Source organism: Peromyscus californicus, unplaced genomic scaffold, assembly GCF_007827085.1.
Source record: "Peromyscus californicus insignis strain IS unplaced genomic scaffold, ASM782708v3 Scaffold_3__1_contigs__length_106647218, whole genome shotgun sequence".
In the NCBI taxonomy this organism is placed as follows: domain Eukaryota; kingdom Metazoa; phylum Chordata; class Mammalia; order Rodentia; family Cricetidae; genus Peromyscus; species Peromyscus californicus.
The window spans coordinates 92,520,611-93,097,326 of NW_026294551.1; the positions used below are offsets into that span (position 1 = coordinate 92,520,611).

Genomic DNA, 576,716 nt, shown 5'->3' on the forward strand with positions numbered 1-576,716 from the left:
ACCATTTGTAGGTCTGGTTTGTTTGAGAAAGGGCAGTTAAAGCTGCACATTCATTAGTAAAGGAGGCTAAAGGGCTGAAAATGGTGAGTCTTTGAAATAATTGAGGCTGAGTTGGAACCAAGTATAGCTGAGTCCCAAGGACCAGAGTGAGAGGCACCTATGAGTTCCTAGGTCAAGGTAACATTGGCTGAACTCAGAAAAGACAACTCAAGTGGATTATGCAGCATGTCTTACAATTGCTCAGAGCATTCAAGACTCAGGACCAGTCGTCTCCTGAGCATGTAGGATAAGCCATTTAAAGTAGTCCAGCTACTGGATAGCTCACCCTGGTGGTAAAGCTAGGGACTGGGGGTGAGAAGCTGGCAGGATGACCAACCCTGCAACTACCCAGGCCCAGAGCCAGGGTTATGGGTTGACACACCCCAACATCCACCCCATCTGCGATCTGCTGGAGCACGTGAAGGGATCGGTCCTACAGACCCAAAGCTGCAGGATCTCCACGACACTGAGCAACAACAGGATATCCAAGAGGAGTCCCAGTGAGGGCCCAGCATTGATAATGTAGCAGAAACCAGAGGCCTGGAACCAGACTAATGACTCTGCAACGAACACTTGCAAGTAAAGATATGTGGACAAAAAAAAAGTTGTGCAGTTAGAAGGACTGGGGAAAAGAATCTGTATGAGACAAGCTACTTGTATCGGGGAAATAGGGCTCCTTATCTAATGGGTATCACTCCTGCCTGGTCACTGGAGCATGGGGATGAAAGCTCCTCTTGGAAGGATGCAGGGGATCTACTACTGGCAAAGTGTTCCCCAATGTGGTCAACACAAATGACAGGTTGACAGAGCACTCTGGTCTACTGGGTACCTAGCCGGTATGTGAGTAAAGGTGACTAGAAAATAGACTTGACCCAGCAAGTCTTCATGGCAGTATTCTGTATTAAGAATCCTAAAATAAGTTCCAAAACCTCCTCCTGTTTCCCTGGTGTGGAAAAAGAGCGTTTTACAAAGTTTAGGACTACAGGTGTATAACAATAAAATAATACAATACATGTAACAGGGGTATAAGTTCCAGGAGTCCCTCAAGTCTGGGGAACCATATTAAAGGATTTATGTTTTAGCTTATTGGTCCAGTAATTTTATTCATTAACATTTGATTTCTTTTTTTTTTTGTTTTTGTTTTTGTTTTTCGAGACAGGGTTTCTCTGTGTAGCTTTGCGCCTTTCCTGGAACTCGCTTTGGAGACCAGGCTGGCCTCGAACTCACAGAGATCCGCCTGGCTCTGCCTCCCGAGTGCTGGGATTAAAGGCGTGCGCCACCACCGCCCGGCAACATTTGATTTCTTAATGGTAGGACTTACTGGAATTTGGGGACAATTCTTCTGTGTTATTAAGTAATACTGAGAACTCACCTGTTATTGAGTTGATGCAGTATGGTGACCACTAGTGAACTGACATGAACCCACATTTCATTTCAAGGAAAAACAAAAATTAGAAAATGTTGTTCCCTAAATTGGCAAGTATTCATCTTATAAGCATTTCAGAGATTTAGTAAATGCCATTATGAATTCTGTAGAAAATAAACCCTTTAATATATATTTTTATGCAGTGAATGCAGGGACCCAGAGAGCAAAGAGCCCTGAGTAGGTTTGTGATCTTGAGTTCTGTGGGGATGTCTGTCCAAAACTGAAGAAGAAAAAGGTTGCTTTGTCATGATTCCATTATAGAACCCTGTTATTCTAGGACTTCTACACAACTTAAAATAATCATTATTTTAGCCCATTTGTAGCTTTTTGGGCTAAAATGTGTACACATGTCCTAGATTATCTTTAACATTATTATGTTATTCTTTTAAAGACATGGCATGCAAATGTTCGATGACATCTCAAAAATACATGTAGTATGCCCAGTAAAATACATTGGCTAACATAAAAATCAAAGGAAATAGTAGTTTGGAATACCGATCCACATTACTGGGATTTTGAATTGTGAAATAATCAACAATTCTGCCAATCTTTTCTCGGAAGACAAACTTGAACTTGTCACTGGCTTTCATTGTCAAGTCACTATAGTTGACATTATCACCAGAAATTTCAATGCTGGCAAAGCTGATCTTTCGTTTAAAGCTGGAGATGGAGCTGTTGATGATGTTGGTAATATTGACATCTTCTGATTCCTTCACTGTCCCCTGGTTCATAGAAAATAGTTAGCTTAGAAGACAGGACACAGTAATGTATGTGGATGATACTGTGAAGGGCAGGGTGCTGTGAAGGTAGTGGATCTGGGCTTAAATCTCAATGGGTCTGTTACTCCTGGAAACTTCAGTTACTTAAGGCATGGTTTCCTTGTCTGGAGCGTGGTAATGATATTAATTGCTCCTTCATGAGACTAAGGGGAGGATTAAGTGGCATAAATTGTGTAAAGCACCTAGTAGGTATTTGGTAAAGGTCTAGTCTGTTCCAGGGAGAAGAGATTATGAGAGATAATATAAAACCATTGTGTCATGTGATCTTTGCTACACACATAGAAACAGGGTGCTATGTTCCCTGCAAATCTAGGGAATTTCCACTGTCCAACAAGGTGCCGATGACACAGAATGTGGGGTCTTGGCTGAGTTGCTTCACCACCTGGAGGACAAATTTCTCAGTAATAAAACAAGGAGAATGATGGTTTGATTTGACTGAGTTTTAGGATACTCAGAGAGATGTAAAGGATACAGTATATACTCCACAGTGCATCTGTTGTTATATGCCTGGCATGGGGGCACATACTGGTAACTCCAGAAGAAGATCTTGGGAATTCTCTAACCCTCATCTATCATTCTAACAAATCTGAATTTGTGTGTGTTATTAGGGAAGCCTACATGGAAAAAAACACATGAAATCCATATTCTCCTCTGGCTGCTGCACATGCTCTTTTGTCTTTGGTACTTGGATTGATCACAACAACCAAATACAATGACAAAGCCCCCGGCTCTTCTGGTTGCCCATATGCTCACTAAGTATCACTTAGACCACTATCTGTGGTCTAAGAGCACAGTGCTTAGGGTGGCACTTTTCTGAATCAGATCCCTATCATTTGTTTGTTTTATGTTAGTTTGAGCTTCATTGTGCTAATGTCTATCAAATTTAGTTTTCAAATAATCCTGGGGTCCAATGGGGTTGTAAAGAGAAAACAGTGCACCACACTGGGGCAACGAAGTTTTGGGTTAGAATCCCAAGGATTTTGTTACACGTTAATTTCTTCCATACATTTTTTTTGATAAACTGCTACTTGTATAATTTAAGAATATAAAATTGCATCAAAAGAATTAAGTTGTAATCACATATTAATCTGAAATGCGTGAAAGCTAAGCATGTCTAGTTTGATACTGGGCTTTTTCTTAGATATGTGTTCTTATGATTATACTTTCATGTTGCATATGAATAATAGTTTTTTTGCTAGGAAATTTAATTTTGATATCCTATTTTATCTGGTGAAAAGAGCAACCTTGGTTAAGGGGTACCATGACTTCCAAATGTGCCCATCTTAGTAGGGACAAGATTCATTAGAACAAAGTGAGTCACTCTGGGGATGGGAACCAAGCCCTGATCACCTCTTCAGAGCAGTGTATGGCCCAGGTGATGGATCGTAGACAACACCCTCTAAATCCTTACCCTATCTTTGACTGCCATCTGCTGTAAGGAGCTGTAGTGAGCAACTGCATACTCCAGTAAGGCCCCAAACACGAAGCTGAAGCAGATTCCCAGGTACACATCAATGGCCTTTATGAAGCAGTTGGTGTTGGGTAGGGATGTGCGGGAGCCGATCATCAGTGTGGTCATGGATAACACAGTTGTCACTCCTGGGGGAAAAAGCAGAAGCTGTTCCATGCTTGTGTCCCATTGGCCCCACCCCACCCCCATCATCCTCTATCATCTGGCTGGGTGGCTCCACTCAGGAGCCGGCAAGATGGGGACAGGACTCACGAACAGTACAGATCTCATTTCAAAGAGTCTGTGACCTTCTGGAATAGGGTTGTTTTATTCATCTCGAATGCATGTAAGTGACATAGTTTTCTAAATATGTCATCTTCTGTCTTCTTTTAGAGATGGGCAGTCAGTAATAAAGTAACTGACAGTGGACTATTTACACAAGCTCACTTCATCTGTCACTATAAAACAAATAAAAAAATACAGTCCTCCTGATGTTATCTTTCTATCTCTGCATCCATTTTTCTCTCTGTGTGAAGGACTTTCTCAGGATACCAGCCCTTACAATGGCCCTGCAACCATCAGTGGAAATAATGATAGAATTTTGAAAAGCACCTGACCCACCTAGTTCTAGAAACTTGTTCATGGGAGCTTCTTACCAATGCAGGTTCTGGCAGGAACCGAATCAAGAGAGATCCAAAATGAAACCCAGGATAATACCACCAGGAAAGTGGAAGGGACATAGGTTTCCAGAATGAAATACAGGACGTTCCTCCGAAGCTCGAATTGCAAAACCAATCGTGTATAGTTTCCTGAGAGTGCAAACAAGAGGTAAGAAATGGTGTCTGTTCACACAGGAGAGGAGTTGCCCAAAGCACAGTCACATTAGGTCTTCTGTTAACAAAATCTAGTCAACTATGAACTGCCACTCTGGGTACCAAAAAGGACGTCAATGTTGCCTGGCATAGGATTTACAGGGGTGCTGTCACCTGCCCCTCACACTTGTGTTTTTCTTCTTATGCCTTTATCAAAGCATTCCTTCAGTATTGTGAGCACCAATTTTCTCAACATCTAGCTCACTAGACTGTGAATCCCAAGGGGGCAAACCCTGTGTCTCTCAGTCTTGTATTCACATGGTAAGTTGTTAATAAATACCTGTTTCATGAAGATTACTTACGACAGTATATTGCTTTCAAGATTACTGTAGAATAGGCCTATTAAATGTAATTTAATTTTTGTGTATTTGCGCATGCATGCATGTGTGCGTGCGTGCTTGCAAATGTTTGTGGAGGCCAAAGTGCAATCTTAGATGTTGTCACTCAGGCATCATCTATCTTTTTGTTTGAGACAGAATTTCTTACTGGCCTGGAGCTGGTTGTGTAGACTAGGTGCTGGCCAGTGAGCCTCAGACTTCCACTGGCTTTGCCTCTCTGGTACTGGAATTATAAGTGGTGTGCCCAACTTTTTTTCCCCCAGTGGGTTCCGGGGATTAAAGTCAAGTCCTTATTTTCACAAGGTAAGCACTTTATTGACTGAGCTAGCCACCCAGGCCCAATAATTTATTTTTTTTGTTGATTTCAGAGGATCATGCTTAGGAAATGACCTATGCACATATGCTGCCTGTGGGGAATATAGACACCAGGGAGCTGTCACCTCTTCTTCCTGTCTTTCTTCTAGGCACACTTTTGGCATACATTTAATTTTTAAAGTCATCTAGATCCAACTAAAGTGAATGATAATGTTTTAAAGAGTATAAATTCTGATGAGACGAAGCATTCCTGACTTGGATGAGGAACTAAGAAGACAATGCCATTGTTTATATGTAAAATCATGCCATTCAGAAGATACCTATTTAAGCCAGGTATGGTGGCACACGCCTTTAGTCCCAACACTAGGGAGGCAGAAGCAGACAGATCTGCATGAGTTCGAGGCTCTGGTCTACAGAGCAATCTCCAGGACAGCCAGGACTGTACAGAGAAACCCTATATTAAAACACCAAAACCAGAACCAAACCAAAACAGGCCGGGCGGTGGTGGCGCACGCCTTTAATCCCAGCACTCGGGAGGCAGAGGCAGGCGGATCTCTGTGAGTTCGAGGCCAGCCAGGGCTACCAAATGAGTTCCAGGAAAGGCGCAAAGCTACACAGAGAAACCCTGTCTCGAAAAACCAAAAAAAAAAAAAAAAAAAAAAAAAAAAAACAACAACAAAACCCCAAAACTATTTAAAACCACCAACTCCCAGAGATCCAGCTCTGTACATGATGAATCGATAATTTCATGAATGAGGTGATCATGTGGTATTGACACTGTCTTCTTTACCTGTGAATACTTTCTTAACTTCAATTTTCAGTGACCAGTGTACTCCTTAGAAACATGAGTGGCTTTTTGTACACAAGGGAGTGTTGCATTTGAACAGTCATTGGAAAATCCCGAAAGGTACCAGCTAAGATTCAGTGTTGGTCCACGGTCTCTAGCAGATCATGTCCACCCAGAGTGTAGAGTCCACAGAAGCCCAGGTTCCATGCCCATCTCCCTTCCCTATTCCACACCACTACAGAATGCTTGCGCTCCACAGGAGTAGAGGTGGAGGTCATGCTACTTATGATTCAGGTTGCAACCTTCTCTTTAAGTATTTTTATTCTGTGTGATGGGTCACAAGAGTTACCTGTCTCCTGCTGGGATACGGTGACCAAGGTGAAATACTGTTGGATGGTGTACTGAGCAAGGCGTAGGCTTTCAAGCCCACGCACAGAATCGTTCCCTCTCAGCCAGGTGAACTCCACATCATTGCCATCATATCCCCCTGGCAAACAAAAGTGAGCCCTGGTCAGAATAAGGATGCTGCAGACTTAGCTGGTTTGGGAAATGCTAAAGAACAGACACAGCAAGAGCTCTATTCTGATGGTACTATGTCTAAAGGAGCATGCCATGCAAAAGTTGGCTTGGTTTCTCAAGCACAGCAGGATGAGACCTTTTGCTAGGACCATTTTTGACTGGCTGAGAAGTAGTTCTATGCTAAGCATTGTCCAAGCCTGGCGGATGATAGAAATGGCTTCCTTCACTACTGAATGACCCTTATTAAGCATGTTACCACAAAGAGACTCACGTCTGTCTTTCAGAGCAGTCTAAGCTTGGATAATGTTGTCTGGGACTTTAGAAGGGGTCTATTCATATTTCTTATTGGTATAAATGCAAATATAAAAAAATCCTGTAACCGGCCACTTTGTGAATATCTGTCAATATGTGCTTTTGATAAATGTTAGCTTTACTAATAACAGTTAGTGGTAGTAATAACAGTTACCTTTTATGAACCATTTACGTTGTCCCTTACGTAACACACGACACACAACACATCTCTAATGTTCTCACAGTCCTGTAAAGTAGACATTTCTGTGTTTCTTCAATTTTAAGATGGACTTTTGTTTTTACATTTCTGAAATTGTGATGGATCTCACTATCAATTTATGTATGTGAAGTAGCACTTTCTCCTAAAATGTGCTTATTCACTAGATATTGTACCTTAGACTTGAGGAATCATTTGCTCATTATATGTAAAAAAAAACCTCTCAGATTCTAAGGGATTTCTTAACTTTCTCAGGGTAAAGGCAAGTAAGAGAAAAAAGTCAGCACTGTGCCTCACTCTGGAAAGCTTAATCTCAAAGCCGGTGGATGGTGGTGATAACAATGTAGCATCTATTACTTAGTAAGCAATTTCTAAGTGCCTTCCTTGCAACATTATCATCTCCTCTAATCCTTGTTGAGAAGATGTGTTCGTAGTTAATAAGCACAAAAAACAGACCCAATTTCATCCGTCACTAGGAAAATGAAAAGTAAAACCACACACTACTTTATACTTGTTAAAACAGCAATAAGAAGGAAGAGATGAGAAAAATGATAGAAGATATTGACAAGCTGAACTTCACTGGTGGGAATGTAAGATATACAACCACTTTTGGAAACAAAATGACTAATTAAAAACCTAAATAATAAATGTATCATTTGAATCAGAATTCTATTCCAAGGTATTTACTTAAGAGGAATGAAGCACTAGTCACAGAAGACTTGTATAGAAATGCTCACAGCCGCATGATGTGCAGTGGCCAGATGTGAGAATAAACCAAAAGCCCACCAGCTGAAAAACTGGAAAGAAATAGTACTGAACAATCAAAAGGAATGAAGAACTGGTAACATGCCACAGCATTCTGTGGAAAAGGCCAGATGCATATTGATCTTACTTATATCAAACGTTCAGAAGAGACAAATTCATAGTGGCAGAATGTAAGTTAGTGATACTTGGGAGTCGGTGGCAGGAAATTGGGATGATCACAGTAGGCACAAGGGATCTCTTTGGGGGTAATGGGAATGTTCCAACAATGCAACCTGCCAATGGCTACACACCCTGGTAAGCTTACCAAAAATGTATCACATACTTAAAAATGGGTGAATTTTATGGTGCATACATTATAGCTTGATAAACCCGACTTATACAGAGGGCAGCTCATTGAGCCAGGTACCATTCCTTTTTCCATTTCAAGGTGTAGGAAACTGAGACTCAGAGAGGTTTGTTAGCCAAAGTCATACAGGTAGTGATGTTGCTGCATGATTCCAGCACCTGTGGTCGTAAACACAAACATCTCTTTCCATTTCTTAGAAGGTTACTAAGACCAACATTGTGCTACAAAGCATCATTATAGAAGTCAATATTTAGTAGGCTTTATTTTATGATGCATGAGCTCCTTGAGCTCCAGATAAAGTTGTGGGTTTTCCTTTGGAATCATCCGAAAATGAATGGAAGCTAGCCACAGAAATTAGATTGGAATCCCAAAGTAATGAAGACATCTCTGAGAAAGAGGAGAGCAAGTTTCTACCTGGGTACTTGGTTTCAGCCCTAGTAGAAGCTCACAGTTATTATTTGCTACTGTCCTCTGTTCCTGGGTGAATTTGGGAAATTAAGATGATATCAATTCTTTTTTAGTGGTAGTATATAGGGAGAAAAAAAGCAAACCTTAGTGAGGTTTTTAATACCTAAATGCCTCCTAATAAGCATTCTGTGGAAGCCTCCTCTGCTCCTTGGGGATGCTGTCTGTGCACACAGAGTGTTGAAGTTTCTTGGAGAATCTTACTCCTGGGATTTAGGGTAAGCCCAGCCATGACACATGGAGGGCAATTATTTCTATTGTGTTACACTCGAATGACTTCTCTTCTTAATAACCCCACATTGCATTCTTTGCATTCTGCCACCAAACAGCTGCATTGCTTCAAAAGGGTTTGCACGCACTGAATCAATCAATAGGATAATTAATCTGCCTAAGTCTTTAATTAAATGTGTACTTCCGAAAAAAATGACTTCTTCTCATAATGGTTCTTCTCTCCTGGCATTGCCCACTTGTGCCCTTACGTATAGAGTACCCAGTGATCCCCAAGGCCTGTCTATAGTTATTTTCCACTTTGATGCCCTAATGAGTCATATCTGTGGCATTATTTCCCTATCACAGGTGCCCAAGTTTGGGGGACATTCAGAGATGCATACTAAGGAACAATGGAGATTGTTTAACAATCAAAGGAATTGCTTTGAACTACATCCATTTAGAGTAAACCCTCGTTTTTCCACTCTAGGAAATTCCCAGGTTATAATTTAGATGCTCATTACTTACAGCACTCTACAAAGCTTTACATATACCAAGTAAAGTCCTTTATGTGTTGGAGGCAACTGCGTCATACACATCAGTGATTGATTTGAGTATTTGGTTTTTCTCCCCCAGGGCCTTTCACATGCTGGGAAAGTCCTCTGTGCCTCCCACCCACCACATGCCCCAACTCCTGTTCACTCCTTCCTAACCTTTAACCTTTACTGTGCTCCTTCTTGTTCGGTACTGTGCCTTGCTTTTTTGTCCACTTAGCCAGCTGGAACAGATCCCTCCTCTGATTTCAGGTGGCAATTCTCTCTGGGCATCTCTGACCCCCTACCAGGCGTTCATGCTGCCATTACTTTTTATTATTATCATTATTCTTTCATAATTATTTTAAGTCCTGTTTTCTCTGTAAGGTGGTCACTTCTTGAAGACTGATGAATCGTTTATCTTTGTATCGAAAACATTCACCACAGCGTTTAACACAGAACAGGCATGTAGTTGTTGAATGGGTGAATTAACTGTAGGTAGGCAGATGGAACTCAACCAGCCATCCAGACTAGCTGGGGACTGTAACGGGAAAATATGTAGAACTGAAGTATTAGACTGAGTCAAAATATTTTCCTTAAGACACGAGGGAAAGGAGAAGCACTGGCCTTGGTCCTAAGTAACCGAAAGGAACTGGCATGGAAAAAGCTTTGGACTGCCATCTGATAGTCATACTGTATTTCAGCTTCACATTTGGCAGGATTTGGGAAGCCCAAACAAGCATTATATGCTCTCTTGGTTGGGGAAAATGGTGATTATCAGTCGGTGCTAGAGAACCTAGAAATCCCGTACAATTGCTTCAAACTACATTATGGTGTACTCGAGAGAAATATATAGCCCAGATCACATCCAAGCAAGCTACTGGAGCGAAATCCCCATGGGCCTTCTGGCCAGTAGAAGAGCTCTTGGAACTATCGGCCTCTCTTCCTTGGCTCCAGTCCCACCCAGAGTTCCTGCTTCCCAGGTCCTTTAGAAAAACGCTAAATGGTGGTGAGCCTCGACTTCTATAATCATAAAGTGGGAAAGCAACACTTACAGGCTTGTTTGGAAGGTATCTATGAGAGTGCTTGGCATGTGGATGCAGCACTATTTATCAGGAAAAGAGTCCTATTATTAATGATTATTTTCACAGTTGCCAATGGAAAAATGATTTGGTCAAGGTGACCAGGGCAAAGGCAGATTGAAGTCATAACATTAGCTGTCCCTCCTATAGTCATTTCCAACTAACTTCCCTACTCCCTCTGCAGTTGCATAAGAAAAAGAAAACTTTTGAGGCCTTCTGGGCTTCAAAGAATAGCCTGAGGCACATTTAGTAACAAATGGAAATGGGTTTGCTGAGGCCCAGGACGTCTGCATCTGGAGTTGATTTCGTTTTGGTAGAGCAATAGTGGATGTGTGGATAAAGGTCATAGCCATAGAACAATTACAAAGGACTCACCTGGAATCCCAGACCCTCTGAGGATGAGTAGTCTCAGAGATGGCATAAATAAAGTCCTCTAAGTTCTAAGTATTAGGAGCTAGCTTAGACCTACTTTCATCAAAATATTTTCTATAAAATAGAAATACACATGAAACAAGATTCTATGGTTATGTAAGTCTGGGAAAGAATACATTCCTTGGAATTTCACATGAAATTAGATCTTGGAGGCTCCTAAAAGTTCTGTAGTGATGAAGAATGTTTTTATTTTAGGCTTTGTGGACAATACAGTCTTTATCACAAATATTCAGTTCTGTTATTACAGATAGCAACCATAGACGATCTGCAAATGAGTGGCCATCACTTGGCTATAATACAACTACTTCCAGAAATATGTGATGGGCCGGATTTGTCAGAGGGATGCGGTTGGCTGGCCATGATCTACACATCAGCTATATTAAAGTATTTTCTTCAGTCATCTCTCTACTTGTGGCTCAAGATACTTGGTACTAGTCCAGAGTGGTCCTCCCTGAAAGATGCAATGTTGCACAGTTTGCCTTTGAGAAGAATTGGAATCTATCCAGAAGTAGAATCGAAATGGCTCAATCCATTGTGGATCAACACCAAGAAAGAAGGGTCACAGGGTATGGGGTACTCTGCAAAAAACAGAGCTGGAAGTCACCCAGAAGAGTCACCTGGGGCCTTCAGCACGTATACTCACAGCTCTCTAGCTGCAGCTTGCAGGTCTGTGTGTCCATAGGGTATTTAGACAGGTCCATATTACATGTGACAGTTGTTGTGATTCTAAAAAAAGAAAGGAAGAAAAGGAAAGAAATAGGCTCAGAAAGAGTGCTGTGAGGAAGAGATGGCAAGTTCCCATTTCTTCCCAAGGGCTGCTCCAAGAGGACCTTTTTTTCTCAGACTCTTATGGGGACATGTGGCTTGGAGCCTGCGTCCAAGCATTCCTGAGGTTTTCTGTGCTCAACAACACTCGTCAGATCCAGTTCAAGCTGGATCCAGAGTGGAAGAAGCTGGAATGCTGGCAACTCAGAGGCAAACATCCACAATATTATAGAACAGGCTCATTCTCCAGTGTGTTGAAGATGTCTTCAAAACATAGTTTTAACTTTATTCAGTTTAAGTGTTTAAGGGCATTGGGTCCTTTGGAACTGGAGTTAGGACTGGTTGTGAGCTACCATATGGGAGCTGGAAACCAAACCAGGTCCTCTGCAAGAGTAGCAAATGCTCTTAAGGGCTGAGTCATCCCTCCAGCCTCTGGAGAGGCTTTTTAAAAATTCTAATTCATATTTTTCATGAAATCTATTTTGATCATATTCTTTCCTTTGCCCCAACCATTCCTAGATGATCCTCACTCCCTACTCACCCAACTTCCCATTCTCTTTCTCAAACCTCCCCCAACAAACAAACACCCAACCCCAAACCAAAATGACAACCACAAAGTACACAGAACAAAACAAAGCAAAAATCCATGGAACCTGTTTTTTTATGGGCCAATGACTCCTGAACGTGAGGCCTACTCTGAAGTATGGTTGGTATAATGTCACTCCATTAGAGAAAAGTGATTTTCCCCCTTCCCGGCAGCTATCATTTACAAATAGCGTCTTGGTCAGGGGTGGGACTTTGTGCCCGCTTCCTCTTTCTGGAGATGTTTTTGCATTTAGGCTTTCAATGACAACCCCTTGTAGGTCTGGAACAGTGATCACTAGACTTGTTTAGGCTCACAAGACTCTGGGCAGCACAGCTGGCCCAGGAGTTCTGATCTCTTTGCTCCTTGATGGGATCAGGGTGTAGAGAACCCAGAGGGCACCAGGTACTACAGCTCACAGCTCTTGGATTCACCCAAGGATGCACAACAAGAAATCAGTGAAGTCCTCACAGTGGAGATTTTAAAAGACAGGCCTTAATCTTCCTTTCTTACATTCACACATTTTTACTAGGTTCCTGATTTACTAAGTACAGTGCTGGGTACATCTAGGAGGCAGATGTGTTTGTTCATGGCATGGTATGCAACTTGATGAGCTCTGCATCCACTTAAGGGAGACAGAAAAAAGCAACCACTGGCTACTGGTTGCTTACTGCAAGCCAGTTTCTGTGCTGAGGATGTCACATGCATTAAACCTTTGAATAGCTCTATGATATAAGAACTGCTACTATTTTTATTTTGTTTTTGAGGAAACTGAGGTTCAGAGGGCCTAGTAACTTGTCCAAGTTCACAGAGGTGTTTAGGACAAGAGTCTAGTGGCAGCACTAATTCCAGCATTCGGGAGGCAGAGGCAGGTGGATCTCTGTGAGTTTGAGGCCAGCCTGGTCTACAGAGCAAGTTACAGGACAGCCAGGGCTACACAGAGAAACCCTGTCTTGAAAAACAAAACAACAAGAAGAAGGAGTCTAGTGGTAAGTTGTTCGTCAACTATGATTCATTGGTAATTCTTACATTCTTTTTTGTTTGTTTGGGTTTTTTGTTGTTGTTGTTTGTTTTTCTAGACAGGATTCCTCCGTGTAGTTTTGGTGCCTGTCCTGGAACTCACTCTGTAGACCAGGCTGGCCTCAAACTCACAGAGATCCACCTGGCTCGGCCTCCTGAGTGCTGGGATTAAAGGCATGCACCACTGCAGCCTGGCAATTTTTACATTCCTACCCAGGCTGATTGTACTATATGCTGTAACACAGAATAGATGCCCAACCCCTTCCCCCAGAGGTACACAAGTGTATATGAACACACCTGTGCGAACAGGTTCCCATGGAAGCATTGAAATATGTAGATTGGGGATCAAAGGAGAGTTAGGTTTCTTGAAAGAGGAGTTGGGGTTTGTACTGCCTCTGTAAAACTCAGTGTTGCTGAGGCATGCCCCAAAATGCTATTTATTGGTTAGTTCAGTCTTTTCTTTGTAATTTTAGGTCTTTCTTGTTATTAAAGGTTAGTCTATTCATATTTACTACTTGATCTGCTCCCCAAGGACTCAGGGGACCCAAGTGTGCACAGCTCTTGCACAGAATAAATCATCTGTGTAGGCTGCCTTACACAGCACTCAGGGAGCCTCTTTCCATCCAACCACTGATGGGAGACTATGCGATGGAAGGAGCTTTAGGCCTTGGCAATTCGTGGAGGTGGCCTGTAGCTGCAAGTAGGTAGTCTTTGGGACACACGCCTTGCTTCTTTGTATAAACTTGTCTCAGACAAGCAGAGATGTAGAGATACCCTGCTCCATCGAGCCTCATGAAAGACAAATTCCTTACATAGACTTCTCTGTTTGCTTAGGTATTTACCCTTCCTTATCATCTTTTTCTCCTCTCCATCTCCCTCTCCCTCTCCCCTCCTGTGTGTGTGTGGTATGTGTGTGTGTGTGTGTGTGTGTGCATGTTGGGTGTACTTGCCCATGTGGGTTAGTGTGGAGACCAAGGGCTGGTGTTGGGATATCTTCCTCAAAGACTTTTCCACCTTGTTCATTTGTGTATATGTATCTGTCTATTTGTTTGTGTATATTTTCACATCTGTGGGTGCACATGTGAGAGGGTGTGTGTATGTGTGTGTATACATGGAGGCCAGAGGTTGAGTGTCTTCCTCAATCACTCTCCACCTTATACATTGAGGCAGGGTCTCTTAGTGAACCTGGATCTCACAGATTTGGGTAGCTTAGCCAGACATCTTTCCTAGAGATCTCTGTCTCTCAGAGGCCGAACACACAGGTGGACTGCATGCCCGCCCTGCATTTAAGTGGCTGGTAGGGCTTAGAACTCTAATCCACATGCTTGGGCAGCAAGCATTTTATTTATGAAGCCAGTGGGTCCTCACCTTACTATTCTTTTCTTTTGAGACTTGGTCTCTCACAGAACCTGGGAGCTTGCAGTTAGGGCTAGACAGGATGGTTACTAAGTCCCAAGATCTGCTTGTCTCTATCCCTCAGCACTGGGGTTTTAGATGCATGCCACTAGACTGTCACACTGACGTTGGGACTCTGATCTCAGGTCCCCATGCTATCTCTCTAGCACCGTTTCTTCTTTTTCTGCTAACTTTCCTCACTCTTAAAGGTCCAGTTCATAATCCTATGAAAGCATATTCTAACACCACCCCTAACCATTAACCTATGCCCCAGCTTGGGTCCTGGCACCCAATACTTCCTTTGTTTACATCCTGTACTCTCAGGAGCAGGTATGTCTTACTCGGCTTTTCCTTAGTATACTGCATGGGGCCTGACACAGAGCAGTTGCTCAGAAGATGGGACTGTAGCCGGGCTGTACTGAGAGAAGTCCTTATGAGTGGTGCTGGGGTGTAAAACAGAAGAACTTGTGAGGAATGGGGGTTCAGACTGGCCCTTTGGTACTGGTCAGAAGTACCCAGGATATATGTGTCTTTCCACTTATATGTGCTTTTTCCTCCAATCCCAGAGTCCCAGATGCCTGCTCACCTGAGTGCGTACAGGACCGTGCCGTTGGAGAAGAGGCGGATGAGCCTGTTTCCTACTGTGACTTCATGGAGGAAGGACTTCTTGGACTCCACAATGTAAGTGTCTGGTACCCAGAGGAACTCCACGAGACGGGCGTCTAGAGTGAAGCTCTTGTTGCCTTCGAACACCAGCCGTGGGTCTGTCCAGCGCTGCCGAAGGTATATAGTGGCTGTGTAGTCCTAAGAGGAAAGCCGGAAAAGGAAATGGTAGACAGGAGTAGGAAGATGCCAAAAACAGAAGAAAGGGCATTAAGTTTCACTCCCCTCCCTCCCTTTATATATGCGTTTTATAACATATATATAATTAAGTTATTGGTGTGGCACTTATCTGCAGCAATGTAAGAACCAAGTGCATTATGTGTTTTAGATAACTCCTACTGCCAAGGCCCACTTTCAGGACCTTGGCTTACTTGACATAAAAGCTCACAGTGCCTGAGAACACAGTTGCCATTAAACTGATGGAGGTTTTGGTGGGCAAAATGCCTGGTTACCCAGGATTTACCCATCATGCCTCAAGGGCCCTCTTGGCAAACTGCCTTCCTCCCGGCTTCGTCTTCCTGTGGCCTCTCAAGTTGGTCATTAGATTGTTAGTTTTCATAAGGGTCCCTTTCTCTGAAAGACCATGTGAAGTCCAGACCTTTGGACCGTGTTTTTTTCTTCTTTTCCTCAATTTTTATTTCTCAGTAAATGCCCTCACTTCTTTTTCTATTTTCCCCCTTCCGGGCCTTTGAGTCTGTTTCCTTCCTGACACCCAGGAAGCCTATTGTGTAAACGTCTTCCACTGTCTCCACCTAGAAGACAGAATTCTGGCATCTGCCATCCTGTTTCTGAGTAATTTGAAAGGACATCATCATCAAAAGCAAGGGGAGGGCCCGTGGTAGAATGCCACTGGGTAACAATTACCATGTTACTCTCTGAAATGCTAGAGATGCTTGCGATGTCCAGAGTCAGTGCTATCCGAACTGGGTCACCTGAGAACGAAGAAAAACCAGAGAAACTTACATAGAAACACAAACATGAGTCCTCCTTCCAACCACCCATTTCCGCCTCCTGCCCTACTTCGGGGGTTGGAAACAAAACTATTAAAAATTATAAAAGCAATATTCATGTATTAGAATTATTTAAATAATATGAACTATAAAAATAAGAAAATTAATTTTATCTTCCCAGGAGCAACCATTCAGTATGAAAAATATGCACAAATACATAGGGACATCATGATTCATAGGAGAGGCCACACGATTATTAATTAATGGGTATTTAAAATATTTTAAGATTAATTTACTTATTTTGGTGAGAGAGAGAGAAGTGTGTGCCATCCCCTCTGTGGGAGTTGGTTCTCACCTCTACTCTGCTTTTAAGGCAGGGTCTCTCCTTATTTTGGCAATGCACAGGAAACCCAAGGCTATCTGGTCTGAGAGCTACCGAACAGTTCGTCTATCTCCACCTCCCATCTTGCCGTAGTAATGCTAGGATTACAGACGCATGTCACTGTACCCAGCTTTTACAGTGAGTCAGGGAGCAGAACTCAGGTAGTCAGGCTGTGTGCGCGCGTGCACGGCAAGCACTTCCACCCGCCGGGCCGTCTCCCCGGCCCATTCGTGGGTATTTGAAAGAGGCTGGTGGTAAAGCATCCATTCCTTCTCATGTGGAAGATGTTTCCTGTGGTGCCTGCAGGGGGCTGGCTAATTGTGTAGAGTGGGACCTAGATTTGCTCATGTGATTGCACACAAATGACTTTCCTTTCCTTTGATTAAGGAAATTTACCAAAAGATGGCATCAAAGACTAGTGACAGCTAAGCTCCTGCTGGCCATGGACACTTTCTTCCTTTGCTCTTTGGAGCCCTGATGTTTGAGAATGCCAGAATCGTGTCACCATGGTTGATCTTCTGCACAGACTTTGCTAAGCCTCAGTCCTGGAGTTTAGGGACTCTGAAAGACTCCACTGAGAATCATGTTTTGTTCTGAAGACTGGAGTGCAGGGGCCATTAGTTTCAGAAGCCGGTCAGGCCAGGCCAGTCCATCTCTTTAGACTGGAGATGTGGAAGAAGGGCTCAGGAGTGTGAACCTTGTGAATTCAGATCTCAGCTCTGAACTCTCCTAGCTCTGCCATCAGGGATAAGTTACTGAATCTTCTAGAGCAGTTTCTTTCACCTGCAAAAGGGTGATGGAGGGTCAATGACATTAGCGGTGTGGCAGTGATTTAGCCAGTGAGAGCAAGAGGAAATGTATGCGAAGTGTCCGCCTAGTCCTTCCGGGAATCTCAGAGTGGTTCCCTGCGCACAGCTTCCGGTATCGTTCCTGCCATGCTTCGACACATGCCCCATCAGTGGTGTCCCAGTCCTTCTCACTGTCTCTCTAATCCCAGCTGGTGTTGGGGGAAGGGACAACTTGGCTCACCCAGTCAATGGATAAAGCAGGTCTCACGTGCATTAAATAGCTGAAGTAGCCTCGGGGGACTGTGGCAATGAACCAGGAAGAGAGGTGGTGGGATTCTAAAGACACTAGAGACACATCTAATCATCTAATTGGTCAGAATTAGTCAAAGCAACCCAATAATTAAAGGATTAGTAATCCAGGAAAACCAAGCTACAGAACGTAGGCAGGAATTTGGAAATGGAGTTTTAGAGACAATGCAATTGAAAGGTAAGAGTTAATGGTTAGTGGGAAACCTTTGAGGACAGAGTGGAAGAGTGTGGTGCTAGGTGGCTTCCTGCCACTCAAAGCAGCAAAGCACGGCATTGTGATGAGTCTGGAGTCAGAGAAAGATGGTTCCATGTCATGCCACAGTGTGGTCTCAAGCACATTGCTAAACATCTCTGTGCTGCTTTCTCCAGTGTTAAATGTAACCCACTGCTACATTTCCCAATGTTTATCCCCTTCCAAACTCATGTGGAAATTGAATTGACCTAACAGTGTTAAGATGTGGGAGCTTTCAGAATGATTAGGACATGAGGGTTCCAGCCTCATGAATGGGGCTGGTGCTATTGGGAAAGGGCCAGTCCAGCCCTCCCTTGTCTTCAACCCTCTCCCATTCTTCCGTGTGGTGATGACATGGCAAAATGCCAGCATTTTAGTACTGAACTACAAGCCCATGGATTTGGGTTTGTTATACACTGCCCAGATCCAGGCATCATGTCATAGCTGCACAAAGCAGGCTGAGACAAACGCCTAGCATAGAGGACTGCGTGGGAGAGCGTGAAAAACGGTGGGTCCCATTGGTTGACCTCTCTGGAGAGTGCGGAGTTGAAAGCACACAGCAGCTCTAGTCCCACTGTGTTTTTTGCTTAGTGTCCCCATATATCCTATAGTCCAGTTACACTCGGCTGTTTTATGGACCAGAGTTTGTTTTCATGCCTGGGAACCATACAAGTAAGCTGTGCCACCAGAGGGCACCTTTCTCCTAGGAAAAGGTAGAAGTCCTGGGCAGTGTGTGTGGTGCCCACTTGAAAGCTTTTGCTTTACCCAGCTTAGTCCCCGGAAAATACTATGGAGGTTTTTGTCTTTCAGGGGCCTCGACGGCCAAGAAGCTGGGTACACAAACATGACAGGAAGCAAGGGCACATCCATTGACCCATAGGGTGACCAGCAGGACAGTTTCCTTTAGGAGATGGCGTGCACAAAGTCATCTGGTGTGGTGGCGTGCTTCCTCTCCTTTTAAGTGAGGCGCCTCTGCCCATTCACCTCAGGAATGGAACTGGGCCTCGCATTCCCTCAGGCCCACCCTAGGTGCCCTGTTTTCAGAACAACCTCCCTGCCCAACATCCCTGCTTCTGGGTGGCCTGTCATTGTGCACACCTGAAGAGTGATGTGCTGACTTAGTTGTTTGGGGTTTGGGAGGCAAGAGAATTTGATCTAAGCAAGCTCCTTAGACTCATGAGCTTACTGTTAGTGTGTAGTCAGGCCCGGGAACCCAGAGCATGTGGTGGCTCGCTAGGTCCTAACGGTGGGACCAGATGTTGCCCGGATCTCTAGCAGAGCCGGTGAGGTTGCCCGAGGGTCCTGGTGACTGCACTCAGGACCTGTCAGCAGCCTTGCTCTATCTAACACTGTACAGATAAGTGGTAGTGTGGACGTCAGCCACCCAGAAACCCATGCGTAAGAGTACACGGAGGCAGGGGTGATCCAAGATGCCCAGAGGCAGAGGCCTCCTCTGCTGGGCAGCTTTACTCTGGAACTCCTCAGTGGCCTTCCCTAATACATTTCTATCAGTACTTCTGTCCAAGACACCTCTGTCTAGACTTCCTTGCCTTTCTCTCCTCACCTTGTGGCCTGAGGGCCCTTCCAGCCTCTCTCCCCACTCTTACTCTTTACAGTCCAACAGATACCTTGAAGAGGCAACGCCCCCCTGGCATCTGACCGCCAGTGGACCTGCACTTACACATTGTCCTAGATCTGACTAGAGACTGCCACCATCAGAAGAGAGGAGCAGGAGGGACAGGGACATAAAGCTGGGTACGGTAAAACAGGAAATGCAGTGATTCAGGGAGGGTATGTGTGTTCAAAAGAAGTGGGTGGGCTGTGGAGGAATCAGGGAGAGCCTTTCAGAGGCGGGCAGCCTTTCTCTGAGACATGATGGAAAATTATGTTCCTAGAGAGGCAAGTTGGAGGAGTAACTCAAGAAGGATGAGCAGCCTCTGCATTGGCACAGACGCCAGAGGCTAAGGATGCTGCTGGGCATTTGGCGGCCATATTGTGGAACACCGTGGAAGGGTAAGGATGACAGGAAGACAGAGGCTGGCCTGAGAAGGGCCTGGAATGCCTGGACTTCAGGTTAGGCTGCTGGTCATGTGCCTATGTTCTGAGCTGGCAAATGACCCAGGAGGTGATCCAGGTGGAAATGAGGGTTGAGCGCTGTAGGTGGCAGGCTACAGGCAGGAAGGCCAGATGGAGTAATGCTGATAGCACATAGTGAATTCCTGGAACCGTGACCATCGAAATAGGGAGAAGGAAACGTGTGTGGCAGAGGTTGCCAGAGGCCCCTGGTGGAGAGAACACCTGTATCTTGCAAGTGGACAGGTAGAGTGCTTTCTTTAAGGTAGCATGAAAAATCACCAGTGTGTGTTCCTGTCCATCCTTCCCAATTCCTAAAACAGCTGCCGATTGGGGGGTGGTGTCAGCAAAGCCTCCTGAAGCCCTCTGCTGCATTTTGTCTCTGTGCCTGTCCTTTTGAACTGATGTTCTGGTCACAAAGGATAACCTACCACCAAAATTGGGCCTGAGAAATTTGTTATATCCTGCAGTGAGGTTCTCAAAGCCAGGCAAGGAAAGCTTGTCACTTCTGCTGACCTCCACATTGAACTGGTTCCCCTGGATGCACGTCCTGGAAAGGAGAATTGCTTTTGTTGCTATGTTGTTCAAATATTGATAAACATAGATAGACATGAACTTGACAGACACCCTCCCCTGAATACACACACACACACACACACACACACACACACACACACACACACGCACGCACGCACGCACGCACGCACTCACTCACGCACATAGTACCTTTCCTAAGAAATCTCTTATTTTCTAGCTAGTGAGTTAGCATTTTCATTTTCTTACCCACTTGCTCTAGATGAAACTCTCATGATAATTTGGCAAGCCTCCAAGTATCTTTTCTTTTTATTGATTGATTGATTGATGTGTGTGTAGGTGTGTTGTGTGAGTATATGCACAGGCATGTGTACCTGCACACTCACATCAGATGTCTTCCTCCATTTCTCTCTGCCTATTCCTTTGAGGTAGGGTCTCTCCCTTAACCTGGGGCTTAAGTTTTCTCGGCTAGGCTGGAAGACAGAAATCCCCAGAGATCCTCTTATCTCCTCCCTACTTGGCAGCTCCAAAATTAACTGGCATTTGTGGGGATCTGGACTCTGGTCCTCATGATTACACAGTAAGCATTCTTAACTACTGAGACATTCTTTTTGTTTTTTTTTTGTTTTTTTTTTTTTGTTTTTCGAGACAGGGTTTCTCTGTGTAGCTTTGCGCCTTTTCCTGGAACTCACTTGGTAGCCCAGGCTGGCCTCGAACTCACAGAGATCCGCCTGGCTCTGCCTCCTGAGTGCTGGGATTAAAGGCGTGCGCCACCACCGCCCGGCAACATTCTTAACTACTGAGACTCCCCAGCCTCCATTACACCAAGTGTCTTATAGAAAACACAAGTCAATCTGTCTGTGGCCACTTTAGAAACTTTTGTTCTCTAAAATAGAATGAACCACAGAAATCATATTGTTCTGGTGTTTCAGGGAAATGAAGGGACTGGGTTTTGGCTTGCCATAAGTTATATGGAAAATGCTGTAAGTACTTCCATCATGGCCATACCAGAGTGGTTCTCACTGGGCCATTCTGGGGTAGTACCACTCACCTGTGAGAGAGGAGACTCAGACACACAAAGGCCAGGTAGAGATTGTAGCTCATGTTGACGGAGCTATCCACACACACACACAGAGATTGAAGGAGGAATCACCTGGGGAGACAGATGGAGCAAGGTGAAAGGGACAGTCCAAAGGTTCACCTACCTCCAGTCCCACTGTCTTCAGGAGTCTCCAGGCACGGCATTTTCCCAACATGCATGGGGAGCAGGTCTTCGTACATCTTTTCATGTAGCACCTGCTCCTTGAGCATCATCCAGGTACACCGTCATTTGGGAGCTAATATTTTTAACCCACCCCAGATATAGGTGGAGTCCTTGTCTATACAATGGTCCATCAGAACTAGCACCCATAGCCAGTCTGGGGCTCACATTTGTCTATATTTGAGGAGCCCCAGACTGTCCTTACTATGTCCTTGTCCCCACACCTCCAGCTCTACATTCACGCTGACCAAACCAGACATTGTCCTATTTAGTTCAGGGTCCAGGCCTTCCAGGCAGGTTGTGTTCTTACCTAATCTTCCCCGGGTATAGTGGGTGGGCTTAGCCCTGTCTTATAATGAGGAAACAGGTTTGTGGGAATGCACACAGTACCTGTGAATGCCAGAGGTGAGTTTTCATCTGGAGCTGGCTACCTTGTCCCTTTCCTCCGGGACCAGCAACAGCTTATGCTTTCTTTGGCCTGAAGATGCTCACCACCCTCATAACCTCCCACACCCGATCGACAGAGCTCTGAAGCCATTCTGCTTCTGTGTGCCAGTGTTCACAAGAGGACTATTGAACAGCATGCTCCAGAGGCCTGGCTTCCTCAGGTTGGGGAGCTGCAGTCAGACATCTCTCAGAGAGCAAGGGCAGCTAGCAGAGCAGCCTTGGACCTGCTAGGCTGGTGGCATGGCAGGGTGGTGGCCTCAAGTTCAGGACCCTTCCCAGGTAGCCCACTCTGGGCACTTACTTCTTCATGCCAACCCTGGTGAGTCTTCCCACTTTCCAGAATCTAAGCCATCTAGAGCTGTGGGTCAGATTCAGCCATTTATTTATTAAATAATATGCTGTTCACAAAGCCAATATCTGCTTATTAGAGAAATGAAAATGTTCAGAAGTTCATTAAGTCAGAAGTGTATATTACAGCCTATGCTAGTGCAGATTTATAGTTTTATTTATTTTTTATGTGTAGGGGTGTTTTGTCTGCATGTGCACCATGTGCACACGGTGCCCATGGAGGCCAGAGAAGACATAGAATCATTTTGGAACTGGAGTTACAGATGGCTGTTGCTTGCATGTGGGTGCTGGGAATTGAACCCGGGTTCTCTGGAAGAGCAGTCAGTGCTCTTAACCACTGAGCCATCGCTCCAGCCTTAGTGTAGATTTATAGATGGGAACAGACCTGTCCCTCTGCTGTGGGATGTTGAGAGTCGGAGCAGTTGTACATGTATAGAGGGCTCAATCATACTATAATCCTAGAACTGTTTTAAAAAATGAAGTTGACTGAAAAAGACCTATCTCAAAAACAAGGACGTGTTTAGTCCCTCTGTTGTTTCTTCTTGTTAGCCTCAGACCTCAGATGTTTCCATTGTTAACCATCGTTCTTATCCTCATATACATCTATATTTACAATTACATGCATTTTTGCATAAAAAAATAAGGAGGAAAATTGGGGTGCTTTCCTCCTCTTGTTAGTAAGTGTAATGGCTGCTGTCTCTTGACTGCTTCATGCTCATTTGCCTGAGCTGGCTAAACCTCTGCAGTCTTCACAGGTCTTTGAAGTAATTAAGACTATTCTTATCTGTGAAGGAGAGAGCTGCGGCTTTGAGAGGCAGTGACAGTCCCAGGGTGAGGCAGCAAGTAAGGGTCAGCTTGAATGTCAGTAGATGACCCCAGTTCTTCCCTTAACCCCAGCAACATGAGATGTGCTCTTCCCTACGTCGGTCACACCCTTCCATGTCAGCTTCTGTAGCTCTGCCTCCCCAGTGCTTAAGACACGATGTAGCTCATACCATGAATGTACAAACATTTGCATGCCATGTGTCCTACCTGTAAATACCAAGTTATTTCTGAAGTTTTTACTGTTATAAAGTCAGCACTATCTTGGCATATAAGTTCTTATATATTCTACCCTGTTCCTGTTCACAGTGGAATAGAGGAGGCTAGGGCAGGGGCTCTAAAGGCTGATAAAGAAATGGAGGCTTGCTCATGGCCATTGAAACCCACTCGCTCATCATAATTACCAGCAATACAACCAATACTATTAAATTTCTGTGACTATAGTCATGCTTTCTTTAGTGTTTATCCCCGGCCCCTATTCCTCTCTGTGCCCCCAGCATCAGATTTAAGAGGGTCTGTGGTAATGGCTTGTACACCCTCCATCTCTTTATTTAACATTTTTAAAGGTTGAATGAGCTCCTCTTAGAAGCCAAACACATGACCAGCAGAGGTCTTGCCTGATGGGAACAGAGGTGTGCAAGCAGAAAAAATGTATGCTCCATCAGAAGGGTGCAAGCCGTAAGTCACGTGTCCTGTTACTACCCTACATCAGGAGCCCAGGCAGCAGGATGGTTGGTGTAACAAGAAAGTGAGCCACCAACTCCCTTCAAGAGGATGCTACAGGGCCAGGGTGGGGATTGCAGGCGTTCATTTGATTCTGGCAGAGCGTGGACTTGGGAGGCTGGGGCCTCTAGAAGCTAATAAAGAAACGGAGGCTTGCCCATGGCCACTGGAAACCACTCAGACTCAGCCTTTCCCCCAAGCCTTTGGTATCTGCAGGTTCTTCCTATGTGACTTGAACTGGCCCGGTTCTCGTTTAGGGAGATTCTTCATTCCTTTTCACCTTCTCTAAGAAACTGCCTTTGATCAAGTACATCTGGGAACCATTCAGTCTTTATCTTCAAGCTTACTTTGAAATAGGGATCTCCTGGTGACCAGTCCTGTATTAGAAAGACAGTATTTGCAACATAGGCCTCAGAATCTCCTCCAAGGAATCCCAGACTCTTGAGTGTGGCTGCATTCTCTCTGCTGGCTCTGCTGGGGGATGAGCATGCCTCCTTGTGGAATGGAAGAGCAGTGGGACGCCACACGTGTCATTCAGCCATTTAACTATCTTAGATATCTGATTTAGGAGAGGAATCTTAGATTTGTGATGGAATTTGGCTTGGATCACACTGCAATTAAGCAGCCACTCTTTGAACCAGCATTTCAAGGTCATACCTGGCATCACTTTACTATCACAGTTTTCATGAGGGGAACCCACACCACTAACACTTTTCTTGGCTTCAGCCTGACACAGAGAACTCAGAATACACTGAAAGAACTGAGCACAAGAAAACAGCCGTGAGTTGGAAAGAGGCTAGGGTGTGACGTGCTTGGGCACACTATGATGAAGAAAGTCCCCAGTTCCCCAGACTCAATGGGATCACATGTGACTCTGCTCCTTATGTCAAACTCGCTGTGGGGATGGGGAGCTGAAAGCCCAGTGGGAGCCCCTAGCCCATGGAGCTGATGAGCCTATCTCCAAATCACTCTATGTCTACTTGCCTTGGTGGAGGCTCAGGCCCCTCTCGTGGATATGGACGTTGAAGTCTGCACTGAGAGGTGGTCATAGACCACTAGAGGGCAGCTGGAGATTCTGAGCAGTCCCCGCTTCCCCAGCCTTCAGCAGTTGCACCCCAGAAGTGGGTGGGAATTTCTTGAGTTGGGGCAGCCTATGCACTCTTGCACTAGCTGGACCTCTCTGGCTGGAACCTCATCTTTATTTGCAGAGGAGAGTCTGGGCTTCGGAGTTAGAGGAAAATTAGTCATATTTAAGCTCTCACCCTCAGTTTTCCCACCTGACAAAGGGGCATAAACCCAAGCAATAAACACTGCTTCCCACTCCCCTCTGTGTTCTGTGTCTTCCACTGGGGATTCAGTAACCTCACTCGGATGAAAACGAGGCCACACTGAAGCTCTTGCTCCCATACCTGACTGTGACCTGGATGGCACCACTCACTCAGGACAGAAGTGTCACCTAGGAGGCCAATGGCATTTTTTCTGGACTGGCTCTGAGAAGCAGAGGTGAGTCCCATGGGGATTCCCACCTCCATTCCATCCCATAAACACCGTGAAGCCCGAGTGTGTCACACCTCAGCCTCCTTCATACTCATCACTGTTCCCTCGCCCCCAGTCACTTTAGCATGTTCAGAGTCATGTGCGGGGAGGCAGGCATGAGGTCACAGTGCCCTGGATCCTCCCCAAGACAATTCTTGTGCCTGTTGGTGTCTCCTGGCAGCAGAGAGACAAACAATGTCAGCTCCAGTACTAGACATGGGAGCTCTAATCTGGGCCCTTCATTTGTTCTTGGGTGGTTTTATTCCTCCCTAATGCTTACTTTCTGTGCTCCAACAGGGAGTATCACACTATACTGTAAGACCTGAGGCAGAATTAGGGCCCAGAAAATTCTAGGCCTGCCTCCCTCTCCACCCCCACTCCCACCCTCATCCATCCCAGCAGGGCTCACATCTGGAGCTCCTTCCTGCCCTCTCTCCAAGTACCAGGGTGGTAGCAGTTCCCTTACCAGACAGCTGTCGAGGCTCGGTTATGGCAGGTGCTTCAGGTCGCCAGGCAGCACTCTCATGCAAGGCATACTCTTTTGGGTCCCCAGGTTCCTTTCCATCTCAACCCTGACCCCTTGGATGTAGGAATGCATCCACTCTCTGATGGAGTGGCCCTCTCTCTCTCTGGAGAAGGTAGAGCTGCTGAACCAGGTATAGGTGGGCGGGGACTTCTCCAGCTCCTCCCTTGGTGGAAGGCTGACTGTGTTGTTTGTGAGAATCAGCCAGCTCTTGCTATGGCTACTGGATACCAGAGGTTTGATTCTGATTTCGAGTTTCAGCCATGCTCCCAAACCTCAGCCAAGAAAGATTTCTGAGAGCCAAGACACCTGGAGAGATAGATCAGTGAGTGGCCCCAACCCCCATGACAAGCTCTGCTTCCAAAGGACAGCCCTCCAACATGCTGCAAAGGGATGGGAGTTAAAGTTATGACTCGGGCATTTCACTTGATTCTGATCATCAGATCACATCCGCAAAACAACTCAGTTCAATTCTGAAAGCCTTAGCCTGGCTCTGACTGAGTTTGTTTGGGACTAACAGAGACTCAGTTCTGTGTTAATAGAGACTCTCCAAACTGTCCAGTTGCAAAGACACAAAAACTACAGAAGATTGGGAAAGTGGAGCTCATAAGAGGTAGGAGGGATTCTGGTGCTTTCTTGTCTCCCAAATCCTTATGGAGTATCCTGTAAGTCTCCAGCAAATTCCTTTAGGGAACTTCCAGTGGCCAAGTGAGGCTTTCCTCTTCCAAGGCCAGCTGAGCTTGCTGACATGCATGCTTTCACACGGTTCCCCCAGTCTCTCTCCATATTGTAGCCAATGATCAGGGACATCGCTTTTGAATCTGTCCTCAAGGGAGAAGTCTCTGGAAGTTGGTCTCTACCCTGAGAGGGCTGGGAGCCAGAGGGAGGGGCAGAGGGAGAGCTGAGGTTGTAGCAGGAGGTTCAGAGGCACCTTCTTCCTTCTTGGCAATGTCAAGGCCACCCTGGGCCAAGTTCTTCTGCAGACCCTGCCCCGCCTGGAGCTGAGAGGTAAGATAAACAGGGAGAGGGAGGAGTACTCACAGGGAATGGGAGCTAGCTGCAGGAAGCAGAAGGAAGTGGGCAGGAGGGGAGGATCTTAGGGTACAATGTACCACAGATGCCTCTGGCTCTAGACCAAGTTGCTTAGTGCTCCTCTGGAGTCTGGCCAGCCCCCAAACCATCTCTGTGCTGACGGGAAGGGAGTGGATGCTGTAGAGAAAGCCCTTTCACATCTCCCCAGTGACCCCACTTTCACCTGGCAACCTTAAGGTGGCCAGAACAGGAATGACCAAACAGGGATTTCAAGTTCTCCCTGAATGACCATGGTTTGGGGCTAATTCTCAGAATTTCTAAGAAGTTCTCACACAAACAGAGGCCTGAGAATCACAAAGACAGCTCAGAGCTGGGAGGCACTGTGGGAGGGGGGTTGGTAACTGGGAACAAAGGTTTTGATGAAATAACCTGTTGGGTTAGTGCACAGCTTTGGGCAAGTTGCTTAATCTCTCTGGAGCTGCATCTTACGTGGTAAGTTGGGTCCATCCTCGGGGATGCTGAAAGAACTCTGCAGTGACAGGTGTGGTGCCACATCTGAAAGTCTCCAGCACCGGAGCCTCCCCACCCCGCCCCCTGCCCTACATGAGGTGCTCAATAAACTGGTCTTCTCTAATGGGGTCTTCTCAGTTTGTGCTTGTCCTATTTTGTTTTTCTGTTGCTTCGATAAACACCCTGACCAAAATGAACTCAGGGAGGTAAAGGTTTATTTCAGCTTACAGATTACAGTCCATCATTGAGGGAAGCCAAAGCAGGAATCTGGACCACAGACTATGGAGGAACAATGCTTCCCAGCTTGCTCTCTAGCCTACCTAGCTTTATATCTATCTATCTATCTATCTATCTATCTATCTATCTCCCATATATATAGCCCAGGGCCACCTGCCTAAGGAATAGATTCACCCACAGTGGGCTGGGTCCTCTCACATCAATTAATAATAACGACAGTTTCTCTCTTTCCAGGTGACTTTATGTTATATCAAATTGACAATAAACTCCAACCTACTTAGTACTTACCTATTCAAGCTTACATCTACCCATGTGTCATGTGTGTTGCTGTGTATGTGTGTATGTATGTATCTGTATAAATATCTTTAGCATCTTCCTGCTATCTATTATTTAATCATTTACTATCTGCTTATCATCTATTTAATGATCAATCTTCCAATCAGATTGTTGATGCTGTCATTGCTTATTTTTGTACTGTTTATGCAAATAATCAGCAAGTATATTAATGAACTAATTCTACCTGGGAGTCAAGGAAAATCGGGTTGGAAGTTAATAAAGTGGGTATGATAAGATAAAATCTAATCTTCACTTTCAAAAACGCTTCCATGTAGTGCCGGCTTCACCTTGGATTTCCTTTAGATTGACTGAAGAAATGGGTGGAGCTTGCAGGGAAATTACATTGATTTCCAGTGTCCCAGGCAGCCTTGTTCCTGGGTCTCTAGAACTCCTGGCAGCCACCTAGTTCCAACTGTGACCTCCAGTCTCAGGATACCTGAGGTCAGTGGTATTTTAGGATGGCCAGCTATGCAGACTGACTGCTCACAGGTTCCAGCTCTCAGTACCCACCTCCCATTCCTTGAGGCCACGCACCCTCCTAGAATGTGTCCCAGAAAAACAAAGGGCAGAGTGAATCAGCCTGTACCTTGTGAACTTGGTACCTCACATGCATTCAGGCCACTGATAACTCACCCTAACACTGTGCATTTGGATGGACGCTGCTATTCTCAAGGCTTTTACTGTGCATACATCATCTTTCTTGAGTGATGCAATAGTTTATGAGGCAAGTGGGTCTTGTTTCCTTCTTTCAAATTACACTTTAATCTGTTTTGCCCCCCACCCCGGGGGCGGGGGGAGGTGGCATGTGTGTTACAGTGTGCTCGTGAAAGTTAGAGGGCAACCTCTTTCCACCCTGTGGGTTCCTGGGATTAAACTCAGGCCATCACGCTTGGTAGCAAATGCCTTTACCAACTTAGCCATCTCACCAGCCCCAGCTTATTTCTTTATTCTCATTTTGTGAATCACAGCCAGCCAGCACAGTCTGGAACTTGGTCTTAGGGGTTGAGTCAACTGCATTATTAATATATGGTTGCTCCTGCCAGCACTTGTTGAACTCAACAGCCACTGGTTTGACCATCTCTATCACTTTCCCATCTCTATCACTAAGCTGAGTGCTCTTTGAGGTCAGATCTTATTAACTGGTATCTCTGATACTGAGGTCAACCCCTTGGCTGTATATGAGTTATTAAGCTAAGTCTGGGGATGTATCTCAGGGGTAGAACACTTGCCTGGCAAGGCACTGGGTTCAATCCCCAGTAGCACTGACCAGCCAACCAACCAACCAGTCTACAGAGCCAGTGAGGCAATGAATTGATGCAGTCAAGTCATGCAAGTGAACATGGGCAACAGTAGAGTATTATTTGATATTTATATTTTTCTAATTTGTTTATTTGTATATTTCTTTATTCCTTGCTTTCCCCCTCTCTCTTCCTCCTTCTTATTTTTCTTCTCCCTTTTGATAATTAATTGAACTCAGGTCTCAAGATGGTACCACTGAGCTATATAGCTACAACTAATTCTAATTAATAATAATGATGATGATAGTAATACATACATATATATATATATATATATATATACACATATACATACCTTTCTGTAAATACCTTCAGTACCAAGCACAAACATTCTGAATCTATATGCTTAAAGGACTAGAGAAAAAGAAACAGCAGGGGTGAAAACTCTTTCCATGACAATGTCACCACACTGGCAAACCACGCAGGTTCCCCCCAGATCTGCCCAGAGGTGCCTGTTTTCCTTAGTTAAATGTTTATTTCCTTCTGAGCTACAGACCTCACAGATCATCCAGAAATCACAAACGTAGTCTGTGAGCCACAGGGCAGGGGAAGGAAGGTGAATGGTACTGACCTGGAAGCACACTGGGTAGCTTGTGAGGGTGAACCCAGGAAAGTGCCCTGTCCAGCTGCTACACTAGGCTAGACCAGCTTTGAAAGTCTGTCTCTTGAGTGCCTGCCGCCAGAAGCTCAACTCCATTCTGCCCCCTGCTTCAGACTGACAGTCTGGCACCAAGCCTCTTATTTACTTTCCGTCTTTCGCTTAAATATATTTTATTTTCTATAGATGAGAACTTTGTTTGCGTGTCTGTGCCCCATGTGTGTGCCTGGTGCCTTTGGAGGCCAGAAGAGGGTGTTGGATCCCCTGGAACTGGAGTTACAGATGATTATGATCCACCATGTGAGTGCTGGGAATCGAACCTCGGTCCTCTGCAAGAGTAACCAGTGCTCTAAACCACTGAGTCATCTCTCCATCCCCAGGCTCCCACTTCTTAAAAAGATAGGAACTTCGTCAATCTTTTTTGTCTTTTCAACAAAAATTGAAATTCTCCCGTGTGTCGGATGTTCTTCCGGGTGGTAAGGTCACATGGAGTGAAGGTCACGGGTGCAACAAGGCTGGGTTCCTGGTGAGTGCGGACAAACAAGAGATAAACATAGCAAACCACAGATGCAGTGTTGGGAAGGAATACGTGCTGTGGAGAAATGTTAAGCTAATGAAGGGTAGGAGATGGGGGGCGGTTATGTTAGAAACTGGAGTGGAAACCAGAAAGTCTCTTTGAAGATGTGACATTATCGAGAGGTCCCCAGGGAAGGGGCAGGGTCCTGCTTCTGTCTGCTTCCTCCAGCCTCTTTTTCCTCTGGCCGGCAGGCTTTCTGAAACTCTTCTTCAATGGACCATTTTCTTCTCTCTCGTGTGTGTGTGTGTGTGTGTGTGTGTGTGTGTGTGTGTGTGTGTGTGTGTAGCTACGGACACTTGCTGAATGCATGGCTCTCCCAAGCTCCCCATCTCTCCCCTCTACTTCTTTGTTACCGCCTGCCTCCTTTCAACCCACTGCTCTCCTGCCAGGAAGACTCTTTGTCTTCTTCCTCTTATCTGCCAGGCCAACTCCAACAGGACTCCCAGGATCCCTTCCATTCTGTTGTCCAAGGCACACACACCGTGTTGACATCTCTTAGCATCTGTTGTAGGTACCATGCACCGCTTGTACTCTTGCCAGCCCCCATACAGGACTGGGAGCCTCTTTGGGAAATTTCACCCATCCTCAGCGCACAGCACAGACCTACATACATAGTACTGAGTGAGCTGATGGATAAAGGGAAACTGGATTCTGTTTGTTCTCTGTCACCTGGCTGAGCCCTGTGCAGCATGGCTTAGCTTACAAGTGAGAATAGAAGATTTGTCTCCCTTCTTTCAATGCTCTGTCTCCTTACTGCCTTTTTGAGTTTCTTTTGATGTCATTTCTCTTTTTATTTTCTGGCACGTGCTTACTGTCACCCTTCCTAACGTTCCTTCAGAGCAGAGGTCACACAGCTGCCGCCCTGTTCAGACCTCTCCCAGCTGACTCAGATCTCTCGCCTAGTAACCTAGACTTCTCTCTGAGGTCCCCAACTTGAAACTGGCTGCAGCTTCCAGTTGGCCACACCTTAAAAGCTATCCAGTAAGCCAGCGGGGCTGACTTGTAGGCCACTTTACATGACCCCAGGTCCTAGAGGGCCATTTTGCCTGACCATACTGTCTCGAGTCCAGACATGGCTTTGGCATTTCCTAGATGTTGCCTTAAATACATGACTTGGATCTATTGAACTTGAGTTTTCTGACTGGTATTTGTTTGATTTACCACATTACCCGAAACTTGGAGGAGGCCAGGCTCTCTGGTCTCTGGTCATGCTCTGAACCCAACGACCATGTATTCGTGGTCGTTTCTTTTCATCATGTAGCTTAGGTCAGACTTCGCTTGGGTGGCTCCAAATCAAGTTCCAATAACGTTTGCTAGTAAGGGCCAGAAGGGTTCAGGGTTTGGGGCCTTATGGTCTCTCTGTTCTGGCATGCAAACAGGCACAGACAATAGGCTACTGAATAGGCGAGATTGTTTCATTAAATTTCATTTGTAAAGCCAGGTCTTCAGCAAGCTTTGGCTCATTCCTGTAGTTTTCCGACCTCTGCTGGAGACTGTTAATGACTCACAGACCTGAGCGTGTGCCTAGAGCCATTGTGGCCTTCTGGCATTTTCAAGTTCAGTGCTTTGAATATGATAGGTTTCTATAATTTTCCACGTTGAATAAGCACCCATTTATTCATTTTATTTCCATAGCACATATAATATACAATACAAAGTGCATATATATATAATATATATATATTATATATATTATATATATTATATATATATATGCTGTACTACATGTGATAGAGATTGATGGATAGATAGATAAGTTCCTACTGACTTGTTCTGTTTATTGTCCCCAAAATGGTGGCAGGGGAATTCCTGAAAAGGATCAGTTGGGATTCCAAAGAAAGGTGCACCAAGGCCAGGGAGATGAATCCAAAGCGCTTGTAAGGGGATCATACAATTAGAACCCTGCAGTGGTCCTTGTGATGGACAGGAAGACAAAGGAGATTTTTCTACTTTGCTATGTCTACAACAAGGGGGCGGGACATGCCATTCTGAGAGAGGCAGGAATTTGGCTCAGGGCGGGGGCTAGTTTCGATGTGATGTGTGTAGCAATGTGGTTAACCTCTCAGTGTTTTCAAGGTGCAACCTAAACAGCTTTCTTAGTGCCTGGGAATATTTAAGGCTTGGCTTGGGTTCAAACCTATGGAGATAAACATGTGCATGGCTGGGTTACAGACGAGTCCAGGTGCTCTGTTTCTTGGCCAGGACAAGAGAAAAACTAGGAGTTTCTAGGCCCTACAAGTTACCTTCTATTCCTTTTCCCACCCCAAATAGATTGTCTCCCCAAATCTGCTTTACGGAAATAGGAGACATTACTCCCTTCTTAACTAGATGGAGACACAGTTCCTTTTTGAGGCCAGATGTGTTAGCTACTGTCCTTTGGCCAGATATCTGACAAAGAGGAACTTAGAGGAAGGGTGTGTTTTGGATGTTGGTTTTGGAGGGTACAGTCCATCATGGTATATATGCTTGTTAGCAGCAGTGGGTAGTGGCTGTAGTCACAAGAGCTTGTTCACATCTGAACGTTGGCACACAGCAGCCTTTCTACTTTTTCAGTTCAGGACTCCAGCACATGAGAAGGTGCTGCTCTGTTCAGGGTGTGTCTTCCTTCCTCAGTTAAACCTCCCTGGAAGCATCCTCAAAGACATACCCAGGCACGTGTCTCCTGGGTGATTCCAAATTTAGTCACGTTAACAGTGAAGATTAATTGTCACACCAGGCAAGCATCAGAGACTGAACTGTATTGGGGCTGATGATGTCTCCATCCTGACAGTGTGTGCTTCCAGTCCCTGGAAACCCACATCCAGAGCTCTGCTCTGCTTGCACATCATTTTTGCCCCGGGTTTTAAATCTCTTTTCTGAAGAGAAACATTTATCCATCCCCATTTCCTCCTCTCTCTCCCTTCTCCTTCATTCAGAAGTACTTAATGGTTACCTCTTACGGTCCAAGTATAGAGCAGATATGGTCCTCATTCCTATGAGCCTCCAGATCAGCAAACATTGTCTGTGAAGGGCCAGGTGGTATTTTTAACTTTGTGGGTCACACAGCCTTACAGTTTCTCAACGCTGCCATTGAACTGAAAAGCAGTCATAGGTGGTATACATGGGCAACTCTACACGCCAATCACACTTTATTTACAAAAGCAGGCAGTGGGCAGGCATGGTCCATTGGCTACAGTTTGTCAGCTACAATGGTTATAAATCCACAACCACTTCATGCTTCTGGGGTTTAAAAACTGCACTTCTGTGGACATGAACGCATGAGAAAGGAGGACGTGAGAAAATGAGGCTCTTAGGTTAACAATAGAGAAATCTAGAAATCTGAGTGATAGAACTGAAACCATTGGGACACACAGAAGGAAGGGTCACTTAATTCTCTAGATGGGACAGAATCCTTGAGAGAACAATTTGAATTGGAGAAATGGAAAGAAGAAGGTTCAGCTGGGTAATTAGGACCTTGGTTCCGTTCTGCTGTGGCCTGAACTAAGGGGTGTGGCCTTGAGCCAGTCACTCCCTTCACGTGTCCCTTCTATGGACAAAATTAGAAAGGTCTAAAGCTTGTTTGCCTTTCCCAAGGTCCTAGGTGGAGTTCCCCTCCCCTTCCCTTCAGGTCAAAGCCTCTGGGGAGGACAGCATGAAGCGGTCAAGGTAGAGGAGCCCCGCGAGTTCCCACCAGTGCTTATTCATCAAGGTATTGTACATAAACCTCAGCCAGGTAATTTTAGGGTGTTGGTTTCCACGGCTGGGTGTGTTTCTTGTTTGGCATGTAACACACACTAAAGAAAAAAGTTCTCTCTTCCTCTTCTGTCTACCATAGCAAATTTGATACCAGCTCTGATATATATATATATCTACATACATAAATCCTGATCCTACAACTCAGTTCTGAACACATGAGACTAATTCTAACATCCATCAAATCTTTACCATCAAAGAAAAACAGAGAGTGAAGAGACTGCCTGTAGAATGGGGGAAAATCTTTGACAGCTATGTATCTGATGGGGTTAGTATCTAAAATATATTAAACAACTAAACAACTACACATCAACTACCCCCCTTCAATGAAGAAATAGGCAAATGAAATGAACTGACACTTCTCAAGAATGAAGTAGAGGAAGTGCTTCTCTCTCTCTCTCTCTCTCTCTCTCTCTCTCTCTCTCTCTCTCTCCCTCCCTCTTTCTTCTGAGACAGGGTTTCTCTGTGTAGCCCTGGCTGTCCTGGAACTCACTCTGCAGATGAAGCTAGCCTTGAATTCACCGAGATCTGCCTGTTTCTGCCTCCCAAGAGCTGGGATTAAAGGTGTGTGCCGCCACCACCGCCCAGCTAGTTGAAATGACCAATAAATATACAGAAAACAACAACAGTCCAACATCCTTAGCCACCAGAGAAATGCCAATCAACACAAACACACATGCTGGCAAGGATGGTGTGGGGGAACACTTCTATACACTGTTGGTGGGAATACAAACTTGTACAACTACTGTGGAAATCAGGATGGAAATTCCTCAAAAATCTGAAGTTGGAACCACCATCTGCCCCAGCTGTACCACTGCTGGCAATGTACACAAAGCTCTGTGAGTCAGCAGCACACCGCAGGAAGTTCCTGAACATCCATGTTTATTGCAGCATGATTCACAACAGCTGGGTTGTGGAATCAACCTCTATGCCCTTCAGCAGGTGAATGGATGCAGAAGTGTGGTATATAGTACAATGGCGTTTTAGTCAGTCATAAAAGAAGCATGGAATCCTGCCATTTGCGGGAAAATAAATAGAACTGGTGGTTGTTATGTTGAGATAAACCAGATTCAGACAATATCAAACGTTTTCTATCATGAGTAGAAGCAAGGTTACACATACACAGAGTATCCATATGTATATGACGTGAAGGCAAGGGGGATACTTGGGAAGAGAAGGAGACAAGTGAGAGTGGAGGAGGAACAGGAGAGGGCAGTGATGGAAAAGTAGGGTCAAAGCATGTGATACACTGAGTCAAGGTGCCATTATGAAGGCCACCATTTTGTACATTGATTTGTTTGATGTGCTAAGACCACATTGTTCTCAGGGTCCCTCTTGTTGGGATCCACACATGCTGAACAGGCACTTGGTCTGACTGAGCTAGGCTCATGTTCACCAATGATACATCATTGTGTGTGTGTGTGTGTGTGTGTGTGTGTGTGTGTGTGTGTGTGAGAGAGAGAGAGAGAGAGAGAGAGAGAGAGAGAGAGAGAGAGAGAGAGAGAGAGAGAGAGAGGCAGACAGAGACAGAGACACAGAGAGGTGGAGTGTCTTAGGTAGGTTACTATTGTTCTGATAAAATACCATGATCAAAAAAAAAAACTTGAGGAGGAAAGAATTTATTCTGCTTACACTTCTACATCACAGCCCATCACTGAGGGAAGTCAGGGCAGGAACTTAGGCAAGGCAGGAACTGGGAGACAGGAGATAATGCAGAGGCTATGGAGGAGTGCTGCTTACTGGCTTGCTCTCCATGGCTTGCTCAGCTTGCTTTTTTATAGAATCTAGGACCACTAGCCCAGGGATGGCACCGCCCACAATGGGCTGGGCCCTCCCCTATCAATCACTAATTGGGAAAATGCCCTTATGCTTTTCTGCTTACAGCCTGTGGTCTTCTGGAGGCATTTTCTTAAGTGAGGTTTCCTCCTCTTGGATGACTCTAGCTTGTGTCCCCCAGGTGATACACTAGCCAGCACAGGGGGAAACAGATACAACATAAAATTTACCGCCTCCAACCATTTTAAGTGTAAATGCAGCATCATCAAGTACACTCCCTTGTGTAACAGTCAGCACCACCCCCCACCACCTCCAGAGCCTTCTCATCTGAAACTCCGCCTTTTAAACAGCAGCTCCTGTTCCTCCCTCTGCCCAACTCTTGGCAACCACCATTCTACTTTCTGTCTCCAGGAATCTGATCATTGTGAGTGAATCCTGTTAGTGGGGTCACATATTTGTCCCTTTGTGTCTGGTTTATTTCTTTCTACATTATAGCTTGCACCAATGGCTTTCCTCTTTATGGCTTGATGATATTCCCTTGTGTGTGTACTCTACATTCTGTTTATCTATTTGTATACAGATGGCCCCTGGGTTGCTTCTATCTTTTGGCTATTGTGAAGAATGACTCTCTGAACACCAGTACATGGTTATCTTTGTAACTTCTGCTTCACATTCCATGATGTAGATACTAGAAGCTCATTAACTTTTGAGACCAGCCCATATGTCTTCTTTAAGCTTCCCATAGATGGGAAGCAATATCACTGAGTGCTAGATACTCATTAGGGTGAGTACTGGTCTAGGAGTCAGAGAGCCAGGCTCCCGGCACAACCCCAGCTCTTTGGTCTTTTGTTTTCCTTCTCTGGGAAGGGGCAGCCTAGTGTACAGTTCGTTGCTTTCACAGGCGTATTGTGCACATCTAACGGCTAGTCAGTCTTGGGCATCTACAGTCTTGAGTGCACTAGACTGTGGTTATTTGTGTGTTCTGAGGGCCTCATTCATCCTTGCAACATCTGTAGTTGGACTTTGTTGAGTGTGACCCTCTCCTTTCCAGCCTGGTGTGAATGGGTTTGGCTCCTTCATCCGTTTTTAGGGATGAGTCTTGATTGGTTTAAGCTAAATAGCATGTCCTACTCCATTTTGGTTCCAATTCTATTGGGTAGATGTCAGAATGAAACCATTTCATTCTCCTTTATTTTTTAATTTCCAAAAATAAGTCTTGTCAAGGAATCCAGCATGTAAGACAGATAAACACAGAGCTGGCTTCAGCTGAAATGGGATGTAGGGAGACCCATATATCTCCCTCAGACATCTTCGTGTATCCTTAGGACCATGTCATTGTTCTTCTAAGAAGGTGGCTTACATGTCCAAGGTCCTATACTTTATTAGCTTTGCATAGTCCCACACAATGTTCTTTCTGTTGCTTCTCAGTCTCCTCTGTCCTTTATGTTTTCTGTTTGTGAAGCCTTTGTGATATCAAGCCATTGTCTTATGTAGTAGCACTGTAGGGTCAGCTTTGGCTGCTATTACAAAATACAAAATATATTACAGACTGAGTGGGTTAACTGATAGATATACTTCTTGAGTCTGGGAATTCCATGATCAGGATGCTGGTTGGTTTGGTACCTGACGAAGGACCTTCCTGTTTGCAGATACATGCCCTCCTTCTGTGTCCTCACCTTAGGGTGGAGGGTGAACACACTTGTCTCTCTTCATTTTCTTGTAACAGCAGAAACACCATCATGTGACTCACTTTCATGACCTCATCTATATCAAAAGCTTTCTAAAGACCTTATCTCCTAATACCATTGTCTTAGGGCTAGGCTTCAACATGTGCAGTTGGCAGGAAGAAGTGGGTCATACAGTCTGTGGCTAGTATTAGGTTGAAGTTCAGATTCTGGACAGCCCCCAAAGCTAACTGCTATCCTCAGCAGTTTTGAACCTGCTGGTGTGTTGGGTGCCCAGGACACTGGTGGACATGATTTCTTTGCTGTTCTAACTGGAAGTGGTACCTGGACTTGCTGATCTCCAGACAGAGAGCTGGCTCACGCTAGGCACCTGTTCCTGACCTGATATGCCCTCAGTGGGTAGTGCCAGGAAATGACTGGGACAGTAGTCACCAGGAAGGCTGCAGGGTGCCTGAAGATTCTGGACGGGTTCTAGTGGGAGAAGTGGGCCCCAAGGGATCTGGGATGTGTCCCTAAGACACTGAGCCAGGCTGTCAGCCTGAGCAAATGATGATGACTGTTCTATACAACTGAATCTCAGAGTGCCAGACGAAGTTACCCATGAGTGAACAGACACCCCTCCTGGTCGAGCTACAACTGTCTCTGCCTGCTCTTGTTGTGTGGCAGTTTTCTTTGAGACAAAATATTCCATCTAAGAGGGAAGCTCATTAAGACCCAGGATGTCCTAAAGTCAGGGAAAGTGGTTAAATGCAGTGAAGAAACTCTCAGAAGCTGCAGGAATCTCTGTCACTGGCCAGATTCACTAGGCCTCACCCTCCTCAGGGTTATGGAAGCAGTACGAACTGAAGAGGAGCTGTCCAGAAGAGGCACCTGAGCTGTGTGAAAGACACTCCCCCATCTGTTGAGTCACCTGCAGGCTGTGCATGGGCTCCAGGTGTCCAGTTTTCAGGAGCTGTCACCCATGAGGTGGGCTTTGGTGATGCAGCTGTCTTTGAGTCATTTCTGCTCCTGAAAGTGACCCCTGACCCATGTTCCTGTTAAGTGACCCCAATAAAACTCATTGGTTCACCAAACTGTTATTCTGTCATTGATTTCCTGTCTGGGGTGAGCGGCAGGAAAAGTGGCATACAACAGATCTGTAGCCGTTTCTTTTTAGTCCTACTCCAATGATCACATCATATATTCCAATATCCTCTACCCTGGTCATTTTGTCCCCCTTACCCCGATGCCTGTGTCTTACAATCTTTTTTTTTTTTTTTTTTTTGGTTTTTCGAGACAGGGTTTCTCTGTGTAGCTTTGCGCCTCTCCTGGAACTCACTTGGTAGCCCAGGCTGGCCTCGAACTCACAGAGATCCGCCTGGCTCTGCCTCCCGAGTGCTGGGATTAAAGGCGTGCGCCACCACCGCCCGGCTGTTTCTTACAATCTTATCACCCTCCATGACTGAGGTGTTTATTAAATTTATTGTTTATCACAGTACTTGGAGGCAAGATCTGTATCTGTTTCGCTCCCTGGTGTGTTCAGTGCCTGGTGCAGAATAGGTGCAGGGAGGGGAGGGCATTCCTAATGCGATCATCTCAATCTGGATTGCTTCAAAATCACATTGGAGTGCTGGCATGATGTCACATGTAGAAGATTCTACATGTTGCTTCATGTGATGGGTCACTGCCAAAACATAGGTGTGCAAAAACATAGGCGTGCAAAAAATAGAATTTTTTCTGTATAAGCTATGTCTAAAATATAAATGACTACAATGTTTAGAGTTGGGACTCATCATTAAGATATCTGATGCTTCAAAATCTGAAAAGGAGACAAACAAACAAACAAACAAACAAAAACCACCTGAAATTCAAAATACTTCTGGCCCCAAGCATTTCAAATTAAGAATACTCAACCTCTATGCATATTTTGTTGAACAAATCACCACAGCTCTGTGCTGTTGGGATTTTTGCAATTCCTGTCGTAGGAAATAGAGGACTAGGAGGAACAAATCCTTGCCTGAGGACACAGATCCAGTGAGGCTGACTGCCAAGCCTGTGCCTCTGTCCAGCTTCGGGCTGCCACACTGAGCTCTTTCAACCTGGGATTCTTCTTGGGGTTTTGTGGACTCCAAGGGCTAGAGGAAGAAGCAGTCTGACTTGGTGGCTGATTTGGGGTCATGTAGAAACTTCTCATGTTCTGATGTAAAGGGGTTAGAATTACCTGGCTTTGAACGGGTGGGGAAGGTAGAGGGGTCAGGGCTGAGTGAAAGACACCAGAGGTTTTCAGGCATGGAGGCTTGTCCTGAGCAGTGGAGTTACTTAGGAGGTGCCTCAGATCAGCTAGTCCCAGGAGGTTAGAGAAATGAATGGGGGCCTGGTTTTGCCAGAGGATCCTGCCCGCATGCCATAGAGATGCAATTCCATGCACAGTCTGGGAACATAAGGTTCTGATGTCTCCAGCGGCGTTCATTTATAAACATCTGTAAACAGCTGTTTCACACATGATCAATGCCATGCCTTAGGGGCTACCCATCTTGCCTCTGAATAGTTGGTATGCCTGCCTCAGATCCTACAAGAGGTCACACCCAACCAAGATGTGTCAGTGTGGCCCTTCATGGACTTCTCATCTCCATCTTTTCCTTTCTGCTCTGAGGCTATCATACCCAGGCCGTGCCCTGCCCAGCCACACCTCTGCCTTTGCACAGTCCACCTCTTCCTTATTCTTGGAAGGCCCATCCTTCTTTTTCCAAGACTTCTAAATTAAGATCATGACTCAGCTGGCCTCTTTTGGAGAAGCACACACACACACAAACACACAGATAGTCTATACCCTCTATTTGGCCTATGCACTTACACACAGAGATACTTATAGTCCAGACACACTTACACCCACAAGGTTCTTCACACAGATGTATACTTGAAGGTATGCTGAACATGTATACCCCATATACTGTTTGCATGTAACAGATACACAGTATGTGAATATATATACTAGGCTGTCTTGCCCATACATGCACACATACCTGCATGTCCTCTCAACTCTCCCATCTACACATACACGGAAACTCCACGGCCCTCTATGGCCACACCTATTTCCTCCTCCACAGCCCTCTTGGTGCCCTCTCTGCTCACACAGCAGTTGGTCACCCTTTCTCCATGCTCCAAAGAACACGAACAAAGCTGTCCTTAAGTAGGTCCTGTTTTGTGTCATGCTCTATTTACTTCTTGATATTCATCCAGTCACTAGAGTTCCTTTCTGGACCCCAGTCCCTAGAACGGTGTCTGGTACCCAGACAGGCCTGAAGAGTAATTGCATGTGGCTTCATGAATGGAAGCAGGGGTTCTAATGAGCCCTGGTAATGTTGGGCTATGGATTTTTTTCTTTTAACCTGGGACTGTGCTTCCTTGGGCCTCAGCAGGACTGGGGGAGGGCAAAGGTAGCTTTACTCTGAACACCACAAAGGAACAAATGGGAAAGAAACAAAGGAATTAAGCAATTCCCTAGGTGATTCTATTTACACTCTTGGTCAGGCACCGCTGGCCAGGGCCCCCACCCAGAAGGACGAAAACAGCAGGGTCAGTCCTTGAGCCCTGTGTTAACTGAGCCTGAGTCTCAGAGCTCCTGCACCATGCAGGCTCGTGGGAGCATAGTTAAACAGACAAGAAGAGGGCAGGTCGGGTCAGTCTTCCAGGCTGTAGAATCTCAAATAGCAGGGTGGGGAGCTGTGGTTCTTAATGGGGGGAGCCTCCATTTCCCAGTAGATATGTTACAATTAATATCTGGAGACACTTGATTGTCCCATGGTCAAGGGGTGGATGCTATCCGGTAGAGCCCAGGGTTGTTGCCACACCCTATAATCCATAGGAATGCGGACATCACCACTGTTAGAGACCCGTGGTGCAGAAAAGGGGAGCTGGGCTCTGGGAGGTATGTGAATAGCAATTCTGTTACTTCCCAGTCATGTGACCCTGCCTCTGGACATCAGTTTTCTAGTCTGCAGAAGGGGATTGATTAAACGTACATCACAAGGATATTGTGAGGCAAGTGCTATGCAAAACACCTGTTAGCAGGGTCAAGGAAGGTGCTCAATAAATGGTCTCCTTCCCCAGCCATAGACCCCAGACAGACATGCCTCGCCTCCTCCACAGCCACCTTCCCAGCCTTCCACTTAGGATTGACTGGACCTCCTGGCTTCAGAACTGTCCCCGTTCTGCTGGGCTTCTCTCTATGAACCACACTGCATCCTGGCATTTTGAATAGACACAAAGCTCAGAGTGGATATAGGACATGGTATGCACGAATGTACGTGTGTGTAAACATACGTGTGTATATGTGTGTGTGTGTGCATTCAAGCACATCTGTGTTCTCGTCTCTGATTTGTTTAAAAGTAAGAAGATGGAACTGACTTGTCTCATTTGGAGCCCCATTTCTATCTCTCAACATGTCTGCACCCATCTCCTGGGTGTGCTTCTTACCTCATTTTTATGCTTTTGATCACAGTCTTCATGCCCCACTGTACTGATCTGAAAATAACTCGAAGTTTCTTTATGTTCCTCAGGATCACATCTTTTGGTCACAACTCTCGGGGGAAGCTTTCATCCCTGTTTGAACTGGAAAGTGTCAAGAAACTCTAGAAAGGGACTATGCTGCTCGCCTTGGGGCACCCGCAAGGACTGCCCAGACAGCTGCAAAGCACAGGTCCAGAGGAGAGGCGCAATGGAAGTCATTGCCTTCTTTCTCCTGGCTGAGCACTCATTGCAGCCAGGCCTGTGCACATAGACCTTGCAGGGGCGGCATTCCTTTACAGCTGCGGGGCATGCCAGTGCTGCCGGTGCCGACACTCCAGTCCTTGCCATAGTATTCTGCTCCCTGGTCTCTTGGGGCACCTGGAATAAATGGAAAGGTGAGGGCAGCCAAAGGATGAAAGCAGCGAGACCAAGCTGCAGAGTGAGGCAGATGCAGCAGAGCCTGCTGGTCATAGGTGCGATATCAGGGACAGTGTATTGGAAATGAGCTTGCACTAGAATAAAAGCATGGAAAGGCAAGTTGGGGGAGACCATGGGAGCCCCATGGCATGAAACAGAACTTAAGATGTCCTGTTAGAGGCTGTGAGAAGTCATTGATGGCCTTTGAGGAAGGGAATGACGTGAGCTGATCTGTATTTTAGAAAGCAGGTTGTGGAGCAACATGATGGAGGGGGTGCATGGAAGATGACTGCCTTAGTGAGGGTTTCTATTGCTATGAAGAGACACCATGACCACAGCAACTCTTAATAAAGAAAACATTTAATTGAGTGGCTTACAGCTCTAAGGTTCAGTCCATTATCATCATGGTGGGATATGGTGGCATGCAGGCAGACATGGTGCTGGAGTAGGAGCTGAGAGTCCTACATCTTGCAGGCAACAGGAACTAAACTCAGTGTCACACTGAGGGAAGTTTGAGCAAAAGAGACCTCAAAGCCCACCCCACAGTGACACACTTCCTCTAACAAGGCCACACCTAGTCCAACAAAGCCACACTTCCTAAGAATGCCACTCACTATAGGCTTATGGGGGCCAATTACATTCAAACTACCACAATGACCAAAGTGAGAACTCCACAAAAACCACAGGAAGGAGATGGGTGATGACTGTGGACATGCTGTGGCTTCATTAAGGAGCTGACCTTCGAGGAGAAGTGAGATTTCCATACCCTGAGTAGGCTCTCATAGTGTGTTCTTTGCTCGCAGATTGAGTCAGGAGTCGCTGATTCTCCTTGGGAACTTGGAGTTTTCCTTTCAAGCTACTTCTGAAGCAGGCTGTCCCATCGCCAAGGCGGAGCACAGGAAAGGCTGTCTGGACTCTTCATTCTCTGAGAAGCCTCAAATGCCCCTTTTATTCCAGAACCTACTGGTCCAAATGATTCTCTCTTTTGCATTGCACAGCTGAGTGCTCCAGTCAGTTGCATGCATGCTTGTCTTCCTCAGTCTGGAAAGCTCCTTCAAGTCAGGGGCTGTGAGTTATTCACTCACCCTTCCCCTTTCTTTGCCTGCAAGTGCTTGGTAGAGACTAGGGAGTAAATACATCGTGGAACTGGAAAGTTTTCTGCAAGCTCTTTTAGAAACTTCCATGACTGACAGATGGGGATGGAAGCCTGATAGCTGTGAAATCCAGGCAAATCGCTGTGTGGTGTGCTGTGGGATGGTCTGTATGTCAAATGTGTTGCTGATTGGTCAATGAATAAATCACTGATTGGCAGTGGCCAGGCAGGAAGTATAGGTGGGACTAACAGAGAGGAGAATTGAAAGAACAGGAAGCTGGGTGGGGGAGACACTGCCAGCTGCCATCAGGACAAGGAAGATGTAAAGTACCGGTAAGCCACAAGCCACGTGGCAAGGTATAGATTAATAGAAATGGATTAATTTAAGCTGTAAGAACAGTTAGCAAGAAGCCTGCCACGGCCATACAGTTTGAAACCAATATAAGTCTCTGTGTTTACTTGGTCGGGTTTGAGGGGCTGTGGGACTGGCGGGTGACAGAGATTTGTACTGACTGTGGGCCAGGCAGGAAAACTTTAGCTACAGTGGTGGGGTGGTCAGCTTGGAGACTTACCTAGAAAGACAATGAATTTCCCGGAGAGCATGCTGGGAAGCCCACCCCAGAGGCTGTCATACTTTTATACCATTTGCAAGAGCCAGGTGGCCTGGGTCCCTCATCACCCCTTCCTCTTCTCTCCAGTTCTCATCTCCAGCCATTCTCCAGGGGAAATTTATGTCTGAATGGTAGAATAATTAGCTCCCGGTCCTGGCATGCATTAACCTTGAATTGATGGTGTCAACTAATGGGAGAGGAAGGGAAGTACTCAGGAGTCATGGCAACCTAACTGAGTGCTTTTCTCCAGGGCCTGACTTGAACTGAGAGAGTCCTTGAATATTCTTCCACTTCCAGGTGAGGGACATCATTATTGGTTTCTCATATTCCATGTCCAACATCAGTGGTCATCTTCATTTCAGTCACCTTCCTATCTTCAAATAAACAAAACAACCTATGTCTTTCTACAAAGATAGGCTGAGTACTTCTGGTTACCTTGACAACAGGGAAATGCCAATCATAACCCAGGCAAGCTGCTTGGCTTATTTGAGTGTCTATTTTTCTTATCTCTAAAGTGGCTTATGATGGAGGTACCTGTCTCATAGGCTGGTTGTGGAGATCAGATGGAGGCTCACTCTATAATGTCATAATGTCAGCTGCTGGGATACTACTTTTTTCAGGTGAGCATCTTGACACCAGACCCTCACTAAAATAGAGTGGTACTCACAGGGAAGGATGCCACTGCACAATCCTTAGTTTGCTGACACTATGTCTATCTAGTCCTGTTGTGGTTTCTTATCACCTAAAAATGTTGGTTCATTTGTTGCCCCCATAATATCAGACTTTCCCCACCATCATCATAGTAATGTGACCATGGGCTGATGTGACTTCTCTAATGCGGAAGTTCCGCTGTGGTCCATTACCAACTGCCTCCTCAGGTGGCCTTCGTCTTGGCCACAAATTGTGTCAGCTGGCACAGTAGTCCACATCCTAACATGCTACATTTGGTGGAGCCTTTCCATTGCTGTGGCCTCAATTCACCCTTCCCACAATCCCAGAGGAGAGCTTGGGTAAATACTCCCCATCCATTTTATAGATGTGAATGCCTCTTTGCCCATCTGCTCGTCTATGTTATAAACATTTCTGGTCACTGAAGCTCAGAAGCCTTAGGTGTCATTGCTATAAGTGGTGGCTCTGAATCAAGGCTCAAGGCCCGCTCTGTGTTGGGTCAGTGTGCCCTGTACCATAGCACACACCTCTCTGGAGTCTGCCCAGTTACTTCCCCTGATTCTCGGCACTGTGGTCCACGTTCGGTGACGGTTTGTGCAGAAGCAGCTCACTGAGCCCAGCCTGGTGAGCAGTCACTCACACTGTAAGCTTGGTGCTCCCAGGGAACCCTGCCACCGTTCCCTGAATCTGTTTTCTGGGTTATGTAGTCCTCTGACCACATTATATCACAATGCTTCATGTCTGTACCCATACTCTCACCTCCTTCCTGTAATCCTTTCCTGTAGAGGAAGCCGCTGGGCAAGATAACCAAGGGGTCAGGAGCTCTTCATATCGTCCCCGAGTCCCCAGCGTCTAGTCCGGTGTCTAGCTTGGGCTCAATAGATATTGAATGAATGGAAGTATTTTTAATTGGCCGTCACCCTCCCTGAGTAAAGTGGGCCTCTTCCACCCTCTGGGTGTACTTGAGTCAGGAAGGGGCCTAGGAGAGGAAGTGTGGATGGAGAGACTTATTAAAGGTGGAAGCTGAACACCAGGCCTGGCACCCCTCTGCTGCTCAGGGTGCATTGCTTTAATACTGGAGGCTTCTAGCTGATAGGTGTTCAGTAGCTATAAAAGCCTGTGCTTAAGCTACCTCTCCCCAACTCTGCCCATTCCCATTCCCCTACAGACCCCGGGTCAGGAAATGAGAAAAACAAAAAGCAGCCAGGTGACTTGCTTAGAGGAAGTGAAAAGGAATCCATGCTGATGATATTCCCAGTGCCAGGTTGACTTACTGTGAGGGGATACTATCCCCAGGTAAGGTGGGACAGCCGTCCTAAAGGTCAGCTCATTTATCTGGGTTCACACAGGTGACTAAGGTGAGTAGCCCTCACTGAGGTCCAATCTCTGGCTGAGAGGGTAGTATCCAGAGGTGAACGTGGGTGGTCTTGCATGCGAAATGTGGTCTCTGAAAGTGTAAAGACGCTTGGGAATGCTGCAAGTGACTCCAGACTCAGTCCAGTTCCATGCAGAAGGTGTTAATGTTAAAGAAGTAATTATTTGATGCTGCTCACTAGAGGAACATTAAGGGGAACTTTATTTAGAAGCCACGGCAATGGGATTTTTGTAATGAAGGAGCTAGATTGGACTCAACTCCCAGCACTGAATGGGCGAATGGGTTGTCTATAGCCAAGGGGCAGAATGAAGGGTCGTGAATGTGAAATGACTAAGAGATGACATCAGGAATAAGAAAGATTCTGGAAAAACTGACCAGACAGGATTCTAGCTGAAGACAAGCCAGGGTGAGCAGACCTCACCTGTGGCTTGGGGGATGGTGAGGAATCTGTAGTTATCTAGGGTGATCTGACTTCAAGGGTGGGAGTTTCCTGTTGAAACTGGATTTTACAAGGAATTTCACAGAAGGGCCTCAGAGAAGGTTCAGGAGCCTGACTAAAGTTAGACAAGCAAAGAGTCTGTGTCAGGAGATGAGGAAACAGATGGGTCAGGAGATGGGAAGGGTCAGGAGAAGGTGTGTCGACCCCGGGCAATGGTAGGTAAGTTCTCTCTGCTTTATGTCTGTAGACAGTTACTCCACCCGGGGTCGTGGGCAGGGGTGGTGGTGAGAATCAATCATCTTGAAGGCATCGCTTAGGATGGTGACGGCAGAAGGGAATCTGGGCCAATCCATCTATAGGGCCCCTGAAACCAGAGCCCCAGGTCAGAGAGAGGAAGTCGCTCTATTGGGGTGCGTGTGTGTGTGTGTGTGTGTGTGTGTGTGTGTGTGTGTGTGTGTGTAGGGGCTGGGTGTTGTGTGACTCTCAGGAGCATAAATGGAGCCCTGTTCAATGTGTTGCTCTAGACTGTTGGGCCTAATGTCCCCAACCTGTCATTCAGAGTAAGCCTTCTCCCACCTCTGCTGGCTCCTGTGCTATATGCACAATCATCTGGGCCACATCCCCCATCCCGCGGGGGCTTCTATTTGGCCACTTGGGTTTCAGCTCTGGTTTTAGGGAAAGTGAGTCATCTGGGAGCTGGCATGAGGTCAGGAAGCTGGGCTGGTCCCCTGAACAGAGAGTGGCAGCTGTCTCCCTCCTACCTCCTGACTGTGCTCAACAGCCAGGGAAATTCCAACCTGAGGCCCAGGCTGACCTCATTCCCTTCCCAGCCTTCACTACTAGGAAGACTCTAGCATTGTGGGCTTAACAGACAGCCTGCAGCCAGGTCTTAGGGTGAAAGTCTGGGATGCCCCCTGAAGCAGGTGTCTACCTGAGACTTGCTCCTATGGAGAGAATGTTACCATTGTTTTATACTTACCCCTCCACAGTGACTGCCTTGTGCCATCTGACGGTGTGTGGGGGACTCTTCCCAGGCTGTGAATTGTCTTAATCACCAAGTGCTCTTTGAGTGAAATGTGGTTTCTTCATTAGGCCAACATGTACCAGCATCTACTCTGGGCCCCTGCTCCCAGTGCTCTCAGTGCTGGGAACCCAAAGATGTACACATCATGGTGACGAAGAACCTCTCTTGAAGGGTTCTCAAATAAGAGAAAAAGCTGTAGACAAGCAACTTGTGATTGAGGGGAGGGAGCGCCACTTACTAATCCAGTTTTTTTGTGACTGTAATAAAACACCAGAGGCTTGGTACTCAGGAAGTTTATCAGTTCCCAAGTTAGGAGGCTGCAGTACAAGAAGCATGGTGCTGGATCTGTAGAGCTGCCTGTCTGGATCACCTCATGGTGGTGGCAGCCCACTGGCAGGAACAGCAGCAGAAGGGGAGAACACCAGGCAGGACAGGAGACCAGAATGGAGGAGAGGCCCATCTTCTGATGTTCCTCTGGGCCCTGCTCTTAAAAGGTCACATCACCCCTGGACAGTGTCACAATAGGAAATGAGCTCCCAGCACATGATCCCATGGGGACACACTAAAACCACATCTAAACCAGAGCATGCCATTGTAGAAGAAGGAGGAGTTGCTGAGGGGCAAGGAGAGAGGGGTGTGTGTGTGTGTGTGTGTGTGTGTGTGTGTGTGTGTGTGTGAATTCCCGGGGGACTCTGGGAAGGCTCAGGTAAGCCGAAACTGAACTTGTTCTTGAAGGGTGAGTGACAGCCTTCTGGACTGAGGGAATGGCCTATACAGGAGGCCAGAGGCTGAGGGCAAGAGTGTGTCCCAGGAAGACCCTGATGTGAGCGTGAAGGGGACAAGATAAGGACACGGGCAGGGTGTGCTTCTGGAGGGCCCAGTAGCATGCACTTTATCCGGTAAAGCAACAGGAGCCAGCAGAGGCCTTCGCTTGACAAGCTCTTATTCAGAGGTTCATGGAGCTGCAGTAAGATTTATATGTAACTCACCTTGAGGGATGAGTTTCTGTTTTTCTCTCACTCCTATGGAGGTTGCTAGACTTTGCAAATACAAACACAGAACATCCAGGTAAGCCTGAACTTCAGATTGACAATCAGCATTTTGAGCCATATTCCGAACATTACATCCTTTGACATTTGTCCAAAATTTAAATTCAATTGCATTTCCTGTGTTTTCCGTGACCATTCGGCTCCTAGCACAAGCCCGAGGGAAAAATGGCCCCACATCTGTTTTCTCTGACCAGAGAGCAATTACTTACACTTGTTTGTGCTGCTCTCTCGGCTTGAGTTGGTTAAAACAATGGATCAAAATATACGTGTGTCTGGGGAGTTCTGATGTCTGCCTTTCTCGAAGAAGGTGAGAAATTGGATCCAAATATCGGTATTTCTTGATGATTAACCATGAGCGATGTTTGCCTCGGTGCGTGCGCATTCTCCTTTTGAACAGATACGTCAGGTTCCGGAGAACACAGGCCGTCTAGCTGCCTGTGCCCGGCCTTTACCATCAACACCTCCACTTCCCAGCATGCTCTTTGGTGTTTGTAACCATTATGGTTAATGTGTAATTAAACTGGAAAATACCTGCTGGAGGCCAGGGCCCAGCTCTGCTCTATAAACAGCAATTTGCTGATTGAGCCAGTAAATGAACCATTCCTGCCAGAGAGAGGGGTCACTCCTCACCCCTATAATTTAGAAAAAAGGTAACCCCTAAAGAGTTGCAGAATAGTATCTAAACAAGGCAAGGAGAAGAAATCACCTATCAACACAATCTAAGAGGCTGACTGTCTTTGGAAAGTCCCAGACTGAATAGAGACAACCCAGGAGTTGGGTGGGGAGGCCTGTAATGGAAAGTTAAAGAAGGCTCTAGAATCCTGTGGGCTCTGAGGGCCAGCAGTTTTCCAGAGGGAACAGTCACTCTGAAGCCTTGAAAAGAAAAACAAAAACTTAAGAGAACTTGGGAGTGTTTATAAGGGCCTTCCAGGGGAGACAAGGCTGGGATTGGTCAGATGTGTTTTCAGGAGGGAGAAGGGTAGGTCTCTGAAGGGTTCTAAGGGCCCCGAGGAGCAAGGAGGCAGCCCTCTCCTCCAGACACACATCCCCCTTGACTTTGGCTTCAGCCCGGGGAGCAAAACAGAGCTACCAGCAGAGACTGCATGCATGTAATGCTTTCCTTCCTGTGTTCCTCCTCCAACCCCTCCCAGCTTCCCTTCGTCCCCTCCTCCCCTCCCCCTCTCTCTCTCCCTCTCTCCCCCCACTCCTTCTCTTTTTCCTTGTTCTTATTTTTGTTGTAACTTTATTCTGTTTCTCAGAATAAATTTGTCAAGGAGAGTTAAGCCTTGTTCCCACAAAAGCCTCTGGTGAGTTTGGCGGTGTGAGTCAGTTCTCTCAAAGCTCTCAGAGAACTGGCCAAACCAGGCTGCTGACTTGGAATGCTGAGAGCTAAGCCCGAGAATGTGACCACTGTGTCTCTGAGATCTTGGGCCAAATATGGGCACACTTCTATGAATAGTGTCTGTATTTTTCAGAGCCCTGTGTGTGTGTGTGTGTGTGTGTGTGTGTGTGTGTGTGTGTGTGTGGTATAGATACCAGAGAAGGACAACAGGTGCCCTGCTCCATCATTCTCCATCTCTACATGATTCCTCTGAGACAGTCAGCTAGCCCCAGTGACGCCACTGTTCCCGACCCCCACAGCACTGGGTTACAGGTGTACATGGCCACAATCAGGGTTTTATTTTCTATGTGAGTGTTGGGGATTTACACTCAGAATTGAAGCTTGCACAGCAAACATTGTTACCACTGAGCTATTTGCCTAGCCCTCATCCGTAGTGTATGAGTTCTTACAGACTGCCAGGAAGCTCTTGAAATGAAGTGTGTCCAGACAAACAAAAGCATTCTTGCAAACTAGGCAACCAACAGCAGATAGCATCCAGATACATACTATTCATTGAGAAAAGGCTTGTCTCTTTCAGGAGAAATAAGGTGAGGAAAAATGAATGCAATACTGAGTGCACTGGTCCTGTAGCTGAAAGATGAGGATCTCTTCCCTAAGGATTTGCCTCATCAGTTGCCTGCTGCATGCTCCTTTTTTTTTTCAGTGTGGAAAATGCACCTTAAAGCTTTTGCACTCTGCAGTTGTTCCTTGCTGGCTTCCCACAGCAAGATGCCAACTGACCAACCTTCTGCACTTCGGGAGGAGAGCTGAGGCTGTCTGTAGCCACCAGCTATGGAGCAGGGACTCTTTTGCAACCATCCTACACAGGGTATGTGCATGCAGACAGGCAAGGGCTGGCTGTCACTCCAAATACTGTCACTGCTCCAATCTGAAGATTGAGTTTGCCATGGGGATGCTGAGACAAAAGGAATGTCTAGGCTATTAGTTCATGTTTTTATTATTTTTTCCTAATTAAATTGCTCAGGACTGCTGATTTAAAGAAGGGAGCTATTAATTTGAGCATTCATCCATTCATTAAGGACATACTAACTGAGAACCTGCTAAATGCCTGATACCTGATTCCCCTTTAGCCCAACAGGAATGAATGCCTAGCTTGGCTAGTTTAGCAGTGACTAGAAATGTATGGTTTGATACCCAGAACAAATATCTTCTTGGATATGGTTCAGTGACAATCCACCACTAGGTCTTGAAGAAGGTGGTGAAGCTGGTGTGAGACAAAGTTGGGAGGACAGGAGGAAGAGACGCCCAGACCCAGACAAGGATGCAGGATCTCCCCGCCCTCCTGACACACACACACACACACACACACACACACACACACACACACACACACCATGTAAACACAGGCTCAACAGCAGAGTGTTTGGGTCACATTACTCACTACTCTGAGCCAGTAAAAATAAGTGATTAAAATATTTTTCAGGAGCTACCAAAGCCATAAGAATGGGAGGGGTAGGGTTGGATAAGACAGCCAGGATGCAATTCCAGGTTCTCAATTGGCTGAGGCAGGAAGACCACAGTTCAGTGCCAGCCTGGGTAACTCAGTGAGCGTCATCTCAATATAAAAAGTTAAAGAGGACTGGGGATATTGCTGGCCTAACATGTGCCAAGCCCTGGGTTCAATGCCTGGTCCAACAACAATAAAAAATGTCCAAGTCTCTCTTTCTATTCATCCATTGCTGACTCATTCATCTAGCAAATATTTTTAGTGCTCGTTTTTAATACTTTCCTTGTTTTAAAAAAATTCGTGCAATGTATTTTGATCATAGTCTTTCTCCCAGCTCTTCCCTGGTTCTTCCCCTCTACCCTCTATTCCTTAATGGCTCAACTTTGTTCCTTTTCTCTCTTAAAAAACAAAGCAACAACAATGAAAAGAACACACACACAGGTGCACACACACACACACACACACACACACACACACACACACACACACAGAATCCATTTTGTGTTGGCTAATTACTCATGCTCATGAGGCCTGCCCTGGAGTGTGGTTGATATATCCAGTGTTTCTCCACAGAAGAAAATGGATTTCCTCTCTCCCAGCAACTATCAATTACAAATAGCTTCTTGGTTAGGGATGGGACATTGTGTCTACTTCTCCCTCTTAGTACGGGGACTCTGTTTGGCTTGAATGTTTTTAGATCTTAAACATGCTGTCATAGTCTCTGTGAGTTTGTATGTGCATCCGCTCTGTTGTGTTGGGAGAACGCTGTTTCTTTGGAGTCCTCTATCACTTCTCACTCTTACTTTCTTTCTTTTTTTAAAGATTTATTTATTTATTATGCATACAGTGTTCTGTCTGCATGCATGCTTGCAGGCCAGAAGAGGGCACCAGATCTCATTATAGGTGTTTGTGAGCCAACATGTGGTTGCTGGGAATTGAACTCAGGACCTCTGGAAGAACAGCCAGTGCTGTGCTCTTAACCTCTGAGCCATGTCTCTAACCCCTCACTCTTACTTTCTTCCTGCCTCCTCCCACACGTATATCCTGGAGCCTTGAGAGGATGCTGTGATGAAGACATCCCATTTAGGAATGAGTGCTCCCAAATCTTTCGCTCTCTGCGCATTGACCAGTGTGGATCTCTGTGTTAGTTACCGTCTACTGCAAGACGAGATGAGAGCTGGACGATACACTGATCTCAGGATATAGTCATGTGTCATTATACTGCTATTTTTATTTAGCAGAAAACAATACTAGGTTTTCCACTCTAGCCCATGATCTGTCTAGTCTCAGGTTCTTGGTTTCATTAATGGTGTCAGATATAGGTTCCATCTCATGGACCTTAAATCAAATTTAAAAAAAAGTTGGTTATTTCCATAATGATTATGCTACTATTGCATCAGTGGGTATATTTTTTCAGGCAGGTTGCTATTGTAGCTCTCAGGGTTTGTAACTGGGTGAGATTGATGATTTCTTTTTTCCTCTGCTCTCATGTGTGGTACCTTCTAACATCATGAATGTTAGTCAGTGGGGTAAAGATTCTAACTGAGCACCAGATTGATTTCCTCATGTCTGATGACATAAGTATGTGGTATCTTCAGCAGAGGATCTTATTGTCGGGTTGAGTAGGGTAACCAGTAGTGTTGGCAATAGTTCCTTTTTTTTTTTTTAATACAAAAGTAAATAAGGAATACTGCCTAGCCTCATGGAGCATAGAGCCAGGTAAGGGAAAAAGACAAGTAAACAGTAATGGCTACAGATGCTGAGTCTTGCTGTGTAATTCTTGGTTTGTGACCTTCAACAAGCCTCTATAGCTATGCAGGGTCAGGTGTCATTTATACATCTTGTGGATTCCATTGCAGGAGAGAAGCCTTGAGTAGGAGAAACCATTTCATAGTGAACAGTGAGGCTGCCTACCTCTTCCTCTGGAGGGAGACAATTGTGAGTGTGTGTGTATGTGTGTGTGCGCGTGCGTGTCCCATCCTGAGGTTATCTGCTCCACAGACATCCTTGGAAAGATCATTTATAAGTAGTAGTAGTAGTAATAATAATAATAGTAATAGCAGTGCCTCTGCTCCCCAATGCATAGAAAAAATGCTCCCCAACAGTTAGCAGCTCATCTTTTGAGATGACAATGCTTTTGGAAACAGTGAGAATATACTAGGAGAAGCCCTCTGACATCATCATCATCATCATCATCATCATCATCATCAAGACACGGGCTCTCTACACAGCCTTGGCACTGGGGATCCTCCTGCCTCAGGCTCTTGAGTGCTGAGGATCCCAGATGTGTGCCCCTGAGTCCGTTTCGAGGCATTCTTTTATCTGTGTTATGAAGGATACAATCTAGGGGACAGTTCCCCGGAGCCAGGCTGGTGCCATGGGCAGGGGGTAGGTAGGGGAGAGTGGAGCAGAAGAGGAAAGATGACAGCCTGGATTCATCCAGTAGGATGAACACTGTGTCTCAGAGCAGGCATGTTGGCAGGAAAGTCACCCTGGGATGACAAAGTGGCAGGAACAGGGTGGGAGGCCTGCTGCCTGCAATTCAGTGTGATCGTCTGGGGGAAGGGAGGACATGGGAATCTGTGGAGGATCTTTTTGAACAAACCTCTGATCAGCAGTTCTATAATCCTTACTTCACTTAATAGACTAACTCTTTTCATTTTCATTGTATCAAAACCTGCAGGATATAAAGTGTACCATGGAAACCACCACCTTACATTTTAAAGTGACACTATGTTCCTGTCCTGGCTTGTGCCACCATCACCACTATCTACTTTTAGAACTTTCTCCTCACCGCAAACCTGCACCCATGAGCAGTTGTTCTCCGCCCTGCCCTTGACAACCACTGAAATCTGCTTCCTGCCTCTGTGGATGGGTGCGGTATAGATACAAATCATAATCCTTTGATATAAGTACTCTTCATCTTCCCATTTTACAGACAAGGAAGCCGCAGCTCAGAGAACTCCATGTGCTCACGGTCTCAGAGGCAGAAGGTGGTGAGTGTAAAGAATTCTGTACTGAGCAAGAGGAGAAGGAGGAAGGTTTCTCCTTCACAGGGCCCTCAGGAGCACACCCCCTGTTGATATGTTCAAAGGATAGGGCAGGACTGAGGAGGGGGAGTAATAATCCTGGTCCCCCATTTTGAACCAAAGAGAAGGGGAGGCCATCTTGGCAATGGGGCAGGCCCCGCAATGGGAGGCTATCTTTGCTGTAGTGGTGTCTGGGTTAGTCTAAGACCAGGGAAGCCCCAGTCGTCTGGCCCAGGGAGGCCTCTAGAGCAGCAGCCTCGACCTACCCCCTCATTCCAGTCCCAACAGCTTTGCTTTCTGAGGGGATCCCACAAGCAGGCTGCCCAGGCCGCTTCTCTCGGAGAAACAGACTCATCTCTATCTACTAGTTAGTGACTGACTCCTCCAGGTTGCCTGGGGGCTGAGTGACTGAGGGAGAATTCATGAATGGCCTGGGGTCAGAGGTATCTGGCCCCACAGAGCTCTAAGAACCTTTTGTTCACTTCCTGGGAACGGTTGAGAAGCCAGGCTGAGTGCTGCGCGCCCACTGTGGCTTGGGGCCTTTGGGCTTTGCCTCCTCTTAGAGCCTTCTGTAAGCTATGAAGGGATGCTTTTGGGGCCTTCATCTAGGCCAGAGAGACTTGCAGCACTTCTCATCTTTCTTGTACGTTTGTGGTGGGTGTCTGGGTGTGTTCTTTATTGTTTCTAAAACTTAGAGGCTCGCGGTTTCTTTCTCAGAATGCTGGCCTCTCATTTCCCAGGATTGCCACCCAGCCTGTTTCCCAGGGAAGAAGGAGGGGTCGGGAAAGTGGGGTTCAGAGAGACTCAACTTAGCCTCTGTGGAGGGAACTCTGTGGGCTTCGCTCTCACTCAGGGTATGGCCCCCTCGGCCCTGAGGGCCCTCAGAAGGGCTATGGTTGCAGCAAGTGCCCCAGATGGGCTGTGCTGAAGCAGATGTTGACAGGGTTCTGCTAGCCCCCGAGGGCCTCTGGAACTCAATCATGACAGCATCTGTCTGTGTCTGTTTCCACCAGATGGATGAGCTGGGAGGTAAGGCATGTGGCTACCTCCTGGCAATGTCTGTCTGTGAATGTGACCCTGCAGATGTCTGTCTACCTTCCCCACACTCCATCTCTCTAGAAGGAATTTCCAGTAGTAACCTGACCTCATGGGTGAGCCTGCTCCTTCTTGGGGTCAGGACTGTGACCTTCCAGTTCCTGGTTGGGGTGAGTGGGAATGAAGTGGGAGGGTGGGTATAGGAGATGTCTGACTGCTGACAAAGAAGAGTCTTGGAGAGCAGGGATGGCAGCCATCCGTCTTGCCACAAAGGGCCATGTGAACTTAGGCAAACAAATCCTTTTGCTTGGAGGCATCTCCATCTTGTTCAGATAGGGGAATTTTACTAGCTGTCTTGGCCCGTTGTGTTGAGGCTTAACTGTGGAGACGCTCACAAAGGAGCCCAGATAAAACACCACCAATGTGAACACTTACCTTAATCTTTGATGCTTCTGCTATCATCATCCTTTTCTGAAAGGATGGACAAATGTGGAGCCAAGTGTAGTGTAGACACCCATAACCCCAGCACCCAGTGGGGCTGGATTCCATGTTTGAGGCCAGCTAGGGCTATATGGCAAAAATCCTATCCCAGACAATCAAGCCACCAAGCAGAATGGACAGCTTTATGCAGAGCTCAGTGTCCCGGAGCCCTTTCCTGGGACAGCCTTCTGCAGTATCTCCCTGGTTCTTGTGTCTAACTCATAGGGTACCCCAAGCTTCATGCTCGGGACCCTCAGTTGTCTCCCCGAGAGGCAGGCTCCTCAGTCTGTAGGGCTGTCTTACTAAAGGCTGCAAGCTGCATTTTGCTCCTGCAGCTGGGAAAGCCAGCCCCCACCCTCACCGGGAGCATGTTAGATGCCCACCTGCCCTGGGTTCTAGTGCTGGCTTCACCACCTGCCACCCCATGGTATTGTAATCCAGGGCAGGTATCTCCTCCACTCTGCCTTGGTTTTTCCGCATCTGAGTGAAGGACACTGCCATCTTACCCAGCCACACCGGACCACAGGGGAAGATGGTGAACGGACGCCCATGAGGAGGACTCAGGAAGAGCACACATGAGAGACGCCCTCGAGGGAGAGGGCAAGGGCTCCGTCACTCTGAGTCCTCACGAAGACCTCAGCTCTTCTGGGTTTGTCTAGAGGCCATTTGGACTCAAGCGAGGTGTGGGCCGAGGGGAAGATAGCATGTTCACCTTGTAGATATGGGAGATGGATGATGGGAAGAGGCAGGAAGAGAATGAACATTTCTTGATGCTGCTGGGTGCTGGCCTCCCTCCTAGGTGCTTGCCCCATGTTTATTCTTTGTCCTGCCAAGAAGTGTGAGCCAGGCACCTGCTTCAACATCACGTTGGAGGAAACACGTTGGGGGAGGAACTTAACCTGTCCAGCTCTCAGCCAGCAAGAATGAGTCAGGAAATGGGTTGGTTATAATGGAGGCCTTGCCTTTCCTCTCTCCCTGATCCTGGCTGAATGATGGAAACCCACCTTTGGGGTCCATCTCTAGGGAGAGGACAGTAATGTCAAGTAGCATCCAGCAACTTCTATCTGTCATCCAGGGACCCCAGTGTAGAACCTCTCACATGACCTGGGACTCTAGCTCATGGGAAATTGATGGTCTTCTTGGTAGTTTGCAAGACCTATGTCCTGTTCCCTGTGTGCATGCACCTGAGGTCAGGGAGAAACCTGGCTTCAAGCAAATTCTAGTTATCACCCTCGGGGAATAAGTGCCAAGTTATAAATAAGTGTCAACAGGTCCACTCCACAGTATCGCCAAAGTCAGTATGCTCTTCAACGTAGCTGGGAACCTGGAGACACTAGGTAAGAGGTGGTCATTCAACAAACACTCTCGAGTGCCTGCTGTGTGAAGAGGCTGTGAACATCCATGTGTTTGTGCTGGAAGATGACTAAGATGGGCCTGGCTCTCAAGGGGCTCTTGCCGTGGAGAGCAGCGGAAGAGGAGCTCAGAGAGAGAAAGTTCAGCACACAAGGATGCCATGGAAGGAGAAGTTAGGTTGTGAGCATTTCTCATGATCGGCGACAATTGTGAGGGTCCTGAAGACCGATCTGAGGTTTGTCCACAAGGAAGGCTGAGGTCTGTTCTAAAGAGACGTAATGGTGCCGGGCATGAATGCTGGCCAGGGGAGCTGCCTCTGGTTTGGTTCAGCTGTGTGTAGAATCTAAGGAAAGAAGTGTGTGGTGGATGCAGATAGGCGGGAAGGAGGAACAGGTTCCATTGTGAAGACCCCAGAGTCTTCCACAGAGCATAGGGATCTGTCCCTGTACACTGTGCTGAAAGAGCCCCAGTGCTTAGACACGTCTTAGTGCAATGCCGTACTTGTGTGTCTTTGGAGCTGGTGTCAACAGATTCTTATGCACTCTGTACACTACACAGCACTTGATAAAGACCATGAAAGTCTGCCACTGCCGTGCACATTTACTACCTCACGCATTTAATCACCATTTTAAAGTGTGCTCCCTTACCTTACATAAAAATCATTGTAAAACAGTGCCCCGTGGGTGACCGGGGGCAGTCACTGCCTCAGGAGGCCACACATAGTGGTCAACTGATATCATCCAGGTTCATGAGAGGACAGCCTACGAGGCTCATGTGACTTCTAAGTGGCCTTCAGCCACGTTTCTCAGACAGTATCTTCACTGTTAGCGCTGGCACCTGCATTATAATATTTCTCTGTCGCTCTGTCCCTGAGTGCTGGCTGTGGGTCAGGGACATCTCTTTCCTGGCACAATGCCACTAGTGCCCTTGTTAGCGAGGCCTTACAGATGGGGAAACTGAGACCTAGGAAGATAGTAAGTGGCTGGGTTTGGATCTGGGCTGCCTGCTCAAAGGTCTGTTGTCCTGTGGCATGCTTTTAGGCCTGTCTTTCACCTGATGGGGAGCAGCAAAGGCATGGAGCCCAGGGAGGTGGCAGGTGGGTCACTCATCTCAGCCATTCCCTAATAACTCACCTCTGAGGTTGCCTAGGGTGGGTTGCTGTGCAGGGTGCCAAGGGTGTGTGTGTATGTGTGTGTTAAATGAGCCCTTTGGAGGCTCTGAGCTCACCATGCAAGGTTTCTGTCATGAAGACCCACATTTCAAGTTAATCAGTCTTCCCACCTTGAATGTACCTGGTTAATGCCACTCTCCATTCCAAGCATCACCTTTCCTTCCCGAAGGCAGCAGGATGCTCTACCGGGGGCTTGGTGGACCAGATCCACCTACAGTTTAGGGTGGAGCTCGAGATTCTGGGGTCCAGGTAGAAGCCAGCCTTGGTTCTAGGATGGCCTCTGTAACAACAGACAGACGCAGTCACCCCCAGCCTCCTCTCCAGGGAAGAATCTTATGGAATTGCTACCTTAGACAGGACTTTATATCTCTCCTTTTCAGATGGGGAAACTGAGGCCTAAAGAGATAAAGAGCAAAGCATGGTAAAATGAATAAAAAAACTTTCTAAAAAAAAAAGAGCAAAGTGTACAGATTAGAAATATGAGCCCCATCTGAGTAACTGTAGAAGCCAGGCTTTTCCTCATACCATCCTCCCTCTGTGAGCTGATTTCTCTACCATTATTCCTGTTTTATAGATGACCGGCTCAGGTGAGTACAGTCCCTTCCCTGGGGACACACAGCAAATACATGTAGGAACTGGGGTTGGCATCCGGGCCTCTCTCACCAAAGGCTCAGGGACAACCTTCCATCCTGGTTCACCTGTGAGGAGGGCAAGGCCCTAGGTGAGGGAAACCTGTGGTCATCCAGCCCTGGATTTCCAGTGCCCCTTGCAGCTTGTGAGTCAGGGAGAGGGGGAAATCAGGAGGCTGTATTCTGCTTTTCTTGTCCCCATCTTCCATACCTGGGCATAAAAACCCACTCTACAGTGCCAGGGTGGATGCCAAAACAAACATAGGAGGCTGGGTTAAGTTCTTGCGTGACCCTCTTGACCTTGAGAAAAATTCCTTGTTTATAAAGTGGGATGGTGAGCCCTGCTAGTCTCGCTTAGGAGAGGAGGCAGTGTGACCAGCCCAGTAATGTCTGACTCCACCCGTGGGGGGTAATAGCCTGCCTTCCTTCCTTCCTTCCTTCCTTCTTTCCTTTTTCTTTCTTTCTTTCTTTCTTTCTTTCTTTCTTTCTTTCTTCCTTCCTTCCTTCCTTCCTTTCTTTTTTTTCTTTCTTTCTTTTATCTATCTATCTATCTATCTATCTATCTATCTATCTATCTATCTATCTGCCCGTCTCTTCTCTGTGGCTCCTCTCCAATCCCGTCCAGACCAGCGGTCAGCACCTCCATGGCTAGCCTGGCCTGCTGGACCACATTTCTCTCAGGTCCCTAGCTCAGCAGCCAGCCCTCCCTCTCTGGAGACCTCTGACTTCTTCACCCACCCAAAGTCTCTCCTGAGGGGACATTCCAGAGCTGACTTCTGTGATAAAACCCAAAAGTAAGTCCTGGAATGGATGTGTTTAATCTTCGCAGCAACCCTGCGAATTTGATCCTCTGTTTACTTTTGATGGAAGCCAGGCCCAGGCAGGTGCCTGTCGGAGGGCACGCAGCTGGGCAGCAAGGTGTGCCGGGAAAACGGCCATTCTTCTCTCCATCCCCGCCCTGCAGACACCTTCTGATGGTCTCTGTCTGTGGTCTCCATTTGTGGCTGGGAGTCTGTCCAGACAGGGACTGCAGAGTTACTGTCTATCTCCAAGCTTCCCAGGACTTTTCAATTCTCAGAAGGAACGGACCCGAGCAGCTTTGCTGCCCACCTGCCTCAGCTTCCGTCCATCCTCGAGAGGACAGGAGCCCACATGCAGAAATCCAAGTTCCCCTGACCTTGAGCTACCTCAAGCACAGGAGGACCTGGGGGAGGCTCAGGGCTTGGGGTTAGGGGGAGGAGGCCTCAGTCTGCATTCGGGGTGCCACCTGTGCAGGGCAGCCTCCTGGACAGGAGGGATCTCAGGTATGGCTTTGGGCCCAGCACTACCCATGACCAACATTTGGTCCTGGATAGGTTTTTTTTTCACCCGCTGGAGTCTCCCCTTCTTGGTCTCTTAAGATAAGATCACATCTTCACCTCACTGCGGTGTTGGAGGGACAAGTGAATCACCACCACGTGCAAGTGCTCGTAACTGGAAGTCCTGGACAGGACCGATTTTGGAATTTGCAGGCCAAGTGCAACAATGGTATAGTTCCTTTGTTCACAAGTTTCTCTAAGTGTCAACGGGTCGTGAACAAGCTTTAACTCAAACTTCGGGCCTGTGTCAGTCAGCACTGGACTCTGTGCACGCAAAGTCCGCGCTGGCACCCGGGCTGGAATCTGGGTGTGGCTCTGGACCTACTTTTGGCAGCCTGGCCAGATGGGAGGCAGGGGTGGTTGACGCGTTCGGCGGGGCGCTTGCTCCATCTAGCGGCGCCAGAGGGAACAGCACCCGCCTCTCGCCCCTTGGGTGGACAAGCTGAGGCTGAGAGTCACCCCTGCCTCCCCTTCTCACCCCCAGCAAGCCGCCACACCCTTTGTAATGTCCTCTAGGGTCTCTCCAGGTCCCTCCCCATCATCGCCTCTTTGGCCCAGTCTCTTCCTAATTTTAAATAAAAAATCATTCAATATGCAAGTGAAAAATTAGAATATAAAAACATTTCACATTTTTAAACAAATAACACATATCTTCAACAGAGTTCAATGTTCCTTTACCTGAAAAACCTTCCGACCAAGTATTTCAGATTTTTGACTTTTTTTGGTCAGATTTTAGAAACGTAGTTCAGACTGCAGATGCTACAACATTAACCAGCAAGTCTGTGGTAGCATCATAATCAAACAAATAAATGCCACAAAATAAATGAATATTCACACTACACGGGATAAACAAATTATGTTTATGCTCATAGGAAATTTGGAAGCAAATTAATTTTCCATCAAGCTTATGAAAACCTTGCTTTCCGAATTTCTTGGGTTTTGAAGTTGCAATAACAAATGAAGGAATGCAGACTTTTATAAACTTGTGTGCCAAGACGCGAACGCTTGCTTAAACAAAGCACCCATTTTTACAAGTACAAAAATCATGCAATCTTTCAAAATGCATTATGAATTCACAAGTGTTTTCTCTCCATTGTTATGAAGTGTACCCCCCTAAACACATGCGCAGAGAGCACACACTGTGATCTGTGGCTGTCAGCTGCTGATGGAGGCCCCCTCCCATTTGTAAGGAGGGGTACTACTGATGTGCAGGAAAATTAAAAACGGAGAGAGGAACATCTGTGGTGGCAACACACGGAGGTAGGGTTTGTTTTTCAAGAAGCACAATTTCACTTGGGAGTACTTTTTCCTGCAGACACAGCCAGGCAACTTTCACTAAAAGGTGATATTTTTATCTCAGTATAACCCAGTGGCTCTCAACCTTCCTAACGCTGTGACCCTTTAATACAGTTCCTCATGTTGTGGTGACCCCCAACCATAAAATTATTTTCGTTGCTACTTCATAGCTGTAATTTTGCTACTGTTATGAATCATAATGTAAACATCTGATATGCAGGATATCCCCAAAGGAGTTGTGACACACAGGTTGAGAACTGCTGGACCCAATACTATGTCCAGGCTTCTTTAGAAGGTAATTTTTTCTTTGTAATGTTTTACCAGGTTTGAAGATAAACAGGTTATGGCAATATTCCTAACTAGTTACAGTACTAAACCAAATATTTCAGACAATCCCTTGACTTTCATAAAATCCTGTATGTTCAGAAGACAAAATTATTCAAAATAAAGGTCCTGTGCTTGTAAATCACTTGTATCTTTCTGTCTGTTGTGATCTCTTCTGCTGAGTGTGGAGAATGCTTTCATGGAAGAAGAGTGACTCGTGCGTGGGCAGCACTGACTTCCACGGGTCTGAGGACAGGCCACTCCAGCCAAAAGTCCTCACATGGCTGATGGGATCACCTTAGGAAAAAAAAAGCAGAAAGAAATGGAGGAGAGGGCCACCTGCTGTACCGAGGTCAGTGTCACTAGACATGGTGAGGATCAGATTGTGACCTTGGACACTGAAATCATGACATCATGGAAGAGGCCCCCATGGAAGCCCCAGCACTGTCCTGTTTTTGTCTCCTTTGTGGAGGAACTTAATCATTAAATCAGTTTAAGTTTTCTTCTATCATTTACGCTAATGTCTCCCACACATGATCCAGGATACTTGAGCTCTGCTGAGGTTGGGGGCAGCTCCACTCTGCACAGGGCGTTTTAAGGAGATACTGTGTTTCTTTCTGGGTCTCTTTTGCCTCTTTGCCTGCATTGGCAGCTTTGCCAACGTCTTTGACGTCACCGAGGGCTGCTTCCAGCTCGGGTAGTAGACCAATAATCTACTGCTGGCAGTCCAACAACTTCCTCAGGTGACCAGACAGCACCTGGTCAGCATGGTCCTCCCTGCACAGCGGACAGAGTGACCTTCACCCTCTCTGGGTGGGTCGTGTAGGGACTGCTGTTCTGCACCTCTGACTTTTGCTGCATAGGCAGATGAGTGGCATGTTATTCCACAGATTCCAAAGAGGTTTTTCTGGGTGTTCTATGGGGCACTCTTCCGTAGCGCCATGATTTCAGGAGCAAAGCCACAATCTGATCCTCACTGGGTCTAGAGATACCTCAACATAGCAGACGGCCCTTTCTCCCACTTCCTGCCATTTTGAAAATCTTAAGTAGATGTGGCCTGCCATTTGCTCTCTGCATCTCCAAGTCAAGCTGGATCCCTTGGTGAAATCCTTGCCATTTAGTGTCCCCTTGCTGTGATGCTGTGATGGAAGTGCTTTTCATTTCTGTCAAGATAGTGTTGCATGTGGGAGGGCCCAGTTGACAATGCTACTCTCTGTCCTGTGAAAGAGCCTACTGTGGTCTCCTTGTAGCCCAGACACATAGTGTATGCTGTGGTCCATGTTCTGCTCAGTCGAGTATTTTGGAAGCTGCATTTTATTGTCTTGTACAATATTTGCTACATGATTGAATGAATGTCTGGATGCAAATGACCCTTCACAGACAATCTCACTTCTTAAATAAATAATAAACCATGTAGCGTTCATAGCCTCTACACTTAACTACACTGAAAGGTTGATTTTCGAGGATCCAGAGGAAGGCATGTCTTGGAAAGCTCTTAAGAACCAGTAATTATAAAAGTATTTTTTGTATATTATGTCACATGTGGTGTGTGTGTGTGTGTGTGTGTGTGTGTGTGTGTGTGTGTGTGAAGGCTGAAGGTCAATGTCAATCATCTTCCTCTGATTTACTTATCATTATCATTATTGTAGGTGGAGGTTTTTTGGGTCCCAGCAGTCGCTCCCAAATAACCAGGCAGAGACTTAGTATTAATTATAAATGCTTGGCCAATAGCTTAAGTTCGTTCTTAGCTAGCTCTTACAACTTAAATTAACCCATTTCTATTAGTCTATGTGCTGCTCCAAGGCTCGTTTACCTCATCCTTGAACATCCTATGTTGCTTCTTCTGTCTGGCTCGCTACCCCTCCAACTCCGCCCTCCTTCTATCCAGCGTTCTCTCTGCCTCAAAAATCCTGCCTAGCCAATGGCAAGTCAGTTCTTTATTGACCAATTATAATAATGCATATTCACAGTGAACAAAAGGCTCATTTCACAGCACATCGTCGTCGTTGTCATTATCAAGACAGAGTCTGTCACTGAATCTAGGGCTCACTGATTGGCTAGACTAGGCTGTCTTTGCCTTCCCAGCTCTGAGGTTACTGGCACATGCTGCCACCCCTGTTTTTTTTCATGGATCCACTCTTGTGCAGTAAGCACTTTACCCATGGCCCATTTCCCCAGTTCTAAGAAGCTGTGTTTTCTCAAGTTTCAGTCTCCACATGAGACGGGGAATGAAGACCTTTATCGGGTGGTAACAAAAAATATTTTTTTTCAGAAGCATTATTAATTTTGAGAGGCATCTATTTTGTTTATCAATAATCCATTTTCACCACTGAGTAGTATTCCATCACATTGAATATGCCACGGGTTTGTTTATGTATCACCTGGTGTTAGGCATTTGAGATATTTTTAGCTATCTTGCTGTTAAAAAAAAGCCATCATGAATGTTTGTGAATACATTTGCTTCCATTTTTCTCAAGTTAAAATGTAGGAGTGAAATGGCTGATAATTGGGTAGGTACACATTAAGCTTTTAAAGAAACAAACATGGTAATCTAGAGAGTTTTAATAATCACCATGGAAACACATCTCTGGATATGCCTATGAGGGTGTTTGCAGAAAAGATTATTTGAAGAGAGAAAGCCCACCTTGAATGCAGATGGCACCATTTTCTAAAAAGGTTGAACTACACATTCCCAGCAGCAGAGAGTAAGCTGAAGCTCATCCATGCCCTCGGCATCACTGTGGATGATCAGTCTTAACCATGGCTAGTTTGGCTAGTGTCTGGTGGTGGTTACTCTAACTTGTTCTTCCTAATGCCGAGTAATACGGAACAGTTTCCACACTGTCCTTTCAACTTTTCCGCTCTTTTAAAAGGAGTTTTTCTCTTACTGAGCTGTGAGACTTCTTCCTAAATTCTGGATATGAGCTCTACATAAAATACACGCTGCGCAGATATTTTTCTCAGTATTTAGCCTGTTCTTTCATTCAAACAGCAGATGTTCTGAGGAACTAAAAAGTTCCCAAAGTGAAGAAATTAGGGGAGATAGAGATGCTAATTGCCCCAATTTAATCAGGATACATTGTATGCACGCATTGAAATATTACCCTGTACTCCATAAATATATGCAAGTGTGACATGTCAATTAAAAAGAAAAATTAAAATAAAAAAACAAAAAACCAAAGAGCAAGCATTTTCATTCTGATAAAGTTCACGTCATCATCTCACCCTTTTGTGGATTGTGCTGCACAGGAAATGTTTGTGTAATGAAAGATCATAGAGAATTTCTCCTATATTTTCAAGTGTATGTATACATTTGTGCATACACACACGTGTTATACACACACACATGCACACACTTTGGGTCTTAAGCTTATGTTTATCATTCATTTGAGCTAATTTCTGTATATGGTAAGCTATATGGTGCTGTCGTTTGATGACAATGTCCCCTGTAGGCTCAGGGACTTGAACACTTGGTGCTTTGTTGGTGCCATTTGGAGGGGTTATGGGAGGTGCAGCCTTGCTGGAGAAAATGCTCCACTGGGGACAGGTTTTGAGAGTTTATAGTCTTGCTCCACTTCCAGATCATACTCTCTGCTTCCTGCTGACAGTTGAAGGTGTGAACTCTCAGCCCCTTGCTTTGGCTACAGGCTTCCATGGCCATGTATGGCACGCCATTATGGACTCTCTCTCTGGAACCGTCAGACAAACTAAATGTTATCTTCCATCAGTGGCCTTGACTGTGGTGTTTTATCCCAGTAACAGAGAAGTAGTTCATAGATACGGTATCTTTTCTTCACATATAGACTCCCAATTTCCTCAGTGCTGTTTCTGTTCCAGCTACTCTTCTCCGTGTCTCCATTACTACAGCGTAACAACAACGTTTGAAATTAAGGAATGCTAGTCATTTCATTTTGATTTTGTTCAGAAATAGTCTGGGCTAGCATAGGTAACTCCTTTAGCTTCTATTGAAAGTATGGAACAATTTTTTTTTATCAATTCTGAAAGTAAAAAACCCTCAGAGATTTTAGCTGGAATTGATTCTACAGATAGATTTGGGGAGACACCCCGAAAACTGAGTCCTTTAACCCTTGAACACTATTCTCTCCATTTAATTGTTTTAAACTTCTGTGGAGCAGAGTTTTAAAGTGTTTGAGTGTGTTCAGATTTTTCTACGTTTGTCAGAATTTCCTGTTTGTGATGGTGTTAGGATTGGTATTGCTTTTCTAATTTTAATTTCTGATTGTTTGTTTCTAGCATAAAGATACAACAATTAGCCGGGCGGTGGTGGCGCACGCCTTTAATCCCAGCACTCGGGAGGCAGAGCCAGGCGGATCTCTGTGAGTTCGAGGCCAGCCTGGGCTACCAAGTGAGTCCCAGGAAAGGCGCAAAGCTACACAGAGAAACCCTGTCTCGAAAAACAATTCAAAACAAAAAAACCCAAAAAAACAACAACAACAAAAAAGATACAACAATTAAGTTTCTGCATACAGATCTTGAATTCCATTATCTTACCAAACACAATTCTTAGCTGCAGGATTTATTTATTTTTTGTAGATTCCATTGGGTTTTCTGGAAGGATCTTCATGTCGCCTGAGAGAATGAACTTGTACTTCACCCCTTCTCCATCTTTATCGGGAAGCCTTTGCTTTCTTGCCTTAGTGCTCAAGCCAGAGTCCCCAGTGCAATGGTGAGTAGAAGTGGCAAGAGCAGTTCTCGTAGAATTCCTCAGTCTAGGACAACGGTTCTCAACCCTCTAATGCTGGGCCACCCTTTAATACAGTCCCTCAGGTTGTGGTGACCCCAACCATAAAATTAATTTGTTGCTACTTCATAACTATAAATCACAACATATGATTTTGCTGCTGTTATGAATCATAATGTAAATATCGGATATGCAGGATATCTGATCGGTGACCCCTGTGAAAGGATCCTTTGACTCCAAAGGGGTCATAACCCACAAGTTGAGAACCACTGTTCTAGAAGGAAAGAATCCAGCCTTTAACTTGTAAGCATGACGTTGACTCTAGATTGTTTTGATAGGTTCATTTTATTATATTATGGGAAATCTCTTACATATCTAAATTGTGGTCAGCTCTGATCACTGAAGAATAATTTTCAAGTGTTTCTTCTGTATCTATTGGAGTGATTGTATTATTTTTCCTTTATTCTGTTACTGTGCTAAAATACATAGTTTTAAACAAGATGTTAAACTAGTTTTGTGTTCTTGAGACAAACTCCACTTAGTTATATGACATGTCATTATATATTTTTTTTCTTTTTTTTTTTTTTTTTTTTTGGTTTTTCGAGACAGGGTTTCTCTGTGTAGCTTTGCGCCTGTCCTGGAACTCACTTGGTAGCCCAGGCTGGCCTCGAACTCACAGAGATCCGCCTGGCTCTGCCTCCCGAGTGCTGGGATTAAAGGCGTGCGCCACCACCGCCCGGCCTACATGTCATTATATTTTTAATATCACTGTTTGATCTGTAGTAATTTTGTCTATGCTTATGAGAGATATTAGTCTTCAATTAAAATAGCCTTATTGTTGTATGTTTGCGGCAGGTAAATACTGGTCTTCTAAAATAGTTTGGACTATATTCTTTCATCTTCTATTTCAGGAAACAATTTATGATGCGTTCATCATATTTTTCTTTAAATATTGGATGGAGGGCTGGGCAGTGGTGGCACACACCTTTAATCCCAGCACTCAGGAGGCAGAGCCAGGAGGATCTCTGTGAGTTCGAGGCCAGCCTGGTCTACAGAGCGAGATCCAGAACAGGCACCAAAACTACACAGAGAAACCCTGCCTCGACATCAAAAAATGGAGGTGAGGGGGGATAATGGAGGGCAAGGGTCAGGGGGAAGAGAGCTTAGGGGAGCCGGAGGTCCCAGCTGGATCAGGAACAGAGTGGGAAAACAAGGAAAGAGATGCCATGATAAATGAAGACCCCATGGGAATAGGAAGAAGCAGAGTGCTAGAGAGATCCCCAGAAATCCACAAAGATACCTCCACTATAGACTCTGGCAATGGTTGAGAGAGTGCCTGAGCTGACCTACTCTGGTGATCGAATGGCTGAACACCCTAACTGTCATGATAGAACTCTCATCCAGTGATTGATGGAAGCAGATGCAGAGATCCACGGCCAAGCCCCAGGTGGAGCTCCAGGAGTCCAATCGATGATAGAGAGGAGGGATTATATGAGCAAGAGATATCGAGACCATGATTGGAAAAAGCACAGGGAAAAATAGCCAAACTAGCGCAAACACATGAACTGTGAACCAATAGCTGAGGAGCCCCCACGGAACTGGACCAGGCCCTCTGGAAAAGTGAGACAGTTGATTAGCTTGAACTGTTTAGGAGGCCCCCAGGCAGTGGGACCAGGACCTGGGGGCCTGGTTTTTTGGAACTTAGGGCCTATACTGAGACATTTTGCTCAGCCTTGGTGCAGGGAGGAGGGGACTGGACTTGCCTCAACTAAATCTACCAGGCTGGGCTGACTCCCCAGGTGAGACCTTGCCTTGGAGGAGATGGGAATGGGGGATGGATTGAGGGGGAAGGCTGGGGAATGGGAGGAGGGAAGACAGGGGAATCCGTGGCTGATATGTAAAATTAAATTAATTATAAAATAAAAATATTTAAAAAAGAAAACCTTTAATATAAGAGAAAAAAAAGAAATAAATTGGATGGAATTCATCAGTGAAGTCATATGGACCTAGGAGGGATTTCCTCCCCACTTTGGTCAATTTGTTCTATTACTTTAAAATTTTTGAGTGTGATAAAATATGCACTCATCATGCTACCCATTTATCTTGCTTGAGATAGAGTCTCGTTATGCTGACTAGCTTTGTATTCTTAGGTTTAAGTTATCCTCCTGCCTCACTTTCCTAAGCAGTCCCCAACACAGGTACGTGCCACCACCCTGGGCCCTTATTCTCTTAACTATTTTCAAGGTCATAGTTCAATAGTGTTAAGTATTTTCACATTGTCATGCCACCATCTTCCAAAATTTTCTGCACCTTGAAGAATGAAACTCTCTATGCATTATAAAGCAAGGCTAATTTCTTCTTCCTGCATTGACTGAGTTTATGGCTAGTTGGTCTTCAACAAAGGTTCCAAGAAATCATAAGTGGTTTCTCATATGTCCAGAAAACATATGAGAAAAACATACATTGGGAAAACATTTCCAACATAAAAATCAATTTATAATTGATCAAAATTTAAATGTAAAATGTAAAACATAAAATTGAAGCTATTAGAAGAGAGAAGTTTCTTGGTACTGATTGGAAATTATTGTTTGGATATAACCCAAAGCCCAGTGAGCAAAATCAGAACTATGTAAAAGAATCTCATCAAGCTCCATTCATTTGAATAACAAAGGAAATGATCAACAGAGTGAAAAGACAGTCTACAGAATTGGGGAAAAACTGAAAACTTTATATCTGATGAGAAGTGGTTGTATAAAATATATAAGAAATCTAAGCAACCCCAAAGGAAGAAAATATGCAACTCTAAACTTACAAATGGACAAAGTAGATATCATTTTTAAAAATATACAAATGACTAATGGGTGTCTTAAAAGTATTCATCATCATTCATCATAAGGGAAATTCAAATCAAAATCACAACGAGACATTATGTTAAACCTGTTAGAATGGCCATAATAAAAAAGACAAAAATACCAAGTACTGGGGAAATGTAGAGAAAGGGAACCCTTATGCCCTACAATCACTGTAGCAAACAGTGTAGAGTTTCCTCAACAATGTAAAAAGGAAGCCACCATAAGATTCAACAATTTTACTTATTGGTCTATTTGGTAGTTTGAAAGAAAATGGTCCCCCAAGGGAGTGGTACTATTAGGAGGTAAGGCCTTGTTGGTGTAGGTGCGGTCTTGTTAGAGGAAGTGTGTTACTATGAGGGTGGGCTTTGAGGTCTCATATATGCTCAAGATACCACCCAGGGTCTGAGAACACTTCCTGTTGCCTGCACAGATGTAGAACGCTTAGCTACCTCTCCATCACCATGTCTGCCTGCACCCTGCCATGTCCCTCCATGATGATAATGGACTGAACCTCTGAACTGTAAACAAGATGCCACATTTAAATGTTGTCCTTTCTAAGAGTTGCTGTGGTCATGGTGTCTCTTCACAGCAATAGAAATCCTAACTAAGACAGTGTATTTACAGAGGAAATGAGATTAATATTTGAGGAGACCCCTGTACTACCATGCTCACTGAAGTGGTATTCACAATAGTTAAGACACAGAATCGCTGTATGTATCTGTCAGTGATGAATGGCTGAAGACAATGCATTATGCACACATATATACACACATGCACATATGCACAGACACACACACATATGCACACACAGAGAGCAATGATACAAAGTCTCAAAAAGAGAGAAGTCTTGTCATTTATGAAAATATACTGCTAGATGAATATGAAGAACATTAACAAATAAGCAAGGCACAAAAAGAAACCAGCATGATCCACTTACGTCATGATAATTAGCCTTTATTTTCAGCTTGGTTGGATTTTGAATTACTCTGAAGGCACACTTCCAATTGTTTCTATGAGGGTGTTGCTAGAGAGGCTTCACTGAGGGGGGAAGAGACACCCTGAATATGGAAAACACCATTCCATGGCTTGGGGTCTTGACCTGAATAAAAAGGGAAAAAAAGGAGGAAGTGTGCCAGGCTCCTGCATTCTCCTTCCTCTCTTCTTGATCCACCAAGGTGCTAGCGATCTGCCCATTGTCATAACCTCCCTCACTATGATGGACTGTATCCCAGCAATGATCTTTAAATTAGTAATTATTAATAGACCCCCAATACTTCTCTCCTCTTTACATTGATTTTTGTTAGGTGTCTGGTCACAGCCACAAGAAAATTAACTACTACAGAAGAGTAACATTGGTAAATGGGGTTGCTCCTGCTGTTATCCTAACATGAGGGTCTTACGCCCTTGGAACTGAATCCCAGGAGTCTAAACAAATGTTTCCTGTCACAACTACCTGGTCCCAAATAAACACACAGAGGCTTATATTAATTATAAATGCTCAGCCAACAGCTCAGGCTTATTACTAACTAGCTTTTACATTTAAACTAACCCATTTCTATTCATCAAAGTATTGCCATGTGACCTGTGGCTTTACCAGTCCTCTGGCATCTTGCTTCTTGGGGTGGCTAGCTTGTGTCTCCCTGACTCTGCCCTTCTTTACCTCAGTCCTCAGTTTGATTGTCCCACCTAACTTTATCCTGCCTTGCTATAGGCCAAACAGCTTTATTATTAACCAATTAGAGTAATACATAGTCACAGCGTATAGAAGGATCATCCCACAGCACAGGAGCAACCTGGAAAGGTTTGAAGATGTGAGCAGAAAAGCCCTAGACTCCTCAGTGAGCGCAGCTTTATGGGCCACAGGGCCTGTATTACCTACCCATCTGCATTGTATTTTGACAGCTGCCATCATTATCCTTAACTACAATTTATTTGTACCTTCTGATTCCAGGCAACTACTCTAGTTATGTTTATACTTGTCTTTTGTTGCTGTGACTTAAAACTTGACAAAAAGAACCCAAGGGAGGGTTTATTTCATTCATGTTTTAAGAAAGGAAACATTTGGTTATGATGGGAAAGGCATGGTGGCCAGGGTGGAAGAGGCTGGCTACATTGTGTCTGCAGTTAGGAGGCAGAACACAATGAATGCTGGGACTTTTTCAGAACACAATGAATTCTGAAACTTTTTCTGTTAACTTTCCCTTCTATTCAGACGAGGACCTCAATCCATGAGACACCACTCACATTCAGGGTGGGGGCTTCTCTACACAGTTCAATATTTCTAGAAGTGCCCACATAGATCTGTACATTTGTTTGTTTCCCAGGTAAATCTAAGTTCAGTCAAGTTGATGGTGAAGACTGGCCATCACATCTCTACTCTTTGTGAATTTGACACCTAAACACATTACTTTATTTTTTTTATTATTATTATTATTATTATTTTGGTTTTTCGAGACAGGGTTTCTCTGTGTAGCTTTGCGCCTTTTCCTGGAACTCACTTGGTAGCCCAGGCTGGCCTCGAACTCACAGAGATCCGCCTGGCTCTGCCTCCCGAGTGCTGGGATTAAAGGCGTGCGCCACCACCGCCTGGCAACACAATACTTTAAATACTAACATTTCGCCCCTGAAGCTTAAAGTTTCATTTTCATCTAACAATGAAAAATCCATTAAATCCAAAGTCTCTATGCTCTTTAACATTATTAACATTGTTCAAGTGTTCAAAGTCTCTTTTGAGACTTAAGATAAAACTCTCAGCTATAAGCCTCTGTAAGAATCAAAAGATAAGTTACATTCTTTCAGGTTAGAATGGGACAGAGTCAATATTCCCATCTGACATTTCCATTCTAAAAGGGAGGAATGGGGGAATAAGAGGAAAATTGAGATTAAAACCAGGTCCAAATCCTGCAGGGCAGTCGGCTCAAGATGGAATCACCTGGGTTCCAAGAGCTTTGGGTAGCCCCTGCCCGTGCAGCAAACGTAGCCTCTCTTCTTGGGCGAGCTCCCCTTTACGCATGCCTCTTTCCTCCGTGGATGTCTCATGGTCTGCCATCCTCAACATTTTGTACCTTCGTTGGGTGTTAGGGCTCCGCTCCTTTCAAGGCCTCCATTTTCTAGCACTTTGGTGTAAGCCTTAGAGACCATCTCACTTTTGTTTCTTGAGGTCTGCAAAGCTAGTGCAGAACGTAGACCGTGTTGTTACAGTCTGCCGTAAGGTGTGAGGTGTGGTCAGCGTGAGGTGTGGTCAGCATGAGGTGTGGTCATCAGCGTGAAGTGTGGTCAGCGTGAGGTGTGGTCGTCAGTGTGAGGTGTGGTCAGCCTGAGGTGTGGTCATCAGCGTGAGGTGTGGCCCGGTCCCCTGCACCGCAGTTTCAGAGACCTCCCTGGGCTTCCGAAGCCCAGTCTGAGAAAACACTTGCCTAGGCAGCCGCTGACATCCTGAAACCCCCTTCTGTAGCATTCTCAGCTTAGGTGCTCTCCTTTACAGTGAATTTGCATTTTCAAAACTTTCCCAGCTAGGGTCTTGCCCTGGGCACCTGTCCTATCGCCGGCCCAGAGGTAATCTCCACTTGTCACTACTTTCGACTTAGCTGTCTGCATTTTAAAGTTCGCTGCTCCCATTTTATTTCTGTTGCTGTGAGAAAACACCCGCAAAAAAGCAACTCAGGGAGAAAAGGGTTTGTTTGACTCATACTTCCAGATCCCAGTTCATCTCTGAGGGAAGTTAGGAATGGAACTCAAGGAAGGAAATGGAGGCAGAAACCGTGGAGCAAGATTGCTTGCTAGCTAGTGCTATGATTCATGCATGTATATATAGTTATGTATACATACATCTGTGTGTATACATTTATATGAACATATACGTATATATAGTTGGACCTTCTTATATCAGTTAATAGTCACGACAAACCCTCACAGATGTGCTCATAGACCACTTGATCGAGGCAATTCCTCATCTGAGTTTTCTCCTCTTAGATGACTTTAAGCTGTGTCAAGTTGACAATTAAAACCAACGAGGGTACTCATCTATATCCTTCCCTCAGCAAACTGTAAAATTGCGTATTTCTCTCTGCTTGCTCGTCTCTCAGTGTAGACCTGAGGATGAGCGGTGAGCATTAACATGCACACTCTGTACAGTCTGGAATTTGGTCTACGATCACTGTACTTCTCGTAGCCAATAAACACAACAGGACAAACAGGGAACAGTAGGTAGACAGAAGCAGCCTACAGACAGGAAATCATCAAATCCGGAATTTACAACAGCCAACAGAAGGGAGAGTAGTAGCCTAACTGGGAGAGCAAATAAAGGTGACATCATCAATTTGAGGGCTTACAAACATCCCGCAGAATTCAACAGGGGAAACTGATGAAGCTAGCTGGAGTTCCCGCTTGAGTTCCCTCTCCATGGATGAGGTTCCAGCTTCCAGTTCCTACTGAATGCATCTTTTTACCATGAAATAAACGATAGTAAACATCTTTGGGATTGGTTTTACCTTCTTTGATCACAAACAGTTCTGAAGGGTGCAATGTTTTTAATGCACTTAGTTACTGTCTCTTTTCCCTTCTCCCTGTTAGAGAGCCAGAGGACCAGTGTGACCAGGGCCAGTCCCCTCCCTCCCCTGTACCCAGAAACAGGGTGGAGAACCTCCTTAGTCTAAGAGTCCACTCCTTAGTGAACTTAAATAGCACGTAACAATTTATCAATATAAAGTACGTTATCTCATGACACATCCTGAGTGCTAGTTGTCTTGAAATTTCTGCCAGAAGAATTCTGTGCATTACTTTTGAATTCAGCCTCACTGGAGATCTCAGAACACAAGCAGCACTCAGCCAGATTAGAAGATGAAAGGCCCCTGGCAGAGCTCTCAACAGAGTCGCTGTTCCCTTTGAAAGCTCAGGAGCCGGGCCTCCACTCTGCATTTCCACCAGCATTCTGGTTTCCCACATCCTCACAAGATTGTCCAATGAGCTCTGCTTACATGCAGGATTCTTGGCGTCTCTAGCTCTCATCTCCAAATCTTTCCACATTCCTTCCAGAAACCAGTTTCAATGGCCCAAGAACCACATGGTCAGGTCGTCATACAACAACCTCACTCATGGGTACCGACTTTCTACATTAGTTATTCTTCTTGTTGCCGGGATCTGACAAAGGCAGCTTGAGAAATCATTTTTTTTTTTTTTTTTTGGTTTTTCGAGACAGGGTTTCTCTGTGTAGCTTTGCGCCTTTCCTGGAACTCGCTTTGGAGACCAGGCTGGCCTCGAACTCACAGAGATCCGCCTGGCTCTGCCTCCCGAGTGCTGGGATTAAAGGCGTGCGCCACCACCGCCCGGCTGAGAAATCATTTATTTTACCTTACAGGTTAAAAGGGGACACAGAGGTTAAAAGTCCTCTATGGCTGGGACAGTGAGGCAGCGGGAGAACGAGAATGTCGGCCATGCCGCTGCCATGTTTGCATTCAGGAAGTAGAAAGTGATGAATAAGTCTAGGACCCCATCCCGTGGGAAGGTGCACCCACATAGGGTAGGACTTCACTGGAAGTTTTCCTGTGTCCTGCCCAGTCCCTCAGCCACTCAGACCCAAATAAACACACACAGCATTCACTCACTCCCGTTAAACCTTTCTGGAAATGCCCTCAGAGACACTCCCCAGAGGTTTATCTCTTAGATGATTCTAAATACAGTCAAGTTGACAATAAAGATTACCCACCACAGCACATCAATAAGTTATAAAATTACCAGCGTGAGTTACTATTTTTCAGTTGCTGACGACAATCGCATAGCATCATGGCACATTATGGTCCTTTGTTAGTGGAGAAGAGTAGTGCGGAGTTTGGGAGCCTGTAGGCCAAGTTCAACTCTAATGCTTGTTTCGTTTGCTCTGCATAGTATCTTTACACCTGCTTGGCATCCAGTGGGGAGATTTTATTTGCAAGTCCAGATTTTCAGTTTTCTTTTGAAACTGGTCAGGCCCAATAGCACTATCCATGACCAAGATGGTGGCAATCCCTAGGTGTGTGTCTTCATTGCTTCCCTTACCTTGAGCCTTGCGTCCTGTGCTTTGGCACTCGGTTAATCTACTTGACTTCAGGTACACACTGCACTTGATACTTCCTGGGCTAGTGATTAAGAATAAGAGAAAGTTCTGAATTAAAATCCCCCCTTTACAACTTACGGTTGTTAGATCACACTGGCTACGTAACCTCTGTGCCATGCTTTCCTTATTAGTAAACAGGGGCAATGAGACAACTGTGCTCAGGGGCATGAGGATGGAGTGATGTGAACTTAGGAGGTGAACTATTTAGCATATAGTAAGTGTGCAGTGAGTAACTTATACTTTTATATTCTGAGCTCGGAATAGACACCAAGCGGTGTGGTAGATGTGAAGCTGAACCCCCCTGTCTAGCTCTACTCCACCTCACTGTGTCGCTGTGAGTTTGTGTTGTCTCAGGTGTCATATGAACTAGTAGAGCGGTATCCTAGCTTCTTCTTTCCAGCTGCTGTGACACGGTGCCCTGAACAAAGAAATGTAGGCAGAGAAGAGTTTGCTTTAGCCTGCAGGTCCAGGTGCAGTCCATCATGGCAGGGGTGTCAGAGCAGTGGAAGCTGGAGCAAACTGGTCACCTCACATTCATAATCAGAGAGCAAAGAACGCGTGTAGGCTTGTGCTCAGCTCTCTGACTCCGCTTTTATGTGGTTCAAGATTGCCTGCTTCGGGAATGATGCCACTCGTAGTAAGTAGGTGTTTCTACCTCAATGTCACCAAGATAATCCCCCATAGACATGCCCATAGACCAACCTGATCTACACAATAACTCATGGAGATTCTTTCTTAGGTGATTCTAGGTTTTTTCAGGTTGATAATTAAAACTAACCATTACAGACAGCATAAACCAAGATGTAGATTACAGAAGATCCAAGTAAACTTCCTTCTTTATTAAGAAGTTTTTTATTCATTTTACATACCAACCACAGATCACCCTCTAATCCCTTCTCCTGCTCCCTACTCCAGCCTTTCCCCCTAACCCTCCATCCCCTCCTCCATAAAGGTAAGGCCTCCCATGGGGAGTTAGCAAAATCTGGTACATTCAGTCCAGGCAGGTCCAAGCCCCTCCCCCTGCATCAAGGCTGTGCAAGGTGTCCCACCATAGGGAATGCGTTCCAAAAAACCAGCCCAAGTAAACTTTCTAAAGCAGTGAAAAAGGAATTTGTTAGTATTTGTTGATGCATGTTCCCCAAAACACTAGAGGTGTATGTAGCATCACATGAAGCTTGTGATAGCAATTCAGTGACATGATCAAGAGTCCACTCCTCACAGGGCATGGTTGCACACACCTTTAATCCCTGCACTCGGCGGAGGCAGAGACAAGTGGATCTCTGTAAGTTTGAGGCCATCCTGGACTACATAGCAAGCTCCAGGTTAGCCAGAGAACACAGTGAGACCCTGTCTCAAAAAATAAACAAACAAGAAAGAGACCACTTCTCCTCATCTCTCTGCCTTTATTTCTGTGACACATGTTGACCTATGTGTTGGCTTCCCTTCAGATTACAAAATGGTCAGTTGTAGATTGTGTATTTTACATTGTCCAGCCGAAACATGAACATCATTTCACTGTTCTGCTCAAAAGCCCTGACACTGTTGACATTGAAATTGGTTTCTCTTTTTCAGTCTATTCCCAAGCCAATCCCTGCTGCCATGGGTATGGGAGGTGATGGTTGGTTTAGTCTACTTGCATGTGCTTCACGAAAGAACATGCAAGTAAGCTTCTTAGAACAGGAGCGTAGCCATCGCCCCAGCATTTTTTGGGTCTTCCAAGTCCCACCCACTGGAGTTGGCTGGCTTCAGGGTGTCCCCAGCTCCCAGTTTTAGACTTAGAGCACAAAGCTTGTTGCAATCTGCCAGTTGAGCTGGTCCTAGTTTTGATGTGGAAGGATGCTTAGTTTTAGCTTCTCTGAGAAACATATGACTGTCTTTGCATGTGTTCTTGGCTTCTTGGCTTCATTTCCTGTAGAGGAGGAGTGCTTTGGTTTGGATTGATGAACTTTTTTGTGGCTGTTTGTGCTTGTAGCTTTCACAGCAGCTGCTTTCCAACACCTTCTGGTGTTTGTGTGCCATTAAAGCCAGGACTGAGCTCCAGCTTCTCTTGGAAATGAAACTGGTGTGGATTTTAGAGGTTGGCTAAACCCACTTCCAGCTATGTGAGTGTTTCCAGGAATTGTCTCTTCATCTGCAAAACAGATTCCTGGGATCCCTGGCTCACAGGGCTGCTACGGAGCTTGTGCTGGTTCGCTTTCTGGTCCTGTAACGAAGCCTTGTAGGCTGAGTCCTTCCTAGAGAAAAGAGATTTGTTTAGATTATAGTTTTGAAGGCTGAAAGTCCCAAGTTGGGAAGCCTCTTTGGTTCACTTTCTATAGCGAGGCTCCAATGGCAGATGGCATCATGGTGGGAAAGATCACATAATAAGACCAGAAGGCAGAGCGTGGAGAGCAGTCAGGCTTGCTCTTCTATAACAAATCTGTCTCAAGAACCAACTAAAGTCCTGTGAGAAGTACATAAACTCTTTCCAAGAGCAGCACAGCTAGCTAGTGACCTAGTTATCCTGAACCACCCTTCCCACATCTTAAATGCTCTAACGCCACCTGATATTTCTGTAGTAAGACCACAGTCCCAACATACAATTATTTGGGTGTGTGTTGGGGCACATTCAAGACATATCCAAGCCATAGCAAGACTCAAAATATGTGCATAGAGGATTTCTTAGCTGGAGATAATGTCAAGCCAAGCTATCTGCTCTTCAGAGGCATATCATTTCCTACCCTGTATAAAGTATCCACTCTTACCTCTATCATGATACAGTCTTACTCTCTTCATTGAAAATCATTTTGTTACATTTCCTCCCACTAGAATATAAGGCTCATGAAAGCAGGACACATATCTATCTGATTGATTGTAGGTTACTACTGTGGGAAATTGAGGGCAGTGTTACTGAGGATGCTAGGAGACAGAAGAGACCTCCAGATCCCCTACTGAGGGGGGAAGGATGTGGGGTATTAATCTGCCGACTCCCAATGGTCATGGGGCTAGGACCTCTCATTACAGACATCGATGACCTATTTATTCTACCCTGCCCTGCCCACAGGCAGAGTGGGACTCTCATGGCCAGAGTGTGTCTGTGCCAGAGACACAGCACTAAGTCTTGGCACTTGCAGTTGGTAGCAGTTGAGCCCACCTGCACAGTGATGGTGAGTGCCGAGGGAATGGGAATATGGATGAGGCAATCACCATATCTATTACACAGCTGACTGGCAAATGGTGACCATTTTTGGGTGGCTCAGGAAGACACGCTTGAGACAGACCTTGTGCTCTCAGTGTCACAATATGCTGCCAACCCAGGACGGCCTTTTCCTTCTGTCTGATTAGTAATCCGAAGAATGTTTTGAATCTTTCCACTGTGGTTTCTATCCCAAGGATGCTCAGGACTCACTCTAGCTTCTGATGTGTGGCCTAGTTAACACAGGGATAAAGGTACCAACCCTTCCTTTAGCCTAGAGTGGAGCTTCAACCTCAGGTGCACAGTGGTGTAGCCTGGAGAGCTGTAAAGCAGCCTGTGCTCAGGGCACCATTAGAGGTCCTGACCCAGTCCATCTGGGATAATGATTCCGCATTTCAAAAAGTGCCCCCTTCTCTGCTCCCTAGGAGATTATGATATAGTATGAAATGCTCACTACACCAGCATCTAATGCAAACATCTTTGAAGGTCAAATTGTCTAGCTTCATGACCAGCTTGATTTGGTGGTTTATGATGTCATTAGGGGCTCAATTTCTTTTATTACTATACTTCTACCTTGCCTTGTATGATTGGTATTAGCTTCATTAGCCCTTTGGTTGGCAGAAAAATATTTGGAATTCCTAAATAGTTACTAGCACACCCTAGGGCACATTCCTTCCTTTAGATGCCCAGAAGAGAGAATATCCTTGTCCTGTTATTCCCAGCACAAGTTTTGAGATTTAAACTGTTTGAGCTACCCTAGGCTTCATTCCACCATGACTCAGTTGTTATGGCCATGAGTGACTCAGGTCATAAGTTCCACTCTAGCAATGGATATGGTCAGTTTCTCATCTTAGTACAGTATGCACACTACTTTCTGGGTAGTGTCTAGATATGCTGATGTCCAGGCCTCATCTTCAGAGATTATTCTTTGACATTGGGTGGGGCACAGGCATTGGTAGTTTTTATAAGTTCCCCAGGTGGCTCTGAGGTGCAGCTAGGGCAGAGAACCACTGGCCCAGACTTCACACGGCTTAGTGACGCAGCGTGGACCACAGAAGAAGGGCCATGAGTGTAGATGCTTAGCTTGGGTCCAGGAGGATGCCTGATTGGGGACAGGTCACACGTCTAGCAGTCTTATAGGGTCATATGACTGCACTTAAGACACTCAAATAGAGGAACAAAGCTGTGGACCAAACAGTTCCCAACTGTGAAAGGGAATAGCCAGTGGCCACCACACTGGGAGTAACTCACGCACACAGGTGCTGTGGTGGCCTGTCCCTGTGATAGGTCCACAGCTGCTCAATGTATCCTGTCTGACAGCTTCCTCATTTGATAAGTGACTCTGAAGACTATCCATGTGCCATGGTTTTGTCAATTTGACACAAAGCTAGACATACTTGGGCAAAGGTAATCTCAGTTGAAGAGCTGCCTCCACTCGATTGGCCTACGGCATGCCCCTGGGGACATTTCCTTGACTGCTAATTGATGTGGAAGGGGCTAGCTCACTGCCCATGATACCATCCTTAGACAAGCGGGCCTGGACTGTTGAAGAAAGGCAGCTGAGCTTGAGCTCCTGAGTGAGCTAGCAAACAAACCAGCAAGCAACACTCCTTCATGGTGTCTGCTCGGGCATCCCCTGATGATAGACTGTGAAGTGCAAGATGAAATAACACCTTTTCTTCCCAAGTTGCTTTTGGTCATGGTGTTTTTCACTGTAACAGAGAATAAACTTTGACACTATATCTCCCTTAGCTGATTACAAATGACTGAGATTTCTGGGAAATGCTCCCAGTTTCTTGGATCAAGAGGAATCCCCTCACAGACTGGGAGTGCCGTATGAGGAAGATCCCCTTACCCCTCTGAGCTTCGGGGTCCTCAAAAATAAAACCAAGAATTGACTTCTGGAATGTTCTACCATGAGCATGAAATAAGAAAATGCCTATAACACTTGTAATACAGCCCTTGACAGATAATAATGCTTCCTTAAATCTTTTCAAGGATGTTCTTGTTAGAAATTTTTAGTGTGATATCACTGGGAAAACTAAGATACATGATGCTGAACCCAAGTAATCATTTTATCATTATAAGATGAAACCCCCTGATCAGTCTTTGGACTCCACACCATCAGCAGAGAGACCTTGTCCTTCTTTTCAGCTCTGTATCCTCACCTGCACCACACGGGGCTCTGGGCTCTCCATCTTGGAGTCTTGGGAGGGGCAATCTTGTTAGAACAGGAGGTGTTCTGAAAGGCTTTGTCTTCAAGTTGCAGTTGTGTATGATCACAGTATCTGCATTTGAATGGAATGCCACTGAGGATGGTCTTAGCATGATGGTACTATTATGATGGTACCAAGAGACTATTAGCACCCCAAGGCCGAATGGATGGACTAATCATCCATCCCTTGTCATAACTTACCTCTCCTGAGCAACGGAGTCATGGAAGAAATGATTGAGAGTGTACGAAATAGTTCTGTTTATTGATTAGAACAGGGTATAAAAGTACAGCATTTCGCAGGCATTCTGGACTTTCTGGGAGGGACATGCAGTGCCGGGCTTGAGCAGGGGATGGAGAGGAGGGATAGACCACTGGGCAGCGGTCCTCCTCCTGGACATGTGAAGAGACTTGCTCTATAAGCACAGATGCTAGTGTGAGAGAATTATTAGTTCCTACCTCTGGAAACAAAAGACATGGGCAGTTTGGGTCATCTGACGACACCATGCTTATTAATTCGGTCCTATTCTACATGTGTTAGGTGCTGCCTCTCCCAATCTTATCATGATAAACTCTAATTGTTCTGTAGAACACTCTTTCTTCCCCCAGAGGAAGAGAAACAGGCACATTGGCTTGGGAGGCCATCAGAGGATGGTGGACATTTGGCTCAGGTCCTCTGGCTTACAGATTCATAGGGGTCTGCCTGCCTTGGAGGCAGTGAGTTGGGGACATGTAAGCATAAAATTGTGCACTACTGTTTAAGCTCAAGCAGAGGGGCCTTCCACAGGGCAGCAGCATGAAGAGATGGGCATGCTTCCGAAACAAACTCAGGTTTCATCTCGTCTCTCTCAAGAGGAGTGAGGAGAAAAGAGTGGGCACTCAGAGACTGAGCCACATGATTCCAGGTTTTGTAGAAAGTCTTCAGCAGAGAAGTCTTCCAAAGTGTAAAAGGTATTTCTGTCCCAAGAGTTGGTGTGTAAAGTCAGAACGAGGGCAGATCAGGGCATAGAGGTGTTTGTTCAGTGTCTCTGAGGGCAGGATGGCGAGAGTCCTTAGTCACATGACGTTTTGGAACAGCTGTAGAGATCTCATGATGTTGTCATCCTGGGGAGAGAGCGGTGGGAGAGAAGACGGTTAGAGCTGTCGGAGGCTCCTGCCTGGGAGCTCAGGACTCGAGCAAATCTCAGGAGTGGGGCTCCCGTGCTAAGGGAAATCCGCGGCAGCCTCACAAACAAGGCACACAAGAGGCAAAGATCTAGCTCACACTTCGGCATTCAGGAGAGAAAAACAATCCAGTGGATCAATGCGTTGTGTTTCTTTAAGATGCTCTGTCAATGTGGTGTATGAAATGATTTTCCACATCTGTGGAGATGATCACAGCTTTTCCTGTTTATTCCATTATCGTGATTAATTATATTGACTAATTCTTTTTTTTTTTTTGGTTTTTCGAGACAGGGTTTCTCTGTGTAGCTTTGCGCCTTTTCCTGGAACTCACTTGGTAGCCCAGGCTGGCCTCGAACTCACAGAGATCCGCCTGGCTCTGCCTCCCGAGTGCTGGGATTAAAGGCGTGCGCCACCACCGCCCGGCCTAATTCTTGAATGTTAAACCAACCTTGCAACTTCTCATCTTAGGGTTATGATAGCCTCATCAATCACGCTGGGGTGGTCCTCTTTTATTCTCTGTTCCTTGAGGTTAGTATCCTTTCTTCCTTAAAAGTTTGCAAGAATGCACCATGAACAAGCTATTTAAGCCTGTCATTTTCCCTGGGGTAAAGTTTTAAATTACAGATTCCAAGTCTTTGAGACAGGGTTATTTACATTTTTGTTTTCTTTTTGTTAAGTTTTGATAAGCTGTGCTTTGTAAGGAATTCAATTGTTGAATTTATTGAAGAATAAATAATTATCTTTTAAAATCAGTAAAACTGATAGTAGATGTTATTATTTTTTACTTCTGATATCAGCAATTTGAGGATTTAAAAATATTTCTCTTTTTAACTCAGCCTTGGTAAGCAATTTTTAGTTTGTTTTGTTTTGTTTTTGAGACAAGGTTTCTCTATGTAGAATGGCTGTCCTGGAACTTGCTCTGTAGACCAGGCTGGCCTCGAACTCACAGAGATCTGCCCGCCCTGCCTCCCGAGTGCTGGGATTAAAGGTGTGCACTACCATGCCCAGCTTTCTAAGGTATAAATATTGAAGGTATAAAGTTTTTAAATCTTTGCATACTAAGTACTACACTTCTACATTTTGAGTTAAAATATAGTGAAAATACAAAACATTAAACTTTGTGAGATGTAAAGCAATACTTGGCTAACGTAGTATTCAAGGAAATTGACTGTGTATGTGTGTGAGTGTGTGCATGTGTCACGGGGTTTAAGGCTGAGGAAGCAGACTTGTGATAGAGAAAAATCAAGAGTGACAAGGTCGGTTGTGAGGATCTGAGTCTTTGTAAGTTGCTGTGGGTCTGGAGTCAGGCAGCTTGTGTGTTCAAGCCCGGCAGCTCTTACTTCCTGCCTGTGGTACTTAACCTGTCTGGGTCTTAGTTCCCCTGGGTATAGAGTGGGCTTGAGTATAATATCCCCCTATTGTGAGGTGGTGAAAAACACGAATTATATGAAGAGTGACTGTGGAAGGTGCTTGTGTGAGGAACAAGGTTCGAACAGTTCTCTCACCTGGAAAGCAAAGTAAAGAAAGAGCACTTCTCAGGCATGGTGTTTGCCATTGGTATGACAGAGTTTAAAACCCATCTCTGTCCCTCGTTGTAGCATTAGCCACACCTCTTAACCTTGTAGTGCCCCAGTTTTCTCTGCTTGAAATGGGTGTGACAGACATAGATGCTTAGCCTGTTCATAATGATTGAATATTAAAGTATTTCTAACTCCACAGGTGAAGCGGCTGACCCGACTCTGTTCTCCACCTCAGCATCCTTCCTTCTGGCTACCTAGTTCCTTGGGATCCCCAGACAACTAACTGGTGAACAGCAAGCTCAATGGGGACACTCTAGGACAATGGTCAGGGTCAGTTAAAAGAGGTCAGTGTCGAGCTGGGAGGTGGTGGCGCTTGTCTTTAATCCCAGCGCTCTGTGAGTTCGAGGCCAGCCTGGTCTACAGAGCGAGTTCCAGGACAGCCAGGGCTACACAGAGAAACCCTGTCTCAAAAAACAAACAAAAGAAAAGGTCAGTGTTGATCCTGTCCTAATTGCTAACTGTCTGGAACACTGTCATGTGGGACATCTGCCTGGAGAGTTTTCATGTGGCTGAAGCTTGATTAGCGCTCTTTGTGTTAGGGCGAGCTTAGGCTGTGCTTTTGTGAAACGAGGTGGACTATAAACCTTTCAAGTAGATGAAGCAGCTGTTTCCAGTTCAGTGCCCAGCAGCGGCATTGGTGTCAAGTTCTTCCTGAGACTTAACCAAAGCACAGCCCAAGGAACAGTACCACAGTGTTTCCTAAGGAGTGTGTACAAGGTGAGCCTGGCCTCAGACCTGTGCAGGCCCCACCCGTATTTTAACAAAAGCTTCAAGGAGTCTGTTCTTTACATTCACTCTAGCAGCCTTGGAACTGAGCATTTGAATTATGATGGCAGTTTCTAGACCCTTCTAGAGCTTCTGGGGTTGTAGTTTGCAAGTACACTTTTGGAAGAACTTCAGGCAATTCTGTCCACTGGATTGAGAATCTTGCTGAAGGTCTTCCAATTGTTCCTCTCTATCTGAGGAACAGGCACAGAGGCAGTGGAAAGGAGAGGGCTACCTATTCAGAGGCAGTGGAAAGGAGAGGGCTACCTATTTGGCACATCTCATTCCATGAAGACCTTCTGGGCCTTCACACCTCCCAAACCTATGCTTCATCTCTCTGCTCAGGCCTGTGCTGAGCAGGCCAGGCTGGGGTGTGGAGATGTTGGGCTTCTGAGTCCAGGGACTGCAGGTGTGTGAAGATTTCAGATCCTTCCTCTACAGTCTCCACATCCCAGATTCCCTATCCCAGAGCAATTGTGTCCCAAGATCTGTCCTTACCTCCTGACAGGATTCAAGAAATTCATCTAAAGTTACGATGCCATCTTTATTTTTATCCATTTTCTGAAAGACACAAGAGAGGAGTCTCTAAAGAACCTGGAATTTCACATTTCAGATTTTTCTCTCTGTTTACTCCAGAATTAGGATGGTCTTTTGCTAACTAGTTGGTTCTTGATTATAGTATTATGGTCCTCATGAGCTTCCTTACATCAAAAGATTGGTCCCAACACTTACCTCATTGCTACATTGTTATTATGCTGACATCTCAACATGTAGTAGTCTGTTTCTGTTATTACAATAAAATAACTGAGGCTGGGTGCTGTATTAAGTAAAGAGGCTTCTTTTTCTTATTGTTCTAGAGGTTTAAGAGCATGACACCAGTTTCTGTCTGGTGAGAGCCCCATGAAGGATGCCATCATTTTATTGGGCACATGTGGAAGAGGTCACACAACAAAACAGGAAGCCAGAGAATGAGGAGAGGCCCGACTTGCTCATTCAACTCAGGCTTGTGGTAACTACAGCAATCTCTGAGGCAATGCTCCCAAGGACCTAGTCCCCTCCCATCAGGCCCCACCCATTAAAGATTCCATGACCTTAAACACTGCCACGCTGAGGACTAGGCTTCCATGAACCTTGGTCATACACTCAAGCCAGAGCACATGTGTCCCACACACTTTTCACTGGTCTCTCTATCTGGCAGAAAGAACACTGGGTACAGAAGGTTCTGGTCCATCTCTGTAGATTTTCTGGGCAAACTTTCAAGATATTGGAGAGATCTCTTTTCCTTGCTGCAAAGTGGGAGGCTTGGGTTAGAGTGAGCTGACTTATTTTTTTAATTTAAGATTTATTTATTTTATTTGTGAGTGCTCTATCTGTGTGTATGACTGTATATCAGAAGAGGGCATCAGATCCCATTACAGATGGCTGTGAGCCACCATGTGGTTGCTGGGAATCGAACTTAGGACCTCTGGAAGAGCAGCCAGTGTTCTTAACCACTGAGCCATCTCTCCAGCCCCAATCTAATTTTTTTTAGTACTCTATATTGCAAGAATTTTTTTTTTTTTTTTTGGTTTTTCGAGACAGGGTTTCTCTGTGTAGCTTTGCGCCTTTCCTGGAACTCACTCGGTAGTCCAGGCTGGCCTCGAACTCACAGAGATCCGCCTGGCTCTGCCTCCCGAGTGCTGGGATTAAAGGCGTGCGCCACCGAGGGCGATCTGGCTGCGACATCTGTCACCCCATTGATCGCCAGGGTTGATTCGGCTGATCTGGCTGGCTAGGCGGGTGTCCCCTTCCTCCCTCACCGCTCCATGTGCGTCCCTCCCGAAGCTGCGCGCTCGGTCGAAGAGGACGACCTTCCCCGAATAGAGGAGGACCGGTCTTCGGTCAAGGGTATACGAGTAGCTGCGCTCCCCTGCTAGAACCTCCAAACAAGCTCGCAAGAATTTTTTTTTAAATTAAGGATGCCACTTCTCCACCCAGTCATCAGCAGTGTGCACCCATCCTTTACTAGACCAAGGTTGAGCTCCTCCACTTAAGGATCTTGCAGCCTGGCTTACCCTAGTTTCTTATTCCCCTTTGCAGCCCAGACAAATGTGCTCAGTAAATACACAGATGCAATGAATGACGTCTTCTCTACTCAGGTCCTGCGAGAATTTTTATGGAATCTACCATTTATAGTTCATGATAACATGCTCTCCGCTGTCTTCTGTAATATATACTGGTCTGCCTCACAGGAGCATCTCCTGGTCCATCAGTATAAGACTTGCGCAGGTGCATACGTACCTGGAAGAAGACGTCCACATGCTGCCTGGGAGTGTCTTCTTTGAGCACAGGATAGGTGTATTTCCCCATCATGTCATAGATGGCTTTGACTATGTCCATCATCTCCTGGAAGGGGACATGGAGGCACACACTGTTGGGACCATGAGGTCACACCTTCTTAGGGGACAGAATTTAGGATGTTTTAGGGTTCCCCTTGCCAACCAGAGTGACTAAGAGGACTGTTTTAAATAGATGAATAGGAGCTAGAGGTCAGGATGAAACTTCCTCCTCAGAGAAAGTGGGGGACTCCTCCTTGCCTTCAGATGTCTTGGGCGGTTACCTCTTCTTGCTTTGTCCTCAGGGAGGGACCGCATTGAATTCCCCATTCACAGACTGAGACAATGAAGCATTATTCTGACTTAAAAGGTAAATGAATGATTTAGACTAGCCTTTTAAACACTCTTGCGGGTTCTGTTGCTATTTTAAGTTAAGAAAAAAATAGCCAACATAAGGATTGTTGACAGGATACTTGAGGTTTTCTCTAAACTTATAATTAATAATTTTAAACTTATAGAAAAGTTGTAAAACTAATACAGAGGGCTCATGTATACCTTTTACCCAGTTCTCCTTAATATTAAAACTTGTAAAACCGTAGAAAAAGTATCAAACCTAGGAAATTAACATTGCTACACTATTACTGGCTAAACCATAGAGTTTATCCACATCTCATCCATTTTCCCACTGAAGCTTTTCTAGTCAAGATTGCACTTTGCGTTGAGCTGTGTGTTCTTCGTGTTTCCAGGACCTTGACACGTATGATGGGGATGCTGGCCAGCTGTTTTGTGGTTGGTCCCTCAGCTTGGGCAAGACTCTGTAGAAGTGATGGGTGTTCTATGATGTCTGTGCACCGTCAGGGAGGTACGTGGTGTGGCTATGTCTTGTGACGGGCGATTACTTGATTACTTGATTAAGGAGTTGTCGTCTATCAACACACCTTGACAGCAAAAGTGATCACTATGGTATTTGTTTGCTGACAATTCTGTATTACCTTTAAAAAGTTAATGTTTTAGCTCAGAGATTAAAAAGTCCTCTATGGTTCTGTTGCTGTTTTAAATTAGGACAAGGCAGCCAACAGTTAACTCCCACGGGGCACTTGAGGCTTTCTGTAAGTAGGTTACCAATAATTGTAGAGGTCCTGCCTATCTCCTTTTATTTATGTATTTAGTTCTTCGGACTTGTGGACATCTGTTATGTGTTGTTGGTGACAATCCAATATTATCACGTTTTATTTTGTTGATGAATTCGCCCTAGTTTTGGCTTATTAGAACTCCTCTAGGCCGATGCCTGTAGCTGTTTGATCTGCCCCAACCAGGATTCAGGTGCATGCTCTATTTCTCCTTTCCCAGTCCCAAGACAAACAGCTCTCTAGGGAGACTGCCCCCCCCCCATTTTTTTTTTTTTTATAGAGAAAGGTGTTTAGAAAGAATGATCTGGGTGCCATCGGGGTCGCTTCTCCAGGACTCCCTCAACATACAGAACTAGGAAATGGGTTTGTATCCACATATCCATTTTAAGACACACACTTTACTAGCCTTTCACACCCATGTGGTCATTAAGCTCTTTCCTGCCTGAGAACTTTTATTAAAGAAGGGACAGAAAGACCAGTTTTGATTGTTTGGGATTCTCATTGCCTGCAAGTATGATAAGAATGTTCCAGAATGAGTGCCAGGAAGACGTCTCACACTGTGTCCACCTCACCATTAATTTTGCCATCTAGAGATGTCTGACAGACATCAGTGGTGATAATTCTGCCTACTTCACCCATTATAAAAAAGGGAGTAGTTAGTAAGTTTATTCAACAGTGTGATGGGAAAATGTATTGAACCAAGGTTGAAGATCAGGTGGTATAAATCCCATCCAAGCCTCCTTTCTTTAGATGTTGTATAAAGTAGCATTTGAATATCTTAGAGTATCATACATGTAAGTATGTACATAAGAACTTAGATGTCTACAAAATTGCTGTAATACTACAATAGTACTTTATAAAGTGATTTTTTTGAAACATGACATTACATACAGTTGTTAATCTTTTGTGATTTTAAATGGTCACCTGCTATCTAATGAGGGCTTAAAATCTGGGCCTGGAAAGATGGTTCAGTGGTTAAGAGTTTGTACTGCTCTCACAAAGGACCTGAGTTCTGTTCCCAGCACCCATGTTGGGTGACTCAGAACTGCCTGTAACTCCAGCTCCTGGGGATCTGGCTTCCTCTTCTGGCCTCTGAGGGTACTGCATAAACCCACCCTTCCATACATTTTACAAGATTAAACATAAAAATCTTTGCATATATGTTACAGTTGTATAGCTTGGTCTCCTTGTGGGACTCCTAACAGTGGGAGCAGGGGCTGTCTCTGACTCTGTTACCTGATTTTGGGACCCTTTTCTTCTACTGTGTTGACTCATCCAGCCTTAATAGGAGAGGAGGTGCCCAGTCTTATTGCAACTTGATATGCCACAGCTGGCTGATATACAGGGGAAAGCCTGACCTTTTCTGAAGAGAAAAGAAGTGGCGTAGATGGGGGTGGGGAGATGGAAGTTGCAGGGAGGGACTGGGGTAGGAGGTCAGGGAAACTGCAATGGGACTGGGAAAATTTAATTAATTAATTAATTAGTTAATTAATAAAAATTAAAATCTTCAGAATCTAGACCCTTTGCAATATGGTAGAAATTCCATTATTGTTTTACTAGGTTTGGTTTCTTCATGAGTTTTAAGCCCCACATCGACTAGTTCTTACTGAATTTTCACAAACTATTTGTTCATTGTGTTTATTTTTAACCTGACTGTGAGAACTCTTTATCTACTTTGGGGGTGCATACATTTATATAGAGAGAATTTTAAAGTGTGCACCCTATGCTAGGTGTGATCTGAGGAGAGGCTAGTGAAACAGATGTGAGACCTTGGTTAGCTAGTGCCTGGTAAGAAGCACCGTTGCTTTCTACAAGTTACAGATGTTTCAACAGCTGTGCCACCTGCTGTCCAACTTTGCTAATGGCATTTTTTGAGGTGAAGAATATAAAAATATTCAGAGTGACATCATCAATACTTTTCTTTGTGTCTTAATTTTAGGCCTTTCCCATTCTAAGTTTAGATGAGGCACCTATTTCCTTTTGGGGAGAGACAAAGTGACCCCATTTTACAGCTACAGTCAGTCCCTCATGAAGAGGAACAAGGGCAGGAACTCAAGGCAGGAGCCTGGAGGCAGAAACGGAAGCAGAGGACGAGGAAGAGGCTGTTTCCTGCATCACTAGCACATGCCTAGTTCTCTTGCAGTTAGAAGTTACTTGTGTATCTATGACTGATTTACGTGTGTGACGTTCAGATCATTCCTTTACTGCTGAAACACCACAGCCGGCCAGTTCCCCTGGAGTCATCCATTTCATTATTTGCATCTGTTCATTCTGGTCCCAGGCTCTTTCTATTAGGAACTGAATTACCATTGGTTCCCAACTTCCTCCTCCATTCCCCAGTCTACCCGCTCCCCTCATCTCCTCACATAGCATCCCCTAATGTGTCATAGTTCTGTTTCCGCTTTTTGAAAATGATCTTTCCTCTTTTCACCTGGTGACTTTCCCAATGTGGCAGTTTTTCCCCCCAAACAATAATTTTATTTTGGTTACAAACAAATAAATTTTAAATTAGTTAGAGACAAATAGCTGTTTTTACAATATTGCCGTCTTCACAATGGACTTCCCTTCAGAAAACAGAGAGCATCTCCATTTAGTCCTTTTTTTCCCTCCATTTTCTCAGAAACCTTTTTCTTCAACTAAATCATAGGTGTTTTTGAAATGCTCATGCACATTACATTTTACTGTTACATAACTGGAATATCTTAGTTTCAACTTTCTAAATAGTCATAATTGAGACATGGGCCACCCAGTTTATTTCGGCATGTGTTAGTCGCTGGACATGATCTTAGTTCTGTTTAAGTAGTTTCTCTTGTCTTTTTTCTTCCTAAGTATAAAGTCATGTCATTGCTGAGCATGGAGGCTCACACTTGTAATACCAGTACTAAGGAGGCTGAGGCAGGAGGGTCACCATGCGTTCAAGGCCCACACAGTGTGTTCCAGTCATCTTGAGCTACAGTGTGAGACTTGTTGCAAACAAATAAACAAATAGAAGAAACGCATGCCATTTACAAAGGCTGTCCTAGGTGTGTGCTTCTGACCCACTGTACTTGAAGAGCATTCAGAAGTATGAACAGATGGTGTGGGTCAACAGCAAGCACACTGGTCTTCATTTCTCCTGGAGCCCAGGATATCTGAGACGTCACCGTGAAGTGGAGAGCTGTGCAGAAGGCTGGAGCACATTCTATTATGCTCATGATGTATTTTATTCCCATTTTATTAGGAGTTTAAAAAATGATCAAGGATATAGGGTAAGTTTGATGGAATATGATTTTAGAATCACATGGTTTAGTCTTTTGATGTACTGATGTGCTGAATTATTTAATAGATATGCTCTACTATTGAATTACTTCTGCAATAAACCTGTTTCTGGTCATGCACGCTCCTTTAACTAGAGTGCTAGGATTAATTTCCTGGCGCTTCGTTTGGAATTTGTGGTGTGTATTTTAAGTGAGATTGGAGTCTTGTTTTCCTTTATATGCTTTGCCAAAGTTTTTAATTTTTTTTCATTCAACACGTTTGAGCACTTCCTGTTGTCTAGACACCCCTATCTTAAAATGAGATCTCCCTTTAAAAGTAGGGTTTATGGGAGCATAATTTGATTACAGCAGACTCACTCATTTTAAGTGTCTCACTTGATAAACTTTGGCAAATGTACACAGCTGTGCTACCTCCACACTCAACACCTGCATTATTTATTTTTTTTATCACCTCAAGAAGTTTCTATACTGCCTGCCAACTCCCTGGTATCAAGCCATTGCTGATGAAACTTTGGTCATTAAAGGTATTTTCATTTTCTAGAATTTGATGCAAATGGAATGATACTGTAAGTCTGAGCCTGTCTATATTTAATGCACACAATGGCTACAGAATCCGTGCCTATAGTTGCACGTGACAGTGATTTATTTCTTTTTCACTGCTGAACACCCACTGAATAGATAGACAGCAATATGTTTATCTGCCATCTTGTTGAAAGACATTTGGGTTGCTGGCAGTTTGGGGGCGATTGTGGATAAAGGTATTATGACAATCTCCGTGTAGGTATTCATGGAGTTACATATTTTCATTTTTTAGGTAAATATGTAGGGGTGGGATCTCTGGGTCGTACAGTAGTTGGATGTCGATTTTAAGATGCTACAATGTTTCCTAGGCAACAATGCTTGCACTGTTTCTCATTAGTAGTGTCTCAGTGTTTCTAGCTGTCCCTCATCTTTGCCTGCATTTGAATTGTTGCTCTTTTTATTTGTGGTCTCTCTAATGCATGCATAGTCATAGTTTATTATAGCTTAAAAAAATCTGTATTTCAGCCAGGCGGTGGTGGTGCACGCCTTTAATCCCAGCACTCGGGAGGCAGAGGCAGGCGGATCTCTGTGAGTTCGAGGCCAGCCTGGTCTACAGAGCAAGTTCCAGGACAGGTTCGAAAGCTACACAAAGAAACCCTGTCTCAAAAAAACAAAAAAAAAATCTGTATTTCATTGAAGATTAGAGATATGGGGTCATTTTAGCTGGCTGTATTGTCCATTTACTAATATTTTCTGAAGTATCTGTTTAACTTTTAAAAATCTATTTAAAAATTTCATTGTATTACTATTATTGTATTTTAAACATTTATTTATTTGTTTATTTATTTAGTGTGTTGGGACATGCAAGTCATAGTGCAAGTTTAGGAGTCAGAGGTCAGAGGTCAGTGCTTTGCTTCTAGGTTTGAACTCAGGTCATCAGGCCTTTGCTAACTGAGCCATCTTGGTAGCCCCTCACTATCTGTTGTTAGTGGGCTTATTTACCTTCTTATAACAATACAAGTATTTCTTATCTATTTGCATCTCAGCCTTTTGTCACTTAATAATAATTTGCAAGCCATCTCCCCAACTCTATGGCTTGCATTTCCTTTTCTTAGTGGCGTTTTCTGAGAACAGAAAATGGTAGCTTTGATGAAGAGAAACATCAAATTTTCTTTTGTGATCTCTTATCATATGTCCTAAACTGTTTTTTCCTACTCCAAAGTAGTGAGGATGTTTTCTTCTATGCATTCTTTACTACAATGGCTTTTGATTTTATGTTTGTGTGTATATCCACCTCGTGTAATTTTTGCTTTCAGCATGAAGTAAAGGCTAAGAACCATTTTTATTTTCAGATAGATGTGGAGTTGGCTCAGAATCATTTGTTCAAGATGTTGTTGGATTCTCTTTGGCTTCAGTGGTATCTTTTTTGAAATGACAATATGGACAAGTCTATTTACAGGAGATGATCAAACCTAGGGTCTTACACTTGCTAGGCAAGTGCTGTGCAGCTGAGCCACAGTCCCGGGCCCCTTCTGGACATTCATCTTGATCTGGTAAGCTGAGTCTATCACGACACCAAGTCTCCAGTCTATTCATTACTCTCTTTTATGTTAATCTTGAAATAAGGTGGGTTCATTTGGGTTGTTTTGCTCCTTGTATTTCCATATACATTTTAGATCAATTTATCAGTTTCTTCAAAGTGTCTGCTGGGTGTTTTGGTTGTGACTACACTGAGTCTACAAGTTGGATTTTTGGGACTCTCCATTTTAATATCTTGCGTAGTCCAACATGGCACATCTGTTTACTTAGGCCTCAATTTTCAGCAATATTTTGTGTTTTTATGTATAAATCTTACATCAGTTTTATTGAATTTATCAAAAATATTTGTGTATATGGGTACTATCATAAGGGGAATTATTTCCTAACATAGTATATATTGCTTTTTAAAAAAATAGAATTTCTATCTGGCTACCTTGATAAATACGTTCATGATTCTTTCTAGTAGCTTCCTGGAGTTTCCTTAGGATTTTCCATGAATTTAAGCTTATTACAGATAAAAATTTAGTTATTTTCCAATCTAGATCACTTTGGTTTCTTCTCATTTTGTTTTTTTCTTGCCTCATTTCCTTCTTTAATTCTTGACCTTGACAGTATACAGTATTCACTAGTGAGCAGATGTTAGCCATAGGATTAAAAAACCCCCAGTTATCAGCTATTAGGCTGAGAAAGAAATCTTCTAGTCTTTGTTAAAAACTTTACTGTGAATGAGTAGTAATTTTGTCAAGTGCTTTTTTTTTGTATTTAGTGAGTCAATATACTTTTTCTTTTTATTGTGTAAATATAGTGAATGACATGGATTTTTGAGTATTCAACCGACCTTGTATTCCTAGAATAAACCTTACTTGGTTACATGACACTGTATTTTTTAATGTATTAATGTGTTTAGTTTGCTAATGTTTACATAAAACTTGTTGCATTTGTAATCATGGGAACTAAGGACAGTTGTCTTCTCTATAAGACCTTATTTATTTCTAGTTTGAGAGTAGTGTATAGTTAGATTAAAAAAAAAAAAAGTTGGGAAGTTCCTTCTGCCTCAGTTTTGTAGGGTTTGTGTTAGAAGTAACCAGAAAACCATCTGAGGAGCTGAAACTTTCCCAGGATTTTTCATGTGAATTTTATTCCTCTTGGTGACGGGAAGCTATTCAGATTTTCCTGCTGACTTTGAACCACCTTTAGTACTAGTGTCTCTCAAGACTTCTGCTTTGTACCAGCAGCTCCCAGTAGGTAGAGCGGGCTGTCTACTCCAGTCCTCCACGGCCTGGGCCTGACGACCTTCACTGTGAACCTGACGACCTTTTCTTCATACCCCAGCCTGCAGCCACCACCAAGCTTTTCTGTTTGGAGGGCACATGGACCTCCACTTTCCCTGAGAACCCCTCTAATGGCTCTTACTTTTGCCTGGGGCACTTTTCTGGCTTTTGGGGTGACTGGTCCTGGTATGGCAGTGCATTCTTAGACAGGCCCCTGCCGACTCTGACTCAAACATCTACCCGACCCTCTCCATTTTGCTGCTGTTGTTCATCCCACCGCTCCACTTTACCACAGTCGTTCGCTGTTTGATCTCCAGCACCCAGAACACTGACCGAGTTCTCAGATCCATGTTGCGCCCACATGGCTGGATGACTAGGGAACTTGGCTATTATGTATCTGAGAGGAGAACCTTGCAGAGTTCAGGGTCAGAGGCAATCTCCACAGCTCTAGGCATCGTGTCTAGATACAGAAGCCCAGCAAGATGCTCCAGATGTTAATGTTAAGCCCCAACGGCACACCAATTTACATCAGACTTCTGGTGACTTGAATGACAGACCATGAGCAGTTCCTGACTAAACACACGTACTGAGGCTCTAAGGGTCAAGCAGTGAAGATCCTGAAATCCTCTGGGATTTTTCTTTTCTTTTCTTTTCTTTTCTTTTCTTGTCTTGTCTTGTCTTGTCTTGTCTTGTCTTTTCTTTTCTTTCCTTTCCTTTCCCTTTCCTTCCTTCCTTCCTTCCTTCCTTCCTTCCTTCCTTCCTTCTTTCCTTCCTCCCTCCCTCCCCCTCCTTTCTTTCTTTCTTTCTTTCTTTCTTTCTTTCTTTCTTTCTTTCTTTCTTTCTTTCTTTCTTTCTTTCTTTCTTTCTTTCTCTCTCTCTCTCTCTCGCTCTCTCTTTCTCTCTCTCTCTCTCTCTCTCTCTCTCTCTTTCTTTCTTTCTTTCTTTCTTTCTCTCTTTCATTTTTGAGACAGCTGCCCACCCCTCCCCAATCTTCCCTTCTATGGTTTTGTCAGGCAGAACAGGCTTTGGCTAATGAGATCTGATGGTTGTCACCTACTCCTTAAAGAACCCTCTGTTCTCTTCTGGGCACTCACCTCTTTGTTTATGTAGCCGTCTTTATTGATGTCATACAAATTAAATGTCCACCTTAGTTTTTCATGGACTGTCCCTCTCAGTAAAATAGACAGAGCCGTCACAAAGTCCTAAGAAGGGGAAAAGGCAGAAGCAAAATTAACCTCTGAGCCACTGTGTGGGTGGAGAGAAGCCTGGCCCCCAGACCATGGTGTTTTTACAAAATGGTGCCCTGCCCCCTTATCATCCCGTCAGCTAGATGGAAATGGCCAATGCCAGCAAAGAACGTCTGTCTTCCATTCCCTACACCCTCATCATTGTAGTTTCTGATGCCCCTTGAGGAAGACTCGAGCTTTGTATGGATGGAGACCCCTAGGCAGTTAATTCAGCTTCCACAGTTGATCCTAACCTGTGGCTGCAATGGTTGCTTAACGTCTGAGGGACTGTGCATTCCAGTGGCTATGATCCAGGCTGAGGAAGCATATACTGTCTGTGTTCAAAAGCCCCCTTGGCCACTTACTCTCTCTTTGGCCTTGGAAAAGCTACTTGGCCTCTGCCTTATTTTCTTCTTCTGTAAAATGATAATCCAAGCCTACCTTATAGCATTATTATAGAAGTTAAACAAGTTAATAAATGTAAAATGCTAGATCCAGAGGCTACCACTCAGCATGCAGAGCATAAGGGAGCACTTAAGTTGTTTCTACAACCCTACTCCCCCATGTCTAGAGGGCAAGGAAAGTCCCTTCTCTATCTTCAGGTGATGCTTGTTAAAGGAGTAAAGTTTCTTGACAATTAACCATTTTCTCCGGGATCCCCAGATTTGGAGGGAGAGGCAATGTGGAACCAGGGGATACCCAGACTGTACCTCAAACTTCACAGAGCCTGTCTGGGTGGTGTCGAAGGCATTGAAGAGGTAATGGGCATATGTGCTGGCATCTGCAAGGTAGAAGGAAAGGCGGGTGAGCAGGGGGGGGGGGGTTCCACAGAAGGCAGAGACGGCATTGGAAAACAAGCAGGGATGGGACCAGAGAGAGAGAGAGGGGGGATGGATGGAGACCTGTTTGCTCAGCCCCTGGAGTTTAGGTTAGACGCTAGTTCTAGCAAAAGGTTAGGTAGGTCCTCGACTCTCTCTACTTCATCATCTTCAGAATGGTTCCCCTGCCTGTTTCTCTGTGTGACCTGTTTCTCTGGAGGTGATAACATGGTGACTGAAGTGAAATGTCCTGAGCAAGTGGTCCTTGCCATGGTATGGGCATTCCCTTGCGAGGAGAGACCTGCACTTGGATCAAAGATATCTCCATAGAGCTGTGCCTGTAGACATCTAACGGGGCATCTCTGAGAATCCATTCCACATCTCTGTAGAGAGAGATGGGGGAAGAACCAGCTCTTGAAACATGTGGAGAAATACATTAAACTGGAGCCTTCCCTGCCATATAGTGAAAACAGCATCTCTATGGCGTTCATAAACTGGGAGTCTGGTGCTAGCATGACATGAAGCTTCTTCTCCCCAACACAGAGACCCACACCAGGGAGACACCTGTGTGAGTCCGAAAAGGCCCATGATAGACAGGGCCCAAGAAGGATGTGGTCACTTGAGACTCTATTTTGTTAGAACCCAGAGAGGTGTTCTGCACCTGTCAAGTGACACCTGTGGACAGGTGACATAAGAAAGTCACAAGAGGAAGGGTCCCTTGATATGTGGAGCTGTTCCCAACTGGGCAGGTGGTAGGGGTCCCAGGCCCTCAGTAACCTGGTTTTATAAATGAGTACAATGTCACGCTGCCCACAATTTATTTTGGTTCATTGATTTTTATGGTCTGCAGTATTTATTAATGTTGTTTACAAAATTTGAACCTGTCTAAGCTGTTTAAGGAACCAAAATGGTGAAGCTTTTGTCCCATATACTTTCTGTTCCTGGTCTGCCACATACAAGCTGTGTGATCTTGAGTAAATTGCTTAACATCTCTGAAACTCAACCGTTCCTTCTGGGAGCATGACACCTGCTTTCTAGAACTGCTATGAGACTTTCCAACACTGCACCGACAACCCTTCCTTTTCTGGAGTGGGTTCATTTTTACCCCCCAGAGAATTCTGTATTTTGTAGTAAGGAAAAATCTTGGCATAAATTCTAACCCCAAGGGAGACAGAGACAAAGGATAGGGGAGGTGGAGGAAGGGATGGCTGATCATTGGAGAGGATGCTGGGAGGATTTTCCCCACAGATATACTCACCTCCGTGAGGGAAAAACTGAGCGTAGATCTGCTTGAATGTTTCTTCATTGACCACACCGCTGGGGCACTCCTGGGTGAAGGGGAGAGCGAGTGAGTGGAGAGCGAGTGAGTGGGGGATGGCTGCGAGGCTGTACTAGAGGGTAGAGATTGTGCAGGTTCCTCATGCTCTCTCCTGGGCAGAGACTGGACAAATACCTGTGCACTGGGTATCTCCGGGGGGATCTTGGAGGTAACCCCGCCATGAAAAGCTACTTTGCAAGAGATGGGAAGTCACCACAGGGTAGGTACTGTGCTGGGAGAGTCTTGATGTTAGGGCTAGGAAGGTCTAGGTTCAGATCCTGGTTAAGCCTGTTCTAAGCTTCGTGACTTTGTCCAAGGCAGCCTATGATCTCGAACACACTTACCCATGGAACATGGCTAACAGTTTCCTCCCAAAAGAGCTAGCAGTATTAGGTGGTACTGAGACTATGGCAGATGCCCAAAAATACTGTGGATTTTCTTTTCCTTTCTATTCCCCTCTCAGCCAAGTGCCCAACTGGGCAACAACCTCCCAGGCCTCTGCTCCAACTCAGCTGGCCACTATTAACATGGCCTCCTCAACATTGGAAGGAAGAAAGGCTAACGGTAGCACAGACACATGACCAGCATAGAAAGCAGTCACATGACCAGCATGGTCGAGCCGTAGGGCAGTTGACCAAACTCCACCTGTAGGCTGCACCCAGAGGGAGGTGACCAGAACACCTCTTCTGCTCTGTTCCACTCACTGATTCGGGAATATGATTGTGCTCTGAGATGTAAGCTTTAAGCCCAAGCTCCTTATCCAGACTGGCATGCGAGAGCCCCCAAAGCAGCCCAGAAAGCAGGGGTGGACTCAAGTGTGTGTCAGTTTTGAACTTCCTTCCTCCCATGCTCCTTTGCGAAGAACTTGGCTTTCTGTGAGGCTCACAGAAGGAGAAGTTTCCAGCAGGAGGGGAGGAACGTCTGGTCTCACTGTCCTGACTTTCGGGAGAAATAAACACAGTGCCATGACATTCAGGCTTATATACCAGTCTTTGTGGGCCTCATTAGCACAGATCAGTAGAGCCCAATCCCCTCACTGTTGGACATCCAACAGAGGGTAAAATGTGAATGTTAAGCTAGGGTTAGCACCTGGGCTGGGAGGGCTTCTCTGAGGTCACACCACCCTGCAGCACTTCCGTGCAGTGGGTGACATTCCTGTCTGCTGAGGCCTTGGCCTCTGCAAGCCTACTTTCTCACCCCGTGCCGGTCCACAGTGGTGGCCTCCCTGAACCTCTGCACTCTGGGGACTCCCTTGGCTCCAGAAGAGCTTAGCCATGTGGGAAATCATACCAAGCCTCAGAGCCTCTGGGGGGGGGGGGGTCTTACATTTTTGAATCCCCGGTAAAGGACTTGCAGCTCCCTCTTGGTGAAATTCGTCTGGGCCTCAAGCTGCTCCAGTCCTTCAGGCCGGTGGCAAACCATGGTCATCTCTAGCTCATCCTCGATTTTGTCTGGAAGCAGAGGGAATGATGTCAGAGCATGGCCTCCCTGGTCTCTGTCAGACCATCGTCTGAGCTGTTGAAAGAGTGATGTTGGGAACTGGGACTTTGGGTTGGGCTGGGTCACACTGCAGATAATCTTGGGCCTTGAACCCCACTCCCCGCCCATTTGCTGGCCGACAGTCTGTCCACTGTGTTACTGAAGGTGTGACGGACACAAAGGGGAGGGAACATCAGCATCTGAGGTAGGGAGAGGAGGGCAGAAGTGTTTAAAACACATCTTCAAAATTTCCACACAAAACCGTCTTCTCTTTCAAATGGCCTTCTTTGCATATTCAAATCAATGCCCATGGACACTGCTTTCTATGTAGAGACACGGGGAACAGAGCAGAAGGAAAGCTTCCAAATAGTAAGGGGGACAAATCACACCTGCTTTTAAAAAGGATACATTTTCACTGTGTGAGCTGGCAAGGGAGATGCTAGGGAGGCTTAGTAGAACGTCCAAACTGTGGTATGTGAAATGTGACATGTAGGGTATTGTTTTATAATATCTGCTAGATATCCTTCAGTACTAGGGAAGTGACTTCAGTCTGTGTGCCTTTGTATAAATAAAGGTTTTGAGGGTATTTGGAAGGCTCTACAAATAGTCGTGGGTAGTAGAGGTTCAACTTCCAGAATGTGCACTGAAATGGAGGTCTAATGGTCGGTTTACAAAGTGCCTGTCAGCTGAATCTGCTTATCTTCCCTCCAAGCAAGTCAAAGTTCATCCATCAATGGCGCTGCCACGAGTCTAGCCTCATGCAGGGATGAGTGGGTACTTTCCACTGGGCCCTGGCAGAATGCTTTCTGTGAATTCATTCCAGTTGAGGATCATTTACCATCCACCCTACTCTGCCCGTTGTGGTCACACGGGTATCCGCCAATCCACATATTGAACAATTCCAGATCCCGCCTGATGAAAACAGGGGTGAGATGGCAGGCTGGGAACACGCAGACCACGCTGCCCCACGGTAAGTCAGACAAGAGGCAGGCTGGGTTTGTCTCACAGGACAGGGCGAGCAGGTGCTACAACGGCAGGCACTCTGTAATCAGGGGTGGGCTCTTTGCACCAGATTTTCTCTGCTGCTGTCACTTTCTCCTTTGGTACTTAAATCCCAATGCAAACAAATCCATCAAAATTTATATCTTGTGCAGAGTCCCAGCGGTAATGGATGTTAGAGTAAAGCTCCAATAATGTGGCAGCGAAGCTAATTGTTATCTTTCTTACGTGCTGGGTAACACACATCACCTAATTCTTCTGGGATGGAGGCAGATAATGATTCAAAATAAATAAGATACTCTGTTTATGTTACATTGTGGCAAGTGGCCAATTTCCTTATAATTCTTAGCGAGCCTTTAATTATTGTTAGTTTTGCTAATGAGTTAAGTACCAGCTACCTGATTGCAGAAGGTTTCGTGTAAATCAAAGGGCCAGTGCCCAGGAAGAAAAGCAATGGAAAAGGGAAGTCCCATAAGTGTAATGCAGAAACCCCGCAGGTGCCTCACGAGACCTCAAACTCATCCTAAGAAATCAACTGCAGGGGCATCCTGGCGCAAAAATGCGCATATCTTTAGCTTCGTATAGCTGAAGAAACTTACGAAGGGGCTCTAGATGTTTACAATATACTCTACATATTGCCCCTCAGAGATCCACTGGGTATGCCCAGGTAGCCCTAGCAAAGGAAGAAGAATCAGCAAAATTATATTAAAATACAAATAAGAAAATAGAAAATTATATTTTGGAAAATAGAAAACTATATGTTGTAAAGGTGTCTACCTGCAGATGTATATCTGACCCAGAAGAATAGAGTCTCTCTCTTTCTCTCTCTCTCTGTCTGTCTCCCTGTGTGTATGTGCGTGTGTGTGTGCGTGTGCGTGTGCGTGTGCGTGTGTGTGTGTGTGTGTGTGTGTGTGTTATTGTGTTATTTCTTAATCTCCCTGTGACTGGCTGGATTCCTTATAAGCTAAGGGAATTTCTTTGCAGACATTTAAAGAATTTTTTTTCAACTCAGAACGAGCTTTCACTTCTCATCACTTTGCTTAAAAAGTGATAATTATTGAGACACCAACTATTAAACTGACTTTATTAAGATAGAGTCATTCCTTATTAACCAATGATAGGCTTGCTATGTGGGAGGCAGGATCGAGTTCCAGATTAAAGAGATTCTGCAGGCTGTGAATACTCAGTTATTGATGCCCAAGCTTTTGCTTTCTGGCTTTACCCTTCACTAATAATCAGTCTGTGGTCATATCCGTGACAGAAGAAATTCTGGTCATTGAGGCTCAAGATGTAGGGAAGTGGACACTTAAGGATACTAGGTGCTTAAATCAGTAAGTAAAAATGTAACTTATGTAACAGTATAAGCGATAAATGCATGCAACAATTTGGAGGTAAAGCTTCGTGAGGCAGGGCTGTCTTTGACTGGCGTGAGATGTACTTTAGTGCTGGCAGACCTGTGCCACTGTGACCCTCATGAGTCATGGCCTTTGATTGGAAAACAATAATTGAACTTGTCCACAGCTTTTGCAACTGTCTAGACTTGCCCACATTTGGACATTCCTCTCTTCCATACCACCTTGTAGCCTTTTTGTTCTGGGCCACTGTGAATATATGCAGGGGAAATTTTGGAAGGGTGATTTTTACATCGTCTGTAGCCACTCAGGGATTCCCTGGATGTCTCTAGACAGAACCAATAGAGAGAGGACACTGGTCCAGCTCCCTGGTTAGACAAAACCAGAATTAACACACAGGGTGCCTCCTTACCACTTTGGTTCTTGTGAGTCTTCAAAACCCTATGTGCTTGTTATTATTTTCATGATTAAAGATGATAAACTAATTATTAAGTCAGATTGAGTTTGAATCAAAACTAATCTTGAGGTTAATGCTATGGAAATTTCTGTTTGGTAAAAATCCATGAGAATTATCTTCTCTTTGTAATGTTCTATTAGAAATCTGTTAACTGCTTTCATGTGACTTTGTGTATGGTGGGGGTGAGGAGTCTAGTGCCTGATATTTAGAAGTCAGTTATCTTAGTAGAGAAGGTGATTTTCTAGCTACAAGTGACCCACAAGGTGATGAATGTCTTCTACCGGGAGTGAACGTGAGCCAGAACAATAAATTGTAGAGTATGCTACAGCGAGGAATCTCAGACAAAACAGTGTATGATTCTGAGTAAATGATTTGGGGTGGTTCTGGGTATAGGATGAATGAAAACTTTAGACTCTCTTAGAAAAACTGTATTGTATCAAGCCTCCCTATATCTCCAGTGAGTTCTGTAACTTTTAAATAAACAGAGTCCAGACAAAGGTCTTCTATTGTCGATCTATCCCAAGCTCTAACTCCTTTTGTCTGAGGTTTGGGTCACATAGGCCAACAGTGACAAAGCTGGATATTGATTCCAGCCAGTCCAGGACTCTGCCATCAGATGTGGTTTCCATATGTCCCCACAGTGGCTTCTACTTATTGGAGCACAGACTGTAAGTTGCTTTGGGACAGCCTTGAGGTGCTCCTGCTCCTAACAAATGTCATGCCTGTGTACAAGTCAGATCCTCAAACTGAGCACTGAGGACCCACACCTCGGGGGTACATCTGGTAGTGAAGTATCTTCTCTAGCTGATGACAAAGGCCATGACCCAAAACTATGACCACCTCCTCCCTTGCTTAGAATACAGTTTCTTAAGAGTGTGTGTGTGTGTGTGTGTGTGTGTGTGTGTGTGTGTGTGTGTGTGTGTGTGTGTTTGGCAGAGGGGGCATCTGGGTTGTACTTTATGTCCACACATTCATTCCATTCCATTTTGAGACTGCAAAATTGTGATCCTTAGCTTGAATGAAGTTCAAAGAGAGGTTTTGTTTGTAAGAAATACATAGAAGCTCATACTTTATATGAAATAGATAAAATACATTTAAAATTAGTTGCTAATGTTTATAGACAAGAAATCCATGACAAAGTTTGTGTTTCTGATTTCTCCTGGAAAATCTTGAGTTTCAAATTCTCACCAGGGTGTCATCTACTAGAGCCAAGCAGGGGCTGGACACTCTGGTTAAGTAGAGTCACTAGGGCCCTCTGTTATTCACCTAGGACACTCCCTTCCTCCCTCCCTCTTTCCCTCCCTCCCTCCTTCCTTCCTTTCCCTTCCTCCCTCCCTCCCTCCCTCCTTTCCTTTCCTTTCCTTTCCTTTCCTTTCCTTTCCTTTCCTTTCCTTTCCTTTCCTTTCCTTTCCTTTCCTTTCCTTTCCTTTCCCTTCCCTTCCCTTCCCTTCCCTTCCCTTCCCTTCCCTTCCCTTCCCTCCCCTCCCCTCCCCTCCCTTTCTTTCTTTCTTTCTTTCTTTCTTTCTTTCTTTCTTTCTTTCTTTCTTTCTTTCTTTCTTTCTCTTATTTTGAGACATGGTCTCTCTAAGTATCTCTGGCTGTCCTGGAGCTCACTCTGTAGACCAGGCTGGCTATGAACTCGCAGAGATCCAACTGCCTCTGCCTCTTGAGTGCTGGGATTAAAGGCATGTGCCATGCATGCATCACCTCAGGCTCTTTTTAATGCCCTTAAGCTGCCTGTGTGGCTTGGAGGCTGTTGAGTCTGGATCTTGATGCAGACCCGCTTAACCTCCCCACCACCTGCCTTTCTCCTCTCTCTATTTAAGCATTCTATTTTATTTCACAAAGCATTTGAAGTACATTGTAGGAACTAGATAATAGAATAAAAATAAAGAAAAACTGCTTCAGAAAATGCTGATTTGATTGGAGGTCTGGACCATGTTGGGGGGAGGGGAGGGGAACAGAAAATTCAGATAATTTGTTCTAAACAGTTAATATACTTAAGCTACAGCATAGTTCTGAGCTTTATTTTATGGACATTCAATTATCATGGAAGGAAAAATATGAGTCTCTTAGGAGGAACAAAGCTTTTCTTAAACCTCAACCCTAAGAGGACATCCCTAGCCATTTCTACACAGACTGAGTTTGCTAACAAGGGGCACAAAAATCTGGTGAATGAGAAAACCAATTGCAGAATATATACTTGATTAAAAATTCTTCCTTTCCAAATAATATAACTGAGACAGTCAAGTTAGTGTAGACTTTTTTTTTTTTTTTTTTTTTTTTTTTTTTTTTTTTACCTCTCTGATACTGGTAATACCACCAGGCGATGTCTAGGAAAAAGTAAGAAAACATTTTACCAAATCCATTCATTTAAAAAGCACAGTACACTTTTATTGTTATTAGAGAGGCACTCCGAGGAAGTCCTGGTCACCATCCAGTTTCACATACGCAAGGGGCCTCTCACGAGCAGAGCAGAGTCTGGATTTCCCATCCCTTTCCCACAGTGAGAACAGGCAGAGCACTGGTCACCTCCCAGTGCCCACGCTACCAGCAGGGCTCATCCAGCATGCTCTGAGCCATGCAGTCATGCAGCCTGAAGAGAGATGGGATGACATGTGGCGAGGATGCACAGATGTGGATGGCTTCTTGGAAATACCCATAGGTTTGATTGAGGAGTGGCTTTTAAGACACCCTCCACCACGAGAAGGCCCCATTACCTCTCTCGTCTTTGTGATTCAGCTACGGATCTTGTAGAGCAATTTATTTCTTCAACAGCGATTGGTGAAGCATCTATTATTGTACATCAATGAATATACAATTCCGTTTCCTGCTCTCATGGAGCTTACAAGCTACACAGTTTGGCTTCTCTCTTCCTTTCTTAAGTGTGATAAACAACTTAGATGCAGAAAAGAATAAAGTACTATTGATGTTAAGTGAACAGAGTGGATGCAGCTGAAGTCTTTTACTGTGCCATGTACGAAACACTGGAGAAAAATCAGACCTGGAAAATCCCCCATGACAGGTGAGCTGAGCGAGTCTAAGTTCCCAGGGAGCTCTGCTTGACGCCTTCCTGCTGGCCTGTTCAGATCCATGTGCTGGCCAGTCTTGCTTTCTCTGCAGGCTCCTGTTTGAGCTGCCTCCTGTCTTGCCAGCACCCTTGACCAAAGGTGTGTCGGACAGTCCAGCCAGCATCCCCGCTGTGTTTTAGTCCCCCCACCCCCTATAAGCTCAGACTGGAATGACTTCTGTCCATGCTGTTCCCAAGAGGGACAGTACAGAGAGCTGGGTATCCATTGTCTCCTAATCTGTATCAGTGGGAGAAATTCATTTTACTGGATTTAGTGGCCCTGTTGCTCACTCTGGTTAGTGGCATTTGAGTGTGTGTGCGTGTGCGTGTGTGCATGTGTAAATGTCTCGGCACATATGTGGAAGTCAGAGGACAACTTGTGCAGTTGGTCATTTCCTTCCACCATGTGGATCCCAGAGATCAATTTCAGGTTACCAAGTTTGGTGATAAGTAGTCTTACCCTATGAGCTATCACCAGTTCTAATGGGCTGCATTTAAATTTTTAATTTAAATAAGACACCACCCACCACCTGCTAATAACCCTTACACCCCACCCAGCAGTCCCAAACAGCACCCCCTTCCCTGAGCTCCATATTCTGGCCCACAACCCCTGGCAGAAGACTCTCACCATATTGGAGGTCATGTCGGTATTAGGAACCCCAGAGCCTGCCCAGTAGTCCCCAACAACCACCTCCTCCCTTAGGCTCAATATCCTAGCCACAGCCTGGCAGATGACTCCTGTTCTACTGGAGGCCACACTTGTATTAGGAGCCCCAGGAACCCCAGGTACCTGGAACCCCAGAGACCACACCAGTATCTAGAACCCAGGAGGCCACGCCAATTCCCAGAAACCCATAACCTCAGAAGCAAAGTGAGCACCCCAAACCCCAGAGGCCAAGTAGGCCACCAAAACCCCAGCAGAGACACACTATTGGAACCTGAAGACTTGCTGGTCACCAGAACCACAGGCCACTAAGGCCAGATGACCAGAGAGGAAACAGTAAGCAAGGAGGGGGGGGGGAATGTCCAAAAAGCATCGATCCAACAAAGATAAACTCAGAAATCAGCACCTAAACTGATAATAGCCCCAAACCCAGATGACTAGAGGCCAGCACAAGAATACAATCAACAACACCCAGGGCAATATGGCACCACCAGAACCCAGTTATCCTGCTACAGCAAGCCCTGGATATTCCAACACATTGGAAGCACAAGAAAATGACCTCAAATCCAATCTTATGAGGACAATAGAGGCCTTTTAAGAGGAAATGAACAAATCTCTCAAAGAAATCCAGGAAAACACAAACAGGTAAAGGAAATGAGTAAAACCATTCAAGATCTGAAAATAGAAATAGAAGCCATGAAGAAAACACAAACAGGGATCCTGGAGATAGAAAGTGTAGGTAAGTGAACAGGAACTACACATGCAAGATCGCCAACAGAACCCAAGAGATGGAAGACAGAATCTCAGGCATTGCAGATAGGATAGAAAAAACTGATACAGTGGTCGAAGAAAATACTAAATCTAAAAAGTTCCTAATGTAAAACACCCAGGAAATCCTGGGCGCTCTGGAAAGACCAAACCTAAAAACAACAGGAATAGAAGAAGGAGAAGAATACCCAGCTCAAAGGCCCAGAAAATATCTTCAACAAACTCATAGAAGAAAACTTTCCTAACACAAAGAATGAAATGCCTATAAAAGCACAGGAAGCTACAGAACGCCAAATAGATTGGACCAGAAAAGAAAGTCCCCTTGCCACATAATAATCAAAATACTAAATGTACAGAAATAAGAAAGAGTGTTAAAGAGAAAAGGGGGAAAAAGACCAAGTAATATATAAAGGCCTAATTATTAGAATCACACCTGACTTCTCAATGGAGACTAAAAGTCAGAAGAACCTGGACAGATGTGCTGCAGACTCTAAGAGACCACAGATGCCAGCCCAGTCTACTAGACCCAGCAAAACTTTCAATCATTATAGATGGAGAAAACAAGATATTCCATGACAAAGTCAAATTTAAATAGTACTGATCTGTAAATTCAGCCCTACAGAAGGTTCTAGAAGGAAAACTCCAACCTAAGGAGGTTAACTACACCCATGAAAACACAGGAAATAATTTCACACCAGCAAAATCAAAAGAAGGGAAACACACACAAACACACCCACCACCACCACCACCACCACCACCAAAATAACAGGAATGAACAATCATTGGTCATTAATATCTCTCAATATCAGTGGACTCAATTCCCCAATAAAAAGACACAGGCTAACAGAACAGTTGCAAAAACAGGATGCATCCTTTTGCTGCATACAAGAAACATACCTCAACATCAGAGACAGACATTATCTCAGAGTAAAGAGTTGGAAAAAGATTTTCTAAGCAAATTGACCCAAGAAGCAAGTTGGTGTAGTGATTCTAATATCTAACAAAATAGACTTCAAACTGAAATTAATCAAAAGAGATGGGGAAGGACACTTCGTACTCATCGAAGGAAACATCCACCAAGATGGCGTTTCAATTCTTAACATCTATGCCCCAAACATAAGGGCACCCACGTTTGTAAAGGAAAGATTACCAAAGTCTATCACACTTTGACCCTAGCACATTGATAGTGGGAGATTTCAGTACCCCACTCTCACTAACAGACAGGTCATCCAGGCAGAAACTAGACAGAGAAATACTGGGGCTAACAGACACTGTGAACCAAGCAGATCTAACAGATATCTACAGAACATTTCACCCAAAAATAAAAGAATACACTTTCTTCTCGGCACCTCACAGAATCTTCTCCCAAACTGACCACAAACTCGGTCACAAAGCAAGTCTCAACAGATACAAGGAAATTGAAATAACCCCCTGCATCCTATCAGACCACCATGGATTAAAGGTGGATTTCAACAACAACAGAAACAACAGAAAGCCTACAAACTCATAGAAACTGAACAACTCTTTACTGAATGACTGCTGTGTCAAGTAAGAAATAAGAAAGAAATTAAAGACTTCCTAAAATTCAATGAAAATGAATTCACAACATACCCACACTTATGGGACATAATGAAAGTGGTGCTTGTGGCATGACTCATCACTAGCAGGCTTGAGGCCCAGCCAAGTAAAAAAGATACTTTCTGAGAGCCAACTTGGGTCTGCCTACGGGCCTGCAGCTGAAACATGATCTGGAGATGACCTGGACCAATGAGAGACAGCCATGTCACACCAGCTGATGCATATTCATCAGACCTCCCCCCCCAGGGAGAGTATATATATATATATATATATATATATATATATATATATATATATATATATATATATATCAGTGGAGGGTATATAAGGCTTGCCTCTAACTGAACAATCTGAGCTCGTTGTTTCGACATTCTCCTGGAGTCTGTGTGCCGTTGACTCTGCGCCTACTTGGCCCCCACCCCCAAAGGGAACAACAGCAAGGGCCCTGCTATAGGTGTTAAGAGGCAAGTCCACAGCACTAAGTGCCTGCATAAAGAATTTGGAGAAATGTCATACTAGCAACTTAACAGCACACTTGAAGGCTCTAGAAAAAAAAGAAGAAAATACACCCAAGATTAGTAGATGGCAGGAAATAATTAAAGTGAGGGCTGAAATCAGTAAAATAGAAACAAAGAGAACAATACAAAGAATCAATGAAACAAAGAGTTGGTTCTTTGAGAAAATCAACAAGATAGACAAATCCTTATCCAAACTAACTGAAAGACACAGAGAGAATATCCAAATTAACAAAATCAGAAATGAAAAGGGGGACATAACAACAGACACTGAGGAAATTCAGAAATCTAAGTTGGAATTGGAAAATCTAAAAGAAATGGACAAATTTCTTGATAGATACCACTTACCAAAGTTAAATCAAGATCAGATAAATAATTTAAACAGACTTATAACCCCTAAGGAAATAGAAGCTGTCATTAAAAGTCTCCCAACCAAAAAAGCCCAGGGCAAGGATGGCTTCAGTGCAGGAATCTCCCTGACTTTCAAAGAAGAGCTAATACCAACATTCCTCAAATTATTCCACACAATAGAAACAGAAGGAACATTACCAAATTCATTTTATGAGGCCACAGTCACCCTGATACCCAAACCACACAAAAACTCAACAAAGAGAATTACAAACCAATATCCCTCATTAACATAGATGCAAAAGCACTCAATAAAATACAAGGTGAATCCAAGAACACATCAAAAATAAAATCCACCATGATCAAGGAAGCTTCATTTCAGGGATGCAGGGATGGTTCAACATACGAAAATCTGTCAATGTAATCCACCATATAAACAAATTGAAAGGAAAAACCACATGATCATCTTATTAGATGTTGAAAAAAGCCTTTGACAAAAATCTAACACACCATATAAACAAATTGAAAGGAAAAACCACATGATCATCTTATTAGATATTGAAAAAAGCCTTTGACAAAAATCTAACACACCATATAAACAAATTGAAAGGAAAAAACCACATGATCATCTTATTAGATGTTGAAAAAAGCCTTTGACAAAAATCTAACACCCCTTCATGATAAAAATCTTGGAGAGATCGGGGATACAAGGAACACACCTAAACATAATAAAGGCAGTATACAGCAAATCTATAGTCAACATCAAATTAAATGAAGAGAAACTCAAAGCAATTCCAGGAAAATCAGGAATAAGACAAGGCTGTCCATTGTCTGCATATTTATCCAATATAGTACTTGAAGTTCTGGCTTGTACAATAAAACAACTATAGGATCAAGGGAATATAAACTGGAAAGGAAGAAGTCAAAGTATTGCTATTTGTAGATGTTATATTAGTATATGTAAATGATCCCCAAAATTCTACCAGGGAACTCCTACAGTTGATAAACACCTTCAGCAAAGTGGCTGGATACAGGATTAACTAAAAAACCATCAGTAGTCCATCTATATGATAAAGGGCTGAGAAAAAAATCAGGGCAACAACACCCTTCACAATAGCCACAAATAATATTAAATATCTTGGTGTAACTCTAACCAAGCAAGTGAAAGACCTGTATGACAAGAACTTCATATCTTTGAAGAAAGAAACTGGAGAAGATATCAGAAGATGGAAAGATCTCCCACACTCATGGATTAGTAGGGTTAACACAGTAAAAATGGCCATCTTACCAAAAGTAGTCTACAAATTCAGTGAAATCTCCATTAAAATATCAACACAATTTTTTACAGACCTTGAAAGAACAATACTCAACTTTACATGGAAAAACAAAGAACCCAGGATAGCTAAAACAATCCTGTACAATAAAAGAACTTCCAGAGGTATCACCATCCCTGATTTCAAGCTCTACCAGAGAGCTATAGTAATAAAAACTACATGGTATTGGCATAAAAACAGACAGGTGGGTCAATTGAAGACCCAGATGTAAATCCACACACCTGATTTTCAGCAGAGAAGCCAAAATTATACAATGGAAAAAAGAAAGCATCTTCAACAAATGGTACTGGTTTAACTGGATGTTGGCATGTAGAAGAATGCAAATAGATCCATATCTATCACTCTGCACAAAACTCAAATCCAAAGACCTCAACATAAATCCAGATACTCTGACCCTGACAGAAGAAAAAGTGGGAAATAGCCTTGAACGCATTGGCACGGGAACAACTTCCTGAATAGAACACCAATATTACAGACACTAAGATCAACAATTAATAAATGGGACCTCACGAAATTGAAAAGCTTCTGTAAGGCAAAAGATACTTTCAATAGGACAAAATGGCATCCTATATAATGGGAAAAGATCTTCGCCAACCTCACATCTGACAGAAGGCTAATTTCCAAATTATATAAAGACCTCAAGAAATTAGTCATCAATAAATCAAATAATCCAATTTAAAAGTGGGGATACAAATTTAAACAGAGAATTCTTAATGTAAGAATTTCAAATGGCTGAGAAACACTTAAAGAAATGTTCAGCATCCCCAGCCATTGGGGAAATACAAATCAAAATGACTCTGAGATTCCATCTTACACCTGTCAGGGATGGCTAAAATCAAAAACACAAGGGACAGCTCATGCTGGAGAGGATGTGGAGCAAGGATAACACTCCTCTATTGATGGTGGGAGTACAACCTTGTACAGCCACTTTGGAAATCAATATGGCAGTTTCTCAGAAAACTGGGAATCGATCTACCTCAAGACCCAGCTGTATCACTCTTAGGCATACACCCAAAGGATGCTCAAACATACCACAAGGACACTTGCTAAACCTTGTTCATAGCAGCTTTATTCATAATATCCAGAAACTGGAAATAACCTAGGTGTCCCTCAACCGAAGAACGGATAAAGAAAATGTGATATATTTACACAATGGAGCATCACTTGGCTGTTAAAAACAATGACATCATGAAATTTGCAGGCAAATGAATGGAACTATTAAAAAATCATCCTGAGTGAGGTAACCTTGATTCACAAAGACAAACATGATATATACTCACTTATAAAGTAAAGGTTAACCATGCTACAATCTACAGACCCAGAGAGGGCAGGAACAAGGAGGGCCCAAAGAGGGAAGCATGGATTTCCCTGGGAAGGGGAAGTAGAACAGATTTCCTGGGTGGACTGGTGGCAGGTAGGGATGGAAACATGAGGGATCAGGTTGGGTGACAGAGATGACTGGAAAGGGGGATATTTCAGGGTGAGGTAGAAACCTAGTGAAAGGGAAACTCCCAGGAATCTACAAGGATGACTCCAGCTGAGACTCCTAGCAACAGGGGACACATAGCCTCAAGTGGGCATCTCCTGTGGCCAGGCAAGACTTCCAGTGGAGGGGTTGGGCTACTGACCCAGCTACATAACCTTCAACCTACTCATGTCTGTCTGCCTATGGGATGTGTTGGAGTAAGGGTGGTGTAGAGAGTGGGAGTGGCCAATCAATGACTGGTCCAGCTTCTGATTCAGGCCACCCCGACACTACCTGGAGTGCCAGGACCCAAAGACCTGGGGCGGAACCAAACATGACTGGAAAAAAAAAAAGGAAAAATATCAGTGTAATGGTGCCTAATGATATTCTGCTATACTCATAGATTGGTGCCTAGCCTACTTGTCATCAGAGAGGCTTCATCCAGCAACTGATGGAAACAGATGCAGACCACAGCCAAAACTAGGGAGAGCATGGGGAATCCTATGGAAGAAGGGAAGAAGGATTGTACAAGCTAGAGAGATCGGACACCACAAAAAACCCCGCAGAATCAGCTATCCTGGGTTCATAGGAGCTCACAGAGACTGAACCGAGACAATCAGGGAGCCTGCATGGGACTGACCTAGACCCTCTGCATATATGTTACAGTTGTGTAGCTTGTTCTTCTTGTGGGAGCAGGGGCTGCCTCTGACTCTTTTGTCGGCTTTTGGGACCCTATTCCTCTTACTGGGTTGCCCTGTCCAACTTTAATATGAGGGAGAGAAGGTGCTTAGTCTTACTGCAACTTTTTATGTCATGTTTTGTTGCTATCCATGGGAGGTCTGCCCTTTTCTGAATAGAAGAGAAGGAGGAATGAATGGGGGGAGGAGGGGTAAGGGAGGCGGTGAGTGGGAGGAGAGGAGGGAGGGGAAACTGCAGTTGGGATGTAAAATAAATTTAAAAATTGATTTTTCTGTGTGTGTGTGTGTGTGTGTGTGTGTGTGTGTGTGTACAAGTGCTTGGGAGGTCAGAGGAGGGCATCAGGTCCCTTGGAGCTGGAGTTACAGGCATTTGTGAGCCCTCTGACCTTAGTGCTAAGATTCCAGTCCTCATGACTGAGCACCAAGTGGGCTTAACTGCTGAGTCATCTCTAGCCTTGTGGGCTACGTTTTTAGAGCAGTATTAGATTTGTAGAAAGGTTCCCCAGGAAGTCCTGAGAAGATTCCTGTTAGCATCCTGTACTGGTGCAGCTTATTTGTTCAAAGTTGATGTACTAATGATCGATGAGCTGATACTGACACATTGGTAAAAACGGAAGTCCATTCTTCATGGTAGATTTCAATCATGGTGCTTGGTGGTTCCATGGGTTTCGACACATGCATGTCAAGGGTCTGGTGCTACAGTATTACAGAGAATAATATTACTGCCTTACTCATGTATTTACAAATATGAATTGATCTTCTCCGGCCTGCCAGAAATGCGACAGGTACTGGAAGAAATGACAAGATACAACATCTGTCTATGATAGCCATGATGTTGGTGGGGAGGTACATAAGCAGACCAGAGGCTGCAGCTGGAGTACCAAGGATCATTGGAAGGTAAGCTGGATGAGTACAGATGATGGGCATGTGAGGCAAGTGTAGCTGAGAACTGGAGAGCAACTGCTTGCTGAGAGGATGAGCTGTTTTCATGAACTGAGTTCAGATATTCACACTTTTCAAGAGCAGCCATGAATAAAAGATGTATGTTTTCTAATTCTTGGATACTATCAAAGAACTTAACATTTAAAAAATATAACATATGCCAGTATAATGTAGGATGCTATGAGCTGGGGTCTTAAGCTCTTCATTGGCAAATCATTCCAGAACAGCAGGGCTGTGGCTAAAAACAGGGACCAGAGGGGAAGGAGCTACTACTTAATGCCACGTCCCCAAAGCACAGGTGCTGGGAGCCATCCCTGGAGGTGGAGCGGTCCCAGCAGAGGATGTAAGGAGTTGGTGAGGGAAGGAAATGAGCCAGGCCATGGTGGTTGGGAGAATCTTGCAGCCTGACTGACTAGCAGCCAGAGTGCTTCTTTATTTATACAGAATCTAGTAAGCAGGGATACATTCATGATGTTCCAAAACATAGATCATATCATTTTTGTTTTTGGACATGTGTTTCACTTCCTTTTGCTCATCTTTAAGTCATCATTGATAAACCACGACAGAACAGAATTATTTCCAATCATTTTCCTCAAATTTTGACATCATTAATAAACAGAGTTAACATTCTTACTCATTAACCCCATAACCCAATTTTTAAGAATCTAGAGGCATATGACAGCATGTTCTCAGGCTGGTAGCTTTGGTTGCTTCAAGGATGCTAGACCAAAACAAAATTTCCAAGCCAAACTGGGCATGTTGCCATGTCAAAAGCAGTGTATTATTAACTCTTAGTTGTCAGAGTGCCCAGGAAAAATCCTCAGGCTAAAGCTGCTGCAGTTATTATTCAAATTCTGGCATAATATAATGTTTATATTTTGTATTTTTGTAGAATTTGTCTATATGTCTAATCCTGGCATTCTGTTGTTCCTTGGTCATATGGCACCAGAGTGGCTCTGCATGTGCTAACTTTTCTAAGAAAGAGAGGTCTTGACATCTCATTCTTTTATCATCTTTCCACTCTACACATTGCACATCAATATGTCTCTGTGTAGGACAGAGGCATATGCCATGTAATTGTCTGACTATATAGTGGGAAGAGGCTTGTAATCTGAACTGTGTCCAACTCCTCTAGCCCACTGAATCTTGTTGACCTTTTTGAGTTTACTTTGTTTTGAATATCTTATTCTTGCATCAGTCAGGAACAGATGTTTCAAAAGTGTCTCATGGAGAGATCCCTGGCTTCTTTATGTGTCACAGCCTCTAAGGCATAAGGAATACTTGCAAGTAGATAAGGATATCTCCCTGAAAGCAGGGGCAATAGTATGTCCAGGACTGTCCTGGGGAAGCTTAGAAGCAGCATTCCTGGGAGAAGGCATAAATGATTCACAAGAAATTTTCCATCCATCTAATATCTCCAAACTGTACAAATATTAAAAGTGTCCCAAGTATGCAATAGATGAAGATGAAAACTAAAGGTGGCACAGCCGCCATCACGTGGCTCAGCTTTGCTGGATCTTTGTCAAGCAGCTGTGCTGGCTTTATGACTTCTGTCATTCCATTTGGAAGTGGCCATGTCACACAGGACCAGACAGGAGAGGTGTCAGAGAAGGCTCCAAAGAGGAAGAAAACTTAGTTGAGTCTCGAAGGAAAAAGGGACAAGGGGCCAGAATTTGTGAAAACACAGAAGCTAAAAGACCGAATAAGGAGGGTTATTGTGTAGCTGAGCTGAACTCCTGCTGCAAGTCGCAGGAAAACGTAATGGAATCCAGCTACTATCACAAAAGCTACTACTTGGAAAAGTCAAGGACTTTTCTGAAGGTCAAGCCATGGCTTAAGAAGTCTTGGTGATATATTAGCTTTTGTATATATATTAGCTGGTTCCTAAAATGATTTTCTTATGTGCTTCCAAGAACTCCTAACAGTGTATTTATCTAAAATACCTATCAAGCATCCAAGGCCAAACGATCTCCTGAACCAAGGTAACACCCTTGTGGAAATGACACCTGTTCCCTAGGTTAGGTGGATAGCTTTATTTCTTGTGCAATCTGAGACCCTCTTTTTCTATTACTAACATTATAGACTCCTAACTTCTTACCTAACTACTTCTAGGAATGTAGACTGAGCACATAAATTCCCATTCTTGATATACTAACTGGTCATCAGCTCTCAATTGACCTCCTTCTTTACCACTCCCATTTTTGGGTTGTAAAAGAAAGCCTGACGGGTCACTGCCTGGGGAAAATTCTTACTTGCCTTTATGACCCTGTAAGAATTCAAGCCTGGTGACCTTGCTCTGCCAGAGGATTGCTATCTCTTGGGTTGATAACTGGATACCTCAGGGACAGGAAGAGAACCTAGAGGTATAAGGAGACATAGAGGAAGATAGGACTGGAGAACTTGAGGACGAGATGAAGGATGAGGAAGAGCCAGATAGGAAAGTACTAGATGGGTAAGAACGAGATGAGAAGGACCTAGATGAGGTAGAATTAAGATGAGAGAATTAAGATAGAACTTAGGACAGTAGATAAATATAGAGAGAATTAAACAAAAAGGAACCAGGCTTGAGTACAGAACTGTAGCTGTGCAGATAGGATTTTATCCTAGAGGAATAAAGTAGATGGACAAAGAGCTTGGTGTACTTATATTCTTTACCCAAAAATAGTTCTCGCTGTTCATAGTTTCTTCTGAGCCCCTGGGAAGTATATTACCAAGGCTGGTCATATAATAATATCCAAGTTCCCACAGAGGACAACTGGGAAAGAGAGTTTTAAAATGTCCCATCTCTTTGAACAGAGAGCTAAGAGGATAGCTTGTGTCAAAACGGTGCAACCCTGTCTAGATGGAGCTTCTGTGTCTTCATTACCTTCCACACATTGAAGACTGAACCAAACATTTTCCACATTAGAAAAGTTGTGCTCTCCATTTAATGAGAGTTTGTTAGGTGTATTCAAGACAAGACCTAGGGGAAATAGATGATTACAGCAACAGATACATAGATGGTTCAGATATTAGATGGACCAGGCACAGAATTAAAAGTAATGATAGATATATGCTCAAGAAAAGAGATTCCAGAAGCTGGAAAATTTCATCAGAGGACCAGAATGTACACACAATGTCAATTAAGAGTTGTAGAACTGAGAAATACATCCCAGATCACCAAACGCAGCAGACTAAGTTCGGAACAAATTAGACACAGATGAAAGAGAACAGATGATTTGGTAGACAGAACAGGAGAGGCAGAAGGAAAGAGAGAGACTGGGAAGGAGGAAGAGAATGAAGATAAAATATGTACATATATACCTATATGTTCATGTATGTTTATACATGTATATACATATACATGATTAAAAACTCCCCCAAAGGAAGGAGACAAGTAACACTGATGAAGCAATATTTGAGGAGACGCTAAGGACTTTTAAAGGTGGGTGAAACATAAGAAGCTACAGATTCAGGAAGCTCTATAAATCCCAAGCAACATAAACACAAAGAAAACCACATGAAACTCCAGAGTCAAACTGATGAAAATCAACCGTTATGTAGAAAATCATCAATGCAAGATGCTAATCATCAGCTAAAAACTGTACCTTAATCTAATGCTGCTTGAAGGATGCTCCATGCAAACATAAATTAAGAAATGCTTGCCAGGCAGTGTTGGCACATGCTTTTAATTCCAGCACTCAAGAGACAGAGGCAGGCAGATCTCTGAGTTCGAGGCCATCTTGGTTTATAGAGTGAGTTCCAGGACAGCCAGGGCTACACAGAGAAACCCTGTCTTGAAACAATGCTAGAGTGACTAAGTTTGTATCAGGTAAAATAGATGCTAAGGTGAGAAACTTTGGGAAAGATAAAAAGGAATTTCATCAGGTAGGAAGGTTGGTCATTTAGGAGGATGTGACAACTCTAAGTCCGTATGAATTAACAGTATTGTTTCAAATATATATAAAGCAAAGACTGGCTGAACTAAAAGGAAAAAGAACAAGTTCACAATCATAACTGGAAATTTAAAAGCACCTCTCTCTCAGAACAAGCTATTGACCTCTGATGGCTGCTAGGGAAGGAAGAGTCAGCTTTCTTCAGGGGTGTGGTCATGTGACCATACTCCAGTAGATGACCCTACAGTCATGCACATCTGAGCAGTATTAATTAGATGCAGTGGGTTCTTAAAAAAAAAGTTGCTGTGTGTGAAGGGGCTATCTGGGAAGACATGGAGGAGAGAAATGGGGGCATGAATATTATAGAAATACATTGCATGCTTATATGAAATTCTCAAAGAGTAAATATAAATCTAAGCAGCTCAGAACATCAGTATTAACATTGGAGATCTGAGTGACACAACACATGAACTTGACCTTAGTGATACAAACAGCTTCTACCCAACTGTCACAAAGACAGAGCATTCTTTTACGGGGCATGTAGAACATTTACCCAAATCTTTTCCTAGAGCTGGTCTTCATGAAGTCTGAAGGACTGAAGTTACTCGGGATGTATTTAGTAAACTGGAATGGAGCATGATATCAATAACAAAGTCTTCAAACGTGGGATCAAGCATGCCCTATAAAATGCCCTGTTCTCCAGATTTATCAACATATTGATTTCTAAATCACTGGTGTCTCAAAAACACTCACGCTATTTTGCATGAAACTACAATGACAGGAAGTGTCAAAGCATGTGGGATGTTGTTGAAGGAGGTTTTAAAAGCTGTAAAGAATTTACAAGACAATGCACAAACACTACAGAAAATGGTACTCCCTCTTAAAATCATATTTCCAGTGGTTCAGTGTTCCCTGAATTACGCCAGGCACATTAGAAGCTGCATTAGTGATCATGGGCTGGCATCCACCAATGTCACCTTGTCCCTCCCCCTTAGATACAGATGAATGCTTTGTTTGGGGTGAGGTCAGCGGTAATTTTTGACCAGTAGCTTTCCCTGACAATCAGGTCCAAAGATCTTTCTTGTTCTTGCATATAGCAGAGAAGGAAGAGGTCCTGTTTGCCCTCAAAACCTTCAGACTTAGATTCTCACAGCTGAGTCTCTGGGGTGAGTCAAGCTCTTCTTGGACACACACAGGGCACACAGCTTGTCAGCTCTGATTTTTATATACTTAACAATGAGTCCCGTGAGGGCCCAAGCTGAGCCTGATAAAGATTTTCTGAGTGCTCCAGATATTTTTCCAGTCTTCTTGGTTCAATAAAACTCAAATCATGTTTTGCTTCAAGCGTTTGTTCTCTTAATCTTGAAACCCCTCCTGCTCTTTTTAAGTAAATTGAATCTATACATTTCTCATTCATTTACACCTCTGTCCTGAAAAACGTTCCTAAGAAACGGCCCAATAGAAAAAAAGGGAAGCCGGGGATCGAATGACGGGAGAGATCTTCAGTTTGGAGTCTATTTGGGCTCATTGACCTTTCTCCCAATGGGAGGGTACACTTGGTCTTCTGATCCACAAGGCACTGAATTTGTGAGGATGAGGGTGTTGAATGTCCTCTGCAGCTCCTTGGCAGGTGACCATTTACCATCAGAAATTACCTATCAGAAACCTAACACAGCCATTGAAAGTCCACACAGCCACTGTACGGATCATGGCATCTAAGTGTTTGTTACACAAGGATGTCACATTCATTCTTTTTTTTTTTTTTTTTGGACCAAGTGTGAAAAGCAAAGGGAAAAGATTTACCTAGATGTTAGGACTCTACCAGGTGCTTCTGGGAGAGGAGCTGGCCATGCCCATCATGTCCCTTTGTCTCCAAGCAACATCTTCTGCAGCTGAACCTGTGGCCATGCTGCAAGTCAGAATTGTCGGCCTCCGTGGAGCTTCGCAGCCACAGGCAGAAATGTCTAGATGATGCTTTAAGTGGACCATTTTGTCCAGAAAAAGTGCCTGAGATGAAATTTTTGACAGTTTACTTAGTAGTTCCAGCAGTCTCTGTGGCTCTAGGGGGCAATTAGTCAAACTAAGCCCAAATCCTACCACCAGCTAGCATTTAGAGGGCAGCAGGGAAGCCCCCGCGGGCTCTCCTTTGGACTCAGCAGGATGGTGACCCTGATCTTCCAGCCTGTGGAGCTAGCCTGTTAATGAGCCTGGCTGACCTGTGTAGGGGAAAACAATCTCAAGAGTTAGGATATCTAGGCAGGAAGTATCAGGAAAACATGGGTGAGTTCTTATTACTTCCGTTGACTAAGAAACTGAGATGACAATTCATTGCAAATGAAAAGTCTCCAGGAAGGGTTTTTTTTTTTTAAATTTTTGTTTTAGTTGAAGATGGAGACTTGAAAGGATAAAGAGAAATTGAAGAAACTGCTCAGAGTGAGAGTCTGAGAGGATTCATCTCAGATGAGCACAGCATTTACTCACAATGGAAGCTCATTGGCTTGGTGAGGTGTGGTGAGCCCTATTTCAGCCTGCTGAGCAGTCTGGCATCTTGCTAAGTGAAGATGTTCTCCAAACAGAGCATTAGCTTTGGTGGGATTTTAAATGTCTAGCAGCTGCTCTCGGGAAGGAATGGAAGCCTGATGGATACCACTTATTAATGTCCTTAGTGTCATTATTCCCAGCATGGCCTGATTCAAACTACCAATGTGAAGTGAAGGGATAAAGTGGTTCTGGTTTGGGGAACATAATCCCCCAGGATAACGGGGCCCCAGGATATGGCCACTGCTATTTTAGGATATGCGGCATATGTTTAACTATCTCAAATCGGTATGCTGAAGAATCAAAGCTAATTTCATCCAGTCAGCTTAGCCCTTGTAATCGAGGAAAATAAGCCTTCTCCTCGTTGCTAGTGCAAACATAAACTTCCGCACATCATACGGCATAGCTCAAGCAGAGAAGTAATAGAAAGTAGCTGAGAGGGTGTCTGCTGTATTAAGTGCCTCGCTTGGTGGGCTCAGAGAGCATAGTAATAGTTTTAGAATTGATCTGATCATCTCACTGTCCCTAGGAGGGATATGGTTATTAGACTAATATGAGTTATAATCCTATGTGCCTTGTAGCTGTAAATCTAGGTGAGATAAGGTCTGTACAATGACTGTGTGCACAACAGGTGCCCAAATGCATAATTCAATCCTTGCTTGTATTATGATGGCGATTTTAAGGGCATTCTCAACAGCAGAATCCATTGGTCAAATAGTCAGACACCGTGCAGGTCATGATTATGCATATCCTGGTGGATGTAGTTAATTAAATGGACTTTATTTCCATACAGGGGGATTTTCTTGTTCTGTGATTTACTCTGTTAAAAGGACACTCCATTGTCAGTTCAGGTTGGATACTGACTGGCTAACATGCCTATTTTTGTCTAGATGAACTGTAATGGCTGTTTGCAGACCCAAGACTCTAGATGAAAGAGTATCATACTGAAGGTGGTCATGGAACAGGGCAAGGTATCTGTGGGTAATGAGCCAGCAACAGTGCCTGAAGCATTAGCAAACAGACATAATAAGTGACAATCATCGAGAAAATTTCCTGTCTCTTTCTCCCTGGAGTTATCACATGACTTCGTGTCCTCTGCCCTTAATAATCCAGACAGTCATTGTATGTATTGTTTTGGTCTGTCTCTTAGCTGGAGAAGGCCATTGGACATTACCCTTAGCTGGCATATGAACTGCCAAATGTGAGGACTGCAGTCAGTCAGTTTGTGTGAGAATGTGTGCGCCTGCCCAGAGGCAGAAGGCAGTGTCAAGGTACCAGCCTCCTCTCCAGGACTCAGTGTGGAAGCCTCTTAACTGTGCACTTAATAAATGAAGCCTTGGCAGACACACCTTGAATTATTAATGAAGTTATTCAGCTTTGATTGTTTCCTTCTTTTGGGGAAAGGTTATTCACTCAATGCCTTTGCTTAGACTACACAATACATCACAATTGGGCATATTTTATGTGCAACTTTATGGTGATAATAGTTCTGTCTCATTTAGAAGCAAATCAGACATTATGAACTTCGTGATTTATTAATATATTGATCTCTAGAAATGTCAGCGCATCTCACATCCCGTCAGAGAGCCGGGAGCAATCAGCGGAGAGCCAATAAAAATGTAAAATGAACCATCATAAAAAGAGGAAATACAGCCAGTTTCAAAGCCCTGCTGTCTTCCCAAATTGTTTCAGGACCCAGATCATTACCACAAAGACACTCCTACCAATGCAACCCAGTCGTTGAGGGTGGGGGTGGGGGTCTGTCTCACTTAAATCTACTTTGAGTAAAAATAGATTTCATGGACTGAAATAGAAACAAAGAGGTGAGGAGTGGGTGATGTTGGGGAGGGCTATGGCTGGTTCCCAGATGGTCCTGGAGGAAGCAAAAAGATGGGGGATCCCTTTCTGCGAGGTTCAACACTACACCCGCTACTTGCCTACTAGGTAACTTCAGGCAAAGCCCAGATTCACCCTAGCATAGAAAGGTCTACACTGAGATCCTGTTTACCTTCAAGGGTGATACCCCACAAACCTACAGGGGGCCTCTGCAACGGCTTTGGAACCAAGCTGCATGAAAACCTGCCTCTATTAGAGTGCATCACCAGTTGACACCATTCCCTCCCACCCTCGAAACCTGACTGGAGTGCTTAGCAAGTACTCAATGTGTGTTGTATGTAGCACTACAAGAGTGCGGCAGGAAATAGATTAAGCGTATTGTGTTAACTGAATGGCTAATCCTGTAATTTGACAATTTAGCTCACAAATCATAGTTAGTATCCCAGAGTATCATCATTGTCTCACTTCTTTTAAATGTGAATTTCACCATTTATTTCAGGCAAAAATTGGGATGCTGGCTTCCCTAGGAATGGTGCCTATACTGGATCTCCATTTCCATGTGGCAGCACAGGCAGCAGAGGAGCAGCAGCCCAGTGTGGCCAGAGCATGCACTCTCTAGTAAACTACAGTCCCTACCACCCCATTACCCCTTCTACAGGAAGGACAAGGGGCAGTTATTCATTGTGACTCATTCAGACTTCCTGTGCAAAGCTACAATCCCTACCCAACAGCGCCTCTCCTCTGCCCTACACTCTGTTTTTCCAAGAAACTTTTAGGTGTCTGTGACAGTCTAGACACATTACCAAATTTCCTCTTTTTGGGGCCCCTACCAACACAGAAGATTCAGGATGCCTTGGATAGACTCAGATCACGACTTTAGATGTGTGCTTCTAATAGATTATGTCACACATATCAAAATCAGGACAGACTTAAGGAGGAAACTGAGGCTCAGTGAGGAAAGAGACTATTTATACGCTGAGCATTCTGGGTGCTTTGTTTACACCATTTCATTTACCCCCCTGTAGCTTTTCAATATCATCATTACCTCGTAATCGTTATTATCAGCTAAGTATTTTCATTCCCATTTCATTGGGAGACACAGAATCTGAGACATCCCAGGTGACGAGTGGAGGACAGAGACAAATCTCCAAACCTACTCGATGGCCACATGCTTTTGAGCCACCCCCAGAGTCTGTTGGGTTCATTTGTCTGCATCTGTGGTTGTATCTGCCTCCACGAGTGGGGGACCAGATTCCTCTGGTCAAGCCTCTCTACCCCTGAGAACTTGAGGAAACCAGCCTGAGGTGGCAGGAAGGGAGATCTCAGTTCCAGGAGTCCACTTCCCATGCCCTCCCCCACCCCTTGCTCCTACCATCCATCTAGAATTTCTGCCTTTGTTTCTCTCTTCTGAATATCAAAGCAGTCTTGACTTCAGTTGATGTGTCTAAGACACAGGACATTCTACCTATGGAGAGATGCTTTTATTCTGCTGTCTATATTTTCTGTATTTGCAAATTGGGGTCCTAGAAGGGAACTGGATTTGCCCAAGGTCATTCACTGACTCTGGCACAGAAGACGAAACTTAAGATACATCTTTATGGCAATTCAGTGTTGAAAAGGATGGCATCATTAATTCATCCATTCACCAAACAATTTCTAAGTCTCTAGTAGATGTCTTCTAGATATTATGAAATAAAAGCAGTGGCCATCAGGCCCAGATGTAGTGTTGGAGCTCCGAATGAATATAAATGGTGTTACAAGACCAAAGAGAAACAGGTCTTGGGGACACTGTTTTATGCAGGGTAGCCACAGAAAGCAGGGTGGCAGCTTCGTGGCCATAAGCAAGTAGAAAAAGACAGGAACTCTGTGGTTAGATATAGCCAAGCTGGAATCCCAGCTCAGCAGAATTTGAGCAATTACTTCTGTCTTCTCAAATTTAGACGGTGCAGCAGCAGACAGATCACAGGGACCTCAGGCTCCGGTCTGTGAAGGTCAAGGGGACCTCTGCAGGGAAAGACCTGGTATCTAGAAGGTACTGCTCTAGTGTCCTCCCCGCTTGGAGGTAAAGCTCTGGGGCTTAGCTTCCTACTGAATGTCTTTGCTGGATTGTGAGTTGGCTGAGACCTGGGGAGAGCTCACACAACATGAGTAACCAGGGAGGAAGTGGGAGGGCTGACTGGAAGCCTTTTGTAGTTGATGAGGATGGATGAGCCTGGATTAATTAGCCATGTGAAGCTGTGAATACACTAGCAGGTCACAGGGCTCTGAAGCTGTTTAATCTGCCTAGTGGTAGGTAGTAGTAACCTCTGGTCCTGGTGCGATGCTTTAGGGACTTTTCAGAGATCTGCCTTCAAATTATCAACCCTTCTGAATGCCTCACAGGAAGGTAGCAGGGCCTCTTAGTGTTTAGGCCTCAAGGAAGCTCACTATAAAGCTTCAGTTGGAGTAGAAGCATCTTTGAAAACTTGGATTAGAAGCATCTTTGAAAACGAAGCCTCATGTACAAGCGACAGCGGCAAGTCATGCTCAGCACAAGACTGTCCAGTGCTCCCAGCCTGCACCTGTGCCTCAAGCGCCACAGTCCTTCATGAAGACCACATCTTAGGATTCTGAGGCTGGGGTGGAGACACATCTTTCCCTTCATTCTGATTTATTATTGATTTTCCTGTGTATGTGTATGCGTGTATACACTAGCACCTGCATGCCATGCTGTGTGTGTGAAAGTCAGAGGACAACTTTTGGGTGTCGTTTCTCTTCTTGCACTGTATGGGTCCTAGGGATCAAACTCAGGTCATGAGGAGGCTTGGCACCAAGTTCTGCTGAGCCACTGTTAGCCCTGTTTGACCTTTGTTTTTTTTAGCCATGGGTATGAATTGCATTGAGAATTGTAATTTTTTTTTGTTGAAAACAACACCTCTCTCTCTCTCTCTCTCTCTCTCTCTCTCTCTCTCTCTCTCTCATGAGAGGATAATAGGTAAAGTCCATGGGAAGATGGATTTGGGACTTCTGGTCTATGATGGTTTTATTGAATAAAATAATATTTTTCAAAACATGACACTGTGTGGTGGTCACTGTTGCTCATCACCATCAGCTCCTGGGTCCCCTCCTCCATGTACTCCCTGTCCCTGTGACTGGCACTAGCCAGTCAAATGTGAACAGGAGTAATGTGTGTCTCTCGTGGCCCTGACTTATGTCCTGTGAGTCTACCCAAGAACGCTTCTTGCCCCAGGGAGGTCTCAGTTTCCTGGTGGAAGTAGATACTCTGTAGTATCCCTGATGTAGTGGATGGGGAAGGCCAGGTGAGGAGGAAAGAAGGACATTGTAGGTGGGTGGACTTGAGAAGGAGGGACAGACTTACTGTAGGAGATGAAAGGTGGCTGGTGTGTCAGGAATGGGGTGAGGTGAGATGTGTTTTAAAAGAAAAGGAGGTTCAGAGAGCAAGACAGCCCTGCCCTACCTTGTCCTGTACCTAGGAGCCACGTTAAAAGTCTAGCAGCTGCAGTCTAGCAAAGGCAAAGCAAGACCAGGGTTGGTCTATATGTGCTGTGAGAAGCCAGCCGAGAGCCGTGAATTATAATATTAATCACCCTGTGAGGTCTGACGTCAGTCACAGGAGAACCAGGATCTACACCGCCCCTCCCCACTGGCTGGCACTTCATAGAGATGATTTTTCCAGGCTAGCTCTCTGCCTGAGGGCTTTGCTCACCCCCCCCCCCCCTCCTTTGCTGGCTCACTGCAGTAGAGGGCCCTGATGAATCACACAGGTCCGAGGCCTCCCACTAGGTCCCAGCTCTTTGCAAGCGAGGGCAAGGGAAAGAACATCCATTTCCTCCTCTCAGTTAATAAAAGCTACAATCTGAGATATTTGAGGTTTCAGCTAGAACACCAAAGGGCTTGATAATTCCTTTTTAGAATGCCAAAGGCTGATTCAGGCTTAGCTGGAGACCTGGCTTCATGGCACTGAGAATATTATAAGGCTGGAAAAACATCTCCCAGGACTGAAGAAATTTTTTTTCTAGCTAATCAGTAACTTCCTCCTTTATTCTCACTTTAGTTACCTCATGACCCTGCAGGGGGAAACAGTTCTTGATAGTTGTAATTAAAAGGAAAAGATTAAACACGAGAAAAAGATGTGATTTTTATTGAAGCAAACTCAAAAAAAGTATGAAGCAAGGAAACAGGTTCAGAGACATGGGCAGTACTTTGCAGATGTCATGAAACAGGAAACGTGTCTCCTCTCTCTCCGTATCTATCGCATCCATATCGTATCACAAATCTTGCATTGTTCTATCCCTTCTCGCTAAGATATTACACAGGCACATTGTAGGAATGGTTATCTCTGAGAACTGGGGTTACAGATGACTGCTACCTTCTTTCTTGCTTAGGTGTGTTTTCTAAGTCTTCTGTCCATGACTTTGGATTTCTAAAATGAAGAGACCCATAAGAGCCATTGCTTAGGAACTTCAAAGGCAAATGTAGAGAGTTCCGCAGCCTACAGAAACCCTAGAGGGATGGGGTGGAGCCCTGAGCCTGCTGCACTTCTCCGCAAGGCAGGGTGGGAAGCCAGGCAGGTAAGGGCAGAGCCTCTGGCTTGGAGGTCCTCTCTCATGTAGCCTCGGCATTCTGTTTCTTTATCAGTCTGCACTTCAACATCTGGGAAAGGGTGTGACTAATCTCCACTTTGCCAGACTCTTATGATATTTAAATGAAATAATAAGGGGAGGTGCCATAGGCATAGGGTATTTGGTTAGTAAGTGTTACCCAGCTACTAATACTTCTCTGCCTTGAGAACCCAGCCTGGCTAGCGGCAGTGGACCAAGTAGGGAACTTGATTCACAGGAGGACTTCCTGGGACAGTGGGGATTGCAGTTGAAGTATTGATAGGAAGGCCTTCTCATCACTATAATAACTAACATTCCAGTGGTGGCTGTGTCATGCCACCTCCTAAAACCCTGTGAGTGATATGCGCCCACTCATTAAAAATCTGAGACTTAGGGTTGAGGGTGATCTGCCCAAAGCTATACAGCAATCAGGAGAGCTGGATTCAAACTCAGAACAGCCTGATGCTGCAGTCCACATTCCTAACTGCTGCATTCACTGGATAAATTCCATAACCACAAATAACAATGTAAATGCAAACATTATCACTAGATGCCACGTGGCCTTGTGGTAGTCACTGCCCCACCCCCAAGCCTCAGTTTATTCAGACAGACTTTGGATGTGATGTAATTCATGGCTTATAGTCCTCACAAGGATGAAACATGGCAAGATGGGGCAACCTAAGCAACGCCAGTGTCTGTTCACCCTGCAATTGTTCTTGGTACCCTGGCTGGTTCCCGAGAGGTCATTCTCACAGTACCTGGGTCTTTGGAGGCGGTGACTCCAACCCACGCTGCTGAAAAAGCAATTTTTTTTTGGCTCTGGCTATGTGGATAGATTTTTAATATTTAATTAGGGAGACCTTCTGCTTGGAGAGAGGGCAGGACTTGTTATTAAATCCTGCCGCTTGGTCTTTCTCACTTGCCCGTGGGATTATTCATTCATTTCCAGTCACACAATTTAATATTGCAACAGCTAATGGGGAGATGTTGATAATTTGTAAAAACTGGTTGGTCCCGAGGCCATGGGAGAAGCTCCCTGCCTGGGCCTGCTGTGTGAGCTGAAGCAGATTCTCTGGAGACCAAGGCTCCCCAGAGCTTTGTGTTCACTCTCCAACTGCACTCACGGAGTGCCTTCTGAATGTCAAGTGCCATGTCAGGAGCTGTGGGGATTAGAAAGATGGCCATGGCACAGTTGCAACCCAAGGTTGGCATTCCTGCATGCATTAGACCATTAGGCTCTACCACCAGCCATACAGACTCAGAATGTCTCTTTTGATGTTTCCTGACTCCAGCATTGGAGTTAACCTTCCTAAGAGTCAATTCCAAGGACCTGGCATCTTTCCCTAAGACTCCGGTAGTGTACCAGCCTCCAGCCTGTAGGTGGGACCCTGCCAATAAGTAGGCTCCCTGCGTGAACATGTAGAAGGGTCTTTTGGAGCCAGTAAAGAGCAGATAACTGTGGAGTACCTAGTAAGTGCCAGGCCCATTGATAGGCATTGGTGAGTCATGACAGGCATAGTCTTGTCCCCAGAGACTATGACTTGGTACATGAGGGAGAGAACCTAAGAATCCCAGGTGTGAGAATCCCAGGTGTGAAGATCCCAAGGGTGAAGATCCCAAGTGTGAAGAATTCCAGCTTCGGGAAGTACTGCAGGAGGGTGTGTTGTTGGCACTGAGGAGGGAGTGGCCAGGCTCAGGGGAAAGTGTAGACATGTAGGGGAGGCTTCCCCAAGGAAGTGATGATGGAGATGGAATTCAAAGGAATGGGGCTTAGTCGAGGGGAAGGATGTGTGTGTGTGTGTGTGTGTGTGTGTGTGTGTGTGTGTGTGTGTGTGTGCCTGAGTTCGTGCATGTGAGACAGGGGCAGGAGGATTCTGTGCAGTTGCCTAAGAGCGGAAGGAAATAAGATGCATTTAAGGGAGAGATATCTGATCATGCCTGCGCTTTAAAGCTGTCTATGGTTCCCGCCGCCAGAAGGGAAAAGGCTACGCTTTTGAATACAGCATTCAAGCTCCTTTATGATCTGCTTAACTTCCAGGTTCCGTCTTTCCCACTCATGTCACCTTTCTACATGACTCCTCTTTCCCCTCCCCCACTCTGGATTGACTGCTTCTACAGTTTGACTCCCTCCCTGATGGACACTCGCACACTGTCAAACGAGCTCTTGTCTCCATCTGGTGCCTGCTCACCTTCCCTGTCCATTGGGCTGTTTCCAGGTCTCTGGGTCTATCCCACTGCGCCCCACACTTCCAGGGCTCCACAGACAGAGGCCACATTTGAATGGTGCTTTCTGGAGCCCTGCACTGCTGCAGTTTATGAACAGATCTATACTGTAAGCACTTCACGTGCTCTTCATGCTTCTGAGTATGGAGGGGAGAGGGAATAAATCTCGAAGGACTCTCCCAGTGGAAAGTGTGGCATCAAATGCATTTCCTACCCTACATTCACCAACTTTATGAGGATCATTTTGTGATTCCTCTGTTGTGAAAGCTTGGTTATTAGTTGTCGGGCTTATGTACCATTGCTTCCATCAGCCCAGGGAGAAGATGTGGGGATCACCGGTGTGCTGGACAAGAGTGCCACTACCACCCCAATTCCTTCTCTGTGGGGCAAAGGATGATGGAGTGAACTTTGAAGATTAGAAAGAGCTTGGTTCCCCAAGCAAGACCTGCTCTAGTTCTGTTTCACCCCTTAAAATATACGTGCCCATAATGTCTTTATATAGGTGTTATAGTTAGCATTAGTCAACTTAATGTACCTGGGAAGAGGGAAGATCAATTAAAACAATTGCCTCCATCAGATCGGCCTCTGCCATGTCTGTGAGGCATTTTCTTATCATTGTTCATGGATGCAGGAGGCCCCAGTCCACTGTGAGCAGTTCCATCCCTGGGCAGGTAGGCCTGGGTATGTAAGAAAGGTAGCTGAGTAAGCCGGAGGAAGCAAGCCAGTGAGCAGTACTCCTCCACAGTCTCTGCTTTAGTGCCTGTCTTGGCCTCTTTCAATGATGGACTGGAACCTGTAAACAAAATAAACCCTTTCCCAGCATCAAAGAAGCCAATGAGGATGGTAGGATACTAAAAACGAACCATCTGTGGTTCATTGAGAAACATGTCTCAGGCTCATTAAAAACACATGAATTTTTATAGGCTGGCCATATCACTCAAGACTCCCAGCCAAAATGCACTAGCTATTATTAATTTATTCTTAATAGACATCTTTCTTACAGATTAGCACTCTAATTACTCCTGAAAAAGTGTGCAGCTGTGACGTGAGACTGCCGATTTAAATGGCCCAGAAGATAAATTGAAGTCTTTGGTTGAGAGCACTGCAGCCTTCTTCCCATCTTCTAGCAACAGCATCTGTCATCCTGGAGGGATGACAGGCAGGTTCCCATTTGTTCCTGATCTGTCTGAGGAGTCTGAGGTTCAGCAGTCGGCTTGGGTTGCTTTTCAGTAGGCTGGGCTGCTTTTCAGTAGCTAGAGTGCTTTTCAGTAGGCTGGGCTGCTTTTGACTGTGGTTCCTGCAAGGGCAGTGTGCAAAAGCCACAGGGATGAAAGACCCGAGACCACCACGTTACTTCTTCGTGTTTTCCTGTGAGCTCGCATTTTACTTCTTGTTTTCCTCTAGGACCTTTGTGGGTCCCGCCTGTATGTCTGCTAATCCTTCCTCCAGCTAGAAAAGTGTCTGCCACTGTAATGTAGCCATGGAAGAGGTTTTCCCATGTATTTACAAAGGGAAATTTCATTTATGCATCAATGGAGGCTCATTTGTGTCGGTGTGCATGTTCAGGATGAGTGAGCCTCTTGGAGTCAGGTGTTTTGCATCAAGAAAGGTAGAGAAAATGGAGAGAGCCGGCTGCCGAATCCAAGAACTGGAATGATGGATCTCCTCCCTGTCACACACTGCCGTGTGGCTTCCATGTGCTTTCACTTGTCTGGTGACATTACCTCATCTGTAAAGGACACTCATTTCTCAGGGCCTTCCAGGGGATGCCATGGATGTGAGAAACCAGGTACTTGTTTCCAGAGCATGGTACCCAGAGGTGGGCAGTAGGTTATGGCTCCTTTCCCACCCCTCTAGTCTTCCCATGTGCAAAGAAAGGTGGGGTGCTAGACCGTGTAGACATTTGGGGTCACCCCAGGTGCCAATCTGGCTCCATCAACAAGATACAATGTGTAGGTCGGCTATCCTGTTCCTAAGAATGTCAACAATGCAAAGAGCACTGACCAGCGGGAGTGAGTGAGAAGACAGAGGAGTGGGATGGGAAACCTGGGATCTGGGACCCGAGCCCCAATTCTGGGATAGGGACTCTATTTTCTGAGCCCTCACTTCCTTCTGTCACAAAGCCCAGGAGGACACTGGGTTTCAGTGTGGGTTGGCTCTCTCATTTTAGTTTATTAATCAGTTATGAATCCTGTCTCAAGAATGGTCTCTAAAGTCATTTGAACCCATGCTATTTTCAATTTATATGAATTTCCTCTCAAGACAGCAAGTTTCGTTAAATGTATTCATTTTGAGGAAGTCAACCTTATTTTAATTGGTACTAATTTACTTCTCCTAATCATCTAATTTTAGCATGTTTAGGATTGCACAACACTCATACATTTGTTAACAAGCCTATAAAAGAGTCCATTCCCACCACATTTGGATGTTAGCAGAAAAGACAGAAGGATATTTACTGAATAGCTGCCTGTAAAGATAAATTAGATGAGTTTGTGCTTACGAATCTCCCTTTACTGCCCCAGTGATCCCGGGTGGTGATGCGGTACCTCCATCTTGCCATTCGATAAGACAGCTCTCAGAAAGCTAAAGTGATGCAGACACTCACCAGAGTAATTCTTCACCCTGGGGTCTGAAGGCGGATTACAATTTTAGTAATTGTGTATGGTGGTGTTGCTTATGCAATGTGGTGATGTATTGATGCAACATTGTGACGGGCTTCTCTTCCTGCCATCTTCTTTATGCATCAGAAAGATGAAGTCATTCTCTCTGGAGATGCAAAGCATTGAGATCTTACTTCTCCAGGGCATGGAAGGTGTTTACTCTGACCCCCTTGCTCTATCTGAAGTATTTTGGGGAAGGTCTGCAGACTCCAGAGGCCTCTGGAGGTTCCATCCAGCAGCAGGCTTCTTCCCAGTTGCACTTGGTGGCAGAGGGATCTCTTAGAATAAAGCGTGGTAACTGTTGTGGCTTGGTGGTGACCTGGATGAACAGGAGGCTGTATATTTAATGCCAGGCATGTTTATTTGCCTCTGGCCAATAAGCGAGCTGCATGCTTGGGGATCTTCACTTAGGTGGTTCTTGGGGAAAATTGAGGGCATGTATATCAAGCAATTTTTGAATTATGGCTCTATTAGCGTCTGTGAATGCCTCCCTGGGGAAGCCAGGAAAGCTCTATTAGTTGAGCAGTTTAAAGCAGGATTGGAGGAAGCAGTGGGGGAATATCCCATAGGGAACAATAATTATAAACAGCAGTTCCATGTAAACAGGTCTTAATGTGTTTTCTATATTGAATTCCTGAGAGTGAGGTCTTGTGGCATTCCAGCGCCCCCTCCAGGGCCTCGCCCCTGCACACTGGCGCCTGGGGGCCAGTTTGGGGAGCTGAAGAAGAGACTGGGAGGTGGGGGCACTGGTTCTCTGGCTGCCAGGGGCTTCTCAGACTCTGGCAATGCTGAGCCAGTCTGGTTGTGCCCACTGGCTGCCCATGGGCCATGTGATAACAATGGCCACTGGGAGACGGCTTGAAAGTGACATGGGCAAGTCATCCTTCTTTTTGTGTCCTCGTGGATTATTTGTAGACAGCTCTATGATTCAGTCAAGGTTTCGCACAATGTATTTCAACTAAATCTTCCAATATACTGAAGGTGGGCCCTATTACTTCATTCACAGAGGAGAAAGTCACTAGTGACAGATGGCAGAGCTCAGTCTAAATCTGTTTTTTTCTTAAATTCTTGTTCTAGGGTTATTTCTGTAACATCAGATAATTTCCATACTTTTTAAGCATTCTATGAACCATACCTTGTCCACATAGGAAGCTCGAGGGTCTCCTTTTGGGTTTTCAGTTCCTCTTTTGCTTGTTTAGACTATAAAAATCAGGGGAGCAGAAGTCTTCCTCACTAGTTCTTCATTTTGTGGCTGTTTCTGACTCTTATATTACAGGGGTTAAGACCTGGGCCCACTGCACAAACCCTAGGATGTACCCATAAAAGAATCCTGCCTGGTGTTTGTAATTGCGATAGTGCCATGGAGAAATGCTATGTCCCTGGGTCACATTATTTCTGATTACCTTGAGAGAAAGAATGTCATGCATCTTCTTACATCAATAAAGGAGAATTATGGGATCATGGAGATCTTAGGGCTGGACACATCTCACATTTCATTCATTAGTTTTCAAGCTCATATAAAGGTAAGGAATTCTTTAATGGAAGGAAATCATGCGTGGGAGCTCAGTATGTGAAAGAGAGGGTTGGGGTAAAGAGGAATGCTGGAATGGGGCTCTCTTTCCCCGTTTATTAAACAGTGGTCCTAAAGGGGGATCTGAGGACCATAACCCTGAAAACACCAATTTAAGTCAACCTGCTCATTTTATGGTTGTAATTGTGATGCCAAAGTGCCTGGCGGCTGGTACTAAGGTGAGAGTCTCTGTCTCTAACATGCCCTCTTTGTAAATATTTAGAATATATATTAGGGAGGGAGTAGAGAGGGTTAAGGATTCAGGCTTTGGAGGATGAGAGCCAAAGTCTGGTAGACATGATGAAGAGGTATGTGTATGGTGTGGGTATAGGAGCTTTTATTGGTGACCAAATTCACCCAAAGTTATAAAAGAAAGTTTTGGTGATAAATCCCATACAGTCTAACCACTCACTAGTTATTTGCTCATTCATTCATTCATTCAGCACTTAAAGACCACCTGCTGTGTGTTGGATTGCATTTATGAGTCTTCTGAGTTAGCTGCTCCCTCTGTCGACAGGATAAAGTAGGCTTGCAAGTTTCCTTCAAGTAGAACACAGCCATTGAGCAGAACAGATAGTGACATGTACATGTCAAACCAACATGAAGGCCCCACAGCAAGGTGCTCCAACAGCTCAGCTCTAGCTCAGTCATATTCTTCTTAGGGACCTTAAATCTCATTCCTGCCCTGATGTGGGGACTAGGTTTTTGTTAAACCTATCACTGTACTTCTCTTGAGAAAGGCTGAGCTCTGCAACCCGGTCCCCAAGTTTGAGTCCCAGCTTCCTGCCTCCTCAATTGTGTGGCCCTAAGCCTGTGGCTTCACTTCTTTGTGCTTCGTGTGTGAAATGGGGGAAGTGATAGTCTTCACTTTATGGTCACGAGGATCAAATGAGGTAACAGGCCTCTGTAGTTCAGCCAATCACAGATCAAGATTATCTGAAAAAAATGCAAGCATGTACAGACATGTTTCCCAGTGTTGTTCCCTGAGCAACCCAATGGAATAATTATTTCTATAGCACTCACATTGTGTAAGATTATCAGTCATCTAGAGATGCTTCAAAGCTCACAGGAGGCTCTGAGGAGGCTTTGTGCGAACCCAGCACCATTTTACAAAAGGGATCTGAGTACCGAAGGGCTTTGATATCCATGGGGGTCTCAGACACAATCCCCTGAATGTGTGAAGGCATCACTCTATGAAATGTATGATGTATTTTAAAATATTGCTTGACACACAGAAAAAGCTTAGTAAACGTACCTATTAGAATACAGTCACATTCTCTTTCTCTTGTAAACCCTCTAAGGCCCTTTCCTCTAGCCCTGGCATTGCTGTCTCAAACCCCTCTTCTGCTAGGTGCCAGCTGCTTTTTCTGCCTTCAATTAGATGACTTGGGATCTTATGGAGATAGTCATTGCTCAGATTCAGAGGTGACATTTAGTGCCCATCATTCCGTGCTCAGGGCACACCCTCTCACATTGCATCTCATGACACCCGTGTGAGACAATAACTTTCTATCCATTTTGCAGATATAAAAGGTGAGTTTCATGGAGGTGAAACTCACTTTGCATGGTAACACTGTAAAAAAATTCAGTTTTGTGATTCAAATCCTGCCTTTAACTCAAGAAGTGGGCACATTACTCTGCATGTACGAAAGCCCCAAGTGACCGGCTCCAGCGTCCACTGAGGATGAAGCTATCATCCTCCATGCAGTTCCCATTTGGCTTCAGCTACAGGGCTGGTCTGTCTGATGGGAACTGGATCCTGGCCACCACACAAGCACAGGGCAGGCTGCTGCGACTTTGATTTGCCATGTGCAGTTCCTGGAGAATGAAGGCTAAGCCAACTCCAAATGGGTAACAATTACAGAGAATTACCTAAACATTAAGTGAACCGGAGAGCCACAAGCTTGTTGAAAACTGGGAAGCTCTCCTTCCTGTTACCCTCTCTCCATTCTTCTCACCTTTACCCATGTGTCTCTCTCATCCCTGCTGCGCTTTATTTCTACTCTCCTTCCTCTCTTACCTCTTCTTTTCTTTTCTCTCTCTTTCTGTAACTGCAAATGTTATGAACTTACCCAGTAGCTTTTTCTCTTCCTTTACTACATTTATATCCATTTTTCTTAATGTGAAAGTCAGGTGTCGATCCCATGCCAGCAGCTATCTGCCCTGTGATTTCTAGCATCTGAACTCAAGTATCGTAATACCACTTTGTCCTGAAGGCCATAGTAGGGTGGGCATACAGGCTGCATACATCCTGGGGCTGGAAACAGAGAGGGAACAGACACACAAAGGGGTGTAGTGACATCTCACTTTGTATGGTAAGGATAACCTGAAAAGATTCATTCATGTATTGCTTGTGCAACTATATATAAATGGGGGAATTTGAATTAGGTGAACTGAATGGTTTTTATTCCTTTGAACAAAGTCAGTCTGGTTCAATCCATCAATCCATCAATGCATGCAACTTTCTCTTTTTCCCCTCAGGATTTACAGTCTTCAACAGAAAATTAAAATTCACAAGGCTCTGTTGTGTTTTCTAGAGTATACTGTGAAGTACTGGCTATCCTAGTCCTCCAAACCCAGTGCCATTTGCCCTGGTTTTAGGAGATTCTCAGCTGCAGGGTGAGTTTGAGGGCAAGCAGAGAGACAGCAGGTTGGTCGTATTGGGGGACTTCATGTTGAATGGAGGATAGAAGGCCTGGCCCTGGGCAGCTCTCAATATCCTCTGGAGATGTGAGGGGCTGGGAGGACTCTGAACACAGGAAGTTCTGCTGGTGAAGGAGATGGGGAGGTGCCTCCTGGTTATACAAGTAGAGAAGTTGGCAGACAGAACTGGGAACCACCCAAAACAGGAGCCAAGGTTGCCCTTAAGCTGAATGAGATGCAGGAAGAGCTTACTACTTGCCTCGGACTAGGGATGTTTGGGGGGGCATCAAATACTGACAATGTGAAATGACAACGTAATGACTAGAGTTGGTAGACAGATGCGAAGCGTAGAAGGAAGTGAAGGTGTCCTGTCTCTCATATCTTGGAGAAGCTGGGTCATAGACACTGCTTAAAGCAAGCAGACAAGAAATCGAGGGTTAAACATATCATTTAAAGTATTTTCAGAAGTCCTAAAAATGAGCAAAAGGAAGAGGAAGAAGAGAAAAGAGGAAAGTCTGGGCTGAGGGTGCAGAGGAGAAATACATCTGCATTACTTTGTTCATTAAGAGTTTTTAAAAGATGTATTTTTATTGTTTAAAAATGACATGTACATGCATGTATCTGTGTGTGGGTATGTGTATGTGCTAGTAGAGTCCAGAAGAGGGTGCTAGATCTCCAGAAGCTTGAGTTAGAGGCAGTTGTGAACTGCCTGATGTATGTGCTGAGAACCAAACTCAGTATGTGCTTTTAACCACTGAGTCATCTCTCCAGTCCAGGGAAAGAGTAAGTTTTTATTATGAGGAGTTCTGCTTGGCACACCCTGGATGTGCTGTCTTGTTGCTGCCCTTCACCCCTAACATAAATCTCTCCAGTCCCCCACATTGGTGCTGATAGGTGGTCAGGCCTGCACATCTTTTTTTCCTTACTGCTGAGAAGATGTAACCCGAGTCCTTATATTTCTAGTACTCCAGATCAATAGGTCTATCCATTTCTGAGCTCTTAAGTATATGTATTTTATTTCATATTCTATTATAGCAAATGAAGAAATACTTTAAAAGGCTTATGCATTGTTTTCCTAAGGCTGTCACAACAAATTACTTACAAGCTGATCGCTAAAGTAGTGAAAATTTATACTCAGCACCAGAGGTCAGAAGTTCAGCATCTTATGCTGAAATGAAAGAGCCAGCAAGGTCACAGCTTTGAGAGGCTCACAGGAAACTAATTCTCTACCTCCTCTAGTTTAGGGCACAGAGGACTGCCAGCACACCTTGGCTTTCTGACACATCACTCCAATCTCCATTTCTGTCTCCCTGCCTTCATCTCACCTGTCTGTTTCTCATCTCTAGCTGCCTCTTAGGCCATTTGTGATGGCATCTGGGACCCACTCAAGTAATCCGGGATAATCTCATCTCACCCAGTTAACTTCATCACATCTATAAAGAACTTTTTCTTTTAAGGTAACTGATAGACATTCTGGGGGTTCACATCTGATCTCTTTATGCAGCCATTATTCAGCTTTCTGCAAACCTTGTTATATTAAGTCATGAGGACTTCACCAAGAGAAATAGCCTAGATGCACACTGAGTGGATTAGCGATATTTTGCATGTTCCAGGCACAATTTAAGCATAAGGCTATGTATATTTAGAGAAGAAACCCAAAGTCTCAAAATAAGTCTTGAAATAGTTACTTCATTCTGTTTGAAGTGAGAGCTCAAGTCTCAATGTTTTTTAGACCTATGAATTTGTTTCTTCAACAATATGCAGCTTTTGTATATCAGAACTGTTCTGATGTCCAGGTCAAACACTGGATGGGTAATCTACGAAGTACTAGACAGGTGATAAGCGTATAAATAACTGTTGAATCCAGACACATATGATAGTGGGCTTCTTAAGAACTGTATTCAATCTTATCACACTCAAGTCGATGTAGCAAGCCTCCAGAGCAACTTAGATGTAGGAGATGTAAGATGTGGCTATGGTGAACCTTGTTTGAGAGACACTGATGTATGCTTGCCTCACTGTCTTAGTTGGTGACTTGACATGGAATGCCTTCTGAAGTTGCTATGGCAGAGCTTATAGGTATGGCTAGACATGACTCTCTGGGAAAATAGTGATCTTACCTAGTAGAGATGAGGTTGCTGGTAAGGCTGGCCCACCAAGCAGCATGTGAGCAGAGAGACAGCTAATGAACTTGTAAAGCTCTCTGAACTTCTAGAATCTGCTCGCCTGCCTTTACCCCACCCCCTGAAGCACTTGCTAATCCTCAGTTAAGTAGAAGCAGTGAGGAGTTCAGTTGATTAGCAGGTACCACAGTGAAAACTGAGTGGGTATGATGACAACACACAGGGCAATGGTATTTCTAGGAGTCTCATTTGAGAAACTTCTATACCACCTCCAAAGGAAAGAATTATACTGCCCAGAGACAGTATAGCAATGCATTATTTTCTCCCCCTAATGAATATTACATTCTTTTTTTGGGGGGATGCTTTCAGGTCAAAGAAGTATTAAGCATGATGAAGTACAGCTGTAGGTAGGAAGGTTGGCCCTTCCCAGTGTATCTTTCATTTAATTCTTTATGCAGCTATAGGAGCATGACTGCTGCTGTTATGAATTGAATTACACACCCCCAATTGTTATAAATTGAATTGTATCTTCCCAAAAGGCTTATTGAAGTTCTAACTCCAACCCTTATTTGGAAATAAGGTCTTTGCAGACGTAATGCAGTTACGATGAGATTATTAGAGTGGGCCCTGACACAACATGGCTGCTGTCCTTATAGAAGGGGAAATTGCCATGTGAAGCTAGATACACACAGGGAGAAGAGGCTAGGCGGATGCTGAGATTGGGGTCACACTGCCAGAAGCCAAAGGCCACCTGGAGTGCCATAAGGGAGAAGAGGCCAGGAAGGATCTTTCCCAAGATGCAGACTCCAGAGTTTGCTATCACCTTGATTTTGGACGTCTAGCCTCCAGAACCATGAAAGGATACTTGTCTGTTATTTTAAAACATCTAATTTGTAGTAACATGGTATGCAGCATCTAGGAAATTAATAGAATGATTGTACTAATTTCTCTTTCTTATAAGTAGGAAGATGAAAGAGAGGAGAAAGGACTTGTTGAAACTCACCAATAATGTGGGGCACACCCAGGTCTGCATCTCAGCCCTTCTGACCCTGTACCCCACATCTCTGCACCACTCTAGCATTGCCCCTAAGAGAATATATTAAGACGACTAAGATCCTGTGAGAGACTACAGATGAGTTCCACAAAGGTGTTCCACTCTCCTTGGAGTGACTATGTCACGTGGATACCAGAGCCCTTCCCCGGAGGTGTACTCTTTCTACAGTACTCATTCCAGTAAGTTAACAGAGCCTCTAACGTCACAGACACATTGAAAATGACACTCCACACCTTACTGTGAGGGCCCTAGCCTATGAGCCCATGTGTGCTATAGGCTTAACGACAGATTGCAGACCTCATCTGGACCAGCTTACTTACTGATGGTGTATAAAGCAGAAGGTAGAACTCTAGAGGCAGACACTTCCACCTTGCAATTGCTGCATCTTTGGAAATTTTATTTCACTTTTCTCAATCTGCCCTCTTATGTAAAAGAAATAATGACATCTACTTTCTAGCATTATTTATTTATTTTCCTTAGAGTGTTACTCTGCAGGTTGCACTCACTCGTGAATATAAATCCACTTAACACTATTCTTGGTGCATTGTAGGTGCTAAATAAATACTCACTCCTTCTAGCAATAGTGCCAAATGTATGTCCTTACTTTTTAACTTTACCCCCTCCCCATTTCTATAACATCAAATGGATGACTGATGTCCTCCCTGGTAGCAAAGTAGGAAAGCTACAATCTTCAGAAGCAAGAGTGGGGTGAAGAGGTAGATGGATACTTCTGGATACAAGAAGGGAAGAACAGAATGTTTCCACATTAGGCTCATGAGGAAGTGGGCAGCACATGCACTCACTCACAGTGTCAGTTAGTAGCTACTCTGAGGCTCTCAGCAGGGCTGAAACCTGTCCTCTTGGAATCTGTTGAGCACCAGAAGCATACTGTGTCTGTTATGGGTGGGCCAGCTGAGCTTGGGTCTTTGACAGGGTACACTTAAGAGACTACATCTCTTTGTGCACACGGAACTATTCATACAGATTTTTAGATTTCATGTGTTTCTTAAGGAAGAAAATATTTCTAAATGTGCATCAGCTTTCAACATCTCAGGAAATTCGGCTTATAAAACCATCGATTCACTACATTTTGGCTAGAGCTAAAATTACTCCCACACACAGGCCCAACACAGACGGTCCAGTTGGCTGAAATGGCTGAAGCAGATACAAGGAACTCAGAGTTTAGCTACCATCCCAATCTACAAAGCTCAGTTAAGACAATTAGCTCTAAAATTCCTTGGAGGAGAGATTAAAACATACCAGAAAGATTTTTTTTCCCTTTGAGACAAGGTCTCAGTCTGGAGCCCTGGCTGGCTTGGAACTCATGATCAAGTTGGCCTTGGACTCAAAGAGATCCATCTGCATCTGCCTCAAGAGTGCTGGGACCAAAGGCAGGTGCCACCACATCCAGCCTAAAGGAGGAGACCCAGGTCATTATGCCTTTAATCCCAGCACTCAGCAGGCAGATCTCTGTGAGTTCGAGGCCAGTCTGGTCTACAGAATGAGTTCCAGAGCAGTCAGGGATACATAGAGAAACCCTGTCTTGAAAAACCAAACAACAACAACAAAAGGAGACCCAGATTCTTAAAAAGTGATTGGTATTTTAACTAGTTATTGGTATACAAACCTTATTTCATTATTATATAGAATTTAGTCATGCAATGCCTGTTGGAAGGGAACTTCTGCCCACACTATGCAGTTATCGGAGAATGCGTATTGAATACATTTGCACATACTTTGTGTATATATTGACTGTGATTGTTGAAGGCTGGCATTGTTTAATACTCTGCTCCTCAAATTTCAGATCTTCCCAGGGTCTTAGTTTTATGTGACAAAAACCAAACAGAGAAACTGTGTTGGGAACAGCATCTCACAAAAAGGAAGGAAAGTAAGTAGAGTTCCCTTAAGTTTGAAAAACTTGCTACTAACTTTCTTTCATGTGGCTTTTAATTCTTTTATTTTTAAAACTTCTTAATTCAATTGTACAAGTTTGTGAGACATCATGTGACAACTTGGCACATGTATACAGCATATGATAATCAAATCCAGGTATATTTAAAAGTTCCATTATCTTCAACATTAGAACATTTTGATTAGAGCATACTAATTACAAATTTCTAAGGAAAATGGCCTGAAGCTTTAACTAACACACACACACACACACACACACACACACACATACACAATCATACCAGCAGTATCAGGATAATCAACACTTTCACTTCCTTGTCATTACTCACACACTCACATATAAGCAAGTTCTTGTGTTCTGCAGAGCAATGCAAGAGACTGCAATTTGAAAAACTACCTATTATATATTTTACGTATAACCAGAAGAGAGGAACTCAAATGCTCCAAACCACTACTAATTTTGCAATCATAAACAATGCTGGTGACCTGGATTTATAGCTACATTCTCATTAAGAACTGGAATTAAAGTCACAGCTGATAAAGTGGTTTTAGAACAAGGGTCTTTATGAAGGTTGAGTGTTAGGGAAAGGAGCCAGCATTTGTTAAATGTTTTCTAATTGTTGGGCTGTGATTAGCATTTTACCTCCCTATAATCTTTTCAGCTACTGAAAGTTAATCAACATCATAATGACTTTTAAAAGTCTCTGGCTTCTACCAAAATATGCATATTTATCAGACACCTTCCTGGAGAAGTAAGCACTTTGCTCATTTCACTCAGCAAGCAAGCACCGGGACCCACATGCGCTCTGCTGGCGCGGCACAGTCCAGCACCACGGACAGCGCCAGGACCGCAGGGGGAAGACTGACTGGTGCAGGCGGCGCCATCAAATCCTCTAGGACTCAGCGCTACTTTTCTGAACTACTTTTACAGCAAACGAAAGCCGGAAAACACGTTCGTATAAAACGGGGAAGCTCCGGGGCTTGCTTACCGTCCGACAAGTCAATCAGCCCGAGGTAGTGCAATAGTTTCAGAGAGGAACACACGACCACCACTATCCCCAAGGTCTGGAGCCCTTCCGACTCGCCCTCTGTCAACATCTCTGATCCCAGGCGGGCAGGCAGGACCCGGACAGGCATTTAAAGATGGAAAACCGCGCTTCTTTCCTGCTGTTCCAAGTGCACCGTTATTTCCACCAGCCTCGCTTCCTCTCACTTTCTCCCTCCCTCCTTTCCACTCCTCCCTCCACCTCTCTCCTCCTACCTTGCAATCTCTATGTTTCTTGGTAATCTTTGCTTTTATTTCCCGGTTTCCTAAGGTAATTTCTCCTAAGGTTTAACCAGCCCCTAAACATCTGCTAGCAGAGAGAAACAATAATTGGCAACACCTCATGGAATATTCTCTGAAGGATTCAGGGGTTTGTGTGCCAGTGTACACTGTTTTAAAGACAGACACTGATTGCTTCAGATCCCAGACCCAGAGATGAAAGCTCCTCCACCTCCCCAAACAATTTGTCTTTACTTTTCCAGTGAAAAATCAGACAAGCTGGTTCCAGAATACAGGCGATTCTAACATTGACATTATGGAAACGATCACCAAGAACGTTACCATAAAATGGGCACACCCAGTCACCTCTGTTTCCTGGCAGTCTCCTAACAGTATCAGGAGTTAAGGTGGTGGTCAAGCTGAGCATGTGATCCCAGGGCTACAGTGAAAGAGCCAATCCAGACATAAAATACAGGGAAGCAAATGAGTGATGCTGTTCTAAACGTTCAGGTTCTGTGCAGACTTCAGTCTCTTCTTACACAGAACGCCAGCAGTAAGCTGGCTGGGGGAAAGTATCCAGCCCATTGAAGGGGGAAGACTGGAGACTTCACAGACACCTGAACTCTGGCACGATGCTGCACCTCCATGGGGGACCAGACTCCTCTGTGGCTCAGCTGACCTGACCTTCACCAAGAGACTAGAATGAGGGTCTCAGAATGCACTAAGCACCACTGGGCCACATCTTGGAGACATACTGTGTTGGCAACTGTGTGAGGAAGGGCACTGTCTTGGACTGTCAGCAGGAATGCAAATATTTAAATAAAACTGAACATGTTTCTTTCATGCAGAGATTTTATTTGTAGGGATGAATACCTACATGCACCAACATGGACAGACATATTCTTTGTTCACCTGGTTACAGAAAAAAAAAAAAAAAGGACTGAAAATTTTTCCATTCTTATCACTATCGGGCACGAGGAAAAAGAATGCCAAGTAGCCATTAAAACAATATGGCACACCTATGTATCTTTGGGTGTGGGCTCTAAAAAGATATTATTACATGGAAAAATAAGTTTGTTTTCACATTACCATTTTAATGTTGAAAACAGATATACATCTTCTGGCATACACATAAAATACTTCTAGATGGATATAGTGATCACTGGTGAATTTGGTTGCCTCTGTACAGAATTAAGGGACTGGGTTAAAGGGTGAACAATATTGTAGTTTTTCTCACATATCTGTAGAATGGATTTAAAATAATAGTAATAACTAAGTGTGTGTACCAATCTCTCCCCCCTCCCTTTCTTTGAGACAGGGTTTCTCTGTGTAGTTCTGGTTGTCCTAGAACAAACTCTGTAGACCAGGCTGGCCTTGAACTCACAGACATCCACCACCTGCCTCTGCCTCCAAAGTGCCAGGATTAAAGGTGTGTGCCACCACCACCCAGCTCTCTTCTTATTTTAAAAGGGGGAATAGTCACATATCTGAGTTTTACGTGTCTGTTTTCAGCCTCACTGGTGTCTGGACAACGGTATCCTGGAGTACTATTCAGTTTTCTGTTGCTCTAACAAAACAAGTGGGGCATTTTATTAAAGAAAAAGCTTGTTTAGCTCACAATTCTTGTCATTTGCATGTTTGACTCTGGTGAAGGAACCAGAGGAGACAGCATCTCGATATTGGGAGCGTGTGTGGAAACAAGAAAGGCTACATGGCAAGACCTGGAGCAAGAGACTGGACAGCCAGGTTTGCTCTTGATACAATAAGTTGTTTCAGAATCCTTTATGGCCAGAGCTGACTCATGCTCTTCAGGCAGCATTAATTCACTTTTGTGGGGGGAGCCCCAAGTGACCTAATTACTGCCTCCTAGACCCCAACTGTTAAAGGTTCCACCAACTCCACATCGTCCTTCTGGGGACCAAGCCTTCAATACCTGAATGGCTGGGAGCCAAACCATGTCCAAATGACAGTGCCTAGAGTCATCTTGTACTAGCTTATAAAGCTGTTTTTCCCTAAATTAAAAGGGCAGTCACGGGCGTGGTAGAAACGTTGATACCTCAGAAACAGCAAGTGTTGTAAACCAGAGTTTCTTCTCCTCATTGCTTCTGGTTTACCAGACGCCACAATCCCCTTCCAGATACCACCAATCCAGATGGAAACTGGACCAATCCACCCGTGCAGACTCTTCTTATTTAAGCATGTTTTTTACCCTCTGAGGGTGAGTGCCTGTGACCCCACAAGGATTGGGGTATCCAGGCATGTGACATGACAATGGGCATGTGAGACCCCCAAGTTTCCAGTAAACCAGCCCTTTGTTCAGCCTTCTCTAGCCTGAGCCTTGTCCTCACCTGTCACTTTCCTTCTATTTGTTGCTTCCTTTCTAGCAACTCTCAGCCCCCTAAGAGCATGCTGCTCTAGACCCTCTTGCCTCTGCCTTCATCTTTGCGGACTCACGCATGCGTGCTTACATGAGAGCTCTGAGCAGACAGCTCCATCTCACCGCCTCTCTTGGGATTCTGCCACACCCCCACTTTCACTTATTTCCCTATTTGACATCGCACACATTTCCACTTCATTCTACTGCCAGATATTTTTTGAGTATCTATGAGATGCAGGAAACCAGAGTTAATGGCTTGCCACTGTCCTCTGCGAATGAATGGTGCAAGGGGACATGGTGGCTCCACGTTCTGCTCTACTGTCATTGTGTAAAAGTTTAAAGACTTCCAGGGACTCAGAGGCAAAGTTTCCTTCTGATTGTCACATAATTCTAAATTTTAGAGACAGCAGAAACATCAAACTATTACTTCCAAGAAACTGCAAGGTGCGCACAGAACTCTTCCTCAACCCCAGGAAGAACAGAGGGAATTTCAGGTCTCCTGGATGGGGCTCCACCCACTTGAGTCCAAGACTGCAGCATTCCCAGAAATCCAGCTGATAAAAGTTGTGTCTGTGGCTTGGTATTTGTGAGGACGTCATGACTCACTGACTTTGGGAAAGGCTTCTCCCATGGCAGTCTCACCCACCCATATGGCTGTGTACAGAGCTTCCCCTACCCACGCCCCCACTTTAAACCTCTACCTTTTACTTGATGAGAAAATTTCACACTCATTGGGCCATTTGTGAAATTCATTTTGCAAATTGCCATTTCTTATTTCCAGTGGATTTTATAATGTAAATCTGTTTACATTGGCGATCTAAGCATGCACAGAACTTGACAATTTTCTCACTAATTTGTCCCAAATCACTATTTTTGGCCAAGAATTTTCAGCTTGCTGGCTGTCTTCAGTCCGACACTAGCAGGCATATGCTATAAGAAACAAAGGCTTGATCCTGTGAGAGAAGCTCACTGGGTGACTATGGGTTGTAGGTACTAGGCTTCTGACTTTTTTCTGACTCTGATACCTCAAAAGACCGAGTTCCAATATGGGTCTCACACTCTGACACGCAGGTCCTGCCGTGTTTTGTGAGATCTCTCAGGAATCCTGGGAACCAAGATGCCCATACTTACAAGTAGTGAATTTCTGCCAAATAATCATAGAGCCCCTGGGTTTGAATTTTAACTCTGTCTCCTTGCAGATGGGTGACCTGGGTCAAGTTGCTTTAATCTCTTCTCTTTCTCATTTCCATGAGATGGATCAATCATCTGGCCTTACATAGTCTGGGTGTGCACTGTACCACTGAGCTATAACCTCAGCCTTCACTTAAACTTTCAGATCCAGTGTCCTTACGTATGGACAGTAACTCTTACATCATAAGACCATTGCAATACTGAAGCAAGGCAGTACCACGGGGTACTTGGCACACTCCTGGGTACACAGTGACTAGCATGGAGCAAAGAGGATGCCAGACTGACTGAAGTGCATATTCACTCACCTCCTTTCTGGTCCCTAAGCTTTCTCATCTGTCAAACAGAATCGACAAGTCATAGTTGTATAGTTGACAGGTTTTGATCTGGGGAATGTAACGGGTATATTTCAGACTTCTGGAAATCTCTGGGTTGTTGAATTTCTGTTCTTCAGCCACAACTCTTCCTTCCAGGCAGATGTTCTCAGCTGAGAATAATTTGTTGCTTAAACTCTGCCTGAGTGTCTGCCCCAAGCAGTCGTGAAATCAGATTCTATTTTAGCTAGTTACATCTGCATCCCCCAACTAGCTTGCTGCTATGTAATCTGAAGCTAATGTAGGGACCCTGTGGTTCAGTGACCCACAGGAGGGAGCCATCCATTTGGGTAACTGAAAACACATGCAATACTCCACCTATACGCTCTTGACTCAACGAGGCTTGCTGCTAGCATGCGCTTCTCTGAGTGGTTCTCCAGCTCTTGGGCCACTGAGACAACTGTTCAGTTGATGCTCCCTGCTAAGGTACTGTCTAAATTTCATTTGGATAAACTAATTTGGTAGGCACCTCATTTTCTGGAATGTTCTGTTGCAGTTGGTATAAATATAATGCTAATAATTGCACCTGGAGTTTTCTTTTCTTTAAAAGGTGCGAAAGAAATGAAAGAATTCCTCAGAGCACCACCAAAGAGCCCTGATTCGACCTGAAAGCAAATTATTTAACTGCAAAATGGTTATGGTTCAGAGAAAAAAATAATTATTATTCCCATCACCAGTCAAAATGAGAAAATGGTTTCTGTGTTCTTGAGCCTAGCGCGTTGCTTGGTGCCCTTTTGGGGGCACAGTCTGGGCTTGTTTAAATTAGTTTTCTAATGATGATTGTAATCGTACAATAATATAGTAATGATGTCTACCTTTTTTCCTACCTCCTTCTCCCTCCTCCCTTTTTCTTTCCTAGCTCAGTTGGTTCCTGTCTCCCTAAGTTCTGTGTGCATCTTTTACACTGTGAACAGACAAGGAGAAAAGCCTTACATACACCAGAAGGTCCACAACATCAGAAAATCCCATTAGGAGTTATTACTGCTTAACTCTTTAAAACTCTTTGTATATTTCTGCTTTTCAACAAATCCCTGTTAAAAACATACTGTGCCATGGTTCCTAATCAAGTTTTCAGTTAGGACACAACATGACTTGTTGCTGAGAAAAGACAGCAAGGGAAAGGGAGGGAAGCTACCTGTGCCTGGCTCCCATGCAGCAGGCGGCACGCTCGACTCCATTCAGCTTTCCTCTGTTGTCTTGATTATGGCAGCAATCAAGGCGGATCTTGCTGGTGTCAACATAACGGTGCAATGTTAGACAGGCTGCGGACAGCTAGCAGTCCTCTTTCAGAATCCTGTCTCTGGGAAGAGGTGCCTTGCTTTAGGCACCTTTCCCTGAGTCTGGCTGGGCTGACTTTCCACCCCCATCACCCCCCACCCCATTCTCCCACAACCCTACTCCTACCCTCCATTCCCATTTCCTCAGGAGCCAGTTCTCAACTAGGATCTTCTTGTTGATAATTGGCTCCATGGAGACCCAGGAGAGGGAAGGGGGACCACTGTAGAGAAGCCTGCTGGTTTCGGCCCTTGCAGTTTAAAAAAAAATCCTGGGGAAATCTCATTGCAGGTATCAGGGAAGTCAAATTAGAAGAAGCCTGGGCCTTGTTTTCAGGGTCCCCTGTCCTTTGGAATGAATGGTCAGGAACCAGTTCTCCAAACTTGTAGCCTGTAACACATCTCCCTTTTTAATCTCTTCAACGTCTGCCTCTCCTTCTTTGGCTCCAGGCCCAGGAGCAGAGCTATGGGTTCTGGATTAAAACAGGACAGAGAGCAGAGTTCTGCTTCCACCGACAGTGAAAAGGCACTGAGCACAACCATCAGTGAGCGCCAGCATTTGTGTGGCTCATCAGTGGTTCGTTATTGTGTTAGTCTGAGCAAAATTTGGCTGTTGTCAGTTGAAGTAACCATCGAGTAATGGTGTTTGGATATCCACTGGCTTGTTTCCACATTTCCTCCTCTGCTTTCTCAGGAGGGCTCTGGGCTCTGTCAGAATTTCAGCAGAAATTCCAAGACAATGCACACATTTGTAACCCAGCCTTACGTTCCGGCTTAAGCTAATTAACTAGGGGCCTCTCCTCTGTCTCCTTTCCTCTCACATTTCTTCCTTCTCCCTCATTTCTTGCTTCATAGGAAGAAATTGCCGGAGATGCTGCAGTTCCCAGATGCACACAGCAGCCCCGCAGCACAACAAAGAATATTGGCCCCCAAACACGTGCAGAGGTGGGAGAAGTTGCCTTCCAGAGCACACCCACGGGATGACTGCCTCACAGGTGTGTTTTCTCATTCACGAGCTATTGCCAATTAACCCTCCAAAGCCATTTACCTACTGTACACTTCGACTAGTAAAACGCACTTTGTACATCGCAAACCTGAGGCTTTGAAGGAGCACAGAGTGGCCCGGACAAGGATGGTCAGTGACAGGACACTACTAAGACCTTGACAAAGACGCAGATGTTGAAGAGAAACCATGTCCTGCAGTTAAAGGGTCATTTACCAGTTTCTATCGATTGCTGAAAACTACACACACGGCTTCTGGCATCTCCCCCTAACTGTATGAATTGGCAGGAGAGGGTTGCACAGCTTGATGACATAGGCTCTGAAAGTCAGATGGAACTGCAGTCAGGCCCCAAGGACAATTACATTCTAGCTCTTGCCTGAGAAAATACCCAAGCTCCAGTTTCCTCATCTGAAGGATGGAGTCCCTGATAAGCAACATCACAGTATTGGGATGGGGATGAAGTGACAGGTGACTGTCAGTGCCAGGTGTCACAGTCAACTTCCTCACCCCGTGGGGTAGTCAGGCAGCCAGACTGAAGTTTGAACATTGTCTGACAATGATCATTTCATTTCAAGGGTGTCAGTTGTCTTCCTAAGAGCTGAAGACTCCTAGCTCCATTATGACAATCTGGACCCCAGTGAGTGGAGCAGTCCACAGGGATTGCTGGCAGTTAGAATTCACCAAACACTTGGAACAACAGATTTCAATGGTTGCAGAAGTATTCAGTAACTCAAGAAAGTAAGGCAAATACGGCCATGGTACTCCATCCCTAGGGACCTGCTGTACTAGACAAACCAGAATGACTGTTAATCAGAGCACCAATGGCACACAAATAGTGATCCGCAAGCAACTCATTTTCCCTCGGATTAGAAGTCCTGTTCTCTAGTGTTATTGCTGTTAACCTGTCCACCTTTGAAGACAACCCATCAAGACCTGTCACCTGGGCAAAAGGTCACAGTGTGGAATTAGCAGAGTCCACATGAACAATGCCTGCCTCCCTGCATCTCATTTTCAGCAGTCCTCTGAGTTCTCCTCCATCCCCCTCCCTCCTGGGAAGACATTTGTCTTCAGAGGCTGGCAATGAGGCATTTGCCAGTACACCCATTCTGACATATTTTACATATGCTCCAAGAAGCAGAGGCTAAATTACACTGGTGAGTTATTAAAAACAGCTCTCAACGCTATTATTATTTATTGCATTTCCAATTCTCAGCAGCAGCTGATTACACTGCTTAATCTTGTACTTTTTAAAAAATTTCCCACCCTGAAATGAATTCTCCCTGCAATGAATGAGCAAGGTCAGCCACACTGAGCCCCCTAAGAAAAAGACAGTTTAGGTTCTGGGTGGGAAGAGGTGCGAGGCCACCTTGGTCTCCCCAGAGCTGGAGTCCCCCCACTTGAAATGTGAACGCTCTTCTCTGCAATGTCTCCAGAGGGAGCTCCTCAAATTTGAGATCTCACAGTCAGGCCTTTCTACCCAGTCTCTGTGGCTGCTATCTTTAGCTGCTGCTGACAGTTCTGGGTTCTTGGTGCAAGGCACCTCCCTGCCTTCCTTCCCCAGCCCCTCCCTGCTGGGCTTGGTCGTCACCCTGGCTGCTTTTCTTCCAAAATTGGTCCCTGCCTTCCAAGTTTCCGGCATGGGGTCTGTCAGCTGAAACGCTGAGTCTGCCTGGATTTTCTCGGCCACCTTTTCCTTTCAGGCTCAGCTTAAAGGCTGTGTTCTTTGTGAAGCCTCCCAGTGAGACATAGGAGGGTTCCTCTTGCTTCCAGCAAGCACCATGCTTATGCCCATTAGAGAACATGACACACTGTTCTGTTGGCGAGTAGTCATGTGACTCTTGTTACACAGCCAGCTGATTGAGAGCAAGACTGAGCGAAGGTGTTTAAGTTCCCAACATAAAGCCTAACACAAAGTAAGCGCTTCAGGGATGAAGTCCAAAACTGAAAGCGGTATAGGGAAGTAACAAGTGCAGAGCTCTCTTTAAAACTAAATTTATTTTTAAAGTTTATGTGTATAGGTGTCTGTGGAGGCCAGAGGAAGTTGTCCAATACCTAAGAGCTGGAACTGCTGGTGATCTTAAGCTGCCTTATGTAGGTAGGTGCTGGGAACCAAACTCTGGTCCTCTGGAAGAACAAAGAGTGCTCTAAACTGCCAAGCCATCTCTCTGGCCTAAGAGCAAAGCTTTTGAATTGGGCATTAACTAATTAATCAGTCCATCCATGCAGTGCCTATGTACTGAGCATCTTTTATGAACCAGTCTCTGTGTTAAGCACCAGAGTTAGATGGTTTACTGCAAATGGCCTAGTTGGGGAGACATTCATGACTCAAGTGATAGCACAGCTCTGTGACAATTGGCTGTGACAATTCTGTGAAGGAAAGCTACTCAGAGGGGTGGCAGTATAAACCCCAAGACAAACACAGGCTGGGTAGACTTGGTGTCAGAAGTTTAATTCCAGATGCCTTCCTTGACGTGATGTTTTGAGTTAAGAGTGGCCGGTAAATAAACATTAATTAGATGAGGGGGGGAGGCAAGGACGTTAAACCAAAAGCACTCATAAAGGACCTGAGGAAGCTGGGGGTTGAAGTTGGAAAGGTGTTTAGGAGTGGATAGAGACAGAGGAGCCATGGCAACAGATAGAGCTGGGAGGGCTTTTGCATGCAGGACAGATGTACAGAGCACCATGGACCATACAAAGGATTTTTATTTTTAGGCTGAGAAAATGGGTTTGTAGCCTGTGTGTGTGTGTGTATGTGTGTGTGTGTGTGTGTGTGTGTGTGTGTGTGTGTGTGTGTGTGTGTGTGTGTGTTTAGAATGTCCACAAGGCAGAGAACAGTGTAGGGAAACAGGGCACATAGAAATTAGATAGTATGCAATACAAATTGCTCCAAATGTCACAGTGGCAAGGCTGAGTTGGTGATTACAGGGACACGTGGAAGTGGGCAGCCCTCCAGAGGTCATTAGGGAGCTACCTGGGCTACGTGCCAGGTTCACGGACCTGCTCTAAGACACCTGCTTCCAATGCAGTGTGTGGGAGGGGAGGCTCGGCCTTTCCAGAAGCCAGTTGCATTCAGGAGGCCTCTACTTCAGAGAGGGGAGATCTCGTGGGCAGGAGCTAAGCTCAGACTGATTCTGTAACAAATAGATGTTGCCCTAGAGTAAAGAGCTGGAGAACTAGCCTGGACTTGAAAACACTGCCTCTAACGTCTAGGGTCAGGGAACTGACCCTCACCTGTACACTCTGCCTCTAACTTCTAGAGTCAGGGAACTGACCCTCACCTGTACACTCTGCCTCTAACTTTCTCATTTTGGAAGTCACATAGACACATAGATACTTCATTTACTACTTTGGGAAAAATGGGAGCTTGGCAGGTCATCTGGTTCAATTCTCCATCCATCCATGTATCTATCCAATCACTATTGAGAGAAAACAACACTGTAGGGTAGCCTAGAACCAGTTTCTTCATCTGGGACACAGTATATGTTTTGTCCTGGTCCACATCTGTCCATATGAGTTAGTGTCTGTCAGCTGTGGTGGAATCAGGCTCAGATGCAACCTCGAATTTTTGTTCCTTAGGTTGTTGGGTTGCTGAATTGGAGCCCTGGGCAAACCCTGCATTCTTCTCCCCTGATTTAATTGGCCCATTATTTTAAACTTTTGTAGATAAGGGAATAAAAAGTCAGTGGAATATTGTATTCATCACACTCAAATTAATATGCTTCATTAACACAAAGACAAGGAGCATAGTTGCAATATTTTCTCGAAACTTTTAATTGAACATAGCACGCGGGGTGGGGTGGGCAAAAGCGGAAACCACTGAGCTCGGATGCTGTTTTTCTCTTTCTCAAGATGTGTGCGGCTTGTGATCAGCTCATCTCATTAGTGTTAATTATGAACTAAAATAAAATGGCATTTAACACTGTGCTGAGACTTTAATTAAAGCTAAGCCTTCATACCCAGGAGCTCTCTGAAGTCCAGGATAGTTATCCCAAAGTGTGCAACCTTCTGCCCTCCAGTGGGGTCTCCACACTCACTCTGTCCCCTGCTACTGGAAGGATGTTCCGGCCCTCCAGTCTTCATCTATCCATTGTCCACTCATTATCCATCCACCACCCATCCATCATCTAGCGTTCATCCATCCACCCATCTTTTCAACAAATAAACCTTAAATTAGTTCTGGAGGAAGGAAACCAATATTTGTTAAGTGCCCACTGTATTGATCAGTTTAAACACATCACGTGTAGCCCAATACAACACCAGAGCATAGGGAACATTCAAACAGTGCTAGAGAGCAATAATGCATATAATATCTTATTTAACATACGTAGACAATCTCATTTAATCCTCGGAAGTGAGGGAAAACTGTTATTGTATTTACTTTGCAGGAAGTGAAACTGGGACTCAGAGAGATTAGGCAATTTACCCCAAATCATATTGGCTCCACGTTTATCTCTTTTACAATACTGAGCTGGAAAGATTATTCCAGTCTATCCAAATTCTTTCATTTCATAAACACAAATCTCTTTCCTGTGTACTAGAGCCTATACTAAGGTCTGAGACAGCTTATTCTCACTGCTCCTAGGTCCGGATGAGTGGGCTGGTCAATTGGATGATATAGTGGATTCTGAGACAGGGAAGCAGGGTAACCGTGGGCTATGGGGTTACAAGACCCAGCTTGGGGGACACAGGAAGCATCCTCCTAGGAGAGACGACTAGTAAAGTAATTTCATCAAGAAAGCCTAGAGAAGATCTAACCAGAAAGTGGCCTAATGCTTCTCCAGAGTCACTGGTATCCCCAAGTCCAGAGCCCAGTCACAAGCGTTGGCGGGCGCATCTAGCTAGACCCCAGGAATCACTTGGCCCCCCGGCCCCCCACAGCATGGCAAAGACTGACCCTAGCCCCCGGGCTGTCCGCCACTGACTCTGCTGATAACACAACGTGTTTGTAGTCTCTTCCTCCCTTTGTAGGTTCCAGAGCCAAGTGTGACAGTTGCACCAGGTTCCTGTCCTGCTCACCCCCAGCCCACAGTCTCACCCTCCTTCTTATTGGAGGAAAGTAATGATTTCTGGTGTGTCCAGGAAGGAGGAGGTTCTTCAGGACTGACTAGATGCTTTAGGTAACAGCCCTCTGACTGCCAAGCACAGACACAGGGGCCTACAGCCAGGCAAGCCGTCTGTTCTGTGCCAGAGAACAGAATCATCACCCGGGCCCAAGACTCTGATCTAGTACCAGGAAAGTCAGGTAAACTGTGGTTCACAAGGAAGTGTGTCCACCTCTTCAGGGTCTGATGGATGCTTTCTGACTCTTGGCCTCTCGAGCCTATGAGGAAGGAATCCAAAAGAACCAGGGAACAGGAAGGTCCACATGATCTCTTCTCCAGCCACAGTTGCTGGGGCAGAAGGCTGGATGTCTCATCATCTCTGGGGATGCACTTAGCTCTGGCAGAGATCAAGTAGGAAAACATGGACAGGACTTCTCAAGAGCCAGTAACTAGGGGTTGGAGAGATTGCTCAGTGGTTAGGAACATGTGATGCTCTTGCAGAGAACCTGGGTTCAGTTCCAAACAGCACATGGCAGCTCATTATCATTGTAACTCCAGTTCTGGGGATCCCGTTCCGGGGGATCCAGTGTCCTGTTTTGGCCTCTGTAGGCACCAGGCACACATGCAATGCACTTATATACATGCAGGCAAAACACTCATACACATAAAATGAGAGAGAGAGAGAGAGAGAGAGAGAGAGAGAGAGAGAGAGAGAGCATCTGGCAGAAGGAATTTGGGGGAAATACTCCAAGGTGTCAATGGTAGCTTTCTCTGCCTCAAGTTATGAGGAATATTTTCATCTTTATTCCTCCACATACTTGCAAAAAAAATTTCCACAATGAATATGGCTTAGTTTCTTACTTAATAAAAGAAGCAAAACAAATGACAGTCCATGATGAAAACTAATGCAGGATTAGGTTCCTTAGAGAAATGACTGACTCCAGGGATTAGGTAGAAAATATTTGAGAGGCACCTAGAGCATTGTGTGGTGCAAGAAAGCAAGGAAATGCTCAGACAGACAGACAGACACACACACACACACACACACACACACACACACACACACATCCCTCAGTGGCAGGGTCACACAAATCGATGTAAGTGCAAACTGAAAGAGCTCTCCATAACTTACAGTGGGATAATTCAAACAAAGTAAGTTAAATAGCATTAGATCATGACCCAAAGTATTAATGTAAATATCCATGAGCCCATAACAACATATGCAAGTCATCAATGCATAAGTCCAAAAACTTATGTAGATACTCTGCCCTCAGTGAGGTGGATAATGAAGACTCACTCCTGCCCTGTGAGCTGTGCAGAATGACTTCCTTGGAGAGTGACTGGAACATATCACCTCACCAGGGTCCAAGGTCACCATCAGCAGTGGGGAGTTAATATCATCAGTGTGTGCCCTTCAAACAGTGTGAAATGAATGGCATTTTGCCTCTGTGTTCTTCCTTCCCAAATCTCAGATTAATCAAGATGGGTATTTCAGATAAAACCCAGTGGAGGGACGATCTGCAACCCATCTACAGAATTCCTCCTGGGTACACACACCAAGGAAATGAAGTAGCACAGTAGAGAATTCCCTGCATGTGCATGTTTATTACAGGGTTATTCACAATACGGGATCATTCTAGAGACCCAGAAATAAGTGTGTGTGAGAGGATAAAGAAGATGTTACACACACACACACACACACACACACACACACACACACACACACACAATTCAGCCATTAAAAATTGGCATTTGCAGCAACATGGATGGAACTAGAGGACATCATGTTAAGTGAAATAACTCAGACCCAGAAAAACAAGGACCATGTATCCTTGTCTGTATCTGTCTGTATATGTCTTATTTCTGTCTGTGTATAATGACTGTATATGATGTCTGTATCTGTGTGTATGATGTCTGTATCTGTGTGTGTATGATGTCTGATGTCTGTATATGATGTCTGTATCTGTCTGTATATAATGTCTGTATCTATCTGTGTATGATGTCTGTATCTATCTGTATATGATGTCTGTATCTGTGTATGATGTCTAACTGTCTGTGTATGATGTATGTATCTCTGTGTGTATGGTGTCTGTATCTGTCTGTGTATGATGTCTGTATCTGACTGTGTATGATATCTGTGTCTGTCTGTATATGATGTCTGTGTGTATAACGTCTGATGTCTGTATATGATGTTTATACATGTCTGTCTAGCTAAAACATACATAGCTAAAACCCTGAACCTAGTTGTAGAATAGATGTGACAAGAGGTTAGGAAAGGTATAAAGGAGTCAGAAGGCAGCTAGGGAGAGGGTAGATTTGATTTTACACTGTAGTATATGTTGAAACAGCAGTATTAATGTATACAGTGATACATGTTTAAAAAAAACACATTCATGGACACCTCAAGAAATGTACTTTGAGACAAGCAAACAACAAAAGCCAAATATCTGAAGAATGCCTCCTTAAAACTGTCAAGGTCAGGAGTGGAGATTTGGCTCAGTGGTTATAAGCATTGGCTGCTTTTCCAGGGGATCTGGGTTTAACTCCCAGCACCAATATGGCAGCTCACAACCATCTGTAACTCCAATCCCAGGGGGTCTGATGCCTTCTTCTGGCTTCTGTGGGCACATATTTGGTATACACACACACACACACATACACACACACACGCACGCACGCACGCACGCATGCACGCACGCAGGCAAAACATCCTTCCACATTAAAAAGAAAAAGAGAAAACTCTCAAGGTCAGAAAAGTAAGGGAAGGACAAAGACACTCAACTAGGAGAAGCCTGAGGCTTGACCACTGACTGTGAGGTGGTGCCCGGCAATAAAGAAAGGACATAAGGGCAAATGAAGGTGATCTAAATTAGATAAAAACTTTAGTTAATAATACTAATACAGCAATTAGTCCATTACTGTGGCAAGGCTAACCGAGGCAGGGCATGAGAGCCTGCAGTTTTACTGTAAATAGAAAAATATTTTCAAGTGAAATTTATTTTGAGAAGTGAGGTAGGAATAGTCTTACAGGAGAATCTGAGGCATACTTCAGAGGCTTAGGACCTGTCTGGCCCTGCTCAGCCTGTTCCTACCTGCACCCCGCCTCCTGGAGAAAAATCCAGATTTCTGCATAACTGGAAGGGGGCAAGGTTATGAGTCTAACTGGCTTTCCCCAAGTCCCACTGGTGTCTCCTGGCAGTTAGATTCATTAACTTGGCATTTTCTAATGATTAACACTGATCAATAACCCACCGGGTCTGGTCCTTAAATCAATTGCCCATTAATGAGAATGAAAGCGCTATTTTATTATCTGAGCCCAGGACCTTTTGCAGAAAAGGCTTCTGGGGTTTCAGGCTTCTATTCCCTTTGCTGCATAGGATAATTTAAACACATGCTTGCTCTCTCATACCACGTGCCCAAGACCAGGAACAAAATTAACTGTAGAGAAAGGTTTCTAGGAAACGGTCCAGGATTCCTTTTAGTGAGACTTTCAGTGCTGTAGTGGATGAATGTCCAGTGAAGTCCTGCATGTTAGTGCTTGGTCCCTGGGGTGGTGTTACTGAGAAGTAGGGAAGCTTGGGAGAGGTGGGATTGAATGGGAGGTCCTTAAGTCTTGGGAGATGTGTCCTTGAAGTAAGCTGTGGCTTCAGAATCCTAGTCTTCCTCAACTCTGACATTCTCTTCCTCAGTGCTTCCTGGCTTGGTCGTGATTTCTTCTGTCACTTTCTCCAGGTGATGTGTGGCCTCAGCCAGGGGTCCCCAGTACAAGGACCACCTAATTTAGGTTGGGGAAGTATAAAGCGGTGAGCCCAAAGACCCTCTCAGCTTTGTTAGTTCTGATATGATTACTAGAGTGAGTGAGTGAGTGAAGTAGTGTGACCGAGGGCCTACTGTGCATTCTGGTCACTGCTAAAGTGACCTTCCCTCCGAAAGACCCCTGGACCACCTTGTCTAGGACACTCACATGCTCCTGTTCCCTGGCCACTGCTTTTCTTTATCACAGGAGAGGCTCGACAAACGCTTCTGAATGAAAGAGTGCTAGGGGGTTGATGGTACTGGACTAGAGAAGTGAGCGAGGCTTGACTCTAACCCTGACGCCTCCAGAAGAGACATAAACAGGGTTGGAGGAGAGCTGAGAAAGGGCTGGGAAGGATGTGGAGACAGGGTAGAGAAGAGCAAGTTCTAGTCAGCTCAGTGACCTGGGCAGATGGGAGGGAGAGGAGAAAAAGGTCATCACAGACTCTTGAAAGGCAGACTAGGCCCTTTGAACTGGCTGGGTGTGCACGAAGCAAGGAACAACATGGGGGGGGGGATGACTCACGGAGCTTGAGTACCAGCACCTCAGTGGAGCAGTTCACCACAGCCCGGAACACTCAGGAAAGAAGCTGACTTAGAAGATGACCTGAGGTCAGGTGACAGGGTTGTCACACTTCCTAAGGAGGAAATCCAGCATGATGTGGTGGCTAGAAGGTCCTTTCTGGTCTTCTAATGCTGAGAATTTCCCCAACATCTTGCCCTCTGCAGGAGAAACCCTAGAGATGGGCTAAGGAACCCCCACTGACTGCATAGTGTCCAGGCATGTGAGATGGTGTTCAGGGTGAGGCAAGAGGTGTCAGGGTAACTCCTGATGTCAATATCACTCAACGTCATTCTTCCCCTTTGGTTGATGTGACGGGGGAACAATCTAACCATGTGACTCTGACAAGTTCAAGTTGCAATGACTCAAGGGGGTAGTTTAAAGACTAGAATTTTATTTTATTATTTTTTGAGACAGAGTCCCACTCCATAGCCCAGGCTTGAACTCATAATTATCCTCTGGCCTTAGCCTCCTGAGTGCTGGCACTACAGGTGTGAGCCACCATCATACCTAACTTAAAGGCTGAAATTTAAAAATCAATTATTGCAGGGTCTAATCTTGTTCTGCTAGTAACTGTGTGACTTCTGGATTCACATGTCCTCCTGAAAAATGTGGCTGGCAGCATCCTGCTGGCATAGTTTTGAAAGGCTCAGACAGGACACGAGGTATGATATTCTGAAGTTCATCTGAGTGCCTTTCCTTGATGTTTTCTCTTCCCTTGACCTTTCTGGTGCCTGAAGTAGTGATGGTGCTTCTGGGGAGGACAAGATTATTAGGACAAATGCCAGGAGGAGTGAAGAACACCGACTAAGACTCAGATTCTAAACTCCCACACTCTTGGTTTTCCAAACTAAGTCCATGAACTGCTTAACCTGTAAGGCATATGTCTTAACCATAGATCCTGGGAACAGTTGAGGACATTTGTGACAGGCTTCCCTTGTATGCAGGCTGGGAAAGAGGGCGTCCAGACAGAAGAGAAGCAGGAGAGGTATACTGGAGTATGTTTCTGGTCCTCCTCTCTCTAGGGCTAGAGTAGGGCTCCTGCATGTGGCCTTGGGACAATGGAGCCCTCCCTTGGCCCTTGGGATTTAGGATGTGCATACTGAATACTCGTCTCCTGTGCAGCTTGGTAGTGATAATGCTCCTGTCTCTCTTTTCTGCTCAGGGAGTTCTGTGGCAACAGAAGACCAGGCATGGTGAGAGAAAGTGGTCCTATCACTGTATTAGAGAGGAGATATCCCTCCAGGCATGGTCAGAGGAAGTGGTCCTATCACTGTGTTGGAGAGGAGATGCTCCTCCAGGCATGGTTAAAGGAGATGCCCCTCCAGGCATGGTGGGAGGTGATGCCCCTCCAGGCATGGTGAGAGGTGATGCCCCTCCAGGCATGGTGAAAGGAGATGCCCCTCTAGGCATGGTGAGAGGTGATCCCTCTCCAGGCATGGTGAGAGGAGATGGTCCTATCACTGGATTGGAGAGGGGATGGCCATGATAGCTGGGGATCTTCTGAAGAGGGGTTAGGAGAGCAGAGAGAGCAGACAAATCTGTAAAGGCCTTGTCATTTAATACAGAAGGTGATGGAGGGAATGATACTCTGATTCTGACACTGGTGTTGATGGCTATACCTTCCCATGGGGTTCTCCCTCATTCGTGCTAGGGACCAGTAAATTCTCTGGGAGAAGAGAATGGAGAGAAAACGCTAACCAAATCACAGAATTCCTGCACTGGTTGAGCTTATCCCAAGTATGCTAAAGTGAAAATGTCCACAGAATAGAGTCAGGAAAGAAGTCCAATTTAATTAAAATAGGGTAAAAGCGACCCTTCTAGCATGCTTGTGTTGGGCCTGACAGTTGATCCAGGAGCTACAATATGTCTGTTTTTGCTAAATGACGGCTATTGTTATTTGATGGTAGATTTGTGTCTTCTCAGGACTAGATCAGGGATCAGTTAGAGCCTCTGCTGGTGTCTGCAGCCATTCCCAGAGATGAGGACTCTGTTGTTACCATGCTTTGGCTTAGCAATGAATGTTCTATATCACACCATACATGATGAGGACTCTACTGTTACTATGCTTTGACTTAGCAGTGAATGGTCTATGTCATGGCACACATGTTGAGAGGAGACCCAGGAAGTAGAAGCTGATGTTGGGAAGAGCTGAGCTTCTCTGGGCTTCTTGAGATCAACCTATGGGGTTGGCATTGTATTTAGTACACTTTTAGGTTCCCAGTTAAAACTAAATGAACGGATGTGAAATTGCAAAGGGGTAAAAATGTGGACTATGGTACCCAGTGAGTAAAAACTGAAGTGCTTTTTGACTCTGACCCTTGCCAGTCTAAGAGTTCAGGAATGTCTTCAGGTAGGTTAGGGTGTGACACTGAGGAAGGATCCTGGTGAGGAGACGCCTAGACTCAACTGGGGGAAGGCAGACATCCTTGGCCTAGGACAGACAGGGGGTTGTGATATATGTGACACTGTAGGTTATCTGTATCAGTGTGCACGTGTGGATAAACACTCATGTGTTCCCGTGTTCATGGACATGCAGCATAGTTAAGTGAAATCACACACCACACACAAGACCCAGAGGTAGCTTACAGTGTGGTTCATACGGGTGTCTCCCACATGTGTGACTCCAGCCTTCGCTGATCTCCACCCTAAAGGCCAATTACATTATGTCCAGCATTGGGTCATTTCTTTCCTCCACCTTGTGGTTGCCATGGGAACCCTCCACTGGACCTGGCTCTGAGACGAACCACAGGAGTCTCTGTGTGGATCTCACTTGATTCTTCTGCTAAGGACATATCCTCTGAGCATCACAGGCTGTGTGCTGGTTCTGTCTAGGACATCAGTCAAAGATGGGGTGAGCACCCCCCTCTGCTGGCGGTGAAGACAGAGAGCTGCTGGGTGGGGTGGAGGGCTGATCAAGAGCATGGAGCTGCACCTTGGTGGGGTTCAGGGATCACACGAGGAGGAAACAGGATAGGAACCATCCCATCTCCCCCTCCCCCATTTCCTTGGTGTCTCTCATCTATAGACAGACACCAAACACGGTTCTGAAATCTGGGTATGTGCAGGACAGTAGCACCGGGGCAGGGACACGAGCCAGGCACCAGCAACCTGCTCCCCCTGCCTGAGGTCTATAGCTGCCACCCAGCTAGTCTACGCTGAGGAGAATCTCATTAGCTGGGCCTCTCCTTCCAGAAGCCATAAATCAAAGTGTTACGGTCTCAACCCCAACTGGCACCACAATGTAATTTACTTTTAAGCAGACAAATGAGTATTTTGTATAAAAATCATTCTCCTTTAAATATTAAGGGGGTGGGGGCTTTTCCATTTTCTTCCGTGTGACTTTTATTATGTCTTGAGGGCAAAGACTTCCAATTTCAGGATGGAAATCAATGAGAAACATGATCGAATTTCAGAAACATGGTGTTAGAGCCAATGGTTTTGAACTGTGTCCGGAATTTCAAAGGCATTCTGAGCTCACAGAATCCAGCATCCCTCCATGGTATCCTTCTGTGACTTGTGATAAGGAGTGAATTCAGCTTAAGCAAACAGAGAGAGAGGAAGAGGGAGAGGGAGAGGGAGAGGGAGAGGGAGAGGGAGAGGGAGAGGGAGAGGGAGAGGGAGAGGGAGAGGGAGAGGGAGAGGGAGAGGGAGAGGGAGAGGGAGAGAGAGGAGAGGGAGGGAGGGAGGGAGGGAGGGAGGGAGGGAGAGAGAGAGAGAGAGAGAGAGAGAGAGAGAGAGAGAGAGAGAGAGAGAGAGAGAAAGAGAGAGACTGAGACTCTGATCATTTGAACTTGGGAACCCCAAGCAACCAAGAAAAAAAGTTCAGGGTGTCTCTAGGTGATGGGCCATGGAGAGATGACACAAGAGAAAACAGGAACGGTTCTAATAGGACAAAGTTTCTCTCAAGATCAAAGTTCTGAACACAGATCAGGAAAGGCCAGATGTCTTGTTCACAGCCAGTTCTGAATAAAAGGCAAACACTCCCTGAATTGCTGGTGTTCGCTGCCCTCATCCTTGATAAAGTTTTGAAAATTTGTAAGACTCCTGGAAGCTTTCAGGAGATATCTTGCTGTAGAAACTGGCGAAAAGAGAGGAGAGACTTCTCCGGGAAATGTCATGGCCCTCCTCTCTGTAAAGCAAGATCTCAGATGTGTTCTTGACGGTTCTCTGTGCCTCTCATTTTCCCAGGGACTACATAGAGCTCACATAAGATCCAGGTCCTGCATTCTCCTTGCATCCCTCTGCCTGCCCACACCTTTGTCCGGAATCACATTGTGATCCCGCTTTGGATCCTCTATGTTTCTTGTCAGGCTTTGGGATCTTCATCTCAAGCTTTCTTCTCAGCTCCTACCAGCTCTTCAGAGTTCTGAGAAACTTTCGAGTTTCTCAACTCCTGTGACCTCTAGATTCTAAGGAGATGTAGTCTCTGGGAAGCCCTAGCAAGACTTAGTAGGAAATGTTCTGTCTGGCTCACTCCCTGTTAGGATTCAGTACGAGAGAACAGGTTTTTCCTGAGGCCTCAGGTCTTGCTGGGCAGCAATGGCCTGCAGCCACATGACCTTCTGGGCTCTGACCCTCAGTCTCAGGATGGCTGTAGCATCCCGGTTAGAGCATCCTTTCCTCTCTCCCGATGTCTCTAAACCTGTACTGTAGCTGTATGCACAACCCCATCAGAAACAACCCGTTGTTCACTAGTCATTACTCCTGGACCTTGACTACTCTAGAGATAACACTTTGGCTATCTTTATTTTCCCTCTTCAGTCAGTCGCGTTCCCAGGCAGGGAATGAAAGGCAGAATGCACAAACACCAGCACGTGTGCCTGGCTTCTGTTTTCAAGAGACTCAGAACCCAGAAATGGGGAAGACTATAAAGCCAACATAAAATACCTTAAGTACGGGCTTGGGAAGGTGGAAAGGGTTACTTATCACTTCCCTTGAGAAGTGGGGATCAATGAGAATAGGGAACAAGATAGAAAAGGGGAAGCTCTTGGGTTTCTCAGCATACTGAGAGAGTGGAGAAGGCCTCCAATAGGAAATAAAAACATAGGGTGCTGGGGGCACTGAGGGACAAGGCAACCTCAGACCTCATGCTTTCCAGGTGGGGGGGCAGCAGGCAGAGAATGTAGTGTCCCCTCATGAATGGCTGTGCTCAGAGAATGGTAAGTTCCTCGATAATGTACTAGGTATGAGGTGGGTGTGGGTGTGGGTGAATGGGGTGGGGTGGGGGACTCCGCATTGGATAAGTTTCCAAGTGGCTTGGTTCTATGGGAACTTCCCAGGACCTTGACATCACCCTGGTGATTTTTACCAAACTGGTTATCAGAGTGGCCCTGAGGAAGCTGTGGTCATGTCCACTCTGGAGAGCACTGGACTGAGAGACATCTCCACTGTCCTATCTGCTGCTCCAGACAGACAGGAGAGGAGTGGAACTCTGCTTTGTCCTACTTCCCAACCTCCAACTTACTCTCAAGACCTCATGGTGTCACGGACTAGAAGGCAAAGCCTCCACCTGTCTTAAATCTGGGTTGCTATGGCTGCCTTGTACAACAGGATACAGTGACATAGTGCGCTGCCGCCTGGGACGTCTTCATTTGTCACTTAACTGGATTTGGAGTGAGACACACTGCTGAGTATGTGTATGAGGGTGTATCCAGAGCCTTGTAACTAAGGAGGGAAGGCCTGCCCTGACTGTGGGCAACACCATCCCTTAGGCTAGGATCCTGGACTGAATAAGAAGTACCAAGAAGAACATGGAAGGAGCCCCAGCGTTCATCTCTCTCTGCTTTCTGACTGGGAACACAAGTGACCAGCCACTTCCTGTTTGTACTCCCTCTCCTTCCCAAGTTCGATGGACTTTGTTCTCTTAGACAATGAGTCAAAAGAAACCCTTCCTCCCTCAACTTGCTTCTTATCATGGATTTGGTTGTAGCAATTCAAAAAGTAATCTGCTGGTTCTGGGTTCAGCCATTTAAAGGGGACTAGTGACTTCTGCATTGGTCTCTTCAAGTCCTGAATTGCTACATAAAAAGTCCTTGGAGACTTCTGGGGGAGAGGGGCTTGGTAGTGCAGCTTCTTGGCTGTCCCTGAAAAGATGTTAGGCGTGTGACCATCTTGGACAGTGTAGTGTACATGAGACTCAACTGTTTCTCACTGTGTGCCACCAATAATGCTGCATGGAACAGAGGCATCACTCAGCTGCACTGTGCCCGTAGTTCTGAATGCTAGCCTGCAACAGACATTCTTCAAAGGCAGTTGAGCTTACAGTGACAAGAAACTGAGAGAGTCTCCCATGGGTGGTACCTGAGCAGACACCAGCTGGAAGGGAATGTGGGAAATGTCGGCTGTAAGAACATCCCAGGATATCAAAAGTAGATGTAGTCAGTTCTACCCTATCTTGGGGGTAAGCTGGAGAGAGATTGGAGATGACTCTGCCTACATAGCCTAGACTAGATTTGAACACATGATCACCAAAGGACTAAGATTATAGTCATGTGCTGTTCTGCCCAGCTTCCAGTTCATTTCTTGCACACTTAGTACGTGCATTGAGATTCATTCTGGGAAAATAGACAAACTACTCTTCATATATGCACACCATCCACCAAAGTTGTTGCCCATGACTAGGTTCCTGATAACTGGAAGACCTGAAGTGACCATGCCACTCAGGAATATTCTGCTCCATCAGCTTCAGGAAGGCAAGATGACTGAGGTCTCAGCCTTGTAGAATGAGGACCATTAGTGGGAGGCCTGTTTTGCCCTCTTCTTGTCTCACACCAGACCTCACTCCCACTCTTTGGGTCTCCAAGACCTTTCCAGAGCTGTTGTGGCAATAATCTACAAGCTTCCTTTCAAGTACAGATGTTTTTAAAATCTCCTGCCCTGTGGCAAAACCATCGGTCAATGAGCAAGATGACTGATGGGTCTGTGAGGGATGTTTCTAGAATAAGATTTTTCCCCACAGCAGGAATGTGGTAATTAAACTTTGTTACAGCGGGGAGAACAAAGTTTCCCCAAGCAGGCTGTCGGTTCTCAGTGCAATCAATATTGGAGTGGAAATAAGGTCACGATCCCAGGCATGCGGCATGCTGACTCTTCTCGTACAGAAAGTCAAGTCTCCCTTTTACTCTGACACATAGAGAGCAGACTGGACACCTGCACCTGGGGGAAGAAATCATCTACGGAGCTTTCAATGTTCCGGACAGCCATCTTTTCCTGTAGGACCTGCTCCCCTGCAGGTGGACGCAAGCACTGCTGTCAGATGGCCCTGGACCTCTTTGGTGTTGGTTGAAAATGTGTGACTTTACCCAGATGCAGTGGGCGTAGGGGACAGACTGGCTCTGACATCAGAAGCCAGACTCCAGAGGGAGTTGCCACCTACCTGGCTAGGCTTCTCTGGCCTCTTTTGCCTAAAACATCTCACTGGGCTCAGTGTGACCTACATATCAATATGAGTGTGCATTGAAAGTTCTCTATGATATAGTCCCAAAGAAACCCCAACATCAAAGAGTTAAAAAAAAAAAAAAAAGATCTTTGGTTTTTTTTTTTTTGGCCAGTGTTGGAGGAAAAGAAATGGTTTGGTTGGGTGTGTTTTGAGTTGGCTTATTTACATATATCATATTTTAAGGGTGATTTAAAAGATAATGAGGGTAATTTCCACTATACTCAATTTTTATGTGTTGACTGCAGTTACCAAGCTCATTATTTAGTAATCTTTTACTCAGCTACCATCAGGATTCTTATTTTTGTGAATATCAATGAAGTAAAGTTGATCTCAGCTCATTTTTAAATTGTTCTGAGCTTTAAATTTTAAACTGTTCTAGGCACACTCAGGAGGCAAGGCTTTATGACCCCATGGTAATTGGAGTTCCAAAGCAGGTAGTCATGAATGTATCAAAGGGACACTTTCTCACTGTAGTCCAAAAAGGCACAGGGAAAAGTTCTTTTCTCATTATTAACCAGATGTTTTTAATGCAAGTCACAGACCTAAATGTAAAAGCACAGACTCTTAGATCACCACGCGAATTAGTTACCATTGTACTCTGTCAACTAGGGGCTAAGCTGGTTTGGCCACAAGTGGTCTTGAGCGATATCTAGACCCTTGACATACAGGTAAATTGTGGACAGTATCTGCAGAAGAAAGAATAATAAGAAAATGCAGCAGCAGCTGGAAAGAATACTTTGTTTTAAGTAATATGTTTTACCCTCATTAAACGCATTAATATTCATGAGTAACAGATTATATACACATAAATTTCCTACTGTAATGACCCAGATCCACCTAACCCTCCCCTTTTCTAATAGATACTCATCATCAATGTACAGCATGCTTTTATTATGACTAGACTAGTTCTGTGTGCAGTTTATGAATGTATTACCTCTTCACAAGTGTGACTGTGATGTGTGTTCCTTCTGAGTCTTAGCTATCCTATGTCCTTTGGAATGTCACCATGGATTTGAAGCACAGTACCTGGTACATGGTTGATGCTCAGTGACATTCAACAAATGGGATAATGGTGATAACGGTGCTCAGGTGGTGTCTGGAACCACCATGACCGGACAGCATGGAGAAGGCAACTCACAGTGACCACAGATCCCAAGCTGGTCTTCAGGAGGAGGGGGCCTGAGCACAGCTTGACACCTGGGAACGGTGTCCAGGGGGCATGTAAGAGTTACCTGAAGAGAGAAAGATGTAGGCAGATGTGCAGAGGTAAGAAAATGAGAGGGACCATGCAACCTCTTCAAAAGATGCATTGCTGAGTGAGAGGGACCCTGTGGTTTTCTCTGGCCACTATTCTCTTTTCTCACTCCCCCTTCAAATGCTTTCAGTGAAAATGGTGACATTGTTGTTATATGGACCTGCTCCCAGGCCAGCCCATAAGGTCTAGACTAGGACCGTGCAGCTCTTACATGAACTGGAGAAGCTGAGGTGAGGGCATTTCTTAACAGCCTAGGAGGCCGCACTGGATATACTGATTCGTTGGTGAGAATGGCATTCTGGCAAGCATGCAGGTCATACTTCATAACCAAAATGCTAAGAACCAGAAGGGTTTTGAGTTTTGATTTTTTTTTTGTTTCTTCTTCGGAATTTGGGGTATCTGCACACACACTAGGGGATGTCGTTTAGAGGATACTGCTCACTTAACTGTGAAATGTACTTCCTGTACATCTTATACAGGTAATCTGAAAATAGTTTTATGAAGTAATTTTAAACTTTTAGTGCATGCAACAGTTTGTAGGTGTAGAATTTTCGCTTTGGGCATCATCAAAAAGTTTCAAATTTTTAAGTATTTGCATTTTGAATTAGAATGCTCATCCTGTATGGGAAAATGATTGTGTATCCAAAGGTTAAAAAAAAAAAAGATTGGGAGCAGGAATGAGAGAATGAAATTGTTCTTAAGAATACTTGGTCACCCTGTACCCTGCGTCCACATGGAGTCCTCCTGCTGCCCCCAATCAGGGTGCTCTTGGCTTAGATAAGTAGACTTGGTTTCGGTCACCTGGCCTACAGAGTTTTATATGCATTTGTGGCATGGGGCTGCATCCTCATTTTGTTGTATAAAACCCAGTCCCAGCACCAGGCATACTTAGGCAGAGCTACACGACATGACGGCGGCGTCGACAGAGAAGATGCGTTTGAGACTCAACTTCCTGTTTGTTGCTGACGTCGCTGAGTGAGCGCAGCTGGAGGTCAGCTTCTCACCACTGACAAGATGCCAAATTCCTAGTCCAGTTGCCATTCCTCTTGGGTAGTGTGGGGAGAAACCGGGCCCGGAGATGTGTGTCTTTCCTCTCCTTCTCTTGTGGCAGTTCCCCCGTGTCCTCCCTAATTCTGCCTGCCTGGAACTCCCATCTCTCCACTCCTGTGGGCACCCAGGGTGGGTGGAGGCAGGCCTCACATTCACTCCTTCATTGTCTCAGCTGTGTGACCTTGACTCCCTGAAAGCCTAAGAAGGTTCAGAATTGGCTTCCAGAATCTACCCCCATGTCTACAAGCTCTAGGAAGGCAGGGGCTGTCTCTTGTGCCTCTATTTGTTGTGCAGGGGTGAGGTGGAGTGGGTCAGAGTGGTGTCAGGGAGGGTACCCAGTTGCAGAACCACTCAGTACCCCTGTTCCCTCACCTGTAAAATGGGTCAGCCTTACTGGTTTTTCCACAGGGCATTTTAGTGATGTGAGCAGAGCTGAGGTACATAAAGGAAGTAACACAGGCCAGGCAGGAGTTAGGTGTGTGAGGGATGCTAGTCTCTCACTGTCCCAGCAGGGCACCCTCGAGTCTGACATCAAAGGTCAGGACTCATGACCTTTCGCCTCCTGTCCAGCCCACTGCTTTTCATCCTAGGTAGACAATGTTGCTTTTCCCCATGTCTGGCTACCTCAGGTAAAACCTAGTGGCCTCGGGTCTCCTGCTCTTGGCCCCCTGGAGGTCCCCCTGCTCCCAGCACAACCAACTCAGCAGTGAAAAGGAAGCTTTACCCTTTTCTTTGTGCCTTGTGTTCGCCCCTCCTCCCCCACCGCCAGGCTGCTCCCATCGGTCACCGTGACAGCCACAAACGCCTATTTATTTGGCGACTAACTTCCTGGTGGTTTAATATCCCCTTGAATTACTGTACAATCTCTTTCGAGTTATATTTGATTATTTTTCACATTTAAAAACATGAACACAATTACCCAACAATGGCACGTGCCGCTACGGTCAGGAATAAAAAAAGTGCATATGCATCTTAAGACAAGTAGTCAGTCCCTGGGAATTATGTCTCTGGCATGGAGGGAGATCGCAGTGATAGGTGCCATATAAATGCATATGAGACAATAAATAGTTACAAAGGGAGAGGATGCTGAATAATTAATCCGCCGCCTCTCCAGGAACGTTCTTTATAAATCTGTCCCCGGCGCTCATTTGTTTTTTTACGGAAGCAAATATTTAAAAGTAAAGAATAAGTAATGTCCAGGAAGGAGACATAAAAAGAAAAAAGTCAGTGGGGGGGAGGTGGAAGATTATAGATGGCGAGGCCTCTGAGACTGCTGTAACGTTCACAGATGCCATTTGCTAAGGAGGTGAGGTGGGGAGAGGGAGGAAATGCTTGTTAAGGGGAGAGTATTGGATTGGAGGCTGATCTGAGCACTTGGCGTCCTGCTTGGTTGACAGCAGAGGCTGCTTACCTGGAGTCAACTCTATATGGAGTTGGGGAAAGACAAACCTCTGGGAACATATTCATAATTCTAGAACCCACATCCCTTCCCCTGAGGAAATGGATCTTTGAGGATCTCCGGATAAGACTGGGATTTACTGTGACCCAGGTCATACTTTGGTTTAGATTTGTACCACTTAATGCCTCTGCAAGTGACTCCCTTTCGTCTCCACAGTCCTGACTGTTAGAAGGTCCTGTCCAGTAAATCCTAGAAAAGACTGTAGTCCACAGTGTCTAATAGTATCCAAGTAGTGTCCCCCCCCCTCTCTCTCACACACACACACACACACACACACACACACACACACACACACACACACACACACACAGAGAGAGAGAGAGAGAGAGAGAGAGAGAGAGAGAGAGAGAGAGAGAGAGAGAGAGCGAGCTTAAGCCGTTCTTCTAATGTGTCCTTCAGATACATTAGATGGAGTCCAACTCCCCCTCTCCCCTCTCTACATGTCCTAAATACCAGTGACATAAATGTCTATTCAAAAGTATTCAACTAGGCTTCTTGGGTCAGTCATGTTCACCTTAGTGAGAGATGGGATTGCTTTTCTCTTTGTGTATTTCAGAGTCACATTAAAAAAACCAGACACATACTTTGCTGCTCTCTCTCTGTCTCTCTGTCTCTGTCTCTCTGTCTCTGTCTCTGTCTCTCTGTCTCTGTCTCTGTCTGTCTCTGTGTGTGTGTGTGTGTGTGTGTGTGTGTGTGTGTGTGTGTGTGTGTGTGTACAAATGCATGTGCCAGCCAGTGATGGACATCAGGTGTGTTCCTCAGTCACTTCACATTTTTTGAGACGGGGTCTTTCACTGAACTTGGAGCTCATGAATTCAGCTGGATTCAGCCAGCAAGCGCAGGAATTCTCCAGTTCCTGCCTCCCCAGCAGTGGGAACGCAAGTGCACGCAGCTGTACCTGGCTTTTGACAGAGGTATTGGGGATCCCGACTCAGGACCTCAGCTTATGTGACGAGCGTTTTATTGACTGGGCCATCTCCTGACCCTCTGTGACTTTTCTTTTTATTAACGATGCTTTGGGAGCTTAAGTTTAAAGTTTTGATGAAATCTAGTTTGTAAGTAGAATTGGTGGGCTGTACAAATGTGCAAGTATTTAAGAAAACATGTTGTTGACATTTGTTTTTAAAGTTAGCCTCCTCTGAGTGTAGGATCCATACACTGCACTCCAAAGCATTTGTCTGAGAGCAGTGAAAATGCTCCTGTCCACGGAAGCCCCACGCACAAATGTCACGGTAGCTTTATCTGTGGCAGTCCAAAATGGTACAGCCTGAATGTCCATAATGAGGTGAACGGGCAGAGGAACTGTGGTGTGTCCACACAACAGGACACTGCCAGAAGTAGCCACATGTAAGACTGATCCCAGAACATGTTAGTGAGTTAGCTGGCCGGGAGGATTAGAATAATTGGTTGCATGCTGAGCAACCAAGTCACACAAAACTCTAGAGATGACCAAGTTCTCCAGGGACAGAAGCAGAGCAGCATTTACCTGTGTTGGGAGGGATGGAGAGGGGGAGAAATGCAGGAAGAAACTTTGCAGGTAATAACTGTTTTCTTACCATGAATTTGGCCTTAGGACAAAAACAAATAACACTGTATACTTTAGTAAGCACAGTTTTAAAATGAGTCAATTAGATCTCATATATTTCTTTTTTTTAACAGGAGTTTGATTTTTTGATTGTTTTTACAATTTGTTTTTTCTTATTTATGTTCCTATACATATTTAGAGGTATTTACATCAGTGCACACATGTGTTAGATGTCCACAGAGGCCAGAGAGTGCATTGAGTGCCCTGGAGTTGGAGTGACAGCATTTATGAGCCTCCTGATGTGGTTCTGGTACGTGAATTCCAGTTCCCGACAGCAGTAGGTGCTGTCAATCTCCGAGCCACTGTCCAGCGCTGGGACTTTGAATCTTTATAGGAAAGGGTCTTCAATTTATAACTCTTAGGAGCTCTTAAAATCCCATTTTTCTCTCTGATTTTCATCCATTTTCCAGCTGCCATGGAGCCATGTATGCTCTAAATTCTCAGCCTCCGAGCCTCTTCTGGCTCTTTCCCTCACTCTCATCTCCTCTTATCACCACCTCCACCTCCACCACCACCACCACCACCACCACCACCACCACCACCACCACCACCACCACCACCATCATCTTCATCATAATTATCACCCTCATTATTATCACCACCACCACTATCACCACTATCACCACCATCATTTTCACCACCACCAATACCACCATCATCACCACCACCATCATCATCATCTTCATCACCATCATTATCATAATCGTCATCACCACCGCCATCATCATCATCATTGCCATCAACACCATAACCACCACTACCATCCCCATCCCTGCCCATCGTCAGTAGTACTTTGAAGTCTGACTCACTTTGCAATGAGCTGTTTAGAGATACCATTTCCACCCAGAAGGGTTAGGAAGGTAGGCAGGGGGCAGTCTGAGTGACCTTTATGCATCAACTGACAGTCCTACCTTGGTGAAGCTGACAGCTCCTCCTTACCCTTGAGACTAGCTGTGCCTCTGTAGCGTCTGTCCCAGGCTTCCTTTGTCCCACCCACCCCTTTCCTGATTTGTCCAGAAAAGAAATGCAGGGACAGCCGCTCGCCTTTCTACTGGCTCTCTCTAATTTCCCTGCTTCCTGAAATTAAATCCTGCCGATTAAGAGAGGATCCTACTGGGGCGGAGGGGTGTGTGCTGAGCAATGCAGGGCACCCACAAACTCAGTAAGTGTCACATTGTGGATGCTCTGGTACTGAGGCTTCCTTCCTCTCTGCATTCCTCTTCCCTTCTGTTGCTCTTTCACCCCTCTTTGAACCCAGGGCCTCATACACACCACACACCAAGCAAGTGCTCTACCACTAAACCACACCCTCAGCCTACTGCTTCATAGTGGATGTGCTCAGGAGTTTCCCTAGGGTAAGCACTCGACGGTGACATTGTTGGCTTACCTCCCGGGTCATGTTCAACTTTTCTAGGCATTGTTCAAATATTTGACAAAAAGCACACACCAATTTACTTTCCATTGTGTGTGTGTGTGTGTGTGTGTGTGTGTGTGTGTGTGTGTGTTTCTGTTGTTCTATATTCTTAATGATTCTTCATTAAATTTCTCAGTTCTTGTCAGTAGGATGGCTGTAAAATTGTGACTCACTACATTTAATTACTATTTGTAGAGTAATTTTAGGTTTGTAGTAAAACTGAGCAGAAAGTGCCATGTTCCCTGGTTCCTGTGCAAACTCGCCCACATTGTACTCTGTATCGGAGAGGTGCTTTTTCTGTAACTGAGCCGATAAGCACCTCCTCAAAAGTCACGGTTTACAGCAGCTCTTTCTCAGTAGGCCACACTCTCTGGGCCACCACTGTGATGACACACAGCAGGGTTTTCTTGCCCCTAGATCTCTCATGTTCTGCCTATTCACCCCTCCTTTCCATTAACTCTGACCATTTCTAGCCTTTCTGTCATCTCTGTTTTGTCTTTTCAGACTGCCATGTAGTTGTATTTGGATCAAAGTGTGTGTGGATTTTCTGACTGGCTTCATTCACTTACGATGTGCAGTTAAGCATCCTCTGTGTCTTTTCAGGCTCAACAGCTCATACCCTTTGGCTCTGAATATTCCCGTGTCTGGGTTGCCCATAGTTCATCTATCCACTCACTCACAGAGGACATCTGGGTACTTTCAAAGGGTTTCAGTTATGATGCTGTAAGTGGTACATGTAGGTTTTATTCATGGCTGAGGCAGCATTAAATGTTTGCAGTTTACTGAGGGTAAACATCAAGGAGCTGGATTGCCGGGATGTATGGGAAGGGGGTGTTAAACTTTTTGTGGGGAACTCTGGCTTCCAAAGTAGCTATGCAGGTCTGCATCTCGATCAGTGAACGGGACACCCTGTCATCTCACGTTCTCATCTTGCCACTGTCAGTGGTTAGGGCATTCTAAGGACTGTTGGTACCTCAGTTGCCTTGGTGAATCCCTTAGCAACACGAGAGATGGAAATTCCTGTCTCACGCTTGCTCTTCATCTGTGTATCTTCTCTAGTGAGCTGTCTAGATCTTTTGTTCATATTTGAATTAAGTAGCTCCTTTTGTTGCTGTTGAATTGGAAGAGTTCTTTGTATGTATTGGAAATAGCTTTTTATTAGCTGTGTTTTCTACAAATGTCTTCTCCCGACCTATGCTTGGTCTTCGTGTATTTTCTCAGAAGCTTTTCAATTTTAGTGACGTCCCACTTACAAATTCTTTCTTTCTTAGATTTTGCTCTGATGTTGTAGCTAAAAAGTCACTAATGTGCTCAAGGCTACCTATATTTTCTCTTTTGTTACCTTCTAGGAGATTTTGGTTCTGAACTTTACATTTAGGTCTCTAAGTTCATGATCTGTTTGGAGTTAATTGTTGTGGAGTGAGTGAAGTCTGTGTCTAGATTTTTTTTTCTGCATGTAGAAGTCCAGTTGCTCCAGTATTATTTGGGGAAATGATCAACTTTTCTCCACTGCTGCTCTTGCTCCGTTGACATTTACATAGTTCTTCTTCTCGGTGTTCCCTTCTGTTCACTGAGCTACTTCTCATTTTGTCCCTCAAAAATACCTTAGTGTCGTCACCATTGCAGCTTTGTAGGAAGTCCTGGACCCTTGTAGGGCCAGTCTCCAATTCTGTTCCTCTTTAATACAGAGTTGGGTGCTCTGGGTCTTTTATTTTCCCACAAAACCTTCAGAAATCTGTCGATGTTCACAGAATAGCTTGCTGGGGTCGCATAGAGCCTACACATTCAGCTGTGAAGAATTAACATCTTCTCACTCATAAACACGGAGCATCTCTTCATCTATTTAATTCTTCCGTGTTTGCATCAGCGCTGGACAGCTTTCCTCGTGTAGATTTTGTCAGACTTACACTTTCATTTTTGGGGTGCTGCCATAGTGGTAAGGGGTCCCATGTGTTCATTCTTGGCGCACAGACAAGCAGTTGGTTTTGGGGTGTTAGCCTGTGAACTTGCAACTTTAGTATCTTCATTTTTGTTTCTTCCTTTGATTCTGTTCCAAAGATAAGCATGTGGTCTGTGAGCAGTGATGGCTCTGATTTCTCTTTATCCCCCGCCCCCATGACCTTGGCTGGGTTTCCAGAACAGCATGGAAAAGGATCGGTGAGAGGGGACATTTTTAGGTTGCTCTTGACCTTGACAGGAGAGCTTCTAGCTTCTCAACACAAATATGATGTTAATCATGATTTTTTTTTTTATAGATTTTTCTTTATCAGGGCAAGAAAACTTCCTTCTATTCCTAGCCTGCTAAGAGTCATTTAGGTTTATCGTGAATAGATGTTGAATTTTTGTCAAAACCTTTTCCCACCTCTATTGATAGGTTTCTTCTTATGTTGATGTGATGGATTGTATTAATGATTTTTGACAGTTGAATCAGCTTGACACATCAGGAGTAAGTCTCATTTTACTGAAGTGTATATTTCTTACACATTGTTAGGTTCAGTTTATTAATATTTTGTTAACTACATGCCTGAGAGATACTGGGCTGTAGTTTTCTTTTCTGTTAATGTCCCTGTCTGGTTTTGATATTAAGGTGAGAACGACAAGAAATGTTTTTCCTTTAATTTCATATTCTGAAAAGGATAAGAGGAGATTCATTTCTTTCTTAAATAGTAGGATTAGCCAGAGAACCCATCTAGGTTGGCCGTTTTCTATATTGCAAGGTAATTTTTTGATTCAATTTCTCGACAGATAAAAGTTAATTGATGTTGTGCATTTCTTTGTACATGAGTTTTGACTCATTTTATCTTTTAAAGAATCAGCCCACTTTATATAGTTTATCAAATCTGTGGGCATGAAGCTGTTCACAATATTTTCATTTTTAGTACATCGTGTGATCTGTAGAGAATCGTTTCTGATGTTATTAACCGGCGCCTTTTCCCGCTTCTTTCTTACTGCCCTGGCTGTAAGCCTGCTCCTTTTACTTACTTCTTCAAAGAATCAGTTGTGGATTTCATTAATTTTCTCGTGTTGACTTCCTGTTTCCAATTTACCTGATGTATCATTCAATTTTTATTATCTCTTTCTTTCTGCCTTCTAGATTATTGATATTTAATTTTTTTTCTAAGCCATACTCAGTGTTACAAACTCTCTTCAAATCGTCGCCTTGGCTGGGCTGCAAGCATTTTATAACTGTGTTTTCACCTCACTTTAGTTCAAAACAGTTGTCAATTTCTCTTGAGAGGCGCTTTTGGACCCATGCGTTATTCAGCCAAGTGTTGTTTAATCTTCCAGCATTTAGGGATCTTCCAGGATTTCTCTGATATTGATTTTTAGTTTAATTCTAGGCTGGCTTGGGAACAGACGTGGTATGATTTATATTCTTTTAAATGTGTCCAGAGGTGTCTTAAAGCCCGGCATGTGACCTTGTGCCTGTTTCGTGTGAGTGGGAAGGATGTGAAATCTGTGCCTGTGGGGTGAGTGGTCCCCGGCAGTCCATTGCACCCCGCTGGATGAACAGCGTCCTTCAATTCGACTCCCCTGCCTTGTTTCTCGTGAGGATCTGGCCATTTGTGGGAGACAGATGTTAAAATTTCCAACCGGAGCAGTGGGTTTGCTGCTGCTTGTGTTTTGATGCTCTGTTGTTGTGCACACACTCCTTGGAGGCATCTGTCTTTGCCTTCTTGGATACTGAGCCTTCGTTATCACACCACACTCCCCTTTATCTCCGATAACTTCCCTCGTTGGTCTGAAATCCACACTAGCCACTCCTGCTTCCTTGGGTCACTGTCAGTGGGATGCCTCCTTCACTCTTGGTCCTCTTTAATCTCCATTCAAAGCCTGCTTGAGGCAAGTTTGTGACCTGGTAATGGAGAGGGTCCTCCTCCCTAACATGCTCCCAGAACCATGAATGTCCCATGAGGAGCCAAGGGTCTAATGCTTGATGGTCTAATGCCCATGCTTTGAGGAATGCTGATCTGTGGCTTCTTGTCACCAGAGTCAGTGATACGAACCTTGGGTCAAGCACGACAATCACAATGGGCCTTACAGCAGAAAGGGCCACTCCATGCTTCTTCCTAAGGGAGCTGTGCAGAAGGGGCTGGGCTCAACTCAGGTCTTCATGGCCTTCCTTAGGGCTTGGAGACTTCTGTTCACATCTCCTCCACTCAGTGCTGGGTCCTGTTAGACTAGTCACTCCTGAAAGGCTCCCAAAGAACTGCTTAAGGTTCAGGGACAAAGCCCTAAGCTGAAGGCTTTAGAGAGCCCCTGGGAACAGTGATGGGCGTGCCCTATATCCTTAAAACACGAGGAAATGAATTTGCACAGTGCTTTAAGGAAGATCCCCCTCCCTTTTATGCAAGATACAGCTCTGCTCTGGTCCCGACCAAGGTCATGAGTTTGTTGTTCATAGAGAACATAGGTTGAAAGAAGGGTTAACCCCAGTTCTGGAAAGCTGGAGAAAGCCTGGGACACACACACACACACACACACACACACACACACACACACACACACACATCTGGATGCCCCTTGCTCCTAGAAGACACATCTTAAGCCTCTGGTAGTCCAGTGTCAGCAATCAAATGTCACTTGGAAACTTGGCCCTACAAAAAATGCCGTAGTTCAACCCTCTCTACTGCTTCCACACTGTTAACTGGAGCCTAAAACTTGTCCCCATTGGTTGGAACCTTGGTGTGAGGTGATGGGTGTGAAAGGTGATGGAGAGGGCGGCAGAACCTGGAGGAAGTGACATGGCCGGTGGGATGCCATGAGTTTGGAAACGGCTGAGGCTGCATGCCATTGAGGATGAGGGCCTTCCAGAGCAGGGCTGATGAGGATGAGGCCTCAGAAAATGTCTTGTCCCCTCCATTCCATGCTAGGAGGTCTCAGCCAACTGCAGCTGCCCAAAGAAGCTCCTCAGAGTCAATGTGGTGAATCGTGGGAAGATGCCGTACCCCAGTGGAGCGGGCAGCCCAGTGCAAGCCACATGCACAGACATCAGGGCCAAGTATTAGAGGCCACCAGCCATCCCTCTGTCTCCCCAAGCCAAGGCTAGGAGCCCTCAGTGGGACCCCTAGGCTCAGCATCACCTTCCGATCCAGAGAAATCTCCCCTGGGACAGAAGCCCATACTGACACTCGCCGCCCCAGCAAAGTTGAGATACTATGAAGCAATGGTGTCTTACTGTGGCGACTTTTGCTCCCACACCTCCAAATGTGTCATCACACAGCCCTCTCGACTGCTCGAACCTGACTTACCTGCAAGAGAGAACACAGAAGGGTGACAGCCATGTTCCCCTGGGACCAGAACAGCCTCTGGAGTTGAGCTGGTGCAACCCCTTGAATCCAAGCTAAGTTGGGTGTGGCAGAGCTCTCCTCATCAGGGCAGGGGCCAAGCAGGATCTGCCACCTGTCTTGACCTTGACCAAGTCAACAAGCCGAGAGTGATGTCATGAGACACCAAGGCAAGGTCAGAGAAGAGGCTCTTCCCAGGGTATAGGGCAGCAGCCATTGAGAAGAGGGGACCAAACTGCCACAGTAGAAAGGCGTTTCTGGAGAGCTACAAGGTGGGGTTAAGTCAGGTTTGCTTGTTTTCTGTTATCAAGATCAAGATACATTCATGGTTTTAGTAACAGGTCATTGTTGAATTTTAAAAACCTCTACATAACTGCAAGCCAAAAGGAATGAGCAACGCTGGGTGGAGTTTAGTCTTCTTTTGAAGACTTGTCCCACTTTTCACTTGCATAGGAAGCAGTCTCAGTCCATCCTATGGCGGGCTTACCTTTTCCTACGGGCTGTTTCTCTTGTCTGAGATTCCCAGGCTGGGCTTCACAGTCCTCCAGTTCAGAGGGCGTGTTGGGATGCTACAAAAGACAGATCTGGGAATTCTCCATAAGGAAACCTCTCCCCATCCATCTACAAACATGTCTGGTACACACTGGGAGACTTTTAGCAAACTGTAGCCCTCATGTCATAGTCCATGTCCTTGTGCATATGCAGAATAATGAACCTTGTCACAACCTCAGAGCTGGTAGGACAAGTTCTCGGTCCGCAGTTTGCTGGATAGGACTCACTTTAAGTCACTATATCTGCCTGCAATTTGAGAACACCAGCCATCATTCATGGACACAGAGCAAATGTCCATAAGACAAATGTCCTCAATTCAAGATGGCAGCTCTGGTACAGTCACTTAGATTTAATCACAGTCCCACAGCCTGCTAATGTTGCTCTTACACTATGCTGGCTTAGGCAATGTTCTTTCCTGAACTCCTCCTTACACAGTTGACATGCTAATCAGCATCGTGATTCTGCCCATCGCTTCCCGGCGATTGGACCATTGTCTGTGTCTTGTATGACGAAGCAAGATCTACCTGGTTCTCGTGCCAGCTATATATGAGTCTCTTTTGGCACCACTCTGTTCCCCAGTTCCATAGTGAACCCATTAGCAAGTCCTGCTGGTCCTGTTTCCTGGAATTCTCTGGAATGGACTGTTGCTAGCTTACTCCAGCCCCCCACCGGGGAAATTGTCACCTAACAACCATCTTGGACCATGAAATACAGCCAGAGATGATGCCATCAGATGATGGAAGAACCCAAGATCCCTCAAGATCTCAAGAAGCTGCCACACCAGATCCATACCAACCGCTTCCCAATTCCTTTTATGTATGAGAGGAATAAACTTCTATGTACTCCCAAATAACTTTGTCAAGGGAGGGGAGGTTTGACTATGCACAGCTAAACGTTATCCACCCAAGTCCCCCGAGGCACAGAAAGGGATCTGATCCACAAATAGGAGCCCTCTGCCAAGACATGCCTGACTTCTTGATTTAGTGTGACTGAGACAGGAGGGGTGGAAGGCTCCACAGGTGACACTGAACCAAGGGATGTGCAACCTCGGAAGCCTCAGGTGGCCCAGCAATTAACACTGCCCAGAGCACAAACTCTGTGGATGCACCTGGATACATAGAGAGGTTCCATCACTGGCCAAGGCAGCCGTGGTGGTTTGAACAAGAATGGCCCCATAGGTTCAAATAAATCTGAATGCTTAGTCATCAGGAAGTGGCACTCCTGAGAAGATAAGGAGCTGTGGCCTTGTTGGAGGAAGTGTGTCATGCGGGGGTGGGGGTGGGGGCAAGCTTTGGGGTTTCAAAAACCCAAGTCAGTTCCAGTTTCTCTTCCCACTGCTTATGGATCCAGATGTAGAACTCTCGGCTCCTTCTCCAGCACCATGTCTGCCTGCAAGCTGCCATGCTCCGCGTAGTGATGAGAATGAACTGAAACGGTAATCCCGCCCCCACAAACTGCTTTCTTTTCTAAGAGTTGCCCTGGTCATGGTGTCTCTTCACAAGAACAGAACGCGGATGAAGACAGCAGCTCGGAGAGCAGAGCAGGTAGGATTCAAACTCAGGAAGAAGTCTGGCTCCAGAGTCCTGCCCTCAACCGCCAACAACCTGGAAGTGTGTTCTTTGTTATTTTTTTCTTTTCGGGCCTGGGAGATGGCCCGGTGGGTAAAAACACTTGCTGGGTGAACCCGGTGGCCCGAGTTTAAGCCCCAGAACTCACTGTGGAAGGAGAGAAAAAGCTGTCCAAATCTGTGCTCCATATGGGTGCCATGGCAACAGCTCCCCTACACTAATAAAAGCAAACATTAAAAAAGACTCCAACAGATTGATGTTTTGTTTGTAACAGTGATTTATGAACTGCCAATTCTGTTTACAAACTGACTCTCATTTACAAGACAGAAATCCTAATGGGGCCAACTCTTAAGCTTGTTTTTGGTGTAGTGTGGATGAGGTCGTCTAAGTGGACCCTAGACAGCTGTCGCCAGGCATGGCTGGAGAAGCAGTTGGGCTGTCAGTTTGGAAGGAAGTAAAGATCGTCTGAGTAAAGATTGTCTGAGCAGAAGGCTCTGGGTTTCTTACGGCGTCAGTAGCAGCATCAACCACGGACAGAGAGGAAGATCCAGACCTTAGCCAAAAAGAATCTCGGGTGGAATCTTTTGAAGAAATAGAAGGTAGGTAGTCTGCAGCTGCGGCACAGGTGTTGGACCCTAGAGAAACCTGACTTGGTCCTGAAGTGCTCCTCTGTGCCTGGGCCTCCAAGCCTTCTCCAGGCTGCTGCTGCCCTCTGCTGGTCGTTACTGTAATTGGCACACGTCTGGCAGAGCAGGGAGTTGGAAGGTTCTTGGAGGCTCCCTGGATGCCTCCCTAGGGGATGAGGCACCTACAGGCCCTGCCATCCTATGGTGAACAGTTGCATGAATTTTCAGGGGCTGAAGGAAGAGTTTATGGTTTATGTACGGCCTGTCTCCAGGAACTATACTACTTTGGGCGTCAGGAGCGGAATGAAGAGAAGCCTGGATTGGTGGACCAACAGGAGGAGAAGGAAGGCCTAGGAGAGGTGCCCAGAGTACTTCATTATCACCTTTAACCTTAGCCTCTACATCCTAGAGCAATGGCTACTAATAATGGTTTCAGAATCTACCACTCAGAATGGCAACATAACCTCCTTCCCATTGCTGTTAGGTCAAACTTCCTGATGGGTCTGTGACTCTAACACTGCATGTGTGAGCTTGGGGGGGCTACCAGGTCCTTCCGGAGGGGCTGCTTGTCCTGTGTGCATTTGGGACACTCCAGCTGGTAGCTGTGAATGAGAGGACTCCAGGACTCTAGGCAGGTGGTCTAAGGCACACTCGAGCATCAGCACCAGGACTGCACAAGGCCATCAGCAGACCAGGGATGCCTAGACCCTCCTCCCCACTCTCCTGACTTGAAGCCACCTGGCTGCCCCCCCCACAGGACAGGTGACCTTGGTCTCTGAGGCCTGTTAGTGGTGGTCTGCTCTCTGGAGTGCATGCTGTAATCTGGAAGACCCCTGAGCCCAGCTTTCATCTCTCTGGGAAGCACTTCTCCCTGGAGCCTTCATCTCCAGGATACTTCTCTCTGCCTTGAGCTGAACCAAGATGGGAGAGAACACAGCTCGTTTCCAGGGTCCCAGGCTGGCTTATTAGAATTGATGTGTTCAACAAATACTTATGGAATGCCTGTTCTGAGCTCACCATCCAGGGGGCTGACGGTCAGGAGGACAAAACAGGTGGCCTGGTAGCCTTGTCAGAGATGTTCATCCAGAAAAGGGCAAGGGAGGGAGGAGCTATGATGCTAAAGAGTGTGAAAGTCGGGGGCCAGTAAGAGTGTGGTGAGAAGCCTCTATGGAGACTACACTGGCGACGGCTCCAGTATGTGAAAGGCCCCGGATCGGGGTATGGATTCACATTTGTGGACGGTCAAGCAGGCCAAGTGGGCAGGGTGAAGTCAGTGAGCTGTAGAACAGGGGTGCTGGGGAGCGTGGGTGTTGAGGACAGCATGGGGCCTGCGCCTTTTATTCTGAGTGAGAGAGAAAGCAATAGAGGGGTCCTGAGCAGAGGGGGGCATGGTCTGCCTTGCTTGGCAGGTACCCCATTGTTGATTGACTGAAGTTAGACTGCACCCAAGCTTCTTAAACTGTAAGTTGTAGCCCCATATGAAGTCCTATTAGGGAGGGAGGGAGTAGTGAAGAATTTGCCCACGTATAAAAGTTTCTGAGTACATAATGACCAAAGATAAATTCAAAAGCAAGCACATAATGGATCTGGTTGCTTCTGGTAGGCCTCGCCCATGGCTGCTGCAGGGAGAAGCAGAAGCTATGTAGAGGCCTCTGTTCTGAACACACGCCTGCACTGTGCATACCACATGCCTCTCAAGAATACTGCCTGCTGCGAATTGCAGTGTTTTTTTCCATACAGTTTCCATTGCATAGAAACATAATTGTTTAATTACAGGAAAAAAAGACTTAATATTTTCCTGCTGTCATTCCTCAGCATCTAAGTGTCAACTTAATATATCATTGGATTGTACTGTGCTAGAATGCTTGATTTTAAAACTTGCTGTTCAAGTTGCTGACTTAAGTATCATAAAAAAATCATTCAATGCATTTTGTCTTAGGCTTAGGAGAGAATTCTCAACAGTTTCTGAAATGGCCCTAAACATACTTCTTCCACTGTATACATATTTATGCTAAGTGATGTTCTCTGCACTCATGATTATAAAATAAAATGTACCTGTCAAACCTGTGATGCTCTGTGTCCTGCAGTATTGACTATTCAGCCATGATTCAATTCTTTATGTGAAAATAAATAAGCATGTCCATCTCATTAATATACAAACTTGATATCCTCTTTAATACATGGTAAAGTAAAATGTATACCAGAGATTTGTTTTAAAAGAAACTTACAGTTGTCAGTAAATGATTTGTATAATGATTTATAGTGTGATTGTGGAAATCTTGGGTGAAAAGGACTAATGCTTGAAGAGTACAAGAAGCCCCAGACTGAAAGGGAGTTGGGCGGGAACCAGGGCAGAGGGAGTGTGAGGGGCTCCGGAAGTAATCCAGGGGGAGAGCCAGGGTGTGTGTGCGCTGTGGTGGGTGCTTCTGGACACGAAACCTTGCTGGATGCTTAGGGCCTTGGGGGGCGGGGGCGGGGAGGGAGGGACAGCTCTTGAGTGTCTCAGCTAGGCTGGTGGTTCCTGGGAGAACAATGCCTATTTTCACTAAGTTCGTATGGATGGGATGTAGCTGGGATGTGTGTAACGTGTGAGCAGTGTGGCTCTTACAGGGTTCTAATTCACTGTGTTCCAGTTTCTGCTCATTTCACTCTGTGTATATGTGGTGGCTGGACGTGAGCAGCTGGCCACTGCCCATGTGGAGGACTTTCATCTGGGGCAGCCTGATGTGCCATCCTGGCTCAGTCCCTTTAAACCACGATGTCAGATGGGTGGCCACATGCCTGTGAGCCTCAGTCTTCCTATGGGCAAAGTGAAGTGATGGGGTGGGGGGCCAGGAATGTGTGCAGAACACGTAAGGCTCTGGGCAAATACTCACACCTCACTTTTCACCCCCTAAAAACTGTTCTCTCCTCTTGCCTGAGCTCTGGCTAGCCATAGGACCTGGGAGGACAAATGGGGATAAGTCTAAGATGGAAAGCATTCACTTGGAGATCTGGGATGTGGGTGAGAGACCCTGTCAGCATAACTCTGCCACCATACCAGGGGAGTGTTGGGGATAGCTCCTGTTCCAAGCTGAGAAGCTGGGGTGCCCTTTCCACCTCTTGGTTTAAACTACAAGGAAGAAAATGGCTGTGTGCACGGGGTGTTCCAGGTGCTGTCATGGGCATGGGCCTGTTTGGACAGAGGGTAAGGGGGTCACCTTGGAAAAGGTAGTGTTGAAGATAAGAGACTTGGAGCTCTCGAAATATCAACCTTAATAAGTCTTCCAGATCCTCTTATATTAAAAAAAACCCAGAAGGATGAAGCAACATACTTAAGGCCGCACAGCATATTACAGAGCTGGAATTCCAAGCAAGTTATCTGACAAGCTAGTCTGCAGCTTACAGATGACTGGTCAGTGCTGCAACTCCTAATAGTGATGTCTGAGGATGCTCTGAGCTGCAACATGTCACATACCACACACAAACCACATAAACACACACACTCACACGCACGTACACATGTACACACACACACACACACACACACACACACACACACACACACACACGAGTTTTCCTCAGTATCCAAGGTAGTAAAGGCATGGTGTTCACATATAACCTAGGTTACTCAACACTCAGGATAGAACGGACATGCTCTGTCATCAGTCATCATGCTGCGTTGTTTAGGAGATGGTGACACCGTTCTGGCCTCTGCACCAGCTGATCTGCCTAAAACGCTCACTCCCTAAGACCCAAAGCGCTCTCCTGGAGACCTGACTATGGAGCCTGGCGTCTTTGGGTTTCTGCAGGCCCTTCTCAGTGAGGTCCCTGACAGACTCGGTTACACTCTTGCTTCCTTGTCTGCATTGTCTGCACAGTGAGTAGTGTTCTCTCGGCAGGGCAGAGCTAGCTTTTCAGTCTAGAATCAGTCTGCTCAGACCTGTCATGCCCTCTTTGGACACCAGGTGGCGCCCCACACCTCCCCCAAGTTAGTTGCTTCCTTTATCCTTGTTCGAGCTGGTCCAGGGGAGGCCTGATCTGCTGCCCTGCCCGTGATCTCCCCTTGAGGAGGGCGGCTTTCCTGGCCCATATGGAGAATGGCCTCACAGAATTCACAGAAGAGAGAGCAGAATGGCCTCTACCAGACTGAACCTGGGCACGGTCCCCAAGCAGCCCACCCCATGCCAGGGACACCTCAGAGGACTGTCCTGTGCAGCTGCTGCTTCTTTTGATGACTCATTGAATTGTCATTGTGGCATCATCACTGTGGCATCAGCGACACAGTTCCCATTTATAGATGAGGAGTTTCACAGAGGTCAGGTGACCTGCCTGAGGCACAGAGCTGTGAAGTGCAGAGATGGGGTTCTAACATTGGCCTGCTTGACTTCTTCCTCTGTACCCACTTGTCTGCCGCAGTGACCATCTACCATCTATCATCACTGCCCTAGTGACCACTGACCACCTACCATCACTTTCCCAGTGACCACTGACCACCTACCATCACTTTCCCAGTGACCATCTACCATCTACCATCACTGCTCTAGTGACCATCTACCATCTACCATCACTACCCTAGTGACCATCTACCACCTACCATCACTGCCGTAGTGACCATTGACCATCTATCATCACTGCCCCAGTGACATCTACCACTGACCATAACTGCCCCAGTGATCTGGAGGGAAGAAAGGCATCCCTGAAGCTGGCCCCTCTGTGGGCTAGGGCTCAAAGGAGGGGGTTGACATTTACTGCTCTTGGTTTCTGTCACTCAAGTTTGGTTATTACTTCAGGTCACATCCTCGGTGCTAGTGTAAGAGATGGAGCATTTGTACAGAATGAGTTGAGCCCAGTGGGTGAGGGCGCTTGACCAGGCTGCAGTAGAACAGAACCAGCTTCCTCCTCCTCAAGCTTCCCAGGCCTCCCTGCAGCCCAGGCCTTAAGAAGCCTTGCAAGGCAGGACAGACACAAGGAGGGGCTCAGGGGAGATACACAGAGGGGAAGTGCTGGCCTGCAGCCCAGGGACTTGGGGGACACGTGAGTCTGTACCCCTTGGGCTTATGCCCCTCACCTTCCAGAAGCAGACACAGGCTCCAGGACCCCTGACATAAGTGAGCTTTGTGTGCCCTCAGTGTAGATGCTCTTGTGAGGCAGGGGTGGGCTCTGGGCTGGTCTCAACTCCAGTGGAGTGGGGCTGGCTGCCTCCACTGCTGACTATCCAGGGCCCTGAGGGTGGGCTGGGAAGGAGAGGTACACTGTGGCCTGTTGGAATGTCCCAGAAGATGATGGATAGGACACACAGCCATGACTAGCTGGTAAGGACAGTGCCAGCACTAGCCTTTGTTATCACCTGGAATTGCCCAGATGATGGCGGGATGGTCTCCAGGCCCGGGAGGGGAAGCCCTGGAGCAGAGTGGCACCAGACTGTGCTGAGCACCGGAGGGACATGGAAGAACTGCATCTCTACTGAGAGCCTGCTCCTCGCTGTCCTGGCTACACTGTAATCAGCCCCGTGAAGCAAGGCCTGGGCCTGGGTGCTTCGGGAGAACAATGGCATCTGTGAGAGATGATTCTGTTTGTTCTCTCTGGGAAGTCCTGTGTCTCCTCAGCCTTCCCTTTGGGTCTGGAACTGTTTCTGAGAAGCCCCACACACTGTTGAATGGGATGAAAGTGGACACAGCCATCATGGAGGACTAGTCGAAGGCTCCTTCAAAACCTAAGGGTGCATCTACCACATGATCCAGCTACCCCACTATGAGCTGGATCCTGAGGAAAGTCAGTGTGCCAGACACTTGTGAAGGATGTCCATGCTCACACCCACTCTTCACAAGAGCTAAGACATGTTACCAGCCCAGGTGCCTGTCCACACTTGTGTGGTAAATACAATGTGATATTCATACACAAGGAAATTTCTCAGCCATTAAGAGGAATGCAATTATCTCACTGGAGCAAAATGGGTAGAACTGGAGGTGGGGTCATCTACTTCTACAGAGCCTCTGCTGGTGTCTCCTTTAGCCTGCACAGGTGAGTAAAGGCAAGGAAGAACGCTGCTTGCCTTTGCTCACCTGTGCAGACTAAAAAGAGGTGGCCCACCCACCTGAACAGAGAGGAGAGATTACTGGAGGCAGGAACATGGTGCATGAACAGAGAGTAAACTGGACCTGCGCATCCTCCATCCATGTGCCGAAGTCATGATGATACGTGCAGTTGATACAGGCTATCCAAAAACAGTTTTATTAAAAGTTTTGATAGAGAGAATGTCAAAGGTCAGTCATCAAGACCTGAGGACCATTATGGGGTCATAGGATTCAGTGTGTGGACAACAGTACCCCCTTAGCATCTCCTAGGCGCCTACTGTGTGTCACGGACTTGATCTCCCTCTTGGGAGCTCCAACTTCACTGCTGGCCAGCGAGGAGGTCTGGAGCCTGTTGCAGATTGGGGTGCTGTCTTCTGCACATGCAAGTTTACAGCCATTGTCGCAGCAAGCTGGGTACCTGCCCTGCTTACAGAAGAGAAGCTCACCAGGGAAGCCATCTGACCACAGACACACAGTGGCCACCGACAAGCTATTCGAGCCCCATGTTTGATCCTAGCTCAGTGTCTCATCCTTTAACCCATACTAGCAGCTGTTATCCATTGCTCATGCCCTACCGTGGACAGGGAAAGGAGGTGACCTCAAGGGATGCTCTTGTCTGATCCCGGCACCAATTGGAATGGCTTCCTCAAAGCCTCAATCTCTAGGCTTGAGATGGGAGTGAGACCAGACTCAGGAATGACATTTTAAGAGTGTCTTGGGGTCTTTCTCTCTGCTCTTACTTCCTCATCACACTTCCTTCCCTATCATGAAGCTGTTAGCCCCTTCAGCGTACAGATGTTTCCCAGAATGGTCCCATTGCCCTTGGGACATGCCTTCCTTCTCCTGTGAACCTGTTCATGCTCCACACTTGCCCCTCTGATCAGAACCCTCTTGTCTCTTCCTAGACCATATCTTGTCTGTTTCAAAACTTACAGTGGCTCCAAGCTAGGCAATTTTCACCTGCCCCCTGCTTCTCTTACCTGGGCTGAGTGAAGGTACTGGGGCCATACAACTAGTCCATAAATCTTCCTGCACTTAAGAGGAGAGCAAGAACATACTGATGACCACTCAGCACATTCATCTGACCAATCACCCTCCGTCCATCATCAATCCATCCAACATCCACCATCCATCCACCATCCATCCATCCATCCATCCATCCATCCATCCACCATCCATCCATCCATCTATCCATTCATCATTTATCCATCTATCCATCCATCAATCTACCTATCCATCCATCCATCCATCCATCCATCATCTATCTATCCATCTATCCATTCATCATTTATCCATCTATCCATCCATCAATCTACCTATCCATCCATCCATCCATCCATCCATCCATCCATCCACCCATCCACCCACCCATCCATCCATCCATTCATCATCTATCCATCTATCCATCCATCAATCTACCTATCCATCTATCCATCCATCCATCCATCCACCCATCCACCCACCCACCCATCCACCCACCCATCCATCCATCCATCCATTTATCCATCAAGTCCCCCTAGTCAGGTAGTACTGAGTGGGCCTTCTTGAAAGCCATATGCTAGTCATTTTGTCTGTAGTGATGACTTCATATTAGGAAGTGCCTAATATGAATGCCTAAACCATTCTTCTTCCCTGGAGCTGGCTACCCGCCCATAAAAGCCTGTCACTCTAATAATTCTATGGACTCTTTTATGCTCTTTGCACGAAAGGATCCCAGATACTCTGGCTTCTGGTCCCAGGCCCTTCCTGGGCCCATAAAGGGCAACATTGACAAGTACTAACTTTTGGAACCCCCACTCTTGTCTCCATCCCTGTTAGGAGGAGCAAATCCAAGGCATTGGGGTGAGCTGTATGAGGTGGGGTCATCTGTTTCTATAGAATCTCTGCTATTGTCTAAATAGTCTTGGATGGAGGAGCCCAGAAAGGGAAAGCTCAGTAATGAAATAAACTGCTCATTCATTTTGTTCAGGGCCAATGGCAGCTGTGTCCCAACTACCTTCTTTAAAAGCCACTGAACAAATGATGAGTAGGTGGTGGGAAAATGACAGAGACTCAGTTCTTGTTCTTGCCAACTGCAGATAAAACCAGAAACAAAGCACAGAGTCAGGGCTGCAGTCCTTATTACCCCCAGGGAGGATGTGGTTGCCCTTCCCTGCTTCTGCTATTCTATGCCACCAGCTTTTCTTTTTCTTTCTTTCCTTCCTTTCTCCCTCCCTCCCTTCCTTCCTTCATTCCTTCCTTCCTTCTTTCCTTCCTTCCTTCCTTCCTTTCTCTCTTTCTTTCTTCCTTCCTTTCTTTCTTTCTTTCTTTTTTTTTGAGACAGGGTTTCTCTGTGTGGCTTTGGAGCCTGTCCTGGAACTCACTCTGTAGCCCAGGCTGGCCTCGAACTCACAGAGATCCACCTGCCTCTGCCTTTCGAGTGCTGGGATCCTCCTCCCTCCACCTCCTTCAGCAAATCCTACTGGCATGTGTCACCACAACAGGTGCCACCAGTTTACAAGCCTTCATGTCTCAGACATACATTGACATCCTAGCTGCAAGAGAGGCTGGCAAAAAATGACTGCCTGCAAGGAAGGCTAGTGATGAATACTGGGCCTCCTTGGCTGCTCAAGAGGCAGGTGGGCCTGTTCATACTCAGAAGACCTGGCAGGTGTTCTGCAGTAGTCACTGGAGTGCCCTCAAACATAAATGTCACTACATGCAATGCTTGGAGCTACCTCACTGCAGCGCACACCCAGACTTCTCAGCCTAAGACTATCTAGATCCAGTGTTTCCTCATTCCTGAAAAGCAACTGGGAGCTGAGACTAGGGGACTAATTTCCCTGGGGTTTTAAGGACAAGGACATCGAGTAGTGTCCTCATTTCTATACCCAATACTAGAGTTTGGATGTGTCTCTCAAATCTCATGTGTTGGAAACTTAATTCCCAAATTCATATGTTGAAAGAGCTTGGAGGCAAGGCCTTTGAGAGTTAATTAGGGTGAGATACAGTCATTAAGGTGGGGTTTCCATGACAAGAGTAGCTTGATAAGAACAGTAATAGAGACCTGACTTGGGACACTTGCTCTGTGTATTCATGTGATGCCTTCTGAAGTTAAGAAGCAGCAAGGAGCCGGGCGGTGGTGGCGCACGCCTTTAATCCCAGCACTCGGGAGGCAGAGCCAGGCGGATCTCTGTGAGTTCGAGGCCAGCCTGGGCTACCAAGTGAGTTCCAGGAGAGGCGCAAAGCTACACAGAGAAACCCTGTCTCGAAAAACCAAAAAAAAAAAAAAAAAAAAAAAAAAAAGAAGAAGCAGCAAGGAAGGGTTCCTTGCCAGATCTGGTACCATACTCTTACACTCCCTAACCTTCAGAACCATAAACCAAATACACTTCCTTAAGTACAAATACCTAGGAGATGGCACTCTGTTACAGCAGCCAATGACTGACTAAGGCAGGGACATGCCTATCAGAGGTAACATCCCTGCCTGTGGGTACCCAGGAGTATTTCCTGTTGAAATTTCATCTTGAAATAGTTGACCTACCCAGTCATCCCCCATAGCTGTTCCCCTCTCAGAGATGTAGCTTTCCTGACTAGAGCAGTGATGTTGCCTAGGTGGTGTGGATGGGGATGGACCAGCCTCCAGCCCGCCCCATTGGAAAGCTGTCAGTAGCAAAGCCAAGGGCATGGACTGAATTTCGGTCCCTGCACTGAAGAGCTCTGGATGCTCAGACAGAGGATGCTGTCCCTGAGCCTCAGTTTTCCGCTTTGCAGAGGCAGAGGTTAAAGGAGGTACTGGATGGGGCATGTTTAGCTTGGCGGCGATGTTGTAGCCCTTTCTCCAGGAGCCATAGAGCAGCCACATTCCTCCTCGGCTCACATTCCAGTGCCCTCTGAAGTCCTTACCACAGCCCCAAGGCTCCACAGGGGCTGCCCCATCTCCTCTGGACCTCACTGAGGCAGCATGCACACAGCCTGCTTTGCTTGCAGAACTGGGAGCCTCTGTCTCCACCCTGGACTGCTCTGTTCATTCCTGGCAGCAAAGCTCATGCCTATCATGGTCCAAGGGCTCTGTCTGCCACCACTTCTGCTTGGGGTCATTTCCTTCATGCTGGACCCACAAGCAGTATCTGCAGCCTGATTCCCACCCAGTGTGCTCCAGTGTGCGACCTTGTTCCACTGCCTTCCAAACCCTGGGTGTTCTCTGAAGTCATTGTAATTGAAGACAAATCCAGACACTCTATTACTTTGGGATTTGGGTTAAAGCTTGGGATCCAGGGGCAGTGGGAAGTAATAGCTTTATATTCTTTTTGAGGCACTGTGTATGGAACCCAGGTGCTTGTGCATACTAGGCATGTGTTCGGCCTCTGAGCTCCACTCCCAGCCCCAGCCTCGCAGGCTAAGCAGAGCGGTTGTGTGCATGCTGGACTGCTGAGAGAAAGTGGGAGCCGATGGATGACCGTCACCCTTTCCCAGCTTTGTAGGCTACAGCCTGAAATGCCAAGTGAGTGCAGAGGCAGAGGAAGCGCATTGGTGGGAATGGGGAACACTCTGGACTTTTCTTCTTCCTTGCATGGAAAGTGCTCCCTCAGGTCACAGCCCCAGGACAAGGAGTCAGTAAACAGAATTCCCCACGAAGGGGAGGCAGGGACTCCACACTACAGCCTCAAATTCAGTACAGCTATGGGCCTGAAGCTTGGGGACAGAGCCTTGTGCCCCTGATCCGATGACTGGTGGTACATGTGAACACAGGGATAGAGGGTGCATCCCCTGAGAAAACCTAGGAAGCTAGGGAGGTATGGAGGAGCCTCAGGTGACTAAGTAGCCAGGGCTATCCCTCCTGTATTTCTCTGATCTATAGTGCAGGGGATGTGCAGTCTCCTGGGACCAGGTGATCTCCAAAGAAGGGGAGCATACCTGAGGAGTTTGGTGGAATAGTCTTTCCAGCCAAGCCAGGAAAGCACTTGCTGGGAATGGAAGAACACCCGTAGAAAGAAGAGGAGGGTGGTGGGTAGGGAATAGGGATGCTTATGAAAGCAAAAAAGCCAAAGGCATCTGTCTGCTTCCCAGCAGCAGAAGGGCCTCTGTAGTGTGCTGTGAGGACCAGCACTGGGATGGCTGTGTGCCACACTGGACAACATTGCAGGCCGCCTGTTATGGCCAAAGGAAGCCACCACAATGCCGGCCAAGTCAAAACGCCCTTGTGCCTCTTCTGCCAATTGCCCCCCTTCTGTGGGTCAGTAAGGGAGAGTGAGGAAGTAGGCCACATCTTCTGTCCTACCCTGCTGTCCCTTCCCCAGCAGCTGGGCACAGAGCCAGGTTAGAGTTCAAGTACACATGTTAAGTATAGACGAAAATGAAATTGAAAGCATTATTGAAAAATGCAAACTGCTTTTGGAATGACAGCCTCAGTGGCTGAAAACCCTGGACAGCAGGAGACTTTAAAACTGTCATGAAATGGAGAGGAAGGAACATAACGGAGAGAGGCTTGGAGAAGAAGTTTGGGGAACGTGGAGTCATCGCAGTCCAATTGGTAAGTGGGCTGTCTTTTGCTCCACTCACCTTCTATTCGTTTCTGGCTTCCCTCTCCCGCACCGGACTCTCAGTTCACAAAATCAGGGACTCCCTATGGCATGTCCCTTCTGAATCCCAGCACCTAGGATGGCACTTAGGGCTGCATGTCTCAGATGGCCAGTATATTTTGAATGTGTGAAAGAAAGCAACCTCAGCCTAAGATAGGTCACTGGTAGGCATGACCTATGTTCTCAGTAAGTTCTTTGACTTCGTTATGTAGCATTTGGAGCCTGTGCTAGACTTGGTAAAGGAAATGAGAGGGACCCAACACGATGCCTTAGGTCTGGGCTCCTGTTCCTAGAATCTGGGTCATGGAGGCAGGCAGCACATGCTTCAGGGAGTTGGCCCCTGGAGACCGGTGCATAGTGAAAACTGGCGTGGCCTCAGTCCTGAGATCCAGGTGAGCTGAAAACAGAGGTTGGGAGCCCTTGGTGGGAGTCTTTCTTATGCCAAGAACCTGTGGCATTTGGTCCGTGTTAGTCTGCAAGCCACCAGAAGGTGGTGCTCTCATCCCTGTTTGGAGGATCCTGCAGCCCTTGTCCAGAGTTCAGCCCTCCTGCCACCTTCCTAGCAGTTTCAGGTTTCAGTCTTCTATATTTGAGGAAAGAGCCTGGAAAGAGGAGTGGGCTGGATTCCAATGCTGAACTGTACCACAAACTTCAAACAACAGGCATTTGGGCTTGGGAGTTCTGGCTCACTGGCAAAGCTCCTCTTGTGCATGGATGGAGACCTGAGTTCGATTCCCACCATCACCAATTAAAAACCAAGCAAGCAACCAAACAAACAAATACCCAACAACAACAACAACAACAACAACAACAACAATAACAAAAATACAGTTGTCAGACAACAAATCCATTGATTCCCAGTCCTGGGGATCAGAAGTCTGAAACCAGACTGTTGGCGGGACTCGGCTCCATCTGTCAGCTCAGGGAGAATCATGCTTGCCTTGTTCAGCTAGTGGCCTCAGTGGTCCTTGGCTCGATGATGCTGTTGCCACTGCAGTCCCTGCATCCATTTTCTCTGCTGTCCCATGTCTCACTTCTTACACAGTCACCACTCACTGGACTAGGGCCCATCTTCATCCAGCAGGAGTGTGTCCTGAGATCCTAAACCATTCACATTTGTAGCACTCTACTTCTAAACAGGGCTGCATGGAGGTTCTGTGTGGACATGATTTGGGGGCTCCCTTGCTCTCCATCATGCCCCATTAGAGAAGTGGGGAACCGACCTTGGGTCCAGTTTCTCTCAAAGAGATTCTACATCTGAAGGAGAATCATATGGCTGCTTTGCAGGGACCAGGGATAGGACTCAGGCCCCGGCTTAGGAGCAGAGTAGGGCCAGGAACTGCTGTGTCATTCACTTTTGCCCTTGTGTTGTCCATCAGGGGCCTAGTGTGTGTTCAGTGAACTCCAAAATTCATGACAAGGAAGAGGGGGTAAGTGTAACCGGTCAACACGCCGAACTGCATCGGTCCTGGCCAGGTGGCTAGCTGCCTCCTCAAACCATGAAGGGCGGCAACCCAGCTGCATCTGTTTCCTCAGCACCACTGAAATTCCCTTGGTTAAATGGGGTGAGGGAGCAGAAGGATACAGGAAGTAGAGTGTGCAGGTTGCTGGTCCCCTGGGTCCATGTTGATGTTCTTAGATCTCGGAGTTTTAAGTGACTTGAGAGAGTCAGAGACATTACCTGGAGAGTGAACTTATGCAAGTGAATTTGCATATGTAAATGGGTTCTTGGAAGATTGTGGAAAACTCCCAGTGGACAAAAGAGTGGGCTCAGGAGACTGAATTCTTGATGATTTTAGGATTAGTAATAATTATTTGTTTTATTTCTCTGGATGATCCATCTGATCTAGAAAGAATTCATTAGCTCCTGGAACCAGGCATTCCAGGCATAGATCAAGGTTCAGGCACAGTTTGATCAGGACTTTGGCATTTCTCTGTGATGATTGATTCCTCTCCACCATAATGGACAGCACAGCAACATGATCTCAGCAGTTCTAGCTCTCAGTTTTTCCATAATGCCTTTCAAGAGAAGAGAAAGCTTTTTCTGCCACCAATAAGCCAGATTTCTGAGCTTAAGTCTCATTGAATCAGTTTAGATTCAATGCAGTAATGATCGATACCAAGGGAGCACAGTCCACCGGAGTCCAGAGCCTACTCATGGAGCCATGGGTGGGACCATCCATCCCGGATCCTGTAGGATGGGGGACGGGTGGCGTGGGTGTCAGAAGATGCCAAGGACAATGGAGCTGATAGTCTTCATGTGCCAGCTAAGAAGTGGACCCTGTGTTAACATGAGTGTGCTGGCTCCATCTTTGAGAGGGGTAAACAGAGGCCCGGAGATCTCAACCACATCACCTTGCTGTAGTGGTGGAAAAATTTGACTGCTTGGCTTTGCAGTGCTCCCTGCCGTTGTATTTCTGTTCCTGCAGTTCCTCTCTTCTCTCTGTCCCTCTCAGACCCCTCATTCCTCCTCCCCATTAGAGGACTATGAAATGAGGGCACCAACATAGGGGGCCGAAGCTTTACAAGGAAATAAAGGGCAGAAGGCAATGTTAGCGGCGTGTTGCCAGAAGCTTGCAGAATTTCCTCATGTTGTCAGGACCATACCCAGACACTGTTCTCAAAGATCCCTCAGCAAATGCAAGGATGCATGGTATCTACTGAGACCACATAGCTAGCAACTGAGGAGCAAGGGAATCATACGCAGCATGCTCCCACAGTCTCTCGGAACCTGGGAGGATTGCCCGGTGAGTTGGCTATGGCACCACGTTCACCTGGCAATGCTGTGCTCAGCGCTAGGCCCTTCAGCTGGGTTCTCAGGCAGAGTCAGCCTTGGCCGACCCCCTCAACCTCACGACTGGCTGTGAGCTTGCTGGTTCCCATCACAGTCTCACTGCATTTAGTCTAAGAGGTGTCCAGATATGCCACTGACCTGCAGGCTCCCGGACACCTCCGCTCTTTCCATGGTGGCCACCGATAAGGGGTGGGGCTGAGACTCTGAAGGGGGAACTTTGAGCATTTGGCCACCTGGCTAGGTCACATGATCAGAGCCAGGCTATAATCTCCAGCAGCTGTTCCTGGTGTGCAGCTCCTGGTCAGGGCCCTGGGACCAGGTTAGCAGGGGAGGAGGTCTCTCTCTACTCTGAAGGATGAACTATCCACAGTCTCCCTGTGGACAGGGTAGATGTAGGTAACTGTCACTGCCCACAGAATCACTTGTCATCTATCCTTGTTGCTAGCAGTTATTTATTGAGCACCTACTGTGTGCCAGGTACTGAGGCTACAAAGAGAGATAGGACAGGTTTTCTGTGCTGATAAAACTGCTTTGTAATGTCTCAACAGTACGAGGCAGGCCAGACGTCATGACAGACAGACTGGGAAATAGGTTCGGTCAAAAGTCAGCACAGGGCTGAGATCACACAAATTGAGTGACATTACTAGAATTAGAACTTCAATTGCCAACGTCTGGGCCACATTGCCCTGGAGGCCAAGGAGACATAAGGGAGAAGATGCCACCAGCTCCCCGCCCCCACTCCACCCTATCTCCCCTCCTTTCCTTTCTTCAACACAGAGCAGACAACACACTCTTCTGTGACTGTATGGAGAGTGGTGGACTCATGGAGCCACTGTGTGGGCCGGGGGCCCTCCTGGTCCCAGGGTTTGGGGTCTTCAGGGAAAGGTCTTGCATGTGTGTGTCCCTGCAGCCGTGGGGCTTATAACTAGGCAGCACTGAATGGTCCTGTTTTGTCTGTGATTATGCCGGATGTTTACATCATTTGTAATGAGACAAATTGGGACAAATTGCCAAGGACACTTATGTAAATGAAACCAGCGGAGATGCTTGCTTCTTTTCTGCCGGCCCCAACACATTTCCTTTCTCTTCCCTTTCTCCCCAGGGACCAAGCCGCTGAGAAGGACTTTGTATTCTAGAGACCCTCTCCTCCTGCTGTTCTCCGCTGAGAAAACAGACTCACTCTGCATTCCCCAGAGTGCGTCCACAAGTTGCTCAGGGAGTGATTCTTCACTCGGTTAAGCTTAGGGAATGGGGCCACAAGGGTTAATGCAGCCTTCCTTCAGGATTTTTCAGGGCCTGGATAGGCTAAGGAGCCATGATGCTCTTCTACAGAACCTGTGGCGTGTAAGACCATGGAACACGGCGTCCTCTGCAGAAGCTGGTCCAGCCTTGGAGAAGTCAGGCAAGCACTGTCTCCAGCAGGGCTAGGAGTCCCTCTGGCCCACACAATCTGCAGGCTGGCTGCTGTAGCTCCTGAGCAGGTGGTGAGCACCCCATGGGGGCGTATGGCACCCTGAGGTCAGGGTGTTCAGGAGGCCTGGGATGCCACCATCTAACCTCAGTTTTATTTTCCACTCTCCCTGACCTGCTGGCCTCAGAAGGACCAATTCACGAGGCCCCCCTCATGGCTCTGGCTGCATCCTCTGTCTGGGACATCCTTACTCCCTGGACACTGTTGTGGCTACAGAAGCCCTCCCGGGCAGGGTTTCGACCCTTAGAAGTTACTGGTTCAGCTTGTTGTCTGTCCTCTATGACCCACCCAGGCCTGGGGTCTTCTCAGAGACCAGAACCAGTGTGTTCTTAATGGAGATGAAAGACAAGAATCGGCCTCAGTACCAGGCAGGGTGGTGTACACCTGTGATTTCAGCACTCAAAAGTAGGGGCAGGAGGATCAGGAGTTCAAGAGCAGCTTGGGTTACATGAGACTTAGTCTCAAAAAACAAAACAAAACATTAAAACAGATTCATAGCTACAACTCATTATAGAGAGGATGACCAAAGAGAATAGGCAGAGTCAGGGGCATCTGGTCTGGAAAGGTGGAATCTAAGGATATTTCACATACGGTGGCCCTAAGAATAGGAAGCCAGTGACCTGAGGACGGGTGTATGGAAATATGCTCCAATCAGACTGAACAGCATAGGCAAAGACAGAGGCCTGAGGAAACAGGCTGGCTTAAGACGCTGGATGAAGATGTGGCATGGCTCGGGGAGCATGAAGACACAGGTCCTGCTGAAGAGGGGGTACCGAAACCTACTGGTTTCACACAGAGACACATGGAACTGCCCATCATACTTGGACCTCCTGCGAGGAGCACTCAAGAGCACACAGTGGAGAAAGGGAGGCCGGGGGAGGGCTGTCTTCCCGTACCCTGAGTGTGAGTATGAAGTCACCTGAAATTATTTCAAACTTTTCAGTTATCAAAACAAGAAAACAGCAGAGGTGGGCGCACACTGTAGCTGAAGACTTGCCTCTGCCATCGGCCATCGGGTCTTCACTGTCACTCCAGTCTGACCACTCAGAGCTCAGATGGCACCCCGTCAAGACCCCCTCCTCCAGCAGCCCCCATCGTGCCCTGTGCTCATACCAATTGACATTCCACGTGTGTCCTCTCTCCTTTCTGTCCCTGCCAGCTGGAACCACGACCATGCTGGGCTCTGTGGAGGCTGGGCCTAGCCTTCACTGCGGCAGATTCCAAGTGCCAGCTTTGTGCCTGCCCGGGCAGGGGCCTGAATACCTGAAAGGACAGTGAAGGGTCCTGGCTGCTTCCCAAACTACCCTACAAAATCACATATATTGTCCTCTTCGGAGGTAAGGCTCAGAGAACTAAGTGGCTCATTAGGCTTCTGCAGCCAGCCACTGGCAGAACCAGGTTCAAGCGCAAACCTGAAGCTCTCCACTGCTCCATCCCTGGCCCCAAGCACCTCAGTCTTGTCTCTTTTAGGGCTGAGGAAGCTCTTAGAGCTTTCGGAATTAAAAGCCCAGCGAGGATACTGTGCATCAAGTGCTTGCTCTGCGCAGCTGCGTGGAAGGGCCTGTGCCAACTTGGTGCTCAGCACCGCAACAGATGGACGCTCTGGTCCCCTAGGCGGGCTGAGTAGCTCAAGGTCCTTGCGTGTGCAGGGCAAGGTCTGAATTCAAGGATGGCATTTGGGCTTGGAGCCTGATCTTCTCTGTTGTCACAGCAAGCAGAGTGCACCAGGTGACAGAAAAGTCTCCTTTTGCCATTGGCTAATTTTGAACCTGGTAGAAAACGCCAGGCCACCGGGATTCTCTGTGCTAGGAACTCACAAGATCCAGGCTGGGACAGCAATGGGTCTTTCCTAGGACAGGCAATTAATCAGGAGTATTAATGAAAACGCCAGCTCCACGATTGCAGAAACTTAAGTAATTTATTGGGAATTGAGCTCAGGCCATTAAAATGTCATTATAGGCTTGTCAGCGAAGCACCATGTGCTCGTGCGGAGGAGGCATGCCGGAATGCAATTGTTTAGTGTTCTCTGAACAGACGAGGCCTGGTGGGTCCTGCCCGTAAGGGCGACTCACCACGGCTGTGTGCCCAGGCTGGTGCCCAGAGGCTTCTACCAGGTGCAGAGGGGAGACACATCTGACAGAGACACAGGCCCCGCCCCTGAGGGTCCTCGGAACTTCCAGAGAGACCACAGATGACACAGATGTGACCAGGAGAACGGCACATGTCGTGGAGTCAGAAAGACTAGTTCTGGCTGGTGATCCGCGGAAAGCTTCCTGAAGTGTGTGTGTGAGTGTGTGTGTGTGTGTGTGTGTGTGTGTGTGTGTGTGTGTGTGTGAGTGTGTGTGTGTGTGTGTGTGTGTGTGTGTGTGTGTGTGTGGTGGCACTCACAAAATAGTTTCCTCCCTGCTGAGTTGCTTCTTCCCCTGAAACTTGAAGGCTTAGTGTTCAACATCATCCTCGACAGGGACAAGGACCTCCTGGCAGGGGAGATACTGAGCATGTGAGAGCCACACTCATCTTACGTTTAAGCACAGATATGCATACAGGGTGTAAGTAGGTATAGACTATATATCTGGTCCTATAATAGGGGGTGTGATTAGGAGAAAACTGGGAAGAAAGGCAGTAATGAACACAAGGTTTACAGTGTAGTATGCGGTCTTCACCTGACTGGTCTGATGCCCAGCTGTACGAGGTGAGCATGGACAGTCTGACTGATCAGGTACTGTAAGTTACAGCCTCAGAGGAAAAGGACTCGAGGCTCCTACAGTGTTGCTGATGGCCCCATGGAGTCTGGTTCCTACCTCTTCTCTACAATGTGTCCATGGGGTCTGAGGCCCCCACCTGCAGGGTTCCAGCCTTCCTCTTGGTTGTGGCAATTCCCAGGATGAGTAGCCCTTCTCGGCACCTGCCACTATGTGCTGTGACCCAGCCAGATGAGCCATGCTTCTCATGGGGACATGTACTCAAGCATGTTGCCTGGGGATTTGATGAATTTGTAGAAACCTGACAACTCATCTGTCTAGTGGGCAGGTGGAGTGTGTTTTGTTCAGGCATGGAGCTTATTCTCTTTCCAGGGCCACCAAGAGCCAGGAACACCAATAAGTGGCCCTGCTAAGGGCTGACTTGGCACATTCCTCACTCCCTCCCCAGACGTCTTTCACAGAACTTATCTGTCACCTTATTCTTTTTCTTCCTCCTTCATTTGTGTGTGTATGTGTGTGTGGGATATGCATCTGCTTGTGTATGTGGGTATGTATCTGTTTGTGTGTGTGAGGGGTATGTATTTGTTTGTGTGTGAGGGGGATATGCATCTGTTTGTGTGTTGGGGTATGCATCTGTTTATGTATGTATGTGCGCGAGCAGGTATGCATCTGTTTGTGTGTGTGGGTATGCATCTGTGTGTGTGAGGGGTATGCATTTGTTTGTGTGTGTAGGAGAATATGTATCTGTGTGTGTGTGTGTGTGTGTGTGTGTGTGTATGTGTGTGTAGGTATGCATCTTTGTGGGGGGATATGCATCTGTTTTGTGTGTGTGTGAAAATATGCATCTGTTTGTATGTGTGGGGTATGCATCTGTTTTTGTGTGGGGGTATGCATCTGTTTGTGTGTGTGTGGTATGCATCTGTTTGTATGTGTGTGTGCAAGTATGCATCTGTTTGTGTGTGGGGGGTATGCATCGGTGTTTGTGTGCAGGTATGCATCTGTGTGTGTGTGTGTGTGTGTGTGTGTGTGTGTGTGTGTGTGTGTGTATAGGTATGTATCTGTGTATGGAGGTTATGCATCTGTGTGTGGGGATATACATCTGTTTGTGTGTATGTGTATAGGTATGCATCTGTGGGTATGGAGTATGCATCTGTGTGTGTGGGGTATGCATCTATGTGTATAGGTATGCATCTGTGTAGGGGGGTATGCAACTGTGTGTGGGGGGGTATGCATTGTTTGTGTGTATGTGTGTGTGTAGGTATACATCTGTGTGTGGGGAGTGTGCATCTGTTTGTGTGTGGGTATGTGTGTGGGGGGTATGCATGTGTGTAGGTATGCATCTGTGTATGAGGGTGTGCATCTGTTTGTGTGTGTATGTGTGTGTGTGGTATGCGTGTGTATAGGTATGCATCTGTGTGTGTGGGGGTACATCTGTTTATGTGTGTATGTGTGGGGGGGTATGCGTGTGTGTAGGTATGTATCTGTGTAGAGGGGTATGCATCTTGTGTTTGGGGGGTATGAATCTGTGTGTGTGTGGGTATGTATTTGTGTGTGTGTGTGTGGGTATGCTTTGTGTGTGTGTGGGTGCATCTGTGTGTGTGTGTGTGTGTGTGTGTGTGTGTGTGTGTGTGTGTTCTGCCCTGTGTGTCTGCATATGTGAAGGGCAGAGGTCAATGTTGGATGGCTTCCTATATTGTTTTCCACCTTATGTTTTTAAGCCGGGATATCTCACTGAACCTTGAGCTCACTGGGCTAGACTGTCTGGCCAGCTGGTCCCTGTCTGCCTGTCTCTGCCTCCTGGGCACTGGAGTTATAGATGCATGCTGCCATAGCTAGCGTTTACGTGAGTGCTGGGTATCCAAACCCAGAACCTCACACTTGCAGAGCAAGTTCTTTGCCCACTGAGCCGTCTCCCAGCTCCTTCTTGTTCTTTCTAAGATAACAGAAACTTCTTGCTATTTATCCGTGTATTACTTTACACGTTTTATTATTTGTTTTACCAGAGAGATGTGCTGGGATGTGCTGTAGGAACACAAGTCCACAACCTCAGGAATCCAGAGTAGCAAAGGGTCATTTCCAGCCCCATTCCTTCCTCCTGTTCCCTAGTCTTTCATCACCCCATCTCTGTGGAGTTCGAGGCCAGCTCTCACAGCTGGCTAGCTCTGTACTTGTTACACTTCACTTCCCGCCTGGCTTGTCTGAAGTGGGGGACAATAATAGTATCTGCTTAATGGGATGTTGAGAAATTAAACAAATTAGCACATAGTCCTCAAATCACACCTGACATAAAATAGATGCATAATTAGTGTTTTGTCTAATTATCAGCTAGAATGTTATGACTCTGCAGAAAAGACACAAAAATGAACTAAATGGGTTTCATGTCCTCAGTCTGAGAGGTGGGAGTAAAGGGTGCTGGCTTGTGGTAGGTGGGACAAGGGATAAATCAGGGATTTTCCGGGTACGGACAGGGTGGAAGGGACCAGACAGACACTTGGTCACAACAAAATGAGAAATCAACAGGGCTCTGAAGAAGTCTCCAGCAGGGAAGAAACACGATTGGGTGTGAGGTTTTCTTTCTTTCTTTCTTTCTTTTTTTTTTTTTTAAAACAACTCTATGTAGTTTGGAGAGTGGGTGGACCCAAACTCAGCCCGGGTACAAAGGAACCTTGAGGAGGCCAAGGTTCCTTCAACAGTTTAGGGGGAGGAGTTTGGCAGGTCCTACAGTTTAGTGAAGAAGAGTCAACCACGTGTTTGCAGCTGGCTAGGCACAAGTCACAGCTATTATATGAAAGAAGAGGCTGTGGGAGTCACATGGAGCTGTGACACAGGCCACATTCAGATAAGAGCCAAAGCTAAGGTTGTTATGCTGGGACTGGGTATTCATCTGCTCCTCTCCTGCCACCATGACAACGAAACTCCACTCCATTAAACCAATTGTCTCCATCTTCTCAGACTCAGGAAGATGGGAGTGATCTCTGGGGAGGCCTGGCCCATCCCTGACCTTGGGCTCGATGGGGAAGCTGCACATCTTCAGCTTTGTGCAGAAGATACATTTGCTGTCCCTCACCCCCAGGTCTGCAGTCTGGGGTGTGTGAGTCAAGCCTGCTCTGCACATCTTCCCCCCAGCTCCCCATTAGTCGCAGAAATGGAGCCGGCTGGGAGAACGGTGCTTCTGGCTTGTGATGGCTGCGTTCCACTAATTGCACTTAATTTTCCTGGGCTGCGCCCAGCAGGAGCCCACTGAGAGCTCGCTGGGCATTCTGCAAAGCTGGCTGGCCCAGGCCACTCAAGACCTGAGCTTGCCTCTGAGTAGGAGATTGGGAGAAGGGAAGGAGGCAGCGGGTGCTGCAGTGGGGGGCCTATTGCATGAGATGCTTTCCAGGGGCAGTCTCTACTTCCTCCCTCCCTGCCCACCCATGCGGTGGCTCTGCATCTGCCTGACTACCGGAGCCTGCAGTGCCGAGGTCTCTCTGTACCATGGTACCCATGCTTGACAAAGCCAGGGCGGCCACTCAGCCCAGGCCTGTGGCTGGCTCAGGGTTTGCTAGTTCTCTGGACTGACCCTTCTGAGGGATTTAGTTTGTCTGTCTTCTCAGCTACATAGCAGTTGGGGCTACATGTTCAATGAATCACCCTTCCCAATATTCCTAAGATGGGGTGTATCACCCATGGGTCATCCATCGCTCTCTCTTGCCCCTTGCAAGCCCCAGTGAATTTGTGCTTGGTCACATGACTTGCTTTGGCCAATATAACAGAGAAAGCCTAGCTTAAAAATTGCAGCTCTTTCCTGTGAAAGCTGCTGGTCATTGAAGGAGTTACACTGATGTGGGTGGGTGGGAGGGGAGATGAGTAGGCTGGGAGGTGAGTGGGTGAGGTTTAAGGGAGACAGCCAGGGCTACGGGCTGAGGAGAGAAGGGAGTGGCCAGGTACAGCCTTTGGTATCTTTGACACTGAATGGGTCACAACGCTGCCTCCTTGAAAGGATTTCTACCCTGTCAACTATCCTGTCCCGAACAACTGGACCCAAGCTTTCTGCCCTGCCCAGTTTCTCCACACTCTGTGGTGCTGTGCTTTCCATGGAGACCATCCTCAGCTTTCACTGATGTCTTAGGCCTTGGGGCAGAGAATGAGTACCAGTGAGTTAACCTGGATGCTGCAACCGTCTTGGAATCCAGACTTTCACACTGTAAGTCCAGGTATGACTGTTCCAAAAACTGGACCTCCCTTTGTGCCCCCGCTCCTCTATCGCCCCATTTCTGCTAGTAAGTATGAGAATGACCTCTCCCAGAAGCAAAGGCTGACATCGCCATTGTAAAAAGTGCTTCAAAGATCTTTGAGCCATGGTTGGTAACGAGTTGAGTTACAAGGCAGAAGACCTGGAATCAAACTCAACTTTGTGACTTATTTCTTGGGGGGTGGGTGGCTTTAGAAAAGTTAGCTCATGGGAGTGGGTTAGCTTTCCTGACAAGGAGACAAGAACCCTGGGGGAAAGCTGTGGAGAAGAGGAGTGATGTTTGGTAAAGAGCCTGCCCAGGAGTTTGGAATTTCTCCCTTGGAGATAATCCCCCAGGAAAGGTGAGATGATGTGAACACGGTGCGGCTTGGGATTCATCTGCAGCTGTCGATAGCCAGCTTGTGATCACAGGCCACTGATTAATGTCTGATAGGCCCTGCAAAGCCTGGCTCCCAGTGACTCCCAGGGACTCTGCAAGACTGCTCTATAGTCCTGTTGCTGCTCAGGCCAGCATGCTGCATGTCTGGAGGATGCTGCTTGGCTTCTCTGGCTTTCAGTAAACGGTGCCTTGACAGGTCCTGCAGGTCCATGCTAAGAGCAAACTTCAGCTGCAGCATCTGGAGTTCATGAGGGAATTAACAATAGTGTGGCCAGGATCCCACCTGCCACACACAGCAGAGCTCTCTCTGACAGGAATTTCAGGAAACAATGGGTTTTTTTGCTTTTTTTTTATGTTGTTTTTGTTTTTTTGTTTTCCCCAAATAAAGGATAAGGAGCTGGGATCACTTACAGGATTTATTAAACACAGGTGCCACATGCCCAGGTTCTTCAGTGGAGCACGTGAATTTTACAAGGAGCAACTGAGGAGCACATCCTGGAGGAGCACATCCTGGAGGAGCACATCCTGGAGGAGCACTCCTGCAGAGCTTTGCCTTGCAGATCCACTTGCTGCTTTGCCAGGGCTGCTACAAAGTTGCACACAAGAAGCCACTGTGGTGAGAACTCATGCCATGGTTTCTTTTTGTTGTCAGAATTTTCTCATTTAAATAATAAGAAGCTAGTGTCTTAAAAGCGAACACGTCATCCCCACATCTGTGAAACTGCACGGGAAGAAGCTGATGAAGTCCAGCAAGCAGCTGGGCTCTTTAGTTCTGATGATGGTGACCCAGGGTGCCAACGTAACGGCTCTTCGCATAGGTAAAGTGCCAATGCAGGCCCCTGAGGCTTGTTGAGCTAGCCCTTCAGTGACATGCCTGTCGTGTGCCTTCAATAGGCAGCTCAATTCACACAAGCAAGCACTTCAGCTGTTACCAGGCAGAGAGAGAGAGTAAACAAACTGCCTCGTGCTGTTTCAGTTGCTTGTCAGCTCCCCACGTGAGTGGAAGAGAGGACGCTCTTTCTTGCTTTGCGCCATGAGAAGCCACGGTGGGGAAGGCGGCTTTCTCTTCCAGCCTTCCCTGTATTGGGTTCAGCAGGTGACACAGTGAACAAAGCACACCACAGTGAACAGCCTTCTCCTGCCCAGAGTGTGGCATTGTGGGGAACCCCAGGACACCCCATTACACTGCCACCACACAGGAGGACACAGGCATCTTCCACGTGGATGGGGAAAGATGGAGAATGTTAAAAAATAAAATTCAGGTAGACAGAGCAAGCTTCCCTGCATCCGCCCAGGATGGAAAACACTGATGGCATGTCCATATTGAAATGTCACAGCTCCCTTCAGTGGGGCACATTTAGATCAGCTGGCAGGCAGCATGAGCAGCATGGCTGAAGCTGTCATTTCTCAGAGAAAAATTTTTCCATATACTAATTTTGTCTGTATACTAATCCCATCTCACTGTGAGTCAATCAGGGGAACAGTTCTTCCCATTTTATGGATGGGTAAACTGAGAGTCAGAGAAGTACAGTAAGTTTCTGAGGTCACACAACTATGCCAATGGACTTCATGTCCATTCTTATGCACTACACAGTGACCCCCAGCAATCTGTACCAATCATCTCCTATCTCCTTTTATTTGTGAGAGGAATAAACTTCTATGAGCCCCAAAACGACTTTGTCAAGAGAGGGGAGGTTTGACTATGCACAGCTAAACGTTATCCACCTGAGTCACCGAGGCACAGAAAGGGATCTGATCCACAAATAGGAGCCCTCTGCCAAGACATGCTTGACTTCTTGATTTAGTGTGACTGGAGGCCTGAGACAGGAGGGGTGGAAGGCTCCACAGGTGACACTGAACCAAGGGATGTGCAACCTCGGAAGCCTCAGGTGGCCCAGCAATTAACACTACCCGGAGCACAAACTCTGTGGATGCACCTGGATACATAGAGAGGTTCCATCACTGGCCAAGGCAGCCGTGGTGGTTTGAGGACACAGTGACCCCCAGCAGTTCTCCAGCCTGGAGGTGAGATGTCCCTTCAGAGGGACCCATGAAACTTCCCCAAGTGTATCATTCTTCACTACTTCTCCCCGGCTCCTGACAGTCTTGTCTCTGTCCTTATGTCTTGCTGTGGGTCTCATATGGTTTGTACCCCCAGAAAACTCATGCTGGGCTTTAATGCCTCAGTGGGGCAATGCAAGGAGGTAGGACCAGGGGAGGTACCACCTGCAGAAGGGATCAATATCCACCTCATGGGAGTGGGTTAGGTCCAAGACTAGACTAGCAACCAATGAGACCCTGGAGACCTAGCCCCCTCCCCAAGATGCTTGGCCATCTCGGCTTCTCTTACTTCTCCTATTGTGTGACCTCTTCTACATAGGCCCCATCATAGGTCGTCATCCACCATGTTGCAGCAGCCAGAGCCACACAGTATGATATTTCTGGGTGATATTTCTGGTTACCAGACCATGAGCTAAGCAACCCTCTTCTTTCTTTTCTTTTTTTTTAAGTACATCACCCCATATCTGGTATTTTGTCATAGCAATACACAGGAGACTAAGACATTTTACTCATTATGGCACACACCTTGAGGGAAAAGCACCCAGAAAGTATCCAGATGAAACAGCTGGTCCCACATCATAGGCCATTGCCACGGGAGGTCAACAAAACAGCTTGGGAGTGTGTGTTATAGAGGAGAGAGCTCTTGTCTGGGCCAGCGCTGCCATTTGTCAATACTGTGTGACGCTGAATGTGGCCTGAGCCTGATACAGCCCCACTGGACAGCCTGGTCTCTACATTCACACCTACCCTCTCTCCATTACATCGTCCTCATAACCTTCCTCATGAACCACAGCCTGAGAGGTACCAGGTCCTGATCCAGAGTCACCTACCAGAACACTAAGTGGCAAGGGCTTTTCAGATGGGATTGAGATGAGAGATTATTCTATATTATTTAGATGAGCCCCAAAGATAAGAAGAAGGGTCCTTGTGAGAGCGAGGCAAAATGAGACCGGGACAGAGGGGAGGCACCGTGACCACAGAAGCAGGTACCATTACTGCGGATGGCCACAAGTCGAGGGATGCTGGCAGACATCAGACACTGGAGGAAGCCAGGATCCAACTTTCCAGCAGCTGGTGGCTCAAGACAAGTGCAAATCTGCAGATGTTGTGACTCCAGTTCTATGACACCAACAAGAGCTTCCAGCTGCTGAGACAGCTGGACAAACTGTTGTTTCAGATACATTTGCTTTGTGATAACTGGTTCTAATCATAAGAAGAGATGAACACAGTCGTAAGCATTCTCCTTTCTAAGAGCCTCGGCAAGCTGAGACAAAGGACCCAGAGGTTCTTTGGGGAGAGGTGGGGGATACCTTTGCTGATGGTGCATAGCTAGAAGCCTTCACATTAGGGACCTCTGTCCTCTCCCCTCATGGAGGTCCTCATTTCACCTCCAAACACCCACTCTCTGACCATATGGATCCCCGGCACATTCCTCCATGGTCAGTTTAAGCTGAGCAGTCTACTCAGCAAACAAAAGAGGGCCCCTGGGTTGGAGCCAATCAGAGGCTGAGCTTGACTGTTACACCAGAAGATTCTCTTTTCCATGAGTGAAATGAACTCTGGCTTCATCTCTAGACCCTGCTGTAAGATGGAGATCCGGGACAGGGTGGGCTACCGACCAGTTGGCCAGTTTCCCACACCATAAATGATCATACTAGATGCATTACTGAGATAAACAAGCTCACGCCGACTAAATGGGAGAAACCCATTTGCTCCTCATGGCTACCCTATGACATGGGAACTGAAAACACACTCCACTCTGCCAGGAGAAAGTTGCATCACAACAGCTGATGTTAAGAGGAGCAGGCATGGCTGATGAGTGGGTTCTTCCCTGGACAGAGCCCAGTTCCCATTGTCATTGGGGGTCATGGAGATGTGACAGGCAGGGGATCCTTGGAGACTCTAAGGGGCGATTTGGTCATACTGGGCATGCTAGGGAGCCCAGGTGGCGCCTTCAGGAGCCTTGGCAAGAGGATGTTAAGGTGTGTCCTGGGGAGGGAGATTGTAAGAGCAGCTGGGCAGATAGGAATCTGAGCCCAGGCTATGGCAGCATATGGCTGACATGGGCACCTGGCCCAGTCCTGGTACTGTGTGGAGAGAAGGAGCAGTTTCTTGGACAGTCCTGCTTCAGTGGAGGGAAGTGGGGGGCGGGGTCACAGGAAGTAGAAACAGCTGACTCGGCAGCATTCATGGCTGAGTGCTGCAAAGAAGTGGGCAGATGAGTCCAAGAGGCTGGGGCTGCGGCAGCAAATGTGGCCTCACTGTTGGCTGGCAAGAGGAACTATTCATTTCACTAAGTGCTGTTAGGAGGACTAAGTGAGGCCATGTGTGTACACGAGACATGGCAAACGGCCCGCCAAACCCACTTTTCTCTCTGGGTCCAGTCTGTAGTTCCAGAACAAGGGGGAAACTGAAATGGCCAAGTTCTGGGTCATGGAAGTTCAAGCTCCTCCCAGTCTCCTGTTCTGTAGCCAAACTGATTGGTCGACGAACGCTGTCAATCATTTCATTATCAAGAGATCACTACCTGGTGATATAAAGCAAGGACAAAGAGCTAGGCTTCACGTCGCCTACAGTGGCCATGAAAACACAAGCATGATTGCTATGGAGGGGCACTCATGCATGATGGTATAGCTATTGTGGAAAACAGTCCAGCCTCTTCATTCAGTTAGACATAGGATTGCCATATGACCAGCAATTCCATTTCCAGGTTTTTACCTAAAGAACTGGAGATATGCTAAACAAAAATATGAGTATGAATGTTTATAGCAGCATTATCATCAAAATCAAAACAATTCAAATGTCCATCAATTGATAAATTTGAAACATGTGGTATGCCCACACAGTGGGGTGTTATTCATAAAAAAATGAGTGATGTACTAGCACATGCCACACAGCAGATGAACCTTGAACACATTATGGTATAAACCAAAAGAGCTGAGCACAGAAGGTCCACGACATGTGTGATTCCATGTAGATAAACTATCAAGAGCAGGCAAATTCATAAAGACAGAAAGCAGAGGCCAGGGAAGGAAGGGGGAGAATCACTGCTTTCTGGGAATGGAGCTTCTATTCAAGGCGATGAAGTCCTGGAAATGGTTCATGGTAACAGTTAGAGAACACTGGGTGCCATCAATGTCACTGAAATTGACATTTAAAATACATGTATACTTTGGTTTACAGTAGGATGACAGCTCAATAAACCATTGCAAATGGAAAAATCACAGGTTAAAAATACATTCAATACACCAGACTGACCAAGTATCCTTGCTTAGCCCAGCCTTCCCAAACCTACCCAGAACTCTTACACTGGCCTGCAGTGGTACAAAAACATCCAGCACAAGACCTACCTCCTCTTCAAGTGGCGAAGGCCTTGTGAGATGCAGACACGCTGTTTCAAAGCATGTCCAAAGCAGAGTGACTGGGGAGTCATGCTTTCACACATCATAGTCAAAGGCAGAAGCTAAACTACCACAAATCAGGGACCCTCTGTCTGAAATGAGCTCACTTTGTCATGTGTATTTTATCACAATAAAAAATAAAGATACGCTGGGTGTGGCAGATTCTGCTTTTTTCTCTCACATAAATTGCAACTGGGAAATGTGATGAAACGCAGTGGAGTGAGGGGCTGAAAGGCCCTGAAGGGTGGACCCAGACACCTCTTATGCCAGCTGCCATCTGAGGATGCAGGGGCTTGGGTAAGCAGAGGCCAGAGCTGGAGAAGAGGCAGAGAAGGGAGGGTGAGCTATGGGCTGAAGGCTGGAGGTGTGGCACACTCTCATGCCCATTTGACTACTGGAGAACTGAGTGATGGGTCCATCTAATGCTGCCCACCGACAGCTTCCAATGCAACCCAGGTCTTCCTGTGATGCCCGAGCCTTTCCTCCCAGCACAGTGCTGCCCCCATTCTGCCTTGGTGGTTTCTTGAGCTGGAGATGGGGAGAAGGAGACTCAGTGGCTAGGAGGAGCAAATGTGACCAGGAAGGAGGGCTGTAGGTAGACAAGGAAACAGCATCTTTTCTTAAGGGTTGCTTGCCAAGGACTTCTTCACCACTGTGGTGGCTCTAAGACCAGACAGCCTTTCCTGGGGCTGAACCTGTGTTGTGTGCAATTCCCTGTCATTCTGGCTAGGCGGGGCTGTGGAGCCAGTTCCCACAGGTGGGCAGCCGGGAATGCATGTGTGTCTGGGAAGGTGGTACTAAGCACCCCAGCATGGAATTCCTGAAATTAACTCCATCAACCCTAAGGTACCAGGAAGGATGTGTGTGTGTGTGTGTGTGTGTGTGTGTGTGTGTGTGTGTGTGTGTGGTGCCTATCTTTCTGTGGCTTCCTTCATCTCCCTAAGGTACTGACGCTCACCCCTTGGCCTTCTAGGGGATAAAATGACCCCAATGGCTCACCATCTTGCAATGCTTTGCCATTCACAGCTGTTCCCTGTTTTCTCCCTACAAGTGTTAGACGCAGCACAGCGAAGATGAAGACTGCTCTGGACATGGATCTTCATTGTCCCGCTTGGCCCCCATGCTGCAGTGCCCTTTCTCCTCTGTAGCTCCATGGACATTCTACTCCAGCCTGTGCATTGCCACCCAATGGGCTTTGGCATTAGCTCAGGCCATGATGACTCCAGGGCACTCTGAGTCCATCTTCACTAAATGACACAAATCAGCCTATCCCACAAGCTCCATCTCAGTGGGTTTCTAGCACTGATAGGAATTTCTCTAGATTGGGCTTGCCCTTCCCACCTCCCCACCTCAGCAGATGGTGCCCGCTGTCCATCACAGCAGACTACCTGTGCCACTGGCTGCCCTCCTTCCAGCACATCACTGCGTCCAGATGGATGTGACTCTCCATCTCGTTTCCAGCCCCGCCGTCTCTCCCTTTAGTAGTTTCCAGCTGACTTCCTGTTCCCCATCTCTTCCCATCTCCCCTCCAACAGTACAGTGTTTCCTCATTTGGTCTTCTTGGTCAATACCTTGCATGGCTATGTCTCTGAGCCCCGTGTCTGCTTGTTGGGCGTTCAAGGCCAGGGTGAGTGGGCTGGGCTGGGATTCCACTTATGCCACAGTGCCAGCTGGGACTGTTCCCAATCACCTTTGCTTAGTTGCCCCTCTCCTGATACCTTCCTCCTTCTTCTGTCTGGCTACCTGTCACATGCATGACCTCTGCCCTTACATGCCTCAGGCACGTCTCTCCCCTGATGTCAACTCAGCCCCATCCTGTCCTGTCGCATGTGCTGTGACCCTATGAAGTGTCTGTCCCTGTGAGTTTGGTGTGTCCCGAGTTAATACCTGTTTCATTTATCATTGTGTCCCCTGCTCCCACCACAGGCCTTGTTCCATAGTAGGGGCTCCATGTGCAACCAGTTGATAAATGAAAGGAAACCATCACTGAGCCTGATCTCAAAGCCCACGACTCCCAGGTAAAGCAAGCAAAAGCTGTTCCTTCAGCAACCCTCATCATCACCAGAGGCATGATGTGGCCCATAGGGGCTCCTTTTTGCACCATTTCTGCTCAGCAGAACCTCCAGTGACACGTTGAATTCCTGTAAATTACTTCCCTGCTATGACTTGTAAGCCACGTTGCCAAGCAACAAGAGGGGATTTAGTCTTTATCAAAGGGCCTCATCTACACGTGATACGCTGGAACAGTGTCCTAGAGCAGGTCAGGCATAGGAGGAACCGACTTCTTTAGCCTCGCCATCTCTTCTACTAGCTTCAGTCTGGGGCTGACTCCTGGCCCTGAGAAGAGCTGGCTGTCTGGAGTACTGGATATGCCCAGTACTTGGCTCTCAGATGTCACTGGACTGACTCACTCCAGGACTGAGGGAACATAAGCTCAATGGTCCCAGGACCTAATGTAGAACCTCAGGGTCACTGGCTTTCAGATAAGAAGGCTTGAACTCACACTCCAGAATAAGTGCCCAGCTCCACGCCTAGGGCGAGCCCTTTTCCTTGGTGGCTTCTCTGGTCACGGTAATACTAGGACCCATTAGCTAGTTGTGAGGGGTTAAGATGATAAAGGCAGCAAGGACTCTGTGGTGAGGCCCCTGGGAGCAGTGTAGATGTGGCCATAGTCACTGAGCACTCCAGGTATGATGCCACCATGGGTTTAAGGACAACTTGGCTTCGTTGTCAGGCTTACTCTTAGCAATGAGTCGGAGTCACCAGATGGAAATAAAGAAACCTAAGTTGTTGCTGTGGCCCTTTGGAAGCATCTTGTCACCCATTCTATTCACAGCCTGCAGAGCAGATGGGTGGATGCTCAACTTAAAAGCTCCCTTCCAACATCAAACCTCCAAACTGCCATTTACTGGGCATCTGCCACATCTGGGAACCCATCCATCATGCTCCTCTCCGACACCCTGGGGTGTGCCTGTACGCTATGACCCAGAGGCTGTGGGAGTGGATACTGTCTCCTGTTGCAGAGGGACAGTGGGGGAGGCCTGCTGCTGTGGGCCTGGATCAAGGCCTAGGCATTTTGGTCCTCTCCTTAAGTATAGCTAACTGACCGAATGAAAGCAAAACAAGGTAGGTCTTCAGCTCACATAACTGCATAAACCAAAGGCACCAGCAGAGAATCTGCATGTGGTGATGATGGGGTTTCTGGGCTCCTGAGGGCTCTGAGATACCACATACAGGCAGCCTCCTGCCTCCTGCAAGAGGTCAGATGGCCCTAGTGATCACCCCGTATGGGCCTCAGCTCTGTTCTCTAGGTACCACCCGAGGCTTGATGGCAGCTGCCATCTTTTCCTGCCTGCTCCATTGCCCTCCGCCAGGGACAAGTCCTAGGTCTGACTCCAGATAGGGTGCTCCTTTGCCCATGCTCACTGGTGTCACTGATGCCTTCTTTCTGAGGCACCATGACTTTGTTCAGGGCAAAGGTCACACCCCAGAGGCCTTGTCAATGCCAGGGAGCTTCGTGAGCAGAGGCCAGGTCCCCATCTCTGTTTAAGAGAACAGTTTAGAAAGGAGGAGGGAATGTTCCCCCCTCCACTTTCTTCACTGTTCAAGTATTTATTGTTTCTGCCCGATCGGCCCTCAGATTTCATTCCCCTCCTTCCTTCTATCTAGTTTGCCTTTTTAATATAGCCAGCATCCTACCGGGTGTGAAAACTGAAAGAAGGCCAGAGCAGACAAACTGCCCTGTCTGAAGACAGGGCCTGAGTGTGGTGGTGGCCCTGTCTGTGAGAGCGGCTTTTTGTGGCTATTTCAGGCTGGCTTCCAGACAAGATCCCCCTCGGCCTCCCTCCCGACTCTGTCTCTGGGGAGGCCTGGCAGCTGACCGTGGTTCTGATCCAGCGCACCCATAATTACTTCCAAATGTTATTTTCATGAAGCCATATTCTCCTCCACACGGCTGTGACTTCCAGCCGTTGCCGCCATGTGCCCCATTAGCCCAGGATCGAAAGCCGGTGTGTGTGGAAGACAGGGCAGCCAGAGTAGAGCCTGGGTATGTGGACAGGCTCATCTGCAGAGCACAGAGCAGGCCTTTTACACATCACCTACGGCGTGTCTGGAACTGATCATCTTTGTGCACTCTAAAAGCTTTGTAACCTTTTAAAATTTATGTTTGATTGACAGGTAAAGCTTGCATATATTGTGGTAACCATGACGTTGCTTGGGTGTGTGTATACTGTCCGATGGCTGAGCCAGCTTGGCTAATGTGCGCTCACTCACCGTTTGCACTCTGTGTGGTGAGGTTAATGAAAGTCTATTCTCAGCACCTTCCACAAATCTTTGTTATCTTTAAAATAGTATAAGGCAAATATACACATAGGACAGGAAAGTAGATAGGAGGACTCTGTGCAGAAAGAAGGTGGGGCAGGGGGGGCGGAGATCAAGAGAATCCAGTGGGGGAGGGGGAGACAAATACGGAATGTTTACTCTTATATGTAGAATCTATCAATCACTCATCTATCCATTATCATCTACTTGTCTATCTGTCTATCTATCTATCTATCTATCTATCTATCTATCTATCATCTATCTATACATTATCATCTATTCATCTATCTGTCTGTCTGTCTGTCTATCTATCTATCATCTATCTTGCATGAGAGAAAGAGGACTATTTGTGGGGAGGGAGAGGACCACTAGGGGAGGGAGGGGGGTAAAAGAGGGTAAGGGAAGGGAATAAATACAAGCAATACACAATGATACGCATATATCAAAAATTCCTAATAAAGATAATAAAACCCATACTTTTGCATGCTAACTGAAAATAAGAACATAGCCAATCTGTTTTCTAGATAAAGGATTGAGCTGAGAGACCGAGCGGCGTGTGCAAGGCCACATAGCTGGTGCATGGAGAGCTGGGACTGAAACTGTCTAAGCGAGAGCCTGATTTTGAGGAACCCTATGTCCAGCATTGACTGGCTGCCTGCTGCGTCCTGGGCCACTTGTCAGCTCAGTTTCTCTCTCACTCAGCCACCAGCGGCCTCGGGAGGTGTGCTGTTTAATATGGGATGGAACGTGTGGAAGGGAGGGGAGCTCTGAGCAGCAGAATGACTTCCCCGGCTCTCACAGCTAACCTAGGGCTGGGTGAGACCTGAAGCCAGGCCCTTGGAGATCCGAGGCTTAGGCTCTACCCACTTTCCGACCCTCTCCTGTAAATAATATGCATCTGTTGAATGCCGGGCACCAAGCTCGGCTCTTGACTGACTGCAGTGACTGTGACATGTGAACAATGATGGTGTGGTGAAGTTCTGGTGCACTGTGGTCGCCTCACCTGTCTGTCCAGGTGGTGGGAGCATGGTGTGCAGTTGGTGATTGGCTAACTCGGTCTATCGGGTTGGGTTGCGCCAAAGGGTTCCCAAGAGTAGGAGAAATTTCAGCTGGATCTTAAAGGATTTGGGTTGAGAAAACTTAATACATCAACTAACCAAACTCGTCCCAAAATCTAAAAAGGGAAGGGAGAAGGAACAGTATCTGTCTAGGCCCTGGAACAAAACAGAGCATACACAGCATTCAAGGAAACACAAGTCATTCTTCATAGGATTTGCCCTACGTTTCTGATGGTGAGCAGTGTAAGGTGTGGGTAGAGAGGCCTCATCCAGGACCAAAGCAAGTAAAGTCTGGGGTCAAGAACTAATTATCCCAAGCTCAAGTCCTAGTTCTAACACTATCTAATTGTGTGTCCCTGAGCAAGCTAACTGGCCTCTCCAGGCCTCAATCTCCTCATCTACCATGGTGACAATGACAGAATTACTTTACAGTGTGGTTTTATAAGGATGGCATGAACTGGACCCTGTAGCATGCCTGGCACATAATACACTTCCAACAAATGTTAGCGCGGGACTCCTGAGGACCCAGAGAACCAAGCTACAGAGCTTCCATTTTTCTCCTGGATAGAATGGGCCAGGGAAGGAGTAGATGGCTCCGAAGACAGGCATGTGCTGATGCATGTTCACATGGTAAGTCCGTGTCTGGTTAAATCCTCTGTGTTCTCATTTCAGGCCAGGCTGGAGAGGACGTCCATGGAGAACTCAGCTGCTCAGCCTCCTTGGTCCTCCAGCTTCTCCTGTGCCCATTCACAGGGACTTCCCAATGCCCTCATCTCCTAACACCACCAGCATAGCATCTGCTGGAGGGGGCATCTCTGAGCTGCCCCTGGCCTTCTCTTTCACCTATGACCAGAAAGGCTCTGCTTGGTTGCCTTCAATGATGGGAGGTTTGTCACTTAAGGCAAAAACTTTGGCAGTGGTAAACCAGTCGCCTTGATGGAGATATAGAAAACACAAACCAGCATCCCTGTGACAATGCAAGGGGTTCCTGGGGAGGAGGGGCCTGCTTAGTATCTGGGCCAAAGCTAGTATAGCAATGGATGCAAGAACTTCTAGTGAATATAATCATTAGCATTCATTGAGCACTTGTATGCCTGGTTCTTGTGCAAGTTCATTTCCACTGTTCTACTTACAAATGTTTAGCAAATATCCACAACAGAAATGTGGTAGGGAAAGGAGAGGACCCAGTCCTGTCTGGCTCCAGCTCATGGGTCCTTTCACCTCTGGCAGTGGTTCACAGCTGTTGGCAGCCTGAGCATACCTGGGGATCTGCAGACAGCCTATACATGGCCGATACTTCAGCTTCCTGCTCTCTGCTTATCTCCCTGCCTTTGCCTCCAATGTGCACAGGGAGGGGAACAGAGGGAGCACTCCTCAGGTAGTGCTCCTCGGGGGGTCTTGCCCTCCCTTCTCCAGTTTCAGCCTCAGCACCTGCAGAGTGACTCTGTTCAGTGCCCCCCTATTCTGGAGACAGCCCTTGGGAAATGAGGGGCTCCTGGGGCATCTCGGCGCTCTTAGCTGAACAAGAGCAGTCTCCACTTCTGCAACCAGCTCCTCTTGAGTCTTCTCTGCAGGTGTCTTTGATCATGGGTAGTACTTGAGACAGAATCAGGTGGTGGCCCCAGCCTGGCTCTGAGTATGTACCAGATTTGTGAAACTGGTCTGTAGAACGCTAGGCACACACGATTGCCAGTGCTAAATTGACATCCCAAGTCTCGAGTGGGTGCTTCCACATTTCTTACTCTTTTGGTCCTCATACAGTCCTATGAGAGAGGCCATATAGGCAGGTGCTCTTGTTCCCATTTTACAGATTAGAAGAATAGGGCCTTGGGAAAGGTGATGTGACTTGCCTGTATGGGCTGCAGTGAAAGCTTACAGCCAGGCCTTCCCATCTCATGGCCTTTGCATCTCCTATCTGCTCTTTTTTTTGGCGGCGGGGGGGAGGGTTATGGCCTTGAACTCCTAAGGCTAGGTCAGTCATCTGGGGTCATATGGCTAGAAAGTGTTAGGGAGAGAATCTGAACTCAGAGACTGTCCACAGGCACCTGGGCCGGACAGATGTTCATCAACTGTAGCAGGCGGTGACCCACAACAGCACATCCTCTCCTCAGCCTCCTGCTGCTCTGGATTCCCTCTTGTTAGTGCCAGGCACTGTACTGGGCAGGGGAGGGCTGTAGCTCCGTCCGCCTCTCAGCTTTCCCAGGCTGCCTCAGAAGCAGGTGGCTCTCCCTCATCTCCCATGCAGAGGGCGTCGAGCTGGCAGAAGGCAGATGAATGAGCTCGTCAGCCAGGGAAGATTCTGTTGCTAAAATACACGGTCTGATTAGGAGTGATTGAAGGGCTGGAGAGAGGGAGACTGTAGTTGGCTGTGATTTGTTCCGATCTGAAGTACTTCTAAACAAGTCACCGGGAGGCGGGAGTGGGCGCGAGTGCACCAGTGCCGGCCTGTGTCGATGATAGATTTCTGCGGATGCCGGGCCGTTCCAGGCGACTCTGGACAGAGTTTTCAAATAGCTTTTTGAAATCAGATTCAGCGTGCTTATCTTGTTTCTCTACCACTTGGCACAAGAGCTTCTGTCCCCCCACCCCATTCCCTTTTATTCCTTTTCTCTCTCTTTCTTTTTTTCCCCTCTCGTCAGCGTTAGGAGTGAGCTGCAAACGAAGTGGAGGTGCCTTGGGAAGCGGAAAACCAGCCTGGTGTGGAATAATGATGTTATCTGTGGCCTGAGCCCTTGCCTCCTGTGTCTCTCTGACAGGAAGAGTGTGCTTCGGGGATTTCATCCTGTCAGGAGTGAAGGCAGTAATTGGGGCCAGTGATTCATGGCCCGTTTATGGGCTCATGAATACATTTATCTTCCAGATTGTTCTCATTTCAAAAATCCATGATTGTCTTTCCTGCGAGGGGGAGTGGAGGGGTGGGCTGGTGTCAGGGGGAAGACTGTGTGCAGACGAAGATGAAGGGACCTCACTTGGGGAGCACCGCTTAGCAGTGTTTCAATTAGACAGTGTGCAGGATGACTGGCCCCGCCCACAGTAGGGACAGCTCCACCCTCACCAGGAGACCTGCCAGAGCTTCCCTGTCCCTATTTGTCACACTGCCTCGGTTTGAGTCAGGATTGTTACTGCTGCAAAGGACTGTCCTGCACCTGGCCTTAAAACAGGACTGAACAAGTCATCCTTGGGGATCCAAATCCAAATCAGGCCTCAGACTGATCCCCAACAGAGGCGGGATGAACTGGTGCTTAGGAGCTTTGATGCTGGTGTTGGCTCAGCCAGGTTCAAACCCTGGCTTTTTCTTTCATCAGCTTTATGAGCCCAAACACACTCCTTAAAATCTCTGGGCCTCGGTTTCCCCACAAAACTTGTGTTGTAGCTGAGGGAAATGGATACATGTTCAACACTGGAACACAAGTGTTTGGCAGTGTGAGTCACCTTTCTCCCTCAGCCCTTGGTCCAGGAGGCAGCTGTGAGCTGTGGCAGGACCTCCTCCCTGCAGTCAGTGTTGGGCTTAGGCAGAGCACAGCAAGTTGGTGTTTGCCGAGATGTGTGCCGGCATTCAGGTGGATGGATGAGCATTCCAGTCCTGAAGTGGGTCAGAGGGAATTCTCATCTTTTAGAACAAGTTGTGTGGGTTATGGGCTCTTTTTCACTCACAAAAGAACGAAAGAAACCTTTGCATGTTGCTTCCCTTTCCTGTGTACAGAACCCTGGGACCCCAGAAGCAACCTTGTGGGTCAGTTCATTCCATGGGGAAAGGAGCCTGGAGTAACTTGGCCTTTACTCTGCAGGCAGCCCAGGTGCTCAGGTGGGCTCTGAATGAGCTTGACTGAAGCTGACCACTGCCCCATCCCTTCTGCTCATTCTCAGGAGCACACCTCCTTTGAGGTCAGGGGACTGCCCCACAGGTCAGATAGATTGTCTAATTCCACAGTACAAACTTGAAAATGTAAAGGGGCCACCAACAGAGCTATTGTGGAGAGCTTGGTCATTTTGGAATGAAACATCTGGTTCAAGCCCAGCCATTTGTTAGCAGTGCCACATTGGCAACGTTATCTTCTATCTGTAAGTTTCATCTTGCCCTTCTGAAAAATGGGACGCAGTTGTTGCAATGACTGAGTGGCTAGTCCTGTGGGGTCACAGCCCCTGGTTCCTTCTGCCCACTTTTAAAACACGCACACTCCGGCCTATCACAGACCACGTGATCGGGGGGGACCATCCTGTGTACTCCACTTCTAAGCAGAAATCCAGCTGTTTCTAATACACCCCCCTCTTCTGACTGAAGTTCTTCCCTCCATCCTCACTGGCTCCCCAGTCCTCCAGTCCCAAGTCCCAGCTGAGCCCACCACCTGTCGCTGTCATGAACACCTGGCACTCAGAACCTTTTGAAAGAAGCAGGTCTAGGGTTCTGTTTGCTTGGACTCTGGAGTCTTTCAAGAGTCCCCTGACTTGTATATCCCTTGGAGGAACAGCTGGGTACTAGGACTGACTAAGTTAGGCTGACCCAGCTGTGCATGCAGCCAAAAAACCCGTGGTGATATGGTTCCTGGCTGTGCTCTCCACACGCTTCAGGACGCAGCCAATGTGAACAGTAGCTAAGGTTTAGCACATGTAGTCATGGTGACAATTATTATGTCTGAGGAGCAGGCTGTCTTTGAACCCCAGCTTTCTGACGATGAAGTATTCCTGTTTTTACTGTATGGCTGTTCCCTCTCCTCAGAGTGGATAAGATCAAATGCCAGCTTTTTCTCCTTGACTCAGGGACTGGACTGTGATTCTGTCTGGGGTGCTTAGCACATTGTGGCCAGCTCTGCGCATCCTGTGTAAACCAAACAGGCACAATTTTTCAGGAAGGAGGAAGAACCAGCAAGAATGAGGGAAGTGAAGCATACATGGGGCCCCTGCTGTATCCCTCATACCATGCTGGTTACTGGGGGACTTGGGACTCTTAGTTATGTCATCAAAGGGAGTTCATTCTGAGGAGCCCTAGATCCCTAACACATATGATGGGGAGCCCCTCAAACAATGTTACATGTCTCCTTGCTGGGCAGAAAGTATACTTTGACTCAAGCTCCCTAAGGGGCACCCTGATTCCTGTTATATATCAGACGTCTAGAAAGGCTAGTGGGCTTTTTCAAGCTCAAAACCTAGGCAAGTGTCTATCACTCATTTATATCCCCATCCCTCTTTTAGTTTTTATTTTGGTACAGAACTTCATGATGTTCAGACTGGCCTTGAATTCACTCTACAGCCCAGGCAGACCATGAGACCTTGCAGCCTTCCTGCCTCAGTGTCCTGTGTACCTGGCACGACAGGCCTGTTCCACATGTCTGGTTCAGGGGCCGGTTTTCTCGCCAGCTCCTGTCTCCTTTCTGTTTTCTATAGGGATGTCAGGGAAGGGAAGGCCTTAATCATGCATCTCCAAATTCCTTCCTTCTCCAGAGGCCCACAATTCCATAGCATACACACACACACACACACACACACACACACACACACACACACACACACACCCTGCCATCCCTCCCTGCTCAGGGAGAAAGTGATTGAGAGCTCAGGGAGGAGGGACACCCCAGCCAGGGATGAAGTCTCACTTAATGAGGGACTGTGGGAGGGTGGAGAACACACCCGATTTATCTCTGTTGCCTAAATACCTCTTAAATTCTCTGTTGAATACTTCTAATTCAGCAGAATGTGAACAATTATAGCAGGAAGCTATTCATAGGTGGAAGGGGGCTGATGGAATTATTTATCAAAGTGACATTTTAATTATAGTGAAGAATGAGTTTGTTGTCACCGAGATGGAAGGGTGGTGTTTCCCGGCCTCCACACTCCCCAGGGTAAATTAAAAAGAGTCCCTTCTTCACGATAGGTCCATTAGGTGCTGGGAACACAGGAAGCCAGTGGCAGGTTTTATGGGAAACATTTCTGAGACAGGATGAAGTGAATCCCTGCGAGAGTGTCTGCTTCATGCTCAGAAGTGTGGAATCTCCAGGATATGATGAGTTGGCAGGCAGGAGCCAGATGTCTCTAGCAAGTCCCTTCTCCCCAGCTTACCTGTGGGACAACTCTCCTGCCCACACTCATCTGGCTTGACACTGTTAAGAAGCAAAATAAATGCATGGCAAATTCCACTGTGCAAAAGTGTGTGCGGACCAAATTAAGTCACTTGTAGTGAATGAGCCGGTTTCCTTGACCGCCCTGACCCCAATTCTCCTTCTCCAAGGCAACCCACGTGTTTAGATTCTCCCGAATCGGCCCTGAGATGATTGACACACACACAGCACATTTGTAGTCTGCACTGGCTTCAGTTTCCTACTTTAGTTCTCACTAGCACATTTTACCTCCCCAACTAGGAGGGAAGCAAGCAGAAGGCATGAATTATGTTGGAAGCTTCTCTTGTGTTGGCCCATAGCTTGTAGAATGTGGCATTAATAATTCTGCAATGTCGTTTCCTGCCAGACATATGCGACATGTGCGGTCTGCAGAATCTCACTTCAGATCTCCCATATAACCCAACAAGTCCATTCCTACTCCCATATCATAGAAAAGGCAGTCCAGGTGGGCTAGCCTGGACCAAGTGTTCCTGGTCACTGATGCCAGGCACCTTTTGGAGTAGCCTTGACCTTGCCCCCATGCATTCAAGACTTAATAGAGTCATGTGCCTGCCAGCCACCAGGACATGGTCTCTGCTCTCAGAGCACTTAAATCTATGCATGGAGTAGGACAGGGAGAGGGCAGATAAGTATGTCAACCTGATAAGGAGCAATGATGGTGGAGATGCACTTAGTGTCAAAAGGAGGAAGCCTGGTGCTTACAACAAGCTCTAGCACCTTCTTGGTGCATGGCTTTGGAGAATTCGGAAGTAACTTGTTCACTTTAGGCCCCATTTTACTTAACTGTGAAATGGAGGTGATGTTTCATCTTGCTGGACTGTTCCAGGGTTAGGAATAATACCTATGAAGAAGGGAAGGGTATTTCACAGCCATTTTTTTCTGAGGGATATATAAATAGCCAATAAATATAAGGACTCCCAACATCATTAACCATCAGGGAAACGCAAATCATAGCCACAGTGAGATCTGAACGACTTGACTGCCTTGCCTCTCACCCTATCATATTAAACAATAGTACAGCATCCCATGGGCACAAACAGAAGATGACACAGGCTTCGTGTGAAATCTTGCAAGACTACAAATTGTGCATGCAATCCACAGGGGAGTGGGAAGCTCCCCTGAGCGTGGGCTGGGTGGCCCCTGGAGTGAGTTTACTAAATGTGTGTGATGAGCGTAAGAATGCTGGCCCTGAAGAGGAAAAATTTGTCCTGCATTAGTTGTGTGAGTGCGTAACTCCTCTCTATACCTCCTCTGAGAAATGACTGTTATGTATCAGGTAAAACATTCTAGTTAGGGCTCAGTGTCTGGCTGCCTTCTCAGGTCCTTCCTGACTTTTGGTTTTATGGCACCTACTCTTTTATTTTATGATCCTGAAAAGTTTAACTCTTGGTATGACCCTTGAAGATTGAGGGCACATTGATGGGCAAAGAAACAGGTCCCCGGGGAGCATTGGAGTCCATGAAAAGTCTCAGCTTCATTGCCAGGCTGGTGTTTTTCATTTTTCTGTCTATGTCTTTCCCAGCCTCTGACGTTGTAAATAATGAGTTTGATGACTGCAAGACTTCTTGTCCCCCTCACCTCCCTGCTCCATGTCCAGGTGCTAATCCCTGGAACCTCTGGACAAGGTACCACATGCAGTCAAAGGACAGGTGTGTGAACCAGAAGGACTCTGGGAGGAGGCTCTTCCATAGGTTATGTGATTGGACTAGTGTAACTGCCCGACCTTCATGAGAGAGAGGTAGGGGCCAGAGTTGAGGAGACATAACAGCAGGACAAGGGTAGAGTGAAGGTTCTAGTGATGGAGAAAGAGGCTTTAAGACTAGGTGGGCATCCTCTAGGAAGTGAAGCATCAAGAGGACATGCTCACATCTTTTCTGCTGCCAGTGCTGTGCCAAGCACTTTACAGCTTTATTTACTCCCTGCAATAATCCTCAAGAAAATGACGGCTGTGGTCCAGACCTGGAGGGATGAAGCAGCATCAGTTCATGATGCAGAGAGTGGTGAGTTCAGTCAACTCCGTTTCTACTTCAGCAAACTGCTGCTCTGTGACTACTGAGACCCGTCAGGGAGTCTGCATTTTTTTTACCCATTCTCCTGTTCTTCCTCTTTTCCCACAGCATCAGCATGATCATCATCATCATCATCATCATCATCATCATCATCATCATCACCACAGTCATGGCATCCTCCTGCAATATCTAGCCATGTTCCATGCCGGCTCAGAGGAGCATCTTTTCTTGAGGTCTTGGCAGATGAGTTTCAGAGGGTGAGCCATGCTGAAGCATGTCACAGAGAAGGGATGAGACTAGCCACCATTTACTAAACACCTACTATGTACCATGTATCATGATACATTTACATTCACAGAAATAGTCTCAGGACAGTCCTATAGGGTAACTATTATCCCCACTTTATAGATGAGGGTACAAAGACCTACGCACGTAGCTCATCTTGCCAGCAGTGAGGGGAAAGGCCAATACTGAGGCAGATACACCTGATATGAAAGACTGCAAATCAACCATCCCTATGCTCCCTGGCTTCCAGAAGAGCAAGGTCAAGTCCAGTATTTAAGAGAAGCTATAAGGGATATGTGGAAGGACAGATTCCTTCCAGCTTTGGGAAGGCTGGGATGTAGAGAGCTCTCTGATGCACAAGGAGACTGAGAGACTGCCGTGATGTGGTGTGGGAATGGAATGGCCTATGTGAGCATCTGCCATGTACCACCTGGAGAATGACCCCATCTTCCTGGAAGGATACTCACGGTGAATGAATTCAGTTCCAATTCCCTTTGCTCACTAATGCTATCGGTAGCTGAGTTCTGGAAGCCACCGGAGGGTATTGATTGCTTCTGTAATGACAGAATCATCTTTGCAGTGGGGCTGAGGCCCAGGCTAGGAGGCTCACAACTGTTAGGTGGGTCTGGTAATGGGCAGAAATGAGGCAGGAGAAGATGGCAAGCAGAGCTGAGCAGCTCCAACCAAGGGGGTGACGGGCTGGGAGGATGGGTATGTGTCATGGTCTCAGATGTAGTCCTCAGTAAGACTCGGCTGAGGACCTGCAAGGATCAGGATGTACCTGAATATGCCTAGTAGTAGAAGTGTGGTGGAAGATGCCAAGGGGGAAGTGAACAGAGAGTGTGCAGGAAGATGTCAGGCTCACACTTGTTTTACCATCAGGCTCAAGGCCCAGTTCATCCTCCAACACTGTTTACCTTTGGTGGACCACTGCCCCTCTCTCCCTGCCTCTCTCTGAAAACTGAGATGATTCAGTTGTTAAAGTGCTTCCTGCACAAGGATGAGGACGTGACTCCAGATTCCCAGCACTCATATGAAAGATGGTGCAGCATCCTGGGAGCAGAGACAGACAGATCCCTGAGGTTTGCCAGTCGGTGAGCTCCAGGTTCAGTGAGAGAGCCTGTGATAGAGAGAGACCCCTGACAATGACCTCTGGCCTCCACACACACACACACACACACACACACACACACACACACACACACACACACAAATGCATCTGCATGCACATGGGCACACACCTACATTAAACACATTGTATATATACCCATATCACATAACACACACACACACACATGTAAACCCACCTGCATATGCATGGGCACACACCTCTACAAACACATTGTACACATGCCCATACTACATAGCGCGCGCGCGCATACACACACACGAGCAAATGAAAAAAAGGTGAGTCAGATATTCCTAAACATCTGGGAAACAATATGGCTTCTTTAGAATAGGTACATAGTTAAGACAGCAAGAACTGAACTCAGGTTGCTTTTTAGGTGATTTAAAATTCTGGATTTTTAACTTACTGGCTCTGAACCCATCTCCTTCCCTGTACATGATGAGAACCACTGACATTAAACTTGTAGGGCTCTTATGAGGCTCATGCCAGCCAAGGATGAAGTCAGTGCTGGGCCTTGAGAGCACGGGGCAAATGCAGCCATGGTGGAAATGGCCTTGAAGCCGAGACAGCTCTGCTGTGGGTGTCAGCTCTTTCCGTGGGAATGTCTGTCTCAGCGTGTTACCAGAGGCTGGGGAGCAAAGGAAGGCAGCACCTGGCTTTCCTGTTCTCACTGACTGGAGCTGAAAATAAACCTGAAAGTCAGCTGAACTCGAGGGAGCCTGTGAGGCACGGGAAGAGACCCCTCCTAGCTACTGAGTCCTGGGAGCTGCCCCTCTATGGCTCACTGTCCTTGACACCATGACCTGGGTAGCTCCTCCAGGCCTCACATAGACCCTTCAAACTGATCTTTTCAACTCCTCTGTTCTATATGCAGGTCCCTGTTAAATGTAGACATCTACCATTACTCCCAGGACTCCTAACCTTTCCTGACTCACAGGCTTCTAGGTGGTTTAGCCACTGTAAGTGTTTCTAGGTTCTAGTCCCGGGGTCCCCCATACTCCTTAGCTCTGACTGTCCAAGCTGGCCTTCAAGATCCTTGTGATAGGGCCAAGTAGCCTCTCTCACTTCCTGCTTCAAACCCTTCCTCTACACTCTGTATTAAAGAAACAGTTCATAGTGGAGAGTGAGGACTCACATCCTTAATCCCAACACTTGGGAGGCTGAGGCAGGAGGATCCCTGTGAGTTTGAGGCCAGCCTGGGCTACAGAGGGACACCTTGTCTCTCAAATACAATAACAGAAGTAACAGTTCACCCATTCATTGATTTTTCTATTCAGCAAATGACAACCCACTTTCTAAGAAGCACAGTGTCTCCAAAGTGTGGCACAGCACTGACAACCCGTAAACAGATCTCCTTGGTCTAACGCCCATGGCAGACACCACTAATATATCATAACACTTCTTTTCTCTCCAATTCCAGATTCTCCTCCAAATCCCCCAGAGCCATTCACTCCTCAGGCAGCTTCTCTTCACCCACTGGGTTGGTTCAACCCTTACTGCATCTTTTGGGTAAATGAAGGGGGGGGGGGGTGTTCCAGCACATCACTTGCCAATCATGACCCCAAAGAATATACACATTCATTTTCAGTACCCGTGTCCCCAGGTTAAAATAAGGACACTTATCTTTACCATGCAGGGCTGAGGGATTAGTGTTAATGATGGCTGCCAGACAGTATTGGGGGTTTCTCTGCTGCTCTCCTTCAGCAGCTCAGCAGTATTCTCTGCCTCAGGGATGATGTGAGGCAATGGGAAAGCCAGGGAAAGATTTCCAGATTATTGAGCCTCAAGAGCCCCATCTCTGAAGATCATTTTTTTGTCTCGGACAATAGATTTCAAAACACAGGAGGAGGCAGGCTGCTCTTAGGTCAGATAAATCCCCTCGAAGTCATTCAGTGGACAGGGGGAGAATTTGGATGCTGATGGTCACGTGTGTGTGTGTGTGTGTGTGTGTGTGTGTGTGTGTGTGTGACTAAATACTTTGGAGATAAGTGTGTAAGAAAAGCAGCCCAGGCCCCAGAGTTTCTCTGTGCTTACACAGACTGGGAGAGCAGGGAAGGCCCTGGAGGCAGGTGGGGCGGCTCCAGCCTGTGCATGGCCTCTGCCTCCCCGGCAGGGCAGTGCAGTCCTCTACCCACAGTTAAAACCTTCATGTCCACCGTGCAGGCTTCTCAGGTCTTCTCACGTCCTAACTTCTCGGGAGTTATGGAGATATATGAACTGACAGCTCTCCAAGTCGGCTGTCAGATACGTTTGCTGTTTACGAAATGGTCATGAAAAGCTGTACTTTGTACTTTGATAAAGTGGGGCATAGCAGGCCTGGGAGGCAGTGTGCACCCCTGTAACGACATGAACAAGGACTCGAAGGTGAAAGAGAGTGCCCTCAGCTGCTGGCTTTCCTCCTGGGCCTCCTCTCCTCTGTCAACATCAAAGCTGCTCTTTTTGAGAGCAGGGCTCTGACAACTGGCCACAGTCCAACAGTCTAGGGCTGATGACTTGTGTTCCAGAACTGTCTCTTTGGGTAGCTGTTGCTGCTAACCTTCGGGCATCCTGGAAACAGCACCAGCACACAGAGGAAGGGGCAGGCACGATTCACTGAGGGAAGCTAAGCACTAGCTTGCATTGACTCACTTGCTTATATTTCTCTATTTCTCATGGCAGCCTTAGTAGGGAAGACATTTCTCTCAATTTAGAGACTAGCAAAGGACCTCAGAGAAGCGCCCGTTCATGACCACTGTGCAAATGAAATGAGCGAGAGAACCATCTTCTCTCCTCATAGCCATCATTCGATCCATCCACACGCCACATACCTCCTCCCACTGGCGGATGCACTCATCACGTGTGGATTCTTGAGTTGTGGGGTTTTTGTTGTTGTTTTTGGTTTTTTATAAAAGAGATGGCTAAGATCTGATCTTACATCATAATCTTTTCAGTAACATTAATGTTACGTCCCCAGAGCTCTAGTTGAACTTCCAGAAAGTCACTGAGATAAAGTCCCTCACAGAAGACAAGTCTTTCCACACTGGTGACTCACGAGTGAGTCACAGAATTCATTTCCTCTGCGTCCAGATGTGTCTCACAATCTGTTTGAAAAGTACCCCTTAGAAAACCATAACCAGATAGGGCACAGCAGAGCCCACCGACAGTCACAGCCTCGAACTCAGGGCACAGGGCAGGAGCATCAACTGAGTTCAAGGCAGCTAGTGAAGTCCAGCCAAGTTTGAGCAACAGAGTAATGTCTGTGTCAATAAAAGGGAAGAATGGAAGGGAAGGGAAGGGAAGGGAAGGGAAGGGAAGGGAAGGGAAGGGAAGGGAAGGGAAGGGAAGGGAAGGGAAGGAGGGAAGGGGGGCTTTAAGGAAGGGTTTTAGATCACTGAGCAATGCCCTCAAAGGGGCATTTGAGATCTCAGGCCTCCCTGTCCCCTCTCTTTCCTTCCAGGAGAGGCTCATCCAAAGCAGCAGGGCTGACTGACCACAGACTGAAGCTGCTCCAATTGTAAGACGAAATAAACCCTAGCATGAGCGGATGAACTCAGGCATCTGTTATGGTGACAGAAAGCTGACTATCACTTGCTTCCATGAGTTTTGTGTCTTGGTGCCAGAGAACATCGTCTTGGAGTCACAGAGCTGAATTTGAGGGTTATGAGGGTTGCCTCAGACATCCTCAAGACCATGCATAGAGCTACCTGAGCTACAACCCAAATGAATCATGACAGAACTGCCTATTTTCAGGATCAAAGGGGTCTCAAAGGTTACTTGGCTTATCTGCATCGGACACTTGGGACCCTCTCCATTCTGTCTTTGCAAGATGCCAAACTTCTGCTTGAATGTCTGCAGGGAGATTCCTACTTCTCAAGGCAGGGCTATCCTTGTTTGGACATCTCTAAGTAGAAGCTTTCTCTCATAGCTAGATATTAATTTACCTCATTGGACTTTAAATTCCCAAGAGGGTCAGCGTTTGCTTCTTGGTAGAGCTTCAGGTAGCCGACGTGGAAGTTAATGTCAATGTCTTATGCCTCCTCATCCTGCTCGACTCCTGCAATTGATCTCCCTTTTCTCCATGCTAAATCGGCCTTTCAGCTAGGCCTTACAGGATGTGGTTCTAAGTCTCCATGCCCTGGATATTCTTAGGGTTGTCTATGTCAATATCTGACCTCAACAGAGCTACTGAATTCTGGTCTGCTCAGTGTAGCACATTACAGGAGCAGGGAACTGGTTGGCTTTAGCTCCTGGAATCAAATGACTTGGATTTGGATCTCAACTCTGTGGAAACATGCCCAGGCTTCACCTGGAAATCAGAGCCATTAACAGTCCCTGACTCATGAGGTTATTAAAAGGATTAGGCTGAGCGATGCATTCAGAGTGCATCCAGGCAGTGCCCAATTAGTGTGAATTCTAATCACTCAGACTTGCTAGAGATGGTAATTCTGTTAATGTGTCTAAAGAAGCAGCTTTGCAGTTGAGTGTCTAAGAAGGCTTGAACCCTGGGAACAGTTTCATGTTATCCACAATGGGACAAGGATGACTGGGTGGCGGCACAGGGCAGGGACTGGAAGAAGTAGGGCGTCCAAGTGATTAATGGCCGGGAGATTGAGTTTTTTATTTTTATTTTTTCCTTAACGACTCAGAGAATCAAATTTAGAGCAGAGAAGGCTAAATCCTAGCTTGGCAAAAAGCACCAGGCAACATCTATGAACTTACAAGAAAACTCATTATTTTATTTTTATTTTTATTCTTTCCCATTTAAGACTGTTCATCCCAGGGTGTTTAAGTGCTGATTTGGGGCAAAGTATATAAGCCAAGAATGAGCTTTTGGAATGCCTCCTCCCAGTCAGGCAGGGATCAGAGAAGAGGCATGCAGGCTGGGCTGCGGGAGAAGGGTAGTGAAGGCTAGCTTTGATTCTTTCTGAGCTACCCTAAGCTCCAGCCCAGCAGGCCTTCCTGCCTCCAAGCAAAGTCGAATCCGTCTCTGAGCTAGGGATAAGGAGCCTTTGCGTCCCAAGGGACCCCTCAGGGCTATTTGAAGAATCTTTGCCTTCACTCTGTGGTGCCTCAGGATTTAGTAGCTCTCAGCGGGGAGCAGATTCTCAGGGGAAGCATGCTACAGCCCGGAGATGAGGTTAACTCATACCCTTTCAGCTGCGTTACCTTGAAGGGATGAGCACTCTACTAAAAAACGACCAAGGTCTTAGCAACACTGGCACCTCAGAGTGGGGGCTGGGGGTTCTAGGGCAACCTCTTTTTAATGATGAATGAACAGACACAGGGCTATTGTCTGGTCTGCCTGGGGCTGTCCTTGGCAAATGCTCCATTGTTATTTCTCCAAGTGTCACCCACGGACTTGCTTCTACATGGCCACTTGAGGTGACCTTTTCAAATGCAGCCCTGTCCCCACTGTGCTGAATCACTGTCTGGGGTCAAAGTGCAGCAACAGATGCTTCTCAAGGCCGCAGAGCCTCGAGTGCAGGTCTGTGTGTTCCTCCTCCTCGAATTCTTTTCTGGGGTGGCTGGGGCTTTGAGATAAGCTGCCTGAGGGGAGGTGGTTGGGTGTGAGCACACTGAGGACAGTTTAGAGAGAATCATACCTGGCTCTAGTGTCAACTCAGCTACTCAGGTGCTGCTGTGTTTGGTGACAGCTTGCTGCACAAAATGAGTGACAAGTGCTGATTGCTACCCTGACTCTGGCCATTTTCAAAATCGCTCATGACGCCCCTGGCAGTGTGTCATTTCCTCATACCCACTGTGCCTCAGGGCTGCTGTTCCTGCTGTTCTAGCTCCCATCTTATCTTCTTTCTGTAGTCTAATCCTGCCTGAGTCCTCCTCAGTATCCATGTCTCAGCGCAAACCTCCTTCCCTCTGAGGTCCTCCTGGCTTATTCTTGGGTGACTGTTCAGTGGACTCCACATCTGTGTTTTGTCTAGTGTTTGTCTGCTCACGGTCCACCCAATTCTACTTTGAGAATGTCCACTGAGTGCATTCATTGCAGGGCCATCAGGGCTTGGGCAGAGCTGGACAAATGGGGCTACACCCTAGGTGACCACTGTTGGATGTGGGGTCAGTCTTTCTCCAGTCCAGATGACACCCTATTTTTTGTGGGTTTCCCCCAAGAAGTCTTTGCTCCTCCTATAGCTCCCAATGTGTTCCACATGCTTGATGACAGTCCAGGGGAACGGAGTCCACAGTCTGTGGTCATGGGTAGGCTTCCCAGAGAGATGGTTTTGGCTTGCTCCAAGGCACTCACTCAGTCAGCTAGCTCTCTCAGTTCCTGCCCTCCACTTCTGTCCCTCAAGAGCCAGCTGTCCCCTTCTGTCTGGCTGTCTCCTGAGCTCTTGAGCTCCTCCTCAATCGATGTCACCAGAACTACAGTGACCCGAGACTCCTGTGTGTAGTCTTCTACTGCCCCCAGAGCCCTCCGCTCTGCTGCTGTCTGCTCAGTCCTCCTGGCTTTCTTTTCTCCCAGAGCATTCTATAAAGATGAGAACCTCTCATCAGCCATGTAGCTCTCAGTGTTTAGAGAGGCTTCCTCCTGACATGTGGGGAGTCCTCAGGCCCCATTTGGGATGCAGTGAATAAACATACCCCATGCTGAGTCCCAATAATTCCGTGTCTAGCAATTTATTGGAAAGAGGAATTCAGACTTGAGCAAAGTTGTTCACTGAAGCATTCTTTTAGGATATCATAACACTGGAAACAATTTAAAATCAATCAATGAGAGATTAGATAAAGAAAATGTGGTGGAGATACACAGTGGAAAAACTTCAGCCATAAACAACAATAAAGTCCTGTTATTTATGGCGCTGTACTCAGAACTGGAGGCTATTATGTTAAATGAAATAAGCCAGGAGTGGAAAGACAGATGCTGAGTGTTGTTACTCATATATGGAAGCTCAGAAAGTTGGATTTTTGAGACGCAGAGAGCAGATCAGTGGTCATTATGTGCTAGAAAAGGAAGCGAGAAAAGGAGATAGAGGGAGCTCAGATAACAGGTACCCAGACATCGTTAGACAGGACAATAGAGTCTAGTGTCCCGTGCCATAGCAGGGGTGACTACAGTTTAACCACAACTTATTGCATGCCTTGTAAAAAACAACAAGGGAGGTATCTGAAAATTCTAGATACCAAAGGATGATGAATGCATGAGGGGATGTAAGTGCTAATTATTCTAATCTAATAGATCATTATATGTACTGCACGTATGTATTAATTACCTCAGTGTACCTCATAAACATGTACAACCAGTGTGCCAATTAGGAAAAGAGATGGACTGAGATGTTATAGGAACTCATATGGCCTTTGGAGTGTTGACTTGGATGCATGCAGGTAACTTTCAATGTTTTGTTTTTCTGCTGTCTATAAATAACACTGTATTGAACATCCTTTTACATGTATTTATCTCTGCTGTGTCGTTAGGGTAGGACCCTAGAAATTGAATTACTATGTCATTTAATATAAACTCTGTTTTAAAAAAGCCCTTCTCTTTCCAAATTCACAAACCTATCTCCCCAAATTCATCAGCAGATTATTTTGAGGCCCTGAGATTACATGGTTTTTTTTTTTTTGTTTGTTTCTTTAACCCATTTTGATCAAACAAAAACAGTACTGCCCTGGAGTGAGAATTAACAAGTGAGACACTCCATATTAAAAGATGCAGTTGGAATGAAGACAAAGGCATCGTATGAGCCCTGACACTTACATGCAACAGACACATAAATGGATTTCTCAGAGGCTCCAGCTTTTGACTCGATGTATCCAGGCAACAGAAGCCAGGATTTAATAACAGATGTTCGCTGCATAGCAATCACCATATAATGCCAGGGTAGACTAAAACAGCATTTTATCAACCAATAAATGTGCTGTTTGCTTTATTTTTCCATGTTGTTCTTCAGTTCTCTTCAAAGCCGAGAGGACAGATTGAGTCACTCGGCATCTGCTGGGAGCAATATGCTTGGCTTCATTTAAAATGAAAAATCAGGTCTGTGTTTACATTTTTCACTAAAGCATGGGATCCGATGTGCTAACACTCCCAACTGGGCTAGCCGGAAGGGCTTTCAGGAAACTCTCAGGGAACTTGGGATGGACACAAGAAGTCAGCCACCTTCTGGGAAAGACATATGGTGGCCCTTTCACTTCAATCAACCGCAGCAGAGGGAGGTGTGCTCCCCCTTCCCCTGCCCCCAGAGACCCCAGCTGGGTTCCTCCACAGACAAAGTTCTTAGACTTTGAAACGAGTTTCTCTGGGAAAGACCAATCATCCAGCAATGCTTGAATCTCTATGTGACACCTGAATGTTTAGGACTACAATGATGTAATTTCTAGGGTCAAATATTACAAGTCAGTAGCCCTTTCAAGTTGGTCTAGGCAGAAAGAGATGAAATCGAGGAAGAGGAAAATCAGGCGATATTGGTCCACGATAGTCTGTCAGCCTCCCTATCTGCAAGCACCCACAGATTCAACCAACAGAGGGTCAAAACTAATTGAAAAAAATTGCATCAATACTGAATGTGGACAGACTCTTTCTTTTCATTACTATATAAACAACACAGGGTTACAATTGTTTACATTGTATTTACATGGCTTTAGCTATTCACAAGATGTCTGGTGATGATTTGTAGTATACAAGAAGATGTGTTCAAATTCCATGCAAGCTCTATGCCATTTTATGTAAGGAATTCAAGCATCTGCAGACTGACATCTGTGGGGGATTCTGGATCCAATTCCCCTATGGGTATCCAGAGACAACTGTTCTGTGTGCCAAACAGCAGGTTAGTTTGGTATATATTGTCTCATTCAGTGATCATAGCATTAATCTGAGCTAACACTCATTTGTTACATTGGAGGCAAGACAAAGGACTGGAGAATTGTAGCCACTTGTCTAATCAGCTAATAAATTATGGGCTCTGGGAATAGGGGAGAGGGTTCAAACTTGTGCTGCCATTGCCTGTAGCCAACTGCATTTTATACCAGTGCTTAAAATTATACCTTCCTCATGACCTTAGAACCCCAGCACTTCGTTAAGAGTCTAATCTGACTCGGATTAAGGAGATAGCTCAACTGATAACGTGCTTCTTTTTTTTTTTTTTTTTTTTTTGAGTTTGATCCCTAGAACCCAAGTAAAGATATCCAGGCATGGTAGAATATGCTTGTAATCCCAGTAGTGAGTAGGTAGAGATGGGGGCAGATACTTGGAGCTCACCAGCTGGACAGTCTTGCCTGCTTGGCCAGCTTCAGACCAGTGGAAGACCCTGCCTCAAAGAAAAAAAGGTGGACAGCTCCTGAGGAATAATGCCCAAAGTTGCCCTCTGGTCTCTACATGTCTGCACATCTACACACACACACACACACACACACACACACACACACACACACACACACACACACACACACAGAGAGAGAGAGAGAGAGAGAGAGAGAGAGAGAGAGAGAGAGAGAGAGAGGGCTATATCCTTGTACACTCAAGTGGGAGGATACATATCACACAATAGGTATAGCCAGCGTTAGGTTTTGGACATGGTTTATCTCCACCAACGTTCTTATTGCGATCTGACTTCCAGTGTAACGGTGTTGAGAGGTAGTGGGAATTTTAAGACAATTAAGTTTTAGGAGCTCTACTTTTATGAATGGATTAATGTCTTCCCAGAGAGACTAGGTTGTGTCTCTCAAGACTGGATTAGAGCTCTTGGACCTGGATTAATTACCAGAGCAGGATGTTACGAAGTAAGATTATCCCTGGTATTTTGTTCATTTTCTTTTTTTTTCTTTTCTTTTTTTTTTCTTTTTACAAAACCCTTGCCAGAGCCAGTGGATTCTGGCTTCAGCATCATGCTCTCGGACCTCTAGAACGTTATGTGGTACCCAGCCCTTAGGGCTTCGTTTTAGCAACAGAAACGTACCATGACAGGAGGTGAGGCTGTGTGAGTTCTGAGGTTAGGTCACCAAGGGCATGCAGATGCTACTTTGCTTCCTTGCTTCCTGCAATACTAGCTGTCGAAGACTACAGTTCCCATGTAAGTACTCTGGTTAATGTAAGACCTCTTTAAACTGTGAGGTTCAGATAAAGAGACTATGGTGATGTGCATGCAGACAGTAACCAAGCTTCTACAGAAAGCCCTGTGTATAGCCTCATTTTTTCAGTGTTGGTGAAGGAATCTAGAACCTGGAGCTTGCTAGCACACGCTCTATTATTTAAACACAGCACCAGCCATCCTGAAAGTGGATCTTTTTACTTACCACTTGCATTACATCAAACCGTGTCTCAGGAACAGGCACAAACCACCATTGCCAGTCTACACAGTCTACACGAGTTGTAGGCTAGTGAACAAAAGAAATGATCCTCGCTGTTTTAAGGCATTGCATTTGGGGTGATTTGTTACACTGCAACAGCTAACATTGAGGAGTTTGGTGCCCAGGTAAAACCTTTCAGTTAAAAATGATGTCGAAAACCGTGTAAAAGTTGTAATAGGGTACATTGCTGTAGAGACTAGCCCAGTGCTCTTAGCAGTCCCGTCTGCTTTCACAATGAAAAGTCAAGCCAGCATTTTGCTACTGAGCACTTACTGAGAAAAGCTGCACCCCCGTCACCCAGAAGAGGAGAGGAAGAGAGAATGGGAAGGGAGACAAGCAGAAAGGCTAAGTGGGGAGCAACTTGCTCCTCCTCAGGTGACAGTGCTTAAGGAATGAAGAGTTCCACACTCACAAATGCAGCACAGAAGTGTGTGTTAGTGAACGTTCTGTTACTATGACAAAATACCTAAGACAAACCAGCTCATAAGGAAGAGATTTACTTCAGTTTCAGTTGCTCAGACGTGGACGGGTTAATGTGTTGTTTGGGGACCAGTGGTGAGGTGGCATAGTATGATGGCAGGGGAAACTATTCATCTGGTGGCACCCAGAAAGTGTAAAGAGAGAAAGCGACCAGGGTCTCACTGCCTCCTTCAAAGGCACACCCCAATGACCTGACTTCCTCCCACTTCCCAATAACATTGTGGGTTGGTGGCCAAGGCTTTAATACAGAGGCCTTGAGACACACTTATCCAAACCATAGCAACTGATATTAAGAAGTGGCCCTCAGTCCATCAGAGAACTCAGTCTCAACTTAAGCTTGGGTTTCTTATTTGACAAGCCCCCACACGAGACGAGCAGAGATTTCCCAAATCACTGACACTGAATTTTCTGCAAGGGTGGCAGGTAGTGGCTCAGGACACTCCGATAAAGACAAAATGGAGCTAATGTCTCTTATACCTGTTTTTCCTCCTTAAATGTAAGCAACATATGCTTTATGAAAGAGGAAAATTTCACTGAGCAGTGATTTAAATTATTTTTTTATCCTAATGTTACTTAATATGTACAAACATAAAACTTAGGTATAAAATCCTTATGCTTTTAGTGCTATTCAGCTATAAAACTGAAACAAATTTCTAAATTAAATACCAATAAGACTATAAAACCAATAAACTTCAAATTAACAACATTAGTTTAATACGAGGTTGGTTGTTGGAATGGACTGCAGCTCGCAATGTGTCTGCAGTATGGGACTCATGTTCTTATGTTCTAGTTCAGCTTGCCTGTGAGACCCACTGCCCCACTCTGCAAGGTCTCAGAGAGTTACAATCCTTCTGTTGCATATGCTCTGCTACTGGAGCCTCCCTCCCTGCCTCCCTCCTCCCCTCTTCTCCCCCTCCTGCTTCCTCTCCCTTCCCATTTCTCTCCCTCTTTCCTCTCTCTCTTGTCTCATTAGCCCCAACAGCAGTAAACGTAGCTATAAAAAAGACATCTGGTCCCATTCCACCGGAAGCATAAATGTGGGATGCTAAAATCACATCCCATAGGGCGGGGCTCACCAAATAGTAAACATTTCCAACTAGTGGGTCATACAGTCTAAGCTGCAACTACCCAACTCAACTGTCCTTTTTGTATAAGGAGTTTCAGATGTGACAGTGGGTCCTCCATATCCACAGGACATTGGTTTGAGGACAACCTGCAGGTACCAACATCTGTGGATGCTCAAGTCCTTGACACAAAATGCTACAGTGTTCACTTATGAGCTGTGTTCCCTCGAGTGCACTTTGATCATCTCTAGAAGACATAAAACTCAATACTTATAAAAACTTATAAAAACCTGGGAGTGCTGTCTAAGTAGTTGTGATATGGTACCATGTGTGGGGATCTTCTTAAACTGTTGGCAGCAGAAGCTGAAAGGTAGAGAGAGGGTCAGGAAACATTTGGCGATGGTGAAAATTTTCTGAATGTGCAACAACAAAAAAGTCATTAAAAATCAAATGTCAAATGGATGTGAGGTGTGTCTGGCAGCAACCACCTACATTATAGTGTGTGACTTTACCAATGGCTTCTGAACATACAGCACACACACACACACTTCTCACAGTATGTGCTGCTACACCACGCAATGCCGTGAACATCGCCTCACTAGAGACTGTGCGCTACGAACGCAGTGTTTTCTCCTGTACGTATGGAGTTGTCTGCTCTCCCAGAAATGTAATGAATGAATTATGGAAAGCAAATAGTCTAAATATTTTCCCACTGTTATTCTCAACAGGTAAGTCTTGTCAATATGTCTTTGGATTGGATTGCCCTGGAATGTTTGATTTTAAAAATTGCTGTTTGAGCTGGGGCTTCAGTTTCATAAAAATACTCCGTGAATTTTTGGTTTGAGATTAGAACAAGATTTTTTTTATTAATTTTTGAAATATCTCTCTAACTGTACTTCTGCCTTTTGTACTATGCATTCATGCAAAGTGTCATTCTCGGCACTAATGACTATAAAATCAAAAAGCTGATCAATTTTGACAACCGTGGAAGATGCTCCACATCCCAGTGCCAAATATTCAGCCAAGAGTAAAATTTTCATGTAAAAATAAACAACCACATCCATGTCTTTAGTATGCAAGTATACTTCCATATAGAATAAATGATAACATATATACCAAATAATTGTTCAAAAATAAACTTCTTTATGATCTGATATCAGGAAACGTATATATATTTGTATATATATTTTATATACTCAGGGCCCTGTAAAGTTTTCCTTTGCAAAGAGTGGAAAAGTTTAATAAACCTTGGCTTAGGGGATAATGACAAGAATGATAGTCTGTCAAGGTTCAGTAAAGGCTAGCTGAGTTGAGGACTAGAGCCCTGAAATGCCAGGACCAGCTGCACACAGGTGAAGGCGGGCTGCTGGTTTACAATATGGTGGCCTTGTTAGGGTCCATGAGAAGCCCTGTAAAAGACCACCAGACAGGTCTACTACCTCAAGAATGCTCAGCATGCTGGGGCTGCGCAACTAACGCAAAGGCAAAAATGGCGAACCCTTAAAAAAAAAACTTGCAGACTCCTTTTATACACAACTAAAGGAATTTTAACAGCAGTGTAATCATTCTACCTAGGATTGGCTTGTGCCAGTGGCAATCGCATTAGTACCTTTCTAATTGGTTAGGGCTAGCAGGGGTGGGCGAAGTCCATTCTTGGGCAAGTCTGGACAAGTCCCAGGCTTTGTCCTTATTTGGTTATCATCTGTGGAGGGGAGGGTTTAGGCTCAGGCTGTGTGCAGTTCCCTTTGTTTCAAGAGGCAGGAACTGAGGCCTAGTTCTTAACTGAGTTATTAGGAGCCTGTCATGGTATTTGCCTGGACTTCTCAGACTCTGGAACTCAACTTACATGGACTTTTAAAGCATCATGAAGTACTCTGTTGTGGGAGATTTGTTTGTGTTTTCACTCCAGGAATGCCCATGGAGGACCATAGAGTTTTTTTGGCGGACTCAGAGGAGATAGAAGGACACAGAGAATAAGGAGGTGCTAAAAAGATGCACGTCCCCCTCTCCAAAGAGGGGGGAAGAGGGTGAAGTGATCTTTGCTCCATTGCTCTGTGGCTCAATCAGGTTTATTCCCTAATATTTGACTCCCAAGTTTTATTGAATAATAAAACATTAAAATAAGCCCCTATTCTTTTGATTTTTTAAAAAATCTCAATGATCTAAATTGTACAACTATTCTCAGTGTGTAGAACGTACAAAAACAGATTGGGGAATGGTTGAGTAGTCCGTGGCCTGGAGTTTGTGGACCACTAACGTGGACAGCTAGGAAGAGAAAAGTGCAAAAAGAGTTGGTGTAGAATCAGACTGTGAACTGTTATATCACTCCAAGTTTTAAATTAAAGACAGCAGTCACTCTGGAGGATTCGTTGACTCTGGGAATCTCTCTCAGAATTTTAGTGTGAGCAGTACTATCCAGGGCACCCAGAGAGCAGTGTTCAGCAGGGGTCCAGAGGAATATTTGAAGGCTCCAGAAAGAGGGGGATGTCTTCAGATGGCCACTGACTCTCCTGCCCCAGCTCCAGCACAAGCCACACATTGGGAAAACACTAGCAGGGGACTGGATAAATGGCTCAGTGGGTAAGGTGCTTGCTGCAGTCAGGCACGGGGGCACACACCTGTAACCTTAGTGCTGGGCTGGGGCCAAGGGAGACAGGGAGATCTCTGGGGCCTCCCTTGCCAGCCAGCCTAACCAAAACATTGAGCTCTAGGATGAGTGAGAGACCCTGTCTCAAAAGACAAGGTAGGAGAGATAGATGAAGACACCTGAAGTCAAACTCTGCCTCTACATGAGCACAAAAGGACGAAGGTACCACACACACACACACACACACACACACACACACACACACACACACACACACACACCCCATGCCAGCAAACAGAATCCCAGACTATCTATAGAAGATTATAGTGACTTAAGTTTCTGAGTAAAAGCAAAAGCCCATTGCTTGCTGTCTGGTTTGGGTTTTGTTGCTGTGATAAACACCATGCCAAAAGCAAATCTTGAGGTGGAAAGGGCTGATTTGCCTTAGAGATCATAGTCCATCATTAATGGGAGCCAAGGCAGGAACTTTCCACATATGTCAGTGGGTGTTAGAGGCCCTGATAGCATGGCTGGCTTTAGTGTATATGCTGGTTCCTAGCCCTCAGATCCAACAACTGCTGATTGAAAAAAAAATCAGAAAAAATTGCATATGTCCTGAGCACAGATGGACTTTTTCTTGTCTTTATTCCTTAAACAATACAGTATAACTACTATTTACACAGCATTTGCATTGACAGTAGGAATCAGAAGTCATCTAGAGATGATGTAAAGTACCCAGGAGGATGTGCAGATAATGTATCATTTTTTGAGAGGGACTTGAGCATCTGCTGAATTTGGTATACTTGAGGATTCTAGAAGGAATTTTTTTGGGTAGCAAGGCACAGCTGTGTATTTGGTGCACTTGGTACAATAGTAATAATAATACATAGTGCTTTCAGCAGTGTAACCATTAATGAAGGTTGTTGGATAGCTGAGTTCCATTAGCCCCAGAGGTTAAAGTCATCTGGGGTGGGCTGAATCAGGCAGTGCAGAAATGGTGTGCAGCCTGCAAGCCCCAGGCAAGCATTGCCTCACCCCAGAGCTTGCGTGTTCCAGCAGCGGAGCTGCACAATGAATATATCTGTTCAGTCAATAACATTGTACAACTTGTGAAAACCAAGAGGCGATTAATCATTGGAACGGGAAGCATTTGATCCCTCAGCAGAGAGGAAACAGGAATGACTTGCCAGCGAGTTCAGCTCTCTGTGATCTTTTAAGAGCTGTTTGTTGGGCTTAGAGATGGTTTTCCTTTGGTGTGGGGTTTACTGAGGCTTCAGGAAGGTGCTGGGAGCCTGAAAAATGATGGCTTGGGGTTCAAACAAGTGCTCAGAACCTGGTGGATTCTGGGAGTCAAGGGCTCCTCTTGAATCCACCTGCAAGGTGATTTTTCTCTTCTCTTTGGGAAAATTTATGTAGAAGTTGTATCTAAGAAGCCAAACCCTGAACAGATGTTTGATTGCTTATTTGATTTTGTGTGTGTGTGTGTGTGTGTGTGTGTGTGTGTGTGTGTGTGTGTGTTTAATGAAGGCAACTCTTTAAAAATTTGGGACATTATACATATGGTCTGTTTCTAGCTTCTCTTGAAAACTGGGAAATCTGGCCACATGGCTCTACACTCCCCAGGGCACACAGGCTGGGGATGAGCAGCAGATGCTCCTCTGGAGGGTCTGTGAGCCTGAGGCTCCCCACCTCCACTCCTTGCCTCCTTCCTGCAGGCACACCCCCTGTCTGCTTGCCATTTATCACTGTGCACAGGGTCTATTTGTCTAGCAAACAGAAGCGAGCTCTCTGTATTCACATCTCTATTAAATGTGGGGGAATGAAAGATAAATCAAGAGGGTGCATTTTTCAAGAAAAATCATGTAACGGACACTTTCTTGTGATGTTGAATAATATTCTCAGGTATGCTATATGCAAATGGCCATCTTTATTCTCTTACTTCTGACCTAGAGCTGCAGACTCTGCCCTGTTCCCTAAGCCTCCAGATATCTCTGTGAGGAGGCATGGACATGGCAGAACACACTCAGTCAATGTCGGGTGAGGTCTAAGGATGGGGCTCTAACTTAGATGCATGGCATAGGTACCTTCTCTGTCCTCCTCCGGTCTGGCCAGTATAAGGAATTCTAACAGTTTAAATCAGCTTCCCCTATAAAGGGGTGATAGTCCTGTTGATGGAAAGCCACAGCCATATGGTACGAATTGATGGGGTAGAGGGAAGGATGGGAGTGGAGAGTGGGTTTAGATGATTAGGAGTTGGCAGCTTTTCCAGGAAAAAGTGCCGTCTCCACGGAGTCATGCCAGCTGTTCCAGATGAGGAAAGATGGGCCAACACAGAGGGGCAAGAGGGAAGAGCTCCAGGATCTTCGGAAGCCAGGGCTGTCCGAAGTGTTTAGTCCTGAGATGGCAACAGCTGAGCCCAGCAAGGTGAGGGACAGCTAGCTGCGGTGACCACTGGAGAGGGCTGGTGACCCATGGGGTTTCAGGAGTGAACGGAGACGTCCTAATGCCAGAGAAGAGCTAGAGTTAGCTAGAGCCCCAAAGACAACCTTGTGAAGGGGGAGATGAGCGGGTAAAAAGAGAGAGTAAGAAAAGGAGGAGTGAGTAGAGGATGGACATGGGGCTGGAGGAAGGCTCTGTGGGTAAAGTGTGTGCACAGTGTGGGAGGACTTGAGTCTGAATCCTCAGCAGGGCACAGCAACACTGATCTGTAACCCTCACGCGGCGGCGGGATTGGATGGAGACAGGCAGACAACAGGGGTTATTTCAAACAGTAAGTTTGAGAGAGATTGAGGAAGGTACCTGAAATTGACCTGACCTTTGGACATGCGTGCATGGACTTGCACCTGTATACACAGGCATACAATGTACACACAAACACACATGCACAGATACACACATATACACATACATACACACATATACACACATGAATTGGGCTGACAAGAGATGCGTGGCTCTAACGACAGTGGCCTCTTTAGCATATCGCAGGAGACTTTCGAATCTGAGGCTGACCAAGTCTCAGAAAGCAAATTAAAAGGCTTCCAGGCAGGCTAGAGCTGGTGCCTGGCTTTAGGATACCACTGGACACTTTCCAGCTCCAGTCCCCTCGTTTATAATCAAGATAATGACACATGCCTCTCAGAATAGCTATGAGGTTAGATGCGGTATAAAGCCCCCACACTAGGAAAAATTGAATAAGAGTAAGCCAATTTTCAGCAGATTTGGGTGTGTATTTCCAAAGTTGACACCTAACCTGGGACAACTTAGCTTTATTTCCTCCCATGAGGCACCTCCTGCCTGAGCCCCCACTGGGAGGAGGCCCCCCTAGTTGCTGCCTGCCATCTGTCGCTGGTGTTCCAATGCCGACCTGCAGCCTGGCACAGGGCTGCAGTCATAATTACCACTTCTGAATCGATTCCTCTGAGCCCTTTTGAGAAGGCTGAGGAATGCTGTGATTAAAATGATTTAAAACCGGCCTCCTCTTTCACAGCTTTTAATATTTGATAAGATTTTGGAGGGAGTGAGGGATGAGGGGCAAGGTGGGAGGTCTGGAGGTTTGCAATCCCAGCTGTAGCTGGGTCTGTAACTTATGGAGGCATTCCAAACAGGGAAACAGGAGGGAGGAGGAGAAGAGAGGAGAGGAGAGGAGAGGAGAGGAGAAGAGAGGAGAGGAGCTGAGAGAGAAGATGGGAGAGAGAGAGAGAGAGAGAGAGAGAGAGAGAGAGAGAGAGAGAGAGAGAGAGAGAGAGAATGTGGGGGTAGGAAAGCAATGGTATATTCTTTTCTCCAAAATCCTAGAAAGGAAAGGAGAGACTTGTTATTCCAAGCTGTGGGTGGATTTAAATTCCAACAATAATTAAAATTGCTATTATGGAAATAATAATAAGAAAACTATAATAGCAGTCACTTATCAAGGACCCAAAACTTGCCTGGCATGAGTGTTAGGAATATATCTCCTTTAATTTTCTCATACAACAGCCACAGAAGGGAACTTGTTTTTCTTAGACTCTAAAGAGGCTCCGAGAGGTAAAGTGGCCTTTGTCGTATCAGTCAGCCAGTTACAAGGGATGCTGAAGTCCACACGGGGGGTGGGGGCGGGTGGACCCTCAGCCCCATCATGCCCCACACAGCAGAACAGAGCATCAAGGTATTCACTGAAAAGAGAGAAGCAGGGCACCCAGAGAGCCATCCTGATGCCACCCACAGTGGTTACCTCAGGAGCCAACACCTCCCACAGATACAAATGCCCAGGTGTTTTACTTCTCTGACAAGTCTAATTCCTAAGTTCTTTCTTTCTACCTGTTTCTGGCATCTTTCAGGAATCTACACTCACTGAGGACAAGGTCCTTGTGTGAATCAGAATGATCCTGGCAAAGCTACACAGGGCTTACTAAGTACTAGCATTGTTAATCCACCCCCTTTCCCACCCCTCACCTCTGGTACCTTCTTGGTTTTGCCTAATGACCTGCTGGGTCTAGGACTATCACCATCTATCTATTTAGCACCTGAGGAGAATAGGACTCAGAAATGTTGGGAAGTTGTTTTAGTACCCCTGGTGCTCCTTGATATAGAAGTGATCTGGAAGCTTCCCAGAGCAGGGTCTGGAGTGTCTGGGAGAGCAGAGGATAGCCCCTCTCCTGCTGTGCCCCAGCCTCAGATTCCAGGCAGTTTATCTACTTGGGTCAGCTTAAGAAGTCTCTTTAGTCTCTTGATCTCAGCAAAGTAATGCTGGATCCGAAGTCACCACTGAAGAGCTGTCTCTATCTTCCTGGGCTCACTCCAGGTCTCCTGAAGAACTTGGATGTTGGGGGTTGGTGCCAGTGTGGCAGCAGTTTGCTGCTTCCCACTTTGAAGGGAAAGGATGTACCACAGTTTTTTTTCTGGGGAGGCTTATCCAATAATGCAGGAACTAAAAATCCATCCTGATAACAGAAAAGGAGGGATGGGAGACATGGCATGAAATCCCAATGGGATGGGAAAGAAAATCAACAAGTTTAGACAATTTCAGAGAGAGAGAGAGAGAGAGAGAGAGAGAGGAGCAAAAAGTTGCCAGCGTAACACAGGTGTGTCAACTCTTTTCTGATCTAAGTGGTTTGTTAAAACAGTTATGTGTCTCCAGAGAGGGTGAGCTTGGGACCACTGGAAGTGCATGAACCTTGGCTTGTACATAGGAGATGTACTTTAGTGTCAGAATAAAGTTCTTGAATTTCAATATGTCTTCCAATCCCCAGGAACCCAGTAAACAAGGAACAGAAGTAAAACTCTATTCAGCATGGTGTTTGAAATATGCTAGATGCCCCCAAATGCTGCGGAATTAATGAATGACTGAAGGATTGAATGAACATATGAGTCAGTGGTCTCCTGAGCAGACACACAGTCATGTTCTAACAGGAATAATAACAGGATTTGCCAAGTCCTCTAAGGTTTAAGTCCTCCACCAAGGCCATCTCTATTGCTCTCATTTTCAATATTTATTTTCTGTGTGAATAATGTGCACTATGTGCCTGCAGGAGCCTGTGGAGGCAAGCAGAGGTGTTAAATGCCCTGGAACTGTAATTGTAGACAGTCATGAGGCACCATGTGGGTGCTTGGAATAGAACCTAGGTCCTCTGCAGAAGCAGTAAGCAAGTGGTCTTCCATATTCTGAGTCATCTCTCCAATCCCTATTTCTCCCAGTTCATAGATGAGGGACCTGAGCTTCCAAGGGAGGCCACCACCTACAAAAGGTGGTACCTGTTGTAGGCTGTGAACCCAGAACTTCGTAGATCTGACTCTGTGACCCATGCTCCACACACCAAGGCCAGTTTGACCTCGGCGGCCAGCTTCCCACTTTGCTGAAGGCAAGGCTTTTCTATGGGCTGCTGGGTTCACAGTGAGAATATTGTTAGGGCCAGCTCAAGAGCTGTGCAGTGAGCAGTGACCTCCAGTCATTTTGCCTGGAAGGCGTACTTTTTCCTATTTGGTGATGATTGGTCAGATCCCTGCTATCCTAAGAGCACCCCCTCTCTCATCTTCTTCCTTTATCTTCCTCTGTTGGGGAGCTCTCAGTCACTGTAGGTGACCATTACCCAGTGACCCTGCCCTGACCCTTGGAACTTGGGTTGGAAGCATTAAAACCTGAATTCATTGTTAGCCCCTGGTAGCAAAGTACCTACAGATTTATCCAAACTTCTGCCCAGAACACCATCACCTTGAACCACATCTGCCACAGATGTTCCCCACCCAAGCTCATCACCAAAGGCCTTTCTTCCTGGCTCTGACCCCAGCTGTCCTCCACTACATCTAGGTCTTTTCTTCTTTAGGGACAGGATTCTGACCATGTAGCTAAGCTCAGTGTTTGTTTCTGCCTTCTGAATTCCTTTCCAATTTAGTCAGGAAGGCTTGGAAGCATGTAACCCAGCCTGACCTCAAACTCAAGATCTTCCTGCCTCAGCATCCTAGGTGCTAAGATTAAAGGTGTGTATCACTACACCAGTCTCCATTCATTCCTAAATCAGGGTTGCTACATAGTGACACTGGGCACTTGGAATAATTTTTTTGCGGTTCCTGGTGGGTGATTAAAAGCATCTTGGGTATCTAGGTAGTAGATATCAATGGCAAGGGATACCCTAGCCAAGACAATTAATGCATCTTCAGATACGGCCACACTGTATGCTGCACCATGTGTGACCCCGGGTAATGTCTCAATCCCATTCTCAGGGACAAGTCAGACATTTCTGTTTCCAGATCTCCTGGGTACCAGCTATTCCCAGTCCCCAAGCTACAGAGCCCTGGATCAGATTCTTTTCTTACCACCCCCACCCCAGGCTGCTGGCTCTGTCCTTGGCACTCCATGCTGCATTTTGCTTCTTCCTGATTCTTTGGCTTTGTTTTCATCCTTCTTCTAATTTATGCATTTTAATAACCATCTCAACTTCTTAGGTGCTCTGGATGGGTCATTAATTTCATGGTGCTCCACTCTCATTAAGAGTTTTGGCCCTGGCAATCAGGGGCCCGTTAACCTCTGCCTTGTTTTCTGCTTTAATTTAAGCCTTTCTTACAGTCCAGTCACCAAGAGAAACCAACACTGTTGTTTCTGTCATGGGAGGCCCCTCAGGGTATGGCAAACATGTGGCTTCAGCCCCGTGTGTGGCCTGCTCCTTATTATGTGACCTCTGGGAAGTCACCGTATGTCTCTGGGACTTTAGAATTCCATGTTTCCCTTCTTCGTTATAAGCTTACGTGAAAACACACATCACCACAAACAGTTCAGGACTCAGAGGAGGAGGGGCCCCCCAGGATTGTCCTCTTCTACACTCCATCTCTCTACTTACTGCACTCTGCATTTGCTCCAGTTTCCTCATTTCCTCACACAGCAGACACCGTCGCACTTCACTGTGTCACGTGCAGAGGGGGCAGTGGGTTTAAGTACATTATCTCATGACTTCTGACACCATCTTTGGGAGCAGATATGGTTTCTCTGCATTCTCCAGATGATGATCTTGAGGTCACAAAGTCCCACCGGGAGAAAGACATGGGGTTAGACTTTACATTTTAATTTTCTCTACTTAAAATACTTGCTTTGCATATCACATTGAGCCTCCTATGAAACTAACAGACTTGAATGCAATAATGCATGAATGGAAATACAGGAAGTGAGACATATCTGGTCCACAGGAGATGCTCATCAAATATGAGTTGCTTTTCTCTCCTTTTTCTTGGGTGGGGGGATAAACACATTTTGAAGTGCTTAGAAAAGAGCCATGTTTGGGAAATTCTTCCCTTTTCCCAGCCACTCTCTGTTGGTATCCAATTTCCTTTAAGCTGAAGTAGTGTCTGTCCCTGCGCTTCATGAAGGTCTAGGGACAGGGTTTAACAAAGAGCTATTGATTCTGATATTAGTTAAAGCAACACTGGAGGGACCAAGTTGCCTCCACAGTGACTCTGGGGAGAGAAGGGGCCGGTGCTTTGGCCCATGGCTGCTCTCAGACAAGGACATTAGCGTATCTGGAACGAGCTGTCCCCATCTCTAATAGAGATTCGAACGTTACTAATTGGCAGGCAGAGGCTGTTTTCTCTCTATGGGAATCAGAAAGGAGCAGAACGTGCCTTGAATGTTAATCTCTTCATCAGCCTGCACTAGGGGGTAGGGGGAGAGGAAGGGAGAGGGAAAAGGCCAAGGGACAACAGAGACCACACACACACAGCTCTGATGTTCTACACCATGTGCAGAATGAGAAACCCCATCGCATGTTCCTGCCCCACATACTTGCACACACACTTGTGATAATTCATGACATTGTCCTAAAGTGTCCATTTTCTAAATGGAAAGGGCTCAGAATTCAGAAGCTGGCAACTTAGAGCAAGCCCTCAAATCTCTTTCTTACCAGCTCAGTCAGAAGCAGATCTTGTAGCCTTCTTGGCCTCAGCCTCTGTCTGTTAAGTGAAAATAAAACTGGTGCAACCGATACAAATATTTGTTGAATAAATTGTGGAAACCTGGTAGACTTCTCAAAAGGATGCAGTAATGGTTATGAAAATTGTTCTGCAAGAACATGAGCAGATATCAAAGTGTCATAAAATTCACAGATCCTCACAAGCCACATGCAGGTTTCTGGAGAGGATCGGGCAAGAGTTACCCCCTTTAAGAAGGAGCATGGTGTACCAGCAGACTGATGTCCGCGCCTGGACAGAGGTTGGAATGCTCTTTAAGAATCCAGATCCTCAGGCCACACCTTTGAACAGAGGCTTAACAGTTTGGAGGGCAGGCAGGATCCAGGCATCAGAGGTTTCCTTTTCGGTCTGTGACAATTCTAAACACTATGCCAGTTCAGGACCATGGTCAGCACCATAGTTTGCATTTTTACTGCCAACCCTTTTCTCTAGTCAACAGGAAGATTGAATGGGGTACCACGGGAAGTATGCTGTTCAAATAAGTGTTGTTTGGCCAAGATTACCTTCCCAGACATCTGGAAACATCTCAAGTGCATGGCTAAGATAATCGATGTGTGGGGCTACATCTTTGAATGCTCCCAGCATACCATGTCATGTAAGGCACACTGTATCTTATGATACATACATAATTACAGAAACTTAAAATTATAAAATGAAAATTTGTTTACTAAGAGGCTCAGTTGTGTCTTCCTGAATCTGTGAAGTCCAGCAGAAGTCTCTCTTTACAGAATTAGTCCCTGATGTCTTCTGAGCGTATGCAGCATAGTAAGGGAAAAAATAAAAAGGGAGCCAGGGTTCTCTGTGTGGGCACACGTATGTGTGGCAGGAGCATAGTATGGAACTCTTCTGAGTTTGCCAAAATTATGAAATGTCAGACCCAGCATACACATCCCTTCTTAAGATGTGTGCATCTGCCTTTGTTTTTTATACAGAAGGAAGAGAAATGAGCAGTGAGGGCTTGCAAGCATGTCTCAGTGAGAGAGTCCTAACCTAGCAAGTGTATGGCTCTGGGTTCACCCACAGCACCAAAACAAACAAACAAACAAATAAACAGGGACACACAAGATGATTTTTACCACATACTTGATGTCAAATACCCACACTGTGGGGATCCTTTGAACCCACAGTGGAATCCCTCACTGAGAAGCCTTGAGCTAGAGTGCAAGGTGAGGACCAGGGCCAGACAGAAAGCCCTTCATAGAAGAAGATACTATTCTATAACGCTGTGACAAGGATGGCAAGCTTGAATCCAGCAGGCTCTGGGTACCAGGCCATATAATTCCATCGATAGCAGCCTCTGGGATGCAATTCTCATCAACTGAGCAACAGATTGATCCAAAGTCAGAATAATCACAAGCCTCCTCTACCTCCTGCTGCGCTTGTGGGGCTGGGTGGTATAAACTGTGACCCAGCTGATGTGGAGAGCAGCAGTGCCTTCCAAATCAATAGGTGAGACAGTGCCCTCAGGGGAGACTCTCATTAGGAGTGGGGATAAGGACCTGATCGACTAGCGGATGGAAGACGGGGAGGCTGTCTTTCCTGAGCCTTCCTAGCAGGTTCCCCAAAGTGTCTAAGACTGGAAAGGCAGAGTGTAAAGGGAACTAGGGGTGTGTTTGTGTGTGTGTGTGTGTGTGTGTGTGTGTGTGTGTGTGTGTGTGTGTGTGTGTGTGTGACTTATGGATATCAGACCTGCTGCCCAGGCACTCCTAGGGAGAAAGATGACTACCTATTTGCTGTTGTGGCTGCGATGGCAAGGATCCTCATAGGCCTAGGTCCTGTGTGCTGTTATAGAGCCTGAACCTCATGCTGGGACAGTGTCCCACTTGCTGGGGCTCAGCTCTCCGGCTGCACCTTACAGCCCTGGGCTCTGGAAGACAGATCTCTCTGTACTACAGTTCCAGTAAACTTGTAATGTAAATGTGCCCCCAGTTGGAAGGGCTTTTATAAGAAAATGGAACGTGTCATATTCAGATATGAGACTGGCACAGGGGCTGGGAGATGGTGTGCAGGGAATTGAGGTACAGTGCATTCATAGGATGCCAGGCCTTGGCGAGGACTCTTGCAAAAAAGGACCCCTTGCAGGGAATCCTGGATTTTGGGCACTGGGCAAAGGAAATGGGGCCAGACAAGAAAGAATTCATGTACTTACTGGACAAACATGTACCACATGCCTTCCACGCATCAAACAAGTCAGATCCCTGGAACACCACAGTACAGAACAGAGGAAGCCTCGATCCACACAAAGCTCACGTGGTGGCTGCAGAACCTTGTGTGGTCAGGTGATGCTTGGGCAAAGCTTTCATAACGAAGCTGCTGTGCTCGGGACTTAGTCTACCAAGGCTCACTCCTGCCTCCACACTGGTGAGTCCCCTCTGAAATGTGAAATGCCTCAGCCTCTTTTCTGCCTCACAAATGCATATTCATTTGGAGGATGTCTCAGCTTCATTTAACCTCCCCAAGGATGTTACCCTGGAAGCTGGTCTGGACCGATCTCTTCTCCTCTTTGCTTGTATCTAGCTTAGTGTTTGCCACTGATCTATTTTTCTGTTTGTCTCAAGGCATCTTTATAATTTGCAGCCTGTTTCTAGGATAAGCCTGGCACACCAAGACATTTTATAAATATCCATCTACATATTGAATGCAAGTGAATAATGTGCCACTTCTGGGGTTCTGGTGCATACTCCATACCAGGCACATGGGTGGTCTAGAGGTTGATAGAGCCTCAGGAAACCTCCAGGGTAATGAGGGATGATCAGCCACAGACAGCACTTGCTAGGGTGAGTGTAATTTGTTCCTCTCACACACTATGGGGACGTTTAATCTTTATTATGAAATGCCGAAAGGTGGGGCCTTGAGGAGGTGATTAAGGCTCTGCCCTTAGGAGTTTATTCATCTTTTCATGTGATTAGTAGACATTATTGATTAATGGGGTTACTTCAAGAGAAGGTCTGGTGTAAAAGCCAGTTGAGCTAGGTCTCGCTCATGATCTTTGTCTCTCACTGTGTTTTAGGATTATCATTGCTGTGATAAACACCAGGACCAAAGCAACTTGGGGAGGAAAGGGCTTATTTGGCTTACACTTCCACAGCACTGTCCGTCATGGAAGGAAGTCAGGACAGGAACTCAAACAGGGCAGGAACCTGGAGGCAGGAGCTGCTGCAGAGGCCGTGGAGGGGAGCTGCTTACAGGTTTGCTTACCATAGCTTGCTCAAGCCACCCACTTTCTTATGGAACTCAGGACCACCGGCCAGGGATGGCACTACCCACAATGGGCTGGGCCACCCCCTTTCCTCACTAATTAAGAAAATGCTCTACAGGCTTACCTACAGCCTGATCTTATGGAGACATTTTTTTTTTTCAGCTGATGTTTCCTCATCTCAGAGGACTCTAGCTTGTGTCAAGTTGACATAAAACTAGCCAGCACACCATGTAAGACCCTGGGTTACTGTGGGACTGTGTTAACAAGAAGGCTATTACCAAATACAAGCCTTCAACCTTGGACCCAGACCATTAGCCAAAAACGAGCCTCTTTTCTCTGTAGCTTAACCACTCTTGTATTATGTCACCGGCAGGAGGGAATGGACTGAGGCAGTCTGGGCTGTGGGAAGAGAGGTTGAAGGTCACAGCGGCCTTTAATTCATCTTCCATGGGCTCCAGCCAGCTCATCACACTTACTGGTCCTGACTACCGGCAGTAAGTATACTACTATTTTCTTTGCTATGACGAACTAGCTGACGAAAGCAACTTAGAGACGGAAGGGGTCTTTGAGGGACCAGGGTTTGAGGATACAGTCTGTCGCAAAGGGGCAGATGTGCCAGGAGTGGGAGACAGCCAGTCACAGTTCTGTAGTGAGGAGCTGGTCTGCCTCTGTTCTTATCCAGTCCAGGACGGCAGCCCACAGACCCATGCTGCTCACATGGGGCGGGAGTCTGTGTGTATGGGGGTGGGTGGGGTGGGGTGGAGAGTGGGGCAGGGTCGTCTCAGTTAAACCTCTCTGGAAACACTCTCAGGCACACCTGGAAGTTTGTTGCCAAGGTGATTTCAAATCCTGTTGAGTTGGCAATGGAGATTAAACACCACAGGGAGTTCAGTGCTCAAATGAGTCTTACCACAAAGCTCTGAAGGGCTGCAGGAAGGGTTCAAGGCCACTGCTGCCTGTAAACTCCCACAGGCCTCACCCAGCTCCTTCCCTCTCCTTGTCTTGTCCTAGTGCCACTTGGACCTGCCTGGACTCTCACAGCACCACAAGCAGCTCAGACTTTGTCCAAGTCATGGTGGCTATTGTGTCATCTGCTTGCCGAAAGCCCCCAGTGGGGCTGGTGCAGCAGGCAGACAATGCTCGTCTAAGGATGTAGGGGCCAACCATGCAGAACGGGGACTTTTTAATTGACATTTAAATGTCAACACGCCACATTAAATGTTATGGGTGTTTCATCTCAGCCCTTGAGGAGCGTAAACACGTCTCCCACTCTTTAATCACTGCCCACATTCATTACAGATGCCCTTTGGTAAGTGGAAACAAACCCACTGCAGGGTCATGAGCTCAGCCAGGCTGAGTCCTGCCTACAGGGTGGATGGGTGGCCATCTCACTCAGGGCTTTATTCTGGCCACTGGGCTCCAACGGGTGGATTACTAGAAGGGGAGGCTTGGGGGAGGGAGAGGCAGAAGAAAGAAGGGAGAGGAAGAGAGAAGGGAGAGGTGGATGAAGGTAGGAGAGAAAAAGCCCATAAAGCTACAACCACAGAGAGTCAGAAAGGGTCTGGGGACCAGGATGCAGGAGAGAGAGCTCAAGACAGCAGACAGAGAAGGCCAGAAGGAAACAGAGGGTGGACATACTTGAACGCCTTTTATAGATCACTGCTGCCCGGGCACTGCTCACACCTCTCACCCCCACCCCTGCTCATCTTCCCGTGTCAGTCTGCAATCTGACCCAGGGTGCTTACATTCCAGGCTGGAGGTGGCAAGTTCTGGGGCAATGCCCACCTTGCTGGATCAGCCTGTGGTAAATGAGCAGAGAATTCTCTTATGTTTACTGGAAGCCCAGAAGCAGAGAAAGGACCCAATAGACAGCTTGATATGCTGGTGTGAATAGCGTTGCCCTCAAAGTACAGCTCACTGAGCCTAGAAGAGGCAATGTTTAATGCAGGCTGGGATTTTGGAGTCAGACTTTGAAGAAGTCTACCTAGAGGCCAAGGACAAGATGGAACCATATACAACAGGAGAGAAGGCACAAAGTGCGTCAAGTATAAGAAGTTAGAGCATATTTATAAATAATTTCAATGCTAGGATTTGGGAAGGAACCAAAGCTGCGTGGCATCTATTTCTAAATGGCATTATTTCTTGGATAAGAATGACAGAAACAGCAGTTTAGGATTAGGAAAATGGAATTCTGGAGTGGAATGCTTTTTTTTTTTCTGTACTACTATCAAATTTGCAGAAGGAGTTTAAGTGGGAAAGGGGGAATTAATTCAGTCTAGAGGGGAAGTAGATGCTGTCTTGAGAGGCAGTGCTTAAACTGGACCCATGAAGAAGGTTCGTAGAGATGGTCTCTACAGATTCCAAGAACACAGTGCTGTCCAGGGCAGACTACAAATGAAAATGGAATGCCTTTTTCCTCCCTCCCTCCCTCCCTCCCTCCCTCTCTCCCTCCCTCCCTTCCTTTCCTTTCTCCTTCCCTCCATTCCTTCCTTCCTGAGTATGGTGCATGCATATGGTTTGTGTGTGTGTGTGTGTGTGTGTGTGTGTGTGTGTGTGTGTGTGTGTGTGTGTGCACTTGCATGCAGAGGCCAGGACAAAACATTGGATGTCTCCCTCTGTTGCTCTCTGCCATACTGCCTATAGACGGTCTCTCACTGAACAAGAAGCTCACTGTTTCACCAGGCTGGTTGGCCAGCAAGATCCACCTGTCCTCACCTCTGCCCGCAATGCTGGTGCATATGCAGCCCTGCTGGTTTTTTACATGGGTGCTGGGGATTTGAACTCAGGACTCTTACCCACCGAGTCATCCCCCCCCCCAGTCCAAGATAATTTCCTTTAATCCTAGTATTTTATAGATGGAGAACCTAAAGTCTGGGAGATGATGGGAAGTCGTTCACGACCACAGTTTCCAGGGACTAATGAGATACAGCCTTTTATGTCAATCTGCATTTCCTGGGTTTTGAGCAACTTTTAGATTTTAAACATTTTGTTTTAGTTTATTAGATTTTCATGCCATGGCTGATGCCCTCAAGGATCTCTGTTTGTACTTTTCCAGCTCATTAAAACATAACCATGGGCTTGGGACCATTTGGATTTCAGCTCCCTGAGTCAGCACTATGATGCCTCTTCTTCAAGATGTGCAGGTGGGCTGGATGGAAGCTCTGCCATTTCCAGCTGGCCCCAGGGGCTGGGAGATGCTGGATGCAGCTTCCTTAACAGCCCTGGAGTCTTCCAGATCTTGGAAGGAATTGGAGTTGCTTTGCTTACCTACATCCCAACCTTTCTTTAGAAGTGTCTGGTGATGTACCTGTCTAGTGGAGAGTCAGGAAGGGATTGCTTCCTGGAATCCCAAGGCACCACCCTGCCTTGACTGGCAAAAATAGTTTCGATAATAGGAACCTAACCATTGAGCTTCATCTGCATCATCACAGCCGCCTGGGGTGTGCTGCAGTTATTCTGTGGAAATGCACAGAAGGAAGGTGACCTGGATAAGCCACACCAACAGGGAGGGGTGGAGTTGAGGCTTGGCACCCAAGTCTTTCCAACTTGAAGAAGTCCTCCATCCTATGTCAGGAAGTCTGTAACCTTCCTGGAGGACCCAGAACTGCGTGTGGGATGGAGAAGGACAGCCATGGCAAAGGTCACTTGTCCTCTGGGACCCACCCACATGCAAGATCTGCTTTAAACACTGTCTTACTGAAGAGATCTGTCTCCTCCCAATCTTCACAGAGCCCTACAGTAAAAACTCAGTTTAGCTAAACATCTCTTTGTGGCTCCAAGCCCTCTCTGACTGGACCCCTGACCACTTTTCAGCTTTATTTCTACCACATTCTCCCTCCCTCCACCTAGCCTCTCTAGCCTCCTTCTTACCCCCTCAAACTTGCTTTCACCCCAAGGCCTTTGCACAAGTTTCCCCTTCTGCTTGGAAATATGCTTCCTACCAATGATTAAAATATGTCCTCAGAGAGGCCTTCCCTGGCTCCCACTTGGCACTATGCCACCGTCCTAGTTGTTTCTGAGGACAACTGGGGCCCAGGCCCCGTCTCTGAGAAGATAGGGCCCTTGTTGCTCTCATTCATTGCTGTGTGCCTAACCCACATTCAAGGCTTGGCACACAGCAGGTGTTGGATCCTAGACCAGCCACTGCCCAGGTCATCCCATCTTCAGGTATAGCTCGGCCATACTCATAGCTGGTTCTGTGCACAGACCCCAGAATAACAGATTTTTTCCCTCCCCTCTGCGTCCAGGATCCAAGACAGCCTGGTAGCAATGAACGCCTGAACTACCTCTCTGTTTTTTGTCCTTTTATTTGAAAGACAAGGTTTCATTTTGTAGATCAGGCTGGCCTCAAACTCACAGGGATCCTCCTGCCACCCAAGTGTTGGGATTTTAGGTGTGAGCTACCACTTCCTGCTATGAACTACTTCTTCAACACTAAGTGTAGCAGAGGGGGTTGAAGCAGGAAGTGGGAGAGGCTACATGGACCTTTTGCGAGGATCTTGAAGATCAGGTCAGATACTCAAGAGATGAGAACTGCTGGGTACTTATGGACTAGAACTGAGGATTCCTCATCAATCACATAGCACAGAACCTTCCTGCTTCCTCTGAAACCTATCAGAAGGGACCATCAGTTAGTCATGTGGGCCAGAACCCTCCTTAGATCCCCCACCATGCTGCTGTTTGTCTGTTTACAGCATCAATAACCCTTCTGTATGGCATCAATAACTCTTACTCCAAAGGACAGCCTGCCTATGTGTCCCTCTTGAACCTCAGACCTGAAACCTTTCAATGGACAGTTCAGCCAATGCTTGCAGCACTAGGTCCAGGATGCCAGCGGAAGCCAGGAAGGAACTGAGAAGCGAGAAAGGCCACTTCCTCCTCGAGCTAACCTCACAGTGGACACGTCTTTGCAGAGTGAGTGTTTGTCTGGAGTCTACCTGCTTGAAAACAGTCACACGTCCTAACAGCAACTAACATGTCTGAGCATTTCCTGAGAGCCTGGTCATTAAATGAATGAATTTGCTCTGGCCTGTCAGCCTTATGTGATGGATTGCAGTACCAGTCTGGTTTTACAGCAGGGAAGACAGGCTCTGGGGTCCACATCTCCTTGGTCAAGGTCACACAGCCAGCAGGTGCTGGGTTAGCCTAGAGCTGGCTCTGGTCTTCGCTGCTAAACTGCAGGACCTGGCGTTTCTCACAGGAGTTGAGAGGATCCATTCCAGGTCACACAGACAACACCTGAAAACTGTGGGTGAACATTCAACAGGAAGTATCAGCATCTAGAATCTAGACGAAAACCCATATAGGAAGAATATTTTCCAGTCTGTTGTGAGATGGGGGCCAAGAAATACTCTAGACATTGAGGAAGGTGCCCCATAAGTATACCTGCCATTCCTAACCATGGTGAAGGTGTCAGGCAAAAACCAAAACCAAAACCACCCAAGACTTCACTCAGAAGCTATGTCTTCACAGATGGACTAAATGGAGACATATGAAGATATGATTCAGACTTCCAGAGCTGGGGAACTAGCTGGGACTGTCTGCAGCATCCTCTGCCATGGTCCCACGCTGCTAGCCCTGTCCCATCCCTTTGTCCTTGTTCGTGCAGAGGAAATTCCATCTAGCGGGTACAGGATCTATACGGCATGGGATGTAGAAGATAAACACACTCCAGGTGTCTCAAATCTCCTTGAAAATTGGAGTTGGGGATCCTTGAACACAACCAGGGTAGAGGAAAGTGTCGGCATGACGGTTTAGACCCGTGGTTCCCAACCTGTGGGTTGAGACCCCTTTGGGGATCCAACAACCCTTTCACAGGGGTTACATAAGGCCATCTGCATATCAGGTATTTACATTATGATCCATAACAGTAGCGAAATTACAGCTATGAAGTAGCAAAGAGGCTAATTTTATGGTTGGGGGGGTCACTACACCACGAGGAATTATATTAGAGGGTCGGAGCATTAGGAAGGTTGAGAAGCACTGGTTTGGGTAGCATTGTGCCCACCTGTTTGGGGCCCCTGTGTTTGCTGCTTGGCCTGGAGGACATGATGTGGTGAGCTCCACTTTGCTCTCCTATCAAATGGGGATACCACTGCCGACTTCACAGGCTCTTGAGAGTTACAGATGCTGATATATTCTGTGTGCACTACAGTGTGTCTGGTACACATTCACCAGTCAAACTGTTTTTGTGGTTTGGGTGGGTTGTGTCTACACCAGCTTTGCCTCACGGTGAGCTAGCTGCTCAGAAGGAACCTTGTAACTAGGCTGAGCTGGATCTGGGATCCTGCCATCAGCTATTCTCATCAGCTGTTTCCTCTCCTGGCCTGTATCCCTTTGGCTCTAGTTTCCCTGTGGAATGATGGGACAGCCTCTGACCCAATGCTTCCCAATGCTCCAGCTGCCTTGGCTGTCTAGGACTTGCAGACATACTTCCTCAATGAGGTGCTATCAGAGAGGCAGGGGGCCCATGACAGACGAGGACGGCCTCACCACAGCCACACTGCTGGCACAACAGAACAAGAAGTACTTGCTCCGATATGGCCAGAACTCCCCAGAATCTACTTAGGACATTTGGGACAGAGTCAGAGCAGGTGTGTGGCCTTCCTAGGAAATGATGCTACAAAGTAAAAATGACAGAAGCTGCAGAGTCAGCTGGTCCTTTGTTAAGAATCTCAAAGCCACCTCAAATGACCCTGTGGCTTCTTCCCCCAGGGCCTCAACGTCCCTATTTATAACATAGGATGATGATGCCACCCTAGCATTTATTGAGAAGGTTAAGTTCAAGGCTCAGCAGGCATACAGTAGGTGTTGCATGTATGTTGGCTCCCGGAGAAGAAAGAACAGTCTTGGAGGTTGGGGAAACCTCCCTTGATCCTGCCCTGAAGATTCTGGTGGGAAGTTGCTCGGCTCAGTTACTGAAATGAGGGTCAGGGATGCTGCTGGTCACCAGGCAAGGCACGTGTGCACTCATCTAAGTCCTGTGTGGGGCTCAGTCCCACCCGATCAATGAGTCTAGGAGCACAAGTCAGTCGCTTACAGCTAGAGCCGAGAGGAACCCAAGCATTCTGGTTCACAGAAGATGGGGCAGGAAAGGAAAGTGACTGTCTCTGCCAGCCGGTGCTGAAGGATAATTACAGTGCTTGTCAAAATAAGATGTGGAGATGGAGCCTGCTCCTCGCCAGCCGGCTTCTCAGATCCCCTGGGAATCCCTGGTTTAATTAAATACCTGCTGCAAATGCCGCCTCAGTGCTGGGTGTGGGCAACACGCCTGGATTAAAAGTCCATCCCAAACAGCCCTGAGCGCTAGCTCTGTGGGCCGGTGCAGAGGAAGGGGTGGGGTGAGAGGAGAGGGAAGAGAAGCGAGGGAGGGAGAAAAATGATAAACACTGGAAAGAAACAAACAGAGTCAAATGAGGCTTCTGTCTGCAGCAGAAGGAATTAAGCAGGACATAAAAAGAATTTCCCAACTGGGAAGCCTGCCTGCGAAGAAATTTTCTGTCTTGATTAAGAAAAACCAAACGCACATCCTTGCAATTGGTTAAGGGTGGTAAATCTCCACCCGGGGAAGGAAGCTGGGCCTGTAGCTGTGGCCTTGGTGCTGGTGCTCCTGGGTGCCCGAGAGTCCTTTTCTCTTCCAGGCCCCTTCCACCCTCAGGGCTCTCTCTTCATTGCCCTAGTCTGGCTTTGTACACAAGACACGTCCTTTAATCCCCTCACAGGATGGTAAGCCTGGCTGCAACATTAGACAAGACTTAACTAAAATCCTAGGGTGACAACCACAAAATACACAGTGAGCACACATCCAATCCAGATAAGCTGGTACACAAAATGCAATTTCCTTTTGGAGGCTCCTGGGACTATCATTTCCTTCTTCGGTTTCTAATGGTTCCCAGGCCAGGGCCAGTGCCGGCCTCCCTCCCTCCATCACTCATCCCACTTAGACTGAGGGTCTCAAACTACTGGCCTGCAGGCTTGTCCATGTTCTAGATATAGTTTGTTGGGGACATACAGCCTTAACCTCCCCACTCACCTCCTAACAAAACAAAACAAAACTTTGATGTCTGCATACCTGGGCATTCATGACCCATCAGAGGACCTGGCCTCATCAGGTGACATTCCCACAGGTATAACTAGTAGAACTGCTTTCTTTAGTTAACATTTGCTCTGGTTAGCATCTGACATTATCCTATAGGTCCAGACACTAGAATGTGAGAGCAAGGGACGTGGCCCTGCCCCCTGTGCTGTTCTCCTGTACTGAGGTAGGTGCTGGATTAGGTGTAAAAATCTCTGCCCAAACTCTCTCCTAAGGCAAGTCACCCCCTGCTCCCTCATCCACCTGACCAGGCATTCCCTTGGTAAGCACCAAGAGGACTTCCTCTGTTCCAGCTGGTAGCAGAAGATTAACCAAGACAGACTTCCTGGGTCCAACCCCTCCCATAGGCTTTCTTACTTGTAACTGGGAACGGCTGATTACTCCATCCTTCCAGGTGTGCGGTACCCTCATACACCCGACAATGAAACCCATGCCATAGACCAGTGAACTCATCTGCATCACCGTGCTCCTGGAAGATGCAGAGAGCATTCTAGCTTGCTGGTTCATGGACAGTAGAAGGACAAGCTAGGAAGCAGAGTGTTAAATAACAGCCCACCTAAGCTAGCCTGGGCTTAAATCCTGGTGCACTGTGACCTAGGACAAGTGACTCAGCAGCTCTGGGCCTCAGTGCTTGTTTTCACTGTAAACAGAGCATTGATTGACACCTGTAAAGTGAGTGAGCATAGTAAGCATTTTAGTTGAGGATGTGATTAGTAAATCAATGTGAAGCAGAGGTGTGCGGTCTCTAGGCTGGGCACAGATCATAGGAGTTCCAGTTAACCATCTCTGTTCAGGATTTGGTGAGGCATCCATTATGCAACAGTTGTGTGGAGTCCAGTGTGGTGGGGTGGAGTGTTCATCTGAACTTCTTCCCCTGTCCTCTAGGCTGACAGCTTCATGCTGAAGCATCTGGCCTCTGCGTACCCTTGGAAGGAATCCCCTGCATATCAAGCATCCCAGATCTGAGGATGACATCATTCCTGGGAGCCCTCCAAGACCAGCTGGGCTGAGTGTCTTGAGTCTCAGCACATCTGAGCGCTGGCCCTATTCCTGGCCAGCATTGCTCCAACCTGTACAGCTCCTGATTGCCTCACTAGACCATCTCAGACCCTAATGTCCTTTGCCACACAGCTGAGCTGTGAAAAGCATCAATAGGAGCTTGTCATCCATGCTCGTCATCCTCTACCTGGTGCCTGTTGCGCTTGGGAACCCTACCCCACTCCTACCCCATCAGCTCCAGAAGGTCTTACAGGATCTATTTCTTTCAATACCCTACCCCTTGTTTACTGTGGTCCAACCACTGCTGGACCCTCCCTTCCCATTTCCCTGCCTAGCCTGGAGAAATGTGTTATATTCCTGATCTTCCCTGTTATTGAAACCTGAATGCAAACGCCACCTCCTCTGACAGTCCTCCAGGATTTCCACATTCAAAGCAGCTCCTTGGTCTGCCTACATCCCCCTCCTCTGTGTGCTCTGGTTTAACTTTCTTTACCATGCTTGTCATTGCCTGAAATTATCTGACTGATTGGTTTACTTAACTGTTGCCTGCCCCCCCCCCAACTATTAGCGCAGTGGAGTATTAATTCCATGGAAACAAGAGCTTGATTTTCCTCAGTCACATTTAGATCTGTATCCCAGCTGCCAGCACACTGCCTGGCACACAGCAAACTCTCAATAAATATTTTAGGAATCAATATGTGAATTAATGGATTCATTTCTTTCCAATGCCAAGAGCTGCAGCCTGGTCCCACCCAGGCCTGATGCTGCACAGAGATTTCTTTTGACAAATGGTTCTAATTTTACTAACTTCCTAAAGGCAGAGAAAAGGCAATGTCCTTGCTCAGTATAGCAGAGAGGCCTGGGCCACTCTCCAGCCCATCATGACTGTCATGAGCACATGCACATGAGCACATGCAATTCCCTTTTCAAGCACGAGAGAGTGTGTGGATGACTGGAAAGGCAGTGGAATCCGGCCTCAGGCTCCGTGGGATTCCAGAGCTGGTGAACTGAATCCTGACCTGAGATTGCTGGGAGATGAAGGGCAAGGCTGATGCTGCCATGGTGTCACATGGTTGTCACATGGCTGTCATTTTAGAGGGATAGGAAAGGAGGTGTGCCCGGGTATTTGCAATGCTTACACAAGTGTCTGTGGTATCTACTCTGGAAGGGGGTTAGGAACAAACTGAGTGTATGTCCACTCCAGCAGCACTTCCCAGTGTAGACACAGAGGATAACAAGATCTTGAGTGTGGTGAACGTCATACAGACAGAGGCAGAAAGCATTGCAGAAACCCAGGCAAGGAATGCTACAACCTATCCTAGGGAAGAAACTAGTCAAAGCCCCAGAGAAAATTGGCTCATAAAATTGAGCCCTATAGGGTAATTATGCATACATTTTGCTAAAAGATGACAAGGAGACAAGGCAAGCAGGGATAAGTGGGGAAAAGAAAGCATGATAGACTATTATTACCATCACCACCACCATCATTGCCATCACCATCATCATGATCAGCATCTTCATCATGATCATCATCTTCAAGATCATCACCAATACTGTCATCATCATCATGACCACTGTCACCACCACTACAACAATCTCGTCACCATTGACATCATTCCAGATAATATTTACTGGACTTGGACCATATCAGACACCATTACACAGATTGTTTGAGGAAGAATCCTCAGATCCACAAAGATTCTGTAAGCCTCAAAATCCACCTATTTGCTTATGTCTCTTCTGCTGTTGTGAAGAAATATCATGACCAAGGCAACTTATAAAAGAAATAATTTAATTGAGGGCTTGCTTAAAGTTTCAGAGGGTTAGTCCATTATCATGGTAGTGAGCATGGCAGCAGCCAAGCATGGCACTGGAGCAGTAGCCTAGAGCTTACATCTGATCTACAAGATGGAAGCAGAGACAGTGAGACTGGGCCCAGCACGAGCTTTTGAAACCTCAAAGCCCACCCTCAGTGACACACCTCCTCCAACATGCCACACCTCCTAATCCTTCTCAGACACTTCCACTAACTGGGCACGAAGAATTCAGATGAATAGGCCTATGAGGAACACTCTCGTTCCAACTGCCACAGCTTACCTAATCATCTTTCTCAGACTGCCTTTTCTAGATTCTCTTCCATAACCAAGGGTGTTTCTACTTAGTCTTCCTTATGGTTTTTGAGAATGGCACACTTACATCAATACGTTCTCCTGAGATACCAAGTAGCTATTGCCCAGCTGTGGGCCCATTTCTTGGCTATGGTCCAAAACTTTGAGGCACTTCAGGGTTCTAACCACTTTTTAGTGCTTCCTATGGAATCCCAGAGCTCCTATAGTTTCAATGAGACAGAAACAATACCTACCTTATATCCCAATAGACTCAACAGTTAGGAACAAACAGGGCTTCTGACAGATACTTGTTGAATACATGATACTTTAGCTATAAAGCACTTCTAGGTGTTCACTGATAATAAAAACCACCAGTGACAACTGTGGATGATCACTGTTCTGAGGTCTCATGTCTCTGTGGTCACAGATGGTTTGGAGATATCTTGTCAGATGAAGGTTAATAGACATTTCCTATTGCAAGATTCCTCTGAGTCTTCAATGTGTAGTATACTTCGTGAAGTTCTCATCTTTTAAGAGATGTTTCAAGATAATAACATGTCCTCAGCATATTTAAGCATAAAGACCTTTCAGGAGTGTTACTGTTAAATTTGACTGTTCAGTGATTCTGCTGATGGTAGACCAGGTGTCTTTTTCTCCCCAGTATCAGGGGTTGAATCCAAGGCCTCATATATGCTAGTCAAGCCTTCTACCATTGAGCCACATCCCAGCCTTTCAATTAGTATTACTATTTTTTGAGATAGGGTCTCATTAACCTGCCAGGCTGCCCTTGAACTTGCTCCACAATCCAGGCAAGCTCTTAATCAGTGATCCTGCTGCATCAGCCTTCTGATTAGCTGGGATTATAGGCCTGGGTTACCAGGCCTAATCCTTAAGTATAGTCTTGCTGTGGTTAAGAGGTAGATAATGATTTTTATCAACTGGTTTCACAAATAGTTCATTAGAAGAGGTGTTCTCTGAATGCTATCACAGTCTAATGCAGGGTCTACAACCACCACACTGAAAAAGAACTAAAGGGTCCATTCTTTGAAATGCCCATGAAAGTTTGGGTGAATCAGACTGATACAGGGCACATGCTTTTAAAGCCCATTTGAGATTTCTTTTCATTAGAGTGAATAGAGCTAACGATGACAGGATTCTGGCTCTCGCGGAATTGGAGTGGAGGCAGAAGGGCTCGTTTCTGGGAGTATGAGTCCCCGGTGCACTGCTTGCTTTTTCAGTCTCAGCCGCCATGCTAGAAGTACAGCATCAGGTTTCTCCTCTAGAGCTACAGGGTGTGGGAGCCCACAAAGGTTTCCTAGTGAGAGCTGAGCTTGCTTTACCCAGCAGGGCTGCATTAGGGGATGGCTTGACCACGCTCATGGTTACCACATGTCTGGGATGGTCTGCACTCGGCTGTACTGGGGGGAGGCCTTTCACTCCACCCCTTGGCATTCCTTTAAAAGCCCTTTAGTAGAGACAGAAGGGGCTGGTGAGTTTTGACCCAGGCCCTCCCAAGGCTTTCCTATGTTTCTAACTGTCTCTCTCCTCTATATTTCTATCTACATATTTTTTATTTCTCTCTGCTCAAGAATACCCTGGAGTAAAAAGTGGGGGCAGGCCCCTCACATCAGGGCAAATGAGTGACTCTGAAAATGATGAATTTGGGCAGAAGACCCACTGCCTGGACATATTTAGCTATAAAGAATTACTGATTTACTCACAGGTCACCTCTAGTCCTTCCTGAGATTATACTTGGAAACCTGGAGGTGACATCTATGCCCTATCATGTAGGTAGATCCCCCTACCCTGCTCCACAGAAATCTCGGTGTGCTAGAACTTTATGTTGAAGGTAAATGAGCAATTATACCTTTAGTATAAAGAGGAAAGAGACATGCTATCACAGGAAACCTGCCTGCCATAACTTTGATCCTATAACATCCTGGAGAAATATGGATTCTCTAAAGGGGTGCTTATGCCCTCTCTTTGGCTATTAGACTATCGAAATAATAGTCCCCAAGAAACTGGAGTTTCCTTCAGGAATATCATGGTGGGAGAAGGAGACAGCTGAAGCCTCCTTCAGGGGTCTTGTTTCAGCCAGAGAAGGATCTTGTTTTCCAGAAATTTCATACAGTGCTGACAACTTGTCAGATTACCATGTAGGGAGAGATTGAGATTGGAGCAGAGATGATGCTGTAGCAGTGATGGTGAGGTCACATCTTGACCCAGACTGCTAAGCTGTGCGTACCTCTGGCCTCCTACTTAAATGCAAACCTCATGTCAGGACCCCTGAAGAAGGACATGGAGAGGGGCTCACTGGAGCTCCTCATTTCTCTTCCCACACTGAATAAGTCTCCCCTTTCTGCTCCCCCACTAACTTGTCCCTTTAATTGGCTCATTGAAGATGGATAGAGATGGGTCTGGTTCATTAGGACTGCCGGGGCCCAGGCTCTGATCCTGAAAACGCTGTAAAGCAGGTAGGTGGGAAAGAGAGGAGATTCATGTGTCCTGAGAATTTGTGGCTGGGTGCAAGCACTCATGTGGGTTTGCTTTCAGAGGAATCAAAAATGAAAAATAATTGAAAATGGACTTAGTTGATAGCTCAAATCCAGTCACATCACTGAAAAAAAATCCAAAAATCTTTTATGGAGAAGTGAAAGCTTAACTCAATGTCCAAGTAATTCTCAAGGATAGGGTTGCAGAAATCACTCCCTGTCTAAAGTTCTCAAGGGGATCGTGCACCATGAGAGTGAACCAGCGGGACCAACAGACAGAATCAGATCTTTGAAGGTTCAGATGCTAAGAATTTATAGGACACAACTAGAAAATGGTAATAGCTATGTGTTCAAAGAAATAAAAGCAATATGGAAATTTAAGCAAGCAATGAAGGTATTAGAAAAACTTTCAGGTTTCAAAAAGGACAGTATCTAGAAATAAAAATATATTAATAAACATTTTAAGTTTCCGTGGGCAGGTATAGATAGGTGAAAGAGCAAATTTCTTACAACTAAGGAGGGAATTTACAAAGAATAAGTGAGCTGTGGGAAAGTTGTCCAGGTAGCAGGCTGGAGAGGAGAAGAGAAAGACATGAACGGTCATAAGACATGGAGTCAGGGAGAAGCCTAACGCCGGCCTGGAATCACGGTTGCTTAGATATCACACAGCACAGGTCTGAAGGTCCGGGAAGCCCCACAGCCTGTGGCAGAGAAGAAATTCAACCCAGCTAAAATAAACAGCAGTTAGGCTAGCAGCTGTCAACTCAACAGCAACACTGGAAGCCCGAAGACAGGAGATGGTTTGTCCAGGGTCAGGAGAAAATGATTGACTGCCAGCAAATGTCTACTAGTGAAGGCAGAGCTCAAAAATAAAAATAAACTAAAGACATTTTCTTTTTTTACACAAAATGAAACTGAAGGTTGATGAGTAACTGGCTTTCACCAAAGAAAATTCTAGAAAATGTTGCTTAGTCAGAAGGAAAATTAACCCAGACCAGAGGTTTTTGATTCAAAACACAAATATGTGATTAATATGCAGGTAGATGTAACCTGAGCTCACTGCAGAAATTAATGATATTAAAACCCAACTTTCTGAGCTTAAAATGAGATATGGTATAGAGTTCAGGTGTGATTCAGTAGGTGGTGGCTGGCCAACTCCCTCACAGCGACAACTGTAAGTAAAATAAAAAGGAAATCTTTAAGAATAGAAGTGTGAGGAGACAGTGGAGGGGCTGCTCATGGGCCACAACAGCAGCAGTGTCCTCTCAAGAATTCTGAGAGCTAGAAAAAAATGTTCCTCTAGAGATATTTTCTGAAGGCTGATGCTGGCCGGGGCAGAGGTTGCCCACTGGAGGATGAGTGGAGATTTTGGTAGTTGGGCAGGGCTACCAAGATGGACTAGAAGGTAGGGAGTCCAAACCCAGAGGGTCAGACAATGGGGGTCGGGACCCACAGGGCAGACTGGGGTACTGAGGCAGCACAGGTGGCTGGGAAGCTGGAGGAGGAGACTGGAAAGGTCTCCTCTGACCTTGTGGGGCAGGCTGTAGGAGACAGAACCTCAGTAGACTTACTTGACTGTTGGTCTCTTAAGACATTTGACAGACCTTGAAGCCATCAAAACTCAAAATGTCTCAAGGACACACTGTAGTTTGGATCCTGAATGTTCGTCAGTAGCCTAACTTGGTCCCCGCCTGATACTAGTGGGAGGTAGCGGGGCTTTTAGGAAATGGAGCTAAGTGAGAGGTCTTTAGGTCATTGGGGATGGAACCCAACCAGTTCAGCCTTTCTCCTTAACTCCCTGGCTGGTGATGCAGTTTTGCTCCATCACAAGCTCTTGTCATGATATGCTGCTCCATCACAGTCCCAAACAAAAGTCCCGATCCAGCATACACTGGAACACCCAAAGCCGAGTCACAGTCAGCCTTGGCTGTCTGTAACTTAATCATCTTTGGTCTTTCATTATAGAGAAGAAGGGATGACTGACGTGGGCAGAGCTGGACCTTCTGTCTTATGAAACTAAACCGAGACCAGCCAGGCCTTCAGTGAAAAGTCATGAAGAGCCACGAACCTGAAGGGCTAGCCTGTCTCTGAAACCACGGCCCGTTCCCTTGGCATCTAGACTGCAATCATTGTCCTTTCCCTCTGCATTCCTAGCAGAGGAGCTCGAGGTCCCCTGGAGGATTAGCAGAGACGCTCATGAAGTTCACGTGAACACAAGACCTAGTATGCCGTCACAATTCCCAGGCCTTCAAAAGGCAAGGAGAGGGAGAAGGAGGAAGCAAACAATAAAAGCAGACACACAGATAATCCCCAAATTATAATCACCAGAGAAGGACTTCAAGCCGTGATTACTGTGTCGAAGAGATGGAGTAAAGACAGACAAAGTACATGAAAATACAGCTTTTGGCTCAACTGTCAGCAGTAATTCTCAATCAGAGAGGAAGTCCAAACTGATTGGACAGTTTAAGAGCAAACGGGATACAGCCGAGTGTGGAGCATCCATGATTTAGAATCAGAGCAACAGACAGCAAGCTAAACCAGAGAGGAAAGAGGAGGGATGCTAAAATGATGAGTGTGAGCACCAGGTGGGACGCAGCGAGGGGCCAGCGTACTCAGGACTGTCGTTCTTTGAGCAGACAGAGGAGTCAAGTACAAGGGCCATTGGAAAATCACCACTGGGAGTTTCTGAACTAGTAAAAGATGCCAACTCGCCAATTTGTGACACCCAGAGAACTCCTTCCAAAGATAAACACAAAGAAAATCACCACTAAACACTCCTCAGTCAAAATGTCCAAAACCAAAGACAAAGAATAACTTTAAAAAAAAAATAAAAAATCATATGGAGAAAAGACAAAAGTATTTCAATAAGGAACCAAGGACATTAGCTCTGACTTTCCCACAGATTTGTATGGGATCTACAAAGCAGTCTAAAATGCTTAAACTAAAAGGAAAGTCTCCCCTCTAGTAACCTACACAATGAAATATTCTATAAAATAACAGTTTCAGACAATGAGAGCTGAAAACCAAGGAAAGACCAAATGCCACCATACTAACAGTAGAAAACAAGTTGGTGTGGAGTCTCCAGGCTGAGGGAGCAAGGATTCCACCAGAGCAGAAGACAGCAGGAGGGGAGGGGGCTATCAGGAGGTAAATATCTGAGCTAATGTAAAAGAATACTGACTCTTCAGAACGACAATCTAGTGACTTATGAGAGTCACAGCAGAAGCCAAAACTTTAACAGCAGCACAGAAGTCACAGGGAGCACTGACCTGTGACTGTTGGGGGCTCTTGCATTGCTCAGTCGGAGTGCTCACTTCACAACGGACTGGACTACATCCAACACTCAGGAGCTGAGGCAGGGGGATCATGGGTTCCATGCTGGGCTGAACCATGCAAGAATCTGCCTCAAATTTTTAAAAAGAGGCCTGTAATGATCTAAAGATATACACTGCAACTTCTAGGTTCACCCCCGAAAGTAATTCAAGAATGGGAACAAAAAGCTAATATGGGGAAAATAATAAAATAATAATAATACAAATGTTTGCTTAATTAAATACATTGGTATGAAAGAAGAGACAGTAGGAGACGAGGTAGTGCGAACAGGAAACAAACAGTAAGTGATGATGTGCCTCAGTGGCTTGCCTGAGTGTTCAAGGCCCTGGAGTCAGCCCCCAGCACTGCAAAAGATTCCCCTTGTAACTCAGTCATTGCTGGGTGGAGCTTCACGGTTGAGCTCCTGCCCAGCAGGTGCAAGGCCTTGCGTTTTATTCCTGGACAGTGAAAACAAAGTAGCAAGGTGGTAGGATTAAACCCAACAACGTCAGTAAACACATTAAATATAAATGGACTAAAAATAATAACATAAAAACCAAATTGGCCAACAATAAATAGTCCATGCCTCAGGAAGGAGGTCATCGTGGTCCAAATGCTGATTATCATTCAAGAGAAGGGCAAAGTTATCAATGAAATCTGTATTTCAAGTGCTTAAGTGTACATGTACATCTCTATTCCGAACCATGTTGGAAAGTCTGGTCACTCACCCTGAACCTGACAATTAGTATCATTTTTCAAGTCTGCAGCTCTAAGGCTTGGAGGGGAAGAAAAACTCCTGTTAATATTAGATGATTCACTTAAGGAGCTGGCCAAGTAAGTAAGTAGCCTCTACTCTGTCACTCCCTGCTAGCACTGGTTTTTATCCCCGTTCATCTCACCCATGGCTTTGCTTTGTTTTTTTGTTTTTTTTTTCCTTGTTGGTTCCTGGGACCGTATGAGGAAAGAGGGGAGATTCAGAGGCAATTGATGGAGAAAAGTGTGTGTCCCACTAGAGACTCCCAATTCATCCAGCAGTCATGTGCTGTTGGGTGACTTCTCTACTCACATTTAAACCATAGACAAATGAGTAGCCGGCCACACTAAGATAGTTAACAAAAGAAGAGGAGAATAACAAGGATTCCAGATGCTTCAGAAGAGGACACTGTTATCATCTAATGACTGGAAGATGTACAGGTGACACTGACAAAGCTCTGAAACACCCATCCTAGCGGCCTTATGGATCAGGCTACAGAAGTCAAGCAAAATGAGGTACGGCCCGATTTAAACCTTCCCCCATGTTACCTAAGAATGAGTACTTGACTCTTGTTTTAAGATGAATCTTTAAGTGGTGTTTTATTGTTAACATTTTCAACTTAGCGTGCATATGCATGCATTCATGCACACGTGTGCAGCTGGAAGTCAGAGGACAATTTTAGGTGTTGTTCCTTAGGTTCCTTACACTCTTTTTGTTTCACACAGGGGGTCTCCCTGGCCTCAGTCTTCACCGAGAAGGCGAGGCTAGCTGTGCTGTGAACTTCAAGGGTCCTTCTCCCATCACTACCCCCCAGGGGTAACATGTGCACGCAATGATGCTTGGCTTATTATGAGGGTTCTTGGGGATCAAACTCAGTTCCCTACACCTTACCCCCGAGCCATTTCCCCAGCCCTAAATGCTATCTACTGGAATACATTGTTCTGAGAATGATGACTTCTGCCTGTTTCCTTTTTTATTTTCTTACCTTAGAACACAAAAGCATATTGTGGTCTGAATGTTTGCATTCCTCCATGCATACACTGGAACTCAAGCAGTGCTGTGGGTAGGTCACCTGGGAGGTGATGGTGCGGCACAGGCAGGGCCCTCCCAAACGATTAATGCCCTTACAGCAGAGGTATATGAAAGTTCATTGCTCTAGAGACCAGGCCCTCTCCAGACATGCCAGTGCCTTGGTTATGGATTTTCCAGCTTCAGACCTGCAGGCCAGAGATACCTACATTTTATAAATTACCTGGTCTAAGGTATTTTGTTATAGCAACGTGAACGGACTAAGATTGCTTGTGTCTATTTTCTTTCCTTTGCAAAACTAAATCTTGACACTTGACAGCTGTGAGCGAGGCACTTAGCTAAGTACACGTCTCAAGCCACCCTCTGGAACAACTCTATCAGATATTTAGCTGGAGAAGCTGAGGTCTAGAAAGTTCACATGCTGAATGTTTTTGGTGCCTCACAGGGAGTCTATGACTCAGTCCAGCTTTACCACCCACAGGGCTTGGATTTCCAAACAAGCTTAAAATTTTGATGTTACACGTCATAACTTATTTTTCTCTCTATGGGGTCATAGCAGAGCCTACTGCGTAGTAGGTGTTTAATAAATGCTGTCAGGACTGTACTGTTGTTCAAGTTTGGCCCTTGGTTCGGTGTGATATGGCTAAATAGTACTGTTAGCATCACTCAGCCTGACGTTGGGTGTGTGGCGAGGAGCCCGGGGACTGTAAATCGGAGGTGATGACACCTCCTCCAGAAGTTCTTCTCACGCTGCTCTGTAGTCAGTATCACTGGGCCGAGGGAACTGGAAGGGAGCCGGGGGATATTGGACTCCTCACACTGCCAGGCATCATCTGAGGCACTTCACATCCATCAGCTGCATCTCCTAGAACTCTGCAGAGACATCATCATCTCACTTTGGGGTGATGAACTAAGTGCATCTCAGAGAGGTGAAGGCTGTCCCAAAGCCAAACAGCCTGAAATGGCAGAGCCAGTCCGATTATCCCTCTTCCCCAGCGTCACCGTCCCTTCATCACTGTGGTGACAAAGCATTCAGAGGATCTCAGACGGCACGGGAGGGGCTTCGCTGGGGACACTGTCACTGCTCTGAGAAGATGACAGAGTCACTCAATCACCTGGCTAGGGTATGAAGTCTCAGGCAGAGAACTCTCTGGTGACAGGCACAGGGAAGCTCATCCTCCATTCCTGGGCAAGGCTGAACATCACTCATCCAGCTAAGAAAGACGAATCCCTCCCAGGGGATTGATGAAGCTGGTGGCTCTGGCTGTCGGGGGCTGGCTAAGAGCTTATTGTGAGTTTAGATGGAAGTCTTACAGTCAGAAGGCTGGAGAAACAATTGGGACGGAGTCCAGGAGGTTAGGGCACAAGTGGGTCAGTCTGAGAAGAAAGCCTCAGGCCTTGAGCACCAGAAGAGGGACATGGGTCACATGGAACATTAGGTCACATGCAAACTAGACTCACTTACAGCAGTAGAAAAGGAATTCAGAAACAATTTGTTCCCCAGTGCTACCACTGGTCAATTGAACAGATGGAGAAACCAAGGCTCAGAGACATATAAGGACTTATCCAAGGCCACACAGCCGAAAGAACCATGCTGGAGAGATTGGAGGTCAGAAACAAGAAACTTGCCTGCGATTAACTGTAGCATTATCTAACCCTACAGCCCATTCTATAGATGGGATCACTGAGGCAGAGAGAGCTCAGAGGAAGAATTTCAAGGCGGAAACAGAAATGGCTCAGCAAGCAGCATTAGGTTTTCCAGCTTCCACCCCTCGTTTGTATTATCACCAAGTCTTCTCTTACAAGAGCCAGCAAATGTCTAGGATCTTATCTCATTGACCACACAACTTTTCTGGGACTCCATTTCCTTCTTGGGTTGAGAGAGGGCTGGCTTAAAAGAACTGCTATGAAGTACGGTGGGAATTAGAACTCAGTGGAGGGTGGTTTTGATCTCTGGAATGCCTAGGAGCAGGCCCCATTCATAATAAATGACTGAGGAGGAGCTGTTTGGCTTTCTGGGGAGAGGAGGGCAAGACTTCATGTTCTGAATTTTCCATTCGTTATTATCTGAAGGGCATCCTGGCTGCCAGTGAGAATGTGGGTAAATTACAGTCCTGGGAGGCATAGAGCAGGGCCAGTAGAAGCACAGGAGTAATGGCTGCCCACAGCACTGATGTCTGAGGATGGATTCCTTTACTGTTCGGCATTCCCAGGGCTGGGATTGTGCTCAAGTCCTCACAGCTTGCCTCCTGTACCTCGGAGTACCTTTCTGAAATTTTACAGGGCGTAGGGAGAGCAGCACTTGGAGTTATGCTATCCAGGAAGCCCAGCATCTGGTCTGTTTGCAGGGTGTAGGCTGTGAGAGCCATGTGCCAATCAAGCTCCTAAGCCCTCTAATCTCAATATGGTTTGTCTCCATGAAAACTCATGCTGAGGCTGGCCCCAGTACGATAGTATTGCTAGGGGTCCTTTAAGAGGCCTTTGGGTCCTGAGGGTGGATCGCCATCAGTGGGGTAGTGCCTTTCTTGTGGGAATGAGAACTGCAGTTCTTTTCTCACTTTTCTCACACCCACTTGGCCTCCCATCTCTCCTGCTTCACCATCATGCTTCGAGGCAGCCCCACCGGAAGTGGGTTAGATGCTGGTGTCATGCCTCCTAGCTTCCGAACCAAAGAAAGCTTCCTCTTTAGAACTGGCCTTGACTTCCATATTCTGTTTTAGCAAAATAGAGCTGAGCCACTGGGAAATCTTGGCCATCTTACATTTGAGTTTTCCTGGGACTGTGGGGAGAGGTTTCCTTGGAACCCAGTAGGGAAGCATTTAAAAGTGAACAGACTGACCCACGCATCAGAAAATGGTGCCTTCGGGGCCAATACCCAGGCTGGCAGACAATCCCTTTAATTCTGTTGGTAAGTCAAGTCTCATTAGAGTTGGGGCTTGAGGGCACTCCCAGGGCTAGTTTCTGCTCACCCTGAGAGCTAATATCCACCACGCTGAAGAGCACACTGAGCTGGGCTCGGAAGACACACTTAGAGTTCTGGCAAAGACTAGATCACTAAACAAAGAACCCAATTCACCCTGCTAGTGCTGGGGACTGCCTCCTGGCTTTAGCTTGCCTGCGTCTGCCATGTGTTAGAAACTTAATGCTCCAGTTCACAGGTTGAATAGTGTTTTAAGGTGGGTCTTCAAAGAGTTATTAAGGGTAGATGAAGCCATGCAGGCCTTCTGCCACTCAGCCACTTCATAAGAAAAGGAAAGGGGATTCTGTCAGCCTGCTTGGTAACATGTTATTCTCTAGTATGGGCAGGGCAGGAGGCCTCCCCACATGTCAGCACCATGCTCTTGTACTTTTCAGCCTCCATAAACTTGTAAACTCCTATTGTTTATGAAATTCCCGGCCTTGGTTATTTTGTTTTTGCAACAGAAAATGCACCAAGATGCCTGCCCCTGAGTTACTTGCTAGGAACTCAAGCTTTGCCAGGGACTGTGGGGAACAAGGATGGCCAGATGCCTGCTTTTCTGAGGCTTGAAGACTAAGGGAGTGCTGGGCACTAGACGAGTGAACTGGCAGATCCAGCTGATGCTTAGTTTGGGATATGTGCTGGGGGAAGAATACAAAGGAGTGATGGAGGAGAGGTGCATCAAGATGCTTCAGATGGAGTAGTCAGGGAAGACCTCTTGGAGGAGGGAGCATTTTTTCCTAAGACCTAAATAGTGAGAAGGAAGTCTAGCTAGGGGAGGATCAGCAGGCTGAAATAAGGAAAGAGCCTGCTGTCTGCAGAAGAGCCAGGAAGTCCCAACCACAGGGAGGAGGTAAGCTAAGCGGGGGGGGGGGGGGGGGGGGGGGGGGGGTTGGGGGGGGGGCAGTGGGGTTGCAAGGAGGTGTGGCCTTGAGAGCTGGGGTCAAGAGTATGGATTTTACTCATCAAAAGGCTTAATCCTGAGGAGTGAGCCCGGCACATAATTGATGAGATTTGTAGAAGGCAAATTTCGTATTTCTGAAACTACTGCCAATGATCTAGAACAAAGGTGAAGACTAGGACAGGTGGAGAGAAGTGGGGGGAAAGAGACAGGTTGGAGGTCAGGGCCACAGGATCTGTGAGTTGTCAGTGAGTAACATTTAAGGCAGAGGGAGAGGACAGGAAGGCAGTGGAGAGCCCGGGAGCTGTGTGCCATTGAGTGGGATCCGGTGGATGAGAATTTCACTAAGGATGGCGAGAAACAGTGGCCCCAAACTGATTCATTAATGCTTATTGAATAAATGAATGAATAAAGTAGAATATGGGCACTTATGGTGGAGCGTAAGTGCACACGTCTTCCTGTGGGAGGAAGAGGAGGAAGAAGAAAGGACACTTGAGGGAGCACCACACATCGTGTGGCCACTGCTTGAAGCTCACCTCCTCCATGGACTCAGAGCACTCCAGGGAAGCACATAGGCCATAGTATCAATCTTCTGGCCAAGGACATAGTTTGGTGCGAAGGGGGTTTCTGGAAAGGGAGCGGGGGGGGGGGGTACTGGTGAGGGTGGAGGTAGAGATGATGGGGAAGAGCAACTGTGTGTGGCTCTCAACCCAGAAGACACTGAAGTCAGGGTTGGTGCCCTGGAGCAGTCAGAACAGAGGGTGACAGGACCACGAGGAAGAAAGTACCACTCCAGTCTGTTCCCGGGATGCATGGGTTCGAAGCTTTGTCCCCAGAGTGGTGACGTTAAGACTTTGGTGGTACCTTAAGAGGTGAGGCCTGGCAGGAGGTCATTAGGTCATTGAGAGCATGTCCTTGGAAGGAATTAGCATACTCCTTCCTGACCCCTAAGCTTCCTCCTCTGGCTTCCGACCTTGCCATGAGCCCTCTCCTTCTCACGTGTGTCCCTGCCAGGGTGTCACTCATCAGGGGGTGATACAGCCTGGGAGGCTTCCTCAGTGAGTACCACACTGTTGGGATTTTAGCCTCCAAACAGCAAACAAGGCAAAGCTCTTTGTAGGTTTTTCAGCCTCAAGAATTGTGACACCGTCACAGAAAACGGCCCTAACACACCATCCACCGTGAGTCTGAGACATCAGGCTCTGCGGGCTGATCAATCACCCCTGTTTCATTATGAGCTCAGGCTCTAGCCGGCCAAGTGCCTCAGAACGGTTGTAGAAAGGTCACTTAGAAGTGAAAGTTCACGCCCTGGGGGTTCAAGCACATGGCCTCAGTAGCTTCTTCGCTCTCACAAAGGAGGGACTGAGGATAGTCACTATAGCCTGTAGGCTTAGCCCCGACCGGGAATCATTCTCAAAGCCCAAGTTTCTTTATCTAAAATATGGGAAGGGCTGTACTAGTGGTTACTTGGGGCTGTCTGGCCAGCAGAGGTGACCACAGAGCTGAACTCAACACTGTTAGTTCTTCTTGCTTTAAATGTTGCTAAGTCTGTGGCCAGAGGGGACAGCTGCTTCAGTTAGTGTCTCAGCAAGACACAATGGCCCACTCAGTGGACAATTTGAGGACAGTATAATGAAGAGATTATGCAGAGGAGGGGGTGTGTGGACTAAGCACGGAGAGAGTGCTCTTGCTCCAGCATAGGAAGAGTGGGTGCCTGATCACCCCAATCTGAGCAGTGGTGGGAGGCTATCCACCAAGAACCAGCAAGATTGGGTGGACCAAGAGAGCCCACTGGAGCCCTCAGAAGAGTCGACAAGGCCACACTTCGTCTTCAGACTGCTGCTGGTGGTTTTGATTAGTAAACAGCCACGGGAGATGGAGGGCTCATTGCCAGGGCACTCCCAGCTCGGTCTTCCAGCTCAGCATGTAGAAAGGTAGCACAGAACAGATCCCAAGGACAAGCAGAGAATGTTCAATACAAGGAGGAAGAGGGGAAGCAGCCATTTAAGCATGCCCATGTCATACACCGGGAAATTGAGGCTCAGAGGGGTGACCTTGGCTGCCCAGGATAGAACTTGCTGGCTTGACTAGTAAGCCAACACTCACTCATCCGAGCTACACCCTCAGTTAGGTGTCCTTTTCTTCATTTTACAGCTAATGTATCATGTACACAGGAAGAGGTGAAGTGACCCATTCAAAGTCACGTGTACACAACTGTCATTCAGAACCAGGACTCTAGACGCCAGGCCAGGTGCCCCCAACACCAAGCTGTTCCCATCACTCACTCAGCACTATCCTGCCTTGTTAGGACAGAAACACATGCAAATTATGCCTAGAGGTGGCATCTCTGAGTGAATGGAAGTGAGGTAGCATGTGGCACACAGGTGGCCCGGGGGATGCATCTTCCCTAGGAGCACTGGCCTAGGAATGAACCCTCATCTCTGTTTGCAAAGCCGCCTTCCAGGGAAACCGCGGGATGCAGCCTCTCCTCCAGCAATGATTTGTTTCCACGGCAGGGCTGCCCGGTGTGGCTTTCCTTAATCCATCCTGCTGATCGCCCTGGAGACACTATCCCTGCAACCGCCCCCTCCTTTGCTGCCCTCCCCACCCCAGCGGCCGTTCAGACTTCAGAGTGGGTTTTCTCTGACTGCTCTGTGCTCTAGACAGACGATACACAAGGCTGCTTGCCAAGGTCATTTTTAACTCAGCCACTGCAGGTGAGGAGAGGAAGAGAGTTAAATCACAGACCAGACCGCAGGGGCAGCACGGGCTTTGGGGTCTCAGCATGGGTGTGGGGCAGGAGGCGGCTCTTTCCCCTTTTCCCTCTTCACTTTGGCTTGACTGGGGTTGGGGGACCTGTGGTAACAGCAGGCACATGCTTAGCTTCACCGATTCCTCCATAGAGCGGAGGAGGGAAGGACGTTAAGGAGAGGGAGATGTTGAGGGTGGGAGAGGAAAGGCTGTTGCCATAGCCAGGGCAGGAAACGGTCAGTTCTTGAGGGAAGATGGAACAGGGCTGTTTTTTCCCCAAGGGTAGAGCATTGAGCCTTTGTCTAATAACATACCCATTCTGCTACTGGGAACACTGAGGTAGGGAAATTAAAGCTGTATCCAAAGCCACACAGACCATGGGTGTTGGTGGAATGACATGGCCAGCCCACACCTCTTGCCAGAAGCTGGGAGAAAGAACATGCAGATTAGAACCCAGGAGTCCTCCGCTTGAGTCAAGGCTTGGCTCTGGTTTGCTGTGTGACCCTAGAGAAGGCGTGGCCACTCTCTGGCTGGCTTGCAGCATCCTCACTGAAGACTTAGCTTTTAACCTGCCTAATGTGTGTGAGGTGCAGTAATGTCGCAGGGGATAAGCCAGATCCTGCCTTTGTGCAGTTCATATTCCGAGCTGTGAGCAAACCTAAGGTGACACGTGAGGTCTCTGTTACTAATCTCATTTCATGCCAGACAAGATTGAACTTCATGCCTACATGGGATATTGGAGGGTAGGGATCGCGATGATTCCTTGGGTCCCCTCTCATCCTGGTGGTCTGTCTTCTCCATGAGAAGCAGCCCAGCTTCCCCCACCCCAAACCCACAGCTGCAGATCTTGGAGTCTTATTTGGTCTGCAGATGAGTGATGAGATTTTTTCCCCCTCAAAAATAGATTTACCTTCTTAATTATGTTTGAGTTAGATTTAGCAAGATATTAATTCCTACTTCTTGAGTAAACATGGAAAGCAGGTGTTAGATTTGAGAAAGGCCTCTGCAAGTGCAAGGGGCAAGGGAGGGCTGGGGTGCTAGTGTGTCCTGTGAGTTCTTCAAGGGTGTCACTGAGGAAGACAAGTGGGGGCAGGGCCGGATTCCAACCTGCCCAGCCTGAGGAGAGGAAGAAAGCCTGTTGCCATAGCCTGGGAAGGAAATAGTCAGCTCCCTAGGGGAGATAGGACAGGGCTGTGTTTGTTCCCAAGAGCAAAGGTTCAGCCCTTTCTCTAACAACACATTCTCCCCTCAACGGACCTCCAGGGAAGTGGTAAAGGTAGGGATGTGGTCTGATCCCTCTGAACTTCCCATAATGAAGCGCTGGGAGCATGGAAAATGAATCTGATTGTGGTGTTCAGTGGTGAGGCCTTTGTGAGAAACTGAGACTGGATAAGTCACCAGAGTGGAGCCTCGTGATTGAATAAAAGGAGAGAGAGGGATGGGAGGATGCAGACATACAGATCCCTTGCCTCTCACTATGTGATTGCTTTTGCTACCTTGGGACTCTATCGGCAAGCAGGCCATCTCCAGAACTGCAGGCTCAATAATCTCTTCTGCTTATAAAGTGTCCCTCCTCAATATCCATCACAGAAATCCCAAATGGTTTAATGCGCTAGGCGAGGCTGGGGACAGCATCCAAGGCAGAGCTGGACAGGCACCCCTGCTCCTGACCCCTGCCAAGTGTCTGGAACTGTACTGGGACTGCAGTCTTTGCAGCCCCTGCTGGCTGAGCCACTGGGATGATTTAGCAGCTAATGAGAAACAGAAACTAGAACAAACAAATGAAGCGGCTACTGCCTGAGGGGAGAAACACATTCATCAGTAAAGAAATGGAGGCAATCAGTACAGCCACTGTATACAGTTGCTGCTGGGCTCTGGGGCACCAGCCCAGGCTGGTGGGAGGATACCACCTGAGACCTGACTCCCAGAAAGTCCTGCCCCACCCCGCAGGTTCAGGTCTCCTCTACCTCATCTCTGCAGCCTCTCTGAGGCACGAATGCAAGACAGGGCTAGGCTCCTCCTGATGCTTCTGAATCAACATCTAAGCAGCTACACAGGAAAACATTGGAGGGTCTGAACCACCCTCCTGCCCCCACTTCCCGTGGAACCACAGTTATTTACTCTTTATCAGAGTGCTTTGGTGTGCCCAGTTATAGGTGAGGAGCCTAGCTTTGGGGAGAGAGGTGTGGCTTCTCGAGATCTAGGAGCTGGAATGTGAACTTGCTTCACAGCAGTCTTGGGGTTCAAAGTCCGAGCTCTGTCAGACAAAGAGCTTAGACTTGAGGGACTCCAGGTCATGGTCATTGCAGACTTCTGTAAAGGGCTTCTAACTCCCACTTTAGAGACGAGGAAATCTGGGCTTAGCCGTATCAAGTGACTGATCCACTACCACACTGATAGATAGAGGTCCAGGCACTATACCGAGTGTGTAAAGTACAAAGCCAGATTGCTGCCAGCACTGGAGCCCCTTCTGCTTGAACTTAACTATTCTCTTTTGGTGCCCGACACCCAGTCTTACCCCTGCCTGGGCGGTGGCAGGGAGTTCCACACTGACCGCCTTCAGAAAGAAGAGAGCACAGAATACGCCCATTGGCTTCGGAACAGACTTGGACAACTGCAGGCCTAGACGACAGCTTGAGAGAAAAGGCTTTTGTTTTCCCAGGTTCTCTGCCATCCAAGGCCCAGGATTTGAAGGACTTCTGTAAAAGCAATAGATTCTAGAAAACATTTAGTGGGAGAAACCTCTAACTCGCCATTTTCTCTCCTGACCCTCAATAGAAAATGTGCCTGAATTGGGGATGGGGGAAGAAGAGACGGGGAAGGGGGAAAGGGAAAGAGAGGAGAGGAGAAAGGGCAAGCAGAGAAGAAAGAGGAAGGGGAGTGGAGGGAAGGAAGAAGAGGAGATGGGAAGGAAGAGGGGAGAAAGGGAGACTGTGTTTGTTGGGGTCACTGGAAGACTGACTGACTTTTCTCTCCAGCTGAGTCCTCAAGACACGATGATGCAGATAACCTCTATGTGGCATGGGAGGGTGGGTCTGAGAACAGAGGGGCATCATACAACAGCACTGAGGTGTCTACAGAGGTATCCATGCCAACAGGTCTAAGAGGTACCAGCGTCTTAGACTAAGGGGTCTTAGTACTAAGAGTTCTTGCAAAGCTCAGAGTCTCCTTAAGTCCAAGAGGGTCAGGATATGAGAGATATAAGAAGATAGAAGGAATATTGAGTTGAGATGGTGAGACTCCCTCAGGAGTCTATGATGATATGGGCCAAGATCATCTCTGGAGATGCCAATACATACATGTACCATATTTTGTCAATGCCTGAGATGACAAGACACTGTTTCACCTGGAAGTATAGCCCCAAGGAAAAAGGAGGGGACTCTGAATTGTTTAGGATTCCATTCGTGTTTTGATAAGAACACACACTCGATGCTGAAATTAAGTCCAGTAGTGAGCAATAAACAAAACAGAATTACTTATATCCATGGATCTGAGTGTGTAGGCTATGAGCAAAGAAATATGAGGTGCTGATCCCTAGGATTGGGGTCACTTAAGGACCAGAAAAAGGAAGGTTAAGGGATGCTTCCTACAGCAGGTGACCCAGGAACTCAGTCCTGAAACCACAGAGGAGCTGAGCAGATGGGGAAGGGTGGAGGTGGCATGGATGTGCCAGGCTGGAGAACTGCCTGTGCACAGGCTTGGCAATGAGGCATCGGAGAGTGGCCTGGGGCCAGGAGGCTGTGGAAAATGGTGTGAGCTGGATCCAGAGAGAGCCAGGGCCAGTGTGGGGTTGCTTGTAACTGGGGAGGGTTCTGGAGGATGAATCTACTTCAAGGGCCTGCTTCCCCTGTGAGAACTGGGGTTGGGGAGCTGGGGCCTCATATACTGTTGGCTCTCCTGAGCTGAGAGCTATGGGCACAGATTACAGGCTGCATTCCTATCCTCCCGCTCTACAGGGCAATGCAACAGATCCTGCTTCTTCACAAAGCAAATGATTAAAATGTCCTGTTAGGAGGAGGCTGGCGTCACAACGTGTGCTGATTGTGAGTTCTGAAGCTCCCATTGCCTTAGGCTTGGCTCTCCAAAGATGGGAATAATTGTTACTGGCGGACTTGCCAGGGGACAATTTGGTCTCATTATGTCATGAAATTGAAGCAAGCATTTCTGAAATGTGCCAAGTTTTGCCTGAGGCGTGAGCAACCCAGGAACCTCACCACCTCAGGTGGTCCTCATGCCACCAACATCAGAAAAACCTGGAATGAGGAAGATGGGGTTTTGATGGAAATGCAGGGTATCAAGTCCCAGCCCAAACTCCAATGCATGGACAGTACTGCACAATGAGCTAGTGATGTTGGTGATGTAGAGATGGGTCTCATCCAGCAGAAGTCTTGAGAGAACCATTCAAGGAAGGGTGCTAAGGAGTTGGGTAAAGGATACCTAAAGCTTAGAGTCCAGAAGAAGAAAGGAATGGATGGGTGAAGTGCAAGATTGTACAGTTTGGAGGCCAAGAGTCTCCAGTCCAGAGTCCTAATGGTATGAGTTCAAATCCTGTGTCTACCATTTATAAGCTGCAATTCTGGGCAGCATTGCTAATCTGCTGTGTAAGTCTGAGGTTTGCTACCTGCACAATGAACAGAGTGACCTCAGGGGCTCCCTAAGGGAACAAAGTGGGTACACTGATGGTAGAAGCTGATGCCATGTGAATGGAGGTGACAGTTATTGATGATTATTAAGGTTGGAGAAACCTCATGTCCTTGAAGAAGGCAGTGACATGTTTAGTTTCTGCTGGCCCAGGATCCATTGTTCTTCTAGCAAGAGTCCTTGCCTCTTCAAAGTCCAGCAAAAGTCCTATCAGCCACATAGATGTTTCTTGGTAGTTACCTTCTGGAACTATTCTGGGAGGAACTAGTTTTCCTGAGCCTACATTGTGCCCCAGCACTCACTACAACATGTCTCATTGACTGTTCATACCAGACATGCGGGGCGGCCCTATCCCTCCAGATAAAGACGGTTTCAGCTGAGCTGCAGTGTGGCCAGAAGCTCCTTGCTCCTGTCTAGTTGGTGCTGGGGGATGCTGTGAGGCTCTCACAGGCTTTCCAAACACTATTCAACTCCCCGGAGAAACTGTTTGCACATAGATTATTCCTTGAACACGGAGCCTGCTGACTGGGGTAAAACAATGAAGGACTGGGAAGAATGGTGGGGAGAAGAACAGGGGTCCTGAGCCTTGATTTCCAGAGCCAGCTCGGGGAGATGGTCTAGTGGGATGCAGGTGTGCTCCAGGACAGTCCTCAGGCAAAAGCATCAACTATCTCTGGGGGCCAAATCCTGCAGCTCCCAGAGGACTCTCAAGCCATCTCAAAACCTCCAGCTCACAAATATCATTGCAGCATGCCCTGACCCTCCTGATGTGCAATGAAGGGTAACTGAAAAAATAAAATGACCCTTTTAGAATGTTCATGTAAATAATTGCAAGATGATACTCATTTATAAATCTATTAATATAAACTTTGTCCCCCAAAATAAATGTTACATGACATTAGATTATATCACGACTCTTAAAATAAAAGCATTTGGTTTGTTTTTTTAAAAAATACTCTCACTGTTACTAGGGACCCAAGGACAAATAGAGGGAAATACAGTTGTTGTCCTGAGATGTGCATGCTGGGGGTGAGTTTGTGAGTGTGTCTGAGTTATGCAAACTTACAGCTCAGTGACCCTTGCACACCAGCTCTCTAGGGAACACTCTTTGAGAGGGTGCCTTGGTAACATAACCAGTGGCCACCTGCTATGGTTACAGATCTTTCCTGAATAGTTTAAAAGGCCAGTACCACAAGAGCTGCCTGTTTCTGCCATGCCTATGAGCTGCTGCTGCTGCTGCTGCTGCTGCTGCTGCTGCTGCTGCTGCTGCTACTGGCAAGTGGCTGTGTTACACACTAGGTCCTCACGACAGCTGCTGTGGAGGATTTGCAATGACAGACATCCTACTTACTAAAGCTTCACAGAGGTGCAGGGTCAGTGTCAGAATTCCCATCCGTGTCTTCCTGATGCTTGTTTTCTCTGGGCCAACTATTGTGGAATACTATTTTAAGATGTGTTGTATTTGTTTATGCTGTGGAACATTTGTTTAATGATGCAGAGATGTGTTGCACCCTTTTTTATGTTGCATTAGCTCTGTGAAGCTGTGTTACTGTGCCTGTCTAAAACACTTGATAGTCTAATAGAGCTGAACAGCCAATAGCAAAGCAGGAGAAAGGATAGGCGGGGCTGGAAGTTGGAGAGAATAAATAGGAGGTGAAATCAGAGATCAAGAAGCAAGGAAGGAAGAAAGGAGGACATCCAGGGTCAGCCACCCAGTTACACAGCCAGCCATGGAGTAAGTAAGAAAGAAAGATATACAGAAATGGAAAAAGATAAAAGCCCAGAGGCAAAAGATAGATGGGATAGTTTAAGTTGAGAAAAGCTGACTAGAAACAAGTCAAACTAAGACTGGGCATTCATAGGTAAAAATAAGATTCTCTGTGTGTATTTATCTGGGAGGTGGGTGGCAGGTCCCCCAAAAAGCCAAAAGAGCTAAGAGGGGGAAAAAAACCAAACCAAACCAAACCAAACAAACAACTACAGCCCACAGCCTGGGCAGACTCAGTTCACTTCAGCTGTGTAAGCATTATCTCATTCACTCAGTAGCTTTGTGTTTTCTCCATTAAAAAACATTTAAACATTCATTTATTTTGGGGGAGGCAGGGTAGTGCTACCGAACGTGTGTGGCATCCAGAGGACAAGTCCAGCAGCTGATTCTCTCCTTCTACCGTATGGGTCCCAGACATTGAACTCAGGTCATCAGGCTCGGTGGTGAGTGCATTGACCAGCTGAGCCTTCTTGCTGTCCTCATGTCTTTTTTTTTTTTTAATGACAAAGCAAAGTACTTGCAAGTGGGGACACGCCTAACTTCTGCTGCTGTGGTGTGTCAGACACTCTGGGATAGACGCTTGGCCTTTGATCGAAGCACTTCCTGGCTTAGAGCTCTGTGTTGGACTGCCTGTGAAGGAGTTGGGGACAAGGAGGAAGCTCACCTAAGCTAGCTTTGGGATGAATGAGGGACCTGCCTGTGCTGTATCCCAAAGTACGGGAGGCACTGGGCAGATGGAAGGTGTGGGTGCCAGGCTGGACAGAGGTGTTCCAAATAGTGGGGACACGTGAAGAAAGCTCGAGTATAAGAAGCAGCTGACAATACCTGAGCTGTCCCTCCTAGATGTCATTCTCCAGGTTTTATTATCAACTTTCCAAACTTAGCAAAACTTTGAGGCCCAGAGTGTCAGATCCCCAATTTCACACACACACACACACACACACACACACACACACACACACACACACACACACACGTGTGTGTGTGTGTATATGTGTATATGTGTATGTATATGTATATGTATAATGTATATATGTATATGTATAACCTGAGTGTGATGCATAGGTGACATGGAAGGAAATGTTCAACCTCACATGCCAGCCATCCCCACGGAGCCTGCAAAGATCAGGAAGCTGGATTAAAACCCATCAGGCCTAGTGGGAGCCTACTCCGTGCATACACCTTCCTGGCCTGGTGCCTGCCTGTGTTCCATTGTAGAAGCCATGTTCCCAGGGAGAGTGGATAGAGACAACAGTTTCCGCTGACTGACTGAGTATGGCCAAGCTCTGTTCTCAGTTCTGAGGGTGTCTTCCCACGTTGCAGTCACTGAGGTTAACCAATGAGTCCCTAGAAACTGACCCAGAACTGCTGGCTCACACTGCCAGTGTTTGCCCCTAGCTGTGGCTAAGATCTACACCTTAGTGGGACCACTCTTGGGAGGCTCTACAGACTGAGCTGGGACCTGGGGCATGGCTGTGAAATGTCACCCCAGAGAAGCACCCCAGTTGGCTCTGACTTCTCAGCCATTCTGTTTCCCTGGAGACTCTTACACAGAAGCAGAGTACAGGGGTGTGGTTATTAAGCCACAGACCCAGGAGGAAGGCCCAGCCCATAAGATCTGAATTATCACTCTCTCCTGGCTGTGGTACATTTTGGAATTACTCTCATAACAGACCCCAGGAGTCAGGTGGCTGTCTCTGGCCCTCTCCCACCTCAGAAGAAGCTTCCAGAACATTCCTGTTTCTCCTCAGTTGCCTGAGGAAAAGGGGCTTGTCACATGTTTGGCTGGCACTGCAATATTGCAGTCTGAGTCAGAGACGCACACGACAGGAAAGGTCACAGGCTCCCAAATTAACTCGAGGAAAAACTGCCAATCAGCAAAGATGCACGCAGAGTTTGCAGGGAAGTCTTTCTTCCTGTCCCCGCACTTGAGGCAGGGAACACACATGTGTCATGCTCGGAGACTGGGCCCCAACACACACTACAGCACTTCCCAGAAGTTCAAGGAACCTTGCTAAACTGCAGATGCTTTTGGCAGGCTACTTCCTCAGGCCAACCATTAGGGCAGGGTCTTATAAATCTCTCCATTTTACAGAAAAGGAAACAGGCTTAGCAAGGTTAAGGTTAAGATGCCTGCTCAGGGTCACCTAACTGTTCAGTGATGGAATTGGGCTTAGCATCAGGGAACCCACAAATGTAGGCTCTTACACCCTCTGTCTGAGGCCCTCAGAGACCAGGAGCCACTAACAACACCCAGCAGCCTGGCTCTTAGCCTTGGGTTCTTAACCCAGTTTGTACACACAGTGGGGACCCAGCACACTGGGCCCCTCAGACCGAGTGCAGGTCCTCAATGTCCAGCAAAGATCACGGACAGAAGCAAGCTCTCCCAACCCCTCTTGCCAACAGAAGGTCCTTTATTGGTATAAGATGGAGCCAGCTGGGGTGTAGACTTTCCCTTCTTTCCATTCTCTACTTCTCTGAGTCATGGGTTCTGGAGGAGAGGAATCCCTGTCCCCCTTGGCAAATTCAGAGAACGGGGCCACCTGGAGACAGCAGTCTTCAGTATATCAGGTTAACCAGGCCTCCGATGGCCCCCACTGGACTAGGATGGAGAGTCACCTCCTGGGATGGCCGTGAAAAGAAGTTCCTTCCCATCTCACACCTCAGTGTCTCCCCCTGGAAAGCAAACTGGCTGGAATCTAATTTGTGCTTTCCTCTGGGCTTGACATGTCTTGAGTATCTATCTACTCAGGATGTGTGGCAAACACTTGATGACATAGTTACCACGCACTCATTATGTTCTGAGTGCTTAACGTGAGTTACGTTATTGAACCATCCAGCAGCCGTAGGTGACAGGTCCTTTCCTAGCAGCAGTGTCTATGTGACAGAGCATAAGAAAGAAGTACAGGGTGGTCAAGGCCAACAAGGCTAGCAACAGTAGGAAGCAAGATCCAATCACCTTCGCTCTGGCTCCAGAGCCTAGAATGTTTACTTTTAGAGTCTTCTGCTCCATCTTTGAATTTCCAGGCACAGCAAAAGCATTCATGAGAATCTGGGGTAAGTAGCATCCAATAGCATGAGATGAAATGAATGTAGCAGCTGGGCTGGTACACAGGCAGGTTGGGAAGGGCCTTGAGCATAGCCTAAAGAGGTAAAGCAGGTGCTGAAGGTGACAAGATGGTAAAGGGTGCCGGGCACAGGAAGAGACAAGCAGATTTGCATTCAGACAGACAGATCCGGAGTCACTGGGAAGCTGATCTCTAAGAAGGTATGGACAAAATGAGGAGGCTGCTTCAAGAAAGCCATGGATGCCCAAGAAACTTGAATGTGATCCTGTAGGTGACACAGAATGTGATCTATAGATATAGACACAAAACATGATTGTATCTCTATCTGTCTATCTATCTATCTATCTATCTATCTATCTATCTATCTATCTATCTATTTATCGAGAGATGTGACATAGAGCTATAGTGGTCTGGCTTCAGGTGGTAGCAGAGCAAGAGAAGGTAAGAAAGATTCTTGGGTCCTAGCTGGTATTCGTGGAGGATCGGTGCCGCTGGCTGAGAAGATGGAGAGAGGGCAGATATGGGCCTCATGAGCTTGAGACCATCAGCAACAGATGCCTAGTATTCACTCAGTGATGCGTGGCTGAAGCTCAACTATTTGGTATCATTAGCTTCCAGGTAGGGGCTGGTGGGAGGGTGAGGCACCTCAGGGAGAGGGTGCTTGAAGAGAGCACAGAAAAGGAATTGGGGGTTGGAGTTACGGTTCTGGGGACCCCCCTCTGGTAAAAAGAATAGGTAGAGGAAGAGGGAACTCATCAGCTCTCTGCCTCTCTTCTACTCTGCCAGCCATAGTGCTGGCTGGTAGGATTCCTAGGAGGGCGAGGGATTATCCTCTTCTTCCAAACTCAACTCTGAGAAGCAGCAAGCGGCCATAGTCCTAGAACCCTGCCTCTCTGCTCTGGCTCCAGCCCAGGGTTTTCCAGCAGGCTCCGAATTGTGTAATTATCCATACAATAATTATGCCTGGCAGAAAGCTTCGGCTTTCCTGGGAGAGGGCTTCCCAGCCACCACCAGTTTATTCTGCCCAGCTCTTGATCTGCCTAGGATCAACCGACAACCCGGGTGGGAGGGAGCCCAGGCAGCCTGTGCTGGGTGGGGGCAGGTGGGCACTTGTCAGACAGAGGCTCCAAGGGAACCCATCAGCATCAGTCAGTTTAGCTTCCTGGATGTACGCATCCATCCCGGAGGACTCCCACCTACAGGGTTCCCACCATCTCCCACAGCCCTGCTTATGACCCAGAGGGAGGGAAAAAAAAATCCATCAACTCTGCACAAGCAGCTAATCAGTTTACTCGGTTGCCTGGGGTCTTCCAATGTAATTATAATTCTTACTAAGGCGCTGGCGAGTGTCAGAGGCATTTCAACAACTGCCGTGGATACGATAATCAAAGCGCCAGCATTCCTTTGTTCCAAGTCTTGTACAGAGAGGCTCTCACGAGATCTGCTTTGGAGGGAAACTCCAAGGCTGGGTTGTTTCTCTTGTTTCCTCCCCTTCCTGCTTTCTTCCTTTCCAGGGCCGTCAGAAAGCCCCGCTTGCAGCTGGAAGCAGAGTTGAGCCATGGATGTGGCTCCTGAGTGCTTGTAGCAGGCCAGAAAAGCCTCGTGAGGGGCAGGAGTGTTACACAGGAGAGGCTCCTGGCTGCTTCTCAGAGACCTCAAAAGGTGGCATTTACCTTGGCGAATTCCCCAGCCTCTGGCAGACAGCCGGGAGATTCGGAAACTTGATTTTGCTGGCACATTCACCAGGGTCCCATCTGTTAGGAGAATACTCCTGTTAACTCAGATCATGAGACCGTGCTAGAAAACACAACGTACAGAGCTAGGATGCCAACGCTGCCAGGATCAGCATCACCTCTCTCCCAGGCAGTGTGCAATCTTAGACTCATGGGGCTGCTGGGTGAACCACTGGGATGCTTAATGGCATTGGGCTCTAGCCATCTGCTGCCTCCGGGGAGGGAGGCATTCAACAGTAAGATCACATAGGCCTTTTCCCCCAAGAGGTTTGTTGTGAATCTTTTCCTGTTGACTTCTGCTTCCTGAGATAGCCAGGATGACCAAGTGGTACCTGAACTCATGTTCGGGAGAGCCTCAACAGCACCTGGCTGATTTAGGGGTCATCTCGCAACTAATGTTTGTGGGCAGACTTGGATGCGTGGTCTTGCTCACCTCTCCTGTTGTATGCTTCTCTAAGATGGGTTGTTCCAGGGCTGGGCATGGATCAGATTTCTCCCTCATTGCAACTAGATGGAACTGGGAAGTGTGAGCCCTCAACAAAACGTGAGCCCAAGTAATGCTTGCCACTGCCGTGTTACAAAAGTGGTTATAAAACAGAGTGCCATTTCCCCACCTTTTCTTAGATGTAGAAGAGGCCCTGGGCTGACAGAGTGACAAGGTAGAAGGAGGCGGAGTACCTTGTGGAAGAAAACCACTTGCCTCGGGAAGACCCACACTGACTCGTCCAAGGGAATGGTCAGTGAAATTCTGTTAATTAAGCCACTGAAATGTTGGAGTTTATTCGTTATGGAGCCAGGGATGCTTAGTCTAAAGTATAAATTATTCTAAGCCTCTCTCCTGAGAGTATAGTTGTCAGCCAATCTGAGTATTAAATATTTTGAAAGAGTTCAAATTCACATTCACATACCACCTCTCATCTCACTCCCAAAGGTGGCTGAGGGTGTGTGCTGTGTGCCGATGTCACTTTTCCCAGCTCCGCTTCCCTCCCAGATGTGAACCGATGTTACTTGCAGATCCCGAGTCACAGATAGGATGTGGTTGGTGGGATTCTGAAAGGCTGGAGATTTGCACAAATAAACCAAATCACAAAAGACTAGAATGGTCTTACCGCATCCAAGACTGGCACCCACAAACACATGCATACACACATGTACACATGCACATGGGAGTGGGGGCTACAGAGAGCAACAGGCTAGCCTGTGCAGAGCTGGAGGAGTTGGGATGTGCACTTGGTCAGGACTGGAACACAGATAATGTTGCCCCATCTCCCTGCTGGTAGCATCTGCTTGGAGTGCTGTCAAGAAAGATCCTTGAGGTCACACTGAAGGAGAAGGTTCTGTGACGGGAGATCAATATCTGCCATGAGTAATGGATGAGGGGTGACAACACAAACCAGGAATTGTCATATTTGTTACAGTCGTTAGACTTGTGATTGTAGAGGAGTCTGACTTTGTCAAGTCTGGAGTCTGGGCAAACCTCAGCAACACAAACAATTCTTAACCCTCAAATGTGTGCCCACTATCCAAGAGGTATCTTACATGGCAGCACTCCAAGGAGGGAGACTGTATCCTTGTCTTACAGATGATGAACCTGAGACTCAAATATAGTTGGCCTTTACCCAAGATCATACACCCAATGAAGGCTTCCTGCCTTCCAAGTCTGTGCGAGCCGTTACACGGAGAGTCCTCTGAACCAGGGGGAGGGGTGACAGTGGCGTCAGGAGTGTGGCGTCTGTCCCCTGGCACAGTAGAGCAATGGCGGGGACAGGACAGCCATCGAGACAGCACATAGATGCCAGGCTTAGTGGGGGGTGGGGAAGCGCAGATCCCTGAAGCTTTTATCTTCTGAGTTGGTTTATGGCTCCCTGAAAGTTTTGGAAGTCAGCCAAAAAAGGAGGGAATAGAAGAGATAGAAGATTCCTGCCTTGTCAGTTTAAATGATGTGCGAGGGCCCAGGGAAGAGGAAGGAGTGGGAGATCTGGTAGTCAGAGCTGGCATTTGGCCTCATGGTCCTTCAGGTTGGCTGTGCAACTGTAGGCGACACCATTCCTGAGCTTCAACTTCCCCAAATGTCAAATATTTGGTGGTAGGTACAGAATCTCAGACCTAAGGGGCCAAACACTACTCCTTCCCTTCCCAGCTAGGTGACCCCGGGCTGTCCCTCATATCTCTGTTTTGAGATTCCATTTTCTTACCCCTGAAATACAGATGACTCGGCCTCACAGGGTAGCATGGCAATGATCTGAGATAATGTAGGGAAGTGCCCAGCACAGTCTCTTGTTGCATATGCAATAGCATGTGCTCCGTCTCCACACATGCGCACACACCAAATGCCTCTTTAAGGACAATTACTGTTGGACACATGGAGCCCCTGCGTGCTATTGAAAGTGTGAGGGCTTATCCTGTCTCAGTTTCCACGCTTTGCAGAATGGGTGTTGGTGCCTGGTAACCTGCCCATCTCTCTCCTTTCCTTTTGCACCGTGTCTTTGCTGGAATTCTCTCTACCTGGCTCCTGTGTTCTACATCGTCTAACATGTACGTTCACAACATGTAAGAAACAACAAGCAATTAACTCTCCCCATGCGGATCACTTCCTTGGAGTGGGCAGTGGCTACTGCCCTCCCCATGTTTACAATTTCTTCCAGACTCTTCTTTCCCCTCCCCCTTTCCTTCCCCTCCTTCTTGATTTTGCTCCAGGATTTTAGGGGAACAATAAATCAATTCCAGAGACATATAAAGGCTGCAGGCAGCTCTAATCCCAAAACCACTTTGGTCTTTCCATTTCCTCCTGTTCTGAGCTGCCTGAGAGACGAATTCTCACTCTCGCTCCATTTACACTTCATTTTCCAGACTCTTCCCAAGGAGCCTATGTGGTCAGTCTTACCAACCTCATGGGACTCATGAAGAATACAAGGCCCAGCCACAGTAGTAAGCTAAGGTCACACAGGCAAGGAAAAAAACAGTAGGGTTTAAATCTAAGACCAGTTAGTCGCCAAATTCTATTCTTGTTTGGCAGAACAGCCCTTGTCCAAAGGTCTAGGCTTATTCTTATTTTTCTCAATAACATGTGATCTATTCAAAGGGTCCCTTGGGCTCAGAATTATGAGACCAGATATCCAAGACAAATGACAGCCATGACTATTGCACCAAAGACACAAAGGTCTAGTTTGATTCATGAGTTGGTGCCTCAATCTCTCCAGCAGGAATAGAAATAATAACAATTTTCAGTATTTGTAAGGGCTACACTTTACTGTGCCCTTACTATGTGTCAAAAAGCCATGCAAATGCTATACTACGAGCATGTGATTACAGACAGACCCCAGATTATAACAGCTTGACTCAGCGATTTGTCAGCTTGGCTATGGGATGGAAGCGATACACATTCAGTAGAAACCGTATTTTGAGTTTGGATCTTTCCTGAGCCAGTGAGATGCAGAATAACACTCTCTCAAGATGTTCCCAGCCAGCTCCAGATCATGGGAGGAAACCACCAGCTCTCTGCAGAGAGCTGTGTGACTGAGCTCAGATGTTTGGCAGGCTGGATGGATGCAATACATTTTTGATGTTCATAACATCTTCAGTTTAAGACAGGTTATCAAGGCATAGCTGTAATATGATCTGAAGAGCCTGTTTTCTTTTCTATGCACAAATAATAATGGAGGGTTTACATGCCTCCAACTTGCCTAGAGAGTGGGCTGTGGAGCCACTGGCAGCCACTTCTGCAGAGTCCCCCAGGAAGGGTGTGGACATACCTCTTGTTCCTGGTGCAGAGCAAGGGTACAAAGAGGAGGCCAATGACACCCCATAAGTGGCTGGTATGAGAAGCTATCTCTCCACAGGTCCTTCCAATAAATTATCAAAGAATTAGAGCAAAGCAGTCACAGTTCCAGGGGCAGTGTGTGTGGTGGTGGTGGGTGTCCAAGGAGTCAGGCCAGGCTGACACCTAGGGGCTCCCACAGCAGAGCTTTCCAAACTTGTCAGAAAAGAGTGGTTGTAGGGCCCATGCTGCCATGGTGTTAATGCAAGTGTATTCTGAGGTGATGGAGAACTGATACCAGATAACCACTGTGTAGTCCTCAGAGATGAGACACTTCACTGATGAGGACACCCAAGAGCAAGGCCTGTGTCCTTCTACAAGTATCATCTGTCACTGCATAGATATTTACTGCAGACATGCCCCCATACTGGGCACAACACCGTTCTGTGCGTTGGAATGCAAGTGTCAAGAAGACAGTTTAGATTACAACTATCCTGAAAGTAACAACCATGTAAGGGGAGAAATCTCAAGGCATGGGACATTTGTTTTACTTTTTCCTCCTTCTGACAAATACATCTGGAAGGAGGGGATGAAGTTGTAGGAGCTGGAAATCCTGTGAAGCCCAAGATGGTTTAATACAAAGGTAACGATAGTCCCCAATCCACCAGTGCCACTATCACCACTAAGATCACTCCACCAACGACACTATTACTCATTCTTGCTTCCTACCCACATCACCTGTGTAGCCGCCGCCGCAGCCACCGCGATCATTGCCATCACCACCACCACCTCTGTTGTCAACAGCATGGACCCTGCTGCAGTTATCACCCTTCCTGTTAACACTGTTATTCTGCAGCAACACAAATAGTATACTTCTCATCACCAGTTCCATTAACACTCTTGCTATCATTATTGTCACCAACACTTACACCATTGTCAATAACATTACCCCTATAATACCCATCACTCTCTCTGATAACACCGCCTCTATCACCACCATTATCACTACCTCCATTACCACCATTTTTACCAACATCACAGCTCTAACCATCATTAACAACCACTAGCCATATCATGATCATCTTGAAAATCATTCCTACCACTTGACTGTTAATCTGACATCAACAATCACCGCTTGTCTTACAGCACTTACATTACGTCAGTTCTGGTAACTAGCTGATAAGTTAGTCCCATGATTACTGTAATTAACAGACAAAGAGACTGATGTACAAGGAAGAATCCAACAGCTCAGTTAAGTCGCACCTTACAAGGATGAGTCTTCAGTTCTGCCTCACCCAACATGCTATACCAACTCTCAGCTATACGGAATGGCCTCCAATATGCTGTTTTGCTCTAGAACAGCTGTTTTCTACCTGTGGGTCATGAACCTTTGGGGGTCAAATGACCCTTTCACAGGCATCACCTAAGACCATCACAAAACACATATTTATATTGCTATTCATAACAGTAGCAAAATTACAGTTATGAAGTAACAGTGAAAATAAGTTTATGGCTGGGCATCACCACAACATAAGGAATTGCATTAAAGGGTTGAAGCGTTAGAAAGGTTAAGAACTGAGCTGGGTGGTGGTGGCACACGCCTTTAATCCCAGCACTTGGGAGGCAGAGGCAGGCGAATCTCTGTGAGTTCAAGTCCAGCCTGGTCTACAGAGTGAGATTCAGGACAGGCACCAAAGCTACACAGAGAAACTCTGTCTCAAAAAACAACAACAGGAAAGAAAGAAAGAAAGAAAGAAAGAAAGAAAGAAAGAAAGAAAAAGAAAGAAAGAAAGAAAGAAAGAAAGGAAGGAAGGAAGGAAGGAAGGAAGGAAGGGAGAGAGAGAAAGAGAAAGAAAGAAAGAAAGAAAGAAAGAAAGAAAGAAAGAAAGAAAGAAAGAAAGAAAGAAAGAAAGAAAGAAAGAAAGGTTGAGAACCACTGCTCTGTATAATGCTCTGTGATGTCTGTATCTATGAATGTGCTGTGGGGGCTCAAAGTGATGCCAAACGTCTTTGCCATATGATTGCAATTAGGAATGTGGTCCTTGTGCATCACTATGGGATATGACTTCAAGTCACTAAGTTCCAACTCTGTGCCTAGAACCGTACTAGGCTTAGAGATGCTCAGAATGGCAGAAAGGAAGGCCCAGGTCTTTGAAGAAGGGATGTTGGTGCTGAAGAGGCGAGCATGTTCACAGGAATGGTCAGACAACAGATCAAGGCAGCCAGTGGCGAAGTCAAGTGGATAACCAATAAGTCAGTGGCCTTGGAGGAGAGGCAGGGGAAGAAGAGGAGGAGGAGGACAGAGTAAATGTGATTGGAAGCAATCATGGGAAACGCCTTGGATAGATGAAAAGACAGTCCCACCCTCTCCTCCCACAGTCCTTTCTCCTCCCTTGCTGTCTGCTCCCTTCCAGGACCCGCCTTCTTGAGTAGGAGAAACTTGACTCTGATCTTTGCTTCCATTCTCTTCCCACCTATTTCTGACAGTCATTCATTAACATCCTCCAAGTCCCCAAAGCACAAGACACCCAGTTCGATTTCAGCTCCTTCCTTCTTCCTGCGGCCTCCTTCACCAACTTTGCTCACACTGTTCCTTCTGCTCGGAGCTTTGATAACCTACCTACCTCCTGAGCTGAACACTAGCTCTTCTGTTCAACCTTCTGGTCACCTCCTTCGGGCATCTTCTCTGGTTCTCCAGGCTCCTCCTCTCAGATAAAACTGCTCTCTTCCTCCTGTGAATTCCCATTGTGTAGTGCCGCAGAGTGGGATGTCAGACACAGCCTAGGCCTGTGACTAAGCATACAGGTACTTGAGCCCAACCACTGAGTCCAAATCTTAACTCAGCCACTCAGGAGAAATGAACGAATTGAATACCCTTGAGTCTTCATATCTTGGGGATACTGTTCCATGACCTAGTGCTAAAAACAACCTGAGAATGCTCATGTGTCTCTTATATAAAATATGTAGTATTCTCATGCAGCCTCTACACATCCTCCTATATACCTTAAATCATTTCTAGGTGACTACTAATACCTCAGAAAGTGTCAACACGTCACTTTGTGTGTGCTTGGTACTTTGTCGTAGTGCTCAGTACGTTATCAATTCAAGTTGTACCTTTTAAACTTTCATTTCTTAATATTTCCCACATGAGTTGGTTGACTCTGAGGAAATAGAGCTCACAGATATGGAGGGCTAACTTATCTACTCACGCCCTTTATTCTCCTCTTTCCTTGTCTGGATATAGTGTTGACATCCTTGGGTCCTGCAAGGCTTAAAGAGAACTTAACTGCTGGGGTGTTAGGTGCATAATCTACAGATTTTCTCCCCGCTTTGTTACTACCAGAGTGAAGATCCTCAATGATAAAGGCTTCCCGGTCCTTCTGCCAGCACCTGGGGAACTTGGGTAAGTCACTTCCTGCAGAACCCCAGCTTCTTTATCCCAACTTACTTCTTGCTATATGAGATTGCATCTGTACAAAGTACTTCTCTCCTCTGGTTGCTGTAAGTCAGTGGTTCTCAAGCTGTGGGTCATGACCACTTTGGGGTCAAACAACCCTTTCACAGGGGTCGCCTAAGACTGCCAGAAAACACAGATCTTTATGATTCATAACTAGCAGAATTACAGTTATGAAGTAGTAACAAAAATGATTTTACGGTTGGGGGTCACCACAACACGAGGAACTGTATTAAAGGGTCGCAGCAGCACCAGGGAGGTGGGCACCATGCCCTAAGGGTTAATGAGGTTTGCAGCATCGAATGTACTCAGTATAGTACTGGGCACAATGAGCCACGTAAACATTCTGCCTGGCTCCTCTGGTTTCTACTCTAAGGACTATCTGGCTACCATTTTCCTTTCTGTTGTTATTTTGTCAACACTTGGCACAGTCTCTGGCACACAGCACGTGTCCAAAGTACCTTTCTTCTTGTTGTTCCAATTGTCTGTTCCAATTCCAACATTGAGATGTCGAAAGTCACAATCAACATGTTCCTACAGCATCAGCAAAGCAGAGGCACCAGACACTGAATAAATATGTTTTGACAACATACTGTATTCAAAATTTGTTACCAAGGTAGTCATCATGGGAAGAAATTCAAATACTCATCGACTTTAAAAAACAAAACAAAACTGTTTTTGTCTTGAATTGTCTAAATAGCTGTTAGTGGGGAGGGAAGAGGTGAGATCATTTTAGGGTCTATAGGGCTTAGAGTTCAAATCCAGTCTAGTCCTCACTCATCGTGTACAAGGAAAGAAGGAAGGCAATGGTCCTCTGGAAGCCACGCTAGGAGATGCCTGCTGAGCATGCAACATGACCTTCTGGGAGAGTCCTTTGAGGCCAACCTCTAGAAATGGAAGGAAAATGGAGCCCCATGTATGCGAAGGCAAGTGCCCTGGGAGGCTAAAACTGTGTGGTCTCTCTAAGAATCTGCCTCTCAGCAGGTTCAAGTCAACATGATCGGTCAAGAGGAGGCTGGTTCCTAGGAGCCAAAAGCTGGTAGCAAGGGTTAGCCTCTCCCTAGGGATCAGAGGCCAGAAGGTGTTGCCCTGGAATCAGTCCTGGTGTAAGATGACTAACTGTCTAATCGTCAGTCAAGCAGGACCCCCACACTCCCAAGTTTCTTGTTTCCTACTCTACAAAGAATAACACTATGACTGTATAGCTAGCACACATGTGGAAAGAGATTATAGTACCTACACCCACAGAGAGGCTGTTCAAGGCCCTGCAAAAGGAATTTGACTTTCATGCTTCAGGGCCTTTCCTTATCCGCTCAGACTCCACTAACTTCTATTAAGTTTTCCGGCTTCACATCCCAACTCAAAGATTTTGCACACACATCCAGGCTGCCAGCCTGATTGGAGGTTCTGGGTATTTTCAATGCTGTCTCCTGAGCAGGGAAGTCTCTAGTTGCAAGCCACCAGACTCTGTTTTGACCTCTGTCTTAGAAACAAGATGGACAGAGGCTCAGAATCTCTCCCCATCACATCTTCAGGTAGCAGACAACATGGGGATAAAGCTAATGAGCTTTATCAGCAGCTAGAATCAGGATTCATCCTCTTGGTTGGCTGACTAACAGGTTCAGTTCCCAGCACCCACATGGTGGCTTACCACCTGCTGTAACTCCAGTTCCAGGGGTTCCAACACCCTCTTCTGGCCTCCCCAGCATCCTCCATGCCCATGGAGCACATAAACTCACACAGGTACACACATATATGCATAAGTAAAGTTCTAAAAATTAATGGATATGCCTAGTCCTGCACTCCTGTTTTATTAAAAAGAAAGAAAACCTCAATTGCAGAAGTGCTTATCTCGGGACGCTGGGATGAAATGATTCATATGAAGATAAGCAGAGCCAGGGTAGTCAGATGGGCTGACAGTCAAACCACGTGACTATGGACAATGCATTTTCCTTTTTCTTCTTTATCATCTATAATAAGAAGATTGAGCCAGAAGATTCCAGAGGTCCCTTCCAGCTTGATGCATCACCTTAGGTCATGTAACCTATATATTTCTGTAATGTGTGTTCTGGTCCACTGCTTCTCAAAGTTCAGTGGGCGTACAAACCATCTGGGAATCTTTTTTTTTTTTTTTTTTTTGGTTTTTCGAGACAGGGTTTCTCTGTGTAGCTTTGCGCCTTTTCTGGAACTCACTTGGTAGTCCAGGCTGGCCTCGAACTCACAGAGATCCGCCTGGCTCTGCCTCCCGAGTGCTGGGATTAAAGGCGTGCGCCACCACCGCCCGGCTTTTTGTTTTTTTTTTTTTTAACACACAGTTTAGGATTTTCTAGGGCTGAGTTGGGGTCTGAGATTCTGCATTCCTGAAAACTCCTATCTGGGGTGAAGTTGTTGGTGTGAGGCCATGCTTTGACCAGGGCAAACCGAGAGAGTAATGAGTTACTTTGTATTCTTTATCTGTGCTGAGCACCTTGAACATATTATTACACTTAATTCTCAATATTGAAGGGAATTACTATCAGTGCCCCAATTTTCTAGATTATGTGGAGATGAAGGCTTACGTATACAATGTGACCTGGCCAAGGTCATGAAGCTAGTATGTTGCAGAGAATTCAGGTCTGTCTAACCACAAAACCCTGAGTATGTGCTCGTGGTAACTGCGCCACATACATATATGTGATCGGACTTGAGCTCAGGGTGCCTGAGTGAGAAAAGACTAGCAGAGAAGCAAATATACATTTGCTGTATATTTGCAAATGTTTATCAGTCTCTTGCATCTGCCTGCTCTGCATGGATAACACTCATAAACTGCTTAAACCCTCCTGCCCATCTAGATCACGTGAAACCCTGAATCTGCTGCCTGGTACTGGGGTTCTGAGATCCTCACCGACTTAAGGATGCTTAAATGGCTGCTTGATCCTTCCCTGACAGGCCGCGATTGCTGTAACAAAGGAAGAAAAATCTAGTTCGCATAAATGATTAGAGGAGAGAGGTTTAATCTTATTAATGAATTTGCTAATTGGCCTTCTGCCCCCAATCATTTCCAGCTCCAGCTTTCACAGTGTCAGATGAAATGGAAGCAGATCGGGGTGGCGTGAGACATGCTAAGGGGGTTTTTCTTGGAGCCTGCAGGCGGCTCCCTTGCGGTATGGCTAATGAAAGGCTGATTCATTCTCTCCTTGAACACTACTGCCTATTTTCAGGCCCCTGTTCTGACTGCCCCCTAAGTCCCCCAGGCTCCTACTATGAGGCCAGGAGGGAGGAGACTGACATGGGCCTTCAGACCTTGGACTCTGCCATTGACCATAACCAGGTTCTGCTGTCTTCTGGCCCTAGGGCCCCAGTAAAGCACTTCCCTTCTTAGAGTCTCAGTCTCCTCACCTGCAAAATGGAAACCACCATAGCGTCTTGTCCTGCACAGCTAAGGTAAAGCAACTCAGGGTCGGGAAGAGCAAGGTGCCTGGCATCTGGTAGAGGCTGGGTCAGTTTGGGGTGCTATTGGTATTAGTATTGGCCCTGGAAGCTGATCTATGTTTTCATACCTCGTGGTTGGGAATTTCTGATACCAACTCAACTTGACAACTTCCCATAGGTGGGAATGGCTATGAAATGACTCAGAATGTCAGTGACCGTATAAAATCAGGGGTCACAGCTGAACGTTGTAGAGCACCCCTACAAATAGGGTGACACAAGGGGAAAGCCTTTGTGACCTTGATCCCGTGGTCCTAGCCATCACGCACCCCTCTCCTGGCACTCTGGTTCTAATGAGGTCTCTCTCTTGCTTCTGAACAGGCTTTTAATAGGACTTGGAATAATAAGAATTAATCCAAAGTATTGCTGTCACGGCTAGCTAGCACATGGGAAAAGAGCAATATCCCACCTGACTACGGCTACTTCTGGAAGGTGACCTACTTAAGAAAGCACCTGGAGGGAGCTGAAGAGCTGAAACTAGCTTCTCTGAAAGCTCCAGGACCCTTGGTCTCTCTTTCTCCCTCTTCCTTTCTAATTATGTTCCTTCCCTGCCTGATGAATGGGACCATCGGCTGCAGGACCATTATGCAGAATGTTGCAGGCTTCTCCCCAGGCACAGACTTGGGTCTTGGATTTCTTCTCTGCACTCCCATGCTCCTTAGTCATCATCATCACACACACACACACACACACACACACACACACACACACACCATCCCATCCATTCTTTCCTCCACACAACCAACATCCATCAAGTCTAGGCCAGGTGTCAGGGTTGATGGGGTTTCTGGAATAAGAATCAGTCCCTGATATTGGGAGAGGAGGGGATCTGTGGTTGGTATGTAAAATGAATAGAAAATTTCCTAATTAAAAAAAAATACTTAAAAAACTTTACATAAAAAAGAATCAGTCCCTGAGAGCCAGGCAGAGGAATAATTGTGTACACCCATTATAATAGCCTCAATGTGTGCATGATTTTGTGTGTGTGTGTGTGTGTGTTACAGCATCAATAGCCATGTGGAATAAGAGAAGGGGGAGATGTGCTCTGTGTGCAGGAGTGTGGGATGATTTTTGTTGGGGCTTGAAGAATATGTAGGAGTTCACCAGTTGACTGGGGGATAGAGGTGGAAGAGAATGAAAAAAAGAAATAAAATAAAAAGGAAAAGAAACTTGACTGGTCCCGGGTTTCATCACCAGATTGGGGGAAAAAAAGGAATAAAAAGAAAAGGAAAGGAAAGGAAAGGACATGGCTGGCCCTAGGTGTGGTGAAGGAGGAAGTTTATTGTAGATATGTGGGAGAGCATAGCCAGAGGCAGGAACATCTGGAAGAGTCCAGAGTGGACATGACCAGACTGAGCTGTGCCATATGGGGGCAGGGAGGAGAAAGGGGGACCAGATGCAGCAGCCAGGAGGCCTAAAGGCACAAAAGGAGTGGGTAACCAAAATGGTTGGATTTTACAGGGAAGGGCAGCTGAGGGGAGGGCAGCCCAGCCCGTGGAGAAGGTTAGGGTAGGGGATATAGCAGTGTATGCCAGCTAGGAGGACCCTGTAACAGGCAGGGACTGAGGGATGCAGAGAGAACCTGGAGGCCAGGTACGCTTGCTTTGATGTGTTAAGTAGGCACCTCAGCCATTTGTCTCAGGTTTGAAACCAAACAGGAAGCAGGAGGTGCAGAAGTTGGAGTTGACCTTGGGCAGAACAGACACCAGGGAGCAATGTCAGAGCATAGTTATGGGGATTGGCCAAGTGGACAAATGAATGGGTGGACATGTAGACCAGGTAACACTGACCTTGGGAAACAAGAGGTGATGTTGGAGAAGAATCCCTACCTTCCTTCCGACAAAAGTATGAAGCCCAGAGACAGTCCTCACAAAAGCATGAAGCCCAGAGACATGCTCCTCTCTCTCCACTTTCCCTACAGACACTACACACCTATTTGGTAACCAAACCCCATTCCCCCCATCCAAGCCCTTCTGTATCGTGTTCTAGAAGGTGCTTCCTATACATTTTGCTTCTAACTTTCTGCACTAAAGTTTCCTGTGCCTTTGATTCCTCCACACTTTCCTGTGGGGGTTGCTATGGTTCCCGCCCCTCTGAAGCTGATGTGAGAACTTCATTTCCATCAGGAAGTATTAAGAGGGTGGGAAATTGAACTCTGGTGTTTAGAGCCTTTGGGAGGTTAGTGATTAGGATTCAATAAGGTCTTCAGAGTGGAGCCCCATCATTGAGTGCTGGAGGCTTTATAGGAAGAAAGGAAATCCCAAAGGTACCTCTCACCCTGGGACACCCCATGTGTTTCAGGACTCTACCAACAAGAAAGCTACCAGTTACCAGAGGGCTATTTTCACCTCAGATCTCTAGAGCTGTGGACCAAAATAAGCTCTTTTTCTTCCAATTACTCAGTCTATGGTCTTGTGTTGTTAGCAGCAGCCATGGACTGAGACAGATGCTTAGGTGCAGGAACTATGCAGCACAATCATTACTGTTCTTCGTAAAAAAAAAAAAAAAAAAAAAAAAAAAGAAAGTCTTCTGCTACAGTTTTCCCAGGACATCATCATTCACTCATGCACCCATCCATTCATTCATTCACTCATTTATGGATACAGTCATTTAATCACGTACTCACTTATTCAATCATCCTCTGCCATTCATTTGATTATTTACTTGCTACTTCATTCATTTTTCTCGTTTATTGATTCTCTTATTCGTGCAACCATCCATCACTCACTCATCTGCTAAGGGATACACTCACTTACTCCTTCCCACATTTATAAAGCATTTACCCAGCAAAGTCCTTTCAGGCAGGCAAAGGGGTCTGAGTCCTCGCCATCTCCCTGGAACTGGACTGTATGCACCTCTGAATTTAGGCAGCAGTCCGTCCCTTTCCCCAGTCCTTCTGTGACTCTCAGAAGTGGCAGAGTGGAAACATTGCTCTCAGTGCTTCCTTGCTGAATGGTAAACAGATTCAGTACACTTCATAGACAAAGCTAATGCAAAGCCAACAGACCAAATAACAGAATTCATTCAGGCAGAGGGCTGCTAACTGAAATTCCAGTGGTAAGCTAACCTTTCCTGTGGGGTCTGCAATTCTTAGAAATTATGAGAGACCAACCATCTCATGGTTCATAGCTTCCATCGGAAAATATTTACTGAGTACCAACTGTGTGCCAAGAACCAAGCCAGGCACTGTGAACAATGACTCAGACACATTTCTGGCCCCCAAGAAGCCTATACTATGGTGATGGGGGGAGGGCTAAGGCCTCCATTGACTGTCTGATTCCAAGCATGACTTGTGAGTCAGGAGAGCGTACACCTTTAAAATGTTAGGAATTCAGATGGGAGAAGTCACTTCTCTCTGAGGCTTGGAGAAGGCTTCTTGAATATAGAAACAGGTGAGTGAGTTCTTGGAATTTGGGTAGAATTTGAATTAGTAAATGAGATAGGGACTGGGGGAAAGAGTCTTCCAGAGCTTAAATGATGGACAGAGATGTTGAGATGAGAAAAGCCCATGGCACACGTATGTCCATTGCTTGGTACTCCCCTTTCAGAGATGAAGAGAAGGGTATTTCTAAGGCAAAGGGATTTGGCAATGGTCTCTGAGCCCAGGCTGATGTGATTTGTGTCCACTGTCTCTTCATGACTCTCTGCCCATTGCTGCCTCCCAGGGCTGCCTAGGTAACACCCCACCTCACCCATCCACTTCAAGGCCAGGCTCATTGGGAATTCTATGCCTCTCCAGTCCTCCAAAGGGCTCTCCGATTTAGGACCCACAAGACCAGTCTCTTATTTGACTCTGTCTTGTCATGTGACCTGATAAAAATCATCTGATAGCCATGGATTTTTTTCAGTGACTCAGTGGGCACCATGGAAGTCTAAAGCTCAGACTCTCAAAGTTCTGAATGTTGTACTTGATCGCGGAGGAATTGGAGCCCAGTCCCCTGAGCACCATGGGGCTATCTGCGAACAGGGAAGTCTCTGCTGGATGGGGCTGATCTAGTGTTTTCATGGAGTCTCCTGATTCCCACAGAGGTTCAGCTGCACCTCCAGGCTTCTTTGCTTAGCCCTCTCTCTCTAGTCAGCCTTTCTCACACATTCAAACCTAAAAGTGGAGTCTTTGAGGGGGTCGGGGGGAAGCGTTCTTGAAACTTGGCAAAAGAAACTACCTAGGACTAGGTACAGGGCCTGAAACTCCCAGACAAGGTTTTTCTCATTTTCAATTAAAGACACACCAAGATCCCAAATAGATGACAGAAAGTGATTGCTATGCTTTTGTTCAGTGGCAAAGCTCTTAAATTACTTTAGGTTTCTGCTGCCTTTGGGGAGTGCTTTCCAAGCACAAGGTTGGGCTAGGTGCAACCCAGGAATTCTTTTCCTAACACTAATCACACTGAATTGCCGTCCTGTTTTAAAGTTGTGCCTGTATTTCCAAGTTGTTTTTTAAGCACTTGGAGCTGTAGCAGAGTCAGCTGTGGTGCTTTCACGATCAGCCACAGTGCAGAGGTTAGTGGGCCGTAGCAGAGGCTCAGCATCCCGGTGCCTGGCTTCTGGTCCAGCTTACCTGTCCAGGGTTTGAAAGGGCTTGAAAGGCTGCTTGCAGGAGAGCCTTATTCTGGGTATTCTGATGGCCTGAACAGCACAGCCATACACTGAACAGGACCTAAAAGTTGCTGACTGCTGACCACTGACCACGTAGCGAGGTCTGTGCAAAGCCCTTGCCTTCCATCGTTCCCAAAATGCACGCGACACAACAGCTATTTTAAGCTGGTAACCACTACTGTCCCTGATTCACAGTGGAAGAAAACAAGGCTTAGTCATACAGCTAGTGAGTGGTAGAGCCTGGATTTGAACCCAGCAGGGAGACAGATTCTTCTGTTGAAAATCCCCACCACCCTCTTCTGACTGCATCTAATTAGACCTGAGTCTGACATCTCAGAGATCAGAGCAATGGCTCCAGGGACAGCACCAACAATAAAACCTTTAGAATCTGAGCACCAAATGGAACCTGAAAAAATATTCACAGACTGCCTCCCATTCACAGAGATCAAAACACGGAAAGGAGGAAGTGGCCAGGGCTGGATAGGATTCCTGACCATCAGTCTCCCGGTGGAGCCCTGTCCATATCCTTAAGCCTCCTCCCTTAGAAGCGTCTTTTACTGATTTTCATCTGATGGGCAAGACAGACAGCGAGGCTGGACTCTGTTCTAGGGCAAATACTTGGAGGAAAGGTGTACAGTTGCACTTGTGGGCAGCTCAAGCTGATGTCGACTGCTCTGAATAGAAGGGCTGACTTGGGGATCCACCCGGTGAGCCTGGACTTCCCAGGAGCCACAGACACTCTTATAAAGATCAAATGAGAATGTTCAGATAAAACACTGTGCCAGGCACTCCATCGCGGCACACACAGCCAGTTGACACACTCTCCTCTTTCTTAAGTTCCTAGGAGAAAGAAGAAAGTTCTGTTGCCTCTGGGATCCTGCAGGAGCTGACCCCAGGTGACCTGGATTTGGGACTGAGACTGGAATAGTAGAGGGTAACATCTGAGCCCCACAGCTCTATGCATCTCCATGGCCATCACTCATCTATCCTTTTGTTCTTACTACAGTTTCTTGTAGTGGCTTCGGAAAGCACAGTATATGAGACGAGGTACTCTCTCCCTCCACTTCCTCCAGGTTCTCATGGAAAGTAGCAATCTCATCCATTTGATGTATATGAAAATCCAGGCTTATAGGAGTGAGTTTTGCCCAAGGTCCAAGACTGAAGTGACAGGGCTGAGATTCCCACCTACACTACACTGGATTCTAGAGCCACAGATCTCTCTGTGATGTCTGCCTGCCTCTCAACGAGATACAGACATTGTAGATGTTTTTAAAAGAAACCTAAGTTAACTGTGCCATACAGTCCCCTCCACGACCTGTAGGACCTCATGCTCTCTTCCATCATCCCCTTCATGATGGGAGAGGAGACTTGGATTTGCTGTTGAATACTATCCCAGTGAAGCAACACCTTGGGATCCAGGAGAGGCAGAGCTCAGAGCACCAAGACCCTGGGCCAAGGTCTGCAGACCTGCCTTTCTCTGGGCTGCTGAATGGCATCAGTGCCTTCCCTGCAGGGCAAAGAACTTAACAAATAAGCAGAAGCCACTTCGATTCTGGTCTGTCATGCCGCCTGGGCTCATCGCCTGGGACCTGCACTTGCAGATGTCTTTCCATGATATTCACTCAGCTTGTCTCTCAGGACTAGACCAGAAGCCTGAGCCTTTCTTCCTGGGTAGCTCTATGGATAATCCTAACCAAGATGGGATGCAACGGGTCCTATGAGGACACTCAATGTATGCTGGGGCCCACTATCACCCTAATACAGCTCTGGTCACTAGCTAGCATAAGGTGGATATTGTGCCTCCACCTGTAGTCAGAATATGTTAAACATCAGCACTTGAACAGCTGAGTGTGAAACTATTTAGAATCCTTCTGCTATCTGCAATGGCATTTGAGCATTAAGCAAACCAAGCTCATCATTATCTTTTTCTTGATTGTTTCCAGTCTTTTTTTTTACCCCTCTAAGCAACTTTCTGTCTGTTGAAAAAGAAGCCTGCATTGTGAGTCTTGGCCCAACAAGGTCACCCAACTCCACGTGGACATCTGACAAACTGTCCCACTGGTGACGGGCATGCCTCAGCAGGAGAAAGGCAGCGGTAGAGCAGGTTCCTGACAGGGGGATCCCAGGATATGTGAGCTTTGCCTTCCCATCTCCCAAGCTACCTCTTCACAGCTCTCTCCATTCCCCTGAAGTCCTCAGACCTTAGCAGCTCACACACCTTAACCATGTTGTGTTCTTTCATGCAGACTCCCTGTGTCCCAGGACCTGCGCCTGTGGGCCTGCGCCTGGGGCTTTCACCACCTGGACGTCACTGATTCCTTTTGGCTTGCAGAGGTTTTAAGGGTGGACAGGAAAATCACTGTCTCCCTCATGGTTAGACTCCCAGATCAGCACCTGGCAAAGCATGGCCATTCCCAAGGAGGCATGCATGAGTGTAAGCACCCTTGCTGGATGCTCGAGGTTGCACCAACGTCAGCCCTCATGGGAGCGGGAAGAGCCTCCCAACATTTCCACCCAGTCCAGAGAACGCAGCTTTCTCCACCTGTGAATCTGCCTAGTCTTGCTCCCATATATTCCCCAGAAGAGAAGGGTCCAGCTGCCCCTGATGGGGCCCAGCGCCCACCCTGACTGCTGCCCCTAGGTGTTCACACCAACCCTCCCACGAGGTTCTTACTCCTTGGATGCAAGAGGCTGTCCAGAACCTTCATGGTTAGGGGATTTGGAACTAAGAGACAGACATTGCATCCCAACACAACACCCAGTACTCCCAAACCTATCCAGGGGAACAAACAGGGGAGGACAGAGTGCTTACCTTTAGAGGGTCGCCTTTGTTTGGTCTGCAGGGATGAGAAGGTGCCCATGACAGCCCCCATGGTAGCGAAGACTTGTGTGAGACTTGGGACCCCAGGCCCTGCCTCTCCCCTCCCCTGAAAAGAAATCGACGTGGATTGCCCACTCTGAATTGGAGGAGAGGAAAAGCAAGAAAGCAAAAAGCCCCGGGCAGCTCGCCTGCAGCTTGGTATTCAGAGAGCCAGGGTGCCGGGAGCCTCTGGCTGCTGCTGTCTTCAGCCCGGCACATGCACTGACTCCCAGGGCCAGCAGCTCGCTGGAGCCTTCGCAGGCGCCCCCCAGTGCGGGCACCCAGCCGAGCTTCTGGCCTCGCCGAGGGCCGAGCCCCGAGTCCCGAGCCCCGAAGCCTGGCTGGTGCTGGACACGGGGCCGGCGCGCCCGCCCGGCCGAGGCTGCCGAGCCCGCGCCGCGTGCGGTGCGGGAGCCGCGCTCCGCCCGCCCCTGCTGCCGCCCGGCCGCTCCGCCCCGCGCTCGGGCTGGGTCTCAGGGGGCCGAGTACCAATCATGAATGAACAGCGCCGGGGACTGGCGCGGAGCAGAGCCCGGCTGCGCACCGGGCGAGTGGGGAGGCAGAGGCAGCCTCGGGGACCAAGGAGGGGCGGGGTGGGGACCCGGCCCTGCTGCCTGCACCGCACTGCTTCTGCCTGTGCGGGACACCGGGAATGCCCTCCTGGGTAGACAGACCCAGTCAGGGACCCGGCTAGTGGGTGCAGCTTGGGAAGGGGTCAGCAGGTGGTCCCCAGGATGAACTTGAATGTGTGTGAGTGTGAGGTGTGTGTGTGTGTGTGTGTGTGTGTGTGTGTGTGTGTGTGTGTGTGTGTGTGTGTGTGTTGGAGGGTGTTGAGATTTCGTTTGACTTCAGAGAAAATCACATTTAACCACTGCTTGCCTTCCTGGAGTAGGGAAAGTCTACCTCACCAAGGAAGAAGGGTTCCCCTAAATTCTCCAGGAGGTGTTGGGGACCTGCAGAGTCCCCCAAGGCCGGGGCTCATTTCTGGTGACAGGAAGTGGGGAGAGGCCCTTGCTGCCCCTCCCCCCTCCCCTCTCCGTTTGCTCACTCACCTGCAGTCAGAACAGTGAGGTGGCACTGCCTCAGGGGACAACCCTTGAATTTAGAAAGCAGTCTCCCTCCCATGACCTCCTCCTTCAAGGGACAAGGACTCAAGTCCCATTGCAGATTTGCAATGAAAAGGCTATGATGGGGATCTGTGGCCTCACCTCCTGGTGGCAACTGATGGCAGGTGTCTCCCTAGAAAGCTCAGGAATTTCCTCTTCTCCAGCCCAGCTGCCTGTCCGTCCTGTTTTGTCTGTCCTGTCCTGTCTGTCCGGACATCAGCTGAGAATTCCATGAGCATTTGCACTGAGAATCCCCAAGCCAGGTTGCTCCCAGACCCCTGTCCAGTCATTTCCTCGGCATCACACAGACACATGCTGTGTTTGGAGCTCACAGTGTCCCTCAACATATGGCTTCATAAACACGCACACATATATACTACCATGAACATATGGGCACAGGTCCCTCAAGCCTACACAGACACTGCTATGCTGCACACAGACAGACTCAAAAACCATATTACACCCATGGGGTGCATCTGTGAGACCCCAGCCAAGTCCCTCGTATGTGTACATGGTGCAAAAAGCCGTCAGCTCTCTCTCACACATACACATAAACTTGCACATACAGGAATGCAGTCTGACTCCAGGCATATATGACCAATGAGGAACTACCTCTCTTCACCCAGCCCATCAGGTGCCCTTCAGGGCCACACATGCCCTGCAACTTGGCCCGGGGACTTGGAGTAGCATGCTTCACCTCCACAGCACTTAACTTTTGCTCAAATTCCAACACATGTCCTGTTTGGGGCAGCAGGAAAGGTGTGCTCAGAACGGTATGCTCCTTTCATTTGCATGGCCCCTTACTGTGGCACCACGTCACCCACGTGACACCCACAGAAGTCCCATAGGCTAGTTAAGTCAGGCCTGCTACCACCATGGAGAGAAACTGAGGCTTGTCCCTGATGAGGAACTTGTCTAAAGTTGTCCCATCAGAACTTGGGGTTAGAACTCATTATCCAGGGCTGTCTTGTAGTCTCTAGGGTCATTCATGTTGGCAGCTGAGGGCACTAGGACTCTAGGCTGAAAAGGTCTGGCCTGACTTTCACCCAATTCAAAGCCACAGCTCTCCACCAGATGTTTTGGGCTAGATGATAATGGACATAGGAGCTGGTTCCTGCCTCTTTTCTGTCCTCTGGGGAAGGAGAGGAAAGACGGAAGTTGGGGTTTCCAGAAGATAACTAGTCTAGTGTGACTCAACAAACAAAGTGGGGGTGTTTGCTGAGGAGAGCTTGGTGCTGCCCCAAGGGTCTTTGCCTGTCTCTCAGGAATGTCACATGGAGGTGTAACAAACTGCTCCTCATGGCTCTGCTAGTCACATGATCTGAATGCCCATAAGCAGAGCGGTAGTTGAGAGGTGACCAAAGGCCAGGATGCCACTCTCCTTTGCTCGCTCCAGTCCTCTGAAGAAGCAGCCTACAGGGGGATCTCTCTGTTTAACAGACCTAATGTGGCTAAGCTCCTCTACAGGTGCTGCCTTTGGTTGCCTCTGAGCCATGGGAATAACATGAAGTCACCAATAGGAAGTCCCACATGCTGAGCCTTTTGTAGCCTGGCTTCCTCCACCAATTCTCCCTCTCTGTTGGTCATCCTTTGGGGGATCTAGCCACACAAGCCCTCACTATTCCCCAAAAGTGCCCTCTATGGCCCTGCCTCAGGGCCTTTTCATATCCTCTGCCTAGACTATTCCTCATCCCTTTCTCTATCTGGTGATACATTGCCCGACTTTGATGTATCTCATCTCCACCAGAGCCGCTCCTGGCCCCCAGCGGGAGCCTCCTTGGAGTTTCCATAGCGCTTGAGGCTTCTTTACCTACCTTACAACCTTTGATTTCATTGTCCTTTTTTCCTGTCTGGCTTTAAATACGGATTGCTTTAGCTCTACCCTGTCCGTTCAGCTGCTGGTGACATGGAGCAGCCACTCTGTGTGGAAGGGGGTGAGGAAGGGAAATGGGAGGAAGGACTTTTCTTTGTTCAGTGTCTTAGTCACTTTCCTGTTGTTGTGAAGAGATACCATGGCCAAGGTAACCTATGGAAGAAAGAATTTACTGGGGACTTGCTTAGAGCTTCAGAGGGTGAGTCGGTGCCCTTCATGGCAGGGAGGGAGGGAGAGAGGGAGGGAGAGAGGGAGGGAGGGAGGCAGGCAGGCAGGCAGGCAGGCAGCCAACCAGGCAGGCAAGGTAGCTGAGAGCTACATTCTGATGAACACACTCACAAGACAGAGAGAGCTAACTGGGAGTGGTGTGGGCTTTTGAAACCTCGAAGCCCAACTCCTGTGACACATCGCCTCTAACAAGAACACAACCTCTTAAATCTTTACAATTCCACCAACTAGGGACCAAGAATTCAAATATATGAGCTTATGGGGGCCATTCTCGTTCCAACCACCATACTCAGTGATCAACAAAAATTGATGATTTCTAGATTGCTCTTGACCATTTAAGAAGCACACTTTCTCAAGTGAAGATTCATTCACTCACTCACTCATTCAATAACCGTTTGTGATGTATCTACCCTCAACCAAATAGCTACACCCACAATAGCCCATTTAGTCTCGATATTACTCTAAGGGGTAGGTATTATCTGCAGATAAACAACACACACACACACACACACACACACACACACACACACACACACACACACACCTCACACTGTGCAACAGAAGAACAGACATCACACGGGAGATGTTCACAAAGAAATCTGAGGAATACATGGAGAAGAACACGAGGAACAAGAAAGAGGGGAGGCAAAAGCAGCCCTCTCCTGCCTCTTGAGACTTGCAACATACAGCAAACTATGTGGGGTAGATGTGCCCAGGGGCTGCTGAAGGAGCATGCCATCAGTCACTCTGGCTGCAGGGGCTACCAGCTCTGCAGTCTCTGACAGAAGTACTGGCTACCCTGACAGCTTCATCCTACTGGATCCTTCCAGAGTTTCAGTGCTGCACATTCCTCTACTTTTCAGATGAGCTTGCCTGTGTGTACCTCATTTCCAGCTCTGACTCCTTCTCATGTCCTAGCATGAACTAAATCTTTGTGTGCTCCAAATTCATTACATTATAGTTGTAACCCCTAGCCTCGCTGCATCTGGAGACTGAATCTCAAGGAAAATAATTCAGGTTGAATGAGGGCACAAGGGTAAAACTCTGGTTCTCTCTCTCTCTCTCTCTCTCTCTCTCTCTCTCTCTCTCTCTCTCTTTCTCTCTCTCCCTTCCAATGTCCCTCCCTCTGTCTCTCTCACACACACTCTCTCTCTCTCAGAAAAAAATACCATATCCACTCCATGTCTCCTGCATGCACAAAGACAGGTGTACATACTGAGATCCAGTGGCCATTTCCGATCAAAGATGGAGACCCCACCAGACTTTAGGTCTTGATTGTGGACTCCCTGCAAGAGACAGGCCCCTAATGCCTGAGTCACACTGAGCATGTCCAGACTACACTCTCAGCATGCTCTGGAAACAAGGCTTGCCTTCAGACATGAGCTTCCAAATAGTACTCCATTAGGGTTAGGGCATTCCTTTGAGGCTGTTCAGGGGAAAGGGTGGGCTGGTCAGAGGTCTGTGTAGCTGCTTGTCTGAGCGTACTTAACATCAAGCCCCTTCTTCTCTCCTCCTCTGGCCACTCTCCTGCTCTCTTCCCTTTCTCATTTCATTCCTCTGTTGTCCACCTCGCCTTTCTTCATCCCCCTCTCCTTTCCTTCCGACTCATTCTTCCCTCAGCCTCATCTTCCCACCCATCCGGTCAATGGCACTTCCTCCCACCACCATCAGAAGTGACGAGGTGTCTGGAGTGTGGCAGCTGGTAGTGCTGGGTTTGGACGCACCCCTCCCATTGCTGTGTGGCACTGGGCATGATGAGTACTTTCTCTGAGGTTGGTGAGATGCTTCTCACAAGGCCCTCTGTAGGTGCCTAACACAGAGATGAGCCTGTGATCGAGGGCACCTGCTGCTCCTGCCTCTGTGGGCCAGGCATGGCGCTGCATTAATGGATGCAGAACTGAGGAAGCCTCAGCCTTCCCCGTGGCTTCCGTCTGTGGCTCTTCATCTGTCGGGTAGGAAATCTATTCTTGGGGTCCCCATCTGGTATTAAAAGACTGAGATTAGTGAAGGCAGAGAATGAGGTTGGCACCTGATCATGTGCAGTTCGGGGCTGTGCTCACTGCTGCCTTGTGCCACTTCCCAAATGTTCTGCATGCATAAGTCGGGCCTCCTCAAATAGACTGGGAGTCTTAGAAAGCAAAGGCCGAAGCTCCTGCTTTGCCTACAGCCCCACCCCACCCATGAAGTTAAACCTGGTCCAGAGCCTCTTCAGGTCCACAGATACTCAACCTGACACCACTCAAGATGGAAAGATGGCTTTATCACTTAGCTTCTGGGGTCAAGACCCTTCTCCTAAATGTGTCTCTGGGTGTCCACTTCTTCATCTGACACATGGCATGGGTTGGCTTGAGGACTGGTCAAGACCAATAAAGAGAAAGAGCATTGGTCCCCTCTCCAAAGCACTCAGTGGGTATATTGTCATTTACTTGGGGGCTCATTTGGTTATTCAGTCATTGACTCTGTACATGTTCGCTAAGCATCATTGGCCTGTCACTCCTGATCACACGAGTCCACACTGAGTAAGAAAAAGCAAGAATCTCTGAGCTCACACAGCTGCCAGTGTGTGGCTGCAGAGTGTCCGTCCAGCAGGTCAGTTCCTCACAATCTCAGGTCATGCTGAAAGGAAAGAAGGATGCTTGGGGTGGCAGGAGGATCCTCACAGGATAGTCCTGTGCAGACTGATGCTACAGGCACCATAGAGCTTCACAGGTCAGGGAAGTGACTGCAACTTTCAAGTCAGGTTGTGAGTTCCAGATTTGCTATGTGACCTTGGGCAAAGTATCTGACCTTGGGGAGCTCCCCTCCCCACCTTTCATTCTGGCAACATCAGTGTCAGGAACGGGGTGAAGTTGAAAGTGACTATGATTATCAAAGTGCATGCTTGGGGTCTCTGGAACAAGCCTGACTTAGAAAACATCACCCTGTGCCTCAGTTTCCCCTGCTGGTCCCTTTTGCTTATATTTCCTCTGTCTCCTCAGGAAAAAGAAGAGAACTTTGAACAGGACTTGGGCTCAGGAGGAGCATCCTCTCAGGCTGTGTCCCTGTGCATCAAGCATGGCCTCATCTGTCGAAGCTGATCATGTTCTCTTGGGAGCAGGACTAATGTGCGCTGCAAGGGAAGGAAGGGCGGAGGGGGTTGGGGACACCCAAACTCACAGGCTCTGCCACGTGTCCTGACGGCTGCACTGCCCCAAGGGATCCCCCTTCACGCTCTAGCACTGGCACAGCCTCCACCGAGGCCGGGTGAGTTCAGACAGAGTGCAGCCACCCACGCAGCTGAGGCTCTGGCAGCAGCGCAGCGGAGTGCTGAGTTACCCCGATCCTGCGGGGGAGGGGAGGTTCCTGGAGCTCAGAGGCTTGGTGCCCACACTACGCCAGGAACAGGGCAGACACTTCGTGGACCTCCATGGGGTGGCTGTCCAGGGATGGGTGGGGGGAGATGGGTGGACTCAAATCTGTTCAAACAGCAGAGTATCAGGAGACCCTGCAGACCTATCCCCCTAGAACAGGCACAAGTACACGGGCACACACTCACACAGTACAGAATCCATGGCTCTCCCATGAAACACATTTGTGGATATCTGGGTCAAGAAACTCCACTCATGGAAGAAAGAAGGGACACGATCCATTTGTCTCTGAGCTGCGTGACTTCATCTTCATAAGGCCCCGTGTGCACGTCGATAAAATAAGCATGATAACTCCTAGGGTTGGCTGAGGGCGGTATGTAAGGGCTTCCATGGAGGGTTTGGAAGGCTTCAGGGCTCAAGGTCATCTTAACATTGGTGCTAACCTTCCTCAGTTATCAGTCACAATAGAGTGAGGGTGCTGAGTGAGCGCCTTCTGCTTGTCACTGCCCGAGCCTGCCTTCAGGCTGACAGGTCTGTGCTTACTATACTGCTCACAGTCTCAGGGGATGAAAAGCTGACAAGGAACTTTCACATCCCAGCCATCCCCTGGAAACTGTCAGAATCCTCTCTCTCTACCCGTGCCATCCAGGATGCAAGGCCTAACTCTGGCCACTGGACAGCCCCACTCAAAAGCCTAGGGTAAGTACAAGTTGAGACCACCGAAGTCAGAGGCCTAGGTCAGCCTAGGAAGGTAAGAGTCAGGGTAGAGGAGACACACCCAGGGGGTAAGAGTCAGAGGGAGTGGAGAGTCAGGGATCGGGTTCTGAGCAGGGATGGGGCGAAGATGAGGGAGGCCATGGGTCCTCTTCCCTTCTCCACCTGTGGTACTGAGCTTCATGGCAGGCAATCACTGTGCCGAGAATCTTTGTCTTTCTCAAATGTGTGCGGCGTGTGGCTCCCTCTCCTCTCCTTGGACAAATGTGTTCGCTCCCTGGCATCATTCTCCTCCGGTTATGCAATCATGACTTTAATGAGGGCAGCCACCCTCCTTGGAGTTCTTACCATGTTCCAGTCACATGCCCAACCTCACTTAATCATTCCAATAGCCCCATGTGGCCAGCGCTTCCATCAGCTCCCATTTAGTATACGAGGCACCTGAGGTGCAGAGAGGGTGCTAGCCTGCCCAGTGTCATATAGGAAGTGAGGGGTGGAGCTGCCCTGCAGTTCAGTCCTTCTGCTTCCCAAGTCCCCAACTTCCCTCCTGCCACTCTGGCAACTTGTTTTTCCTCTGGGGAGGCAGAAGCACGCTGGGGACGGGCAGATATGGTGCATTTTCTCAGAGCTGAAGGATAGAAGTCAAGTGAGGGTGCAGGGTCCTGGACCCTTTGAGTGACAGGTCCCACTCTCAGGGTACCACCTAGTACTCTGGAGCTGCAGCTGTGTCCCCAGCCTCACAGGGCACATGCAGGATGTGCTTCTTTCCACAGCGTCTACAAATGAAGACCCGGGAGGAAGAGATCAGGGAAGGGAGGAGGGAGAGGCAGCCAGAGGACCTGATGATTAGTAATAATGCCAGCTGTAAGTGGATGAGTGCACCCAGCACCCCACCACAGCACTAAACCTGTCAGCATGCTCCAGTTCCCAGTGTACCCAGCTGCCTGGGAGTAAAGCAGCCTCAGCGGAGGAATAGTAGGACTCCTGCCACTGTTGGGCTGAGACCTGACTCAGGGACAAAGTCTGCTAAAACAAGGCAGTATAAAGCTGGGAGATATTCATGGAATTTGTTATTTCCTGTGACCACATACCCAGATCCACGTTTGAGACCCATGGCTTCTAATGCCTGAGCTGACATGACGTAGAAACAGTGGGTCACTTTCTTGGGTTTGGACTCATAGAGGCTTAGCATGAGATAAAAGGCCTGGAACAATCTATTATCAGTTAGTAAGCAAGAAGCAGAGGGAGATTTCATCACTGACAGTCTCAGGAGGAGCCTGGGGGTTGGTACCTGCTTAGCATGTTGGAAGCACAGCCTTCAGGGGGATATGGAAGCTGAGAGAAGAACCCCAAAGATTGGATATGGCTAGAGTGACTTCCCAACTCCAGACTCTGTGGAAATACTGCATGGATGCTGGCCTCATGCCTACATGAAGTAAGAGAGTCTTGATCTGTCCCTTCTGGGTGAATCTGGCAAGGAGAAGAATGACACCCTTGAGCCAGAGAGTGGATGGCTCAGAAGTCACAGGGAGCCAACAAATATCTAGTTGAAGCCCGCCTCTACTGTAGTGCTCCATAAGCCCACTCCAGATATACAGGCGATGTTGGAGACCAGGTATCTTGAACTAACTGAGATTTCTCCATCACTGAGAGAAATGGGAACATGGAACAGAAATTAAAGTTCAGCCATTTGTGAAATAGGCAAAGCAACATTGCTGTCACATCAGAGTAATCAGAGATTCCAGCAGTGTCCCGGTGGCAGGTAATGCTCTCTTCTCCCTTTCATAGATTAGCAAACTGAGATGCAGGCTGGTGATGGCATTTGCCCCAGACATCAACCCGACATGATCTACAGAGTGAGGCCCTGAGCTCAGCTCTGTCTGCTTTCAAGGCCCAAGCTCTTCTCTACTCAGATGGGAACCAGATGGAAACCAGAAGGGGAACATGGAGCTAGAGAGAAAGAGGGAGGTAACTGCATCATTGGGGAGAAATGGGGTGACAAAGGCATGCACTTGTCCTCCTGTGCATGAGAATGGCTCTCCTGCATCACAAAAGAGTGGCTGGGGAAAGCCTTTGTCTTGGATGACAACATAGAATCCATGCACATGGCCCAGCACATCCATGGGCAGGGGTGGATGGGGTAGGAGGAGGATGCAGCAGCTGTAACAACCCCAGAACAATTGCTACCTGTGTTTCTGAGATCATCCTTTCCCCCAGGAGCTGCGGGACAGAGCAGAAGGCATGGGAGTCCAGACTGCTTCTCTCCTCTGTGTGTTTTATGTGAAGTCTCCCTTCCTTGTTTCCACAAGACGGCCTTGGCAATGGTTGCCCATTAGGCTCTTTCTGGTTTCTGTTGTTCCATCTTACACTGAGCTGACCCAGAACATCTGAGTGTGTTGGGTTCATTCTGGTGCTGAAGTTTGCTCATTGATAGTCCTGGGCTCACCTCTGGGCTGGAATTTTCGTGGTGCATTAGTATTCATGTCCACAGCACAGGGCTGTTCCAGATGGGGGACTGCTAGGCAGAGCCTCACATTCAGCCTGGTGTGCAATGTAGAAGAGATATAGTTCCTGAAGAATTAATGATACTGAGTGAGAGGAGGCTTAGGAAGGCAAACAACCTGAGGCCAGATCCCTACAGAGAGCTTCCCACACTTCCAGTTTCTGGGGTATCTGCCATCTGTGATGTGTGACCTCCTAACCACTTCCTCCTCCAGCAATCTAGTCTACTTGGGGTCCTGCTTGGAGTCCTGTTTGGCTTCACTTGTCCTGGGATGGCCCTGACCAAAGATGCAGAGAGAGGTAAGATAGGGCATGAGCCTTTCCCTCAAGAAGTTCACAGTCCTGAGGGGGACATTTGAAGACAGAGATAGATCAATGGCATTCAGATAAGAGGTGGCATCTGCTTAGAGGAGGGGCATATAATTTAATTTAGGAAAGAAAAATGAGAGGGCAAATGGATTAGGCAAGACCCTTCCAAAGAGGTGTTTGAGTTGAGCCTTGAAAGACAGCAAGAATTTACCAAGCAAAGGCTAGTGTCAACAGCTGATTTCATTCATGAATCTCCCCTTTTCCCAGCACTAAAGGAGTCAGCCTATTTCAAACTCATAGGAAGAGCCTGCTGGGCCAGCAACAGTGCATCAAGAATCCCATTTATGGATTTCCCAGACCTGCAGCTGGAGAAAGCAGATACAAACATCATGAGTGGCTTAATAAAGCCCATGATTCATGATTGAAATGAGGGGCTGAGTCAACCAGAAGCAACTGGATCTTCCAAAAGCTCTGGGGATGGAATCTTCCCAGCTTCTGTAGCAACCTGTGTTAGTCAGTTCTCTGTCATAACAATACCTGAGAAAACCAATTTATGAAGACTAAAGGTTTGCTGTGCTTTGGGCCTGTGGTGGCATACTGCCTTTTTATTTTTTCCTGTTGTTGTAAAATATCCCAACAAAAGCAACTAAAGGGGGGAAGATTTTCTTTGGACTATTAGTACCAGCCTATCATGGTGGCAGCAGCTTGAGGCAGCTGGCCACAGTGCACTTGCCGTCAGGAAGCAGAGGGAGACGAATGCCATCATTCAGTTTATTTTAATTCAGTTCAAGATCCAGCTCACGAAATGTTGCTTCCAACATTTAGGGCAGGTCATCTTACCTCAGTTATCCTAATCAAGAAAATTCTTCATGTGCCCATAGTTTTATTTCCTAGGTGATTTTAGGTCCCATCAAGTTGACATCAATATAAAACACTGTAAGGCTACCCCTTGTCAACATGATACTCAAACATATCACTTTAAACTCATAACATTTCATCCTTTGTCCCCATCCTATGCCCATCTCATAATGTAAAATGCATTTCAGTCCAACTCCAAAACCACCTATATTTAACAATATATAATACCTATATATAATAGTTTTCAACATTGTCTAAAAGTATAAATGTAGGGTCTCTTCCAAGATGCAAGTGATCTCTTAACTATGAACGCCTATACAATTAAAAATAAGTTACAATTCAACTATACAATGGCACAGAGCAAACATTCTTATTCCAAAATAGAAGACTATAGCAAGGAATGGTTAGACTAATGCAACACCAAAACCCAGCTGGTTAAACACCAAATCTTGCAGTTCCATATCCATCCAGCATCAGGGAGGAACTTCTGATGAAATCACCTGTGCTCCAAATGGTTTAGCTCTATCCCCTACTTCCAGATCTGCTGCTTGTAGCATACACGACCTTGTTCACAGATAAGCTTCACTCCATGCCCACAGCTTGCCCCAGTAGATATCCTACAGTTCTGGCATCTCCAGCATCCTGGGGACTCCATGGTCTCACCCTCATAGCTTCACATGGTGACCTTTGAGGGACTCCTTATAAGGACTCCAACTCTGCCAAACATTGCCCGATCTCAGCTGCTCTCTGAAGCCATGAAGAAAAATCTCTGTGGCCCTCCCATAATCTTTCATCTTTTATAGTAATGCCAGTACCATATGGGTGATGCAACCAACTTCTGTTAAATTCTTAGGAGGGTGAAGAATAGGGATTAGTACATAAAGGAAGGTGATAGAGTCTGATTCTAATTAAGCATAGGTTAGCAGCTTGTGTTCTGAGCCTAGGAAAACATTTCCCTAGGCAACTGCTTTCAAGGAACAGAGAACTCCTCCAGCTGAATTCTCTGTTCAAGCTCTCTCTATTCAAATAAATTTGCATTTTTAAAAGTTATACCCTTGCCGGGTAGTGGTGGTACATGCCTTTAATCACAGCACTTGGGAGGCAGAGCCAGGTGGATCTCTGTGAGTTCGAGGCCAGCCTGGTCTACGTAGTGAGTTCCACGACAGCCAGGACTGTTTCAAAGAGAAACCCTGTCTCGAAACAAGAAGAAAAAAAAGGTAGAGTCTTTGATGGGTGGGATCTTATGCCCCACCCCCAGGCAAACTCCTACTCTCCCCAAATAAGGTAGGACATTGATCTTTAATAATTATAGCCTCTTTTGCAGCTCTCTTGCCTGTAATTTTTAACTTGCTCAAGCTCTTCTCCTCAACAAACTGTGCATTTTATTTTAATTTGTTCTTTTTTCATATATTACATCTTGACTGCAGTTTCTCCTCTTTCCTCTCCTTCCAGTCCCTCCCCCCACCTCCCCTCTCCCCTAGATCCATTTCCCTTTAGAGATATCAACCAAACATGGCATATCAAGTTGCAATGAGACTAGGCACATCCCCCAATATTAAGGCTAGATAAGGCAACCCAGTAGAAGGAAAAGAGTAGTAGGCAAAAGAGTCAGAGTCAGTAGCCCCATCTGTTCCCATTGTCTGGAGTCCCACAAGAACACCAAGCTACACAACCATAAAATATATGCAGAAGACCTAGATCAGTCTCATGCATGCTCCCTGATTGCCAGTTCAGTCTCTGTGAGCCCCTATGAGCCCTAGTTAGTTGATGCTGCAAACCACATATTTTTAGTGTGCCAAACTTTATACTATTTTCACTATAGACCTGGTTAAGTGCAGTAAACAGGAGCCATAACACGGCCTGAATGTTTCCCTGTCTTGAAATTTTCTCTATCAAACAAATTAATGAGTCCATTTTCTTTAAATTCAACTTCGTGCAAGTTCTCAGGACATGGACAGAATAATGTCAATACATATATATTTAACAAAACATCACACAAATGGTCCTTAACCTGCTTCCCAACAGAGCTCTTGTTCCCTTCCCAAACTTCTTGATTCAAGTCACCATTTTCCATGTTTCTCTCAGCATTTCTATATTCCAGGCTCCCAACAGAATGACCCATTAGGCTCTGCTTTCAACATGCTAGCCTAAAGCGCCAAATACTTCCATGTTGCAGCCACAAATATTTCCAAAGAACTACACAGTTGGGTTTATCACAGCAACAGCCCCACTTCCCATGCCATTTTCTATATTATATCACTTTCCCTACTGAGATGATAAAATGTCCATTCAAAGCAACTTAAGAGGGGAAGAGCTAATTTTTCATTAGCTCTTGGAAAACAAGGTCTGCAGTGGGGATTCAGTTCACCCGTGACCTTGGGGTACCAGCCCCTAGGGCATTGCCTCTTAGCTAGCTTAAGACCTGAGGAGCATGTCTCTCTCTTGAATTTTTGGACAGTGGAATTCAGGTGGCGGGAAGCAGTATGGGACCGGCTCTTGATCTTCCAGGGCTCTGCGACAGATTTGCCTTATCCTGTAGTAATGAGTTGTTCTCCTCAATATAATCCTTTAATAAATAGTTCCTTTATCAGTTATCTGTGAACTTTCTACTTTAAAGGTCTCTCATGGAGCTACCCTACCCAATACTAAAAGAGTCTGGGTATGTCTCACTTGGCCTCTCCTTTCACAGATGCTCTGGCATCAGCAGGAAGAGGAATAGAGTACTTAAGGATCTGGGAAGATCCTGGCATGATTTAGAGTATTGAGACATTTCACATCCATGACTTTCCCTCTAGAGCTGGACTAAACTTGCTCTTCATTTTCCGTGAGGCATAGCATCATGGGTACGTGAAATGACTTCTGCCCCAGAATGTTCCTCCTTTGTTGACTTTTATGAGAACGTTGGCACTAATATGGAATTCAGACTGGAATGAAAATGACTGCTATTGTATCATAGCCAGATTGTCCAAAGTAGTGGTTAGCAATTGTCTAGGGAAGTGTTTTCTTAGAGTCAGCACACAGAGGTCACTTCAAGGTGGGAGACACAGATCATGACAGAACCCAAAGGCCATTAGTGATGAGGGAGGTTTCCATATGTAAACAGGAATATAAATCCTGGCTGAGGATTTGCACCAGGCAACTTTCTCTTGACCTCTTCAAGAGAAATCATCCTCCATTGTGCAACGTATCCATTCATCCATTCATTCACTATTGATCACTATCTACTACACACCTGCACATACATGGTTGTATTGCAGGCATCGGCACACACCCATGACCAGTCCTGACATTTTTTCCTGTTTTCTGGAGCCTGGGAGCCTAAATTCTGAAAAGGATAAGCGTTTCCTTCAATTTCAGTATTTGGGGTTCATAAACTTGGCAGATGGTTGTGGGAGCAGGGACCCCGGCAGTGTGAAGAAGTGGGTTTGATATATGCAGGTGCAGAGAGAAGGGTAATGGGGCAAGGCCACAATGTCAAGTGGAGGCAGAGGTCAGAAGTCTGAGGTCCTTGGGGCGGGGTTGAGATCTCATTCTTGGAGCAATGGGAAGCCCTGTGAAGTTTTCTAAGTAGTAATTTTATTTTGAAAGGATCATAGACTCAAAGGCAATGCTGGTGAGTGGTAACATCTTACATACTGTGGTTAAATACTCACATCAGGACCTGCCATTGGCACCAACCACATGCCAGGTTCAGCTCTCACTGGTCTTGCTGGTTCCCACTGGGCTGTGTCTCCCTGTGGACTGGTGTAATCAACATCAGTTAAGATGCATGCATGCGTGTCTTTCTGGGCACAAAAGGATCCCTGTGCCACTTGGCTAGTCTCCTCTATCCCTTCACAGAAGAATAATGCTCAGAAGAGAAGCCAGATTGAGGATGGAGAATATTCCCTGGTCCAAGGCCATGGCCTCCCTGACTTCGGTTGCCCCAAGAGGCCTTTGAACAAATACCTTCCTCATTAGTGTGAGTCTGTTTGGAAATCTTCACTTTGCAGCCAGAGTGTGAACAGAGAGACTCATCAACTCAACCACAGCCATGCAGTACTAGTCATGGCTTCCCAGATGTATCAATTTAGAGGTTTCTTACAACTGTCAAATGCCCTGTCCTCAGAGTAGAAGAACGGCCTGTCACCTGCCTCAAACAATCATGGTAAGAAATTGATTGGCAAATGTTTGGGAAATAACAAGTGTTTAAAAATATAAAATTCCACTTCTCACATATTGGTGTTGGCCCAAAGGTGGTTGAGAAAAACTGTTTCCCTTCACTCTCTCCACCAGTGAGGGGAGGGGCAGGGGAACTCCTCAGTAATGGGTCAAGGACTCTCAAAGCCCTATCTTTCCCTATGTGTAACTGCCTGGCTCATGCTTCCTGAATGTTGCAGATGTCTCAGGACCCCTGGCATGGCTCTGGCACAGGGAGAGAGGAGACCCTGGTTCTCCCATGGTTTTGGTGGGACCCAGGGACTAATCTGACTTTCTGAGACTGGGTCTGGCTTTGGGCTCCAGCTCCCAGCAGGTCTGAAGGTACTGTCCTCCATGTTTGAATCTGTCTACCTCTCAAATGATTGACAAGAGAGGCATGCTTGGGATTGTTCCAGAAGCAAGCATGGTGCTGGGTCTGGAATCCCTGTCCCAGACAATGGACTGTTTTATATAGTGGCCTGTTCAGAACTACCCTTGGGTGGGGATACTATATGGGATCGAAGAGCAGGGTATAAAGAGCAGGCTAGGGCAAGATGGAGAAGAGAAGATCCAGCAGTTTGGGGCCTTTGTCCTTACAGCAGCCATTAGCCCAGGATGGCCACCCAGACCATGCCCTGACCAGGTCCCAGCAGCCACCAGACAGCCTCATTCCTTTTTAGCTCACAGACACACAATCCTGGCTTTCTTTTTCACGGGGCATCTCTGCCATTTCTGGCAGGCAGTCTCATTTGTCGGGGGCACTGCTGAGGTGATGGATCGAACTGTCTGACTCTCTTCTGATGCTTCTGAACTCCCAGGCTGCTCGATCACTATGGTGGAGCCTTGAAATCAGCCTTCCATCTGCTCTATCAGTCCCCTCCAGGCTCAGGGGCGGGCGGGGGGGGGGGCACACACAGGCCTCCTCTTCATTGCTAGTGAGATTCTCCTGCTAAGCTACTGTGATTGTGAGCCTTGACACAGCCATGCTGGCTGGTTGGCTCCTCCATACACTGTCCACAGAGAAGTATAAAAAGTCCTCAGTGGGCTGTGGGGCCTGATGATGTGGGTTCTTAAAGGCATTGTCTGCTCACACAGATGCTCTCTTACCCCCGATCCACATACTCAACACACCTGTCTGTGCTCTCCACCAAATGCTTTCTCTGGCCCTGGATTCTACACATTCTGGCGCACCTCCCCCCGAAGCCTTTCTCCTGTTCTAGCACACCTTTCCCTCCAGCCAGAGATGCATGATGTTCACGGTGACTGCTTCCTACTGAGCTGAATGCTGACTCCCAGACTTGGTGCCTCATGGGCTGTCTACAGTCAGCTGTAAAGGGATGGATGGATGGATGGATGGATGGATGGATGGATGGATGGATGGATGAATGGGTGTGTGCACCTACAGTCCACCTTCTTGCACACATAATAACCATATGTTGTTTTTTATTTTGCTTTGCTTTACTGCTTTACAAAGAAACATTGGAAACACTTGAAGGAAGGAAGGAAGGCTTCCTGTGGTGCCATTTTTCTATCTCCCCCAAATCCAAGGCTTGTCCAGCAAACTCCTATCTGTATCAGACAGGTAATAAAGGCCCTTTTACCCCAAGAGACGCCCTTCCTCGTGTCATGGCTCCTGACACTTCCCAAATCCCTCTGAAAAGTTGATGAAATCTGTGAACTGTGTCCTCAGAAACACTCACAGGCTAGTAAACTATGGTGTCAATTTCAAGAGCCCCTGTCATCCCTACAGTTGTGAGAAAGAAAAACAGAATAACAGAAGATCTTAAAAGTGGGTTTGTTTCTTTGCTTGTTGAGGTGTATGCTAGGAGGCCGATGCTGCTGGTCTTGGAGGTCACAGGGTGTAAAGAGATTAACTCGCTTTGCTTGGGACTGGGTATCATGGGGTGTGGAACTCTAGGAAGCCAGTACAGAATAGTGACTTTTGGGGAGTGATAGCGCTTACCAGGTGGTCAGGGAGAGGGAGAACACGGCGGGCACAGAGGGGGCACAGCAGGCATGCTGAAGGGCCAGCATCTTCGTGAATGACAAGCGTTTCCTGTGACTGGACACTGATCAAGGCTGCACAACCCTGTGCATATGAGACTGTATATGTGAAATGGTAAATTTTATCCTGTGGCATGCAAACTGGGATGGTTGATTTCGTATGCCAACTTGGCACCGGTTTATGCACAGCCATCTGGTCTCACACCAGCCTATATGTTGAAGGTAATGGTTTTAGATGCAATTAATCAGAAGTCTCTGAGCAAAGATCACCCTCCATAATACAGATGGATATGGGCATGTGCAGGACTCCTGAGATGAGACTGAAATCTGTCTCCAGGCTGTCATCAAAAGAAACATTTCTCTCTCTCTCTCTCTCTCTCTCTCTCTCTCTCTCTCTCTCTCTCTCTCTCTCTCTCATTTCAATGCTGGTCCCATGCTGCATGTTCCTATGGCTCCCTCTGCCAGCTTTCACTCCTATTTGCCCAGCAGAGCTCCTGAGTATGCTTCTGGGACACCATGTCTGGTGGGAAGGTTGAAGAGCAGCATCTACTTTTCCCTTCTGCTCAAATCCCTGTCTCTGTCTCTCTCTATCCCACCCCCATCCCTTGTCTCACCTTGACCAACTTCTAAATTGCAGTTTGTGTCTCCATTTAAAAATGCTCATTAGTGGGGGTTTGGATACACTAGTAAACCATCTATTTCAAGGGCACAGAGGGACCCCAGTGTGGCTCACTCAGGCCTCAGCAAGACAATTCAATGCATCTACAGCAAAGTAATAGCTGAGTTGGGCTTATTTATTTATTTTTAATTGGAAGTAACATAAATTGACTCTAGAAATGATGGGAAGACTTTTTTTTGGGGGGGGGGGGACTCACACATCATAAAATGTATAGCAATTAAATCCACAAGCTGCCAGGACAGCTAAGATATCTTCCCAGCAGGAATTTGCCAGCTGCATTTCTGAGGGGCAGATCAGCTGCCTTCACCTTTAGATCTTGGTTACTCTGCTCAAAGCACACATTCTCCACAAAGTGAGTAAGTCCATGCACTGCTCAACCTTGGAGAGGGAGTCAAAGGTGGGACCTACCCTCCCACTTTCCTATAAGATATAGTGTCGTGGAAGCATACTCAGGGGATTTGCTGGGCAAATAGGGGTGAAAGCTGGCAGGGGGGCATAGGAACACACACCATGGAACAACGTTGACATTTTAGCCAGTCAACCAGTGAGTGCAGGCCTGGGGGCCACTGGGTTGGATGGCTACATCTGTATCACAGTAAGGATGTTGGCTCCACCTCTAGTGTGCCAGGACCATAGGCTACCTTGCTAGTTTTCAAAGTCCCAGAGGACCAAAGCAAGCTGGACAGGCCCCTCACACTTTGTGCTGTGTGATCTTGATCAATCACTCAACCTCTCTGAACTTAACCAACCTTGCCTATTTCATTCTGGAAGAATGAAATAAAAAGACGGAGGGAAGGTGTCTAGCTCAGGGTCTGCTGCATTCCAACCACATATTCTGCTCCTTCCTTCTAGACTGGAAGATCTCCAGTCTTGACAACAATGCTCAATCTGGAAGTGTGAGGAATCTTTACCAGCCTGTTTTCAATTACATTTGTGAGCTTCATGAAGATGTTTCTATTAACCGTGGACCATGAATAAAATAAGACCATCAGAGAGCTGGAGCCAGCATCATAGTGAGGCCTATTGTTCACATGTGTGTGGTGACACTGGTGTGAACAAACCAGTAATACTGCCCACCATGTGTCAGCATAGTGCCCATAGTTACATACAGTGCACAACACTTAATAGTCATAATAGATGATCATATCTGTCTTTTGTCTTTACTGTACTGGACCTTTAATCATGAATTTAGCATGTACTCCCTCTACTTACAAAACAGTTTATGGAAATCAGTGTTCTGAATTACGGTGGCAGTGGCCTCATCCATCTCCTTTATCACGTCTTTTGACGGCATCAAGAGGCCACATCAGATGATTGGCTTATCCCATGCAGGTTTGTGTAAGTGCATGCTATTATGTTCACACAATGATGGACTTGAGTAATGACCTAGTCCTCAGGGGGCATCCTAGCATTGAGCAATATAGGCCTGTGACCTGAGAGCTGAGGCTGGAGCTGGGGCCCAGAATGTGGGTCCTTGGACTGGGTTGAGTCGCTCTTTCCTTGGGTTCCCTACTTTCTCCTCTTCCTGCACATAGAAGGTACAGAATCAGTGCACAACCTGTTCTCCATTCCCTGTAGAACTCTTTTCTCAGCTGCCCCCCCCCTCAGGCCCATGAGAAGGGAACAGAAGCTCAGCCCCTGAGAGGCGGAGGGTGGGTCCCATGGAGAAGCAGACTCGCCCTAGAGCCTTTGTGTATTCCTGTAGGTGGTTTCCAGAATAGTCCCCATAAACCACACCACCCTGAAGGTGGGTAGTGTGTGTGTGTGTGTGTGTGTGTTTACTCACTGGTAGACTTCAACTCCTGAACATCAACCAACCGGCTTTTCTATACCCTAGTCCCCAAGCTAGATTCTATAGGCTGGAGTTTGGAATGCAGAAGATGAAGGCTGAGAGGAAGAGCAAGGCCTTCGTGGTGAAGAAAGGCAGGATTCTTCAAGACTCTGGCAAAAGGTTATCAGGCTATGTATAACCATATTATGGGGGTGCGAAGAACCAACTCTGGTGTCCCCACCCCACTAGTATGATTTCAGAGGAGGGGGAGATGGCAACAGAAGACGTGGATGAAGAAGTAAAGTGGGTCAGAGCCAGAGTGTTGGAGTACAAGAGACAGAGAGAAGGAGATACAGAGTAGAAAGACAGAGGAGGGTGTAAGGGTCATAGGAAGAAGAACCCTGCTGTAGGGAGATTTAGAAAGAAGACGAAGGAGCGAGTGGGGAGGGGAAGGGTATAGAGAAAGAAAGAACTTGGAGGAAGAAGAGGAGAGAGGGCACTGGAGCTAGAAACAGGAAGGAGACAAGGAAGAAAAGAAATGAAGAGGGGGAGGGGGAGAGAAGAACAGGCTGGTCATGGGGGCATCACAGAGCAGGAGAGCCTGAGAGCAGCCCCTCCAGCCACCACCAACACTCGAGACAGGGAGAATCCTGGCCTGGATTTAGGGAGGAAGCCAGTGCCTAGTTAGTGTCTTCTGACTCTCTGATGTGCGACAGGTTCTAAATGATCTATTAAAGCAGAGTGGATTCTACAAATGCCTCCACCCACCACCACCTCCCGGGGAAAACACGCTATATTTGTGAAGTGACTCATCCTGGCTGCCACAACCCCTAGAGATCTGAGGCAGAATGCTTCATGCTTCTCATGGGTTCACCTTCAAAGGACCACAAGACAACAGGGATGGGTCAGGAGGAATGAGAGTGCATGGACAAGGAAAACTGGATGAGTGAGTTTGTCAGTCAAGTTGGGATTGTTGCTCTTATCAATGGCCAGAGGGACAATGGCATGATGGTAAAATGTCGCCAACATGTCAATAAGGGATCTAATGCCCTCTTCCAGCCTCCACTGGCATCTGCACTCATGTGCACAAACCCATATTCATACACACATAAACACATAACTTAAAATATAAATAAAATCTTTTAAGAAAGACTTTAGATGTTATAACTTTGAGGTAATAAAAACCACCCCATCCTCAGCCTGACCTTGTTCCTTGCCTGAATTTCACAGTGTAATAGATGGAATATGGTGCTGGAGACTTAAACTATCAATGCTCACGTGCTACACGCAGCCTCCCACGGCCCAAGAACCCTTGCAGAAGAGAGAGTGGAAAGAGAGTAAGAGCCAGAGGCAGTGGATGACTGCACGGAACATCTGGGCACAGCAGAGTGGTTGCACATAGGAGCTCACAGCGGTTCCAAAAACAAACAAACAAACAAACAAACAAGCAAGTGCATAAAACCAAATCAAACAAACCAATGCCCAAATTCCACCGAAGAAAAACTCCATAGGAATATCTGGAGACTGTGGCTTTGGGGTGGCGGGTCTTTAGAACATTAACAGCAATATATACCGGGCTCTGGGTTTTGCCACTAACTAACCTGCTATGAGAAATTATCTTAAATCCAATCAAGAGAGCTTTTGGTTACCTCCAGGCCTGGAATGGTGTTGGCAGTATCACACCAGTGGACATCTTGTCGAAGAGGCAGGTATTATAGCATGAAGGGTTTGGCATGGGATAACACCATTGATACCCTTTCTTGCCCAGAAGCCTGTATAGCACCTTCCAGTACTATGAAAGCTGACCATCTGAGAGAGTTTCCTGGTCAGTTCAAGATTGTTTTTGTTTTGTTTTGTTATTTTTTCCTAACAGCTCTTTTTAACAGATTTCTCTCCCCTAGGTTCTCAACTGGTCTGATAGATACATGACACTAGAGCGAATGCTAGCCCAGCACATTCAGAGTAAAGGAGAGATTGTCTAACAGCTCATCTCCGCAGCTACATTCTGGTAATCATATCAGCCAGAAGCAAAACGAATTATCAGTTAATAAGGGACACGGATTCAAGGAATACACGCTATACAGAAACAAAGAATAAACTTATCTTTAAGAGCTCAGAGACAAGAGCAGCTATTTCAATTCTGATGTGCCTGTCTAGTTCATTCAGGAAAGCATCCACTATGGATTAAGTCTTTCTGTCACCATAAAATAAAGATCTACCCTCTTAGTGGGTGGGAGGGTTATTAGATACGGTTAGATGTGGGCTCCCTTTGCCAAGACAGATCTGCCCTCGCTCTTACACACTCCAAAGGCCTGAAGACTAATGAGAAATATTGAACATTCTAAGCGTATTTATTTCTTGAATATGAACTACAAGAAAAGTGAAACATAGTGAGTAGTTTGAATGAGGGTTAAGATGCTATCTGAGTAGGCTGTTGGTAAGACAGACTGGAAATATTTACATTAGAGAAGCATAACTGAGCAATGCTGAAGTTAAATTACAGACACTAATCTGAACTCCTCAAGTTAACTATTTTCCCTTCTCTGCTACTGAGTGAGCACAGTGGCAATGGTATTGATGTCCATTACCAATCCCCACCTACCTCTAAACTCCAGGTTTTGTATCTAATACTTTTCTCTATCAAAACAAACAGGGAAGATATACATAGGGTCAAATCAGATCATACCTGGAGACTCTTCTGTAACCAGAAAGCAAAAGTGATCTCAGGAGTACCCAGAGAACCTACACAAAGACTAAGAAACTGGACTGAGAAGGTTTTTCCTGACTAAGCTGACAGAGTATCAAATACAACTGATAACTTAATCAATTAAAACACGTGTAATCTGTGAGGGAACATAAATTCCCAACCAGCTCCCAAGAGAGCAGTTGCTATAAATGATGAACATGACAAGATTTCATTCTCCACCACTGTGATACCATATCTGTATACATGGATACTGCTAGTCCTTCTATTAAATACATGTTAGCTTGTTACGCCTGGGAAGGTTCTATGCTCTGTCTTGTAAGGAAGAGTGCATTTTGAATACATCTAATAGTTTGGGAAGAAGTGGAAAAAGAAGAGTTCTGCCCAACGGCACAAAAAGGAACCAATAACACTGCAGGAGAAGTAGTCAAATGTCCTCATGAGTACAGAAAACTGCTGGTTTCCTAGGAGATGAAATGTGTTCAAAGAAAACCTCTGTTCATGGGAAAGAAGACCCATGTGAAAGAGATGTCTGCATTCTTAGTCCGGCCACATTGCAGCTTAAACACAATAATGTAGAGAAGCTTTTTAGGATCCCAAATAAGAATAAGTAACCCCTAGCCTATAGATGATATTACTTGCCCTTTTCAAGAAGAAATCTATATTTGCAGAATTGGATGATTTGACATCCTAATTCTGGGAAACAATCACATGAAATGTAAAATAGTAGCTTGTAAGCAACCCACCTCTTATATACAGTCATGATCTTCCCACGTGCCTGGGCGGTCTCAGCGTTAAGTAGAAGCATGTAGTTTTTAATCACTACAATGTTTTGTGTACACTTGGATGGTTTTTAAGTGTTGGAAGCATTTAAGAGAGGCTGACACACTAAATTTATTATTTTAATTAAAAGTGTTGGGGAGTGTTGTTAAATAATTTTGTAAGCAATGCTTGTAAGTTTGTGAGATTTTAGTTGGTTCAATTTTTAATGTCTTGACTTATCAATTATGCACATAGTGTTTGAATGTCAAGAGGAATGCTGTTTAATAGCTTCATAAGGTTGGGAAGTTGAACATTAAAGCACAAATAGAGTTTTCCTCGCAATAAATGTTCTGGAAATGTAAAGGATCCATCAATGTATCTCAACCCAAACTCCTGGGTGGGCTTCTGAGCAGACAAGATGAGATAGTACTCATAGGTCTATACTAAGAGTGGAAGGGAGACATGTTTCCTGAGCTTTTCTGTATGTTATAGTATTTGACATGCATATTAATCTGGAGATTCAAATGGAAAAGGTATTCATATCTCACAGGAATTGACCCAGGGAATTTATCCAGATCCTATACAAAAGATGAGAGAGACAGAGAGGAGTCAGGCCGCCTAATCTCCCACCCACTTGAATCCAGTGCTTTCTGCAAGACTATCCAGACCCCAAATTCATGCCCCACCCAAACTCTGATATCTTTGTGTTAGGTAATTCTGTATCACCATGAAGAAATTCCTCTCACAAACAACTTGAAAGAGAAAAAGGGTTGTTTTGGTGCAGGGCTTTAGAGCGTTCAGTTCGAGGACACTTGGTCCCACATGCTTGTGTAGAACATGATGGTGGGAACAAGTGGCAGGCTGTGGAGAGCTGTTCACTTCATGGCAGAGAAGAAGTAAAGGAGGTGCGGGGCGGGGCAAGGATCCCCCAAGAAGCCTCCTCCAGTGAGCTCCTTCCTTCAGCGTCATCTTGCCTACTAAAGTTTTCAGAACCTTCCAGAATAATACAAACAACTGGAGATCAGACTCCCAGCACAAGAGCCTTTAAGGCAGTGGTTCTTAACCTTCCTAATGCTGTGACCCTTTAATACAGTTCTTCACATGGTGGTGACCCCAACCATAAAGTTATTTTTTGTTGCTGCTTCATATCTGTAATTTTGCTACTGTTAAAAATCATAATGCAAATATCTGTATTTTCTGATGGTCTTAGGCGACCCTTGTGAAAGAGTTGTTGCTCTCCAAAGGGGTTGTGGCCCACAAGTTGAGAACCCCTGCTTTAAGGAAACACATCCTATTCAAACCATAAAACCATGTGTATTCTTTTCATCCAAAAAAAGGGCAGTACCTAGGAAGCAATATGCAATCACCTTCTCAGTACCCCTGCCAGTGACTTCTTCTCCCAGGCACAAATTCAAACAGAGGGCTCCCTGAGAGCTGGCTTCCAGTGGGACTCACATTGTGCCTCCTCTGCTCTGCTGTCTCCCTCACGGGTGACTTGCACTCTTCACTCTTCAAAGAAATTAGGATTGAAATAGTTGGGAGCAAATGCCCTAAAAATGCTGTCAGCCCTTCTTCTCCCTTCCCTTTTCATTAACTGCACTGAGAGGCATGCATAAAACCCAGACTCACATCTCCACGCTGCTGTTTCTTTTGCAAGTAGCATTCAGCTGTCCATGCCATTTCTGTTCACCTTCAGCACCTCCAATGCCCTGCAGCACTACAATCTTGAAAGCTAACACCTGGCAGGGAACCTTTTCCTCTGGACTTCAGAGCTCATAACTGTGCCCTAGTTAAAAGAAACCCAAGGTGCCAGCATTCTCGCCTAGACACTCAGACACACCAGCGTTTTGTCTTGTAATGGGCAACTGATGGGGAGATATTTTCTCTGGGGATCCCACTGCAAGAATGGCCCTGAGAATCCCACAGCTTTGTAGAAGATGGCCAGCTCAGGCTGTGTTTGGTGTCCAGGGCCACCAGGAGTGAGACTCCCTGGTGAGAATGGCCAAGGGACAATCCGTGTGTGTAGGAGTCTAAACCAGCCTCAGAACAGTCCTGAGTGGTTACCCTCGTGGGACTTGGACCAGGATAGCTGAGTGTTGCTGGGTCTTCTAGTCCATCAAAAGGAGCCAAATTAAAGGAACTCACATCCCCTGTACCTCGCTGTGATCTGTCTCTGACCCGCAAGCCATCAAACTTTCTTACAGTTGCACAGTGAGTAGCAAAGAACTTACAAAAAGTATCTAAAGATCACAGCTTCCAAAGGCATACTTGGACAAAGGCCCTATTGTCACCAGGCCCACCAGGACATCTGTTATGTGACCTCTGCTGCCTTCTGTCCTTGAACAGCTCTCCTGATAGGCTGCCTTCACTAAAGCCTCAACCTGCCGGGAGGCTTGAAGGCCCCAGCAGCTCCAGTTCTATAAGCTGTCCCTGCAGGAAGTCCCCACACACATCACCTCACAACCATCCAACAGTGCGTTTGACATTTTTTTTTTGTCATCCTGGGTTCCAAGTATTATTTTACAAAGCTGTGAAGATGTAAACGCTCAGGACCCGGAGGTCAGATCCATTGCTGTGCCTCATACTGGTCTATAGAGGGCAGCACTCAAAATTGGTCAATGAATAAGAAGTGACCGGTAACTGGGAATGATTGATTCTAATCTAGGCTATCTAGGGAATACTTGAGAGTCAAACCACAGAACAAACGTCATTAGAAGGCACTTGTCACTCTGATTTTTAGAAGGAAATGCTTATTTTCTGAGAGATATAAACCTTAGAGTGAATTTACAGATTCTGCGGATTTAGAGGAAATGACTTCATTTCTGGCCATGTGATGTTACGCTACTGATTTGTTTTAAGAAACATTCAGTTTTTAGGAAAATAGAATGGCAAATAAAGAGGGCATTTTCACCTTGTCCCCACACAGATGCCATCCCCTCTGCCAGAGTGGCTTATTTCCACCGTCTAGGATTTTACCTTTGCATATCGTTATCGCTCAGTGTTCGTGGTTTACGTTAGAGTTTGTTCTGGGTGTTGTAGAGAGGCTACTTCTAATTAAACAGTTTACATTTTAAGAGTCTCTTTGCGAGCTGTATTTACATTGGTCATCACTGTTGGACGTTTGTTTCGTGGTGATGGGGGCTGGGCTAAGTTGTGAAATAACAATGCTTTTCTTAAAAAAAGCCAAATCCTAATCCCCAAAGCCAAAGTCGGCAGAAATAGTTTATCTCACTTACCAGAATTTGCCTTAGCAGTCAGAATTCCAGGCTAGTAACCATATCAGTGAGCCATTTTACTGCCCAAATCATAACTTTGACACACACACACAGAGGCCAAAAGTTAAAACAAACAAACCAACAAACCCCAAAAGATAAACAAACAAAAAAACAAGTTAAAGCATGCCTGTTTCTGAACACTCCACACAGGGGTTGTTTTGATTCACACTGTGATTACCAACTATGTGTCTGCAACTAAATCAGTTTCAAAAGACAGAGATTGCAGATTGGAGGACAAGTCTCCATCTAATGAAGGGCGGACTCGAAGCCCCCGAGTCTGAATGCTGGAATCGAAGGGGGAGCACAGCACCAATGCTTCACCACTTACTGGTGTAATTAATCTGAGATCTATCAGTCTGAACTTTCACATCAGAAACAAACTTACATTAGTAACATCCTACTTCTCTACATTTGTTCCCCGGGTCCTCAAGGCACAGTCCTTGCCACCTCTCAAGCCATCACTGACTGAGGTGGGAGTCAGGTCCGTTTCCAGGAGGAGTTGATTCCTGAATAAAACTGGGTCTGCCAACAAGGAAGAGAGGGAGGGAAGCAAATGGAAATGGGCTAGATTGGTGGTCCTCAACCTCCCTAAGGCTGCGACCCTTTAATACAGTTCCTCATGCTGTGGTGACCCCAACCATAAAAGTATTTTCGTTGCTACTTCATAACTGTAATTTTGCTACTGTTGTGAATCATAATGTAAATATCTGTGTTTTCCAATGCTGTTAGGCGACCCCTGTGACAAGGTCATTTGACCCCCTGAAAGGGTTGCAACCCACAGGTTGAGAACTGCTGGGCTAGATGCTCACAGCTGGCGTTTGGGGAGCTGTTGAAGATCTACAGGCAAGAGCCCCTCAAAGGAGATCTTGCTCCAGTTGTGTGGGGAGAAATATCCAAAGGAGAAGGATATTTTGGGACTTCTTGTAACTTTGTGACTTTCTCCTTTTGTTTCGTTATTTTTATCTTTGTGTCCTTGTCTTACTAACAGTGAGAACCCTTAACTTAGAAAAAGAAAATTAAGGAAGAAAGAAAAGCGTTATGTTTGTTCCTGGGACAGGGGTGTGGAAGACCATGTCCCTGTGATTCCAGCTGGAAACCAGAGGCTCCATGTAAGCAAGGACCCTCTTTGGACAGAGCAAGCACATAAGCTCTCAACGACCTGGTCAAACAGCCTTTGGGTCAGTACCTGGCATGTAGTAGATTGTCAATGTGTTATTGCAGTGAAGGTGTAGGTTGAGTACCATAGAGAAGCCAGAGAGAAGTAGAAAGGCTTGGAGGTCGGTCAGACTTGGGTTCTGCTCCCAGCGCTGTGGGTTCCCAGTTGCATGCCCTAGAGCAAGTCATTGATGTCTTCTGCCCTGGACCTGTGCATTCCAATATTTTAAAATGGAATATGACCTGCTCAGCCCTGTGCCAGCTACCCTAACACTCCCTGGCTCCTTTCTTATCTCTTGGCACAGGGCTAAGGGCATGACATTGGCAGAGACTCCAGGACCATAATGCCAGTTGAGGATTTGTGGATGAAGCAGCAATAGTGAAACGCACCTCATGTGGATTTCCACAAGTGTGGCTGTGTCAGGAGTAAGTGTCCCTCCCAAGCCCCACATCAGGCTGCTGGGGCCCACACTCAACTGAAGTGCTGCACTCCTTAGGTTTCAGAGAAAGGCTACTCAGAATGGAACGGGTCCTGATTCCCACCCTGGTTTGTCCAGAGCCATGATCTCATCAATGAGCAGGTGGAGTCTGGAGTTGGCCCAGCTCTATAACTTTAGATGCATTCCTCTCCCTTTCCTGGGCCTTCGTGTTTTGATTTATAAGGGAGGGTAACACAAGGACTGATTTTATAATACTAGTAATGATCAGGGAAGCTGGGATGTTTACCAAAACCATCTGTGCGCGTCAAGCCCTTGGCGCAGAGCCTGTGTTTGCAAAGCATTTAGGAAATATTAGCTATTATTTATTGTGATTATTGGGGACCCCTCCCTTCTCCAAAAGAGCAGCCCCTCAGGCCTGTGGGGCTGAGAGTCCTAGTCTCACCTGTCAGTTGGCTCCCATCAGGCTGCTAGACACTTCTCATCCCCAGGGCTTTCTGCCACCTCTCTGTGCCCCTGTCAGGTCTGAATGGAAATGCGTCCCATTTTGCAGACTTGAAAGCTGGAGCCTAAGGGAGACGCATTTCCCCCTTAAACTCCGTGTAGCTGTCTGCTGAAGAAGGGGGCTTAGTGCCAGGTCTCCTGACCTGTGTCCAGTGCAGTTTGTGTTCTGCCCTTGTGAAGGAAGAGCAGGGGAAGAGGGTTGGCAGGGAAAGAGCCTGTTTCCCCAGCCTTGCTCCCCCAGAGCCCAGAAAGGGCTCTGACACTCCCCTACCCCCGCAGCCTGTGCTCCCCCACCTGGCTGCCAGGAGGCCTCCAACAGAGAAGTGAAAAATGAGCCACTAAATGTATTATGACTCGTGAGCCTGTCTTAATAATTAAGTTTTATTAAAATGAACACCAAGAAATTTCCTGACATGGCCTGCCTGGCAGAGCCCATCAAAAGGTGATAAATGAGTGGGTTCTGAAGACAGGGAGGATCCAGAGTGGGGAGTGGGGATGGGGAAAGAGACCTCCGTGGGGAAGCTGGTAGGAGGTAGGAGGAGACTCAGGAGCCTTGAGCAAAGGGACAGTCCTGACCAGCTACCCTGCTTGCTGGGTTTCTTCTGGATTACAGCCAAGGCAGGCGGTCTTGCAGAGTGGCTGTTGATTGTAGCTTCCTAATCATCTCTGGCTTTAGATCCTGGCCAACCACTTCTCATACCGCCCCCCCAACCCCTGCCACCTTCTCTTCCTTGAGCTGGAAAAGTGTCAAAGGAAGAGGTAGTCTGCTACCCTTATGGGAACGATGGCTCCCTCTTCTGTAGACATTGATGAGACACAGAATTGGCACTGCTTCCTTCTGAAAAGGCTCTGTGTGTGGATTTGGGGTGAGCTAGAGCAACTCCATCATTTGGAGCAAAATCCACTATTCTACAATCAGTCCTGATTGCTTTTGTACAGCAAATGAACGAGCATTTCTACCCACTCTTTCTAGAGACCTTGAGTGAGGATCAGTTCTATTCTCATAGTCTACTGTAAGAAGATCCTAGCCGATGGGATCCCAGCACATGGCTGTCTGGGGTGGGAAGGGGCTAGGAGTCATTGTGTAATGGGGTTCAAGTTTCTCCCTACGTGTTCTAAGGACTGCAGCAGAGGTGAGTCCTGGGGTGGTTGGCAAAGGGCACAGAGACAAAGGACCTCCAGTATCCTAAGCAAGCCGACACCGGAGTTGAGTTTTGCATCTGTGGGACTCTTTAGTATGAGAAAGGCAGGAGAGAGGACAGCTGAGCCCACACTCTGGACAAGCATCAGGAATGCAGTCTCCCAGCAACAGTGTGGCCATGGGGCAGTCTTTGACTGCCTCTTCAGTTTCCACACGCAGAGACTAAAGACTTTAAGGTGCTCAGCTGATAACCCTGTCCTCAATCAATAGCCTGGAATAATGACACTCAGGACCTTGCCAGAATATAGTCATGAACCTCTGTCAACCCCTTTTCCCATTAGGAAAGAAAGAAAATCTCTCTTGATGGAATTCTTGTTTGTGGAGAATTGACTGAAGGACGTTCATTTCCCAGGACTCTGCATTTTACCCCTGAATCAAGTCAGAAAACTGTACTCAAGGAAAGTGAAATCAATGGAACCAAATGGACAAGACAGAAATAGCCCTCACTACAAATGGGAATCAGCCAGGGATGCTGCGAGGGGAGCTCACTAGCTATTTGGAACAAGATAAAACTGAAGCCTTGCACCTCACACGTAAGCATGGCTGAGCTAACATTCGCATGGGAGGCAGGAGGGAGAAAGAACAAGACAGAGACTTCAAAATATAGAAAGGAAACAATAGCTAGTGATTTTATAATTGAGTAGAGGGGAATCTCCTAAGAAGAGCAATCACAAAGCCACAAAGAAACGGTGACAAATAGGATTATAAAAACAGAGAAGTTCCCATTTGCCAGAAACAAACAAAGTTAAAAGAAAAGGGCCAGGGTGGGAGGAGAGGAGAGGCATTCAGTGTGAAGCCAGTGATGGTCCTGGGTTTGAATGAGATGTCTCTCATAAGTCTTGGGCACTTGAGTACTGAGTCTCCAGTTAGAGGCTGTTTGAGGAGGGTTAGGAGGTGTGGCCTTTTTGGAGCAGGGGTGTCATTGGAGGTAGGCTTTGAGGTTTCAAAAGACTCTCTGGGCTTCCTGTTTGTGGTTCAAGATGTGAACTCTCAGCTGCTCCAGCACCATACCTGCCTGCCTGCTGTCATGCTTCCCATCTTGATAGTGACTTACTCTTATCCCTCTGGAATCATAAACCCCAATTAAACCCTTCCTTCTCTGGTTGCCTGGGCCATGGTGTCCTATCATAGTAAAAGAAAAGTAACCAAGATAGAAGTGTTTTAAGCAGAGGATGTAATCTAGGGCATGGAGTGGATAATTGTCATGGTTTTATATTTTGAAAAAAAAAATGCCGAGTTCAGTGATGCATACCTGTAGTACCAGATTCTCAGAGTATAGCAAGGACTTGTTTGTCTCAAAACACAAATCTCTCTGGCCACATTGGGGATTGTAGAATTAGAGAAATCCTATTGGAAGTGGGGAGAAAGGTGGAGTTGGTGGGAACCAGAGAAAGGCTCTTGGTGATAGGTCAGATTGGAGACCATGGCCACTGGAGGCCATGCATGTGATAAGTAGCATGACTGTGAGTGAGTAATATTTGGGAGCAGAGATATACTCAAGGAGTTAGTGGTACACTGGATCAAGGGGCTAGAGGTACAGATGGCTTCTAGTTTCTAGGATCACATATCGGGCTAATGGTGGCACCATCCATGGAGACACCAAAAAAAAAAAAAAAAAAGAAAAAAAAGAAAAAAAGAAAAGAAAAGAAAAAAAAAGAAAAGAGAAAAAAGAAAGATTTAGTGGTGTGGGTGTCAGGTCTATATTTTCTTCCAACTTACAGAGTTTGAGATGCCTTTGATCAAGGTAAGCCTCATGGGCCAGCAACTTGAGCTGTCCACAAGGCCCCATATTGGGTTTAATCTCCTCTGTCACCATCTTAAAATCCTTTATAGCTTCAAAGCAAAGTGACTTGTATTTTCATTTCAGACTGGGCTCAGCTAACTATGTAATATGCTCTCCTTTGAGCTATTTTTGAGGAGATACTGATGAACAGTGATCTGGATCTTACAGGAGCTCAAAGGACCTTCCTGGAATGGAAGTAATCACTTCCAGAAAGTGCCTGAGATGACAAGGGGTTAGCAAAGTATCGAGTTTGGACATCCTTGTAGATGGCTACAAGGATCTGAGAGTTCACAAAGTGGCAGGAGAAGGCAGGGGAAGGCAGGAAGCCTGGGAAAGGGAGCACATAGGGAAAACAGCATCTATGGTGGTTTAAATAAGAATGGCTCCCAAAGGCTTGTAGATTTGAATGCTTAGTCTCCATGGAGTGACACCCTTTGAAAGGATTAGAAGGATTAGGAAGTGTGGCATTGTTAGAGTAGGTGTGGCTTTGTTGGCGGAAGCGTGTCATAGAGGATAGGCTTTGAGGCTTCAAAACCCCAAGCCAGGCCCAGTCTCTCTCTGTCTGTCTCTGTCTCTGTCTTTGTCTCTGTCTGTCTCTGTCTCTCTCTCTCTCTCTGTCTCTCTGTCTCTCTGTCTCTCTCTGCCAGCAGACCAGGATGTAGCTCTCAGTTCCTGCTCCAGCACCATGCTTGCTGCCGTGCTCTCTGCCATGATGATAATGGACTAAGCCTCTAAAACTGTAAGCAAGCCCCCAATTAAATGCTTTATTTCCTAAGAGTTGCCTTGGTCATGGTGTCTCTTCACAGCCATAAAACAGTGATAAGAGATAACATCTAAATAGCCAGAGATCAAGAAAAATGCAACCTGAGAAGCCTAGTGAGCAAGTGTAATGGTTAGTTCTCATTACCTCTTGACACAACGTAGAATCACCTGAAAAGAGAGACTCACTAGGACATCATCTAAGTCAGGTTGGCCTATGAGCATGTCTCTGGAGAACTATCTTATTATAGTAGTTGGGATGAGAAGACCTGCCTGCTGTGGACAGCACCATTCCTTGGGTCTGGAATCTTGAACTGTGTGAGAATGGAGAGAGTGAGCTGAGCACTCAGTATGCATGTACTCTGTTTCTCAGCTCTGACTGAGGATGTGATCTACCCAGTTGTTTTAAGTTCCCACCGTGCTGCCTTGACTTCCCCTGCTCTGATGGGCTGTAACCTGAAATTGTGAACTAAAATAAACCCTTTCTCTCCCAAGCTGGTGTTTGCCAGGGTATTTTAATCACAGCAACACATATAACACTAGGACATTGATGAAGGCACAGGTCACCAGTGTGTGTGTGTGTGTGTGTGTGTGTGTGTGTGTGTGTGTGTGTGTGTGTGTGTATGTATGCATTCGTGCTGAGAGGGTTTGTGGTTGACCATGACAAATGGCAGGGATGAAGCTGTGAGCCCCATCCAGTATGACAGGTAGAGGGAGGGATTTTAATGTTTATTTTTGTAAGAGATGTGAACATGTTAGTAAGTATCTTATTAAGCAGAGGAGCTGTAGAGAATCTGACACAGAACAAGTCTCTATAAAAGTAGAGCAAGGGTTATGTGTGCATGCAAAAAGAATTCTGGGAAGATACACAAGAAGCTTATAACAATGTTCCCTCTAAGAAGTGGGTCAAAGGGTTCACTGTATTTCTTCTCTGGATTTTTTTCAACACAAGCATATGTTTTTTAAATAATGAAAACTATTAATTTGATGCCCTCAAGGGCATTTCTTGGACACCAAAAGAACTGATCAAAGGTTTCTCTGGCTTTTAAAATTAATCTTCAATTTATTAAAGTTACAAATTTATTCAGACCTAAGTTCTTCCATAAGCTTTGAAATTTAGCTTATAAGTCTTATTATTTATTTATAAGTGCAGCAAATTTTAACAGTCACTTTTAAGGGGACCTTTGAGAAATGTCGCTACTCATTTACAAATGTCCTTAATTTAATTGCTGTAAAGACTGTAAACTGCATTTGTAAACACTTAACATAGTTGGATTCTTTTTTAAATACTTAAAAATCTCCTCAAGTATTTAAGTAACTGCTGTAAATCTAATCTGTTGAACTTACAAATACTTATAAAAAGCTTAAATTCTTCTCTAGGTTCCAATACTTAAGTGTAGTAAAGCTTCAACTTAAAATCTAGTGCCAAAATCAGTTTCCCAAATACCCCACTCTAGAATGGAAAGGTTACTTTCTAACTCAGAAAAGAGTGCATCTACATCAATCATAAGAATATAAGCATAGCTTCTTTCCAGCACAAATGTCTTCATGGGAGTCTTGATTCTCTTTACATTTCTATGTTTAATTCTGAAAGGTGATCACCCACAACACGGCTCCCCTATCCTGAGACACAGGCAGGACTTATCCTGTGTGCTTTGCAGCACGCCTGCCCCTCTGCCTATGTACCTGCTTTCTTTCTGCCTGGCCCCCGAACTTCCCCTGCCCTGGCTAAGGGTTTAGTTTTGACCGTTTTGTCTTTTAAAATATCTGATGGGCATTATTCTTTCTTGCCCTGTGTTTTTGATAATTTCCTCTCAACTTGAACATTTCACATCAGCATTTTGTCTATCTCTTTATTAAAGGAAAGTTAAAAATGTTGACTTTCCACCAGGATTAGATATTTAAGGAGTGATAGACATTAGAGTCATTTCTTAACCTCTGCTCACTTAACACATCCCAGAAGAACTTCTCTAATATTACTGATGACATTTGTGTTGTGGCATCCACCAATGATTTTTGAGTCTTGGTTTTACTCAGCTTCTCAGTAACATTGGACTCATGACTCTATTTGGAACATTAAACTTCCTTGACTATTGTGGCGTCATCCTTGCCTGATTCTTGTCCTTCCCTCCTGGCTATGGGATAAATGTTTGTGCCTCTGTCTCCCACCTCCACACACTGAAGAGCTAACTCCTAAGGTGATAGTAGCTGGAAGTGAGCCCTTGAAAGGTGACGAGAGTGGAGTCTCATGAATGGGATTAGCGTGCCTCTCAATGACTTACACATTTGCCTTGTCCTTTACACCTTATAAGACATATCAAGAAGTAGCCATCAATGGACCAGAATGTAGACCAGGCACCAAAGTTCCTGGCACTTTGACCTTGGCCTTCCAGCATTCAGAACTGTGAGAATTAACTTCTGTTATAAGTGACCAGTCTATAGGATTCTACTAGCTCATCCCCCACAGGCTGAGATATCTTCTATGCTTCTAAGGGTGGGTTTCTTCCAATCTTTCTCCTAGGTCTTGTGTTTCCACTCTCCAGTCTTGTTGATAAACTCACCTGCTCTTTAAATTCAACCACCATGTCTTTTCAGATGGCACCTCCATGTGAGTTTCCGCTCTCCACCCTCCCTCTAAGCCCCAGAGTGATATGCCCACCTGCTGACAGGGCGTGTCCACTTGGATATCAGTCTGAACTTGAACCTGAGCCCCCTCTTGGCCAACCATGTCCTCCTCCTGGTGAGTTACGTTACACGGTTGCACAGGCCATAGTTGGTGCACTCTTGGCACTTTCTACTCTCTCTACTCCATATGTCACCTCAACTGGAAACTCCAGTCATTTCTTTCCAGAACATTGAAGTTGCCATCTCACTGGCTTTCCACATCTGTTCTGCATTCCCCACCACATCCTCACCTGTTCTCCAAGCAACAGCTTCTAAGATGTGAAGTTTATCACTATCTATGACCCCTCCATGGCTTGTGTGGTTTTAAATAAAACTGGAGTTCATAACAGCCTTTTTGTTCATTCTCTTTTGTTGCACGATATTTAGATCGTGTTCTGACAAATAAAGCGTGCTTGGAGTCAGAAGACGGAGCTAGCCATTAGCCAACCAAAATTAACCACAGGGATTTTGGAGGAATGTAGACAGATAGGACAGGAAGTAGGAAGGTGGGGCAGAGAAGGATCTCAGCCTTTTAGGAGGAAGGAAAGGAGCAGGTAGATACCCCGATATCTGACTCCTAAATTTTTATTAATAAAGATAATTAGAATAACACTCCACTCTTTCTTCTTCCTGCACCTTCCTAGAGGCATTGACCTTTCAGTCACAAGCAAGGATCACTTCCTGGAATCTTGTATGTGCTCTATTTCTAGAGCCTAGAATGTTCTCTTGAGTGTCTCATACCTGAATGAGTAGCAAATTCCTACTTATTTTTCAGATCCAAGTTCAGAACACTTTTCTGCTCTTCTAGTCTGATGAGATTCAGAGCATTACCTCCATTGCTGAGTGTGTGCGTGCGTGTGTGCGTGCGTGCGTGCGTGTGTGTGTGTGTGTGTGGGTGTGTGTGTGTGTGTGCACGCACATGTGTATGTGTGCATGTGTAAAGTCTGTTTCTCTCAGCGAATTGTAATCCCCTTGAAGTCAGAGAACATGAATTTCTTGTCTCTTTAGCTTCTGCAGATCCCAGCAGCGCTTGGTCTATAGTAGGTGTTCAATAAATAAAAGGCACATGATGAGCCAGATAAATTAAAAGGCACATGATGAGGCCCAGGCCTGGCACTTGGGTTCCTGGGTGAAGAAGTATCTCTGAGGAGCAAATGCTGAGGGAATAACAATTTTCTCATATAACTGGTATGGGAGGAAGACATGGGGAAAGGAGGAGGGGAAGAGGAATAGCCAGGGGTGGTTTATAGCCTTAAACCAGAACCCAGCTGCTTTTCAAATATTTTCCCGAGGAATGTGCAGTTATGTCCACATACTAATAAGAACTAATGAGTGTGCTGTTTGATATCTCCAGAGGGATTGTTGGGCAGAAAATTTTCATCCTTTGTTCCCCTCCCACAAGCACCCTGACAGGCTTTAGCACGTTGGCTCAGACGGTTCTGCTGGCTGCTTTGTTCCTCAGTTTCCAGCACCTCCCAGGGCCCACATCTCACACGGGCCACTCTGAAAGGCTGCAGAGCAGATTTTCAAGACGGAACGCATGTACAGACACTAATGTCACCCTGACTGGTGCAAGGCACTCAATTATGGAGCCCTAGGGCTTACCTCCATATTTATATCTAGACACTCATATCCATACCAGTTAAACAGAAAAGAATACCGTTCACGGAGTGGGCACCTCCTGAAACATGACAAAGATTTGACATGCCCCTAAATGGGATGCGTGCAGTAGCTGAGCGTGGATGAAGACTATTGCATTTTGAGGTTAGGATTCCAGAGTTCCCAGCTTCTTGGCTTCCTGCCTATAGGTCCTGTGTAGACAAAGCTCGGGAGTGCCATCGGTGGGGGTCAGAGCATGCAATGGTGAATATGCACCCCCATTCGTGCTTCCTGGGATCTCAGGCCTTGAATAACTCCTCCAAACTTCCAGCCTGGATTCTATATTTGAAACACTAAGGTAGTTATCCCACCTGATTACAGCCCTGGGAGAGTTCAGGATGATGCACACTGCACACTTGGTTTGAGGTCAGTACGCCCGAGACAGAGTGGGTACCATTTTGCTTTTTGTCAAGATTATTGTGTCGCTTTGCGGTTATTTCTTCATCCCTTTTCAGTTGCTATGAAGGACCATCTGACTGCATAATCCATAAAGGTAAAGGACTATTTGGCTCTCAGTTTTGAGGGTCTCAGAGCATGGCGGTAGCATCTGCTCTGTGTCTGCTGAGAGCCTCTTGCCGAAAGGGAGGAGAAGAGTCAGAAGAGCCTGTGTGGGTGAGAGCAAGGGCAGGTGCACTTGACACTGAGGGGCTCTCATGGAACAGCATGAATCTCTTCAGGAAAGTGGCACACCTATGACCTAATTACCTCTGAAAGATCCCAACACCGCTCAACGTTATAACATTTGAGATGAGACCTTTAATATAACACAGGTCAACAAACCATATTCAGACTGTAGCAGGGTCTCTTGTAACACACATGCATTCCAGCTTTCCCATTTCTGTTACAGAAGACAAAAAACTCAGGCCATGGGGTTTTAATTGGGGATAGTATTGAATCTATAAATCATTTGTTATATTAAGTATTGCCATATTAACAATGCAATTTTGTTTCCTTTTTTGAGCCAGAGCCTTGATAGGTAGCGGTTTGGCCTTGAATTTGCAGCTGCCCCATGTTGTGGACCTCTGTCCATCAGCATTTTGTGTTGAAATCAGAGGCACTGAGTGTCCACAGGAGATCCTTGCCTAAGATTCCAGCCATTGCCTCCTTCTCTTCTGTACCCCTCACCAGCTGCACATGACCCCAGGGGGTGCTAAAACATGGAGGAGGAAAGTGAACTGAATGGGACCCCAGTAACGCATCTCTTGGGAGGTCATCACCCACGCTCCCAGGACTTTACAGTACTGCAGCTGCCTTTGAGTCATCCATGCTCCTAGAAGAAACCCCTGGCCTGTGCTCCTGGGAATAACCCTCCCCTGTGCTTCTCAGAGTAACCCCAGATAAATTCATTGGCTCACCACATTTAACTTGGATAGGTTTCTTTCTTTGGTCTGTCCTTGGTGTTCTATCTGGGGTGAATAGACATTTGTTCATGTCTCTCGAGAAAAAGTATCCCTCATTCTGTCCATCTCGCCCCAGTCTTTGGAGGAAACTTTCTTCTCCTTCTCCCTGTCCCCATTCCTTCCTCCCTGTTCCCAGTCCTCCCTCCCTGTCCCCAGTCCTCCTTCCCTGTCCCCAGTCCTCCCTCCCTGTCCCCACTCCTCCCCTTTCCTTTCTTTCATTTCTCCCTCCTTTCATCCTTCCTTTTCTCCTCACCCTTATCCTTCTTCCTTTTTGTTTTGCATTAAGGGTTAAATCCAGCCTTATGCCTCCCTGTAGCTGTCAGTTTTAGAGTACACATTCTGTATTTGTGTCAAGACCATTCATTAGGGTTAGGGGCAAAGCTCATTGAGTAGGATGCTTGCCTAGCATGCATGATGCCTTGGGCTCAATCCCCAGCACACAGGAAGAGGAAGAAAGAAGTCACCTTGGTTACACAGTGAGTTGGAGACCCTGTTTTAATAAAACCAACATCAAACAAGCAAGCAAAAAGGATTATCCATAAAGATTTTATTCTTTCATATTATCCTGTTTGAAATTACTTTTACAATTTTATTTTTGGCTATTTGTTACTAAAATATAGAAATGTAAATGATTATATATTAATTTTATATCATATAACTTGATGAGCTTTTTAGCTCTGATAAATACGATAATGAAGTCTTCGGACTTGTCTACACCTGAGTCCTAAGGAAAGCACCTCCAGTGTCTGTAAACAGAAGACTCATTTCTTGGGGTGAGGATGTTGGAAGGTGCTATGTGCTATAGGACGGAGGGTCCTGGAATGGTCCTAAGATCACTAGGGAGGAGGGATGCTCTCAAAGCATATCACAGGGCCCGGTCTCCTCCGTTCTCTGCTTCTCAGCTCAGGGTGTGACCGTTCCTCTGGACACTTGCTCCTGTCACTGTCACTCTTAGCAGACGTAACTTCAGATCACCAGAATTGTTAGCCAAATAGTCATTTTCTCTCAATATGCAAGCTGTCTCGAGCATTTCACGTGTGTGTGTGTGTGTGTGTGTGTGTGTGTGTGTGTGTGTGTGTGTAGCACGAGTGCACGTATGTGTACATGTGGTGCAATTGTGCATGTGTGCACATGTGTGTGGAGGACAGAAATCAGCCTCATCTGTTGTTCCTCACAGGTCCTCTCACCCGGGACTTTGAGACAGGGTCACCCACTTGTCCTGGTACCGAACAATTAGATGAGGCCAGATGAACAGTGAATCTCCAGGCTCCTCCTGCCTCTGCTGCTGCTGCTGTTTGCGGTCACCGAAGAGGGAGGCTGGATTTGACCTGTTAAGTGGTTTTTCTGTATCTACTGAGATGACAACCCGGGAGGTTGTGTTTTGTTTTCTTTTGTCTGCCCCACCCCCCACCCCACTTAAATGATGTTGTAACTAATTTTTATGTTAAACTAACTTTTCACTTTTGGTGTAAATCTCATTTTGTCATGGCATTACACTTTCTAAAATACTATTAGTTTCAATTGGATAGTATTTTGTTAAGGACTTTTAGGTCCTCGGTATTCATGAGCAATACTGGCTGTAGTTTTTTGGTTTGTTTGTTTGTTTGTTTGTTTTGTAATTGCTTTATATGCCTTTGATATTAGGGCAGCACTGACCTCATAAGAGCTAGGAAATATTCCTTTTCCTGTTTTTTAAAAAGGAGTAAAAAGAGTCTGTGGAGAATGTGTGATAATTTTTTTCTCAAATGTTTGGTAGAATTCTATAGTGAAGCTAGCTGTATTTGAAGCTTTCCTTTGGGAAGACAGAAAATTACTAGTACTTTTCAATGCCTGGTTGGATTTTGTGTATCATGTCCTTCCTTTGCTCTTGACCTTTAGGTTGTTTTCTTGGTCAGTTTAGATACAATGTGCAAAGGGGTTGATGTGCTTAAGAATAATATGTGTTCTTCCAATGTTGAGTGTATTGTTCTACAGATCAATGTGCAGTCTAGATATTTTTAGTACTGTCTACACAACTTACCTGCTATTATGCTAATTATTGAGAGTAGGGCACTCAAGTTCCCAAACATGATTGAGCTTTCCATTTATCTCTTCTTTTTTTTTCAGTTTTTGTTTGTATATTATAGAAGTCATATTATTAAGAGGTCATATGTGTTTGTAACGGTTGTAGCTTTCTGGTATTTTGACAGTTTTTTCCTCTCCTTTGTCTGTTGGAGCAGTTTCATTAATTCTCTATTTTGTCAACATTGGTATAGTCACATGTACTGCCACTGAAGTTCATAGAGAGGAGAAAAGTAGTAGAAACATCAATAGAATATGAAGATTAGAAGATCTATAAAACAACCAATGCCTAATGGTTCCTGGAAATCATGTGGTAGAGATTCCAGGATTGTGTAGCTTAAAGAGTTCAATTAAAAAATGGGCTAAAGAGCTAAACAGAGAATTCTCAAAAGAAGAATCACAAATGGCTGAAAGACATTTAAAGAAATGCTCAACATCCTTAATCATCAGAGAAATGCAAATCAAAATGACTCCGAGATACTACATTACACCTATCAGAATGGCTATGATCAAAAACACTATGTTGAAGAGGGTGCGGAGCAAGGGGAACACTCCTCCACTGTTGGTGGGAATACAAACTTGTACAACCACTGTGGAAATCAGTATGGCGGTTTCTCAGAAAATTGGGAATCGATCTACCCCAAGACCCAGCCATACCACTCTTGGGCATATACCCAAGGAATGCACTATTCATAATAGCTAGAACCTGGAAACAACCTAGATGCCTGTCAACTGAAGAATGGATTAAGAAAATGTGGTACATATACACAATGGAGTACTACTCAGCAGAGAAAAACAATGAAAGCATGAAATTTGCAGGCAAATGGATGGAACTAGAAAATACCATCCTGAGTGAGGTAACCCAAACCCAGAAGGACAAACATGGTATGTACTCACTCATAAGTGGATACTAGATGTAAAGCAAAGAACAATCAGACTACAACCCACAGAACCAGGGAGACTACGTAGCAGGGGGGACCCTAGGATGACTGTGGCTTATAATAAGTTTTGGGTTTACTTGGTTACTGGGCAAGCCTCAGTGAAACATTTCACTATTAGGATAAGAATTTGTACTGTATCAAGCTGATAACAGAAAAATAAATAAATAAATAAAATAAAAATAAAATAAATAAAAAAAGAGTTCTGAATCTACTGAAATACTCACAATTCTGAAATGGCTTCTGGCTCTGTCTACTTTTTTTTTTTTTTTTTTGAGAAATCTACAGACAGGATTTCCTGACTTTTATCAGGAAAAATATAGCTTTCCCTAACAACCATCAGGAAGTTTCCTAAACTTCTCACCTGAATCCTTAGTTCTTAATTTATGTAAGGCAGCTCCCAGGAAACAGTTCAAATGTGTCCCAGAGTCCCCTGACTCATAGGTAAAGCTCCTGATAAAGTTCAGTCTCTGCTCCAAGCCACTTGGAATCTGCTCAGGTTGGGGGACAAGCCTTATTCTTTCCTTAGGCTTGTTGATGGCTTTCTAGGATGACTCATCTCTGGTGTGGGTACAATTTGTTCTCTCCAGAACTCACACTGGGGTTTAACACCCATTGTCAGGAAGAGGAACTTAATCAGACTATGTGTTTGGAGGTCAGACTTTGAGGAAGTGATGGGAATCAGCCAAGGTCACATCACTGGGGCCTGGGATTGACTCCCAGTGGATGTATTAGAGAGAGCGGAGTGTGCATGCTTGTTCTTTGTCTCCTGCTCTATAACACCCTAGACTGCCTCAAGATTCTGCTCACAGTGAAGCCATCTGCAGACATGGGCCCTTGACCTTGGACCAGAACTGTGACCCACGTAAACTTTGTAATTAGTCCAGGGTGTCATGTTATCAGAAGCAAAAACAAACTGATATACTCCATGTAACTTGGAGACGTCTCATGTATATGTATAAAAATTTAATGTTTCTTTTTCTCCTTTTTTTATGAGTTAATTTATTTAGTTCCCTGAACTAACCATGATTAAAAACAAACAAACAAATAACTGAGTATGATGAAAAAAATGTACTCTCCTCTTTTAAAAAAATGAATTATTCTTCTAGGAATAAAGTTGGCTTCCTTAGGACTTGACTGAATTCTAGAACCATCCAACCTTCCTGTGCTACCATAAATATATTTTTTTTATCATACTCTTCCTGTCACCCAGTTCCTCATGGGTCACCTTCCCAACTTCATGTTCCTTCCCTCTCTTAAACAATGACAACAGCAACAACCAACAAAATAAAAATCCACTAAAAACATGGAGCCCAATTTGTGTTGGCCAGCTATTCCTGAGCAAGACACGGTATTACTATCTAGCCCTGGCTAGCCTGGAATTTACTATGTAGACCAAGCTGGCTACAAACTCACAGAGATCTGCCTGTTTCTACCTCTCAAGTGCTGAGATTAAAGGGATTCACTGCCACCATGCCTGGCCAAATCTAAGTCATTTTATAGTTTCTGTGTGTCAGGAGTATGGGTACAGTTTAGATATGTTTTCTTAGGTCTCAAGATCATAATCAAGTACTAACTGGCCTCTCTATGCTCTATTTAGTAGGCTCCGTTTGGGGGTACTGTGGTACTAAGATTACCCAGATGTTGGCAGAACTCATTCTTGATGGCTATATAACTGAGGGCTTCAGTTTCTCGATGTCTGTTTGCTGGAGGCCATCATCAGTGCCTAAGAGCTGCCCACAGCTTCTCACCATGGCATTCCTCATCACACTTGCATGCTTTATCAAGTCAACAGGGAGAGTCTCTAGTACGCATCATCTAGCATAGGGGTCATGCAAGTCAATGCAACCATGGAAGTGACACACTATTACTTGGGTCATGTTCTGTTGGTTAATAGCAAGCCATGGGTCTGAGCTACCTTCAGTGAGAGAGGGTCTTATGGAGACATGGATGGGATATGACAGAGGTCACAGACAGCTAATCTGCAATCTGTCTACTTATTGGACTAGAATGCTCTTCAAGAGAGATGTCCCAAAGTTACCTTAAGGTCCTTTAAAAAGCAAACTGGGCCCACCCAGGAGGTGATTCCCTTCCCAACCAGTACTTGGAAGCAGATCTGTCACCTGTGAAGGCTGTAGATAGCAGCACACTGTCTTCCTTCATCTCTCGGCACTAAACGTGTAGAAAGAAGTGGCAAAGACCATTACATGGAAAGAGAGGCCACTTCCCCTAATACAGTAACTTTGTTTTAAAGCTAAATTGAGAAGCTAAGTGACTGGATGATGTCCTTTTAATGGCAGCTGAGTGTAAATGTCTTTTGAAAGAAAATGCTCTTTCAGAAAAGATCATTTCCAATGCTCTTTCAAATCATCAATTTGGAGGGAGAAGGAAAATGTGATTAGAAGACCAAATAATAAGGAATTTTCAGACCAGCAAAAGCGTTGACTGTATGAACGTGTAATTTAAGCTGCCAAAGTGCTCACACATTTTTGATGCCAAATATATTTAATCAGTAATAATCCTGCCCCTCAAGAAGGCTTCTAATTTATTTTATGGCCATTTTAGATCTGTCGCCTTTCATTTCCTAAAATATAATCGGAGTTCAGTGACTCCATCTGTGAGCGACGCAATGATGAATTTGGGATGGCAGTGATATTCCTTAATCACGCCGTTTCCTCGATTGTCACCTCATTTGAATTCACGGCTTTCAGAAAATTCAATTATATTTACAATGTCATCAAGAAAGTATGCAGATAAAGGACTGACAGAGTATCAGTTCACTTACTTGTAGGCTATCAGCGGAGGGCCAGGGAAGGGGCAAGAAGAAGTGGGAGAGGACAAATTTGATATGAAGAATGGTAAAGCAGTCCTGATGTTTGGAGAATCGAAGGGGAAGGGTGACAATCTTAGAGCCTTGAGTGTCAGCTCACCCTATGCAGAGGATGTGACAGGAGCCATCATTGAGCAAGCCTGGCCTAAGGATCCTCCTCAGAGCTGTCAGTGCCCTTTAACAGCATCTATGATGCCCTGGTCTTCATTCCAGAAAGAGACTAATGATGGGAGATTAGAGATTCTTATTGCCACCTTTATCATCTGGGATTCCTCTTGAGTGTCCGATTCCACACACCAGGGACTTCTGGTGGCTGACGAGAGGCCTTACCTGGACTTTAATCTTGTCAGTAAAGATTCTCTGAGAGGAGAGAAAATTTATCACTCTTCACAGCTAACATCTGTTGGCATTCTGTCAGAATGATTTGGCCCATTAGCCAACTACTGTCAGAGAAGAAACAGTCCCTACAGTCTGTGCAGTTCTCAGCCTCAAGTGCCATCCACCAGAGGCCCCCAGAATCTTTCCAGGGAAAACCTAGTGGAGAATGCCAACCTCTGGCACTGTAGTGTGTCTGTTGGGTTGGAAGGATGGCTGTAAGCACCACTGCTGATCCATGTTCACAAGTACTTCTCAGAACCTGGAAGTTGCTGGGATAGCATTTGCTTTGTGCCCCTTTGGAAACATGTAGTCACCCAACTAGAATATTCTCTTTTTCATGGTATTTCAGCTGATGTTCCTTTAGATAAAACAGTCACAGACACTCAAGACTGAAGAGATGCCCTTCTCCATCCAGGTCTCTATCATGGACACAAACAGAAGCATGCAGAAGCACAGAATGAGACAATTCCCCAGAAAGCACCCAAAACAGTATCTTATGCACAAAGGGATTGTTGTCTCCAGGAACCCCTGTGGGTACCAAAATTTGCAGATGCTCAAGTTTTTCATATAAATGTAGTAGTATTTGCATACTTTAAGTCATCCCTAAAGACTATTAATGGACAATTCAACGTAAATGGTCCCACAAATAGATGTTATATTGTATTGTTCAGAAAGAAATAACAAGAAAATGGTCAGTGTATGATCAATGCAGAGACTTTTTTTTTTTTACTTTTTCTTCTTCCTCCTCCTCCTCTTCTTTTTCTTCTTCAAGACAAGGTCTTACCATGTAGCTTTGGCTGAACTAGAACTCACCATGTAGACCAGGCTGGCCTTGAACTTATAGAGAACCATCTGCCTCTATCTCCTGTGTACTGGGATTAAGGTGTATGCAACCACAGCCAGCCTTATTGACATATTTTTGATGTGTGGTTGATTGACTCTGTGAATGTGAACCTGTTAACATGGGCAGAACACCTATATCCAAGATTATTTATGTCAGCCAAGTGTTTTCCATCAGAAATATGTTATCATCATCATCAGTTTTTTATTAAGACATTTATAATAGAAATTCAGGGTTTACAGAACTAGGTGGTGTCAATATTCTTTAGCTGAAGAGCTCTAGGGACACTCCTATAGCTGAAAAGAGCTGTATTCGTTGACCTATTGCAGTGAGGACCAAACACATCATAGGAGTAGTGAGGTGACTTCATAAGAAGTGTTAGAAAAGAGCAAGTGTGCTTGTAGTAGATGACTTGGGGGAGTTTGAATGGATTCTATTAGGTGGCGAGGGTGTCTGCAGCTGCATGTCTTCAGGAAGCTGCTGATACTGCAGAAGGAATAACTCAGGGTGACTGTGGCCATGGAAACGTAAGCAGTAGTTACCTATTACCCACACTGGGTGAGCTGTCATCCTTTAGTGCTTTGGATCATGCGCATACGCTGTCATCTGCTCTCAAAGAGACTTTACAATGCTCTTGTTCCTCTCTTGCTCCACCAGTGTTGGCCTTATCTGATGTTACATTCTGTGGAAACATTCAAGTTCAACAGGAGAGCACAGGGCCCAGCTGTGGGGACCAGGCTGGCTTCTATTTTTGGGGCCAAGAGGCTCTTTCTCAAAAAAAAATGTGCATTTTCAAGATCATAAAACTGTCTTCCTATCCGTGTTCTCAATGATTTTACTCTTTTCTCAAAGTGGTTAAGCACCTGCTGAATGACAAGTGCCAGGTGACAGGACAACAGTCACAGATGAAGTCCCCGTAGTCCTGTTTTCCAAATCCCCTGTCCTTCAGAGGAGACAACTCTGGTCACTATGATGGATGTTTAAGTAGAGAGTCACAAGATGTTCTTAGCTACATGGGACTCAGCACAGCCAGGGAGAATTCCTACAAGAGCTAAGCCTCACACAGCCTAAAAGCCAACCCAGAATGGCTCAAGGAAAAGAAGGGGAGAGTGTTTCCCTGAGGGGACACTCGTAGAGAAAGCTGCAAGTGGTTTAGTGGAAGCAGGAGTGAGGAGTGAGAGCAGAGAACAGGCAAGGGGCAGCGGGGTAGAGAGTCATGGTCCATCACGGTCTAGCTAATGTGTTATAATCATTTATACGAAGATACGTGTACAGGGTGACTAACATTGGTGGCCTAACTGGACACTTTTTGAGCTGGAACCAGAGACTCTAGGACACATCACTGCTTCTAGTTCTGGGATCTAGAGAACAATGCACATGGAAGCTGAGAGGGTCGTCTCAGTCCAGAGCTCCTGATACACTGCTGCTTCCAGCATCGGCTGGTGCTCACTTGGCGCTCGACACGCACCTAGCACTAACCCCTTAGTGGGCCACTCTATTAGAATGGAATGGGTGTTTTTTGCTTCTAAGTTACAGATGAAGACACTGAAGTTGGGTTAAACAGTTTTCTCCCTGCAGTTCAACTAATCACTATGAGAGCTGGAGCTGGGACCTGTCATTTCTATCTGGGCATGCCTGAAAGTCCCAAGTGCCTGTTCTGTTCTAAGTATTCATACTGTGTGGTTCATCTCAGTCTCAACTGTGGCTCAAGGATGTATACAGTCCAGGGTGGTACAGGCAGGCCCAAGTGCCGATGGGAAGAGGAAGGCTATTTTGAGGAGTTGGGAAAGGACTGAAAGTTTGGTGGCTTAGTTTGTGTTCTGTTGCAATCACAGAATACCTGAGTCTGGGTGCTTTATAAACAAACAAACAAACAATAGCAAAAATAGTATTTGTTTGATTCACAGTCCTGGGGACTAGGAAGTCCAAGGTCAGATGGCTGCAACTGATGAGAGCCACATGCTGCTTCCACTTGTGGTGGAGTACATGGAAAAGCAAATGAACATAAGTGAAAAAAGAGGAGACTGAACTCTTGAGTTAGGCAGCTGGATCCAGTGAGGAGAAAAGCATTCATTCATCCAGAACTCACAGACCTAGCCCTGTGGATCACCTCTCGACACTATCACGCTGACAATTGGAGCCTCCATGTGTCCTTTGGTGGCAACAAAATACACTCAAATCATAGGGCTCAGCAAATGAAGAACTTTTTTCGTAACTTTGCCAAATTTGGGTCCAAAGTGCAGGGTTTGCAGTAGATGTTCATAGTTGTCATAAATGAATGAGTTGACCAACCAAGTGTCTCCCTTCTGAATAGATGGCAATAGAAACACTGTGGAGCCAAGTCAGAGAGAGGCTGGAGTCTCACCTCTGAGGATGCTTCTGATGGAGTGCCCTGACTGTCAACTCGTATGTTAGCAGCACAGGGAGAAGCTGCTCCTTGACCTAAGCACGGACCTGTGCACACACAAGCTCACCAGGTGGACAAATGGCCTGCTAGGTCACTTAATTGCTGTGGACTTCAGCATTCCCATCTGTAGGATGGAAACAACAATGCTCATTTCATAAAACGCTTGTGTGTTTTGAAAACTTATTTATTTTCATTGTTATATGTATTGGTATTTTTCCTGCATGGGTGTCTGTTTATCACATGTGTGCAGTGCCAGAATAGGGTATCAGATCCTTAGGAACTGGAGTTACAGAAGGTTGTAAGTCACCGTGTGCATGCTCAGAACCAAACTCAGGTTCTCTGTAAGAGCAGTAAGTGCTCTTGAACCTGAGCCATCTTTCTAGCCACTGCTTGGTTTGTTTCTCAGTCAGGACTCACCATGTAGCTGCTGCTGAGGATAGTGAGCATGGACTTTGATCCCCTCCCTCCACTCTAATACTATAATTACAGGCCTGTGACACCAAGCTTGGGATCAAATACAGGGCACTCTACCAACTGAATTGCATCCTGAGCCCTAGAAAGCCCATTTCAAATGTCTGTTAAGGTACACCATGGATAATGGATGCTGGGCAAAGGACAGCTTGTACCCAAACCAGGCATGTTAGTATTATGAATCACTCCATGGCTCAGCTTTATCTCCCCAGTCTGGGGAGAGCAATGGGGACAGGCCTTGTGTTGGCTGCAGAGTAGCTCACACACTATTATTTGTGTGCAGTGTCCTTTCACTTGCAGCTTTACATCCTGCCTTTTCTTGAAAAACTATCAAAGAAATGGGTGTTGCTTTGGGAATTATTCCCCATGGTGGTCTTTCAATTAAGGAGTTGTCATGGCAACCTGACCATTCAAGGGGCTTGCAGGTGGCCCACTCTTCTCCCGAGAAGCAGGCAGCTGTTCCTCTAAATACTGGGGGTCTCAGCAACTGGGCAGCAATAGAGGAGAGCAGCAAAGTACGTTCTTCTCCTTGAAGGTCTAAAATGTGGGTCTAGGATGATGTAGGACCTGGCATTTGGGAGACCCACAAGAGATGAAGATAGAACAAAACAAGTTAGCACGATGCTGTGGATTCTGGGACAGAATTATCTTCCTGAGAACAAAAATGTAAGATGCCTTTTTGTAGTCAAGCATTAGTAGTAGGGATTTTCCTGGAGATTGTTTTGTCCTGAAATAGTTCCACCCATCCAATCCTCTGTCTACCCACTCATCCACCCATCCATCCATTCACTCATCAAAATTAATAGACAAGACCCAACGTAAATGTAGTTTCTGTCTTCAATTAGATCACAGAATCGTGGGCCAGGTAATACTGTGAGGTGCATATGGATTTGGGGTAATCTGGGAGAGTTCTCTGAGGGGGGGGAGTGGGTCAAGCTTGACATTTGGATGGTTGGGTAGACATTTTACACAAGAAAAAAGAAGAGGAAAGACTGTGCTAGAGAGAATAAATGGCAAGTTTTGAAATTTTCAAAGTGAGGTGAATATAGGTAACTCCAAAGGGGAACTAAGACCATCTGTCTCAGCCGGGCTCTTCATTTTAAGCAACGAAGACACGTGCTGACTCATCTAAGCAGAAAGGAGATTGATTGGATAAGGTGACTCAGCTCACTGACCTCCGAGAGATGCGCTGATTAACAAGTCTGTGAGCCAGGAGAAGCCCATGAACTATCACCACCGAACTGGTCCTGTGAAGACATCCCTACCTGGCAGCTGGCACTGTTTGTGGTGACTGCATGACCAACATTTCTAAGGCTGATTTTGGTGTTGCTCCTGAGAAGTGCATATGGGAAATCCTCTGCTACCGCTTTCACAAATACGGACCCTGTGTGGCTCCTAATTCTTTGGGTCATTGCTTCCAGTTCAAACCTTGGGGTACAAGAGTTTGGCCAACTAGCTGGTTCATTAATGTTTGCTATGGCTGCAAGGGAGGCTGACAGAGAAAATTTGACATTTCCAGCTTTATGGTGAGAAGGGGCCCTGACTCATAAATCATGGTGATAAAACACTAGAGAAAGACATTCATGGAAAAATCTTTCCACGCATAAAGTAAGACATGGTAATTACCTTCAAAGGTATTTGAAGCCTGATACAAGGCACAGTGTTCACTGAAAATGATATGAGACAGTGCAGAAAATGCAGAACTGAGCAGCAGAGAAGCTAGGCAAGAAATAGAATGTATGAGCGTTAAGTTCATAGCTTATGATGTGGAAGGGAGCTACATGGAGCTACCCTGTGAGAATACTGCTAATCCTGACACCTTGTTGTCCCTCTGAGGTAATATAACTAGAGGATTAGAAAGGACTTCCTATGATGGGGGTGTCCTCCAACATCTACTTTCCCTACATCACTCATTAGTCTAGCCCTTCCAGGAACAATTTCTGTTCCATTTGTAATGGCATGTCAGCTCCGTACATTCAGGGCTGCAATTTCAAAATTAATTTCCTCAAAGTCCCCGACATCCCTTCCAATATTTCAGGCGCTGCCATAATGAATATGATACAACTGCCTAAATCCTGATGGATTTGGGGGTCTTCAATGATCTGTGTCTAAGAGAGTGCTGAGGGGACTGGAGGAGGAGGGTCTTAACGCCTCAGTAGAACAGAAGCACTAATGGAGACCCGACTTAAGGATGGGACATTCAAATCACAGCTTCTCTAAAGCTCTCTTCCCAAGGACGGGGCACACAAATCCTTTTAAGCTCTTTGTCACAAAGACACAGGGGATATTGTATTTGTTTTTTCCCTAACATCCTTTTGCTTTACCTCCACTTTCTGCTTTGTTTGTTTGTTTGTTTGTTTATGTAAGTCTGCACTTCTGCTGTGTTGATATAGTCAGCACAGGGTTTTGAGAACATCCACATTCCTCCAAAGTTCCCTCAGCGCTTACGGTGTGCAGAATCTTAGCTTTTGTACGATGTCAGCGTCATACATAGTCTGGGAGAACTAGAGGGTACTAGGCTTGTAGACGGGACTAGCGATGCTGACTAGTTGACTTTAATCCGAGGGGGTCACCCTCCTAGATTATTCATGCTGTCCCATGTCCTCACCAATACCCTTTACATGTAGGAAGGAAGACAGACACTGAGACATAGAGATTTCCAGATTCTATGTTGATTTGGGGGTCATGAACCACAAGTGACCTGTAACAAGCAGATAAAATAAAATAAAAATGCAGGGTTAATCTTGATTGACAACAGAGAATTACTTAAGAGGCATACCTCTGGGTGTGTCTGTAAGGGTTGACACCAGAGAAGTTTAACTGAGGAGGAAGCCTTCCCTCAAAGCAGTCATTATCATCACATGGAGTGGGTCCTAGGGCAAATAAAAATGGGAATGGAGGAAGTCAGCAAAGCAATGGCGACCATTTCCTCCTCCTTCTTTCTGACTCTGGATGCAATGTGACCAGCTGCTCCACGCTTTCAAATTTTACACCTTCACATTCTGTGCAAAAACGAACCCTTCCTTCCCTTAGTTGCCTTTGGTCAAGCATTTTGTCACAGCAACAAGAAAATCAGCTAATAGAAATTGAGTACCAAGGCGCAGACTGTGAAGATAACTCAGGCCACGTGGTTGTAGACCTTTGGAACTGTTTTGTGGGAAGAGTGTGGAAAGGTTTGGAGGAGCAGGCTACAGAAACCCTGGACTACTGTAAGTAGAGTTGAACAGACCATTCTTATGGGAAATCGAAAGCTCAGAATGCTGAGGGAAAATGTGAACAGTGGAGGCCAAGCTCATGAGGTTTCAAAAGGGAATAAAAACTCCGTTAAAGAGAAGCAGAGCCAAAATGACCACAGTGCACACGGCTCCTGCAGCAGGCTAGAGGTGGAGACGGAGCAAAATCTCCCTGACACACCCCAGCTCCCGATATCCTGCACCAGGCTGCAGCTGATGATCTGCAGTGGCCATGCTGGGCTCCGTGCTCAGATGAGAGATACCACTGCCAAGCTGGTGCCCCCTTCTGCTCTTGCCATCAGCCCTGCAGTTGCCGTGGGGGAGCCACAGCGGCTGAGTTCAAGCCCGCAAGAAGGAGTCTGCAGACCCGCAGTATCTTTGGAACAACTTTAAAAAAAAAAAAAAAAAAAAGAAAGAAGGTCTAATGAGAAGATGCTTTTAAAAAGTAGTTTCATGAAATTGGAAAGAAAGACAGCGGAGCAGAACCGCGCCAGGGCGTTCATGTGTGCTTGGCAGAGAATGGCGAAACTAGAGACACCACAGGGAAAGATTGGGGAGCGCTGTGGGAGAGCACAGAGGCAGCAAAGAACACGGTATTGCTGAACGTGGGCCCTCAGCATGGAGCAACCATTGCTGCCTGCCTTGCTGGAAGTAAGAGAGAGGAGCTCCCTTGGAAACATGACGTTACTGAACAGGGTCAGCCCTCCCCCTGCAGGTTGGCCCGCGGCATGGAGCTGCCACATACATGATGTCCATGATGCTTGAACTGCTGGGAAGACGGGAACATGGGGCCTCGACACCGCCCACAGGCTGCAAGCACAACAGTTGTGACCAGGAAGCCTTGGGGTGGCCAGCACCACGGGCAGGGAGGTGTGTGGCAGCCTGGAGCTCACACGGATCCTGTCCTCAGATGCCCCGCTGAGCCACAAGATCACCCTGACTCTGGGCAACAGCAAGATATCTGAGATGAGCCTGAGTGATGGTCCAGTAAATATAGTACTTCAGAAACCAGAAACCTTGAACCAGACCAATGAGTGTAATCAGTATCTGTGTACTATGTACTATGTGACACACTGCCATTCGCAATGCCACTTTATGTGATGGAGAGGTGGGAAAGATGGAGATGGAGAGAGGCAGAACTAGAGATACAACAGCTTTGACAGGTGTGGGAGAAGACTGCAGTGGACAGGAGAGCATGTTGTGTCTGAGTAGGGCCAGCAAGGTGGTAGGCAGCAGCCTGGAGCTTGTTCAGGCTCTGCCCCCAAATACACTGACCAGTTGCATGATCACCCTGGCTCCGAGTGACAACAGGATGTCTGAGACGGAGAACAGTTCATTTTATGGACTGGGACTCCTCCGAACACCCAGGGTCTATGCTGCCCCCGAAGCCCATGTTGGTATCTGTGATCCGTGCTACAGCCGGGGATGTGCTGGTATTCATGGTCTGTGCTGCTGCTCCAGGCCTTGTTGATGCCTGAGGTCCATAGAGACGATGTCCATGGTCTGTACTGCTGCAGGAGGCCGTGCTGATGTCCATGGCCTGCTCTACCACCAGAGGCCAGGTGAATGCCTGTGGTCTGTGTAACCACCTGAGACCATGTTGATGTTCATAGTCCCGGTTACCACTGAAGGCCATGTAGACGTCTGTGGTCTGTGCTGCCACCTGAAGTCATGTTGGTGTCTATAGTCCATGTTGCCACCAAAGGCTGTATTGATGTCCATGGTCAGTACTGCTGCCAGAAACCATGTGGAAGTCCATGATCTGCGCTGCCACTGACTATAAAGCGTAAGGAAGCTTCTTTTGCGGTGGTATTGATGACTGCAGACTCACAGTTGATAATTAGAGCCATAGAAGGCTTCTGTGACAATCCCCCCTCCCCCAAAAGAGAAACAATCTAGACAGGAAGCCATTGAAGAGAACTCTTTAATACTGTGATAGGGATGCTGAAGTGTAGCTCTTCACAGAGAATGGCTTCTGGCAGGGGAGGGATTGGGGAAGGACGCGATTTTCTTTAAGGGGCTGGTCACCGGAAGTTTGACCATGCTCCAGTGAGTATGATACTGGACTTGGTACTTTTTTATTTTGCTTTGTTTTGTTTTCTTTCCTTTTTCTTTTCTTTGGGGAGGTCACAAGGGAGGGAAGGTGGGCCTGGGAAGATTGGGAAGTGAATGCGATCAGGGTGCACTATGTGAAATTTCCAAATAACCAATTAAAATATTATGTTGGAAAAAATAACTCCATTAAAACATTGTGTCACATCCTGCAAAAAACAAATAAAATTCTAGCTAGTTTCTGCCTGGAAATTCTGCATTCTGTCCTGAAAATCTGAGCGAGCCTACATTCCAAAGTAATGCACTAAGTTGTTTGGTAGAGAGAATTTCAAGACAGCATGTATGTTAACGCAGGCTGTAGCATGGTTACTGTTCACTACTGTTAAACAGAGCTACAATGAAACAGAATATGAAGTTTGGGGATAAAAAACGAGTAACAGGTTTTAGTTTTAGACCAGACTATTACGAAGAAAGCAGCTGTAATTGTTAACTATATTAGCACCACTAAACAGAAACCCCTTATCCTATGTTGGGATAATAGGAAAGATGCCAAACAGGCAAGAACCCATCCTTTAAATGCTCCAACTTGTGAAGATGCACATTCATTTGCAAGGTGTGAACCTGGTCTAGGAATGCCACTGGATACATACCCTGATTGTAAACAGCCACCCAGGAAGTGTTTTCTCAGGCTCAACTGCCAAAGCACACGACAGTCACCGTAGTTACGATAGAAGAGGGGCAGGCTACACCTCAAGTTGGTAGCAGAACTTGGCAGCATCGTCCACATGGTTTTGCAGACACGAAAAATCCAAGAGTGAGGGGTTATGGGGGGGGATTCCAACAGGTTTCAGAAAGTTGTTTAGATCAGGAAATTTGTAGCAGGGTCAGATTCTTTACAGGGGGGTCCTGAGAGGCCATTGTTCAGAGCTGTGAAGGTAAAGTCCAATTTTCCATGGCTACCCCAGGATGCTGAAGACAGCACACTTATGGGGTGTCTGCTGAGGAAAGCTGCAGGAACTGAGAGAAGCTAACCCAAGAGAGAGGCCATCGGTGCTACACGGAGCAGAACTGGAGGGTGAAGCTATCCAAGCCCTGCAGAACCTCGATGAGACCATCTAAAGCCCCAAGAGCTGAACATAAAGATTCAGGAATTTTGGTATTGGTATTTGCCCTGCTGGGTTTCAATATGGCTTTGGTCCAGTCTTTTCTTTCTAGTGTCCGTTTTTCCCCCTGTTGGAATAGGTTCATTTATCCTGTGCCACTGTACATCAGAAATACGCAACTTGTATTTTGATTCGATTGGGGCTCACAGTGAAGAGTTTGCCTTGAGTCTTCAAAGGCAATTGGGACTATTGAGCAGTGTTAGAACTGTTAAGACTTTAAGGATTCTTAGATATGAATGAAGTACATTTTGCACTTCAGAAATACTCACAAGCCATTGAGGAAGGTGAGTGGAATGCTATGATTAAATGTGATCTGCCTGGGGGGTCAGATTGACATGACATGGTTGACTCATGATGGTAAACCTTGATTGTCAACTAGATAGGATTTAAAGTCACTTAGAAGACACACCTCTGGGTGTGTCTAGGAGGGTTCCCTCACAGCAGGTAGCGGCATCCATGGACCGGGTCCTAGAGTAAATTAAAGGGAAAAGGAGGAGATCAACAAGAATTCATCTCATTCTGCTTCTGACTAAATGATGTGTGACTGATATCCCAGCCTTCCACTGCCATACCCTCCTCACCATGATGGTACCCTCAAAACAGGATCTGGAATTAACGCTCCTTTCTTAAGTTGCCTTTGGTTAGGGATTTTGTCTCAACAGAAAGAAAAGTAGCTTATACAAACGGATTCTTCTCCAGTGCCTCCTAAGGGCATTCAGTCCCACTGAAACCTTGACTTTAATTCAGTGAGACACATTTTGGACTTCCGACCTCCAGATCACTAAGATAATAGAGCCGTGTTATTTTTAAGCCAGTCACTAAGTCATAGTTTGTGACAGCAGCAGCAGGTAAGGGATATCTTCTGAATTGCTGGGACTTTTATATAGAACAAGAAACCAAGAAAGGGCAAGGACCAGGCCCCTGAGAACACACAGGTCTGAATGAAGAACAATGGCACATTGGTAGACCACCCCCCACCTTGCTGAATGATCACAGTGTCTTATTGTGGGGTATTAGATTGCTGTGGTGATGGGATAGAGTTGATCTGAGTGGAAAGAATATATTTTTATGATTCAGGCAGACAATCTTAAACCACATGTCATGTTCCTTTGACTGAGTCCCGTGATGCTGTGTTACTCCATCATTACAGACTCAGAAGGTCCCCTGGGATTTTGTCAGTCAGATAGGTTTCTGATTTTTATGCTCCAAGGGTCATGTCTTAGTTAGTGTTTCTATTGCTATGACAAAAACACCATGACCAAAAAGCAAGTTGGGGAGAAAATGGTTTATTTGGCTTAGACTTCCACATTGTTGTTTATCGATAAAGGAAGTCAGGGCAGGAACTCAAGCAGGGCAGGATCCTGGCAGTGGGAGCAGATGCAGAGGTCATGGAGGGGAGCTGCTTACTGGCTTGACTGCTCTGGCTTGCTCAGTCTGCTTTCTTATAGAACTCAGGACCACCAGGCCGGGGTGGCACCACCCACCATGGGCTGGATCCTCCACCAATCATCCCTAAATGAGAAAAAGCCTTACAGCTGGATTTCATGGAGGCATTTCCTTACCAGAGGCTCATTCCTTTCTGATGACTCTAGCTTGTGTCAAGTTGACACAAAACCAGCCAATATAGGTCACATCTGCTGCTCTTGGTAACAGGATTGATAAGCATGGAAACTAGCGGTGAGTGAACTGGGAAGAGTAACTGCTCTGTTTAGAACTCAGATTTTGATATTTATCTGCAGCATGTTGCCAGTGTTGTGGCTGCTGCTGCCACAAGGGCTCCTCCAAGCTTGATCTTGGAGGTTGAGAACAGAAAAGATTGGGATCTGCAGACTAAAATAGACTCTAATTAAAAATGCAGGAAAAGTTAAAGTAAAGGACCAATCCTTGATCATTTGATGAGAACTGAACTATGTTAAATGCAACTGCTTACACCCAAACGAAGGAATGGTAACAGACATCTTGTTATTTATGTATATTTGCATTTTTTTCTTTTAGTTAAGAAATGCTTCTCCAGTTCTCCTTCAAGAAACTGCCCCTCCATCTCTCTGTCTTTTGGGCTAAGATGACATTTAATGAATCTCCTCACTCCAGACAAGTGATATAACTTAGAACTGGCCAATCATATCATCTATTCTTGTGGTCCTGATGATTGGCTCAAGGTTGGGTACATGCCAGAGGTGGCCAGTAAAATATCATTAGGATAGCAAAGCACAGAAGCTAATCTGGGGACTGCTAATGACTGTATTATCATCAGCCTTCAGGACAGCAAGGCCACCATGTAGATAACGGCAACAGAAAACAGATTTCCAAGCACTCTTTGAACATCTACTTCAAACTATACCCTAAACCCTATCTAGTCAGTCGTTTGGGGGCAATAAATGCCCCCCCAATCCATTTTTGTCCTTTATTCACTTTGCAGTGGGTTTATCTCTCTTGACATTGGAGTTGGAGCCCACAGAGAAATTCCATAAATTTTGAATTCCTATTCTGTGAGAAGGTGTGATACCAGGCATGAAGGAATATTCAATTGCATTAGAAGGTGGAACATAGCTTTGGCAAGAATAAAGTAAATCTAAGTCAAACCACGGGTTAACACAGGAACCCTTATACCTTGGGTATACAGAGAAAGTAAACTTAATTAAATCAAGATTTGAAAAGGTTCACATATATTTTGGTTCAGTTTTTGTTTGTTTGTTTGTTTGTTTGTTTTTACAAGCTCCTCGGGGAAGGACATGAGGGCTCATTTCTACCTCTTGGTGGAGTGCTGAGAACAAATGGAGATTGGACATGTGGCAGGTCCCATCTCATCCAGACCCATAGACAGAAGTTAAAGAGGCAACACTCAGGTGCTATGACCTGAACTGCAGAGACATCTCAGCACAAAGACCAAAGGCTATGATGCAGATGACACACGACAAGACTTGGGCTCAGGGAACACAGAAAAAGTGTGCCCAAGTCGCCACACCACAGCCTGCGGGGTCTTCTCCACCCCAGGGCTTTTGCACCTCTCAACAGTGTTAGCTTCAGAAATGATTATGTTAGTCAGAGGTTTCTGGGCCTCACCAGACAAAAGAGAGGAGGAGAAAATTCCCATGTTCTCCATCCCTCGCATCAGCGAAGAATGGCTGAGCTTCAGGGAGACTCACTTGGCTTTACTGAGATGGCTGTTCAAAGATCATAAGGGAAGTGTGTGTGTGTGTGTGTGTGTGTGTGTGTGTGTGTGTGTGTGTGTGTGTGTGTGTGTGTTGCAGTATTGTTAACTGTCACTTTCTCTGGGTCATGCTGCATGCTCATGCAGAACTGAACAGGGCAGATGGCTGGGTGGCAATGTCTCTGGTCTTGGCATCACTTTCCCAGATGCTGGGTAAATCAAATACTTCTTTCCTTGTCGAAGGAAGGTGGGAATGGGCAGCCAGGAGCTGAGCTAGGAGCATCCGACTTGGACATTGTCTCCCAACCCAGCCCTTTCACCTGCTTCGTCTGAATATAACCTGCCGTGGAGCCTTTGCAAATTAGGCTCAAGAAACTTTCTGAAAAGTGAAGGGAGCAGAAGAAAGTGGGATTGCAGAACTTAATGGCAGCAGGTCAGGGCCCAGGAGAGAGCATAATGTACCCATGAGTAAGGAAGTCAGTGGTTTACTCTCCTCTGTGAGTTCAAGTTCAAATCCAAACTCTAACACTTATGACCTATGTAGTCTTAAGCAAATTGCATCTCAGTATGTAACTGTGTTTATTCGTTTGTAAAGTGAGGGTGATGATAGGAGTCAACAGAAGTGGTGCTGGGGTGAATGGGGAAGTGAAGATTGGGGTGGGCAATAAATACCAGCAAAGAATTTAGGATGGAGCAAAGCGGCCACATCAACAGCAGCAGTTCAGCCCCAAATTCTTCTCCTCTTACTTGTGTCAGGATTGAATATGGCAAGTGTGGTTGATATATTGTATACCCCAATAAAGCTTGCTTGAGGATCAGAGGACAGAGCCAGCTACTAGATTAGACATAGAGGCCAGACAGTGGTAGCACATACCCTTAATTCTATCACTTGGGAGGCAGAGATCCATCTCGAGCTCTGTAAGTTCAAGGCCACAATGGAAACAGAGCCAGGCAGTGGTGACACACACTTTAATTCCTAGTACTGGGAAGCACACAAGCCTTTAATCCCAGGAAATGGTGTCTGGGCAGAGGAAGGTGTATAATGCGTGAGGAAACAGGAACTAAAGCAGTTCAGCTGAGACCCTTTTGGGTGAAGACTCAGAGGGTTTCAGTCAGAGGATTCATGCAGTTGGTGAAGTAATGGGTGGTGGCTGTGGCTTGCTCTGTATCTCTGATCTTTCAGCTTTTACCCCAATATCTGCATCTGGGTTTTTTATTATGACACTGTTTAAGATTTGAACAACAGGCAAGCCTCCCTTAGAACCCTGTTTCAAAGACTCGGTCCCCAGCTGATGGTGCTGTTGGGTGGAAACTGTAGGAGGCAGGGTCTAGTTGGAGGAAGTAGCTCAATGTGGATACATCTGCTTTACGTTGACCCTAGCTCCTTCCTCCCCGCTTCCTGGGCTGTTACAAGGAATGGCACACTGAGAAACACAGAAGGAAACAGGATAGGCCAAGGCCTTGCCCTTGTCATAGGGCTCTTTCCTGACCATTGCAGATGTGATTATTAAGAAAGTCAAACTCAAGATTTAGAGGGAGGAAGGTCTCTGCAGACTGAGGCAGAGCAGCTAGTTAATGACAGCTAGTGTCCACTAGTTATCCAAAAGTGTATTTTCTAGTTTCAGTTACTCCATAGCCAACCAAGTTCTGAAAACATAAAAGAGAAAATTCCAAAAATAAGGAAGTCCTATGTTATAAGGCACACGTTATTATGAGTGGCATGGTGGAAATCCTCCCCATTCCATTTCATCCTACCCATGCTGTGGGATGTCTTTCTGTACGCTGTGAATATGTGTTGCTCTGATTGGTTGATAAATAAAGCCGTTTGGCCTATGGCAGGGCAGGATGGAGCCAGGTGGGAAAATCCAAGGGAGATAGTGAAAGGAGAAAGGAGAGGCAGGGGAGACACCATCCCGCCATCCAGGGAGTAGCATGCAATGGCACACAGGTAAAGCCACAGAACACATGGCGACATACAGATTAATAGAAATTGGCTGAGTTTAGTTATAAGAGCTAGCTAGCAAGAAGCTTGACCCATAGGGCATGGCCATACAGTTCGTAATTAATATAAGTCTCTGTACGTTTATTTGGGTCTGAGTGGCTGTGGGACCAGGTGGGACACAGAAAAACTTCTGACTACATACCCAGAATTAATTATCCTGTTGCTGAGCATGCATGGTTGTGTATGCTTCTTGCTGACTGGTAATTGTTATCACATCTCGGTTATCAGATTGGCTGTCGCAGTATCAGAGTGCTTGTCTTCAAGTGAGCCTTAGGTAAGAGCTGATGCTGTCACTCTGCCAACATCATTTACCTCACATCATCTCATTATGAGGCATTGTATTATCTCTCACCATCAAAAGAAGGACCAGTGTCACACAATTAAATACATTTAGACAGAGAAGGGACAGCTCATTTACAGAACTATCTTACAGTAGACTGTTACAAATGTTTCATTTTATCATTAGCGGTGGCTATTAATTTGTTGTTATTCCTAATTTGTAAATTAAAATTTATGAAAGATGTAGCTAGGGAAAACAGTCTATTCTGGGTCCAATACAATCCATTGTTTCAGGAGTCTTCTAGGGGTCTTGGGATATGTTCACCTAGACAAAAATGCTGTATCTTATTCACCAACTCTTGTCTCCAAGCTCAGGTACTATCCCTGACACAGGACAGAGGCTACACTATTGTTTGTTAAATTGATGACTAAGTGAATTAATAATGTGCAGCAGTGTATCATTCTAGCTATGGCCTTCATGAAAACAATTCAGAAGTAAGGATTTGTGAGGGATGAGGGCAGTCTGCCCACTGAATGACCCCAATTCAATTATCCCTCTGCAAAGGATGGGTTGAGGAAGTTGGAATGGGCTTCATTTCTTCTCCAAGAATATTACATCTGGAGCCAAAGCACATAACAATGTCAATCAGAAATGCAATTGCCTGTGCCTGGGCTTGCTATCATCCCACACAGAGAGCCCTGAAGCGTAAGGGAAGTGGACTCTGAAGAGAAGGTTGCTGTTTGGTTTTTTCTTAAGAAAATGCAATTTTCAGTCTCTAGTGATAGTCCCTAAAGAGTTCAATAAATCATATTTTATTAGTCAGCTTTAAATTTTTTCTCAATTAAGTGTGTGTGTGCGTGTGTGTGCATGTGTGTGTGTGCACATGTGTGTGTGCATGTGTGTGTGTATGTGTGTGTGTGTATGTGTGTGTGTGTGTGTGTGTGTGTGTGTGTGTGTGTGTGTGTATGTGAGTCTATGTGCATGTTGTGCCATGTATGTAGAAGTCAGAGGACAACATCAAGTACTATTCTTCCTCAGGCACCATCCACCTTGTTTTTTGAGACAGGGTCTCCCACTCACTGGCTTGGGTTTTCACCTGATTAGGTGAGGTTGGCTGGCAAGAGAGGCTCAGAGATCCACCCATCTCCATTTCCCCAGAGCTGAGATGACAATCATGTGCTACGGTGACCAGCTTTCTCATGTGGGTTCTAGAGGGCTCAAATTCAGGTCCTCATTCTTGTGTGGTATGGTGATTTGAAAAAAATGTCCCCCATAGGGAGTAGCACTATTAGGAGGTATGGCTTTGTTAGAGTAGGTGTGACCTTGTTGGAGGAAGTGTGTCACTGTGGCAGTGGGCTTTGAAGCCTTCTATGCTCAAGCTATGGTCAGTGACACAATTGCTTCCTGTTGCCTGTGGATCAAGATGTAGAATTCTCAGGTCTTTTTCCAGCACCACATCTGCTTGTGCACTGCCATGATTCCCACCATGATGATAAGGGACTAAACCTCTGAAACAGTAAACTAGCCCCAATTAAATGTTTTCCTTTATAAGAGTTGCCTTGGTCATGATGTCTCTTCACAGAAATAGAAAGCCTAAGACATCGTGGCAAGTATTTTACCAACGGAGCTATTCAGTTAGTCATAGCATCCTTTTATTATGACAAAATGACTGCAACAACCAACTCATTGAAGGAAAGTTCCCAGGGCAAAGCTACACTTTCCACTGAACCTTCTGCCAGGCTGATTAACTGCTTAAAACTTCAGTGATTGTGGAGAGGTTGGGTTGTTGCAGGTCTGGAACTTGATGACAATTATCTTGAGCTATCTCTAATCACTTAAATAGCCATTCCCTGCCAACCTCTGTGTTTGATCTAACATCCTGTAAATAACAGGTCAAACCTTTCAGAATACATTAACAAAACCCTAGGTTCCACCAACCCAAAGGCTAAGCCGTCATCAGATAGCATTGAGACCTATAGCTGAGATTCTCCTCTTTGCTGTAACCCACCTACTAAATGTTCCTCAATGTATTTAAAAGTGCCTTGATCTTTTGACTTTTTGTTGTTGTCGTTGCCATAAAAACCTCTTCAAGTTGCTTCCATGTTGAAATACGGAATTTGGGATAACGTAACCCTCTATCCTCAGGTCATGGTCACTCCTATTTCCTTCAGAATAAACTGTCTCTTATCCTATGGAGGTGTGATCTGTGGTTTTTTGTGTGTCAATATATTTTGCCTCATAGTTTCAAAGGCTCCAGTCTTTGCTCAGTTGTCTCTATTACTTGTAGACCTTTGGTTAGGAAATGCATTATACAGGAGCATGTGTTGAAGAGGCTGTACCTCATGGCAACTGAGAAGTAAAGAGAAAAATGAAAATCAGGTATCAGTAGCCCCTTCAAAGGCACGTTCCCAATGGCATAATTTCCTCCCATCAGGCTCTACCTCCTAAAAGTTGTGTTACTTCCTGTTAGGGCTACAGGCTGGCCATCAAGCCTTTAACCCATGAGCCTTTGGGGACATTTAATATCTAAATCCTAACATTTCCTTAGCCTCATCAGGGCATAGTACAAAAAGACATATGGAAGCCACGGTAGGCTCTCTAAAGACATCTACATCCTAATTTGCAGATCCTGTAAATGTGTTAGGTGACATGGCAAAGGATCTCGTGGGCGTATAAAGAGTTAAGGTTGATAATTTGCTGACTGTTTCACTTAGAGTCCTGTGTATGAGCCCAGTGTTATGCTATGAGGTCTGTTAAAAGACAGGAGAGAGAACCATAGAGAAGGCAGTATGAAAAGGCTTCAGCCATGAGGGTGGAAGAAGAAGGGACCAGGGACCAAGGATGTCCCCACTATGTTGGGTGCAAAGCCTCCCAAAGCAAGAAGAGACAGGGGATAGATTCTACTCCCAGAGCCTCCAGAAGGAAGGTTCCCCTACCCACCTCTGTCAAAGAGTAAATTTGTGTTTGTCTCAAGCCAATGTATTTCTGATGCATTCTTACAGCATCAGAGAAGAATCCCAAGGCTTGCTCCCAACATGTCTGTGTGTTTAAAGTTATAAATGGAGTCAATTATAATGCTCGTTGAATGGGACATGCTATGCGTGTCTACATCAGACTTCTCGTCACTGTCACAAATACCTGATATTGGCAGTTTAAGGGAGGAGGCGTTTGTTTAGGACTCCCTCCCCTTAGTTAATCCTCTAGAAATGTCCTCATGAGTATAGTCAGAGATGTATGTGTCTTGCTGATCTGTTGGGCAATCCTCAACCCAGTCAAACTGGTAATCAGAATAAACTGTTAGACTAACAGTATTTGGGGTTATGAGATTTCTTATTCCTGGGCATTTTCTCAACTGGAACACAGTAGTACTACTAGCCCGGAGCTAGTTTTCTCTCCCTCCCCTCCCCCACCCCGGACTTGGCTAGATCCCTGTCAATTCCTTTGACTTCTTCTCATATCTAGAGGTACCTTGACATGTGGTTATGTCATTCCATCTTGAGATCTACTCCCCTCCATGAGAACAGCTAATTCGCAGAAAGACAAACCCAGACACATCTGGAAAACCAGCCTGTGCAGTCCTTGGTGTCTTAGTGCCCAGAGTATAGATAAAAGGGGGTGTCTGGCCTTACCCCTGAGCCCTTCCAATTATTTCTACTGGGCAAAGGGAACTGGCAGAGGGTCAACGTGGCCATCAGAGGAAGCACCTCTGTCCAGCCCTAAGGGTTGTCCTGATGACCACCCAGGGAATGTTGAGGACAGAGAACTTTATTGCCACATAAAAATACCAGATTTTTCCAAACAATTCTCAAGTAGCATGTCTGTTACCTTTAGCAAAAATCCCATTGAGCCTAAGCCTGGCATTTCACACCTAGTAGACAGCCTGGTAGTGAATAAGTCTCCCTGAAGTCTGTGCTGATCCTCCATTCCCCAATGGAATGGTGTTTGAGAGATGGTAGGCCTGCTGAAAGTCAATGGGTTATATTAGTAACCAATGCCTGCCTCCCAAGGCTGGGTTAATTTTCATAGCAGTGAGTGGGTGCTCCACTTTGTCTTCCAGGACTTCATTAGTCACTACACAGCAAAGCTGCCCCTCCCGTGTTGTCTCTTTTACACATGTCCACTTGTCCTTCTGCTTTTGATCATGGCTTGAAACAGCCAAAGGCCTTACTGGTCTCTGAACAGATGTAAGTCACTCCGGGGTGTCTCAGCATCTAGAAACATGAGCCAAAATAAGTATCAAGCATCTGATATTCTGTGATAGGAACAGAAATGGGCTGAAATGAGCCCATAGTTCAATTCATGATGAGGGCTTGGAAACCAAATGGATCACAGCAAGAGGCACTGCAAAGGCCAAGGTCAGAACGAGTGTATCGGCATATGGAGAAAGTGGACTTGGCCTGGACATTTTCACCATTAGACACACCACCGTGTCAAGCAGTTGAACCTCCTCTGGGAAGCACTATTCAAAAATAGGACAAATGGCTATTTCTCAGGGGTTTTGAGAAAGGATTCCTGTACACAGAGGCATAAAAGTCCATGTCCCTTACAGCATGACCACATCAGAAAGCCTGCACTCACCGACTGAAGATGTCATTTGAAATGTGGCCCCCTCTCTGACACAAAGATTTCCACCCTAGGGGTGCTTCTGAGGACATCATAGGACTCAAATGGGTGATGTCATCTAGGCAGAAATAAGGAGCTGCTGGGTACAGTAAGCAAGCACTCTAAGTGTCCACAACCCAATTTGGCCAAGTTAGGTGATCGCTCCTTGGAGGCATATTTTCTGCACTTGAGGAAGGTGAGGGAAGCCTTTTGTTAACTGGATATGCAGGCCCAAGTTTAGGCCGAGTCCTGGAAGGTCAACTCCTGAGCTCTTTGCAGAAGAAAGAGCCACAGCTCAGAGTAGGACATCAACTTGATCAATGCCATCATTGCCAATGTTAGTGCATCCCTTCTAGGAGCAACAATCATCACCAGGCTCCTGGACCCTGGGGACCTGGCCCCGATGACTTACTTCCCCATCTTCCTTAAGGCTGACAGGGTCATGACCTCCTGGTCTCTGACCAGACTCTGCAGCTCATTCCCTAAGGTCTTCCCATGCTGTTTTCTCTTCAAGACACTCCCAGAAACATGGAGGATGGAAAGAAGGATCCCATAAATTGTTAGTAGCCAAATTAGGGTGGACTTAGCCATCTTACTATGCATGCCCACCGGTGACAGTGCTCAACAAAGGTTTGGAGAAAGGAAGGAAGCTCTGGCCCTGATGAGTTGCTTCCTCTGTCAAGACAGAGTGGCAGTGAGGCTTGCTATAATTCATGGTAGTCTGTACTGTCTTGTTCATTGGAAGATCTCATTTTCTCCTTGAAACAAGCCTGTGGCCAGCTTCAGGCATCCTACACTCAGGGAGGGTCCAGATGGGGCTTCAAGGGATACAGATCCTTCTCTTCCCTCTGAGATTTGCTCTGCCACCTGAGTCCTTAGCCAGGAAGAAAGAAATCACTGATGGCCTGCAACCATCACCAAAGTGAATTCAGGTACAAATTCCCCATATGGTGGGCTCACCAGCCCTGAGGCTCAGAGGCATCCTCGTGGCCCCCAGCAGGGGTATGCACAGGGCCTTCTCTCTCCATCAGAGGTCTCCTTTGCTCTCTCTTCCTGGAGCCAGCCTGTTGTCTAAATTACAAAGCTTCCCTGCAGTGGTGCCCTGTTCTCTCTGCCTCTTACAGACTTCACACAGGCATGTATAACTAGCCACAGAGGAGCTAGGAGATCTGATGGCATCCCCACCAGTGTCCTCGGGCCACCGCTGGCCCTGGATGGCACCTGGAGGGACAGTTATAGAAGCTAATGTTTAGGTATAGGAAATAAAGTAAGTCACCTTTCTTACACAATGGAGGCTGCACACTAAAATCTGTGCCTAAGGCAGGTGTGCCATTTCTGATGAGGAAAGGGAGCCCTGGACAGGCAGGGAAATGAGGGGCCCAGGCTGGAGGAGGCTGCTTGGAGACTAGGCACTGGCATCAGAGGAGTGGAGGATGCCCATAGCCTGAGAGGTGGGATGGAGTTTGGGATAGAGGAATCCAGGCTCTATATCAAATATCAAATATCAAATTCCCAATGACCTGACTCATGGGGCCATCTTTATTCTGGGGGAATCTGATTCAAGGACAAGCCCTGCCACTTCCTGTCATGTTGGAGTTTAGAGCCTTCCTAAGCTGATTTCCGTCAGTTCTGCCAACTCTCCTTGAGGCATCAGTAATGTCTCCATATTAGAGAAAGTGAGCAAGGTGAGGCCCAAGTTCCGCCACAAATCCAAGGTGGTAGCAGAATCTGAATGCTAAACCTTTGCATCCTTTTCCATTACTCAACCAAATAAGATCTCTCTACAGTCAGATTCCTCTTGGGAATTTCTTCCCACAGACCCCTGCATCTTGTCTTCAAACCCCCACTTGTCCATGCTGTACTCAGGCTCCACTGCTATTGTGTCTGCAGCTATCTCAGCCTTGCTGTCTTGGTTACCTTTCTATTGCTGGGATAAAACACCATGACTTAGGCACCTTATAGAAGGAAGCACTTAATTAGGGATAGAAGCCCATCCCATTACGGGTGGAAAACACGGCAACAGGCAGGTGTGGTGCTGAACTGAGAGCTGAAAGCTCACATCTGGATCAACAAACAGGAAGCAGATGTGCAGTGGGGATAGTAGGAGGAATTTGAAGCCTCAAAGCTCACCCCTGTGACACACCTCCTCCAACAAGACCAGGCCCCCTCATCCTTCCCAAACAGTTCCAGGGTCTGAGAACAAGCAGACGAGCCTATGGGGGCCATTCCCATTCAAACTACTATGACCGTTGAGTGCAGTAATATCCCTTTACCTGCATTACTACTTTTTGTGGTTATAGTTGCCCATGGTCTAAAAATATTAAATGGAAAATTCCAGAAATAATATATAAATTTAGCGTTTCATGGCATTCCAAGAAGCACAGTGTGCAGTCTCTTGTTGCTTGCTCTGTTTTTCCTGGATTGTGAGCCATCCATTTGTCCACAGTCTCCATGGAGTAGACGCTACCTGCCTACTAGTCACCTAGAAGCATTTTTGGCTGTCAGATTTCCTGACATGGCATCACAGTGCTTGTGCAATGGTCTGACCTAATATTAACCCCAGAGAACAAGGGTGGTGATTCCTGCGATCCAGACACACAAAGGAAACTTAAAAGTGCTCTAAGCTGAATGGTTGAGCTAATAAGATACTTTGATAGATACCATATTTATAAAACTTATACTACAACACATTGTTATAATTGTTCTTCTTGTTTGTTTTTTCAAGACAAGGTTTCCCTGTGTAGCCTTGTCTGTCCTCGAACTCGCTGGCTTTGAACTTACAGAGATCTGCTTACCTCTACCTTCTGAGTTCTGGGATTAAAGGTGTGCGACACCACTGCCTGGTTGTTTTTCTTATTAATAGATATTGCTAGTCTCCTACAGTGCCCAAAGTATGAATTAACTTTGTGATATGTACATACATATGTACAGGAAGAAACACAGCTCACCTAGGATCCTGTATCACCTGTAGTTTAGAAATCCAGTGGGATCTTGGAGTGAGCAGTTCTGTTTCAGACACAGTCTCTTTACTGTGTTTCAACAGTGCTGTGGGCAGTGGCTTTTTAACAGTGAGGGGATAATTTTATCTTTGACAGACATTAACTGTCTTGTTCTACATCATGTACACTCAGCTGCAGCTTTGTCATTTGAACAGAAACAAACTCTCTAGGAAGCCACGTCCACCTGTCTGCTCAGCATTCTGATGTCCATGGAACCTCTGGAGGTCTCCTAGGAGAGTCCAGGAGGCGCTCCTCTCCTAGGAGAGTCCAGGAGGCGCTCCTCTCCTAGGAGAGTCCAGGAGGCGCTCCTCTCCTAGGAGAGTCCAGGAGGCGCTCCTCTCCTAGGGGAGTCCAGGAGGCGCTCCTCTCCTAGGGGAGTCCAGGAGGCGCTCCTCTCCTAGGAGAGTCCAGGAGGCGCTCCTCTCCTAGGGGAGTCCAGGAGGTGCTCCTCTCCTAGGGGAGTCCAGTAGGTGCTCCTCTCCTAGGGGAGTCCAGTAGGTGCTCCTCTCCTAGGGGAGTCCAGGAGGTGCTCCTCTCCTAGGGGAGTCCAGGAGGTGCTCCTCTCCTGGGGAGTCCAGGAGGTGCTCCTCTCCTAGGGGAGTCCAGGAGGTGCTCCTCCCCTAGGGGAGTCCAGGAGGTGCTCCTCTCCTAGGAGAGTCCAGGAGGTGCTCCTCTCCTAGGGGAGTCCAGGAGGTGCTTCTCTCCTAGGGGAGTCCAGGAGGTGCTCCTCTCCTAGGGGAGTCCAGGAGGTGCTCCTCTCCTAGGGGAGTCTAGGAGGCGCTCTCATCCGGAAGTCAGTTTGCTTTAGCTTCTCTTGTCTTCTAAGCCACTATGTGACTTTGGAGGGTCCTCAGCCTCCAGGCCAACTCCCCAGCGTCCTAATCTGTGAAATAACTGAGCCCTGATGGGGAACAGTTCTCTTTGTTCTCTGTGTTATCTGACCCCTTGTAATAGGTTGTTCAGGCTAACATCACACACCGCTGCAGGATGGCTTAACAAAAGCTATTGCGTTGTCTCGTGGTTCTGAGGTAGAAGGCAGCTCAGTGTGTGTGTGTGTGGTCCTTTCTGAGACCTCTTTTTCAGCTTACAGTCTCAGGGGTTCCTCACTCTGTACATTGCCTTCTAATCTCCTTGAAAAGGATACCAGTACTAGTCCCACCCTAACAACTTCATTTTAACTTGATTGCCTTTTGCATATGCATGAGTATGTGCATGTGAGCATGTGCATATATGCTCATGTTGCAGGTACACATGTGTGTGCATGTGGAGGCCATAGGTCAACCCAGGGTATTGTTACTCAGGTGTCACTCACTTTGTTTTTTGAGACAGAGTCTCTCACTTCTTTGGAACTCTCCAAATAGGCTAGGCTGGCTGGCCAGTGAGCCCCAGGAACCCACCTGTCTTCAGCCTCTCTAGTGATGGAATTATAAGTGCATTCCTCAACACCTAGCTCCCCCCTGTCCCCCCATGGCTTCTGGGGATTGAATGGATCTGAGCTATCAACTGAGCTATCTGCCCCATGCATAATTATCTCTTTATCAACACTATTTACATGATCACACTCTGAAGTATGAGAATTAGGACTATGACTTCAACAGAAGACTTGTAGGGGAAATGCATTGTGGCCTGTGACATCTTGATTGTTCTCTACGGCTAGTCAGGCAACCCCTAGCCATGTGAAAGTAGAGAGGGGCTATTCCTAGGACTTTAAGCCCTCCAGACTCTGCAGGCCCACCTTCAGATTGGTGGACTGCCTGTTGGGTCACTCACCTGGTGGACTGCCCCAGGTGGGTACCCTTCTGTGATAGAACTATAGATTGGAGTTGAAAACCTACAAGGGGGGAGTATCTGTAAGTCTCTGGGGCTTGCCATGCCATCCCAGCTGATCCAGCCCCGAAATACTGAGGGGTACTTCCCCAGACCCAGTATCCCCCTGAGCAGCCTTGGCTGCTCCCATCGTAAGGGTAGCTTAGGCAGGCTTCTCAACACAGTCAAACTTGACTCTCTGCCTCTCACACCAGCAAGCGGCAAGCTTCTGACTGAGAATCAGCCAGAAGTGACAGATGGACAGAAGCCAAGTGTCCCCTGCCCTCACATATCATGCCAGGCTTCCCTGACGTGGTCTGGGAGTGAGCTGTAGTGGCAGGTGGCAGGGACCCTTCCCTGAAGGCAGCCCAGGGCCTGGGCATATGGCCAAGACTGCAGCTACATCCCTCACCTGCACCCACCTGATTTCTGAGGTTCACAGAGCTACAGTTTTGAGATTAAAATTCTTTCTTCCTTCCATCCGGCAGCACGCGGCCAGGGAGCAGAGGAAGGGGTGGGGGCAGTCCAGGGCTCCTGGTTGGTTTTGGGGTCTACACTGGAGATGCTAAGTACCTCCTTCCTGTCTCCCATGGCTCCTTCAAGGGGCAGAAGCAGTGGGAGGAGAGCTACAGGAGTGGAGAAACACAGGCAGCAGCGATGGGTGGCAATGGAAGGGACCCAGCGTTCCAGAAGTCACTGCAATCGCCTCACGTTGCCTCAAGGATGCTGCTCTCTGGTCTTCACACCTCGGGGGGGAAGGGGACAGCGGGATCTAGGCAGCCGGCAGGTCTAGCGGTGACACACTCTCTACCTTAGATCTGGGTTCTGGCACAGGCTCTCTGAGTTTGTTTTCTTTTGCTGATAACACACTACCACAGACAGTTACAGAGACACGAGGCTTATTTCGTCTGATGATTCAAAGGCCAAGGGACCTTATATAGTGGCAGCCTCCTTGCTGATAGAGTCCTGTGACCAAGCACCACATGGGGAGAGAGAGACAGAGTGTTGGAGGGAATTAGCCAGACTGTCATAGCAGCCCCCCACAGCCCATCAATCACAAGAATGATTAGTCCACTCATGAGGACCTTTTCCTAATCGCCTCTTAATGGCCTCACCTGATTCTAGCTCTTGATATGTCATAATGGGGATTAGGTTTCATGTGCGTTTTGGAAGAAACAAACCACACCGGAGCCCTGGTACAGACCCCGAGTAGAGATGCTGGGCAGTGATTCATGGACACAGCACTTCCAGCAGAAGCCACTGAGGTGCAGGAAAGGACATGAGGTATGTGATGTGGGCAGCCTGAGGCTCAAGCCCGACCACAGACTCCAGGAGGCTCTGTGGCACCCCAGGGTTTGGCTCACCTCAGGGCAAGGGATGTGTGCTCTCCCAGTCCTGCATGGGTCTGTGGGGAATTGACTGTGAGCTCTCGCGACTCCAGGTGCTAAGCAGTTAAAAGGCAGTTTCCTGTCCCAGGACAGAATTCCTGAGTGTGATGATGACTGGGAAGACACTGAGTTAGTATGAAGGTTATTTTAAGCTGAGGATGCTATGGGTGAGCCCCTTCCCCGAGGTTCTCTTTTCTGTCCAGGGTGGCACCTCTGTGGCTGCTGTTCTTTGCTCTGCTGCTGTACCAGGGTGTAACTCAGTTGCTGCTGTTCTTTGGATGTGACTGTTCCCCAATGACTTCACGTGGTGGAAGCTTGGTCCCATGTGACCACGTGAGACCTGCTGGGACCTTTAAGGTGTGGTAACTGGGTCATTCAGTGTGTTGCTCTTGAAAGAGGTTGAGGTAATTTTCATGGGACCCTAAGTTTATTCTCTAATGAGGCTTGGCTTAAAGGGAACAAGACCAACAACCCCTTCTGTCTCTCTGTCTTGCCTTATGACCTCTCTCTCTTTATTGCATGTTCTTCTCCACTAATCATCCACCATGAGGTGACACAGTCAAGGACCTTCATCTGAACCAGTGTCATGCTGGACTTTCTACTTCTAAAACTGTTAGCTAGTTAAAACTCTTTTTCTTCATACAATAGCCAGCTTCAAGCATTTAATGCTATAATTCCTCTCCCAGGACATCTCCAGTCAGAAAAGATTATTTTCATATCCTAACCTTCCAAAAACCTTGGAAAAAAAACCTTCCAAAAAGCCTTAAACTATCCCACTGAAATCCTAACCCCACCTCTTTATCATCTAGTTGATATATAAGCTCCCATCCCAGCTCTTCAATCTCCGTAATGCATGTGAACAAAACCAGCTCCCCTCCTGTTCATCTATCTATGGTCAATTAATTCACAGCAGCTCATCCCATCAGTAGAAACTAGGTTGACAAAAAGTTTCCCTTTGCATAGAATATTAGGCCACAGATGACAAAGTAGGAGTGTTGGGCATGGTGAAAGGGACCCAGGGGGTCAGCGCAGTACAGACCGCGTCTGAGGGTGTACAGAAGTACACTGCAGACATGTGAGACCCCATGGTGTGCTACTCAGTGGAGGGTGCTGGTGGGAGCAGAAAGCAGAGGTACCGGGGCAGCCCTCCCACAGATAAGACATCAGAGAAGAAGAAACAGGTTGGAGAGAGGGGCAGGGGTGCTCAAGAGCAAGGGGCTGGCTGTGTGAAGACCTGGGGTGGGAAGGAGTGTGGATAGCTTCAGAATGTTATGAACCTCCCGTCAAGAGAAGAGGATGAGAGAGTACTCTGAGGCCAGTGGGATCGGAGCATCATCACCAATCATCACCAGGTGGAGGAGGGGCTGGGGCTCATATGGGGGTCAAGGCAGCCTTGCAAAGGCTTTAAGCTGGGCAGATCCAATAACATTGGGGGGAAAAAGAAGTTCTCTCAGGGATCAAAGGAAGCAATTTCAGAGCTGGCAGGGTAGCAGAGGACTGGAGAGGAGGGGTCCATATAGTCCAACTTGATAAGAACCCCACTTACTCTCCAGTATGCTATGCTGTCTCACCGAACCTAAGCCTATTTGATCCAGCTTAAGAGTGAGAGGAGACAGAGAGAGCAAGGGGCAGGGGTAAGGGCTTCCTTCCTGCCATGTCCCTGGCCAGAGTGGCCGCTTAGGTCTCCTCCCAGAGCCGGTGCTGAAGGGGAGGCCGTGGTCTTCCCAGCCTCCCTGTGAGTTTGCTGAGGACGGACGCCTGTCTTTCAGTGTTTTTCAAGCCCTCCATCTGGCTTCACATCTGAGCCCTATTTCCTCTGGTTGGCTGTGTGCTCTTTCTCTCTGTGCCCTGTCTCTGAGCTCTTGAACAGGGTTCTACAGAGGTTTCTACATCTGTTCGGAGGATAGTCTTATTGAATACGTACTTGTGGCTGTGAAGGGCTGGCGTGTGGAGGCCAGTACATGCGATGGCATGCAGGATGCCTTAGCCCAAATACACCACCTTGGCATTTGAGAAAACTGCAGAAGCAAAGCCGCCCTGCAGCCTTCTCCCAGCCTCCTTGGAAGCCAGCCATAAAAGGATTTTCGGTTCTGTGAGGTGAGTCTTAATAGCCTCTCTAAAGAGTCGCCTCTCTTTGAGATTCCCAGGAAAGGGTCTCTATCACTGAAGACACGGGGACACAGAAGGACTAGGACAAACAGGCCTGGACGAGTCCTCCTCTTTACAGCCACCAAATCACAGTCCCTTTGTTCAGTCACATGTCGTCATATCACGATCATCATAAGGACGCTCCGCTTTCTCTCTTGCTTTGGTCTTCATTTCTGGAGACTTGAAACAATATTAAGCAGCTGTGAATTTTCTCCTCTTCCTCTGTCTGATGCCTCAGCTGTGAACCTAACTAGGGGTGAGGAAACATCTCTTCTCTCCCGCAGATGCGTTTCGAAAGCAGGTGTGTGTGTGTGTGTGTGTGTGTGTGTGTGTGTGTGTGTGTGTGTGTGTGTCTGTGTCTGTGTCTGTGTCTGTGTGTCTCTATGTGTCTCTGTGTGTGTATGTGTGTTGAAGGAACAAAGGCCCTGAGAAGCTTATGGGTTCTAAGGAGCTGGCCAGGTGACAATATTCTTTTTGGTCTAGTCTGGGAGGCCTATAGGCAAATTCCTGGTCTGGAAGCCTTTCAGCACATCTATTTGCTCATGCTAACATGTGTGCACACACCTGTATGCTCACAGTTACATGTGTGCATGCCTTACACACATGGGAATGTGTTGACATGCACCACTCTGTCTTCCCATCAGATGTTGTACTGAATCCGTGCAATGAACCTCCCAGTCCCATGAAGACTGAGAATCACTGAGTAGGACAGGTGGACTCCACAATTCTGGCCACAAGCCTAGTGACTGCTCCTGCGACCCAGTAGGAGGCCTGTTGACCTTTGAAGATGAGGCCTTTGCCAGATATTGCAATATTCTTCACCTGCTTCCGACATTACCTCCTGTCAATTAAGTCTTGAATGACCAGGCATATTTGCATAATGGCTCTCCCCTTTCACTTGCATTAATTAATTATTGTAGAATTCTGTTTCCCCTTCTCTTTGCCTACAGTACTGACTATAACTCTATGGCCTTCCATATCCAGCAGGGGAAGCTTGAGAAAATGTAGGGACTCACCCCTACCCTCTGCTCACTTCAGAGTTCTGCAGTGCAGCCAGAAGCTAGATTCTTACTTTACATAAAACTGGGGTTCATCTAGGGCTTTGCCAGTGACTGCCTGTGGGGGGTGAGGTAGGGTGCGTGCGTGCGTGCGTGCGTGTGTGTGTGTGTGTGTGTGTGTGTGTGTGTATGTGTGTGTGTAGGCTGTCAAGATCAGACAAGGGTGCCCCCTGGAGGTAGAAACAGGTAAGAGGAGAAGTAGGGATGAAGGAGCCTTCTGGGTAGCGATTCTTGAGAGAACATGAACCTTCAAGTGTTCTCTGTGAGACATAAGCCGAGACAACAGTGCTCTGAGCACTGGGCTCTGCTCATGCACAGGGGTCCTTCCTTAGTTCTCCTGGAGCCACACAGGCAGGACAGATGGGGAGGGCTTCTCATTTCTGAGTCTACAGAGGGTGGGTAAGAGACATCAAGGCAGAACTAGTTAGAACCAGAGCCTTCAGTGAGCCTCACACTTCCTCCATCTGCAGGGTGCACCCAGCTCAACTCCCGGCCTCCCAAACTTGCCAACAGGAACAGTGACCCCTTCCAGTCTACCTCACAGATGAGGCCACAGGAACATGGAAGCAAGAGTTCTTTGTTCTTTGAACAAAAGTACAAGGCTCCACTCTCGTTTGAAGCAAAGTTTTGAAGCAGGCTAAAAGATACCCTGAAACACCCTGAAAGACATCCACTTGAGGGGTTGAATATTAGAGGCTTCCAATATTATTGTCCTACTGTGTTTGCTGTAAACACACACACACACACACACACACACACACACACACACACACACACACACACACACACACAGAGAGAGAGAGAGAGAGAGAGAGAGAGAGAGAGAGAGAGAGAGAGAGAGAGAGAGAGAGAGTTTTGAAAGGTGCCTTGATTATCATCAGTGTTCAATTAATGCTAGATTCTGTTAGTGTCACTTTGAGACAACACCTAGAGGTGGGCAAGGGTGACATTTGTCTATGATTAATCCAAGACTCTTCCCCTGTAGGGCAGAGGAAAGAGACGCAGAAAGCAGGAGTCTAGACTTCAGTAAAATTTCTCCAGGAAAAAGCTAGGCTGGTGTGTAGAAGTTGGCCAGCACATGGCCTGTGCCTCCCTCTGCTGGTCATCAGTGGAACTGGCTGGTGCATGCTCTTCCGCCCATCCCAGGCCCCCATCACAAGATGTGTAAGGAGTGCCAGGAGCTGGGAACTCTTTTCCAATCTGTTCTTGGAGGAGGTTTGTCATTTTAACTTCCTGGATACCCCATGTGTGTGTCTGCCGTTCCTTCTATCTGCAGGGGCCAGCCACGACAAAGCTTCCTGCCTGTAGGTCAGTTCATGCCTGAGCATGTAGGTAGGCATCCCACCTGAGGCATCCTTCTTAAAATTTCCAGCCCTGACTCCTGGGGAGGGACATGATGAGCTCTGTCTGAGTTACCACATAACTTGGAAGCTGGTTTCAGACACCAGGGCAACACTAGTTAAACACTGATGATACTCAAGTCTCCTTTGAAAGCATGTGTGTGTGTGTGTGTGTGTGTGTGTGTGTGTGTGTGTGTGTGTGTGTGTGTGCACAGCAAACTTAGTAGGACAATAATGATGTTGGGTCCTCAAAATAACATCTGAAGTTCAGCACTTTGATGTGCTGAGCTGCAAGGAGGGTCTCGGAGTCAGGGTCTCCCACCTCTTTCACCCCTGCTCTGCTGTCTCTTCATTCTCTTTCTCTTGATAGGCACAGGGATGGACTTTCTTGTGTGACTCACATAGTGTCCTTGAAAAGAACACAGTTATCCTAGGAATCTTACCAACACAGGGACAGGTCCAGAGAACCAGAAGTTGTCCCCAACACCCAAGGTACTAGCTGGTTTTATGTGTCAACTTGACATAAGCTAGAGTCATTAGAGAGGAAGGAGCCTCAGTTGAGGAAATGCCCCCATGAGATCCAGCTGTGGTAATCAATGGGGGAGGGCCCAGCCCACTGTGGGTGGTGCAGTGCCTGGGCTGGTTGTTCTGGGTTTTATAAGAAAGCAGGCTGAGCCAGCCCGTAAGCAGCTCCCCTCCATGGCCTCTGCATCCGCTCCTGCCTCCAGGTTCCAGCCCTGCTTGAGTTCCTGTTCTGACTTCCTCCAATGATGGCGTATGATCTAGAAGTGTAAGTGGAATAAACCCTTCTCCCACCTCCCAACTTGCTTCTTGGTCATGATATTTTGTTGCTGCAATAGAAACCATAACTAAAACACCCAGGCAGACATTCCATCTATTCTTCAAGATTAATTCTGAGTGCAGATCTGAGAGACTCTATGGTGATATTTTAATTGTACTGAAATGTGATTTTATTTGTATGTTAATAAATAAAGTTGCCTGGGGGTCAGCGCTAATAGCAAGCCATAGCAGAAACTGAGTGGTGGTGGTGCATGCCTTTAATCCCAGCTCTTGGGAGGCAGAGCTAGGCGGATCTCTGTGTGTTCAAGGATACAGCCAGCATGGAGACACATGCCTTTAATCTCAATACCAACCACAGAAGACCTGGAGTTCTGTACAGACAGGCAGTGATGAGGAGGCCATGTAGTTGGGTTTACAACCAATGAGAAGGCAGAATAGAAAGTTTATAAAAAAGACAGACAGGAAGTAGCTCTCTTGCTGAAGAGGACAACAGCAGCAGTGAAAGGTAAGGTTTTAGCTCTGACCTCTTGAGCTTTCATCTCTGCATTGGCTCTGTGTTTCTTATTTAACAAGACCGTTCATCTACATTTGGCGCCAGACGTGGGGCACAAACCCACGACCCTGAGATTAAGAGTCTCATGCTCTACCGACGGAGCATGAAAAAGGCCAACCTTTAGTTCGTGTCCTAGATTAGGGGGAGTCATGAGGCCCTGCCGTCGTAGAGGGACTATTGTCAGTTAATGGCTGGTGGGGAGGGAGGAGTCATTTTCTTCAGTGGTGTAGCCCCTGACAAATCTTCCATGCTCCAGTAAAAGCCCCACCCCACCCCCAACCATGCTTACCCTAATTAAACTCGGTGGACTACACATACAGAGAGACATAGTGGAAGGAGGGGGTTTCTTAGGAAGACAAAGGGCTTCAGTGGAAGAAGGAAGAGGGTAAGAAGGTAATGGGGTTGTAAATGAATGAAATTCATTGGATGAAGTTATGGAATTGTCAAAGAACAAGTTATAACAACAGAAGTAAATCTTCATTCATGGGGAAGTTCTACCTCTTACCTTCCCTTGCTTGTTCACAGGATGGTCTATCTCAGTCTAGTCCTTCATACACCACTGCGTGGTCCATTAGCTGCTGCAGTCCATCTCCCACTAGTGCTTTCAGCTACACAGGATGCTCTGTATAAACACCTGCTGTGGTTTGGATCCGAAATGTTCCCACAACTGATGGCTCTGGAACCTTCTCGAGGTGAGGCCAAGCTGGTGGAAGTAAGTCACTGGGGTTTATGCTGGCCGTGTTTCCCATTGCATTCTCTGCTTCTCGGTCCATTGTGATGTGAGCAGCCTGTGCCATGTGCTCCTGCCACCATGGATTAATCTGTTGTGGAATATTATTTTAACTGTGCAAAGATGTGTCCCATTTGTTTATGCTGTGGAATATTACTTTAACTATGTGAAGGTGTGCTACATCTGTTTCTGCTGCCTTTGTTAACAATGTAAAGGTGTGCTTCATTTGTTCAATCGTCTAAGGATGGGTTGCATTTGTTTCACCTGGCCTGCCTAAGGCACCTGATTGGGCTAATAAAAAGCTGAACAGCCAATAGCTAGGCAGAAGAGGGATAGGTGGGGCTGGCAGCAGAGAGAGTAAGGAGGAGGAGAAATCTAGGCTCAAGTAAGAAGAAGGAAAAGAGAATGAGGGAGAAAGAAAGGAACATGTGCAGGGCCAGAAGCCAGGCAGCCACCAGCCAGGCAGCCAGCCATGGAGACAGCAAAAAAGTAAGAAAGGAAGAAAAGAGGGAAGGAGGGAAGAAAGAAAGAGGAAGGGAGAAAAGAACGAAAGAAAGGAGAGTAAGAAAGAGAGAAAGGAAGGTAAAAAGCCCTGAGGCAAAATGTAAAGAGAAACAGATTAAAATAAGACCTAAGATAAGGCTGAGCATTCATAACTAATAACTGTCCGTGTCATGATTTGGGAGCTGGTTGGTGACCCAAAGGGAAGCCTGGCACACTAATCTGTCCCGTGTGTCTTTCCCACGGTGATGGACTGGAGCCCTCTGAAATCGTAAGCCCAAGTAAACCTTTTCTCCTTCTAGTTATTTCTGTTGGTTGCCATGGTTACAGTGAAGCAAAAGTTAACTAGTGTGGCATCTGAGCCCCACTGGGGCATTTGGTAACTGTTTTCCTGTGGCTCTATGTATGCTACGTAAATTTGCCTGCCCTTTCCTCTCTTTAGTCTATCCACTGTTAGCTCATTTCAGGAAACCTCCAGAGGCTCTGCTGAACTAATATTATCCCCATGTTGTAGAAGACAAAAACAAATTCAAATATCACAAATAGTTTGAGATCCCACAGCACACAAGCGGGGTTTGAATTTGGACAGTATGACTCCTTAGTCCTTCCCCCATTGAATTACCTTGCTTAAGACCAGACAATCTAGAGACCAAAGCCCTAGAACCCACCACCAGTCACCCAGGCAGAGGATGAATGATGAGGCCAGTGGGAGGCATGTCTGGATGGAGATGAAGAGGTCACAGGAAAGAGTGGGGACTCTACAGTCAGGTGGGAAAGGAAGGAGTCCTCCAGCTGTCCCCTTGAGCCATGAGACCCTGAGAAAACTGGTGCCTTGCTCCGAGTCTCAAATTTCTCATCTGTAAATAGTGTTTCACTGCTCTCTCTGAGTTTTCAAATATAAAATGGAACCAAGCACAGCCTTTAGCATAGTGTGTGGTAGTAGGAGGTCTCACCAAGGGCCAGCTCCCTTCCTTCCTTCCTTTGAAGTTGGACCCAGGCTGCCATCTGCAGCAGAGATGGTAAGAGCAACAGCAATGCTGATGATTTACAGGTAATTATTAGTGTCTTGTATTGTCAGCAAATGTGTGAGCTTTGGACAGACAGGTTGTCCCGTCTCAGTGGGATGAACTGTATGAACATCCATAAAGTGTCAAAACACATTTTATGAATGAAGATGCCCTGGTGAGAATCTTCACTCTGTATACTAATCTGAAGTTACTTTACAAACACAAATGTAAGGTTCTACTCATTTAGTTGGACTGGCACACATCCAGGTCATGACTTCCCAGGAGGTTTACAATTCTGTGTCCGAGATTGAGAGCCACTGAGAATATTTCCCTCTGCCAGCCCTTACTCAACACTTAAATATCAGTGAGATCTCAGATCAATTGTCACTTTAAAAAAAAACCCCTCTCATTGTGTAATTAATGCTGACCTTGAAATCAAAATCCTCCTGCCTCAGTCTCCTGAATCCTGGATTTACGCTTTGCCTTTACCCCACTGTGTATCCCAGTTCTTTTTCTTCAGGGAGAATTTATCTCATGTTTATTCGTGTGGCTACAACAATGTCTGTCTCCCTAATGAAATAGTTTTCCCATCTGTAGAAGGGAAAGACTGGTCCTGGCATCACAGAGTTTTTGTGAAGAAACAATATTAACAACAACAACAACAAGAATAACAATAGCAAACAGGTGAAGAGCCTGGTTCAAGGTCATCCCTTTGATTGTGACCCCTGCAAGCTGTCCTAGGAAGTCCTTAGGATAAAGCAGCATCCTTTCTAGCTAGCATCCAATCGTGGCTTTGGATTTGTTCACTCTGGATTTGGAGTGGTTCTTATGTCACCAGAACCTCCCCATTATATATGGACTCATATCATATTCTCTGAAAGCACAGATCATTGCGTCCTTAAAGTGCCAGCTTCCAGGCATAGCTGCACTTAGTGTATCCACTGGTTTTTCTTTTTTGAATAACCAGATGATTCACTCACCAAGTACTTATTAAGTGAGGAACGTCAGGTGCTAGGCATCCTTCCAAATACTTTGCATATATCATCTCCTCTGAGTGGTTTTGCTGCAACTAATCTTTTCCTAGGAAAGGCCTGAAATCAATGTCTGCCGGGACAGATGGGACTCATGTATATGAGTGCAGGAAGGAATCTGTTTTTTAGAAGGGAAAGAGAACCTCTGGGCTGCTAGGACTTGGGTTCAAGAAATATCCAGATCTCCAGCTTCACTACTGTTTCCACAGAACTACCTGCCTACCCTACATGTAAAGAAACCTATATTCTCAGTAGAAGAATCCTCGTCATTTAGAATAGGTTTAAATCTTTTAAAGAAAAGAAAACAGTACAGACAAAAACCTGTACTGTGTATTGGACAGTACTCACCAGCCTTCCAGGCAGGAGCCTCTGAGAGTGGACAGCTGTCCTGGAGGAAGCGAAGGGAGGGTCCCAGGGCAGAGGCAGAAGAAAGGATCAAGAGAAAGGAAAGAGAAGAAACCGATGGCACAGAGAATAAAGATAGTGAGCTGTGGGTTCTGCAGGCAAGTGGCAGAACCAGGCAGGAAAGTCTGGTTCAAATGCCTCCGAGACCAGGAGCCTGGCCTTGGTGGATACTTGGTACCCTGGGGGAACTCAAGCGGAGCCTCAGACTTCCAGAGTCCCTACCCTGGGACTTGGATGAGAAGGGAATGCGTGGGACCACTCCTGTAGGGAGGATTCATCATTTGTGTTCACAGACCTTCCCCATCAGGGATAGGGTGGAGGTGAGATGTCCCTTCCTGGCCGAGGTGACTTACTGGAAACTTCTTTTCTGAGGGAGAGTTGAGCCAGCAAGTAGAGGACAGGAGGGACTTCCCCAGCTTGCTCTACTGCCTCCTTCCTGGGGTTTCTGCACCACACCACTGGAAAGGAAGGACAAGCTGTGTTCTGGGTGTGCTGTGCCTTCCGGAGTCCCAGCTAGGGTTCTGGAAGGACTTGAGTGGGTGTCTACCATACCCAAGTGTATAGAGCACTAGAAGGAGGCAGCCTAGGTACCACCAGCAGCAGCAGCAGCAGCAGCAGCAGCAGCAGAGCCTCCTGGCTTGCACTGAGGTGGGAAGCATCACGCTTCACTTCCCAGGCCAACTGCCCATGAAAGGAGGCTGCTTTCTTCAAGTGCCTTAATTGGAATCCATTTCTCTGACTTGGTTCTGGTGGGGCATGGAGGGACAGGAGTGAAGGAAAGTCTGCTTGCAGGAGCTCAGCCAGCCTGGGAGAGAGAGGCAGAGACCGAGTAAATTCAGAGCCTCTGGGACACTGGACAGATTGTTAATGGAAGGGCCAAGATCCTGTAATAGCATCACCCAGCCCAAACGCAGAAAATAGTTTCAGCTGCCATTCCCAGATCACCTCCTAGGCACCAGAGATCTGCACATTTCCTCTTGTAATCCCCTTGGCCACTGTTTGCTTTATAGCTCTGTCCTCCATTGGGCCCACTCAGCAGGGACCTAGGCTTCCTAAGGTGAGACTTTGGTTCTGGACATGTCAGGTCCTGGGTTCTATCTATCCCAGTTCTGGCAGAGGGCATTGAAGGAGATATCCATCCATTTCCCCTTTGGATTTATAGATGGCTGTGTGAGGCTGTGATGTCTGCAGCTGACACAGCCAGCCTGTGACTGTTGATGTGACAGCAGACAGACCCACAGAGCCTTGATGTGGTGGAGCTGTTGCCAGGGCCCAAATCAGTTAGTTTGTTCCTTGACATTGAACTCAGTTGGTATGGCATATTGTTTTCATAAAAATAAAAAGCAGAGCTGGAGATGTAGCTCAGTGGTAGGCCAATTGCTGGAGATGTTTGAGGCCTGTGGTACCATACTCAGAACTGGGTGTAAAAAGAATTTGAAAATTCCCAAAGGCCATATTGTACCTGAGTCTAGTTCCACACACACTATGGTTTGGCCCTGGAATGGCCCTCAAAGACCCATGTGTGGGAGGTTTGATGCCCAGTCTAAGGGGCTACTGGGAGATGGCAGAGCTTTTGGGGGGGCCTTGGTGGTAAGAAGGTAGGTCATTGGAGATATGCCTTTGACAAAATTTCTAGACCCCAGCCCCTTCCTTTCTGTCTCTCTTGTTCCCATCTCTACCTTTCCACAGGCCCCAAGGCTGTAAAAACCAGTTAATCGTGGACTTATAAAACCCTCTGAAACTATGTCTAGAAGTCAACTTTTCTTCCTTCTGGGCTATCTCAGGTATTTTGTCACAGTGGAGAACCACTCTTGCAGAAAGCATGACCGAGCGGTGTGGCCTGTGAGGTTTCATGAGTAAGATGGAGCAGGATATCACACACGATGCCTTAGTTAGGGCTTCTATTCCTGTGAAGAGACACCATGACTGTAGCAATTCTTACAAAGGAAAACATTTAATTGGGGCTGGCTTACAATTTTAGAAGTTTTAGTCCATTATCATCATGACGGGAAGCACAGTGGCACACAGGCAGACATGATGCTGGAGAGGTAGCTGAGAGTTCTACATCCGGATCCACAGAGAGCAGAAAAAGAATAGGACCTGGCTTGAACATCTGAAACCTCAAAAGCCTGCCCTCAGTGACACATTCCTCCAACAAAGCCACACCTACTCTATAAGAACACACCTCCTCGTAATGCCAGCCCCTGTGACCTTATGGGGCCATTTTCATTTAAACTACCACATCCAAGATACCTGAAAACTCTTCTTCATTCCTGCCCTCTCCCCTGGATCCTCACTCTCCTGGCACCACCTCCTCTTCAGATGCTCCCATCCCCTGTCTGCCCAGGCCTCCTCTCACTGCCTGGCTTCCTTCTGTGGGGCTGTTTGAGCTCCCCCATCTTCTCCACTGCAGATCCGAGAGCTGCCCATGTGGGGCACACACTAGAAGGTGGTGATGTGAGCACATGCATGGGGAGGGCAGAAGCATGAGGAGTCCCCAGGTGGAAGAGGAAGGTGGGGCTTTCAAAACGGAGGAATATTTGTAAGCCTATTTTCTTTCTACCATGCCCTGAAAATGTTGTATTCCAAGTCAGGCCATCAGCCTCATCTGGGAGGCTCCTGCAGCAGGGAGCACGGAGCCTGCTTTCTAGGACACTCATTGACTTGACTTAGTGCATGTCCTGACCAAGAGGAGGACTCTTTCTTCTTCCCCAAGAGATAGCCCTAGAGTGAACAAAAAAGCAGGTGGTGTGATTTCTACCAGATCCCTGATCCCTGTGTCAAAATGGACCATTTTCTTATGCAAACTGGGATAGAGGGACAGCTCTCAGTTTCAGCTTCCTTAGAGCACGAACAAGCAAGTGCCTTCTAGGAGTGTTCCCCGCTGCTGTGCCAGACATCTAGGCAGATAAACATTTCCTTCTAGGAAATCACACACAAACAGACATCAGCACCTCCATGTCCGGGCCCCACATATACCAGGCCCTGAAGACTGAGGTCCAGGCACACTGACATCTGAATACCAGATGCTGTTAATTGTTCCATTTCACAGACTGCTAATACTGAGTCTCAGTGGTCATTGACTTGTTCAAGTCAAAGCGCACAGTGACTTTCAGATCTAGGAGTAACGCATGTGGCCCTGTGATTCAACCAGTGCCCTTTATCTTGTCCTACTATTAACTTTTGTAGAGGCAAAGCAAGAGGAGGAGGAGAAGGTCATGCTTCCAAATCGAGCTAGAAAATGACAGTGCTGTTAATGGAAGGAAAAGAGCAACTGTCTTGCTGGGCTGATGCAACTGATGATATTAAAACTCTCTCTCTCTCTGTATGTATGTGTGTGTGTGTGTGTGTGTGTATGTATGTATGTATGTGTGTGTGTTTGTGTGTGCAAGTAGCTCCTTTTCGATTTCAAAGCACTAACAATAACAGTAATAACAGCACGTCAGGCACCCTGGGCCCTGAGGACAAGAGACCCACAAGAGTGACCTGCCCTGGTGAGGCTCTGTACCAGGGTTCTAGACAACATATAGGCACCAATGGACCTTTAAGAAGGAAAGGACTCACTGCAGCCTAGGAAGCAGCAGCTTAAAAACTCCAGAGCTGGAGAAGTGAGCCAGGAGGCTCTCTGGCATGTTGGTATTACAGTCATGAGGGGGGCTGTAATCTGTCCAGAGTGGAGAGGGGCCACTGGAGGCTTATTTATGTTGTGAAGAGATAGAGTGTGCTGACCCAGGACTAGAGTTCAGGTCACAGCATCTCCCTTGCCAAGCCAGGACTTGCCAGCCCTCTGGCTGTCTTGGCCAGCTTTGTCCCATTATTGCCAGCAGGTAGGAGTTATGTGGAGCCCATGGACATGACACTTTGTTCTCAGCCAGTCTTGTGTGACTTGCTGAGGATAGACACACACTTGGGTGTCAGGTAGGCTACTTCATTTACAGAGGCCTCAGCTTCCCCATCTGTAAAATGGGAATGATAATGCCTCTCTCTTCTAGTGCAGTACGTCAGCCCAACAGAACACCTACCAAGGGACTGCTAATAATAATGAAAAAAGGCCCTGACTGCCTTCTTCTCCCCTGCCCCTCACTCATGTGCCCACTGTCCAGCATGCTAGTGCAGTAGGGACCCATGCATGTCTGGGAAGTTCCAGAGTCATACAAAATAGCTGCATGCAGGGGAAGGCGTGGTGTGCTGTCCGGGTAATGGTTACATAAGCAGCTGTTACCGCTGATGGCATCATGCAAACAATATGAAACATTTATTCAAGTGCCCCACACTCCTGGGAATTTGATTTAATCAGCCTGTACTTCTGCTCTCATTAGAATGAAGCCTGACAGCTCCGGTCCACAGCCCTACCTCCGCTCAGCAGCTTACAGCTACTGAAAGCAAATATTTTTACTGTGCTACAATTAAACATTTATGTAGCACCCGGCTCCCCATCTGGCCTGTGGATGAGAGGGGAGATGCAGTGAATTCGTGTTAGAGAAAGCTCCTGAAGAAGAAGAAAGCGCTGTCTACCAGAATGAACACACCATCTGAAGGGCATGCCAGAGAAGGAAGTGGTCCGTCGGTTCCTACGCTTCTCTGATGCTGAAGCTGGAGGCATCCAAGAGAAGCTGCTCCTCCCTGCTCTTCATCTCTGCTATTCTGAGCCAAGTGGGATTGTGTGCTTTCAATTTAAATTCTAATCTGTCACAACTTAGAACCCATGGGCGATGCTCAGAGGAGCCTCAAAAGATGTGTGACTTAAACTTACAGGGTATGGAAGTAATGCAGCCAGAATTCTGTCTTTACTTTGCCACAGCCCTTGCAGATTTCCAACTCAGCTGTGGCCCTTTCCAGGCCTCAGTTTCTCTAGCTATAAAAAGCCAGAGACATAAGAATATTTCCTAAAATGTCTTCCTGAAACTCATCTCAAGTGAGATCTCCTCAAATTAAAGGGCCGGTGAGGTGGCTGAGTGGGTCAAGTGTTTGCTGCCCAAGTATGAAGACCTGAGTTCGGATCCCCAGCATCCATGTGAAAAACAGATAAAGTGGTATGGTCTGCGTCTCCAGTGATGGGGAGGCAGAGAAAGGTGGGTCCTGTGGACTTGGCGGATAGACAGCCAGGGTGAATTTCTCCAGGCTCAGGGAGAGACTTCATCTCAGAAGACAAGTTGGGGTGGGGGTGGGGGGTGGGGAGATGGGTGGCCGCACATGACTGACAACTTGAGTTCAATCCCAGGGAACCCACATAAAGGACAGAATGGACCAGCAAGTTGTCGCCGCCATGGTACAGGTGCCACCCCTGTTTTCACACATGCATGCATAGTTTTAACAAATAAAATGGAAAAATAAGGTGGAAACTGATAGAGGATATCCATGTCAAACTCTAGCCCCTATGTAGTACACATGGGTGAACACACACATGTATACACCACACAGAGTGGGGGGAAAAAAGGAAAAAGATTCCATGGTTAAGAGAGTTTAGGGAAAGCTGTTTACTTTGGCATCTGGAAAAGATACAGAATATTAAAGATTCTGAGAAGCCTACAGCCAAGAAGCCTGTTTTGTTGACTATCAATATCCTGAGTTTCTACCACTATTGATTCAGAGAACTGTCAGGCTGGATTATCTCCAAGGTTCCTTTGATTTTTAATCCTTCAAGTCAGTTTAGGCCAGCTTCCCTGCTCTGAACAGGAGGCTCACTAACCATCTTTGAAATAAATCGCAGCTGCACAGTTCCCTCCAGATTAGTAGCTCTGCTAGCTCCCTTCCCGTGGTGTGTCGTCTTCTTCCTGTGGGCTCACAGCCCTTATAGCAGTGGAACCCTCCCGAGTCAGCTGCTAAAATGCTCAGATGCCCATTTTTCTCTTCTCTTGGCTTCCTACCCCACTCATAGAAACTGCAGACTGTTCATTGCTCAGTTTGAGATGAGAAAACTAAGGACCAGAGAAGTTGTGTGACGGAGACACCATCACACAGCCATGGAGAGCAAAGCTGTCCTCAAATGTATATGTGTAATTTACATTCTATCCTGGGCTGCAGTTTAGCTCCATGTTCTCATATAATGTTATGAAGCACCTTTCTTACTATTCATGATGTATTATTACTCCTAGAAAGATTATACTGTCCTTAAAGGAGTATTTGTTTGCCTGCACAAGTCTCGGCTCTGACCAGAGAACAGCAAGATGCTGAGAACACATTCACTGCCAGGCCAGTGAATACCCAGCTGTCTCTTGTTCCCTCTGCCAGCCCTCTAAGCCAATCATCACGCTCTCTGGAGTGATGTAGTCAGTCAGCCTGATGCAAACCATGTATAAACTCTCCTCAATGTGGGGCAAGTCAGAGGTCCAGAATCAAGTCATCTCTAACAAGGGTTCTCCATCAATCATCCACATGGGAAGAGGGCCTTGGTGAACTGGATCCCAGAATGATTGGCACCCCCCATGAGTGACTGCAAGTGAGGACAAGAACTCAGTAGATGCAATAGTCTGGAAGCTGGGGTCTCCTTTGTCATCTGGGGAGTGTGGCTAACATCCTACCAAAAGCCCCAGGCTCTCCGGCACCAGGCCAGGGTGGAGCAGGATGGCCCTGTCCATGAACCAGAGCAATCCCTGGCCAGACACCAAATTCCAGCTTCTACAATTATAAGAAGGAAACCTATAATGTCTACATGCCCCCCGCCCCTGCCCCCACCCCAGTTTAAGATGCTTATGACAACTGCTAAATGCACCAAAACAGAAGGAAGCTAACTTTTACCAAACATGGAAAGAGGTCTTGCCATTTCTGGGGACAAGACTTTCCCACAACCATGCAGCAAAGGAGGGAACAGGGGACAGGCGCGCTCACTTTTTTATGTGGCTTGTAGACGGAAGTTTCTGTCCCACCAGGAACTCCCATATACCTGGCAGCTGCCTCCTAAATATTTGACTCAGAAGTGTAAAAACTGGCTGGCTGTATTTCAAGAACATGAAAACTGCTACATGCTAAAAACAAAACAAAAAACACTGAAAACACCACTTTTCTATCAAATCCTTTGTCACCAGCAAACAAAACCACACTACTGCCATGTCTGCCAGTAGGGTCAGTGATTTGAATTGCCCTGGATGTGTGCCTGCCCTGGGGACCCTCAACACCAGTGCTTCCCACCCCAGGTTCTCTTTTGGAAGGGGGCAGGTTTCCAGGCAGATCTACTGATTCCAGATGCAGTTCATCCACGGTTTTCCAGGTGAGGAACATCTGCCCACCAGATGGCAGTGCACCTATGATATCACGCACAATATCTGCTTTGACCAGACAAAGGCTAGAGTAGCCTTCTGCAAGCAGGCTAGTGGGGCCTGAAATGCTGCTAGACTGGAGTGGGATACCCTCTGGGGATGAAATACTACAGGAGTGGAGGAGGGAAGGAGGAGGAGGGGAGGGGGGAGGAGGGGAGGAGGAGGGGAGGAGGAGGAGAGGAGAAGAAGGGGAAGGGGGCAGCAAAATATCTCATGAATTATTATTCCATATGGATTTTGCAGATTAAATGATAATATTTTTGAGTATATTGGGTCAGATAAATATTAAAGAATGACTTACTTATCTTTCCTGTAACATGGCTACTAGAAAATCTACTATGCCAAATGTGGCCTCGCATCTCCCTGTTGGCTTGAGATAACGTGGATAGGGGAATGTGTCAGAGGCAAAGCTGCTGGACCAGTGGTCCAGTCCTGTATGACATGGAGAATGAAGCTTTGCAGATCTGCCTGGGCTTAAGCTGTGTCGCTTTAGTTTATTTCACAGTTTTGACTTAACCGTGTTAAGTGTTGACTTCCCCATCTGTCAATGGACACAAAAATGCACTGTGTGGTTCATCCAGAAGCTGTGAAGGGAGAAGCAGAGCCACAAATCCTGTGTGCTCGGGCCTCCATTCCAACGAGACTCTGAACAGCACCTCTTTTGTGAAGAGTCTTTCAGGGAAAGCAGTAAATTATATGGTCTCCGATGTTAATGAGCTAGCACATACTAAGCTCACACATACCAATGGCAAGCATACAGCCACAGGGAAAGCTCACACAACTCCCATGTGGAAGACAAGGATTTCACTTTGTTAATTTCACGACATCTAACTTCAACCCCATTTCAGCATGAAACAGAAAACAGCCTTATCACTTTTGGTCTTATAGAACCTTCTGAATGGAAGGCAGAATTTGGGCTTGGTATATTTAAAAATAGGAGAATGGCTAGGATCAGAACCAGATTTTAAAGACCTAACAAAAGTCATAATAGTACAGAAGCAGGCAGGAACACAAAGACACCAGCCCGGAGGCGGGAGGAAGGAGGCGTAGAAAAAAGGCAGGAATGGGGTTGTTTGAAAGCGATACCCTCAAGCTGGAAATCAGAGGCTTCCGAGCATTGATAGCATGTGAGAAATGAGGAAACGGGCAGATAGAAATGTCTTTGTGGCTCGGGGGGAGGTGTGGAAGAGAAAGGGTGAAAAGCGGAGAATTTAGGTTGGTAGAGAAGATGAGAAGTCCTGTAATGGATAAGTGTCTGGGTCACCCAGAGGACAGTGTCTGTAGATAACAGGAGAGGAGGCCAGGCAGGACAGGTCAGTGGTAAATGTGCTTTACTCTAGGGGATTCACACAGGAAGGCTCAGGAGGGCGGGGTGGGCGGGTAAATCCAATTCACGGGAAGCTGAGTCCAGGATGCTTTGCTAAGGGAGGGCTTGAGTGCCTGCCTGTACTCACAACTCTGACTGTCCTTCTACCAAAGTAGATGAGGGGAGGGGCCCCAGGGCCCCAGGCAGAGAATAGAGGCTTGCATGGAGCTGACACCTGAAGGGGCAGTGACCCTCTGTAAAGGTGACCCATGGATCAGGAGCCGTCTCACACTGAACGATCCTGTGGATCACTGGCTCGCACTGTGGCTCCTGGGGACGGCAGAAGTCCTTTGTCATCTAGAAGAACAGGCTCGCTGATTCCTCTGGAGATCATGATTGCTGGCAGTCTAGTCTCCTATCCAATAACTTTTATTGGGTTTGTTTCTTATTACAAATATAGCACATGTTCATTGTAGAGAAACGGGAGGTCATGAACAAGTAGAGAGAAGAAATTAAAAGTCGGCAGCAATCCTTCTCTCCAGAGAAAATGGCTGCTTATGAATGTACCATTTTTCTGGACTTCCCCCAATGACCACAGTTCAGGTAACTTTTTCTGCTTGTGTGTATGAAGAGACATAATTTAAAACAACCCCTGTTAGTGGAATTCTTTGTGGTCTGTATTTGAAACAGTCCTGCAAACTTGTGACCACAATTTTATACCTCTTGAGATACACCTCCTCCTCCTCCTCTCCCCTCCCCTCCCTTCACCTCCTCTCTCCTCCCCTCCCCTCTTCTTCCTCTCCTCTCCCTCTTCCTCTCTCCCTTTCCCTACCCTCCACCCAGGTACTTCCTGGAGCCATGGTTTGGATTGAATTACTAAACTCGGGGTGCCTAGAATCAATCCTACACATAGGGAAGTACTCCAAAAGCACACGTCACTCTTGTCAAAATCTCATTCAGGAGCCAGCTGAATGTTCTCCATGTTAATGTGGAGAACTGGCTCTTCCTAAAAGGCTCCCACAGCATCTGGTTGTGGGATGAAGCAGAGACGGGGGGAAAGCTGTTCTGACATCTGTCTCTAGGCTTCCAGGATGGCTTAACTGGGAATGGCGACTCCTAGAATCTTCGTAAGTGTGGATTCTTTCAGCTGAGATTTTGGAGGAGGACACAGCAAATTCAGGCCTCTTGCCTGGTCCAGTGCTGATGGTGTAGCTGACTATGGGCAAGCCCGCTCAAGTTAGAAAGGGACCCATGTTACTGAGATCCAAGCTGCCAGATAGCTTTGTCCCCAACAGACAACTGTCCCCATCTGCAGTGTGGCAAGGGACCAGGTCTGCTCCATCTCCGTCTTCAGGCTCAAGAGTTTAACCTGGATCTTAGGAACCTGCCCCAACATCCCACAGAGAAGCTATGTCTTAGGGAGACAGGACAGCAGGAAGCAGGAGGGAACACACTTGAGGACATTTAGGTGGCTTCTGGAGGCTTTCATCCATCTAAGAATAATGCCTTCCCCCTCACCTGGGCCTCCCAAGCTTCCCCATCAAGCTTTATTGGCTCTTGACCCTTCTCCTGTTACCATGCTACACACAGAGTAGCCTCTCCCAAGCTGAATCCATTCTGGCTTCACAGAGGCTGTTCCTTGGTCTGGAGTGCTCTCCCTAAACTCCCTGCTGTCACTGTCCTGATACAGGACAGTTGTCAGCTTCACAGGAAGGCTACCCTGCTTCTCCTCATCTCCGCCACTGTAGAATGTGCACAATGTCAGCTTTGAGGACAGAGGGAACATCAGGATAGGAATGGTCCTCCATGGGGTCGAATGGCACTGTACCAGGGAGAGGCAGATAATAAATCTAAGCCAGGCATGAGTGGGTGCACCACAGAGAAAGGACCCTGGGAGCCTGGACAGTGGAGCTCAAGCTGGGTTCAGAGCATGTGGTAGGAGGGCCCTGTGAGGAGATAGCCTGAGACTGGAGTCACTGAAGAAAGAAGGCTCCAATTGTGCCTCCAGGGAAAAGAAGCCCTTACCAGAGATTCCCTTCATATCTACCTGCTGGGACACACACACGCACGCACGCACGCACGCACGCACACTTACAAGCACAGAAAGAGAGAGAGAGGGAGAGGGAGAGAGAGAGGGAGGGAAGGAGGGAGGGAAGGAGAGAGAGAGAAGTCAGAGACACAAAACAATGATCCCTACTCCAAGAGTACACACCACACTTCAAGTTCAGGGGCTCAAGTAGATTATGATAGGGTTTTATAAATAACGATTCTCCTCTCCCATCCCCCTCTTAAAAATTTTTTTCTTCTAGGAAAGTTCAAGACAGTTCAGATATATTTGGACTTGGATCCTGCTGGCATACAAAAAAATCGAGGTCAAAGCAACATCACCCTGGTGACTCTGAAAGGGGGCGGGGTGGAGGTTGGGTGGAGTAATCGCAGAGCTGCTCCCATTGTGTTGTCTTGCAAACATCACCCTCCTGTTCACTGGTGCCTTCTCTTACACGGTAATCACAGCAGGGCTAACTGAGTGATGTTTTCTGGCGTTTAAACAGCTCTTAGGTTAACTTGCATCTCCACAGCACCTTGCAACAAGACTACTGCCATTACTGATCCCATTTTCCAAAGACGCTGAAGCTCAGGGAAGCCAAGCGCCATGCCTGAGACAGAGATGTCGGCAGGCTGTTGGGAGCTGCCGCCGCTGCCGTCTCTCCCGACTTAAGGATCAGAGTCCTGTCTATAATGGGCCAGCTGCATCGTAAGCGCTGTGACATTTTAATTGTGCAAAGCTATGTTTAGAAAGGTTTCATTATGACAGGAAATGACCCCATTGAGTGACAGAGGAAGACATGCTCAATCTGCAAGAGTCCACTGTAGCCCTGCCTCCTGTCCCCAGCCGATCCAGGCAGGTGCGGGCCTGTGAGGGAGCAAGGGGGCCGGGCCTGGCTTGATCCCTGGGCCTCTAGGAACAGCTTCAGTTTTAAACTGTGTCCCATTCTGAAGAGTAGGATGAGGATTTTATGCCTTTCTACTCCAAGATGAGTAATTTCTTTGTCAAGTGAATCCACACTGCCTGTTGCCAACTCTCATATTGAGGTTTCTATTGCTGTGATAAAACACCACAACTGTAAGAACCCTGGGGAAGGAAGAGCATGCCCTGATCACAGTCCATCACCGAGGGAAGCCAAGGCAGGGACTCAACAGGGCAGGAAGCCCGGGGCAGGAATTGACTCAGACCATGGAGGAGTGCTGCTTGCTGGCTTGCTTTCCATGGCTTGCTCGGTTTGATTTCTTATGCACCCAGGACCACCTACCTGCCCAGGGCGGCACCACCCTCAATGGGACAAGCTTTTCCCACCTCAGTCATTAATCATGAAAATGCCCCCACAGACTTGCCCAGATAACAGGAGCTTGTGCCAAGTTGACAAGAACTAACCAGCACGCCCACCTACCAGTTATCTAGCATGCAGCTTGCTTTCAAGTCCTGGTTTTGCTTGTGGCTAAGTAACCTTTAGTCAGCTAACACATGGCCTCAAAGAGAAGCAATGCTAGTCATTCAGACCTGGTAGGGCACCTGTTTTTAAAGTGCAGAGGTGGAAGTTTTTAATAGGAAAGGAAAAAAATAGCAATGCAATTGGTAAGTCATTTCAGCTCCTTTCTCACCTAAGCTGAGCCGCCCGCATGCTTACACAGGCCAGGACATAGGTGCCTACTGGGCTTGTTCTCCAACATCTCCTAAGCTAAGGTCTTAGGATTCGTCCCTCAAGGACAAGGGGACATTATTGTCAGTAAAATGTAGAGTGTGTTCAAAAAGAAAGTAGAGGTGTGTGGGCATGTGGGGCTGTGGGGTGTGTGTGTGTGTGTGTGTGTGTGTGTGTGTGTGTGTGTGTGTGTGTGAGAGTGTGGCAGTTGTGGGGGTCCTGTGGTGGAGGGTGTGGGGACTGTGGAGGTGCTGTGAGAAATGTGTGGAGTGTACAAGGGTTCTGGAGAGCTGTGTGGGTCCCATGTGGGGTGTGTGTGCAGGACTGTGTGTGTGTTTGTGTGGCGGTTGCGGGTGCTGTGTGGGGACTGTGGAGGTGCGGTTTGAAGTGTGTGGAATGTGTAAGGGCTATGAAGGTGTGGAGGACTGTGTGTGTACTTGCTATGTGGGGTGTGTGGGGGGCTGTGAGGGTGCACTGTAAGTGGGGTGGAGGAGTATTTGCCTAGGGTGGTCAGGAAATCTCCCCAGGAAGTCAGCTGAGAGGCATTGAGCCATGTGTCTGTGGCTGGATGGGCAAAAAGCATTAGAGAAGGACCAGCTCTGGAGCCCGTAAGGTGAGAGCCGATGGGCAAAGGGCAAGAGGTCAGGCTCTGCTCTGGGCCACTAGAGGGCGCTGCACTCCAGTTCTCTCTAGACAGCAGCCTGGGTACTGGGAGTGTTTGGATTCCTTCCTCCCTCCCTCCCTCCCTCCCTCCCTCCCTCCCTCCCTCCCTCCCTCCCTCCCTCCCTCCCTTCCTTCCTTCCTTCCTTCCTTCTCTCTTTCTCTCTTTCTCTCTTTCTCTCTCTCTCTCTCTCTCTCTCTCTCTCTCTCTCTCTCTCTCTCTTTCTTTCTTTCTTTCTTTCTTTCTTTTTCTCTCTCACACTAGATCTGTGATCTACTTGGAACAATAACTCAGAAACCAAACTTCCGGATCAAAGGTTCGAACACCCAAGCAGTAGGAATCTCCTCCCAGCCTCCCCCACCATAGCACTGACCTTGGGTCTTCAAATGCTAGATGAACATTTCCCATTTTTTTTTTTTTTTTTACATCACCACTGGAACATTCAGAGACCTCATGGCTGCCTCAAACTGTTTGTCTTGGCCTTCAAGGCTTCCTCTGTTTGCCCTGAAGGTGTCTCCCATCTTTTTCCTCCTGCTACCCCATTGGACAGAGTCTTAGCTTAGCCAATTCATGTGTAACCCCAGAAAGCTAACACCTGAAAGAAGAGAATCTGGTGATGGGGAGCAAGTCAAGTAAGCTGCTCATGGTGGCTGGGTGAGCCTGGCCACCCCTAGGTCCCAGTTTCCTGTCACATCTCTGTGTTCAGCCATCTGTCCTTTCCCTTTTGTTCTGCCTGTGCGCATCCATAGGCATCACCCAGGGTCTTCTGTGGGCCAGCTCCCTGCTGAGAACAAGGCCCCACAGTGTGAGGTTTGGGCTCTGACCCGTGGCTACTCTGCCTAGAGACCTTGCCATTCTCTCTAAGATTCCCACCTGTCACGGGAGCCTTTTCTGGTCATCCAGAGCCCCTGGTCAGCTCTTCAAACACCTGCTTTTGACACTTGGTGTTTGTTAACTGACACTACCAGAAAATGCTATTTATTTTTATTTATTTATTTTTAATAATCCATGTTTCTTCCTTCTCCCTTGGCTGAAATTGGGAGAGGCCAGAGATCACATCTTATGTCAGTTTTTGAAAGTCTCTGTGCTCTAGAAATCATCTGGAACATAGTAATTGCTTATCAGGTATTATTAAGTGTTGACTTCTTGTGAATCTGATTGTTACTTCAGCTCAAACAGGATTGATAGAGTCTGAATCCCTTAACCTAGCACATGGGGCTTTCCTTCAGGCCTCCACTAGAGCCACCTTCTTCTGGAAGCTTTCCAAGAGTCCTGATCTCAAGTCGACTCAGAGCTACCACCCTGCACACACACACACACACACACACACACACACACACACACACACACACAGAGAGAGAGAGAGAGAGAGAGAGACAGACAGACAGACAGACAGACAGACAGAAGACAGATAGACAGACAGACACTGACTCCCCCCAGGCTATCTGATCTGTGAATGAGATCCTGGTCTTTGAAGTCACAAACCCTGGGCTTGAATGGAGGCCATGTGGCTGTTCCCCTTCTCCCTTGCACCACACTTTTCCACCTGTAAAATGGGCATCATGGTTATATTTGCCTCTCAGGGGAGCAGGTAAGAAGTGCAGGCAAACACCAGGCCCGTGGGGAGCAGAAAGAGCTCACTGCCACCCTTTTCTTGGCCATGTGACATGTCTGGGTGCTTCCCCAGGGCAGTGGAGCTGGCATTGCTCCTCACAGAATCCACAGGGTTTTCCATTGTCTGTGGCAGAGAGCATGGGTCTTGTTTTAGGGGGAGTGACCATCCACATTGGCTCTGAGGGGGAAAACCTGACAGACCCAGTGATGTAGCACCCAGAGCTGCACTCAGAAGTTCCTGGTGGGACAAGAGTGCAGAGTCAGTCAGGGAAGGAGGCTCAGTGGACAAAGCATTTGCCATGCCAGGGGACCAGAGTTTGGATCCCTAGAACCCCCATAAAACTGGGCAAACATGCCCTGCCTGTAATCCCAGCACTGGAGAGGTAGAGATGTAGAATCCTTGGGGCAAGCTGGCTGGCTAGCTGGGTTGGCGAGCTCGGGGCTCAGCTAGAGACCCTGTCTCAATAAATAAGGTGGAGAGTGATAGAGGAAGGCCTCCAAGGCCAACTTCTGGTCTCTACATCCATACACATATGAACACACGGGCAACACACACACACACACACACACACACACACACACACACACACACACACGCTCACACAACACTCACACACACACTCACACACACACATACACACTCACACACACGCACACTCACACACACACACACACACACACACACTCACACACTCACACACACACCTGCCCACCGTGGAACCCATTTCACTTGTGTACCATAGCACACCCAGCCGGCCCTAACCCCTCTGGCACATGCCCTCTGACTCTATCAACCTCTCCTCCTGCATCTTGATCCGAATATGTTGTATCTTCCCATTATAACTGAATTTTCTCCCTTCCTCCCAAACCGGAGCACTTTGCCCAGGAGATGTGGGCCACTGTTTGCATTTATAGCAGCCTTATTAATCCTGCCCTGCCCTCCGAGCTGCGAGCTCAGCCTGGGGAAACAGCTGCAGTTTCTCCCCACAGGGCCTATTAAAATGCTAGTCTTTTAATTGGTCCAAAGAGAAGATGAGCTGAAAAGAAAGAAAGAAAGGAAACACACACACACAGAGCAGGGTGTAAGAAGGACACACAGGTGCACCTGCATGACATCTATAATCCCCATTGAGAAGGACCCATGTCACCCTGCACCCAGTGGGTTGGCAAGACAGGGGGATCAGTAGGAGGTTGTGACCCTCTCATGTGTTTGAATTCTTCATGGTTACTCTGGAACTTGGGACGAAGCCTGCAAAACCAGCGGGCAGTATGAGCTTAAATATAGCTATTGGCAAAACTGGCTTTGAAAACCGATAGGCAAGGGCTGAGGATGTAGATCAGTAGTGGAGCACTTGCCTAGCATGCACAAGGTCCTGGGCTCCATCCCCAGCATCTACATACACAGCAGAGGTGGCGGGGGGGGGGGTGGGGGGGGGGGTGGGGGGGGTGGGGGTGGGTGGGGGTGGGTGGTGGGGGGGGGTGGGGGGGGGTGGAGGAGGAAGAGGAAAGCAGAGGAAAGGAGAAGGGAGGGACCAAAGGAAGGAAGGATGGAAGGAAGGAAGGGAAGCAGTCAGGCAGACACATATAGCAAGGAAAGCCTTTGTCTGTGTGGTCCTTGCATTGGAGTGTGTCTGATACTGCAATTACTGGTCAAAGTGCTCTCTGGATATTAGTCCTCTGAGGCCTCACAGCAACCCAGAGGAGGATACATTATTTTTCCATTTCCAGGTGGAAATATTGAAGCACAATAAAAGTAAGAAACTCAACCAAGCCACCAATCTCCTAGCTCAACACAGCAGACACTTCACAACGAACCTGTGTGAACCCCTCGTGGGATGACATTAAGACACTCTATTTACAGTGAAGGCCCCAAAGGACAAAGTGAAAGAGACCCAGGCTGGATGCCAGCCCTCCTCTTGGCATGGAGTCATCACAAGGAGCTGTACCTAGGCAGCCTGGCCACCTGTTCTGTGGCGCAGGTGAGGTGGGAATGCAGATTGGTTCTGTAACCTGAGCTCAAGTCTGCAACTCATAGGCTCTCTCCCTTGAGGAACTGGGCTGAGAGCTAGCCAGGGGGGAGGAGTGCCTCAGCCTTGCTAGTACGCCATCAGCAGTAGGTCAGGCAAGTTCCCAACACATTAAAATGGGGGGCGGGTGGCACTAAGAATTGGGGTCATCATTGTGAGGTTTCAAGGCCCCAAAAGGCAGGTCCTAGGGAGTTTCCATATGAGTCTAAGTATATCTATAACCATCTCCTGGCCAAGCAATGTGTGGGCGAAGCATCCAAGTGTAAGATTCCCAGTCTAGGAGATGTAGTGATGGGCAAGGGTGGCTCACTTGAAGCATAGGTCCTCCTTTTACCCGCCCCGCCTCCATGATAACCAGACTGAGACTGAACCAGTACGGATTGCTGGATGCCTAGAACAGGGTCTGATGCCATGGCCTCTCCTATTTCTGGAGACTAGTGAGGCCCACCCGCCTCACTAGTCTCCCCTTCCACTCACAAGGTCGGCAGCCTGTGACCAGAGGAGATGATGTAGCTCCTTGAATAAGAACATTCCCACTACAAGTGCCCAGGGCACATGCACTGTTGGTGGCCTCCAGGTGTTCCAGTAGCAAACCATTTACAGAGCACTCAGACTGCTTCCCCATCCAGACTGCGTCCCCCATCTTTTTATCACCCACACAGAGAGCCATGGCCCACATAATCTTTCTACTTCTCTTGTCTTGTGCTTTCGTTTTTTACTTTTCAATGGAGACCTTTTGATAAAGACTGCAGAGACAGCTGGGAAGGCATTCTGTAAAACCAGGAGGCATTTAAAATAATTTTCTTTTCCAAAAAAGCCCACCAAACCAAATGAAACAAAACTACCTACAAGATTACCCCGATTATGTTCTCTGCAGGCCGAGAGGGAGAGGAGGCCTCCATTGGGAATGTGACCACTTGCTTTTTGTCTGGCCACTCTGCAGGATCTGCTGGGACTTCAGAACACCAATATGGTGTTCTGAATTATGTGTGGGGTGCTGAATAATTCTGTTTGTGCCCTCAAAAAATCCCAGCATCTTGACCTCTGAGGAATTATTTGACAAAGAGCACATATGGTAAGCATTTTTTGGGGGAAGCAGATTACAGGGCAGGGTCTGGCTAAGTTCTAGAGAGTCCCTAAGGATCAATGGCTCACAGCAAGCATCTCCCACAGCAAGCATCTCCCACACCAAGCATCTCCCACACCACACAGCCCTGCTCTAAGCCAGGCCCTCAGGAGCAGGTAACTTCCATCAGCCAATCACAGTCTTTTTGCTATCTTTTTTTCACCCCTCCCCCCACCTTCCCCTCCCCACTCTTCCTCTGATTGATGCCCTCTGCTGGGATTTCAAGTTGACTTCAACCACGTGACATCAGCAACACCCGGTATTGGTGTTCTTTTGTTCATTAGTCTGCATGCTCTGTCCATCGTCTCTCTCAGCTTATCTACAGTCAGAAATGCTTGCTCTCCCTCTACAACAGGAAAACCAAGACTGGAGGCTCAGTGGCTCAGCGACATTAAGCAGCTTGCCTGGAGCCACACAGCTGAGCCACTTTTGATTCAATCATGCTCACACCATTCAGGGCCAGGTCTTTAATTAGGACATCACTGGGAAGGTCACTGTCATCACCCTGCTGAGGAGGAGGTTGCATTTTGAGCAATAGTGTAATCTGCACTCTTAAATCTGCAGCGACAGGTCGGTGGGGCACAGTGACAGAGTATGGCCTGGTCCTCTCAGCGACTCTGTGAAGTGTGCAGGTAACTGGGGAAGTGTGAGACAGTGTTCACCCAGAGATAGACAGGCGGATTCTGAATCATGTTCTGCAAATTGCCCTTATCATAGGGCAGAGCTTTCTAAACTGCATTTCAAAGCATTACGGCTCCCTAGAGTGTTGATGTCTTTTTTAAAAAATCCATTGGTCACACCCTGGTGTAACACTCAGCTAAGTGGTTAGTTTTATTTCCTTACTACAAGATTTGCCAGGGGCTTGATTCCCCTGATTGCCTCGAGACTCTATAAGCTACCTCTCCTTAATTATGAGATGCTGTTGATTATGAGATGAGTCATTTATGTAATAACTACTTCCCCAGGAAATAGACATGTCACACCCGGTGTGTAGTCATGCCCACTTGAGGTTATTTGGTGACCTGATAGATTGCATCATCTAGTAACCTACAGCTGCTGTAGCTTGGGTTGGTACACACCACGTGTGTGTGTGTGTGTGTGTGTGTGTGTGTGTGTGTGTGTGTGTGTGTGTGTGTATGTGTGTGTGTATGTGTGTGTGTGTGTGTGTGTGTGTGTGTGTGTGTGTGTGTGTGTGTAAGAAACTGTGGCTGGGCAAGACAGTGCAGAGGTTCCTCCATCTTGTATTCTTGCTGAGTCCATTCCAGGTTTAACTAGAATCCAATCTCCTTGATTGAGAATCCCATGGAAAACTACCAAAGGTCAGCTAACTTAATCAACTTTTGTTAAAACTACCTGTTTGTAAAGAATCCCCTCCAGCTAACCTCTTATCTTAGTGCCTGTTAAAACTGCTTGCTTTGAACTGCTTACTCTGAGAAGCACTTCCCTGTCCCCATGGCTGCTATGTGAGATGCCAGGATGAGGTTTTCACTTTTAAGGAAAAAACCCATGTTCTGGACACTTGGGGGCCACATCTAGGTCCCACTTGGATGTGGTCCCAGTCTTCTGGAATAAAGACCTTTAATTGGCTATGTATTGTGTCTGAGAGATCATCTTTGGTGAGCTCCACGTAAGAGTTTGGAGGTCCCATCGAGATCCCAGAGACTAGACCCAGGCATGTAGGGGCGTCGGGAGGAAGTGTGCACTGGGCAGTGAAGACTCTTAGAGAACATAAGGCCTGAGGTGTTTCAGGGTCCCAAGAAAATCCTTTCTGACCAATTGCTGCCAATTTTTCCAGAGGCACCCCAACATAGTCACCCAAAAGAATATATTGAAAGTCATTTGTTCTGAACACCTCTGGAGGTAAGTTTGGTCTGTAGAAGGGAATAGGATACAAGGGGGAGGTCAGATGTGACTGCAGACCCTGTGTCCAGGCTCTGTGTGAGATGGATGTCACCAGAGCCCCCTACCTTGTTGGATAAATGAATGCTTGGTGGCCACCTGCGATTTGGCTGCTTGTTGTTGTTGTCTGTGTCTCTTTAAGTCAGTCTGTCTCTTGCCCTTGTGATGGGAGGGAAGGCAAGCTGCCTGAGAACCCTCTAAAGTATATGTTAAAACACTTTCAGAAAGGCGTCTCAGATAAGGATGATTGTGGTATTCATTTTTCTCCAGAAAGACTCTGTACTCTGTGAGCATGAGTGGCCCTCTTTTAAGGTAGGATGGCTGGGGATCCAAAAATTCCTCAGGCAGTCAGGAAAGTCTGGAATGACGTGACAGGCTCTCCGGGCCACCCAAATCAATCCCTTTATGCTGATCATTGGCTAACCCTTTCCCTTCATCCACCCCCATGGTTGAAAACTTGTGCTCTTTCTTTGGGAGTCAGGGTTCTCTTGGTCCAGCTAGAACATTCAGAAAGGTTGAAGGGTGCCACAGGTTCTTTCTGCTCTCTCTGAAGAAATGGATGTTCCTCTTCCTTATGTTCTGACTGGGACAACAGAAAATGCTAGAGGAGCCAGAGGAAATGGAGGTCCTCCACCCCATTTATGGTATATGTCTCCTTCATCACCAGTGATTTATGTAACTGGAAGACCCCCAAACCCTCATTTTTTCAGAGAAGCCTCAGGCCCTTATTAGCCTGTTAGGAACTGTTTTTTATACACAACATCCGACTTGGGATGATTGGCATCCCTGGCCACTCTGTTTACCGCCAAGGTGTAAGACTAAATCTGACTGTAAAGTAGGAAGTTGGCTCTGGATCTGGGCAACAGGACACTGCCTGATGCAAAGGCCTGAGTAGAGCATACTTTCCTGACTAACCAACCCAATGGGATCCCAAGATAATGAAGTTAAGAGGTCACTGGGCACTTTTCACTGAACATTATTAGGGAGACTAAGAAAACCTACCAACTTGTCCAAGGTCAAGGCCCTCTGGGTTTCTGGAAAGGCTCTGTCAGACATACTAAGTATTTATTCTCATAGACCCAGGTGCCCCCTAAAACCAATAAGCCACTAATATTGCCTTTGTCATGAAGTCAACCCCAGACATAAAGAGGAAGCTCTAGAAATTGGAGGGATTTGATGGGATAAATAGGTCTCAACTTTTAGAAATTGCCCAGAAAGTTTACAATTGCTGAAATTCAGCTGAAGACAGACAAGGAAAGAAGCTCTCCCATGCAGTAACTGCTGCCCCTAGGGAAATGGACAAGAGAGGAAGTAGGAAATAGACTTGGAGAAAGAGAAAGAAAATGTCTTGAAAAAGACCAATGTGCCTATTGTAGGCAGAAGGGTCATTGAAAGAATGAATGTCCGAGCCAGAAAGAAAAAGAGGAGGAGAATTGTCCTGTCCTCCAACTAGCCAAATACTGATAGAGCCTGAGTTTCATATGCTTCTGCCCCTGGGAGCCCAGGATGATAATAAGAGTGGGGGGCAAGCCCACCAACTTTCTAATGGACACCACAGCAGCCCATTCTGTTTTCACAGAACAAACCCCTTGGGCCCCTCACCTCCAGGAAGACAGCAGTCCAAGGGGCAACAGGCCAAGCCACCTACTTTTCATGGACAGCCTCCTGAATCATAGACCTAGGGGCCAGGTACTGTGACTCATTATTTTTTGGTTTTGCCAGAATGTTCATATCCATTGATTGGAATGCACTTATTACAAAAAGTCAGAACCACCATCTCTTTGTGGGGAAACATGAACAGTTTAACTTTGGACTTAGGCAAAGCATCTACCAATATTCTGGTCACCTGTCCTCTATCCAAGGACTACTTTTTACACAAGGACTTGGCCACCAGGAGGGAAGAGCTAGCCTCAGACTACCCACAGGAACTCAAAACAAGATATCATGATGTTTGGACTGAGGGAATCCAGCAGGCTTAACAGCACACTGACCACTATAGTTCAGTTACTAAGTTCTGCAGCACTGGTACAGGTCAAATAATACCACATGAATCAGGAGGCCAAGCAAGGAGTTCTCAAACACATCAGTTAATTGAGGGAGGAAGGAATTTTTGTCCCCTGCTATTCTTCATGGAACACTCCATTGCTTCCTGTCCTGAAGCCAAAACTCGAGACTTCTGACTGGTACAGGATTTGAGGGAAGTCAACACCGGGTAGAAATCATCCAATCCACAATCTCAAACCCTTACATTCTCCTAAGCTTGTTCCTCAACCCCAAAGGAAGATCTATATGGCTCTAGATAGAAAAGATGCTTTCTTCTTCCTACTGGCCTAGTCAGCCAACCCATATTTGCCTTTGAATGGACTGACCAAGAGGGTGGATATATGGACTTAGTTGCCACAGGGGTTAAAAAACTCACTGACATTGTTTAATGAAGCCCCAAGTGCAGATCTGTTGGAATTTAGATAAAAATATTCACAAAGCACTCTGCTTCAGTCAGTAGATGACCTCATAGCTTCAACCACTGAGGATGAATGTGGATAGGCAACAGGGAGCCTTAAAAAAACCTCCAAGATATGGGGTACAGAGTCTCAGACAGAAAAGCTCAACTGTGTGTGTCCCTCAGATCCCATACCTAGGCTACAATCTAGAGGAAAGAAGGCAGATGCTTTCCCACAGCTGTATTTCAGCCATCCTGTGAATCCTCACCCCTCTACACATTGAAAAGATAGGTATGAGAATTCCTGGAGGCAGTTGGATATTGCTGGCTATGGATAATGGGATTTGCTGAGATAGGCAGCCCCTCTATGCCAGCACCAGGGGTACACAGCCTTTAGAATGAGCTGAACCTGAGCAGAGGGTCTTTGAAGCCTTGAGAAAAACCCTAGTGTCTGTCCTGGCCCTGGCCCACCTAGACATTATTAAACCACTCCACTTGTATGTGGATGAGGCCAGAAGCATTGCCAAGGGAGTCCTCATGCAAACTGTGGGACTTGGAAAAGACCAGTGGCTTATCTGTCCAAGAGTCTTGACCCAGTCATATCTGGATTGCTGGTGTGTATAAGGGCTATAGTTGCCACTGCCCAGTTGGTAAAAGAGGCTGACAAGTTAATTTCAGGACAAAAACTGCTCCTTACAGTCCCCTGCTCTATTGAGGTCATTTTGAAGGGAATACCTGAGAGATGGATGTCTAACTCCTGGGTGGCTCAGTATCAAACCCTGCTTCTGGATCAACCTGGCATTCACTTCCATAAGACATCAGCCCTCAAGCCTGCCATTCTGCTGCTGACCAATGACCCTGAGGAGCTCCTGCATGACTGCCTGGAGGTAACTGACCTGATCCAGTCCATCAGGCCCAACATGCACGAGAGAGGTGGAGACTCGAGACAGGACTACCTGGGCACAACCTTTGCGCAGGGGAACCTTGGCTCAACACGCTGAGATTTTGGCTTTGACTCAAGCACTCCAATGGGGAAAAGACAAGACTATTACTCTACACACTGATAGCTCATAGGCTTTTGTCATGGCCCATGTCCATGGGGCCCTATACAGGGAAAGAAGACTGCTAACCTCAGTAGGAAAATAGAGCAAAAACAGAGAAGAAATCTTAGCCCTATTGGAAGCTGTCTGGTTACCCAAGAAGGCAGTAATTGTCCACAGCAAAGGACACCAGAAAGGGCTGACTTGACTGTATAAAAAGTGGCCCTAGAACCAGTGAGCCCTCTCCAAGTCTTGGTAGCCCTGCCAGAGTCCATCTTACAGGACTCCTTAGTAGAAATGATTCTGCAAAGTCAAAGAGACGTAGATCTCTTGATGAAACAAGGAGGATTGTGTAGCTTTAGGAGAAACCTGCCGTTTCTATGCCAACCAATCAGGTATAATTAGGGAAAACCTGGCCATGATTAAAGAAAAGGAAGAAGGGAGGCATAGATCAGATAATTGGTATTGTCTCTGTTTACCTGGTCCCCATGGCTGACCACCTTACTGTTAGCATTATTAGCTGGACCATTGATTCTTATCCTGATCAGACCCTGCATCTGCATGGCTAACTATATCAGACAGAGAATAAACTCAGCTAAGCTACTGGTCCTTAGGACCAATTATGCCCCCTAAACAAGGATCAGTCAATTATTTGACTCGTGCCATAGGGCCAGTGGGGAATGTGATGGGGTAAGACCTCCATCTTGCATTCCTGCTGAGGCCATTCCAGGTTTCACTAAAATCCGATCTCCTTGCCAAACGTCAGGATGCCCTAGCTAACTTACTTTAATTTTTGTTAAAACTGCCCATTTGTGTGGAACCCTCTCCAGCTAACCTCTTATCCTAGCTTCTGTTGAAACTACTTGCTTTGAACTGCTTATTCTGTGAAGCATCCCCCTCTAACCCCCAGAGCTGCCAAGTGAGATGCCAGGATGAGGTTTTTGCCTTAAAAAATCCCATGTTCCTAACACTTGGGTGTGGTCCCAGCCTGCTGGAATAAAGACTTTCAATTGGCTATAAACTGTGTCTGAGTGTTCATCTCTGGTGAGCTCCCCCATAACAAAACTAACGAGTTCCTTGGAGCATTTCTTATCATGAAGCAATGTGTGGTTCCTGATACATGAAATGTAAGGCATGCTGATTCCCAAAGCATTAACACATGGAAGCAAACAAATTTGTTACTAGGCAGTATATCCCTGAGACTATGGTCAGAGAACCTTCTTTTTCAGGACTGGGGCACCTCAGGACAGTCTTTGGAAACCATGGGCCGGGGAGCAGGGTCCCTCAGAGATATGGCAGGAACCTGGACTGGTCTTCAAATAGGGCAGGAAAGGCTGAAGGAGATGGGAGGGGGTGGTGAGAGTGGAGCATGCCACTGGAGCCGCCTACAAAGTGGCAGGAAAATGGAGGCTTACTCTCAAGACCTGTCCTTTTAATGCCTTTTGGCCAGAGTCATCGTTTGTACGGAAACGGAGTATCTGTGGTGTACCAGGCACTCTGCAGGGGCTTGGAGATAGCAGAAAACAAGCAGCCTAGCCAACACCTGCCACCACAATCCTTTACTGAGTCAAAGGAAAGGGTAGTTTCAGCCCTGGGCCAGCAGGTACCACAAGAACCCACGAAAGGGCGCTCCTCCAGGCGGGGTGTAAGCAGGTGAGGGCTTCTCAGAGGAAGCTGTCTTTAAGTGGAGGTATGAACAGCAGGAAGACGAAAGAGAAAAAAAATGTCATCCTGATATCAGACAGAGAATGGGATTCTGGAAGAAGAAAGGGTAGTTTAGAGAGGGTTGAGGGGACTGGTGGGAAGTTGAGAATCATTGAGGGAAAGGGCCATCAAGACTTGAAGACCACGAGAGCTCATGGGGATATAGAGATTAATGGGGATTAAGACCATGGGCTCCGCAGCCAGGCCAGCCTGTTTCTCAATCCCTGCCATCCTATTGCAAAGGTACGTAACTTCCCAGAGCAAGCCTCTGTATCGTATGTGCGCAATGCCTGCCCTGTAGCTAAGTGTCTTACTGAAGGGCGCTGGCCTTGAAGTAGTACAGTTTGGCTGTTACACATCATCTGAGACATTCTCTGCACCTTATCTGGCCTCCATTTGTCCCCTGGTCAAAGGAGATGACCCCATCTCCTTCTTTCAATTAAGAAACCCAAAAATGATCATTGAAAACAACGGAGCTACAAGGAAGGGGCGGGGCTAGGGGGAGAACCTCAACTGCGGATGCAGTCACTGTCCAAAGAGTAGGCCATTGGAGACTGCTTCATCTCTCAACCCTTCTGCAGTATTTTTTAAAATGATAACAGTTTTATATTTTCCAACAGAAGGAAAGTAAAGATATTCAGCCAATGTGGAGACTGTCCTTATTCTTTATAAATCCCTGTCCCTTGTTAAGTTAGCAGATGTTCCTCCCATCCATACCACAGGCATTGACTGTCACTGGGGTGTAGGGTTCTCATCTGGACCTGGGCCTGGTGTCCCTCATCGCAGAACTTATGACTTTCTTCCCTAGCTGTTTGCTTCCCACTTAGCAGCCCTCAGACCCCAGGCTGCTTTCCCCTGCCTCCCCTCAGAACTGAGCTGCCCTGAGGATTTCTTCACTGGATTTTGTCACAGGTTGAGTTCGCCATGAGCTAGGAAACAGCACGGGTTGTTCAGTCTACAGGACCAAGCAAAGGATTCTTCAAGATGGTGCCAGGCTCACATTGCTAAGCTGGTCTCCTGCTCACTTGACTTTGCATCTGGGGCCTCCAGTCTCAGAATCCTCTGCAGCTGGTTCCTAAAGAGAATCACATCATATACTTGTCTCCTTTCTGGCCTTGGACCTCACTGATATGGAGGGCCTGGGCTTCTCCACACACAGGCAACAGCAGTATCCTCATTGGGTCAGGATGCTCCTGATGAGGCATGGTCTTTGGGATAAGGAAGGAGACAGATTGTGAGACAGAACCCTCTGAAGCCAAGCAGGAAGAATGGACCTGGGAAGGGATGGGTATAGCTCCTCTGGATACCAGGTTGGGCAGTTGGGTCTGGCCCTTGCTGAACACTTTCCAGGTATTCAACCTTGAACAGGCCACTTGCCCTTTGGACCAAAGTCACTTTTTAAAAATTCAGTAGTCGCAATTATCACTGTCTGCCCTATGTTGCCAATGTCCACACAACAGCCCTTTGTGGCTACGATGGCTGTTTAGAGATGAGAAAAGTAAGGCGGAGAGGCTAAGCCACTCTGTCACCATCAGTGAAAGGTTCTGACACCAGGTGTCTTGGACCTAAAGTGAGAGAGTCCTCCAACACCTAGACATTGGACCAGTGGTTTCTAAAACATTCAAATCTATCTTTACCATTTTACTGCTTATGGTACCCAACCTGCCCATCTTCCAGTCATCATCCAAAAATCTGAAGTTTGCTATCTGAGAGGAAGACATAATAATCACGAACACAATGTGACACTCTTCTAGTGAGTTAGTGTTTTAAAGTCTAAGGACCTGAGGAAGGAGGAGATGGATGATCTCCTCCTTGAGGAGGAAGTGGCTTCGGCTGTTGGGTGGTTGATGCCATGCGACATGGGAGGAAGCCACGTTTCAGAGCCCAGTGGACATCTGAAGGTGGGCTCCACCTCCCAGCTATTGTTGGTTGTGTGGTGTTGCCATGAGCTCACTTGGAATCTTGATGTACAGGAGCTTGGTATACAGCTGGGAGGACTGCCAGAGCCAGCCTGAGATAGCCCATCTTTATAGTGTCCCCGACTTCCCAGATCAGGGTATAATGGTCACAATACTGACCTTCGGAGAACAGTATCACAGATGTTTCTGGGCCAAGGAGGGCCCATCAGTCTGCTTCCTTCCAGCTCCCTGGCCAGAGACACCAGGCCAGTGGGAGGAGGCAGGGAATCTGGAAAGTCCTGCAGCTTTGCTCGTGCCCAAGCTGCTAGGCAAAGTGTCCCAGTACAGTTAGGCAAAATGCACAGAGAATATAAAAAACAATTTGGACCCACAGATAAATTCTTTTTATGCATTGGGCATAAATAAATTTCACTAAAGGAAGAGCAGCCACAGCAACAACAATACCATTTGCTCTTTCTGCCTCTGCTTTTAGAGCCAGTTTCAGAGAAACAATCAAAACCACAGAAATAACTACGTCAAGGTGTTCTTTGCAGTCCTACCTATAAGCAGGAGAACCGGAAGTAAGTTTTCCTTTTTGCTTAAACAATAAAGAGATGTCTAAATAAGCAGTAGTCTGTCCACTTTCCAACCATTATATAAGTATTAAAAATAATGACACCAAGACTTCGCCTTGACAAGGAAGAACCGTTCTAAAAACAAACATGAACACGGAACTTGCGGCAGTCACAGGGGCTGGTAAAAACGGTTGCTTCATTGTGCAGGTTTTCCACCAGCAGGTGATCTCCCCTTACTGCAGTAGACCTGGGCTGGCTTTGGGATCTGCCTGGGCCAATAGACTGCAGTGTAAGTGACATAACTAAGTTCCAAACTTGGCCTCAAGGGGACGTTTAGCCTCTCCTTCTACTGCTTCTGGACCCTGTCACCACAGCCTTGTGTAGTCCAACAAGAGAACAGTCTTGTCTAGTCCAACAGGAAACCCATGGCATAGCCCAGCTGACAGCGGCCAATCCACAGTCCTAGAGAAGGCTGGTCCAAGTGACGTGATTGCAGTGTGAGTGAGCCCTCTGGGGATGAGCCTGGCCCAGATGAACTACCCTACCATGCCATCCACCTTCCTGCCCATTATTCCCAATTAAAGAAATATTTACCCTTGGCAGGGAGCAGGGCAGGAGGATCTTCAAGGAGGGGGGATAACAGAGCACTCGTGGTGTGAATAGGAGAAGGAGAATAATGGGTAGGGAGGTAGATGGCGTGGTAGGGTAGTTCATCTCGGCTGGGCTGATCCCAGCAGATTGATGAGCCATTGCTGCCACTAAGTTTTGGGTTGCTCTGTCATGCAGCAATGGATGACAGATATACTCTGCAATGGTAACCATGTAGATCCAAACCATTTATAAATGGAAGAATTCCAGAAGGGAAGATTCTAAAATACACACAGCACATTTACTAAACAGTGGCATTATAGATGATTTTTAATTTGTGTCAAAGTTTAAGACTACACTTAACTATTTATAATGAAAAATAAATGCAGGTTTTAAAAAGTACAAAAGGAGGCTGAGTTTTCTTCTCTAGAGAGCTTTAATTCAACCTTTCTGGCACGTTTGTGCTCAGGCTTAGGACCTCATCATCAATCCCTGGCTACGACAGACACTGGGTGAAGGGAACTGAGCTGTGCCTTCCGCTCAGGGTAGGGACACAGCTCTGAGCTGTTTTCAACAGTCTCCTTACCTCCCCCACTCAATTCCTATGGCACTCAGAGACTGAACAGTGCAAGAATGCCACTCCATGCTCCCATTTATTCACTGTGGTTGAGAGCTCCGAAACAGAGCCAGTGAAGTAGGATGTGCCTGGCATTTAGAATGTGGAGGCCATTTCTCGGCCTGTTTCTTGGTCCTTTCTGCCCCCTAGACAGTTGGAGAGGAGCTAGCCAATGCCTCTTTCCTCCTGGCCTCGTGTGTGTGAGACACACAATAAAACAGAGTTCTCCAAAGTTGGAGTAAGTACTTAATCACAGTAATTGTGTATGTTTATGAGGTCCCTGTGTGTGCAGTGTAGAATGAGAAGTTCAGGGTGACAGGCGCCTCTGTGTCCTTGAACACTCAGCTGTGTGTGTGTGTGTGTGTGTGTGTGTGTGTGTGTGTGTGTGTGTGTGTGTGTGTGTTGGGAGCCATTAGACTCCTGCTAGTTTTTCATAAAATATAAAACGTACCATTTAAGCTGTAAGTCTCCCTGCTGTACTGCAAAGCCCTAGAGTATATTCCTTGCGTATCATTTGCTTTTGATTGACAGTGGGACAGTTTTGAAGATGAAGGCCTGCTAAGGTGAGCCAAGCCTGAAGAACCACCCTGAAAAAATCACGAACCATTTTTGTTGCTAAGGTTTGGAGTTTATTGTCACATGACCACGGATGACTGATGCAGCACTCTAGAAATATATGGCTGGATTCAGAACCTGGAATGGGAACGTGTGGTCACTTTACCCATAGCCCAGTTTATCTGTATGGATTTACAGCCAAGAAGCACAGTTCAGTCTGCCAGAGGACTTTAAACAAAGGAGAGATAAAGGGCTTGTTTTCCCATAGACACACGAAAAAAGAAGATCACACCATAATTCACAATTATGCACCTCATATTTCTCCTCTTCTATTTTTTTCCTAATGGAAACTGCTCCAAAACTTTCACGTGTCAAACCCAAGAAAATTTTCTAGGACATAGGGCCCACGTGGATTTCCTGTTCTTTTTCAGCTGCCCCCTCTTCGATCTATATTACCTTTCTGCCTCCCGCCTCTTCAACTCTAGCTCCTCATTTGTTCCCAGAGGGATGGCTGAGGGTAGGAGGAGAAATGGGAGTCAGAGACCTAGCAGTATTTTTGGAATAGGAGGGCCTGAGAGGTCCATGCCAATACGTTTCTTTCTTTTTTAGATTTATTCTATTTTTAAATTGTATATGTGCACATGCACCTGTGTGTGGGTGTGTGGCTGTAAGTGGGAATATCTGTGGAGCCCAAAAGAGAACATCAGATCTCCTGGAGCTGTAGTCACAGGCAACTGTGATCCACCTGAAGTGGGTGCTGGAAACAAATTCATGTCCTCTGCAATAGAAGTGTGTTCTCTGGTGAGGTTGATCCATCTCCAGCCCCACAAGTCAATGAATCTTATTGATTGTATGTGTGACTGCATTTGTTAACTTTCTTTAGAAAAAAATTATCATTGGAGGGAGCTAGGGAGAAAGACCTTCACGCAAGAGGGATAATAGAACACATCCAGGAGTATGTGGGCAGCACAAACTAGATTTGATGGGTTATTTTAAAAAAGTAGAACATGAAGTTGGGGAAATAGGAAGATTGGCATGAACCTGAGAGGAGTTAGGGAGAGGAGGGGAGGGAAAATATGATCCATACACATTGTATGAAATTCTCAAAGGATTAATAAAACATTAAAACATTTATTTTATTTTTATGTATGTGTATGCTTGCATGTTTGCATACATAAATGCCCACATGAGGGTAGGTATCCTCAGAGACCAGAAGAGGGTGCCAGACCTCCTGGAGTTGGAGTTTCAGGCTGCTGTGAGCCACCTCATGTGCATGTGGGAACAGGACTTGGGTGGGTCCTCTTCAAGAGCCACAAGCCCTCTCCACTGTGGAGCCACTTCTCTGGTCCCTAGTTACTCTTCTTGTTGCTAAGACCAGATGATTGACAAGAGACAACTTAAGGAGGGAAAGGGTTATTTTGACTCACAATTCATAGGGATACAGTCTATGTCCATTGTAGCTAGAGTTTTTCTATGTCCACCCAGCTCCTGCAGCTGCTCAGACCCAAGTAAACACACAGAGACTTATATTACTTATAAACTGTATGGCTGTGGCAGGCTTCTTGCTATGTAGTTCTTATATCTTAAATTAACCCATTTCTATAAATCTGTACCTTGCCACATGGCTCATGGCTTACTGGTATCTTTACATCTTACTTCTCATGGCAGCAGGTGGCAGCATCTCCTGACTCACCTTTCCACCTCCCAGAATTCTCCTCTCTCTTATCCCACCTATACTATACTTCGTGCCTGGCTACTGGCCAATCAGCGTTTTATTTATCAATCAATCAGAGCAACATAGTCACCGCATACAGAAAGACACCCCCAGCAATCCATCATAGCAGTAGAAGCCACCTGGCCCTTGGTGCTGATTAGGAAACAGAGTGCGAGAGCTCAGCTGGCTTCCTCTGTTTTCTCTTTTTGTTCAGTCTGGGATTCCAGCCCATGGGATATGCTCAGTGGCCTTAGTCAAATCATTTAACTTTTCTGGATCTGCAGTTTCTTTTCTAAAAATAAAAGAATGAAAGAATGAATTATAGGCATGAGGAAGAAACGGGTGAATGCAACCGTGGCTGGCTGGCCAATGAAAGTTGACACTTTTTCCTTGAAACATTTAAAAGTGCCAGTCGTGCTGAGAAACAACTGTCAAATCTAGGGCCTACATTTCCCAGTTCCCCTTGGAACTAGATGGGATCACGTGACCAGGGCCTACCAAGGGTACATGAAAATAAGTACCGACTCCTACTTGAAGGCCAATGCGTGTGTCAAACCTTTAATCACCCACATTCTTCCTCTGACTCTCTTGACTCAACTCAACTGCTGGATAGCTCCAGAGTGACCTCAAGGCCACACCATACAGGAGGTACAAGACAGAAGGAATTTGGTTCCTCCTCTGGAAGGGAGACCCTTAAGCTGGACTCTCTGTCCTGGACTTTGAAGGAGTGAGATATGCAGGGCAACTGGGCAAAGCCAAGAAATTAGGGGGTGGTTGCAGTGGTTTGTTGATCTGGTTAAATCACCTCTAGCCTGGGATTGGAACCTAGATTAAATAAGGTGACTACAGTGGCTTGAATGGTGGCCCTTCAAAGGCATGTCACATCCAAAGCCATGAGCCTTCGTGTATTCTGTCATCCGATATAATTAGGGAGTTTGAGTGTTTTTTTTCTTCTGTGATGAGAATTGAACCCAGGTCTTTGCATGCTAGACAAGCATTGTACCATTGGGCCAGAGCCTTCACCCTTTGAGTTCATCTAGGGTTACCTGGGTGGACCTTAGACTCATGCTGTGTGTCTGTGGAAGAGACTCACAGGTAGAAGACACTGACAGAGAGGAGAAAGCTCTGAGAAGATGGAGATGCTGGTTGAAGCGATGCAGACACCAGTCAAGGAAGCATAGGAGCCACCAGAAGCTGGAAGAGGCAGGAAGGACCCTCCAGCGCCCAGAGGAGCTCAGGACCACTCTCACACCGTGGTAGCGGCTTTCAGCCTGTAGACCGAAGAGGGGAATCTTCTCTGTGGTTAAGTCTCTTGGTGTGTGGTCATCTGCTCTAGTGCTACAGTGAGGAGTGTGCTGGGCCTGGCATGGTGCCTGGCATGAGGAAGGCACTCAGGAAATGACGGCTTTCAATAAACAGATTCCAATACCTACCCACTGGCCTCCTTAGAGAGGGTCCCAGAGAGAAGGCAGGACTCAAGTTGTCTTTGTGAACCCCCAGGGAAGTGTTCAGGGAAGTCAGAACGGTGTTTATGATGAGGGAAAGGGGGCGAGAGCTTGAGCTTGCTGAGTGATTTTTATTACTTACGGATCACAGACAGAAGTTTTCATTAATGTGTAACAAAAGGGATTAAAAAGTCTCTCCCTGGAGTGTCTCTTTTGATCATCCTGGGAAGCAGGTTGGCACTGCCCGCCCGGGAGATGGCCCTGGGGCACAGAGCCTGGTTCAAAGCTTGGTGAAAACTATCAGGCCAGCTGAATCCTACTTCAGACAGAGGTCCAGTGAGGCTCCAAGGACTCGCTTGAGAAGAGTCTGTCTCAGTCAGTAGCCACAGGTGGTTGCTTCCATTGTGATTAATTAAAATGAAATCTATTCCTCTCCTCTGCACATTTCAAGGCTCTGGTGTGTGCCCGGTGGCTACTGTGTTGGAAAGCTTGTGTCCACAGCAAGTTTGCACAAAGAATGTCCTACTGGAGTTCTAAGACAGCAAGGGCCAGGAGTTCTTTGTTCCACCAGCTATGCCATCAGAAAGGCTTTGTCTCTGCCTCAGTATCCCCATCTCTAAAAGGAGGACTGTTGAAGAACTGACTTCGTGGGGTTGGATTGAGTGAGGTGCCTCAGTCCAGGTGTTCATTCGGGGAAGCGCCTGCCATACATGTTAATGCTCAGAGACTGAGTTCTCTCGCAGAAGAATCTACAGAGGAGAAGTGAGAACACAGTCTAGGAGTCAGGAGGCCTGGGGTCCCCGCTGGCTTCTGACACTCCCAAGAGACTGCAGAGTCAGGCCTGAGTTCCAATCCATGCTTCAAAGTCGAGTGGCATTGAATCACTCCATTCTCTCTGGGCTCCGTTAGATCACTGGTAGAGTAGTGTGTGTGTCTTATTGGACCCTGTACTTACAGAAAAAGACAAGGGCCCAGCACCCTTTTAGAAACAAGAGTCTTTGCCCCCAATCCCTGCTGTTAGGAGTCTATTGGAGGGAAATGGTCAAAGAGACTGCCTGACATTCTAAGATTGCCACTGAAGAGTAATCTGTATCAGTAAAACTCCAAAAACAGTCAAAATGTCTCACAAGACGAAAACAACAGAATACTGTATGCACACACAGAAAGTGGAATTTTCCAGAAGCATGAAATACTATTTTGTAAGATAGTATTGCACGAATGTGTCTCTATCTAAACCGAGAACACATTTACAATTATGCAGTCTACTTTATACAATACATTCCTGAACTTGTTTCTAGAAAGGCTTTGTATCTTTAGAACATAACCCACTGATATTGACAATGGTTTCCTTGATTGGACTTGATTAACTTTTATATTCTTCTTTTTGTTCTATGTTTATCAAATTCCCTGGAATGTGCACCTGTTAGCTTTGAATGCAAACACTACAAACAGAGGAAGCTGTCAGCCCGCATGCTCTTGAAGGACCTGCCCAGGGCTGGCATTCCACGAGTAGATAATGAATGTCTGAAAAGTGGCCTGCTGGGTGGCAGAGGGTGAGGAGACTGTCTTTAGGGGTTTTCTTCCTTTGAACCTTTAAAAAAGGAAATTTGGAGACAAATGAAACATTTTTCTATTGATATGCAGATGAGAGATGGGTGCCAGTAGCTTAAAGAAAGCAAGTTAAAGCTGGCGTGAAATAGCTGTCATTCTTCTAAACTCAACAGTGTCAAGTACAGCCATCCTTCAGTGTCTGTGCCGGATTAGCTCCAGGACCCACGGATAGCCAAATTTTCAGATGCTCACAGTCCTCTTACACAACAGCCCTGCTTCCTTCCTGCATGGCTCCTATTGCACATTGCATATGCTCTGCCAGTGTGTCACACTACAGGACTAGGGAATAGTGACAAGAAACAAGTCTGTCCATGCAAAGTGCATATACAGGATTTCTCCCCAGACCCCCAAATATTTCTGATCAGCCTGGGTCCCTGGATGCAGAACCGGAAGGTACAGAGGCCACTATTGTGACAAAGATATGTGGTATCGGCCCATCTCACATCCATGCTATGAGGCCATAATTGGTAGAAATATATTGAAAAAGATGCGTGGTACAAGCCATAATCTGAAGATGGTAGAAACCCTTTGTCCTAGAATCTTTGTCGGCCTGGTCTTTATTATAGACAAATAACCTAGAACGTGTAAACACATAATTCAGATAGCATTGAAGCCCTGGCTATGTAACCTAGGTTTTCTCAGCTCTCATCCACCCGAGGTTACAAAGGAGTAACTTTAATATTGATATGCAAGCCTGCAGAGCTCTCCGCCTTTACCCCTGTCTCTGGGGGTTGCAGATTCCCCATGGGCTCAGACTCTTTGATCCATCCTGCTTGTAGGTTTTCATGCTGCTGAAGCTCACAGGGGAGTCTGGCTGTTAGATGTGTGTGCCCTGCAGACCTGCTCCACACCCCAACAGTCTCTCAGCCCTGGAAGTTAAGCAGAGGGGCCACAGGAGAAAGCTGCTGTCTACTTGCCAGTTATATCCAGCGAGTAGGGTCAAGTGATTGGAAAAGGAGTCCCAGGAACAGCTAACTCAGGGAACAGGTGAGATAGAGAACAGCCCCAGGAAGGTAAGGTGAGGCAGTTATTCCCAAGTTTCCCCCTGAGGGAGATGGCATCCCCTCTCAAGAGCCTCCTGTTAAATCTTGACTTAGCTCTCCCTCCCCCATCTCCTGTGCCAGCCTGACCAGCATGTAGGTTGCTCTGTTTCCCTCCACATCAGCCTCAGAGTTGCCCCTAGACCATATCAACTCATGGTGTGTATCAAGATCAAGACCAAGTGTATCAAGTGGTGTGAGGATGAACCAGCTCTTTAAGGACAGGAAAAAGAAAAGAGGAAGGAAATGGCTTCGGTCTGTGCTGTTTGTGTATTTCCATGCTGTAAAGGTAGAAATTCTCCCTGCCCTAGATTTCCAGCTCCTGATGATCTGTCGGACTCCAACACTGCCTCGCAAAGGCTCTCAAGGGATCAGCAAGATTCAGCTGCAGCACACCAGCCCTGCCTGATGTGGGAGTCTCCGGCCTTTACCACGGTAGTGGCTAGTTTCAGGGATGAGGAGGGTTCCCCGTCAATGGGAGACACTGCCTGAGGCAACCGCGGAGCAGAATTGGAAAGAACCACTTGGTTGTCTCAGCCCCAGTGTGGCATTGCTTGTGTTTTGAGCCCCACAAGCCATCATGACAGATGAATTCCCTCAGTTTCTAGCAAATTCATGCCCTGCCCACTCTGGCCCAGGTCAAACTGGGGCAGGGCTAGAAAGGTCCTCTTGGGTCTCAAATTGGGACAAATGGCTAATGAGACGTCTATTAACATCAAGGCAGACTCTGGCTGCCGGGTCCTCCCAGCATCTCTCAGTCCCTACCCATTACAGGGTGCTCCTGGCTGGCATACCCTGCCCCCTACCCTAAATTTCTCCAGCCCAAGGACTGGGCTGCCCTTCCCCTAGCTGCTCTTCCCTATGTAATCCAGCCATTTTGTCTACGCCGGCCCTTTTATCTTTTGGCCTCTATGTCTACTGGTCTCCTGGCTTTCTCCTCTCCATCCTCCTTCACCTCACATGGCTCAGCTTAGTAGTCTGGTCATGTCCACTCTGGATTCTCCCAGATGTCTCTGTGTCTACTGTATTCTTCCTTACATGTTTAATAAAAGCCTCAACCCCTTAGGAGCAGGCATGTCCTCCTTTTTATTTACTTATTTTGTTCAGGTCTCATCTGCTGTAACTTGTATATGCTTTCAACGTGTTCCCTCAAGGGCACTGGAAGCCTAGTCCTCAGTGCGGATGCCAAGGTGGTGGAGTTTGTAGGCGGTAGAGCCTAGTGGGAGGTTATTAAGTCACCAGGGGCCGCACTGTGGAAAGAGACTAATGTTTTTCCCTACAAACCTCAGACCTCACAAAGGCAGGCCATTATATATAAAAAAAAGTAAGCCTGGCCCCAGAACTTCTCTGGCTTCCTGTCTGTCTATATGATTCTCTCTCTCTCTCTCTCTCTCTCTCTCTCTCTCTCTCTCTCTCTCTCTCTCTCTCTCTTCCCCTCCCCCCTTGCTGCTGTTATGATGCTGTTCACCATGTTATAATACAGACAAGGAGACCCTCGCCAGAGACTGATAGATAAGGACATCCAGTCTTCGGCTTCCAGCATCCGGAGATATGCATCCCTTCTTTATAACTTCCCACCCTCAGGGGCTTTGTTAGAACATCCAAAAATGGGCTAAGATACCACTGTTTTGACTTCTTATACCTCTATGGTATTTTCATTTCTATCACTGAGTTGGACCCTGAAATGAAATCTTATAAATCCATTGTACTTGTACTCATCAAATGATGAGCATGGCCTGGGTGTATAGGGTGAAACAAGCCTGCTTCATACAATAGACACTAACAAGAAAGAAAACACCATTGTTCCCAGGATGATTAATCTTCGTGGTTAATTTGACTGTATTTAGAATCACCATAGTAACATACTACGAGAAATTGAGGAGGGAAGACCCACCCTTAATATATTCTGTAGCCTAGGGTCTCAGACTGAATAAAACAGGTAAACTGAGCACCAGCATGCATCTCTCTCCAATTCTTGACTGAGGACACTATGTGACCAGCTGCCTGGTGCTCCTGATGCCACACCTATTCCACTGCAATGGACTGTAATCTCTCAAACTGTGAGCCAAAACAGAACCTTCCTTAAATTGCTGCTGTCAACTCCTACAGTCCTTAAACATCCGCCAACCCAGCGTGGATGATGCCTGTCCTGGGCTAGTCACATAACGGAAACTGTGCAACCTCTTCAGGAGGATGCTTTTGGTACATACACAAAAGTGATGACAATATTCTGTGACATGAAACAAGAGGATTTTCTCCAATCAAATGACCACTGCCGCTCAAAGCTCCAGGGTTCTGGGTATATTTTTCTAGGAGCTCAAGATCTGATACAGAATAAGAAAAGTGACAGTCCCTGGTCTTAGTGAGTTTGTGCTCTGGTGGAGACATGATGATGGAGGATGCGTATAGGTTAATGTGACACTACCTGAAGAAAGAAGTTAGGCAAAGTGCTCGCCATTGGAGGAGAGGGCACGTGAGTCCTTCATACGAGTATGGATGGGCATGTGCCATCTAGAGATTGCCGTTATGTCTGGGCTTCTTCCTGCACTCTTTGCTGTCCAGCTTTTCCACAAAGACAGGTGATTTTGTAACAAGGGGCAGCCGTTGCTACACAGTCAGACTACCTGAGCTTTGGCCATGCTCTGCCTGTCTCCAAGAGGGCATTCCAGGTGTTGAACAATATTGTGTTAACAGCATTGCAAGCTAAAACATCTGGTCATGAAGGAAGGAAAATGGGCCGAGGGATATGTGGTTAAACGAGGCATAAAAAAGAGGTTCCTCCTCCTTGGGAGTGACCACATCAGGCTATTTGCCATGCCTTTTCATGATGTTTAATTCTCATACTGACATTTAATTTTGCTGTTGTGGTATTTTGTCTTTCTAATGCTATAAACATTCTCCCCAACTTATTTCCTCTGTGTTTGTTTTTTGCAGTAATTGCCCTTATTTGTGGAGAATGAATTGCAAGACCCCAGTGGATGTCTGCAATGGCAAGCAGTACCAAATTCTACACATACTATAATGTTTTCTATATACACATATCTATGACAAAGTTTAATTTGTAAATTAGGTGCAGAAAAAAGTAACCATAACTAACAATAACATAGAACAATATGATGATGTAAGGCAATGAAAGTAATTTAAAACTTATGAATTATTTACCTCTGGAATTTTCCATGTTATACTTTCAGACTGCTGTTGACCATGGGGAAGCAAAGCTGCCAAGACCAAAACCATGGTTAAGGGGAGATCACTGTGCTCTCTTTTGAGTACATCATTTCCCTTTTTTTTCTTTTCCTTTTCTTTTTTCTTTCTTTCTCTTGTAGTTTTAACAAGCTGACCTCCTACAAAGGATAAGGCTGATCATATTTGTCTAGGCACAGTGGGCACTGAGCTGTCTATCCCGGGGCCACTGATTCATTCCACCTGCCACATTCAGAAAATGATACACACTGGGCAGAGACTCGACACCTGGCTGGTTTATGGGACTCGTTCGCCAAGGTTGGTGGAAACTAGATGCTGATTCAAAGACACTTACATAAATAAGCAGATGCCAAGTTGGAAAAGGGACTGTGGGGGACTGAGGGGGGGCTGTAGCTCAGCTGCAGTAGATACCACAGAGCAGTGTTTCTCAACCTGTGGATTGCGACCCCTGGTGAGGTCAAATGGCCCTCTCATGGGGTTCAAATATCAGATACCCTGCACATCAGATATTTACATTGTGATTCATACCAGTATCAAAATTACAGTTATAAAGTAGCGATAAAAATAATTTTATGATTGGGGATCACCACAACATAAGGAACTGTATTAAAGGGTCACAGCATTAGGAAGGAACCACAGCCAGAGAGACACACTGATCCTCTTGGCAACTGCTCCCATGGAAGTCATGGGTGAAAGAGGGGCTGTGGAATCAGTGGGCACAGATTCATATCCAGGGTCCATTACAGCCCATGCTGGGGCATGGCCCTGGAAAAATCCCTGGTTTTCTGTGTTGACAGAAAACACAGGCCTTTGTGGAGATTGCTGAGAGGAATGAATGTGTATTTGTGTACTTTGCAAGACTTTTCTTGGACGCCTGAAACCACAGAGACCACCAAACCCCATGTAGAATGGGTTTCTCTCTACAGGCACTCCTATGACAAAGTTAAATTTATAAATTAGGCACAGTAAGAGATAATAACTACTAGTCATTAAAACAGTATACCATAATTAAAGTTTTTAAAACTTATGAACATTCTATTAAATATTTTCTGACCATGGTTAAACATGGAACACTGAAACAGCAAATAGCAGACCCTCTGATAAGGGAGGACCGTGATCCATACAGGTTTGTGCTCTGATTGGATTAGTCAATATCTGTCATGGTTACAAGGCTTGGGCACCAGCAGATGGCACTACTGGAAGGTGGTAGAAATGTTAGGAAGCCTTGTGGGAGAAAGCAGGTCACTGGGAGTGTGATTTTCAAGGGTGTATCTTCCACGTGCTCCTGAACTCTTTCTCTGTTTGTATCCTGTCCCTCACAAAGTGAGCAGCCCCCTCCACCACATGCTCCTCTCTTCACAGTGTTCTTCCTTACTACAGTCCTGAGGCCATATAGCCGGTCTGCCAGAGCCGAAACCTCTGAACACAAGAGTCATGGCTACCAGCCACAGAAAGCTGACTAATAATAGCCTGTGCCATGGTACATTGTAGATGCTCAGTAAATATAAACACCCTCTCTTGGCTGCCCTTTGGTTCCAACTGTTCAGCAATGTGAGCGGATGGGAGGGTGGATCTGATGTTTCTAAGCTCCGAATTGCCACTCGATACAATCAATCTCGGGTTTTGATTCCTGCCGGCTGGATCCTTCCGCCACCACCAGCAACAGGGACCACCCCATTTAAAGTCACTTACCGTGTGCTTGTTACGACAGCTGTGCAACAGATCACCTCAAAGCACACCCCAGGACATGAACCTTTCATTTTCTCTTCTTGGATTTGTAGATGATTTGGAGTTCAGAGAGCCAGAGGGTTAGTTTGTTCCTGCTCTGTGGTCCAAGGCTCCCAGCTAGGAGGCTTGAATCCTTTCCAGCTTAGGACTGGAACCCTCTGTGGGTGTGATCACTCTCATGTCTGGAAAGAAATGCTAACTGCCTGTAACCTGTATTCAGCTTCCTGTGGTACGGAGGCTGTTTCCAAGAGGAGTGTTCCAAGAGAAGGTGCCCAGTGGATGCTGGAGCCCTAAGCAAAACTTAGCCTTGGTGATCAGTGTCCCCACCAGCATATTCTGTTGTCTGGGTGGGCAGTTATAGAGATCCACCCAGGCTAAAGGAGAGCCATGAGTGTTGCTCTGTGGAGAGCATGGATGGTATATGGGCTGTCTCTAAAACATACAATTTCAACACTATGTTCCAGGTTCTTAGATGAGCTCCCGTTCCTCAAAAGTTACACAGGGCAGATGGTGCAATGACCTCACTCCTGGAGATGGATAGAACAAAGCTCCAGGTGGCTTGCCTTGGGCAAAGTAAACCAATGAACCTCAGCTACATCCCTATAAAATGGGTAGAAAGCCTCTACCTCAGAGTACCACTGTGAGCCTCATACTTACTATTACAGAGGTTGTTGGAAGGATAAAGTTGGAGGTTTTCATTGATTTCTGACTGTCTTAGAGTTTTATTGCTGTGAACAGACATCATGACTACGGCAACTCTTATAAAGGAAAACATTTAATTTGGGCTGGCTTACAGTTTCAGAGGTTTAGTCAGTTACTGTCATGGTGAGAAGCATGGCAGCATGCAGATAGACCTGGTGCTGGAGAAGGAGCTGAGGGTTCTACATCTTAATCCACAGGCAACAGGAAGTGGACTATGACACTGGGTGTAGCTTGAGCATAGGAGACCTCAAAGCCCACCCCCACAGTGACACAGTTCCTCCAACAAGGCCACACCTCCTAATAGTGCTACTCCTTATGGGAGCCATTTTCTATCAAAACACCAAACTGACATTCCAGGAATCATCAAATTTTCCAGGTATGGCACCCTTGTCTCCTTCACGTGTGGCTGCCTGTCACACAGGTTAACCCTAACCCTCCCATATTCAGCCATGATCCAAGATTTTCACTAGCTTATCCTGGAGGGAGAGCGAGGCTTGCCTGTGCATTCTGGTTGTTGCTCAGTTGACTGCAGCAGGTGCTGTCCCTGATTCATTCCATCTTCCAAAAGGGAAAAAAAATCACTGGGAACCTCATCAGTGTTTATAAATTCCAATTGTGTAAACTTCCCTCGCCATTAAGCGGATTATTAATAGACCCTTTGCTCACATTCATAAAGAACCATCTATTGCCCATAGCTCTCTCCCAAAAGGAGAAAGAGTTTCTAAATTACTTTGTATGTCCCAGGAGAAAGCTTCTGGTCCTTGAAGGGACCATGGCCCATCATTGGAAAATCTTCTCCTAAGGACTTATCTCAGATTCATATTTCTTCTTCATTGTCAATTTTCCTGTCCCCTATGCTTTAAGAGATCCCTGTCTGTGGGGCTGGGTGGGTAAGAATCCTCACCTGCATGAGGACTGAGTTCAAATCCCCAGTACCCACGTAAAAAGTTGAGCATAGCTGGGTGCATGCCTGCAAACCCAGCACTGTAAGCAGCAGGGGAATGGGGTTGCTGGAAAATGGCTGCCTATCCTCCTAGCTCTAGGTTCAGTGAAAGATCCTTTATAAGGTGGGGCATGATGGAGCAGAGCGCCCAGTGTCCCCCTTCAGTCTCCATGCATGCACACATGTATAAATATACCACACACACACATACACACATACTATACACACATAATACATACACCACACATATATACCACACACATGCACACACACACACACACACACACACACACACACACACACACACACACAAACAAATCTCCATTTCTCTGAGGCCCATGAAATAGACAACTGGCTCTCTTAGAGTCATTGAGGAAATGGAAAGGGGATAGTGCTCACCACTAGAATATCAAGGAGCCCTGCGTGACAGCTTTCCTTCTGGGCCTCAAGCCACCTTCTGGGCTTCAAGCCACCTGCTTCACCAGAAGCAGGCTTCTGTGAGAGGTTCGGGAGCACTCACTGGACAGGAATATCTAAACTGCAAACAGTGCTCTGGGATTAGGGACACCAGAGGTGACTTCTATAACTTCAGGTGTCTGGGAACATATCAGGGGTGTGATGTGAGGTGTTGGAGCATCCCCTTGTTGGGCAGGGATGGCTGTGATTTGTCACTGCGAGGGGCTAGCTTCTAATTTTGCTCTGCCCATCAAGTAGAGAAACTATGGGCTGGGCATCAAGTCTGCAGGCCTCAATCTCATGTGGATGCCTATCAGGGTACCATGGTGTGTGTGTGTGCGTGCGTGCGTGCGTGCATGCGTGTGTGTGTGTGTGTGTGTGTGTGTGTGTGTGTGTGTGTGTGTGTGTGTCTTGTTTTTCTTGCTTTTTCAACTCTCCTTTTTTTTAAAAAAAAAAATTTTGAGGTAGGGTTTGTTTGTGTAGTCTTGGCTATTCTGGAACTCACTCTGTAGACCAGGCTGGCCTTGAACTCACAGAGATCCACCTGCCTCTGCCTTCTGAGTGCTGGGATTAAAGGTGTGTGCTACCCTCAACCTTAAACTCTAAACTCCTCTCTTTAGTTCACGAGAACCTGGAGTGCAGAGGCAGGTTTGCCCCCAGTACCAATATTCAGCTGTCTTATTGGTTGCAACAACTATCTACCAACTGCCTAAGACAAAGTCAGTCTGTGGGAGGTCTCTAACAGGGCACTGTCCCTGGACCTGGATGATCTGCTGGAAGCAGCTGGGGGGGCCCACTGCTCCCAACCTCAGTACCAGTGGTCTTTAAAATGTGTCCTTCCTTCTCTGGACTCTGCCATCTCTAACTTCACCACAATCCTGAACAAAGTTAAGTTTTCAGAATGCTAATGATTGAAGTGAGAAAACAGAGGCCTGAGAGGTGCCATGACTTGTTCAGAGTCACACAGGATGTCAGTGACAAAGGCAGGAGGCCGTGGCTACTCTGGGTTGGATATACCAGGGTTGGTGACAAGCCCAACCCCTATACCTCCCTCCCCTGCCCCACACAAGGAAAATCATTTCCTATTCCTAGCTTCTCTGCCAGCCCAAGAGATGGAGTGTAGAAGAAACATTCCCGTATATATAAGGATGGTCTTATGAGGGGGGCAATGGGTTTTGCTGTTTGACATGTTTCCCAGGAGACTCTGGGAAATGCAGGGGCAGAATCCCCAACAGGGCTTCAGGGCTAGGTACCTGCTTGTGGAGTTTTTGTCCAGAGGCAAGCTGTGTGCTCAGACTTGACCATGTTTGGGCATGGAGACTCGACCCAGATGGGACTGAAGACTGCTTCCCTGGAGACCAACCAGGAGACCAAACTTCCTGCTAAAGCCTGACGACGTGGCATGGGGGTGGGGGCCGGATAGAAAGAAACCATCTGCTGGTGGAGACCCGGGGAACTGTGAGTACTGCATCCCAGAGAGCTTGGGAAGGGCTTCTGGGAGGTCGATGCTGCGGGGTAACAGTGGGAGACAGCAGCCTACAGTGGCACAGACAGGGTGGTAGAAACCCTACCTGCCCTGCTGCCCATCAGAGTTATGGCACCAGAGAGCGGGCATGTTGACCTGGGTCTGGGAGTCACTTCAGTGGCCAGCCTGGAGATCGGGACCAGCCTTGTCACTTGTCATTAGTAGAGGGACAACAATAGATAGGCCTGGCAGAGTGCTCCACGCTTTTTCGACTCTCCAGTTAATGATAGCTACTGTTTATGAAGGGCTTCCATTGTAGCAAATTTGTGATGCTTGACGGTATTGGTAGCTCCCTGACGTGGGTACTATTTTTCTTGGCTTGTTTTACAGTCACGTGGTTGCTAAGCAGCAAAGCCAGGACTTGATCTCCTGTCTGATGACCTCAGACCCTCTCTTCTCTACACTCCCCCAAGTCCCTACACCTTCTACTCCCAGTCCTTCTAAGGAAGAGGTTGTCACCCCATTGGTAAAACCACACAAGACTCTTAACCCTTTTCCAACTTTCCTAAATCCAGCCCAGACCTAGGGCGACTTTTCTACACAGAAAGTTCCATCGAAGGAGTCTCGAGACACTTAACCTCTCACAACCAGTCTGTCTGTCTCCTTATAGTCTAACCGAAATCTCTTCTTTTATCACAATAACCCATTTCTTCCTGTCTAGGCCACAGGGGATATCAAAGGTTCACGTCCTTCTTCCTGCGGGAGAGCCTCATTAAGCCTACTCTATCCCAGAGTCCCACCTCTGTTTTCCATTTAAACAGAATCCATGACTGAGCACAGGAGCTGCTGTTTCTTTTAGAACTTACTCCATGGGGCTGGAGAGCCGTCAGGACATCTCAGGCAGGTGGGACTGGGACATGTCGCAGGAGCTGGGACACTCTGGAACAGATATTTCCCTTTTCTGCCCTTCTGAGCTTCCATGCGCTAGCCTTCACCAGGCTCCTACTGTCACTGGTCTTGGGAATGCCCAGCAGTCTAGGAGGGCTCCCTGGAGGAAGCTGGCATGCCACAGGGGAATTCCTGGCAAGTGTGCCAGCTTCTCAGAGAGATAATTGCTGATAATGGATTCTGGGTATTGAAAAACTAATCACAGGCTGTTACCAGAAGGCCTGGGGCCAGGGTGGGGCCCCTGTGAGGTCACAGCCCTGTGGAAGTTGCAACGCTCCATGCATAATAAGAGCGATATTGGTATTTGATCACATCCTCTCTTACTACACCTCTTTTCTATGGACTATCAACTGGGTGGGTCTCATTTCTCTTTGCATCCATGGTCCTAGAAATGACTGCTGTCCCCGGTGGCCATGGGGAAGAAGCTGGTGATGGCCCAGAAGCGTGGAGAGACACGAGCCCTCTGCCTGGGAGTGACAATGGTAGTGTGTGCGGCCATCACCTACTACATCCTGGGTACCACTGTGCTGCCCCTCTACCAGAAAAGGTATGGATCCCCCCACTTCCTGGATCCCCACAGGCCTAGGAACCCCATCCTTCTACCTGCCCTGCCCTTGACCCCTCACAGCAGGCTGGATAGACCCGGCATCCCTCATCCTTAAGCTTAGGGGTTCCAATGCTGGAGAAGAAGACTGTTGAGAGTCCTGCTGGTCTGGGACCTGGTGATGTCAGGTGCAGATGCCCTTTGTCATAAAAAACAGCTCTTCAGTGAGAGTGTGATCTTCAGGGGAGAACTGGAATGACAGATTGGCAGCAGTCTGCATAAATGACTCTGAGACGGGAGTTCTCTCTTTGGGGAGCATGCCTCTCTGCGTCTGTGTTTTTCCAGTAAGTGGGGAATCTCTGTACTGAGCTCACATCTGTTGCCCCAAACTCTAGGCAGAAATCTTGGAGAGTGCTCCACACCCTCATGCCTCTCTCCCCAGCATGCCGTCCTTCCAGCTTTTAAAGAAGAGCCGTGGAGTTCCTGACGGCTGTCGTCTTTGGAACAGACTCGCAGTGCTCTCTCAGCCCACCATTTGCTGAGGGAGGCCTCTGGGCCTATTCTGGCTCCTGACAACCCTCTCCTTTCTAACAGTGGTTCTCCCACAGGACACAGGGGGTGAAGTCACAGTCCATTTGCTTAGGAGTTGGCCTCTCCTGGGCCTGCTCCGCATTCATGCTTTACAATGCCACAGTCATGCCAGGCCAGAGTGTCACCTACACGAGGTGTTGCTGGGCAGTCGTGTGCCTCTCCACTCTATGCTGCTACCTTCCAACCCTGACCACATCAAGCCCCTCATAGAGTTCCTCGTTTTATAGGAGAAAGGGCAGAGATTCTGAAGCGATTTGGCCCTTGTCTCAGGTGATGCGTGTCCCCATCCCCCAAAAGTCACCCACACCTGTGACTTGGGGATGAGCAGGCTTGGCTGCTCATCACAAGCCTGTGACAAGCATTTTAAAGAAAATCAGAGCCTGGGCCCAAGCTCCTGAGAAATTCTGCCCCGCTTTCTCTTAGAGTGGGACTCAGCCTTTTAAAAAGTTTTCAGGTGTGAGGTGGGTAGCAAGATCAGAGAACCACTATGTAGAAAACATCCAAGAGCCAACCAGTCCGAGATCATTCCATGCTCACAGCCAGATGGAGGTGCCAGCCCTGGGCCTCTCCAAAGACTCTCAGTGAACAGAGATTCTAAGTTGGTGTGTGTCACTCTTGTTCTGAGGTGTGTGTGTTTGTGTGTGTGTTGTCTCCCCAGTGTGTGGACCCAGGAATCTATCTGTCACCTGATTGAAACCAACATCAAGGACCATGATGAGTTGGAAGGCAGGAAGGTGCTCCAGTACCCATGCCTGTGGGTCAATGTATCAGCTGTGGGCAGATGGGCCATGCTGTATCACACAGAGGACACTCGGGACCAAAACCAGCAGGTAATGAGTGGGGGCTGGGTATATTAGCCCTGACAGGTCTGTGAGCTTGTCCCCGGCTGCCCATGTCACTAAAGTCAAGGTACATTAACCGACCTGAATGGGATCTTATGGCTGGAATGAGGTGGAGTCAGCCTCAGACCTTCAGTGTTGGAATCAGACAGACGTGAGTGGTTTAAATTTACCCCTCATTGGCTGTGCAACTGGGGGAAGGCCACTGAGGCCCTAGGAGTCTCAGTTTTCACTCTTGTAAATGGGTGCTAGTGCCATACCCAAAAGTGCTATACTGAAGTCCGGTGCCATGTCCAAATGTGCAAAGTCCCATGTTGGCAAATGGTGGGCCCTCAGAGAAGAGAAGCAGTTGTTAGTAGTTACTTCTTCCACCAACCGAGTCCAAGAACGGAGATGGGTGAATCCGTGGGCCACCTGGAAGCTGGAGCTACAGCAACCTCCATAACAAACATGTAAGAGTGTTTCCCTCAATTGCGCCCCCTCCTGCCAATCACCATCAAAGCCCTCCCTACTGAACGAGCTGGTTCCCTGCCCTCCCTCCCTTTCCTTCACTTCCCCCACCCATTCAACAACCTCTGAGCCTTCCCAAGTCAGGCTCACGGGTCTCAAGAGGAGAGAGCTTATATAGGGAGACTGATTCCAGAAATGCCACCTGATAGAGTGGGGTCAGAAGCGGCTGAAGGGTACCAGGGTCTGTTTCCTGAGAACCTCTCCCATATAACTATGGAATTAATATTGGCATACAAATTGGGGCATCTCAACTCTGGCTACGTATGAGAACTGCCTAGACTTAACAAAATCAGAGTACTACACCGGACCAACTGAGGCAGAATCCCTGAGTACAGACCAGTTGGTGCAGATCCCCAGATGAGTCTAAGTTTGGATATTATTGCTACGAGCTACTGGAGGCCCAGGGTCACCATTCAAGTGATGTTGAGAAGACATAGCCAGCAGCCATGTAGGGTCAGCTACCAGACGGAAGCTGGGCCACAGCGGTTCCCAGGACAGGTGTGTGGCCCTGTCACAAGCATGATACTGACAGTTAGACTTGAGACTGATGGGATGGAGGGGCAAGGTGCCTGGTGTGGTGTCTGGGGTGGTGGTGGTGTGTGGAAGCAAGGTGTGGCAGTGCTCAGAAGTCAGACTTGTGGCCATTGTTGGCACGACTGTGTGGGACAAGAACATTGAGGCCTATCAGGGTTAGCTCCTACCAGTGGTTCATGCTTCTTCTTTGGCATCCAGCAACCGTAATTTATCCCAGAAGTGAGAAAAACATTTTCAAAGATAAGAAATGGTGCCATTCTCCTGGCATACTGGGTTGAGGCTGCCTTTTAATCCTGAGGCTGCCAGCCCAGAGAAGCTAGAAGCTACTTTAAACCCTGCTGGGGTTGTGAACAGTGTATATTACTTCTTTTCCAGTGAGGGAAAAAGGGGGCTGTTAAACCACAGCACCCACAAACCACGAACAGAGAGTGAAGGGCAGTCTGGCATTGTGGGACAGTCAAACACATTTCATTCTCTGGCCCAGCATCGGGATGTGTGCCTGGCTGATGTTCCGGGTTGGTAGTATGCCTCTAGACAGGCCGGGCTCTCATTCCTCCTCCACGGCCTTCTCTGTCTCCCCCCATGGACCTCAGTCTAAGGGGAAGGAGCTCTTGGCAGCCTATCCTAACAAGAGTGAAGCCTCAGATTAGAGGCAGGGGCTGCTTCACTTCAGCTCATGCAGGTAACTCAGGGATGGTTGTACCGGGGCAGGTAGAGAGAGGTAAAAGGTCCCAGGCCTTGCCTCAGCCTGGAGAGGAAACTCCTGGCAAGGGTCTTGACAAACAGATCAAGAATGTAGACTCTAGAGGAGCTGCAATCAGGCAAAAGACACAGCGGTGCCCTGGGATGGGTGCAGACCCCTACATCAGAGCTCGTGCTTCAAGTGGGAAAACAGCAGTTACTCCAATTTCACAGGTAAAGCCACAATACTATTATTATTAATAATTCTTCCACTTTTTGAACTTACAAGATCTGGGCTCTCGCTAAGTGCTTTACGTAAGTTTCCTAGTTTAATCTCCAGGGAGGTTCTGGGCAGGCACCACTACAAATGACTTCACAAGGTTTAAGAGGTTGTACCAGATGCCAAGGTCACACAGCTTGGAAGCCGTGGTTGAACCTGGGCCTGTCTGGCTCTACAGAGAAACCTGTGCTCAGTGGTCAAGGTTACCCAGTGACGGTCCTGCTACTAAACATTCCACAGTGCCCAACACTTCTGAGGACCAGATTCCCCAGGAGCTTCAGCTCTCCCTGGCTCACTGGGGTCTTGCACCTGCCTGCAGCTCCCCTGTTTCCCTGATATTAGCACCACGATGAAGCATCTCTGTGCTGCTAGACTGGGTGCACGTGGAGCATGCAGCTTGGGAGGTAACTGAGTCCTGGGGAAGACGCTAGTTCACCACTTACCCATTGGGCCTCAGGTTTACATATTTGATCTTGGACATGACTACTTCACTAGAATATGGTCCTTGAATGTCTGTCTCTACTTCCCCTGTGCCTGTACCCCACAGGGTAGGAGCTTATGCTGAAGGGCACCCCAGAGGTACTCTCCTGCAGGTCTATAGAGAGGTCCATCCTTGCAAAGTACCTCTTGAGGTTCATACGGGTGGCACCCAGTCCTTCTGGCACAGGAAGATAAAAGCCAGGTCTCCACTCTGGGCTGTCTCTGCAGAGCTTTGCAGCTGGGTCTCTTCATCTCAACGGGCCAGAAGGTTCCTAATAGCAACCATCAGTGCCAGAGTTTAAATGCATGCCGCGCTCTGCCTGCCTGGAGCTCTTCTCTGCACTTTCTCTTTTTCCTTTGGATTCTCTCACAGACCCGCTTGCCAACATATTTTCTTTGGTTCACACAGGATTAGACTTCAAAGAGTCTTCTCTTTGGATTTTAGCCAGGATTTTGAAATCCTGGGGGTTTGCAGGAAAATCAGGTTTTCTGGCTTCTCTGGATGTGTCGGTGGATGATGTGGCGTCTCTTGTCCACAGGAGTGACGACGTCCCTTCGGGATGTGGCTGGCTCACTCCCCTCTGACTTGACACTGCCTGCCTAGCCTCCCTCCTCGGTGTTACCTGCATGAGTGTGCATACAGAGTGTGCACTTGTGTGAGCCATGATTCTCTGGCCCATTGCTGTGACACTATTAACCCATCTCAGTAATGAAGCCATAAAGGGTCAGAGAGGGTGAGCAATTTGCCTAAGATTTCACAGCAAATAGATTCCAATTGAGCCCTGCGTCCAGGTGTACAGCATCATGTTGAGAGGCTCCAGGCCCACCGTCTATACTCAGATACCAACCATGCTCTCCAGGGGCTGACTCCCAAGCCATCATTTTGTTTGTTTGTTTGTGTGTTTTTTCATACCCCAAAGCCTCACTCTGAGCCTCTTTGAAGTGAGCATTTGAAAGCCTAAGCTCCCTTGCTTCTCCTCCACAGTGCTCCTACATCCCTGGCAACCTGGACAACTACCAGATGGCCCTGGCTGATGTGGAGAAGGTCAGAGGCAATTTCCATGAGCACCAGACTTTCTACTGCTTCTCTGCACCCCAAGTCAATGAGACCACCGTTGTGTATCGGCGCCTCTATGGGCCCCAAGTCCTCCTCTTCTCCTTCTTCTGGCCCACCTTCCTGCTGACTGGGGGCCTCCTCATTATTGCCATGGTGAAGCTCAACAGGTCCCTATCCATCTTGGCAGCTCAGAGGTAGAACAATCTACTCTGCCCCACAGCGCGGGAGTCATCGGGGACAGCAGGGGTCACAGGCAGGGTTGCTCATCACTCTTCCTTTTCTTTTGTTTGTTCAACATCTTTGCGAAGTCATTTCCTACTCAAGAATGTTTAATAGCTTTCCAGTGCCTTTGGATGACAAAGAGCTAGCCAGTTACAGCTCCTTGCTCCCTGTCCTCAGTTGGTTCATGTCTGTTAACTACTATGTCGGTATATACGCCCCAGATGATGAATATTGTCACCTCTGTTCCTATGTTCTCTCTCTTAGCTCAAATGCCTGCCTATCGCTCCCAAGATATTCTCCCTGGCCAAATTCAGCTTCTTTCAATTGTCACAAAAACAAGAGCTCTCATTTATAGGGCAACTTAGTGTATTGCTTTTTGTTGAGGACGTTAAGTCACACATTATTCTGAAATTTAAAATTACTGCTGTCCTTCAATATCCACAGGAACTAGTTCCGAGACTCCCTCAGATGCCAAAAATCCCTTAATATAAAGTGATGCAGTGTGTGTGTGTGTGTGTGTGTGTGTGTGTGTGTGTGTGTGTGTGTGAGAGAGAGAGAGAGAGAGAGAGAGAGAGAGAGAGAGAGAGAGAGAGAGAGAGAGAGGGAGGGAGACTTCTGCACACCTTCTATGTGCCTCACAACATCTCCAGGTGACCAATAACACCCACCACAATGTTAATGCTGTAAATGGTTTTCATTTTCTATGGTTTAGGGAATTATGATGAGAAAGGGTCCATCTATGCTCACTGCAGATGCAATTTTCCCCCAAATACTTTCAATCTGCAGTTGATTGAATGCAATGGGGCAGAACCTCTTGATACAGAGTCCAAGAATATTCACACAATAACAAAAGTCTTTGAGGAAATAAATACATCAAAATATTAACTGTGGCATGGTGGTTAATTTTAATTTTCTTCCTTATCCCTGTTCATTTTTGTTATTTTCATTTTTCAATAATAGGAAGATCATATACTGTTTTGTTGATTTTAATCTGAAAAGCAATACAGAGCTGCTATTTTGGAGAACGTTGAAAGGGGGCCACCCTCAGGGAGACAAGGGCAGACTCTGAGGGGCTGTTTCTCCTGTTAGAGACAGGCTGAGAAGACACAGTGCTAGCCTCCCTGGATGGAAGAATGGCATTTACTAGGAGGAAAATTTGCAGTTCATATTGTAGGTGATTTCAACATGTCCCCTATAAACATAGATGTTGGACATTTAACACATTGAATGTTAACGATACTAATACGAGGTGATTAGGGTTAGAAGGGGGCCCCCAATTGGTACCATCAGCTTTACAAGAACAGGAAATGAGACCTGAGATAGCATGTTCCTCTGCTGCTCTTCTCGATGCTCTCCCCACATGGGCGCCTGAACATCACCATTATATCCTTACCACCAATCTGATAATTTTGCTCAGGTTGCCCTGACATCTGCTGTTACCCTCCAGTTTCTTACCTGTGGCCCTTCCTTTCAAGGACAAGCCGCTCATTGTTCTCCAGAGCATCTCTGTCTGGGGGTGAGCACAGTCTCAGGAGACTTCAGGAAAGCCCACATTCTGCTACTGTGGTATAGTTTACAAGATGCTACCACTGGGGGAGAGTCATGAATGGGTAGCAGGTATCTCTCTGTATTGTGTTTTACAACTACATGTGAATCTGTAATCATCCCCCCACACACACACACTTCAAATTCAATTTAAAAAGAGAAAGCAAGTGTCCCAACAAGGAGTCTGACTTTAAGGGGTTACTTTCTGCAGGTTTCCAGCAGGAGAAAACTGACACATCCTTCCAGAAGAATCAGTATGTAGGGATGCCTAGCCTCCCCTGCCTGATGCATTAGTCACGATGACCTTCATTTTCTTTTGAAAAACTGTTGCCCTCCTGTCAGCCGAATGGCCTGCCCCCATCAAAGCCACACCTATCTGTGCTTGTGGAACTGAGTAGCCAACCTGAGTATGAACAATGGGCATTTGAGTGTGGCAGAGTCAGATGCACAGGAAAGATGATCTTGTCAACAACGGCTGCCTACAGACAGAGAGCCCTCTCCCATCCCAGATAAGTCACTGCTGATGAGCATCAGGTGCTTTCTGTACCTTTGCATTGATCCTCACAGGCCACGACTTACACCTGCAGAGGTGTGCCTGGTCTATTCCTCAGCTGGCCTTTCCCCTCAATCAGACACCTCATGGAGATCAGAGACAATAGGACCCCTGAGCTGCTGATTTGAAGTGGAAAGAATCCTTGTGAGACACCCTAGTGGTGCCAGGCCTCAGATGGCTTCAGCTCTCTAGCCAAGGCCATGACTAAAAGAAAGTGGGTCTCTTCCATTTTTGAAGGTTCCCAAGGGAAAAGCTTCCTCTGCTCTCTGTAAAGCTGGAAGGCAGGGAGGGCAAAGAGATGAATCTGATACATGCTTGCCTTCAGGGGGCTGTCTGTCTTCTTGCTTTGTCCTCAGTTCTATGACCGCCATTATTAAGGGTGATAAGGAACCTGAATGGTGTACATTTCAAATCCTGTAATATAGAAACCTTAATTTTTGTGATTTGCTGAAATAATCTCTGTTTCCCTCTAAACCAACAAGTTTCAGCCCAAGTTCTCCTGCTGTTAACCCCCTTAGGTCAGCCAGTGGCAAAGTTACTACTGATATAACAGGTGGTTGGTTAAACTGTCTAGTACCCTTTTATTTCGTCTTGTTTTTGGAGGAATTTGAATGCCATGAAATATCTGGGAAGATGCTGTTTGAACAAGTGAAGCTGTCCAGTTCCTTTCCAGCTGAGGTCCCTTCACAAGCAGATGAAAGAGAAGCAGCAGATGCAGGTCAGAGGTACGGAGAGCTTCCCTAGAGTGAAGGGCAGCTGCCCTTCAACTGGAGACACAGGAGGCCACTACCCTTCGGTAAGGACACTGAGACAGAAATTACATCTTTTCCTACTTGTTCTCCTAAACACATGTGGTCAGAAGTTCCAGATCAAGATAGTGAGATATACCTATCATAGCCAATCAAATATAGAACATTGATTGGAGCTCAGCTGCTTGGTTAACTAGACATTAAAGATACCTTCAAAAAATATACAGCAGAGGCGTGAGAGATGGCTCAGTGGTTAAGGGTGTGTGTTGCCCTTGTAGAGGACCAGGATTTGGTTCCCAGCACCCACATCAGGCAACACATATCTGCCTGTAACTCCAGCTCCGGGGGGATCTAACACCTCTGGGTTCCAGGGGCACCTGCACCCATGTGCACAACATGCCCACACTTAGACACACACACAATTAAAAATAAAAATAAATCTTTTAAAATGTAAAACAATGGGATTTCTCTGGATAAAATTTTGTAAGATGAAATTATTTTTCATAAAACGTTTTTGTAACATGCATAGATTTACTATTACTTTAAAATAAAGAAATTGAAATGAAATATTTTATAGTTCCTTGTTTTAATTTGTAAAATGGCAACTACTAATAACTATGATCAATACACACCAACACTCCTTGGAGCTTCAATATTTTTCAAAAGTATAGTAAGTCCTGAGCACAGACAGCTTAGGGGTTGGGTTGGTGCATCTAGAGATAAAGATGATGTCTCTTCCCACCATGCCCATGGAAATATAACGCTGTCCTCTTCAGAGTACTTCAGATTGCCACTGAGACACAGACGGGAGGTTTTAGTTCTCTGGATTGCCTCTGTGTCTGTTCATGATATTACAGAAAGGTCAGTGGATGGGTTATCTCCTGACCTACAAACACTTGGATCATTTGTTTGCATGTCAGATCAATGCAAAATTCAGGGTCTTCCCGGGTTACCCAACTCCTCCCTACTGATGTACAATACACTGTCGTCAGCCAGCTTCCCTGAAGGGGGCTTGGGAGATGGGGAGTGGAGGTACGTGGAAGCAGCAAACTCCAGACTGGATGTGAATCAAGTGTGCGATATATCCCCAGGCTTGTTCCTCTCCCAAGTTGCAGTCAAAGGTGGGCTACAGGGACTTTGGTTCCTCATAATCCCCATCATTCCATACGACCCGCACTCCTGATGGAATAAAATTAGAGGCTCACTAAACATGTATCCTCAAAACGGGTCTTCTCCTCCTATGCACTGTGAAGGGCAATCTTGTGTGAGAGCACCGGCGACCTGTGGAGTCTCTTGCTAACTCTGTGTAGCATCAAAACTGCATTACACTGGGGGAAGCTCACATGGTGTCAGAACTGGTTGGTGTCAGAGAAGAAACAACTTTCCCATCTTCCGTCAGAAGCACCGCCAGGGAGAAAACCCTCATATTTCCACATTTCTCTTTAGTGACAGTCTACATCAACACTTTTGATGAATAACTCACTGGACCAAGCTGTAGCCCTTCCATTCCGGGATATATTTAGCTAACCATTCCCCCCAAGCGACAATCTGTCATCCCTAATAGTAATAAGATCTAACATTTGTGGAGCACCTGTGTGCCGGGATGTGGGCCAAGCCTTTCCATGTGTGGCTCATTTAACAGTAACGGCATTCTTTGAGGTTAATATTGGCCTCTCCATTTCATAGATGAGATAACTGAGACATGAGGAAGGGGCTTAACGTGCCCTAGAAGTTAGCAAGTAGAGGAGCTGAGATAAAACCTAGACAGTACAGCTTTCTTTACTATGGCTCTAACCACTGAGTACCTTGTTCTCCCGTCTCTGCCCCTTGATCAAGTGTGCAAAGGCCGAATGTTGAGAGCATGTAAGCTGCCTCCATGGCACCCCCCCGCCCCAGAGTCTAGGCTCTCACAGCTCCCCTGTGCTAATCTTCTAGAGAGCCAGTAACAGAGAATATTTCCCGAATATGAACACTTGAAATGTGGGTGCTGCCAAGAACAACTGGGGCTGCCTACAGTGTGCCAGAAGCCACAGTTTCTGGCCCATGACCCATCTGGCCACTTGAAACCCAGGCATTCTGCAATCTCCTGAATCCTTGCATTGCTGACCACTATTCCAAAGCAGAATAGGACGGCAGGTTTGATGGTACCTTCTCAGTGACCCCACCCTTCTCTTGTGGCCCTTTCTTTCTTTATCCAGTGTTCACAAACCACAGACTTAATAATCATCTCTAGAGTTTTCCCAGTAGTCGACAGCATAATCATTTATGTTTATCTTTAACATTAATAAAAATTTGGCCATGAGACATCTTCTTGGCATCCAACTACATTTTCTGTGAATATGCTGGCCATGGTCCTTCAGGCCCTTCCATTTTTTCCAATCCTTGAAAGTGAATTTTCTGTGTCACCAGGGAAAACACTAGCGTGGAACAGTCAGGATCCTTGATGAAGCTCCTGGCCCCATCCAAGATCTGCAGCCATGCTGAAGTACTACAGTTGCTTCTTGGATCTCACTTCTTGTGTGGAAACTGGTAACACATCCAAACAGAATTGTGCCTGGCATGCCCTGTTCTCAGGCCATTGCACCAAGAAGGCGCAGACAGCATTTATTTTCACTCTCTCAGGGCATCTCTTCAGGGGCTCGTTCTCATTCTACAATTCCCGAGCTAAGTGCCCGTTCGCTGTGACACTATTGTAGAGCCCCGACTGTATTTTTGTGTTTGTCTTTAGTGATAAAGCTTGTAGGAAAGAAGATTTAGAAAATCAGGAGTTCAAATTGCTTTGTCTATGACCTTGGACAGTTCATTTAACTTCCCCAAGGCTCAATTTCCTCAGCTGGGAAAAGAGAGAAACTTCATTTGTTTCATAGGGTACTTGGCATGGCCGAGTGTAAACAGTCAGCAGAGTACCTGGTGCATTGAAGATGCTCTGGAATGTTTGTCCCTTTCTAGCCAGCCGGCCCTCCAACTCCAACCATGCAGATGCTTTTCTGTTGCGAGTTCCGAGGAACTCTCACTAGCAACTTTCCATCCTCCTTCTGGAGAGTGCGACCAAGAACTGCCATGCTCATCTTTCCTTCCCTGTTCATCTTAAAAATGTCACTTACCAGGGCACTGTGTCTTTGTTTGGAAGTCCTTGACTATGCCCAGATAAACTGAGATCTTGAAGGAAAGCCTTGGGACCTACACCACTGTCTTGTCACACCATCTCAAGAATCAAAGGACGTTTGCTTTGAGAGTCCACTTCGTGGCAGAATCATTACCCATAATAATGATAGGGCTGGACAAAATAATCTTCCCAGTGTGAGGCAGCCAAATCCCTTGGCCCAGAAATCAGGCTTAATTGGAAATTAAATTGCATTTCCATGCCACCTGCAGGATGCCTATATCCACAGCTAATTTATCAAGGTGATGCCTTATCTGGAGGAAGCCCATGGGAATGGAGTGGCTGCCTCAGCAAAATTGCAAGCTCCTAACTGATGAAAGAACGTTCTTTACCATTTAGCTTGAACTCCTCAAGTTTCTCATTTGGAGCTTTTATGTGCCCATTAGCTATTTCTCTGCCAGGTGCTCTGACAGGCCCTAGAAATACGGATATCAGTGGAACCTGGCTCCATGTTCTAGTATTCATGGGCAGTGGCAAAAGAGTCACATAGGCAAAAGATTCCAAAGCCACAGCATTTACTCATCTGGGACTGGGTAGCACAGGGAGATAGAGCGTACAGTGGATGGACTCTGACAGAGGATTTGATTTTTGTCTTGAGCACGGATGCAGACAGTTTGCAGTGATTGGGAGCTGTGCTAGCCAGCTTCTTCACAAAGCTCTGAGCTATTCATCCCATCCTCTGGACAGGAAACAGATATGCTAGGGTTTTCATCATCCATAGTATATTTACTGATGAAGAGCCCAAGGCTTAGAAGGTGAGTCACTTGCCTGAGGTCACTACTTTGCATCTAATAATCACAGAACTGGAACTGAAACTCGGGTAACTTCTACAGAACCTTTGCCTTTGAACTCTACACTCTAGTGTTCTCTTTTTTCCATCAACTTTTAGATGTGAAATTGTCTAACTATAACTATTAGAATGTGTAGTGCCCACCCCGACTCACTGAGGATTATCATTACTCTGCTGGAATTGCACTCCCCGTCTTTCTGTGTCTCTCTTTTCCTCTATGCGTCTCCCCATCCCCATGTGTGTTTATGTGTGTACATACCACCTGAGAATTAGATTCAGAAACACAAAACACAGGACACAGAGATCAATTTGGCTGGACCAGAATATGGATGTGGGAGGGACAGACAGGGACAGACAGTGACTGACTTCTTGGGGTTCGGCTGGGAGGACCAGGCCAACTCTCATATAGAGTGGACCATCCTGCACCTGGAAGCCATGTTGGTATCTGTGGTCTGTGCTACAGCTCAGGTACATGCTGGTGTCCATGGTCCATGCTGCGGCCCCAGACCATGTTAAGGCCTGAGGTCCTTGTAAATGTCCATGGTCTGTGCTGCCTTTTGGAGCCCATGTCAATGTCTGTGGCCTGTGCTACTGCCCGAGGCAAGGTGGATGCATGTGCTCCAAGACCATGTTGATATCCAAGGTCCACGTGGCCAGTGATGGTCGTGTTGATGTCTATGGTCTATGCTGAGCCTGGAGGTTATGTGGGTGTCCATGGTCTATACTCTCAAAATAACTCATGTTGTTGCCCATAGTCCATGTTACCACCAAAGGCCATGTGAATGTTCATGGGCTGGGATGCCTCTGGATGCCATGTTGATATCTGTGGTCTGTGCTGCTGTCTAGGGTCAAGATGGTGCCCATGGTCTGTGCTCCAATGGGGGCAGTATTGATGTCCATGGTCTGTAGTGCCACTAGAGACCATGCTGAGGTCTATGGTCTGTGCTGATGCTGGGGGACAGGTCCCTGTGGATGTCCATGATCCCTGCTGTAACTGGAAACCATGTGGAAGTTGATGATTCATGCTGCCGCTGACTATAAAGTGCAAGGAAGCTTCTTTTGCAGTGATATTGATATCTGCAGACTCTCAGTTGAGAATGAGAGACAGAAGGATTCTGTAACAACCCCTCCCTTAAAAAAACACTCTAGATAAGAAGCCATTGAGGAGAACTCTTAAAACTTGTGATAGGGAGCCAGGCATGGTGGCTCATGCCTTTAGTCTCAGCACTCGGGAGGCAGAGGCAGGTGAATCTCTCCAGCCTAGTCTACAGTGTGAGTTCCGGGACAGCCAGGACTATATAGAGAGACTCTGTCTCAAAAAAAGCAAAAAACAAACAGATAAAGAAATTGTGATAGGGATGCTGAAGTATAGTTCTTCACAGCTGATGGCTTCTGCCAGGGGTGGGATTGAGGAAAGACTCAATTTTCTTTAAGGGGCTGGCCATGGGGAGTTTGACCGTGCTCCAGTGAGTATATGGGCAATTCAAAATGGACTAGGTATTTTTTTCTTTTCTTCTTCTTCTTTTTTTTTCTGGGAGGAAATCACAAGGGTGGGATGGACCTGGGAGGACTGGGAAATGAGTGTGATCAAGTTGCATTGTGTGAAATTCCCAAAGAATCAATAAAAATATTATATTGGAAAAAAAAGAAGATAATTTAAGGGGGAAATCTCCTAAAAATTTGAAACATCCACACATCAAACCAAGCATCCTCAGTTTAATAAAGAAAACACTGCTGGTTGTAAAGGCCCAGACTGATCTCAACAAAATATTTACGGGTGACCACAATCACTTTTACCAATAGACAGGTCGGCCAGGAAAGCAAACAAACAAAAACCTATCAGAGTTCAATGACATCACAGATTAAATGAATTGAACAGGCATATACCAAATATTACACCCAAATATTGCGGAATATACATTAAATAATTTTGTGTATTTTATCTGACTACAATGAAACAAGACAAGAAATCAACTGGAAGAGAAGCTACAGAAAAATATTCAAATCCATGGAGACTTAAAAAGATACTTTTTAAAATTAATTAATGCATCATTAAGAAATAAGAGAGGAAAATATAAAACTTTTAGAATCAAATGAAGATGCAAACACAATATACAGAAACCTGTGAGATAAAATGAAAACAGCTCCATGAGTGAATTTTAAAGCTATATATTTTTTTAAACTCAGAAAGATCTCAGATAAGTAACTTGATGATGCCCCTCAGTGTCTGAAAAAATCAAGAAGCTAAACATCCAATCAGTGTATGGAAAGACATCAGAAACACCAGTCCAGAAATTAATGAACTGGAAATGAAAATAATAGTACAAAACCCATGAAACAAAGAGTTTGTTCTTGAAAAAATAAACAAGACCCACAAACCCTTAAACTAACCAAACTAATGAGAGTGAAGACCCAAATTAATTAAGGAGATGAAAAGGGAAACATTATAACAAATACCAATGAAACTTAGTGGCCCATTAGGGCAACTCTGAAAATTTATCTTCCCATAAATTGGAAAACCTAAAAGAAACAAACACATTTCTAGATTAACCTATCAAAATCAGCCAAGAGGACTGAAAGTACTTCAACAGATTTATAGCAAGTTGTAAGTTTGAATCAGTGATAAAATAGTCTCCCAACTGAAAAAAAAAAAAAAAAACAAAAAACAGCAGAACAAGCCGGATGGCGGGACATCTCATAGCTGAATTCTACAAAATCTTTAAAGAAAAATTAACACCAGTGCTTTTCAAACTATTCCACAAAACAGAATGGTAGGGAATGCCACCAAGTTCATTTTATAAAATCTTGATTACTCTAATAACCAAACTGGATATAGACATAACAAAAAGGAAAATTATTAGTGAATCTACCTGATGAACAAGGAGGTAAAAATGATTAATAAAATTCTTACCAATCAAATCCAATGATACATCAAAAGATCATTTGCCATGTTCAAGTTCCATTTATTCCAGGGATCAAAGATTGTTTCAGTGTATTCAGATCAATAGATGTACTACATCACACACATAGGGTAAAGGATAGAAATTATATGATCATATTGATGGGGGGAAAAAGTCCTTGGACAAACTCCAATATCCTGTCACGATAAAAACCCTGAAGAAACTAAGACTATAAGGAGCATATCTCAACACAATAAAGGTTATATGTGATGAACCTATAATATGATGAACCTATATTCAACATCATACTAACTGTGAAAAAACTCAAAGCATTTCCACCAAATTCAAGAATAAGACAGGGTCATCCGCTTTCTTCTCTTTTATTCAATATAGTACTTGAAGTCTTAGCTAGGGTAATAAGAAAAGAGGTGTAAATAATAGGAGCACAAATAGGAATGAACTCAAACTATATAAAAATAAACCTTAAGTAGCTCCTGCTCCCAACTAAAACTTAGGTTAATTGTTTTAGTTTGTTTCTTTTCTAATTTAATTGTTTTGGTTTGTTTCTTTTCTAATTTACATTTTTCACCTGCACATCTGTCCACTGATTGGAAACATGTGGCACATAACCGTAGCTTTTCAATTCAGCATTTTCAAGTATTATGCAGTCCAAGTGAGTGTCCAGAGGTCCTGTCAGTAGGTGAAGCAAAAGGTATGTATTTTGCTTCTGTTTATTTCCCTGAAGTTTAGATCATCCCCGACTTCCACTTTAGTAAATAATGTGATAACACCATGGCAGACACCTCCGAGTGAAAGTCTATGTGCAGTACACATGCCTTATGTAAGCCTAGAAGAAATTTCTCCGTTAGGGTTGGATGGACAATCTCCTGCCCGGCCCATGTTTTGTCTGGTCGCAGTGTGGGAGGAGAAAAATGGGGAAGAAGTAGAGGCTACCACAGCAAAGCAGAGAGACTCGCTAAGGTCTGGACTGCAGGGGTAGCTCTGGGAATAACATTGAAGTAGCAGACGGGAGATGATTCACAGTTCCAGTCTCAAACGGCTAAGAGAAACAGTGAGGTTGGGAGAAAGAAAGATTGGCTATGGCTTTATAAAGGTTCAGCAGAGGTGACAGGCAGTCATTGGAGTAGAAGGGTCTGATGACTTTCTCCTCCTTCCTCTTTCTCCTTCCTTCTCCTCTTTCTCCCTCTGTCCACCTATTCTTTGAGCACCCCTGTGCCAGACCTTGTGCTGAATGCTGAGCATTCCTAAACAACTAAGGCATGGCCTCTGCCCTACCACAAGCTTTCAGTCCAACCAATGAGTCACCTGTAGGTCTGGAGCATAAGAAAAGAGCCCAGGAAAAGGGAATTTGGGAGTCCCTTCTCAAGTAAGTTCACCAGGTGAAGCTGAAGGGGGAGGGATCTTGCTGAGCCATCTTTTGGAGAGCTACCAGCTGTGGGAGGAGCCAGGTCACCCTATCCACCTTTCAAAGAAGGCTCTCCTTTGAGGTACATAGCTCAAGGACCCTCAGTTTCTTCACCTATACCCAGGAGGCTGATAGTGGAGCTATCCCCGACTGTGTTGTTACAGCCTTGACTTCACTCTCTCATAGCCAGTTCAGGCTCTCAGTGGCATGTGAGGGTTATGCTTCGAAGTCTAAGATATAATCATTATGGGGACAATGTCTCGCACCTGTTTTTTGTCTACATCATGGTGCCCTGGGAGGCTGAAGCTCACAGGGAGTAGCAGATACTCTTCTGGGTCCAGCCTTCAGTTTGCAAAGTGGGATTGTTCTGTCAGAGTGTGCCTGCCCAGGAGACTTCAAGATTTGAGGCTGATTTCCCCATTTCCTGTTGAAAGAGTTCTCAGGGGAACGTTGCCCCAGCCACAGGTGACTGACCTAGCATTACATCTCAGAACTCTTACATCTACTTCTCCAGGCCCAGGAGGAGGATGCAAAGTGGGGGCTTTACTGTGCTATTCTTTCTGCTGAAGGAGTGGAAGAAGGCTGGCTGAAGGGTGTGCAAGAAATAGGGAAAGTTCTGGATGCTAAAGTCACTCTAAGTGGACCATTAGCTCTGCTGCTCTGTCTACCAAGAGTGGAACTCTGATTCCATGTAGGGAAAGAGAAGGCAAAGAGAATGGTGGACAAATTGATGACCAATTTCTGAACCACATAGGTCATTTTGGTGAATCAGTAATTTTCCAGGATGTGGGAGCCCCTGGTTTGACAGTAATACAACAAGGGGAGACTTAGACTAGTTCTTACAAATAGCAGCACGATATGAAAGCAAACACACTGTCATTCACGAACTCTAATAAGGCACAAACCTTGCACTCAATACTTGTGTGCATTCCTTCAACTAACCTTCAGGATGGACCTTGCTGTACACATTGTATAAACGACAGAACGGAGGAGTGAGTTCCTAAGATGCCCCCATGTAATACAAGTTGAAAGTGTGATGTATGATCTGGAGTCTAGTGAATTCCAAAATCATGCTTTCAGAAGGGCTTGGATATTCAGCAGATGAAGGGGAACCTGGGTAGGGGACATTCCATGCCTATACCTTCCATAAACACTTGCAGATGACATCATATCTCCAGAGACAATCTGCTCATTCCAATGGAGCAGAGAGCAAAGTGGATGTCATTCCATTCCACCCCCAGTTTCAGCCCCCCGCTTTCCATACTGAAGTAAATCAAACTGCCCCCAGCTACAGTAACTAAGGAGGTGATAGCTCTCAGGATGATGGGCCCAAAGGCTAGATGGCAGACAGTTTTGCCAAGGGTAGGTGTGGATGGGAAGATGGACATGGGAAGGCAAGAAAAAACACTGGGGCACTTAGGCAGTATGCTGGGCAGAACCTGCAGGGAAGTAGACTTGGAGGTATAGATTCCAGGGTCAGCTTTGCTGACAGCAGAAAGTCAGCTGGCTGGGGAGCAGCCTCCAGACCCTAGGCTTCTAAACTGTCTGGACAACCCCGGCTTCCCCTCAGGGTCTATGTTCTAGGCTGTTGGCCAAGAGCAGGGGAAGCAGTGATGTCCAGCACACAGTTCCTACCTATAGGACTGGACTCTAGTGGATAAGCATGGATCACAGGGAGATGTAAGTCAAGGGAACACTGTGGGCTGTGGGAATGAGAAAGTTCTAGAGATCTACTGAGTAGTATGGATATGGTGAGGCACATGGTCTTGATTCCTGTGAAAGAGACTTGATATCCTGAATACACTCACAAAGGTAATGGCATGTTGAGACAAATATGATAATTAGCTTGACTGTAGTAACCACTTCACTATGCACACACAATAAAACATCAAATATTGCTCTACACTATAAGTGCATATAATTTTAATACTATTTTTTTGGTTTTTTGTTGAGACAGAGTTTCTCTGTGTAGTTTTGGTGCCTGTCCTGGATCTCACTCTGTAGACCAGGCTGGTCTCGAACTCACAGAGATCCACCTGGCTCTGCCTCCCGAGTGCTGGGATTAAAGGCGTGCGCCACCACCATCCGCCGTAATTTTAATAGTATTTTTTTTTAATGTGTACGTGTTGTGTAGGAATATAATGTGCTGTGCAGGGAAACGAGGCAGCATTCGGTGACAGGATATGTCAAAGCGTGTGTGGCTGGCTTCAAGAGGCAGCAGAGGGCTGAACGAAGCACAGGGGAGGGTTTCTGGAAAGGCCAGGACCCAGTCAGGAGAACAGTCGTCTCCTTGCACAGCTGAGGCTGAAGAAGCTGGTTGGTACTGCAGCAAGGCCCCGTTTATAGGGTGCATCGTTCAGGGTGGCGACAAAGGAAGAGAGCAGAAATCTACAGGACAAACCAGGAAGTGGCCATTGCAAGAAGTCCACCTTCAACTCAACAGATGTCAAGACCTGGGGGCTGGAGAGACGGCTAGAGAGACTTGCTGCTCTAGCAGAGGACTGGGCTTCTGTTCCAAGCACTCACATCAGGAGGCTTACAGTCACCTGTAACTCTAGTTCCAGGGGCCCAATGCCCTCTCTGTCTTACTTGGGCACCTACACACATGGGGTGCATATGTATACATTCAGGCATTCATATGCACATGAAAAATAAAATAAATAAACCTTTTAAAGGTTCTTCAAGAATCCATTGGAGGCAGTTTCCGCTTTGTATTTTTAAAATATCAGGATGTTGCACGGATAGATGAATGGCTAAGTACATCATGACACAGCCACACAATGGAATAATACGCCATTATTTAAAGAGGAATGAAACTCTAACCCAGGCTACACCATGAACAGATCTTGAAAACGTGTTAAGTGTACCAAGTCAGACACAAAAGAATACCAGTGTACTTGCACAAGGTACTTAGCATAGACAAAAACTGTAAGGTAGACAATGGAATGGTGATGGCCAGGGCTGGGAAGAACAGGAATTTGTGTTACAAAAATGAAAAATGTTCTGGAAATGAATGGTGGTGACATGAATGTACCCTAGACCACTGAACTGTGCACTTAAAAGTGGCTTAATAAATGTAATTTTATGGATATTTATCACAATAAAGAATATAAGAAAAAGGCATTTAATCTGCTTGAGCCACCTTTACAGAATATCACCAATCAGGAATGCCTTCAGTAACAAATTGATATTCTTCCAGGTCTAGAGGTCAAAGGTCAAAGTCAAGCTGGAGGAGTTGGTGTGGGGTGAGGCCTCTCTCCCCAGCTTGTAGGTGGCCAGTTCCTCACATCCCTACTGTGTCTTCCTCTTTTGATAAGGACAGCAGTCCCATGGGATCAGGGCCCCACTCAAGTGACCTCATTAAACTACCTCGTTCAAGGTCCTGTCTCCAAATATAACCTCATTGGGGGTTAGAACTTCAGCGTGTGAATTTTAACAGGGGCACAGTCTAGACTACAACAGAAGGTGACACTGGCTGAGGAGCTTGATTTGGGGGACTGTTCCTCTGAAACAAGTCACAGCTTTGATCTTCCATGTGACGTTGGCAAGTGCTTCAAGCATTGGGGGTATGAACAGAAAGCTTCCAAGGGGACCTGGGCTGAGTGTGGAGTTCCCTCTAAAGCCACAGCACTCGGTGGTGGCAATGATTATCCCTCTTATTTTTATCATATTTGGGATGGCAGGCCACTAGTTCTGTTCTTATGAGTTGTGGGCAGAATTCACCAGCACCGGTTTGTGAGTCTCTGCAAATCCAATATGCCTCACAGCTTAGAGATATTCCGAGCTCTGAGTGACCTTTAGTCCCAAACTAAAGTGTGTAGATCCTGAGCAAGAAGCCTGGGCTTGGCTTGACCTGCTAAGCACAGGTGGTTTGAAAACTGTCACTCAAACTGACCCAGTTTCATCAAAAGATTACATAAAGAAAATTGAGGTAGGCTACAACCCCAGCCTCCCTGAGAAAAGCCCCAGGGTTGTGTCTCCCCACTGACTCCGTTCAGTTCTTCCTCCAAACAACTTCATCTAAGCAAGAAATGAGAAGTGGTCAGACTGGACTCAGAGCTGAAAATACTTGCCGAGTGGTGTTTAGTCCTCTCTCCCTGAAGTCTTGGCTGCTCGGCCAATTCTTCCCCACTTTCTGTTATTTGACTATAGAAGCTAACTGGCAGGTGTTGGTTTGGAGAGCTCAGGCCTTGAGGGTGCAGCCTTTCCTAGGAATGTGCTTCTTTAGTCTGAATGAAGCTCTTGACAACTTTATTTCTAAAGTAAGAATACGTACTGTCTCTTGATTTCTTCTTTAAGATGTGTGTGTGAGAGTGAGAGAGAGTAGTATGTGTGTATGTGTGTGAGAGAGTTGTGTGTGTGTGTGTGTGTGTGTGTGTGTGTGTGTGTGTGTGTGTGTGACAGAGATTGGGGGATACATACGGGAACTAAGAAACAGACAGCCCAGAATCCCGGCTCTGGCTCTGCCCCTTGCCGACAGGCAGCTCTTTTGTGTCACAGCTTTCTATTGCCGTGACAAAACACCCGAGCAAACAATCTAAAGCAGAGATTTCTTCGGACTCATGGTGGCAGAGGTTTCATCCATGGCCAGTTGGCTTCATCGCTGTTAGTCTGTGATGAGGCAGAAAACATGGCAGAAGGGTGTGGAAGCCGAAGCTGCTCATGTCAGGGCAGTCAGGAAGCAGAGAGACAAAAAAGGACTGGAACCAGATAAACCTTTCAGATCATGTCCCCCCTTGACCTTGTTCCTAGAATCAACTAAACCTCATTTCCATGACCCCCTTACTAATTCTATTAAATTATGAATCTATCAGTGGTTTAATCCATCAGTGCAGCTAACAGTCCATGATCACTTCCTAGTGGTTGGATGCACTAGCCGTGGACCAAACCTTGAAACCTGGAGCCTTTGAGGGGGCATTTTATATCCAACTTATAATACCCTTCTTTTCTCTGCAGCTTAGGTCTCCATTTCTGTAAATGGGGCTCAGGTGAGCTCCCCACCCTCGGGGTTTTTGTACACAGTAAGATGGTAGGTGAAAGGATGGGTGCAGAGCACACAGGGCATGTTGGGCGATAGCACATGCTCAATCTTTGCTTCAAGTGTAGGTGTTAAATACTGACTCCAAAGCTGGAACAGATCTTTGAAACCAGCGGTTCCTTTGTTAGGGAGATGAACATGTGGAGGCCCAGAGAAGGGAAGCCACTGCTTAGTGACATGGATTGAAGGTTCATCTCCTCATAAAAAACCATACATTGTAGCTCTACCCACACATTGTGATGTCATTTAGTGGTGATTTCTCTAAAAAAAAAGTTACTGATTTGTTTTTATTGGCATATGTGTGTTGTATATAGTAGTGGGTTTTATGCAGACATTTAATTATATCATGTACACTGACCATATCCACCCCTCATATATGCTCTCCTCTCTCTCTCCTCTCCCTTGCTGGTCCCTTTCTTTTGATCAGATAGACCCCCTTCTACTTAATGTCATATATGTGTGTGTGTGTGTGTGTGTGTGTGTGTGTGTGTGTGTGTGTATGTCAACACCCCCCACCCCAACATACACACATGAGGTTTTTTTTAGTTGAAATCACATCATTTGCAGAGAGGCAGATGGAACTTTAAGTGGATCTTTGGAAGGTGACTAGATTGTGACAGTGGGGCCTTTATAAAAGAAGCCAGGCAGCCAGCTCCCGCTTGCTGGTGTCAGAGCACAGATGATTGAAGAGAGATCCCAATATAACTGTGGGTCATCCTGTCACCCTGATTCTCAGACACTAGCTCCAGAATGAAGGACTAAATGACTTACAGCCACTTCGTTGGTGGCATTCCGTACAGCAGCACTTATGAAATAAGAAAATATGACAATTTGGATGCAAGACCAGGCCTGACTCCAAGGTTGTTGCTCCTTGTACTCCAAAGGACACAGGATGCAACCTTGGTTCCTCCAGGCAGGCAGGACCAGGACTGGCCTGTGCTCACAGTCTTCTGCCCCCATCCAGCAGAGGAGAAAGGCTTAACTCAGGCTACAGACTGCAGATCTGTGGCACTCTGGAGGGTTGTCACTCTTGGTGCTAACTGGCTTCCTCTGAGTTTTTCCTGGGGTCTTGGCTTCTCCCCCCACCCTCATCTGGCCCAGGTGCCTGTAATATTTCTACGTTGCTTCTTCCTCCCCCGCTAAGATGTCCTTAGTGTTCTGATCTTCTGTGTGGTCCTCAGGTACTCGGCCCCTCGGGTTGTGAGTAGACACTGGGGAGAACCTGACCCCACCTGAGCAGTAATGGACATCTCTGCAGGCACAGCAATGGACAGCCACATGGACAACCAGTGCAGACTGCTTCCAGGAGGCTAAGAGTGGGGCCAAGCATGAGAAAACTGAGGTGGGTTCAAGGCAGGGTCCATGATTTTCCCCCTAGCTCACCAAAGACATGCGAGCCCATCCTTTCTGTCAAACCAACACAGGAGTTAGGAAGCCTGTGGGGTTGGAGTGCCAAGACATAGACAAAGACCAGACCTCAGAAAGGGACTTCCAGTACAGGTCCTGATACTGCTGCTATCTAGTGGTTATGGGCTCTCATGGGGTGCAGGTACTCGAGGCGCCTATTACCACAAGTTGAGTGGTTGTGTGGGTATCATATTCTCCACAGTGGGTGGCCAGTAAACACACAGACATCTAGGTAAAAGGAATCTGTTTAGCTATTGACAGATTCCCAGTTACAGAACTTGCCACTGAGGTGACTGGGGGCAGCTGAAATGACTTCGGTAGTACTGATCTAGGAGCCAGAAGGAGAGTCTGGACCAGGTACTGTTGTTTCTTCCAGCTTGGCCTCACATCTCCTTGCTATCAGCCACAGCTAAAGTATGTGAGGAAAGAAAAGTGGCCATCTTGAGCTTAACCAGACCACCGCTATACGCCAGGCACTGTGTGTGTGATATGCTATCTCATTTGGTCTCGGTGGCTCCAGGACATGAACATCCCTGGCCTCATTAGGTAAAGGAAGAAGGAGTTCAAAATGGGAGTAGCTTGCCCAGGGGAAGCCTGCCAGACCTGGCAGGTTTGAACACAGTCTGTTTTGGGGAACTTGGGATCTGGGTTGACGAAGCATTCAGGGAAGATCCTGTTACCCTAAGAAGATTGGAGAAGGCGAGGCTTACAATGAAGGGAAAGGGGCTTTGGGGCCTCGGGGCTGCAGAGGGCCAAACAAGATCTGCTTTGCTTCATTCTTCATTGTGTCACAGCATTGCAGCCCACAGCGCCCTCCTGCTATATAAGGGCCATTTCCAGCTACTTTTAATTTGGAGCAAACTAGCCGCTCCGCCGTGGTCCTGAAATTAATAGGATGTCTGTGCGGCATTTCCAGGCTAAGCATCCTTGGGTAAATTATTCTTGCCTGCATTAGGGTTCTCTAGAAGGGAGGCCAGGAAATTTAGGAGACACAGCTTTGGCAAGTGGTGGCGTGTGACTTCCATCTGACCGTGGAGACCCAAGAGAGCACCTGGCCAGCTGAAATAGGTCAGTGGAGTGACGGGCCTGTTATAGAGAAGCAAGGACAGGAGACCTGGCAGGTAGAATGAAAGCCACTGCATGTGGGCAGAGCCAAAGGAAGTGCAGACCTCAGTGTGGAAGTCCTGACCTGGGGCCTGGCAGGTAGAATGAAAGCCACTGCATGTGGGCAGAGCCAAAGGAAGTGCAGACCTCAGTGTGGAAGTCCTGACCTGGGGCCTGGCAGGTAGCGAAGATCCAGGAACCCAGTGGTTGAGCTTTCTGCCTACGGCAGGGCACCAACCCTGAGGGGCGCCTGGACACAGGGAGTGAGTGGGGCTATCTGATGTGGCTCTAGTGCTGCTTATCTTGCTGCTGGGACAATGAGCCAACAGGAGTGTGGTGGTAGGAACCCTCTTCCCCTAGCAAGGGGCTGAGCTTCCTAAGGAAGGGGTAGTGTCTTTTCTTTGATAGAGGCCATTACCATATCTCACAGATCCCAAGTGTGAAGACCATTGATTTCCCAGACAAGTTCTAGCTGCCAGCTCAATGCCAGATGACCGACTACCCCAAATCATGCCTGCTCCTCAACAGATAAGAGCACTTTTCATAGGTTCTCTATAAAAAGAGGACGTTGTGGGGGAAGACCTCTCATGGGCATAAAGCCCATCTAACATCTGGCACATGCCTTAGCCCTGCCCACTTCTCCAAGAGGTAACAGGGATGCTGAAGAGCATGGGTGTGGCTGTCTTCTGTCCTTGGCCTGCAAGTGGTCCCTTTTCTTATAAAGCATGTTTTTTAACTCAGGTCAGGTCTCCTTCTGGAATTTGTCACAATTCCTGAATGGTAGGTGGCTGCTGAAGAGATCCAGCTGCTACATCAGTTCTCAACAAACCCACCAACACAATGAACAGGGAGCTGGGGTGGGGGACTCTCTGCTGGACGAGGTGGGAAGTGTCACAGGTGGGGGCATCTTCTACAGCTCTGTAAGTGAAGAACAATGTGCCTGTTCCTGGCTCCACGGGACCTGGTGTCTAATGTCAGCGCTGCCGTTTCTCGACTGGGCCACGTGGCCCAGCCAATCAGCTTCCTTCCCTTGTAAGATGGGGATGGCAATTCCTATTTCCAGGGTTGGGACTAGAGCCAGGCAAGGGGGTTGTACAAGAAGCAAAGAGAGCACACATCCTTAGTTCTCTGCAACTGCAAGAAAGACATCTGCCCTACTAACTGCCTGCCCTTACTTCATGATCCTCAGTAAATTAAAAAAAAATGCATGCTCAGTTGGCCTTGCTATTCTCAGATCAAAAGCAAAGACCTTCCAGCACTCGGGGACCTTGTACCATTCACCCACACAGCTGGCAGACAGCAAAGTTGGGATGCAAGCCATACCAGGTCCAAGGTCAAGCTTGTGAGGACCTGGAACAGCAGTAGGGAGGAGACATGGGGAACAGTGTGTCTTCAGGTCTATAGTCAAGTCTTTCCTTGCTTAGACAGGAACATCCTGGACTAAGTGGGAAAAAGAGTTGAAACCAAGGCTTTGTCCTTGACACAGATCCCAGTTCCCAGACTCCTCTTGTCCCATTGCCTCATGGGTGGCCTGGACCTTGCTACATGCTCTCCTGGATTAGGTTCCTCCTCCCTGCTTACTGTGGCTTTGTTGTCTGTGCCTCGGGTGGCAAATTAGTTCCATCGCACAAAAGGAGAGGCTTTGAGCCTCCCCAGTCAGAGTCAGCCTGTACCACTTCTGGTCTCTGGTTCTTTGTCAAGGGCTGGGAATGAGGACAGAGAGGCAGATGCCCAGACCCCAAGTCTTTCCAGGAATGCAGTCAGAGGCTGGCCTTATACAGTAGGTGATGGCCAGGCTGTGGGAGTCACACAGCTCCCCCCTCCGTGTGTGTGTGTGTGTGTGTGTGTGTGTGTGTGTGTGTATGATGCTGACTGACTGCCAATGTCTTTCTCAATTGTTTTCCACTTTATTTTTAGGGCCAAATCCTCTCAAAGAATCTGGATCTCACCCATTCAACTAGACTGGCTGGTCAGCAAGCCCCAAGTGTCTTCCTGTCTCCACCTCCGTGATGTTGTGATTATAGACATAAGCCACCATGCCCAACATTCACAGGGATCCAAACTCAGGTCCTCATGCTTGGGTGGCAAGGACTTTACGCACTGAACCATCTCTTCAGTCCAAGAGTTATGTTCTTAACTCCTAGAAAGGGGTGAGGTAACAGAGGTGTTCAAATATCCTTTGACGGGCTAGTGAGACGGCGCTGCAGGGAAAGACATTTGCTGAGACTCCTGATGACCTCAGCTTGATCCCCCAGTCCCATGTGGTGAAAAGAGAGAACTGACTTCTGCAAGTTTTCCTCTGATGTCCACGTACGTGCAGTGTCATGTGCGCGGGTGCGCGTGCGCGTGCACACACACACGCACGCACACACACACACACACACACACACACATCACTAAATACAATAAAAAATTTTAAGAAGTATTTTTGCTCAGAGAAGGCCTTCTGGAGAGCAAGCTGGACAGAGATTAAGCATCATCTGGTGCTGGACACCAGTGGCATAGGAATTGAGAGAGAGAATGTCCCTGCCCTGAGCACTCACAGCCCTGAGGGTACAGGCAGTTAGTAACAGCCACATTCACCCACATCAACTGAGGGCAGTAACAGAGGGTACTGATTCCATTTTATTGATTAAGAAACTGAGGCCAGAGGGTCCTGCAATGGCCCAGTCTGATGCCTCCCATTGCATTTGTGATTCGTGTGTGTGTGTGTGTGTGTGTGTGTGTGTGTGTGTGTGTGTATGTGTGTGTGTGTAATTACTTTTGAGACAGGGTTTTCTTATGTTGCCCAGGTTGATCTCCAATCCCTATGGTCAAGTTATCCCCATGCCTCAGCCTCCCAAACAGCCAGGTTCATTAGGCACCTGCTCATTAGGCACCACCACGTCCAGCTTGGGAACTTTTTTTTAAAGCAAAAGCAAACCATCAAAGAGAGATCTAAAACAAACCCAAACAGAGCTGAAGCAGGGGAGTGCCAGAAGTCTGCTTGCCCAGCTCCTCTCTGAGGACATTTGAGACCGTGTGAAAGTCCAGGCAAAGCTCGGAAGGCTTCGTGTGGCCACGGCTCCTTCCCCTGCACAGAGTTCAGCTAGTGTTACCCTTCAGGTGTGGGACAGGTGATCCACAGTGATACCGAGAAAGTACCTGTGTGAGGCATCCCCCAGACCACAGGCTGCTGGCTCTGATGGATGGTACATTTCGTTCACTTAATTCTGCTGATGAGCCAGGCTCTGTGGTCACCGCCCTGGCTACAGTGGGAACGGAGAATGTGAGCTTTGACCTCCCGCAGTGTAAAGCTCGTGGGAAAGGCAGCCTTTCAAATACTACCAAGAGGGACACAGATCGCAAACTGTGACCAGGGATAAAAAGGCAAACGTCATAACCAGTGAGATACATGTTCAGGGAGACCCAAGCAGTTGTCTCTACAGCAGGTGGGAAATCTGGGCCTCTTGGTACCTTTGACCAGTCGCAAAAGTGAGTGTTGTCATGAAGGGAAGGTGACCAAGAACCAGGAGCTGGCAGAGGGGCTGGCATGATCTTTCCCCATTCCCCAGGCATTTCCAATGACATAGAGAAGGGGGAGATTCCCTAGACTAGAAGAGGAGCATGATAGATGCGTTCATTTCCCAATTCAGAGTAGGGCAGAGATTAATTCTGCTTTGGAGGGTTGGAGTGTTGCAAATCTAGAACTCAGTGCAATGAATCACAGACAGCTGAAAGCAGAATGGAAAGCAGAAACCATTATACAATCATAACGTGTCCACACAGGATGGAGTCTGAATCGTACACGTTGTCTACGCATTGGAAAGCTTTTATTCCGGACTCAGTGAAGACCTTTCTCAGCTCTCCGGCTCCAGGTCTGGCCCAGCTCCCATTGCCATCACTAATTTGGCAAATATTTAACCAACACCTGGGTTCGGCAGTACTACTCTCCCTGCACATGTCTGGCCCAGAGCCATGGCTGTGTAAACATTTGGTCCTCTCTGCAGCGCTGAGGCCAAGGGTATAGGTAAAGTTCAGACACAATCCTCCCCCTCCCTCTGTGTGCTGCCTCCCCGAGACCTAGTTATTAGGAACCTGCTATTGAAGCAGCTCAGGGGAAGGCCAGGCAGCCACTTGGTCCCCAGTGTTAAGTCCCAATCAAGTCCCTTCTACATCAGGTGGATCTTAATTTCTGGGATTCTGACCAGGTGTGTGCATGCCTGTGTGTGTGTGTGTGTGTGTGTGTGTGTGTGTGTGTGTGTGTGTGCGCGCGCGCGCGCCCGCGTGTCTTGCCTCTGCACAGCTGGCCTCTCTGCAGAGATCATCGTTCTAGACCCACCAACTCTGCTGACATCATCTTCCCTCTCCTGCCCAGCCTGCCTCTTCTCCACCTCAGTTGAGAAGCTACAGTTCAGAGAAGCCCCTCAGCCTGCCCGGGGACCTGTCTTCTGTACTTACTGCCCACGCCCACACCCCCCGTTTCTGTACATCTCAGTACTCAGTGTGGTGTCTAGGTGGGACCCATTTTGGGATCTGCATTCCATTAGACTCTGCTTTTCTTGCAGGGAAATTTGCATCCATGAAATAATGTGTAGTATATGAGTGTGGCATATTGGAGATAGGTGTCCAATACAAATATTGAGAAAATATCATCATACTCAGTTATTCAAATATTAATCTTTCCTCTCTCTGGAAGTCTGTGTCTCTCTTACACACACACACACACACACACACACACACACACACACACACACACGTCCTTTTGACACACTCTTTCCTTTGCTGACTCACTTTCTCAAGCTTATCTCTTCTGTTTCATAGTTTCACTGCGGGGTACAGAGATCCACTTTCAGTTAGCTAAAGTTTCTGACCTTGGTCCTGGAGAGGGCTGAGGCTGGATCCTCCATCATACATGCATACCCATCTCAGCCTCTGACCCACTTCTTTATATCTAGATACAGCCATGCATTCCACAAAGGGATTCCACATGTGGATTTCCTGGGCCCTTGCAACAGCACTCAGCAGGAGGTAATGAATTCATTTTACAGATGGAAAAAAAAATCAACCAGCCACAGAGAGGCTGTGGCTTTCCCAGGTGGTACATTGGAGCCGAGGCCTAGGCTTCTTCTATCTGGGCTGGGGATGTTTCTGGGGCACATCGGGGAGTAGAGGTGGGGCAGGATGCTACCTCACCTGTCAGCCCCTCGGTCTCAGAGGTTCTAGAACACCCTCACTTGTCCTAGGACAAATGGAGAACTTGGTTAAGTTTCATCCCCTGCTTTCTCCTCCTGGAAATGAAGCCACTGAGCATTGCTGCTACTGTGCCCTGCTCATGTCCCGATCTCTGCCCTAGGCCTCCTAATCCCCAACACTGGATGCTTAGTCCCCCAGGATATCCTGGAAGGACAATGTCCTAGTTCAGGAAGAGGCCGTGGAAAGGATGGGAGTCATTAAAGACCCAGGAGAGATTATAAGAGGCTCTCATAATCCTTGCCACAACAGCCACACAATTGACACCAGCTAACCCTGTGCAGCTGGGTACCTGGGCAACGTCATGATTGATGGCCATCCATGGCTTTTGCCTCCTCAGATTCTAGGGTTTGAGGGATCCCTCCCGCCCTGAAGTCTGCAGCTTCCAGTGTCTCTCCCCCCAAAAGACTTATTTTTCCAGTGAGAGGGCATGAATATTTAAAGACATTTTCCCAGCCACTGGAACCACACCACACTGCTGCTCTCCCTTTAAATTTATGCCCAGAAAGTTTGTCCGAGTTCCCCTCCATGTCCCCACCCTCCCTGGCGCAGAGTATCAAATGGAGTCCCTGAGAAGGTAGCCTCCCCTTTGTCAGGAGGGTTACCAGGGCTGCTGGCTGCGTTTGGGGGCTGAAGATGTATGTGTAGTCCTCATTCTTCGCGGCCACACAGAGAATTATTCTGCAAACCTCTTGACACTTCAATACTTGGAGAAGCAAGAAAATCAGACATGGGGAGGAACAGTCGTCAGAGACAGCAGATCTGTGGACAGAGTCCAGGAGCACAGGACCCCCAAATCCCAACAGGGCAGCCTCAGCATAGACTGCGAAGCTGATCAGGATTCCGAGCTTACCACTGCAGAACTACTCCAGCCCCAGGGCCACCTCCTGCTGCCCCCCTTCAGCATCTCTGCTGTGCAGAATTACTCACAGCCCACTGCATCAAATCTCTCTCTTATCAACAAAACACAACACTCCCAGGATAAGTTTTTAAAACTCCAGTCACGCCAAGCCGCTTCCCAGGCTCCGGGAAGGGTTCCGTTTCTCTGCCCATCTATAACCAATCAGCCACACATCGCCAACTCCATTTCTAAAGTTCCAGGCAATTACAGCCTCCTGAGCTCCCTGGCGGGGCGCCTACCTGCCCAGGGCCAGATCAGGTTGTCAGCAGCCTCTGGTCCCAGGTGCTTGTTCCTCAGCCTCCTCAGAGACTCAAGACTCCCGCGTGCCAGGAGTGACACACTCAGCACACACAAAGTGACCAGTCAGGTCACATCAGGGCAGGACACAATGATGGAAGTCAGTCTCCCTACCTTTGCTGAGGGTCCCGGTGATGAGTTTAAAGACGGTCTGGGCAAATTTCACGAACCCGAGCCTGCATCTGTTGGAGCAGCCACTCATAATGGCAAAGGTGAGGCAGATTCTTCGGTCAGCACCCAGAAGGGATGGCACCCACCTCGTGGAGCCTGCCTAGGTGAACCCTGTGAGATGGATGCACCCCAGAAACCAGTCTCCGGGAACAGCACAGCCGCCTCTGCAGCGAGTCCAGCTCTGCATCCAGAGAGTCTGCAGGGCAAGCCCTCCCTCCCTCTCCACCCCCTCCTTCTGTCCACTCAAGTCCTCACCACAGGAGCACCTCGGGATGCCAGGGCTGGGGCGGCACTGCCAGGGTACCTAGGGCTCGGAGAAGACTGAGATGCGAGTGAAATTGAGCAGAGCAGGAAGGGAGGAGCTGGAACCCTCCCAGGCTTTGCTGACAGTCTTGCCTACATGGCAGCGGTAATGTAGCAATTAATACTCCAGTCAGAAGGGAGGGACTGCTACACAGAAAACACAGCCCCACAGCTCCTGCGCTCCGCAGGCTCACTTCATAGCTCACTCACTCTTCCACCCTGTCCTTCCCAGTTAAGCTAATAGATCAATTCTTGGAGCCTTGATCCGGATCCAGGAGCATGCCCCACAGAGCAGGAAGCTGCAGCTGCCCCAGGCACTCAGTGGAAAGTTTGCAGGCAGCCTGGGACCAGCCTGATTTGTATCACAGAGAGGCCAGAGCAAAAACCCCAAGCAGCTGATCGCTCCATCTTGGGTGGGAAGACCATCAACAGCAGGTGCTATGTGCCTCTCTGTCTCAGGATGGCCAGTGGTTCCATCTCCTGGTTTCAGGGGCCCCATCTCAAAAGGAACTGTTAGATCCTAATCTCTGCCCCTGCAGAGCATGCATAAGTACCTGCTGCCATTAACCCCAGAAAGACATAAAGGGGTGACAGGTTTCACTAAGTTCATCACAATGCAGTACTACGAACAGAAACTTCATGTAAAGTTATGTAAACCTTATGTAAAGTTCCACCATTGCTTAATAAACACTTGGCTGATATTTTGTGTAAGAAGACTGTGTGAGTTAGAAGGGACCTCAAGGGACATCTCATTGATCCACAGTAGTTCCACTTCACTTTCTTGGTGACTCAGAAGGTCACTGTGGTGGACCTGGGCCATGAGCATCATCCACAGATGCTTTGTACCTATATATACACAGCAGTTATGGAGTCCACCTCCTCTGAACCTAGCCATTCCCTGGGAAAATCTCTTCTTCTACACTGGCTTCTCTCTCTGTGACCTTCCCCTGCTGGGTGATCCAGAGCAATATGTTGGAGAAGAGCTTTTGAATGGACCCCCGAATTGACAGGATGTCAGATAGACCAGACAGGGAAATCAATCTTAAAGAAACAGACCTCAGCCCTTCGGGTGGTCACCAAAGAGGTTCAGGCCCAAGTAGAGCTCTGGGAGACAGTCTGCAAGCTTTTCTGTAAGCCCCCAGTCTTTCCAGCTTTGTTACAGTGCCATGCCACCATTTACACATCGGTGCTGGCAGAGAATATCCCGTTGTGCTTGATGTCTTAGCCTCCGAGACAACTACCTTATCTACCCTTTACCTTTAGGCATTAAAAGCCCCTGTTACAACACACATAGTTATGTCTGGGAATGTAAATGGTACTTAATCTTTTGTTCACTTATTCACTTGTCCAATATTTACTGAGCTCCCAGCATGCAGAAGAGATCTGGTGGGAGCCTGCATTCAGAAGCTGAAGCCGATGTCTGATGTCAGCAGCAAACAACTTGAGCATCCTCTTCCTTCTGCCTTTAATTCTGTCTGGGACACCCAGTCTGTTGGACAGTGTCACCCATATGTACAGTAAGCCTTTCCCTTCATTTGGCCTATCCACATTCCAATTCTTTCTGGAAGCACCCTACATACACATCTGATGTGTGCTTTGCCAATTCTCTGTGTCTCTCAATACAGACAGGCCAACAACTGAGATTCACCACCACACTTAGTCCTTACTGCTTGGGCTCTGAGGTTTAAATAAAAGGAGCAAGCTCATTGGAGCATCTGGTACAGTGCATGGTGAAGGCTATTGTGTCAATCGCAAGGCTGTTGGTCTTGCTTTCATTGTTCAACCTGTTTCCACTACTGCTGCTGTTCCCACCCTTGTCTCCAGAACATCTCCAGAACGTCTGCACCACTGGACAAGGATGTTGCTCACAATCAATGTTCTTAAACATATGAAGCTTGCCCAGATCTGTGGGAATGCTGTGGGAAGCTACAAAGCAGGTATAAGATGAAATCTCTGTCCGCATACAAACTCATTACAAGAATCACTGCTTACATCAAGTAAGGCTAAGAGAATTACAGAAGAAGGAAAGAAACTTAAAGACAGTGAAGGTCTGGTGCGTGGGAAGAGTTAATAGACACAGAAACAAAGCCATCACAGGGAAAGGAGGAAGAAAATAGAGGGTATACAGGCAGAGCCTCAGAATTCTGGGAATTGCCAGGCTCAGGTTTTTATCTTTCCCAGCAGCAACTCAAACTCCAGCATTTGGATTCCTCTCTGTTCTCTACAAGGCATCATGTGTTTGAACTCTGTCGTAGACAAATGAGTCAGGCCCAGAAAAGGTCAGCAATGTCCAAAGTCCCACACAGCAGTGTCGCAGGAACATAAGCTGTGTGTTCCTTGCACCAAGAACATTAATAGAGAAGGAAGCATCAGGTTCACGGTAGGAGAATACAGGATAAAATCATGCTCAAAGACCATACTGTTCTACAAGAAACAGGAGACAAAGAGGGAAAGAACACTTGCTGGGCAAATTAGAGGATCTGAGTGTGGATTCCAGCATGCAAGTAAAATGCTGGGCATGGCCACATGTGCACCTGTGACCCCAGCATTGGTGGACAGAGGCAGGAGGACCACTGGCTCTGTCCACCTAGATCCAGACCCATCGAGAGATCCTATCTTAGGGAATAAGGTGGAGAGGGATGAAACAGAACACTTAACCTCCTCCAATGGATGTCCTCTGCACGTGAGCACAGCCATATATGCCCCACCACCACAGAAAGGAAGGAAGAAAGAAAGGAAAAGAGGAAAGGAAGAAAGGAAGAAAGGAGGAAGGAGGGAAGGAAGGAAGGAAGGAAGGAGGAAGAAGGGAAGGAAGAAAGAAAGGAAGAAAGGAAGGAAGGAAGGAAAGGAAGGAAGGAGAAAGGAGGGAAGGAAGGAAGGAAGGAGGAAGAATGGAAGGAAGAAAGGAAGGAAGGAAGGAAGACAGAAACAGGAGCCAAGCACTCAGGTAGCATAGGGAAACCAGCTCACCAGCAGGCTTGTAATTTGCCTCTGCACCTCAGATGTGCAGTACCAGGGGAACACAAGAAGTCAGACTTACTCTCCACCTGACTCCACTGGTGGGAATATTTACACACTGGCTCCAGGAGCAAGTGGGACTCCAGGCAGTCTCTGGAAGGTTGCACCAGGGTGGGTGCACTGACTCATCTGAGCGCAAGAGGGTGGACAGGACGTCCACATGAAAAGAACAGGAAGGCTGTCCTCCAGAGGACAGTGATGGTACCACCATGCACTGAGGTCCTTCTCTGAGCAAATGCCCTGAGCGTTTATTTTCCATAACACAAATCCTAATTAGAACTAGTGAGGCAGCCATTATTATAGCACTCATTTTATAGCCTAGATATAGAAAGTGATGTGATGGGGGTCAGGGAGGGAGGGATGGAGGAAGGGAGAGAGAGTGAGTGAGACTGACTCTCACTGGGTATTCTTGGCTGGCCTAAAATTCTTATATAGACCAAGCTGGCCTCAAACTCATAGAGATCTACCTGCCTTGTCTCCCAGCCTCCTGAGTGCTGAGATTAAAGGCATACATATTTATTTCATGTCTTATTAGGGTTCCAAATTTAAGTGAATAGCACCTTTAGAGGGTTATGTTTGCCTTGCTGCCGGAAAAAGCAAGCATTTGCCCATCATAGTCGTAAACTCAAGGAGAAAGCATGGTCCCTGGAATAACACTCTCTCCACGGTCATAGTTGCAGGGTAGGGAGAGGAGACGGGGTGTTCCAGCCAGGAAGCTGAACACAGGCTCTGCCTATCAGAGCATTTCATGTAGGGACTGGGGAAGCTGGTGCTGTGGGACTCTGGGAACTTGGAAGAGTCACAGAGGTGACATTATAGGAACCAGCTTCTACCTTTAAAGATGGACCAGGAGACAGGACACAAAGGAAAGGGAATGAGATCCCCTGGGTCCGGAAGCTTGGCAGAAGGACCCTAGAAGGCGGAGACACAGTCCTTCCAGGAGGCTGTTGCTGGACAGTTTTGAGGTCTCTGGTCAGGAATGATGAGGATGTTTCTGGGTTTTTGGGGGGGTTTTGTTTTTGTTTTGTTGGAGTTCAAAATCACAATGATGATTCAACTCCTAGAGGCAAGAGACCCTGCTCCTGCTGAGGGGATGCTGGCAGGAGAGGACAGCCTGCAAGAAACATGTTCCTCCCTCCAGCCAGCCCTTCTTATGCTCTGTTGGAGGTTGGCATGGGGCCGCTGGCAAAGCAGACATGTGCTTCTCAGTTGTAGCTTGCACATCCCAAGTCCAGAAGGGAAGGAGGAACCCCGGACTTGGTCAAACGCTGAATAACCAGCACAGTCTAGATAGCTTCTTTTCTAATACCCCACGAGCCTTCTACCTGCATTTGTTCACTCAAAAAATATTTGTTCAACACCTTCTATAAGCCAGGGAGTAAGGATCCTCAAGTGAGTCCTACAAAACCCCTTCCTATATGGAACTTGTAGAGTTTGAAGGGGCGGGGGTGTTAGGATTGCAAACAAATGAAAAGGTGGGTAATTCTGGAGTGAAGATACTCTGCGCTTTACAGTCAGCAGAACAGGAACCTCCCAGAACTTGCTGGCCAGTTCCTAAGAGAACTGGTGAAGAAGAAAAGGGTGGATTCTGTGTAGTCACAACCATCATCAGACATCAACAGGATTCCCCCCTTCCCCGACTCTGGCCCAATACGGTTCTAGGTGTTGGATTTAGGGGATCTCACCCTAGTCATATTATAAACTCACGAAGCATTTGGATACAATTATTTACTCCACCCGTTTATAGATAGATAAGAAAGTGAAGGCTCAGTGGAGCCTCACTTCATGGAGGGCAAAGAAAGAGGTGGAGTCCATGCAGCTAGTGACTGAGGGGGGAGGCTGGGGGTGGGGGGAGAAAACCTCCAGGATTCCAGAAGCAAAAATGGTAGAAGGGTTTGGAGGATGGGGTGTAGGGAGAGAGTGAGCTGTAGGTTCTGAATGTCTTAGGGGATGGCACCATCCCTGGGGGTGGGAATTGGAGTAGGTACTCAGGAGAGTAGGTGAGGACTAGAATTCTCATAAATAAATTATTCTCATGGCTGCTAAGGAAGAAAATAAATGTAGCATCCTAGTAGGCTCCAAATATTATCATTTAAATGCAGGCTTACATAGGTGGATTAAAAAAAAAAACAATTTCCTGAGATTTAAATCTGATTTTATTTTTTCCTCCAAGCTTCAGAAAAATCAGTTCTGCTTGAGTGTGGGCCTCAGAGATGGAGTCTGCTTGCTCCAGGGTGGACCAGCTCCATGTTCTCTGTGGGAGTTTGCAGCTTTCTCTGTGTTATAATTGTGAACAAACGATGCCTGAGAAGCCAAGGGCAATTCATCAGCACTGTTTGCAGAGATTTTAGGGCTCATTGCATTGAGAGCAAGGCACCTCATCTTGGGATCTGCATGCACTCTGCTCTTGGCTGTCAGCAAGTCCGTGCCCCACTAGGCCCCCGGAATGATGGATGCTGCTGCAGGAGCTGTCAGGCAGAGATGAAAAGAGACCAGTGGTCCCTGAAGCTTCTCTTTCCCTGCCTGTTGCCCCTAGATATTGAGCATTTCTAAGCCCCACACTGACGTGACGGCATGTCCTGTCCAATTCCATATTCTCCCATCCATGTTTGTATCCCGTGCTAAGAACAGACTGTGGCAGTTTACTGTGCAACCATGGATGGGGAAACCCTGATTTAAATGGGATACCAAAGGCTACCAATTCGGGTGCTGGTTAATCCTGGCAGTAACCCATACCCAGCCTTATAGGGCAGACTAATTTTCCTCCTGCTTTCTATAGCCACTGGAAGCACAGCAAGCCTCCCAAATACAGAGCCCAAATTCCTAAATAAAGTTTGATTCTGGATGCTACTTCACCTTTTCCCATAAAACCAATGTGTCCTGTGCCCGCAGGCACTTGGGAACTTGTTCTTTCTGAATGACCCTGCTGTTTTTCTCCCATATTCTGTATCTTGATCAACATCTGCAGCAGCCTGCCAGTGTTTCTAGGACACAATATCGGTAGCCTCTCCCCTCCTCCTTTTCCTGTCTAACTCAGCTAGCCCACACCAGTTCCTGACACACCTACTTCCTTAGGATCCCCAGACACGCCCATTTCTTACTAGCTTAATGCACATGCACAAACCCACATTCCACTCACCGGATTGAATGGTGGCCCCTTAAAGATGGTGTGCTATCCTGGAACCTGAAGAGGGTCTTTGCAAGTGAATCTAAATGAAGCAGTTTGGAAAGAAATCATCTTTGATTATTCAGGTAATTCCTAATCCGGTGACAAGTGTTCTCATGATTGACAGGAGAATGTGGAAAGAGGAGGGATGGAGCACCAGGCAGAGATGGAAGTGATGCAGCTTGAGGCCATGAACTCCAGGACCAGCAGGAGAGATTCTCCTGTACCCTGTGGAGATAAGGACACTTGATTTTTGAAATCTGTCCTTCAGTATTCTGAAAGAAAGAGAAAAAAACTTGTCATTTGTAGTCACTCGGTCTGGAAAGATTCATTACAGCAGTCACAAGAAACTAATGCAGCCCATCTAAAGCAAAAATCACTGCAGGAATTAAGAAAATTGTGAATTCTGGGAGCCACATGCATGGTGACCTGCTCTACCAGCCATCCCAGTCACTTGGGATGAGCTGGGTAAAATATTGTCTCTTAGGTATGCTCAGAGTGGCATGGGCTCTGAAATCTGAACTTTAATAACTCCTCCAGCCATTCTAAGGTGTGGGCCTTATAGCCTCTGTGGGCTGAATCTCCTGTGTTTGGCACAGGCTGAGGGCAGAAGAGATGCCGAGTTGGCATCTGGATGAATGGCACTTGCAATCACACAACTCATTTATAGCAGCCACACTCACGCTCCCTGCTCCATTCCCTAAACGATGCCTTCCATGGTCCCCTGACCAGCAGGATCAGTCAATCTATGAAACCATGGAATAATGGAGTGATGTCTGTGCACCTCATCAGTGTTCAGTGCTGTGGTCTGCTGTGGCTTGTTCCTTAGAGGCACACATTGGAACAGAGTCCCCTCTGTGAATTGAAATGAGGAATCATATTCTGAATTTGGTGTTTAAAGGTGCGTTTTGAGAAGGAAACCAGAGTGGAGCCCCACTATTGAATCTTAGTGGCTTTGTAAAGGAAGAGAGAAGCAGTACAGGACACATGCACACCCTCCCATCTCTCACCATATGATGCTCTGCACCACCTAGAAATGTTACCAGCAAAACAGCCATCATCACATGTGGCCCCTTAACAGATGCTGAGTCTCCAGAACCACGAGCCAAAATAAGTCTCTCTGCTTGTCACAGCTTACCCAGTCTGTGCTATTGCACTACTGTGACTTCATACTCTCTGTAAAGCCTCACCCAAGCCTCACTGGTCCCATTTTACAGATGAGGAAATTGAGTTCCAACAGTTGACATAACACACAACGCCACATGGCTGGACCACAGGCACCAGCCTTCCTGCCTCCTTCTGCAGAGGCATGCTCACACCCATTCACCAGTTAAAGGTCTGATTTAAGTATCATGTTTTTCAGATGGTGCCTTTGGCTTTGGGGTAGTAATGACCAAAGAAAGCTGTCTTCTCCCCCTGAGGAACATGATCTCTAAATTTCTCCTTTTCATCCTTTTCTTTAATAGACCCCACACATTTGGAGCTGCACACAATGAAGGATGGGTGTAGGGTTTAGAGAAACTAGTAAGGAGAGCGGAGACTCCACGGAGAACAAAGAATAAGCCAGGGGAACATAGACAGAGCAAAGTCTCTGCCAGTCAACCCAGGACAGGACGGGTAGTAAAGGTTCCATACCTCTGGCAGAGCTTTGCAGCGTGGGTGCTAGACAGTAGACCCTGGAAAGTCCTCATCAGTAAAACAGCCTATCACAGTCTGCCAGGAAGACCTCTCCATCCTCTGGCACACAATGCCTTTCCCCTACCAAATGGGGTGAAAGTCCATCTCTACATATTTGTCCTTTTAATTTCTGACCTTTCCATCCCAAAATACAGACACTTGCAAGATGCTGCATCTGACTTCCCCCCCGCCCAGTATCACGCCCTGACCCCCAGTTTCCTCGATTATGACCAGGGATGAGGCTACATCCTACCTCAGGGGGGTAAAGAGATCCATAAAAGTGAAGGGAAGAAGGCGACCTCGTTACAACCTGCAGCAGGGACTCCACATACGGGGAGTGTGAGGGCTCGGCTTTGAAATCTGAGCGCTCCAGCCACAGGGGAAACTGCTCCCTCACATCACAGGACTTTTTTTCTCCTCTCAGGTGTTCTCAGGTCTATCTTGACCTTCCTCGACCTGTCTTTCTGCAAGTCCTTCACAGCCTCCAGCTCCTAGGCAATGCTCACCGAAGGATCAGTAGTCCTCCTAATAGATCTGCAGGGCTGAGGAGGAACTTCTCCCCAGGGGTCCAGCCAGCAGGAAGATCTCTCTGGGGGTGACACTGATGAGGTTTTCAGCTGGAGATGAGTGTCCCAATGTGGTACACTATCCCTCAGTGCTGTTTCGAGCTGGTGGGGACCACAATCCATGGATGCTCAAGTCCTTCTGTAAAAGGGCAGGGTGTCCACATAAGTGTCTACTCTAAGTCATCTCTGGATCCCCTCTGATAGTCACTACAAATGTATTGGTTAGAGAACAATGTTAAGAAAAACATCTATCTACTTGCAGTAGAGACGTGTCTACGTTTTTATTAGTCTCCGCCCGTTTATTTATTGAGTGGTGGACACATGTTCAGGCCAGAGAATAAGGTTCTCTCCTTCCACTATGTAGGTTCTAGGGGTCAAACTCAGGTCCCCAGGCTTGGTGGCAAGTGCCTTTACCCACTGAGCCATCTCACAAATCCTAATTTGCTGTTATTGTGTGATTACCTGAACCCTTGGATGTAGGACCTCATTTGGAACATGTTGAGGGGGAGGACGAGTGGATTTGGAAAAACTGGCATAATCCACCCTGTGTTCATAGATGTCCCCCAGTGCCCTCAGCCCGAGTTCCAGGTGTCCCCACAGCCTAGCCCTAAACAAGTTCACAGGAATATGCTTGACATGTTGATCTTTGCGGGGCGGGGGGGGGGGGGGGGCTTGCTCAGTTAGATCCAAGCACGATCATAAAGGTCTTGAAGCTCCTGAGAACTGAATTGACTTGCTCCTGTGCTGTGGTTTGTGTGCGTCTCCCCAAAGTTCACACTGGGGAAACTCCATCCCCGAATTCACTGCTAATAATTATAAGAGAAAAAGGGGGGACCTGAGTTGGCACAGCTCTCACCGTGGAGTACGCTCTCCCGTGGAAGGATATAACGTGAGGCCCTCATCACATGCCAGAGAGATGCTGGAGCTCTGTTCCTGGATTCCTAACCTCCAGAACCACGATCTAAATAAACTTCTGCTCTTTAAAGATGAGCAGAGCTCAAACATTTTGATACAGAAACAGAAAACAGCGAAGACCATTATCTACATTCACATAGCTCAGTTACTCCTGTTCTTTAAACTTTTAATTTCTTATTTTAAACATGAAAGCAGAAGAGGCACTATTTGAGAGAGGGGGTGAACCATCAAGAGGGAGGAGTGGGGGACAGAGAAGGACAGTGGTAAATAACAAAGTATGGTGATAGATACATACAATGCTATTACAATGAAACCCCATTACTTTATATGCTAACAAAACTAATGGTAAGAGTGGGCACGAGCAGCTCTTCTGGTGTCCTAATGGCTGGGGGACTTTCAGTGCTGAAATGAGAAAGTCCCGAGTCACAGTGTGGAAGCAAAGTAGTCAGCACCCTGAACTGCAAGCAACTGCCTCGTTTCTGTCTGCATGCGGATTCTTGGTCATTTGAGTTTTATGTTTTGCTGCACACCCTGTCACAGATGGCCCTACGTCTTCTGTGGTGCCACAGATGGTTAAGGAATAATGACAGTAGGCGCTCAGCCCTTTTTGCTTTTGTAGGTACTCAGAGGGCCATTTGTGCAGACTGACTTGCTCACCGCCAGGTCAGACTGCCTGTTCTTCTCCACCCCAAGGCCACTTAACAGGAAAGGTTAAGGGGGGCCGGGATGGTGGTTACGTGAACAAGATCCAGGCAAGGCAGCTCCAGGTCTTCATCAGAACGTTGCTCTGGAAACCCACTCAGAGACCACCCCCCCATAAAGGGAACTGGGAGAGGTGTTTGCTAATTTATCAGGTGACTAAGAGTCCTTTAGATAGCCATCTCATTTTGATAATTACATGAGTGCTTGGAGGACCTCAGAGTCCTGTGCAATGGATGGACATCTGGAGGCACTGGGAGCTTACACGGGTCCCATGGAGTAGGATGCTATTCAGGCACCGCTTCCCAGACTCTGGTCCATTGCCCACTACAGATTTGAGAAACCCGCCCCTTGTCATGGTGCCCAGTGCCTCAGATGGTGAAACCAACTAAACGATTAATGCAATTCAAGCCCAGCGCCAAGCTGGTGTGTTCCAGGAAGGGCCAGATTTGGGGGAGGGGCGTGAAGGTTTCCTGCTCAGAGTGACTTTTTTCTCCGCCCAGCCTGTAGCCCCATTGATCACAGAGGACACATCCTGAGTGATTACAGACACACACGTTCTTCCCTGCAGCACAATACAGATAGCTCCCACTTCTGTATTGACCAGGTAGAGCTCGTCATCCAGACGAGCCTTGTCCCCCTCATCATCCATAGGCTTGTCTACCAGTGAGAAATAAACCCAGCACACAGGGATTTGATTTCTAAAGGCAAATTATTATATAAAGCATTAAAGGATGGTTCCTGAGGATGGCAGGTAGCTCGCTTTCTAGACCTTCTATCCCTGTGAGTTCAGACAACTCTCATAAGCTAGACAAATGAAGACCTTTAGTTCCACAGCCAACCCCTCCAGGGTATCCTAATCCCCCAAGGACTTATGAGTATCAAATACCTGTGACTCTGCCTTCCTTACATAGAAGCTATCTCTGAACACGAGCCCTAGAGCTGGGTGTCCTTGGACTTGGAGCTCCAGAGTAGGCCAAAGGACTGGAGAAGCTGTATGTGGAGGATGTTCCAGGTTTCTCCTGCCTTTTGGCTTCAGCATGGATGGAGAGATATATGAGCTACCTCAGAGTGTCACTATAGGACTTCACATGGCACGCCTTCATTGAGACTTTCTTAAGTTTGACTCTGTAGTCTTCATCTAGGGAACTAATGCCTTTTAGAGATCACTATGATTCAGAAATAGGAGGGGCCTGGCGGCCCTCTCCGGGTATCTGTAAGACACAGGCTGCTGCAGGGTTACCTGGCTTTGTCAGCTGTCAGTTTTCACTCCTTCATGTCTGTTACATGTATGAACGGGAGGACCAGGCATAGACTTTTTTTTTTTTTTTTTTTTTTTTGGTTTTTCGAGACAGGGTTTCTCTGTGTAGCTTTGCGCCTTTCCTGGATCTCGCTCTGTAGACCAGGCTGGCCTCGAACTCACAGAGATCTGCCTGCCTCTGCCTCCCGAGGGCTGGGATTAAAGGCGTGCGCCACCACCACCCCCGGCCCAGGCATAGACTTTTTAAAGATGTGTTTATGCTATGTATGAGTGCTTTGCCTTCATGTGTGTAAACACACCACATACCTACAGTCCTGCAGAGGCCAGAGAGAGGGTGTTGGATCACCTGGAACTGGAGTTAACAGATGATTGTGAGCCACCATGTGGGTGCTGGGAACCAAGCTTGGGTCTTCTGCAAGAGTAGCAAGTGCTCTTAACTGCAGAGCCATCTCTCCTGCCCGTAGAAATAAACTTCTTTCAAAGGTAGAGGGGAGAGAGAAGGCGGCCCCTGAGCTGCTCTTTGGGAACGGGTTGGCTTGGGTGAGGTATGGGTCCTGAACACCCTCTTCATAAGCAACAAGTGTCATAAGACACAGCAGAAGACTTCCCCTATTCTAGAATCTCAGAAAAAATATTCATGTGAAGAGCTGAAGAGAGAGGAGATGGAGGCTGCCCTCCACCTACAGCAAACAGCTGGAGGGTTTTGAAGAACAGTATATCTAACAGCAGACTTTAAATTGTCTGCATGGCTCCCATTCCCTTAAACCTCCAAGGAAGTAGGCCACACACTAAGCACTTGTCAGGTTTTCCATTTTAAAAGTGGAAATTAAGGAATGTAATTGATGCAGAATAGACTAGTACATACAGAAACCCGGGAAACTGCCAAGTCAGCGGAAGCAACTGTTTAGAGTTCTAGGTGCCTGGACAGCCCTTAACTCTACCTACCCATGCACCGTGTCCCCCACTACACATACCCCAATACACACAAATGCACACACACAGATACACACACACACACACACAAACACATGTATGTACACACACATACATACACACACACAGAAACACACACAGACACACACAGACACACACACAGACACACACACATAGGTACACATACACACACACGTATGTACACATACACACACAGACACAGACACACACACACACACACACACACACGTATGTACACATACACATACATGTATGTACACACACACACACACACACACACACACACACACACACACACACACAAAGGCACAGTAGCAGAATGATTGGGAGAGAAGGATCCCATACACGATGGAGTCACATTCTTACAAAATTAGTTTGGTTCCAAGCAACATAGCATCTTAGTTGATTTCTGACCTATGAAAATAACAAAAACACTAACGTCAGCTTGTACACTGTCCTTTCCAAAAGTACTTCCCTATATTTGTCTGTTTAAACCGCAGAATTCTGAGTCTCAACTTTCAGACAAGGAGAGTGCAGACTTAGGAGGTCACAAGACTGCCTCAAAGTGACACCTTCCAGGGTTTGTGCCCATGACTGTTGGATATCTGTTGACTCAGCAGAGAGGCATCTGTTTGCAAGAGTTTCCTAATCATTAGGGTATTAAGCAGTTCCAAAAATACAATAAGATACCTTCTAGAAGGTGAAGTTGAGCCAGGAAATGGGGTTGAAGACCCAACTCTGTCTTGGCTGTGGACAGGGTGAGGGGTGAGTAGAAAAGAGGCCAGCCCATTAGGCCAGCAAATGGAATGATGTGTGTTTGACCTGCCAGGGGAATGTTGGTGAGGAGGCTCAGTCTCCTGAGGAGGTCTGAGAGGAACCACATACAGCCAGACCCCCAGGGACCTGCATGCATACAGATGGAGTTCAGAGTCATGATCTTCAGAAGAGTGAGCATTCTAAGATAGGTTGGCTTTCTGCCCTTGGGGACACAGAGTAGCCAATTTGTACCAGGCCCCTCCGATAACCTCCCTGACTGCAGGGGTGGCCTGTGGGGGGTTTCTGAAATGCCCTGCTTCGTCACTAGAGGGAGCCCATGTTCCCACTCCTTTCTGCTCCTGAGATGTGGGATTAGGAGAGAGAAGTTGACTTTCTTTATAACCTCTCAACAGAATTTAGGGAGTCAAGGGGCAGATGCTGTAATAGATGCATCTATAAACTGATTGCTGTTTCTAACGTTATGTTGTGAGACCCTGCAATACCCAGCCTAAGCAATAATCCCACGATGAACTTATCACTCCATCCCTGGATTCAGACTCTTCTCACCACCAAATGCAGGGTCTAGGGACCCCATACCCAGCGGACAGAGATAGAAGAAACAGAAGCACTCCATTGGGCCAAGTCCCTATTGGAAAGATCTGCCTTTCTGGAAAGGGGAGGGAAAGCTATGGAAGCAGGATTTATTGGACCTCTCAGGTTTTCCTGGCCTGACCCTCTGATGGATTTCTTCGCTCCAGCTATGTACCCAACAATGACAATAAGCCCACCACTCACCAAGGAGGCAGAATGCAGAGCGATTAGATCTATGGGCTCTGGATGCAGACAATTTTGCTTCCAACCCTCCCCAAACTACACAGAACTGCCACGGGTCCAGGAACCGTGTCTACCCTCTGTACCACAAAACCCCCAATGCCTAGAATAGAGCCTGGCACTGCAGGACATTAAATATTTTATGAAAAAAACCAAGAACACCATTCTCCAGTGTGTGTGTGTGTGTGTGTGTGTGTGTGTGTGTGTGTGTGTGTGTGTGTGTGTGTTTAACCTTGGACTAGCTACTTTGTGTCTTGCTCTGTTTTATTTGAAATGAAACAAAGGATACTAGGCGACAGAGTGGTCCAGGGCAAAGGAAAACACAGCTGAAGTCCCTGCTCAGAGTCAGCGGCCAGGTAGGTTTCAGTGGTGGCGATTGGATCTAAGCAGATGCTCGTGTGTGTGTGTGTGTGTGTGTGTGTGTGTGTGTGTGTGTGTGTGTGTGTGTGTGTGTGTCTGAGTGTGTCTGAGGTCTAAAGCGATCCTTTTAGGGACACAAGCCTATTGTTATCTTCCTTCACAGTTGAGGAAACTAAGGCCAGAGAGCCTGAGTGATGTGCTCAACTTTATCATGCTGACAAGTGGTGATGGATCAGGATTTAAGGCCGGGCAGAAGGACTCTATGGTTTTGTTCCTATGCTTAGAATTAGCTTGCATAAAGTCCTTCTGGATATTATATTCCATAAATGACAACGCATGGTTTCTGGTTGTCTTGTGCAGATTTCCTGTCAACCATTTCTGCATCTGGCACTAACTGCTGATGCCTGCTAGCATAGGCACCTGGTCCTCTAGTCAAGTGCAGGTGCCAACATCACCCCAGCCCACAGCCTGTTCAGATGCTGATTTCTGTGGGTCTGAGACATGGAGATCAGCATCTCTACTGGGTTATGATACATCCTATCATACATATTCGTGGGGTGAAATGTGATGTTGATACATGTCCAATTTATGTAATGTGCAGATCAGGGTAGCTAGCATGCCTGTCGCCAGCATTCATCATCTCTTTGTGATAAGGACATCCAACAGCCTCTCGCTTAGCTGTTTTGAACTATGCACAACATTACTGTTAATCTTCACCGACCTGCTGGGCAACAGAACACTAGGACACACTCCTCTTAGCTAGATTTGAGCAACTTCTGCTTCCCCTTTCCAACCTCAGCCTACAGAACCACCATTCTGCCTTAACCTCTAGACCAACTTTGAGGATTCCATGTGTGAGAAAGCTAATCCAGGATTTGTCTTCCTGGGCGTGGCTTATTTCACTTATCATGTCTCCTGTCTCCAGCTTCATCAAAGGACTGCCTTCTTTTCTGTGGATGACATAGACCTGAATCTTTAACAAACACGTGGATAATTCTAATGCAAGTGCTCACCCCACTTTGGAAGTTCTCTCTCTCTCTCTCTCTCTCTCTCTCTCTCTCTCTCTCTCTCTCTCTCTCTCTCTCTCTCTCTCTCTCTCTCTCTCTCACACACACACACACACACACACACACACACACACACACACACACTCCTTAGAATTATTTAGCAGTGGATCTCAGGCCCTTGTGACTTTCAAGATCCTCTGCCTAAGACCGACTGACTCCATTTCTCTCTCCCCCAGCCTTCAGGTACCGTCTCTGTGGCCTGCCCTCCAAGGACAGTGCTGAGCTGGCTCCGAGGCAGCCACCCAACCCTGCAGAGAACATCACACCCAGAAAAGAGAGAGAGCGGGGAATTCGAGCTCTTCCTTGCCTCTCCCTTCTTCATCTCTCTGCTTCCACTTTGGAGAAAAGGAAAATTGCCAAGTAATTGCTCCTTGACAACCCCTGCTGGTCCACAGTGATTTGTTTTTGCTGGAATTATGAGGGATCGGTGCATTTAAGTGGGAAATCCATGAGCAGTGCAGATCCTAAAAACGCCACTCACATTTGATTTGGGTAAGGGTGCCCAAAGTCTCAAGTCACGTGTAGCCAGTGAGGTAGAGAGAGCAGCCCTGGGCTATCTGCAATGGTCAGAAGTGACAGTAATGTGGCTATGAAGTGGCCGTGTGTCACAGCCAAGTTGTGCACTTTCTCACAGGCTCCCATTCCATCCATGCTTGCAGGAAGACACTCATTTATTCCTGTTTTGCAGATGAAGAAACTCAGAATCAAGAGAGATAGTGACTTGTCCACAGCCACTGAGGGACAGGGCAGGGACCCGAGGCCAAGACTAAGCATCCATGTTTCAGGCTGAAATGTTACTCCCTTTCCCAGGAAAAGGGAGTCATGGCTCCAGACTTGTGGAGACTCCAAGTTATGTGTGCTTTCCTTGTTCCTTTACAGAGGGTGTCAAGAAGGTGCCACAGCCAACCTCGGGCTTAGCATCTCTCTTGAGAGTCTGGGCTCCACAAGTCAAGGTGAGGCCCCTAGAGGGATGGGGGAGGGGAAGAAGACCCTGCAGCCCCCCCCCCCCCGGAGCTGTGGCACTTTTCATTGTTGATATTTGATTTAATTTTGGTTAGTGTATAGAGAAATGTCATTGAAACATTTTAATATAGTAATATAGATAATTAATAATAATTATACATACATACATAATAAATAAACATAATAATATAGATATCATTATACTTTGTTCTTACTTACACCCCCATTGCCCCCCATCCCGTATCGTCCCTTTTGCTGGTCCCCTTCCTCCTTCCAAATGGTTCTTCCTTCTGCTTTTATGTCAGCATTCACAGAAAAACAGATGGAGCTAGAGATGGTGTGAGGTGGAGTAGGTCAGATTCAAATATGGAACAAACACGTGCGTGCACACACACACACACACACACACACACACACACATACACACATACACACACACACGAGAGAGAGAGAGAGAGAGAGAGAGAGAGGAGAGAGAGAGAGAGAGAGAGAGAGAGAGAGACTGTTTTTCTGGCTAACCTGGAACTCACTACATAGAGCAGGCTGAAAGACACCTCAGTGACACCCCTCTGGAGACTCCCTGAGGGTCCCCGCAGAGTGCCTGCTCTGAGATCAGCGGCTGCTTGGGCACCAGCTCAGAGCCTGGGAGAAAGTAACACCACTGTTTATCATCACAGTTTTCCCATTCTTGGAAACGCCTAGCTAAGCCTGTCTCCTGGACTCCTGGATGTAAATAAACACTGACGCAGCTGAGAAGAGTTGGACCGACCAAGAAACAACTGAGTTTCTGCGGAGCGCAACCTACTTGAAAGACACACCTGCGCTATCTCACCACCTGGAGGGAGCAAGGAGTGACCAACCAACGGGAGGGAACTGATGAACTAGCCTGCCTCCATCTTAGGCTTAAAAGCCATATTATAGTAAAGACAAACTAGGTTCATTCCTGTGCAGGATTAAACCTCTGTTTCTCAAGGATTGGGCTGTGCACCACCTGTAACCTAACCACAGTGCTTCTGAACTGCCTGTTTCAAGAAATGGCAACCATGCCTTTGTTTTAAAAAGTTGTTTATAACCATCTTGCAACCCTACCTTTGTTTCAAAAGGTTGTTATGACAACCTGCCATGAACACCTTGAAATCATGTCTTTGTTTCAGGATGTAGTTATGACTAACTTGCTATGCTTAGGTTCTGCTCCTGTAACCCCGCCTATTATGCCCTCCAAATGCCCCGTTTGGAAACTCCCTACCCACGATCTATAAAAACCTTGTCTTCCGCACATCCAATGCTGACCTCTTGAACCTTGCTTTAGGGGAAGAATGCCCGTGTAAACTAATTTATTATTATTATTATTATTATTATTATTATTATTACTATTATTATTATTATTATTATTTGTTTTTTGAGACAGGGTTTCTCTGTGTAGCTTTGCACCTTTCCTGGAACTAGCTTTGTAGACCAGGCTAGCCTCGAACTCACAGAGATCCGCCTGCCTCTGCCTCCGCAGTGCTAGGATTAAAGGCGTGCGCCACCATCACCCAGCGTAAACTAATTTAAAAGCTTACTTTAATGAATTGTTTTCTAATTAATTTAGCCATGATGATTTGGGTCGATGGTCTTTCCTGTCCCATTTGGGATTAATAGGAACCAACCAGAAGAGTAGAGAGAGAGAAAGGTCCAGCAGAAGACAGTGGAGAAAGGGATGATAACTCAGGGAGAAGCATGGCCACAGAGGGTGTCTCTCTCATTCCACAGGGTAAAGAGTTTGGTAGCAGGCTTTCTGTCCCCAAGACAGATGAACTGGGGAGATTTGCTGGCAACCCTAGAAGAAGGCAGTTTTCTCTAGAAAGGGAAGGCAGACACAGTGCTCGGGTGCTTTCTGAACCCCGGAAGTGAAATCCACAGTCCTCTCCTCTTCTTCCTGCGAGGAACTGACCTAGTCTCTGAGGCTGAGGCTGCCCTGTGGTCCTGCACAGGTGTGGTACAAGCAGCAGCAGCTTGTGGTGCTGAAGGAGGCGCTTCCACAGCCCATGTTGGGATCCACAGTATGGGCAGCATCCCAACTCCACTTTAATGAAAGATCACACATTGATACAAGCATCTTCACAGTAAATGACCAAACAGGCTCTAACCTGGGGCACTAGTATGGTGGATTCAGGAGAAGCCTGGTGCCACTTCCCTAGGCTGACCTTTGAGACACTGCCACAGGGCCCTTCAAGATGCTTCAGCCCAGAGCACACTCCCATAATCTCTGGACACAATCCCTGATGTGATGGCATAGTCCAGGAAGAAACACTGGGGTCTTTATCAGTCCAGCTGAAGGCTCTCAGGCTAACTATTCTTTCAGCTTTGCCGTCTTTCTTCGCTGAACATTTCCTTTAGCTGTGGACCAAGAGGTAAGGAGAATGGAGAAGCTGCTCTGCCCTCTGCTGGGAAGAAATGACATGGTCTCAGTTAATAACAGCCAAGGAGCTGGGCTCATGCCACCTGGGTTTGCAGGTTGTCTGAGGGAATAAACCTGCCATGGCCAAGTCTTGTTCTAGAATTATCTTCCTAAGACATCTTGCTTTCTGTTCTTCACCATGAGCTTTGTAGGGATCAACACCACGTAGTTTTTGTTAACCCTGAGACGAGAGGAAACAAGCAGGCAGCTCTAAGATGACTGTCACTCAAGACTGTCAGATCACAGCTTTGCACAAAGGCCACCATGACCCTATATAACAAAGTTTCTCCAGAGATATCTGCTCAGCCACTTCCTGACACCCACAGGCTCCCATTCTCCTGGTTATTAATTGTCATGGCCAAAGTGGGTTGTATTATAATATCGTCTGTCTGTACCTTCATTTTTTTTCCTTTAAAAACCTCCTTGAATACACAGTGGCCAGTGCACTCTGGTGTTCAGCGCTCTGCTGTAATGGAGGCTGTCTGTCTCTGAGTGAGAGTCTGTGGTCTCTGGTGCCTCTCGGGGGTCTACCGTAGGATACGGCTGGGACAAGTTCTTTCTAGCAAACCCTTGGCTAGGAGTAGCTGGTTTCAATGTTTCTTTTCTCCCTCGAATTAGGCCCAGGTGTCTGTCTGATCTCTGGGTGCAGGAAGGAGTCTTGTGTTGACTAGTGACTGTTTGAATTTCTGTCTTCCTGTGGTTTCACCAGACAGTGATGTTGTTTTGCACCACCCCATTGCTGGGATTGGCGCAATGCTCTCGGCCCACCCTGTGACTCAGGGGTGGAGAGAGGGCCTCTGCTTCCTCAGAGAGGTGCTGGGAGTGTAGATCAGCCTCACTATCACCAAGGAGTGCCTCTGTGGTAGACTCTGAGTGGCCTAGGAGGGAGGCTGCCAGCAGAACTGACCCCTGGGGACAGCGAGCACGGCCAGAGCTGTGGCTGCTTTCCCAACCCCTTGACCTTCCCTCGTTCCTCTCCCCTCCACCCCAAGTGGCGAGTTGAAGGATCAGGCTGGCAGGAGGCAGAGGGAAGCATTTCCACTTGAGAAAGGAAGGAGAGCAGAAGAGGTCTGATCAGAGCCTTCTTGACAGTTCATCTCCTTGTCTCCCAGGGAATCAGAGGACCAGCCCCTATGGCTGGTCACCTCCCCAGCAGGCTTCATTTCTTCTCCCACCGTGATGCCTGATGATGGTGGAGGAGAGGATGCCCTCCTCCCTTCTCTTCTCGGCTCAGACTGTACTGATGTCGGCAAAGGAGGGCACTGGGTGACCATCCTCACCACTTCCTTCACAGCCAGAGGTTTTACGGGAGGGAAGAGAGGGTGGCAGGGGAGCTGGAGGGTGCTGTGGGGTTTTCCTGCCCTCTCTCTCCAAAGGCTGCTGCTCCCAGGGAAAATTTGGAAGCCTCAGAGCAGCTGTGACATCAAATATTAATGGCCTGCTTCCTTTCCCATGTCGTAACTTTGAATGTAGTTACTTGTACCTCCTTCCACCTGGGGCCCTGCAGACTCTTCTAAAGGACCCCATGCTGCTCACATCCCCCCAACTCTACTACCTCAGCTGTACACCATGAGCCCCAAGCCCCAAAGATTTCAATTCCTTGACTGGGGACATAACATCCTTTCTGGGAATAGGGACTGTGTTCTTCCCAAGCTGTCATACAGTTATGGGGATTTCCCTTGGGTTTAGGCCACAGCTTCTCAGTAACCCCCTTCGGCCCCAACTAATAGGAAGTCTTGTGCCCCAAACAAAACGGAATTGCCTGTGACTCATATCCAGCCCCAGCTTTTAAAAAATCTACTTCTTGAGGTTGGAGGCTGGGTGTGGAGTGAGACTAGGGTCTGCTGGGAGTGCAAGTGTGAATGTGTGTGAGTGAGAGAGAGGGTGTGTTCTGGTGGCCTTCCAATGAAATGCAGCAGGATTCTGGGTTCCGGGCCAGGGAAAACTATCTCTAAACCATTCACCTCCTTACCAGAAGGTATTTGGGCACCACCCAAACCTGTTTAGACATTTTTCCTTTCTTTTTATTATTTACTTACTTAGATATTTTTGGTCTGTGTAATTATGTTCATTATGTGCAGATTCACAGAAGTGTGCAGGTATGTGTGTGTATATGTGAGTGTGTATGTATACGTGAGTGTGTGTGTGTGTGTGTGTGTGTGTGTGTGTGTGTGTGTGCATGTGCAGACACATGTCAAAGGACAGCTTGCCAGTTCTCTCCTCCTACCATGTGAGTCCTGGGGATTAAACTCAGGTCATCAGGCTGGACAGCAGGGCTCCTTTACCCACTAAACCATCTCACCAGCCTCTATTCATTTATTTTCCCTTTTATATGTATGAATGTTTTCCCTCATATGTATATATGTGCTCTGGGTATATGTGCCAGGTGTCCATGGAGGCCAGAAGAGGGTGTCAGATCTCCTGGAACTGGAGTTAACCATGGTTGTAACCTGCTATGTGGGTTCTAGGAACTGAACAAGAGCAGTAAGTCCTCTTAATGGCTGAACCACCTGTCCAGCCCTTCCATCTCTTTTAATTTTTTCTTAAGGAGAAGAAAAACAAGTGGAAGTACATGAAAACAGAGAAGTGAGCCATGTGCTCCTGAAGTAAGTTCCCCAAGCACGTGGGGGAACAGAGATGTCTATATGGCATCCTGCACTCCAAGGCCGGGGAACAGAGAGATGTCTATATGGCATCCTGCACTCCAAGGCGGGGGAACAGAGATGTCTATATGGCATCCTGCACTCCAAGGCTTAGCCTCATCCTGAGCTCCTGTCAATCTCCATCTCCCTCATCAGCCTTGGGTTCCAAGCCCAGTGGGGAGGCCAGAAGGGCCACTGTGGGGACATTGCCACTTGCTTGTAGTCAGCTCTGCTAGAGGGTGGCCAGGGTAGCCAGAATAGCCAGGGTGTCTTCTTGAGGGCATCAAGGGTGAAGTTGTTTTAGGTTTAGTTTTGCATATTGTTGTTATAAGAGGGAAATGTCAATGTGCAGATAAACAAAATGGGGAACTGAGACTTGCCATGAGATTTTTTTTTTTTTTTTGAGCTGAGGCTCGAACCCAGGGCCTTGTGCTTGCTAGGCAAGTGCTCTATCACTGAGCTAAATCCCCAACCCCCGCCATGAGATGAGATTTCTCTCTTTCTCTCTCTCTCTCTCTCTCCCTCCCTCCCTCCCTCCCTTTCTCTCAAGACAGGGTCTCCTATGTAGCCCCGGCTGTCCTGGAACTCACTGTGTAGACCAGGCTAGCCTCAAACTCACAGAGAGCCACCAGCCTGTGCCTCCTAAGTGCATTTTCAAACACTGGCAGAACAACAGAGCTTCCTGACGGGTTAGCCTAATTTCATCATCGTTCTTAATTTAGTCTAAGACAAGAAAGGGAGTCATGTTAACCAGCATCTTAACAAGAATCTTACTGAGTCACTTTATCTAATCTTCCTCTCTCAAACTCAGTCATACTTGCCTTTCAACTTCATGGTAGGGAAACTGAGGATAGGAAGTGTCTTATCCTCAGATCTGAAATAAGGAACTAACATTCCCAATCTAACATGATCATCAGCAAACGTCCAGCGTTTACCACATCCTCACTGTCTTCCAGCTCCCTCCCTCTTGCTCTAGTCTGGTCCTGCTTGCTCTGTTCTCTTCTGTTCCTCAAAACACTCGAAGATCATTTTCACTTGAGGCCTTCCTGCGTCTCTGTTCCCTGGGAACTGTGTTTTTAGTATTTACCTCTCGTCTGTTTGCTTTTGGTCCTATTTGTTTTGTGTCCTATTTGTTCCTTTTTGTCTGGCTTGTTTTGTGATTTTTATTTTATTATTATTCTTTAGATGCCTGTGTTTTCTAAAGACAGAGAGAGAAAGGGTACATAGATTCAGATGGGAGGGGAGGCAGGGAGGACCTGGAAAGAGTTAGGGGAGAAGAAACCATAATCACATATATTGTATTTAAAAACCTGTTTTCAATAAAGGGAAGAAAAAAGAAATGTTAACTATTGCAAAAATAAACTGGGTTTAGCTTTGCTGATAGATATGAACAGTATCCAACATGAAGCGGATAGTCAATAAATACGTTAACTAAATAAATAAATATGAGGTGATTGTCTGCATGGAGTCATTGGGTAAGATCTAACCGGATAGTCAATAAATACGTTAACTAAATAAATAAATATGAGGTGATTGTCTGCATGGAGTCATTAGGTAAGATCTAACCGGATAGTCAATAAATACGTTAACTAAATAAATAAATATGAGGTGATTGTCTGCATGGAGTCATTAGGTAAGATCTAACCACACCCAAGGTGCACAAGTGCCGAGACGAACTGATAGTTGAGTGCTCAGTCCTAAACCAGACCCTCATATCATTTTCTGTAAGGTTCAGAGGATGCTGTGGAGGAGGGAGCAGGAAAAAATTGCAAGAGCTGGAAGCCAGGGAGAAGGACTGAAACGTCATCTTCTTTGGGAAGACACAACCACTGTAATCACAAACTCACTGGATCTGTGGGTTCCTGTATCAGGTCTGCACAAAACGGGCATCCTGTTAAGAGTCAGGATGGAGGAAGGCCTCGGGAGGCTCATCCACTCAGAATGAACTGTTTGCTACTGATAGATCCAGGGAGAGAAGAATCCATTGACTTCAGCTGTGCAACCACCATGACTTCCCTGGACTTTAATGGGCAGCTCCAATTCAACAGCCACACAGCCCCGGGTAAACTAAATGCGGACAAAATGAAGCCAAAACTCATGAATCCAGGAAAAGAATTAGTGGGGAAGGGTTGATTGGAATGAGGGGGAGAGTGGGAATCAGAATACATTATATACATGTGTGAAATTGTCAAATAACAAAACTAACCAATAAAAAGGTGAAAAAAAAAAAAACCTTAAGGACACCACTTGGTTATCCAATTCCAAACGGTCATCTCTTTGCAAATACAAACATGTATACAAGTAACACTGTACAGACTAAGCATGTTGTATTTAGGAATAAATAAAAAAATATATGCACATATATATGCATATAACAATTAGTAATGAATAAAGAGGCCGTGAATTCAAAAGAGAGCAAGGAGGGATATATGGGAGAGTTTTGGGGAAAGGGCACAGGGAAATTATGGGATTGTATTATCTCAAAAGATAAATAATGAAAAATTTCCCTATTTGAAAAAAGAACCACCATTACCACCAACAACAAAACAAATAAACAAACAAACAAATGAAAACAGCAAATACCACCCTCTTGTAAGGTGATCAGGGTATTCCTTTTAAAGCACCCCTCTGGGATACCACCCTGTTTACTTTTATTGTGGAGCACTGTCCCCTAAGCATGGCACCCATCACGATCTCTATCACAGTACTGTGAAGATTTGCAGAGGACCTTCAGAGTCAACCTGTTGATTTTCCCTCAGACAAGGGGCACCTGAGATCTCAGCCACTCTCTCGAGCACCTTCCAGATAGCTGGATATCCATTTCCCCAGCCACATATGGTCTTAGGCGGAGATAGAGTGTAGAGTCTGGAACGGTAACCGAAGGGGAGGTGCCATCTCTACGCTGTGGGGAAGTTCTCGTTCACTGTGGAGTGAAACCTTCAGGTGGTACAGCTGCTTTGTGATCAGCCACTCCTGTGAGTGACCTTTCAGCCATGCTTTGCCAGGAAGCCCAATGATCTCATTGTTTCTTTATTCAAGACTTGGGTGGACTCCTTACCATGGTGCCCTGTCTGCAATGAACCCGTCTCTCCTGGGAAAGCTCAAACAGTCACTTTTCAGTGGCCATCACTCACTAGCTTGCTTATTTTGATTGTCCATGAGGCCCACTAGAAAGTATAGTTAGTGAGAATGGAAACTCTGTTTTCTTTTTCTTTTTCTTTTCTATCCAGAGCCTAGAGAAAGGTGACAGTGAAGACACTAGGAAATACTTGCTGGTTGGCTAGGTGGATGGATGGGTGGGTGGGTGGATGGATGAATGGATGGATGGATGGATGGACGGACGGACGGATGGACGGACGGACGGATGGACGGACGGACGGATGGATGGATGGGTGGGTGGATGGGTGGATGGATGGGTGGATGGATGGATGGATAGATGGATGGATGGATGGATGGATGGATGGATGGATGGATGGATGGATGGATGGGTGAATGGATGGATGGATGGATGGATGGATAGATGGATGGATGGATGGATGGGTGGGTGGATGGATGGATGGATGGATGGATGGATGGATGGATGGATGGGTGGGTGGATGGATGGGTGGATGGATTGATTGGTGTGTTGATGAACAGATGGGTATGTGTATGGATACATAGATAGATACATAAGTGAGTGTTGGGCAGATACATGAAGAGATGAGTGGATCTATAAATGGATGATAGATGAATGGATGGATGGCTTGATGTGTGGGTGGATGGATAGATTAGTGGATGATGGTTAGTGTCTACTATGTCACAATGGGGGTGTAGGAATAAATGAAAAGCTGTCGTCTGATCAAAGAGTCCACTAGGAAGTGCAAGAGACATTTTTTTGTAGTCAGGTGTATCAAGATGTAGTAGGTGTTCTGAGCTCCGAGAGAGGCTAGAGGAACATCAATGGGACAAAAGTGACTATGGAAAGCTACTCAGGGGAGTCACAACAATCTTGTCATAGGGCTTTCCCTGAGTCTATAGACAGCAGCTGTGGCCTATCCTGTAGAGAACCTTGGCCTTGGAGAGAAGACACGGGCAGGATTAGAGGAACAGAGCTCTGTGGTGTAATTGGAGTCTACAACAAACTTGAAAGAATAGTATAGTAAAGACCAATATTCTACCACCTAAGCTTGTTCATTAAAATAAACTTCCCATTTTAAAATGTTTTTAAATGTGCAAGAAATTTGCAAAGAGTGTGTGTGGCATTCTCATGCATTTTATAGTCACCACGTTCCTTTATTATCAGCATCTTTTACAACACCTGGGTTAGTTAGTATTGGTAGATTTATATTACCTAGAACCCACACTTTACTCAGATTTCTCTAGCTTTTACCTACCATCCCTTTTCTGTTCCCAGGTCCTACATCACATGTGCTCATCACTCTGCTGGCTAGCCTTTGTCAACTTGACACAAACTGAAGGGAACTTCAACTGAATAAATGCTTCCAATGAATTGGCATGTGGGTGTGACGGTGGGCGTTTTCTTGATTGCTAATTGACATAGGAGAGTCCAGCCCACTGTGGGTGGTACCCATCCTTAAGCAGGCAGTCCTGGGCTGTACAAGAATGCTACTGAGCAATCTGGATGAAGCCAGCCAGTATGCAGAGTTCCTTCACAGTCTCTGCTTCAGTTCCTGCCTCCAGATTTCTGCCTTGGGGTCTTGCCCTGGTTTCCTTTGACAATGGACTGTGGACTGTAACCTGAAATAAACCCTTTCTTCTGACCAGTTACTATTGGTTATGTGTGGTGTTAATCACAGTAATAGAAATGTAAACTAAGAAATCTCCTCTTGACTTTTTCTGTGTCTGATGACCTTGACAGGTGGAGGAGCACTTATAAGGTATTGTGTAGAATGTTTGTGAACTGGAATTTATCTGCATGGTTTTCTGAATTAGGCTGAAATAGGGTTGGGAAAGAAAGGCCACAAATGGAAAGTGGCCTCCTTCCCTGCTGACAGCAGGTACTTCCATGATACTGTTACTGTTGGTAGTGATCTTGATCGCCTCATTAAAGTAGCATTTGCTACATGTCTTCAAGTGACCCTCTCCCTTTCCATGTGTGTCATTTGGAGAGAAACCACTATGCATCCCACACTTAAAGACTAGGGAGTTCCATTCCATCTTAAGGACCATACAAAGCACCAATCATTTTTCCTAGCTCTGGACAGGTCTTGGGTCTTCTAGAGAGGTTAATCTTCAGTTTTAGCCTTCTGTTGTGACTTTATATTTTCCTCTTTCCCCCATGAGCAGCCCTTCAGGAGCCCATGAAATTGAGGCTTTGGTTCATGGTGTTACTGGTGTGGAATAGCCCAGAATTCCACTTTCTTCCCCAAGGACACATTGATTCCAGTTGCTGGGCTGTTTTCCATTTAAATGTCCTTTAGCAATAAACACGCTGCCTCCAAGAGTGGGCAATGGGCTCGTTTTGTTTGCAATTGGCAGCTTAGTCTGGAAAAGAGGGAGCTTCCAAAGTGCATGGCAGCTTCTTCAAGTCCCCCCTGGAAACTTAATGATCATTTCATGCTGTGTTGTCTTACATCAATGCTCCTATTTCTCGCTCTCCTACCCTTCCACCTCATGGAATTAGTTGGGTACCTGACACACAAATCAGATACATTGTCCAGGTTGGGCATCCCTCATCTGAAAACCTCCAATCCAAAATGCTCCAAAATCTAAAACTTTTGAAAACTGATCTGATACTGAACTTGTGTGATGGCTCACAGTCAAAATGCATGTGCAGTAAATATTTATAAAATTATATATACCCAAGTCCACACATGCACATAATTAAAGATAATAAAAAGAAATAGTTAAGAAAAAGGAAGACTCAGGCTCAGCTGGAACACCTGTCCATGTGCCACTGGATTGTAGAGGTTGCAACTGCCATGAGGTCTTTGCAGCCTGGCTGGCAGAGGTCCCATGGATCCTTTCCATTCCCCACATTCCAGCCTACTCAAACATCCCCCAAGTGTGTGAAACTCAAGCCTTCAGAGCTGTTTGTGAAATTAGTTATTGGGTACCAGGTTCCATTAGTTTTTCAAAGGGAATCCCTTTGTGTGATTGTAAACAAGTCTCAGGTTTGATCTCCACCTCTGAGCATTATTGACCTATTTGTAGATAAGGAAGCTGAACTCTGGGTTAGGGAGGATTCCTAAGTTAAGGAATACCAAGTTCAGGCTGAGCTGGGCTGGATGTGGATCTCTGGTGTCCAGAAAAGATGATAGTCCTTCTGTTTTGTCTCCTCACTGAGACCTATACACCAATTTATTTCCTGAATTGTGCACTGCTCATGGCTGAGTTCAGGTTGGAACAGCTAGAAACTTAGTATTGAATAGAGCCACAATAGCGGGTGCACAAAGTAATATACATGATATTGATGATATCATGATGCAGACATGAGTATTGCCTGCTTCACCACATTCCCTGCTGATTATATAATTCGTGATTCCCTGTGACTTGTTGCTCAGAAAATGGAAAACAGCATTTCAAAGCTTATTTATTTGGGGTGGGGTGTTTACCACCATGCAAGTGTGGAGGTCAGAGGACAACTTGCAGGAGTTAGCTCTCTCATTCCACTATGTAGATAATGGGGATCAAACTCAGGTTGTTGTGACAAGTGTCACATCTTCCTGGCCCCCAAAATAATTTTTTAAAGTTAAAATAAATAAATTGAATGAAAGTAGTACATGAAATAAATTGATGCAACGTGGTTTCTCTTAGGCAAGGCAAGAACACAATGGTGATGTGTGAATGTCTCCAACAGAGTTGGAAGTACTGCTGAACAAGATGGCCCAAATGGGTCAACTCAACTGCAAATCTGTCTGTTTCCACCTCTTAGGGTCAGTGGATCCTCTTTAAACACCCACTTGCTCTTGGCAATCCATTCTTTATATGCAAATATTGCAGAAAACCAGACCTAGGCAAAAGTGATGGGCGTTCTTGTCCCAGTGCCTAATGAGTAAGGACGGAGACAGGTTAAGGTTTCTCTGGTTATTTAGACAGAACTTTCACATGTGTAAAATAGAGAATCAAAAGCTCTTGCTGCTGTAAACTCAGGGACACAGGAGAAAGTGAATCTACAGGCAGGGGCCCCGCAGGTGGCTTTGCAGGAGCTCCGCCAGAGTCCCCTTTTGTCTGGGCACCCCTTTATTCCAACATTCACTGAAAGCATCTCACTGCCCTCTTGGCAGGTACCAGTCGCTGTGCTGAGTGCTGACACCCCAGACTGGACAACGACGATCCAGTTCTTTCCTGCAGAATGAGACAGATAGGGCGCCAGCAGCTGACAGGGACCGATACAGTAACACTGGCTATCATGTGGGAACGGGGAAGGGACTCTGCATTTGGGGGGGAAGTGGATCGCTGATGGTTAGACGGGGTTCAGAAGGCTTTATTTAAGCCAAGCAGTTATTCAGTTTAGACAACTTGTTCATTTTAACTGTCTCTGTTTCCTTGTCTATGAATAGCAAGTAATAACACTTCTATAGACAGATAATAAACTTAAAGAGAAAGGGGAAATGCTATCCCATTACATGTACGCTCTGTGTGTGAGCTTCATCCTCTCATCTATCAAGGGACACTTTGGTTTCTTCCAACCCTTGGCTATGGGGAATGAGTCTGCAGTGAACATGGAGTTCACTCTGTCCTGTGTGCAGAATGGAGGAGCTTTGAGGACATCATGATAAGTGAGATAGACCTGTCTCAGGACAGACACTGAATAGTTTCACACAGGTGGGTTATCCAACACAGTCAAACTCACAGGAATGAACACTGGAGGGGTAGCTGCCTGCAGGTGGGGGGATGAACTACTGTCCGAGGGCCATGAAATTTCAGCATCGAAGAGAAAACCTCCTAGAGATCCACCTGACAGCAAATGCCAGTGGCTAACAGTATGGTGTGTGCACACATGTATGAAGGATACAGATTTCATTCTTTGTTTTGCACCATAGAGAAAAGGCTTAAGCATTTCTGGCTATGTGCTTCATGAATATTTACATTTATAGAAAACAGATAAAAATGGGAGAGGATGAAGGCCCACTAATGTTTAGCAAAAGTTTGTGTCTAGGAAACGAGGAAAGAAATTCTACCAAGTTTTATTTCTTAGAACAAAGACATCTGAAACAAATGGGGGCAGAATATTACCTCAGCTAAGACAACAATGGGTGTGCATTGCTGTTTATCATCTTTTACGACTTTTGAAATATTTAACAGTAGTAATTAAGAAGAAAATCATGTTTAACAAAGTGTTTAGCATAGGGAAGGGCTCAGAATGCTCAAGCCAAAAAACACAAACAGAACCCCCAAGCTCACTCAGAAGTCGGAGCTCTGAGAATGTGCTCTGACTCACACACAGCTCACAGCTCCATGAGGCTGGGCTATGTGGGAGTGAGACAGAGAGTGAAGGTGGGGGAGGGGAGCTGGGGCACAATTGTGAAGAGTTACCACATCCTGATGTTGTGTGCTACTTGGAATCCTTTAAGCCTGACAAAAATGTTCCTTTTTATTCTAAAAGTCCTCAAATATCCAGTGTATGGTAAATCTAGCATTTCCAATGTCCATCTGCAGTCTTAGGTCCACCTTTCTATAAGAATTGCCTGGCAAGTCTTCTAATACTTCAGGCACCTGGGATTCGCCTGAGCTCTGAGTGGGAGGTTTTGGTGAGATCATGGAATGTGCATTTCCCCAGGATCACCAGCTGAGAGTCTCTGACCTGCTGACCAAGCCTGGATTTACCCCCCACTTCTACCCATTGCCATGTAGCAGGCTCCCTAGGGCAAGCATTATGAAAATGGAGCCTTAGTGAGCCAAATAAATATTCCCAGGAAATATAAAGAGGCATTGAGTTATGAAACACAAAACACAGTAAACACTGCGGGAAGTTAACTAACATGGGCATGTCTTCCTCTGAGATTAGCTGCTGTGCTGAGTACAAATCACCCTTAGCAGTTTCATAGGCCTCTCAAGGGCCTCAAATAAAGTTTGCTACGTTAACTCAAATTATTGCCTATTTTATGAAAATCCTAAGTAGTATGTGCTGAAGGCCCACATGGTACTTGCTCCATGCTTTGGATTTGTTCCACCTAATTCCACCTGATTTCCAATGACCTCCACCAGGATGTGATGATATAATGACTCCATTTCCTAACTGGAAAAACTGAGGTTCAGGGAACTCTTGCCTAAGTCAGGGTCAGTATTCCAATTTAGGCTGCTGTGGCCCCGGGGACTACAAGCCTCTGTGCTGCCTGTATCAGGACTCACATGGGTATGGCAGTTCCCTGATCACATACTGCCTTGTTCCACCAACATCTATACTGGACGGACATGCCTGGTGTAAGCCACACACATGCTAAGGTTTCCCTGGGGGCTTTTCCTGAGTGGATACGTCTGACAAATGCATGGCCTTCTGTTGTACAGTGTTATCCTGCTGGACAAACTGCCATCAGTCGTGCCTGGTATCCAAAGATCACCACAGCTGAGTTTGTTAACTATTGAAGGACCTTACAGAAGAGGGAGGGACGGGGAGGGTCATAGGATCCTCACCAGAGTACCCGGACCCTCCTCCCCGTCAGTTGGATGCAATTCTGCCCTAACTGCATGTGACCTCGGAGAGGGGCTGAAGTATATGGGTGTGATGGGGGGGGGGGAGCAAAAGGGGCGTGGCTTTATCTTTGCAGTCCTGGTGGTTCATCCTCCATGCTGTGGCGGCGCGTGGACAGTCACAACCCAGACGCTACATCCACACAGAAATGGTGTATTATAATAGAGAGACGAAGAGAAGATAGGAAGGAAGAGAGAAAGAGAGAGGGGAAGGTGCAGCTCTTCCAGGGTGGCTGTGTAAGGTAATCTATGCCCAGAACCCCTTCGCCGTTGTTCTACAGGTAAGTCTAATAGACTCATAGGCTTCCCAGAATGAACCCTGGTGCAGTTGCACCTTGGTTTGCCATGGGGACCTTAAGAGGAGGAGGTAGCTGTTCACGTCTTCCCAGGGAAGAAATTTTAGCAATACCTACCCTCTATCATCCCCATGGAGGCAGGTTCAATGGGCATCTACGGAAGTGCGACAGGAGGAAATGTCACAAGGTGACAAGACACACCTCTGTGACCAACGGGCAGCCGCCAAATGAAAGCCTTCTTTGTCGAGAGCAGCGGGGCAAGACGTAGACAAAACATAAAAAGCTCATATCCTCAATCCAGCACGTCAACATCTAGCAACCTACCCTGAAGAAATAATCACAGCCGTGTGTAGCCGTGGAGGTAGAAGAAAGCTTGTTTCTGAGTTGCAATAATGAAACTTGGAACCAACTTAAATACCCAAGCAGAGGGAATTGGGGGAATAAATTCTGGTACCTGCATTCCGTAGGACGCTCAGCAGCCATTAAAAAGCTGCTCTGGGATGGCATTCTATCACGAGGAAAGCTGTTCACAATATGTTGGGTATATGAAACAACATTTAAAAATGCCCCACAGGGGTGCTAAATTAAATAAGCAGAGGCCTTTAGCTAGAGGCTGCCTCTGTTCTCTGAGTTTCCATGAAACAAACTACACTGTAGCTTGGTAGCCAGACAAACTGAAACCTAAGAGTGCTTTTTTTTTCTTTTTTCCTTTCTTTTTCTCTCTTTCTTTCTCTCTTTCTTTCTTTCTTTCTTCCTTCCTTTCTCTCTTTCTTTCTTTCTCTCTCTCTCTTTTCTTTTTTTTTTCTTTTTTATAATGAATGGCTAGGTTTCAGCCAATCATAAACAGTTGATCTTTAGTCAATCACAGACAGCCACTGTGTCACACTCCACCAGTCAGGTCATGTCTCTGCCTAGAAAAGACAGCTCCTCACACTGTGTGGCTCTCTGTCTCTCCTCTGGCCCTGAGTTCTGCAGACTCATGTATTGGTGTTTGCCCAAGTTAATGTTATTACAGCCATTGGAACTTGTTCTTTTTATAGAGCCAGAAAGATTGGCATGAAAAGTGTGATCTCATTTGAAAAGTGAGAAAGTTTGAGGCCGGAGAGATGGATCAGCAGTTGAAAGCCCTTTCTGTTCTTCCATAGAATCCAAGCTTGGTTCTCATCACCCATGTCAAGGTTCAGTCACCTGTCGCTCCAGTTCTAAGGGATCCAATGTCCTCTTACGGCCTACACAGGTATCTTCATAGATGGCACGCACACACAAATCTTTTATAAACGGTGAGAACGATCTCTCTTTTAATAAAAGGAAATGCCAGCATTTTATTATTGCACTTATTTCCTTGCCTGTATTTTGATTATATTTCCATAATGATTATGTTTTCTTTTGTAGGCAGAAAAAATATGACATAATTCAAACAAAATAAGTCGCAGACAACTAGGAGGGATTCTACTGATGAATATGTGTGAAGCCAGGGTTCCCTGCTAAACTCCTCTGGCTACTGCTCAACCCTCTACCTTCTGACCCCGTTCAGGGCTCTAGAAGAGGGACAGGGACTCACCACACTCTAGGCCAGTATCTCAGGAGTTTCCTGGAAATGGAGGAATCCCTATGCCATGCTCTGGTGTGCTCTGTTATGTCAGAGGAAGTCTAGTTTCTCTGCCTTTGTGTACTCAGTGGGTGTTCTTAAAACCCTTACTTCTGATTCTCTAACCCTTGCTGAACCCTGAGATCCCCCCACCCCCAGGTCAAGCATTTTAGAAGAAACAGAAGAGGAAGTTGAAGAACCACCAAATCTGGAAAGATTCCTACTTGCTGAGAAGTCAAAAGAGGAAGTGAACTTTCCTGAGACTTAGAAGGCTTGGGGTTTCTCCAGGAGAAGCCACGCCCACCTCCCTTTCCCAATGCCCACTCTTCCTCCATGGCACTTCCTGACCCAGACACAATCTTCCTGGGAGCATTTTCACCTGCCTATATATGGTACCCGTCAGCATGAGGGGACATGTCCCGGTCATCCAGTCACCCAATCAAGAAGCCACCACCGTGCCTCTGCTGGCACAGCAGTCTTTTCCTGTGTAGCTTGATGGGACGGTTATTTCTTGTTCAGCGTCTCTCCTCACATTTCCTGAGTAGGAAGTTAGTTCTCTGAGGGTGGAACCTTGTCTGCCTGTTCATTGCTATAACCTAGTGCTTACAAACGTGCTTTGTAATACAGTATGGGTCAACTAAAAATCTGCTGAAAAAACAAACGAATGAATGAATGAATGAATGAATGGGACGTGTATACAGGAAAAAGAAAAGCTCAGAGTTAGATCCAAACACTAGGATTGAGCCCAACTTCACTTCTCACCTAAGGGGCTACCACTGAGTCAGTGTTCTGGCTGTGGAGAGAGATATGCAGCATTGGGGATTTGCAAAATGCCTGGAGTCCAACCAGCATTCTAAAGGGTGCCTTACTCTTCTATTATTCAGAAAAAAGAGAAAAAATTTGCTATAGGATAGAGTGGGAAAGACTTTGATGGACAGCAAGCAGGCAAGCTGAAACAGCACATTCCATTTCTCAGGAAGAGGTCAAAGAGTGGAGTGACCAGGTTTAAGAGCCTCTACCAGATGGGAAGAAAGCCGGAAGCTATGTTTAGAAGTGCTTCCAAATTTCACATATGAAAAACATAATCCTCAAACCACACGCTAGTGGTATTGGAGACATGAGGCCTTTGGGGAAAGGTTGGGTCTTGAATGGCCTGATGTGTCTGCGAATAAATGAATTCACAAGTTGCTGCAGGAACTCCTCTGTTGTAAAAGCCCTCCCTCTCACATTCTGTTTTACAAAATGGGGCCCTCTGCATGTTTTGATGCGGCCAAGAGGCCACCATCAGGTACTGGTGCCACCGTCTAGTCTTTATAAACCACCCAGCAACGGAAAACGGACTATGGCACCATGTTACTGGGTCTCTCTGCTCATCAAGACAGATTTGATGAAGTTTCTGCAACCAGTCCCTGCACAGGTCCCAGAGCAAACTGCAAGCCCACGACCAGTGCTCAACAGCAGCTGTGGCTGAGAGAAGATGATGGTCTGGCTTAGTTTCCCCATTCTATATTCCCCATCGCCCTGCTGCCTGGAGTCAGTGTCTTCCCATCTTACCAGACAGACTGCTGAAGTAGAAAAACCAGGCTAGGCATCTTGTTCTTTTTCTTCCATGTGATGCAGTAACTCTCGAGACCTCACAATTGGCCAGGTTTGCAGAAAAAGAGAAAGCTCAGCCAGACAGGACGCACATTCTAGAGAGAAGGGGAGGGCAGTTTAGAACAGGGAGGGCAGTTCAGAACAGCTAGCACAAGCGAAAGTGACAGCCGAGCAGAGAGGGTTATGGAGAACCCCTGGAATGAAGGAGAAACCCACATGAGGTACCGAGAAGCTTAGAGGAGTACAGGGGGCTGGGAGGCCTGGCTTCCAGCACGGCTCTGCTCTTCGACCTTTGTGGCCAGTGGGAGGCCAGTGATTTCCCTCTCTGAGCTCCAGGGTCTCAGCACCTGCCCTCTTGCTTCCTCTATGCTCTTCGATCATTGGTTCATTCATTAATTCTACAATATTTCTTGAACAACTACTTTGTGATGCTGTAGAATTTGGGGACTCAGCAAGGAACCAGAGGTGGCAAAAGCCACATTGTCATATCATGTTGATCCTTGTATGAACAGTAATAAAACTAGCAAAATATATTGTAAATTAGTTAGGGATAAGGAGAAAAAAATGAATAAACCAGAAAAGGAAGAGAGGAAGCCTATTCTGATAAGGTAGTTGTGACGGTTCACTTAATTATCAACTTGATACAATCTAATCACCCGGAAAGAGAGTCTTAATAAGGGACTGGCTAAACCAAGTTTGCCTGTGGGCTTATCTCTGGGAAATGATCTTGATTCATTAGTTGAGGCAGGAAGACCCCCCCACCATGGGTGGCACCATTCCTTGCACTTGGGGTACTGGACCGTACAAAAAGGAGAAAGCTAGATAATGACTAAACACGCGTGCATTCATGCTCTCTCTTGACTGAACGTGGCTAGGGGTTTCCTGTCCCTTGGTTTTCCTTCCACGGTGGACCTTAATCTGGTTTCATGAACTAAAGTCACTCCTTTCCCCCATCAGTGGCTGCTGTCTGAGTATTTTGCAACAGAATTCGGTAACGAAACTAGGACAGAAATCTCTGAGTCAGCACCTACAGAAGTGAGAGAGTGAGCCAGGAGGTCGCTTGGCCAAGAGCTCCCCAGACACAGGGCCTTCCAAATGAAGAGCTGGCTGTGAGACGAAATTTGTGGGCCTCTATCTTTTACACCCTCCAGTTGGCCCTTCAAACAGGGCTCCCCGCTTCACCTCAGCTCTGTGGTCTTTCCTTCACACATAGCTGGTCAAGATGACTTTCACATGTGAGCCAGGCGTCATCACTTCCTGTGTAAAAACCACCAAGTGCTACCCACGCTCAGGACAGATGGCCAAGTCCGTTGTGTGGTTCTTCAGCAGGTCTCCAAGCTGTGCTTTTGTCCTCGGCCCCATGTACCCCTCCTCCGTCACAAAGGCGTCACTGCAAGCCCTGGGCTATCCCAGCAAACCTTGGCCTGGAGTCTGGATATCTTTCACATGGTAATCCTGAGGGGCTTCCCAGCTCCTTTAGATGCCACCCATACAAAGCTAAGTCCTGCCTAAGCTGGCCCCTCCCACCTTCTATCTCCTTGCTGGGCTCTCTTTTCACCTCCCATCAGTTCATGAGCTTGAGACAGGGGCTCTAAGAAGTCAAGTGTCTACTGTATACTAGGTACCCCTTAACAACCCAGAATTAATTCATCTTCTCCCAAACTCCATGAGGATGCTCATATATATTAACCACGTTTTGTAGGTCAATATCTTGAGACTCAGAGAGGTTGGGGAATTTGCTTCAAGTCTCCCAGCTGTTGAGTATCAGAGCAGGAGTCACACTCTGAGGCTTCCATGACCAGCCACAGCACTCTGGTCCACAGCAGGCAGAACTCTGCCATGGTGGACACACCTATGTATGTGCTACCTCTTATGGCATATGTGACCGTTGAGTGTTTGAAGTGTGTGCTGCCAAGGAGGCATGCCTTGAATTAGTTCTTTTTTTTTTCTTTAGATTAGACAGTCGGGCTGGTGACTAGTTCGTGGCAGAGGCTCAGAGCTCCTATCTGCTCCCCTGATCTTGTCTGTCACATAGGCATGGAACTGCCCTGTGCTCAGTCTCGTCGTCTTTGTGGTATGCCGTGGTGAGTGCCACTGGGAGACTAGTTTCACCATCCATGGAAATATCACAGTCTTTATGTTAGGCAATCTATGCACATCCTCTCATGTGCTTCAAATCATCTCTGTATGACTTGAACATCTAATGCAATGTAAACAATCATTAACTACATGGTTTAGAAAATGTCAATGAGAAAAGGTCTACATGTATGTAACACAGATTTAATTATCTTTTGAATGTTTTCAATCTGTAATTTGTTGACTCTATTGATACCAATCCATTATACAAAGAAGACTGAATACCTATATATGTACATGTATGTGTGACATAATCACTATTACACATACTGTATATAAGCTATAGTTCTATATACTATAAAAGATTATATATAATTTATATATAATAGACACACAGACATGGCTTAAGGTTAGCCTGGGACAAAGTAAATATAAATGCTAATTAATTATCTATTATTATCACCCGTTAGGCCCTTTTAGACCAACAATGTTGTTTTCTTCACTCCTGCCTATTACATTCTTTGGCACAAAGCAGATGATTAACAAATGTTTGTTTAATGAATGAGTAAGTGAGCTGAACTAAGCATGGGACTTTAAAAAGGTCACAGAGGCATAATGGCAACGGCTCTTCTGGGAGCCCAGCAAGGAGTCTAGCTGAGGGAAGAGTGCTCATGGCCTCATGGGTCGACTGAAGACTGAGACAAATGGAAGGAACATGGTTTCAAAAGAATTTTCTTGGGATGGGGCAGGAAGGAGCACTGTGGTCCAAACAGAACAACCATAACTCAAAGATGCCTAAGGCTGTCACTGTGGAGCCAAGACTCTTTAGGACCCCATCTCTCTATAATGGAAGCCTCTGGATCCATTTCCCAAGGTTCAGCTCTAAGCATGACACTGTGTTGATGGACATTGTTGGTGTGTAAACAATCTAACAACTTTGGTATGGGAAGCAGGTGACAGAACTGACAACAGTGACCAGCAAAGCGCCTCGCATGATGCCCTGCGTCCCTTGTTGGACAAGGTTAAACGTTCTGAAGGACACACCTGCAGCCAACCCTGAGCGTGCCTGTATCACTCCTATTCCTTGAACAGAGAGTAGGAAAGCAGTAACCACTTACGTTGCCCTTTCTTCCTCTTCCAACCCATGTTCAGTGTGTTTATATGACTGACAGGTTCACCCATGTGACTGCCACACAGTCAGGCACTTTACTACCACAGTTTACCTCCATTCACCTCTCAGAGAAGCAGATGTGAGCTTCGCTCCAGGGCTTAGTGCCCCAGCATGAGTCATGGTTGCGTCATCTTGAGTCCCTCACTGCCCAAGTAGGTCATGGGGTTCCTGTTGATGATTTCAAATCACTCCAACTTAGAAGAAAAGACTTCATCTTTCAGCAGTCCTCAGTCAGAGTGGCATGAAGCTCCTGCAACCAAAAGACATGGTTTGTTCAGCTTACATGTATCTATCTACCTATCTATCCACCTATCTATCTATCTATCTATCTATCTATCTATCTATCTATCTATCTATACCTATTGGGTCTGTTTAGCTGATTGCATGAAGGCCTTACACTAGCCCAGTTAAAAGTACACCAACCTGGTTATATTATACAAGCTGTGAGGTTTTTTAACCCGTGACAAGGGACAGAAGGGAAATTCTCCTCACAGCAAGGACATACTCACTTAAGCTTCAGAGAGGCACAAGCCCTCAAAACTCATGGGTGTCCAGCTGATCATCCTCAGCCAGCCCAGTCTCTGTCAGAAAGTGGCACGTGTTGTACTGCTCCCCTTGCAGTGGAATATCCTGGATGCCCAATGAGGGTACCACTGCGGGCAAACAATCCCTTGGACAGTAGTGTCCTGGTGTTTCTCTGCTGAATTATTATATGCATAGAATCCTCAGGGCCAGAAGAAACAGGTCATCACCATTACTTGTATCAGCAAAGGGGTCAAAGTTCTAGACAGTAGGCATATTGCTTATGGAAGTTGGCTGTTGGCGGAGAGGGCTAGTATATCCAGAAGCTAGGGGGACTGAGAAAGTAGATGAGTCCTTGGAGATGGCTCAGTGACAGAGGTAGTTTTTTTTTTTTAAAGTTAGTTGATGAATTTGTTTCCTGTTGCTGCTATAACAAATTACATGGCCATAGAACAATGGTTCTCAATGTTCCTAATGCTGTGACCCTTTAATATAGTTTCTCATGTTGTGGTGACCCCCCCAACCATAAAATTATTTCATTGCTACTTCATAACTGTAATTTTAATACCCTTAGGAATCATAATGTAAATATCTAATCTATAACCCCAAAGGTTCATGACCTACAGGTTGAAAACCTCTGAGATTTACAACAATACAAATGCATTACCATACAGATCTCAGATCAACAGCATGATGCATCTCCCTGAACTAAAATCAAGGGCTCTTTTTCTTTCTCTGGGTTCTAAGAGAGCATCCTTTTCCTGGCCTTCAGCAGATTCCAGAAGTCACTCATGTTTGACTGGGTCCCTTTCCCCATCTCCAAGGTCAGCAGCGTCGTATCTCTGTCTTTTCTCGTTTTCACACAGCTCTTTGCTCATTCTTCTCACCTACCAGCAAGGACTGCCATGAACAGCAAGCCAGGCAGTGTTCCAAGCTTACCGCTTCATTTCACAGGGTCTCCACAAGCACACGGAGAAGCCAAGACTGCTATTTAGGTTTCCCCACCCTTGGGGAAACTAGGGCACAGGGAGAAAAAGTTGACTAGGTTGCCCAAGGCCACTCAGCTGTAGTGTAGTTGTAGAGGGATTTGATGGTGTTATTCCCACGCCTGGTCTCAGGCTACACCCTTAGTAAGTTCTCTCTTTGGAAAGAGGTGGTAGCTGGAGCTTTCAAACTTTTGAGGGAAGAGAAGCCGAGACTGAGAGGCTGATTCTGTGGGAGCTGTGGCCATCCTGTGGTCCCAGGTTCCCCCCGGGAGTTGCCAAAACAGGAGAAAACAAACAAACAAACAAACAAACAACTCTCTCTGTCAGAGGATGTTTCCATTTGGGGAATTCTGGGCTTGAAGCTGTCTAGGCAAGACTTCCTGAATCACAGAGTGAATACACATGCAAGACGGCCTGACACTGTTCGTCCATTCATTGGTCATGGGATGGGAAGGGGACTGTGTGAGGAGAAAAGAGGTATTAAAGAAGTGGGGTGTGATAGAATACATCTGACATGGACTGGAGAGATGGCTCAGAGGTTAAGAGTTCTTGTTGTTCCTTCAAAGGACATGGGTTCAGACTTCAGCACCCACTTGGTAGCTCATAGCTGTCTATAACTCCAGTTCCAGGAGATCTGACACCCTCTTCTAGCTTCTGTGGGCACTAGGCATGCACGTGGTATACATACATACATGCAGGCAAAGCACTCTTTCACATCAAAATACAATTTTTAAAATGAGAGAATACATGTGGCATGAAAGAAAAAAAAGGGATTACTGGGGTAGGAAGGTACAAGTTGGGGCAAGAGATTGAGGGAGAGAATCAGGGGAAGAGGATCAATTAAAACAATGGATTATTTATAAAATGCCATAATGAAATGGACTACTTTGTATGCTAATTGGAAAAGGAGCCATTTGTTTTTTAAAGAGGCCCTAAAGTGATATAGTAGGCAACAAGGAACAGTGGTGCTAAGTGTTGGGAGCAGCAAAAGCTTCCTCATGAGAACCTGGTGCTTTTATCGGCCTATCCCAAGTTTTGTTTGTTTGTTTGTTTTGTTTATTTTTTTGTTTTTTGTTTTTGTTTTTTGCTATCCCAAGTTTTAATTAGAGCCGGGAACCTATGTCATCTCCCTGGCTAAAGACCGACAGGGGCCCAGTTCTGCTAAGGGAGATGAAGCAGTGCTCTGAGGGGGTCTCACACCCCAGCAGCTGGGCAACAGCAGCTACGGAGCTCAGTGAGCTGAGTATGTGGCTGTCACATTCTCACACACTCCCCTCCCTGCCTGCCTTGTGTTCTGCAGACAGGATCCTGATTTCTCACTAGAAGCAAATAGAGTTACCATTTGTTGGGGGCAAGTGAGGAACAGGGAATTTTGCAACTGAGGCAGATGAGACATGGCAGGGAAAAGATTGACTTGTCAATACAAGGAGGTGGGAACAGACTAAGGGTACCCTTGCATTTTTATTCTCTAGGCACGGCCCCAAGGTGCACTTGTTGCTCAGTGTCATATAAACAGACCTCCCTTTGCTCTCAGGAGCATCCCTGTTCCCTGGTAACATGTCTGATCACCCTCCGATGATACTCCACAGGAGCTTCGCAGAATAAATCCTCACTACAGGATTCTTTGTGTTTCTTTTGTATCTGTCTCTAAAGTGAGGCAGACAGAATGAATCAGCTACTGAGAGGATCATGGCATGCTAGCACAGAAAGGAAGTACTAGCATTATCTGGAGAAAAGTAAATATACTGGAAAAGTCTCTATGTTACATCTAGAATAGCTCAGGCATGTAACACTAACAGCTTCATTTATCAACAAAAGCACCAGGAAAGATGTTAAGTGTTGTTTGCATCCCACTAAAGACAAGAAGAACCAGGGAAGTAGCATGTGCAAGGCCTAGGTTCAATCCTAGCCCCACTAAACAAAAATATAAAGATTGGATGATTTTAAAGGGAGCTCAAAGTCAGACACTCCACTGGTGGGGTTTAGCCTCCTGCCAGCCTGTGGTCCACCATGTAGTTACACTAGGCTACCTCCTTTATTCTCTTTGATAGTGTATGGACAAATTGAACAGTCATGTGCACCTGTTCTTGCACAGTTAGGGCCCCAAAGATACAGGCATCAGAATTCCCAACCAGCACAGTAACCTCCTGAAGGATTCAGGGCCCTCACATACCTGCAAACAGTTTTCAGAATCAAGCTTGGAATGTGAAGAGCCAGGCAGTGACTCGGGCCTCACTGGGCCTCCAATGGGAAGGATGGAATTCAATGGTCTTTTTCCTTCCTCAGTTTCCCCTTCTCCTCCAGCACCTCACCGCAAATCAGCCTGGTGCAGCAGTGCTGTCTCTCTGCTTGCAGTGCTGTGTGTCTCTGCTTGCAGTGCTATGTCTCTGCTTGCAGTGCTGTCTCTCTGCTTGCAGTGCTGTGTGTCTCTGTTTGCAGTGCTGTGTCTCTGCTTGCAGTGCTGTGTCTCTGCTTGCAGTGATGTCTCTCTGCTTGCAGTGCTATGTGTCTCTGCTTGAAGTGCTGTCTCTCTGCTTGTAGTGCTGTGTCTCTGCTTGCAGTGCTGTCTCTCTGCTTGTAGTGCTGTGTCTCTGCTTGCAGTGCTGTCTCTCTGCTTGCAGTGCTATGTGTCTCTGCTTGCAGTGCTGTCTCTCTGCTTGCAGTGCTGTGTGTCTCTGCTTGCAGTGCTGTGTCTCTCTGCTTGCAGTGCTGTGTGTCTCTTCTTGCAGTGCTGTGCCTCTCTGTTTGCAGTGCTGTGTGTCTCTGCTTGCAGTGCTGTCTCTCTGCTTGCAGAGCTGTGTCTCTTCTTGCAGTACTGTGTGTCTCTTCTTGCAGTGCTGTGTCTCTCTGCTTGCAGAGCTGTGTCTCTCTGCTTGCAATGCTGTGTCTCTGCTTGCAGTGCTGTGTCTCTGTTTGCAGTGCTGTCTCTCTGTTTGCAGTGCTGTGTCTCTCTCTCTGCCTGCAGTCTGTGTCTCTCTGCCTGCAGTGGTATGTCTCTCTGCTTGCAGTGCTGTGTCTTTGCTTGCAGTGATGTCTCTCTCCTTGCAGCACACATTTGAAGAACAGCCTATATCACAAACACAACATCAGACTCTGCTCCTTCACCACTAGAGAACAACGTGTGCAAACATAGGCCCATCATGTTAGAACCCAAAGGAAAAGGGTTTCGAAGCCGGGTGGATGTGACTGGCAAGACCTGCTCTGGGTGTGCCTGGTACTCAGCTGTAAGAGTTCTACCCCTGGAAACCATGTCTCTCTTGGCAGAAGAACCCACATTCTACCTCCGGCTTTCTGTGGGGCTTTCAATAAGCAGGTACTCTTCCTTCGCCCTTCTTTTCCATTTGCAAAGTGGGTACACATGCCAGATTCCCCTCTCGTGCAGTGGTTGTGAGAGTTACATGGTATAAAAGGCCCACCGACCATTTCTTCTCTCCAAACGGTGCAGGTGTCTGGGAAGCGGTGGTGGATATTCTCGATGCTTCGACTTCACCTAAAACATTCACCAGTCCCTGATCTTGTAACTCTTCTTAACCTCAGACCTTCCTTTCACAATGAGGGGCAGCTGGACTAAGTTGATTTTGTGGCCAGGGGCTTACATCCCTTCTGCTTTTTATTCTTGAGCTCCGTCCTCTGACCGCTATCCCGTCACGTTCCAGCTGTCCATGAAAGAAAGCTAAGGTTTCTCATCTATTAGGCAGGGAAGCTTGCCCCTCTCTCTTGCCCCTGCGTACAGCAACCCACCTTTCCTGTCACTTGGGGAGTTTTCTCTCTGTGACATACTTAGCTGAGTTCAGGCGACTAAAACGAAAAACAGGACAGAGAAGAAGGGGAGGTTTGGCAGGAAGTCCAAATAAGCACTTCCTCCCATTCACCTTGAACTTCTGAGGTACCTCAGTTGAACAGCAAAGCAAGAGAATCAAAGCAAAGAGACTTGAAAAAAAAATGAAGAATGAAATTGTCAGCCACAAGGAAGTGGAAAATATTACTGGTCCTTGCCTTGCCAAGGGCAGCTCACTCATATTTTCCTCCTGTGTTATCCATGGATGGGGGAGGTGAGACCAGTGTCCAGGACGGGTGGGAGGGAGCTCTCAGAGACTGTGGAGATAGAGTGAATGTTACCAGAGGACGGGCTGGAATGGGACTGTGCAAGTCCATTTTTACTATCTCCTATTCTACAGCCCCAAGGTGTGCTAACAAGCACTGGTCCTCCCGAGCATCAGTTGCTGGATTCCTGCCCCCTATTCCCTAAACTTTTTGGAAGTATTCTTTGTTCTGCACCATAGTACAGGGTGTCAGGTACAGTGCAGGACCCTCTGGTGACTATCCTTCATTGGATCCTCCGATCAATCGCTTTTTGTCATCCAGAATGATCCCATGAACAGATGTCATCTCTGCTGTCTGCCTCTAAGCATGGGGGGAGGTGGGCTTCCCTTAGCCTCTGCCCTAAGAAGGGCAACATATTCTCATGTATGAAGTCTCTGCTTTCCTCTCTTCTCTGGCCCTGATGTGACAATTCTCCAAGATCCTCCTCCACAGCACATGCAGGAGCAGCAGCTCCCCAGCCAATTTTCTCACCTCTAAAACCAGTCAATAAGAAATGTGGTTATCACCTCTGCCATGTGATTCTGCTGTGGGGTAGAGGAAAAGGGTGGGTGCTGAAAATCTAGGCTTGGTGAAGGGAGGGAGGGAGGAAGGAAGAGAGGGAAGGAGGGAGGGAGGGAGGGAGGGAGGGAGGGAGGGAGGGAGGGAGGGAGGGAGGGAGGACTCAGCCTCCACTGTCTCTGTCCCGATGTTCCAACAGTCAGACAAACTGCAAGCATCGCTTTCTTTCCCACAGCTTCTCAATCCCCATTCTATGAGCCCCCGCCACTGTCCCTGGCTCAGTGCTGTCCTTGTGTTGTTCTTACATGACTTTGAGACATATGGTGGGTCCTCTGTGTCTGCAGACTCTATATCCATGTGTTCAAACAACAGCAGATGGGAAGTATTTTTAAAAATTTGATCCACACTGAATGTGGATAGTTCTTTTTTTCCTTGCCATTATTCCCTAAACAACAGAGTATCACAGCTACAAACGTAACATTGGTATTCTTAGGTATTATCAGTCTGCTAGAAATGGCTCAAAGTATGTGAGAGGGTGTATATATATTATGTATAAGAACTGTCCCATTTTATATAAGGAACTTGGACTCAGACAGATTTCAGTACCTATGAAAGATTCCGGAAGCAATCTCTTGCTTTGGCTAACTTTTCAACTTGTTCCTTTGTAAACACTGGGTTTCTCTACCTGGTTAAGGTCGAAAGAGATAGGGTGGGACCAGATGCCCCATCCAAGAGGCTTCCTTGCTTCTACTGCTGGGCCTTGGCTGGTCCCCACCTGCTACTCTGCTTCATGCTCAAAGCCAACAGAATGATACCTTGATGTGAAGTGAGGTCTTGCCATCCTGGTACCACTGCTGTCTTGGGACAAATGCGAAGGCCTGCCCATTTTACATGTAAAGAGACCTAGTCTGGAACAAGTGAGATGACATACTGTCACACGCATTGTCCTGGGCTCCTGAGAGCTGCTCTTCAGAGCTGCCCTGCCTTGGGAGTTTCTAGAACACAGGAGATGTGAAACCTAAAATTATTGGGAAATCACCCAGAGATAGGAAGAGGACAGTCTTCAGGCCTGAGGCAAAACACTTCCCCTTTCATAATCTGCTCTCTCTTTGCCCGGATGCTTTATCTGAGGTATGGGTCTGTGGTCCGCTGGGCAGGGATCAATTTGAAAAACATTTGAAATCAGCAGCTCACCAGCTTTTTGTGGGCTGCAGACCATAAGCTGTACCCGTGAACATAGGGGCTACTGTACAGGCTCTGCAGACAGACCTAGTTTGAACCCTGACTCTATTCTGGGCATTGTCAAAACATCTTAGAACCTTGAGGAGGTAAATGGTAAGGGACAGTGGCTCTGGACTCAAGCACACTCTTGACAAGACTGGGATGCACAACCTCCTTGAGGGAAATAGGAAGCAAGCAAACGGTCCCCGTGGATTGCTCATCTTGGCCACTTTATTGGATAATTTTTTCCAAGGGGTGTCATATTTAACAATATTTTTATTCTATCTTCTGCTTTTCTGTTGTTGGTTTTTACCCTGAATTGGGTCAACAATATTAAAAAACACAATGCTGACCCCCCCAAAAAAAACCACTATTGCTTTTACTTTTAAGAATCATCTGGAATGTTCCTTTCCACAGAAGTTCTCTATTCTGGGACTTTAATTGATTGATTGAGGTCCAGAATCCTCACCTATCCACTCCGCCCTCCAAGGCCCTGCCTAAAGCCCAGTTCATCCCATGATGTCTTCTTTACTCTACTTGAAAGTGATTTCTCTCCATGATAGGTGCCATGTTGCTGATATGAAAAATGAAGTAATGTCTCTCACTAGTTGGGGAGCTTTGGGGCAGCAGGGCAGTGGCCCATGGGGCATTATCAGTTGTTGAGCACTTAATGTTGAGCACTTAATCCTGGGTTGATGCCTCCTGCAGATCACCATCATGGACCACTTTCCAGGCCTGGGTTTGGTACTTCATCTGTATCTCATTTAAGCTCACAAGCAGGTAATGAGACAACTACTAGAGGCAGTGGGGCTTCCTGTAGTGTGTATAAAATGGAAAGCATTCATGGCTAAAGCTACCATTGAAAAAGCTTCAGGAAGAGCACCTCAAATAGCAATAGAGAATTATTCAAACACTGGAATAGGAATCTGTGCACATGTATGAGTCTGTGCATTCCCATATATGCAGGCATGTATGTGCATGTGCATATGGTACACTGGCTAACTTGTGTTTACAGGTTGCCATATTGCACCAGATATATTTGCTTTTAGCCTCAGGTCTCACTCACTGCCAAGGATTGTTTCAGTCTATGAGATCTGTTCAGAGTTGGAGACTGAAGGAGGATGCAACAGATCCCCATCTCCTATCTCCAGGGAATATACTCTTTGGCTAGATATATGACTCAATAGCAAATGGGAGAAATGATAGTAGACAGAAGATAAGGAAGGAAACACAGTGTATAGAAGGTGTGCCATCAATAATAACAATTTTTTAAACTTTGTATCTGTGTGTTTGCCTAGCAAAACTAGTTACCTAGACTGTCACTGAAGGGACTCACGCTGGCCCAAACATGGCAAACATGGCTGTGGCAGGCCTTGCCCTTCTCCCCCATTCCCTCTGCCTTGCTAAAAACTGTTAGATTACATTCCTAAAGCTAGGGCCACTTCCTCCTCCTGTGGCTGACTACCGAGGCCCAACTATCAAAGTCTTGAAGTCCAGCAATCAAAAGCCCCCTTTGGCTCACCTAATTAACATGCCCAATTAAAATTAAACACCTCATCCTAACACAGGGTTTCCCTTTTCCCTTTATAAACCGCCATTTTCCTATAGACCAGGTCTGTCTCCTCTCTATCCAGAGGCAGTCCTTTGTACCCCTCTGGAACAAATACCCGACCCTCTCTCCCTTCTCCCTCACCCTCTATCTCAGTCTTTGCCTCGTATTCCCTGATCTTTGTCCCTTTGGGGTAGGTAAATATCCTTTGTCCTGAGAACTTGGTCTTGGGTTGTCCTGAGCTGAAACTGGTCCCTTCAGTCACTCCATGCCCAAGACTACAGTGCAGAAACCTTCCTATCAGGAACGGAGCTGGTCCACTGCACCCTTTGCCACTCGGAGCCTAGCTGCCTCACTCACCAAAGACCCACTCATCATAACACAAAGAAGCAGCTGAGGGCGTCTCAGCTTTCGATAAAAACAAACTGGGGAGGGGGAGGTTGGAACACATGAAGAGACCATCTTCCTTCCCCCACAGTTCACTAGTGAATGAAATTATAGATAATTTTAAGGAACTGTCAAAAGAGACTCTTATCTGCATAGTCCCAGTCATGCAGGAATGTGGTGTCCAGCTTTGGGTGTCTAGAATTCAGATGGAAAAAAACTACTTGAACTGAGTTTAAGTCCCCATTTGCCTGGGGTGTCTGGGCCAGTGGGGAATTACCAGTCTCTCTCTCTCTCTCTCTCTCTCTCTCTCTCTCTCTCTCTCTCTCTCTCTCTCTCTCTCTCTGCATTATGAGCCCACAGAGCTGGTCTTCCTTGTTTACTTATTTAGAAGTCAGCAGAGGAAGTGGTAAAGGAAACTAGCTGAGTCGTTTTCTGAGAAGAGACCATATTTGTTCACAGGGGAAGCCACCGCTTCTTGGGATCTGGCTACAGCAGAAAAGACGCCTGTTCAACAAGGGTGTTCCTGAGCGTAGTTGGGGTTCGAAAGAGCCAAGGACACCTCGGAGTTCGGGATCTGGGTTTTTTTTCTCTGTTCATGGCTGCAGCAGCTCTCCTCAGCTTGTGAGCTTCTCCCTGAACAGCAACCATGGCCTTGAAGAACGTGCCCTTTCGCTCAGAGGTCTTAGCCTGGAACCCAGACAGCCTCGCTGATTATTTCAGGAAGGTGAGTCTTTCACTCTTATGCTTCTGTTTGAGCTGGTATGCCTTCAGTGGGGTGGGCAGAGAGTAGAGGCAGAATCTGGACAGAATATGGAAGGTGTACAAGATAGCCTCAGAGTTACCGTTACCACCTGCAGTTGCTACCTTACTGGGAGGCAGACGGACTACTGAGCTTTCTAGGCAACATGTCCAGTAGAGAAAGATAGGAGAGGGGACCCTCACGTGCATAAGCCCCTAGTACATACATAAGCCCCTAGTACATACAGACATGCATGTAGTGCTCCACAGACTGTGTCCTATTAGACACAACCCACTGTAAGGTGAGCTCCGTGTTACCGTGTTAATGATGTGCACTAACAGTGTTGCATCTCAATGTCAATATTTTGTTCAGCTGAAGAGTCAGCTCAGGGAGTTTGAGTGATCCCAAGCTCTTGAGTCTTATATGATGGGGTTGGATTGCAGTTGTGCCTACTTAGCTTTAAAGCACATGCTCTGAAATGCAGAGAATGGCTATATTGACGTCTACTCACTAGAAAAGGAGATATGGAGTCCCAGAGTAGGAAAATGAACAGGCAGGGCAGGACGGATGGACAGAGGGTTAGATGAACAACAATATTTGGGCATCCATTGTTCATGATCCTGGAAGAGGGCTAGTGTCTTTTTATTGGTTGGAGCTTTATGAGAATCCTTGAAAGCAGGCCAGAAAGCAGACATGAGCCTCAGGATAGTTAGTGACACAAAGAATGAGCTCAGCAAACTCAGAAATTAAGATGACCACAGTGTTACTGTCCTGCCTTCTAGGCTGGGAGGAGATGGTCAAGGGTCCTTGTTTGGTTATCTGCTAACGAGGACCACATGTCTGCTTAGGTATATCCCAGGACACATGACTCCTCTAAGGCAGCTGTACAGAAGAGGTAGGAGGTCTTATGAAAGACAAGGGCTTCCATTGTCCCCATGCCTGCAGACCGGCCTCCAGTTCCACTGATATTCCAGGCAGTGATGAAGATGAGGGAGGTCCTAAAGCTAAGACCATAGAAGTCATCTACTTTGCCTTCTACTTTTTCTGAAGAAATGGGGACACAAGGGGTAGAAGAGGATCCTTGGGGTGTATAATCAAACCTGTAATATATACAGTAGTTCCTTCCCAACCTACAGAAGAAAATGTGAGCATTCTGTATTAAGGAGACATGGTAGGAGCACGACCCCAAAGATCCTGCCCTTTGCCACTTTTTGTAAATCTTGTTTTGGGTGGAAATATGATTAGACAATTGACTTTTTGAAGCGTGGTTTTTTTGTTGTTGTTGTTGTTGTTTTGTTTTTTACTACTTTTCTTAACTAAAAATGAAGTAAGTTAGGGCAGAAAGGTAAATTTGCCACGGTGGAATGAAGTAGTGAATTCTTTCAATAGAGCAATGAGAAAGGAATTGAGAATTAAGGCAGGGAAGTCTGGGGAGGGACCGAGAGGCACAGAAAGGCCCCATGTTCTAGTGTAACTAGGATATTATGTAATCCTGTGGTGCCACAGAGAGTGTGCAGGTCCAGCTCCCTGAAGCACAGGGTGGGCCTTAGGGAGGCCAAGTACACATCGCTCTGGTTGAGTTAAGGGAAAGGGGAGTTTCTTCTTGGGGATCATGGAGCTTAGTCAAAGCCACATCCCAGAGACAGGCCTCACCTTCCGGAGGGAAAGGATCAAGAGTAGGAACAAGGAAGCTGAGGAGGAATTGGTAATCCTAGAAGGACCAGCCCCTTCCACAGACACAGATGAGACCCTTCAGACCCCGAGCTCATTGGTCCCCAGCAAAAACACTCTGTGAAATGAACACAGAGTCACGTAAGGATGCTCTTGGATGACAGTGTGCCATTTAAAGGACTGGTCAGCAAGTTTATGTCTCCAGCAGCAGTCAAGTTGGGCTACTGAGACATCTACCCAGCTCTGGAGGCATACCTTGGTTTGAGTTGTGCCCTTTCCAGCTAGCCTGGGGACTTACTTTCCTTCAGTCACTTTGCTTCTCTGTGCCTCAACTTACCTAAATAGTAAAACAGAGGTATTAACAGTAAGTAACCAGATGAGAAGGAGATGAGGTTGAAAGGAAATGTGTGTGAGGCATTGAGTTCCATGTTCTACCTCACCTTTATCCTGCTTTTCTAAGCAGAACCTGACTGGGGAGGTTGAGGCAGGCTAGTGAGGCTTTTTGACATATTGCCTGAGATATGTGTGCCTTGCCCTGTACTGGGGATGGAAACCATGGGGATTAAGGCCATAGTCTGCCTGTCCCTAACTCCTCCAATTGGCTCAGGCCTAGCAGGAGATTCACTGGCTCATAGCCATGTGTTATAACCCTGTTGGGTTTCTACCTCACTGTGTGACATCACTACCTCACTACCTCACTGTGTGACATCACTACCTCACTACCTCACGGTGTGACATTACTACCTCACTACCTCACTGTGTGACCTTCTTCTCTCTGGGTCCCAGTCAACATCATCTGCAAAGCTGATAACCACTTGGTCAGGGCCAAGATTGGTATCTTGGGTGCTAATGGAAATCACTTAAGGTGCTTGTTGAAATACAGATTTTAGGTCCCACAACTCAGATCTTACTGGACTGCATCAAGTATTGAGGTTCAAGGCTAGACCTCTAGCTTTGGTTTGGAGTCAAGGCCGGTACTCTGCGGAACTGGCAATTCATCCGATAGTGACGGTGGTGACATGGATTAAAGGAAGCTGGCAGTTCCAAGGGTCCACTACACACCCTGAGTGTGGGTCAAGGAGACAGCAGCATGCTGCAGGTGCTGCCTGCCCACGACATCGACCTATAAATCAGCTTCCCAAGTGTGATGTTCATTCTGTCCTTCTAGACTAGGAGGTGACAACAATTACATTTTAAGATTATTATTGAGATGGGTTCTTGAAGTATAGCCCAGGCTGCTCTTGGACTGACAACAATCCTGTCCTCCTGCCTCACTCTCCTGGGTGCTAAGATTAGAGGGGTGTGCCACCTCCCCCCAGCTATATTTACTTTTCACATTTTTGGGTGGGACAGCGTAAGATAAGAAATTGATTTTAAAGTTTCCTTCAAAGAAGGTTGAACTAACTATTTGTGAGAAGAATATAAGGTCCTCAGAGAAAAATGTGTTTCCCTTAACTACACCAGACAATCTTGGAGGTATTTCTGATGTGAAGTTTTGTGCTATTGAGGACAAGGTGAGGTGGGTGCACCACAGTCATAGGTTAGCCTTGAAAATTAACCAAGACCTTACAGGCACTTACCTCTGCTGATTCTATCACTCTGTTCAGAGAATTTGACTCCAACAATTCAACTTACATAGAAAAAGTTAGGCAGAATGGCATCCACTGCGCAGTATATGCTATCTAGACGGTGCTTTCGGGTGCGTTCCTAATCACTCACTGTGTGCACTTATGTACGGGACGTTTTTACTTAAAGACTATTCTTCATGGAAACACTAAAGCCCAGTTCTGAAGCTCAGCTGTCACCTATGTCACCTTCCACTGATGCAAGCTTCTTAGCCCTCTGTGTCTCTCATCCTTTACCCATGTAACTGGAGGATTAAGTGACTTGGGAGCAGGGCCTGCCGCCTGCAGAGCATCCAGTGAGTGGGAGCAGGGCCTGCCGCCTGCAGAGCATCCAGTGTGTGGGAGCAGGGCCTGCCGCCTGCAGAGCATCCAGTGCTAACTAGCAGCTGCTGGTCTCACTGCTGAGCTGGCAGCCAGGGAAATGACCTGAACATTCAGTGGTTAAAAATTATGGGAATTATTTAGTAAACAAGGTCCTCGACAAAACATTTAAACCAAGTTTGTCATAGTTCCAGACAATGTTTTCTTGTTGTTTTAGGTCATTTAAGAGAAAAAAAAAAAGTCATCGTAACAAGACTGAACATGAGTTGATTCCTCCCTCGTGCTCAGAAATGGGCCAGGCATAAATGACTGATGTGGTCACTAAGATCGTCTTTGGGGACACAAGACAGGGGCTGGGGTTTGGATTCCTCTGTCAGTTCCTTTCTGCTGTCCTTACTACGATGTGGCCACTCTTCTTGAGCCTTGAAGACAGTGTGTTTCCAGAGGTTCTGGTCCCATGGACTAGAGTGCACAATTTCTCCATTTCAGACAGTCCCGGGGGGGTGGGTAGTGAAAGTATGACTAAGGTGAGGACCTGGCCCCTCTGTTAGACAAAGGATCAGGAAGGGGCTGGCTAGCCACAGGTACCACAGATTGCTAAGCTCTGGAGGAGGCAAAGGGGGACCACAGGAGCCCGTGGCACTGACGGCACCTTGTGCTTCTCTGTGCAGTTGAACTACAAGGACTGTGAGAAGGCGGTCAGGAAGTACCACATTGACGGCGCTCGGTTTTTGGTAAGTTTTGTCCCGTCCCATACACTGAAACAATGCTTTGCTTGTGCGTTCAGACAAACTGTCACTATCCCTAGTCATCCCTTCTGGGCACTTTGCTTTACTCTTTAACAAGGGAAGAAAATGAATTTAAAGGTCTCGTGGGAGATGTTCTCAGATTCAGAGTGAGAAGGGCAAGCAAATTGCATGTCTCTACGTCGTAGCTTTGTGAAGCTTGACCATGAGACTTGAAGCCAGTTGAAAGGGACCAAGATGCCATTTGCTGCAGCTTGCTACACCGCACACCAATCCATTTCCTATACTGCATCCCTGCCCTACTCTGCTTCACCTTCTCTAGTGATGGTGAGCTCACTACCACCTGCAATTGTCTTCCCCTTTCCGGGAACCTCGGAAGTCTCATGCTGAGTGAGATGAATGCCTTTTCCATCCTAGATAATGTCACGTGCTGGGGACAGAGGAATCATAAGATATGAGATTCCTGTCTTCATGAAACTGTTTTTAGGAGAAAGATACCTACCTCCATGAACACCTTCAACAAGCTCATTTACAAATGAGGAAATAGATGCAGAGATGCGGTGATTTTTGTCTTAAGTCACAAATTTAATGACTAAACTGAAGCATGACTTTAGCTTATTCTATACTGTCTGGGTTTTGCTGTTGTTTTGTTCATAGTGAGCTTTGAATGAAGAGAATTCCCTAAGTTTTATTGTTGCTGCTCGTATGTTTCATTCTGATGCTTTCGCACTGAGAAAACAGACACCACATTGGGTACAGAGAGAGGGCAGCATCTTTGAAGAGGGTCCTGGTTGCCCTGCTGTCCTGGCTCATCTTGAGTAAGCATCTGTCCTTTGTCCCCAATGCCCCTCTGCTTCATCCTCTGCTGATGGAACACACTGTGCAGGGTCACAGTCGAGAATAACAATGGCACTTCTCAGCTATGTGGCTTTCATGTGAGTGCCAGGCTTGAACTGACTTGATAGGACCGTTGTTTCCTTGCTTGAGAGATGGTATCTGAACAGCCATCTCCTCTGTTCCATCTCTGGGACCTCTTGGCCCTTCAGAGAAATCAGCCCGGCCTCCTCACCCTCTGAACAGGGGGGAGTACAAAGGGGGCAGGAGCAGCCTGAGAACAGGGAGTAGAACCCAGTGCCTGCCCCAGCAGCTGGGGTATTCTGAACTGCACTGTGCTCTGGGTTGGCTTTGGAAGTCTTGACCCGAGCTCCAGTTACTCATCTCATACCCTGCTGGCTCTGGAACATCCAGGACTAGTCTGCTATTGAAGGGAACAATGTTTGCTATCCTCTCTTCCCTCCTCCTTCCCCTCTCCTTTTCCTCACTTCTTCTGTTTCTTCTTCCTTTCTTCCTTCTTCAGTGTGTGAGCTAGTAGACACCCCCCCCATCTGTCTTAATGACGCGTTTGTTTAACATGGAGAAGAATGGAGTCTTGGGGTCTTTTCTGGTGAGAAATTGAGATGCTGTACTTTGAAAAGGTATAAGAAAAGGAGGGATGTAGTTGATGGGTTAACTGGGAATGTGTGTGGTCTTCCTCAAGTAGTAAGACATGTACAAGTGGACACGAAGGACTGAGCGACTTCTGGAGGAAGCCCTGAACTTAGGCCCCATTCAGTCTATGGAAAGCCTGGGGGTTTTGTGCTAATCACTCCAAGCTGGCTATTCCACCTCTAGGTTTTATATACATATTATATATATATATATATATATATATATATATATATATATATTATATATATATAAACTTATGCATATATATGTGTAATAGGCAGAGGAAGAGGGGAAAGGTAGAGAGTAAAGGGTGCATGGTGCTTGGTGAATGTGCCCTTATCCCCTTTGTAAAAACAAAAAAAAAATGAAAAATAACCATTATTCTGGAGATCTCATCCAGTAGACTGCAGATTACACCTTACTGGCCACAAGTGAGTCATGTGACCCCACCATCTCCAAGGTAACCTGGGGAGTTAAATATTTTGCACAAACACATTTCCCGCCCTGAACCAGATTCAGGTTCTGACAGTAAGGAAGATGGAAAGAACGGACACTGGGAGACAAGCGGTCCTGTCTGGCCCCTTGCTTCTCTGCCAGGGCCTGGTTTGTGGCTATCCTGTCTATGGACCTCTTTTCTGAACTCAGCATATAATCATGCTTCTAAAATCCATAAATCTAACTCAATGAAGTTTAGCTCAGGATTGCTGGAGGGTTTTGAAAGAAAGGGGGAGGGAGTTCTATCACAAAGCCAAACTCCCAAAGCCTGTTTCAGCATTTCTCATCTTCCTTCCCAGTCATTGTCCATGGTGTAGAAGACTTCATCCTCCCAACATCCTCCTCTTCTGTCTCCAGTCACGGTCATGCATACCTTCTCCTCCATCTCTTCCTCAGCTTTCTCAGCTTGTGTCCCCCTCTCAGTCACTTCCAGAGTGTCCCTCTGGAAGACCCCAAGATGCCTTCAACTCATCATGCCATACTCTGAAAACCGCCTTGGCCGCCCGTCCACCTTCCCAGTATAAGGCTGTTCCTTCATCCTTTCACAATAACTCAGGCGGCCTGACAGGGGCCTGGTCAGAAAACGCACCACACGTTAATAAAGGCTGGACCTGACGTTCCAACAAGCACCTTGCCAAGATGCCTCCGTCTTAGCTCCTCTGATGACATTAGCCCGGAACTGCCCCCTTCCCATGCAAAACCCTGCGGTCAAAATATAGTGAGGAGGCTGCCAAATTTTGCCCACGAGACAAATTCTGTTTGGTTTCACAGATTTTCCTCATGTTTGTTTATTAAAGTCATTTTTGTTTATAATTCAGGAAATTTTTATGTAAGATTCCAACTTCAGGGTTCCCTTTGAAAAAAGTAAACCTAAGGGTGTTGGGATGATGATGGTTCTCTGTCATTCCCTCCTGAGCACCTGATCAGGGCCCCTCCTGTGAGTTTTAACCTGCCTGCCCTGTGTGTCTCTTCTTTCCAGAACCTGACAGAAAATGACATCCAAAAGTTCCCTAAGCTGAGGATGCCGTGAGTACACCCCCTGGTGGGCAGCAGGATGGGGAGCAGGTTGAAATAAAGACCTGTTGAGGGGAGACTGGGTTAGGTGTACATTAATGTAATTTTAAATGGTAAAATTGGGCAGGGAGGTTGAGGACAATAGTAGAGCCTGGGGAAGAGGAATCCCATGGTGATCTGGAAGGATTAACAGATCCAGTCAGTCATGCTAGGAGTTGGTTCTTTGTCCAACACAAACTCCCAACACTGGATTGTGTGTTTCAATTCCCGCCTTTTTGAAGGATAGCTCGGGCCTATGAGCACAGTACCAAAGTCAAGAGACCCTATGGTTTCATCATGATGTCTTTTAAAAGATTATTTCATGTTAAAATTATGTTGGTCTGTGTGTTTGCATGTGGGTATGTGCATGAGCATAAAGATGCGGTTTAGGCCAGAAGAATGTGTCAGATCCCCTGGGACTTGAGTTACAGGCAGTTATGAGGCACCTGATGTGGGGGCTGGGAGCAGAATTTGGGTCCTCTGTAAGAGCAGTACATGACCTTAACTGCTGAGTCATCTATCTAGCTCCTCGTGGCATCTTCATTGACTCACTGGTTTAAGATTTCAGGACCTCTGTTTCTTGGTTAATAAAATGAACATGAACCCAAATAAATGACAGCAAAGGAGATCGTTTTATCTGTCGATACTGATTTCTTGGGATAGCTGCTATTGGTGTAATGTTAAGAAGAATGTTGAGGAAAAGAAGCTATAATCGATTAGTAATGTCTACCCTGGGTGCTGAAATGGGAAGCAGCGGTGTGCATATTGTGGCACGTATTTGTCATTGTCCTAGTAGAGACCTAACAGGCTCAAATACAAAGGCCAGACAGGTGATATAAATGTACAAAGTAGGACAGGTTGCAAACACAAATTCCCATTGATTTATCTTTCTTTTTGTTATCATTGAATATGAGTGTCTCTAGAGAAATATTTTTACACTAAAATAAAAATAGGAAACTATGATTTTAAAGACAACCAATAGAAAGGTTGATTGACGGTAAAACAGTAGGGGGTAATGTTGGTTATGGCAAATCACATATCACGTGTTCCATTCTAAGAGCCCTATAGCTACTCAGCTCTAGCCAATGTGGGCCCAATGATGGCCAATCTTTAAATTGATCAAAAAATAGCTAGAAACATGAGTTCCAATGTTTTATGTCTCAATTTTTCAATACTGACTCAAATGTTTTTAGACATTGTGAAAATCAGCATAAAGCTACATATGAGTTGGATTTGCTCTTGGTGCTACTGGTTTGAAACATCTACTTTGGGCATTCCCTAGAATCCCTTCTCTTGTTCTAAGGGCCTTAGACTGCATAATGATAAAAAGAAAGTATCCCAAGAAAGTAGGAAGCTGGAAGATTTCTTGGGTATGTAGGAAATAAGGAAAATACACTTAGCCTGGCTATTTCTTCTTTGTCCAGAAAAGTGAATGTAGCTGAAAGCTTTCCTGTGTCCTGTAGCCGCCTAGTCCCAAATAAACACACAGAGGCTTATATTAATTACAAACTGTTTGGTCTATGGCTCAGGCTTATTGATAGCTAGCTATTACATCTTAAATTAACCTATTTCTTTTAATCTATGTATCATTACATGGTTTAGTGGTGTTACCTGTTCTCTGACATGTTCCTCCATCAGTGGCTCCTGGGAGTGCTCTTGACTCTACCCTTCTTCTCTCTGTATCTCTGCTTGGATTTCCCACCTGGCTCTTATCCTGTCTTACCATTGGCCAAAGCAACTTCTTTATTAATCAATGGTGGCAACACATATTCACAGCATACAGAAAGACCATCCCACAGCAAATAAAGGAAATGAAAGCATTAAGAGTTCACCCTGTGGCTGCCTATCTTTGTTAGAGCTCCCTAGAATTTTTTTTGTAAGCACATATGGCTGATTCAGTTTTCGTTAAATCTAAGATCCAGTTCTACCAGCCCACCAGACATATTTCAGTAGCTACAGGTATGTGGTGACTACTATAGTAGTCTCTCTTCATTCATGTTTTTGCTCCCCATGGTTTCCACTACTCATGACAAACTGCATCTGAAACACAGTGAAATAAAATACAGAGAAAGCAAGAGGAGAAGAGAAGGGGAGAGAGAGAGAGAGAGAGAGAGAGAGAGAGAGAGAGAGAGAACGAGAGAGAGAACGAGAGAGAGAGAGAGAGCGCACGAGCATCCACATAGCTTTTATTTTACAGTATCGTAACGGTTGCTCTATTTTCTAATCAGTTGCTGTTGTTAATCTCCTACTGCACCCAGTTTATAATTTGGCCTTTCTCAGAGGTATGCCTTCATAGGCAGAATCATCATATATATTCTATCAGAATCAGTACCACCTATAGCTTCAGGCATGTCTGCTGGGGGACCTCCTGTGGACAATGGGTGGTGGTGACTTTATATAAGAGTATGGGCACAGGACAGTCCCACGAGTGCATGAATGAGTTCTGTTAAAAGTCAGACACACGGGAGGCAGAATTGTCAGCCACAGACTTGGCCTTAGATACTTTAGGCTTTGGTCATTGTGTGTTTTAAAAATCATCAAAAGTTTCACAGAATCTACTTTCTCTAAAAAAAAAAAAAAAATGGAAAGTATAATTCTAGGTCTACATTCTATTGTGACAGCAGTCAGGCGAATCTGATGTCCATTTAAGTAGGATCCATTCTTATCAGTTTACCTTAGATCTCACCAATAGAAACACAGTGGCAACTCTTATGCTAACCCTCAGCTTCCAGTCTCCAGTCCAGGGCAAGGAGAGCAGGGAACCCCTGAGTCTGATGGATCCTCAATTTGAGGAGCCAGAGTAAAGACTCTAGGAGATAGAATCCATTAGAGGAGAGAGCTGGATAGAAAAAGTCCTGGAAAACTTTCCAGGGTCCCTCTCTAGTAGGGTGCTGCTCAGCCTGTGCATTGGAGGAAGCCTGTGTCTGACCACAGACCTGTCTAATCAGAGAAGTAACAAAAGCTACAGGGTTGAACGTGGCACCTGTTTTTAGCAGTCAGGTGTCAGGGTGCCTAGACTCAGTCACCAAGGAGAGTGCGCAGGAAGTCTTTGCCTCCGAAAAGAGGAATGATCAGTCCTAATCTGCAACCTATTCTGGCTCAGCCTGGTGAACCTTACAAACAAGGCAGACACGATGCAGACTGTTTTCAAGCAATTCTACTACATCCTCCAACAAAACATGAATGTGCAAAAGCATCCACGATCAAACAAAAACACAGTGTGCAGTTTCTAATCAGTAACAGGCAAGGACATAAACAAGAAAATACGACCCGATGGAAAAAACAAATGTATTAAAACTGACCCATGACTGACCCAGATAGCGGGATCTATCAAAAAAGAGCTCTGTAGTATCCAAAGTCAAGCTGAGGTACAGGAAACAAACAGATCTGCACAGAACTGCTCAAGATGAAAGTGTCTGGGATGAAGGGTAAACTGCCATGGTTTCACCAGAAACTAGGCTTTGCACATCAGTGTGCTAGCTACGTCTCCGCTGCTGTCATCAACGTTATAACTGACAGTAGCGGGGGAGGAAGGGCTTATTTGACTGGCAGGTCACAGTCCATTATCCAAGGAAGTCAAGGAAGGAGCTCAAAGCAGGAACGTGGAGGCAGGAACTGAAACAGAGACCTCTGAGGGACAAAAAAAAATTGCTTACCAGCTTGCTCCCAGGCTCACATTCAGCTACCATTGTATACTTCCCAAATTCATCCTTTCCCAGGGGTACCACTATCCATGGTGTGCTGGACCCTTCTCCACCAATTAGCAATAAAAAAAAATGCCCCATATTCTTGCCTACAGGCAATTTCCTGGAGACGGTTCCCCAGGTGAGGCCCTCTTCTCTGGTATCTCTAGTCCATGTCAAGTTGACAACTAACCAACCGAGTCATTGAACATGAACACAGAACCAGAGAAACTACCTAAAATCAAATGGAGGGGAAAGTATTGCACAGCGAAGATCATCAGGGAACTGGGGGATGGCTCAGGGAGAGAGTGCTTACCTAGCATTCCCGTGGCTCTGGGTTTGCTCTCCAGTGCTGGAAGTGGGCAGAGCATCCTGCAACTGTGGGGCCACTGCAACTAGCTGAATGTGCAGAATTATGGTTCCCAAAAGATGTGCCTGCTGAGAGGAGAAGATACAGAGATAAATGACATCAGGAAATAGCAGCTGAGACACTCCCAAGTTGGATAAAAATTGTTAAGTTAACGGATTCAAGAGGCATCACAAACCAGTTCACAGATTCAAGAGGCATCACAAACTGTAAGCCCAAGAAACAGACGGGCCACTGCTCTGTGATACGTCACCATCAAATTTCCCAAAAAACAACTGACTAGAAATAAACAGTGAAGAGAAAAACCACCCATGTAGTCAGAGAAGAGAAATCACATCACACCCTGAGGAGTGACTGAAGATGGGGGGGGGGCAAATTCTGTCAGAAACGATGTCACCAAGAAGACTCCTTAAGTCCAGAAAGGGTGAACAGTTTCAAGACCAGCCCCCAGTGATGCGTTATTTCAGAAATGAAAGCAAAAACCTTAACCAGAGTGCCTTGATTTGGTCTTCATTATATTTACTGCTACTGCCCAAATGGTAATCAAAATGATGCCTTAATAATTAATTGTGAAATTCATGAGAAAGTTAGAAGCCTCAAAAGACGTTTCTCTTTGGTCAGAAGACAGGCATGCTAGGAGTGGTGGTGGGGGGGGTCATGTGAGCAGAGTCCCATTGTTGTATTTTGCTCTGATGTGGTGTTTGCTCAAGTTTCTCATCGTCTAGAACTGTGCCCAGCATACAATAGGCATTCAATAAATGTGTGTTGTCCAACCACTGACAAACACAGGTAAACTAGGATATTTTCAGACATATAAAGTCTGAAAGAACTTATTAGAAATGCTGAGCCACACTACAACAACTGTTAGAGAAAATCTCCCCAGAGGAAGGAAATGGCACCCACTGCTAGTGTGGATCTTCATGGAGGATGCAAAGTGTCGGAAATGGCGGCCATGTGCTTGTAGATATATATTCAACCCTTTGAGGACATCTGACTTCTATCTCTCGGTTCCTACACAAATTACTACTTTGTGACTACCTCGTTCTTTTTGTGAAATGCTGCTAAATGCCTATAATGTTTCAAGACTCGTCAGTGTGGGCCTACAAAGATAAAGGACAGATCCTTCACACGCAGTACGCTTACATTCTAACTGGGAGAGCAGGTAAGAGCCCATTCACAGTCAGACATAGTGGCGCATGCCTGTAATCCCAGCACTTGGGAGGCAGAAGCAGAAGGAGTTCAAGGCCAGCTTCAGCAACACAAAATGAGTTAGAGGTTAGCCTGGGCTCGATGAAACCAACCCTGTTGCCAAAAAGAAAAAAAAAAAAAGGAGAGGGAGGAAGGTAAGGAGAAGTAATAGAAAGGGGAAGAACTGTGGAGCATTCTGGGAGAAGGAAGCATATTGTAACAGCACGGAGGCAAGCATATTCACTGGTACTACTACTGTGTCTGAGAGTCGGGACATGTGCAGCAGGGCAGAGGAAAACAAAGAGGCTAACACGGCTAGTTGGTTATGCACAGCTCACAGTTTACAAAGGTCCTGTGAGCTTCTGTAAGAAAGAGCTAGCGAAGGGAGTGTACCAGGAAGAATATCAAGGAAGACGTACATCTTGGAACTGTCCAGGGAAGTGTAAGAGATGACTTAGAGGGGAATCAGTTGGGACATGAGAGTGAGTTAGATGAGGATGCCCTCATGCTCGCAAGACATTGCGAGGACTCTGGGCATGCTCTCTCAGCTCTCTGAGCCTCTGTTTCTCATCTGTAACGTGGAGATAGTAATGGGACTGACCTCAAAGGGTCAGTGGGGGAAATTAGAAGAAACATTGGGGAAATACAAATAAAAACCAACCAAACAAAAAACCATTGACTAAGTATAAGCTTGTCTTTTATGTAACACTGTCACCAGCATGGTTTCCCATTTTTATTAATTCCATATTGCTGGAAAGAGAGGGTTGGAGCACAGCAAGGGCACAAGGCTACAGAGTAGGAGGGACCGCTTCTAAAGCTGAATGTGCCTCCTGCCTGCACTGAGGCCCTTGGGAAAACTGCTCAAATAGTTTGAGCCTCAGTTTCCCCTTCTGGAGAAGGGGAAAGTAATAGTTGTCAAGGAGGGAGGAATATTAAAGGAACATAAATTCCCAGGGTCTATCCTTTACAATACAGATACTTAATAATTAGTATTCCACCATCTTATGTAGAGATTGGTTTGTCTTGACCATCATCTTGAAGGCCAATGGAAAAGAGATTGTAGTCAAGTACAGAAGCAAAATAAGACCACATGTCTGGATATTTCTGTATCCTTCCCCCACTGCTTAAAATGTTAGTTAAACAGAGACCCATAACCAGACAACGTACAGAGAGTGAGAGACTTTGGAGCACTCAGTCCTAAATGGGATGTCTTTACCAAACCCTTCTCCTCGGGGTTCAGGGAGCTGTGTAGAAGAGGAGGCGGAAAGACTGTAAGAGCCAGAGGTGATGTGATTCCAAGGAAACAGCGTCTTCCAGATGCAGCAGGACTGATGCCCATATGAACTCATAGAGACCGTGACAGCACATGCAAAGCCTGCTCAAGGTCAAGGCAGACAGGTCCCACCTCCGAGCAGGTGAAGCAGACACAGGCTTCCTCCCACCCATAACCATAAAGCTATCTGCAGTTGATAGCCAAGGAGAAATCAGTTTTCTTCAATGGAGTCTCACAGGATATATTAACCACACTTCAGGGCAGTCCCCATGCCCAGGAGTAGTTGGCCAACACAAAATGAGCTCAACAGTATTTTGTAAGGGGAAAAAAAATACCAAAGTTAAGTTAGATTTTATTAAAAGGTTGATTCTGTAATGAAATTCTCTTTCTGCAAATACAGTCACTCTCTCAGGACATGGTTGCTAATCAAGACACCCTGAACATTTTAATAAGGCGATCTTAGAGAAAACAATGGAAGTTCCCTTTACAGAGCCTAGACTGAGCCTCATATTGTAGCTGAGGATGGCGGGGGGGGGCAGCACTGGTGTGGGTGGCGCAGGCAGCAGACTGGCATGAGCTGATGCCCTTCATAGTTGACTTGCACTGTATCCATCACATACAGTGATTAGATCCATCAGAGGAGCTGTGCAGAGTTCACGTGTCTCTCTTGACAAAGCCACAAGCTTCCTGACAGCAGAGACCACCTTCTGTCTCATCTACATAGTGCTTATCTCTATACCGGGGAAGAGAAGGCAATGGGGAAAGAGCAGAGGGAGAGCCTCAGAGGAGAAAAGAACACTCCCTACCTACAAGTAAATAATCATGGGAATGGGGGGAGCCTGGGGGGAAGGTGAGGGGAACGGGAGGGGGGAGAACAAGGGAATCCGTGGCTGATATGTAGAACTGAATTGTATTGCAAAATAAAAAAAAAAATAATAATCAGCCCCCAGCAAAACAGAAGCAATTATGAATTTTAAACCTACCTCCAACCTTCCCTCTACCACCAACTGGCTAATCCCAGTCCAGGCACCCAGCTCTCCACAATCCTTCTCAATGAGGGGTGCTTCATCTCAGCTGCCACTTCTTCTCCTCCAGTGCAAGTTCAGGAAACTCTATGTAAGGCTCCCTCCGCTGCATGTGGACACAGACCCTCAGTTGCTGCAAGTTCCGCACTGGAAAAACAGAGCTAACTATATCTGCTTACCACTCAAATGGCTCTAAGGTCCAAGTCAAATGTAGGCATGAAGGCTATCGAGAGAGAAGCAGGGAGGTCATGTTGCTCCCCGAGGCTTTCCGACCTACATTCGGGGTTCCACTGAGATCTAAGAGGACTTGAAAGGCCCTTCCTGAGTCTTCAGACAGACATTGTGACTCTTCTCTGACTAAGGAAGGATTATGGAAGGCCTGCCTCTTGGTTCAAAAAGGATGGTAGTTTCCTTAAAGAAAGGTGAAATTCAGAGCAGAGGTCATGATGGTGCAAAGGTGTTCTGGGAGGAGGGCTGAGGGCAGGGATGGAGGATACACCCTGACAGTGCCACTCCAGGCAGGTGCAGATGTCTACCCCATCCAAGGCCTGGAGTATGCTGTTCTAGAGGGACCCCCAGGCAAGAGAGCAGCCTTTCAAGGGAGCATTCCAACCAAAATGGGGGAGGAAGCACTTCCACTGGCCGAGCTATGACAGGAAACAGCCTTGCCCTCACCTCATTGGCTACTGAACAAACTTGAATTTGCATGAGCCAATGCCTACTCTTTCTGTGTGCCTACTTATGAAGCTCCTCTTCCTCTCTCTGCCCTGGTCTCCCACATTTATACTCTCTCCTTCCTCCCTGTCCATCTCTTTCTTTGTGAGCGATCAGCACATTTGATCAGAGGTGCACAGGGGAGATATAGTTGGTAAACCAGAATGGTCTATTGAGCAGAAAGTGTGGAGGCAGATCCCAGGAGCCCAGATAGATGAGGCCCTGTCAACTCTTTAGCTCCACTCCAACTTTATTCCCCTTGTAATTACAAAGTTCCTTCTCTTCTCTCCTTTTTCTCTTCCTTTTTTAAAATAAATAACAATCTCCACTGAAATCCAGAGTGACAGAAGTTACTTTGCAAGATTTTTCTGATCATTAGAGTCACTTCAGGGCTGTTGGGAGTTAATCCCTGCCCACTGTGGATTCCGTGGATCCCAGACTAGCCCTGGGAATCCATGTGGCAGATGCACCTAGCTCATCCTGATGAGTAAGCAATCAAGTAGTCAGGTGCAACCTATTTATTACAAAAATTAAAACAAACAAAGAAAAATCTGCGACCTTTAGATGGAAAAGGCTTTGCTGAAGACAAACAGGGTGCTGGCCTTGGGGAGGGACATTACGGTCACAAGGTCACGCTTGCAGTTTCTGTTCCTTGTGCATCCTTGGGAAAGATCTGAGCATGTGATGGTGATGACTGGCTCTGTCACACAGCAAGTTAGAGATGCTTTGGGGCTGGGAGCTAAGCCATTATGTGATGCCACCCTCCTGCAATGGCTTGACTTCCCTTTAGAGGTTCAGTCCCTTCCCAGGGCCAGCACCACCCTCAGATGAGGGGAAGCAGAATAAACTCCTGTGTGGATGCCTAGCCTTCTCTTCCTCCTTCCCTGGTTGGGAAGAGAGGGTTGGGGGTTTGTGGGGAGAGTGACAGTGAGTCATCTCTGCCATTCACTGTCACTTGATCCACTGGGGGTGGGGTGCAACTTTGTAGGTCTGTGCAATGGTAGCAGCCTCTTCACCGCCCTCCTGCAGCCAACAGTCTGCCCCTGGTAGGGGTCCCACCAACTTGGAAGAGTTCTCAGAAGCCCTCTCCTCAACAGCAGGACTCTGGGAGGCCAAGCTTTGCTGTCTGCAGACAGCCTGAGGCATCCAGGCCTCTCTCAGCTCTTTGCTGCTCTGTGTGGGGCCTGCGGTTTAGCATTTCCTTCCTTTCCAGCTAGAGCCCCAGCAGCCCCAGCCTGGCTGTTAGAGGTACTGGTGAGAAATGTCACAGCCCTGAGTGGGAGACATTTTTAAGAGTCAAAGCATGTGGGAGTCCGTTAAAGTCCAGCCAAGCTCTGTGGGATGGGAGCATTGAGTGCTGGCTCAGCTCCACCTTCCTCAGGCCCTCACTGAAATGGTACCTAACTGCTGAGCACTGGTAGTTTTAAATTGTAACCTCACTGTCCTCCTGTCCAAGCTCCCACCACCATCACATGAACATACATAGTACCTTCTTACTTTGAATATTACTTCCTTAAGTATTAATCGTTATCTAGGTGATAGCATGCACCTTTAATTTCACCCCTCAGGAGACTGAAACAGGAAGATTTCAAATTTCAGGCCAGCCTGGACTACACAGTGGGACCCTGTCTCAAATAAACATTCATTATTACTCTCTCTTTCTCTCTCTCTCTCTCTCTCTCTCTCTCTCTCTCTCTCTCTCTCTCTCTCTCTCTCTCACACACACACACACACACACTCACGTTATTGCTTTTTTTCTCACTTTTGTGTGTATGCATATGCATGTAGATGTGTGTGTGTGTGTGTGTGTGTGTGTGTGTGTGTGTGTGCTCTTGTGCACGTGATCATGTGCGTGTGTGAAGACAAGAGGTTAACTTCAGTTTTCATTCCTCAAGAGCAATCCACCTTGTTTTGTTAGAACAGGGTCTTTCATTGTGATTTGGGGCCTCAGCTGGCTACCCAGTGAACCCCAGGGGTCTGCCTGTCTTTGCCTCCCCAGTGTTGGGATCACAAATGCACAGTACCGTCCCTAGCTTTGATGTGGGTGGTGGGGATCAATTGAACTTATACCTCAGGTCCCCACACTTTGTGGCAAACACTGACTGAACCATCTCCCCAGCCCCCTTGTCTGCTTCTCTCCACAACCCATCAAGTTCAAGAGCAGAGTTACTTTTGGTATTGAGTGCCCAGCGGAGTTGCTGGCCCTTAGAAGGCCCTTAATGCGTGTTCTTAAATAAGCAGGTGACAGGAGAGGAGTGACTGCTGTAGCTGTCAGCACCTACCCTGGCAGGACGCAGGACACACTCTACTCTGACCATCCTGTAAGAGACCTTCATCATGCCTGCTATCTGTTTTAAACAACCACTGCCTGGTCGCATGTGACAATAGTCATGTCACAAACATCCTGATGCTGTGCTTAGAAAGAATTAGGAAGTGCTTCCCACCCCACCCCGGCATTTTAAAGCACCTCTCCCTCTAGAACAGTGGTTCTCATCTTCCTAATGCTTTGACCCTTTAATATAGTTCCTTGTGTTGTGGTGACCCCAACCATAAAATTATTTTTGTTGCTACTGCATAACTGCAATGTTGCTGCTGTTAAGAATTGTAATGTAAATGTCTGATATGCAGGATATCTCTGATATGCCACCCCCGTGAAAAGATCATTTGACCTCCCGAAGGGGTCATGACCTACAGGTTGAGAACCTCTGGTGATTGAAGTCTAAAGTTCCAACAATGACATTATTATGGAGGACTTATCATTGCCTTATTTGTCTGTACTCCTGAGTTTCTAGGCTCCTCAAATTTATCTGCCCTGTCACTTGGATGAGATAGGAGGGTACTGAAAGCCCCTGGGAGTGAAGAAGGAGAAAAATGTTAGGGTTGTTAAGGACTGTCTTTGCTAATCTAACAAGTTTGTACTAGACCAACCTGTCCCCATGAGCTGCCAATCAGCAAAAGAGACACAGATTGAACATCACTTTCACAGCTAGGAAGAGGCTCAGGAGTGCCCAGGAAGAAGACAGCACAGGGAGACTTGCACAAGGTTGTGGGACTCTGAAGGGGTGCTGAGTTGGAAACTAGAGAGGGTGACTTTGTTGTGCTGTTGTGTGTGTTGTGGAGACAGGTGGCCCTCATCATTAATCTACAATATCCCTTCTTTTGTCTGAACCTCCGCCACCTCCTGCAAAATATGATTGGGATGATCTCTGAAGTTCCTTCAGTCACATAATCTCCAAAGAGCACCGAGTCTGCTTGCCAGGGAGGGCCCTGCTGGAATCTGCAGTGTGGAGTCTTGTGTTTGGGGGTTTTGAGGATTGCTTGGGCCTGCTTGAGATACAGCCCTGGGAGCCAAGACTTTCCCCGTGCTGGGTTTCAGGGACTTGCTGGTTCTGTATGGATGTACCTGAGCATACGGTATAGTCAGTTATTTTGACCAGAATTTGGCCTCAGGGGTTGGATGATTCAAGAGTCTCTCCCTCTGCAAGCTGTACCTTTATTGGGGATGCTTTTCTAAGTTTCTATAAAAATCCATGTGACAGGGCTGGAGAGATGGCTCAGTGGTTAAGAACACTGGCTGCTCTTCCAGAGGTTCCAAGTTCAGTTCCCAGCAACCACATGGTGGCTCACAACCATCTGTAGTGGGATCTGATGCCCTCTTCTGGCATAAAGTTGTACATGCAGATAGAGCACTCATATGCATCAAATAAATAAATAAATCTTTACAAAGAAAAAAAAAAAGAAAAATCCATGTGGGAGATTTAGTTGTTCATCACTGTGACAGAAAACCCGAGTAAGACAACTGAAAGGAAGGTTTGTTTTGGCTCATAGTTTTAGAGGTTTAGAGCATGCTTTTTGGCTCTATGGCTTCTGGGCCTGCTGGTGAGGCAGAGAGTCAGCATGGAAGGGTGTGGAAGAGCAGAGCCATCCATTCACTTCATGGTAGCCAGAATGCAGAAAGAGTCAGGAGAAAACACTAGGTCTAAGATGCTCTTCGGGTACCAGCCTCTAGAAACCAGCATCTTCCAACCCTGCAGGCCTCACTTCTGTAGTTCCACTTCCTACCAACAGTCTACTCAAAATCCAAATACATAAATGTGTCCGTGCCTGCGCAGCTCGAGACACAAACCACGACAGCCCCCAGTGTCCTGAAAAGTCCCCTTATCCTTCAGGGACCTCCATTCAGGTGAAATCCATCTTTGACTTCACTGGAGAAAAGAAATTCAGGATGAGCCAGTGTGAAGCAGAGCAGAGTTAAAAAATGAAAAGAATGTTTGACATAGATTTAAACACAGGGGTTCCTAGAAGGAGACACCCCCAGAGGGAGAAGAAGCTACACAGAGGAGGTGGGCATGGGCTTCTTCAAGGACAGCAGCCTCAAGTGTCTTAGCAGTCCCCATATAGTCCACTTGGTTTCATACAAGTTACAGCAGAGAGCAGATACCACTCTCTTTTGATAAGGGAGATTATAGGTTGGCTCCATGGGATTAGAATATTATAAAAATAAACTATGAGCCACAAGATTGTGCAAAGGGGTGAAGACATGTCCTTCACTGCCAGTGGAGTCTAGTAAGATTCCTAGAAAACTATAGGTTTTTAGCTGGGATAGGAGAAAGGTCATGTACACATAGGTCTTAAGCATGATTTGTTGCTATTTTATATTCTTATTAAAATATCGCTATATAAAATGCACAGCTTTTGCCGTAAATGTTGTTAACTGTGCTGGAGTTCTTGACTTTAAGGTGGAGAGAGTCTCTGAGTAGATAGATCCTGGGTGAGGGGCTCCTCTCCTATGTCTCCATCATTTACCCATTTTTCTGTCCTGCCTCAAATGAGTCAAACTGCCACTTAAGTCAGAGCACTCCTGGTCGGATCATCTCTGGAAACATGTTCACAGACACACTGGGAAGTGTGATGTTCTAATCTCTTAGGTGTCTCTCAATCCAATCAAACTGCTAAGGAAGATGGGTTATCCCATACCATATCACATAAGCAAGATCGACCATCATGCTATGTCACTAAGCAGATGCAAAGAGGAACAATTCAGGGAGATGACAGGATGAGTGACAGCCCACTGGAGGTTGTGATAAGAAATACACATGGGTCTCTGGGTCTAGCGTGTGGTTCGATCACACGCGTGAGCAATATCAACCAAGGCTCAAGGGACCACAGTGTACGAATGACAGATCAGTAAGTGATACAGCTCCAGGGTGCAGACCCTAGGGCCCCAGACCTTCAGAGCAGGGAGGAGGCAGGTGTAAACTGACCGGTTTTTAAGGAGAGCTCAGAGCCAGATTTTGAAGACTCAGTAGATGTAGGTCCGCTAGTGATGGAAAGCTTCATGGGAGCAGAAGAAGTGGTTGGTACTGGGTCAGGTCCTGGGGAAAGAGGGGACAAGGTCTAGCCAGGTGGGAGCAAGAAACGGAGCTGAAGGTGTGAGGCTGGCTTGGGAAAAGGATGGACACAAAAAGATTGGCCAAGTTTAGCCTACTGCTTGGAGGTCATGTGGGTCAGAGAGCAGCGGGGAGGTGGAGGCTAGCAGGGGACTGTTTTGTCTCTTCATGTGTGTCTTTCTCTTGCAGGCTTCTCAGTAAATTAAGTCAAGATATCAACAAGAATGAAGAGAGAAGAAGCATTTTTACACGCAAGTGAGTAGGCAGCTTCAGCCTAGCCACCACTACAACGGAACTCAAGAATTAAAATCCCAAGATGTGCCTTTAAAAGAATCTGTAGCATGGGTTTTGCCCCTACTGCTTCACCTGTGGTGGTCCCCTCTGTCCCAGGGGTCATGAAGAGAGTGTCTAAGAAGGGAAGGGAGTTCCCTGTCCCCGATGAACATTTTGCCCCTGGGTCCAGGACATCAGGGGAACATTCCCTAGATTGTTAAAGAGTCACAGGCTGTGACACCAGTGTGGCTTTAGTGGACTCCAAAAACTGAGGGACAGCTCAACTCTGGTTGCCAAGCGATGAGGGGACAAGTCTTGGGCAGGGAGATAAAATCCCCATTGGTGCAGAGGGCTGGACTGAGGAAAGGAGATGCCATTAGGTGGACAGGCCATTGATGCTGTTGTTTGCCTTTGCAGAACCCAGGTTCAGCGATTTCCGGAGGAGACAGGTAAAGGTACCGGGGCTGAGAGGCAGCTGCGTTAGGAGGTGAACCGTGCTTCAGTTCTGGCCTCCTTGAGTACCTTTCATGGGACTCGACTCATTAACTGACTAGCCAGGTCTTCATCATAAAAGAGTTTGGGTTCCCACTGAGAGGAGGAAGGATGCCAGTCTAGAGGTACTCTGCAGAACTCTACTTGCTCTGTGGGAGAGCCTAGACTCAGCTCTGAGCACCTCATTTCTGAGTCTTTCAAGCAGTTTTCCATTGTTCAATTGCACAAAACATCTTGAGTTGGGTTCCTGGACCCTACCCAGTCCTGTTGACTAAGAAACCCCATGAATAAGGTCCTAGGTCTTACTCTATGAAAGCAACCCTGGGTAACTTTATATAATACATACAAGAAAGATTAGATACCACTGCTGCTCTCTGGTATAATGAACTCTTCAGATAGAAACGATATGGCCAATAGTAAGTTGCTCTCTTAGTATGTTTTCTGTTGCCATAATACTGCTCCTAAAGCTGGTTACTTTATGAAGGAAAGAGATTTATTAATTTCAGAGTTCTAGAGGTCCAAGAGCATGGTGCTGCCTACAGATCAACTTCTGGCTAAATTCACCTTCATTACAAATAGAATAGCATCATGTGGGGAAACATGCGACTAGTAAGAGGCATGTGTAGAAGCGACATACCGGGAGTGTATTTGTAACAAGTAATCTAGTCTCCAGGCCCAGATGACTCCTGTGACACCTATTCCAGTCTGGAGAGACCCAAGTCAGTCTCTGGAGAAAGACATTGATCCATTCATGAGGTCCCTTTGACCTAATTATCTCTTAAGGATCCCACGGCTTCTCAAAACCATTACATCACGATTTAACATGAGTTCTGGTAGGGTAAACTGTACTCAATATAACAGTTGCTGGCCCTGAAGCATGTAGAGGGAAGGAAAAAGGCCTGTGATGGACACTGGGAGGGAGATCTGCTCTGACTCTGTTGGGTGCTGATGGTGGTGTTATCTCTTTCACAGAAAGCCATGAAGAAGACAATGGTGGCTGGTCATCCTTTGTGAGTATGGTTTGGGGCAAATCACCTTTATAGTGATGGCCAGAGTGGCTTTACACTGATCGTCATAATGCTGACAAAGGAGCAAGCTCCCTCCACCAACAAGGCATTGAAACATCCCATTTCAGGGCCCAGAAAGGGCCCGGCAGTAAATATTTCCAGCTTTGGAAGCCCAGAGGTTTCTCCTCTACTCCCCAGCTCTGCTCCTGTGGAATAGAAGCCGCCACAGGCAGTGAGCAAATGAGTGAGCTCAGTTGTGACAGGAGAGCTTCCTGGAAGAATATGGAGGTGGGGCTGTAACTTGCTGGCCACACCATCGCTCACTCTGACCAAGCCTCATAGCAATCCCACCCTCTCTTCTATCTTTCCTAGAAATCTATGCTACTCTAACTTTTCTTCTCGTGGACTTAAGTCACCATTGGGGACACAGAGGGAAGAGTTCCAGAATGAAGTGTTAGGGTCCCATTGACAACACCTTTCAGAGTCTGATGGATTGTGCACCCCCTCACCTCAAACTACACATTGTCACCATGCACGAAGCCGGGTGGGGGCTAAGAACTCTGTGACAGAAAAGAAAGCAAGGAAGCCTGCTGGAGGGTGTGCCTGTGCAAATGCCTTTGCTGGGGAGAGGCAGATCTTTGGGCCAGGCTGCCCAGCCGGTGTCTAAGCGGTCTTTCTGGTCTCTTTAGGTCTTTAAAAAACATTCATGGAGGGAGTGTCCCTTGTCTTATTGGGATTCGAGTAACTGAAAGCATTTCATTTGAAAGAAAATGGGTTTTGGTAAAGTATTTTTTTATGGAAAAACAAAGGAATGTAACAAATTTATTTTGTACAAAAGAAACAAGAGAATAGGTTCCCTCAGATGAGTCTGTGCTTCAGCACAGCAGCTGGATCCCTGCCGAGGTTTGTCTTAAGCCATCCTGTGCTCAGCTGGAGGTTAGTCTTCAATCCTGTCCCAAGGCCACTATACTTTATAGTTTGCTTCTGTGATAGATCTGCCCGGAGGATGCTGGGATCCTAGGCAGAGATCTCACAGAATCCACACTGTAAAAACGTCACCCTGTGACATCTGTACAAACTGTGCTGTTCCTCCCCTGTGTTCACAGGAAGAAGATGACTATGAAAGTCCCAATGACGATGATCCGGAAGGGGAGGACGATGGTGACTACGAGTCCCCCAATGAGGAAGAAGAGGTGTTGGTGAATGATGTTGATGACTATGAGCCTCCACCCTCCAATGACGAGGAGGCTCTGCAGAACTCCATCCTGCCCGCCAAGCCTTTCCCCAACACCAACTCCATGTACATCGGTAAGAGCCTCTTTGCAGCCTGCTGGCCCTGGCAGCCCTGGGACAAGCTGCCCATTGAGCTGCTCTGGGTGCTGATTTTGGCTCAGCTTCTGAAAAACTGGGTGGCTTGAGACCAAAGAATCTACCCTTCTAGCCATTTCCTCAGGCTAATGACAGAAGAGAGGACAAAGGCTTGCCAGAAAGAGGGCAGCTGTGTGGCACTGCCATTTGCAGACTGTCACAATAAATGTGAAGGTATTCAGAGGGGTTGGTCCTGCCTTTACAATGAGACCGTTTTGGGGATGTTCCTCATCTGCCTGTTTCTCTCTACCCATATATCCTTCCTCGTTCACTCGTTCATTATTTCACGAAGTCACAAATGTTACTCATCTCCTCTTGTGAGCCAGACAGCATGTGCTGGAAGCTACCAGGAAGGGAGATGCACATTTGTCTTGTGGGAATTACTTTCTAATAGAGGAGGGGACAAAAAATGAACAAAGGCACACTTGGCTTCCTCTGCAGTCAGGCAGTGATGTGTCTAACCCTGGGGGCTGTGTTGTAGTCTGCTTCAGACTCCACTCTATCACCTCACTTCGTGTATTGAAGGAGAGAACACTAAAGCCAACAGGCAGGGAGCTTTAACCATCATTAGAGCTGTTTCAGACTTGGGAGAGTGGGGCAGAAAAGGGAAACCAGGTTGGTGAGTGTTTCTCGGTATCTGTCACAAAGACAGAGTGATCAAGACAGACCTCATCCTCCAGCACTCTTAGTCTAGTGGGTGAGGCCACACCAAACAATTGCATGTGTTATTTCATTAGCCACCATGATAAATGGGTTTGCTCCCTCGGGATGTGACATTTGAGTGACAGTCTTCGTCTGATATTAAATAGACTATTGAGAAAGAGTTAGAGTTGGTTAAATGAGGCTGAGTAGGGTAAGGGAGGGACATTTGAAGCAGTTGAAATGGCCATGCAAAGGCCCTGAGGTCCCAGGGAATATGACATATCGGAGGAGCTAAAAGGTGGCCCGTGATGTGGAGAAGACCAGGCTTGCCCTCGCTCTGAGCCCATGCCTTCCAGAAGGAAAATGACATTCCTCCTAGGGCTAACACAAGAGTGGATCAGGAGAGCACTCAGGATTTTTTTCAACCCCAAGTACCAGACTCCCTCCACACTCCTCCTAAAACTAACATAGTCAGTTAGGGTTTCGGCAGGTGTGATAAAGTGAAAAGCACAAGATGCCGGGAGGCCCTTGGCCACTTGCTGCTCATGCCTCACAGTTCTGCTCTGGCCTCTCCCAGCCAAAGGGGTAAGAACCCCAAACTCATCAAGCTGCTCTTGAGCAGTTCTGTGGCAGTTCGAGTAATGTGAGCGTCTCAGGTGAGACCATGTGCTATTTAACTTGGCAACAGAGTTGGGGGCCAGCTCCTCCCTTTAAGGGAGGAGACAGGAAAAGGAGGAAGTAGGAGGGTGAGTCCAGAACATTTGTAAAGGGAAGGAAGCTACAGAACAAGGGGGCCGTGAGGGGTAGCAGCTAATGTAACACTGATAAGCAAGTTCATGTGCAGTGTGAGCATATGCATGCAGGCATGCACACATGTGTCTGTGCATGCATAAATGTCAGCATACACACGTGTTTCTAGGTGCACATGTGTGCACATGCCTGTGAACATACACGCATTATGTGCATATATATGCATGCAGGCTCATGTGTCCATGCATGTATACATTTGTACACCCACACATGTAGAATTGTATCTGAAAACACTCACTGGGGTAATTCTGTAGAGGATTCCTTTTGGTTGGCAGTGTCTCAGATATCACCTGTTTGAAGAGTCAAACCAATTGAGCAGGAAGTGGAGCAGACAGGGATCAAGGACTTCCCGCCTCCTGTAGGACCCAGGCCGGGTCTGACTGTAGCTGGGACTCATGCTGGTGCTGGTGGAGGTCTGGGGGCCCAGGGTCAGGTGTTCTTGGCACCTCAAACTGCATGGGTCGGCATAGCATGTTCCAAGAGAACCCTGCACTTAGACAACACTCTCTTTCAAGTTTTCATTTCTTCTCTCACTTGAATATTGTGTTTCCACAGACCGGCCTCCCACCAGCAAGGTCTCCCAGCAGCCTCCGGTGCCCCCGCAGAGACCAATGGCCGCCCTCCCTCCCTTGCCGACAGGCCGGAATCACTCAGTAAGCCTTCTTTCTCCCTTTCTTTCAGGCCACTTTGTATCCGCAGCAATTGTTTCATTAGCAGACAGAAAAGGAACTAGACATCTTTACCTGATTCTAAGTTTGTAAGAAACGGTTACGCCAGGGAAAAGGCAAACCCGCACGCTCCACTCAGCGGTCCGATTTTGTGGTGATACATAAGCAGTTTCTATTTATGTCATAATGTTTATTGGCATTTTTTGGTACCATAAACAATATGAACTGTGTGTTTAATGAGGGACTCGCCTTCCAATATTCATCTATTTAACTGGGGGAGAACTGAGTCTGGTTCGGCATCTCGTGCTGTTGCCTAGGTTCCCAATCTAGTCCTCCCTCCTGCACGCAGTATTGCGCCACCTGCTGGCCAGATCCCGAAACTTCAGGGATGGCCGCCGCCTTCAGGCAACAAAATTTCCAATGCAGTGAAGCGGGAGAGAAACAGTGGTAGCAACCCCCCATTTCCTCTCCTTTCAGCATTCAGTCCAGCTCCTATGGAGCTCACACAAAGCTAAAGGAGTCAGTATCTGGCGATGTGCTCTTTCCCCAAGTGGCCAGGGCACGTTAACAACTGTGTCAAGTGTCCAAGTGTCAGGACCAGAAGGGAAGATTCAGATGAGAGGAGGGCCCTGGCAAATATGGAGTCCTCACTGTAGTGAGGACCTCCTTCTCATAGACGGCCCCCTCCTGCTGGCATAGCACTTTTGCAAAGGGGCTTCATGGAGCCCCATGTGTCTACACAGGCATTTTGTTTTTGAAGTCTGGAGAATTTCACCTCCACCACTGGGAGGCAGAATTTGCCCATCACGTTAACAGATATTGATTGGGCGGCTACTACACAGCAGTGTTCTCTGTGCCAGGGGAAGAGTATGAGCAGCCCAGAATGCCCCGACGTTCATGAAGTTTTGATGATAAACAAGTAAATAGATGTAGAAATGGTTTGCATATGTAGTTAGGAAGGCAGAAAACCAGGTAACGTGACCATGGGTACCAAACTGACAGAAAGCGGAGAGAACATCCCACTCAGAGGAAACACAGCCACAGAGATGTTCAAGAGTGTGTATGGGCTCTGGATTTTGTGAGAGCTGTAAGGAGGCCCTTATGTAGGGATCCTGTGAGCATCAGAGAAGAGCATACAAATTCCCTGGAAAGGCGGGCAGGAGCATCTCATGAGGGACTTCACATGGGGCTTGGGTTTCATTGCTGATGTGCCTAGAGCCCCTGGAGGCCTTGGCAGGAGTTTCTGCATGCTCCTTTGCTGTGCAGAAAGCCCTTTGCATGAGAGCGTGAGGAAGCTCAGAGAGGAGGTGACCTCGGCAGCTCAGCTGACGGGGGATGGCAAGCTGCCGGTGACACCTGAAGATGGAGAAAGGGGAGCAGGTCCAGATAGACTTGGGGAGACAATGCCACCAAGTCTTGCTGAAGTATGTGGAAAAGCTTCCAAACATTTGTTTGTTTGTTTTTAAATTTCACGCAGCCACTGTCTCCACCCCAACCCACCCATGAAGAACCCAGCAGAAATCGAAACCACAAACCAGCAAAGTGTAAGCATAGGGTTGCCTTCGGCCCACCAGCCCACCTACCCCATCCCCAGCCGGTAGCTTTCTTCTTTTAACTGACCTCAGCCTTTTCCACTCCAGTGCCTCCTCCATCAATAGACAGAAGCACAAAACCTCCCCTCGACCGCTCATTGGCGCCTCTTGACCGAGAGCCCTTCACACTAGGTTGGTATTACTCATATTTTATGCATGATAATAATGGCTACTTTTATAGCGAGCTAAGTGCACTTTTTTTATACACACCATATCACTTTACTACTGTGCTGTTGTGAGAAGCATCCTCATTTTACAGAGAAAGAAACTGAGGCACAAAGCAGTAACCTCCCAACATCACTCAGCTCCCACATGATGACGACAGAGACCTAAACCCAGGTCAGCTGACCTAAGATCCCCTGGTCTTAGTCCCTGGGCTGGGCCTGCTCCACCACGACTATGAGCTGCGTGTACTTTGGCCAAGACACAGAAGGAAGCATCCTGGTACCCAGGGAGGAAATGGGCTGAGAGGCAGAGCTCTGGGAGAGCGGGTATCAGCTGTTTGGGCTGCTGCTTCTCAGCTGCTGACCCAGAGGGTGTTTTTTGCTTAGGGCACAGTCTCACAGTAAGGAGGATGTTCTCTTAGGAGAAAGTGTTTTCTAAAATTCTAAGTACCGTCTGATGTCAAAATTGCCCTTTGCCATGGATGTGTGCAGTTGATGAAACACTATGAACTTTTCTCATAATTATAATTCCAGATACCTTGATTCTAGCTACCCTTACACAGTTGTTTTTTAATTCAACTCTGAAATTTAGCTACCATATTGAACATCTAGTATGGGTCAAGCACTTTATATCCTTAGGTCAAGCCAATGAAGAGGGGTTGTTTCATCCCCACCTCTTAGATGAGGAAACAAGTTCAAAGAGTTTGAATGATGTGCTCAATTTGCATAGACGGGTTAAGATTTTCAAACCATGTCTTTCGGACTTTGAAGTGGGTGCTTTTTTGCATCCTAGCACATGACACTGAGGATCTGGGCTTTGAACCTGCTAAAGACTGGGTGGATCTTGGCAGGAAAAATCTAAACTGAGTAGAAATAGAATCCAGGTCTCAGCTCCATCCTTTCTCTTCCCCAGAGGGACTCTGAACAAAGCCTTGGCCTTTTCTTGACCACAGTGTTCTCCTCGGTTGGCCAAACGACTTTGAGATCTTGGATCGGAAGCTTCAGCTTGCGGTTATTTCCCTGATGCACATGTTAGCTCTGCTGAGTCATGAGACTGTCATGAGCTGTGCTATCCAATGAGTTAAGAGTTCATTGTAGAGAACTGTACACATTATATAAAAAGGAGCCAGGCGGTGGTGGTACATGCCTTTAATCCCAGCACTCAGGAGGCAGAGCCAGGTGGATCTCTGTGAATTCAAGGCCAGCCTGGTCTGCAGAGCGAGTTCCAGGACAGCCAGGGCTGTTCCAAAGAGAAACCCTGTCTCAGAAAACAACAACAACAAAGTAGATAGACTTGACCTGAACTCTAAGCCTTCTCGCTACCACAAGCGAGGGCATCAGGAAATTGGAATACTTCACATTCATCTTCAGACACACAAATTACTCCTTTAAGTACTTTTCTACTTTTGCAGACATTTTAGAAATAGCATTTTCTGATGATACAGGTTTAACTTTGGAATTGCATCCTTGTCCAGATGTTTCAGAGGAACTCACTTCTGCTAATGCTTAGACTCTGACCATAAAACTAACATGACCAGAGTATATGCATATTAAAAGATTGCTATTTGGTTTGTTTGTTTGTTTCTTATGACTCAAATACTTTCTGAACAAGGAAAACCTACTCTGACCAAAGAAAGTTAATTTACTTTTGGGGTTCCCCTTTAAAGAAGGTATTCAATCTCAAACTCTAAATATTTCCTAAACTTCTTGTGTGCCATGAGAATGCTCTCCCCTTGGCCAGTGAGTTATTCAAAGTAGACAATTTTCTTAGACCTTCCTGGATCCACCATGAACTCAGACCTTATGTGATGCTGTGAATATGTGATTCCAAGTGGACAGCATCAGCATGCACCTTAGGGTGCTAAGTATGGGAGGGTGGGAAGAGAGAGGAGCTAGCCAGCATTTGTCAGCACCCACCTATCCTGTCCCTGACCCTCACAGAAAACCTACACTGACTTCACAGCCATGGAAACTGAGATCCAACATACTCAGGTACTATCAGGCCTGCTTCTAGATCTGTTAGAACCTCATTAATAATGTTTTTATCACATAGAAAATCAAAAGATCCACCTAACTCACAGGGTCTCAGATACAATAACCTAAGTTGTTTTGAATAACTTGGCATTAAAGAGCCCTCGGGTATAAATACTTGGCCTCAATGCCATCTATTCTCAAAGAAATCAAACAAGTGAGCAAACAAAAATCACTGTCACTGCTACCACCACCACTACCATGACCATCCCCACCATGACCACCACCACCATGACCACCACCATGACCACCACCACCATGACCACCACCACCACCATCATCACCATGACCATCACCACAATGGCCATCATCATCACTATTCATTGGTTTCTGGTACACCAGGACAATCTCTTAAAGTCCTTGTTCCCAAGTTAATTTTTTCAGAAACCAAATAGAGTTCTTTACATAATATCAAGTGTTTGGAGGAAAATTACTCCTTCATGACACACAGGTTTACTTCAAAAATCAAAATAGGCTAGACAACAGATGCTTAAGCAATGAAAGAAAAGTAAAATCCCAAGAAGACATCAATCCATTTGATGCTCAGTTATACTCAGTCACAGGATGAAAAGAAGCACAGGCCCCCACATCCCGTTAGCATGTACACAGCTGTGTGACTTGGACAAGCCAGGCAGTATTTTTAAGCCAAGAAGATCAGGTGCTCTGCAAAAGATCCTTCAAGATCTGAAGTCCCAGCTTGAAGTCAGTCTTCCCCAGAGACCCAGACATAGTGTTCATCAGAATCTGTTCTCAACCTCACACTTGTCCCCAATTGAATGTTCTACTCTCTCTCGTTTCCAGGAAAAAAACCAACATTTTCTGACAAGGTAAGCTGTTTTTCTTGTTCGCTTGTGGTTTTAGTTTTCATTTTGATTTTTTTTTTGGTCTTGTCCTTATTCTCTGGAAAGTTCTGGACCCTCACATGTCTTCTCTAATGTCTTACAGCCCTCAGCCCCCGTGGGAAGGTAAGCCTCTATTGTACTGTGTCAAGCCCCAGAGTTTCCCTGCAGCTCTCTGCCCAGTTAAAGTGGTTTCTTACAAATACATCCTTTCTCTGTACACTCAGCAGGACTCTCGGGGAGCATTTACCCAAGATACAAAAGCCTCCTTTACCACCAGCCATGGACAGACACGAAAGGAATGAAAGGAGTGGACCCTTGACAGCCAAGAAGCCACCGGTTCCAAAGTAATTGTCCTGTTCCGCTTGCAGAGGGCCTTTGAACTCCCAGTACTGGGAGGGCGAGGACACCTTTCCTTGCTGCTTAGATGAAAAGTACAGAGGTCTGTGAAGAGAATGGAATCGAGTTGAGGAGCGAGTAGAAGTACTTAGTGGGGAGTACAGGGTGGCTGCTGTGGGAGCCCTTGTCTGAAACAGGTCTCGTTTTTGTTGGGTTTTCTCTACCTTTGTCAGACTGAAGCCTGAACAGCACGGATGCTGTATTTGTCGCTTTTTGTCATGAGGGAGCAGAGAGGAAGGACTGGGTGGGGGTTTCTAGGCCAGCATTAGTCTCTTTCTTACTGCTCAACCACTTTCCCAACCACAGGAGACTGAGCTTGGCTCTAGCAGCTTTACCTCTGCTCTAATAAAATCATGTATGGTCTACTTACCAAATGACACAAGTGTACCCGGGTTTGTTGTGGGCCAGCCAGGCTACTTGGGGAGGGCACAGTGAGGTTCATTATCTCATCTGTCTATCAAGATTCATAGCCACCGCCCTGGCTTGACTGTTGTGTGGATTTAGTCAGGACTAGGGCTAGGGTGTGCCAGGAAAATCCTCTGTCGTTGACTTCCATAACATTTTAATGCATTATTTAACAAAACCAAAATACAGGAAAAACAATCATAATTGCTAAAATATCAAAACTTTCAACCAAACGGGAAGAACTGAAGGATGATAGGAGAAACATCTGGCATTAGCTATTCAACAAATTGTTCTTCTCTTTCCTAACTTCTTTCCCTCTCTCCCAGGAAGTGCAGATGCCTCTGCAGCCCTTAGATAGGTATTGTCAAAGCTCTTGGACTGGCTTGTTCTTCTGTGCCAATGGCCTATTGTGAAAAGCCCAGAACAGGGACCTTTGCCAACTGTTTTCTTATTACTTGAAGGGCAGACCCTGTGGTGTCTGCTTTAAAACCTCAGCAAAGAAGAATATTACTGAAAATGTTTTTATTTGCTTGGAAAAACATCTACTCAGTGAAATTTAATAGCTACTAAAAGCTGACTAAACGTATATATATATATATATATATATATATATATATATATATATATATGTATAATTATGTAATTATTTGCTACAGTAGCTCTGAAGAACAAAGGTTTGCCGAGCTCAGCTTACAATGATAACAGAGCATCCTGTGGCCAAATTTCCCTTCTCTCCTTCTCCCCGGCATTTCTGCTGGCATTTGCAACTTCCCCTTGGGCCACGGTTCAGTGGGTTTTATTTCTCCTTGTGCAATTTACTGAAATTATCTTCTGGGGCTGGCTCTTCGAAACTCCTGATGCTCACTGCCGTGCTCTAATTCATTTCAGGCATGGACGGGGACCAGACAGAAGAGAGACTGTAAGTGTGAAATGTCATTTAATAAATGCTTCGCACAGAGGCTGCCAGTGTAGGGTCTGGGGAGGAGGGACTCCATCTGCCCTGCCCTCCTCTGAAGTCAGGTACTGAGAGCAAGACCTCCAAAGAGTCTGCTAAATACCAGTGTCTGCAGCTTTGCTGAGTTCCTCAGGCCGAATGGCCTTGCTCCCGTCCCTCTGAGAGGTCCTGGGCGGCTGGCTTCTTGGCAGTCTCATTCCCAAGGGTAATAGCAAGGAGACTGAGGGTCAGGAATGGAGGAAGGGGTCAGGAAGATGCTGCAGAGTCTAAGTCTCACACAAAAGTTTCCAACCTGCCTCTTCTCCTTTGAAAACCTCCACAGCTCACAAAAGAGAGGGTTAGTGTTGATGGATGCTACTTTGATGATAAGTTAATATCTCTTACTATTTTTCCCTTACAGGATGAAGATGATGGTATGTCTAGAGATCTTTTTTACAATCTATTATCATTTCTTAAAACTTCTATTCTCTCATTTTTTTTTCTGATCAGCCATTTAAATAGAATTATTGAGTATGGAACCCTACATGTCAAATTAACATCAACAGACATATATCAATTGCTACACCTCATGGCTGTAGTAAAATGGAATAACTTGGTTGGTTTACCAAGGGAAACTTAGGTTCATGTGTTCAGAATACCCAACTGTGCAGAAAATTGCATATATGTCTTAGTAGAAAAGTTTTTAATATTTATACTCTCTTCATACACGCGTACAGAACCAGTAACTGTGGATAAACAAAAATAGCATATGGTTTTGGCTTGCAAATGACAAAATAAAAATTGTAAATCATCTCTGAAATTCACAAGTTTCCCATTAACAATTTTCTGCCAAGTAAGTAGTTCAAAAGTCAAATGAAAAATCTACTATAGAGAACAACAACAATTTTAAGTGCATTCCAAGGTGGTGAATTATCTAGAAAAAAAATGAGGTAGGTTATCTTCCTACCATTGGCTAATTACATCTGAACTTTTGGATTTTTGTCTCTCTGTATCACCTGGTTTTGGCTTTGGGTTTGGGTTAAGCTGGGGAGGTACTCTGAATGTCCCCAGATTTGAATTCTGACTATTCATTTTTCTCTTCTTCCCCCACAGTGCATCAAAGACCTTTGCCCCAGCCATCACTACCTTCTATGAGCTCCAACACATTCCCTTCAAGATCTGCCAAGCCCAGCTCCAAGCCCACATTCCCATTGTCTCACATGCCGGGAGCCTTCTCAGAAAGGTTGGTGGCTGAGTCACTCAGTTCTAACTAAGCATAATGTCTGGGGCTTGTGTTCTAGCTTCATGTCTGTCGCTTTGACAAATTCTCTGACAAAAAGCAACATAGCAGAGAAAGGGTTTGTTTTCTTTTACAACCTAAGGTTCTAGTCCAACACTGCAGAAAAGCTGAGGCAGGAACTCAAGTAGCTAGTCACATCATATCCACAGGCCAGAGCACAGAGAGATGAATGTACCCATGCTATCTGCCTGCTAACTTTTTCCCTGGCTGGCTTTCTTCATTCATATACAGTCCAGGTCCTCGCCCATGAAATAGTGTACTTCCGGTGGACTGGATCCTCCTACCCCAAGTAACCATCAAGACAATTCCCCACAGATCCACCCACAGGCCAATGTGATCTAGATAATTCCTCAGTTGAAACTGTCTTCCCAGGAGATCTTAGGCTGGGTCACATTTAACAGTTACAACTAACCAGTTCAGCTTAGCATTGTGGTAAATGCCGGGTAGCTTGAGCAAGAAAGAAACGAGCCATTGGGCAGAACTGTCTTTCCTCGCAAGGGAAATGAGTTTGGTGGACAACCTGAAAGCCCAGTTGTTCTCGGAGTTTCTGAGCTTGAGGGGAGTGGAGGCTGACTTGTCTCAAGATTGTCCCGAGGTATGGACATGTTGACAGAAAACGGTGGGTGTTTTCACTTGCTAATTTCAAACAAACAAACATCATTAAGAAACACAGTTAACTGGAGTTCTTGAGTCTCTCTTTCATCTTGGATGGCAAAACAGAGAATGTGCCTTGCACATGACAGGGGCTAAGCACCCATGCTTGGGAGCTGTCCTCAAAAGGATTGTTTTCTCTAAAACTAGAATTTCTCAGGCATAATAAGACCATGCAGAAACAGAGGCATGGCCAGGAGAACCAAGCAAGACCTAGATCATCCCTGCCCAGGCAAGCCAATGGATTGCCTCAAGCTGCTCCCCAGGGCCTCTGGCCTGCTGGTCCACCAACCCTTTAGTATTCAAAAGAAGCCCAACTTCTCACCCTACATACTGTGGAAAATGGAACCACCAGCACAACCCATCCACCTCTGCCAACTCTCTGGGGAAATTCTTAAGCCTTCCCTTTGCCCCGAGGTCTTCACGCCTTCTTTCTGTTCATTCCTCCTGCCGGCTTTCTCTACTGCTATGTCCAATTGGGCACATTATCTCACATATGGCTCTAACCACATCTTTTGTTCTTGAAAACTGCCAAGAAGATTGGGTGTGCAGAGCAGACATTTACTATGTGGGCTAATGGCTGGTGTTAGTGCATCGTAGCATAGAAGGAACAGATAGCCGGGCGGTGGTGGCGCACGCCTTTAAGCCCAGCACTCGGGAGGCAGAGCCAGGCGGATCTCTGTGAGTTCGAGGCCAGCCTGGGCTACCAAGTGAGTTCCAGGAAAAGGTGCAAAGCTACACAGAGAAACCCTGTCTCGAAAAACAAAAACACACACACACACACACACACACAAAAAAAAAAAAAAAAAAAAAAAAGAAGGAACAGATAGCATTCCAGGGCCTCCACAGATTTTCTTTCCCATCCCAGCCTTGCAAATGTATCTCAGATGCCGCAGCACCCAGCACTTTTTCCCCCTCTCCCCACCCTCTCCCTGCAGACCAGTATCTCCTGGCGTTTTACTGTTCGCATGCACACTGATTAGTGTGTCTTCCTTCTTAGCCATTCTGTAGACTCAAAGACCTCAAACCACAGCCCCATTTTAAAAGTGACTTTTAAATTTAGTTTATGAGCTTTTTTTTTATTGTTTGTCTTGGCTTGTGAAACTTGTTAGACTTTGTCCATCTTGAGACACCAGTAAAGTACATCACATAAGTTCCCCCTTCCATCTTCCATGATGCCAGGGAGGTGTGGTGGGCAGCAAGAACAAAGCAAGAAGCATCTACAGTCTTCAGCCCAGCTCCCCAGTCAGGTCCCATCATGCCAACCAGCTTAAAGCTTGTTCCTTTTCTGTTTCCATAGTAACATTGGCTTCCAGCAGAGTGCCTCCCTGCCTCCATACTTCTCTCAAGGTTTGTACATGTTTACGATCTCTGCCTACCAACATGTCCATATGGTTACAGCATAATGTGTCTCAAAGCCTTTAGGCGAAGGCTTTTCCCTAAAAGAATATGACTTCTTCACTTAACAATTTAATGTCTGCAAGGTACCAAGGGCTGTTGGAATGAGACACTACATAAAATCACACACACACACACACACACACACACACACACACACACACACACACACTCGCCACCAGCAGGCAAGCCTTAATCCCTCATCTTCCCACCCAGTGCTATGTCCCTGATGGTTTGATAAAGAGTTCAGAGCAGTGCTTCGCTTCCTTGTCTCAGCAATGAATCTGCCCTCAGGTTGTGAATTGGGAAGCATATTCAAAATATAGATTACAAGAACCCAGCCCCAGAGATTCTGAATCAAACCAGATATGGTGGCTCAAACTTGTAATTTCCACCATGGGAGGTGGATTAAGAGTCTAAGACTAAATAAATAAATAAAGTGTAAGATCATCTTAAGCTAAAGAGCAAGTTTGCAGCCAACCTGGGCTACATGAGCTCATGCCTCAGAAAAACAACCAAAGTTTCTGATTCAGTGGGAGAGTCCAGAGGCTTTCCTTTTCCAATGATTCTGCCACTGAGTGTCTGCTGTAAGTGTTCTCAATGTTCGGTGTATGTACAGACGCCTGGGAATCATGTTCAAGTGGATCTAATTCAGGAGGGCTGGGTGTCACCCGAGACTTTGCATTTCTAGCAAGTTCCCACTGGACATTGAGGCTATTGGTCTAGTTCTAGCAAAGGTCTGTGAGACAGGACTGCACTGGGTTGATTTTTAAAGCAAGTGAGCAATTGATGGCACCCTCTAGTCTAACAGTTCTCCATCTTGGGGGACTGCAAAATCAAAACAAACTGAAAAACCACAGCCAACAGTGGCTCTAAAACAACACTCTTCTCCAGGCCTTCCCTCTTGCTCTGTGAAGACACCGAGGGCAGAATATCTCCTCACTGCTGCCATGTGTGCGCACACATTGTTGGTCCACGTGTGCTGTGATGGCAGGCATCTATGAATGGTCTGCTTTTTGCATGTTCTTATTGAGGCCCATAGTCAAACAATGTGGCTGTTTTTATAGATGAGCCCAGACTATGTTGTATGCATGTTTAGGGGTTTACTGAAATGTCGGGGTCTTTTCTCAAAGTTCCACTCCATGGTATGGAACACAGCCAAAGAGCCCTCGTGGTTTGAAAGAGGAAGAAATGATTTGTCCAACCTCATTTTCTTTCTTAAAAAATTAATTTATTTATATATTTTACATCTTGGCTGCAGTTTCCCCTCCCTCCTCTCCTCCCAGCCCCTCCCCCACCCCGTCCCTTTGTTCCCGCCCCCTCCCCCCCAATCCATTCCTCCTCTACTTCTGTTTAGGAAAGGACAGGTCTCCAATGGATATCAACAAAACACAGCATATCAAGTTGCAGTAAGACTAAGCATCTCCCCATGTATTAAGGCTAGAAGACCTACTATGAGGAATAGAGTCCCAAAAACCAGTAAAAGACTCAGAGACAGCCCCTGCTCCTGCTGTTAGGAGTCCCACAAGAGGGCCAACCTACACAACTGTAACATATGCAGAGGGCCTAGGTCAGCCCATGCAGGCTCCCTACAGCCTCATATCCTTGAAAAGATGAATGCCCCTATTGCCATGGGAACATCTGTGATGGATGCGCTATGAGATGAGAAAACAATGACCTACAGTAAATTAATTTTCAAAATATTTTGCTTTGAAAGGTCCCAGCAACAGACCACCTCTCAGAAATGAAGGTAGAAACTTACCCTTGCCAGTTCCAAACAGGCCACAGCCTCCATCTCCTGGGGATGAAGAGGTAATACAGCTGTTTCTAATTTCTTGTCTTTCTCCCTAGCCAAGGGACCGTATTCTCCCATAGCAACGGGGCCATAAGAAATGCTCATCAGCTCCTCTGCTGTATTTGTGTCTTCTGTTAGTTTTGTTTATTGCCATTTAATTAAGAGCACAGCTGTGTGGCTCAGTGGTCAAACCTTTGCCTAGCATTGGGTGAAGCCCTTCCCTAGACTAACAGTACCACACACAATAAACCAAAAACTGAGGGGAAGATGTAGATGAAAACTAATGTTTTCTTTAGTGTTCTTTCACAGTCTTCCAGGGGCATTGGAAATGAGAAAAATAATCCCATTTTTTTCATCTATTTCCCGGTTTATAGCCTTGAACAAGCAAGTCTCCTAGCTGCTCCATTAAAACAAATTTTTCATTAAGTATGTTACTACTATATAATAAGCAGAAGTTCGTCTATCTCTGTCTTTCCAGATGAAAGTTGCCATTATATAAGGGAGGCTCCTTCCTTTTGCAGTCAGTGAAATGATAAGGAAGCAGTTTGCACAAAATGCCTTCCATGTAGCCCCAGCTAAGTGATTCAAGTCAAGAAAACAAATGTTTCAAAGCCCAGAGAACTGAGGTGGTGATTTATGGGAAATATTAGGGTTTTTTCCTTTTCATTTCTTGTCACTTTGCTTATGTAACTACAGAACTTACAGTGCTTTTTAAAATTTCTTTGCAGACTTCACTAGATGAAGAGTGGTACGCCTCATATATTACCCGACCGGAGGCAGAAGCTGCTCTTAGGAAGATAAACCAGGTATCGCTCTCCAGTTTATTTTATGCAGTTCTAAATGTTAGAGGAGGAAGGGAAAGGGTACAGATATGCACTGGGACTCAAGTGTGAGCTAGCTGCTGTTCCTGCTGCTAGGTGCTGTTCCTTTAAGAGCCATTAGTACTACCATCCTACCCACTAGCATCCATGGACTGTTTCCTCCAAGCCATCACTATACGTCAGTTGGCAAATATTAGACAGTTTCATTAATGAATGTGTCTCTTTTTGGTCAAAGGAATCATGCAGCATTTCAGACATCTTACTAGTTCATCTTCTTCTTAACACTCCGTTACCATTCAAGTTCACGGGAAAGACCCATGTTGAAGGCATATCTTCAAAGTCTTCTAGAAATTTCTAGAAGTGTTAATGCTAAAGTCTTAACCCAGGCCCAGTACTGACCCTTAGCCCTGAGTCCCTCGATCAGAGATGGGAGAACAACCCTTCATCTTTCACACTGTAAAGGCTACAGCAACCATTTTCAGTCTCAGCAGCAGATTTGGACATCTGGGGGTTTTGTTTGTTTTTTTTTTAAATCTGGGTTTGTGAGTTTTGGGGAGATTGTTGTAATAAGTGGGAGTGCAGGGTGGGCTGAAGGAATCTTCAGACTCCCCAGGTGACTCTGAATTCAAGCCAAGTCTGTGGCTCACTGGTCCAGAGAGGTTTCTTTACCAGATATGTTCTGACTGGGTCAATTAAGTACGAATAAAAGGAACAAAGGAACATCGTTATTGCATATTGATGGCTATTTAAAACCCGTTCTAATTAAGTACATGGAGGAGAGAGTGATTTACATTAGTTTTGCTAATTAGCTCTATTTTAATATTAGATCTTTGTCATGTTTTATTACATTGCAATAATTCTTGCATGAAAATTTAAAGTACAGAACAAATCACATTTTATAAAGTATTGGGGAAAAGGGTGACAAGAATACAGGAAGTCCACATTCTCTTTTGTTCAGGTGAGAGATGGGTTAAAACTAAATACAACAAATGTGTAGGGTAAAAGAGGGTGCATTTCACAGGCAAAAAGTGTATTCTGAGTAAAGATATACAAAGGAAAGTTTAGACAATTAACAGACGTGAGCAGGTAAAGTAAGTGAGCTACCTTATGTCTTATGGCTCTTTACTCACCTACTGATTGTTTTTATTACTGAAAAAAATGTATACTAAGGAGTTTCAAAAGCAGGTGGTAGTGGCACATGCCTTTAATTCTAGCACTCGGGAGTCAGAGGCAGGTAGATCTCTGTGAGTTCAAGGCCAGCCAGGGCTACACAGAGAAACACTGTCTCCACAAACAAAAACAAAAACAAACAACAACAATAAAAAAGCTCCAAATATGTTAACTTGGAAGACTTCAGATGCAATCTCAGTTGTCTTTCTTAATAATCAAAAGATCCAGGGTACCTGGGGTCCCCAGCTGTGGAGAGAACTCAATGTGAATTGACAAGTGACAGCTTTGTAGGTCCCTAGAGGCTTGTCTCTTACAAGCAACAAGGACTGACTTTCACTGCTCCCATTAACAACAAGCACCTATTCTTCTAGGACGGCACTTTCCTGGTTAGAGATAGTTCTAAGAAAACAGTAAACAATCCGTATGTCCTCATGGTGTTGTACAAAGACAAAGTTTACAACATTCAGATCCGTTACCAGGAGGAAAGTCAAGTATACTTGTTGGGGACTGGACTTCGAGGAAAAGAGGTAAGGACTTCATGCTTCACTCTTTCCCCCAATTTTATACTGTATAGCAACCATGCAGTTAAATCACATGCTATATAACAACTATGCAGTTAAATCGCATGCTGTCTAGCAACCATGCAGTTAAAACACATGGTGTATAGCAACAATGTAGTTAAATTGCATGCTGTATAGCCATCATGCAGTTAAATCACATGGTGTATAGCAATGATGCAGTTAAAATGCATGCTGTATAGCAATGATGCAGTTAAACTGCATGCTGTATAGCAATGATACAGTTAAAACACATGCTGTATAGCAATGATGCAGTTAAACTGCATGCTGTATAGCAATGATGCAGTTAAACTGCATGCTGTATAGCAATGATGCAGTTAAAACACATGCTGTATAGCAATGATGCTGTTCAATCACATGCAGTATAACAACAATACTGTTAAACAATGTTAGTGAAGCTCTCCACTTACTGAAGGAAAGAAGACAAACACTCTGAGTTATTTACTCCACTAGAGGGGTCTTCTTGTATTTTCATTCTAAATAATCCAATATCATAGACATAACCCACTTGTGGTGCTTGGGACTGAACCTGGGGCCTTGTACACATCAGTCAGGTGCTAACACAGAGCTCTGTTTCTGGTCCTGAAGTGTAACTTTTAAAATAAAAAAATAAATAAATTAAAAAAATACATTTAGAAAGTGTCAAAGGCAGTATCTATTTTGATTTCTTTTGACATAATTTCAAGATAAGATTATGGTTTGCCTATAAAACTTTATTTAAAATACTATCAGAGGGGCTGGGGAGATGGCTTAAAAATTGAGTACTTGCTACTTTTGCAGAGGACTGGGGTTCTTGCTACTTTTGCAGAAGACTGGGATCCACATTGGTTGGCTCACAACCTCCTGTAACTCCAGTTCCAGGGACTCTGATGCCCTCTTCTGGCCTCCATGGGCACCTGCATGCACATGGTACACATACAGACAAGCAGGCACACATATACACATCAATAAAAAATAAAAAATTTAATTTGAAATCCCATATAAGAAAGCAGAGAAACCTAGAATTATTGCTACAGTGATTATTGAGATGCTTGGGGCATTTATTGCTAACTGAGACATTTGGCTCTGTGAAGATGGCCATATTACCAAAGAAATTTTCCTGTTTGGACAAGTCAACTCTTTGGTGTGAAAACAACCATTAGGCTACTTTTGCATACACAAAGAAAACCAGCTGAATGAAACATTAACAGAATGAGAACAATTCACTAATAATTTTAATACAAATACTTTAAATCAATGACAATGCTGAGTATAAAGAACATGATTTTGCTCAAATATTTAGGCCACCTGTTCCCTGTCGACAAAGCTGTATAGTCTCTCCAAAGGCAGAATATCACCTCCCAAGATTTCTCTTGGTCTGACATGAAAACACGTATTTCCTTGGAGGGAGGTATCTGGACAGTTTGTCTCGGAACAACTACACAATCCAGTTTAGGTAGAATTTAACTTCTGGTCACATCTAGAGGGGTGAGTGGGACCGACTGTACTGAGTGCTCTAGGTTATAGATGCAAAGATTTGGCTACTGAGCCCTCACATTGTGAGTGTGGAGGTGAGAGGGAAGGAATGGTAAATGCTAAAGCTTCACTTCCAGAAATGACCCCCATCTGACCTCCTGGTTCCTTAGACCTCCTAAGAGTTTGGATTGTAGAGATGTGGGGATATAGAAACCCAAGCATAAATGAAAACCAGAGACCAATACCAAGCAATGGGTGAGCCACTCCAGAGGCTAAAGAAAAAAAAAAACTTGTATTTTTGTGTGCACCATGGCACATGTGTGGAGATCAGAGGACAACTCGTAGGCATTAAGTTCTCTCCTCCCTCCATGTGGTTCCTGGGGATTGACTGCAGGTCATCAGGCCTCTAACCATTGAGTCATCTTGCTGGCCCAACCTAACATTGGTATCTCTTACTTAAAATTTGTTGACTGAAGCCGGGCGGTGGTGGCGCATGCTTTTAATCCCAGCACTCGGGAGGCAGAGGCAGGTGGATCTCTGTGAGTTCGAGGCCAGCCTGGTCTCCAAAGCGAGTACCAGGAAAGGTGCAAAGATACACAGAGAAACCCTGTCTTGAAAAAACAAAAAAATAAAAAATAAAAAATAAAAAAAAAATAAAAAAAATTTGTTGACTGAAAAAAAAAATTTGTTGACTATGAGAAAATCTCTAAAGTACTTGACAAATTTTATTTTTCCCACAATTTTCCAAAACTGATTCGAACTGAAAAAAAAAAACCACACAATTATGAAATGTGCACTGTCCATTCCAATGTTAACTCATCTTCCTATTTGACTTTTCCAGGACTTTCTGTCTGTATCAGATATTATTGACTACTTCAGGAAAATGCCACTGTTGCTCATTGATGGGAAAAACCGAGGCTCCAGATACCAGTGCACGCTGACATACGCTGCGGGGTGTCCATAGCAAGTTAGCCAAGCAAGTCGGTCTCCTGACTCTTGTCAATGCAGGAAGATCAAGTGGCCTTAGGAAGTGGATGAACACTTAGGACTAAAGCAAACCCTCAATGCGGGCACAGAGTTTTGCCCTTTCCTTTAAAAAGTGTTTGAAGATTGCTGAATATCCCATAATTTATTTATTTTCTTTGATGTCTGTAAAGTACAGAAGTAATCATGCCCATATATGAAGTCTAAGAGTGCAATGTAGTACTTCATCTCAAGACATGAGATTTTGAACAATCTGTTTCAAAATACAGTACTTTACATACTACAGAAATAATGTGGGGCAAGTTTAAGAAGTACTAAACTGATTGTTTTTGATCTCATATGTTTTATAATGAAACTTTGTCAGTCCAAGGCAACCTGTTTGTTTTTTACACCACTTAAAACAATTAAAATTAACTTTCTGAGCAGCAATAACTTAAGAGGCTCCAGAAACATAACCCCATTCTCTTATTTGGTTTTGCAGGGAGTATTTTCATGTATTTTTTATTTGAGATAAATGCATGTTGGGATAACTTTCTGGGATTAAAGTTATCTTTTGCTTTACTCTTTCAGATCCCTAAAACAACTTCATTATTTAGTCCATGCTGTTATATTTTGGTTTTAAAGTAAATGTAAGCTATAAATTCTGTAAGAAAATGGTTTCAGATTCAGTGATGCAGCTTTGCTGCCAAATACGCTGGGTGTTGCTTCTCTACCACAGTCTCCCGTATCTACATCCACAGTGTACCCCTCCACTCCCATCTTGAAAAGCATTCTCTAGTGTTGAAGATCTCCTGGGACAATGGAGCAATGCTTTGTATATACACACACACACACACACACACACACACACACACACACTTCTAGCCCACCTCCCTACTAGAAAAAACTTGTATTAGCTGACTTTCACTTAGGAAGTTTGACTTCTGCTCAGTATGGTCACTTGTTCCTGTTCCTTTGGGCCTGTGATGGTTCATACAGGATACTGAAATGGTGGCTGGGAAGCAAAAGCAAACGAAGATTCGGTAATCTCCTTGAAGGGCATGCACCTACTGACCTAACTCCATCCCACTGGGCTCTCCCTCCTAAGGTCCCACCACTGCTGACTGTTGCCCTGGCTCTGGACCAAGCCTCTAACACTGGGGCCTTTGGAGAAAACCCATCCAAACCTCAGCTCTGCTTTTCTGTCATCAACACAAGTGTGCTGTGAAACTCCTGTCTCTTCCTTCTCAGACTGACTTATAAATCATTCACAGCACCTCAACTCTCTCTCAGTTTATAAATCACACTTAATGAAGCATACAGTTGGGTTTCTGACTTATGTTGCTTTACCATTTTCTACTATATGGCATGGGAGTGATGCTTGTTAAGTACAAACTGTATACCAATGTGAATTTTGCTTTTCCTGGGCTAGCAACAGGTGGTATGAAAGTCTTGGTCAGCCATGTGACCACCAGGGTACCAACTAGTACTTTACAGTGTTATATGTTGCAAGTGTTTTGGGTTTTTTTTTCCTTTTTTGGGGGGGGGGTATGGAAATTCAATAAATTAATAATATCTTGAGCATTTTAAGACAAAACAGAGTTTGTGTTAGGTGACTTTGCCTAACCACAGGCTAAAGTGCATGATGTGAGCATGTTTAAGGCAGGCTAGGCTGAGCTCGCTCTGATGTTCAATAGGTACTGTCAGTAAATAAATTTTCAGTTCACAGTATTTCCCCTTGCCACTGTAAGCTTTATCAAGACATCAGTGTAGGCTGAGGAGAATTTGCAGTTCTGTTCATGTTTAGCAAGCCATAACCTAGTATTCACTGAACACTGACATGCCTTGTTCTTCTAATCTCATTCCTTCAGGACTTCCAGCATCACTGTGTGACGTTTATTGACAAATGTTTTGATTTCTCTGATCTACAAAATTTTCAAGTGGAAAAGAATAGTCTATACTTTTATTTTCATGAGTTAAAAAAGGGACCTTAGAAGTCACCAGGTTAATACACTAAGCTAAGGACTAGGTAGAATGCAGAAATGCTTAACAAATGACAATAATGCTCTACAAAACCTCATCCTCACAAACTCAGAGTTCTAAATTTAGGACCCAGAACTAGGGAATGCTAAAGCTGAAAACGCTATTTTAATTACATTTCCTCAGCAGGTGTCCAACAGGGATTTACAGCACCCATACTGTGTAAAACACTGAGTAGGTCCTGGGGAGAGAGCAGCAGGAAACTGCAGGTATTTCTCCATCTAAAGGTGATGAAATTTAAGGACACGGTAGATCTCAAAGCATTGGTAGCTATGATGATTAAATCTGTCAACTTAACTGATTATTTTATTTTCTTGAGACAGGGTTTCTCTGTGTAGGTTTGGTGCCTGTGCCTGTCGTGGACCTTGCTCTGTACGCTGCCCTCGAACTCACAGAGATCCGCCTGCCTCTGCCTCCAGAGTGCTGAAAGGCTAGGCTCACAACCAAAACTTCACTGAATTTTAGGGTCACTTAAGGGTGTGTCTGTGAGGAGGCTTCCAGAGGGGTTCAGCCGAGGAGGGAAGACCCGCCCTAAATGTGGGCTGAGTGCCCAGAGCACAGCATCTGTCTTTCTGCTTCATAATGGCGGATACAGTGTGACCAGCTGCCTCCCAGCCCACTTTCCCCTCCCTGTCAGGATCAACCCTAGCTTCTCAAAGTGTAAGCCCAAACCAACCCTTCTTCCCTTAAGCTGCTTCTTTACCAGGTGTTTGCTCACAGAAACAAGAAAAGTAGCAGTGGATGACAGAGAAATGTATTTGAGTCTCTTAGGGTAAGGGTTACACTCCAGGGACTGCAGTCACAGGAGCCTCACGTTTTCAGGACGAGCACAACGTGTGTTTCTTTGGGTACTTCCAATTCTAGTCTTCTGCCAGTCTTGCCTATCTGAGCCATGGGCCTTACGACCCCAGGTGGACCTATCTCCACTGCTCAGCTCTCTGCTCACGGATTAACATCTTAACAAAAGTTAGGCCATTCAGGGACCCCTCTGAAACAGAAAACCAGTCCTTTTCAGGGCCCCCCAAAGGCAAAGCTGTCTGCTGCTACGCTACTACTCTCCTCTAGCCAGCACATGGGGGAAGTCTGTCTACCACAGAGAGAACAAGGCTAGCACGGCAAGCACAGCTAGGTCAATTTCCGACATCAGACTTGCAGCATTAATGGAATCTGTTTCCCTTTGAGACATTAAAAAATAAAAATAAAACAAAAACAACAAAAAACAGCTTTCAAGCAGATGCTATGCTCATTTATAATTTTATATTGTTTTAAGTTATACTAATAAACTTAGTTCTTCCAGATTTTTAAGTCAACAAAACCAGAAATTTAAAACAAATACAAAAAAATTCAGTCAGATAAACTGATAGAAGCAAGGGCTACATCTGGTATCTCAGGCTCTTCAAATGGGTGGCTTGTTTCTGCTTCCTTGGGGTTCTCAGTCTTCTTGGGCTGACCAAAATGGAGATTGAGGTCACACAGCAGGATATGGGAGAGTTCTGTGTAAGGGAGAAGACAGAGTGCCACTGGTGTCATAACAACTGTTACTGCTTTAAGGAGCTAGCTATTCCTAATTTCTAATGACGTTCTTCCAATATTTATGATCAAGCTGCTACCGAGGTGTGACCCATTCTGACTGAAAACCATGGGTATACTAGAAAGGCCCTCCACCCATCTACTCAGCTATCTTCCTACACTGCAACGTTGTGTAAACATATCTTAAACTTAGCTAACTCACATTTGCACATAGTGCAAAGAACAGGAGCCACCCAAAAGACATTATTAGACAGGCATCTGGTTTCAACTTTTCTTGAATCTCATTTTCTTTGGTTTTATGTGTGTGTGGTGGTTTGCCCTCCTTTGGAGGTGTGTCGATTAGTCTTTGTTAACTTGACACAAACCAGCCGTATCTAGGAAGAGGGGATTTCAATTGAGGAATTGCTTATATCAGACTGGCCTGGACACGGGCTTTGGGGGCATTTTCCTGATTGATAAATGATGTGGATGTAGGCAGTGCCATCCCTGGGCAGGTGCCTAGGTGTTTAAGAAAGCAAACGGAGCAAGCCAAGAGGATCAAGCCAGTGAGCCCCATTTCTCTGTGGCCTCTGCTTGAGTTCCTGTCCTGACTTCCCTTCATGATAGACTGTAAGCTGTAAGGTGGAATAAACTCTTTCCAAGTTGCTTTTGGTTGTGATATTTAATCACAACAATAGAAAGCAGACTAAGTCAGGGTGGGTGTGAGTATGTTAGTATTTCTCTCTGTATCTCAAAAGACATGTTTTTTCTTTTGATTTCTGCCAATTGCTCCTAAAGACAACATTCTTTTACTGACTCCCCACCCCTCCAAATATACTTGAAGAGTATATATATACTTTTACTAACTCAACTATGTAACCTTCAGTTTTACTATTATAGGTCCTCTTCACAGCTGAATTTTATAGGTGCATCATCCCACTTTTTTTTTGCGGGGGGGGCAGGCTTGCTCCTAACTATACTTGCTTTATTTTTCTCATTTTTTATCAGGAACATGATGCCTCAAATGTCCCCTAGTTAGTAAATTGCTTTTCTCCCTATTCAGAACTTGGCTATTCCCTTATTACAAGTCTCCTCTCTCCCAAGGTATTTCTTTATTTTGCAGTACTAGAGATTGAACTCAGGGCCTTGTGCAAGCTGAGCAAGACATCTATCACTGCTACATGGCCTTCATGTTTTTATAAAGAATGGAGAATTGCTGGAGCTATTTGGATAAAGGCTTATAAAAAGATATCACAGGCAGAAATAGTGTCTGTGTGTGGCCACCTCAGGTGTAATGATGATGAGTAGCAGTATACACGGCACAGCAGAGAGATGGAAAGAAGCTGGCTCCTGATGAATTAATTTCAGGGTTGCCCCCTCACTTTGGATTGTCTCTCCTCGTGGTGTGCATCACATAAGGTTGGCATTATTTACCTGTAGCTGCAGGTCTCAGAAGTGACACAGACAGTATCTACAAATATCAGAGTTATAAGAATAATTTTACACTCAAAATCGTTTTCATGGATAGTAACAGGACCTACAGATGAAGAGAGTAGGGGTACAGACTTCAGCTATTTCCCGAGGAACCATCTGAAATAAAATGGGTTAATTGATGAGAGAATTCTCCAGCATTCTGGCTCAGGGAGAGTTTATCCCTAGAAATAATCACAGAAATTGTATAAGGCTAGGAGAAAATAAGAGACCATATCTATGACTGACTAAACATCATGACCTTTAAGATCTATTATTACACTAAGAATATACTTAAAATGAAAACCACTTCACTTACAGAACTAACTTTTAATTCTTCACCTGGCATAGTAGGGCTTAGTAGGGATTCATGGATAAAGACACTGAATTTCGTGGAATGGAATATAGTCATGTAATGGAGTTTAAGGAAAGGGAGGTAAATTTAGAAAGATTAGATAACTTATTGGTATCAGAAATAGGAATTCAGGCCTAGTACCTTCAAAAATACAGTTCAGATTATACTGTAGACACTTCTTAACAGGACAATTATAAGCAGTGGGAACACTACCCTAGCTGAAACACACATTGGCTCTCCCATGTCTTTTATAGCAGTGACATGAAAACATGTTGTTGACTCTATCCTCACCTTTCATCTTCTTCATCTCCAAAGAAATTGTATTAATGTTCTTAATCATGGCTTCCACTTTTTGCTTGTGGTCATGATGATTATTCTTAAACATCTGAAACAGAAATGATGTACAGATCAGAGATATTTATGTGGGGGGGGGGGGGCGCTGGTGAGATGACTGGGCAGTCAAGAGCACTTAGAGCTCCTTCGACCTAAATTGAGCTCCCAACACTCACAGTGGGTATCGGTCTCCCACAACTGCCTGTAACTCTAGCTCCAGAGGATCCAATGTCCTCTTCTGGCCTCTTCAGACACCCATGCACAAATGACACACACACACACACACACACACACACACACACACACACACACACACACAGTTGAAAACAAAACTATAAAAATTATTTTTAAAAATAATATTTATGTGTATTTTAAAAATAAGGTAGGTAATTTATAAAAGAAAAATAGTTATTTTAGAACCAAAATCATTGTCTTTCCTAAATGGTTAGGCCGGTTATAACCTAGGGAAGCATCAGCTTTTTGTTTTTCCAGGTTTCAAATGGAATTGCACTTGAAAACAATTGCATATGGAATTCTCAGAGTGAAGTTTCTTCTTTATCAAACCACATCCACAAGATGGGGCACTTACAATAGAAACAAGTCCCCTCTGCAGAAATCCTCAACATTTCTAAACTACCTTACAATTTAGCAATTGTGTAGATTTCCTAATTTTATGTTTATTCATTGTCTTTTGCTCTTGAATGATAGTGCCCACTTGTAATTTCTTTAAAACTAAAATATTTATAATTTATTGACAAGGATAAGCGCTTGGTTGTCTGAAATGTATAAACCACCGTGTTGTGCTATATACAGTACAGTAAATACGTCTAACCAGGACTGTGTACAGAGAGATGGCTCACTAGATACTAACCTTTTAGTCAAACCTAGCAAAACGACTTGGAAAAATAAACCACAATTAGCCCAGACAACGCCTGCCTTGTAAAAGTTGGGTAGTTACATATCAGGATTGTTTGTGCAGGATAATTAAGCTAACCTCCAAGTTAGACCTTGTCTTTGTACTTTTCCTGAATTCCAATCATTTATCCTATTTTTCCCTCACTCCCTTTACAGCAGCTGGAAAAATTCTTCTCCAGACATCATAAAACACACTTTGCACACACCTCTAAGTCCCTGAATATTAAAACAAGAATGCCAATAACAATCTCACTTGGACATGCCAAACCCGGGATTCGGGTTTGAGGGGAAAAAAAGAAACACGGTTTTAAATAATAAGTGTAACACTTAATGAATAATGAAAAAACCTGAACATGAAACTAATAGGAATGCCCTGAGGCCCACACAGTGGGTAGAGGAGCGAGCGTCAGAGGGCTTAGGGTGCCCCAATCCCCCAGGGCTGGCGACAGCTCAGCTTTACCGTTATTCAAATGACACTTAACTGGGCACAGAAGATCCATGCCTGAGGACTAGACAGCGTCAAAGCCAACCCAGCGAGCATGGAGGGCATGACGTCACTAATGCCCTTGCCCACAGGGCCTGTCCGAGCCCTCAACCCTAGGCTGGTTCTGTTCAGAAGCCTTCCTCCTGAGCCCCACCCACACCCGAGGACCGCTACTCTCCCGGGTCACCGGGTTCCCGCTGCTGCCTAACCCCTGATCAGCGGCCCAGGACAGGCCCAAGGCTGCCTGGAAGTCTCCACAGCCCTCATCCACCCTCCGGGTTCTCCACCCACCCCGCAGCCCGGAAGTTAGCCTGGTGACTGAATGGCTTCCAATAACTCTCACCTTTCCAACTGGTCACCACAAATAAAAGCCTCGTCACCTTCACAGGACCCGGTGCGGAGAGACCCTCAATAGTCAGCCAACTCAACGCTAGGCGTGGAGAGATGGCGGGGAAAACCAGGATAGGCTTCCTGATTGGCCAGCGTCTCTGCCTACATGATTGGCTAGCGTCTCTGCCTGTAGCATTCCAATTGGGTAGTTTCTTTCGCCTATGGCATTCTGGGAATTGTAGTCTTAAATAAGCAACTCAACGGAAGATTCTGGATTCTAAGCTGCAAGTGACTCCTCCTGAGAGGACCAACAAGGCCTCCTTGGCATTTTCTGCTTCCTAGGCGCCGACTTACCTGTATTCTCTTTCCACAGTGCAGTGCTGGAGCAAGGGGCGGACTCTAGACTGACGGTTTGGGTTTGAAGCCGTCTTTACCACTCCTTCAGTTGCATAGATACAGATAAACGTGTAACCATTCTGAGACCAAATCCCCTCCTCCATCTTATGGAACAATAAAAAATATCTTGGAATAATATTTTGAGAGCTGAAATAATTCATCAGAGGTGTTTGGTGAGTGGCAACTGTCCCATTCATAACAGTTTGCTTTTTTCCTTTTTTTCCCCTGAAAAAATGGTTTCTCTGTGTAGCCCTGGCTGTACTGGAACTCACTTTGTAGACCACAGAGATTCTCCTGCCTCTGCTGAGATTAAAGGCAAGGCATTCGCTTGCTGGGTGTCATTCTTATAAATTCTTCCGATGAGTAGGATACAGATGAGCTGGCAGATACAGTGGTTTCCTGCCAAGTGGAGAAGCTGGGATTCAAGCCATCTTTGCTTGCTTCCAAGAGGAATCCCTGCCACTACAAGTTTAAGAACTGTCCCAGGCATTTGACCTGGTGTTGTGGGTTATTATCCTAGACCTGCTGAGACCTTAGGTCTCCAGCACCGGGTGCCAGACAACACTCTGTTTTCCCCAGGCCGCTCACACACTACAGTGAGCCTTATTGAATCAATGCCTCCCTGACAAGCCACAGCACAGTCTGTTGGTCATTTTAAATTGTGTTTACCTTCAGTTTAACAATGTAGAATTTGTCTGAGGCTGAGTTCATTAGATGAGGAAAGGCAATGAAAATGGGACAGTATCTTACATTATGTGAGCTTGCCTCTTCAGAGCTTGGTTTTTGTTTAAATCGGTTCCCATTGGTCAGGAAAGTAGCACAAACTGAGACTTTCATCTGACTGGAATCAGAAAGATTGAAAGAATTGCAAGAGGAGTCACTCACCATGAACACATGCTGTTTGATGCCTATGTGTCCCATACAAGCATCCTTCATATCACTAGTGAGATTTGTCCATGCATTTGGGGATCCCAGGTTAGCTGCTCTCTAACAATCCTTCCCTTTCTAAGGCTTCCTAACCCTCCGTGTGCTAGATATAAATTTTCAGATTCCTAGAGACAGCCTTCTTTTTTTTTTTTTTTTTTTTAATTTGGTTTTTCAAGACAGAGTTTCTCTGTGTAGCTTTGTGCCTTTCCTGGAACTCACTTGGTAGCCCAGGCTGACCTCGAACTCACAGAGATCCGCCTGGCTCTGCCTCCCAAGTGCTGGGATTAAAGGCATGCGCCACCACTGCCCGGCGAGACAGCCTTCCTGAATCAGCCCTCCACAGTGCTGTGGTTTCACACAGTTTCCTGTGCCAAGACTTCCCTCACTTAGTATTTTTAACATTACCACTTGAGGCCTTGTTTCTGTTTGGTACTCTGAGTTAGGAGAATGTAAGTAGACACTAAAGAATTGACAACGGATGTTCTTTGAGCTCACTGTGTCGTGTGTTGTGTTAGGAGCTTAACTCTGACAGCTCTGAAGCAGCTATTATCCCAGTTACATAGAAAAAGCAGCTTATTCACACAGCTGAATTCCTGCCCTGCTCAAGGGACCATAGCCAGGAAATGGCAGACCCACAGAATTCATCATGTGTCTGTGAATTTGGTCCTTCTGTTATTTTCTCTGCACCATTATGGCTGCCTCCTAGGCCACATTACCACCTACTGGGCTAGACTTTATCCCTCTCAAATTCCTGTGTTGGAATGACAGCCCCCAGCACTTCAGAATGTGACTCTATTTGGAGTGACTTTAAAGATATGTTTGTGCCTTAAAACAGAGGTGTTAAGATTGGACCCCATCACCTCTTAACAGTACCTTGTACGGAGAGGAACTCTAGCATACAGAAAGAACCAGGCATGTTCACACACACAGTAAAGATCATTTGAGGACACAGCAGGAAGGAGGCCATCTGCAAGCCGAGAAGCCCCAGAAGGAACCAAAGCTTTGCATCCCTTGGCCTGGACTTTCCAGCCTCCAGAACTCCAGAGGCTGTTTCAGCTGCTCAAGATACTCAACAGTGGTGTCTTGTTAGGACTGCCTGGCACACCGATAGACCCACTTGGGATGGTAAGTGAGCCAGGCCTGCCTCCCTGGACTTTTAGTTTTAATTGACCATTGAACTTAAATACACACATAATAATAGACACACAGGCATACAAATGTGGGGCGGCCAGCACAGAGTGAGTGACATTCGTTTTCTGAATCAAGGACATCAAAAATACAAAGTAAACAGAACTAGCACCAGCGTGTTACAAAAGCACGGATAAGTTAGCATCAAAAGAATAGGAAGGATACCGCTTCAGAATCAAACTGACTCACAAGAAGAGCTTACCGTCTGTCCCCGCCCCCCCTTTATTTTGAGGAGGAAACTTCACCTCAGAGCTTCGTGGTTGAATAGGTATTTTGGAAATTCCCTGCAGATAATATCATGAAGAAAAGGTGTGTGTGTTGGGGTGGGGGGGGGGTGTTATCTAAGAAGAACTATTGTTTAAGTAGGTGTGCGGAGACAGCATTGGAATTGGAGAATCCTGTAAATCAAGTGGTGAGGAGGGCTGAGACTGGGTGGGATGTGGGGTTCTGAGCACACTGAACCTATTTCAGAATCCGTCTAGGGTTTTCAAGAACTGCCATTGCCTCACTTCCTGTGCTTCAAATGCCTCTTACCGGACTAACAGAAGTTTTGGTAACCTCTGTAAGCCACCCACCTACACAGCAGCCCTGAATCCCTCTTATAGATAGACTGGAGTGACTGTCATTTGCAACAGCACACCATTTGTTATTCACAAAGAAATGACTTTATAGTTCTTTTAAATAATCATCGTAAGAGGATAGACAGATGAAGAACTCTGAAAGGTCAACTTTGGCAAGTTGCTGCTTTAGGAGACAAAGACAACTTTTTGCAGTGTGTTACCTCCTTACACAGCTATGTATTCTGTCTTTGTGGAATTTTTTCCCAAGAAAATAAAACCATAAAAGCATGATCTGCTACTTACAGCTTGGGAATCTTATCGTTGAGACCCCCCCCCCCCCCGCCGCAAAAAAAAAATCTGTTGTCCTTATTAACTTGGTAGCAGTTGTTGATTCTAATGTTAATCAAATAAAGGAGATTTAAAAGATGGTGAATTCCCTAGAAAGAGGAAATTTGTTGCTGAACAAGGTGATTAAGCCTTTTATGGAGCTGAGTGTGAGTCCCTCAGTTAGTTTTATTGCAAAATCCTGACATAAAGTCTTAGTTTCCTTGGAAAACCAATTGGGTAAATTACCTGACTTTTGCTGGATCTCAGGGCTTCTGTTTCTCTCCTCTGTCAGCTCATTGTCAATTAGAAGTGCTGTCTAAGACACTATTAGTCACTGTGTCTAAGGACCGATGGATGCTCTTGGGATTCGTAACCCCCTTCTGAACACGGCTATGTACCGTCCCTGGGAACATGAATTTGGGAGGTAGCAGCTCTGAACCCACATTATCTGAAAGGCATGACCAGAGCCAGAAGTATGAAAATTTCCTTTGTGTCCAGATGACCAGGACTTTGCCATGGCCAACTACACCATGGAAGCAAGAAGCAATTGGCAGACTTTGGCTGTTGGGATAGAAAGTGAAAGTTAGAGTCCCTGCCATCTTCCAGGAGCTGGTGTCAGGCAGCCATTTGCTTTTTCTCCCTTCTGAAATGCAGAAAGATGTTAGTAATGGGAATCTCCATTGCTCCTCACTTACCTCCAAGTAAGCAATTACAGTTGTATCCCAACATCTCTCTCCCTGAGACAAGGAGCTACCCAGATAAGGCTGCCAGATAAAATACAGGTTATTCAGCTACATTGGAATTTTACAGGAACAACAGAAAATTTTTAGCACAAAGGTCCTGAGTGTCTTGTATGACACACTTAGACTGAAAATTTGTGATTTATCTGAGATTCAAATTTAACTGGGACTCCTGCACTTCTGTTTGCTAAAGTTGTCACATCCCTAGCCCAAACACTTCAACTGTGAACACAGCAGTGTGGAGCCTTGCAGAGTCAGTGGGTACAGAAGCCAAGAGAAAGCTGAAGCCTTTCTCTTGCTGTTCAAAATATTAGCACAGATACACTTACTGCGTCAGAATTGGGCTCTCCTCCTCTTCAGCCTCCCTGTGAAGCAAGCGAGGGGCTAGGTGTCAGAGAAAGCGGATGCTGTTCGACAAGGCAGCATTTTCTACAGTTTCTTCCCATGTCTTTTTGTCTGAAAACTCTCAGTGCTTGGCTCCTTAGATATCCCTTCATCTAGCAAGGCATACTCATGACACAAATTGTGTTTATTTCCAGAAATCCACCAATCGGAGGATGCTTGTCTCTGTCCCCAAATAAAATATGTTTCTAATTCTATTATGTCAGCCATCCATCCCATAACAATACTTCCTCTGTTTATTAAAGGCATAGATCCTGATCTAATGTCACCTCCCTCTGGGCATTGTGCTTCCCCACCCCCTTGCATTCTCATCAGCTGTCCACGGAGTGAGAAATGAGCATCTTTATGAAAGGATTTATTAGGTGAATGAAGTCAATTACACCAGAATCTAAGTGTGCTCATCTTTTGTTATGAAAAATGCTACGTGTATAAGAGCAGATTTAGAAGAATATCCAGAGGCATATTGGCAAGGATTGCTAACACTTATCATTACAGGATTTAAGTCCGACTTTGTTGTATTTATTTGCTTGTAATTTAACCCAAAGCGCCTTCTCTCTACTTTAAATACTTCTGATCATTGCTCAACATGGTAAATCAGCCATATTCAGGCAGAATTCCTCAAACCTTGCACTGTGCCACAGCGGTTCAATGGGTGTCTAAAAAGGCAGATTCAGGGACCTCCCTCAAAGACTGACTGACTTGGCAAATCCAAGTCCAATCCCCTCCCACCTCCACCCTATCTCTATTGGAACCTATGTGGTCTGTGTGCCTACTATACCTGAAGGAACGCTGGCTTACAGCTTCACTAGGAATCTTCTGCAAGACTCAAAAGCATGGCCGCAACCTAATGTACTACATTCAGGAACATTGTCTCTTCAGATATTTATGTAATTTCAGATCTAAATAAGATCCACATAAGTAGAGAGGGAAGTGTTTGAGTAGAACACCTCCCCCAGCTCAGACGGAACCAGACTCCTGTTGTCTGCTTTGATCACTGATGTGGGAAGAAGAAACGAGAGCACACTCTCAAGATCTTTCCAATGTAGCTCATTCCTTCCGTTTCCTGACCCTTTTGTTACTGCTCTCTAGTTTTGTTTACCATCGTAATGGAAAGTCTAGAACTAAAGTTTAAGATATGGTTATAAAATACATGCTTTTAGATGTGCGTTTTTGCACGCAAAGCTCTTCCTCTTTCTGTCTCCGCTGTCATGCCCTGATGCAGGACAACTTCTTTCCTACGCCTGATCCTTGCAAGAGTGTCCTTCCTGGCACCCCACAGCTACTCTTGCCTGCTGGAATCCACTGGAATAAGCTGTTGAAAGTGTAAATTGGATCATGCCCTTCCCCTCCTCTGAGGACTCCAGAGATTCTCTCTAGCATTTGGCACAAACATCTCCTTCCTCGCCCTGATGCGCAGAGTTCCACTCTCCCTTTTCCCCTCTCTCTTTCAGTCCTGATACATGCTGCCAAAATTGTGCCACAGCTGTTTCTTTCTGACCCTCACAGATGGGCTGGCTCCTTACTGTGTTTTAGGGAGCATGCCAGCCACCTTCTCGGATCACCCCATCCTACACCAAAGCCCCTTCTTTGCCTCCACGCAACACTTGCTAGTATTTGGGCAATCTTCCCATCTCTATGGCTGTGTGTTTGTTGTTGGGTTTTGAGCTTGTCTCTTTTCTTATAACACTTCAAGGGAGAGCACTGTCTTGCTGACATCCTCTGCCTTTTGCCTAGCACAACTCTTGGCATATAGTAAGTGTCTTTATTTAGCAGCTGGATGAACAGACAGGCCCTGGCCATCGCAGTGCCCTAGAAGGTCAGAGAAATTTAAATGAGTGTTGCCCCCTGGTACTCTGCAGGATGCGAGGCTGGGCTTTGGCAGTAGAAGCTACACATGGATATCTTCTGAGACCTCTAAGGAAAGGTGTGGCTGGGCAGAAGTAATGAATTGGAGCCATCCACACACAGCAACCCCAAACTAAGGGTATCCCCATCATTCCACAAAAGTGTTCACTGAGCAACAGAGAGCAGACTCGGAGCTGTTCTAGAAGCTGTGCCAGCCCTGCAAACTTCAAGACAGCCATGTGTAGGAAGGACCTTGGGAGGGTATCAGCTGTGGATCATCATCGGAATAAAAATCAGATGACTTAGGATCTGTCCAAAATGAAGGATGTTTTAATACTTTGTGTGTAAAAACACTGGTATTTTGCTTCTGTTTTATTAAACAGATTTTATTATTTTTCAGAATCTTGTCAGGGTAATCATTTTATGGGTAGATGAAATATTTAGCCCTGCACTGCACGACTTCTTTCTCAGCAATTACCTTGTGGCACTTCCGCTGTAATTAGGTTTCCGCCCAGGATTTTTCCCTGGGTCTGGGTAATAAATGAAATATGACCAGAATTTAAATTTGTCAATTACAAGCAAGCACCATGGGTAAACACACAACAGAGCCATGAATTCCAAACCACAGGCTGTTGCTGGGGGGCAGATGCTCTGAAAATTAAAATGGAAATAAAACTACTGACTGGCAAGCAAAAAGCAGCCCCCACAGAAAGCAGCTCTCCCCTAACACTCTTGCATGATCCTTCCAAATGATGAGCTCTTGATTACAAATCCTTCTAGCTTGAAAATGACAATTCCAGGATCGAGCGGTAGATTTGCATCAGAGTAATCCATGGGGGTGGTGCTTGTCTGTCTATGAATGCATTTCCTGAAGTCAGATCAGGCAGTTTGGGGATGTGGTAGGCTAGAGTGCCACAGCATCCTGCAGCCTGCTGGGCATGTTCTCTGGGCGGCATAGGGAGATCAGGGGATAGGACCTAAGGTCTCCCAACAGCTTTCCCCGACCTGACTTCAATTATTGCTCCTGTGGGGCCCTCTGCCGACCATCTCTAGTACAGGGGGATGTCTTAGGATTGGTACTGTTAGTGACTGACAAATTATATTTCATTAAAATAAACACAAAATGCAAAAAAAAATGAACTTTCAACTATGAGAAGAACTAGGTAGGTGAAACAGGACTTCCAATTTTTGCAAACATACTGTGTGCCATCATTTATTCATAAAACCAGTCTTCCTTGAGTCTCTATTCACTGTTAATTACCATGTTATGTTTCATGTATCTAGTACTGAATTCATATCGACAGGTCTTTAGCTACCTGGGAGGCCACGATGTGGAGGAGACAGGCAGGAGTTCCCAGGCCATACTAACACAGCCCTGTGATGCTAAGGACTAATGACAGGATGAGTAGTATATCATTAGGAGGATTGGTTGTTATGGAAACTTTGTAGAGTGCAATTACTTATACAAACCAAGATGACAGTACATCACCAGGACACATTAGGCCATATAATCTTATGGGACCACTGTCTTATAAACTGTCCTTTGCTGATTAAAGCATCCTTATGAAGCTCATGATGTGCATATGAAGTGAACATTTAAATAGACATTGTCCGTTGTTGAGGAAGGAGTCATATCTTGAGGGGTGTCACATGGACCAGGTAGCTTCTAGGAATGGCTTCTCTGAGGAAAGGACACCCAAACTGAGGTGAGAAGAAAAGAGTTCTTTAGGCAGAGAGAGCATTGTATTCAAGAGCACTGCATCAGGGAGCAGCCTACGGATGGAAGAGACTGAAACCATGTCAGGAAGGATGTAGAGTAGTAGTGGAGAGCAAGTATAGGGCAGAAGGAGGCAGGACCATCGAGGATCATGTTCTCTCTCTCTCTCTCTCTCTCTCTCTCTCTCTCTCTCTCTCTCTCTCTCTCTCTCTCTCTGTTCTTGACAGAAACCATTAGGAGGTCTTATGTAGTAAAGAATATGATCATATTTGTGGTTTGAAAAAAAATGACCTGGCTAGAGAAAATGCTGGGAACGTATAAGACATGGACTACACAGAATATAGTTAGGAGGGTGTCATAAAGTTCATGCAAAATATGACAATGGCTTGTTTAAAATGGAGGTAGAGGAGACAGAAACATGATGAACACAAAATGTAGAAGGTAGAATCAGCATGAACTTGGTGATAGGTGAACTGCTTGGAAAATAGAGGTGTTAGGCATAAATCTTTGATTTTCCATATTCCATGATTAGAGTCTCAGAAAGAATTTTAAATTTTTTTATTTTTATGTGCATTGATGACCTGCATGTCTTTGTGAGGGAGTCAGATCCACTGGAACTTGAATTACAGACACTTGTGAGCTGCCACGTGGGTGCTGGGAATTGAACCCGGGTCCTCTGGAAGAGCAGCCAGGGCTCTTCACTGCCGAGCCATCTTTCCAGTCCCCAGAATGGATTTACACCCACTTTATACCTGAGGATACTGGGGCTTAGAGAAGCTCAGGGTTGGGCTCCAGCTCACTCGGCTGGTAGAAGCTGGACTATGTGCCTTTATGTTGTTTGTGAGATTACCAAGACATTTCCCTAGGAATTCCCCTACATCCTCTCCACACATCACCTGTATCGTTGAGACCCCAAAGCATTTGCTGAGTTTATTTTCCACTCTTTCTCCCTGACTAGGCTGAGCTGGTTGTGGCCAAAGTCAGGTCTTATTTTCCGTTTTGCTGAGAGACTCAAGCCCTTTATCCTTGTGGAGGGGTATGTTCCAAGACTCTTTGGGGAGGCTTGAACCTTAGATAATAACAAACTCTTTCCATATCCTGAATTTTCTTATATGTAAGCCATGTCCTACGTGGCTCGGGTCCTGGAACTCTGGTTAGGGGCAGTGGGGGAAGGTAGAAAGGACAGACACATAGACATATGTTTATTAGGTCAGTATGGGGAAGGGGGATTAGCATGACCAGTCCCATGCATGTCAAAGTACACATCGACTCCCTACTTCACCTTCTGGGGGCTTCCTTTGCTTCCCTATATGTGTGCATGCCTATGATAAAGTTTACTTTAAAAATTAGGCAGAGTGAGAGGTTAACAAATGCAACAACAACGTAAGACAATTACAATACATTCGCCCTGGTGTTTTCTGTTGCTGTGATAAAACACTGTGATCAAAAGCAGCTTGGGAAGGAAAGAGTCTGTTTGATTTACACTTCCCCACCACAGTCCATCACTGAAGGAAGTCAGGGAAGGAATGCAAGCAGGAATCTGTTGGCAGGAACCTGTTGGCAGGAATCTGTTGGCAGGAACCTGTCGGCAGGAACTTACTGGCTAGTTTCTCCCCATGCCTTGCTCATCTTGCTTTTTTATCCAAACAAGGACCACCTGCCCAGGAGTGGCACCAATCACTGTGGACTAGGCCCTCTAACATCAATTAAAGGAATCAGGACAACTTTCAGTTGAGGCTTACTACTTAGGTGGTTCTAATGTGTGGCAAGCTGACATTAAAACCAGCCTTCACAATATTATAATAAAAGTTATCTACAACTTATGAATTACTTTATTTCTGGAATTTTCTACTGGATATTTTAATAATATACATATTGTATACTATTATAGCAGTAGTAATATGGTTGACTACAAGCAACTGAAACCATGAAAAGAGAAATTGTTGATAAAGAGGGACTCCTGAATTTAGCTGTATAACTAACCCAGAATAATCCAGGGACTAGAGAATAAGAAACATGCCCCAGTTTCTACAGAAGGTAGCCAGTTTAGAGGGCAAAGTGTGTTTAAAACATTTTCAGTGGTCTAGTCCTTGCACTAAGGCCACATTTGGGGGGCTGAAATGCAGTGCTCCGAAAACACTGTTAGGAAGAAACCAGAAGTTTCCAACACCCTAGCCTGGTGCAGCTCTGGATTTAAGCCCAGCTCTGCAATGTGCGCTCTAATGGGACTTATCGGCTCCGGGGCTTTGACGTCCTCCTGTACAAAATGAGGCTCATTTAAGAATTTACTCAGTAGGGTTGTTGTGAGGATTGCACTTGGTTTTCTCTGCTAATATATGCTAATGTCCCCTATTTTTTTTTTAAGGATAAGAAATTGCATGAGAAGGAGTTAGAGTAGGGATTTCTCTTCTGTTGGCCCTGAAGTTTCTGTCACTTCCAGACTTCTTTCCCCATGGTTTCTTCTGGAATGAAGAAAGAGGAAGCTGGCTCTCTGGAGGTCCTCAACAAGTTGACAGATGTCCCCTAAGGCAGCTTTCAACAGAGAACTACTCTTTATTATAATTATTATTCTTTGTGATTTACAGTGTGTCTATAAGCCTCTGGGCACAATCATGGAGCAGACTGGAATGAATAAATCTGATCTGTTCCCTTCTTAATTCATGGCACAAAATTAAAAATGGAGGCAGGTGGGAAGACGGAGCAAATGAAGTACCCCAAGCTGGATTCCGAGGCAGGTGCAGGGGTGTGTGCCAGAGCAAGACCTAGCTAGAACTGCAGCTTCAGCAAGACAGATGGTCTAACATATCAAGGGAGCTTGAGGACTCCCCAGAAAGCCACAAACCTTTCCAGTCCAAGCCATTTTGTTTAAGGATTCCAGACCTCTGGGATCATGCACAAAAGTGTTAGAACAGTAGGATGCACTGCTTACTGCTGTAAGCCCACACAAGGGGCTGAAGGTCACAATATCTGGCTATGTGTAGAACTGGGTTCACATTCAAGTCCAAACCACAGCCTATGGCTTTAACCTTTACCATATATTGGTTTTTGATATAGTATATTATAGTTGCTTAAATATTTATTGTGCAACTATGAACTCATCCAAGTGAATGAATACCCAGTATACAAAAGGAGCTTAATACATGTGCATGGAAGTTTTTCTATCTTCGAGTACTTTCCCACTGAATTTCCCCTCCTCCCTTATTTCCCAATCATATGACATTTACTACTGAAAATAGGCATATTAGAGAAAAATATTGTTTCCCAAGTCACTAAATTCATTGTTGGGATCTTAGGCCCACATATGAAAAGGCTTGGCTATCAGCAGTATTGGTAGATGGTGAACCTTAGGAGATGGTGCATAGTCAAAGAAATTTAGCTCACTGGTGGCGTGCCCTTGAAAGGGATATTAGGATTCTGGCCCCTTCCCAGCGTCATGAAGGAAGCAGCTTCCTCGTCACAGTCTCACCCACAGTTACATACGGTGTTGCTACAGGCCGCAAACAAGACCAAAGGACTGTGCACGGAACTCTGAACCTGTGAACCCAATGAGCATTCATTTCTTTTAGGTCATTCACTTCATGTGCTTTGTCATGGTGGTGCAATGCAATAGCAACAGCAGAAACACTGACACTCACGTATTGTGCCATCTCTCAAATTTCATTTTTCTCCAGTCATGAGAGCTGTAGTGAGACCTTCACACCTACCTTAAAAGTAGACATATTCCCCATTTCACTGTGCCCACTTTTTGATCTTGGGAGATAGCTCCATGAACTATTGAGTCAAGAAATGATAAATGGGAATGGTCCTCAGTGGGCTTTGTTGTCTCTCTCCCAAAGGCAGCAGGATCCAAACTCTCCCCTCAGCAAGATGTCAGTGAACATGTCACATCACTTTGGGATGTTTCCTTTTAGTTGATGCCAGAGGATGCCTGAAAGCTATGTGTTGTGAAGCCCATAAGGAGCCATTTCTCCACCAAGGTCAGGCCCAGTCTTTATCCAGGCCACAAATACCTTCTCCACATTGCTAGACTTGCATACTATAGTCAATGTGTTATTTTTAAGGTAAAATTTTTGATTAAAAGAACTGAAATCTTCCACCATAAATAAATGACATTTGTGGAGACAGGTGTGTTTAACCTGTTTTATACAGTGCATATGTGTATCAGAAATATCACATGACACTCCATTAATATATATAATTATGTGCTAGTAAAAAAACAATAAAAAGAATTCTAAATACATTTAATTCACAATTATATTTGATGTTAGGGAAGTATATAAGAATGATGACTAAAATACGATACCCAGAAGTGAAATAGAAATACTACTTCAAATGAAAAGTGAAAAAAGCTTCCAGTTAGCACATGTGCCCCAAAGAATGCTAACAGTCACCTCCAGTCTCTTAAGAAACTGTCAATGCCATAATGTACAGCCTTCTAGCCACCCCCAACCTCCTTTACTGTACAGCTTTTGAGAAAGGATTGGCCCTTCAAACGTCCTTAATGTTTAAGAGGACAAGAAAAGTCCTGTTGTCCCTTCCAGAAAGAACCCAGCCATAATCTCTGTTATGTAAACTCTTTCAAAGAAGCAGTCTTTTCAAAGCTGTTGCTAAGTCATTTGTTGCTATAGCGACGCTTGGCCCTAGAGGCAATATACAGCCATCCTGACTCCAACCTCCAAACACACGTGGCCATTATCTCCCCAATACCCTAGGGGAGGGCTCACTTTGCCAAAGCTATTCATTTAAATTAGCAGCTCCCATCTCAGTTATTTGAATTTCTTGTGCTTGCTACCATGTCCTATCAGGGGCTCTAACAGCAGTTAGGGCAACATATTGAGGTCCTGAGGGTTGGGGTCAGCAATTCTTGGTGTTCAGGATGTCTGGGGTAAACAAACATGTTCTTCTCCTCTACCATTTCAGATGCTTGTAATTGGAGCAAAATGGTATTAGTGGCTGAACGACAATCCTGTCCTGATAAAACTGTGGCAATAAATACCACATTAACTAAAGCCAGGTAACTGCTGGACTAAAAGCACAGAGGCAAATCTGAGACCATTCTGAAGTGCTCTCAGAATGTCATGTGTGGCTGCAGGATATTCTCACTGTAGGAAGATGCTCCACATGCTTAATACCTATGATCTCACTTGATTTTGGCAAAAGCAACATTTTACGTAAGAGAAAAAGAGGCTTAGAGAGATTAAGCAATTTGTCCTCTGGGTAGAGGGTGGCAGCTCTGGTTGTTTTCAAACTCTTGCTGTCTGTCTCAAAGCTGCCCACTTGCTCCTTGAGTTGCCTTCAAGGACTGGAATAAACAAGCATGGTGCCTCTACTCAGCTCACAGAGCACTAGAATTTTTTAGTTGGAAGATGCCATTGCCCCCTCTGGCAGATGGCGAAGCTCAGCCCTACAGATGTGCTACACCACTGCCAGGTGACTGGTTGAACAGAGAGCTTGGGCTTACAGTTACGTGCCTCTGGAGCCTCTACACGACACTTCCTGATATCTAGAAATCATTAAGCCCAATGCTCATATTTTGGCAAGGGAGGAAACAGACTAAGAAATACTAAGTGGCTTGATCAAGGTCAACTTTTGGGGTCTAGGGAATCTCCTCCCAGCTTTCCCAGGAAGATGGATCTTTTGTGTTAGTTACTTTCCCCATCTCTGTGACCAAATACTTGGCAGGGGAAAAAAACACAAAAAAAAAAACACATAAATGAAACAAGATTTGTTTTGGTTGACACTTTCCAAGGGTCAGGTTGTTTGGCCCATGTCTTAGGGTTTCTATTGCTGTGATCAAACAACAGGACTCAAAGCATGTAGAGGAGGAAAGGGTTTATTTGGCTTACAGTTCCTCATTGTAGTCCATTACTGAAGGAAGTCAGAACAGGAACTCAAACAGGGCAGGATCCTGGAGGCAGGAGCTGCTGCAGAGGCCGTGGAGGAGGGCTGCTCACTAGCTTGCTCCTCATGACTTGCTCAGCCTGCTTTCTTATAGAACCCAGGGCCACCAGCCTAGGGATGGAACCACCCACCATGGGCTGGACTCTCCCTGTCAATCACTAATTAAGAAAATGCCCCGAAGGCTTGCCTGTAGCTGGATCTTACAGAGACATTTTCTCAATTGAGGTTCCCTCCTTTCTGAAAATTATCTTACGGAGACATTTTCTCAGTTGAGGTTCCCTCCTTTTTGAAAACTGTGGCTTGTGTCAAGTTGACACAACACCAGCCAGCACAGCCCATGTGTCATTGTGGCCCAAGTGTGTATACGCGGGTGGGGGTGGGGTTCACAACAAACAGGAGACAGAGGGGCAAGCACAGGAAGGAGCCCAGAGCTAAGAACCCACATGGGCTTACTCGTCAGTAACCCGCTTCCTCTGGTGACGCCTTACTTCCTGGAGTGTCCGCAGCCTCCCCAAATAGCACCACTAACTGGCGAACAAACATTTAAAACATGAGCCTGTGGGTGACATTTTCTTTTCAAACTGTAGCAGAGTCTTTAAGATGTCTTTGTTTGCAGATAGGCCTCTTTTTGCTCAGGCCAAGTCCCCAAAGTGACTGAAACACAGCATCCGAAAACCATGCGTTTAATGTGGAACAGCAGTGCAGCACTGAGCATTCCTATTGGCTAGTCTAACTTCATCTTCCTAGCCTAAAAGCCCCACAGGCAGAGAGCTCCTTGTAGCGTAGGGGTGGGCCCAGCGAAAGGATGACATGCCTGACTTGATTGATAACTTGATGGGATTTTGAATCACCATAAAAACAAACCTCTGAGATTTTCGAGATAGGGTTAACCGGGGTAGGAAGACCCACTTTAAATGGGCAGCACCATTCCATGGCCTGCAGTCTCCGAGGGACTAAAAAGGAGAAAGGGGCCTGAGCAGCCACGTGTATTCTGTTACTCTGTTACTGATGGGAATGCAGTGTGGCCAGCGGCCCCACGACACGATGAACTGTATCCTGGAACTGTGGACCTCTCTGCTACTCTTTCATAGCAACAGAAGAAATAATAGATACGCGGATATTTAGTTGCTTGTTACTCTTGCTCCCCCCTGCTGGGTCACCCTAGATGGCTGTGTCTCTTCTAAAGGTCTTTGCTCCATCATTCAGAGCTTGTCGATTACCTCTTGCTCTAGGCTCTGTTTTCTTCCCCTTTACCTTCTAGGTTTTAGCTAGAGATCCACCCTCAGAACTCAACCCCATCCAAATTTGCCCACACTATGGCGAGCTGTCACTGATAAATTACCCAGTTTGCATGTGCCCACTGTTTCCTGTTGAGACCAAGGGATGCACTCGCTCACTTCCTCTCTGACTCATCAGTGCTCTCATTTCCTACACAATAGTCACCTCAACCAGTAATTGCTTCATTTATTATGTGTTTGACTTCTTGCTCTAGAATGAGCTAGGAGAGGGATGGGCTTTCTTGACATATTACCAAACATTTCTCCTACAGCCAGGATGTCCATTTTCACAGCCTGGCTGCAGCTGTCTGCAGTGAGACCTGCAGACTATACCGACTTGTTACCTAACATGGTGTCTTCTTCAGTGGAATTATTCAAAGACTTCTGTTTCAAGATGGAAGCAAAGGTTGTATTCCAGGTCTCCTTCTAACCTAGGTTGCTTTTTCCTTTCTTGGCTTTGTCCTGATGGTCCCCGCCCCCCTTGGCTGAAGATCAGAACACAGTTACCCTACAGGAGTCACATTCATTTGAAGAGGCATTGGTGTCTCCTTGTCTGTGGGCTGGATGACTGTGGGGACTGGGGTCCAACCAGCCTCCAGTGGAGGTTCCTTTGCCCTAAGGAACCAGGAGAGCATACAGTTGCCTAACAAGCCCATCACAGTCCACCCAGATGATTTGGCCAAGAGTATTCAGGAGGGGCCTCATCTGCCATTTATTTAGTGCCTGAAGGAGGACCAATTGCATTTCAGGGACCAGCATACCAAACATCACCAGTGCTAGAGGCTCTGATTGCTTTCAAGGACACTTGTATCTCCGTTTTATTGGTTCAAACATCAAATCTTTCATTCGTTTGCTTGAGAGAGAAAAAGACAACCCTGAGCGTTCAGGCTCTGGTTGCCAGTGAACTTCAAGGCCAATCTGGCTTCTCCTCTTACTAGATCTGGAACTTGGGGGAACTCATTTAATTCTTCCGAACCTCGGTGTTTTCTTCTGAAAAATTGGAGCTCAGACCTACTTCCTAGGGTTCCTGTAAGGATTAGTCTGGATTAAACAACGAGGAACAAGCATTGAGTGCGCATTAAGTTCAATTTGTGGAGACCAGTGGTGCAAGGGTAGGTCAGAATCCCCAGTAGTCAGGGCTGCTGGGGTCTTTAAAACAACCCAGTATCTCTCTTTCTAAAAGTAGACAGTTATTTAATTTATTTTAATATTTTATGTTTGTGTGTGTGTGTGTGTGTGTGTGTGTGTGTGTGTGTGTGTGTGTGTGTACATGCATGTCTAGGTGTACCTGTGGGTGTCAGAGGACAACCTGTAGGAGTTGGTTCTCTCCTTTCACCTCGTGGACCTTGAGATAGGACTTAGGTCATCGGGCTTGGTGGCAAGTGCATTTTGGCAGTAGTCCAACAGTTATAGGCTTTGTGGGCATGGGATTTTCCTCTTAGTGGTCCAGCCACTGAGAACAATGCATTAGTGTTTTCACACAGTTCCCACGTCATTTAGCCTGGTCTCTGATGCTCTTGCAGCCATCCTCCCTCAGCCCAGGTCTGTGGTCTCCCACCTCCCCAGCACTGCAGCAAATTTGAAGAGGAGCCATGCAAACCAGAGGAAAGTGCAGGTCCATGTTCACCAAAATGTGCTGGAAACCCATCATCCATTTGCTTAGTTAGGTGACGCTGCGTGTCCCAAGAGCCTCAGATTGCTCGTGTGTGACTGTACTGTGACAATCATTTGGGTCCAGGACTTGGAAGTTGAAGCTATTTCTATTATACTTTGGGTTTTATTTTTACCCTTGGGGAGTTCCTAATGCACTTGGAATGAGTGAATGTGGCTGCAGTGCTAGTGACTGGTTTCAGTGGTCACTGTCTTTAGGCACTACACGGTTGAGCTTGCTAATGCAGTTACAGATGGTGACCTTTGATTCAAGTACTCAGATGACCCCAAGGCATTTCCTCCCCCTGCTGTCGACCAGAAGCCTTACAGATAACGTGAACACTTGATTAGTGCATATTCAGATATGTATACTATATGATGAGAAGTTGTCTAGAACCATGAGAGAACCCTTTTTTTACTGAGATATGTAGCTTCCTGGAATGCAGAACTGTTCAAGGTTGGGATGATGAGAATCATATGGTGCTTACGAGGATATTGGCACACTTGAGCTCACAGTTAGCACGGGGGGAGGAGGCTATAAAGTCACAGAAGTACCAGGTGTCTTTATGGCATTGGTACCTTTCTCTCCATGGTGAAGGGTGCCTTGTGTGGCCGGTAAACATTTCAGTGAATGTTAACATTTCATAATCTGTATGTATTTATAATAGTAGTTCTAAAAGCAGTCCATGAGCTCCATAGTTTACAGATTCATGGCATAGCTAAGTTTTTTTAACCATTTTTTTATATCTCTGGTCTTTGCAGTTGTTTATTTATTTGTCATTAGAGTTTTTCAATTTGTAGTAAGTTTTGAAAGAAATCTGCATATCCTTAGGCTGTGCCACCCATTCAAATCTGTATTGCTGTGGGTCAAGATGTATTCAAAAACAATGTCCTGATTTTTTTCTCCCTCCTTTCTTCCCCCTCCCTCTTTCCTCCCTTCCCTCTTTCTTTCTGCAATAGCTGGGCTGAAGTTGGCATCAGATGGGCTATTTATGTGGGTGGAGCATCACTTGGCTGCTTTACAGCGCTCGGAAGGGAGTAATGATCCTGCCCGTGGTTTTTTGAGACTTAGGACCACTCAGTACAGTTCTCATTGCTCAGCTCTTCATCATGCATGATGAAGCTCTCTGAGCCCTGAGCCTGGCTGCCAGCCTCACCCACCTCTCGTCTCGGCAGCGCACCTAGCAACCAACCTGCCATTATTCAGACGTGCATCCCAGCTTGTGCCACAGAGCTCTGCCTTCGCCCTGCTTGCCTTGCTCACCCCATCTTTTCTCCTTGTACTCTTGCTGAATGTCTCATATATTTTCAGACACGGGTGCTCATTGGGACATTAAATCAGTGCTTATAGTATGGTCTGTTTGCAAATTGTCCCCCCAGTGAGAGAGACACGTGGTAGAGCATTTTGACTAAGTACTTTTATGGCTATTGAATCTAGGAATCA

General features: G+C 46.3%; 5 protein-coding genes across 11 annotated transcripts; 2 read left to right on the plus strand and 3 right to left on the minus strand.

Annotated features, from left to right (window-relative positions):
• Positions 1-1,884: 1,884 nt before the first annotated feature.
• Gabrp (gamma-aminobutyric acid type A receptor subunit pi) lies at positions 1,885-21,661 on the minus strand. Its single transcript, XM_052759754.1, has 9 exons — positions 21,609-21,661; positions 20,455-20,573; positions 16,154-16,221; positions 15,213-15,430; positions 11,507-11,589; positions 6,356-6,493; positions 4,351-4,503; positions 3,656-3,843; positions 1,885-2,187 (listed from the first exon to the last, which is right to left on the minus strand). The coding sequence occupies exons 1-9, from the start codon at positions 21,659-21,661 to the stop codon at positions 1,885-1,887; spliced, it is 1,323 nt and encodes a 440-aa protein (XP_052615714.1).
• A 60,295-nt stretch (positions 21,662-81,956) lies between these two features.
• Positions 81,957-460,287, minus strand: Kcnip1 (potassium voltage-gated channel interacting protein 1). 7 transcript variants are annotated; one of them, XM_052759012.1, is made up of 9 exons: positions 304,759-305,230; positions 105,212-105,244; positions 99,951-100,075; positions 98,565-98,634; positions 97,199-97,269; positions 96,357-96,464; positions 87,509-87,613; positions 85,727-85,789; positions 81,957-82,823 (listed from the first exon to the last, which is right to left on the minus strand). In XM_052759012.1, exons 1-9 carry the CDS (start codon positions 304,817-304,819, stop codon positions 82,776-82,778), a joined length of 684 nt encoding a protein of 227 aa, XP_052614972.1. In that variant the 5' UTR covers positions 304,820-305,230; the 3' UTR covers positions 81,957-82,775. The 7 variants fall into 7 exon arrangements, with proteins under 7 accessions (XP_052614972.1, XP_052614975.1, XP_052614977.1 ...); XM_052759015.1 differs by lacking the exon at positions 105,212-105,244 and adding an exon at positions 147,666-147,758 and having other exon boundaries at positions 304,759-305,229; XM_052759017.1 differs by lacking the exon at positions 304,759-305,230 and adding an exon at positions 256,009-256,013 and having other exon boundaries at positions 105,212-105,246.
• Kcnmb1 (potassium calcium-activated channel subfamily M regulatory beta subunit 1) lies at positions 427,995-435,737 on the plus strand. The gene is made up of 4 exons (XM_052759018.1): positions 427,995-428,159; positions 429,504-429,661; positions 430,908-431,079; positions 434,559-435,737. The coding sequence occupies exons 2-4, from the start codon at positions 429,528-429,530 to the stop codon at positions 434,826-434,828; spliced, it is 576 nt and encodes a 191-aa protein (XP_052614978.1). The 5' UTR covers positions 427,995-428,159; positions 429,504-429,527; the 3' UTR covers positions 434,829-435,737.
• A 47,528-nt stretch (positions 460,288-507,815) lies between the features above and the next one.
• Positions 507,816-551,488, plus strand: Lcp2 (lymphocyte cytosolic protein 2). Its single transcript, XM_052759020.1, has 21 exons — positions 507,816-508,097; positions 512,401-512,463; positions 515,438-515,484; positions 529,341-529,406; positions 529,842-529,873; positions 530,889-530,926; positions 532,030-532,231; positions 534,299-534,396; positions 535,889-535,955; positions 536,052-536,135; positions 539,000-539,025; positions 539,144-539,163; positions 539,268-539,384; positions 540,730-540,760; positions 541,197-541,209; positions 541,889-542,018; positions 544,027-544,076; positions 545,842-545,936; positions 546,648-546,725; positions 548,282-548,437; positions 550,785-551,488. The coding sequence occupies exons 1-21, from the start codon at positions 508,020-508,022 to the stop codon at positions 550,905-550,907; spliced, it is 1,614 nt and encodes a 537-aa protein (XP_052614980.1). The 5' UTR covers positions 507,816-508,019; the 3' UTR covers positions 550,908-551,488.
• A 2,695-nt stretch (positions 551,489-554,183) lies between these two features.
• CUNH5orf58 (chromosome unknown C5orf58 homolog) lies at positions 554,184-558,463 on the minus strand. Its single transcript, XM_052759019.1, has 3 exons — positions 558,356-558,463; positions 556,572-556,665; positions 554,184-554,439 (listed from the first exon to the last, which is right to left on the minus strand). The coding sequence occupies exons 2-3, from the start codon at positions 556,663-556,665 to the stop codon at positions 554,291-554,293; spliced, it is 243 nt and encodes an 80-aa protein (XP_052614979.1). The 5' UTR covers positions 558,356-558,463; the 3' UTR covers positions 554,184-554,290.
• Between the last annotated feature and the right edge of the window lie 18,253 nt (positions 558,464-576,716).

What these genes read in the sequence shown, in the direction of transcription:
- Kcnmb1 (XM_052759018.1), top strand. Translation starts at nt 429,528, where the DNA reads ATGGGGAAGAAGCTGGTGATGGCCCAGAAGCGTGGAGAGACACGAGCC. An exon ending in CTGCCCCTCTACCAGAAAAG is followed by an intron (nt 429,662 to 430,907) that starts GTATGGATCCCC and finishes TTGTCTCCCCAG; the next exon opens with TGTGTGGACCCAGGAATCTA. An exon ending in CTCGGGACCAAAACCAGCAG is followed by an intron (nt 431,080 to 434,558) that starts GTAATGAGTGGG and finishes TCTCCTCCACAG; the next exon opens with TGCTCCTACATCCCTGGCAA.
- Gabrp (XM_052759754.1), bottom strand. Translation starts at nt 21,661, where the DNA reads ATGAGCTACAATCTCTACCTGGCCTTTGTGTGTCTGAGTCTCCTCTCT. An exon ending in CAAGCTGCAGCTAGAGAGCT is followed by an intron (nt 6,494 to 11,506) that starts GTGAGTATACGT and finishes TTTGTTTGCCAG; the next exon opens with GGGGATATGATGGCAATGAT. An exon ending in AGATGGCAGTCAAAGATAGG is followed by an intron (nt 2,188 to 3,655) that starts GTAAGGATTTAG and finishes TCTATGAACCAG; the next exon opens with GGGACAGTGAAGGAATCAGA.
- CUNH5orf58 (XM_052759019.1), bottom strand. Translation starts at nt 556,665, where the DNA reads ATGTTTAAGAATAATCATCATGACCACAAGCAAAAAGTGGAAGCCATG. An exon ending in GGAGATGAAGAAGATGAAAG is followed by an intron (nt 554,440 to 556,571) that starts GTGAGGATAGAG and finishes TCCCTTACACAG; the next exon opens with AACTCTCCCATATCCTGCTG.
- Kcnip1 (XM_052759011.1), bottom strand. Translation starts at nt 142,464, where the DNA reads ATGCCTGTCCGGGTCCTGCCTGCCCGCCTGGGATCAGAGATGTTGACA. An exon ending in TCAGTTTTTCCCTCACGGAG is followed by an intron (nt 97,270 to 98,564) that starts GTGAGTATATCT and finishes TCTACCTTGCAG; the next exon opens with ATGCCAGCACATATGCCCAT. An exon ending in TTCTTGAATCCTGTCAGGAG is followed by an intron (nt 82,824 to 85,726) that starts GTAAGGACAGAT and finishes CTCTCTCCCCAG; the next exon opens with GATGACAACATCATGAGATC.
- Lcp2 (XM_052759020.1), top strand. Translation starts at nt 508,020, where the DNA reads ATGGCCTTGAAGAACGTGCCCTTTCGCTCAGAGGTCTTAGCCTGGAAC. An exon ending in ATGGTGGCTGGTCATCCTTT is followed by an intron (nt 530,927 to 532,029) that starts GTGAGTATGGTT and finishes CTGTGTTCACAG; the next exon opens with GAAGAAGATGACTATGAAAG. An exon ending in CCCTCAGCCCCCGTGGGAAG is followed by an intron (nt 539,164 to 539,267) that starts GTAAGCCTCTAT and finishes TACACTCAGCAG; the next exon opens with GACTCTCGGGGAGCATTTAC.